The sequence below is a fragment of the Capricornis sumatraensis genome, chromosome 10 (assembly GCF_032405125.1).
Source record: "Capricornis sumatraensis isolate serow.1 chromosome 10, serow.2, whole genome shotgun sequence".
Classification (NCBI taxonomy): domain Eukaryota; kingdom Metazoa; phylum Chordata; class Mammalia; order Artiodactyla; family Bovidae; genus Capricornis; species Capricornis sumatraensis.
This window is the reverse complement of record NC_091078.1, coordinates 73,602,185-74,178,900: the sequence shown is the minus strand read 5'-3', so window position 1 is coordinate 74,178,900 and position 576,716 is coordinate 73,602,185. Positions and strand designations below refer to the sequence as shown.

Below are 576,716 nucleotides of genomic sequence, written 5' to 3'. Positions count from 1 at the left end.
GAGGACAAGACCAGATTAAATGCTATATTAGATGGCATCTCCCTTTATGTTTTTAGCTCTCTTCGCAAAGGGGGTCTGTGTCACTGTTCGCCATGACATGCCCTGTAAAGAGAAGGGCATGTCAGAAGTCAGGCCTGGATTAGGATGGGGGATATTAAATTGTTTCTATTCACTGGACTTAGAAAAGAATCCCTGTTCCTGTAAAGGGAGCTTGGCCAGAATGGGATGGTTTCACTAGCTTTCTGCTTCTCACCTGCTTGTTACTCCACGCCGGGAAATCTTTTTGGGTCGGCGAGTTCACATTTCTGCTTTACTGGTCTAAAAGTGGCTCCGGTTTCATCTTGTCTAACCTCATTTCTTGCTACTTGCAGGCGTGCTAAGCAGGAACTATACCAAACCTTTTAGTTTCTTGAATCATCCTCATTCCCACTCACCTCTTGGATCTGCTCACGAAGCTCCTGTTCCTGAAATGTCCCTCTGCCTGGAGCTCTGCCCACTACCTGCTATTCACCTGCTCCTCTCCCTCCAGTCTCAGCTGACACACAGCCCCTGGGACCCTCTCTCAAAAGGGAAAATGAGGTCGGAGCCATTCTCTCGCACACATGCTCAGATAAGGCTCTAATTCTCCCACCAGAGCACTCGTCACAACTGATTGTTAGCCTGATGACTTGTCAGGTTGACCCCCACTCTCCACTGAGGTTGGGACAGGCCACCATGTTTGCATCGGTATCTTCTGTGTCTAGCAAAATCCCTACCCCTTGCTGGTGTTCAATATATATATTTAAATGAATAAATGAATGAATGAAGTAATGAGAAAATAATGTGGGTAAGTTTTCATATGGGTTTGGTTTTGAATTCAAAATCATTAAAAGTCAATATTTTTCCCAGCCCCTTGATAGGTTTCTTTATTGTTATCCAAGACAGATTCCTCTTAAAAATGTGTTATTCCTCTTATAAATGTTTCTTAAACAAGATAAAATACTAGCTTGGGTTTTGTATCATCTCCATTACTCAAGGCAGTCCTTGGGTAGTATCTTTCTTCCTGTTTTCTGTTACAACAGGCCTTGTTCAGAGTATCAATAGTACTACAGAAGCACTTTTCTAATCAACTCCTAGCACTGAACTCAGTGCCTGAAGCAGGAATGTTGAGAGTAGAATAAAATTGGTCCACTCCTGACTTGGTGCTGGCCAAGTGGCTTACTATCTCTTGGTTCCTCATCTGTAAAATGGGGATATTCATAGTGCCTACTTACTTCTTAGGATTAGTGTGAACTGTAAACGCTGCTTCAGTGAAGTATAACTGCAAGGTGGCTGAAATGATCCTTAGAGCAATGGCCTTTCTCAGCAATGTGTTGTACTGTAAATTAAAAGCTCATGTTAAACGACTAGGATGTAATACCACGCATGGAAGAGTACTCAGTAAATAATATTAAAGCTGCTGCGGTAATGCTCATTCATACTAGCTTATGAATACGGTCAGTGCTTGCCTCAGTCTGGAGCAAGCAGAACATTAACGCACGTTACAAACTTCTGAGAGTGAATGCCAGTGAACCCTCACCTCTGCCGTCTTGAGAAGTCCTTGTCAAACGATATTTCGGGAATCTCTCAGATCAGCCTCCCTATCACCACATCTCTCTCGCTCTTGGTGACCCCCATGACTAAACTCACCCTGTAACAGTGAACATGGTGACAGGTGGCAAGCGACTGTGAAGGAAAACTCTTGGGTAGAGGTCGAAGATTAACACGTGCTTTACAAATTTCCCTAGAGGCACTCATCAGAGAGTTTCAGCCAACTGACATTATTCGTGATCAAGCGTGAAAAATTGGTGCTGAAGCCGCTTTGAAGTTAAGGTGAGCTTTTTATTTTCTGCCATGGACCTAAGATACTGACTACTTTAGGAAAGTTTTGAATGATGAGGCTAGCCTCTTTCACCCTCAAAGCAGTATTCACAGCCAATCAGATTGTTTTGGTTAATGAAATACTATTGACATTTTTTTGGACATCACCTTCAGACTTAATAATAGGGATTTATGTTTAGTTTTCATGGATCTGGGCTCATATTAGCATTTGATTCTTCCGTCCAATATGCTCTTCTGCCTGGAAGCGGAAGACAGCATACCTAGAATGTCTTTTCTGCGTCAGTAGGTGAGAGGATACCTAGAATTTCTGGGATTTGACCAGAATTGGATTAATAATAAATTTGGAGTTCACATAGCTTGATTATAATGATCACAGTGATGGGCATTAACGGGAGAATAAACCTGCTTTCTATGCATGGATGTGTGGGCATCCATATATGAACAAGTACATATTCTGAGATATATGATACGTGTATGTGTGTACAGATACACATGTGTGCATACACAGGTAGAATTGCAGTTTGGTGCTTTAAAACAGTTGTCACTTGCCAAGATATATAAATGACATAGAACCACCCTTTCAACTTGTAAATTATTCTTAGGGCTGATAGTAATGTGAATGTGATCAGCCATTTTTACCTGTCCCATTCTCCCCCAATTGATGGATCAATCTGTCATGATATCCCCCCACGAGACATCCATAGCCTTGTAAATCATCCTATCACTACACTCTGTGCGTTATTTACAGTGGTGTGATTTTAAAATTGAATTATTGGCAGGACTTCCAGGTAATAGCTGAATAAGGAAGTCAGTAAATCCTTTTCCCCCAAAGCTGGACGAAAGTGAGACAGCAACAGTTTCAGTATTCTGGAAATTAACCAGTGGCGTCCAGCAATTTAAGAAGCATTTATGCTTGGAAAACTTTTGAGATTCAAGTAAGAATAATGGGGGAGTCTGTCATATGCTGGTTTGGGAGCTTCTCCCCTGCCCTGCTCAGTTGCTGCTGCCGCAGTGGACTGGGGTTTGCATGATTTGGAGCAGTGAATGACCTAGTGACTTTTGGTGAAAGTGATGATTCTGGTGACCAGCAAGTGGGGGAGGGTCAGTAGCTTTACTAGCCTGGGTTTTCAGTCATGTTTAGAGTATGTTCTGAGGTTGTGTACACATGTATAGCTGAGACCAGAAATTAAAAGGAACCCATTCGTGTTGCAACATGGCTGATCCTCAAACACATTATGGTGAATGGAAGAAGTCAGATGTAAGTGACCACATGTTATGTGATTCCATTTATATGGAGCACCCAGAACAGGAGAAGGTAATAGAGAGAGAAAGCCAGAACAGTGGTTGCCCTGGGCTAGGGAAGAAAGTAGGGATTAAGTCAAAATGGATCTGAGAGAACTTTTGGGGGTAATGGCTAAGTTTAATGGTATATAAATAATACCTTAATAAAACAGTTTTAAAAAACACTAAATCATTAAATACTATCATTGGAAAATTTTATTAAGCCATTCAGAGAAACTCTTCCCATGTGTGGATATGGTCTCATATGAGAAAAGTTGTTTCAAGTGCATATCTTTTCTAGTATATTACTTAATTCTACTTTGTACCTATGCTTTACACAACCTAGAACTCTGCTGTGAAGCTGTTGTTTTCCCAACTGTTCACCTTGGGGGGAAGTCATTGGCAAACTCGCTTGATGAATAAGAACCTTCTTTTAAGGACAGGCCTTGTTAAATGTCTACACAGATTTTTTTATAATGCGACTTTGGGGAGACATTTTCAAAATGTACTCATCCATAGCCTTCCTTGATAATATATTATTGCACGTAAACACTTTTCCCTCTAATCTGCATGCTACATCATGTGCTCTCATTCAGGGTTTGGCAGGCAGCAGCGTATACCTTTTGCTGCTGTGTGTTTCATAGGATGAATGCGTTTATCCAATTAGTGTTCTCCCACGTTGTTTTCAGTGTAGAGCAAAATCTCCTTGTGTTATTGTGTGCTGTCACACACCCAGCCCACTGCTCTTACATAGGCACACACTGACTTTTCCTTAGTTTCATTTTCAGGTCTCTTAAGCAACTCGAGGTTCCCCTCAAGAACCCCTCCTGTGGGAGGTTCCCCTCTTCCCTTATTGCAAAAGGGTGGCTGACATGTCTTTCCTAAGTAGTCCCTTCAGTTCAGTTCAGTTAACTCAGTTGTGTCCAACTCTTTGCGACCCCATGAATCGCAGCATGCCAGGCCTCCCTGTCCATCACCACCTCCCAGAGTTCACTCAGACTCACGTCCATCGAGTCAGTGATGCCATCCAGCCATCTCATCCTCTGTTGTCCCCTTCTCCTCCTGCCCTCAATCCCTCCCAGCATCAGAGTCTAAAGTAGTCCCTTAGCATTTCCTAAATCTTGCTTTCTTGCACTTATCACACTTAGGGCAGGCACGGCTAATTACTCCCTCCCTCTCCCCCCACTGTATCCATTCTACCTTTCTGATTACCAGACTATTCTTTAACAAAAGAATAGTTATTAAAATAGTAACAAAAGAACCCTGATTTTCTCAGAGTAACCATGTGCCCAGTTAAAAATTCTTACCTTCCCATACTCCCTTGCAGATGTGTGTGGTCATGTGACCCAGTAGTAGCCAATGAGATGGAAGGATAAGGTCTAGGGTAAAATTTCCAGGCAGTCATTTCCATTTAAAGGGGAAGTCAACTAGTTTGTACATTGTTTTGCCCTTGTCCTTTGCTCTGTCTTCTCCGTCCATTTAGAATTCACTTTTTAGCCTTGAGGAGCAACAGGCTTCTTGTGAGAACAGAAGGTAAAATGTTAAGAATGGTGGAGCAGGAAAATAGATGGGGTCTGAAACTACAGGTACCACTTTCGGTGTCTGGGACTTACTGCTCTTGAATTTCTTTTCAGTCACATGAAAATGTATTCAGTTGAGTTCAGTTCAGTCATTCAGTCGTGTCCGACTCTCTGTGACCCCATGAATCGCAGCACGCCAGGCTTCCCTATCCATCACCAACTCCTGGAGTTCACTCAGACTCACGTCCATCGAGTCCGTGATGCCATTCAGCCATCTCATCCTCTGTCGTCCCCTTCTCCTCCTGTCCTCAATCCCTCCCAGCATCAGAGTCTTTTCCAATGAGTCAACTCTTCACATGAGGTGGCCAAAGTATTGGAGTTTCAGCTTCAGCATCATTCCCTCCAAAGAAATTCCAGGGCTGATCTCCTTCAGAATGGACTTGTTGGATCTCCTTTCAGTCCAAGGGACTCTCAAGAGTCTTCTCCAACACCACAGTTCAAAAGCATCAATTCGGCGCTCAGCTTTCTTCACAGTCCAACTGTCACATCCATTCATGACTACTGGAAAAACCATAGCCTTGACTAGATGGACCTTTGTTGGCAAAGTAATGCCTCTGCTTTTGAATATGCTATCTAGGTTGTTCATAACTTTCCTTCCAAGGAGTAAGCGTCTTTTAATTTCATGGCTGCAATCACCATCTGCAGAAAATGTATTGGGCTAATTCAAATACATGTCTGATTAAAGTATTGCAGGTAGTTGAATTCATTCCTAACTGATAGTACAATCTTTGAATGGACTCTTTACTGAAGTGGCTTTATGTCTAAGGAGTAACTTCAAAGAAGGCAGGAACCCTGTCTTGTTCACTTCTGTATTCCTTGTGACTTGGTAGTGATACTTGGCACAGAGTAGGTGTTCAGTAAAAGTTTGTTGCGTAGATAATTGGTTGAATGAATGAGTCAAGGTGAAAATGTAAGGATATACCCATGATTTGTATTTATTCTCTTTGGGTATTTTTTCATATGGAGCTGGGTCTAGATGTTCAATAAGACTTTTTGGCATACTCCTTGGAGCAGAATTTCTCAGCCTCAACGCAGCATTTTGGGCTGGATAATTCTTTGTTTTGGAAAACTGTCCTGGACATTGTAGAATGTGTGACAGCATTTCTGGTCTATGCCCAGTAGTTGCAGGACCACACCACCCCCTCAAGTTGTGACAAACAGTGTCTTTAGACATAGCCAAGCATGCTCAAAGAATGTTCAAGTTACTGCATAGTTGCACACATCTAACATGCTAATCATGATGGTGTGATCATTCACCTAGAGCCAGACATCCAGGAATGTGAAGTCAAGTGGGCCTTACAAAGCATCACTACGAACAAAACTAGTGGAGGTGATAGAACTCCAGTGGAGCTATTTCAAATCCTGAAAGATGATGCTGTGAAAATGCTGCACTCCATATGCCAGCAAATTTGGAAAACTCAGCAGTGGCCACAGGACTGGAAAAGGTCAGTTTTCATTCCAGTCCCAAAGAAAGACAATGCCAAAGAATGCTCAAACTACCGCACAATTGCACTCATCTCACACGCTAGTAAAGTGATGCTCAAAATTCTCCAAGCCAGGCTTCAGCAATATGTGAACCACAAAATTCCAGATGTTCAAGCTGGATTTAGAAAAGGCAGAGGAACCAGAGATCAAATTGCCACCATCGGCTGAATCATCGAAATAGCAAGGGAGTTCCAGAAAAACATCTATTTCTGCTTTATTGACTATGCCTAAGCCTTTGACTGTGTGGATCACAATACACTGTGGAAAATTCTGAAAGAGATGGGAATACCAGAGCATCTGACCTGCCTCTTGAGAAACCTATATGCAGGTCAGGAAGCAACAGTTAGAACTGGACATAGAACAACAGACTGGTTCCAAATAGAAAAAGTAATATGTCAAGGCTGTTTATTGTCACCCTGCTTATTTAACTTCTATGCAGAGTACATCATGAGAAATGCTGGGCTGGAAGAAACACAAGATGGAATCAAGATTGCCAGGAGAAATATCAATAACCTCAGATATGCTGATGACACCACCCTTATGGCAGAAAGTGAAGAGGAACTAGAAAGCCTCTTGATGAAAGTGAAAGTAGAGACTGAAAAAGTTGGCTTAAAGCTCAACATTCAGAAAACTAATGTCATGACATCTGGTCCCATTACTTCATGGGAAATAGATGGGGAAACAGTAGAGACAGTGTCAGACTTTATTTTTTTGGGCTCCAAAATCACTGCAGATGATGACTGCAGCCATGACATTAAAAGACGCTTACTCCTTGGAAGGAAAGTTATGACCAACCTAGATGGCAAAGTAATGTCTCTGCTTTTGAATATGCTAACAAAGGTCCGTCTAATCAAGGCTATGGTTTTTCCAGTAGTCATGTATGGATGTGAGAGTTGGACTGTGAAGAAGGCTGAGCGCCGAAGAATTGATGCTTTTGAACTGTGGTGTTGGAGAAGACTCTTGAGAGTCCCTTGGACTGCAAGGAGATCCAACCAGTCCATTCTGAAGGAGATCAGCCCTGGGATTTCTTTGGAAGGAATGATGCTAAAGCTGAAGCTCCAGTCCTTTGGCCACCTCATGCGAAGAGTTGACTCATTGGAAAAGACTCTGATGCTGGGAGGGATTGGGGGCAGGAGGAGAAGGGGACGACAGAGGATGAGATGGCTGAATGGCATCACCGACTCGATGGACGTGAGTCTGAGTGAACTCTGGGAGATGGTGATGGACAGGGAGGCCTGGCATGCTGCGATTCATGGGGTCAGAAAGAGTTGGACACGGCTGAGTGACTGAACTGAACTGAACTGAACATGCTAGCAAAGTAATGCTCAAAATTCTCCAAGCCAGGCTTCAACAGTATGTGAACTGTGGACTTCCAGATGTTCAAACTGGATTTAGAAAAGGCAGAAGAACCAGAGATCAAATTGCCAACATCTTCTGGATCATAGAAAAATCAAGAGAATACCAGAAAAACATCTATTTCTGCTTTATTGATTACACTGAAGCCTTTGACTGTGTAGTTGACAACAAACTATGGAAAATTCTTCAAGAGATGGGAATACCACACCACCTCACCTGGCTCCTGAGAAATCTGTATGCAAGTCAAGAAGCAACAGTTAGAACCGGACATGGAACAACAGACTGGTTCCAAACTGGGAAAGGAGTATGTCAAGGCTGTGTATTGTCACCCTGCTTGTTTAACTTATATGCAGAGTACATCATGAAAAATGCCAGGCTGGATGAAGCACAAGCTGGAATCAAGATTGCTGGGAGAAATATCAATAACCTCAGATAAGCAGATGACACCACCCTTATGGCAGAAAGTGAAGAACTTAAGAGCCTCTTGATGAAAGTGAAAGAGGAGAGTGAAAAAGCTGGCTTAAAACTCAGCATTCAGAAAGCAACAATCATGGTATCCAGTCCCATCACTTGACGGTAAATAGATGGGGAAACAATGGAAACAGTGACAGACTATTTTTTTGGGCTCCAAAATCAGTGCTTTGTTGACTGCAGCCATGAAATTAAGACACTTGCTTCTTGGAAGAAAATCTTTGACCGACCTAAACAGCATATTAAAAAGTAGACATTACTTTGCCAACAAAGTTCTGTCTAGTCAAAGCTATGGTTTTTCCAGTAGTCATGTATGGATATGAGAGTTCGACTGTAAAGAAAGCTGAGTGCGGAAGAATTGATGCCTTTGAACTGTGGTGTTGGAGAAGACTCTTGAGAGTCTCTTGGACTGCAAGATCAATCCATCCTAAAGAAAATCAGTCCTGAGTATTCATTGGAAGGACTGATGCTGAAGCTGAAACTCCAGTACTTTGGCCACTTGATGTGAAGAACTGATCCATTGGAAAAGACCCTGATGCTGGAAAGATTGAAGGCAGGAGGAGACGGGGACGACAGAGGATGAGATGGTTGGATGGCATCACCGACTTGATGGACAAGAGTCTGAGCAAGCTCTGGGAGTGGGTGATGGACAGGGAAGCCTGGCATGCTGCAGACCATGAGATTGCAAAGTTGGACATGACTAAGCAACTGAACTGAACTAAGAGAACTTGCTGGTAATGGAGAAGGGATTCTAAAGTTGAGCTCTGTGAACTACTGAGTAGTATGTGTGTGAAACCTCTAAAAATTATGCAGAATCTCTTATGTGTGTGCATGCATTATTTTGGGTAGAAGATCTGATTTCTTACATATCCTCAAGAGGGCCAGTGGTTCCAGCAGAGTTCAGAACCATTTGTCTAGGATGGTCAAGCTGTTAAACTTTTCACCATGTTCTTTTAACCTCCTATCCACTGTTGAACTTAATAGATTGAGAGGCTGATTAAGACCACTGCTTAATGACTAGGGAAATTCTAATCAAATGTTAAAGTCTAATAAACTGGAATTGCTTTGAGGCCCACAAAACAAGCCATTTGAAATATTTTGGAGAGCCACTATAAATATGGAAATTGCGGACAATATTCTTGTGCCTTGTAACATAATGGTCACTCCACTTAAAGGAGAATCAAATTGCAGTTCTGAAACTGTAAATGCAGCAGTAATTGGAGGAAAAGTAAGAAGAGAAACTCTCATAAACAAATTACTTAAAAATGGTCTCAGGTGAATATATACTGGCAGGAAAATTTAAATTATAAAAAAGAAATAAGATGGATGTAAGCATGACTGAACTGAATTTAATGGTTGATGTTCTCACTTGCTTAATCACATAATGCTGCTACTTGGGACTCTATTACTGAAGCAAATCATTTGTTGCATCCAAAGGGAGCCATAATAATGCAAAATGTGCCATGAAATACCCAATTAAATTATTTTAACATGTTGGAGATTGTGGGCTGATGCACGTGTCCTAGTCTTTCCCCTGCCTGACAGTCTGGAGGGTATGATCTGTATTTAATATTACCTGGTTTGTATTTTTTCACTCTGTCATGTGTGTGTGTGTGTGTGTGTGTGAGAGAGAGATATTATCTGGTTTGTATATCTTTGCTCTGTAGTGTGTGTGTGTGTGTGTGTGTGTGTGTACAAATGGCTCCACTGCTCTGCTCTAGCTCTGAAAATATTTGGGCACAGCACAGGCAGGAATATAAGAAACAGAAATAATCTGTAAATAAGACAGTCTCCTCCCAGAGCACTCCAGGGGGAAGCTGGGAATGTGGCATAACAGGAACTTGGAAATAAGGTTTCCTAAACTTTATACCATGGCAGAAGCTTATTGCAGTGAATGTTCTGGGGGCATGTTCCTTGCTAACTGATAAAATAGAGTAGTCTTCTGGAAACAATGGCTTCATTTGCTTGCACTGTTTTGGAGGTGAGGAAGCGGAGAAATTGTACACAACTCCCCTTTCCACCTGTAAAGTATGCTTATCAATGTGTCTTTTTATCATCCAAGTTATTCTTGAGTATAAGTATGTAGATGAACCATGTATAGTTTAATAATATTGATATATTCTGTGTATAAATATTGCATGCATTCATTAGAGGAAAAGATATAAAAGAAAATGAGAATTTCCATATTACCACCAAATGACAGCTGCTCAGTATATTTCCTTTTCATGTGTACTGAAATCTAAAAAAGTTTCTTTTCTTTTTAAAAGAAATAGTCTCATTAATACACAATCCTGAGGAAATAGCCTATAATACTTTAGCCCAGAAATAGTAGTTGTTCATTTTTGTTTTGTTTTGTGTTTTTGGCAGCTCTCCACGACTTGCCAGATCACAGTTCCCTGACCCGTGATTGAACCTGGGCCCACGGCAGTGAAAGAGAGGCGTCTTAACCACTAGACCACCAGGGAATTCCCCAGTTTTCCATTTTTTTATGTTAATGTTCCCCCTTTCCCCCCAAAGATTCTTGCAGCCACAGACATTTGTAGATGGGATGTTACCTGTCCATGGGTACCCATTCTATCATGAGAATCTTTCCGAGTCAATAGAGTATCTTACCGTGTCAAGCTTTGTGTAAGACACAAAGCTTTATTGCTTTTATGCAGAAAGAGATGTTCTAGTAAAAAGGAGGAGAGGGGATCTACAAAACGGTTTGGAAAAGACAGTAATAATACACCGAACCCACCATCCTGATACAGCTTATGCTAACATGGATGGAAATTTAAAAACACATGTATGTCCGTTTATTTAATTTTACGTGATTATTCTAGAAAGCCAGCTTTCATCTACAAAGTACTTTTGTGCAAACTATGGAAGGTATTTCTTTCCTGATGGATACAGGTACAGTCCTCTTATCAGGGGCAGGGAGGACTCAGAGTGCTCAAACAGAGGGAGCAACCCTTGATTCTTTCACTCAGCAATATGTGGAAGACACACATGATCACATGTAGATGTACCACCCTTCCTATGTCAACAGCCCCTCTGTAAGAGAACCCTTAGTACAGTGCCCACTCCATTCCAGAGCTGTTCTGAGAATTTTACAAATATCACCCTAATTAAGCCTTGAACAAGAATGTAGTAGGTGCTGTTGGGTTCCCCATTTCACTGATGACAACACTGAGACACAGAGAATTAAATCACTTGTCCTAAGTCAAGTGATTTATCTAATCATTTCCTTAGGATCACTTTCCAGTTAGTGTTTGTTTAGCATACTATTTCAGTGGACGTGAACTTGGTCAAACTCTGGGAGATGGTGAAGGGACAGGGAAGGCTGGCATGCTGCAGTTCATGAGGTCATGAAGAGTCAGACATCACTTGGTGACTGAACACCAACATACTATTAAATAACATGAAATGCCTGACACTGTTATAAACAGTTTACCAGTATTAACTCACTTGATTTTCCTACTAACCCTGAGAGCCAGCATTTATCGTAAACTTCATATTATAGATGAAACAAAGAGCGATTAACTGAAGTAAGTGGCAGAACTGGGATTCCCACCCAGGCAGTCTGGCTCCAGGTCTTGTTCCTTAACCATTAAGTTATGTAGCCTCTTCCTTTCTTTAGGAAGCAGGAAGTATCTTGGGCCTTAAATTGATTATACAACCACCATGTTGTGTTTAATAGAGAGTATCCCAGGGGGTAATTTCCATATTAGGGAATTTTGTTCTAGCTATCTTTTAAAATGCACATCAAAATAGAATTTATATCATACCTTATATATAAATTCATTCATAGTATTTTATTAAAAGTAACTTAGAAGACAAAAAATATAAAGAAAATATTAAATTTGTCAATGCATGCAGACAAATCATGCAGAGAAAACACTGATGTCCGGTAGCCTGTGCAGTATTTTCTTAATAGAAGTACAACTGTATACACATCAAAAATAAAATTGCTCTCCTTCTTGCAGTGAAAATGATTTCTTGTTATTGCTTGTGTCACAGTGAATTTTACAAATTCAGTATAATATATTTAACAACTCTTTTATTGAAACAGATGACATTGAATTTTGGATTTTTGCAGGAAAAAATAGCACATTAATGAACATCTTCACACATTGTTCTTGATATTATTTTATAGTCCCTCAAGATGGGTTCTTGGGAGAGGAATAATTAGGTCAAGGACTATTAATAGTTGAGGATTTTATAGATACTCGTTTAGCTAACTTGTAAGAGACATTTTTCCTAAGTTACTATAAACTGTTTATAAGAACCATTTTACTCTTTGAATAATATGCGGTTATATATCTAGGCCATCCCTTGACTATTTCACTCCAGTGTGATCGCTTTATTTAGAATGGTGTTATTCAAGCATTTCAAATACTCTTTTGATAAACATTAATATCTCACAACTTCTTTAATGTAAATTTTAGATAGTATTCAAATCATTGACAATTTTAGAAATAAAAAATTCGTTTTGATTTTGAAAAGTTATTTCCCTTCAGTCTGAAAGATCTTCTTATGTCATTTCTTGGAGTGTAGATCTGATAGTGACAAATTCTTTTAGTTTTCTTTCATCTGAAAATGTTTTTTACTTTGCTTTCCTTCTGAAAGACATTTTAGTTGGGTATAGAATTTCTTTTTGACATTGTATTTTTCTTTAGAACTGCAGATGTTATTTCACTATCTTATGGTCTCCATATTTCCTGATGAGAAATCTGTGATGATTAAAATTGTTACTTTCATGTGTTTAATATGTCTTTTTTCTCTGGATGCTTTGGAGATTTTCTGTTTATTTTCTGCTGTCAGCCATTTGGCTCTGATTTGTTCAGGGATGGTTTTCTTTGTCTTTATTCTGATTGAGGTTTGGTGAGTTTTATAAATTTATAAATGTGTGATTTTACCAAATTGGAGAAATTTTGGATTTTATATATTCAAATATTTTTCTGTTACTCTTTCTTCCTTGTAGGACAACAGCTATATAAAAGCTGGTGGTGCTATAGTCACTGAGCCATGTCTGACTCGCATGACCCTGTGGACTGTAGCCTGCCAGGCTCTTCTGCCCATGGGAGTCTCCAGGCAAGAACACTGGAGTGGGTTGCCATTTCCTTCTCCAGGGGATCTTCCCAACCCAGAGACTGAACCTGGGTCTCCTGCATTGCAGGCAGATTCTTTACCAACTGAGCTATGATGGAAGCTAGTTCATATGATAGTATCCCTCTCTGTTTGCCTTAGATTTGGTAATTTCTTATGCTATAGTTTAAATGTTAACTAACTTTTCTCTTGTCATTTCCTTTCTTCTGTTAAACCTAGTCAACTAGTCACTGACTTAAATTTCAGATATTTTAATATTCAATTTGAGTATTTCCATTGGGGTCTTTTTTCATAGTTTCTAGTTCTCTTCTTCTTCATCATGAGAAAATTTAAAATTTATTAAATATTAGTTAGAACAGCTGTTTCAAATGTCAGCATGGGTTCATTTCCGGATTAATTTCTATTTTCTGTACTTGTGCAACTAAGTCACGGGTTTCGGTTCTTTGAATATTAAGTAATTTTGAATTACTTATTATTATATTGTAGAAACTCTGGATCCCATGATATTCCTCTGAAGACTATTGATGGTTTTATCAGGTATTTAACTTGGTTGAACTCAAATAGTTCACTCCAACTTTTGAGTAGCAGCTCAAATCTCTGTTCAGTTCTTTTATCTTTAGCTGAACTCCTTTGAAATCTGTCCAGTTAATATGTCAGCCAGACACTTGGGCAGAGATCACATGTAGGAATTAGAGTTTGTTCACTTTTGCTTTCTCATCTCTCTCCTTACCTTCTAGTGGCATTGCTTGACTCAAACTCTATCCTCTTATTCCTCAGGTCAGAAAAATTGCGATATTTCTTTCAGAGTTTTAGCCACTTCAAGACTTACAGCTGTAGAGACAGGTAACTCATTTTATGCCTTTTTTCCAAATTTTGACTACTCTCTAAAATGTTTTCTGTTGTTCGTGCTTTAATACCTTCAGGTCTTCATTTGTGTGTATGTTTTGTCCAGAGTTTACAGCTTTTGTGTGTAGGAACTCTGGATTCTATAGGAACCTCCTTGGCTGAACCAGAAGCTGGGCTTCTGGGTGTTCTAAAGATATAATAATTGGTTTCAACAGTTAAGCATCAAAGGTGTTTATACCCAACACCAACTTAAATAGCACTTTTTTTTTAAAGTAGCACTTTTTGAATAGCATTTATGACATTTGTTATTAAGCAGTCATTTGCACACTTATTTGTCTAACATGTCTTTTCCATGAGAGCACAGGAAACCCTTTGATCCCAGCACATAGGCCTGGTAACATAGTTATAGCTCCTTAAATATTTGTTGAATAAACAAATACAGCTGGGAGATGTTGAGAGTCTGAACCAGGGCACAGGAACTGAGGGTAGAGGATGTAGGGTATATTTAAGAGAAACCTCAGAGAGAGCTTTCAGAGAATTTGCTATGGGCTAGATGGATGGAGGGAGTTGTGAAAAATGGAGGAGTTGAGATAAGACCTCAAGGCCTTTACCTGGGGTACCTTAGATTGAGACTGGACTTTTGAGCACTGAGAAAAATGATTCTTTGGTCTTTGCATGTTGATGCATTCCTGCATGCTAAGTCATTTTAGTCATGTCTGACTCTTTGTGATCCTGTGGACTGTAGCCCTCCAGGTTCCTTTGTCCATGGGATTCTCCAGGCAAGAATACTGGAGTGGGTTGCCATGCTCTCCTCCAAGAGATCTTCCCAACCCAGAGATCAAACCCGTGTCTCTTACGTCTCCTGCATTGGCAGGCGGGTTCTTTACCACTAGTGCTATCTGGAAAGCCCCTTGCATGTTGATGGTCCTTCCTGATTTTTGATTGGCGTTTATCCTGCCCTTGGCCCATCCTTGACTGGAACTGAGATTAAAGGAGGAGCAGTAGCCAGATTTTTGATTCTTCAGAAAGAAAAGAGCCAGTCTGCAACCCAGGCCATCTGTTAAGGAAGGGTGTTTCTCTATGATAAGAAGCCAAAGGTTGAAATATAATCCTCCAAACCCCTGCCTGCCCAGGACCCCATTAAATTGTTCCTATTAGTGTGATTGCTCCAAGATACCCAAAGAGCAGGGGAAATATTAGAAAGCCTGCGAATGAGGGGAGAGAGATTACAAGCTGCAGCGCAGTCATGATTTAGGAGCCTCACTAAGTTCGTAAGTGGAAATGTCTGACAGCCTCGGAATCTGAAATCTTTCTTCTCCCTGGTAGAATACGAGCTAGCTTGTGCAGTAAAATGAAAACTGGTGGTAAGTGCTGCAGTCAGGTTCACATTCACTTAGTGGCGGGGTTCTGGATAAGAGCAAAAGGACGTGTAGCAGTGGTGCCCTAGGTTGCCTGTCACCCGATGCCAGGGCAACTTGCACCACCCAAAGTTTTCTCATTAGCACCTCTGATTTCTTCTGGAGCCACAGGCTTTCAGCTCATCCTTCAGCGGAGGGTGGCTGTTCTTGCCAGCCTCAGTCAAGGCATTTAGCACCAGGAATGCCTCTCCTGATGGACTCCCTGCTGCAATGAAAGAAAACGGGTTTCCAAGGGGAGGAACTTGGTGGGGGCACTGTGCCTTTCAGTGGGGTTTTTCATGCTATTTCTGTTTTAAGGCTTGTCTCACCAGGATGTCTGGTTCTTTGCCACCCCCACAGGCTGTGCACTGGGGCACTGGTTACCTCGCTGTCGTTAGGGGGAGTTTATGCTCTTCTTGTCTTGTAGTTAGGAGTGGAGATGAGGAAATGCTGAAGGAAGAAGCCAGCCTAGCAGTTGGCAGGGACTTGCAAAAACACAGCCATGAGTACGTTCATGGTATTTGCACAAGAGAACACTGTTGCTACCCACACGTCAAGGACCCTCATCTTAGGGCTCTCTGCCACACAAACCCCAACAGTTAACTCTGGTAGACTCCAGGGACTGTCCCGTGAGTGCTCAAAGCACATTTCCTCTGTTTCTTCCTGCCCCAGCCTCCTCACTTCATTCCAGGCCCAGACACGGCAGTGCGTCCGCGACTTCATGTGGTCCAGGCCAACAGGTGCTACTGCCATTTGAACTTCTCTTCTGCTGCTTCCCTTGGATATGGCTGTCCCATTGCTCTGTGTCTTAGGGCCAGAGGATCCCAAGTTCGGGATGGAAGTCCCAGCCTCCAGTTCCCTCCATACAGTGGCCTGTGGCCAGAGCTTCATGATACTCCAGAAGACAGCCCTGCACTTCTTCTCTGCTGTCCGTGTGTCTGCAGCTGTGGTTCACACCTCTAGCTGCATAGTGCAGAGTCTCACGTGCAGCTCTTTACTTGAACTCTCTTTACATCCCCACCCGGATCTTTGAGATTAGGCTCCCATGGGGTGGGCCCTGGCATTGTGTCTTTATGAGTTCCCTAAGTGATTGTCTGTGATGCTGCGAAAGATTGAAGGCAGAAGGAGAAGGGGGAAACAGAGGACAAGATGGTTGGATGGCATCACTGACTCAATGAACATGAGTTTGAGCAAGCTCTGGGAGATGGTGAAAGAGAGGGAAGCCTCGTGTGCTGCAGTCTATGGGGTCGCAAAGAGTCGGGCACGACTGAGTGGCTGAACAGCAAGAAGTGATGCTGATACGTTGCCAGGGCCGAGAGCCCCCGCTCTGCAGGAAGCAGGGAAGAACTGGACCTTTGGGTGGGCTGGGCCGAGGGCAGCTGTCTGAACCCTCGTCTCCCCATTGCCAGCCTCGGGTGCCTGGAGGCTTCTGCCCTTTTGCTCAGACAGATGTCTGTTCTTGGGTGGCACTAGCCATGGCCCAGTGGTTTGACTGGAAGTCAGACTTTGGATTCAAGTTCACTTTAAAACATTTTAATGTATTGATTGTAATTTCAAATACTACGTTAGCGTAACTCAGGAAAACCTAATCAGAAGCCATGGGCTCAATGTCATATAGATTGGCAAAAATGTGGAGCGAGAGGCTTAAAGTAGCCACCACATCCATTTCTAGCTGTGTGATCTTCAACAAATGACTCAAACTATCTGGTCTCAGTTTCCCTACCTGTAAAATGGGAATAGAGTCTACGTGGTACAGTTGTTGTTATGTGCTTATTAGGTGCGTGTGGGGAAGCAGTTTGTAAGGCATTGTAGAAAAGCAACACCTTGGTATGCGACTATTATCCCACTGTCTTTCTGGCACTTGTGGTAAGTTGAATGTTCAGAGGGGATTCATGAGTGCTATTGAAAAAGTCATTCCACACTCACATTCTGGGGGTGAAAAATTGCCTTATTTTTGTGAACGAGGGGCAGTTGATACTGTGATGTAATTCTGTGATTCTCTGTAAGAGTGTCATTCCTGTGCAAAAATATCAGTTTTTTCCCCCAGTACTGAGAATTCTGACCCTGGAATATTTTCACATTTTTCAAATGATACCCTCCAGACCAGAGGTTCTTAAACACTAGGGGAACCAGAATCACCTGGAAGGCTTGCTGAAACAGGTTTCCAGGCCCTGCCCCCCGAGCCCCCAGAGTTTCTGGTTCAGTAGTTCTGGGGTGGGGCCCAAGAACTTGCATTTCTGACAAGCTCCCAGTGGCGCCAGTGCTTCTGGTTCAGGGAGCTCACGTGGCGAGCCCCCTGTGCAGACTGTGTCTCAGCTTTCCCTCCAGGACAGTGGTTCTTGTCTTGAACTGGGCATTAGAGTTACCTGGGGAGCTTTTAAACATCTTGATCTCTGGGCCTCACCCCACAGCACCTGAAGTAGTCTCTGTAGGTATCACGATTTAAAAAACGCTCTGTGGGTCATTCTCAGGTGAAGCTGGAGGTGGGAAATCCCATTTCCCTGCTTCCCATCTTATGCCCGAGAACACAGCTCTACTCGGCAGCAAAGCCTGTTTTAAAAGTCCAGAACAGTTTATCTCATGGCATTTCTCTGCTTAAAAACCCCTCATTTACTTTCTGATGTGCTTAGGAGACAGTCCGAGCTCTGTGGCACACCTGCAAAGTCCTGCCAGACCAGCTGCGTCTGGACCTGCACCTGCCATCTGCGTGTCTTATCCACCTCCCAGGACCTGGACTTCCTCTCCTCTGACAGACCTCCAGGGCCTTGCTCTTGTGTTGTGGCTGGAATGCTAGACCTTGTCTCTCAGCACTGCTATCTTCCTATGCCCCTCCAGCCTCAGCTCCAGGGGTCCATCCTCACAGAAGCCTGCCCTGGCCATCCTGTTAATGGCTACTGGTTTTGCCACTAGTAAAATAAGTCCTTTTCCCATCCCCGAGTCCATGTGCTCATATTTGCCTGATCAGAGTTTAGTATCTTGTTAATTTATGCGATTGCTTGTGTATCGTCTGTCTCTAGAAATCATTTTCATGAGGGCAGGGACCTTATCCTTTTTATTTACTGCTATTCTATTTGCTTGCCAGGTAGAAGGACCCTAAATATACTTATCAAATGACTGACTGAATGAATGAATGAACCCTCCAAATTATGAGCTATAGGAACCTACTCTGTTCTCTGCTGTTACTGGAGTTACGTCAACTCCTGACACACGTGACAGTGGACACTCCATTCCACTGAGCTGCAGTTGGCCAGCACGGGGGGCCGCGCGCCTGTCAGGTTATCTCTTGAGCCGGCTTGACTGCACGCTGACTGCCTATCACCGCCTGGGTCAGACAGTGCGGGCAGAGGTCAGGGCAGCACATTTGTATTTGGCAGGGAGATTTGACAGGAACATGGAGGGGCCCTGGAATCTTTTACGACGTGGTTCCCTTACAGAGGGGTGGAGTCGTGCAAGTGTCAGTAATCGATAATTGCCTATTTTATATGGATGGTTTATAGGCTAATCTCAATTAATTGTTTCTGAAAGAGCAGTAAAATTGGGCCGGGAGGCCATCCACTGTGATGGCCTGTGAGGGGCGGTGGCACAGACAGGCTATTAGCATCGTGGAGGTCACAGCAGGCTCAAAGTGAAGGGCATCACGCCTCCAGAACGAGAGTCCAAGGCTGGACTGAAATCTTCCCAGGAGTTTAAATGGCACCTAAGATGTTCAGTTTTCTGCAGAAGAAAGGGCTGAGAGGACAGTCTGTGCTGTGGAGGAGGGAGGTGGAGTGAGAAGAGTCAGATGGAAAATCAGGTGATCACAGCAAGCAGGTCTCTTTCTAACAGTGTGGGTTTTTTTCCTCTCATACACACAGAAGTTTTTTACAGTCAGTGCAACTCTCTGATCTCTTTGAAGTGGCAATATTTTCTTGTCATACAAAGTGATGCGTTGTGCACATTTGTATGCAGACCGAAGTGAGGTGGGAAAAAAATCGTGCTTCTCAAATAATTATAATTGAATTTCAGGATAATTGGCAAGATTGTCCAAAGTGTAGCCACCCTTACTTTTTATCAGTGAGAGAATGTTAGGCGTGTGTGTGTGTATTTATCATTTAAAAATTTAATAGCATAGGAGAAGATTTATAACTAGATACCATACCTATGTGCATTCTGTTGTACTGTGGTATAAAGTCTTTAGTACAAGCAAATTTTGTTTAAAAAGTATGAGTTGATTTAAAAGAAAAGAAACTATCAAGGAACTGTCATAATGAAGTAACGAGATAGAGCAACAATTATTTGAAGTTGAGAAGTCCTGGGAACCAGAACTAGGATACTAGACCTAAGCAAATGATTTAGCAAAGTTTTTTTTTGTCTAATGGATGGAAATGTGAGAAAAATAGCCTTTGCTCAACATATTCAGCATAAATACTTGAGAAGAGGGGGGTTAACCAGCATCTTCACTCTTTGGGTGAGCTGAGTTTTCCCATAGTGGATCCATGGGGCAGAGATTGAGAGTAAGGAGACTGGATGGATTAGCCAAATTCATGTTGGATTTTTTGTCCAGCAAAAGTGGAAGATGGACGCTGCCTTCACATGATGCTAGCTTCCTCAGAAAACCTGCACTGGCTCTGGACACAAGAACTCTTCAGTCTTTTCTAGCAGCCCTTGACCCCAGCAGGAAGACCAAGTCGGGCCAGTCTTAGCAAATGTGGATCTCTGCCTAGTTCAGTAAGTAGAGAGGGAACCATGTGCACTGCTGGTCACATGAACATTCCAACAGTTGCCTGTCTTGTGGGAATGCCCCAGAGCAGTGAACTTAGCATGGTGGTATTTTGAGATGATAAAGACATAGGTCTTCCATGTCCGTTACAGCTATTTGTTTTGACCACATCAGTAGGTGCTCATATTAATAACTGCTCTTAGCCTATTCCTCTTGATCAGTTTACTCTAGTTGAAAAGAGACTTGGGTAGAAGAATTTCCTTTCTAAAAAATGTATTAAAGTATAGTTGATTTACAGTGTTGTGTTAATTTCAGCTGTACAGCAAAGTGATTCATTTTATACACACATACATGTGCGTGTGTGCCTCTCAGGTGGCTCAGTGGTAAAGAATCTGGCTGCCAGTGCAGGAAACTTGGGTTTGACCCCTGGGTCAGGAAGATCCCCTTGGAAATGGAGGAGAAAGATATGGCACCCTACTCCAGTATTCTTGCCTAGAAAATTCCATGGACAGAGGAGCCTGGCAGACTATAGTGAGTCTATGGGATTGCAAAAGAGTCAGGCACAGTTCAGTTCAGTCACGTCCTACTCTTTGCAACCTCATGGGAGGTTGGTCAGGCCTCCCTGTCTGTCACCAACTCCCAGAGTCCACCCAAACCCATGTCCATTGTGTCGGTGATGCCATCCAACCATCTCATCCTCTGTCATCCCCTTCTCCTCCTGCCCTCAATCTTTCCCAGCATCAGGGTCTTTTCAAATGAGTCAGCAGTCTGCATCAGGTGGCCAAAGTATTGGAGTTTCAGCTTCAACGTCAGCCCCTCCAGTGAACACCAGGACTGATCTCCTTTAGGATGGACTGGTTGGATCTCCTTGCAGTCCAAGGGACTCTCAAAAGTCTTCTCCTAAACAGCAAACATATATATATATGTATGTGTGTGTGTGTGTAGATGTGTGTACATATATATATATATATTTTCTTTTTCATATTCTTTCCCATTATGGTTTATCACAGGATATTGACTGTAGTTCCCTGTGCTATCCAGTATGAGCTTTCGTTTATCCGTTCTCTATATAATAGTTTGTATCTGCTAATTCCAAACTCCCAGTTCATCCTTCCCCATTCCATCTCCTCTTTGGCAACCACAGGTCTGTCCTCTTGGTCTGTGAGTCTGTTTCTGTCTGTGGATAAGTTCATTGTATCATATTGTCGATTCCACATATAAGTGATACCATGTGGTTTTTGTCTTTCTCTTTCTGACTTGCTTCACTTGGTATGATAATCTCTAGGTTATACATGTCACTGCAGATGGCATTCTTTTGTTCTTTTTAAGGCTGAGTAGTTTTCCATTGTGTATTGCACCACACCATCTTTATGCAGTCATCTGTCCATGGAGTTTTACGTTGTTTTCATGTCTGAGCTATTGTAAATAGTGCTTCTCTCAACATAGGCGTGCATGTATCTTTTTGAATTACAGTTTTGTCTGGTTGAAGTAGAGTGAAGTCGCTCAGTCGTGTCTGACTCTTTGCGACCCCATGGACTGTATTGCGACCCCATGGACTGTAGCCTACCAGGCTCCTCCGTCCATGGGATTTTCCAGGCAAGAGTACTGGAGTGGGTTGCTACTACCTTCTCCAGATCTTCTGGATCCAGGGGTTGAACCCGGGTCTCCCACATTGTAGGCAGGCACTTTACCGTCTGAGCCACCAGGTAAACTTTGTCTGGTTATATGCCCAGAAATGGGATTGCTAGATCATGTGGCAGCTCTATTTTTAGTTTTATGAGGAACCTCCATACAGTTTTTTTCTGTGGTGGCTGTACCAGTTTCCTTCTTGGGTGAGAGAATTTCAGAATATATAGGCACTTTTTTATTATCTATCTCCACTGTCCAGTATGGTAACCACTAGCCACTGGGGCTGTTAAAATCTGACTTAGTTAAAATTTAATTTAGTAACATTGTACAGGAGGTGGTGATCAAAACCATCCAGAAGAAAAAGAAATGCAAAAAGGCAAAATGGTTGTCAGAGGAGGCCTTACAAATGAGAAAAGAAGAGAAGCAAAAGGCAAAGGAGAAAAGGAAAGATATCCCCATCTGAATGCAGAGTTCTGGAGAATAGCAAGGAGATAAGAAAGCCTTTTAAAGTGAACAATGCAAAGAAATAGAAGAAAACAACGGAATGGGAAAGACTAGAGATCTTTTCAAGAATGTTAGAGATACCAAGGGAACATTTCATACAAAAATAGGCTCAATAAAGGACAGAATTGGTATGGACCTAACAGAAGCAGAAAATATTAAGAAGAGGTGGCAGGAATACACAGAAGAACTATACAAAAAAGATCTTAATGACCTGGATCACCATAATGGGGTGATCACTCACCTAGAGCCAGATATCCTGGAGTGCAAAGTCAAGTGGGCCTTAGGAAGCAGCGCTACAAACAAAGCTAGTGGAGGTGATGGAACTCCAGCTGAACTATTTCAAATAACCTAAAAAATGATGCTGTGAAAGTGCTGCACTCAATATACCAGCAAATTTGGAAAACTCAGCAGTGGTCACAGGACTGGAAAAGGTCAGTTTTCATTCCAATCCCAAAGAAAGGCAACGCCTAAAAATGTTCAAACTACCACACAGTTGCACTCATCTCACACGCTAGTAAGGTAATGCTCAAAATTCTCCAAGCCAGGCTTGGAGAATGTGAACTGTGGACTTCCAGATGTTCAAGCTGGTTTTAGAAAAGGTGGAAGAACCAGAGATCAAATTGCCAACATCCGCTGTATCATCGAAAAAACGAGAATTTCTGCTGTATCATTGAAAAAGCAAGAGAATTCCACGAAAACAACTACTTCTGCTTCATTGACTACACTAAACCCTTTGACTGTGTGGATTACAACAAACTGTAGATAATTCTTTAAGAGAAGGAAATAGCAGACCACCTTACCTGCCTCCTGAGAAACCTGTATGCAGGTCAAGAAGCAACAGTTAGAACTGGACATGGAACAAGAGACTGGTTCCAAATTGGGAAAGGAGTACATCAAGGCTGTATATTGTCACCCTGCTTATTTAACTTATATGTAGAGTACATCGTGTGAAATGCTGAGCTGGATGAAGCACAAGCTGGAATAAAGATTGCCCATAGAAATATCAGTAACCTCAGATATGCAGATGACCCCACCTTATGGCGGAAAGCAAAGAGAAATTAAAGAGCCTCTTGATGAGGGTGAAAGAGGAGAGCGGAAAAAGTTGGCTTAAAACTCGACATTCAAAAAATGAAGATCATGGCATCAGGTCGTGTAACTTCATGTCAAATATATGGGGAAACAAGGGAAACAGTGACAGTTTATTTTTTGGGTCTCCAAAATCACTGTGGATGGTGACTGCAGTCATGAAATTAAAAGATACTTGCTCCTTGGAAAAGCAGTGATAAACCTAGAGAGCATATTAAAAAGCAGAGACATGACTTTGCCAACAAAGGTCCTTATAGTCAAAGCTATGGTTTTTCCAGTAGTCATGTGTGGATGTGAGAGTTGGACCATAAAGAAGGCTGAGTGCTGGTGAATTAATGTCTTTGAACTGTGATACTGGAGAAGACTCTAGAAAGTCCCATGGATAGCAAGGATATCAAGCCAGTCAATCCTAAAGAGAATCAACCCTGACTATTCATTGGAAGGACTGATGCTGAAGGTCCAATACTTTGGCCACCTGATATGAAGAGCTGACTCACTGGAAAATACTCTGATGCTGGGAAAGATTGAAGGCAGGAGAAGGGGATGACAGAGGATGAGATGGTTGGCATCACCAACTCAGGACAGGAGTTTGAGCAAACTCCAGGAGATGGTAAAGGACAGAGAAGCTTGATGTGCTGTAGTCCATGGGGTCGCAAAAAATTGAACATGACTGCATGACTGAACAACAGTTAAAATTAAATAACATTAAGATTCACTTTAAGAGTTAAAGTTCAGCTTAAAATTCTCCTTTGTACTAGCTACAGTCCAAACACTTAATAGTATCACGTGACTATTACTGTTGACTATCAGATAACATAAGTATGGAATATTCATTCAGGACAGAAAGTTCTTTGGACAGTGCTGTATGAATGAGTCATTTCTGAAACGTTGGACTGAATCAGCCTGTTTTCAAGGAGGATCATCCCATCCTAGGAGATTTCATTTTGTTGGGGTGGAGTGGGGGCAGTTGGCAGTTAGGGATGTTTTTCAGTTTTCTGATTTCTGGCCATTTCTTTGTATATTTGCATTACCCCAGGCTACACCTCTTGTCAACATGCCTACTCCATCTGAGGTTGATTGGCTTCTCCACATGTGTGTGTTGTCTGTTCTGTCCTTACTAATTGAAAGGAATTCTTGCCGTTTCTGGAGAGCCTTGACAGGCAGTGCATCTAAAAGGGAAAGGCACAGTTCAATCCATTCTGAAGACCTTCACTCTCCGATCATCTTCCCCTTAAGATGGTAAACAGTCTGTGGTCAACATTTAATTTTTTTGGTAGAGGGTACGTTTGAAAGAATATGAAAAGAGATGATCTAGAGGCGGGAGGAAATTTGTTTTGAAATTCCCCTAGGTCAAGTCAGGGCAATGAGTTTTCTAAAAGCCAGAACTGGCCTTGGGAACCCTGGATGTTCTTGTCCACTGGGTCTTGTCCATGTAGCACAGACTCCCCGCTACCCTTCGAGGGATGCAGAAGAGATATCGATTGAGCCTCTGCTAAGAAAACAAGTATCGCCCCTCGATTTGAGAAAATACAGCGTGTCATACACTCAGTAAAAATCAATAATGAGTCTTACTGCTGCTGCTTCTGCTAAGTCACTTCAGTCGTGTCCGACTCTGTGCCACCCCATAGACGGCAGCCCACCAGGCTCCCCCTTCCCTGGGATTCTCCAGGCAAGAACACTGGAGTGGGTTGCCATTTTCTTCTCCAATGCATGAAAGTGAAAAGTGAAAATGAAGTCGCTCAGTCATGTCAGACCCTCAGCGACCCCGTGGACTGCAACCTTCCAGGCTCTTCCGTCCATGGGATTTTCCAGGCAAGAGTACTAGAGTGGGGTGCCATTGCCTTCTCAGCAGAAGTTACTGGCTGCTATTCAAATCTCAGTTCCTCTCATTGTAGGGGCTGGCAAAGTCCCCAGTTTTTGACATTTACAGGTCACAATAAGTACCAATCACCTGCTATTTGGGCAACCTGAAAAGATTCTCAATTGAGTTGTTTACTCTGATAATGACAGGGGAGAAGAGGGGGGAAGCCGCCAACACAGATACACAGGCTGGAGGCGCCTGTGCTCGGAGCTGCTCCTGAGGCTGGAGGCTGACTCTGTAGAGGAGGATGAGAAAACAGTGCTTCCGGTGGGTTTCTCAAAGCTGGGGTCCCCTGCCTGGCTCCCTTCACCCATATGAGTTGTCCACCTCACACTGGCTGGGATTGAAGTTTGTGATCCTTTTTTATGGAAACCTAGGAGAAGGCAATGGCACCCCACTCCAGTACTCTTGCCTGGAAAATCCCATGGACGGAAGAGCCTGGTAGGCTGCAGTCCATGGGGTCGCTAAGAGTCGGACACAACTGAGCGACTTCACTTTCACTTTTCACTTTCATGCATTGGAGGAGGAAATGGCAACCCACTCCAGTGTTCTTGCCTGGAGAACCCCAGGGACGGGGGAGCCTGGTGGGCTGCCGTCCATGGGGTCGCACAGAGTCAGACACGACTGAAGCGACTTAGCAGCAGCAGCAGCAGCAGGCAGTGCTTAAAAATAGACAGATTTGAAGGCCAAGATGGAAGTAAAGGGAAGTCCTCAAGGAGCCCTGGAATTGAAGAGTTGTCTGTTGTGGTCATAACTGAGGTGAACGTCACTTACCACGCACCATCCTTTCCTCGGGAAAAAAAAAAATTTACAAACAGAGAAAAAGAATGGTAGAATGCAGGGCAGAGACGGGCTCGAGGGTGCAGGTAGATACGGAAGGACTGATGAGATAGTGTAACTGAGTATTGAACCGAGGGCAGTAATACAGTGAATTAGAGGCCCAGCCCTTGAATGATGCCCGAAGTCATCAAGGGTCTGTGTTTTACCAAGCTGTCATTCACATGCTATATTAGTGGCAACTGTAGCGACTGCGTCCCTCGTGGAAGGCAGTGGCTGTCCATCCTCTGTTGCCGCCTCCCTGGCATTGATTTTGCATGGGTGGGCCGTCATTCATGGGGCCCTCCCTCTACCTTTTTTTTCCCTCTAGCCCCAGATTTTCGAGTCTTGTGTGAATTGTGCTAATCTACGACTGAAGTGACTTAGCAGCAGCAGCAGCAGTGATAACGCAGCAGGAAATCTCATCGTGTTTGATTGGTGTCTGGGGGGAGAGAGGAGGATTAGGGAGAGAATCACCAAATATAAGGTGAAATTATTAAGGCCAGAAATAAGAGGACCTTTCAAAATCTATCAGGGACTTGAAGAGAACAGTTCTGCTTGGAGTTTTCACCGTTTAACTCAGTGGCACCCCTGGGGAAGAAGTGAGGGGAAGCTAAATATTTGGACCATTACTGTTTCCATGTTTTATTAACAGTTTCCAAAACATGCTTTCTCTTTTTTGCTGAAAAACTTTCCCAAAGCTCCACCCCAGTAGGTGGGGGTCTCAGTGAGATGTAGCTCATTTTGTCCCTCAGTGGTACTTTGGTGCTTTTCTGCTTCTTCATTCTCACCCGGGATTCAGTGTTGAAGCAGGCTTCTGCTGACTACCAGTGTTCATCCAGACATGACCTTGGAGTCTCAGATCCACTCCCCACTTCTCGTTTTCCCCAAACTTGGGCTGATGTCGAAGGGTGACATTCTTGAGAATCTTAAAATGTTAAAGTTTTTTTTTTTTTTTTTAACGCAAGTGATGCCTTGACTTTGATCTTTGACCAAAAAACCTGCAACTTCATTCTGTGCATATTTTCATTGTAATTCTGTTCTATTTTCTTTCATTCTATCTCCTTGATTTGGTGTAACATATTTAGCAAGCTGGGGAAGAGTAGAAGCAAAAGGAGAAAGGGGTGAGGGAGGATAAGATGGGTAGATTGCGTCACTGACTCAGTGGACATGAATTTGAGCAACCTTCGGGAGATAGTGAAGGAAAGGGAAGCCTGGCGTGCTGCAGTCCATGAGGTTGCAAAGAGTCGGACATGACTTTGTGACTGAACAACAACAACAAAATTTAGCAAGTAGCTCTCATTTGAGATGTGATATAATAATGTATATAGCAATAATTGTTATTATTACACTTTTAATAAAATATTGCATATTATATTAATGTAAGCTAATTGTTACAATTGTATACTTTAGTATTACTGTTGAAATAATAATTTTCTGTCACTGCGAATGTTGATTAATCTCTTACTATGAGCCAGATGATGTGCTAAGCAGTTCTCATGGGTTATCTCATTTAACCCCTATGAAACCCTATTGGTGAGTTTTCTCATTTTACCCAGTTCAAAGTTGAGGAAACTGCTGCTTATAGAATTTAAGGAACCTGCCATAGGATGTGCAGTGAGATGGTGGCAGAGCTAGGCATTCTGCCTCCATCATCCTCAGTTGTCACCCCTGTAAACATTGCTCTGTGACTTGGTGTGGCAAGACAGGTGGCTCCAGGCCCAGGTGTCTGGCCTTCTTTCAAGCCTTCTGTTCTCGGAATGATGGAAAAGCCAATTCCAGCCTCCAGGAAGATATTTTCCAGTGAACTGATGATGGCTCCAAGCCCCATTAGTTGGCTGGCACGATGGGTTTCAAGGAGGCTGTTTAATGGATCGCAGGGCCAGTTCACTTCTGGGTCACCCCTTCCTCGCTGACCCTAAGTGATGCATTGATTGACGGGCATGGAGCTCCATCCAGCAGTGGGTGCGTTGTGTGGGCTGCAGTGTGGTAAATCCGATCTGTAGATTAGCAGGGTCTCTCCCCCGCTGCTGGCTGCCTCCTCTAAGTAATGTGTGCGCACCTGTGCAAGGAGCCATGTGATGATGAATTATGGCGGCACTGGGGCTGGAGATGGGCAGAATCTGACCCAGTGTTGTCTTTGTTCTCACGGACAAGAATAAGGTAGAACCTTGCAACCTGTCTCCTGGAATCAAAAGTTGGCCTTTTCGAGTCTGCTCTGGGGTCCCTGAGTCAGCACACAGGGCTGGTTTGGGCAGGCACATACAGGAATATATGCTGGAAACAGCAAGGGAAAAGTGTCTGTAATTTGTCCTGTAACAAGTGCCTGGGGATTTACAGCGGTGTTGTCCTGAGATCCCCTGGGAGGTCCAAAGGCCCACCCTCTGGACCTTCCTGCAGGAGAACACTCCAGAGAGGCTGCGTATCCCCACAGTGGAGGGTTGCCTGGGACAGCCACAGTTCACAAACATCTCACTCCCAAAAGTTGCTGTTGGAATACAAATTATATGGCCATTTTATGCCTTTGTAGAGAATGAGGCAGCTGGAGTCCAGAGCCCAAGTGTGAATCTTAGCTTTTCCTATTCAGAGCTCTGTAGCCTTAAGACAGTTAGCTTTCTGAGCCCTGATTGCCTCTTCTCTGAATTGGGAGGAATCAAGGCCACTGTTTCTGAGGATTAAATGAGACAGTGATTGTGAAGGGCTTAGGAGGAGGTGCCTACATGATGAGTACTCTCTGCACATTGAATTTAGGTGCTGTGTGTGTTGCTCTTGTGCATTCTGAGGGCCAGCAATGTAAAAAGGACTTATTTTCTACCTATCAGTGCAGTTTCTGGTTTGGAGCTTCCTTTTTCTTTCCCTGCTGATAACACTTACCTGCAGTTTTGACCCGGCTCTGGTGAATAGCTGAGCTCCCTCTGTAGATGATTTTGCGGTTCCTCATTCAGTAGCCTCTTCGGTAAGGTGAACTCTTTGTTATACTTGGAGTCTCTGGAAGCTGAAGCCAAGTGTCTGCTTTCAAATCCTGGCTCCTGGACGCTGTTGTCACGTGACCTTGGGGGACTTTCTTTACCTCTCGGTTTCAGTTTACCATCTGCAAAACAGGAATAGAACCTACCCTGTGATTCAAATCAAATGTGTGAAAACTTGTAAGCCTCTGTGAACTGTATTCAGTAAGTAGTGAGCACTTGGTGAATAATATAGTGTTATTTTTCAGGGAAACACGAATAAAATTTTTAAAAAAGTTCATGATTTCATCATCTAGAGATACTTGATCTTAAAATTTTAGTGTATTTCCTTTCATTTATATTTTCATATGTCATTTAATTTTTCTCTTTCTTCCTTTAATTTTTGTTTTATATTGGAATATAGTTGATTTATAATGTGTTAATTTCAGGTGCAAAGCAAAGTGATTCAGTTGCACACATACATATGTTGCTGTTTTTATTTAGTCACTAAGTTATATCAGACTCTTTTGTGACCCCATGAACTGTAGCCCACCAGGCTCCTCTGTCCATAGGATTTCCCAGGTAAGAATACTGGAGTGGGTTACCATTTTCTTCTCTAGGAGATCTTATCAACCCAGGGTTTGAACCCATATTGCCTACATTGGCAGAAGGATTCTTTACTGCTTAGCCACTAGGGAAGCTATATATTTCTACTCTTTTTTCACTTTATTTTCCCATATAGATTATGGCAGAGTGTTGAGTGTTCTTCCCCATGCTGATTATCTATTTCATCTACATTACTGTGTCTATGTTAATCCCAACCTCCTAATTTATCCCTCCCTCTCACCCTTCTTGTTTGGTAAACCGTAAGTTTGTTTTTGAAGTCTGTGTCATATGTAATTAGAACAAAAGAGTAATGTACATAGACATTTTGCTTTTTCTTACGTCACAGTTATTTCACCTGTTTTGTTGGTGTTAAGCTCATTTTTTTTAGCATTATATTGCATCATAAGATGAAAGTTATTTTTATTCACCTATTAATATTTTACATAATTTTCTAACTTTGTTTGCTGACAAGTAATTGTTCAGCAAATATTTTGAATGAAAAATGCAGAAATTTCCAGCCCACGTCTTTAGTTACTTTCTTTGGATAGATTCCTGCCTGCAGAAACACTAGACTAAAGAATCATTTTGATCATTTTGATCATTTTTAAGGTCCTTGATATATACTGTGAAGTTGAACTCTAGAAATGTATCAAATTTATATTCTCAGCCATGGAATGTAACAGTGCCATTTTATCACACCTTCACCAGCCTTGAGTGTTCTCTCTTTTTTCCTTTTTTTCCCTTGGCCTTTGTAAGCAAACTACTCTGTTATTTCTAGACCAGTACTGTTTAATAGAACTTTCTGGAATGATGGAAATGTTCCGTATGAGCACTGTCCAGTGTGGTGGCCACTCATCTCATGGGGCCTGTTGATCCCTTGAAATGTGGCTAGTGCAAGCAAGGGAGTAAAGTTTTACTTTGATTTGGATCAGTTTGAATTTAAGTAGCCACGTGTGACTGGTGCCTGTGGTATTGGCTAGTGCCGCTTTGACCTGTACCGTGAGCACAGAGGAGCCGTGTCACCTTGGAGCTCATTTCATGCTCTCTTTTGGTCCTCATGGTGGGGGGCTGGGGGCAGGGGGGTGTGGCAGGACACCTGCCAGTTGCTGATATTGGGGAAGCAGGGTTCTCTGCCTCCTGCATCACTCAGCAGCCTTCCCGGAAGGTCACCAGCTTGGAGAGCTGAGCCATTAGAGCAGCTTTCAGCTGACCAGTAGATTACTGTGTGCCAGACACTGCTGCCTCTGACACCCTGTTATTTTTAGACCTCTTTCCCAGGTGATGTAGAAGCCCCAGAACGGTTGTCAGCCTGCTGGTTTGCCACGGGCTCATACTGGTTTGGAAAGAGGTAAGCTGCTTGTCTGCTTCCTGCTGCCCCCGCCACAGATGATACTTGTGAGAGCTCAGAATCCAGGGTTTCTGTTTCTCACTGTGCAAATGGTTAGCGTGTAACACCTTCTGTTCGTGTTTGTCCCGGTCACGTGAGTAATGACACGGAGCGGTTCAGCGCAGACCTGCGCTCAGGACCTCTGTGATGCGGAGCTGCCCGGGCCCCCCGTGAAGTGTGACTCCGTCTGTTCAGCCCCGGCCACTGGGGCCTGAGTCGAATGAGGCCAAACCGCCCAAGGCAGCAGCTGCCAAATGGCTCTTGGCAGATGTGGAGATGCCCTGTGGCCTCCTCCTGCCCACATCAGAAGAGAAATTAATGTCATGCCGTGTCTTCTCCTTGTTTCATTCTTGGCAAGCCCCAGCTACAGACAGTCTCATTTGTGAGTAGATGAACTCATTTTCAAAACCTTGAAAGAAACAAGCAGCAATAAGTGGTAAAAAAGAAAAAAAGGCTTAAAATCTGTTTTAAGTAGCTCTTGTCCACTGTTAGCTCTTAGGTTAGGACAAACGGTAGCTCATGTCCACTGTTCTTGTTAGTCTTGGTAGACTTGTTAGGACAATGGTAGTTCTTGTCTACCATTCTGTTCAGATGAATTCACTTCTGTGCTTCCTTGGGGTCTGTCTTTGCCTTTTACTTTTTAATCATACATTTGAATTCCATTCACTGAAGAAAAGACCAGGAAATTACACATGTAACTGTTCTGTTTGAATTTCCTCACAGGCAAATTCTTTCCCATATAGCTGAGACTCTAAGAGACAGCCCTCTTAAACTGTACCTACGTGTTTACTGAGTGTCAGGCATGAGCTCCATGCTTCACATGGATTATTACATTTAATCCTTATAGCATCCTCCTAGGGACAGTGACATTTTTATTTCCAGTTGCAGATGAAGTGGTTTGAAGGATAGAGAGGGGAGGTGGCTTGCCTCATGTTACCCATGTAGCAGGTGATAAAGTTGGAATTGCAGTCCAAGCAGATGTACTCGAGGGTCTGTATTCTGCTAGTCTCCGTACTTAACACAGTTCGATGGTGAACAAATGTGCCAGGCACTGTGCTGGTGCACAGTAAGGATTCTTCTTTTATTACTATGTTTTAACTCTCACAGCAGCCTTATAGACTATGGGTACTACTCTTGCCCCCAGTGTGAAAGTGAAAGTGAAGTTGCTCAGTCATATCTGACTCTTTGCGACCCCATAGACTGTAGCTTACCAGGCCCCTCTGTCCATAGGATTTTCCAGGAAATAGTACTGGAGTGGATTGCCATTTCCTTCTCCAGGGGATCTTCCCAACCCACAGCTAGAACCCAGGTCTCCCACATTGTAGACAGATGCTTTACCATCTGAGCCACCAGGGAAGTCCCCCAGTTTACAGATGTATAAACTGAGGCTCACAGACTTGAGGGATGGGGGACCCAGGTCACATAGGAAGAAAAGTGGTGGAAACAGAATGGGCCAAAGATTGGCTGTTTCCACACCCCAAGTTCTTATCTACCGGGTTATAAGCCCACCCTACCAATTTAAAGGTTAATGGAGGTGGCCAATGTGTCTTTTCTTACAGATTGAAAACTGAGAAATATCATGGTTAAGTGCTTCTCAGTTAGGCTGGGTCTGTGGTGATCGGTGAGAGAGACATTAGTTCTGTCGCTCAGTCATGTCCGACTCTGTGACCCCATGGACTGCACCACGCCAGGCTTCCCTGTCCATCACCAACTCCTGGAGCTTGCTCAGACTCATGTCCATCGAGTCGGTGATGCCATCCAACCATCTCCTCCTCTGTCTTCCCCTTCTCCTCCTGCCTTCAATCTTTCCCAGCATCAGAATCTTTTCCAGTGAGTCAGCTCTTCACATCAGGTGGCCAAAGTATTGGAGCTTCAGCTTGAACATCAGTCCTTCCAGTGAACACCCAGGACTGATCTCCTTTAGGATGGACTGGTTGGATCTCCTTGCAGTCCAAGGGACTCTCAAGAGTCTTTTCCAACACCACAGTTCACTCAGTGCTTCTTAAGCTAGTAACCATGGTGAAGGACCAGGTTTGAAAACATTTCCAATCCATCATGGTCCCACTGTACACAGAGAGTGATGGTGCTTGGCCCACACCTAATTCACTAGGGAGTTGGAAAGACCCAGGATTCAGAGACGCTGGACCATGGCTGCATGCTTACATGACATGTCAGCATTGTCAGCTTGCTATAACGGTTTTTCATTGTTTATTCTCAATTTCTGTACTAATGTCATTGCAGACAGGTAAGAAAGAGGTCATGGATCAGTGCTGATCACGGGCCACACTTGGGGAGTCATAATCACAGTGAGATTTCAGGCTCCCAATTCAGGAAATACTCATTCTAGCTCCGCCTCTACCTTGCTGTGTGGCCCTGTGAGAGTCACTTAACCTCTCTGAGTTTAGTTCCTTCATCTTTCAGTGGATAGATTTGGAGCAGACAAATAAAAGATCTCTAGTAGTTCCAAGGGACTAAGATTCTATTTTGAGTTCTGCACTAGAGATGCCGGTGATCAGAAGTGTCAGAAAACAGACTTTTAGAATATACTGAAAATGGTTTAGAGTCAGGTGCCTGGCACAGGTGACTTGGGAGCATTGCCTTATAAAGGGCTCTTGTGATTTATAGCCTGTAGACGTCCTTTTGTTTGACAGATGAATTTCAAGGGCATGGGAGTAGGTTGAATTTACTGGAAATCATAGCAAACCCAACATGCCCAAGTGAGCTGTGTGTGGTCAGTCTTTGAGTTTAATTACAGTGATGGTTAAAATAACAGGAAATATAATGAGGTTTGTAAAGTACAAATCCCTTGTTGGCTGTTAAGTGTGGTTTCTTTCAACATCAGTCAGGAAGCTGGAGCTGGCAGCCTGGGTTTCTGTATCAGTGGTATTTGAAAAAGTGGATCAGGGGCCTCTGTTTATATTGTAGCTTCAGCAAGATTCCCTTATTTTGTATTTTCTAAATCCCCACCATCATCAGTGGTGTGGTCCATTGACCAGCAGCCTCTACAACTCCTGGGAACCTATTAGAAATGAAGTCTCATGTCTCACCCCAGGCAGGATGAGTCAAGAGTCTGCTTTCTAACAAGACCCCAAGTGAACCTTATGCATCCAAGTGAGAGAAGGGCCCCTTGAGGCCTCTGGAATTACACTTGGAAAGGGGAAAATGGAAACTGCGGGCATTCAGTGAGTGGCACTATCATTGGCCTGGTAGATGGCAGCCCCTATCCTTGGCACTGGACTGGCATTGCAAGGAGACAGATCTGGTCTCTCATCACAGTCACGTACGACACACTGGGCTCGGTGCTCTCACAGGGTGCATGAGAGGGTCCAGGTGCCTGCAGAGGAGGGATGCCCGCCCAGCCTGTGGTGGTCAGGGAAGACGTCCTGTGGCATGGCCAAGATACAAAAGTATAATAAAAAATAAAAGTGAAATGCTGTTGCTTCTAGTGAGATGGGTGAGGGGCTTGCTTTGCTTTCCGTATTGGAAAGTTCCTGATTCCCCTAGACCGTGCATGCTAAGATGTTTCAGTCGTGTCCAACTCTTTGTGACCACCATGGACTGTAGCCCATCAGACTCCTGTCCATGGGATTCCCTAGGCAAGAATACTGGACTGGGTTGCCATTTCCTTCTTCAGGGGATCTTCCCGACCCAGGGATCTAGCCCGCATTTCTTACATCTCCTGCATTGGCATTGGAAGGCGTGTTCTTTACCACTAGTGCCACCTGGAATGGGTAATCTGGGATCCGTGGGGCCTAATCCAGCCTACTGTTTAGTTTTGGAAATACAGTTTTATTGGGACACAACCACGCTCATGTCTTTCCATACTGTCTGTGGCTACATTCCTGATGCAACAATAGAATTGAGTAGCTGCAGCAGAGACCTTCCAGCCTGCAAAGTGAAAATGTTTACAGAAAACACTTGCAGCTTTGTCTTCCAGAGCTTGGTTGTCAGCTCAGCATCGTCGATGTTGGCTGGGGACTCTTTCGACAGGAAAATTCTCAGACCCCACCTCAGATTCATTGATTCAGATTCCAGGGGTGAGGCCCAGCGATGTGTGTTTAATAAGTCCTCCTGGTGATTCTGATGCATAGGAAGAGAATCACTGGCTCAGACCCTACCCCACTGAGCTCTGGGCTCCTTCTGTCCTCCAGGCCCCAGCTCGGAAGAATCCTCTCTTCAGAAAGACCTTCCTTGGACACCTAGTGAAAGGAGATTCATCGGCCAGTGTGTCCCACTGCGTATTCTTCTGTTTCTCATGGCACCTGTCCTATCTCCCTCACATTTTTAAGTTCACGCCACAGTCCCCTTTTTAAATCTGCAGAGTCATTGTCTCATAACTTTAGTTTGCCCATCTGTCAGATGCTAGCAGTACCTGTGCTGTCGGGTTATTGGGGGCGAGTGGGTGCCGTGGTAAGTGCTCAGACTCTGGCATGTGTTGGCATCAGTCTGCCCTACAGGTGTTCTGTGGCGAAAGTCACTTGGTTTGGAACTCATACCTCCTGGACTCAAAGTTATTTTCACTGGCCTCCCCAGTTCGCTGTTCCGGTAACCGGACTCGTGTAATGTTGGAGCTGATGGAGCTTGAAGACTGTCCTCTTGTTTTACAAGGGAGCTGGGTCTGGGGAGGAAGTGCTGTCTGCTCTGTGGCTGTAGAGTGCTACCAAGTACTTGACATGCCTTATCTGCTTAGTCCTCAGTACCACTCCTCTGAATCCCCAAGTTGAGCTGAAGTACCCTTGGCTCAAAGAATCGTACTAACTTGACTAAGATCAATCAGACTGTAGGAAAAGACCCAGAAAATTCTGTGTGCTTAACAGTTTAGCACGCTTGTCCTGCAAGGTGGACAAATCAAGCAAGCGTGATTTCTGCCCATGGTGGCTCCTTTGGAAACTGTATTTTTCTGGAGGAGTGGGATCTCAGCTCCTGACATTGACATAAAACTTGCCGGAAGTCTTACTGCTCTCTTGGCGTGGAGTTGATAGCTCCTCTCCACGGACATGTGGTTCAGAGAAATTTGGGTGGAGGAAAAGCCCAACCGATGGTATGTATTCCCTTCCTTTGTATTCTAGGCTTCTTTAATAATGTTTGAAATGGTGGGCACTGAACCCAGCAATGTGGAAAACAGTAAGTCCCTTCCATACGAATGAGTCCCGTTCTGAGAGCGAGCTTATAAATCCAGTTTGTTGATAAGTCCAACAAAGTTAGCCTAGGTACCCAACTAACACAAATGCACAGTGTATATAGCACTGTACTGCAATAGGTTTATAATACCTTTCACACAAATAATACATAAAAAAAAAACACAAAAAGTTAAACATTTTTAATCTTACAGTATAGTACCCTGAAAAGTACCGTCCTACCAGCTACCTCACTGCTGCTTTTATGTTTGATTCCAGACATCCTGGGCTTGAAATAAAGATGCTGTACTACTGTCATGAGATACAGATATAGTAGTAGAGTGCTGTATAATACAGAACAAAGTACCCAAAAGCACAGCCACTTGTGGAGGATGCAGCCAGTTAGCTTGAGAGCTGGTTGGAGGTGGGATGCAGAGGACCAAAGGAAAGAAAGGGATGCTGAGTAGGAAATTACATCTCCAGGTTTCTTCCAAGGGTCAGGTGGTGAAATACCCATTTATATGTAGAAAAGTTCCCCTGAGATGCCTATGGAAAAATTTTAAAGTGCAATGAAGAATTGCTGGCAAAGTTAAATATATACTTTCTTATACTTTCTTTGTGTGTTTTAGGGAAAGGCCCTTTGAAATAAAGCAGCATGAGTCAGGTCCTTCTTGTACAGAGAATGAAACAATAGGAAGGGATGCTGACTTTCAGAGGGATCTCAGCTTAGAACTTTGTAATTACTTTCATCCTGATATCATCGCAGACCAGGATGTTTTTATTGCTTGCAAAGAAGTGCCCTCAAGTTATCTACTACTCTAGTCAAAAGGCCTGTTTATAATGGTATTGACCTTAAGATAATAATAAAGTGCAGAGTTGCGGGAGTGTGAAGGCATATTAGGGTTGTTTGGGGTTTGAAGGGAAGGGGGTTGCCACTGGGGACCAGAAGGGCACGGCAAGGACTGGAGAGCTGAAGCCGAGCAAATGATGGAAACTCATTTGGATTCTTTTATTTTGTTCTGACTTGGCAGAGCTAGAGGTAGTCATACAGCAGAGATCATCCTGGTGCCTGGGGTGCACACAGCTTCCCTTAAGGCAGCTTCAGAGTTGGAAAAGTGCAGGAAGAGAAGGGGATTTAAAACCACTAGTTCAGGGTGTCATACTGTCTCCTTTTCCAGAATGTCATAGAGCTGGAATTACAGACCATGCAGCCTTTTCAGATCAAATAACCACATTATCAGTGACTGATTTGGAGGCATTTAATAAACAAATAGGTGTATTTGCTTAAGTTCTGCAGGCGAACATGTGTCTGGTTGCTCTGAAGGCTAACGGAAACGTGTAAAGCGAAAATTGGCAAGCTTTTTCTGGAAAGGACCAGACGGTAACTATTTTAGGTGTTGTAGGTATTTATATAACCATTTATAATGTAACCATTTAAAGATGTAAAAAAAAATTCTCGGCTCATGCATCCTGTAGGATCAGGCCCACGGCTATAGTTTGCTTACCTCCAATACGATAGATTTAGAGAAAGAACTCTGCATACAGACAGTTGTCCCCTCTTCAGTTGGCCATCAACCACTCTCATCCCATAAGCTGGCTGCTGCTTCTATTTGCATTACCTGTCTGACCCATTTAGGTAATTAAGTTTGCAGCTCCTAGAGGAATGAGCTTTAGGACTTTGAGGATAGTTGAGGGTGGGGCAGCGTTTTGAGCTAAGAGAAGGAAAGCTCAGGGCTCTGGTAGGTGGTCTCTTCTGTTGGTGTGATTCATTAGAACAAAAGCCAGGCCTGCTTCTGCTCTCTGCAAGCTGTGGCCTTCTACTAGCAGCTCCCAGAGGCTCAGTGTGTATATCCATCAAATGCGGATGATGATACCTGCCTACTGGCTGCATAGGCTTGTTGTAAGACTCAGGTCATGTTCTTTGATTACGTGAGGCTGTGTTGGGAATATAGTGTTTAGTGTTTTTTTTTTCTTGTATTTAGTATTTTTTGACTTGGGATCATAGAAGATTAAATGAAGGTGAGTTTGAAGCGTGATTTGAAGGATCTGGGAACCGTAACCTGAGGAACCAGAATTGGAGACTTTTGAATGGTGTGGTTGTAGAAATGAGAAGGGAATGCACCACTGTGTGGCAGACAATTCTAGAGAAGCTCTTCCTGTGTAAAGCCTGCGGATGAGAAGTGTCCATGTAGAGACTTAATTAGGGCAAATATAACAGCTGTCTTTAGTTCAGAGTCTGACCTTTAGCCGTGTGGCCTTCAACTGTCCACGACTGTCGTGACTGTACCCATCTCTGAGGAGAGGACTCAGGCTGGCTAGACTCTTAGGACCAGTACCCCAGAACCAGACTGCTTATTTATTTCTAGGGAAAAGTTCAAGTGCCAAAGGGATCAAAATGCTCTTGCCTGGTGATCACATGGTTCTCTCCCTTTTGGCAGAACCATTTGGGAAGCCCAGCCTGACACAGAAGGTTACTTGGGGAGTGGGACATGGGTACCAGGGAGGCGAGTGAAGTGAATCCACAGGTTCGGGGTAGGAGTAGCCTGTTACCATCAGCTCTAAAGGGCTCAGGCATGACTTTGCCAAAGAGACTGGAAAATTGAGTCTTTTACCTGAAATTTTTTGTATCTTTCTATGTAAATATAAATGTGTACCTAATTCTGATTAGAACAGCATTTGGAAAATGCAGACACACACACACACAAATACAAATTGTCTGTAATCCTGTTACTCAAGCTCTAACCTCAGTTAATATGTAATGGTAAGTTTTTTCTGTGTATGTCCCCGTTTTAAACAAGAATGTCATTATAGAATACAATACTGTACTAGTCAGGGTTCTCCAGGAAAGTGGAACCAATAGGATCTCTCTCTCTAATCCTGAGGAGACAGAGAGTCGGGGAAGTAGAAAATACCCAAGGAATTGGCTCTGGCTCACGTGATTATGGAGGTTTGAGACATTCTAGGGTGGAAATCAAATGGCAGAGTAGTAGAACGTGGAACTCCCGTCTTCCCACAGACATATCAGAGAAAGTCCCAAGATCTGGCTCACCGAACTGGAGATCCTGGGGAGCTGATGTTATAGCTCCAGTCTCAAAGTCAGCAGGCGTGAGATCCAGGGAGAGCCAGGGTTTCAGTTGTAGCCTGAAAGCAGGACAAGACTGATGTCCCAGCTCTGGCAGTCGAGCAGGAGCTTCCTCTCATAGGCAGGTCACCCATTGTTCTGTTCAGGCCTTCAGTGTGTTGGATGGGGTCACTCATGTTGGGGAGGGCCATCTGCTGTACTCAGTGTACAGATTTATGCATAATCTCTTTCAGAAAAACCCTCACAACACACTCAGAGTAATATTTTTCAAAATGTCTGGGCACTCATGGCCTAGTCAAGTTGACACCTAAAAGTTGACTGTCACAAAAACTGCTTTAGAAACTACCTTTTCCAATATAGTATATTGGGAACATTTTCCCATTTTATTAATAATTATCCACTATGCTGTTTAAATTATACCACAGTTTAATCAACCATTTCACCATTATTGTACAGTTAAATTGTATTTCCTAAGGTTTGGTGCACTTCCTGAAATTCTTTTCTGCAACAAGAATGGTATAAATAAAGAAGTGATATAACCAAAAATAAAAGAACTAATCCAGTTGACTCCAACACCACGGGGGTTGGGGCATCAACCCTCTGCACACTCAGAAATCTGCATATAGTTAGCCATCTGTATTTAAGATTCCTCTGCATGTGGCATTCCATCTACAGGTTCAACCAACATCGAACCACGCAGCACTGTAATATTTACTGTTGAAAAAAATCAGCATATAAGTGGATCTGTGCATTTCAACCCTGTGCTGTTCAAGGGTCACCTGTATTCATCATAGGGGACAAAATGCCTCCCTAGGAAATGATTTCTTATTCTCTTATAAGAGATGGCCCAGGATTTGACTCATGGAAGATAGGTTAGTTCAGTTGCCTGAAGCCCCTTTATATAAGATGGTTCCTTTCTTTCTGGTCAGCACTTCCCAGCCCTTTCCCTGACAACAAGTACATCTCCTGGTGTATAGCAGGTATATACGCCCATGTTTCTTGTCTAAAGTTATCTCCCCATTCTCTTATTCTGTGCTATTGCTGTTACCATTATAGTATCTACCTCTCATCTCAAACATTCTTGTTTGTTACTTATTTTACTTCTTAAATAACATTCTCGTTATTTATCTGTCTTCCAGACTCTGAGTATAGGAACTGTTGTATGCTCTTACAACATAGGCACATAATCAGTGTTCGGTGAACCTCTGATAAATGAAAACCAAACACCTTGGTGACTATCCTGTGAAAAACTTCTCAATTTCCAGAATCTTATTATTGGTCTGGGAGGGAAAGGTGTAGGATTCTCCTCTATAGTTAAAAATGGGTCAACTATGACCCATATATTGATGAGCTTTTGCCACAATTACACTGTACAGTTTTGATCATTTTCCATGGTCTACTTGAATGCACTGGTGTGTATTTCTGGTAATATTCTCTCAAATTAGATTTTGGGCAGTGTGATCTGCAGAGTGGCCCCTTCCAGCTCTTTTGTAGCTGTGGCATTTCCTGTCAGTAAGCTTCTCCACCCCTGGGAAAGGCTGTCACTGGAAAGCTGGCAGGTAGTATTGGGAACACCCATGAGTCCATCTGCAGAAGGTATGGGCCTGGCTACCTCTACAATTGGAGCCTATTTTGGGGGGTTCAGAGGGTCGGTAACAGAAGAGGGAGGGAAGTGTGGTCCAGAAAGAGCTCATTCTCTTAATTTAAAAATTTTTTTTGGCTGTGCTATGTGGCTTGAGTGGGTGATCCCCTCCGTGTGCTTAGTTGCTCGGTCATGTCCAACTCTTTGTGACCCCACGAACTGTAGCCCACTAGGCTCCTCTGTCCATGTGGATTCTCCAGGCAAATTCTTGGCTGGAGTGAGTTGCCATGCCCTCCTCCAGAGGAATCTTCCCAACCCAGGAATTGAACCCAGGTGTCCTGCATTGCAGGCAGATTCTTTACTGTCTGAGCCACCAGGGGTCAAACTCCAGTCCTCAGCAGTGAAAGCGCAGAGCCCTAACCACTGGACCACCAGGGAATTCCCCACGAATCCTCTTGATTCCAGTGAGCGAGAGCCTCCTCTCATGTCAGGGGCCAAAATGTAGCCTGAAAAATGACAAGAGCTGGTCAGATTAAGACTGGGCCATCGTGACGTAAGCTGCCACCGGGGTTGGTGTCTGTTCCGTGGGGAGAGTCTTTCTGGCAGTGAGCATTCTGAGTTATCTGTTTTGGTCTCCGGTGATACTGAGCTGACTTCTATTCTTTACTGTATTAGGAGCCAGCAGACTTCCTCTGGTACAGTGTCAGATGGTAGCTGTGTCTGGTTTTGTAGGCCATGTGGGCCTGGTGCATGACCACTTAGCTGTCCCCTTGGAGCGTGAAAGCAGCCCTGGACAGTGCTGAATGCCGTGGCTGTGTGCTAATAAAACTTTATTGACAGAAACACGTGGAGGGCAGGATTTGACCCATGGGCCGTAGCTTGTGTGCCCCTGCGCTTTAGCACTGTGAGTGCCAATGGGGATTCTGGAATCAGGTACACCTGGTACACCCCCCCCCCAACTTTCTGGCGGTGTTACTTGGGGGCTTGCGGGGAGGGACAGCATATCACCTTGAATTCTGTCTCCTCATTAGAGGAATCAAGGAGCTCTGGTTTAAAAAAATGCTCAGCACAGGGCCTTCACATTAGTTTTATTTTTCTCAAAGAAATTAAATCTGGAGCATTTTAGTTTTTACGGAGAATGTCTTCAGTGGGAAAGAGAAAAAATTCCATTCTGAGGCAAAACATGAGACCCTTCCTCACTTTTCGCAGAATGTGATCCTGTGACCATTTGAGGCAGCCATTTGAGTAGCTTAGGGCAGCAGAAAGGAAAGTGAGCCACTGAAAGGCGCAGAATAAACCAGACCACAACTGGCATCCTTTAAAAATATTCACTGTGTTTTTTTCCTTGAGAAAATAAAAGTAGGTTTCTAAAATCAAATTTCCCTTTGTTTCCCATACAAATGTCCTTAGAGTAGACAGAAGCAACCCCGCCCTGCTTCCTCCATGTGGTCCATCCAGGGCTGCCGACTGCACAGCCCCTCATGGTGGAGTCTGCCCAGCAGAACCCAGGGGGGCTGCTTAATGAGGGGTGAAGACAATATGGACTCAGGGATGCGGCCAGTTGCTTTTTCACAGTTGGTAGGCACTGTTGCAGGTGCATTCTCTTAATGAGGGTTAATTTGTCTCATATTTTAATCTGACAGAATCTGGCCATGTTGCTAGTATTCCTTGGAGGTGACTTGGTTGTTTTTGGTTGGCATAAAGAGAGAAATTGGAATGTAATTTGGGGGTTATTCGGCGATAAAGCAGCAAGCTGGAATTTGTAGGAAATCCTGCATTTTCAGGGCCCAGAGTAACAATTAACTGGAAGAAGAGCATTTTAGTAGACATGGCACTTCTGAAGGAGGCCTGAATTATGTTTGTGTTATCTCCAGGCTCTGATGGCTTGCCGTACAATGAACTGAATCAGCAAATGAATTAGAGGCATATCGTGCGCTGTGTATGCATATTTGCTGGTTTCAGATATTGCTATCTGTGGGGTATTTAGTTGTTTCTGCTTGGAGGTGAACACAGATACTCTCCTTAATTAGAGACAAAAGTGTTTCTGGGAAAAATTGGGTTTTACTTGAAAAATAGTATGTACCTATTGCAAAAGTTAAAATGAGTGAATCAAATGGAACATTTTTCCTATGTCAAGTTTTAATCATAGATTTTTAGACCTAAGTGCTGGTAAATTGCTTAGATAAGTTTTGAATTGGGTGGGGAGGCATACCAAAGCATACATGTAAATATTCACGGTATTTGGGAGAGTCCTTTAATTTTCGCATGATACAAACCAAACTCTTAACTAGCTTGAACCATAGTAGAATTCATAGCTGTGCTTTGGGAAGCCCAGGAATGGATCTGGATTCCAGCATGATTGTATCCTGGGGTTCATTTGAAGCCTTCTATCTTTGTTTCTTTCTCTTTTTCCTTTCCCATCATCTAGTTCTTTTCTCTTCATTCCAGTATGTTGCAGATGGATCTCTTTCTCTTGAGGGAGAAGATGCTTACCTGTGTCCCCAGGAAGTGTTCTAGAGCCTTTCTCTGCTTCATCTAGGGACCCGTGGGTCAGTCCCAGGGAAGGATGGTGACAGCTCAGGCCAATCTCCATGGACAGTGGGGACTATAATACGATAGCCCTGGGTCACCTCTCTTTGTGACCAGGTCAAGGGGTGTTATTATTGGTCACAGCCAAGGACAGAAACCCATGAACTCAGAGAGGACAGAGTTTCTGATACCGGAGAAAGGAGAGCTGGAATGCCAACTGAAGAGACACAAATATATGTGAGTGCACACATACATCCATAGTCATTTAAACAATGAACAGAAGAATATAGAATCCCTGGTATTCTACAGCTTTATTTTTCACTTGGTGAATACCTTTCTGTGTTGTCCTTCTAGCACTCTTTTGAAAAGTTAAATAAGATTCATAATTGAATTCTGTTTTGCCAAAGGAATAGCCACTGAATGAAAAACCATCATTTCACATCCATCTTAAAGCACATGACAATTTATATTTCAATATTTCCTTGTATGTCTTTGACAGCTAACCTCAAACTTCCGATTTCATTAAATAACAGAAATTTAGATTTAAAAAATAGAGAGACATCATAGTAAGTGTCAGATTGGCCTTTGTCAGCAGGAAACGAAGCAGAGATTTCCGAGCCTTTAGCACAGCCCCTTCACGTGATCTTTTTTGCCTGGTGTCCAGCTTCGGCAGCTCCTTTCCTTTCGGCTTGAGAAATGAGCTTAGACCTGGAGAGGTGATGACTTGAGTGATGAATCTTTTTTTTTTCTCTCCTTAAGTTAGATGAGTGTTCTAGAGCCTTTCTCTGCTTCAGGGTTCTGATGGGAGATGAGAGGGAACCCTGGATCCCCGACTCCATACTGCCCACCACTCCAAGGAGCGCTCACTCTCAGGGGTCCAGGATTGTACCATGTGCCAAGTGAAGTCTTAGTTCTGAGACCAGAGATAAAACCCTTGCCCCCCACAGTGGAGGCACACAGTCCTACTCACTGGACCACCAGGGAGCTTCCTCCTTTTCTCTAATGAGGCACTGAGCTCTGGTGTGTCCCCGGAAGCACCCGTGTATTTTGCATCACCCCCACTTCCCCTGGCATGACAGCAGCAATGACAGCGAAGTAAAATGAATTACAAAAAAAGGAAAAGATGAAAAACTCTCCTGCTTCTTGGGGATTCGGCTCCATATGTACCAAGACCTGTAGGAGTCCAGAGGACCCCCTGCCCCGTGACGGTTTCTGCCTGTGTCCTCTGCCTCTCCATGCCCCCGTCCACGTGTGTGACTGCCACTCCACACCTGTTAACAACTGCAGAGAACACTTACTCATCCCCCACCCGCTGGGGAACATAATCAATTTTTCCTGAAACATTAGAGGGTTCATGGAAAGGAGCAGCACTGGGATTCGTGCGACTTTTCTCCCATCTCTGGTTCCAGCATATGTGTTGGAATCAGGCAGGCATTGCTAATTCTTGCCCTGCTGCTTCCGGGCTATGCAACCTTGGGCCAGTTATGAAATCTCACCAGACCCAGTTTCCTCCACTGTGAGGTGACAGTCACGACGCCCACCTGGAAGCATTGCTGTGAGCATGGAATGGAGCTTCCCAGGCAGAAAGCTCAGAGGACACTGGTGGGGCTGGAGGGCCGGGTACAGGTGGGTGGGGTTGAGAAGGTGAGCAGAGGTTATGTTGTGTTAATTTTCAATCCAGTTATGAACCATTCAAGGTATATGAATAGAGCTGGGCTTTAGAAAGGTAATTCTGGGAGCATGGAGGAAGATGGGTGGTCTAGAGAGGCCCAAGAAGTGCTGATGAGCTCTGGGGCTGGGAAGAATGCAGGTCGGAGCTGTATCTGAAATGATGTCAATAGAATTTGGGGGCTTCCCAGGTGGCTCAGTGGAAAAGAATCTGCCTGCCACTGCAGGAGACTCAGGTTTTATTCCTGGGTCGGGAAGATCCCCTGGAGAAGGGACTGGCAACCCACTCCAGTACTCTTGCCCAGAGAATTCCATGGACAGAGGAGCCTGGCAGGCTGCAGTCCATGGGGTCGCAGAGAGTCGGACACAACTTAGTGACTAAACAACAACAGAATTTGATAACTTACTAGAGTCAGCTTCTGTTCATGCCTTTTCCCCTGCATTTAGTTTTGTAATTTGCTGTCACACATTCATTTTGCATATATGCATTTTCTAATCATCTACTGTTATTTTTCTAATGGTGAGCAAGATAAAGTCTCCGCAAGGTGTTTAGCCTTGTAGGCTCTGGCTCCCAAGCATAAAGGCTACTTCCATGAGAGTGGTCCCCTAGAGAATTTGCACCCAGCTCACTGGGGGCCTTTAATCAATATTAAATGAGTTAAATCCATATTAAATGTACTTATTCACTGTGGCAGCATGAAGTGAGAGGTTTGAAAGGTAGGGCTTTTTGATGGACAGTTTGGAAGGAAAAGACTCTCTCTCCCAGGGCACATGGCACACAGTTGTCTAAAGTAGAAGGTACCTGTGATTATGGATATCATCCAGGGGACATACCTCAGTAGGTTCTGTTGCTGCAGCGTTAGACCAGATCCTTAGCTGCTGGCGTTAGAGGTGGGGCTTTGGCTTCTCTTATGCCTGCTTTGTGGGGTAGGATGCTTGCAGGAGAGGCTGAGGGAGCTGTTTTCGGGAAAGGGGATTGAACAGTGCCTCGAGAAACTGTGTACGCAGACAGAGCTCCAGGCTGTTGGTAATGAGCATTTCCTGTTTGGGCAGAGGCACGCGGGCTTCAGAATTTCCCCACGTCTCAGGTGTGAGAGTTACAGTTAGCTCTAGGCTGTTCCAGCTAAATTGTGTGCTCGGTACTTCTTTGATGAACCCAAGGCTCTCTAAAGGCTTGGCACCCAGGAAGGCTGATCTTTCACAGGTGAACAGTTGTCAGATAACTTCCCTGACCTTTGAGACATGACCTGGGCTTTCCCCCACCTCCACCCCAGTTCTGTCAGTAGTGCCTCCTGCCTTCTTCCACTCGTGGGTAGATTGAGCATGAAATTCCCAGTTTGTTTACGTCTGACATATCCCGTGTTTGTCAGGCTCATCTCTCCTTAATTATGAAATGCTGAGATGGACCTTTGAAATGGAAGCCAAATCTTATTAAAGACTTAATCACAGGTCTTCTAGTGATATAATCACTTGTGATCTCCCTCTCTCGGTTCCTCTTAAGAAAATTTAGTTTGGTGTCTAAATTTCTGTAAGGTCATTGAGCTAGAAGAGGTGCATCCAGTAAGTCTGTCCAGGTTATATAGAAAAATGTGTGTGTGTGTGTATAGGGAGAATGGAGTCGTTTATGTATATTGCAAGTTCGTTTAATCATTTCACGTGCACATCCTTATTACTGTATCAGAAATCATGTTGCCTTCCCTGGGTGAGCCCTGGAAAAGTGAGGCCTGCAAGCCAGTTTTGCATGAAAGAATGATGAGCTTTGTTTCGTGGCCCACATCACTTAAATGCTACCTTTCAGTTTGGTGTGGGAGTCTGTGTCTAGGTTTGTCTTCCTGTATGATCCAAGAGCCTTCAAACCTCACTCCCAGAGGTCCATGAGACCCATCTCTCAGTGAATCTAGAAACTTTTCCTGAGTTAGATAACGTTTGAGTCTGCCTAAGTCCTGGAGTCAAATGAGAAAACTCAGGAGGCTGTGCTTACTGAACAAAGCTGCCCATCTGGAGTTCATCCACCCAAGGCTGAAATAAAATGGGTAAAAAATGAAATGAGAGGCTTTGCTTACTTTTATTTCATTTTTTGCCTGCTGTAGCCAGAACTTTCCATTTCCCCATTTGCTAGGTAATATGCAAGTTACCCCCTGTTATCCCTGTCTATACTTCATAGCTCTTGAAAAATCAAACTGCCCTTTATTTTGACTGTTTTTCATCAAATACAAATGCTTACAAATACACCAAGGCATAAGGTCAGAAATCAATTCCATCTTCCTAAAATTACTTGCATGCAGGAGACGGCTACTCCAGGGAACCTGGTTCAATATCTCATATTTTACTCTTAGAGATTACTTGTTTAGCTTCCTAATATCTGGACCATGCTATGGGATATCTTCTGTTATTTTCTTTTAAAGCAAAGAATTCAAAAATGCTTGATGAAAGGAGATTAGAGAGAGGAGGGAGGCCAGTGTTTAAAATCCAGCCCTTGACAGCCCTGAGGGGCAGGTGGCCTAAGGGCACAGCTTGCTGGCTTCTCTGGGCTCTTGAGCAGTTGAAGGTTGTGTTTTGTCCCAGTGGCCTAGGAGCCCTTCCTCACTGGTGACACCAGTGTCCTAAATTAGTGGTCTTGTTTCTGGTGGCTCAGGTTGTAAGGAATCTGCCTGCAGTGCCAGAGACCCAGGTTCAGTCCCTGGAACGGAAGGCTCCCCTGTAACAGGAATGGCTACCCACTCCAGTATTTTTGCTTAGAGGATTCCATGAAGAGAGGAACCTGATGGGCTACAGTCCATAGGGTTGCAAAGAGTCAGACACGACTGAGTGAATAACACTCACCTTCTTTTCAAAGTAGGTAGATGTTTCTTTTCATGAAGAAACTTAAATATTTGTCATAAAGATTCTTTTTTCCACATCAATAGATGTATCTCCTCTCATGGTGAACTGTGTTGCAAGTTATTTGATCCTAATGATTATGTAATAGATCAAAGCCCTTCAGTTATACAGTGTTTTTTGAAAGGAAATTAATGATTTCAGGGTCATTTCTGTCATAGCACCCCTCTCCCCTGAATCCTGGTAGTTTTTCTTGAGCGGGACAAAAAGGAGTAGAATTCTAGTCATTAAAACTTACATGTGTTCCTCCATCTTTCCAACTGTCCACCCATCCATCCTTCCAGTTCTCACCAGACATTGCTCTACGCGAGGCCCGGTGGTAGATCTGGGACATGCGGTGAAGGAGACAGACAGGGTTCACAGCTTCATATAGCTCCCAGTCATTGCAAGAAACAGAAAAGAAAAAGTTGAACAGACACTAATAAATAATTTAAAAATGAAAAAAGCAATTTAGATAGCAGTAACTTCCATGAAGGAGAAGGCAATGGCACCCCACTCCAGTACTTTTGCCTGGAAAATCCCATGGATGGAGGAGACTGGTAGGCTGCAGTCCATGCTAAGGGTCGGACACGACTGAGCGACTTTCCTTTCAGTTTTACTTTCATGCACTGGAGAAGGAAATGGCAACCCACTCCAGTGTTCTTGCCTGGAGAATCCCAGGGACGGGGGAGTCTGGTGAGCTGCCATCTATGGGGTCGCACAGAGTCGGACACGACTGAAGCGACTTAGTAGCAGCAACTTCCATGAAAGAAATGAGACAAATTGTGTGGTGGAGGGACAGAGATGGTGCAGACCTTTGCACCTTAGATGATCAGGGCACATTTGCCTGAGGAGTCAACGTTTGAGTCAAGACCCTGGCCTGTTAGAAAGACTGGTCCGTGCCAAGACCTGGGGGAGAGCGTATTAAGAGGACGAAAGAGCAAGTGCAGAGGCCCTGGCATGGAATGAACGTGATAGATCTTAAGAACAGAAAGGAGGCAAGGAGGGAAGCAGAGATGATGGAAAGAGAGGTAGCGTGGAGTTGTGTTTAAGTACCATGGACTTGGGGCTTCCCCAGGTGGCTCAGTGGTAAAGAATTCAGGCGAGTGGTGGCAGACACAGGAGACTTGGGTTCGATCCCTGGGTCGGCAGGGTCCCCTGGAGAAGGAATTGGCAACCCACTGTAGTATTCTTGCCTAGAAAATCTCATGGACAGAGGAGCCTGGTGGGCTACAGCCCAGGGTGTCGCAAAGAGTTAGACGTGACAGAGGACGCACACCCACACACCCTGCACCATGGGCTTGAGAGCTGTATGTGCCTGGACTGGAAGCCCAGGCGCTCCACTAATAGCCGTGTGACCCTGGATAAGTTTCTTCACCTCTTGATCGATGCCTAGTCATTGCAGTAATTTTATAGACACAAACCTTACAATGTCTTGGTTTAAAAAAAAATTGCTAATCTAGCTCAGTACCCTTCTTTTGGAGAAGAAACTGCAACTTACTGGCAGGTTTCATTTAACTTACTTGTGAAATATAGTATACAAGACTCTGTTCTTATTGTAAGTTCATAAAATGCTGCCAAAGCTTCACTCTGCTGTTTTTACCATCAGCTCTAGTCCTTTCCTTGAAGGTCAGTATTGACCATGAGTGACAGTTCACCTCTGCATATATATGCTTAAGTCTTACATATGAAAATACATAGTTTTGTTTTCATAGATAATATTAAAAATATCTTTTCTAAAAATTGTGACAAAATACACATATAATTTACCAATTTCACCGTTTGTAAGTGCACAGTTCAGCAGCATTAAGCCCATTCCTGTTGTTCGGCTAGAACATTTCAGTTGGTTATAAAGCAGAATGATCTTTTTCTGTTTGGCAGAAAGATGTCTTTAAGTCAGAAAGCAAGCGATGGGCAGTTGCTCTGTAACAATCATTTGAGGTTCCAAGCTGGCCCAAGTGGAGCTTTAGCTAATGAATTATGGAGGTGAGATAGGTTTTAAGTAAAGCGCTGCCAGAGAGAATGGCAGTCTGCTTTGTCTCCTGTTCGTTTTCCGTACTCATAATTTGAGGGGTGCTCAGATGGAGCCTGGTAAATAATGGCAGTGTGCTTTGTAATCAGACACCTGTCCATCCCATCACAACTGTCGGGATTCACAAGGGTCCCACCACATATGTGGCGGTGCTGGCAGCCCCGTGCAGAGCTGAGCCACCCTTTAGTGGCTGAGAGTGTGTGAGAGGCTTAGGCTTTCCAGGAGGAGCCAGGCGCTGAATCCCAGGACGGGAAGCCCCCAGTGTCCCCACGGATTGGTCATCATTTTCCAAAACATCACTACTGGCAGGTCTTTAGAGTGGAGTGTACTGTTGTCAAGGATCGGTTGTGAGGCTGTGTTTGCGTACTTAAGACTGTTGCAGAGTGGGTACATTAAACAGGTGAATTAAACTAGGAAGGATCTTATTTTTCTACCATGCTGTCCATCACATCTCAAGGAGTTGGTTGTGTTAGAACTGGAAGTGTGTACCTTTTGACAACCTTCACCCACTTTGCCCACCCCACCACCCCACCTCTGGCACCTTATCAGTCTGCTCTCTCTATCTGTGAGCTGTGTAAGTGTGTGTGTGTGTGTGTGTGTGTGTGTTTAGATTCCACGTATATGTGAGATCATGCATTGTTTGTCGCTTTTCTGATTTACTTCACTTAGCATAATGCCCTCAAGGTTTGTCCATGCTGTTGTAAACGGCAAGATTTCCTTCTTTTGCATGGCTGAATAATATTCCAGGGTGTGTGTGAGAGACATCTTTTTTTTTAGATATTATGATTTATTTTTAATTTTTAAAAACTTTTTTGTTTTGTATTGGGGCATAGCCAATTAACAACGTTGTGATAGTTTCAGGTGACAGCAAAGGGACTTAGTCGTATGTACACATGTATCCATTCTCCCCCAATATCTCCTCTCCAGGCTCCTCTTAACATCAAGCAGAGTTCCCTATACTATGCAGGAGGTCCTTGTTAGTTATCCATTTTAAATAGAGCAGCGTGTACAAGTCCATCCCAAACTCCCTAACTATCCCTTCCCCTCCCCTCTGAAACCATAAGTTCATTCTCTAAGTCTGCGAGTCTCTGTTTTGTAAATAAGTTCATTTGTATCACATCTTCCTAGATTCCACCTACAAGGGATGCATGGCTCTGCTGTGGTCATCGTAAGTGCTGATGAATGCTTATGTTGCCTCCATGTGTTGACTATTATAAATAAAGTTGGAGTGAACATGGGGTGCAGATATCTCTTCAGGATATTGATCTCGTTTCCTTTGGATACACATCCAAAAGAGAAATTGCTGGATCACATGGTAATTTTGCTTTTTATTTTTGAAGAGCCTGCCTACTGTTTTTCATTGTTTTGGTGACTGCACCCAAAAAAAATGGAAGGGCTTGAAAAAATGCTCTAATTCACATTCTCCATAAGATTTAGAGATGCTGATTAATAACCAAGTATTATTATTGTTGCTCTGTATCATTATTGTTTTTGTAACAGTTATTATTATTGCTACTACCTCTCTTTCTCTTTCTTGGAGTGTCTGTATGGAAGAGGAGAGAGTATCCAGTGGGCCTCAAGCCTTTGTCAAAATAATCGCTCCCCAGCGCCTGTCTTTCCTTCACCCTTATCTGTTTGTTTAAGTGATTCCTCCCCCAGTTTCTAACGAGGACTCATAGATCAGATTCCCACAGACTAGACCCTCTCTGCTACTGCCTGAGATCAGAGAATTGTCTTCATATCATATTGGCTTAGAGAATTCTCTGGCGGTTCAGTGGTTAAACCTTCCTCTTCCAGTGCAGAGGCTGCAGGTTCGAGCCCTGGTCAGGGAGCTGAGATCCTCCATGCCATGAGGCAGAAACCAGAATGTAAAACAGAAGCAATATTGTAACAAATTCAATAAAGACTTTAAAAATGGTCCCCATCAAAAAGAACCTTAAAAAGTGTATCATATAAAGTTAAGTCTTAAAAAGTTTTTTTTTTTTGAGAAGTCGTGACTTTTTTCTGCCTTATGATAATATTTGGTGAATATTTTTAAAAATAAGACTGTCTGGGCATCTTGAAAGAGTCAGGGGAGTCTTGGCGTGTATGTAAGGATGGTTCAGCTGCTGCATATGTCATATAATAGACTGGGTTTCCCTCTGGTCTTCTTAGAGAAAGAGAACAGCAGCAACAAGAACACTAATGATGAGAACAAAAAGAAAACAGAGCCCTGCACTCCCATTCCCAGAGGAGCAATCCATGACAGACCTTCTCAAGGAGACAAGGATATGGAATCTGGCCTATGAGGCTGTTTTGATATTTTGGGTGGAGTGTGCACAGTTGGGCATATTAAAAACTCAAGTTGACCAAACTGAGGAGGAACGAAAGGGTCGGGAGCTCAAGGGACTTCTGCACATGTAGGACCTTAATGTCCCCAGTGATCATTTGTACTGTCTGTTGGGGACACACATCATGTACTTTCTAACTGATCAGTCCTAGACGGTCTGAAGGAGGGTATTACCAATCACAGACCACCCCCCCCCCACCCCCAGCTTCCTTTCACTAAGGGACATTAGGTCATCAGTTGCCATGGCAACTGGGTCAAAATCTCTGACACCTGCAGTACCAACAACCTGGTAGAGTTTTATGTCCAGGTATTGAGGAGACTTAGTGTCCTGTTGGCATTGCCAAATAGAAAGTGGTCTCAGATCTCAGTTTAAATCTGAGATTAGTGGGTTTACTCCTCATGAGGGATGGCATTTCTTGAGCATTTACTATGGATTCTTGATGAGTTCTTCATCTACATTAGGTCATGTAATCTTCATAACATCTCTAGAACATGGGTGGTGTTACTATCCCATTTTAGAGCCAGGGAAACTGGGACTTAGAGGGTTTAACTGACCCAAGGTCATATAATAGCTGTCACACTCGGGTGGTCACTGTTAGAGTTAGGGCTCAGCTAACTGTGGTCCAAGGGCCAGATCTGACCCCACCTGGTTTTGGATGGCTCACATGTAAGAATAGTGTTCATGTTTTTTAAAGGTTTGACAGAAATTGAAAGTAGAATGATATTTGGTAACAAGGGACAGTTATATGAAATTCAGATCTTGGTGTCCATCCGCCAAGTTCTAACTGTGGCACCGCCTCCTTTGTTCCTTGACGGACTGTCAGAGGCAGCTTATGCTGTGCGGCCGCAGGGCTGAGTAGCTGCAGTGGGAACCTGGGGCCTGCAAAGCTCAAGATACTGACCACGGGGCCATTTCCAGAAAAAGCCTGCCCACCCTGCTCTTTATCTTGCGCAGTCACCTGCCTGTTGGTCATCACTAACAGGCCTAGTCTTACTTCTGTTACGCGTGCTGTGTCCCAAGCACTTTTCTAGGCAGTTAAAACCACTCTATAACGACCCTTGGCATCCGATATCATCATTATCCCCCGTTCACCTGTGAGGAACCTGACTCATCAAGAGGCGCATTCTGGAGTGAACTTACAGTTACCAGTGGGGAAGGGTGGGGAGAAGGGGTAGCTAGGGAAGTTGGGGTGGAGATGTATGCACCTCCTTATTTGAAATGGATAACCGACAAAGACCTACTGTATGGCACTGGGAACTCTGCTCAGTGTTATGTAGCAGCCTGATGGGAGGGGAGTTTGGGCAAGGATGGATAGGTATATTATATGTATGGCTGAATCACTAAGCTGTGCATCTGAAGCTGTCACAACACTGTTAATTGGCCAGACTCCAATATGAAATAGTTTTTTTAAAAAGAAGCATATTCTGGGGACTCTGCATCTGAACAGAAATCAGTCAGTGCCCAGGTACCCTCATTGCCTGCTCTTGATAGAGGAGGAGAACGTGAGACAGAGAGGGCCAGTGGCTTTCCCCAGGTTGCACAGGAGCCTGGAGACAGATACACCAGATGTATCCATGCCCCCATCCCTTAAGAATGAGCTCAGAGTCTGTCAGGGCTGCCCTTGCCATGTGTCCCCCAGGTGACATTCGGCCCTTGGTGCCCCGATGGCTTCTTTCAGGCCTGCCACACCATCTTTCATCCTTTGAAAGCCAGCTCTCCACACCCCCTCCCCCGCCCCCCGTACCCCCTACATTCTTCCATCCATCCTGGCTAAACCATGCCTCAGTAACGATCTCATTTACATCTGGGAGGGGAGGGAAGATTTCGTTCAAAACCACGTGGGTAAAGGCACCTTCCAGTCGTGTGTCTTTTAAGCCTCTTGCTAAAGCTGGTCTTGGTAATTCCTTCTTTACCCTCCTTCCCCGGAACCAGAGGATGCAAATCCCAGCAGGCTGGCAGCAGGCCCTGCTCCTTTCAAGTCGGATAAGTAGAGGCTCACGAAGCATCCGTGGGAATAATTTTGATGGTCTCACAAGGTGAGAGCCGTTCCTTTTCCTTTGAAGGCATTGCTTTTTAGGCATTACTGCGGAGTCCCTGTTAGAATAAATAGATGTGGTATTTCTTGAAAGCTCTCATGCTCACACTGTGGATGCTTAAGTAGCATGTCTGTCTATTTTGGATGTGTGAGAAGAGAAAGGTACTCTTTGTGGCCTTGAAAGAGCTTCCTTTCCAGACCCTTTTCCATTTCAGGCTCAACCCCCCGACCCCCTCCCCACTGGCCCCCTGGCATCCATTGCAATAAAACTCTTATTAAGCACCCTACACCAAGGGCAACTTCATTAAGTTCTTTTGTGACATGTGTTCATTTCTAGAAATACTCATCTCCTTTTTGTGACTTGTGTTCACTTCTAGAAATATCATCTCCTTTAGAAAATTGGACAAAACAGGGAATTACTCAGGTGTCCGAATCTGCCATGAGTAAACTCGTGTGTGTGTGTATAAACTTGGGCAGTGAGACTTCCTTGCTGGCTCAATGGTAGAGAGTTCACCTGCTAGTCCAGGAGCCACAGGTTCAGTTCCTGGGTCGGGAAGATCTCCTGGAGGGGAAATAGCAACCCAGTCCATCTTCTTGCCTGGAAAATCCCATGGACAGAGGAGCCTGGCGGGCTGCAATCCTTGGGGTTGTAAAAGTCAGACATGACTTAACAACTAAACAGTAACAAGCATGGGCTATGGGGAGGAGAGATGCATGCGTCTGAAATAGAAGACAGGGACTTCTGGCGGTCCAGGGGTTAAGACTTCGCCTTTCAATGCAGAGGGTGCCGATTCAGTCCCAGGTTGGGGAACTAAGATCCCGTATGCCTCTTGGCCAAAAAACTACAACATAAGACAGAAGCAGTATTGTAACAAATTCAATAAAGGCTTTAAAAATGGTCCACCTAGAAAGCAAATCTTGAAAAAATAGAAGACAAAATATTTTAAAATTTCCTCTAAGGCAAGGCAAAGTATAAAGCCCTACAATTTATATTGACTTACATTGACTCATGGTGCTGCTGCTGCTGCTGGTGCTAAGTCGCTTCAGTTGTGTCCCACTCTGTGTGACCCCATAGACGGCAGCCCATGAGGCTCCCCCGTCCCTGGAATTCTGCATGCGAGAACACTGGAGTGGGTTGCCATTTCCTTCTCTGACTCATGGTGGTGAGGGGCTAATTCATAGTATGCGGCTGGGGACAGTTTTAGGATGTTCCCTGATGGAGGCAGGATTAGAAATCAGCTTTGAAATGAGAAATAAGACTTTTAAAAATTTTATTTTAATTGGAGGCTAATTACAATATTGTGGTGGTTTTTGCCATACATTCACGTGAATCAGTCATGGGTGTATATGTGTTCCCCATCCTGACCCTCCCTCCCACCTCCCTCCCCATCCCTTCCCTCAGGGTCATCCCAGTGCACCAGCCCTGAGCACCCTGCCTCATGCATTGAACCTGGACTGGCTATCTGTTTCATATATAATATACATGTTTCAATGCTATTCTCTCAAATCATCCCACCCTTGCCTTCTCCCACAGAGTCCAAAAGTCTGTTCTTTACATCTGTGTCTCTTTTGCTGTCTCACATATTGGGTCATCGTTATCATCTTTCTAAATTCCATATATATGCATTAATATACTGTATTGGTGTTTTTCTTTCTGACTTACTTTGCTTTGCATAATAGGGTCTGGTTTCATCCACCTCATTAGAACTGATTCAAATGCATTCTTTTTAATAGATGAGTAATATTCCATTGTGTATATGTACCACAGCTTTCTTATCCATTCATCTGCCGATGGACATCTAGGTTGTTTCCATGTCCGGGCTATTGTAAACAGTGCTGCGATGAACATTGGGGTACACGTGTCTTTTTCAGTTCTGTTTTCCTCAGTGTGTATGCCCAGCAGTGGGATTGCTGGGTCGTATAGCAGTTCTATTTCCAGATTTTTAAGGAATCTCCACACTGTTCTCCATAGTGGCTGCACTAGTTTGCATTCCCACCAGCCGTGTAAGAGGGTTCCCTTTTCTCTGCACCTTCTCCAGCATTTATTGTTTGTAGACTTTTTGATAGCAGCCATTCTGACCGGTGTGAGATGGTACCTCATTGTGGTTTTGATTTGCAGAGAAATAAGATTTGCTGAAGAACATTGAGGGTGAGTTAGCAACAGGAAATAAGCAATATCATTCATGAAGTAAAAAGAAACATGCTTGCATTCCTTCAGTTCAGTTCAGTCGCTCAGTCGTGTCCGACTCTTTGCGACCCCATGAATCGCAGCACGCCAAGCCTCCCTGTCCATCACCAACTCCCGGAGTTCACTCAGACTTGTGTTCATCGAGTTAGTGATGCCATCCAGCCACCTCATCCTAGGTCGTCCCCTTCTTCTCCTGCCCCCAATCCCTCCCAGCATCAGAGTCTTTTCCAATGAGTCAACTCTTCGCATGAGGTGGCCAAAGTACTGGAGTTTCAGCTTTAGCATCATTCCTTCCAAAGAAATCCCAGGGCTGATCTCCTTTAGAATGGACTGGTTGGATCTCCTTGCAGTCCAAGGGACTCTCAAGAGTCTTCTCCAGCACCACAGTTCAAAAGCATCAATTCTTCGGTGCTCAGCCTTCTTCACAGTCCAACTCTCACATCCATACATGACCACAGGAAAAACCATAGCCTTGACTAGACGGACCTTAGTCGGCAAGGTAATGTCTCTGCTTTTGAATATGTTATCTAGGTTGGTCATAACTTTTCTTCCAAGGAGTAAGTGTCTTTTAATTTCATGGCTGCAGTCACCATCTGCAGTGATTTTGGAGCCCCCAAAAATAAAGTCTGACACTGTCTCTACTGTTTCCCCATCTATTTCCCACGAAGTGATGGGACCGGATGCCATGATCTTCGTTTTCTGAATGTTGAGCTTTAAGCCAACTTTTTTACCCTCCTCTTTCACTTTCATCAAGAGGCTTTTTAGTTCCTCTTCACTTTCTGCCATAAGGGTGGTGTCATCTGCATATCTGAGGTTATTGATATTTCTCCCAGCAATCTTGATTCCAGCTTGTGTTTCTTCCAGTCTAGCGTTTCTCCTGATGTACTCTGCAAATAAGTTAAATAAGCAGGGTGACAATATACAGCTTTGATGTACTCCTTTTCCTATTTGGAACCAGTCTGTTGTTCCATGTCCAGTTCTAACTGTTGCTTCCTGGCCTGCATGCAGGTTTCTTAAGAGGCAGGTAAAGCACAGGTCAAGGACTGGCAAACTATACAGCCCAGGGGCCAAATCTGGCCCTCTGCCTGTGTAAAGTTTTACTGGGGCATGGCCATCCCCATCAGTTTGTGTATGATTTCAGGTTGCTTTTGCCATGCAGTGTCAGAGTTACAGAGTGATTACAGCAGGGAGTGAATGGCATGTAAAGCCTAAAATGTTTACTATGGATGCTGTATGGAAAAACTTAGGAAGATGTATTAGAATTTGCTAAGGAAGATGTACTAGGTAAATAGAATGGGAGAAAAGTTGAGAAAAGAGAGGAAAAGGACAGTTTAGAGGAAGAATAAGGGAGAAAAGAAAAGTTGATGGAGAGAGAGAGAAGGCAAGAGCTTACTAGGTTTTGTTTGTGTGCACATGACCCCTTTCTTTCAACCAAGTATGGCCTCACTGATACTCATGGTACTTGGCAGCACCCCTCCCTCCCTATAGGATTGTGGAATCACAGTGGAATAAGTGTTGGCGAGAGGAGTCCTACAGCATCAGCTTTCCCTGAAGAGTTCAGTGCCATATAAAATCTGAAAGCAAAATTTCAGAGCTCTTGAGAGCTAAATGATGTGTGCATAAGAACCGAATGAGGCCTGAAGGCAAAAGCGTTACCATCCTGCTTTAGACATTCCACACTAAATATGATAACCAAAGCAACACAGGGTGAACTTAGCATTTCCCCAATTTTTGAAACAGTCTCAGTGGTATTACGTGTTCGGTCAAGTGAGTTCAGGAAATGCTGAGTTACTGGGTTGATGAAAATTTTCACTTGGGTTTTTCTGTAAGATTGTATGGAAAAACTCAAATGAGTTTTTTTTTGGCAACCCCAGAAAATACAGGTAAACATACTTATTTGCTGCTGGAGTTCTCAGAGACTTCAATATACCTCAGGACACTCCGGGAGCAGAAGAAAAGGCACAGTGCTCCTCAGATTTATCTGACATGAGCGTCATCTGGCTTTTTAAATAAAGCCCATTTTGGGACACAGTGGTATGAGTCTTATTTTGAGGTTAATATATTCATATACAGACAGAATCTTAAAGGTCACGTAGCCCCATGCCTTCATAATCATGTAGTGAATCTTCTTCCCAGGAACTTTTAAAAATCAAAATTAAACCCGAGAGTCTGCTGTTGATTTGAATGTTGCTCTCAGAAATTTGTTTATGGTGTTTGGGCTTAGAGATTTTGTAATTGCAATTTCTAATCCAATTTAACCTTAGATTCTACTTTTCTCTCGGCCCTTGAATTCTCTCCTTCCTTTGGGGGATGATGGCAAAAAAAGGGGGGGCTGAAAAATGATAAAACTCTGTAATTAGACACTTAAAGGTCAGTCACTGGAAAAAATGAACCAGCATGTTGCCTAGATGGTCGTGGATGATGAGTTTTGGGTTTTAAAAAAAATCCTGTATTTCAAATACAGCACAGAATCAGCCCTAATTGCCTGAACTGTGGACTTCCAAATGAGCGTCTGGAAATTGGCAGTCAGCACAAGTCCACATCTGCTGTGACCAGCTCCTGACTGCACTGTGTCCTCCGTCACGTGGACGAACTGTACTCATTTCCCCTGTAATACTGTCCTCTCCGTGCAGGTTTTGCTTCCTGTGTGACCTGCTTTGCAAACAAGGGAGGGCCACGCTAGGGGCTTGGGGGAGTGCTCAGGGTATACTCAAAGTCCTAGCATAAACCCAGTGTATTTTTCTGGAGAACCCTTAAAAAGTTTTTTTTTTTTTTCCCCCTGATGTGGGCCATTTTTAAGGTCTTTATTGAATTTATTATAATATTGCTTCTGTTTTAGGTTTTGATGTTTTTAGCTGCAAGATGTAGAGTCTTAGCTCACTGACTAGGGATTGAACCTGAACCGCCTCCATTAGAAGATGAAGCCTTAACCACTGGACCATCAGGGAATTCCCCTAAAGTAACTTTTTATTGACATATAACACACACACACCCACACACACACCCCCCCACACACAGAAAAGTACCTGTGTCCTGATGGTATAACACATTTTCAACATACAAACATATCTACGTAACCAACACTCACAGAGGATCAGTTTTAATTGCATATTTTATATTAAATCATGTGAAGATACATTATCAAGTAATACACCCGAGGTTTTTTTAAAAAGTGAGATTCCAAATGACTTTTAGGCATTGGCCTGAGTCACTTCAGGCTCTGTCCTCAGAAGAGCTGTGTCCACTCCTCTCAGGGCACAAATGGATGCCTCTTTGCTATTTGGTAAAAAGAAGTTTAATTGCTGGTGGATGAAAAAGTTCCAGGAGAAATGAATAGGTGGATCTAAGAAGTAATTAGCATGACACCGAGTCCTTCCACGGGGCCAGGCACTGCACACGTGTTATTGTGAGTGTTCACAACACATCTAGCAGTGAGTGCACCACATACTTGAAGCAGCAGAGGCTTCGATGCACAGTGTCAGTAACAGGGCAAGGATCCCACATCCTTCAGATCCGAAGGTCCATTCTCGTAATTGCTCTGTTTAACTGCCTCTGTGACATTTCCCTGTTTGCTTTTGTTTGAAGCCAAGCAGTCTTACAAAGGAATATTGTTATCATTTTTTAAACATGAATTGAACACCCATACTTCTTGTTGTAGCGCTCTGAAAGCAAAAACATTCATTTGGGGTTGGAGACACACACCGATGGTTTTGTAACATAGCCCCCTGTCAGTTTTAGAGGAAAAGCAATCCAAGTTGAATTTGGAATGAATTACCTTCAAATGGCCATGCTCTGCAATGCACTACTGTAATCGGGGATATTGCAAGGCAGCCTAATGTGCTGGGTGATGACACGTATGACCATTATGTGGCTCTCCCTCATTGAATGCACTGGGCGCAACCCAAATCATAAATCTGCCAGCAGACAAAACATAAAATTTACATGCGAGATAAAATCTCCCCTGTCCTGATTTTTATACAAGGGTCACCAGTGGGTAATAAATTAAGATTCAGAATAAAAGTTACCTGCAGGTGCTAAATCACAAGACCACGTCAGGATCACAGCATTTTCTTTTGTGAATAACGTTACTGTTTGTACCAGAGCCTGTGCTTATGTAAAGCACAGGTCACTGTTTGTTTAAGGAAAGGTGTCCTTTGTCCCTTAGAAATCTTGTATTTCTTTGGTCAAATGTACTCATATTATTTTCCTGAACAGCCGGCTATCTGCTATCAAGATCTGGGTTTGAAAGCTAAATGTAGGCGAGCAGACATGCTTGGATGGTCTTTTGTACTAATAAATCTCTGGCTGTCAAGAAATTACACATATATTTTAATTTCATTAGCTTTCAAGAAATATTTATTGAGCACCTGCTGCCTGGTCATGTATGAGGCATGGAGTGTGCAAATATGAACAAGACAGTTCCACTGAGAAATGATCAGTCAGGAATAAGCACAAGAAAATACCACCCTAGGTACTTTAAGCAGGCTGAGATTTAATGTTGAAAAGCAGATGCTTAGAAAATCGCGGGAAGCATTGAAGGAGCTCTGTAAGGTCCGGCTCCAAGAATGAGTCCTAAGTAGCACCTCCAGTCAGCAGAAAGGAAGTACCGAGAACCCATGGTCTCCGTCACTACCACCTCAACTGTCTCTTGACACACAGAGAGACTGGAGAAAGCAGGTTGAATGCCACTGTACAAAGACCTGGGGTTTCTGAGCCTTTCCTTGATAACACGAAGTATCTTACCAAGGCTGGACGATGGTCTCTGCCTGACTTCTGCCTAGGAAATATTTCATGAGTGCAGTTAAGTGGCTGAGTCTGATTTCTATCCCGCTGCAAAGGAGTCTGGGAAAAGTCTTTCAAAACTCTTCCCACTAGACGGATGGTGTGAATGTCAGAAGAATCGGTCTGTGAACAGGGCAGGGGGCAGATGTAAATGTGCATAATTTCAAAATAATAAGAATAGTCCCTGTCCTCTGCATCAAGTGTTGTAGGAATAGAGGGGACCAGTGCTTATCTAAGCCTGAGGGGTGTCTGAGAAGGCTTTTGGGTGGGAAATGCCTCTGCACGGAATCTCAGAAGGTGAGTAGGAATAATTGAGGTGGAGGGGTACAGGGATAGCCATGGGGGCAGCATGAGCAAAAGTAGAGGGCCCTGTGTGTGTGTGTGTGTGTGTGTGTGCACACACAAATGCATGGCTGGCTGTGCACAGGGACGGACATGCATGCAAGCACACATACACATAAACCATAGAAAATTCAGATAAAGAAACTCTTAGATATGGAGTGGGTGTTATGAAGAGATGGGGTAGGAGAAAGATGCAAATAGGACTGAATTAAAGAAGGCCTGTTTTCCATTCCCACCAGGAATGTGTCTACTCCGTAAAATGAAAGTGTATTGTGAACATTGATTGTTTTTATGTTTTGTTATTTGTTCCCTGTACTTTTAAGAATCTCTCTTAATTCCTCTGGGGAACAACTTCTCCCCAGTCTTAGTCAACGTGGCTTAAGTGGGGTTGACCCGCCTCCTGACTGCAGTAGAAGGTATGGGGCCTACCCAGTGAGGATATTCCTTGCCCTGTGAATCAGTATTTGAGTTGAGTTAATTAGAAATTGCATGCATTAGACCTTAGACTAATTAGACTATATTAGTAAATATAAGTGTATTTAAACCTTCTGGAGGTTGCTAAATGGAGAAGCTGGGGTTCCGTAGGAGGATGCCTGAGAATGACATCAGCAGAGAGGAAAGCAGAGACTAGAGACGGAGAAAGACCAGGGCCAGTCATATCCCTTAGAACCCACTGGCCTAACGTCCTCCCCAGTTACCTGAGCCAATAAACTCCCCTTTTCTGTCCAAGCAATTGTAAATTTGTTGTCACTTTAAGTTGAAGGAATCTAGGGTTATTCGTGGCCTTTGAAAGATTTTAAGACAAATATCAGTATGGTCAGACAGAGTTAATGGGCTGAGATTGAAAGCTGGAAAATGAGTCTGAAGGATCTGTACTTGTCTCACAAAAATACTGTGCATGCTAGACTTGGTGAGGAGCAAGGTGTAAGGGATGGCCTTGGGAAATGTTTAGCACATAAATAAGCAGTGCTTCTGTCTGCTCATTTTAACTGGGGCAGTGGCCTTGGTCCACAGTCTGGCTTGCAGCTCAGACAGTCATGTGACTAAGTAGTAGCTGGTGGGAAACATATGGCAGTGATATGTACCCACCCTGCCCCCCGACCCCACGTTATGTCTTTAGAACAAGCCTGCTTTTCCTTTATTTTGGCTTGTTCTCCTGTTCCTCCTCCCTACCCCCTGATGGACTGAAATCTGGACCTGGGGATTGTAGGCAGGGTTAGCCATGAAGATAAGACCAGTGCTCTAAGAAGGGCACGGCTGCAGGACTCTGGATTCTGGTGGCCTTGTGGAGCAAAATGGCCTTTTTTCTTGTACCACCTTTGCCTTTTACTGAGAGAGAAGAGAAACTTTTATCTTGTTAAGCCACTGGTTCTTAGTCTATCAAAGCAGCTGGGCCATTGTCATAACTAGTATTAATATTTACATCTAGATCATGAGGACAGGAGAGAATCCACAGAGAATGATTGCCAGGCAGTCATGGTGTTTCTGTTTCAGAAACATTGCCCTGGAGAACGGTTTTGGAGGATGGCACCAGCTGAGGATATGAGGCATGCTGGACTTGCTGGGGAGCAAGTTGTAGTGGTCTAAGGGGGAGAGAATGGCATTTGGGACCAGGATGTTGGTAGAGCAGACAGAAGGAGATTAAGGGGCTGCTCTAAATTTCAGCTAAAGGCAGCAGGACATGATGAATGAACAACTGTGCGGGTAAGGAGCAAAAAGATTCAAAATTCCTTTAGTCCATGGGGCAGAAGATGTCTTCACTGTTCAATTTGAATAGGTTTGGAGGGGAAGAAAAAGAAGTCAAATTGGGGCACCATAAGTTTGAAGTGTGAAACCCACAAGGGGGTGTCCAGTAGGTTTTAGCATACAAGGGCCTACAGCTGAGTAGAGAAAGTAAGACTAGAGATGAAAACCTGAACGATAATAGCAGATAAATGGTAATTGAATTCATGAATATTGATAGAATTGCCTGAGAAGGAGGGAAGGCCTGGCATAGAATTTCAAGGGTGTGACATTTATGGGGGGGAAAAGTCCATGAAAGAGATGGAGGAGGAATAGTCAGAGGTCGGGGGAAGGAGTGAATAAGAGGTGGGTTTTGATGGGAGGACAGTTGGAAATAGCATGCTGCTAAGAGGCTAGAAGAAAAGATTCTGGAAAGTGTCCAGGTGGGATGATGACCTTGACAAGAGAAATTCCCGGGGCAGAAATCAACTGGGAGTGGTTTGAAGAGTGAAGGGGAATAAGATAGGGAAGGCAGGGTGTAGACCACTCCTTCAAGAAGGTGGTTATAAAGCAAGGGATCAGTGGCATTTGGAGGCTGACATTGGACTCAAGGTGAAACTGTATTCGGGATTTTTTTTTCTTCCCTGTTTCTAACAGCATCCTGTGAATCAGTGGATCTGCCTAAAGGATGTGACGTTTTCTCAAAAAGACTTGGAAATGAGTTCTTTTAGTGTTCTAGTTAGATATAATAGGGCTATGTAAAAGTCTTTGCATCTGCTAATGGGCCCATAATGTAGGTAACTTACTCACTCTGAACTTCTGTTCAGTTGGGTGGTGTTTATTTAGGACCTGTTCATGGCAAATAGATGGGGAAACAGTGGCTGACTTTATTTTTGGGGGCTCCAAAATCACTGCAGATGGTGATTACAGCCATGAAATTAAAAGACGCTTACTCCTTGGAAGGAAAGTGATGACCAACCTAGACAGCATTTAAAAAGCAGTGACATTGCTTTGTCAACAAAGGTCTGTCCAGTCAAAGCTATGGTTTTTCCAGTAGTCGTGTATGGATGTGAGAGTTGGACTATAAAGAAGGCTGGGCGCTGAAGAATTGATGCTTTTGAACTGTGGTGCTGGAGAAGACTCTTGAGAGTCCCTTGGACCGGAAGGAGATCCAATCAGGCCATCCTAAAGGAGATCAGTCCTGGATGTTCATTGGAGGGACTGATGTTGAAGCTGAAACTCCAGCACTTTGGCCACCTGATGCGAAGAGCTGACTCATTGGAAAAGACTCTGATGCTGGGAAAGATTGAAGGCAGGAGGAGAAGGGGACGACCGAGGATGAGATGGCTGGATGGCATCACCGACTCAATGGACATGAGTTTGGGTAAACTCTGGGAGTTGGTGATGGACAGGGAGGCCTGGCGTGCTGCGGTTCATGGGGTTGCAAAGAGTCAGACACGTAAGCAACTGAACTGATGCTGGGAAAGATTGAAGGCAGGAGGAAAAGGGTACAACAGAAGATGAGATGGTTGGATGGCATCATCAACTCGATGGACGTGACTTTGGGTAAACTCTGGGAGTTGATGGACAGGGAGGCATGGCATGCTGCGGTCCATAGGGTCGCAAAGAGGCGGGCACGACTCAGCGACTGAACTGAACTGAGCTAAGCTTCCCTGGTGGCTCTGATGGTAGAGAATCTGCCTGCAATGCAGGAGACCCAGGTTTGGGAAGATCCCCTAGAGAAGGGCATGGCAACCCACTCCAGTATTCTGCCTTGGAGAATTCCATGGACAGTAGAGCCTGGTGGGCTACAGTCCATGGGGTCGCACAGAGATGGACATGACTGAGGGACAAACACTTACACCCTTAGCACCACGCTAGATGCAGTGAGGGCTACAGAAAGCCTGTAAGACATGATTTCTGTCCTGCAGTAGTTTACAGCAATAACAATGGGTGACAGCCCAGCCTTTTGAAATTACAAAGTGCTCTTGAATATGTTTTCTTCCTGTGAGTGTGATAACCGCACACCTGGAGGTATGGAGTACTGGGGACCCACAGAAGCAGAGCGGCGGTAAAGGATCCACGTGTTCTCTTTCTCCAGCCACCAAACGCCCTCCTCCTTGCTCACAGCGGTTTCTGTCTCCTGGAATGGGAACCCAGGGTGGAGAGTGGGTGGGAAGCAGAGCCCTCTGTTCTCCCCGCCAGGACTTTGAGGCAGTCCCTGAGGGCGCCCACCCTGTGCTCAGGGCCGGGAGGGCACATCAGGGCAGATAAACTTGTTGTTCAGGGCGCTGGACATTTGGGTTGAGGAGACTTTGGGTGACAGAGAACTCAGGGGTTTGCGCTTCATCGTCTTGTGCTTATCAAGCTCCCTAAATAAACCTTCATGGTTGAAGACTCTTTCAGGTTCCAAGGAACAGGGTGATGCACTGTCTTCCTCAGCTGATAGTAAGGTAAAGAGGTGAGCTGGGCATGGCTGGGGAGAAGGCAGTGTAAGGCTAGAGTGTGAGCAATACAGAGACATTTGGCCGGGCTCCAGGAGGCCAGGGCCATCATGGAGAACACTCGAGGAGTTCTGTGCCTGATGCGGGCTCCCAGGACAGTAGTAGCGGTAAATAATCATAACCAGAGCCACCAACGGTTACTGAGAACTTACTGCATTCTAGCTTCTGTGCTAAGAGCTGTGTCTTCATTGCTCTTTTGTTTTGTTTCTTTTTAAAGTTTGACTTTTTGAACGGATAAGAGTCACAGCTCGGGAAAGCGTACATGGATATTTCTGTCTCCTGGACAACAATGCTATTAATGGTTTTGGTATATTGTTTCAGAGATATTTTATACATACATAAGCAGATATCTATATTTATTCTTTACCCTTATCTTGTTTCTTTTTTAAAATGCAAACGGAAGCATTCTGCACACCTGTTTCATATCCAGCATTTTCACTTAACAATATTATTAATAACTTGTGGTTCTTTCCTGGTCAGAAATAAAAGAACCCATTTATTTTCATTTGTTTTCAGGAAGACAGCATTATATCCTATTGGTTGGAGTAATATAATGTGTTTAGTCCTCTGTTAAAAGCCATTGAAATTGCTTCCATTTGTTTGCACATGTGGATTCTGCTGCAGTGAAAAACCTTGCATTTAAGTCATTTTGCATCATAAATAAACCAATGGAATACATTCCAAGAAGTGTAACTGACCTAGCAAGGGGTATATGCATTTTTAATTTTGGTAGATAATGCCCAAGTGTCCTGCATGGTCATCGCATCTCTTTATATGGCCTGCAGCCCAGCATCTATTCCCTACAGCACAGTGGGTTATCCAACTTTCGTATTGTTGTCGATGAGCTAGGTAAAAACTGATATCCTTGTATAGTTACAATCAACATTTCTCTTATTATGAATGAGCATTTTTGTGTGTGTGTGTGGTCATTTATTCTTTGGATGTCTATATGTTTTTTTCTGTTTTGGGTTGTCTCTTTGACTTCGGTTTCTATATGTCCTTATTTATGAGAGGAGGAGAGGTTAACTTTTTGTCTGTGAGGTGAGTAACTGATAGTTCCCCTGTGTCCCCTGGTTTTTTCATTTTGCATCAGTGGCTCTGCCATACTGACAAAAAAAATATTTTTGGACATAATTTATCACCCTTTTGTGTTTTACCAGAAGGGTCTGTCCGTTGTGATAGACTGCTTAATTTTCTTTCCAGGACTTCTGTGGCTTTATGTTCATGTTTCTATTTTTGATCCTTTATAGTTTATTTTGGTATAAGATGTGAGTACATGTACTGCTCTGTGTATTTCTGATGGCTACTCTAAGTACCGTTTATTGAAAACCTGTCTTTTCTCACTGATTTGAGCTGCTTCATTTATTATATGCCATTGCTTCATTTAATTGTTAATGACAGTCCTTTGAAATTAGTCTTGGTCTCCATGGTGCAGATGAGGGAACTGTGCCTCAGCAAGGCTGTGTTACATCTAGAAGTGGAGTTGGCAGAGTTTGAGCCCAAGGGGTATTGGGCTGTATTGTTTGAAACAGCAGTTCTAGAAGTTTCTTGCTCAGGGACGTGTGCCTCTGCTTGACCCCAGAGCTTTCATGTTATTGTGGCTCTCCACTTGTCTGCCACTATCTACTGAAGTCCTCTTCCTCCAGCTCTTGGGCTCAGATGCTTTAAAGGGAAGACTGGTTGCATCAGCATCCACTGGAGTACCCTTGTTGGTCAGAGTGCTGAGGCAAGACTGCCTCCCAGGCCATGAGCTGCTGGCCATTTGTTGATCCACTGCCCACTCCAATGATGGCCACAGCCAAGGTACAGGGGCTGAAGTATGTAGTGTCAGCCACCTGCAGAAGAGGAGGGTCCTCCAGACAGAGGCTTCCCAGAGTGGAGCGCTCTGCTGGGCTGAGTGAGTGTGAGCAATGTGCAGCCTGTTTGGCTGAATTAAGTCTTGTATCCTCTGTGCAAATCGGGACTCTTTGGGTTATAAGTAACAGAAACCCAACATGAATTAACTTACTCCAAAGGGGAAGTTTCTCCTCTAATCAAGCCACGGAGAAAGCTGTGATCTTAATGGCTTGGGATGCTTGGATCATCAAGTGTCAGTCTCTCTTTTCTCCCCGTGTCTCTTCTCTTTCTGCGACCCCATCATTCCAGAAGAGGAGATTCTGAGCTGACAGCATTATAGTTCATGAATTTCAGAGAAAGAGTCTGATTGGCTGCACTTAGGTGCACATATCTTCCGTGGAATGATCACTCTGGCCAGGGAAGGGAGTCTTGGGTATATGACTGGCCCAGTCTGGCTGAGTGGCCTGGGTGAGGGTAAGTGGTTAGGGTCATCGGAAGATCTGATAAAACTGTACGCTTGGGATGGGCAAGGGCAGGACAGGGGTAACTTGTATCAGGACCATCAGGTAGAGCAAGAGAACAGATGTGCTGCCCTTTGTTTCAGAGCCAAAGCATATAGTTTGCCTGCTGTTATCTAATTTCGGCACCAAATACTGCCTCTTTTTCTCCTTTCTTTTTCTAGAAGAGCGATTATTGTACTTAGAAGTTCCCATGAATTTTACATCAATAATGCTCTTCTTGGTTTATGGCTACTGATCAGTTTATTTCAGATAAATTTATTCACCAATTAAAGATTCTCTCATCCAATAAACTTTTATTGAATCCTCCTCTGTGCTGGTGGATCTGCTCTGTTAGCTTTTGTGGGATTGGAGATTTAGGATTTATAAATACTCAGTATTGGAGGTATTCAGTATTGGAGGTATTAGAAGAAATAGAAATCCTCTGGAGCTAGCTCATGCAGAACAATGGGAGTTGATGAAGGTACAGTGGAAACTGAAGCCGCAGGAAGGGACTGGAAGCAGGCCTGGAGAACATTCAGGAATTCTCCTGTGCTTCTCCTGTCTGCTTCTGCTCTTGGGCTGTTTTTCTCCTTGAGCTCAGCTGACTGACCCTCTCACCGGCCACATGGACCCTCTCTGGAGCTTCTGCATAACATTGTAGTTCTAGACACCTGCAGAGACAAGTTACATCAGTTTGTTAGGACTGCCATAATGAAGCACCGTAAGCTGGGTGGCTTAAACCCCAGAAGTTCTCTGTCCCGCAGCTCTGAGGCTGGAAGTTCTAAATCAAGATGTCCTCGGGGTTGGTTCCTCCTGAGGGCTGTGAAAGAGAATCTGTCCCATGCCCCACTCCGAGCTGGCGGTTGACTGGCAGTCTGTCTGTTCCTTGGCATAAAGAGGCATCTCCCCGTCTCCGTCTTCATTTTAGCATGGTGGTCTTCCTGTGTGTCATGTCAGTGTGTCCAACTTCCCTTCCTTACAAGGACACCAGTCACACTGGATTCAAGTCCACCCTAATGACCTCATGATTGCTTCAGCAGTGGCCCTAATCTCCAAATAAGATCACACTCTGAGGTCCTGGGGGTTAGGACTTCAGTAGATGAGCTGGTGGCGGGGATGCGGTTCAGCTCATAACACCCGCTGGTTCTCTGTCCACATTCTGAACCTCCAGAAGAAGGGAGCTGACCATCCGGTCTTGAGTCAGGTGGCAGGTGTCTGCCTGCAGTAGAGTCAGCCTGATGGTTTAGAGGTGGAGGTAGGTGGCAGCTACTCCCATGGTTTGGGAAACTTTCTAGAAACCAAAGAAAAGTCCTCCTCCAGGAGCTCTCCACCTTGGCTTCAGTCATCCACTTCTCAATGACAAATAGCTCTCCATGGCCATTCATTACTGCTGGACATAGTGGTGATGACTTAGCAGAGAGCTGTTAGGACTGCCCCTGTCAATCTGGTGACCAAACAGGCTGGCCCTACCCAGACTGGGTGCCAGATCACGTTCCCTGGGCTCTGTTCTGCCTGGAGAAATGCGCTTCATTTTCTCAAGTAGCCATTTTGCTTTCTTATTTTTCCAATGGAAGGAGTACACTTTGTTTCAGGTTTTAAATGTTCTTTTTTTTTTTTAATATAAAGAGAAATGGAGAACACAAAACACTAAGAAGAAAGTACAAAGCACTGCAACTCCCACATGACTGACATAAAAACACTGATAACAGCTTGGTGCACTTTCCTCCAGACTGTTGTTTGTCATTTATAAATGAAGATGCATACATGCAAATGCATACACCCATGTGTTGATGTCTTAATGGGATTCTATCATATATAAACTTGCTGTTTTTACTGAAATATTATTGATACTATTTCATGTTACTCTGCCTGGATCTACATCAACTTTGCAAAATAACTACACACCATTTCATAATATATTTAATCCTTCTATTAATATTTTAGATGACTTTCAAATTTTTTGTTACTGATGATCCTTATCCATGTGTCTTTATGAATTCTTTTTTTTTTTAGTTGAGTCATGAGAGATTATTTCAACTCATTTTCTTTTTTCTTTTTTTTTAATTTTAATTTTTACTTTATTTTGCTTTACAATACTGTATTGGTTTTGCCATACATTGACATGAACCAGCCACGGGTGTATATGAGTTCCCAATCCTGAACCCCCCTCCCACTCCATATCATCTCTCTGGATCATCCCCGTGCACCAGCCCCAAGCGCCCTGTATCCTGTATCGAACATAGACTGGCGATTCGTTTCTTACATGATAGTATACATGTTTCAGTGCCATTCTCCCAAATCATCCCACCCTCTCCCTCTCCCACAGAGTCCAAAAGTCTGTTCTAAACATCTGTGTCTCTTTTGCTGTCTCGCATACAGGTTTATCATTACCATCTTTCTAAATTCCATATATATGTGTTAGTATACTGTATTGGTGTTTTTCTTTCTGGCTTACTTCACTCTGTATAATCGGCTCCAGTTTCATCCACCTCATTAGAACTGATTCAAATGTATTCTTTTGAATGGCTGAGTAATACTCCATTGTGTATATATACCATAGCTTTCTTATCCATTCATCTGCTGATGGACATCTAGGTTGTTTCCATGTCCTGGCTATTATAAACAGTGCTCCAATGAACATTGGGGTACACGTGTCTCTTTCAATTCTGGTTTCCTCGGTGTGTATGCCCAGCAGTGAGATTGCTGGGTCATAACGCAGTTCTATTTGCAATTTTTAAAGGAATCTCCACACTGCTCTCCATAGTGGCTGTACTAGTTTGCATTCCCACCAGCAGTGTAAGAGGGTTCCCTTTTCTCCACACCCTCTCCAGCATTTATTGCTTGTAGACTTTTGGATCGCAGCCATTCTGACTGGTGTGAAATGGTACCTCATTGTGGTTTTGATTCGCATTTCTCTGATAATGAGTGATGCTGAGCATCTTTTCATGTGTTTGTTAGCCATCCGTATGTCTTCTTTGGAGACATGTCTATTTAGTTCTTTGGCCCATTTTTTGATTGGATTGTTTATTTTTCTGGAATTGAGCTGCATAAGTTGCTTGTATATTTTTGAGATTAGTTGTTTGTCAGTTGCTTCATTTGCTATTATTTTCTCCCATTCAGAAGGCTGTCTTTTCACCTTGCTTATATTTTCCTTTGTTGTGCAGAAGCTTTTAATTTTAATTAGATCCCATTTGTTTATTTTTGCTTTTATTTCCAGTATTCTGGGAGGTGGATCATAGAGGATCCTGCTGTGATTTATGTCGGAGAGTGTTTTGCCTATGTTCTCCTCTAGGAGTTTTATAGTTTCTGGTCTTATGTTTAGATCTTTAATCCATTTTCTGGAAGAATTTGAGTAGGATAGGTGTTAGCTCTTCTTGAAATTTTTGGTAGAATTCAGCTGTGAAGTCATCTGGACCTGGGCTTTTGTTTGCTGGAAGATTTCTGATTACAGTTTCAATTTCTGTGCTTGTGATGGGTCTGTTAAGATTTTTTATTTCTTCCTGGTTCAGTTTTGGAAAGTTGTTCTTTTCTAAGAATTTGTCCATTTCTTCCATGTTGTCCATTTTATTGGCATATAATTGCTGATAGCCGTCTCTTATGATCCTTTGTATTTCTGTGTTGTCTGTTGTGATCTCTCCATTTTCATTTCTAATTTTATTGATTTGATTTTTCTCCCTTTGTTTCTTGATGAGTCTGGCTAATGGTTTGTCAATTTTATTTATCCTTTCAAAGAACCAGCTTTTGGCTTTGTTGATTTTTGCTATGGTCTCTTTTGTTTCTTTTGCATTTATTTCTGCCCTAATTTTTAAGATTTCTTTCCTTCTACTAACTCTGGGGTTCTCCATTTCTTCCTTTTCTAGTTGCTTTAGGTGTAGAGGTAGGTTATTTATGTGACTTTTTTCTCATTTCTTGAGGTATGCCTGTATTGCTATGAACTTTCCTCTTAGCACTGCTTTTATAGTGTCCCACAGGTTTTGGGTTGTTGTGTTTTCATTTTCATTCATTTCTAGGCATATTTTTATTTCTTTTTAGATTTCTTCTGTGATTTGTTGGTTATTCAGAAGCGTGTTGTTCAGCCTCCATATGTTGGAATTTTTAATAGTTTTTCTCCTGTAATTGAGATCTAATCTTAATGCATTATGGTCAGAAAAGATGCTTGGAATGATTTCAGTTTTTTTGAATTTATCAAGGTTAGATTTATGGCCCAAGATGTGATCTATCCTGGAGAAGGTTCTGTGAGAAAAAGGTGAAATTCATTGTTTTGGGGTGAAGTGTCCTATAGATATCAATTAGGTCTAACTGGTCTATTGTATCATTTAAAGTTTGTGTTTCTTTGTTAATTTTCTGTTTAGTTGATCTGTCCATAGATGTGAGTGGGGTATTAAAGTCTCCCACTATTATTGTGTTATTGTTAATTTCCCCTTTCATGCTTGTTAGCATTTGTCTTACATATTGTGGTGCTCCTATGTTGGGTGCATATATATTTATAATTGTTATATCTTCTTCTTGGATTGATCCTTTAATCATTATGTAGTGGCCTTCTTTGTCTCTTTTCACAGCCTTTGTTTTAAAGTCTATTTTATGAGTGTTGCTACTCCTGCTTTCTTTTGGTCTCTATTTGCATGGGATATCTTTTTCCAGCCCTTCACTTTCAGTCTGTATGTGTCCCTTGTTTTGAGGTGGGTCTCTTGTAGGCAGCATATATATGGTCTTGTTTTTGTATCCATTCAGCCAGTCTTTGCCTTTTGGTTGGGGCATTCAACCCATTTACGTTTAAGGTAATTATTGATAAGTATGATCACATTGCCATTTACTTTATTGTTTTGGGTTTGAGTTTATATACACTTTTTGTGTTTCCTGTCTAGAGGAGATCATTTAGGAGAGCTGGTTTGGTGGTGCTGAGTTCTCTCAGCTTTTGCTTGTCTGTAAAGCTTTTGATTTCTCCTTCATATTTGAATGAGGTCCTTGCTGGGTACAGTAATCTTGGTTGTAGGTGATTTTCTTTCATCACTTTAAGTATGTCTTGCCATTCCCTCCTGGCCTGAAGCGTTTCTATTGAAAGATCTGAAGTTATCCTTATGGGAATCCCCTTGTGTGTTATTTGTTGTTTTTCCCTTGCTGCTTTTAATATTTGTTCTTTGTGTTTGATCTTTGTTAATTTGATTAATATGTGTCTTGGGGTTTTTCGCCTTGGGTTTATCCTGTTTGGAACTCTCTGGGTTTCTTGGACTTGGGTGATTATTTCCTTCCCCATTTTAGGGACGTTTTCAACTATTATCTCCCCAAGGATTTTCTCATGGTCTTTCTTTTTGTCTTCTTCTTCTGCGACTCCTATAATTCGAATGTTGGAGCGTTTCATATTGTCCTGGAGGTCTCTGAGATTGTCCTCATTTCTTTTAATTCATTTTTCTTGTTTCCTCTCTGATTCATTTATTTCTACCATTCTATCTTCTATTTCACTAATCCTATCTTCTGCCTCCGTTATTCTACTATTTGTTGCCTCCAGAGTGTTTCTGATCTTATTTATTGCATTGTTCATTATATATTGACTCTTTTTTATTTCTTCTAGGTCCTTGTTAAACCTTTCTTGCATCTTCTCCAGACTGTTTATCTGTGATTCCATTTTGATTTCAAGATTTTGGATCATTTTCACTATCATTATTCAGAATTCTTTCTCAGGTAGATTCCCTATCTCTTCCTCTTTTGTTTGGTTTGGTGGGCATTTCTCCTGGTCCTTTAGCTGCTGGGTATTCCTCTGTCTCTTCATCTTGGTTATATTGCTGCGTTTGGGGTGGCCTTTTATATCCTGGGAATTTGTGGAGTTCTGTTTATTGTGGAGTTTCCTCACTGTGGGTGGGGTTGTATCAGTGGCTTGTCGAGGTTTCTTGGTTAGGGAAGCTTGTGTCAGAATTCTGGTGGGTGGAGCTAGATTTCTTCTCTCTGGAGTGCAATGAAGTGTCCAGTAATGAGTTATGAGATGTCTATGGTTTTGGAGTAACTTTGAGCTGCCTGTATATTGAAGCTCAGGGGTGTGTTCCTGTGTTGCTAGAGAATTTGCGTGGTATGTCTTGCTCTGGAACTTGTTGGCCCTTGGGTGGTGCTTGGTTTCAGTGTAGGTATGGAGGCGTTTGATGAGCTCCTATCGATTAATGTTCCCTGGATTTTTACAGTAGCCTCAAGACTTCTCCATCTATACAGCACCGATGATAAAACATCTAGGTTAAAGATGAAAAGTTTCTCCACATTGAGGGACACTCAGAGAGGTTCACTGAGTTACAAGGAGAAGAGAAGATGGAGGGGGTAGTTAGAGGTAACTGGAATGAGATGCGGTGAGATCAAAAGAGGAGAGAGCAAGCTAGCCAGTAGTCACTTCCTTATGTGCGCTCCACAGTCTGGACCGCTCAGAGGTATTCACGGAGTTATACAGGGAAGAGGAGAGGGAGGAAGTAGACAGAGGTGGCCAGGAGGATAAAAGAGGGAAATGAAAGGGAGAGAGAGAGATCCAGCCAGTAACCAGTTCCTTAGGTGTTCTCCACCGTCTGGAACACACAGAGATTCACAGAGTTGGGTAGAGAAGAGAAGGGGGAGGGAGGAGACAGAGACAACCTGGTGGAGAAAAAGGAGAGTCCAAAGGAGGAGAGAGTGGTTAAGCCAGTAATCTCGCTCTCAGGTAAAATTGGGTACTGAAGATTGGGTTTTTACATGTACAAAATTGACAACAAATACCAAAAAGCAAAGAATAAAAATCTGGAGTAGAGGTTGGATTTTCAAAAATACAATATTAAAAAAAAGAAGAAGAAAAAAAGTCAGGAGAATTATTAAAACAACAACAACAACAACCACAAAAAATATATATGTATATGGTGTTTGCTTTAAAAATAGGGTCTTTTTTTTTAAGTAACAGTAGGTTATAAAAATTAAAATTAAAGGAGAAATAGAGGACTTAAAAATTTTTTAAAGTTAAAAAAAGAAAAAAGAAAAAGCAATCAAACAATAACATCAACAACAACAAAAAAAGAGAGAATGGTCGTAAAAATAGTAAAGATATTTCTGTGACTTTCTCTGGTGTTGTGGGCAGTGTGGGGGTCACTTCCAAGGCGGTTCCCTCTGTTTAGCTTCTTCTGTTTGCTCGTCTCTTCAGTGTCTGATTTCCGCCCTGTCACAAGGGGGGCGGTGGTGGACACTTTTTTTTTTAGGCTCACTTGTTCAGTCACGCTGTGGGGAGGGAGGGATGCTGCAAACAAATAACACTGGCGTGTGCTCGCAGTGTCTCAGCCACGCTGGGCATGCCCCTGCACACGGCGCACACCGCTCAGTCTCTACATTGCTCCGCTGGGAACCGTCTGAGGCTGGCCCTAGGCTGCATGTACCTCCCCAGTCTAAGCTGCTCAGGCTTGGCGCTCAGGTAGCCCTCTGAGGTGCAGATTTGGTTGGGCCTGCATTTTGCGCCCTTCCCAGGACCGAGTAGCTCAGGTGTTTGGCGAGCGCAGTCTCTGCGGCTTATCACCTTTCCCGTCTCCGCTGCTCAGTTTTCTGGGTGTACCGCTGGCGCCCCTTGTCAGGCGGATGGTGACTGTCCAGAACCCCAAGAAGTCTTAGTTAGCAAAGAAGCCTGCTTGCAGTTTGGTAGGTAAAGTCTCTCCAGGGCTGCGATTGCTCCCTTCCAGGCCTTACGGCTCTGGCTGCCTGTCACCGGCAGGGGATGGTCTGCAGCTGGCTATTTCTGTTCTGTCCTTTGTTCTGTGCACAGTCCTGGCAGTGTCTTATGTTCGAGCTTTTCGCGTGGTAGCTATCCCACAGTCTGGTTTGCTAGCCCAAGTTAGTTCACTCTGGTTACACTCGGGGCATTCCGGCCTGATTCTTAAAAAGCACTGCAGCCCGCGCCTCCCACGCCTCCCTGCCCAGCCCCCACTTGCTAGTGGCGGATGCAGGTGTCTGCGCTGCTTCTCTGCTGGGGGAGTTACTGTTGGGCTCGTAATCTGTTGGTTTTAATTATTTATTTATTTTTCTTCCCTGTTATGTTGCCCTCTGTGCTTCCAAGGCTTGCCACAGACTCGGCAGCGAGAGCGTTTCTTGGTGTTTGGAAACTTCTCTCTTTTTAAGACTCCCTTCCCAGGCCAGGACTCCCTTCCCGGGACGGAGCTCCCTCCCCACCTCCTCTGTCTCTTTTTTCATCTTTTATATTTTTCCTGCCTGTTTTTGAAGACAGTGATCTGCTTTTCTGGGCGCCTGATGTCCTCTGCCAGCATTCAGAAGTTGTTTTGTAGAATTTACTCAGCGTTGAAATGTTCTTTTGATGAATTTGTGGGGGAGAAAGTGGTCTCCCCGTCCTATTCCTCCACCATCTTAGGACCGCCCCCCCTTTATGAATTCTTGGAAGGAGAATTGCCAGGTCAAAGAGTGTGTGCTCCCTTAAATGGAAAAATAGGGTAGGAATACTAGTAGCCTGCTGGTCACACCCCTCTCTCCCGCTCCTGAAACACCCACAGGCACTGAGGGAAAGTGTGCTTTGAGTAGTGCCTCGTAGATGAGAGGATGTGGCTTTCCTGGTGGTGGTCTCTCCTGCCTGGAGTTGGCATCAGGCTGCTCGTATTATTGGGCACAGTTCCCTTTGCTCTCGTATGTCAGTGTACAGTCTGTCCTCCTACGGCAGCAGGCACCGACCCAGCACCCAAGCCCCCACCCACCAGAGTAAGTGTTGGTGGGTTTTCCTGTTCTGTTCACCATCTAGCTGAAGATTTCTTCTCTTCCTCTACCTGGGTTGAAGGCTTGCTGGTGAGGGGGCCTCACGCCCACTGAACGCACACCGGGTGCCAAGCAGAGCAGGTGGTGGGCCTCCTGTGGCCCCAGGGGCTGGAGAGAGTGGGTTTTATGTCAGTTGGAGTGGCCAGGCAGTTGCCTCCTTTAAGCCATCCATGAAACAGCAACAAGAGATGAATCAAGTGGCCCTCTGCGCTCCAGGAAAATGTCTTGAAGTGTCTGCGTTACAATGGAGGATTGATATGTGGCATATTATTTAAGCTGGTGTTATTCATTATGTCAGCAGTCTTTTTCCAAATCACCTACAGGTGACAGATGATTAAAAAAACAGGCCATTGTGACATCTGGGTTGAGAGACAGTCTCCTCTAGGGCCTTCATTCTCCTGGGAGGTTCACAGGTCTCTCATTCTAGGCTTGTTTGTCTTTGGGTTTGTCTTTGTCTTGTTTGTCTTTGCAATGAGGGCAGTGAAGGGTGTGTGTGTGCGTGCGTGCGTGCGTGCGTGTGTGACTGTAAGTGCAGCATCAAGAGCGTTCCACCTGGGCACAGCTGTACAACTTCATTAAAGCTTCACACAAAAATGTATTTCTAAGACATGCTCCTCACTCACTGCACTCCCTGTAATTCATCCTGAGTTTTATTGTGATTACCGATAGGCTTTGTTTTATGAGAACCACTCGTTACCCCATCGCTGGCCCCAGTGACAGTGTAGCAGCTGAGTGATGGAAAAGGACCAGAGAAACGTGGGTCCACCAGGGTCTGTATGCAGTGGTTTGCAGGGAAGAGGAAGTGCTAGCCTATTCCTGAGAAAACCTATACTATAGGATGAGAGGGAATCCAGAGAGAGTCCTTAAAGGGCACATTGAAAGTATGTTTGGGGAGAGAGGACTCTGCTAATTTTATCATTTACCCAGAGTGTACTGTGCATTGGGCACCAGGGCTAAGTGCTTTACTGACACTTCATTACTCATAAAAACCCTCTGTGGCATTATTACTAATCCCATTGTGTAGACAAGTAAGCTCTGTCAGGGAGAAGCTAGGTCATGTGTGCAGGATCGATCGCATAGCTGTGATTTTATCCTCTTCGTCTCTGATTTGAGAGGGTACTGTACCCTCATCCATAGTCGTATATGGTCCTTCAAGTTCATGTGCAGCTTTTGGATTGGGGGAGAATGCTTTTCTGAGACAACAAATGGTGGATGTCATCTCATCAGCCATTCATTTCCTTTGAGCACTGGAAAGATGATTCTTTGCTTAGTGAGATGAGATAAAATTTAAAAACATATTTGGAATAATAGTTTGAGTTGTCTGAGTATGGACTGAGGGCCAGTTTTGCACTAAGATCTTGAAATGTATTATTTCACTTAATTGCTTTATAACCTTGTGATAGTTTCTGTTATGATCCCTGCAGTTTCTAAAAATGTTGCCTGTTTACTTCTGTTTTGTTTTGATCCCCCTCTCTGCAATTAAAATCCAGGCTCCTCGAGAGCAGGGACCATTTCTGCTGTTTTGCTGATACATTGCTAGTATTTAACCCAGTGCCTAACAAAGGGTGAGGTGTCAATGAAACATCACTGAATCCAAAAATGAATCTGTATTCTAGGGGCGATAAATGAAGCCTGGAGAGACTGGATAACTTGCCCAAGCCTCAGAACTGGTTGATAAGCAGGGGGCTTATCAAAGGGCATTTTGATACTTGGTCTGTTCCAAGTGAGAGTTAAGAATTTTACTTGCTGACTCCAAAGGACTAATATGAATGGTTATAATTAGGTGGAAGCAGAATTTTAAGATTTTGGAAGATAAATTCTGGAATCAGAAATTTTACTTTAGAAAGTAAAAATCTAACCTGTCCCACTTTGGGTAGGCAGTACATACCCTCTGTGAAGACCTTCATCCAGTGGCCTGTCCACAGACAGGGCTGCCACCTATGGGCCCGCTGACCTCATGAGGCCCAGGGATGTAGCTTAGGAATTGAAACGAGCAGTGCTTGAAAATCATTTTGTGTCCAGATTGGGCAGCGTCAAAGTTCCTATTTGAAAACCGCACAAACAAAACTTGCAAAACCTCCTTTTGCAAGAAGGACCCTAGTTTGCCCAGCACTTTGTGTCTTAAATTCTTCCTATAAAACCAGTGAAAAACATGGCCTGTGACTTGACAGTCAGGAACACAGTGCCCCAGAAACATCTTTCCCCCAAAGCAGCGACATTTTGGTTGCTGAGAACCTCAGGGAAATCATTTTTAACAAAAAGCTACTGGGTCACTGCACCATGGATCCCATGACCACTCTTGAGACCTGAGCAGTTGCCTGGCTTGGGCTGTGGGGACTAGGCTAGGATGGGCAGGATGAGCGGCAGCCCATTTGCTAATTGGCACCAGACTTTTTTCACCCTGTGTTCCTTTTCGTCATTCTTTAGATATACTGCACACCCACTGAGTTCTTTCTCTCATCTTAGATGTGGCGGTAACTCAGGTTTTCTCATCCTGGACGCATATAGCATTTATGGCTGGATCATTCTGTGTATTGTGAGGGCCACCCTGAGCGTTAGAGAAGGTTTGGCAGCAACCTTGGTCTCTGCTCACTGGAGGCCAGTAGCACCCGCTTCCCATCTGTGACACTGAAAATGCCTCAGGACCTTGCTAACACATCCGGCGGAGGAGGCAAAACCACCCAGCGAGAGCCACGTACTAAGTGATCTTACATGCCTTGTAAGAAATACTTAACTCCCCGCAGCCCACCAGCTGCTGTTGCTCATTTTGCAGAGTGGGAGTCTGAGGCACAGGGAGGGTAACATTGCACCTACCATGGGTGATAGCTTTGAGCCTAGAGAGCAGGGATATGTCCCGAGAGCTGATGTAAGTTGATAGGCTGACCTGTAGTCCGCTTTCTGGTATTATGTTACTTTCAGGTGTCCAGCACAGTGAGTCAGTATTTTTGCGGATGATAATTCCATTAGAGGTTATTACATGGTAAAGGTATAATTCCCTGTCCTGTGTATCCTTGTTGCTTGTCTGTTTTATAGATAGTAATTTGTTTCTTAACCTCATACATCTGATTCGTCCCTCCCCATTCCATCTCCCCCTTGGTAACCACCGGTTTGTTTTCTGTCTCTGAGTCTGTTTCATATACATTCATTTGTGTAATTATTTTGGTTTTTAGGTGCATTGTTCTCTGTTGCCCTAAATACAGTGGGATCTTCCTAGAAACTCAGGTTACCTACCTGAGCTGAGCAATATCTTTGGAAGAAAAGGGTTCTCCTTTGTTGCTGCTTTTATTCAGCACATTATGTTTTCGGGAGCACCTGTGATGTGCCAGCATGCCCCTGGATGCTGGAGGGGATACAGCAGAGAATGAGATCATACAAATCCCTGCCTTTGTGAGGTTCAGAATGTACAGAAATGTGGCGTCTCATTCCCTGAGCCCTCAGGATATATGAAGAGGCTGTGTGGCTGCCTCTTCACATGGGTGATAGCTGGCCATCTTGCTTTTTTTTTTTTTCTGTTATTATTACTGATGTGATTGTTGTCATTTTACTAATAGTGACCTCAGTTGAAGAGTTTTACTCTTGGTAAGCTGTGAATTCCTGAGCACTGCTATTTGCTGTTATAAACCAAAATCTATACAGCTTTGGTAGCATTTGAAATAAAGCTCGGGATCAGAAAGCATATGTATCTCTAACACAATATTGCAAAATAGCCACTCAGCATTTTTTCAAGCCCAGTTAAATTTTTTTTACTGACTTCCTCTCCCTTCTTGGATAGACAATGAGGTTTTGATATTCTTGTGAGTCTTTTAATAATAAAGGCATGGATCTAAGCCTCTCACACCTTTCCTAATGGGCTAGAGTTCAGGTTGTGATTTTTTTTTTTCAAAAAAGGAGAATTTTGTTTCATTTTCGGTTCAGTGTGAAATCTTGCCATAAGAACACAGAAGTTTCTAACACTTACGGAAGTCTTTTGATGAATGGTACCATAAACACAGGCAATTTTCTGTATCATGTTCACAGGCTTTTGAAATTTACAAGGTTTCTCTTTAATAGAATTGTCTCTGCTAGCTAATAGGCAGTTTTATAGTCTGTCCATATTTATCATTAGGATAAAAAAAAATACCCTCACCCTAGATTCTTTATTCTCACAGGAGCATAAATAGTTCCAAATAACCAGCAATATCTTGGCCACAATTTGATTTGGTAGCTCTGAGGAAAATAGCTCCTAACCGTTGAATCCCTTTCTACCACCTACATGTGAGTTTTGAAAGGCCTGGGCACATTCTAAAATGTGTGCTATGAATCTGATTAATGTATACAAAAGTGTCAAAATGCAGTTTTGAAACAGTCGTTACATGATTGAAGTTCCTCAGAACCCTTTCACACTTTTATTTCTGGCTCCTTTGGGGGAATCAGAAATGAGTGAGTGCCTGCTCAGACACACACACTTTAGCGGAGAGTCAGAGAAGTGTGGTCAGAGTAGCCAGGGCTTTGCAGTTCCACTTGAGACTGTCGGAGCTCACAACTTTACAGAATTGTTGAAAATCAAGTTACAGGTATGTTATATTGGTACAATCAGTCAGACCGTTTGCATCCTTGTTAAGACCTTAAGATTAAATCGGTTTTTCTCCCAAACATGTAAATTAACCCATTTCAACTGTTCTTAATAGTTGTTTTAAAAATAGATTTTCGCCCTTACTCTCTCTATATCTAACCAACACATAAAATATAACAAGACAGATGTTTGTGTAGCAGGAGATACATTAAATCTTAGGTGTGTAAAAATGTATCTTTCCTTACTTGTTATTTAGTGGCTATTTCTCACAAGCCACTTTATCAAGACAGTTTGATCTGTATACTACTACAGCAGGTAATAGGAAAATGACAGAAACTTAAACCAGATTTTTATCTTTTCTTTCGCATAAAAAACCATCTAGAGGTAGGAGATTGAGGGTTGCTAGGACAGCACCACAGTCTCATCAGTTTGTGATGACTGCTTCTGGCCATTTGTTCTCCTTCCTTAAAGTGTGACTATTGACTCCTGGTCCAGAATAGTTGCTGGGGTACCAGGCATCACGGCCAGGTTCCAAACAGCAGAATAGAGGAAGGAGAGAAGTCTCTGCTCCCATTCTTTTAAGGAGACATTATGGAACTCTCACAGAACACTTTTATTTACATCTTACTGGCCAAAACTTAATTATTGGGTTGGCCAAAAAGTTCATTCCGGTTTATAGACAAACTGGAACAAACTTTTAGGCCAGCCCAGTACATGGTGACATTTGCTTACAAAGGGCGGGGGCTGGGAAATTCTTGTTAGTTGGCCATGTACACAGCTAAAAATCAGGATTCTTTTACTACGAATGTTGCACAAGCCACTGTGCTATTCCACTAGGGAAGAGAAACTGTAGACTTGCCAGGGGAGGTAACTAGGACTTGCCCTGTTCATCACAGCTGATTTCAGGTTAACGCTGAGTCTCTTGAGAAGATGCTTGATTGTCTTGCTTTGCCTCCGTCTCTTCTCCCTGAGTGGCATCTGGTTAAGGAGAAGGCTGGCAGCCTCACCGGGGACCCTAGGTGAAACGAGGTGCCTCTTGTCTGTGCTGACGCTCTGGGTCTGAACGTTCCTGCTGAGCGTGGCCCAGGGCGGACCGGCATATGCTGCGCTGGCCCCAGGCTTGTTCTGTAGCTGGCAGGGGCGCTGGCCCCCTTGGCTGCTGACCGCAGACCATACCCTGGCCTCTCAGAACCTGCACAGCCTGGAGCATCCACAAACTTCCCACCTTAGCACAGGCAGCTAGACGGGAACCACAGCGGGACGTTGGGCCCTCATCTTTTTACCTTACATGTCATCTTTTACCTTACGTATCTTACATGATTGTCTCCGAGGGGTGAGGTCTCCCCTCAGTTCTTCTCGGGGCAGGCTATGCTGGCCCCTAATTTCCACCATGTCCTCTCTCTAGGTCCAACCCTGCTGTTGAAGGAGGGAGAAAATCTAGGGCTCTGAGGTCTCGATCTCTGCCCTGCATTCCTTTTTTTTTACGTCCATAGGTCTCCCTGCCCTGTGGATTTATTTTGGAGTAAACGGCCTTTTGCTTTCCCAAAAGCAAAAGCGAAAGTAAACTGTCTTAAGCTTCCTGGCTAAGCCTTAGTTGTGAAAAAATTGCAGGGGAAGTAAACAGAAAAATAAACTTATCATAAGGAAAAATGCTTTATAAAATGCCTTTTGACTTGCACCAAAGCTGCTTATTTTCTGGGTGAGTCAGCAACAGCATTGCAGTATCCTGTGTGTGTGTGTGTTTTACTGTAGATGGCATAAAAATCAACCTCAATTCTGCCCTGGTCCAATTAGCAACAACATGAAATTAATAAGAATTCTAGTCAGAAGTCGTTTATAATAATATTAGTATGTGGTAAGATTAGGATGGGCCTCCCTGGTGGCTCTGACGGTAAAGAATCTGCCTGCAACTCAGGAGACCCGGCTTTGTTCCCTGGGTTGGGAAGACCCCCTGGAGGAGGGAATGGCTTCCCCACTCCGGGATTCTTGCCTGGGAAATCACATGGACAGAGGAGCCTGGTGGGCTACAGTCCGTGGGTTCGTAGAGTCAGATACGACTGAGTGACTAACACATATACACACAAGATTAGAATATGTAGCATTTCAATGAATACTGAGTGATTTCTTAAAGAAAGGTACTATTACTTTTTTTTTTTTTTTTTTTTACTATTAATGGTTCTGCTAGCTGGTGTGTATTTGTTGAATGAAGGAATGAACTACAGACATATCCCCCTTGTATATGAGGGGGAAAGAAGCAACAAAAAGAACTCACAGTTCGCAAGCTTAATCTTTTCTTTTAACTTGAGATAGTCTTGCCCCTTTGGCATTTTGATTGTCTTAATTCAAAGTCAGATGCCCCTCAGCGTATTTTTTTATCCTGCTCAGAGGCAATATGAAATTTACGCTGTCTGTCATGGGCAGTAATTGCTTTAGGGAGACTCATCAACACACGCCTCCTGCCAGCCCCCTGCTTGGGGCTGCACCTCCTGCCACACATCAGCTTATCTCTGTCGAAATGCCTGGCACCCACATTAAGAACATGTTTTATTCGGCCTCCCTGACTCAGTGACACTGAAAAAGGAGGCTCATTACTGAGCTGAGAGGGGAGCGCCACTGTTTCTCAAGCAGTAAACATTCTTGCTCTTTTTTTCTTCTTTCCTGTTGGTGACTGTTAATTGTAAACTTTTGTGATATCAGGAGCAGTAAAAAGGGCAATAAAATTGTTCCTGTGAATTGTGGGGCTTTGGGCCTGTGGCGTTTATTTGTTTAGATATTTATTTCTTACATTTTTTTCTTTAAAGGTCTAATAAGTTTTCTTGAGAGACTCAGGGTAGCCACTTTTTTTAAAATAAGGTGACCAAATATTAATCTAAAGATTAATAAAGTTCTGCCAGTTTCCTGGGGCTATACAAGGTATTATGACTTTTGGTCACACTTAGCTTTTTTTTTTTTTTTTTAATTTTATTCCTTTGAGAGATGAAAATGCCTTATGATTTCAGGTGGGCTTTATTGAACTGTAAGTGGAAGTTGGAGGCTTTGTAATTTCTCTCTCTAAGAGAAAGGGCTGTCTATTACTGGTATATCTGCTGGGTGTTTTATTTGTGGCAAACATTTGCTTTGAAAGAAGAAAGCTGGTCTTTTCATCGCCCTTGGTTTAGGCTATTGGAATGATACCTTGGGGTCAATTTTGATTGGTTTGAATTTCTCAAAGGATCCAATCCCCTAAGTCCTAAACCACATTCTAAAGCAAAACTTAAAGATAGAGAAGCGTAGGTTTTTCAGCACCCCAGTGGTACGTGGGAGGCTGTCTCCTTCACCCACACTTTGAGAGAAAAGCTGCCCCCAATCTGGTCCCCATTACTGAGTTGGTCTCCTGCAAGCTTGGCTAAATATTTATGTCTATTTTTTCTTGTGGTACAGATATATATATGTGTGTGTGTGTGTGTGTGTGTGTGTGTGTGTGTGTGTGTGTGTGTGTTTGTAGAAATATATATATGTATAGAAGTAGAACAGAAATGTAAAAAGTAGACAGTGCAAGTCTCTAGGTAAGCCGCCTTTAGAAATAACTATTATTTGGTGCATATCAAATTATATAGATTCTAGAAGACCTGGAAAATTTCGCCTGTATGGGGACCGTCAGGATTAGGAATTGGGGAAAAGGAGAGGAGATGTCATTACAAAATCAGTGATTCCCCGGTCATACCCTGCTACCCATCTGAGGGGGAGTTCTCTGATTTCTTGTGAAAAGAGAAATTAAGAATGATATGAGTTCTTTCTATTTTTGTGGAATTAAAGTATCACAAGGGCAATGATAATGGATATTAGTTAACATAATGCTCGTAAGTCCTTTCTTGAAGTTGGAGATTGGGTTGTTTGTTCAAAGTACTCACATAGTCGCTGCCCCTCCTTAGAGGGGAGCTCTATGTATATCCTCTCCCACTCCTACCGCTGAGACCTTCGGCTTGGCCTTGTGACTTGCTTTGTCTATTTCACTTGTCAACTGTGTAATTTCCTATGAAAATCTTTTAAGAGACAATATATGTTTATTTTTTCTTCTTGTTTTCTTTTCTGTTATGGTTCATCACAGCATGTTGAATATAGTTCCTGTGTTACACAGAGGACCTTGTTATTTCTCCATTCTCCATATAATAGTTGGCATCTGCTAATCCCAAACTCCTAAGCCATCCCTCTCCCTCACAACCCTGGCCACGACAAGTTTGTTTTATATGTCTGTGAGTCTGTTTCTATTTCATAGATAAGTTCCTTTCTGTCATATTTTGGATTCCATAGATATAAATGATGTCATTATAGTATTTGTCTTTCTCTTTCTGACTTACTTCACTTTGTATGATAATCTCTGGTTTCGTCCATGGAGCCGCAAGTGGCATTATTTCATTCTTATGGCTGAGTGGTATTCCATGGTGTGTATATACACACACAGACAGTCACACACCATGTCTTTTTTATCCATTCATCTGTCAATGGATGTTTGGGTTTTTTCCGTGTCTTGGCTGTTGTAAATAGCATTGCTGTGAACATCGGGGGTGCATGTATCTTTTCAAGTTACAGTTTTGTCCAGATATATGCCCAGGAGTGGGGTTGCTGGATCATATGGCAGCTCTATTTTTAGTTTTTTAAGAAACCTCCATACTGTTTTCCATAGGCTGCACCAATTTACATTCCCACCAAACAGTGTAGGAGGGTCCCCCTTTCTCCACCCCTCACCAGCATTTGTTATTTGTAGATTTTTTCAAGATGGCTGTTCTGATTGGTGTGAGGGTTTGCCTCATTGTAGTTTTTATTTGCATTTCTCTAATAAAAGTTGATCATTTTTTCACCTGCCTTTTGGTGATCTGTATGTCTTCTTTTGATAAATGTCTATTTAGGTCTTCTGCCCATTTTTTGATTGGGTTGTTTGTATTTTTCTGTTATTGAGTTCTATGAGCTGTTTGTATCATTTCTCCATTCTTTTTTTTCCTTCTTCTGTAAAGTGTGATCTCTGCCATCTGCCTAGGTCTCAGAGTGAAGATGACATGAAATAGTGTGACAGGCAACTCATTTTGGGCATGTTGCTTGAGGAAGAAAGAAAACTTAGTTGTCTGAGCCACTGAGCTCTGGGGCTGCTTGTTATTATAGCATGACTTACCTAAGCCAACCAATACACTTGGCAAAATTAAATACAGTCAACCCTGTAGGGCCTCATCAGGTATTAAAAATTTTATGTCTGTGAACTCTAAGCATCTGGGACTCATTGCTGTACATCAAAATAAAATGATTGGTAGCAAATTTGACTGTTACTCTAGGGGTATGCTACCTAATGAAGTAGCCACTAACTGTGCATGGCTGTTGAGCGATTGAAATCTGGCTGGTCTCAATTAAGGTATATAAGTTTGAAATACACTCCGATTTCAAAGGAAAGAATGTGAAATATGTCAGTAGTTTTTATATTGATTACACACTGAAATGATAATATTTCAGTGGGTTGGGTTATAATCAAGTTTGCGTGCATGCACGCATGCACACTCACTTATGTCTAACTCTTTGTGACCTTAGGGACTGTAGCCTGCCAGGCTCCTCTGTCCATGGCATTTCCCACGCAAAAATACTAGAATGGGTTGCCATTTTCTCCTCCAGGGGATCTTACCAATCCAGGGATCAAACCCTCATCTTCTACATCTCCTCCATTGGTGACTGGATTCTTTACCACTGAGCCACCTGGGAAACCCACAATCAGATACAATAGTAGCATTAATTTTGTCTCTTCCTTTTTACTTTTTTTTTTTTTTAATATTACTCCTAAAAAGTTTTAAATTATGTTTGTGGATCACGTTTGATTTTTATCAGACACCCTTGCTCTTGGCTATGGCGTCAGACAGGTCTTTGTTTCCATCTTAACCCTGCCAGTCTCTTCCAGTGAGACCCTGAAGAAGTTGCATCACGCCGCATGCTTCTCATTTGTAAGCAGGGGGAAGATCTGTCTCCCATGGATTTTGTGAGGAGTAAGTTAAGATACTGAATGTAAATCGTGCAGGCCGTAGTGAATGGCTGTCTTCTTCTCTTCTGCTTTTCTCAATAATGTATTTTGTAGAGGCTTCCTTTCACATTATAATTGATTTTCTTTTCTGGTGTTGGGAGTGGAGCAGTTAATATCATGACTTCCAAGTGCTTGTAGAATTCAGCACTTTGGAGTCATGAACTGGTTGAGCCAAAGTTTTTCTCTGAATAATGTGAGTGAGGCCTTCTCATTCTGTTTGTATATTTGGTCTTCCCTGGAGGGTGGAGAATTGTCTTGGATTACTATTCACTCTGATTTCATCATTCACCTCTCTAGAAAATGCAAATGGCCTAGGCACTCTAATGGATTATGTTGGGATGGTCATCTTGAAATCATTCATCTTTATTGATTCTTTTGACACAACACATTTGGGGTGCCTGAAAAGCAGATTCCCTGTGGACTACAAATTAATTTCCTTCATGAATCTGCTCAAAGATGCCAGGTTAGTTTGTTTATCCTGATGGCTGAGCCATGAGAAAGAAAGCCATGAAAAATATTGGTCTTACTAGTTTCAAACATTTTTATAGAGAGCTGTCCCTCTATTTTAGTTAGATATCCAAATTCATTTATATGTGTTTATTTTATGAATGCCTGGAACCCTTTTGAGAGTTTTTTGCATATGTGAATAGCCATCTGTCAAGTTTTAAAGCATCATTAATATCGTAGACCTGTTGATGCTTAATGTTGTGAGTTAGCAAATTATGAAGCTGGAAGCTTTATGCTCTCTGATTCAAGTGTTAGATATCATCCTTCTTTGTGACTTTCCCACTATTTTCCAAAAACGTTGCTCTGTATTTCTGTCAGAAAAGCCTGAGTAGAGACTGAATCCACTTCTTGGGAACCATATGAAAGGGCCCAGGTTGAGGCACTGTGGTTGTCATTCCCAGTTCCAGCACCGCAGCATCAGCCTGCCTTGCTGGGCTCGGACTGTACTGAGTACCTTCCCAGCTTCTGATCACCTACAGTCCATTAGCCCATCACATTACTTGGGATACTGTTTGCTTCATTGTGGGATGCTGAGTCTCTTTCAGTTCAGTCAGTTCAGTTGCTCAGTTATGTCCGACTCTTTGCGACCCCATGGACTGCAGCACACCAGGCTTCCCTGTCCATCACCAACTCCTGGAGCTTGCTCAGACTCATATCCATCGAGTTGGTGATGCCATCCAACCATCTCGTCCTCTGTCGTCCCTTTCTCCTCCTGCCTTCAATCTCTTCCAGCATCAGGGTCTTTTCAGATGAGTCAGTGCTTCATGTCAGGTGGACAAAGTATTGGTGTTTCAGCTTCAGCATCAGTCCTTCCAATGAATATTCAGGACTGATTTCCTTTAGTATTGACTTGTTTGATCTCCTTGCAGTTCAAGGGACTCTCAAGAGTCTTCTCCAACACCACAATTCAAAAGCATCAATTCTTCAGTGCTCAGCTTTCTTTATAGTCCAGCTCTCACATCCGTACATGACTACTGGAAAAACCATAGCTTTGACTAGACAGACCTTTGTTGGTAAAGTAATATCTCTGCTTTTTAATATGCTGTCTAGGTTGATCATAGCTTTTCTTTCAAGGAGCAACCATCTTTTAATTTCATGGCTTCAGTCACCATCTGCAGTGATTTTGGAGTCTAAGAAAATAAAATCTGTCACTGTTTCCACTGTTTCCCCATCTATTTGCCATGAAGTGATGGGTCTCTTTGAATTGAGTCTCTTTAATCACCTTATTATTGGATTGACCAAAAAGTTTGTTTGCATATTCATAGGGCGGTATGGAACTACCAGACAAAGGTTTTGGCCAGTCCAATATTTAGGTTTGGTTACAAATCAAGAAGGATCCAAAATGGCAGATTTAAATAAGGTTAGAGTTCATTTCTCTCTTTTGTAAACAAAGACTAGAGATAGCCATCCAGGGCTGAGAGTACGACCTCCCAAATTCCTTTTTTCTGCTGCTCTGCGATTCTCCACCTCCTGGTTCATCCTGCTTGACCTACTGCTGCCGTGTCTACCTGCCAGTCAGCAGAGCAAAGAAGGGTCAGCCCATTGCCTTTGAAAGAGAGTATTCTAGAAGTTACACGTAACACTTCTGCTTACACGTAGAACTTCTTCACTTGATTGTAACAAGCTGCCAGGGAGATTGGGAGAGACTGCCTGGATTCTGAACAGCCATGTCCCTGCTGAAAAGTACAGGCTCTGTTAATAAGGAAGAAGAAGAGAGAGGCTATTGAGGCTAAGAACCAGTAGTCTCTTCTTATTATCTTCATTTAATAATCCTTAAAAAGAGAGTTTTATGGACCTTATTTTACAATACCTGATTAGTTCTTTCTTCCAGCCAGATGAGGGAAGTGCCATTATCTTCATTTTTTTCAGATAAGAAACCCAAGTTCAGAAAGTTTGCTTTTTTCTAAGTCAAGGTCACAGTAATAATGGCAGTTATTATTACTATGAACATTTAATGTGCAAAACTGCCATTAATTTTGGTCCCTCCAAACCCAAATGATTGACTCTATTATACCCCAGCTTCTCATAGGAGGAAATGTTGGATAACTTGTCCAAGGTCACAGGCTACTCGTTATTAAATGGAAGAACTTGAAACTTCTTAGCCTTTTTCCCTCTTCTTTTGCTACCCTAACAGTTACCACAAATTCAGGGCCTTGAGGCTATATTCATTATGATGTCATAGCTCTATAGGTCAGAGGTCCTGTGGACTTGACTGGTTTCTTGGTTCTAGGACCCACAAGTCTGAAATCACTGGGCCCCCTAATCTGGGAAAATCTCCGTTTTAAGAGTAGCTGATCAGTAATCTCAGTTCTTCTTTTAAAATCCCCTTTGCCATGTAGTGTAAAAAGTGAAAGTATAGTCACTCAGTTGTGTCCAACTCTTTGTGACCCCATGGACTGTAGCCCACCAGGTTCCTCTGTCCATGGAATTCTATAGGCTAGAAATACTGAAGTGGATTGCCATTCCCTTCTTCAGGGGATCTTCCTAACCCAGGGATCGAACCCAGGTCTCCTGCATTGCAGGCAGATTGTTTACTGTCTGAGCCTCGAGGAAAGCCCCAACATATAGTATAACATATTCACACATTCAGAGGACTAGGGTATAAAATCTTTGGAGGCACCATTATTTAGCCCGCCACTGACTGTGACCCCTAATAAAGAAAAGTGAAAGTGAAAGTTGCTCAGTCATCAGACTCTTTGCTATCCCATGGACTATACAGTCCATGGACTTCTCCAGGCCAGAATATGGAGTGGGTACCTGTTCCCTTCTCCAGGGGATCTTCCCAACCCAGGGATTTAACCCAGGTCTCCCACATTGCAGGTGGATTCTTTACCAGCTGAGCTACCAGGGAAGCCCAACCCATAAGACAGACCTTTTATGTTGCAACCCAGCACACTTATGAAACATTTAGTTGAAATGAGTTTCAAAATGAGTTTCACCAACGATACTTAGCTATTCACTTCTTTCACTTCACTATTAAGAAAGCCAAGCATAACCCCCCACATTGATCTCATGACTCATATCTTGAGAAACACTGCCTAAGCTTCTCCCATTTCCGCTGTTGTTACCTGTGTGTGGTCACCTTCCTCTCTTGTGTGGATTGTTAGGAGCAGTAGTCTCTCAGCTGCTATCTGTTCTTCTCAGCTCTACCCCACCCACAGAACCCACCACACCAGCCCTTTTATCCTCCCTACGTGTGTGCTGGTCTTGCCCTCCTGTCTGCATTGCCCATGGTTACCAAACTAAGAACCTTGGTGGGCACTTCTGAGAGGGACCCCGGGTGAGGTGATCGCTAATTTTCATAACCAAGGTTTGGAAAAGATTGAAACTTGAAAAATTGCAGGTGAGTTCAACTTTGATCTGTTGGTAGTGTCTCAGGAAAAGCAGAGTGCCAGGAAAAGCATCTTGAAACCTCGCAAAGGCCTGACAGAGGCTGCTGGAATCAATTAAGGAAGCATGCTATGGACTTGAGAGGGGAGCGAGATGACTTAACAGCCAGGCATTCGCCATCTCTGCAGTTAGTGGATGCCTGTCACACTGTCCATGCAATTAGCAAAACCAAGCTAAAAGGGAAGGAACTTGAAGTAGGCCCAGGTCTGAATCTTAAGAATGAAAAGGTCACCTGTATTTGTGTGGAGAACAAGATAAATAAAGGATTTATAGGAGACTGGAGAAAAAGTAATGTTTGTAATTTGGGCACATAGAAGTGGGAAGAATACAAATCAGTCTCTTAGGCTGAAAGCATTCTTAACTCATTAAAGTGCATTGCTGCTTGCATAACCATCTTTAGCTTCATAAATCTACTTCATCATTTTGAGAGATCTCTGTATTTTTCTTAGTTGTTTCTCTGTTTCTTCAGACCAGAGGTCAGGAGCTTAAGTGCTTATAGGGAAGACATTTGGAGTCAACCTCACAACCTGGTTGAGAGCCCTATCCAGGAATCAGATCACCTTGGTTCAGATTCCAGCTCTCCCGCTTAGCTGAGCTTGAATTTCAGCAGGTTGCTTGACTTCTTGGGGCTTCAGTTTGTCTTTTTATGCTGTTGTCAGCTAAGGGTGCTGGAAAACTGGGGGACTATGCCTATTGATGGTCCATGGAACAAGGCTCCACCTAGTCCTTTGGTGGAAGACTTAATGTGTAAGGAACATGGGGCACGCAGTCCGTGATTGAGAAATGGTAGTCTTTATTATCATGTAGTTAGAACTGGTGGCTCTTGTTCACACTGTTGCTTCAGCTCAGTTCAGTCGGTCAGTCGTGTCTGACTCTCTGTGACCCCATGAATCGCAGCACGCCAGGCCTCCCTGTCCATCACCAACTCCTGGAGTTCACTCAGACTCATGTCCATTGAGTTAGTGATGCCATCCAGCCATCTCATCCTCGGTCGTCCCCTTCTCCTCCTGCCCCCAATCTCCCCCAGCATCAGAGTCTTTTCCAATGAGCCAACTCTTCGCATGAGGTGGCCAAAGTACTGGACTTTCAGCTTTAGCATCATTCCTTCCAAAGAAATCCCAGGGCTGATCTCCTTCAGAATGGACTGGTTGAATTTCCTTGCAGTCCAAGGGACTCTCAAGAGTCTTCTCCAACACCACAGTTCAAAAGCATCAATTCTTCAGCGCTCAGCTTTCTTCACAGTCCAACTCTCACACCCATACATGACCACAGGAAAAACCATAGCCTTGACTAGACAGACCTTTGTTGGCAAAGTAATGTCTCTGCTTTTCTTTTTTTTTTTTTTTTCCTCTTTTTTTTTTTTTTCTCCCTCCTACCTCCCTCCCCATAACATCTCTGTGGGTGATCCCCATGCACCAGCCCCAAGCATGCTGTATCCTGCGTCAGACATAGACTGGCGATTCAATTCTTACATGATAGTATACATGATAGAATGCCATTCTCCCAAATCATCCCGCCCTCTCCCTCTCTCTCTGAGTCCAAAAGTCCGTTATACACCGCTGTGTCTTTTTTCCTGTCTTGCATACAGGGTCGTCATTGCCATCTTTCTAAATTCCATATATATGTGTTAGTATACTGTATTGGTGTTTTTCTTTCTGGCTTACTTCACTCTGTATAATCGGCTCCAGTTTCATCCATCTCATCAGAACTGATTCAAATGAATTCTTTTTAACGGCTGAGTAATACTCCATTGTGTACATGTACCAAAGCTTTCTTATCCATTCATCTGCTGATGGACATCTAGGTTGTTTCCATGTCCTGGTTATTATAAACAGTGCTGCGATGAACATTGGGGTACATGTGTCTCTTTCAATTCTGGTTTCCTCGGTGTGTATACCCAGCAGTGGGATTGCTGGGTCATAAGGTAGTTCTATTTGCAATTTTTTAAGGAATCTCCACACTGTTCTCCATAGTGGCTGTACTAGTTTGCATTCCCACCAACAGTGTAGGAGGGTTCCCTTTTCTCCACACCCTCTCCAGCATTTATTGCTTGCAGATTTTTGGATCGCAGCCATTCTGACTGGTGTGAAATGTCTCTGCTTTTCAATATGCTGTCTAGGTTGGTCATAACTGTTGCTTAGCCATGCTTTAATGATTGCTTTACTTGTTTCTTTCCCCCGGAGCCAGTAGATCAAAGGCTGACTCCATCCTCTATCCCTCTTAGTACCTTACCAAGTGGGCTGAACTACAGTCATGTTCTGTGTCCACTCTGGCTGCCCAGCATCTCCTCTCCCCATAGTGGCCAAATGAATCTTCAGGACACCTGCAGCTGATGGTCTTGTCCATGGTCAGACTGTCTGGTTGCAGTGACTGCCAGGGCCCTTCACGACATGCTTTCTCCACCTGTATCCCTCTGACCTCACCTCCTGTCCCACCTCATTCCACACCAGCACATGGGCTTCTTGTGGTTCCTTGACCATGACAGAAGAGATTATTTTCCATTGTAAGTTATTTCAAGATATTGAACACAGTTCCCTGTGCTATACAGGAAGGTCCTTGTCATCTGTTTTATGTGTGTGTGTGTGTATGTGTTGCGTCCAACTCTTTTGTGACTCCAGGGACTGTCCTACGCCAAACTCCTCTGTCTATGGGATTTCCCAGGCAAGAATACTCGAGTGGATTGCCATATCCTACTCCAGAGGATGTTGCCGACCCAGGGTATCAAAGCTATGTCTCCTGCATTGGCAGGCAGATTCTTTATCACGTGCCACCTGGGAAACTCCATTATATGTATATTTATATATTTATGTGTAGTGGTTTGTATCAATTAATCCCATATTCATTCCTGCCCTCCCCCTTCCCCTTTGGTCATACAAATCATAAGTTTCTATTTTATGTGTGAGTCTATATCTGTTTTATGTATATATTTGTATTTTTTTTAGATTCTACCTGTAACTGATATCATGTAATGTTTGACTTTCGTTGCCTGACTGACTTCACTAAGAATAATATTCTTTAGGTCTGTCCATGTTGTTTCAGGTGGCAGTATGTCATTCTTTTTTGTGGCCGAGTAATATTTCATTGTATGCATATATGGCATCTTCTTAAGCTTTTTGTCAGTTAATGGGCTCTTGGATTGTTTCCATGTCTTAACTGTTGTAAATAGTGCTGCTTTTAACACTGGGGTACGTACATCTTTTTGGATTAGAGGCTTTGTTTTTTTCTGGATGTATATCCAGGGGTGGGATTGCTGGATTATGTGGTGGCTGTATTTTATGTTTTTATGGAAATTCCATACTGTTTTCCATGGTGGTTGCCCCAAATTACACTCCCACCAACAGTATACAAGTATTTTCTTTTCTCCATACCCTCTCCAGCATTTATTGTTTGTATACTTTTTGGTGATGGCCATTCTGACCTGCATGAGATGATACTTCATTGTCGTTTTGCTTTGCATTTCTCTAATAGAGTTGATGACCAACTTTTCACATGCCTGTTGACTATTTGGGTTTAGGCCTTCTGCCCATTTTTTAATTAGGCTTTTTGATATTGAATTATATGAACTGTTTGCATATTTTGAATATTAAACTCTTGTTTTGTCATATCATTTGCAGATGTTTTTTTCCCAGTCCATAGGCGGTCCTTTCATTTTGTTGATGGTTTCATTTGCTGTGCAAAAGATTTTAAGTTTGGCTATGTCCTATTTGTTTTTATTTTTGCTTTTATTCATTTTGCCTTGGGAGACTGATCTAAAAAAATTGGCTGTGATTGAGGTCTGAGAATCTATTGCCTAATGTTCTCGGAGTTTTGTGGTGTCGTGTCTTATAGTTTGGTCTTTAAACCATTTTGAGTTTATTTTTGTGTATGGTGTTAGCACCAGTTATTGTAGAGACTGTCTTCTCACCATTGCTTATTCTTGCCTCCTCTGCCATAGGTTATTTGACTGTAAGTGTGTGGGTTTACCTCTGGGCCCTCTGTTCTGTTTCGTTGATCTCTCTCTCTTTTTGTGCCAGTTCCGCATGCTTTGATTCCTGTAGCTGTACAGTATTATCTGAAATCTGGGAGGGTTATGCCCCTGCCTTTGTTGTTTTTCCTTAGGATTGGTAATTCTGAGTTTTTTAAATTCCATATAAATTTTAGGTTACTTCTGTTTCTGTGAAAAGTGTCATGGGTATTTTGATATGTATCACAGTAAGTCTGAACATTGCTTCAGGTAGTATGGCCGTTTAAAAATACTAATTCTTCCAGTCTAGGATCCTGGGATATCTTTCTATTTCTTCGAATCATCTTTATCAAGGAGACTGATAGTTCTCAGCAGGTAGCTCTTTGCCTTGGTCAGGTTTATTCCTAAGTATATTATTCTTTTTATGTGATTTTTAAAGGAATTTGTTTTCTTAGTTTCCCTTTCTGAAATTATTAAATGTAGTTAATAATCATTTGTGCAAAATTTTTTGATTGCTTTTTACTCTATGTACCAGCTTATTTAAGTGATCTTCAATTTTTTAATTTATTTGCCTTTTCTTGCTATGTTTTTTCCTTTCCTGTAGATTCTGGCTTCTTTTTTATTTAGAGAAGACCCTTCAGTATTTCTTTTAGGGTAGAGTTATTTCTGGTTAAAGCTGATTTCTTTTGCTTTTCGCTTGTCAGAGACATATTTTCACTCTTCTCCTGTTAATATTCTAAATGATAATTTTGTGGGTAGAGTATCCTACTTTGCAGGTTTTTCCTTCTAGGGCTTTGACTGTATCATGTCATTCCTTTCTGGCTGCAAAGCTTCTACAGAGAAATCAGCTGATATCCTCATGGGAATTCCCTTGTAACTGACTCTTGTTTTTCTCTTGCTGTTCATGGCTCTGTGTTCATGTGATTCACAACTTTTCTCAAATACTGCCTTCTCAGAGAAACCTCCTGTAATCTTTTATAAAATAGAAACCCCTCACTCCACAATCACTCCGTGTCCTGTTGCTCAGTGCTGTTTTTCTTCTAAACATATTGTTATGGCTAAGCATGTTGTATTTTGGCTTGATTTTTAGTTTTTCTAAAAATTGTGGTTGTGTTTTGTTATTACTGTTGTTCTTATCGTTCATTTATTTTCTTTGCCCATTTAAAATCGATGCTCCCTTGGAGGAAGGACTTTGTTCACAGCTGTATCTGTTGTCCCTGGCACTCTGCCTAGGAAACAGTAGGCTGTCAATATTATATACTGATTGAATGGCTAAATAGAATACACTCAAAAGATTCTAACTGAAGCCCCACCATGTGCAGGACCCTGTGTCAGGCTCTAGTATATACCCATTGAGTAAGACTGGACATGGTCCCTGCCATCTTGAATTTTGTGATTGATTTAAAGGAGACATCGGCTTTCCTGGTAGCTCCGACAGTAAAGAATCTGCCTGCAGTGCTGGAGACCCAGGTTTGATTCCAGGGTCAGGAAGATCCCCTGGAGACGGGAATGGCAACCCACCTCAGTATTCTTGCCTGGAGAATTCCACAGACAGACCGTGGAGTAGCAAAGAATCAGACATGACTGAGTGACTAACATTTTCACTTTCAAAGGAGACACGCAGATAAAGACAAAAATTTTCAAATGTGTTTAGAGCACAATGACGAAGGAGCTAGAGAAGACTCTGGAGAGATACTCTGCAGTATCCTTTCTAATCTAGGGTCTTGCTGAGGGAAGGATATTTAACCTACACCTAGAGGATCTGTTGGAGAAGGAAATGGTAGCCCACTCCAGTACTCTTGCCTGGAAAAGAGGAGCCTGGTGGGCTGTAGAACCTGGGGTCACAAGAGTTGGACATGACTTGGTGACTAAACCACCACCGCCAGAGGACCTGTAAGACTTCAACTGAATGATGCTGTATATTGGGGTGGGGAGGAGTGTTTCAGGCTGAACTGGAAGTTTAGCCCATCACTGGAGACTTCCCCAACAACCTGGATTTCTGAGACCCCAGGAGATCTTTTCCAAATGAAAGTTGACACATGGTAGAGGCCCCAGCATCTCTACATAGTAGGGATTTGGGGGCAGCAATTTGGTTGCTAAGGGGATTGCTTTGAAGCAGTGTTTGTGCAAGAAGAAATTTATACTTAGATCTTATTTTATTTACAGTGGGGGCTTAGGGTTCTGAGGAGGATTAATTAATTAATTAAGGGCCAAAGCCATTCTTAGCCATCCATTAGTGCTACAACAGTGGATGCTTTTTCAGAGAGGCTGTCTGGTAGACCTGATGGAGTGTGGTTTCCTAGACTAGGCCAGGTAAGACATAGTGGCGTCTCCTTTGTCCTTTCTCTTAGCTCCTTGTGAGGGAACCCACCCTCCATGTCATGAAGCCACTCAAGCAGCCCATGGAGAGGCCTGCAGGTGAGGCAGTGAGGTCCCCCACCAGCATCCATTATCGTGGGAGTGAATCACCTTGGACAATACTTTTTAGCCCAGTTAAGTCCTCAGGAGACTGCTGCCCTAGCCAGTATGTTCAATGAGTTCATAAGGAGTTCCAAGCCAGGACCACCTGGCAAAGATGATGTGGAATTCCTGACCCACAGGAACTGCAAGGCACTAATTGTTTGTTTTAAGTTGCCTATTTTTAGGATAATTTGATATGCAGGGAATGATAACATCCTGAATTGCACTCCTATTATTTATTTTTCTCTCCTTTAGTAACCAACACTTTTCTGTCCCAACTTCCAGACTTGTTATTTTTCTGCTTTCTCCCTCTCTGGTATGGATCATCACCAACCCCATTGGATAGATAAAGAAACTGAGAAAAAGCTTTTGTAAAAAGTCCATAGCAAACCTGAAGTTGGTCCCATCGGTATCTTTTTATCACTCCGCCTTTTACCATTGATTGAGCGTTTATTGTATGCCAGGCATCTCATTGTGAGCTTTGCTACATACATTGTCTTATTTAAACCTTTCATCATCCATCCACTTGAAATGGGTACTGTTTTTCCACTCATTGTCAAGTGAGAAAACTGAGGGTCAGTGAGGCTAAATAAGGTGACTAAGAGCACACAGGTTGTCAATGGCAAAGCTCGTTTCTCACTCACTACACTTGTAACTACACCCTGAAGAGCTGTCTGGAGTTTGGGGACAGAGGCCAGAAGGGCAGAGGCGAGAGTGATGATGATGTGATTCCGTGTTCCTCAGGGTTTACCGGGAAAGTGGATCACATGCAGATTTTGGTGAACTATAGGGGCTGATTGAGTAGGTCTGGGCTGGATCCCAGGACTCTGCATTTCTAAGACTCGTCTAGGCCCCGCTGCTGCAGCTCGTCCCAGGCCACATTTCAGTTGGCACGGGTGTAGACAACTTGAGATGGGAGAGAGAACTACCCAGGGGGCCCTCTGGCCCCAACCCCATGCCTTGTTACAAAGCCTTGAAGATCAGATGTCTTGGAGCAGTAAGTGCTGAGAAAGCTAGAAAAGGACCCGTGCTCGGGAGTCTCGCCTCATTTTGGAAGCAGTTAGCCAACTCACTTGGTTTACTCATCACAGGAAAATGCAAACAGAAAAGAGAAGGCACCCTGCCCTCATGTCCCACGTTGTGTTTCAGGCTGCCAGATCTGTGGGCTCCAGGCTTTCCGCTGATACTACACGAAGGATTTATATGGGGAATGAATGTTCTTAAATCTTTATAAGGTGCCTAAAATATTTATGGTTGTTTTAGTTTGCTTTGCATGCCATATTGTGCTCTTACAATAAGCAGTTTTTATACCATCGAGGTCTCCCATTAATCATTGCAGGCTGTTCCCAGCTCTCTTAACCGAGCAGAGATCTATTACATTCTGTGACCGGAGCCAAATGATCTAATTTCTCCTTTGGCTGTTTCACCGAATGGTTCATAAACCGATGGCTATTATTGTATTAGGAAGACACATTGTGGTCCTCGAGTGTCATGTTGACATGTTTACGTTTCTTTTTCTTGAGAGAAATCATGATTGAAACAGAATATTCTTTCATGGAGGACGTTTTATAGCCATTTAGGTCTGATGAAATTAAAAAATGGGGAACATTGAGTCTCCAACAAATGCTGAATTGGTGTTGCTGAAAGATCAAAACAATCCCCCTCCTCTTGTCTTTGCACACAGAACTGTTCCAGTAGGGTTTTAAAGAGGAGAGAGATGTGCTGAGCAAGGATGATTGTGGTCCTGGGAAGAGGAAAGTCATGGTGGTATTTTTTAGGAGGCGATCTGGGACTTGGGATGGGAAAACTTGATGGTCTTACTACTTCCCTGTCAACTGAGTGTGGACACTTTCTTGAAAAATAATTTCCTGAGTGTCTCAGAGTCCACTTTGACTCTTGTGAAATTGATCTTATAGTAGAAGGTGACAAATGCCGCTTTCTTTTTCCTTTTTTATTTGGTTGAAGTCTGGTTGATGTACAACATTATATGAGTTTATAGGTATACAGTATCGTGATTCACAATTTTTAAAGGTTATATTCCATTTATAGTTATAAAATATTGGCTACATAGATAAATGCCATTGTATTTAATTTTTTACTGAATTATAGTTAATTTATAATATTATGTAAGCTTTAGGTGTAGCACAGCACTTCAGTTATAACATATATATGTGTGTGTGTGTGTGTGTGTGTGTGTGTGTGTGTGTGTTCCTTTTCAGATTCTTTTCCCTTATAGACTTTTTTATAACATTGAGTGTAGTTCCCTGTGCTAAACAGTACGTCCTTGCTAGATATCTATTTGATATATAGTAGTGAGACATGCTGGAGAAGGCAATGGCACCCCACTCCGGTACTCTTGCCTGGAAAATCCCATGGATGGAGGAGCCTGGTGAGCTGCAGTCCATGGGGTCTCGAAGAGTCGGACACGACTGAGCGACTTCACTTTGACTTTTCACTTTCATGCATTGGAGAAGGAAATGGCAACCCACTCCAGTATTCTTGCCTAGAGAATCCCAGGGATGGGGGAGCCTGGTGGGCTGCCATCTATGGGGTCACACAGAGTCAGACACAACTGAAGTGACTTAGCAGCAGCAGTAGCAGTGAGACATGCCATTTTAAATTAATGTTAAAGAATGGAAAAAGAGCAAAATTGCCTCAAATAAATTGAGTTTCCATTTATTTCTTTGGATTGCATGCGTGTGTCTGTATGCGCATGTGTGCACTTCCTTTTTGACTGGAGGATAAATGGATCTGACCGTCCTGTACCTACGCCATACTTAGACTTCTTTATATGCACACTAGCCTTAAACAAGCACCATCTCAAAACAAACCATCACCCTAATGTCTTTAATCACAGGATAGTTTTTAGGAGAAAGCAAAGCCTGCAATCTGTTTAAGTTATAAACTTACTTTAACTTTTTAGACTTCCTTTTATTAATATACACATCCATAGTTAAAGTGTCCTGGAAAGGAGTATGTTATTTTTCACTTCACTGATGAGACACTTTGTAGATAAACTATATGTCAGTTCAGAAATCACTTTCGTAAAAAGTTCCTTCATTCACTGAGTCATCACTAGCAGAATGTAGGCAGTACACACCCGTGCCGTATTCCTGTGAAAACCATACATGCTGTCAGTAGTTTTCCAAGGATCCCTTTTGGCTTTCAGCTGTCATTTTGCATTTTTATAGACAGATGTGAACTACCATATCATTGTCTGCCATGTCAACCTGATTAATTTGCCTTGGTATCCAAAACTACACATGGCAGTCAGGGAAGCAAGTTCAGAGGTAATCACAGTCAGTCCAAAATCAAGGCCAGTGGGCTTAGCCACAAACCCTGGAGACCCTCACCCATCCATCCATGGTCACGACTGCTTTTGTGAATTTAATATTCAGTGGTTTTCTTACTACTTATAGTTTCTTTCATAATTCTTGCTGGAGTAGTATGCTGATGAGGAAAACTGATGAAAGGGTAGAATTCAGTATCATTGACCAGGCTTCAAAACCTAACCTAAGTTGTTTGCAGGTTCACAGTCCCAAGCAGTCCATTAAAAAATACATGAACGCAGATGGCTGTGTGCAGGAAAGTCACAGCTGTTCAAGCCAGCACGACTCGCATGCACATGTTTTCGACCGAGGTATTTAAAGCTTTAAGCAGAAAGGCACGAGAGGGGGTGTCCTTGTTTTGATACAATCACCCTTTACCTCTGCCCTTCCATGCTCCCCACCCCCACTCCAGCATTATGAGGCCTGCAACATGGCCAGGCTGGCAGACTCCCATGGGGCCATGATTATTTCATGATAACAGCCCTCCCTGGAGTGGTCTTATTGGTTTTATAAAAAGTGTTTATTGTGGAGAAAGCCTATATTTTTGGTGCTGGCAGTAAAGGCTATTGAGCGGTAAGCACAGCTGTGGTTATGATTCGAATGGATAAATCTCTCACTGTACACATCTCATTAGCCAATCAAAGTAATCCCAAAATAAGAAGGGGATTTGTCGAGAGAGGCAGAGCACACTGAAAGGGAGGCCGGTCCTTGCTTCCTGCCACCAGCAGCAGCCAGGCTTTTCCAGGGTCCTGCTTGCTCCCTTTGCAGGAGCAAGTGGTGCCCTGCAAATGCTCCCCACCCACAACCAAATTCACACGTGTCCACGGCCCTTTCTTGATTTCCCGAGCCATGAGGTGTGGGTTCTTTTTATGCTCCGAGAGATTTGGAGCTAAACCGTTGGGATGGGGGCAGCCAAAAGTCACTTGAAGACCACCATAGGTATGGCAGTAATTTTCATCGTGACTGCTGGGGGCTGGGGGCAGTGGCAATTCTTGTGCTTTCTGGAGGAAACTGAACATGTCACTTGTCTAGTCAGCACCCCAAAGTCACAGCTGGGTGAAGTCCTTGCTGTAGTTTGTGGAAAGGAATTTAACGTCTGTCTTTAGCACACACACAAATCAGGTGTGGCTCCTGGATGCTGAGCAGATGCTGCTGGACACACTGAAAAGGACAGAACACAGGCTGGGATCGGCCAGGTGGGTAAACTTGAGTGATAGAAGCGTTTGGTTCCCTCAAGCACAGAAGTGGTTTAATGACCCAGTTAGGTCTGCCTGTCTCTAAAACGCAGCCTTACTCTGTCGTCTGTGTCCGTGCTTAGTGGAGGCTCTGTGACCGTTTTTTCAGGGACTGTTTATTGAGCAACTATTATGTGTACTGTGCAGTGTTTGGGTGGTGGAAGGTCTCAAAGATGAGTGAGGCTGGGCCTTTGTCCTCGAGTGAGGAGCTCAGAATCTGGGCCATTAAGAGGGTTCTAACGGTGTGCCATGTCCCCATTTACTTATCTGGTGAAACTTTAGGCTCCCTTCTCAGAATTCTGTTTTTTAATTCAGTGACTAAGTAAGATCGGTTCACAGAGGACATCAAGCGACACTGATAGTTATCAAAACATTAAAAGAAATCTGCGATCTAGCACTGAGTACAGTTTTTTATTAATGTATTATGTAACTGCAGCTTGTAGTGGGCCTAGTAAGTAGTTTCAAGTTAGGAATTTGTATAAAGAATATTTTGATGCAGCTACAGTAACTATGACATGATGTGAAAATATTTGCATTTTCTCTGAGTGACGAAGTCATGGGTACTTGTTGCCTTTATTTAGGATTGAAGGATAAGCACAATTTCAGTTTGATGTCAGAGAAGGTGTAGGGTTTTTTCACATGTAAATTCAGGGACTCTTGAATATGTCGGACCCAGGTTAAAACCTGAGACTGAGGGGAAGACAGAAATTCATCTACAGAGTCTCAAGGGGTTATGACCTGGGTGGTGGAAGCGGGGAGTGGGGAGATTATCTGAGGGAGTCTGGGAACTCTTTGGGAGCGAGGTAACATTTGGACTGAAGGATGGAGCTCCCTGGAGATGGAAGGGAGAGGGATTGGAGAAGGTACGTGGTAGGTCTTGGATCCTCTTCCAACAAGGTCCCTTCTTCCTAGTACACCCTCCTGTGTTGAGCTGGCACAGTAAATCCCCGAGATACAGCCTGAAGGCACACAGCCCAGATACTGTCCCTCTGTCATGCCATGCCCGGGGCAGACATAACCGATCGATCAGAGTCCTAAACGTAGACGTGGTCCCACAGATCTTAAAAACAATTTCACATAACTTCTGAGATCAGATGTATTGGCCGTTGCAGCCCTCAGCACAAAAGCGTTCTGAATAATGTCATGCAGAAGTGTGACATAAGGTCATAAACTGATACCCAGCTCCATCTGCTCAAGAGTTCATGAGCAGTCAGGTTGCTTAGTCTTAACTGTGTTTCCTCCATTCATAAGATTTTTGTACAAGCACACGACTGCAGATTGCAGTCAGCGGGGCTACTGACTATGATGTTTGGGTATGTCTTCATTCCTATATCCACTTGCTACCTCTGCTATTGTAACTTTTTTAATACAAAATTTATTTTATTTATTTATTTTTTTTTATCAGTCTTTCCAGAAACTGATCTGATTTCTTTATTTTGGGGTTTGCTTATATACCTTTCGTTACACACAGGGATGAATATGGAGTCACGTGGGAGTCAGCAGTCCTGACCTTTATCAAAACAAAATTTATTTTAAAAACATATTAGCCTGCACTGCAATAAAAATTTAATGGTAAACTGTAAATAGAAAATAGAAATTACTTGCCACACACAGAAGGTAATTGTGAAAGTAAGTACTATGCTATGAAAAATAGTTATTCAGCCTTAGTTAAATACTGTTGGCTTCAAAACTCTGAGCTCAAGGCCTCCTCTCTATCAGTTCGTGGAAGAAATAAGTGTTAACAGAAGTTTTAAGGACCCGTTTGTAACAATATGAGGCTTTTTCTTAAAAAGAATTGAAAGAAAATCGAACAGGAGAGAACTTTCTCTCTGCTTTTTAATTTAATATTATTGGAAGCTTCATCTCGAGGGACCCTATTCTACCCTACCTTATCAAGAAGATCAGTGGAAGGAGGTATCTGTCTGCGTGGAGTTTGGGAATAACCTCATTTCACATGATGTAAGGAAATGGTTTATGCCAGCCACCTCATTCCCAACTAAATGTGGCTGGGCACTTCCCAGATTTCATACCCTCAATCCAGCTGTTTTTTCCAGAGCCTGATTTGAGTGGGTCTTGAAGAGGCAGCTGGCATGGTTGGGGGTGGAGATGCTCAGTACCACAGTGGTGCTTTGCCATCATCTCATCCCCATGTGTACCCCCAGATCAGGCTGTGCGCAGCCACACAATCAGCCCCACAGGTATCGGAAATCAACTGCCAGGTCTGGGAGCGAGTCACATGACGAGGAATCAGCATGCCATAGTTTTGGTTGTTTATGGGCCATGTTCCCGTGACTCTGTCACCACACTATCCCGGGCTCCTGTCCCACTGCCTTCTTGTGTTTCAGCAGGGGGTTCTGTTGGCCGGGAGCAGGGTTTTTCCACATCAGCAGTGATTGACATTTTAGGCAGGATGATTATTTGGGGGTGTGTGTGTGTGTATGTATGTATGTGTGTGGCAGAGGTGGGCAGGGGACTATCCTCTGCATTGTAATATGTTTAGCAGCACCCTTGAGTTCTTTACCCACTGGATTTCAGTAGCATCTCCCCTTTCCCCCATTAAAAATGTCTCTGCTGCTACTGCTAAGTCACTTCAGTCGTGTCCGACTCTGTGCGACCCCATAGACGGCAGCCCACCAGGCTCCTCCGTCCCTGGGATTTTCCAGGCAAGAATACTAGAGTGGGCTGCCATTTCCTTTTCCAATGCATAAAAGTGAAAAGTGAAAGTGAAGTCACTCAGTCGTGTCTGACTCTTAGCGACCCCATGGACTGCAGCCCACCAGGCTCCTCCATCCATGGGATTTTCCAGGCAAGAGTACCAGAGTGGGGTGCCATTGCCTTCTCCAAAAATGTCTCTAGACATTGCCAAATGTTCCTCAGGGAGCAAGATCTCCCCACCTATCCCTGTTGAGAATCACTGGCTTAAAGGTGTTAAATATCTTGATACATTTTGGAATGTAAACAGATCAAATACCAAGGGACTCAACACCTCTTGGTGTCTCTCCAATCCTTCAGATGCCTTCTGTCCCCCTCTGACACTGCCTGGTTCCTGGATGGACAGTGAGCGAGTGGGTCGTGGCTGGTGAGGAGATGTGGTGTGGTCTTGTTTGCCCTGAAGCTCCAGCATGTGCTGCAGCCCCTGGCTGGCATTAGCACACTGCTTGTGAGATGAATAGTGTGAGGGGCTGCAGGAGCCATTTTTGGTTCTTAGGTTATCAGTGGTTTCAAAGGTCAACATTACATTGCCTCCAAGAGACTCACGTTAGCTTTAAAGACACATGTAGTTTAGAATAAAGGGATGGAAAAAATAAGCAAATGGTAACCAAAGGAAGCATGGGTAGCTAAATTTATAACAGGCAGAGTGGACTTTAAAAACGATGACTAGAGACAGAGATCCATCGTATAATAATATAATATGTTCATATTCATCAAGGAGATTTAATATTTATAAATAGTTAAATGTCCGCCATTAGAATCCCTAAAAAAATAAATACTGAACTAAAAGAAGAAATAAACATCAGTACAGGAAACGGTAGGACCTTTAATACCCTGCTTTCAACAGTGGAGTGGTCAAAGAATCAATATTATTTTTAAATGTAGTAGTGTTTAAGGACAGAGTTTTGGAATGGAGTGTGGGGTTAGTTGATGGTACAGTAACTGGCTTTTCTAGGAAACCAAGAATGAGATGATGGAGCATCAGGCTGTATCATCATGAGTTACTCTGGGCCAGGTAACATGATAGGGTTTTATATCTTTTCTTCCATTTGATCATTATGACAACCTTATTTAGAAGGTGTTAGTATTATTATTTGCATTTTCTAGATGAGAACGGAGAAGGCAATGGCCCCCCACTCCAGTACTCTTGCCTGGAAAACTCCATGGATGGAGGAGCCTGGTGGGCTGCAGTCTATGGGGTCGCTAAGAGTCAGACACGGCTGAACGACTTCCCTTTCACTTTTCACTTTCATGCATTGGAGAAGGAAATGGCAACCCACTCCAGTGTTCTTGCCTAGAGAATCCCAGGGAAGGGGGAGCCTGGTGGGCAGCCGTCTATGGGGTCACACACAGTCAGACACGACTGAAGTGACTTAGCAGCAGCAGATGAGAACTCTGGGGGTAGATAGCTTAATTATCCTATGCAAAGTCAAACAGGTCCTTTCTCCATCACCAAGAAGCTGTGTGAATTTTAGAAGGCCATGCCTTTTCTGTTCACCTTTCTCCTCATTTTTAAAGTTAGGAAATTAGACCAGTTGTTTTAAGCTCTAAAGTGAGCTTGCAAAGAGTCATATCCATCTCTTTGCAACTCCGTGGACTGTAGCCTGCCAGGCTTTTCTGTCTGTGGGATTTCTCAGGCAAGAGTACTGGAGTGGGTTGCCATTTCTCTCTCTACGGATCTTCCCGACCCAGGGATCAAACCTGGGTCTCCTGCACTTCAGGCAGACTCTTTACCAGCTGAACCACCCAGGACTTCCCTCCAAGCTCTAAAGCTTTACCATCAGTTCTGGAGGCTGGAAATCCAACATGAAGGTGTCGCCAGGGCCACCCTCCCTCCCCAGGCTCTGGGGAGAATCCTTCACTGCTTCTTGGAGGTTCTGTGGCTCTGGTCACTCCTTGGCTTGTGGCAGCCTCCACCTTCACAGAGTCTTCTCCTCTGCTCTCCTCTCTTCTCCAGTCTGTCTCTTACAGGGGTGCTTACTGGGTTTAGCGTTTACCTGGATAATTCATAATGATATTACCTCAAGAACCTTAGTTACAACTTCGTGGATTTTTTTTCCCAATAAAGTCATATTCACAGATGTGACCTAACCCTTAGGGTTAGGAGATAGATGTATCTTTTGGGAACCTACCATTCAACCTACTACACCATGTCCCCTGTCTCCCTGCTTGAAATGGAAGAAACTCAGGAACACTGACAGTTAGTCTGGTCAGTACCACAGTGCTTCAACCCTCTGCCCTTCAGTAGGATGGTAGCACTTTCTTAGAAAGGTGGGGGAGTGAGAAATCAGAGAGACAGCAAGATGGAAGAACGGCCCTGTCTCAGTCGTGGCTGTTAAAGTCCTCCACTTTCCCTGATTGCATGGTAGGGCCAGCCTCAAAGGTGAGGCTCACCTTTCTTTGGTGGCCATGGGACAAGGGCTTCTTAGAAAGGCTGTCCTGGAACTGCTTTGACACGTGGCACACCCCACAGCCTGAGAAGTCTCCCCAGTTTTCTGCTCTGTCTCTTAATGGCCTGCCCCCTCTAAAGTAAACCGAGTTATCACTCAGAAAAGGCCTGCTGATACCCTCAGATTTGCATACCCCAGATGAGGCTGCAAAGCCATTTATCTCTCGAGAGCAGCCTGCTGTGGGATCCCTTTTATTTTTTTATGGGATTGTCCTTAAATGGCTGATTAGTTTGGGGTGATTTATAAATGCTTCCAGCTTGGCAATTTCCTCCTTAATGATGGGACAGATTTGTGTCTGACTTTCAGCAGCCTTGGTTGTTTGTTTGTTTGGTTTTTTGTTTTCGTGTATTCTCCACTGCCCTTCACCCTCTTCCTCCCACTTCCAGCTCCCATTACCTTCTACCTTCCCAAATTCAGTTTCAGTCAGCCTTACCTTTCTCCAAGTTTCCCCAGCATTTAAGAATTGCCCATCTTTGGTTGCTTACATTTTTGGAAAGGCAGAAAACCAGATATAAACAGTTTCTTCTCCTCATTCCCTTCTGTTTACAAGAGAGAATTGCACTGCCCTTGGACCAGTTATTTATCCTTTCTGAGCCTTGGTTTACTTACTTGAAAGATGGAAAAATGACAGAATCTCATTCGACCTCAGGGGTTGTTTGAGAATGGTCTTAGCTAATGTTAGGAAGCTGCTTAGCATTATCTTCTGAGCATTATCGCTGAGCCTTTGATAAATGTTAGTGGGTATTTTTACTGTTTTAATGATATGGCAAGAGGCAAACATGAAAAGTGAGGACACTTTGAACTTTGTGCTTTTAAACGCATTTGATATTTTCACAATTATTTATGCCTGGCCTCTTCTTGGTGAAGCCTGTCTCTATGATGAGTCCAGCTTTTCACCGCTCTCTGATAATACACCCTCATGTGTTAAGTAACTCGTTTATGTTTTGCTTTTTGCTGTTTCTAATTTAATTTTTTGTGCAACACATGTATACCAGCTGTTTTTTAATCCCAGTGGCTTTTATAGTTTTAAGATAAGTTTGTATTGCTATTTCTTATCTTTGTATTGATATTTTAGACTACTTATAGGCTTCCTAAAATCAAAGATGATACATTCACTTGTTAATATACTCTCCCATAGAGATATAAACCCACATGCAAATTTCCTCTATCCACATTCTTCCATTATTACTATATCATAAGGTTTGGTCAAATTAGTATTCCATAATCATTTTTTTGTTGTTCAATGCTGAGTCATGGAGTATATTGTACAGTTAATTTTTCCTTTCCTATATAGACTTTTGTTTTTCTAGGAGTTAATAGTTGCTTTGATTATTCATTTTAATTTGCATAATTTTCTGTGTACTATTTGTCTCTCCTGTTTTCTCATATATTCTGATAAAACTGTAAGATTCTTCTCAGTATAGGTAGGTACCTCACATAAGCCAGAGTTTAGTTTCCTGAGAGGCATTCCTTCTGTACCAACCTGAGCTATTTGCCCAGTAGCCCAGCTGCACCATCATCCTCCAGGGATTTCCTTTCACCATCAAACAGGCACTTTCCTTTACCTCTTGTGATTGGTGTTCTCTCTCCTGCATCTCTTAGACATGCTCCTTGGTTTACGCATTCATTTAACTGGCACAAATCCCCTAGCAACTTGCTGAGAAAGGATACATAGAATGCTAAAACAAATTAAGTATATGTCTGAAAAAGTGAAGATATTTTATAATTACATTTGGCTAATAATTTATTTGGGTGTGCAATTCTGGATTGGATGTAATTATTTCTCAGGATATTTGAGGCCTTGCTCTGTTGCCTTCTCGTCTTCATGTTTGCTGTTGAGAAGTCTCATGCTAATTCCAGATCTATTGTAGGCAAATGCTGTATATATTTGCCTGTCAGGAAGTTCTTAGCTCTCTGTTCATAGTGCTCTGAAATGTTCTAACAGTTACAGTGAACTTTTAACCAGTTGCTGGTGCTGTGCATCCGCTGGGCCATCTCATCCTAGAAATTTATTTTCTGCTGCCCTGGTTCATTTCCTTGTTTTACATCATTGATGGATTACTTTCTTTTATTTTCCTTATTTACCACTTCTGAACCTTCCATTTTAGACTCTTTAGATTGAACCTTTAATTTTGTCTATTCTCTTTTACTTTCCACATACCTTGTCTTTTTTTTCCCCCACATATTTTGTTTTTTGTTATACTTTCCAACAGATTTCTTCCAATGATTTCTACCATTTCTTGAACAGATTTTTTCCAGTATCATATTTCAAATTTCTAGATCCTCTATCTTATTTTCAGAATGTATCCCTTTATAGAAATCTGTTTTGTTTCCTGAATATAATATTTTTAATCTCTCTCACTGATGTGATTATGCTATTTGGGAATTTTATTATATTCCCTGTATTATCTTTTGAAACATTTCTGAACTCTTTTCTTTGCCCAAACTCATCCTTAACAATTTTTTTTTTTTGGTTTTGATCTTTTGTAAAAAAAAACTTAAATTTGATTTAAGTTTCTGGTTGTCTTTGCCCAGTCATAAGAATCCAGGAAAAAACTGCTTGAAAGTTGAGCATGCATATTCACAGTGTGTGTGTGTGTGTGTGTGTGTGTATTTGAAGTATGTATAGTGTCTGAGATATTCGTATAGTGTTTGGTATTTGTGGTTTGTGTTTGTGTGTGTCATATGTTTTTCAGTGTGTTTGGTATATGGCTTTGTGAGTTTTGGGGACATGCATGTATATTTGTCCCCTTCATGAATCACAGTCTTGTCATGGTGAAGGTTCTTGTGTAACTCAGTGAAGCTATGAGCCATGCTGTGCAAGGCCATTCAAGACCGACAGGTCTTAGTGAAGAGTTCTGACGAAATTTGGTCCACTGGAGGAGGGAAGGACAAACCACTCCAGTATTCTTACCATGAGAACCCCATGAACAGTATGAGAAGTTAAAAAGATATGACACCGGGAGATGAGCCCCCTGGATTGGAAAGTGTCGAGTATGCTATTAGGGACGAACAGAGGGCAATTACAAAAAAGAAAAAAAAAAAAAACCCACCAGAGGGCTCCAGTAAGAATGAAGTGGCTGGGCCAAACCAGAAACAACACTCAGTTGTGGATGTGTCTGGTTTATCACAAAAAGTGAAGTCCGATGCTGTAAAGAACAGTATTGCAAAGGAACTCGGAATGTTAGGTCCATGAATCAAGGTAAATTGGATGTGACCAAGCAGGAGATGGCAAGAGTGAACACTGACATCTTAGGAATCAGTGAACTAAAGTGGATGGGAATGGGTGAATTTAATTTAGATGACCATTATATCTACTACTGTGCGCAAGAATCCCTTAGAAGAAATGTAGTAACCCTCATAGTCAACACAAGAGTTTGAAATGCAGTACTTGGGTGCAGTCTCAGAAATGACAGAATGATCTCGGTTCGTTTCCAAGGCAAACCATTCAGTGTCACAGTAATGCAAGTCTATGTACCCCAACCACTAATGCTGAAGAAGCTGAAGTTGAATGGCTTTATGAATACCTACAAGACCATCTAGAACTAACTCCAGAAAAAAAAGATGTCCTTTTCTTTATAGGGGATTGGAATGCAAAAGTAGTAAGTCAAGAGATACGTGGAGTAACAGGCAAATTTGGCCTTGGAGTACAAAATGAAGCAGGTCAAAGGCTAACACAGTTTTGTCAAAGAATACACCAGTCATATCGAACATCCTTTTCCAACAACACAACAGATAAGTCTACACATAGATATCACCAAATGGTCAATACCAAAACCAGACTGATTATATTCTTTGCAGCCCGAGATGGAGAAACTCTATACAGTCAGCAAAAATAAGACCTGGAACTGACTGTGGCTAAGATCATCAGCTCCTTATTGGAGAATTCAGGCTAAAATGGAAGAAAGTAGGGAAAACCACTAAGCCATTCAGGTATGACCTAAATCAAATCCCTTATGATTATACAGTGGAGGTGATGAATAGATTTAAAGGATTAGATCTGGCAGAGAGAGTGCCTGAAGAACTATGGACAGAGGTTTGTAGCAATACAGGAGGTGGTGATCAAAACCATCCCAAAGAAAAAGAAATCAAGAAGGCAAAGTGGTTGTCTGAGGAGGTCTTACAAATAGCTGAGGATAGAAGATAAGTGAAAAGCAAGGGACAAAGGGAGAGCTATAGCCAGCTGAATGCAACGTTCCAGAGTCTAGCAAGGAGAGATAAGAAGGTCTTCTTCAATGCAAAGAAGTAGAGAAAAACAATAGAATGGGAAAGACTGGAGACCTCTTCAAGAAAATTGGAGATATCGGGAACATTTCATGCAGGGATGGACACAATAAAGGACAGAAATGATAAAGACTTAATAGAAGCAGAAGAGATTAAGAAGAAGTGGCAAGAATACATAGAAGAACTGTACAAAAAAGGTAATGACCTGGATAACCATGATGGTGTGGTCAGTCACCTGGAACCAGACATCCTGCAGTGTGAGGTTAAGTGGGCCTTAGGAAGCATTACTATGGACAAAGCTAGTGGAGGTGATGTAATTCCAGCTGAGCTATTTCAAATCCTAAAATATGATGGTGTGAAAGTGCTGCATTCAATATACCAGCAAATTTGGAAAACTCAGAAGTGGCCTCCAAAGTGGCTATAGAACTGGAAAAGGTCAGTTTTCATTCCAGTTCCAAAAAAGGGCAATGCCAGAGAACGCTCCAACTACCATACAATTGTGCTCATTTCGCCTGCTAGTAAGGTTGTGCTCAAAATCCTTCAAACTAGGCTTCAGTAGTACATGAACCAAGAACTTCCAGATGTTCAAGCTGAATTTAGAAAAGGCAGAGAAACCAAGGATCAAATTGCCAACATTTGCTGGCTCAAAGAGAAAGCAAGAGAATTCCAGAAAAAACCTCTACTTCTGCTTCACTGACTACGTGAAAGCCTTTGTGTGGCTCACAACAAACTGTGGAAAATTCTGAAAGAGATGGAAATACTAGACCACTTAACCTGAGAAAGCTGTGTGTGAGTCAGGAAGCAACAGTTACAACTGGTCATGAAACAACAGACTGGTTCAAAATTAGGAGGGGAGTACGTCAAGGCTGTATATTGTCACCCTGCTTGTTTAACTTATATGCAGAGTACATCATGCAAAATGCTGGGCTGGATGAATCACAAGCTGGCATCAAGATTGCTGGGAGAAATACAACCTCAGATATGCAGATGATACCACTCTAATGGCAGAAAGTAAAAAGGAATTAAAGAGCCTCTTGATGAGGGTGAAAGATGAGAGTGAAAAAAGCAGGCTTAAAACTCAACATTCAAAAAACTAAGATTGTGGTATCCAGTCCCATCACTTCATGGCAAATAGAAAGGGCAAAAGTGGAAGGCAGTGAGAGATTTTATTTTCTTAGGCTCCCAAATCACTGCAGATGGCGACTGCAGCAATGAAATTAAAAGATGCTTGTTCCTTGGAAGGAAAGCGATGACAAACCTAGATAGCATATTAAAAAGGAAAGCTATGATTTTTCCAGTAGTCAGGTATGGACGTGAGAGTTGGACCATAAAGAAGGCTGAGTGCCGAAGAATTGATGCTTTCAAACTGTGGTGTTGGAGAAGACTCTTGAGAGTCCCTTGGACTGCAGGGAGATCAGACCAGTCAATTCTAAAGGAAATCAACCCTGAATCTTCATTGGAAGGACTGATGCTAAAGCAATACTTCGGCCACCTGATGTGAAGAGCCAACTCATTGAAAGAGGCTCTGATGCTGGGAAAGATTAAAGGCAAAAGAAGAGAGCTGCAGAGGATGAGATGGTTGGATAGCATCACTGACTTGATTTTTGACATGAGTTTGAGCAAACTCTGGGAGATAGTGAAGGACAGGGATCCTGGCATGCTGCAGTCCATGGAGTCGCAAAGAGTTGGACCTGACTTAGCTACTGAACAATGTGTATGTATGTCTTTGGGGTATATATGTGTGTGTGTTTGTTTGGGGTATGTATATGTATGTCTTCTGAGAGATGTGTGTGGGGTGGAGTATGTGTTTGTGTGGAGTCTGTGTATCTTGAGTGTGTGTGTGTGCATGCGTACATGCATGCATTTCTGTTTGGAGTGGCTGTGCTTGGTAGGATGATATTGATATGATATGATATCGTTCTTCTATACCACCTCCTCTGCAGTTCAGCTCCCAGTACGATGCTCGGACTCACGATGGACAGAGGGATGGGACTCTCAGCATTAATATGCAGACTTTCACTGCATCCCATTTTCAGTTTGATGCCTCATTTGAGGTTTCACTGTGTCTTGTGTTTTCAGGTTTGGAAAATATTTCTGGTCTGACGTCTCGAGGTATAAAAATCCCACCAATTCCTGAGGTCAGGGTGGATCCTGATCTAGCCTTGTGGTGTTAGGGGAGGTCCCCTGGTGGTTTAAATATTCCTTTCTTGGACTTGGAGCTAGTTCTCATTTTAACCTTACCCATCACCCCTCCCTTTAGAGATACCTGGTGACTCTGATTCCCTGAGTCTGTCTGTGGTTGAGCCAGCTTTACAAGTTGGCATCCTGTTTCTTCCCCCAACCTCCCATGCACACGTATGGCCCCACATTCTGTGTCCAGAACAATTTTGCTGATGCCTTGGCATCTTATCTCCTATTCTCTTCGTCCTTGTGAATTTATACTTTTTTGTACCTTTGTAGTGTGAGTTTGCGACGTCACTTTCGCTTTTCACTTTCATGCATTGGAGAAGGAAATGGCAACCCACTCCAGTGTTCTTGCCTGGAGAATCCCAGGGACAGTGGGCCCCCGTCTATGGGGTCTCACAGAGTCGGACACCACTGAAGCGACTTAGCAGCAGCAGCAGTGTGAGTTTGCTCAAACTCCGGGAGATAGTGAAGGTCAGGAAAGCCTGGTGTGCTGCAGTCCGTGGGGTCACCATGAGTCGGACATGACTGAGCGACTGAACAACAATAAGTATCTATTGAGATTTTTGGAAGGAAGCAGGGCCAACTGTATGTGTTCATCAGTGAAGGCTTTCTGGGAGTCTCAGTTCTTTTTGTTGACTTATCATGTGGTCCTCATATCTTTAAGCAGTGCGGTGGAAAGTGGGAGTCATAAACACATACGAGAGTTACATGTTTTATACAAATATGTATACATGTGTATATATGTGTGTGTATATAAATATTCTGGGCTAGTGTCTATGAATTATGTGCTATACAGATTTGTTTCTTTCAACATATATTTATTGAGCACCTACCATATGGCCAGGCAGTGTTTTAAATTGAGGTGGGTGGGTTGCAGAGGCCAACAGACATCTCTCTTTGGGGGAACTTATATTCTTGATGGCGGTGCAATGAAAAAAAAAGCAAGGTCAGTATTCTCAGGTAGTCTTAAGTACTGTGTGGAGAGTAAAAGGGGTGAGTGCTGCAAAGTTACGAGGGGACGAATTTAGATTGGGGGTGTCTGGGCAGTTGTCCCTAGAGATAGAATATTTAAACTGACTTCTGAGTGATGAGAGGGAGCTGCTTTGCCAAGGCCAAGGGAGAGTCTGCAGAAACATCGAGAGCAGCTGGAGCAAAAACTGGAGGTGGAAACTGATGTCACCAAGAAGCCTATAAAAGGATTGATGGTTGATGCTCTGTGAGTGATGAGGAGGATTTAGAAGAGATTGGAGGCTCCAGGGACTGAGGCTGTGGGATACTCTAGGCTGGGTGAGGCATCAGTTTTACTCCACGTACCGTGAGAAGCCTTTGGAGAGTTTTCATTTCTGTAAGCCGAGGGTAGGCAAAGCAGCAGGGTTGGAGTGCAGCTTTGGCCAGCTCACTTGGATGCTCCCTTTGGGGTGAAATGAAAGAAAGGAGGCTGGGTGGGATCCACAGAGCCCATCAGAAACTTACAGGAACTCGGGAGAGGCGCTGATGGCCTGACCAGGTGGTCAGGGGAGAAGGCCAAGAAGGGATTTGTTCTAGCAGCAGAGAAGGCAGGAGGTGCAGGTGACCTGGATATGGGAAGAGAATCACCAAGAATAATGTCAAGATTTGCGATGTCTTTGGGGGAGTCTAGGGAGCAAGTTTATTGAAAAGAGAACTGTGAGAGTATGGCTCCAGAATGTTAATTTAAAAGGACAGTGCTTTTTATTTCATCCAGAAAAACACAACCGTCATCAAGGATGAATTTTTCCTGAGTGAATATCTGCATGTGAGTGCTGTGGAGATCGGGACATGAAGCCTTCTCATCTCTCCATGCACGGCAGTCTGGAGTCTCCTGTGCACAGCCAGGGACGTGAAGTCAGTGTCGGGAGGATGGGGTTCAGGCAACAGTTTGGGAGCCACTGCGTATGAATGGTAGTCATGGAGCTAGAGGAAATGAAGTGGAAGGAGCTTACGGTGGAGCCCAGAAGGTCTTCTGCTGTCCCTGTGGGGGGTGCCAGGGAACAGGCTGACATAGGACGCTGAGCACCAGCCGTTGGGTAGGACGGACAGAGGATCGCGGCGGCTGGACGTCGTGCGAGGGCGTGAGGGAGTGTGTGAGCAGATACACTGAAGGGTGCTCGGAATTCGGGGGGAGATGAGGCCAGAAACGGGCTCTCAGCCCTGGTCAGCATAGGGGTCCCCTGGGCCGCTGAGGACTCGTTTACGCTTGTGAGGACAGGCGTCCAGCTGGAGTCAGTGAGGAAGGAAACAGGCTTCGAGGAAGTGCAAACAGCAGGAGGACACAGAATTAGATCACTGATGTGGAGTAGATCCGGGAGAGGCTGCGATGTCTGCAGGGGGCCCTGGGATTAAGCAGGAGGAATTTTTTTTTTTAAAGATGGGAGATGCTCCTTTTTTCTTTTTTCTCCAATGATCCCGTTAGCAGGGAGGTAATGATGTTACAGGAAAGAGTGGATCTAAGCTCTCAGGAAGGGGAAACATCCAGAGGACAGTAAATTTTATGGAATAATCATGGTTTCTTTTCTTTTTTGTAAATTTATTTTTAATTGAGGGATAATTGCTTTAGAGTTTTGAATCACATTTCCTTGATGAGAACTGACCTTAAGCAGGGATGGGTGTCTGTCTGCATGCAGGTGGTGGACATCACAGTGGAGTTCTTGTCTTGCTGCTTCTGCTTTCTTCCTGGAGAGTCAGCCAGGGCCCTGCCTGGGAGATAGCAGGGGAGAGATGTAAGTGGGGTTGAGGACACAGAAGGTGTGAAAGAGTCATTGAGAAACTGAGAAAGTAAACTTAACCAGAGAGGTGCCCTTGGCCTGGAAATTCTCGGTGGGTGCCTGAGAGTTGTGAGCGTGAATTTCACAACTCAGGGAGTCCTCTGTGACGTTTCCTGCAGCCACATTCAGGTGTGGGTGGTGGCGTGGAATAGGGAGTTGGATGCCCTCAGCGTCATCCCTGTCCCCCAACAGCCCTCCAGGGCGTGGGGTGAGCTGCCCAGAGACCCGAGCTGGTTGGTGGTGGAGTTGAAGTCCTTGCGCCTCTCTAAGCGTCACCCTGTCCTGCAGAGTCACTGTCAAGACGAACAGGGACTTCCCCAAAGTGGGTACTTTGTGGTTTTTAATCTGAGAATGTGCCTTTTGATTTGTACATCACCAGAGACCCTGGTCAGGGTGTCATCGGCTGCACTGTGAGGCACGCAGGCCTGGGAGCTTTTTCAGTGATGTAGCAGAGCCCCGGGCACAGGGAGAACCCGCTTTGCCAGCTACTCCAGGTCCATCAGGGTTAGTGGTGAGGATGATAATGATGGTTATTAATAATTGTTCCTAAGGCACCACTGGTAATTATTGTGCTAAAACCATCGCCAACAACCTTCCTTCTCCCCAAAAGGAACAGGGATTGTGAGAAGAGATAACGTCTGTGGAAGACACTCAAGGAGACAGCACGTATACGTGGGCAACCCTGGGCAGCCAGTTCCCACGCTTCAGTGCCTGCAGGCAGGACATGAATCCCAGGGTTTACACAAAGGAGCCTCCGACGCAAGCCACTGCGTCCTGAGCATCCTAGGAGGGGTGCTGGGAGCCCTCCCAGCCAGCCTGAATGGGGACCACATCTCTCTCCCCGTGATGTGCTGCAGTTGCTCTTAGCACAATATTTATCTCACCACGTAAACCAATCTCGCTGGTTAGAAAAACAAGTTGTATTGCATTCTTAGGCAGTGCACTTAGCTGGCTGGTCTCCTGTAAAGCCATCTGTGTCTGACAGTAGAAATAACTTATCAGCATAAAGCTTGGATAAATTGGATTAAGAAATCACTGTGTGCTGAGAAAGTGGATGGAATACGTTTAGAAATGGAAGAGAACAGGGGAAAAAAAAAACCAAAATGGAGAGTGAACTGGTGACCGAGGCCAGTTGCAGAGCCGGAATCTCTGAGTTCAGATCCCAGGTCCTCTACGAGCTGTGTGACCAGGGGCAAGTTACTTGACTTCTCAGTGTCTCAGTTTACACACTCAGTGGGGAATTCAGTGAGCAAATGTATGCATTTGACACGTCTTTGGAACAGTGCTTGTAAATAGGAGCACCTTGGTAATGTCAGTTATAATAGAAGAGAACTTTGGAAAAGTTGGAATGTGGGCTCCATCAGAACTCCAGTAGAACTTCAGAAAAGTTGGTTGGGGCAGGGACTTGGGTGAGGGGTGTGGAGTATAAATTTCAAATGGTGCCAGAAAAGTCGCTTGAGTACTAAAGATGTACATAGTACTTTTGCATAATGTTTCTAGAACACCAAAATCCATGAAAACAAAATACCATAATTGAAAAAAAAAAAACCAGAGGACCTGACTCTGTGATTTTCCCACACTATCTTAGCTGCCTTACTACTTATCTCATATCTCACGCTCCCTCGTAACTCAGTTAGTAAAGAATCTGCCTGCAATGCAGGAGACCTGGGTTCGATTCCTGGGTCAGGAAGATCCCCTGGAAAAGGGAATGGCAACCAGCTCTAGTATTCTTGCCTGGAGAAGCCCATGGACAGAGGAGCCTGGCGGGCTATAGTCCATGGGGTCACAAGAGTCGGATACGACTTAGCAACTAAACCACCACCACCACCTGCCCCCACCCCCACCATCTCACTTGCCTTACTCTAATCCTGGCCCTGGATTTCCAATAAAACTTTATTTACAAAAATAAGTGACCAATACAAGAGCCATAGGTTGATGCTTTGATTTTTTTAAAAAAGAGATTGCATTAAAATATTATCTCTCCTTAGTATCCAAGGTTCTGGCACCCACTTAAATTTTACACCCAAGGTCAGTGTCTCTCCGTAGTCCCAACTGTGGATGTTTTCTTTCTCTGAGAATACCAGAGAAATTCTAAGTCAGACACTGACCTCAGAGCTCTTAGGGGCACACAGCAATGTCCCCCTGGGCAGGAGGACACAGGCAGTTGAGGGATGACATCTGTGTGACACGTGGTGATAGAGAGAGGCTGTCAGAAGTCTTCTGAGGTCACCTTAAGACTCAACTTCCAACCCAGAAAGAAAACTGTCCCGATTTCACTGAAGCGTCTCCGCCTGCCCACAAAGTCTATTTTTGACATTAAACTAGATGCAGGAGGAGGGAAGGGCCAAAAGCGGAGAGAAGGCTGGGTGACAAGTCCCAGGACCTGGGATCGCTGCCCTTCTCTTTGGTGTTTTAGCATTCTTGCTGCTCTTCAGAAGGAGGCGTTCGCCGGCGCCGCCATCACCTTTAGAGGCCTCTGTGTTTATAGCTGTGAGTTTGATAGGAAGGACATAAACATATACTTCTCATCCATTTTCACTGTCACTCGCTCAACTCAGACAACGGCGAGGATTATCACAGCCTTGCGGGGGGAGACATTACAAGCCTGGGCTTTATCCTTGCCCAGGCAGAGTCATAAAGATGGGGCCTCTGTGTGCAGCGACACGCCGTTAACGTGACCTGGCCATCAGCAGAGACACCCCCCTCCCAAGCCCACCTGATTTGTTAGGATTAATCCCCTCTTCTCAAGGCTTAAAGTCAACCCGTGTTTAGCTCTCCTCTGACGGTTGCTCAGATGTTGCGGTGGGTGAACATAAAACGCAGGCTGTGAGCTGACCTTTCCCAAGGGCAGAGGAGTTAGGGCGCGGCGTTTCTGCTGCTTTGGCCCATTAGCAGGAACAGCAGGGCTTGCGCATCACTTGGGCCCAGGACGCTGCCAGCTCGGCCTCTCTCTCCCCAGGGCTGAGGAGGATGTGACCTCTCTTGCTGCCTTAGCTGCCAGCAGCCAGGGCGGTCTGAGCCTGGGCCCTGTGGGTGGGAGATGCGGGACACCCTGTCAGCCCGGGTGGGAGATGCTGATGGGAGGCCTTCGTGTGCTTTGCCGTTGTTCAGTTGCTCAGTTGTGTTCAACTCTTTGCGACCTTATGGACTGCCGCTCTCCAGGCAAGCCTGTCCCTCACTATCTTCCGGAGTTTACTCACACTCATGTCCATCAAGTCGGTGATGCCATCCAACCATCTCATTCTCTGTCGTCCCCTTCTAGTCCCACCTTCAATCTTTCCCAGTATCAGGGTCTTTTCCAGTGAGTTAGCTCTTCACATTAGGTGGCCAAAGTATTGGAGCTTCAGGGATTGTGATTACAGATTTTGTAGCTTATTTGTTTTTTTAGAACAATTTCCTTTACTAGTAGTCAAAGTCAATGGAAATTAAGGTAACTAGATCACTAATGGGACTTTCCTGGTGGCTCAGATGGTAAAGCGTCTGCCTACAGTGCAGGAGACCTGGGTTTGATCCCTGGGTCAGGAAGATCCTCTGAAGAAGGAAATGGCAACCCACTCCAGTACTCTTGCCTGGAAAATCTCATGGACAGAGGAGCGTACTAGGCTACAGTCCATGGGGTCACCAAGAGTCAGACACGACTGAGTGACTTGACTTCAGATCATTAATATTTTGAAATTTTAATATATTTTGCTGCTGAGGGTATGAAGAGGGAGTTTCTTACATTCTGCTGGTAAGATTTTGTAGCTCTATAGAGAACTCAGCAACAAAGGCAGGAGTAGATGTTTTTCTGGAACTCTCTCACTTTTTTGATGATCCAACGGATGTTGGCAATTTGATCTCTGGTTCCTCTGCCTTTTCTAAATCCAGCTTGAACATCTGGAAGTTCATGGTTCATGTGTTGTGGGGGGGGGGGGGCACTGTTTCTTTGTGTTAATGTGAGGTTTGTGGCATCCTGGATGGTATAAAAATTATTCAGTACTTTTTAAAATAATCAGTTTATTAAAGTCATACTCTACTTTTTCTTTAAGTTTATAATTCCAGCTTCTTAATCTCCTTATTTATAAACCTCACATTTTAGCAATCACATTAAAGGAGACTTTATTATTTGAGATGGTGTACTATTAGATTCCATTAAACCCTTTCAAACATTTTAAATTTAATCTCCTAGCTGATAGATTTCATTTCCTCTCTGAGAATTTCAGCTTATTCAATCGTATGGAGAGAGGGTCTTGACAGAGGTGGTCCAGGTAAATTGAGGTCTGGGGGTGGCCCTAATCCTCTGTGTCCAGAGTCCTTGTAAACGGGGACATTTGGACGTGGAGACAGACAAGCACTGACAAGATGGTCAGGCGACACTGGAGTCAGGATTGGGGTGTGGTGTCTGCAGGCCACGAGCGCCCCGGGCCCCTCTTAGCTGGGAGAGAAACGTGGAACACCGTCTTCCCTGGCACCTTCGCAGGGAGTGTGGTCCTGCCGTCACCTTGATTTCAAACTTCTAGCCTCCAGCGCTGCCAGACAGTAAACGACTGTGGTGTCAACTGACTCAGTTTGAGGTACGGTGTTGTAACAGCCCCAGGAGGCTAGCCCACGTCCCAAGGATGTCAGTTTCGTCCTGCCAGTTGGAAGTGTGTATGTCAGCTTCAGAGTAAAGCTGACTCCATCTTATTTTTAAAAGCCACGTGTGCTTTTCCCTGGCCTCCATTCTTGTTGCCATTTCCTCACGTGGCACCTCTCAGAGAGGGCTTCCCTGACCCCCTGTAGCAGTGTCCACGCTTGTCCTTCATGACCTACATGTGTTACAGGCTTCTCACCCTGGTTGTCCTGTTCAGGTGTGTGTTCATTATTTTTCCTCTCTTTTCGCTCCCATCCTGCGACAGGACCTCCAGAGGGCTAAGCACCTTCTCTGCTATCTATAGCAGTGCCTAGGACATGATGGGTACTGATCAGCGTTCATCCAGTGGCTGAATCTAAAGGAAATGTGAGAAAAAAAAGAACTCCCATCTCTAGTTCTGCACTTGTGGCTGTAAGTTCTTCTTCCCCTTTTCCCGCTCTTTGGAAAAGCGCAGTGCAAAATCTAAGTCCCTCCTCCCCGCTCCCTCTCTTTTCCTGCTGCTTTCTCCTCCCTCCCTTTTTTCCGCCTTCTCTCTCTCTTTTCTGCCGTTCATTAAGTTATCTTCTTCATCAGAGGCACTGTGCTGGATCTCAGCGTGTCCTCATGGAGCTTAGAGTCAATCGGAGGTGACAGACATTAAACTAACATTTTAATACATTTCAGAAAGTAAAATTTTAAGTGTTCTGCATGTTAACAGTGGGGGATATTCCTTAGTCTGCAAGATGTGTGTGAATGGCAAAGTTTCTCTGAGAAGTTTCCTGAAAGGAGAGGAGGAGTGACCAGGGGGAGAGGCAAGGAAGACATTCTAGAAAACGAAAGCAGGGTTTGCCAAGGTCCTGAGTGGGAAAGAATGTTCTGGAAGAAATGGAAGGGGTGGCAGAGCATCAGTAGGGCTGGAGCAGTCATCTGCAGGGTCTGGAGAGTGTTCATAAGATCAGTGCGAAGTGGAACATTTAGGCTCAGGGGGACGTGATCAGATATGTATTTGAAAGGGATCTTTTTGACTGCCTTGTGGAGGAAGGATGGGTGGGGTGGGCAAGACTGAACTTGGAAGACCAGTTAAAAGGACTGTAGCCGTGGCCCTGCTGAGGAAGGCTGGTGGCTAGGGGATGTCTGACTTGGGTTGGGTTGGCTCGGGTGTTTGCCCTGTGTGAGCAGACAGTCGTCTGTACGGATGGCATTTCTCTGGCTGTTTAGTGAGGGGATCTGCTAACACATTCCACACAGCTGGTCGGTGGAGCCTTGGCACAACCTTCCTGGAAGTGGTATCTCTCAAAATGAAAAAGGATATTGCAGTTCCACTTGTGGGATGCCAGTGTAATGAAACGGTGGAACAGAGATGATTCTACCAGCAAGTTTACTGCAGAACCGATTAGGATAGTCAGACGGCACCATTGCAGAAGGCTCACCTCATAGCATGTGGACCCCTGTGACGGTCCACCGTGCTCTTGTGAAAGTTAGGATGCAGACTTACATTCATTTACACAGGCAAATGGCCATGGTGTCTTTTTATGGGGAAAACATTACAGAAATTACTGTACTTTTGTAAGTAAGCATGTAATTGTGCATCAGTGTCCAGGCAAATATAGAAATGGTTCTTCAGGTATTTTCTTGTGGAAGAAACTCTGTAGGCTTGCCCTCACTCTGGGAAGAGAAAAAGGAAAGACTGCAGAGGCTTGAGGTGGTCACTGGCAGAGGCGTAAGGACAGAAGCAAACTGACCTCATGGGGTCACTTTTACGCCTTTGGTTGAATGAGTATCCTTAGGCTACAGGAAATCTGAAAAACATATATTCTTTATTTTTCCCCTTGCTGAGGAATGTAATTTTATTTTTTTAATTAGCTTTTGTTTTTTGGAGTATAGTTGTTTTGCAGTCTTGTTTCTTTAAAGTGATGCTCTTGATTTCAGGACTGCTCAGAGAGTCCTGTAGGTAGCAGTCAAGAGCGCTGGCCTTGTGATGAGCCCTGAGGGTGCCTGGCCGCCCTGCTGCTTGCTGTGTGTGACTTTGAGCAGGTCCCTGAGATGCAGAAAGCTGACATCCTCACTGATGCAAAGGCACACACTTCAAGGGGGTTTTCTACAAGCCAGCTGAGGTTTAAGAGCTTAGCTCAGCACCTGGCATATGGTATGTGTGTGTGCTCAGTTATGTCTGACTCTTTGCGACCCTATGGACTGTGGCCTGCCAGGCTCCTCTGTCCATAAGATTTCCCAGGCAAGAATAGTGGAGTGGGTTGCCACTTCCTAAATAGTAAGAGCTTGTCCCAGCTGCTGTTTTAGCACCTGCCTGCGCCCAGACACCTGACAGGTTCTCCTTGATTTTACCTGACTCCTATAGCCCTTGAGGATACAGTAATACAGTAACCAGGAAGCTGAGGTTTTTCTCTTCTTGGTTTTCCATGAACCCGCTAGGTGACCTTCGGTACCACTCAGCCCCACTGGGCTAACTTTCTTTAACTTTAAAGTGAGAAGGTTAGACTGAGAAAGCTTCCAAGTCCATAATTCTATGATGGCATGGACTGAGGACCCGATAAAACCTGTTGGACTATCTTGTTGAGGGCCCTTATCTGTGTACCCTGGGCTGGAAGTCATCTTTAATAGGCTAATAGCTAAGAATTCAGTTTCTGTTTGCCTTCTGATCCTGTTGCACCAAAGACAGGCCTGTAGAAGGCTGTTATCAACAATTTATGGTCACCCCCATGCATTGCTCTTATCAGGAAAGCTAATCACATTTTAAGCTTTTTCAGTTTTTCTGCTTGGAATAATTTCTTGCTTTTACTGCCTCAGTTCAGTTCAGTTCAGTCGCTCAGTCGTGTCCGACTCTTTGTGACCCCATGAATCACAGCATACCAGGCCTCCCTGTCCATCACCAACTTCCGGAGTTCACTCACACTCACATCCATCGAGTCAGTGATGCCATCCAGCCATCTCATCCTTGGTTGTCCCCTTCTCCTCCTGCCCCCAATCCTTCCCAGCATCAGAGTCTTCTCCAATGAGTCAACTCTTCGCATGAGGTGGCCAAAGTACTGGAGTTTCAGCTTTAGTATCATTCCTTCCAAAGAAATCCCAGGGCTGATCTCCTTCAGAATGGACTGGTTGGATCTCCTTGCAGTCCAAGGGACTCTCAAGAGTCTTCTCCAACACCACAGTTCAAAAGCATCAATTCTTCAGTGCTCAGCCTTCTTCAGTCCAACTCTCACATCCATACATGACCATTGGGAAAACCATAGCCTTGACTAGATGGACCTTAGTCGGCAAAGTAATGTCTCTGCTTTTGAATATGCTGTCTAGGTTGGTCATACCTTTCCTTCCAAGGAGTAAGCGTCTTTTAATTTCATGGCTGCAGTCACCATCTGCAGTGATTTTGGAGCCCAGAAAAATAAAGTCTGACACTGTTTCCCCATCTGTTTTCCATGAAGTGATGGGACCGGATGCCATGATCTTCATTTTCTGAATGTTGAGCTTTAAGCCAACTTTTTCACTCTCTTCTTTCACTTTCATCAAGAGGCTTTTTAGTTCCTCTTCACTTTCTGCCATAAGGGTGGTCTCATCCGCATATCTGAGGTTATTGATATTTGTCCTGGCAATCTTGATTCCAGCTTGTGTTTCTTCCAGTCCAGCGTTTCTCATGATGTACTCTGCACCCATCTTTAAATGGTAGTTTGATTCCTTGATGTGGGAGAACTGGAGGATGTTTCTTAAGGACTCCAGCTCTTTCTGCCCCAGGTAGAGACCTGTGAGGTGAAAATGGCAGGGACTAACTTTTTCTTTCTCTGCAGGGGAGCCATGGACATCTGGCTGGCTGGCTTGATTGTCAGCTGACTTACTGCTTTCTCTCTAAAAGTATTCATCCTTCAAAGCTCATTAGCAGCATTATCCAATTACTTCCTTAAGTAAGTTGTTCTCAGAGATGTGATTGGGTGTTGTGAAAAGAACTATAAAATGAAAAGTTGGCAATGAAATAAAATTGGAGTCTTTGATATTTCTGTTTTTTAAGAAAGTATTTTATTTAAATATAGTTGGTTTGGGGCTTCCCTGATGGCTCAGCTATAAAGAATCTCATTGCCATTGTAGGAGACGCAGGTTTGATCCCTGGGTTGGGAAGATTCCCTGGAGAGGAAATTGGCAACCCACTCTAGTATTCTTGCCTGGGAAATCTCACAGACAGAGGAGCCCTGGTGGGCTACAGTCCATGGGGTCATAAAAGAGTCAGACACAACTTAGCAACTAAACAACAACATAATTGATTTACACTGTTGTGGTAGTTTTTGCCACACAACAAAACTATTATATGTAATTCTTTTTTCATATTCCTTTCCATGATGATATTGAATATAGTTTCCTGTGCTGTATGTACAGCAGGGCCTTGTTGCTTCTCCATTCTCTGTGTAGCAGGTTGCATCCTCTAATCCCAAGCTCCCAATCCGTCCTTCTCCCTCCCTTCCTCCCTTGGCAACCACAGGTCTGTTCACTGTGTCTCTGAGTCTGCTGCTGTTTCACAGGTTTGTTCTTTTGCAGCGTGTTTCAGTCCACATGTAAGTGAGTGTATTTCATTCTTTTGGGGGGAGGCTTCAGTATTCTTGCCTGGAAAATCCCATGTACAGAGGAGCCTTGTAGGCTACAGTCCATGGGGTTGCAAGGAGTTGGACACGACTGAGTGACTTCACTTATAAAGTTCCATGTCATATCAAAGTCACTGCAGAGTCCTACAGTCAAGAAATAATGTTTCACTTGGTTTAATCCAGTATATCTATATTCCTTTCAGAATATGGAATGTTTTCATGAATAATACTTCTCAGCATCTTGGTAGACTAATATTTTGAAAATATTCAAGTCTGTGTTGTTGACCCTTTGAGCAGAGTTAGACTTGAACTCTGACTTCTGTTGAGAAGAATCCTTATAAAAGTACCGTAGATTTGCCCACCGGCTGCCTCGCCAGTGGGTGACTGTGTGAGTTGTCTTGGCCGAGGCCCCTCCCTCTCCCTCCTTTCCTGCCGGGATGCGAGCACCTTCTGGGGGCCCTGTGCGATGTCTTCTGTCCGGATACCCTCTTCATGCTCCAGCCCTTCTCATCCAGCCAGAGGTCCAGTCTCTGTCCTGGGCCCCGAAATCCAGGGGGAGAGACTGGATTCTCCTCCATCTTCTTGCTGTTCTAATATTGGAATCTGGGCCGCCCGCCTTTTGTCTGAAGACCTGACCAGTTGCCAGTTTGCACCCCATCTTCTGACCCTGCAGTGATGCCTGTACCCGGCTCTCTGTAGACTGGCTGTGATTTTACTTCACTTTTAAATAGATACTCAGAAACGAGGTGTGTTGGGATGAGATGAATATTTAAATCAAGAGACTGAGTAGATTCCTCTCAGTGTGGGTGGGCCTCATCCACTCAGTTGATGTCCTGAATAGAACAAAAAGGATGCTACTCCTCTCAAGAGAGATTTCTTCCTGCCTAATGGCCTTTGGACTAGTACCTCAGCCTTTTCTTGCCTTTGGGCTCAAGCTGACACATTAGCAATTCCTGGGTCTCCAGCCGACCAGCCGACCAGCCTTCCGAGCAGGACTGCACCATTGGCTCTCCTGGGTTCCAGCTTGCTAGCTCGCCATGCACACCATGGGACTTGCTTGCCTGCACAAGTACGCGAGCCAATCCCTTACAGAAAATATCTCTGTCTACATCCATACACATGTATCTCTATGTACACACACACACGGCCAATTCCTTACAGAAAATACCTTTCTGTCTCATACACACCCAGACATTCTCCCTCACACTCACTCTCACACTGTTTCTTAGGAGAATCCTAATACAGGATCTCAGCTAGAAATCAGCAAACTAGGGCCCATGAGCTAAATGCAGTCTGCCATCTGTTATTTTACAGCCTATGATTAAAGAATGATTTTTACTGATAAATATTTGTAACCAATTTAATGATAGGAACTCTTAGCTTTGATCCCCAGGTAAGCAGAATGTTACCCCGCCCCCCGCCCCCAACAACACACACACACACATCTTGATCCCAATCTTGTCATTAGTAGTCCTGTATTTCTAAAAATTGTACTCATATACTTTGAAGTTCATCACTGAAAGTTGTAGAAATGTTCACATCCTTGATTCTGTCTCTGGCCCCACATAACCTAAGATACTTACTGAAAAAGTTTACTTGCCCCTCATCTAAGTTCTGATTGTCTGCTAGAAGTGAAAAAATATTGTGGGGATCTTAAAGACATCTACAGCACATTCTTCCCTTTTATAACTATAAAAAGCATCTATGTTAATATTCTGCAGGTATTTTTTAGTATTAAAAGGATATTTTCCCAAGGAGTGTAATTAGAGCAAAGATTGATCTTTCTGTTTTTGTTTTCTGGATGAAGGTGAATGCCGGGGAGGAGGCGGGTGGCCTCCTCCAAATCTCTCAGGCTGGTTGGCCTTGTATGTTGTGTAGGCCGGAGCTGGGTCTTACAGTGCTGTGAGTATCAGCTTTGACCTGACCCCAACCCGCTCCTCTGGCTCCAGGCACCTCGAGTCACGGCAGTCGTACCTGTCATTGCTTTCTTTCACCAGCTGCTGTTCTTCTCCTTTTAATGAAGCCTTCTTGAATTTGTTCTGGAGCATTCCTTGTTTATCGTCTTGAAGTGAGGAGGACTGCAGGATATAGTGTGGGAAGTCAGACTACCCAGGGTCTCGCTCCTTGCTTGCTGGGTGACAGCTGGGAAGCGCTTTGTCCGAGGTCACTGAGAGGTCACCCTGAGGGGAGAACCAACCAGGCTCTTTAAACCAGGGCCTGGGCTACAGCAGCCCTGCTTTTACATGCGCAGCCAAGTAAGAAAGGCAGTCCTGCTTACAGAGAGGGTAGGTTTTTTAGCTGCTCATTAAGCAACGAGGAGACCTACCTTGGTGTTCCTTGAGGTGGGGTAAGACTCTGGATCCTAGAATCAGAGATGGGACGCTGAAACTGCAAAGCATGGCTTGTCAGGCAGTCTGGTTTCAGAGAAAATTCCTTCCTACCCCAGGGCCTTTGTACTTTCTGTGAGAGGTGGCATGGATTATCCTTGCCCACACTGTGCATGGCTCTCTCTTTCCCCAACTTTAGATCCTACTTAGATATTTAGGGTGGTCTTTTCTGATAATCCAGCTTAAAGTACAGTAACCCACCTGACGGTTCAGTCCACATATTCTCTAAGGCCCCTGCTGTGTCAGGAACTGGTCTAAGAATTAGGGATCAAAAGAAACCAACAAAGGAAAAAAAAAAGCCCTCAGAACCCAAACAGTGAAAATTCCTGTTTGTTTACACTGTTTCTGAAACTTTGGCATGTATCTAGTCACTTGAAGGGCTTGAAGAAAACAGACTGTGTGACCTGTAAGTTTTGAATCAGTTGGTCTGGGGTGGGGCCCAAGAATTTCCATTTCCAGTAATATCCCAGGCGCTGCTGGTGCTGTGAGTTCAGGGGTCCTATTGTGAGAACCCCTGCTTGAGTGGGTAGCACTTCTCTCAACCTGTGCTTGGTTGCCCAGTATGACTTGCAAGTCTTTGTCTTTTGTTTATTTGCACCTTTTTTTTCTTTTTTAGCTTGCCACTGGCAGAAGGGGTATTCTGTGAAGGGATTCATCTCTGTCTTGCCGCCAGTGTATTCCTGGTCCCAGCAGAGGGATCAGTACGTAGTAGATGCTCCTTGGCTACCTGAAGGGCTGAGAAGGGCTGAAGGCAGATGGGCAGCAAGACGAAGCTCTCTTTGCTGTTCTTCCCTGTGTGTGTGCCCTTCTTCATTCAGCCACTTCCGTGATCTGTGTGGAATCTTGGCAGGTGGGCCAGGTAGGACCTGGGTTAGCTTCTCATCCCCAGTGGAAAATCTCATGTATTCCGTCAGGTTGCCTAAGGGAAAACAATTCTTTATGCTGTGGTGGGGGAGGGGGCATTGTAGAGCTGGCGAGTAAATGGAAGCTTGTGTGCATGCAGACCACAGAGCGATGGCGGAATGGTGGGCGTCCACACACAGGGGGAGGGGTGGTGTGTGGGCGGATCTTGGGACCAGAGAGCCTGTAACCTGTAAGCATTCAGACGTTTTAAAGAATTCTCTGAGTTTGCACAGTGAACTAACTTTCATTGAGAGCTGGCTTCATGTCTGTATTTTTCAGATCAGAGAGAACTCTGTACTGTGAAAGTTGCTCAGTGGTGTCCAACTCTGCGATCCTGTGGACTATAAAGTCTATGGAATTCTCCAGGCCAGAATACTGGAGTGGGTAGCGTTTCCCTTCTCCAGGGGATCTTCCCAAACCCAGGGATTGAACCCAGGTCTCAGAGGCAAGCCAGTCAACTGCACTTCATGTCCTTAGACAGACCTTTGTCCCCTGCCAGCTACAGTAACTCAGATCTGGCATCCTTTTAGAGTTTTCTGAAAAATGGTTGTAGTAGTATTTGGTACCAGGTGGTGATTCCTTCAAGAGAAACCAAATGTCTCTATCTGTTCTGACTGCTGTTAACAAAATACGATAAGATGGAGTGGCTTCTAAACGGAAGAAATGTCTTTCTCTCATCTCTGACCACTGGATGTCTGAGACCCGGGTGTCAGCAAGCTCAGGCTCAGGAGCAGCCCATCTGATAACTCCCACTCCATCGCTCTCTCCACCGCCTCCCCCTTGACACCTCCACTCTGTTCTGTGTGTCTGTGACTCTTCCTTCCTGATGAGTTCTGTCTAAATATGAAGGGAGGCAAGAGGGGAGGGAGGACCACTTTCCTACTCTACCCAAGCAGGTTTTTCACTCTGAGTGGCTGACTTGCTGACCCTTTGCTGAGTGGGCTTGCATATGTAAGACTGAACCAGAGTACTCTCAACTGTTTGGCTCCTGTCTCCCTGCTCTTACTACCCATCATTCTGCCAAGTACACTGGTTTGTTCTAAATAAACCATGTCTATTTAAAGTGTGCCCACCTCTGGGCCTTTGCACACACGGTTTGTTTTGCCTCAGATATGACTTGTCTTCCCAGTGAACTAACATCCATCCACTGGCTCTCAGCTCAACCATAACTCTACGAGAGACCCTCCCTGGAATCCGGCACTTCATCTCCTATCTGCCCTCCACCCCTAACCTTATTGATATGTTTAAAGTATTGGTGTGATGATTGGATTTTTCTTTTCTTTTTTTATTTCATACTTTGGCCACCTGATGAGAAGAACTGATTCATTAGAAAAGACCCTGATGCTGGGAAAAATTGAAGGCGGGAGGAGAAGGGGACGACAGAGGATGAGATGGTTGGATGGCATCACTGACTCGATGGAGATGAGTTTGAGTAAGCTCCGGGAGTTGGTGACGGACAGGGAGGCCTGGCGTGCTGCAGTCTATGGGGTTGCAAATAGTTGGACATGACTGAGCGAGTGCACTGAACTGAGGAGAGCTCCATGAGAACTCATTAGGATCTTAAACACAGCAGGCACAAAAACTCCTGGCTGAACAAATCCATGTTGGTTTCTGACACAGCGCCTGGAGCATAGAGATAGTGATGATTCTTCAAATCAAACCCATAATGTCTGGGGTGGCAGCTGAGGAGGAGGAATGAACACAGTTCCATTTAATCCTGATATATTATTGAGAGGCTCTGACATCTGGGGAGTTTCATTTGGTTTCTGAGGATTTTTTCTAGAATTACCAAATTGGTAAGCAAATGTAACTCTGCAATAGCCCCATTCAAGTAAGGATCATTAAATTCTCATTTTTCATTTTAAAAAGATGCTGAGTGCACTGAGGTCAGCTTTGTGCCATTGAAAGGCAGTACCAGGCTACAGGCAGAGCACATGGCCCCATGGCCCCCGCCCTTTCAGGATTAGTTCAAACTGGAAGCTAAGGAAAATGGATCACATAAGCAGGAAAACCCAGCTGAACAAAACTCAAAGAACCATACTTTGTTTTCTGACTGCTTTAGGGAATTCATGTTTAATCAAAATTGAAGAGTACAGCAATAGCCATGAGAATTCTTGCATCTTATCGCTGTTTTAGTGATTTCTTTTTAATTAGCTGATGCTCTGCAGAAATCTTAATGCACTTAAAACAATTGGGAAGCTGAAATAAAAGTGGGAGTTGTGGTTGCTTCTGGCAGAACTGTTTACTTCTTTGGTTCTGGGCAATTTTGCTAACAAGTAACCTGTAACCTACTCTTAGACTCCAACTAGATAATGTATTTGGTTAATTTTCAAAGTTTAGTTTATAATCCTCATTAGTTCTCTAACTAGCTTTCCCCTGTCAGTGTATAGTCCTGCCGCATCACATTTGTGGTTCTTGCTTTTTAGGGCATCCTGTTTTCATTTAAAAGATGAAAAGCTTAATTAGTGCCTCCAGTTCCTAGATTTTTATGTCATATGTTTTTGCCAGTGGTGTTAGAATATTTTGTCGCTTAAAACTCCAGGGGGAACCGAGTGAAATGTCTGTCACTTTGAAGCAGTTCCTTTTATCATGATGTTGACTAGGCTACAAGGAGTAGCACAACCCAGAGACTTAGAATGACTTCTTGAGAAGCTGGTGGAGGCAGAGGGGTTGGGTTGGGTATCAAGGGGTGCAAACTTAGATCACAGCCCTACACTCACCTGGACACCGTTCTTAATCTGAACTGTTGACAAGGCCATCTGCCTGGCAGAACTGGCCTGTGAATTTGGAGAGGTCAAGTGTTTTGGACACACATGCCTGATGGTCTGTATTGGTGCTCCTGCTGCTAAGTCGCTTCAGTCGTATCCGACTCTATGCGACCCCCAGGCTCCACCGTCCCTGGGATTCTCCAGGCAAGAACACTGGAGTGGGTTGCCATTTCCTTCTCCAATGCAGGAAAGTGAAAAGTGAAAGTGAAGTTGCTCAGTCTGTGTCTGACTCTTCGTGACCCCATGGACTGCAGCCTACCAGGCTCCTCCGTCCATGGGATTTTCCAGGCAAGAGTACTGGAGTGGGGTGCCATTGCCTTCTCCGGTATTGGTGCTGGCCAATACAAATAAAGTGTTGAGTCACATCTGTGATTTAAATGTTTTTAGTAACCACCTGAGAAAGTAAAAAGGTGAAATTAAAATTATTTAATCCAAGATATGTGAAATATTATCATTTCAACATGCAAAGAACTACTGAAATATTTTGTCTTTTTTTTAGTACTAAGTCTTTGAAAGCCATTTTCTCAGAACAGTTTGGTTTAGACTAACCATATTTTTATGTGTTTAATAGCCAGCTGTAGCTAGTGGCTACTGTGTTGAAAGGTATAGCACTGGATAATCAATAAATTCTCATTTCTTTCCCCTTATATTTTAGGAATAAAGTTGAGTCACCCATCCAGGGGAAGTGGCTCTTATGGAGAATCAGAAGTCTGCCCTCCTTGTGCCAATATGTAACACTCTGATCTTCAATGAGAACGCATGAGGCAGGTAAAGCTGTTTCCCCAGAGAAACCCATGCACTTAACTTTTACACACAACCTGTATATGTCTCACAGCAACTTGTAATCCATCTGACTGTTCTGGGTCTTGGTAACACTTGGACTAATGAGGACAGATGTGAGGTAAGAGACCTGGAGCCAAAGATCCAATCTGTTGGAACTTAACCTTGGAGAGTATTGAAAACCATGGTGCTAATAGTTCACCTTTTGCAAAAACTCACGTAGCAGGGGTAATGATCTTTGCAATGCCTGGTCTTGCAGAGGTAATGAACAGATATATTTATTCCTCCCCATTAAGATATCAGTGTCTTGTCTTCATTAAGTTGTTCTAATGGAAGTGACTACTAATTAGTCTTTTCTGACTGTAAGGGAGGAATTTTAGTTCAAACAGGGTGTGTTGAAGGAATCTAAGTCTCAGACACCTAAACACCTGGATACTTCAATCCAAGTTTCAGTGAGAAATTATCTGGCATCAAGGCAAGTGAAAATGATACGCTTTATAATCTCATTCATTCATTCATGTATGTGTCTTTTCAGGAGTTATTATAGCTAAAACTTGTGTGAATGTTGTAATCAGGGAACAGTTTGTAGCAAATTCATTATGTAGAATCCTGTGGGTTGTTGGAGTCTGAAAGATGCCAGTTTTGAAGCCCACCTACTTTGGTGTACCTTGTTGTTCTATGGAAATATAGATTTTGCAGATGTGTCTTAGAAATCCATCATCTCAGAGATGTTAGATATTACTGACAGGCAGTAATGGTTGGTAACCAAAAGAACTTCAGAGAAATTGTAAACATCATGTTGGTTGATAAACTTGCTCGTTCAAGTCTGTAGGGTAGACTTTAGTCAAGTTGAGACTTTCTGCAAGAAAAGACAGAAAGCTAGATTAAATAGTGAGTGTTTGATTCCTTTTTTTTTCCTAACAGACTTTGTACATCTGTCTTTGGATTCCAGGCAGGATGAAGGTATTGGATGATCTGAAACACTCAAATTCTTCTAAAGCATCAGGTAAGACAATGAAGGAAAGAAGGAAACACTGCAAAAAAGGCTTTTATTTTATAGGCACCACTGCAAAATGAGGAACACTTCAAAACATAGAAAATAATAATTTATTTTAACTTCATTTACTTAATTGTTTATAACTAATCATGATTCTGTGAATTTGCTTGTAAAAGTCTCCCTTTGAATCTACAAAGCAAAGGTTTTTACTACAATGAGCACTTAAAATTCCACAAACCTTCTCCATCCACAACTTTCCTGTACATGCAAAGTCCTCCAAAGAGTTGCAGTATTTGCAAACATGCTGTAAACTCCCACAAAGTTGCATTATATTTTGCCTTCTGTTAAAACGTTTACACTCTCTTGGGAACTTTAACCAGAAAAATGTTTAAATGTGTATCCCAATTCTAAACACCGCTGGTTTGGTTATGTGCATTCTATATAGTTAACCACAGAGTTTGGTGGGTTTGAGTTGAAGCTTTGACCTAAATAATATATTAATGGTCACTCCTATGAAACACATTCAGCAAAGTAACATTATAAAATAGAGCTCCGTTAAAATACATACCGGCAGTCATATCTGTGTTTTTAGCAGAAAAGGAAAAAAGCGTGTTTAACTTTCTTATATGAATATAGTTTAAACAAATTATTCTGTGAAGGTATGCTTAGTAAAAGATCTTTTGAAATTTAAAAACTTTATGTAAAAGGTAACGAGTAAAAAAGTATCCTTGCTGTTTGAAAAAAAGGCTGTTTGGTTAATATTGCCTTCCAGGATAGTAGTTAAGGGTGGTTTTTCTCCACTTAAAATAGAGCTAAGACACCCAGAGTGGTAGGGCTCGCTAATTTAGACTATAAACATGATGTTGCGATTTATCTTATATACAAAAACTTGCCGCATTGAACGAGGCAGGAATTGCTACCCCAATGGTAGTGTTCTCTTTTATGTACATAATGCAGAAGTGAAAATTATACAGTAGTCACCGAAAGGAATGAATTGTATACTCTAGTGCCGTCTGGCGATTTTGCGCCGTGGGTTAAGAGTTCTTGGATTGTCATCCAGTTATCAAATATCTTTTTATTCCTCTTCTTCATCATCTTTTTGTGGCTGAGTTCAAGGATATTCATCTCCTTCCTGTCGTCGGCCCCCTGCTGCTCCTTCAGGCAGTCGAGCCGGCTCTGCATCATGAACTCGCGCCGCCGCCTCTGCTCCTTGGCCTTCACCACGTGCTGCTTCCTCTCCTCCTTGCTCCAGTAGCGCCCCATCTTCAGCTCGCTCACAGCGTCGTCGTCCGTGGTCATGCCGCTGCGCTCCTCGCGGATCTTGAGCGCACGCTCCCGCAGCAGGCGATCCCGCACCGGCCGCTTGGTGATGTAGCGCGTGCCGTCGCTGCGGATCTTCACCTTCCACTCCATCCTCGGCTCCGACTGGTTGGCTGAGTTCAGGTCCTTGCACATGCTCACCAGGCTCATCTGGCTCTGCGCGTACTCGACGGCCGACTTCTGCTGGATCAGCTGCATGTAGCTCTGGTAGTGCTGCGCGTGCGCGGGGATGTGGGCGTGCTTGTAGGGCGAGTGCGGGAAGGGCGGCAGGTATGAGCCCCCCAGCTTCGCGCCGGGGGTGGGGCTCCCGCTGCTGCCACCACCGTCGTCGCTGGGCTTCCTCTCTTTGCTTTCCGGAGCCGGGCTGGGATCCAGCTCCTTAGGGGAAGGGCTGTAGTTCGGGGAGCCCCCCTCGGAATCTTCTGTGATGGAGAGCAGGTTCTTGGGGGACGGCCCGTAAGCTTCCGCGGCACCTTCGCCCTCAGCTGCCCTCCGCAGGGAGTTGTCGGGGGACATCTCCAAGGTGAGTGGGGTGCTGCGGCAGCTCTCGCCGGTGTTGTAGGCGCTCGAGCTGTCTTTGTCGGACTTCTCGGGCAGCTCGGAGATGTCGGCGAGCTCGCGCCTGCGCACGTCCACGCTGGTATTGTAGTTGCGGAAGCCGCTGTTGTGCAGCATCCAGGGCTCGCGGAACTGCTCCTTAAGCTGGTGCATCTTGTGCGCGCGCACGATGCTGAGGCACTCCAGCTCGATGCTGCGCAGCTCCTCGTTGAGCAGCTCCAGCTCCTTGTCCACGCTCTCAGGGTCGCTCTTGCTGGCGTCCAGGGTGCTGCCGGGGTAGTAGAGGCCATAGGGGCCGGCGCTCTTCACCTGGCACTTGAGCTCCAGCAGCTCGCGGAAGCGCTCGCACTCGTCCACGGGGATGCCCAGGTAGTCAGCGTCGGCGCAGTCGGCCGAGATGAAGGACTCGTTACTGAAGGGCAGGTCGCCGCTGCCCAGGGTGTCCTGGCTGCAAGTGAGCTTCCTCTGCCCGGCCAGCGGCGGGGAGGCTGCGGGGGCATCGTCGCCGTTGTTCTCCTGCTCCGAGCTCTCGTCGTTGCGCGTGCTCTCGTCTGTCCGGCCCACGCCGCTGTCTTTCTCGTGCTGGTTGGACAGGATGGTGGCTGTGTCTGTGGTTCCCCCATCTTCCTCGTGCTTCTTCTACACGACAGAAAACAAGAACACTTAGTCACGGGGAGAGAGACTGGAGGGACGGGTGCCACTTTTCTGGTAGGAGGAGGGACTTGGGTTGCTGGGGTAGTTAGCTTGAAGTTCCCCTAGGTGAGCCGCTTCACCTCCATCTGGGAAAGGAGGACGATCACTTGACCTAGTGAATGACTGCGGCTCTTCTAGTACCTCTTACCAGGAAGCAAGAGGCACAGAGGACATCCTTGAGTGCCTAAGGCACCGGAGTGGTGGCAGAGGAGGGAGGGGAAAGGGCGCCGAGCAGTGAGGTTAACAGAGGGAATTGCTTTCCTTTCAAAAATGTGACTTGCTTTCTCTGATCTGCTCTTTATTTTGGCACATGTGTTTTCCAAACAAGTATCAGAAGCTCAGTGGTACCTTGGCATTACTGCTTTACTTTCTAAGCCCAGCAGCACTCTCTTGGTCTGGGAGGATATCAGCTTGCTTTTCACTGGTGGGCGAACAGAAAAAGCACTTATTTTCTTTTGCCAGCTGGTGGGTTTCTCACGATCCTAAGCATCATGGGGTGGGGTGGGGAGGGAGGGGCAGCCAGCGGTACCTGCTGCAGGACGCTGGCCGTGAACTGCATGGCCTGGTGGTGCTGCTCCTCCAGCATGTCCATGTGCAGGTCATCCAGAAAGTCGTTCCTGTCGTCATCCAGCCAACCCTCGTCCAGCTGGGGAGAGGCAGCCACCCACACAGGCTTCAGAAGAGGCTCTTTTGGCTTCTATTTTATTTATTTTTAGGAAAGGACATGACCTTGGGGAATCACATTTCTAGGCTTCCTCCAGGAGTCATCCCAACGCCTGTTGTTTGGCTCTCTGACAGACACTGACCCCATCGTCAAGGTAAAGACCCCTTTCACCCCACACCACACGTCTAGGGGTGAGGCTGTGGCCTGCTGTTTTACTGTTGCAGGCTTAAGTGCCTTCATGCACCTGAGCTACTTTCAGTGAAGGAGGCCACTGAGTTAGGGGATCAGAGAGCCACAGCCCTGGCTCCTCTCCTGCTGGGAGGCCCACACCCAAGTTTAGCAGGCCCCAAGGAGAAAGCAGGGGCAGTTTGGGACAGAGTTCTTTCTGATGAACAAAGGTAGGTCTGCTAACTACCTCTTAGTCTTGGGCAAGGGCCTGTCACCTTTATCAGGCTCTTGTCTCTCTTGCTCATAAAGAGCAGACTAGTCAGGGGTCTGAGATCTACAGATCTGGCCTGCAGCTGCACCACAGACCACATACAACCCCCAAAGCCAGTCAGTCACATTTCTTCCTTGGCCCTTTAAGAAAAAGTCTGCTTAGTAATGTTTCTTTTGCTTTTTAAAAGTAGAAACTGTATTACAGATAAGATGTACATCATGATGATTTGATGTGCACGTGCATAGTGGAATATGACTACAGTCAATTAACATATCACCTCACAGTTACTACTTTACTGTGTGTGATGAGAATACCTGAACTCTACTCCTAGCAAATTTCCAGTAGTCATTACAGTGTTGCTAACTATAGTCATCATGCTATACATTTCTTACACTCTGCCACTCTAAATGAGACCCACGCAGAAACTGGTCAGGGTCTTGGGCAGTCAAACATTTTGATGGCCCTGACCCTGGCCGTGTTTTTCCATGCCATTATGTTTCCTGCTCTTTTCCTTCATTACACTCCCCGCATTAATGAAGCTTCTGGGCATGCAGTGTAAATGCCAGGGTGGATAGCTGCATCCTTAAAAGGCCAAAGCAAGAGAGAGACTGGAAGTCAGATTACGTTTTCGGGGCACAGGGTACCTTCAAGTTCTGATTCAATATATTTTCTGCAGGGCAGGAACTCCATTAGTGATTTTAAAACTACAGACTACGTAATGGAAGCTGCCTTACCTGGAGTTCGGGCCTGGCAATTAGCAATGAGAAGTTCTTGTTTTCTTCACTGGTTAGCAGAGCTACAGCCTCTTCACGGTTCTGTACCTCTATCCCATTAATCTACAAAGAAAAAGGTAGAGGGGTGGATGGTAGCATGATTAGATTGTGCAGAACGATTCTCTATTGTTTCAAGCCTGCAACCATTGCCAAAGCACAGCTGGAACAGAGAACTTCCAGGTAGGTTGAAAAGAATGCTGGTTTTCACAAGGAAAGGCCTTGTTCAGTCTGATGCACTGTCTCTGCTATAGGAGACAGTCTCCATAAGAGTAGTTCACGAGATGAGGCTGTGTGAATAGGAGTAACTGGGACTCCAGAAGGCCACACTAGAGAAATCATAGTGTTGTGAAGAGGGATAACGTCTAAGCAATTTAATGAGACAATTAAATATATTCAGGAAGGAGTATAAGTGGAATATACTGAAGCATGACTGCAGATGTTTTTGAAAAATATGGAACAAAAGAAGCAATGGGTCTGATGTGAATATGATGGTTATTATTTAGGGTGTTTTGTGTTCCAAGTTTGACACCAACTTCTTTAGGTGGGACAAAGTCAGATAAGTTCATCTGTACCATTTTTCCAGGTTACACATATAAACAGTATTATACAATACTTGTTGTATGTATATATAATATATATACAACAGTATTATACAATCTCACCATCACACCTGATCCCTCTCTCGCAGGATTTTTGGTTCCTGTCCAGTCACCTTTGAGCTCTGCTGGTCTGGAGGTCTCAGCTCCAGGGGACACAGCAGTGGTCCCACTTACAAGCTGGAAGATTGAGCCTTCCATCTGAGTCTTATGCCTTATAACAGCAAAGGGCATCATTGATCTTGGTTAACACTTGCTGCAGCACAGTGAAGGCAGAGGGCAGGTAAGGAACCCAGTGTTTCCATACCCAGTGGTAGATGCTTGTGGAAAACTAAAGCAACTGAAAAAGCAGTTACTACCGAGGATTCAGCCCCTTTAGGAATAAAAGTTGGGTTGAAGTCCAGGAAAGTGTAGAATAAGCAGTGGAAACAGAAATGAAAATTACTCGTAGTGAAGTATATAGTGATAGAGAGAAACACACTGGATTATACATGAGAAGACAGGAATGAGCAGAAGTACAAGGGAAGCCTTCTACCCATAAGAGAACAATCTCAATTTCTGTGAGATTTTAAAAAGGGCATGATAGAACTACCCTATGATCCAGAAATCCCAATCCTGGGCATATATTCAGACCAAACACTAATGCAAAAAGATACATGTGTCCCTATGCTCATAGCAGCACTCTTTACAATAGCTAGGACTGGAAGCAACTTATTGTCCAGCAGCAGAGGCGTGAATAAAGATGTGGAACTTATGTACCATGGAGTATGTCTCAGCCATAAGAAGGAAAGAAATTGTGTCATTTGGAGAGACACAGATGGACCTAGAGATGGTGATACAGATTACAGTAAGTCAGAAAAACAAATATATGTTAACGCATGCCTGTGGAAATTGGAAAAATGGTAGAGATGAACTTGCCTGGAATACAGTAGTAGAGAAACAGATGTAGAGAACAAATGAATGGACACCAAGAGGGGAAGGGGTGGGGTGGGATGAATTGGGATTGACATATGTACACTGTTGATACTGTGTATAGACAGATAACCAATGAGTACCTGCTGTACAGCACAGAAGACTCAGTGCCCTGTGGTGACACACGGGATATATGTATCCGTGTAGCTAATTCACTTTGGTGTACAGCAGAAACGAACACAATAAACACCAATAAAAGTCTCTGACAGATAAACTTGTAAAGAGGTGGTACTTACACACAATGGAATATTACTCAGCCATAAAAAGAATGAAATAAGCCATCTGCAGCAACATGGATGCAACTATTAATAGATATTATCATACTCGGTGAAGTAGGTCAGAGAGAGACATGAATACCGTATGATAGCTGCTATGTGGTATCTAAAATAGGACACAAATGGAGCTGTTTATAAAGCAGAAACAGATTCAGAGATCAGGAATAGACTGCTATTTGGCTAGGAGAAAGGAGAGGAATGGGTTGTAGAAGTTTGTGTACATGATACATATATAGAGAATGGCTAAAGGAACAGGGTCCTACTGTGTAGCACAGGGAACTAGATTCAGTATCCTGTAATAAACCATCAAGGAACACATTTTAAAGCAACCGTACATCAACAAAAAGATGTTATCTGTATTTTAATTTTTAATTTTTTTAACAAAAACAGACTACAAGAGGAACACATGGTTTATTTTATATTAATTTTTATTGCAGTAGAGTTGCTTTATAATGCTGTGTTAGCTTCTACTGCACAGCAGAGGGGCTCAGCAGTGCACATATGTATATCCCCTCCCATTTAGGTCACCACAGGGCATTAAATCCAGTCCCCTGTGCTCTACAGGAGGTTCTTATTAGTTCTCTACTTTATATAGTATCAATAGGGTATATATATGTCAATTCCAGTCTCTCAATTTCTCCCATCCTCCCTTCCCCCTTGAAATCCATGTATGTGTTCTCCACATCTGTGTCTCTATATTCAAATGGTCTCATTTCAACTCCAAAGAGCAACAGATATGGTTTACAGATAAATTACTCTTAAAAGCCATTCTACATAGTAGTTACCTGCCGAGTCAGAAAGTTTAAAAGACTGTGTCAAGTTGAAATGCTTGGCCCAAAATGAATCCTTCGGAGAAAGCTAAAATGAGGAGTATTTGGGGTCACAAGAACTGTTGACCTGATTTGGCCTGTGTTGTCTTTGGTCCAAAGAGAAGGACAGGAAATGAGATGAGCTGACGTGTATGGTGTAAGGCGCGGGGGCGGCCTGCCTGTTTAGATAGAGCAGCCTCTCCAGTTTGTCTTGGGCCCCACCATGCCCTGTGTCCTGGTGTTTTCCAGAGCTGGTACTTCAGCCCTAATTTAACTGGTCTGCCTCACCACACATCTGGTTTTGCGATAGTGATAGCTATTTGTTACCTTCTGCATTTTCAACCCTAAAGCTATTATCTGAAGTAGTCTGTTCTTCAGTGAAAGAACAGAGGACACTGACCTACCTGGATAATGCGGTCTCCTTCTCGGATGCGCCCGTCCTTGGCCGCGATGCTGTTAGGGTCGATCTGAAACACACGGCACTGAGTGGGTAACTCAGACATGCACGAAGATAAACAAGAGCACTGTCCAAAGTCTGCCTCTGTCTAACACGTCATCATGCTCATCCCTCTGTTTCTGTTTTACAGAGAAATAAACAAGACTCAGTGTCGTGCAGGGAGACTCAAACATGGCCTGATAGGTTTCCAAGCCCTTTCCGGGCCGTGGTCCTGGACTCTCGCCCCGCAGCCCTGCTCTCCTGGGGGGATGGAGAGGCACAGGTAACAGTTGTTCCATACCCAGGAAGGAAAAGCGAAAGTGAGCTGGCATACAGGTGAAGGGATACCTTTCATTATGTGGCCTAGCAGCCATGTTTTCATTATTTTGCCAAATGGATATATTAAATTCTGGAAAGGAAATTTACAAATAGAATCTAGTCGAGACAAGTGGGACTGCATTTTAGAGAGACACCCCCAAATACAGTAGTGGTGGGCCAGCTTAAGCTTAGTAGATGAAGTCTACTCAACGGGATGGGTAGAAAGCCTAGTAGTCACATCCCTTGGTTCAGCCCATCAAGATGGATTTTATTTCCTGATAGAATGGGGCTTGTGTGCTACTAAAGATGGGCTGCAAGGTGAGATACCCATATTGAAATCATCTGCTTTGCGCTGGCTTCTCTGGGAAGATGATAACAGAAATACTTGAAAAAGTGTAAATGACTTCCTCCCCCATCCCATTCAGTGAACTGGAGGTGGGAAATGGAATCTGCTTTTCCCTCGGGGTTGAATACACAAAACCAAGTAAACGGCTCCATTTTATGGCCGATTTGCAGGCTTCTGAAGGATAATTTTGCCTTATGCGCTGACATTAGAACTTAACCCCGATGTAGGGTAGTTCCATGGAGTGTGATAAAGGGGACAAAGAAATCTGCCTGTGTCTTTCTAAAGACATCTCAATAAGCCAGAGCTGCTTAACACATTAAAAGGATAGAAAGAATACAGCCTCTCTGTCCTGCTACAATAGTTATAAAAAATGTGCCTCAATACCTCGCTTATATAGATGCCAATGTCATCTTCATCATCTGTCCGGTAGCACACCGTGAGGCCCAGCTTGTCCTGGCTGTTCATTCTGTAGAGATCCACTTCCTAGACAAAGAAAAGGGCATTCCCTGTGAGACTCCAACAGGCAGTGATGGCTGGGAGGACATCAGATGCTTTAAAAAAACATTTTGTTTAAATAATGAACTGGATTTCTTTGCATTTGCTGTGGGCAGAGCGGTTAACTTACTACACAAAAGGTGATTATAGGCAAGAAATCAATGCCCAGGGCATTTCTGACCTTTCAGTCAATATAAAGTCATTTTGAAAATAGTTATTTTATTGATCCCACCGAAGAAAAATTATCCATATTTCACTCAGCATCGAGACTTCTGGGGTCGGCCTTTTCAAAAGCATTCTTTCAATGTCTGCCACCAACGAGAATATTTCCAAACCATCCAGCCATTTCAGTACAAATGTTTCCAATGTGTTTGGTTAGATTATTTCACGTTGTGTTCCCTTAATATGTGCAGTAATAGAACTTGCAAACAGATTACACATAAATTGATCCAAGGAAGGAGGGTAACGTGATAGCATGCAATTAATGCTTTCCACAACAGCTGTGATATTTACAGTCGAGAAATTAGTTTCAGACGCTATTACAACAAATTAAATAAGATAAAAGCGAAGCAAGCCCAAATGCGAGACACATGGGCACAGGGAGCGCCACTGTATTTGACAATTAAACTGTGCTTCGGAATGAAGTCAGAACTTTGAAAACAGTTGGAGCCTTGGGAGCAAGAGGCCTGGTTCTCTGAAAGTGTTCCCAGGCCCCGTCTCCCCTTCTACCCACACTGCCAACCGCCCAGGTGAGACTCCACAGCACCCAAGTACAGGCCTGTGCAAAGGGCCACCTGCTGGTAAGTTTCCAGGCAGATCCCCTAGTCTGGTGTTTACTACTAGCTGCTTACTAACCAGGAGGGGCTCCGAGATGGGGCCTGTCTCTGGGACTATTTCCTCGCTCCTGGCTCCTCTTAGATGGTGGTGAGGATAGGGTTGTTTCTGTGGTGAAGCTCAAAGCAGTTATGTAGCAGACACTCCTGAACCCCCTCCCTGGGTGCCCAATACCACGGACACTTTCTAGGTGGAAGAACTGGAGGTGCTAAGGCCCTGTGAGCAAAGAAAAGAGAGGTGACCTGAGGGTGGTCACGTAAAAGGGCCACCAGGCCAGTGTGGGGAGCTTCGATTTTATTTCCGCATCCTGGGAGGCCTTGAGCAACTTTTAAGTGAAGACTGCCAAGCTCTGGTTGATACTTTCAGCAGTCTTTACGGCTAATGTAGAGGATAAGGTGCTGCTGATGAGCTGGGGCTCTAAGGGCAGATTCCAGCTCTGTTTCTAGCAGCTTCATCATTGGGTTTTCTGGGCTTGTGACTATATCTAAGCCTGTCTCCTCACTGGTGCATGTCATCCTGCCGCCTGGACAGGGTGAAGAGTGACTGAGACAAGACCGCCGAGCTCTCAGCACATCACCTGGCCCAGACAAAGTCTACAGAAAACAGTAAGGAGGATGATTGTGTGCGGGCGGTTTCTTACCCGGAGTCACAGCAGTTGTTTGTAGCCAAGTGTGTGTGTTTCTCACGTCCCCCCACCCCCAATAAGATAATTTTATTTTCTGAATATTGACATGTTAATTAATTCAGTGACTTCCTCATTAAAGCTTTAGCAATCTGGTATATTACCCAGAAATGAAACCCTATTATCTTTCCTTGTGTTTTGAGAAAAAGACTAGGCAATCACCGAGGCAGCAGACGTTCAACCGCAAGGGCACATTCTTTACAGATACTGTGGAATCGCCTATGTGCACACCACCCTCATAGTGGTCTCACAGCATCCTCACATTTCAACCGCATGCCCAAGTCTCCACTGCAGGTCACACTTCATTGGGGGACAGAAGAAGGCAAGACTTGCTCTGTTTTAGCGCTTCCTAATAGGAACTGTGGTGTTAGAGAAGACTCTTGAGAGTCCCTTGGACTGCAAGGAGATCCAACCAGTCCATTCTGAAGGAGATCAGCCTTGGGATTTCTTTGGAAGGAATGATGATGCTAAAGCTGAAACTCCAGTACTTTGGGCACCTGATGCGAAGAGCTGACTCATTGGAAAAGACTCTGATGCTGGGAGGGATTGAAGGCAGAAGGGGACAACAGAGGTTGAGATGGCTGGATGGCATCACCAACTTGATGGACGTGAGTTTGAGTGAACTCTGGGAGTTGGTGATGGACAGGGAGGCCTGGTGCGCTGCGATTCATGGGGTCACAAAGAGTCAGACACGACTGAGCGACTGAACTGAACAGGTAGTGTGGGCTTCCCTGGTGGTTCAGTGGTAAAGAACCCACTTGCCAATGCAGGAGACGTGGGTTCAGTCCCTGGATCGGGAAGATCCCCTGGAGAAGGAAATGGCAACCCACTCCTGTATTCTTGCCTGGAGAATCCCATGGATGGAGGAGCCTGGCAGGCTACAGTCCGTGGGATCCTAGAAGAGTCGGACACGACTAAACAACCACCACAAGAGGTAGTGGAAATCTGCGGGATTTCGTGACAACTTGTTCAGGTCCAGATGTCCCACTGCAGCCCCTGAGCCCTGGCTTCACGGTAGAAGCCAGCTGGTTCTGGAACGAGTACATGTGCAACCAAAGCAGGGAGAAGGGTACCTGGAGAGGTTTCAGGAAGCAACTAAGAAAAACAACAAGCACTGTGATACGACTTCTACCAGAGTAAAAATCATAAGACAGGTTACAGTTTTCATTGAATGATCAACCACCAAGAGGAACAACTCTTCAGAAAGATCAAAAGGTACCAGAGCTCTGCTGGGCTTCATTCTAATAGGACGTGAAGTATGCCTCGGGGTCATGATGAGGTAAGTGCAGAAACTGAGGGCAGTGTTTGGAATCTTTTATAGTGCTGAGACATTGTCCTAATGGCCAAGGATAAGATTTTCAGACTTAGGCATAAGACTGGGTATTATTGAACTGAAGAGGCAAGGGGTGAGCTATATAGAGTCTTGCTTTGGCAGAATCACATATATTGGTCAGTGACATGCTAAAAAAAAAAAAACAAAACACCTAACCTGGTCATCCTGGACTTTCATCACTGATAGTCTCAGAAGCATGACTCTGTAACACGCATCTAGAATTGAGGGCTCCATTTAAGAACCCAGGAAAGTGAAAAGTCTGGAACTGATGTCTTGGGGGAAAAAAACAGCATGATGTGCTAAGAGTATTCAAGTAGGAACTAGGAAGACTCATAAGGAATGTGAGAGATGGAGGTCTAATGTGTTAAAAAAAAAAATACTCATTTGGCTGAGTGCCAGTAATGTAAGCAGTGTGAAATCTATAATCAGTATGATTTTGATAAAAACCTAACTTTAATTTCGATTCCATTTTCATCAATATTTTGATTGCCAGATAATTGAAGAACTACCTATTAAAGACAAATGCACCCCGATGTTTTACATGGAAGCCACCAAAAGATGCGCTGACGGACGAATGGATAAACAAGATACAGCACATTATACAGTGGAATATGACTTGGCGATTGAAAAAAAACTGAACTGATACGTTTTCTAGCAACATGGATGGACCTGGAGATGATCACGCTAAGCAAATAAAGTCAGAGAACGACACATAGCCTATCAGAACACAAACGGAGTCACAAACTTAGAAGACAAACTTATGGTCCCCAAAGGGAAAAGGTGGTGGGGAGGGAGGCATAAGTTAGGAGGCAGCTGGGATTAACCTGTACCCAGTGATATATGTGAAACAGATAATCAGCAAGGACCTACTGTATGGCACAGGGAACGCAACACTCTGTAATAACCTATATGGGAAAATAACCCCCAAAAGATTAGATAGATGTTTATGTAGGAATCAATCGGCTGTACCCCTAAAATAAACACAACACTTTAAGTCAACTATATTGCAATATAAAATAACCATCTAAAAAGAAAAAGAAAGACAAGTCAGTGATACTTCCTTTGGGCCTTGGTCGGCCTGGGCTGCCGTCACGTCCTTGGAGCCTGAGAAACCTTAGGTCCAGAGGGCTCCACTGTGGTGGAGATGAAGAAGCTGGGGAGGACGTGCCTGCAAACGAACCCCACTTGGAACTGGACTGCCCCGTCCCCCATGGATGGGACTCCAACCTCCAGATCCAGGTGGGTCCTCCTACAGCTCAGCCAAGCCTACGGCACACAATGGACAATGGACGGTCTGGGCCAGAAGAACTCAGAAAAAGCAGCTGGTCTCCAAGTCTGGTGCTGCTGTTCCTGGCAGCTCCTTTCTTGGAGTTGCCCCACTTAAGTACGACAGTACCCTCAGCATCTCAGTTATGGGAGGGCTTGGGATTGTCTTGGGGATACATGGTAAGGGAAAAGAAGTACCCAGACATGAGCCCTGGGGTCTTTTTTCTGGCCCATTCCACTTGAATCTACAAACCATGAACACAAGTTTATCTTGGACGCTTGTTGCCCAAATAACCTGATTGGGGCATCAAAAAGTGCTGGTGCCTGTAGACATTTCCTGTAACAACAACCTGAAAACCTGTGCTGGGGGTACTTCATAGTCACAAGGCCTGTGGGGCTGTAAAAGACATTTGGCCTCCAGAAATGTTCTGGAGTAGGTAACTAAAAAAATTATAAACAGGGAGGACCTTCAAGAAGCCAGTTTTGAAAGGTAAATTTAACATAACGCTTTTTGGAAAACACATGAAAAGATGCTCTACATTGTTAATTATTTGATGAATGCAAATCAGAACTAGAAGGTGGTATCACCGCACACCAGTCATCACCAAAAAGCCCACAAGCAGTAAATTCTGGAGAGGGAGGGCATGGGGAAAAGGGAACCCTCCTACAGTGCTTTTGGGAAGATAAATTGTTAACATCCACGATGGAGAACAATACGGGGGTCCCTTAAAAAGCTAGAGCTACTACATCTGTTAATCATACTTCTGGGCCTCTGTGTGGAGGAAAACCATAATTTGAAGACACTTGCACCCAAACATTCACTGCAGCACTATTTATAATAGCCCAAACATGCAAGGAACCAAAAGGTCTGTTGTCAGAGAGATGGATGGATGGGTAAAGAAGACTCATATATACAATGGAATATGACTTAGCCATAAAAAAGAATGAAATGCCTTTTCCAGCAACATGGATGGACCTGGACATGACCATACTAAGTGAAGGACCTCAGACAGAGGACAAATACCCTGTGATATCACTTGTGGCTACGATCTAGTCAAAATAAATGAGCTTATTTCCAAAACAGAAACAGACTCACAGAGATCGAACTTGGCTACCAGTTGGGAGGGATCCTGGGGAGGGACAGATGGGCAGCTGGGTTTGACATGTATACACTTCTATATTGAAAACAGGTAACTAAAGGGGGCCTAGTAAATAGCACAGGGAACTTGGCTTAATATTCTGTAATAACCTCACAAATTTGAAAAAGAATATACACTTGTATATGTATAGCTGAATTACTTTGCTATACATCTGAAAGTAAAAACATTGTTATTCTACTATAATATAAAATTAAAATTTTTTAATATTTACAGAAGTTCAGAAAAGTGCAAAGAGGACTTCCCTGGTGGCTCAGTGGTAATGTGTCTGCCTGCCAATGCAGGAGACCTGGTTTCGATTCCCTGATCCAGGAAGATCCCACGCGCTGCAGAGCAGCTAAACCCATGTGGCACAGCTGCTGAGCCAGTGCTCTAGGACCTGGGAGCCGCAGTGAGTGAGCCCGTATGCCCGAGAGCCTGTGCTCTGCAACGAGAGACGCCACTACAGTGAGAAGCCTTGAGCACCCAACCAGAGTCCTGCTTGCCGCAGCTACAGGCAAGGCTGCGCAGCAGCAAAGACGAGCACCGCCAAAAAGACAAGTTAACAAAGAGTGCAAAGAACAGAATTATGATTTATGTTCTTAACCACCCAGAATTAAACATGTTTAATCTTTTGGCATTAAAAAAAAAGGCACATGATATGACTTCGCTTTGGAAAGTCCATTTCCAGGGAATGGTTCCCCACCGTAGAGAAGAGCCTAGTTGCTACTAGTTAAGCATAAGAGCTCTTGTCTTCAGAAGCTCTGGAAACAACAGTGTAAGAGCTGAACCTGTCTGGGGATTTGTATAGATTTTGGATTCACTTTGGCTGCTCATAATGAAGATTACAGTAATGCAGTCATAGTTGGATAATGAACTGTACAGAAAGAGCAGTGTCTGTTATGTACTGTACGTGGTAGATGCTCAAGAAAATTAAAAGACTTAGCTTGAGAGTCCAAGGCAGACTAAAGATCCAAATAAAAAATAAACTTGGCTCTGCCAATTGCAAGCCAGGCTGCCCTGGGAGTCATTTCACCTCTCTGAAATTTCTCAGCTCATCTTATCCCCAGAGACAGTGTTTTGGGGCTCAGTGGAAACTGCAGTTCTTCAGACTTACTGGTGGCTTGTAAATTCTCAACATTTCATTCTCACTCCAAGCTAAAGGCTTAGATGATTGAGCACATCACAGAAAGCAGAGGTGTCATCAATACATACTATCTCTGAGGATGGAGAAAGATCGCAAAGAAGACCATTAATCAAATTGGTATGAATAATGTATTACCATTACTTGGATTACAGCTCCCCACCACTGCTGTCCTGTTGCTCACTGGTCTAGATGGACAGCTGGATAAAAATGAACAGCTACGCCTGACATTTTAGACGAAATTGACACAACAGCTCAATTAAGAAAAGTAAGAGGGCCACTCCACCTTGGTTGAGCCAAGCTTTTGGTTTCAACGACAGCCACTTTAATCAGAGGGGAAGTCCCAGAGATGGATATTGGTGGCTTATTCGCTTCAAGGAAGACTGGTTACCCAAGTATAACTCTTAGGACCTTATCGATCCAGAAGTTCTGTGCATATTTCTAGAAATCCTCTCTATGCTTTCTCTATGCATGGCACTATGTGAGATATAGAGATGCCTCTAAAAAGATTGCACTTTCCTTTAAGGACCCTAAATTTGAGACTGGGTAACAAGGCCTTTAATTCCTTTATTCAACACATGGTGGCTGGGTGGCTACTATCCGTAGGCACTGAGCAGGAGGAACAAGTAGGGAATGGTCCTGCTGGGCGAGGGCTGCCTGAGAGTGGGAAGGAAGCTTCTCTGGATATGAGCCACACTGAGTGATGCCAGGACCCAGGGGGAGAAGAGCAGAGCTGGCGGAAGGTTCTGGATGCAGGGGAACAGGAGAAGAATGGGCAAGTGCCTGTGCAACTGGGAGGGAAGTGAGAAGGTTCCTTGGAGTCGGCCTGATGCTGTGCCTTCAAGGCTACAGAAAATCACAAAGGTTGGTGGGGAGAGCCTGTATTTATTTCTAGGATGGCCTCACTTTCCTCATGATCTACTGATGTTTTGCTCTAAGGCCTGGTTTGGAGCTCATTTTAGTCCCTTTCTTGAAAGTATAGCTCTCCTTTTCTGATCTCAAAATGACATCAGGACACAGCATAGGTGACGGCGGCCTCAGAGCCCGGCTAGGATGCCACTGATGAATCCACTGGGAAATGCAAGCAATAGACTGAGGGAAATAAGCCTTCTTCAGACGTCTATTTTCTTAATTGCTTACAGGAAGACCCAGAACAGGTGTTCAGTACCTGAAAATTTATGGGTAATTATTTGGCAGCTCAACCCTTGGGCATACTTGGGTGTAATTCTTTTAACACTAAGCAGTTTCAAAATAACAGGGATTTGACACTTACCTAAATATGATCATTTTGTGTACTTTAAAAGACAGAACATCTGTTTTTCTCTGTGCATTTGCTTGCATAATATCCCCAAACACTCATGTATTTTCCTCCTATATAATATCCATGGAAATAGTAATCTTTCAAAAGGTGCAGATGTCAATCTAATCCAACTGAGATGGTGAGCAGTTGAGACTGGCCCCCTATTCACAGCCAGCCTGGGTTGGTGGTGGGGGTGGGGGGACAACAGGCTGATGGGACTTAGAACCGTCAACAACCTGTGTCTGCTAAGAAATCTTGCAAGGAAGTGGGGATGACAGTGCACACCATTCCCCCTGAAAACTGGGTCTTCTTTTGCTTTCAGAAGCCCAGCTCTTGGCTGTGCTGCTGGTCGTTAACCTTCTTGAACTGACTGGGCTGCCTCCCAAAGGCACGCCTCCAAAAACAGAGCCTTCCTGGAGCTACACACACTGTTCTCTTCTGGTGAGCCGCCCCAGGGAGGTTCAGGAAGAATCTTCCTGAGTCTTGACCTCTGATCTGAGAACAGGCCACTCATCTGAAACCACCAGATTTGCTTTAGGAGACGGCACTTAGTAAACAGAAATAACCTGGAAACATCTAAGCTGCTATCAACAAAAGTTCAAGTGTAAAAACGGTCTTCCTGCCTGGTGTGGACTCACTGTACTTCATGGTAACTGCTCAAAGGAGCTACAGATGGAGAATGGCCACTGTCTTGTTCTCTAGATGAAAAGCTCGTGTCTAAGCTAACCGCTATGAACCAAAGTAGGTACTGTGAGCTCTTTAAGGGCTGGCAGGGTGATGACTTGCTAATTTTGTGTTTCTAGCACCAAACTGGATATTTAATGGAAGATGCTCAGTAAAAGCAGGTGAGCAGAAATGAACATAAGCATGTATGCAGAGTCTTTGTGCTACCTGTGTATGAATGGGAAGAAGTCTGAGCTGAGTCCTGAATGTCCACAAGGGGCTTAGTCATCTCTAGTCCATGAGGCCTCACTGCACGGACGGTACGGGTGCTATTAAGACGCTGGGAGGCACAGCTTCACACCGCAGGGAAGGAAGCTCACAAAGCCTCAATCACGTGACCGGTGACAAGGGCGGGTGGGAGCGGGGCTTATCTGGGCCTGTGGCCTTCAGGTCAGGGCCCCTGGGACTTCAGCACGTGCACGGAAGCACCTGGGGTCTTGGTAAAATGCAGACTCCGATTTTGTAGGTCTGAGTGCCCAGATTCTGCATGTCTCACAACCCCTCAGGTACTGTTGCCCCAGTTTTTACAGCACACTTTGAATAACGAGGCTCAAGGGAGGTGTTTCAGAGTGGCCCGCTCCAGTCCAAAGCGAGATGTTCTCAGTTCACGCACAGAAAGTTATTTCGTTTAGGAAGAAAGACTCAATTTGGGCTAGTCTCAACACTTCTTTGCTATCAGCCTATCTCCTCAGACAAAGAGAAAGCAAGCAGGAGGTAGTGGAGAGAAATGGCCCTGGGTGTCCAGCCCTTGGCAGCACCAGTGACAAGCGTTAGGATTTAAAAACTGCCTCATGTCCACTGTGTTTACTGTACGGCCATTCTATTCATGGAAATTGATGCTGAATTTTCTGCCCCAGCAAGTGATAAAGCATTTACTTTAAAATTTTCTTTAAATAAGCTGGGTTGAGTTAAAGGGAAAGAGAAAGCAAACAGTGGTTCTGGTGGTATCTGGATATAGCCAGATAATATAAGGCAGATATGGTGGAACTCAGTGACCCTCCAGAGACCACATGCATACTCTTAGAGACAGGAGCCTTTTTCCAGGGAGAGACCACAGCTTTCCATCAGATGCTCAGAGACATTAGAAACTAAGATGGATGTTAAGACTCCACCACTGTGAAGTTGAGCATAACTTAATACCAAGGGGTTGCAAAGTCTACACCTGAAATGGAGCAGGACTCTGTGGGTCTGCCTGCCTTCTGTCTGCGGAAAAACTTCACTCAGAGAAGTGAGAACATGCAGAAACACAGGAAATAGTCAAAGGAGACCAAATAATACTTTGGTCACTAAGCATAATCAAGGACCTGGCAAAAGAACCCACTTGCCAACGTAGGAGACATAAGAGACGTGGATATGACCCCTGGGTCAGGAAGAGCCCCTGGAGGAGGGCATGGCAACCCACTCCAGTATTCTTGCCAGGAGAATCCCATGGAGAGCGGGGCTTGGCGGGCTGTGGTCCATAGGGCAGCAAAGAGTCAGACACGACTGAAGCGACTTAGCATACAAGCACACAAGGACCTTTAGTTCCTTCTCAAGGGCTATAGATAATATTCTGAGCCATATCCTATGATTCTGCCCTACAGATACTGCCTTACAGATGCCAGGTGGGAGAAGTTATCTACCAGATGACCAGACTACCCATGACATAAGCTGCCACTAACCTGGCCTCTTTAAACGCTTTTGAACGGCGAGCAGCTGACCCCACTTCTGGTTACACACCGTCCTCCATAAATCGAGCTCCCAAGGTATTTGATAGCTTTTTAATGACCTCTGCATCGTCACAATGATCATCAAAAAGCAGTGTTGTCTTGTAAAGGCTATTAAATAGCCCTTCTTGCAAAGCAGTGTTCCAGACAGCTCTAGACTCACCAAATGTGCTTCTTCTAAAATCCATGAAAAGTGTACTTTACATGAGCATCGATAATATATGCTGATAGAGAACTTTCTGCCTTAATAGTGACTGTTCATGGCAGATCCAGACGTTCTTACCTCTAGCTCCAGCTCCTCCCTGTCCATCTCCTGATGGATGCCTGCGATGTAGTCGTTTGGATCATAGTATTCATGGGCTGAGGGATGCCTGAAAAAGGATGAAAGGATGTTAAAACAGCCCTGCTTGCAGTTATGAGTCTCTGTTTTCCCACCAGGAACTCCAGAAGGGTCACAGGGTAGTTCTCAGTCTCAGGTCTTAGTTCGAGTCTCTTTGGTTGTGTTTCTTGGCACAGTCAGGACCTCCCTTGTAATATTTCCATCATCTTCATTTATGTCCATTTCTTCTGGAAGAAGGAGTTAAGATGCAGGCTGAGGAGAAGGGATGGAGTGGGAGGCAGGGGTCGGCAGATCTAAGCTAGTAGATACAGGACGGAAACACAAGGTCCCGCTGTATAGCACAGGGAACTATGCTCAATACTCTGTGATAAACCATAATGGGAAACCAATATATAACTGACTCTCTTTGCTGTACAGCAGAAACTAACACACTGCAAATCAACTGTACTTCAATTTGAAAAAAAACTGAAAAAGATACAAGTTAAGAGGAAGACTGGCTTTGTTCCTTCCAGTGGCCATGCCCCTGGCCCACTAGTCATTCGAGTCAATATAACTAATTTCTAACTCAGTCTCTAGTCCGGACACAGAGTTATAGTTACTGCTCGGGGCTTCATCCTTAGATTTTATCTCTGAGGAGGAAAAAAGCTCAACTTCAGGCAACACTTAGAGACATGTGCTGGCCTCTGACATAGGTTCAGAGGGCTGTGACCGAAACTGATGCTGTCATCTAGCACAGCCTTCTTTTTTCACCTTTTGATGGTCTCACAATAACAAAAACGTTTGACATCACAACCCATGCACTGGTACATGTCTGGAATATATGTGCTTGCGTGCATACAAGGCATATTTGTATATATGCATGCTCCCTACACACACGACTAGGAGAATGGAGGTGTGCATTTCTCTAGGTTAACACGTGTGAAACAGAATTCACAGAACCCACCGCCTCTTTGGCAAAACCACTAACGGAACCTCTCGGAGCCAAGGCAGCAGCTCTGAAAAGTGTCAGACACAGATGAAGAGCTTCAGCTGGATTGCTAGCTGGGGGCCCAAACCTTTAGGCCCTCAAAAGTCAGCGCAGCTATCTGGGGACGCTGGTCTTCTCCCCTGGGGGGATTAAGTTTTGAAACAACAGAGGATCAGTCACTCAAGTGAAGGCTGGCTTTCAACTGTCTGAACCCATCAGGCAAATACGCTGCCTGCACATCCAGAGCTGTGAGCCCTGAGGATGTGGCTGGAAGGCCTAGGCTCTCGAGCCTCTTGGTTACTAACGCGCCACCACGCACCCTCCACCCCACCCCCTGTTCAGCCCCTGATGCACAATCCTGCTCTCCTCTGACCTTGCAGCCAGGACTGGGGCTGGGCTGACCTCTGCACTCTCCTGACATTTCTCAAATAGCCCCTGGGGGGCTGGCGCGAGTCATGTCATGTTAACTAGACTTTAAGAGGAAAAAAGCCTGTGACGGTGATGTTCAACATTGAGAGTCAGAAGCAGCCTTACAGCCTCATCAACGTGAAAGGCAGTTGGAGTCTAAAATGTCAAATAACTGATCTGACTGATTGCAGTCAGAGAATGGTCTGGTTGTTCCCTAGTAACTGGGATGCTCTGGAGCATCGCTGGTGAGGTCTGTGAGATGAAGTGTGACCGGCTTGCCTTTCAGTCTGGTTGGCAGCTTGTGGGGGGCGGAACCGCTGAGTGTGTGGTTCCCTGTGGCATGGGAGGGACAGGCATGAGAAGTAGGTGAGAGCAGGGTGCTGGCACGCCGCCCTGTGCCCCGTGTCAGACAGGTACCCCCTCCTCCTCCACGCGCTGTCTGCTGCAGCCCAGTTCCCTTTGCCACACCTGGGGAATCAGCCCTGGGTTCTGTTGACAGCTAACCGTCAGAACCACGGGATGAAAGGCCAGCCTCTGTCTGGCATGTGATGCACACAGGAAATGCATGCTTGTTGCAACTACTGAGTTGCTAACAGAAACCCAACAGGTACCACTCAGAGGCTGTCCCTAGAAGAGGTGGATGTGCCCTTTGGAATAAGGCATCGAGGCAATGACCTGGACCAGGAGCAAGATGGGAGGAGGCAGGAGGGACTGTAGTATCAGCCAGAGAGGCTAAGAGGGGAAAGTGGACACCCTGCACACAGACAGACCAAATCGCATATGACAAACCACCTCAAAATGGACATCTTTTAAGCCACACGGACACCTTAGCAAATTCCCTGCTCTTCATTTTTTTTCCTTACACATTTTACACCACTGATTAAATCAACAATGATCACTGCTATCATTCATCCAGTGCTTACCATATGCCATGCTGAGAATTTTCCACACGTGACTTCATTTAATCTTTCAACAATTCTAAGAGATGCGTACTATTATGATCTCATTTTAACAGAGGAAAAATAAGGCCCAGGCAAACAAACTACACGTTATACAGTGAGAGATTAGTTTGAGCATCCGGTCTGGCCACGTCAAAGGCTCTGAGCTACCTGATGTCTCTGGCAGTAAGTGCAGTAGGAGGAGAGTTGTGTAAAGTAATTACTGTGATGTGTTGGATCACAGCTGTTATTCAGTCGGTAAGTGCAGTACTTATATGAGGCGCGTGTGGATTTATTCCACGGATCCAGGTTTGAAATGAGACCCAAGAAAGCAGAAGGCACCACCTCTAGGGCTCTCTTTACACTCACAACTTACTCTGCTGTCTCCTTAAAAGAACCATCAGCGTTCCCTGTAGTGATAACTACCAAACCTTTCCACTGCCATTTGCGGTGATTAAATTTTATCCTCAAACAACTTTTATGACATTTGTAAGTAATTTTGTTCTTCGGCTATAATTTGAATAACTCCGCTCCAGGGTTATAATAAAGTAATTAATATGTCGGGGCTGTTTTGAGCAGGATTCAATTTATCGCCTCTATAAACAATAAAGTGAAACATGGGCAACTTGGAAGAAAACGGTTAGGATGTGTTCGTTTTTCTCCTCACACTTCTGTACTTCTGTACCCCCGCTAACACACTCAAGGTGCGTGATCACGGGCTTCCCTGGTGGTCCACTGGTTGCTAATCCACTCTCCGATGGTGGGGACACCCGCTCGATCCCTGGTCCGGGAGGATCCCACATGCCGTGGGGCAACTAAGCTCGTGTGCCACAACCACAGATTCCACACTCTAGAGCCTGCGCTCTGCAACGAGAGAAACTACTGCATTGGGAAGCCCACGGGCCACATCTAGAGAGTAACCTCTGCTCGCCACAACTACAGGAAGCCTGCGTGTGGCAATGAAGACGGAGCATAGCCAAAAAAATAGAAGTTGGAAAAGGATGTGTTATCACATTACTTACTCCTCTGGCAAGAGATAGGGATCCAGCACCGGCGGGGCGGGCGAGGACATCTTGCTCAGGGCCATGATGTGCTCAAAGGTGATGTCTGTCTGTGTTCCCGTGTCCACCGTCTGTGACTCTGACGGAGGGGTGAACATTTTGGTCCGTGGTGTTCTCCTCAACACCTGGACCACGATGGGTTCCTTGGCTGTCTTGAAGGCTTCCACAGCCTGGTCATGAGTTGCTCTGGATAAGTCTTTGCCATTGACCTGTTGAAAAATATGAGAGTGCTTAGAGGATTATAATTAAGCAGGTTTTGTTAAAGATTAAACATTCTGTTTGAATTCAACAGCATTATCTTTTTTTTTCCCCCTCCAGTAGTCATGTATGGATATGTGAGCTGGACAACAAGGAAAGCTGAACACTGAAGAATTGATGCTTTTGAACTGTGGTGCTAGACAAGACTCTTGACAGTCCCTTGGACTGCAAGGGGATCCAACCAGTCAATCCTAAAGGGAATCAGTTCAGAATATTCATTGGAAGGACTGTTGCTGAAGCTGAAACTCCAATACTTTAGCCACCTGATTTGAAGAGCTGACTCATTGGAAAAGACCCTGATGCTGGGAAAGATTGAGGGCAGGAGGAGAAGGGGATGACAGAGGATGAGATGGCTGGATGGCATCACTGCCTTGATGGACATGAATTTGAGCAAGCTCCGGGAGGTGGTGATGAACAGGAAAGAATGGTGTGTGGCAGTCCATGGGGTTGCAAAGAGTCGGACATGACTGAGCGACTGAACTGAACTGAATTAAGCAGAAGCTGGGAAGATGGTTTTCATGTATTAGCAGCTAAAAGGAAAACTTGGGGGTGTCCAAGAACTTCACTGCTTAGTGTCAGGTTCCCCAGGAATACCTGGTGGGAAGTGGGTGAGTGTGGAGGTGTGTGGATCAGACATGAAACAATAAACCTCATGGTGGGGAAGGCTTGGCTTCCTCCTGGAATGTCTTTACACAGTTTCACCCCCCTCCTAGTCTTGCCTGTGAGAGAAAGGAGCAGCCTCGGGCTCCAGCCTTTATCACGCCATATGAGCTATTAATAACTGGATGTTAATTAATTTTTCTCTTTGAATGGTGTGTTTTCCCAGTGCATGTCAGGTCAGACTGGCTTTCCTTTCATTGAAGGAGGGATGTGGCATTTCCTTCTTAAATGAATGCCTTTGCTTTTCCTTAAAAAGTCAATTGAGAATATTAAGTCAGTGATAATCAGGCCATAGGTGGATACGGCAGGGATCAAGAAGGAGCTCAAATGACCTGACCCTTCGGTGATGTTTGGGAAACAGCGTCTAGCTTTACTGCTCTGCTGTTCCCGACTGTGTACAGTCCTTTGCTATGGCGACCTTTCCTGAGCGCCCACTGTCTATTGCACGACTGAAGTGAAGATGCCTCTTAACACTTTTCTCATCACAGTCTTGGGAAGGCAGCAGGACCAAAGCATGTTCATCCCCCTCCCCTTATAGCCACACATAAACCACATGAGATGACCTTGCTAGTTACTAATGGGTGACAACTTCAGATGCTGCGAGCAGGATTCTTTCCAATGGTAGAATCCAGACTAACAGAACATGGTTCTCTTTAGAAGAGCTTACATGAGAGGAAAGAGAAGGCAAAACCTTACATCTAGAAAATGAAGTCATTCCCAGCAACGCGGAAGCTATTTCATTGACCTTCCCTGTCCCATCCCCCACAGCCAAGGAATGTGATGCTGTGTTCCGAAGCTTTGGAGATGTCTAAGAATGGCATTTGCATCGTAGTTATCAGACTCTGGAATGTTTTTGTATTATTCCCCAAGAAGTCGGTCTACTTTTTAATGTTAGCAGGAGCTCCCCAGAGTTTCAGATCTTTTCTGGACAGCAGCACTGACAACTTCATGTCATTTGTTTATAAATGCCCAAACCAACTCTGAACCTTGCTTGTCCTGCCCGGCTTCTGCATTTCCACCCTCAGCAGCATTTACTTCAAAGCATACAATTAGGTCCATCCTCTGAGGTAAAGCACTTCGGTTTCTCTGTACCCAAGCAGCATATGAATACTGATGGCACAGCAGTTTTTCTATTTTGTTCTCAGCCCTTTCACTCTGGCCCTACGGGGATGAGAACTCTGAGGCTGAAATGCCTTGTAAACAACTGTTAGGTTGAGGAATAGATGTCAGATTCTTTCCTTGTAATGAAGCGCAAATAAATCACGCCAGTGGAGATTATTAATGATTTGGAGTCAATCCACTTAAGTAATTTACTATCATTATAAGGGAGTTAGGCAGAGCAGGAACTCGGAGCTGTGAAATGCCTCGAGTGCACTAGTAAATAAGTCAATGGCTGAACCATCAAAGTCTCACAGTCCCTCATCCTGAAAGACTGGGAAGCCAGGATTTAACACCACAACTGTCTTCACTCTCCTTCCACTGAGGACAGAATGAAATGACATAAAGGAATTCTTCTAGCTTTCCAAACCGGTTGAGTACAGTGACCCCTTCTCTGCTCAGAGCTGAGAACTCTGAGGGCCCAGGGATAAGGTAGGGGGGATGAAAGTCAAGGCGGAGTGCTGAGGCTGAACTATCTGAGCCGTATCTTCCATTAATGCCTGACAGCTAGAGTCAGATAATAAAGGAATTTATGATGTCACAGCAAAATTTGTCCCTGGATCCCATTTATGCCACATCACAGCACCCTTAGGACATACTGGTTTGGCCACTGCCAGCTCTCCATGCTGGCGATGGCTGACACTAAAGGTAGTTTTAGTAAACTCAACACAGTACGACTTTTGAATGGTTTCTGCAAGTTATGTCAAAACTCTTTCTCTATAATACAAGGACTTTTGCCAAAAGAGAATGACATGGGATTTTCTTCTAAGGAGTCTTCAAATTGTGTCTCAAAAAAATCCATCCTGGGAGTCTTTACTTTTTAGCCACGTTATAAGGTCTTGCAAATACCTCAGCAGAAAGGTTCAGTTCAGTTGCTCAGTCGTGTCCGACTCTTTGCGACCCCATGAATCGCAGCATGCCAGGCCTCCCTGTTCATCACCAACTCCCAGAGTTCACTCAGACTCACATCCATTGAGTCCCTGATGCCATCCAGCCATCTCATCCTCGGTCATCCCCTTTTCCTCCTGCCCCCAATCCTGCCCAGCGTCAGAGTCTTTTCCAATGAGTCAACTCTTCACATGAGGTGGCCAAAGTACTGGAGTTTCAGCTTTAGCATCAGTCCTTCCAAAGAACACCCAGGACTGATCTCCTTTGGCTCTCCTTGCAGTCCAAGGGACTCTCAAGAGTCTTCTCCAATAACACAGTTCAAAAGCATCGATTCTTTGGCGCTCAACTTTCTTCACAGTCCAACTCTCACATCCATACATGACCACTGGAAAAACCATAGCCTTGACTAGACGAACCTTTGTTAACAAAGTAATGTCTCTGCTTTTTAATATGCTATCTAGGTTGGTCATAACTTTTCTTCCAAGGTGTAAGCGTCTTTTAATTTCATGGCTGTAGTCACCATCTGCAGTGATTTTGGAGCCCCCCCAAATAAAGTCTAGCTGCCTGATAAAAAGCTTCTCTCCTTGTTCCTCCTGCTTCCTGTCTGCAACAAGAGCTTGGACTGTTTCCTTTCCACTAGATCAGACAACATTCCCCCTGGGGGAGGCCTGAGGTGTGGGTTTAATTGGCTCTCTCCTGTGTGGAGGTCTGGTTCCTTTTGCTTAGTGATGGAGCTGGGTCTCTGAGGCCAGGTTAACATACTGAGGGATGAAGAGCAGAAAAATGGAGAACTGGCATCTCCTGATGATTGTCACTGAGCAAATGAACGAACTAAGCTTAGAACCTCTTAATCCCAAAGTTCTTGTCACACGTGAGAACACAGTCCTTATGCTTTAGGCCACTTTAACTTGGATCTTAACTCCCTGCAGCCCAGAGCACACCGATTGGTGCAGCTATTGCACAAATGGTTTGTAAAGTGACACAGGGACATCTTATTTGTCCCCACTGACATTGCTCTGGTTTGTATAAGACAGTGAGTGAAAATGCTTTTCTGATAAGGACTATATCTTAGTGAGATGATTTTTCTAGGAAAGTGATGGCATCTGCTGCTTTACTTGCATAGGTGTTAGGCACCAACGCTACAACTACTGAGGACTTCCCTGGTGGCTCAGCGGTAAAGAATCTGCCTGCCAAAGCAGGAGATGTAGGTGTGATCCTTGAGTGTGGATGATCCCCTGGAAAAGAGAATGGCAACCTATTCCAGTTTTCTTGCCTAGGAAATCTCATGGACAGAGAAGCCTGGCGGGGTCGCAAAGAGCTGGATATGACTTAGTGACTAAACAACCAAGAACTGCTGAGCAGATGCTTAAATGGTACCTAGAAAATGAAAGGACGGACTCTCCTGCATCAGTCTATGCTAAGAAGATTCTCGGGGACAAAGAGCTGCCCTGCGTCTGGGTGCACACTTACAAACACAAGAAGGCTTTTCTGCATCTCTCCAACTTAGGATATTATTAAAAGGCATTGATGCAACAACACCCACAACATCCCTAGGGTCTAAGATGCAGAGAAAGAATAGTGGCAACCCTTCTGGGAAGCCAGGAACCTGAGGTGACTGTGAAATGTCCTCTCATCGCCCACCAGATTGTCACCCCTGCTCACGACTGGGTTCCACAGAAAGAGCGCCGTACCTGGTGGGACACACCTTCAGCAGCCCTCAGGTGTATGTTAATCAAGCACAGCTCAAATATGCCTCCTCCACAAGGCAGGGGGCCCCCTCCTGTCTTACAGCTCAAGGCTGCAGTGCCCCGGGTCCCAAACCATGGGATCGGACCAGGGTTAGAGACTGTTGGTTTGGACCATTTATTCTGAGTCTCAGTTTGTTCATGTGCAAAATAAATGTACTTATAGTGTTATGCCTCTTAGGGTTATTCTAAAGTTTAATGAAATAATCTACTTTATAGCCTAGCATGCACATAATAAGAATTTACTAAGATACCAGGGCTAATAGGGATCCTGCCCTAGAAGAGCCACATTTTCCCGGGAGACGACAGTCTGCAAATCAGAGCAGCAAAATGCAGCCTGCTTAGGTAGCCTTAAGAGACACATTAGTATACTGAGGGGCTTCTTTATTTTTCAGCGAAGTTCCCTAGCCCAAATGTTCCTGAGCTGCCGACATACATATTAATGTTTTCAGTCTGCAGGCTGGAATTCTCTGTGTGTGGGGGTGCAACAGATACATTCTACGGGACTTGACCCCTGCCACACAAACTTCCTGACAAGCTATTGCAAGCATTGGTATATTCTTCTAAAAGAGGATGAGACGACGTGGGACTTTACTCTCCTAGACAATCTATTTTTGCAGCCAAATTTGTTTTGAATTACCTTGTGCACATAACACTTATTACCCTGTCATCTTGGAATCACATCAGTGAGAGACTCGGCGAGGTGATAACTCCGGTGCACGCTGTCAGCCGACCGAGAACGACAACCTTTATTCCCGGGATTAGCATTACACCTACATTACGCCAAACGGCGATGATGATGGCTGCAATTACAGGCGCGATGCTCATCCCGTGACGTTTGGCCCAGTCAAATTAAATATCATTAACTCGCCCAATTGAGCAGATTGCTTTTTAAAACAGTTTATGCGGCTCTAAAACCAAGTAAATGGAATGTTTTCGAAAGAGAAATGCTGATGGCAAACTTTATTATACATTAAATGCTTAAGTTATTCACCTAAGGCTGAGGATGGTCCCCTGGGACGGAGGTGCAATTAGGGTAAAAATCCAGCCGGTTTGTCTCAGGGCAAAACAGCGCTGCTGCAAATCTGACAGGACACTGAGGGAACTTATAGAGGTCCCTGAGCAGGAAATCTCCAGGGATGAGATGCTGCAGGCATGCAACAATTCCTTCCTGGTTGCACTGAAGCCTGGGTAGCATGCTGTGGCTCTTTGAGGTGCCCATGAGTGCATATTCCACGGCCCTGAGAACTAAAGCAAAGCTGGGGTGCTCTTCCATTTGGGGGTAAATCTCACTGATAATCCCCCTGTCCATCCTTCATGCATTCATCAAGCATTTACTGAGGTTATTTAGTGAGACTTGCTCCCCTCTTGGCTGCAGGGACACCACTTGGAAGAATTTCTTGGGGAAAGATGGCATGGGAAAGCCACTGACAAAACAATCAGAAGAAACGCACTGTGGGTAGCATTTCCCCCTGGCATCTAGTGAGGGGCTTGATCTGGCCGAGGAGGCGAGTCTACACTGGAACACTAAGCTAGTGAGTTACAAAGAGTCTTAGTTTGCACTGTCTACCTAGACATTCCATTGGTGAAAACTGCTGTCATACACTTTCAGAAATCACCTTTCCAAAGAGGAGCCGGGGGATTCCTGGTGGCTCAGTGCCTGCCAGTGAAGAAGACACGGGTTCGACCCCTGATCCGGGAAGATCCTACGTGCTGTAGAGCGGTGAAACCCATGTGCCCCCACTACTGGCCCTGTGCTCTCCTGAAGCCCTCGTGCCCCAGAGCCTGTGCCCTGCAACAGGAGAAAAGCCCGCGCAGCAGCGAAGACCCAGCCCAACCAAACACAAATCAGTAAAATTATAACCAACAAAAAAAGAGGCGCCAGAGAGCTCCAAAGTTCCCTAAAACAAAACTGTAAGCAGTTCAGGATATTCTAAGCTACATTCAGAGAAGACATGGCATACCCCTTCTAAATTAGAAAATAAGTTTCTATTTATGGGAAGACATTTGGTTTCTGCGGATCGGCAGATAGCAACCACCTCAATTTCTATTACATGTGCAAATGGCCCCAGTATAAAGTGCTTATGTAGTTTCAAAGTCGGCCTATTATAAATTACGCCCCAGGCTAAAACCCAACTTTTATAGGGTTCATTTAATTAAATACAGGGGCAGTGATTGCATTCTGCAAAATATCACACCTATGTTTTCAACTAATTAAAACTTAGATCTCACTGGAAGCAAGAGATGATAATATACAACAAAAAGTAGAAGGTTTCATGCCCTGATTTAGTTTGGATTAAAAAAAAAATCTTTTCTCATTCAGGAAACTCCTGTCTGTCTTAATTTATCTCAAATTTATAGTCTGCTGTGGGGCTCGATAAAGGGAAGGCCAACTTATCTAAAATGGAGGTATTGTGCAGCTAAGAGGGAAGATGGGTCTTAATGAACAAACGGTGTTCAAATTAATGTTTCTGTGAAAAGCGTTGATTTTAGAGATGTGTGTGAAGAAAGTACTCACTTCAGAGATGTGCATGGATAAGAACATTACACTCACAGAGACCTCGGCTCGGATGCAGTAAGAACTTAAATCTGGGCGGGTGCATTTGGTTTGCAGTAAGGTCCGTCTAGTCAAGGCTATGGTTTTTCCAGTGGTTGTGTATGGATGTGAGAGTTGGACTGTGAAGAAAGTTGAGCGCCAAAGAATCGATGCTTTTGAACTGTGGTGTTGGAGAAGACTCTTGAGAGTCCCTTGGACTGCAAGGAGATCCAACCAGTCCATTCTGAAGGAGATCAGCCCTGGGATTTCTTTGGAGGGAATGATGCTAAAGCTGAAACTCCAGTACTTTGGCCACCTGATGCGAAGAGTTGACTCATTGGAAAAAACTCTGATGCTAGGCAGGATTGGGGGCAGGAGGAAAAGGGGACGACAGAGGATGAGATGGCTGGATGGCATCACTGACTCAATGGACGTGAGTCTGAATGAACTCCGGGAGTTGGTGATGGACAGGGAGGCCTGGCGTGCTGCGATTCATGGGGTCTCAAAGAGTCAGACAGGACTGAGCGACTGAACTGAACTGAACTGAAGGACCTCAGTGAGGTTTGTCCATGGTAATTTCTAAATTACCTGTCCTGACGTTATTTCCATAAGTTTGGTATGTCTTCAACTGAAAGCTCCTGTCCTTATCATATTCTGATCTCCCTACATGGATGAATGTATAGCCTGGGTAATTTTCCTATTAGAGGAGTCTTCTGTCAAACTTAAGCCTATCATGTTTCAAAATCCTTTACTTTACCCCCTAAATGTAAAAAATACCTGGCTACCAGCCCTTGACTGATAAAAAGATGACATGTCTGAAAGAAAGAGGCTAAAAATCATACATGTACTCTATTAAAAATCATACATGTACTCTACTGAAAATGATTAGTAGTAAAATATTACAAGATGCTTTCTTTTCAGGTCAGTATCCTATCTTCATCAACAAAATCTTCCTTATCTTCTTTTGGAAGTTTTGATATCATCACCCCTAAATCCACTCTAAGTGTCAGGTTACAGGTGTCCATTAAATTACAGTGTATCTGAACCATTCTGCATCTTCAAATGAACATGCAACTTTAACCTCATCTGAAAGGCAGCAATTTACAGCAGCAGCTCAATACATAACAGGAAAGCCCTGTTTTAAGTTCTTGGAAACTAGGTGTTTCTATAGCTGAATCTGTCTACTTTCTAGGTCTTGTAAGTTCTCTGAAACTCGAGTGTCTTTTCCAGGTACATATTCTGTTTCTCTAGAAAAGGGATTGGTTTCAGGTTATAAGTCAATTAAATATGGTCCTTTATATGCCAAGGTTCATCACTGTTCACTCCTGGAGGATGTCCTTGCAAATGTCTTCAACCATCCTTGCCCTTCTCTTATTCCTTCTTACTTATCTGCTAAGCCCTGGCCAATCCTTCTGGTCCAACCAGCTGCCTCACCATTTCTACATGCAAATTACTGATGCTCGAGGACATTCCCAACAAAGAGATGTCACTGAGTCAAATGGGATGTCACCCTTCACAGCTTTCCAGAGGTGTGTAATTACGTAGTTATTTGCTTTTCTGTTGAGTGCCTGTATTTTCTCGTGGGGTCCCCAAGGTCCACAAGGGCAAAACAGTGTGTGGTCTGTTCACTATAGGATGCCCAGAGGTTAGCACAGTGGCTGGCATGCAGCAGCCTCACAAATATTTATCACCCAAGTGACCTATTTACATGTCTGTAGACCATCACGTTCTCGTCATGCACACTTGTTGGCATTTCATGGCATACCTTCTACTTTTTGGAGAAAAAAAAAATGAGGTCCAGAGAGGCCTTAGAGTGTCTATGAAGAATCAAGACAGTCCCAGCTAAGCTCTCCTGAAATCTCTGGGTTCTTAACTCACAGGTGACAAAGTGGGGCCATTGGAAGTGAAAAAAGAATCCCTGATCCCCAGTGGAGAGGAAAGAGACAAATGGCACATCTATAGACCTCACAAGAAACGCGAAATTGCTTCTTTCTGTTCCTCAGACGATTCTCTCCCCTCCCTGGCCCTCGTCGCCCCCTCCCAGTGGTGGTGTGGACTCAGCTGTGAGCGCTGTGCCCGGGCCAGGTGAGCTGAGGGTGGGTGGGCACACATCATGTCCACGCAGAGGAAAGAGGGCCCTTGTCTAACCCACAGTGAAAGCCAGAAGGGCTGGCCATGGGTGGGCCCTGCCCGGGTCAGGAGTTGGCTGCAGTGGAAGCACGTCATGGCTTGGCCTATGGACACGTGCACTTGAGTCTTGCACATGTGGAGGGGACTGCTGGGTGCTCGGCTCCCTCACCCTCGGCCAGGAGGGCTGTCAACAGGGGTCTTCCCTGAGTACTTGCAGGTTGAAGAGTCTGAGAAAGCCCCTATCAGCTCTCTGTGCGGCATCGCTCACCTTCACACCTAATGAGTGACCAGAAGACATGAGGTCGAATATTGAAGCTTCTTGGCGCTTCAGTCATGATTCAGTGCCCTTGTCTGCCAGATGGAGACTTGGTCTAAGCACTATGTATAAACCAACTCACACAATCATGAGGCAAGCTCTACTATCATCACCATGTGATGGGCAGGAAATCAAGAGGCACAGAGGGGTCTGTGCATCTGAACACCTTCCATTAAAGATGCTGGTGGCTATCACCTTGAATCGGTAGATGCATGCTTAGTTCAAGAAGTATTCATACTTCTTCCTACACATCTGACTCTTTGCAGCCCCATGGACTGCAGCCTGCCAGGCTCCTCTGTCCCTGGGATTCTCCAGAATACTGGAGTGGTTGCCAAGCCCTTCTCCAGGGGATCTTCCCAACCCAGGGATCGAACCTGTGTCTTTTATGTTTCCTGCACTGGCAGGTGGGTTCTTTACCACTAGCACCACCTGGGAAGCCTGATCATGATCGCCTGGCATGATCTCCTGTGATAACAGCAAATACAGCCACACAGAGAAGAAAGAAAGTGTGGCCAGGTTTTTGCAGGCATCACTCAAAGGTTTATGGAAGCCATTTTATTATGTCATTTTCATCTGCTTGGTATGAACTTCATACTGGGCTCATATGTCACTTGTATAAACTTAAATTTGTTAGCTGTTTTTTCTCAAAAACTGAGGGCTGGCTGGTTAGAATAAACTTTCTACCTTCAAGTCTCTAATCATCAGAGGAGGGAATGTGTAGGAAGACTCTCCATCCCCAGGACCATGGTCACACCGTTTACAGCCATGTTTAATGATGTTCTATGTCACTGCAGTCACTTAAGTTTCCAGTGAGGAGGGGCTTCTAACATGAAGCCAGGCAAGAACAGGCGGGAGTGCTGTGTATGATGAGGGTCCACAGTCAAAGCTAAAATCTTCAGCCCTAGTCCCCACGGCCTGGGCTTCAGTGTTGGCTGTGTCAGGGAGATGCTGAAGCATTTCGAGCAGGTTAACCTCTGGGGGCCTCAGTTTCTCTGTCATTAAAATGGGTTTACAGCAGGACCTAACTCATTGGGTGGTGTCAGAACTAATTAGGCTGTGCAGAGAAGGTAATCACGGCCCTGTACAGAGGGAGGATTCAACAGCTACTAAATCTCCGTTGTCCTCACTCGGTCGTAGAACTGCTGGGGAACCACTGGGGGCCAGGCACTGGTCACATGGCAAGCAAGGCCCAGTAACACTGGGTGAGGACGGGCACTGCTGGGGCTCTGGGATGACACGCATGGGTGCCTTGACTTCCTGCTCGGCCAGGTAACCAGCTGTGTGACTTAGGGTGAGTCTCGCTACTCCTGTGCCTCTGCGTTCTCAGTTGGAGATGGGGGATATTTCAGCTCTTACTTCTTATGCTTCTGTGACAATTGATCTTAGCACAGTGCCCAATGCTGGCCGTTGTTTGAAAGTGAGAAAGTCGCTCAGTCGTATCGGACTCTTTGTGAGCCGATGGACTATACAGTCCATGTAATTCTCCAGGCCAGAATACTGGAGTGGGTAGCCTTTTCCTTCTCTAGAGGATCTTCCTGACCCAGGAATTGAACCCAGGTCTCCCACATTGAAGGTGGATTCTTTACCAGCCAAGCCACCAGGGAAGCCCAAGAATACTAGAGTGGGTAGCCTATCCCTTCTCCAGCGGATCTTCCCGACCCAGGAATTGAACTGGCGTCTCTTGCATTGCAGGTGGATTCTTTACCAACTGAGTCATTGTTTACAACCCTACAAACCTAGACAAACCACCTACCCTTCCCTGTGCTTCGTCTCTAAGTGGAGTTGTGTAAATCTATTGAAAAAGGCTTAGAAGGCAGTCTGGCTCATAGTTACCACTTTGTCCTGGGATAGTGGCCCACACGTGGTTCCTAAAAATTCCACCCGCCAAACTTCAGTAGAAACCTTACTGCAAAAGTACGTAAGAACAACTCATAAACAAGGCTCACTGATGTGGAAAGAAGGCATCTTCTAGATCCTGGTGTCCCTCTCGAAGACGTAATACTCTGAACTCGCAGCTCTGGCGTCTGCTCTGTGCCAGGCACTGTGCTACACGCATTACGTGGACAACTGTGTCCAGGCCACAGGAAGAAGGCCAGTGGAGAGGTGAGGGGTGTTATCTCTGCTTTTCAGATCAGGAAGTAAAGGCCAAGGAGTGCCAGCAGCTTTCTCAAAGGCGTGCAGCTCATGAGCAGTAGAGACGGGATTTCAACCCGGTCTGCCCAACTTCAAGCGGCCGCTCTCTCCACTGGACAGCACAGCTGGAGTGCTGTGACCCAACCTCAGCCTTAAAGCAAAGAGAAGTGGCAACAGCTGATTACACTGAGCCCAGGGCTTCCCAGGTGGCACTGGTGGTGAAGAACCCACCTGCCAATGCGGGAGACATGAGTCATGCATTCGATCTGTGGATGGGGAAGAACCCCTGGAGGAGGCCATTGGCAACCCACTCCAATATGGTGCCTGGAGAATCCCCTGGACAGGGGAGCCTGGTGGCTGCAGTCCCTGGGATTGCAGAGTCGGACGCAACTGAAGCGATTTAGCACGTATGCATACTGACCCCAGGCAGCGGGGGAAGGGTGAAACAGAGTCATCAGAAAGACAGAAGGGGAGGCACAAGATGAGGACCACGACTCTCAAATGGAAAGAACAAAGATCGCTGTCAAAGGAGAAAGTTCGCTGGACACGCCTAGGTGCGGGTGGGTGAGCTCCGTCATGCTCAACCAGCTGGGCTCAGCCACCTGTCCTTTCTCAGGAACTCATGGCTGTGATGGTGCCATATTTAATGAGACTTACTTACCTATCCCTTCCTACTCAACAGCAGAGAAGCTCAAAGCAGAGAGGAATCTTTTTTTTTTTTTTCTGCTAAATTCTATCTTACTAAGTTGTCTCATCACATTTTAGCATGTCTGTCCTATGAATGCCCGCGTCCCAAGGCATTTTATGAAGTCCTGACAATGGAATGCCACTTAAAATAGTCCAATTAGGGAAAAATCTTCTGTTGAAAAAGAAAACTCTTACCTACTAATGAAATAAGTAGCCTCAGACTTCTTGAAGCCTTTGAATCTTAAAGAAGAGTCAGGTCAAGAAAGCTAATGTTGAAAAATGCTTACTGGCTGTAATGCCCTGTACTTTATTTGCTTCTTTTAACAAGATTATGAAATCTCCTAGCTATCTCTAAACAACATGAAGGTCAGGTAACAAACCAATGAATTCCAGAAAGAAAATCAAAGTTAAAGTGGATTCACTATAAATAGAATTTCTTGGCAGTCAGGGATTTGTGTAACCTCAAATCTGGTTTGGAACCTCAACAGTGGTTTGGAATTTTTTGGTTCTTTTTTGTTTGATGTCAGTTTTCCATCCAAAAAAACAAAATTTTGATGTATATCACTTTGATGAAAATTAATTTTAGCTCCTGTATCACCAACTAGTTCATCTAGTGGTCTACAGACTGATTAGTAAAACTGATAAAATGACTGTGATAGGATCTTTGAAGAAAATACTGTAAAGACTAAATGTAGTTGTTGTTTAGTCTCTAACTCGTGTCCGATTTTTTGCGACCCCATTAACTGTAGCCTGCCGGGCTTGTTGGTTTGTGAGATTTCCCAGGCAAGAATACTAGAATGGGTTGCCATTTCCCCCTCCAGGGGATCTTCCTGACCCAGGGATTGATCCCACAGCCCCTGCTTGGCAGGTGGATTCTTTACCACTGAGCCACTAGGGAAGCCCCGATTAAATGTAGGCTTAGTGGTTAAAAAAATGAGTTGAAAAGGGCTTGGTGTCAGAGTGAAAACAGAACTACTCTGGAATTCTGAGAGAATGGGCTATTTATTCTTCTGTCTTTATAGAGTCATAATCATTAGTTGGCTTGTCCATAATCACCTTTCTAAATAAATTATGCTGTGTCTTCCCAAATACCTTCAATTTCCTAAAAAGCATTTGTATAAAGGACATAAATGGTATGGACCTAACAGAAGCGGAAGATATTAAGAAGAGGTGGCAAGAATACACGGAAGAACTGTACAAAAAAGCTCTTCATGACCCAGATAATCATGATGGTGTGATCACTCACACTCACCTAGAGCCAGACATCCTGGAATGGGAAGTCAAGTGGGTCTCAGGAAGCATCACTATGAACAAAGCTAGTGGAGGTGATGGAATTCCAGTGGAGCTATTTCAAATCCTGAAAGATGATGCTATGAAAGTGCTGCACTCAATATGCCAGCAAATTTGGAAAACTCAGCAGTGGCCACAGGACTGGAAAAGGTCAGTTTTCATTCCAATCCCAAAGAAAGGCAATTCCAAAGAATGCTCAAACTACCGCACAATTGCACTCATCTCACACGCTAGTAAAGTAATGCTCAAAATTCTTCAAGCCAGGCTTCAGCAATACGTGAACCGTGAACTTCCAGATGTTCAAGCTGGATTTAGAACAGGCAGAGGAACCAGAGATCAAGTTGCCAACATCTGCTGGATCATCAAAAAACGAAGAGTTCCAGAAGAACATCTATTTCTGCTTTATTGACTATGCCAAACCCTTTGACTGTGTGGATGACAATAAACTGTGGAAAATTCTGAAAGAGATGGGAATACCAGACCACCTGACCTGCCTCTTGAGAAACCTGTATCCAGGTCAGGAAGCAACAGTTAGGAAAAGGAGTATATCAAGGCTGTATATTGTCACCCTGCTTATTTAACTTCTATGCAGAGTACATCATGAGAAACGCTGGGCTGGAGGAAGCACAAGCTGGAATCAAGATTGCCAGGAGAAATATCAATAACCTCAGATATGCAGATGAGACCACTCTTATGGCAGAAAGTGAAGAGGAACTAAAAAGCTTCTTGATCAAAGTGAAAGAGGAGAGTGAAAAAGTTGGCTTAAAGCTCAACATTCAGAAAACGAAGATCATGGCATCTGGTCCCATCACTTCATGGGAAATAGATGGGGAAACAGTGGAATCAGTGGCTGGCTTTATTTTTCTGGGCTCCAAAATCACTGCAGATGGTGACTGCAGCCATGAAATTAAGACACTTACTCCTTAGAAGGAAAGTTATGACCCACCTAGATAGCATATTAAAAAGCAGAGACATTACTTTGTTAACAAAGGTTCGTCTAGTCAAGGCTATGGTTTTTCCAGTGGTCATGTATGGATGTGAGAGTTGGACTGTAAAGAAAGCTGAGTGCTAAAGAATTGATGCTTTTGAAGTGTGGTGTTGGAGAAGACTCTTGAGAGTCTCTTGGACTGCAAGGAGATCCAACCAGTCCATCCTAAAGGAGATCAGTCCTGGGTGTTCTTTGGAAGGACTGATGCTAAAGCTGAAACTCCAGTACTTTGGCCACCTGATGCAAAGAGCTGACTCATTTGAAAAGACCTTGATGCTGGGAAAGACTGAGGGCAGGAGAAAGGGATGATAGTGGATGAGATGGTTGGATGGCATCACTGACTATTGACATGGGTTTGGGTGGACTCCGGGAGTTGGTGATGGACAGGGAGGCCTGGCTTGCTGTGGTTCATGGGGTCACAAAGATATGGACACGATTGAGTGACTGAACTGAACTGTAAAGTTCCACACCAGGGGAAAACTGAAAGGATGGCTGGAAATTGAAATGTCATTCAAAGGCCAAAGGTACTTAGCCTGGAGTTCCTATCTGTGATTTCTATGAACAAATGACATCTAACACTTCTGAGTATTTTCTATGTACCATACACGAGGCTTACGGATTGCACATTCAATCACTTATTCACGTGCAAAAACAGAATGACTAAAACTCCAGTACATTTGTGAGTGAAAACAAATAAGGAAGCTGCCCAAGGAAGATCACTGTCTGGTTAAGAAGACAGATGCTAATAATCCCATAACTGAGGGAAGGAAAGAGAACCTGGCAGGGACAGGGGTCAGGTGTTGGGAAGAGGGGACTCCTCTGCGGAAGAGATGTTGAGGGCAAATCAGAAGAACAGCCAGGATTTACGTGGGGAAGAAGGGAGGAGAGTGTATTCCAGATGAGACCGTAGCATGTGCAAAGTCCTGGGGCTGGAAGAGACCTGGTACAGCAAGGTCAAGATACAAGCCATAGAGATGCTTATGTGAAGAGACCAGAGAGGTGGGGAGGGTACAGATCATACTACTCTCTGAGGCTGAGGAAGTGGAGTCCTCCCAATTTCCACCACATTCCCATTTTCACAGGAAGCTGAGATTTAAGAGAATATGTGACTTGCCTAAAGGTTCTATAGATATCAAACAGTAGTTTGGGGAGCTTGCACTTGGTTTCCTAACTCCAAATATAGCATTCTTTGCAAAGGTAAGATACCTGCTGAAGTGTGAGGATCAAGACAAACAGAGGCAAGTACCAAATGTCAAAACCTTGAACTGAAGAAGCACCTAGGCAGGTCCCGAGCCCTTGCTCCTTCTGGGGGCCTTTCCTCACAAGTTCCTGTGGATGCTGAGGACAGCATGACAACACCTGCTGTTCCTGCTCTGACCTGAGCCCCTAGTTACTACTGGAGACTTTGCTTCCTAAGACTCTGGAATCCTGTATCTCTCCCCTTTTGCTGGAAAATCATAAGAGGTTAGATTAGAAGAGGAAGATTGGCTCATTTTGCTGATTGATTAAAAAAAGCTACTCAGGGACTTCCCTAGTGGTCCAGAGGCTAAGATCCCACGCTCCCAACGCAGGGGTCTGGGTTCGATACCTGGTCAGGGAACTAGATCCCGCCTGTTCACACTAAGGGTTTGCAAGCTGCAACGAAGATTGAAAATCCCGCATGTCACAAATAAATAAGACCCACAGCAGCCAAATAAATAAATAATACTAAGAAAAAACAGACATTCAATCTCAAATCTCAACAATTTGCCCTGCAAAGTGGAACACGTACTCCTCAGCCTCAAAGAGGGGAGCTCTACCTACTTGCTCCTAAAACTCTTTGTCCTTCACATAAGCTGCCCCACATTCACAGCATTACAGTATTTAAAAAAGAAAACCAGGCCCACTTACACGAATTTTTGGATTCTTAGTTTTGACCTTTATTGGATGTCAGCAGTTCAAAGTGGTATTATGATGGGTGGTTATAGGCCTTTTCATTATGAAAATTGTTCAAATCTCATGGGAGAACTAAGCAGCGAAAGATAAACTGCAGAACTGAAGCTTGCATTGTAGCAAGACAGCCTTTGTTTGGCCTTGTTTTTGGTTTTTCGGCACAGCTCTTGTTGCTCAAGTGTTCTCAGGGAAACAGGGCTCCATATTTTATTCTAATAGCATCATTTTGGAGAGTGATGCTGTGTCCTTGGGAAGGGGTACTATTTCATTGCTTATCTAGTTCATGCAATGAAAGCACAAAAGCTAACCTCGTCTTTGTCCTCAAGTTTGGAAAAATTCCCCATTTTTAAATGCAAATTACTGCTCAATTTGTTGCAGAAATTTTGGTTAGAGGAGAAAATATTTGTCTCTTTTCTGCTGGGTTGAGATATATTTCTTAATTTGAATAAAAGTTCCAAACGGGGGGAAAAAAAAAAAAACCCTTGCTCCTCCCAGTTCACATTTCACCTCTAATAGGTATGAATATTCCATTTAGGAGTGCTTACATGCAGAAATGAATCCAGATATAGCTTTCTGGGTTCAACACAGTCAGCCAGGGCTGAGACACTCCCTTGCAACCAGAGACCACGAACAACTTGACATCAATAGATGGTATCAACTGTAAGTTATCTCCCCTGAAATACGCAATTACCTAATGACTGCTGTGAGAAATTAATGCAGACTTCTAGAAATATTGGCTTTGAAAGAAGAACCAAGGAAAATGAGTGGGAATAACCAGCTCTGGAGACATCTACGGTGGAAGAGACAGGAAGTGCGAAGATTTAGGACCTTTATGAATCAAAAATAAACTTAAGTTGGTACTTCTCGCTCAAAGATTTATAAACGTGATTTATAAATGGCACCAAAAGAATAATGATGACATCCTAGGATATTTATCACCTCTGAAACAGGAAATAAAATGACTCTCCTCTTGACTTCACAGGCACCGGAGGGCTTAAAATATGACCACATTATAATAATTGATCCTCGCTTTTTTAGTGATTAAACTCTGGGAAGTAAGAATAGCAGAATAATTGCATATTTCAGCTGCACAGAACACCCAGCACATAGGAGGCCCCTGATAAGTTTGCTGAACTGAACAGAAATAAAAAGTGAAATGAAAGATATTCCATAGAAAACGTGAAGTGGGTGAAAAGCACTAAATTACATATGCATGAGTCTTGTAATTGATAAATGCTGGGAATCAAGAAGAGCAAGTAAGCAAAATATTCTACTTGAGTTAAAAGAAAACATGGATCCTTTCTGGGCCTCAGTTTCCTCACCTGTAAAATGGGCAGATTGCTCAGATGATGATGATGATGACTTTTAATGTGAATCTCACTGGACTTTGAGGTGCTCTCTGATCATTTCACATTCCCCAACACCTGACCTATGCCTTACAGCCGTTCTAGACACAATTCCACAATTCCCTACTCCAGCATTACTGTCACATCCTGGGAGCAAGATATGTGCCCACAAATCCTTTCACATCCTCAGGGTACTAGGTTAAAACCTCCTGATTTTACTTCCTTGTTCTCTGATTTGGTCACAGGGAAGCATTCATGGTAGGGGGTCCTTTCAGGCATACCCCTGGCTCTCAGGTCCAGCAGGGGACACAGAGAAGATGGACCCCATGCCAGCAGCCACCTGGAAAAACCTTGTTTAAGTGACACAACAACCCTGAGTATGTTCCAGGGAAGTGAGTGATCAAGTGCACTAGAGAGGGTGGCTTGGTGCCCCATTCTGAAATCTCGCTTTTGTTGTCAGAGGTTGTTAGAGACTTTTAATAATGAAGCTTAAGAGGTTAATTTTGTGAAAGGAACAAGAATACAACTGCTTGCAGGGGCACGGGGCTCTAGTCCATAGGACAGGGAAGAACCAGCAGTGTTTCCTAAGATGATTTACTAGACATGGGTAGAACTTGCTTCTGAGCAAACTCTGAGAGATGGTGAGGGACGAGGAAGTCTGGCATGCAGCAGTCTGTGGGGTCACAAAGTCGGACATGACTTAGCAACTGAACAACAACAAAGACCTTGCTAGAAACCTACCAGGAGCAAACCATCTGGAAAAGAACTAACGAATCAGAGAAAACACTTGATAACACAATTAGAATATGAGGAAATGTAGGGGTTTTCCAGAGAGAGGCAGAGGCAAGTGTGTGTATATATGAATTTGATTATGCCCAACTTCAGGCTGGAAAAAGAATGTAATAATATTTTTGAAGAGTACAGTTATCACAAACTCTTGGTTGCCAGGGGGAAGGGATAGTTAAAGGACTTTGGGAAAGTCATGTACACACTGCTGTATTTTAAGTGGATACCAACAAAAACCTACTGTATAGCACATGGAACTCTGCTCAATGTTATGTGCCAACCTGGATGGGATGGGGCTTGGAGAGAATGGATACACACACATGTATGGCTGAGTTCCCTCACTGTTCACCCGAAACCATCACAACATTGTTAATCGGCAACACCCCAGTACAAAATGTTTTTGGAAGAAAAAAGAAAGAGAACATAACAACAACAACAAAAAAGAGTAGAGCTATCAGAGGGGAGAGGGAGATGGCTGGGGTTGATATTTATCTTCTGAATGTTCAGTACAGTTAGCAGTTATCCCAAGATGGGTGGAAATTCATTTGCAGCTATGTTTCAGCAAAATGAGACTGCTGGCAGCAAAAATACGATTCCCCATCACAGGCGGTGGCAGAGGGCAGCCGTGGGAACACCAAGTCTGTCTTTAGCTGCTTCAGGCAATGGTAATTTTCTTCCCCCTCCTCTGCTTTGGTTCCTCAAGTTGATCCTCCCAGCCGCTGGCCCTGGCCTCGGGCGTGGGTGGCTCCTCCCAGCTGCCTAGAGGAGCTATCCCACGTTGAAGGTCAGGAACGGCAGCAGTAAGGAGATACCCCTTGTCCAAGGTAAGGAACAGCGGCTGTGCTTTGCTGGAGGAGCCGTGAAGAGATACCCCACGACCGAGGTAAGAGAAACCCAAGTAAGATGGTAGGTGTTGCAAGAGGGCATCAGAGGGCAGACACACTGAAACCATACTCACAGAAAACTAGTCAATCTAATTGCACTAGGACCACAGCCTTGTCTAACTCAAAGAAACTAAGCCATGCCCGCGGGGCAGCCCAAGATGGGCGGGTCATGGTGGAGAGGTCTGACAGAATGTGGTCCACTGGAGAAGGGAATGACAAGCCACTTCAGTATTCTTGCCTTGAGAACCCCATGAACAGTATGAAAAGGCAAAATGATAGGACACTGGAAGAGGAACTCCCCAAGTCAGTAGGTGCCCAATATGCTACTGGAAGTCAGTGGAGAAATAACTCCAGAAAGAATGAAGAGACAGAGCCAAAGCAAAAACAATACCCAGTTGTGGATGTGACTGGTGATAGAAGCAAGATCCGATGCTGTAAAGAGCGCTATTGCATAGGAAACTGGAATGTCAGGTCCATGAATCAAGGCAAATTGGAACTAGTCAAACAAGAGATGGCAAGGGTGAATGTCGACATTCTAGGAATCAGTGAACTAAAATGGACTGGAATGGGTGAATTTAACTCAGATGACCATTATTTCTACTACTGCAGGCAGGAATCCCTCAGAAGAAATGGAGTAGCCATCATGGTCAACAAAAGAGTCTGAAATGCAGTACTTGGATGCAATCTCAAAAATGACAGAATGATCTCTGTTCGTCTCCAAGGCAAATCATTCAATATCACAGTTATCCAAGTCTATGCCCCAACCAGTAACGCTGAAGAAGCTGAAGTTGAACGGTTTTATGAAAACCTACAAGACCTTTTAGAACTAACACCCAAAAGAGATGTCCTTTTCATTATAGGGGACTGGAATGCAAAAGTAGGAAGTCAAGAAACACCTGGAGTAACAGGCAAATTTGGCCTTGGAATGCGAAATGAAGCAGGGCAAAGACTAATAGAGTTCTGCCAAGAAAATGCACTGGTTATAGCAAACACCCTCTTCCAACAACACAAGAGAAGACTCTACATATGGACATCACCAGATGGTCAACACCAAAATCAGACTGATTATATTCTTTGCAGCCAAAGATGGAGAAGCTCTATACAGTCCACAAAAACAAGACCAGGAGCTGACTGTGGCTCAGATGATGAATTCCTTATTACCAAATTCAGACTCAAATTGAAGAAAGTAGGGAAAACCACCAGACCATTCAGGTATGACCTAAATCAAATCTCTTATGATTATACAGTGGAAGTGATAAATAGATTTAAGGGACTAGATCTGATAGATAGAGTGCCTGATGAACTATGGACTGAGGTTTGTGACATTGTACAGGAGACAGGGATCAAGACCATCCCCATGGAAAAGAAATGCAAAAAAGCAAAATGGCTGTCTGGGGAGGCCTTACAAATAGCTATGAAAAGAAGAGAGGCAAAAAGCAAAGGAGAAAAGGAGAGATATAAGCATCTGAATGCAGGGTTCCAAAGAATAGCAAGAAGAGATAAGAAAGCCTTCTTCAGCAATCAATGCAAAGAAATAGAGGAAAACAACAGAATGGGAGAGACTAGAGATCTCTTCAAGAAAATCAGAGATACCAAGGGAACATTTCATGCAAAGATGGGCTCGATAAAGGACAGAAATGGTATGGACCTAACAGAAGCAGAAGATATTAAGAAGAGGTGGCCAGAATACATGGAAGAACTGTACAAAAAAGATCTTCACAACCCAGATAATCATGATGATGTGATCACTCATCTAGAGCTAGACATCCTGGAATGTGAAGTCAAGTGGGCCTTAGAAAGCATCACTACGAACAAAGCTAGTGGAGGTGATGGAATTCCAGTTGAGCTATTTCAAATCCTGAAAGGTGATGCTGTGAAAGTGCTGCACTCAATATGCCAGCAAATTTGGAAAACTCAGCAGTGGCCACAGGACTGGAAAAGGTCAGTTTTCATTCCAATTCCAAAGAAAGGCAATGCAAAAGAATGCTCAAACTACCGCACAATTGCACTCATCTCATATGCTAGTAAAGTAATGCTCAAAATTCTCCAAGCCAGGCTTCAGCAACACGTGAACCGTGAACTCCCTGATGTTCAAGCTGGATTTAGAAAAGGCAGAGGAACCAGAGATCAAATTGCCAACATCAGCTGGATCATGGAAAAAGCAAGAGAGTTCCAGGAAAACATCTATTTCTGCTTTATTGACTATGCCAAAGCCTTTACTGTGTAGATCACAATAAACTGTGGAAAATTCTGAAAGAGATGGGAATACCAGACCACCTAACCTGCTTCTTGAGAAATCTGTAGGCAGGTCAGGAAGCAACAGTTAGAACTGGACATGGAACAACAGACTGGTTCCAAATAGGAAAAGGAGTACGTCAGGGCTGTATATTGTCACCCTGCTTATTTAACTTCTATGCAGAGTACATCATGAGAAACGCTGGGCTGGAAGAAGCACAAGCTGGAATCAAGCTTGCCGGGAGAAATATCAATAACCTCAGATATGCAGATGACACCACCCTTATGGCAGAAAGTGAAGAGGAACTAAAAAGCCTCTTGATGAAAGTGAAAGAGCAGAGTGAAAAAGCTGGCTTAAAGCTCAACATTCAGAAAACGAAGATCATGGCATCCGGTCCCATCACTTCACGGGAAATAGATGGGGAAACAGTATCAGACTTTATTTTTCTGGGCTCCAAAATCACTGCAGATGGTGACTGCAGCCATGAAATTAAAAGACGCTTACTCCTTGGAAGAAAAGTTATGACCAACCTAGATAGCATATTCAAAAGCAGAGACATTACTTTGCCGACTAAGGTCCCTCTAGTCAAGGCTATGGTTTTTCCTGTGGTCATGTATGGATGTGAGAGTTGGACTGTGAAGAAGGCTGAGTGCCGAAGAATTGATGCTTTTGAACTGTGGTGTTGGAGACGACTCTTGAGAGTCCCTTGGACTGCAAGGAGATCCAACCAGTCCATTCTGAAGGAGATCAACCCTGGGATTTCTTTGGAAGGAATGATGCTAAATCTGAAGCTCCAGTACTTTGGCCACCTCATGCGAAGAGTTGATTCACTGGAAAAGATCCTGATGCTGGGAGGGATTGGGGGCAGGAGGAGAAGGGGATGACAGAGGATGAGATGGCTGATGGCATCACTGACTCGATGGACGTGAGTCTGAGTGAACTCTGGGAGTTGGCGATGGACAGGGAGGCCTGGCGTGCTGCGATTCATGGGGACTCAAAGAGTTGGACACGACTGAGTGACTGAACTGAACTGAACTGCTTTGGTTTGGTTCAGGGACTTTTCCTTGAAACCCTTCCAGAGTTGAGTTAGAAACCAAGAGTCTGAAGCTCTGGAAACTTCTCTCTGATCTCATTCCATCATGGCCTTGGATGAACTCACTGAAAGATAAGTTTGGCTGTGGTAACACTTGCTGTGCGTGTCCGAGGAAACTTCAGGCCGAATACCTACCCTAACTGCTCTCCTAGGCTTTGCATATGAACTCTAGCTGGAAATAATACAGGCTCCTTTTTATTGATATGAATATATTGGCCTAAATACATAATTTTAAAATTTTTTATGGAAGTAGTTGATTTACAAAGTTGTTGTGTTTGTTTCAAGTGTACAGCAAAGTGATTCAGTTATATGTGTGTATATATATTATATATATATATGTGTATATATATTCTTTAAAAAAATTTAGTGAATAATTTTTACTAAAGTGGTTTACTTTTCATATTCTTTTCCTTTATGATTTATTATAGGATATTGAATATCGCTCCCTGTTTTCCAAACCTACAGTTGGAGCTTATATGTTCCCCCATTCCCTTCACTAGCTTTTTAGTTCGGCAGGGATATCGTTAATACCAAAAACATTTCTTCTTTTAAATATACGTCACAGAGACTTTGCTGGTTGTCCAGTGGTTAAGACTTTGCCTCCCAGTGCAGGGGATGCAGGGTCGATCCCTGGGTAGGCAAGACCCCGTATGCTTCAAGGCCAAAATAGTAAAACATAAAAGAGAAGCAATACTGTCACAAGTTCAATAAAGGCTTTAAAAATGGTCCATATCAGAAAAATAATCTTTATACGTCACAGTCACACCCACCACCTACATGGCACTTTCATACTATATAAAGTGTTTTCTTCGGCTTTGCTCAAGGAGTAAGTGTCAAAGCTTGTATAGCACCTTGGAAACAAAGCTCTCTCTGGGTACAGGAGCAGATACGGGATGTGTGTACACAAAAGGTTCATGAAGCGCTGTTCTAGAATCCAGAACTCCTTCTGCACTGGAGCCTCTTCCTGGGCACCCCTGACCGCTCCATGGTTCCAGCTAAGGAAGCCAGCCTGGCCACCATGACTGGCTTTCCTCATCCCCCCAACCTCATGATAGCCCCCCCGAGTGCTTGCCATCAGCACCCAGAGTGCTAGTCACAGGTGTGATTTCACCTGAGTAACTGGGCGACATTGCCTTCATCTGAGTGGTGAGAACTGTGAAGACAGTGACCTTTTGGTTTGCGACCGCTGCAGCACTGTCAGTGACCGTCCCTACTTGGCATACTGCAGGTGTTCAAAAAATTACCTGTTGACAAAAACAACCTAATCTGAGCATTTCCTCCAAACATCCTGTATCGGTCCACCTCTGCAGAATATTTCTGGGGGAAGTACTGGCCTTACCACACCTCTTGAAAGCCCTGTTCTCCACCGTTAAACAGAAATGACTCAGCAACAGTGGTACCAAGGATGTCCACAGAAGTTGCTCTTTCTGCATCCACTCCCAGAACTTCATGCATTCCTCGGGAGAAGACAATCCAACATGATGATCCTCTCTGACCCGATTTTGGAGACCTAGCTGTCCCCACCTGCTCTAGAGATGCCGGCTTTCTCTCTTGGTCCCCAAAGAACAGCTTGCTTGACAATATGTAACAGTGGTCGGTGCAGTATCGCACCATACAGGGTCCAGGTCGCACGCTCACACATCTCAGAGTGCACTTGCACACTCCCAACACCCTAGCAGGGGGAGGAGTGTGGACTCCTGTGCTTCAGAGGAAGAGTCTACTGTTCAGAGAGGCTCAGAGGACTTTGCACAGCACAAGGCCACTCCATGGCGCGACCCTGAATCTCCCCCTTTTACACATCAGTGCTGCGTAAACGAGCTCTCTGCTTTGTCTTCTCACCTAGGCCATGGATGCTGTGAGCACAGGGGCTGTTTTCAGGTTTTTTCTCAGCGTGTGGCCCAGACAACACAGTAGGCACTCAATACATGCTGGCCTTAGGACAACTAGATGGTGGGTCTCAACTGGGATACCTTGCGGGTGGAGTCCCTCTCCTGCTTTAATCAAACAATAAGGTGAACCTCCACTTGGAGGCGGTCTCAGACTGATACTCACGTGCCCCCAGAAGCTGCAGACCCGCCTCCATGTATCAGAGGACAAAACCAAGTACAGTTTCTTGCTCAGTGCTTCTGCAGTTGACCCATGTTCCCCTGCAGTTTACCTTACACTGTAAGTTTAAGCTCACTGGTGTAAGATTTATTTTTGGCCTCCCTCCCTCTTCTTCCCACGAGGGTCAGCCCCACAGGGCAGGGGCTCTGCTCTCCATGGCAGTGCCTGATACTTGGCACGATACAAGGACCACAGAGGGACCTCTGAGGGTCTATGGAAGGAAGGAGTGAGGGGACCTGCCCAGGGTCAGGTCTGAGTGTGAATTAGTTCTGAATCAGGATAAATGCTCTCCCTCTTGATTCCAGGCAAGTCACTCGGCTTCTCTCACTCTCAGTTGTCTTGCCTGTAAATGGAACTGATAATAGTACCTGAACTTTAAGGGGCTATATGAAAATTACATACATATAACACATGTATATTTTCTTGGGCTCCAAAATCACTGCAAATGGTGACTGAAGCCATGAAATTAAAACACGCTTGCTCCTTGGAAGAAAAGCTATGATAAACCTAGACAGCGTATTAAAGAGCAGAGACATTATTTTGTGGACAAAGGTCCGAATAGTCAAAGCTATGGTTTTTCCGGGAGTCATGTATGGATGTGAGAGTTGGACCATAAAGAAGGCTGAGTGCCAAAGAATTGATGCTTTTGAACTATGGAGTTGGAGAAGACTCTTGAGAGTCGCTTGGACAGCAAGGAGATTAAACTAGTCAATCCTAAAGGAAATCAACCCTGAATGTTCTTTGGAAGGACTGACGCTGAAACTTCAATACTCTGGCCACCTGATGCAAAGAGCCAACTCATTAGAAAAGACTCTGATGCTGGGAAAGATTCAAGGCAGGAGAAGGGGACGACAGAAGATGTGATGGTTGGATGGCATCGCCGACTCAATGGACATGAGTTTGAGCAAGTTCCGAGAGGTGGTGAAGGACAGGGAAGCCTGGCGTGCTGCAGTCCACGGGGTTGCAGAGTTGGACATGACCGAATGACTGGACAGCGACAACACAGGTATATAGGGCTATCCAGGTGGCTCAGTGGTAAAGGATCTGCCTGCCATGCAGGACATGCGAAGATCCCCTGGAAAAGGAAATGGCAACCCATTCCAGTATTCCTGCCTGGGGAATCCCATGGACAGAGGAGCCTGGCGAGCTACAGTCTGTGAGGCTGCAAAGAACCGGACACAACTTATCGACTGAACAACGACAACGCATGTATATAAACCATGTGCACTGAGAACAGCATTCAGTAAGTTATTTATCATCGCTGTTATTGTTATTTATTTTATGCTGATAGGCATACATTTCCAAATCATGAGAATACATTCACCCTGGGCCTTCACTATTCATTCAAAGACAAATAACGCAATCATGGAATTGCTTCCTCCTCTGTCTGGCCATTTCTTGACTGTGGCTGCATATGGAATAGCGTTGGTTCTGAAACCTCAGGGCCAACGGAGAAAAAAAGAGATGCACCGACACCCGGTTGACTTCTCCGTGGTGGTCGACCCCCTCCCTTCACTCTTAGGGGAACAGCCTCTGGCTCCAGGATTCCACTCTGTGGACAGCCGTGAACAGAAACTTCATCAGCGTGGGAGAGGTAAGACAGACTCGCCGAACAACTTAAACTTCAAAACCTGCAAAGTTTTCCAGAGACCGAGCCCTATCCAGCAAAGCTTCAGTTTAGAAAGTTGCCACAGCACGAATTAAAAAGGAGAAAACACCAGTCCCGAGGCAAGAGAGGTACCCCTTGTTAAGGATTCACTCCGAAAGGGAACACATCAATGGAACTGCACCAGAGGGTGGCCAGTATCTAATACGGACAGGATGTACAATATGGTACTCACATCGAGCGTTTCATAAGCTAGATAAAAAGGAATGGAATCCCGGATATAAAGAACCATTGAGATTCTCAGGGGGAGGGGGCATCCAATGCTTCCACCTCCTGACGCCACGAGAAATATCATTATGAGGGACAGTAATTTCTCCCTCGGATTTTCCAACTCTCCAAATAGTGAGCAGCTGCCTGATGAAGGGAAATTGGTTCCTATCCTTTGGAGTCTTCTTTTATTAAAGTGCACATCACTTTGAACGTTGTGTGCCACATCCACTGACACTTTGGGCAGAGGAGGGAAGCAACTGATCGTCCCGCGTGCGGAACAGGAACGAGTCTGGTAATTCTATGGTAAACTGCAACACAGGGAGGAGACTGCTATCTTCCCAGATGTCTGACAAATTAACTCTGTTTCCACTGGTTTAATGCGCTGAATGGTAAGTGTCTGCAGTATTTGGTTTATGCGTTGTTGGTTCACAAAAGAGACAACAGTTTGCTGAAGACTTCTTTATATAGAAACAGGCAGACACGCAAACTCAGGAAATGTGTTTATAAAGACTCTGGCTCTGACTCTAGCCTTACAGATGCCTTCTCTTCTGTTACAACAAATGTTATGGTTTGGGAGAATTCTTTTGTGAGTGAAGAATGCTTTATGCTAAGAAAAAAATAAAGCAGTGTTCTGTATTTTTTCAAGATCTTTATAGCTTATCAACCCCTCCCACCATTACTATTCGTGATTTACTTTCCTTCAGAATTGGGGGAAGGGGATGGCTTTAAAATAAGATATTTCTTCTTAAGGCTTTTATTAATATTTGTCCTTTACTAAATTTGACTAAATTAAAAAACATCAAATATCTATATAACTGTAAACAATGTTACAATGAAGACTTATAAACCTCCCACCCATTTTGAGAAAAAGAACACTACTCACATGTCACCTTGACAAACTGAACATCTCACTTCCATGAATGATCAGAGCGCCATGAATAGCCAAGAAGAATGTACCAAGGCGACTCTGGGAAAGGACCTGCTCTGTCAGGGATCAAAAATTACTGCAAAACTGAAGAGGATACACCAGATGCCTTAAGTGCCGTGCTAGTGCAGAGACAGGAAAGGAATCAGAAACAGCCCTGACCACACAGGGAGGCTGGCACGACCCCATGACTAGGAAGAGACAGACTTTTCTCCAAGTGGTATTGGAAAATCATATGAAAAATGAAGCTGGACTCCAACCTTACACCATATATAAGACGGGAACTGGAAAAGGCTAAATTTATATTAAACTTTTAGAAGAAAACAAAGGCCAGTAGCTCTGTGACTTCAGGGTAGAGATCACGTTCGCCAACAGAGACTAAAAGCACAAACCGTAAGAAAAGACTATTCGGTAACATTCAATTAAGGAATGTGGTTCATCGGAAGACGTCATGAAGAGAAGGGAAAGATATGTGACAAACAGAGAAACTGTTCAAAATGCGTAACAGACAAGGGACTCGTATCTGGACTAATTTTTAAAATTCCCACAGGCCAAGAGAAGAAGATGCAAAATCCAACAGAGAGCTGGGCAAACCCTGAACAGACACTTCACCAAAGGAAAATGAACTCCAAGAAGATGAAGATACATTTGAAAAAAAATACAGCCGGCCCCCTGTCATTGCAGGTTTTACGTCTGGGGATATGAAGAGCTGCCTGCATTCACTGCACTATACCATTTTACACAAGGAACTTGTGCATCTGTGGATTTGGGTGCCTGCAGGGGCTCCCGGAACGAGTCCCTGAGGATCCTGAGGGTAAATGTGCTCAGCATCATTAACAGTGTAAATAAAGCAGATTCAAACCAGAGTGAGCTACCTCTCTGTGTTCGGTAGGTGGGAAAGTTAAAAAGTCAGACAATACCAAGTGTTGACAGGGATGGGTGGCAATAAGAATCTCTACCAAGATGATGAGAAATAATTTGGCATTAGTGAAACTGAAAAGGTACATTCCCAAATGCCCTCCTTTCCTCCACATCCTGTCTTTTCATCCTCTCTGACTGCCTTTCTCTCTCTTTCCTTCTTTCCACCTACCTACCTACATGTAATTACCTATGTATCTCCTAGAGCAGTGATTCTCTAAGGGTGGTACCCAGACTAGTAGCAACTGAAACCTCATGGAGATGCACAGGACCCAGTGTTTTGACAGATCTCCCATGTGATTTATGATGCCTGTTCACTTTGAGAACCTGTCCTAGAGGGGTTTTTATGCCTTGAAACAGGTGTCAGAATGGAAGTTACAAAATGAGAGTCCATTCTCCTCTTCCACTGGTCTTTGCTATCCAAAAGGCAAAAAAGTGAGACTATCCTTAATACCCAGGGAGTATAGGAACGGGGGAGGACAGGTAGACATTCACATTCAGTTCAGCTGCTCAGTCGTGTCCGACTCTTTGCGTACTCGTGGGTATTACACAGGCTTATTTGGGGGGAGGTGATTTTGCAATACTTATAAAGAACCTCTAAAAACACTGATCCTCTGATAAAAGAACTAGAGGTGTGCCTAAGAGAACTATCTAAGACTGGCCACTGATGTTATTTAATTGATGGATAAACAGTGAGACCAAGTCCTGCAGCTTGAACGTCCCTGGCAGTGGGGTCCGTATATCATGAACTGTCATTAGGGTGACAGCTAACTGACTCATCATCACAAAGAAGTCCCTGATCAAACTTACTTTCCCCCAGTTTCAGAAAATCAAGATCCATTTGGGTAACAAGGTCCTTTATAAAAACACATTGTCTTCTGGCAGGAGGATTCTGCCCACCTTCGTTCACATTATTCAGAATTACTTTCATTAGATTACCTTCCTGTTGACTACTGAGAAAGGGATGTTTGGAGCAGGACGGTTGGTGGTTAGGGTGACACAGGATAACTTTGGAGCCTAGGGTGATCCTGACTAGGGAAAAGGTTAAAACAAAACAAAACAAAACCCTGAAGATTCGTGAAGTTCTATCTGTAACACTTCTGATTAGTAAATATGTAAACATGTCCTGGTTAGTTATTGGTTACATGGCAGGACTGGGTGTGTGTGTATGTATGTATCTTTTACAGACAGAACTTCACTTACCTACAAGTTTTCACTTGTAAACTAGAGAGTACATAAAAATCTACTGGAAAACTCTGCTTAAGCAAAATAAAGTAACCTTTTTGGTACTGACCTACAGATGGTTACATTTTTGATCTGCATTTGAATGTCTGAGATGAAGAGCTTGTCTTGCTGCCTACTTATCCAAAGGGCTTCCCTGTCAGCTTAGTTTGTAAAGAATCCGCCTGCAACGTAGGAGACCCCAGTTTGATTCCTGGGTTGGGAAGATTCCCTGGAGAAGGGAAAGGCTACCCACTCCAGTATTCTAGCCTGGAGAATTCCATGGACTGTATAGTCCATGGGGTCGCAAAGAGTTGGACACAACTGAGCGACTTTCCAACCAGTCCATTCTAAAGGAGATCAGCCCTGGGATTTCTTTGGAAGGAATGATGCTGAAGCTGAAACTCCAGTACTTTGGCCACCTCATGTGAAGAGTTGACTCATTGGAAAAGACTCTGATGCTGGGAGGGATTGGGGGCAGGAGGAGAAGGGGATGACAGAGGATGAGATGGCTGGATGGCATCACTGACTCGATGGACATGAGTTTGAGTGAACTCCGGGAATTGGTGATGGACAGGGAGGCCTGGCGTGTTGCAATTGATGAGGTTGCAAAGAGTTGGACACGACTGAGCGACTGAACTGAACTGCGTGACTTTGACTTTCACTTTATCCAAAAGAAAACTTAAGAAAAACATTCTGCTTGATGACTAGTAAGACTGGGAAAGGGACCCATTCCCAAAGTTCCCCAAGAGACACATACAATGCAATATTCCCTTGGTGGAGAAATGAGAAAATGGGCCATTTGAAGTTGATGAATTCACTCTTGATGGTTTCATGCTTGCCTCTCCGCCACATAGCCCGACAGCATCACACTAATATTATGACACCTGCCATACCACTGAAGGTGATACTGCCAGGAACACGGCTCTGCACGCTTCAGGGAGGATGCTGCGTCCCCTGCTGAATCCCACAGAGGCAGAGAAGGCATGAGGATTGTTTCGGCTCTGGTGGGCCTCTACTCAGAGCTGCTGACAGTATTCTTTGGCACCTCTTCCTCCTCAACTTAACTACAGCCTCTCCCTGCATTATTCATGCGGGTAAGAAAAGTCATTTATAAAAACTGCATTTTTTTTCACTGCTCTGTATGTCTGTTTCTGCTCGCTCCTGCAGGTGGGTGACAGGAATGCAGTGACTGGGGCAGAGCCCTCCCCTGTGACCCCCGGCTGCCTGCCTCAGGGCCTTGTGCAGCTGTATCCGTGGGAGCCATTAGAGGCTGGGGACCTGGGCTCATTTGTCACTGTGCAAACCTTTCCAGACCAAGGTGGGACCCAGTTGAGCCATTCCTCATTCAGAAGCTAATTTGGTAAGCACGTCCTGATTAGTTATTGGTTATGTGTCAGGACCAGGGGTGTCACAGAGAACAGGCAGTGTCCACACCTTCATGTTTTCCTGGGCGCTGGAGACAAATGATAAGCAAGTTAATAAGTGTGTGAGCTGTGACAATGCCAGAAAGGAAATAAACTCTGCACAGAGGGGTCAAAGCTGGTGGAGGTGGGGGGAGCCTCAGGTCAGGGGAGCTCTCAAGGGAGAGAGACATTTAAGCTGCAGCCTCAAGGATGCGTTGGTGAACTACGCGGCAGAGGAAGGGAACGGGCCGTGGGAAAGCCTTGGGAGGGGAGGAGGGTTCTGGGTACTGAAAGCAGCCTGTGGGGACCAGGGCAGGTGAGGAGGGGGAAGGAGTGAGGCGTGAGGCTACGGAGCCACAGAGGAGGCCAGCGCACACAGGGCCCTCCCTGCAGCCTCGGGTAAACGGCTCCTCTTACACCAAGGGCCCTGGGGAGCCAGGGAGCGAGGCACAGAGAAGCTCAGGGCTCAGCGGATGCCTGGGTGAACATGTTGCCCAAATGAATGAAAAATACCTGTCTGTATCCCTCTGCTCTCCCTCACTCTCCTGGGTCCCAATCAGGGTCATCTCATCTAGCAGCTAGCTGTCTTTCAGGGTTCCTAACTAGTTCCCTTGTTTCTTTTCTTGCTCCTCAGCTCTCACTGACACATACAAAATCCAACATGTTCAATCAGCCATGTGCTGAGGTAAACGTGGTGATGAAACCCTCCAGGAAGTCACAGTATAATAGAGGTGGTTCGAAGAGCGAAGAACTACAGAGACCAAGTGGAAGGAGGTACAGGGATAGAGTGATGCGCAGGGCCTTGTGGGATGGCTCAGCGGAGGGATTCACGGGTGCACAAGGCATCATGGGAAGACTCAGTGCAGGGATCCAGGGGTGCACAGGGCATCATGGAAAGGCTCAGTGCAGGGATCCAGGGGTGCACAGGGCATCATGGGAAGGCTCAGTGCAGGGATCCAGGGGTGTGCAGGGCAGCATGGGAAGGCTCAGTGCAGGGATCCAGGGGTGCGCAGGGCATCATGGGAAGGCTCAGTGCAGGGATCCAGGGGTGTGCAGGGCAGCATGGGAAGCTCAGCAGAGGAATACAAGGGTGTGCATGGCCTCATGGGAACACTCAGAAGAATATCTAAGCTGGGTGGTGGTTAACTGGGCTTAGTTCTATGGGGAAAGCAGGACAACTCCTTTTTAGTTCCTCCATATACTGTAGCCCACCAGGCTCCTCCGTCCATGGGATTCTCCAGGCAAGAATACTGGAGTGGGTTGCCATTTCCTTCTCCAGGTCATCTTCCTGACCCAGGGATCAAACCCAGGTCTCCTGCATTGCAGGCAGACGCTTTAACCTCTGAGTCACCAGGGAAGCCCATATCTTTCTACCTAAAAAAGAGACAGGAGGAAAGAGAGAAGTAAGCCCTGTTCTAACCCTAAGCTATGCCTTTTCATTTCTTAACATGAAAGTGGCTTATGATCCATTGTTAACTGAAGAGAAAACAACAGCTAGAGACAGTAAATGTCCATGCTGAAAGCAGTGACTTTCTCAACCATAGACAGACAGGTGCCGTACTCATTAGTAAAGGGCCCCAGTTTGTCAAAGCAGGAGAAAGTGGGCTTTCTTTTTCCATACCTGCTTTGCTTAACTAACTCAGAAATTAGTTTAGTAACTTAGTTTAGTAAATTATTTCAGCAATTTAATTTAGTAAAGCCACTGCTAAAACAAAGTTTTCAGAATCTACTGATACCCTGTTTAAGCAAACACACTTCTAACTGCAGGAAAAGAATGCCAGGTTCGATGCTGCTGTGTAGAGGTCAGGTTTATGTCCATCTAATTTACCACCAATAACTCTGTACCAGAACTTCCCTGGTTCAGGTGGTAAGGAATCTGCCTGCAATGCAGGAGAGCTGGATTTGATCTGTGGGTCGGGAAGATTCCCTAGAGAAGGGAATGGCAACCCACTCCAGTATTCTTGCCTGGAGAATCCCATGGACAGAAGAGCCTGGTGGGCCACAGCCCATGGGTCTCAGTGGACTCAGTTGCTTTCGCTTTAAAGCAGTAAACTCACTTGAGTACTGAATGTAGCTAATTAAATATGAAAATAAGACTGTGTACTGTCAAGTTTCCAGAATAGTCCTTAAACTTGCAGATCTGCACTAGCATTTAGTACAGAAATCTGTTTTTTTTTTTTTTTAACCGACTAACGTATCAATAGATTGACAGAGAAAGGGTCACAAAGACTTATATCTTTAGTTTTCTGGCAAGTTAGTTACTGGGTAGAATCTTTGCTGTTCAAAACCAACAACATTAATGGCCTAAAAAGGGCACAAATTCCTCTTCTAAAGGATTCTTTGTTACTAAGAAGTAAAACAAAAGGAGCTTTCTCAAATCATCTGTTCTAAAGTTGCTTGGCTGGGGGGCGGGGGGTCAGTGAGAACTCTCAGTACCTCTCAAGCTCATTTCTCTTTGCTCACCACTCCCCTCTCCACCCTGCCCCAATGTGAGGGACCAGAGGTTCCCTAGAAATGCCTCTCATTTGTAAGAGAACAGGTCCAAAGGAGAGAAGGCTGACAGCTGCCAAGCAGCACAGGTCCATCCCCATGTGAGAATGTGGTGTCTGCATGACAGCCCCACAAAGGCAAGGGCAAACTCAAAACAAGTGTCCTGTGTTAACACTGGTGATCAACTCATGGACCGTGATGAAAACGATTTATACAAGAGAAGACTGACTGGACAAACTTTGGAATCAGATGTGGCTCACAGCCCCGTTCATAAGTCCTTTGGGTTTCACTTTCTTCATCTTTGAAATGGGATAGTAACATTACCTATCTCCTGGTGTTGCTGTGGCAGAAATGCACGGTCACCACTTAGCACAGCACCAGCATATAGTAAGCACTCAATAAGCAATACTATAGAGTTTGGGATCGACATATACACACTACTATATATAAAGCAAACAAGAATCTGCTATATAGCACATGGAACTAAATTCAATGTCTTGTAATAACCTATAACAGAAAAGAATCTGAAAAAGGATACGTATATATGTATATCTGAATCACTTTGCTGTATACTTGAAACACTGTAAATCAAATATACTTCAATAAGAGAATAAAAATTAAAAATAATACTGTGGTTGCTGAAAAGAGCATCACTGTCATTTATCAATATTTTTATCTGCCATCTTGAAAATCTGCATGAAGGTTTTAGTGAATGTGTTAGTTGTTATAACTAACACCAGAATGACTTCTCTGTTGGGTCATCAAGCTGCAAAGGTCATTATTCTACCAAGAGTCTCTGGCTGACATCAGAAGAGGCAGAAGGAATGAATGCTACAGCCTAGTGGATCACTGCTTCCCCGCAACCCCCGACTCCAGGTCTCCATTCGTGAGAAGAGCCCCGTCAAAGCATCCACAAGCTGGCTTCCCCCGGGTCCTGAAGGAGCACTTCTGGGTGGAGGGCTGGTGCCTGGCTTATGATGGAGTCACGGGCACGAAGCCGACCGAGGGGTAGACTTCCCCATCTCTGCTCACACATCCCCTACCTGACAACAGGTCATCAGCTTCAGATCGATTCAGACCACAGCTCCAGAGCTGTGACACTCCCTGTCATGCTATCCTGTGAATATGAGACCTCACAGGCCAATTAATTTACCCAAGTTGAAGATTACAGCCCTCGATAACCTGAAAGAATCTTCCCTGTCCTTTCTGCTTCCCTGTCCTTCCACTTCAACAGTGCTTCTGAGTATTCTAAGTCACTCAAGGCAAGCAAAGGCTTTCCAAAGCATGAAGCAGTTGCTAAGTTAAATCCTAAATCTCTCATAGGCATGGGCCCTGTCTGATGCTCCACAGGATGCCACAGTCACCATTAAAGCACAAAGCACCGCTGTAACTCAGTTGATCTGACAATCCCAGGGTGGGCAGGAGATCCACCTTGTCCTCGCCATCGAAGCAGTGCACACATCCCCAAATATCTCAGGGCATTCCTTAACACACAGCCGAGATCACTGGGATGTGTGCGCTTCTGCAATGTCCTTTAATGACCGGGCAACTTCGTGTGTTTTTGGTGTTTTCTTATTGTGATTAAAGGTGCAATAAGGTATGTTTGCAACAAGAGGCACGGCCATTGTTCTGCATCATTAAGCTCACAGCAGTCCCCAAAAGAAACTGTGGGCAGCTTGCCAAAGGCCCTAATGAAGAGCATCTCTTTGAATTATCTCTGGATGAGGAAAGGATCAAGTCTGAGCCCGAGAATATTTGATCCTCTTTGTGCGGCTGTTACAAGGGCTTACTGAAGCCAGACACACTGGACCTTCTGCAACTGTAATTTATGGAAACCTTAATTTCTCTGCTCTAATAAGGCTTTGCATAATAAGAGCGGGAATGCAATTACTAATTCCTGCAAGTGTTTTGTGAATTCCTTTATGCTACGGTTCAGGACTCCCAAAGAATAGGAGAAAGGGGGGTTTTACTTAGTTGGCACAAGGGTAATGGGTCTGAAAAGTAGTTTGAGTTTCCTGAAAATAAATCTACATGGCTTCCTAAATTGCTGACAAAGTGGATTCCGGATGAAAGTCATTTATCAGCAATTTACTGCATGATGCTTTGGCCAGAAATATTTCCACATAAATTTACCTAGTAACAAACAAACACACAACACCCAGGCTTTCTCTTTTTGGGGGCTGAGGGGGAAGAGCCAAATAACATAGATGAATAACGCACAGGTTAATGCAGATTTGCAGAAAATGTGGTAGGATGACCTTTTGGAGGGTGTCAGTTTAATTATTACATCTACAGCAATGTACGTGAAATAGTATTTTCATGCATTGATGGTTAAAAAAAAAGCAAGCTATTAATACTACATTTTTACGCAGAGTTTTTATCTTATATGCATCGGTGAGCATCTGTATATAACCACCTTGGTGATGGTTCTGTTGTTCTACTTGTTTCACTTCTAAATTCCTCACTCTCTGAGAACCGGGGCTCACTGCACATGATAACTTGGCAAATTTAGGATTACAACATCAATGTATGTTAACAAGAGAGCCAGATCTCCAGGGGCAATAGCACTTCTACCCAGACCTCCAAAGTGCCCCTGGACTGCTCTGAAAGGAGGAGAATCCAGCACATCCCTGAGGAAGAGGTCATACGTCAGATGTATTATTTCCAAAATTTATTTAAGATGCTTGTTTTTTGAAAGGTATGTGCTCTTCACAGAGGAGAGTGGCCTGGGTGCCTAAGCCCCAAAAGATTTGTTTTGACCCTCTCTATGCCTCAGTACAGAAACACACACACACACACACACACACACACGCACGCACAAACAGCCCTCTTTCATTCACTCTATCATTAGATTTTTGTCCAGAGGCAGCCAAATCACAAATCTTGCTGTATATTTAATGTTAAGCGCCATCTGCTGGCTCATGCAAAAATAGCACCGAATCGACAGCTAACCAAAATTTTAAGTCTAGCCTTTTCCAATAATTTATTAATGTACCATTTATTATGAAAACCAAACAAGCACCTTTTTTTCTCACCAACAGCATTCTTCTAATGTGCTAGTGTTAAAATTCCTTTGTAACAGGATTACGATTTTTTGTGATTAACAGAAAATTTTGAAGGAGTTAGAATGATTTAAGGGGAAAAATATCTTACATTGTTAGGTATAACGGTGTGAAAATCTCCTAGTACAAGGGAAGACTGAAGCATTAGGAAGCACTCAACATGAACATAAGGTAAGCTCTCTGAATTGTGCTGTAAATACCCCATTTCATCCCTGCCGAAATTTCCCACTGGTGATGCTGCAGAAGTTTAGAGAAGCCATGCGCTGTGGAAGACAGCAGCCAAGCCCACGCCACTCGCTTTGGAAGTTCTTAAACTTTTCACAGGGGGAGGTATAGAAACGGCAAGTGTGAAGCATGGATCTGAACCACATGTCCTGTGACAAGAAGCTACTCACAGACTGCAGTCTGCGGTAGGGGCCCATGCTCTCCTGAAAGGAGCGCCTTCCAACTATTTGTAAACAGAGACAAAACCGGGCCAACATTAATCATCTTCCACGTCTCCTACAACTTGTTCAAAGGGTGTGTGACCACGCGCTGACCCTGCCTAGAACATCTGTCCACCACTCCGGAGAGAGCAGACGGTGGAAACAGCTTTGGAACATCGCAGCTTGAAACACACTATGATCCTCTATTTAAATACTCAAATACAGGCACCCAGGGGCCACTGTCAAGGAAATCACCTAACAGACTTCATAGAAAACATACAGAAATGTCAGAAAGGCTGTTTCCTTTCAAACACACACACACACACACACACACACACACACACGTGCAGAAATCCCCAGTTCCTTTCCCAGGAGTTACGCTCAGGCAGGTGACTGCCCGGCCACTCCCACAGGCTAAGAGGCAGCGCGTTACCTGACAAACTTCGTAGAGTAGTTTGTACTGCTCCTCCGGCTTCTGCAGGCTGCACAAACTGCATCCCATGTTTAGAGACCTGGCAGAGGCAGGCTGCAGGACTCGCCGGCGCCCGGGAGGAGCAGCACTCTCAGCATGCAGGCATGAAGGTGTCCTCGGAGAGCCTCAGGTGCCAGGTGCTGCGACGCTGCAGGCTGGCGGTGCTCCTGGAGGCTGCCAACAACTCTGCTCCCTTCCACGCTCCCCTTCTTTCCCTCGCAGCAGCACGCACACACGCACACAGACATACAGACACACACTCGAGCGCGCGCGCGCACACACACCACTCCCTCCTCTGAGTGATTCTGGCAGCTGGATTGTGGTCCAATGCACACGCTATATATACTGCCACTCATGCATATTAATCAGCCCTCATTGACTATTCATAACAGACAATGATACAGAAGCTATAATTGCCAACTATGACAGTTGAAATTTCTCTAATTAACAAGCAAGTGCTCCAGTGGCAGGGAATAATAAAAGACACTAACAATTTTGCAAGCCATTTTCTGGCAGTTACCAATAAACATGACTGCATGTTGAGCCGGGTCTCTGAGGATAATCCCTAATGCACTGAAGCTAAGTAGAGATTCGTTTTTAAATATACCATAAAATTTGTGATGATATAAAATGTATTTAATGCTGCAGATAATGATGGCATATTAAACGGGTTTTATGGAATGGACATGTTTGGAATCACATTCCTAGGACATGTAGTGCTTTACTAAGATGCGGGAATAATCTTCCACATATGAATAAAAATATAAAAATTTAAATTGTGAGATATATGCGTGAGTATGCAAAATAACCAGAGGGGTATAAGGACAGAGGCTGCCTGATAGGTGAGCAAGCAGATAATCACTGCTAAGGTGCATTTTCAATTCCCAAAGCGGAAAGTTATTTGTGAAAGGGCTGCCGGGCTAACTGGAAGGCGGAGAAGCAGCCTGTCTCCTGCCATCCCCACAGCCACGAAGCTCATATCAGAGCTCATGCCATGGAGCTAAGTGTCAATGGCGACTCCAGATCTGTATTTAATGCTCCAGATCTGCCCAGACTTCTGTAGCTTTGCCCTGTGCTCATTCTCCAAGAAAGGTGAGCACAGACAGGACTGGAGAATTTGGGTTTTTGCTGCCTTGCTTCTTGCCTCCCTTTCATTCAGCCTCTGAACTACTATGTAAGTTTTATGGCTTTAAAACAAAACAAAACAAAAACTGTGTCTTTATAAACAATAACTGTGTCTTTATAAACAATCGTCCCACTGCCAGACCACAGGAGGTGGTCCCATTTTCTCAGCCCAAATGGTTGATGTTGACAGCTCTCACAACTGCTTCCTACCACAGCCTTCACCTCCTTCATTTTATAAAGGTTGAACTGTTTTTCAGGACGACTCCCACGTCTCATGTCGGAAAGGCATCATGTAGCCTGAAGAATAAAGCTCCCTTTCTCTGGGAATCAAGACACACCTGCAGTGTGAGTAAACCAGTCCCAATAAACTTTGGCTTGTGCTGGCAGCACAAGCTACTGGTCCCATTTCTTGGACCTGGAAGGTGAGGCACAGGAATGGGGCTGGATCAGGTAATGGCCTGGCTATCTGCAAGGAGGGGAAGGGAGCCTTCATCTCAAGCCCTCGCCTGGGCAAGGGCAGCGAGCTGAGGTGTGGCAGCAGACAAAGGAAGCCACAGATGGCACTGGGCCGTGGCAGGGACCTCTGACTGCCTTTAATGATGGGAAGGGTCTCATGACCCATGAATAACTCATTGAGCCCCATTTCCTAATCTCCAAACAGGTATAATACAAACTACCGTGCAGAGTTTTGTTGCCAGGATGTGAGAAAGCAAGCGAGTCAAGCCAAAACCAGAGGCCCTATCTGTTCACCCCCGGGCTCATCTGCTGAGCCTTCCGTCAGGAAGTCCGTTCTCTTCCAGCCCACAGTAGACTGCAGATGGGCCCAAGGTCCACCGTCACCCAGTTCACGTCAGGAGCCTCCTGCCCCAGGCTCTGCATCCTCTCATCTTCCCCTCCCAATTTACTCTCCACATGCCAGGCTGTCATCTGTGTATGCCTGTGTGCTAAGTCACTTCAGTCATGTTCAACTCTGTGGGACCCTATGGAGCATGGGATTCTCCAGGCATGAATACTGGAGAGGCTTGCCGTGCCCTCCCCCAGGGGATCTTCCCAACCCAGGGGACTTCCCCCCAGGGACTGAACCTGCTGGCAGGGATTCTTTACCACTAGTGCCGCCTGGGAAGCCCAGGCTATTCTTTACGAAGCAGAAGTCAGATCACTTCTTTTGCAGGTTCTAAAGATCCTCCAGTAATGTCTTGTCACACTTGAATTAAAAAAATCTCCTCCGGGGCCTCCAACGCCCTGTAAAATCTGTTTCTTACCCATTGATCATTCCATCCCCATCAACCCCACCCCCCTCACCTCAACCCCACACCAGTGCTGTGTTCTCTCCCAGCAAGCCAGGTCCTTCCGCAGGGTCCCTGCATATGAAGTTCCCTCCGCTGGAACAGCTCCTCCCCTTCTCCTCCCCACTCAGCACCCCCATCTCAGCTCAAAGGAAGACTGCTTAGAAAAGCTTTGGCGGGACATCTTATATGAATTTCTTTCTCAGCTCTCTAAACTGTCATTTCAACTCAATCATTTCCATTGCATCACTCTACACAGTACTGAATGATCCCGCCCACGCATGCTGATTTGCTGTCTGTCTGTCTCCCTGTCTAGGGATTTCAGCATCCCAAGGGCAGGGCCTGGGTCTGAATTTCAATCACAGTCCAGGCCCATGAGGGTGCTTGGGAAACATGTACTCTTTTATCAGAATGACTAGATAAGGCTGGCTCTGCGGTCTCACCAACTCATGAGTTACACCGCAAATTGGAACTGCCACATAAGGAGGAAAACGGTCCCCATGAGGGTATCATGTTTGCATTCCTCCTCCAATCTTGTGGGCCTTTACATTATTATTTTTTGGCAAGGTTTAGTGTTTCACAATTAGTTTTTTTTCTCATCTTTTCCCTGTACATCCCCAAATTAGTGAAGAAATAGGTCCTGGCTAAATGGATGGGGAACTTTTGCCAATCCTTCTCTTCTTGGGTAGAAAACTTCTAAATCTCAGCCACAAGCCAGGAGAGCTTTATTGCATATTACCCTGTACTTCACAGCAGTGTTTCTCAAACTTTGGGGGCTTAGGAATCCTTCACACTCTTCCAAAAAATTCACTGAAACTCCCCACAGGGCCATTGTGTATGTGGGTTATGTCTACTGATATGTACCATGTTAGAGGTAATCAAATTTTAAAATACTTATTCCCTTATTCATTTAAAAGAGCAATAACAAATTCATTACATATTAATATAAGTCACATTTTTGGAAAAGCTACGATATTTTCCAAAACAAAAGAATTTTTTGAGAAGAATGGCACTGTTTTACAATGTCACAAAACTATGTCTCGCGAGATTAAAGACAGCTGGCCTTTCGCGTGGTTTCTGCATTCAGTCCTTTCTGGTACAGTGTCATAGAGGAGTTGCTAGAAAACTCCACAGTACCGTATATAAATCAAGGAATGAGAGTGAAAGAAAGAGGAAAGTAACATCTTGGTATTTTTATGAAAATAGTTTTACCCTTCGGCGGGGCCTGAGTCACACTCTGAAAATGGCTGCTTTAGAAGGACGTGCCTGTGAGCTGAGTGCCGAAGAGCTTCCTGCTTGTGGGGAGGGAGAGAACAGCAGAGAAGACATTCATTCAGATTCAGTTCAGGGTTGGTTTTGCATCTGCTCTTGTGATTAATGATGTATGATTTGACATCAACAATGCAAAGTGCTCATGTACCCGTTATGGTCCAAACAAGACTTTGTTGGGATAATCTACCTTAAAACTACCCTTTACTTTGCAAAACCATCCAGGGCATCTAGAACACAGTTTTGCTTTCAAAACTTTGCTTTCACCGAGTAAGCAAGAAGCACACTGGTGTGAAGGGAGGCTCACCTATTTTGCACCATTCACAAGGCATTTCACGCTGTGGATACTAAAGGCACGAGAAGTCTGTGAGCGACAGGAAGTTATGTACACCAGAACTGTTTCTGAGAAAACAGCTGTCCCAGTAAAGATGGAAACTACTGGCTGCACAAAGGCACACGCTGTCTGCCGAAGATGCTGAACACCCTTTCCAAGTTAGTCATCGCATCACTGGAAAGTGCTCCCTGGGCTCAGGAGCGCACAGGGCACTCTCCTCCCTCTGCTCCATGTGACGCCCACCTCTTCCTGCCTTCATGGAGGTGAAATCTACAGTGCAAAGGAGTGTCACCGAGGAATACACACAGAGACTGACGGACAGAATGGACACACACAGAAGGGGCTCAAGGTGCCCCTGGAATATCCTTTACAATCATCATTTGAACTTCCATAAGTCACCGGGGCTGCTGCAGGAGTCAGCAGATGGAGACATCAACTCACATTCACTTAATTGCAGAATCATCTACCGAATTCAAGACTTATTATTTCCCACACACAGACAGGGGTGTTTACTCATCTATTTACCTGGAATGTGACCTTTTCTTGTTTCCCCCAGTGTCTGATGAGCCCAGGTCTCATCAAACTAAACCTTTCAGCCAAATTCTGTGTTCTTCTGGGAAGAGCCATGTCCCAAAAAACGGGGGACGATGGGGCCAAGCAGGAACCAAGTCCACATGGAGCAATGGAATCTCTCCAGGACCAGTCAGCTACTCAAGGGATAAATTTCAGCTACCCTCAGTATCTGGGAGACCTGTCCGCTGGCTCTGCCATGCCCTGGGCTCTTTCCAGCTTTTTCCCGGATCATACTGATTCACTAACTTGGCTTCTTGCTGGTTTGAACCTCACTCTCACTTCAATTCCTGTCGTACACTGTGGCTTGAATAATCCTACACCTACACCCACCCACTGCCACACACACCCCCTCCACCCATGAAACACCCCCAGGATGCGGTCCAAGCCCTGAGCGTGTGCTTCTGCGCTACTCTGACCTCCCCTTTCTCCTCTGTTGTCCAAATGGACAAGGAAGCCTGCCCCTTCCTCCAGGAAGATCAAGGCCATAAACCTGGAAAAAGCACTTTCTATGCCTGCTAGGGTCTGAGTGTTTGTGTGTTCCCTAATTCTTATGTTAAAATCTGAATGTCTCCTGTGATACTGTTAGGAGGTGGGCGTTGGAAGAGGCTTGGGTCATGAGGGTGGAGTCCTCCTCAATGGGAGGAGAGCTCTGCTAAAGAGCTTCCCTGGTGGCTCAGTGGTAAGAAACTGCCTATTGTGCAGGAGACCCAAGTTTGATTCCTGGGTTGAGATCCGCTGGAGAAGGGAATGGCAATCCACTCCAGTATCCTTGCCTGGAGAATTCCATGGACAGCAGAGCCTGGTGGGCTACAGTCCATGAGGTCGCAAAGAGTCTGACACGACTCAGCAACTGAACAACAGCTCTGATAAAAGCCACCTGCAGAACGCCCAGTTCCTTTCCCACATGATGATACATCTCAAAACCTGTGACCTAGAAGCAAGCCCTCACACATTGCAATGGACTTCCAACCTCCAGAACTGAGAGCAATACACTTCCACTGTTTACAAGCCACAGAGTCTATGCTACTTGATTATAGCTGCCTAAACACACAAAGACAGCACCTTCAGGATAAAAACTGTTCCCACAAGCACCCTACTAGTTATGGCCAGGGATTCAAAACCACCACCTGTTCAGGAAACAGGTTAGTAACTTCTAGTTAACCCTCCTCTTCATCAGGGAGACTTTTCCACAGCATGTCTGAACCCCATTTAGTGAGTTCTTCAACTGATTCTTGAATAAAAAGTAAGAATTGCTAGAAAGCTAAGTGTGGATGGAAACATCACAGCTAAGAGAAAAAGCAACTTCAAAGATGTCAGAACACACAGAGAAATGTCAGATGAGTTGAAAGACTACATCATAGCATCTATGAGTGCTGTTTTACTTCTGAAAAGGTACCTAAGCTCAGAACATCTGCTCAGGACTTCAAATCATTTTTTTAAATGAAAGGATATTTTCCCCTTGCCAAATAGATGGAGGTGCTACTGTCCTGAGGGCGTTCTCTCGGGGCAGCAGGTGCCTGATGACCATCCTGGGTGCTAGAGACAGATAGCTTGCTGTTTCCACTGGGAGAGATTTGGAGAGAAAGTATGTGCTAGGCCCCTTGGGGGAGGGGGATGGAAGAGGAGGGGTCAGAGCAGCCTGGCCATGGCTGCTGCTCAAAGCCCACGTGGAGGGTGAATTTCTGAGTGAGTCATCTCAGTGACCCCAGACATGCCGAGAAAACACCTGACCCCCAAGGAGGCTTTTCCTCTGAACCCGTGACCCTGGCCAGGCTCCCAGTGATGCTGGAGGTTATCTCGGTCCTGCAGTGATCCCGGTGGGTCTTCTCCAACTACTGGACATGACAGCACTCCTGACAGCAGGAAAGAAGATTCGAGGAGGTCGGGAGTCTGGGCGGGAGAGATGGAAGAGGAGACGTGACAGAGACGCATGCAGACATGGAGATGAGAAGTGGCTGCAGGGCACGTCGGGACAGGATGTGGGGGGATTAACATGGGGACCACGCACATCCTTCAAAGCCCTGGGTGGCTCAAGCTTAGCTGTGAGGAGAGACTCAGATGAGAGAGAAGGAGAGCAAATGATAGCACTTGACAGCCTTGACCCAGACAACCGGAGAAGAGGAAATGGGGGAAAGAGTCAGGATCACAGCAGAGGAAGTGGCTCCAGGAATGTTATCAATGATTCACAGAAAAGACTAGAATAACAGGCTGGGAAAATGTACACGAAGGGGCATGCGAACATTATAAAACCACACAGGGACCGAGGAGGAGGTGTGATCTCATTAAGTAAAAAAAGAACTTAGAGGTTACAGACTGCATGACAGACCAGTGTGGCATCGCCAACAGTTTGGATCGGGTGATAATCCAATAAATTGGGAGTTCTGACCTAAATGCATAGAGTTTTTTTTTTTTTTACATCTTTAGATACATTTTCCAGGTCTTGCACAGAGGGCCTTGCAGCCCCGTATGACAAACGTGAGCAGGTACAGAGCCCAGGCTGTCGCCTAGAGATGGTCCCCATCTCCTTCTTGGGCCTCCTCACTGGCAGTCTAAGCGGGTGTTGCACCAAGGCGCCCAGGCCCCCGTGATGTCGGTTTAAATACAAAATTTGAGAGTCTGGGGACTTTATTGGTGGTCCAACGGTTAAGACTCTTGACTTTCCACTGCAGGGAGCACTGCTTTGATGCCTGGTCAGGGAACTAAGATCCCACATGCCATGTGGCCGAAACAAACCAACGGAGTAGATGTATGTATGTGTATAACTACTCTACTGTACAGCTGAAACTAACACACACTGTACATCAACTATACTCCAGTAAAAATTAAAAAATAAATATATGTTCATTTAAAGATAAAGTCTGAGTATAACACCACAGGTGGAGACTACAGGCTGAGCTGCGGGCTGACCCACCTTCCTCCTGCACCTGGGCAGGTGGTGAGCTCACTGCAGGGTGGGGAGGCGTGGGAATCAGGCTGCTCCCAGCATGGCAGCTCCAGCCCAGGGGTGGTGGGAGGAAAGCAGCGTGGGAGTCATCGCCATGGGTGCAAATAAAAGTCTCACTCCATACCGTCCTCCTCTTGACTCACTGCCTCCTTATGAATGTGTGGCTGTGAGCCAGGCACCGAGATTGAGTGATGGACACAAAACAGAAGCCCTGCCCTCAGGGAACAGCCTCTCTGCACTTGACTTGTGGCCTCTCTAGTATGACAGGTGCTCTAAGCTCACAGAAGACTGTTCCACTAGCAAATCTCAACCATCCCTTAGCCTTTGGCTTGGGCAACTCTTCTGCAGCATCTTTCCATTCAGAGTCTTCCTGTGTTGACATCTGTGTGTTCCAAACTTCCAGCTGGAGGGGGCCACCATGATTTTTGATGTATTAGCCTCAACACGATTTACTTGATACTTTTCTGTAAAGCTATTCAGTTGGTTTTGTTTAAATGTAAGTATGTTCAAGTGAAATCTAATCCTGACTATAAATGGGAAACCATTGTGCCTAGCTGTGTATAGCAATTACAGCGCACATTACCGTCTGAATTTCAAAAGAAAAAAGGGGTTCATTCTTAACATCACAAATTCTTCTGGTGTCCCACCACATTGTGTGGAAGGTACATCCATTTGCTGCTGAACTTCAGCCTCACTGTGACCTTGCCCACATCTGTTTTGCCAGTCTTTTCAATCTCCGCCCCACCCCTCCAGGTAGACATTCCCAACCTCCTCGCTTCATTACTGAGGCTGTAAGGTCTAATCACCACACCCTCTGCACAAACCTCTGCGGTCAAAATCTGAACTCCATCCTTCAAATCCCGTTCTTCTTCAGACCAAACCCCAACTTCCCCATCGTAGTTTCTCTCTCACTCCTCAGGGCAAGTCTGTCTATCTTCCCAATCAGTGAGTTTAAGCTGGAAAAGATTACACTAAGAATCTGGGATAGAATGGTGACTGTGGCCAGCTCCTTCCTTCTAAGAGAAAAGCTACAAGGTCCTGGAGAGACAAACTCTGCCATGTTTTACGACCAATAAATAGCTTCATTACAGTGAGTAATCAACAAGCCAGCATTTATGGAACATCTGTGCTCCACATCGCACCAACTGAAGGGATATGAAAAAAAATGGTCAAACTTTGTCTCTATATTCAGGGAACTCACCACCTTTTCTGGAAGACAGGACCGAATTGTGAATTGGCGGGTAGAGGGGAAGTCAGAGCTGCAGACAGGAATCCGAGACACACCCCTCCTTATAACCCCACTGGGGCAACTACAGCAAAGCTCCTGGGGACCGTGCTTCTGGGTCTGGTGTGATTACTCCAGCCACAGAGGCTGGAGCAGCTGCAATGTGAGCTGGTTGTTGTAAGATGGTGGGAATTTGGACCTACAAAGAAACAATGCAGGCTAGAGTCTGGATGTGTAGGGGGCACTTCCTGCTGGAGATGAAGCTGGGTGCCTGAGAAAAGCAAGCCCACAGGGAATGATGGTCTGGAAGGCAAAGGGATGCTGGGGCAAGGTGATGTCTGAGAAAGTGGCTTGGGACAGGTGTGCCTGTTGGTGCAAAGTGAGGAAGGTATAAATTGGCAAGAGGGTAACACCAGGGTAGAGCTCTTGTCTGAATTCAGAACTAGGGGTTCCAAGGGGCAAATCACTTTGTACTTTCTTTGGCGGATGTCAGGTGGAATGATAGCCGTAAGTGGCTCTGGGAAATCCAGGTTCTCTTTTTCATTCCTGGTCAGATTTTTGGACTCAGGACATGCCCCTGTAGCAGACTATCCCTTCCGACAGCCTGTAATTGAGCCATAGGCTACAGGACTCTTCCTATCTGAAGGACCTTGGAGGACAGAAGCGGCATGAACTGGATGGATGACTTGGCCACTAAGCAGACACTTGTTCAATATTTTAAAATCACTCAGAAGATAAACAGGTCACTGCGACGGAGAGACTTACTTGAGGGGGGGGGTGGAAAAAGCGGTGCAAAGTGAGGCTTCATAATTCACCTGTTCCTATAAGGTTCATGTGCTATCAAGTCTGAAATTACTTACCAGGCTTCTATCCTGGATTTATTTTCTATATAAAAACGCACTTCGGAGAATAAGTAAGTAAACACTATTATGACCAATGGTTGGTTTTAAGAGAAAAATGCTCTCTTACCAATGGCAATACTAATTTTTTTTAACATTCTCAGGGAAAATAACACGATATACTTGAGAAGCAGGTATGAACCACTGACATTGTACTTAATCTTTAAAACTGACATATGTGTGTCCAAAAGCTAATAAAGTTCCCTCTAATATAAATGGAGGGAGGGGCAAGTAAGACACTGGATCACAGGCAGCACTCAAGCTTTGGCTTCTGATCTGATGGGCAGAGCCCAAGGGCAGGGAAAATTGAAGTGACTTAAAATAGTCCCTGATAGGATATATCTGATATTAGCGGGCATGCTGAAGCGGAACCATAATACCGGAGAAATACAAGGGTGTAAACCCCATTACTGTGTGTCCAAATGTTTTGATGGCTGGACCTCAACATAATTCAGGTGACTCACCCATGGGACGGGCAGACTTGGGCTGGGAAATATCAGCGAGAAAGCCACCGAGCACAGAAAACATAATTGATTTTACGGGATGAAGCGAGGGCCGCTAACAGCTTCCTTCACTCTGCACCTTTCACTGCAGAGGAGTCCCCTCAGCGTTCCATGCTCTCTCCGTTGTTTTTGCGTTCATCTACCATAACCTACCTTGGGGCGAGGTATTTCATTACAAAAAAAGGAACAAATATATGGTTCTCTCAACAGTGGGTGTTCTTTCAAAGCTTTGCTTGCCCAAGCCATACTTCAGTCTCACTCACTTGCACATCAGCTCATCTTTGAATCCTACCATGTACGCTATGGACCAATCCTTCTCCATCACTGGGAGCTCACGGACTGGTAAACTTAAAAGGGTAAAGATATCTGAGGACCAAGAGAATGGCCTTAGTATAATAAAACATATTGTTTTATCCGTCCATTCATTTGTTGGGACTTTAATCAGAAAAAAAAATTCAATGGACTTAATGTAAAAATTTAAATATCAGAATGAATTTTTATTTCCAAAATACCACACTGTTCTATTTGACTCTCTTTTCAAGTTTTTGGTCACTTTAAGGACAGAAAGCTCACACGCCAGGGAAGCTACAGAAGAACACGGAAACCAGGGTGCTTCTGGTCATTTCTCTGACTTTATGAAGAAGGGTTACCTGGGGCACATCAAAGAGGACAGAGCATGTTTTCTGCTTACTTCCTTTCCAATGTGTGTGAATGTGTTCCATTGCTCAGTCATGTCCGACTCTCTGCGACCCCATGGACTGTAGCCGGCCTGGCTCCTCTGTCTATGGAATTCTCCAGGCAAGAATACTGGAGTGGGTTGCCATTTCCTTCTCCAGGGGATCTTCCAGACCCAGGGATCGAACCCACAACGTTTGCATCCCCTGCATGGGCAGGTGGCTTCTTTACTACTAAGCCCCCTGGGAGGTCCCTCCTCCTTTCCAATACTGAATTGCAATGAACCACATTGGTAGGCTTTATGGCTTACCATCTTCTTTATTTTTTAAAATTAATTAATTTATTTTAATTGAAGGCTAATTCCTTTACAATATTGTAGTGGTTTCTGCCATACACTGCCATCAGTTAGCCATGGGTGTTCATGTGTCCCCCATCCTGACCCCCCCCCCCCCCCCGCAACCTCCCTCCCCATCCCATCCCTCGGGGTTGTCCCAATGCACTGGCTCTGACTGCCCTGCTCCATGCATCGAACTTGGACTGGTCATCTATTTCACATACAGTAATATACATGTTTCAATGCTATTCTCTCAAATCATCCCACCCTCACCTTTTTAAATTGAGGTATAGCTAATTTACACTGCTGTGGTAGTTTCAAGTGTCCAGCAAGTGATTCAGTGATACATATACAGGTATGTACTCTTTCCCAGATTCTTTTCCATTATACGTTATTATCAAATAGTGAATATGCTTGCCTGTGCTACACAAGTATTAATTTCCTTCCTCCTGCCTCTCTATGTACTCCTGTCAGAAGAAATGCCCTCTTCCATCTAAAAATACCCTTCCCATTCATCACCCGTGAGCACGCACCTACAGTGTGAGGGGCAACCAAGTGAAGAGTCCGAGATCAGGGCTCAGACGCCCACATTTCAAATCCCAGCTCTGCCGGTAATTCAACACACAACTGTGGGATTATGCAAGTGTCTTTCTAAGCCTCCATTTCCTCAGCTAAGCGCACAGGATTGTCATGAAGCCTAACGGGAAAGCTTTTATGAACCATTCAGGAAAGAGGCTGGCTCAGAACACTTGTGGTAAGTTCTCAGCAGATTCCTTCTTTTCATTTAAATTTTCATTGTTCATGGCCTCCAGAGATGATGCCAAGCCCCAGTTCCTTCTCTTGAGTAGCTCAGTGCCTTGGAAGGCCCGCCGACTCAGGCACTAAATCCTGCCATCAACGTTAGCTGTGCTCTGACGGATGTACACAGAGGTGAGTGAAGAGGGAAAAGGGAGCCAGAAAAGGCTTTCCTTGAAGATCTCAACACTGATATGACTCTTATTTTCCTTCTTGGGAACGGAGCTTGTCTATGGACCACGTGCAAATGTTACATAAAAGAAAGCTTTGCAAAAAAGCGAAATCATGGCGGGGACAATCCCCCAAAACACTTAGCATAGAATTACTCAGACTGTGGGCTGCATCAGAATCCCCCCTCTCGGGAAGTGAGGATTTTTAACTTTGTTTGTAAAAGGCAGATTCCTACCCTCTATCTGCTCAGTAGACCCTCATGCCCTGTGTGTCACGTAGATGAATCATGAGGTGAGCACCCTGATGGTGGGGAAGGGTGGCTTCAACAACACAGACAGACCAGAGTTGTTTTGGATGATCATCACACGTTCCTGTATCTTTCTGCCATGATCTCTGTGACCAGGGTGGCAAACATGCTTAAGGATTAGGAAGGGAAAAAAGCTGCATTTTGACATTTGCACATGGTTTAGTAAATAGTTACCTACTTTGAGGGTTTACCCCACCAAATGGTTTAAACAGTCTGCCCGTCTCTTCTTCACAAGGAAACAAATTCATGATTCTCTAGCCACCAGTGGCAGGCAAGGAACACAGGCCAGTATAATTCAGAGCCACCCCCTGGAGACATGCACAATAGCTAACTGCAAGCCAGAGAAGCCATGGAAACACCTGGAAGGATACATCCACACCTGCAGCACCAAAGTCAGAACAGGGTCTTTATATTTTGAACCAGTCACCATGACGACCACGACCCAGTTTCCACTGCCGTTGAGAACCTTCCTTTTCTCAGTGCACTGTGGTGTGTGGTGTGGCTGGTCACAAGGCTGATTTTCATGGGCCTTTGAACCTCCAACGCTTGTATGTTTCTTTGAGTTTCATTTAAAGTCTGGGTTTTGAGAGATTGGGAGAAGAAATCACAGATAATTACAGCTGAAAATATTCTCATTTCCTGGTGGCGCTAACAAGTGAAACTACAAGTAATGATGTAATCCAACTTGTCAAAAAGGAACACATGAAAAGAGGAGACAGAAGGCAGGTCAGAGCCTTGGGACCCGGCATGCCGTGTCATCTTCTAATTAACTAACTGATCCTTTAAACTGTCAAACTCGGAGAGGAACTCCCTGGCTTGGTGTCTGATTAATATTCATATGTGGGCATGGGATGCTCTGATTTAGGTCCCAGTGGTTGTAGTTAAACATCAGTCTTTAAAACAGAGAGAAATAAAACCCTGCCTGGCCAGCCTCAGTCTCCAGGTCTTATATTCATAGGGAAATGAGGGAAGGCCATTCTGGAGTCTGTAATCCTCGGTGAGCACCAACCCTTCACGGATGCACATTGATTTCTGAATCATGATGAGGACACGTATATTGAAAAAATAATTATTTTGCTTCTGCCTCCTGGCAGTCACACTGTTAATCACACTCCATGCCTCATTGTTAGATAAGGGAACAACGCGTGTAAAATCACACAGCATTCGGTAATATAATCAAGCATTTAATTTCAAACAAAAATAATTGAATATGTAATTTAATCAAAGCAAGCTAGAATCGATCATTTCCTTAAACTATAAGTGGCAACCTGGACATTTATTCATTTGGCACAGGCTGCAAAAGAATATATTCCCTTGTACTACTGACTTCCCTTAACTAAAAGATGTTTCAATTGGGTTAAATGGGCAGAAGGCCTAAACAGACATTTCTCTAAAGAAGACATACAGATGGCCACAAAGCACATGCTCAAAATTGCTCATTAGTAGAGAAATGCAAATCAAAACTACAGTGAGGTACACCATTTCACACTGGTCAGAGTGGCCATCATTAAAAAGTACACAGATAATAAACGTTGGAGAGGGTATGGAGAGAAGGGAACCCTCTTACACTGTTGGTGGGAATGTAAATTGGTACAGCCATTATGTAAAACAGTATGGAGGTTCTTCAGAAAACTAAATAGAGAGATACCATATGATCCAGCAGTCCCACTCCTGGGCATGTACACAGACAAAGCTATAATTCGAAAAGATACCTGCACCCCTGTATTCACAGCAGCACTATTCACAATAGCCAAGACATGGAAACAAGCTGAGTGTCTGTTGACAGGTGAATGGATAAAGAAGATGCTGTACAAAGATGCAACAGAATACTACTCCGTCATAAAAAAGAATGAAATAAGTCCATTTGCAGCGACATGGATAGACCTAGAGATTATCATACTTGGTGAAGTAAATCAGAAAGCGAAAGGCAGATACCATACGACATCATTTACACATGGAAGCTAAAATAGGACACCAATGAATCTATCTACGAAACAGAAACAGACTCACAGACGTGAGACCAGACCTGTGGTTGCCAAGGGGGAAGGGGAGGTGGGTGGGGATGGACTGGGAGTTTGGGATTAGCACATGCAAACTGTTACGTACAGGATGGATAAAGAACAAGGTCCTACTGCGCACAGAGAACTGTACTCAATATCCAGTGAAAACCATGATAGAAAAGAACATGAAAAAGAATATACAAAAAATGTGTCAGTCCAGGATGTCAGAAGTACCTGGACCACCTACACACTTTTGGTGGAGAACGCAGCTGGCTTTAAAAAATATATAACGCACCCCAGACAGTGTCTGAGTTGGGTTCACACTTCCAGCCACCAACAGCCGGGCAGGACCCACGAGGGCTGTTGTTTTAGAAGATGCTGACATGGGAAGGGTTCTTCAGAGACACAAGACTGGCTGGGACTTTCCCTTTACTCTCAGTTCACAATTTATTCTGATTTTTAATTTTTAATTGGAAGATAATTGCTTTACAATACTGTGTTAGTTTCTGCCATACATCAAAACATGAGTCAGCCATAGGTATACACATGTCCCTTAAAGATCTCCAAAGGAAGAATATAATTTAACCCAGTTTCACGGTGAGTTCTAACAGCACAGGCTTTCAGAAAATATTTCCCAAATCCGAATTTGCACCTAGCCTCTCATGGGATAATCCGTTTCACATTAATGTATCCTGGACTGAGATGCCACATATCTATGAGCCTTCTCTGTAGTTATTATTCTTTATCCTTAGACCTTATTTAATATTCTTCAGCCCTTGCTAAACTTAGCACTGAGCTGTTTCAACTCATATTAATAATGGGTGACACTGCTAAAGAACGCACAAATTGGGATCAGCATTCTCACACATATGGAATACAAATGGCGTGGAACAGCTACACTCAAGTCGATCCATTCAACCAACAGATACTGAGGCCTACCATGTAATCAGACACAGTAATCAGTCACAGCTCACTTCCCTTCTTAGGAGAGGGAGAAGAAGAGAACATACCACATACATGATCAATACATGTTTAATAAAAGAAGAGCTTCCTCCTAAAAAATAAATGTCTACATTCCAAGTGACTTCCAGGGCTTTCCAGGCTGAGAAGAAACTCGTGATCCAGCTGGTCTGGGACCCTCCAGACAGTCTGCTAAGAGTGGATGACAACCACCCCACAAGGTCAGGAGCATGCTGGCTGGGTCACACCCACCTGTGACAGATGAGAAGTAAAAAGCCAAAGAGGAAAAGCTGGCCCCTCAGGAGCCTCAGTCCTTCCAGCCCCCCTGGAAGAGATCATCAAAATTACTGGCCAAAAACATTCTGTTCTTACCCCCTGATGATTATTTCCAGGATGACTTAGAACGCGCATGCTCTTGAAAAAACACACAAAAAGCTGACATGCTCCAAATTCACACCCACCCACCTGTACGTGGGGTCAGGACCACTGGGGAAACCCCCCAGTCAGTGCCAGGTCTGACCTGTGAATCCCACGGCAGAGAAACCCAATGCCAAGGCAGGGAAAGTCTTGACGTCTCACTTCCGAAGTCAAGGCACAGGTGCTTGCCAGGTGACATCCTGAGGTGTGTTCCCTGGAGCTGCAAATGTTCCTTCAGGTGGGGAGCAGGCATTAGGGACACCGAAACTGGCCCGATTCCACAGGCAGTAAAGTAATTAATGGTGTCTTTCAGGGCAAGCACTATAAAAAATAATTGCTCTCAAATTGTGACTGCTAATGAATGAACGGTAAGGCAATATTTGTGTTGTGGCGAGTGGATATGTGATAGAGAAAGAAGAGCCTAGAAGGAGAGGAGTATCTTGGATAAAAATACCCAAACCAGTTCATCAGTCTGGTTAACAACTCTGAATCGCCAGACCACAAATGCTGAATGTGTTGACTTTCAGCGTCCATGGGGAATAGTGCCATGGGTCAAAGAGCACCCTGATTAATCCAACAGAGACCAAAGGCTGTCACTTTGGCCATGGTGCAGAGATGGGCCAGACAGGGTCGCTAAAGAGAGCAAATGAACAGGAGAAAAACACCAAAGCAGAATTGGTTTCAGCAAGGGGCTGAGCTGCCGACTACCTGTCTGTGTGTGACCTGATGAGGTAAAGCAGCCTTCCTCCCCAGCGCATCTGCCCACTTCTATTCAAACAGGGCTTTCCCTTCTTAAAACAATAACCTGCCTGCTGCCGCCAGGTAACTCTCCCTCACGGCGGCGCCGCTGGGTATCACATGAGGTCATCTGCCTTCCCGCTACTGAATCCCACAGACACATCAACTTCTCATCATACACAGGGCCCTGTGAGCAGAGATTTAAAGATAACTCTGCCCATGTTTTTTATTGGGAAGCCAGTTCTCATAAGTAACAGGAATCCACCACTAGGATGAGCAATGAACACAGGGAGGAAACTCTGAGAGCTTAACACAACTGGGTCTTTACTGATCTGAGGATGACATAAGCAGCCGCACGTTCACGGACCAGTTTGTTCAGCTGGTTGGAACACTGCTGCGTATGAGGCCACCCTGGGGAGTCTCCTTCCCATGTGAAAAGGACAAAGCACCTCATGGCTACAGAATGAATTGTTACTCTCCACCCAAGATCCCACAGATTCACTCTTGGGGTGGGGATGGAACACAGGACTAAAACAAGCAGCCAATATGGTAGCCTGGAAGTGGGGTCTCAAGTAGAGGGGAGGTGGGAGGTAGGGGCTGGACGGATGCCTAAGCCACAAATGCAGTTGTATTCTTTGCCACCGACAAGAACAAGAGTGTTGCCACCAACAAGCGTTTGCTATTGCCCCCCAAAGAGACTACAAAATGTCTGTCACACACAGTTCTCCAAAACTGCTAACTGAAAGACACACTTGGGATCATTCTATTTGAATCTGCTTTCCTCTAACTGCATGGAAGGCAGAGTCATGTTCTGGAAACGCCATTCTCACAGGGAACAAAAGTTAAGATCCAGTCAGTTCTGTCTGGGTCGGGTTTTGAGGACCTTCACACAGTCACCCCAACTGGTGGTGTTATTCATGCACTGATCTCATACTTGGAATTTCAGAGCACAGGCTCTCTTCTGGGGGCATCATATTTCATTTGGTTTCAGGTTCTGAGTTCCTCCAGTGCTACCCCCAAGACCACACTAGACACTTGACTAAAAGCATACAGTGAAATAAATTCATAAGTTATTTGCGAAGTAACAACTGGTGCCAACAAAGCAAGCTTTCCACAGGAAATTTTTCACCGGCCACAAATTTTTGGTTTTTTTTTGAAAGTCCACTGCAGTTGTCCTTAACTTGGTCCTCGCCTAATTTATTGGGCAGCTGTCAAACATACATGCGCTCTTGTTTCATATCTGACATTTGTACAGAGAGGAATGACATTGGAAACAGGCCATGGACAGACCCACACTCTGAGACTGAATAAATAAGAAAGAAAGAAAAAAAAAAACTGCAATGATGAGAGAAAACAGCCGGCAGAAAGCACGCTACTTCCTTCTGTGACTGGCCAGGCCTGTGTGGGCATTCATGGTAATTCTTGAAGAGTCCACAGAAATGAACTCACTCCACAGTTTTTCTAAAGCACAATAATCTCAGTGTACATAAAGTAATTTTCTTCATGGTTTAAGTATCTAAAATCTCTAAATACAGTTTTATAGAAGTTTATGCTTTTAAACAATGCTTTTATAAAGTCAACAATGTCGATACCATAATGAAAAACAGAGTTTGAACAACTCTCTTAAATGTCTCAGAAGAGAATGCCTGATGCCTCAAATTGGGCCAAACCACACAATTCTGAAACCTCACACGCACAGACCATTGATCTCCGTGTTACCCACGAAGCATTGTTACTAAGCTAACACTCATTCTTTTTGATCTCTTTCCATTTTCTGCATTGTATTCTGTGTCTCTTATCCTCATCCAACATCAACAGGTCATTTCTCAGAGGGGTCAGTGTTGGCCAATATAAATAACCATTATAAAACCTCTAGCATGCTTTAAGTCAACAACCAAAGTGCCCTACACTGTTTAAAGAATAAATTCCAAATATTTTCACGGCAGAGGGTAGCCAAGGTCTGTAACAAGTACAGGTACAGATTACAGCAAAATAGTCAGATGGAGGCGAGCGAATCTAGCACAAAGCGTCCTATTTTTGAACCCTCTTGAAAACAAATATTGATGGCAGTGCCCCTCGGGCAGGACTATCAGCCTGGGCTCTATACTGCAGGCATGTATGTTTCAGGAGAGTTTCACACATGCCTACCGTGTACACAAACACAAGCAGTCTCAGTCAAACCTAGAATTGCCCAGAGAGACTCAGAACAGAGAGAGGCAGTGATTCTCGTAAGTTTCTAGCTGTCCCTTCCCCATACCCCCACCCACCCCACTCAAGCAAGGTGATGCATTGCAACATCAATGCGGCACCAAATTCTCTCTTGAAAGAGGTCATATGAAGGGGCTGAAGTGAACAGTCTGAGAGTTAACTGATATCTGGCTTTGGGAAACACTGCATGTTTCCTTACTCCGGATGTACCTCTTCTGTCTGCCTTACCTTGGTTATTATTGGAATTATGAGCATCACCTAAGAACACGGTCATTAAGCCGGGTGGAGTAGCATCTATAAGCACTAAAGACCAAGCAAGCCAAGAATAACATTGACCATGACTGTGACGACGACTGACATTTATTGCTGTGGAGAGATGGCTAGAATATGGAGCTGATTGAGAAACAGGAAGTTCTAAAACAAGCATGAACAGTGTGGAATCATTTTACATAGAGAACTAAACAGGGGGATTTAAAAAATGCATGAATAATAAATCAATACAAAACATCTAGAGGATATGTATTCAAATCTCATCTCTGTGTACTGGGAAAATAGCTGATTTTATGTCTTTATTATTATTAATAGAACTGTGTTATTTTTTGTATTGATACTTTGGTTTGCTTGATTTCTCAGCCCGAGGAGATAGGTCTGAATTATACTCTGTTGTGCACTGGCTGGCCTCTCCTGAAGTTCCAACCCATTCTGTACCTCCTGTTCCAAGCTGCTGGTTTAGGTATGCACATACATTCCTACTGAATTGAACCCTTATCCTTTGGAAGTTCCTCTCCTAGTTTCACAGTAAGTTTTAATAACTGGAAAAAAAAAAAAAAACCAAACCTGTTTTCATATCAGAGAGAGTGTCACCGTAATTCCCAAATCATCATCATCAATATCTTTTGGGAAATATTCTGTACCATGGTGTCACGTCCTTCGATCCTTTCTGTAACTCCACACAGTAGAAACTCTTGCCTAGGATATTCTGTCTAGTTTACAGACAAGAAAGCTGGGGTCAGGAAGTTAGGTGCCTCCTCTGAATCCCACGGTAACTGCTGTAACCACAATCCAGCCTCAGCTGACCCAGCTACAGAGCTCTGGCTCTTACTGATTACATGAGGCTGTGCTGACATTAAGAAATGGCTATCTTATTATACCCACACTGGCAGAAAAAGACACTTCATATCGAAGAAATTAAGACATTAGCTACCTACAGAAATCTACCTTCTTGGCCTGTAGAGACTTTCAGAAGCCAGGCATATTTAATTTCCAAGCTTTCTCTTACCTGTACACAGTTACTACAGTCAATTTTTTCTAAAGATGAAAAAAATGTTTCCAAAATGCTCTAAGAAGGTGGGATGTCTTACAATGGATTGTCTTTTCCAGTATTGAGCAAATAAAAGCATAAAACTGCATTTAGGCCTTCCTAACACAGATTCACTGGAGAAGGCGATGGCACCCCACTCCAGTACTCTTGCCTGGAGAATCCCAGGGACAGGGGAGCCTGGTGGGCTGCTGTCTATGGGGCTGCACAGAGTCGGACACGACTGAAGCGACTTAGCAGCAGCAGCAGCAACACAGATTCACACGAGTCCAAATGTCCAGTTTCTTCACTTTCTTCATGAGGTAAATGTCCTCCTCTGACCTCCTGCTCATTTTCCTGATGATGTCTGAACAGAACATGCTGATTTGGATAATTCCACGTCCGTGTGCAAAAATAATTGATGACATCAGCATAGTTATGGGAATTAGACTTATTAGTTAATTACAGAACCAGCAGAGGGAGCACAAAGCCTGCATAAATAATAAGCATTTCTTCTGTACTTAAGAACCAGGACTGCCCTTCTTAAAGGGCAGTAGGGAGAAATATATTGAAAACTCAATTGTCAGTAGTCCAAAGATAATCTTTGCTTTATTATAGGAGCAGTGTTAAGGTACAAATCCAATACACTACCCATAGGGTCTAAACAAAAGGTTGGCTTCTTGGGTATCCAGGAGCAAGGGGTGGGTGGGTGGGTGGGTGTGTGGGTGGGTGTGGGTGTGGGCGGGTGTGGGTGTGGGTGGGTGTGTGCGCGTGCGTGCATGCGTGCGTTTTGCTTGGTATCACAGTGATAAACTACTCCATCAGTGGTGGAATAATTAAGGTCAGATAGTGAGACTTGCCTAGAGTTGGTAAATATTTACTTCACCCTGGTATCAGACCAGCTTTCATTTTAGCTTTGTTCATCCTAACAAAGTCCTGAGTGAATAGGCCCTTATTATTCTTCTAAGATGGAATCACGGTTTACATTTTATGGTTGAGTAAAATTTTGATTTAAGTCAAACAAAATAATGCCTACTGGTAAAAAATATATATATTTCTAAAAACATCTGCCTTAATTATCACTCACATTTTAAATAAACAATCTTATTTAATATCTTTAAATGTGAAGCAAATGACGTTCATCTTCTCTTCTGGAATACTACTGATAAACAGTAAAGAGACATAGGCCTTCAACTAAAGGAACCCTTTCATGTATAATGAAAGTCAAGATAAAGAACATCCATTTATCCTTCAATATGTTAGGCTCACTGCTTTAAAGACATCTATGATCACCACATCACTACCACCCAATAAGATGCAAAATTTAGACAGAGATGAATAATACAACAAAGGACTTGCTTTATTTGCTACGAATTTCTTTTGCTGGTTTTAAGAAGGTAGTCTCCCCACACTTGAGTGGGAAAATTAAAAGGGAAAGAATGGTACTTATATATTGACATTTAAATCATATGCATCCTGCTGTTGTTTAGTCGCCAATATGCATCCTAACATGACCCTAAAACACAATATTTATTTTGAAGAAGTCTCTAGGCAGGGGGTGGTGGACAGAAATTTCAGCTTTAGCTCACACGCCGAGACCCATCCAGGCTCAGGAAGAGAGAAATGTGTTGGTGAAGAATGGTGCCCATCTGGGCTCGTCTGGCCTCACGTGGGCTTAGCTGGAACAGGACACGGGATAGCCACGCTGCCAGGGCGCCTGCTGTTCCCACGTGGGCCCTGTGGGCTTCTGCTGACCTCTTCCACTTCGGGCCCTGTCCTGTGGGCACTGTTTCCCATCACCCCAACCCCCCTCATCCAGTGCTGCCTCCCCAGGGATGGGGAAGCAGGGAGTCAGCAGCGGTTCTGCCGTAAAGAATGGAGAGGTGCTCGGATGCAGCGACTCAGGGTTCAGATGCCAATGAGGAAAACCATGCTCTGCCCTTGCTTTTTATCCTTTTTCTTGGTTGAAGGACTCTGAACACAGTAGACACTCCAGACGTGGCCCTCACCAACTAGCTGCAGTTTACCTTGGGGTGCTCTGCTTCCTTCATCAACATGATCCGGAAACAGGAGGCAGTAGGGTGGTCCTAGCAGGTGGATTCACCTCTGTGCCCAGCAGGTGCCAGAGACTGCTCTCGTCAGGTGCCAACACCTCTCCTTCAGAGAGGAGAGCATTACTTTCTTTCACTTATTTGAAAAAATTCAAATAAGTTTATCTTACAGAGTCAGGTAACTCCCTGTCCTATGCCTCAGCACAGATATTTCTGAAACTTGGTCTCCATAAGTAATTTTCCTCCAACTTTTATGCACATCTCAAGTTTTAATGTTAATCTAGGATGCACTGGACGCCTATCATATACTAGTATAGCACCAGAAACCCTAGCTACATGATCTCACTTAGAACCCAAAATAATCTGATGAGTCAAGCACTCTCTATTATTCTGACTTTATCGATGCAGAACCCAGGACTCAGAGTGGTTAGGTAATTGGCCCGAGGTCACCGTGCTGGGATACAGGAGTCATGAGTCGCATTCAGATGTCTGCCTGGGAAATCTATGCCTGCCTTTTCAACCGGAGCTCAGTGAATCTCTCATTTTAAGTGAAAAGGTAGATGACAATGATTAAGGAAGATGGGAAGATCTCAAGTTGTTAGAATTCTCATGCATATGTTGTGGGGGTTTGCCATGGTGGTTTTATTCAACAGAAAGTTCACTGGTTTTAAGAATTAACAGCCAAAGAATCCTGTCACTGAAAAAAATAGGAACTGGTGAGCAAAAGATGACTGTGACAGGAATGACTGATGCTAACACCCTCTGGTGAGCCCAAGTGCCTGAATTACAAGACGTGTCCTCCAACGGAAGGACCTTTCTCTTCTGTCCTGTGGCTGATGATCATTACTGACTCGATCGGCAAGCCAACAAGCCCCTCAGCTGTCGGAGTCATCAAGACCAAAATAAATAAAACCAACAGTCTGAAGCTTCAGCTTCTGATTTATCTTGACAATCCACTGGAAACTCTAGGTTTCTTACAAATTAAGAAATTTTTAAAGTCTCCTCTGGGAGCCTATTAGATTTCTGGCAAGTATAGCCCCATCATTTTCTTTATTTACGATGCTACATTTTCCAAATGAAGAGTTTTAGCATGGAATGTGATATGAGTGCATTCCTAGTAAGCTCTTGTAATCGATCAAGAACAAAGAAACAAATTTAACAAGGCTTATTTTCATTAGTAAATGAATTTAGCACAGCTCATCTATGGATGAAACATGAATACAGGGATTCATGTTATATTTACTATTTGTTTTTGTTCAGTTGCTAAGTTATGTCTGACTCTTTGCAACCCTATGGACTGCAGCACGCCAGGCTTCCCTGACCTCCACTATCTCCCAGCATTGCTCAAGTTCATGTCCACTAAATCTGTGATGCTATCTCACCATCTCATCCTCTGCTACTCTCTTCTCCTTTTGCCTTCATTCTTTCCCAGCATCAGGGTCTCTTCTAGTGAGTCTACTACTCGTTATAATTTGTATCAAACAGTCTCAAAATGAATCAATCAACAGACACTAGCATTGGGTCTCATCCAATCATGTAGGAAGTGGTTGAAAATCTAAACCCTATAATATTATTTTAGTGAAAAAAGCCAGCCTTAAGAAGTGCTAATTGTTCCATCAGGCCTCTGCTACGTGCATAAGTTTTTATTTTTAGTATCTCACATCCATTCTTAGCCAAGTTTGCAGACAATTCAGGAAGCTGTATGAACTTAGGGTAAGCAGTATGTATGTATTTGGAGACCCAGAAATTTTATTATAAATCCTTTTTATACTGCCCACTCCCCTGTTAATCGAATAGACACCAGTAATAACTCGGTTGGTAGAATGCGTCTCATCAATATCTGAAGCACTGAACACCACAAATGTGTTTCTGTTAAAAATAGGTGGTTTTCTTCAATCATCTGTGGAAACACAATGTCTCCCCACCAGCAATCCCTAAGTGTCAAGTGTTCATGGTAATTTGGAAAAGAAACCCCATTTTTTTCACCTAGATCTTGGATTTGGTCTTTGATAGAGAGATGTGGAGACACTATTATGTCAACTGGATGGTTCTGTTGCCAGTGGCTGTATCCTGGCAGAGTCCTGTCACACGTGCCTGGCAAAGTACATGTCATAGCAACTGCCGAGTCATCCACAGCCTAAGGTTCCCCAAGGACAGGGGTTCAGCCATGGGGCGGCCAGAGAAAGGGCCGCGATTCATGCCGGCAGGGGCAGGACCTGATCGGAACTGGCTTTAATTGTCTAGTTGTCATCTCTGAGATAGTACTGTGTGCTGCTGTGGCTAGAGTAATGAAGAAAATAAAATACATGGGATCCCGTATATTCTGGAATCCTGAAATGCTCTATTTATTTGTTCAATATTTATTAATGAGGAAAAAAAAATAGAGTTCATTTTTCCTGTTTCACATTGATACAGTCTATCATTTTTGCTCCAGCATAAATTGGGGTATGTATTCTTTCAATTACATAAAAAGCAAGGTATCAAATACATTTGAAATGATTCTTTCATTAGACATTTGAAATGACTCTTTCTTTATCCTTCTATTTTTTATTGTGAAAACCTACAGTTGGAAGGCAAGGGTAATTAGCTGAGAACAACCCGAATAGTAAATTTGCTCTAGAGGTGGAAAAGTCATAATTTCATCACTCAAGTGGTATAGAACTTAGGAACCTTTACAAAATAACCTGATTCCATTTAAGCTGTAGAAGTTTTCTTCCTATTGTAAAAGGCAGCAAGAAGTCTGGCATTTGTGTTTGCTGCCGTCTATGGGGTCGCACAGAGTCGGACATGATTGAAGCGACTTAGCAGTAGCAGCAGCAGCAGCATACTGGCATGTCAAGGGAAAATCAAGCCCTCTGACCCCTCTGCATGTGTTGTCAGGGGCTGGCCCTATTCTCTCAATGAAACAGCAATGGTGGCCGCCATGAAGCGGTCACCACCAGATACCAGGTCCCATGCTGAGCGCTTTGCACACAGTATCACATTTCTCAACATCCTTTCTCCAGAAGCCAATACTGGTCACACTTTTACAAATGAGAACTCAAGTTTTAGAGGGTTAAGTATTGCATCCAAAGTCAAGACCCACAGCCAGTTCCGTTTTGCTTCCAGGCTTGTGCTCTTAACCAACATACTCCATCATCTTTAGTTGCTCTGTGTGTTTTGTGACTTCTCACTGTTGACAACACCAAGGATGGAAAGGCAACGAATAGCAAAGACCGACATGAGGACAAGATTTTAGCTTTGCAAGAAAAGTCTGCATATATTGTGGGGAAATAAAGCAAGCGGCAAGAAGGGGGTATCTTCTAGGGGAGCCGTGGCAGAATGCTGGCTCTCGTGGGGCTCCCCTGCACTGTGACCTTAAGCAGGTCCCATCCTTGCTCTAGAAGACTTGGGAAGGAAAGGTCTAGCGAAATCAGGAAGTGGGCAGCTGAGCCACTCAGACAGAAGAGGCTGATCCCTATGACTGTATTTGAGAGCTAGCTAGTTACTCCGTGTCAAGACAACCCAGGATGCCGGCAGCATAGGAAGCCCTTTCACCATTCATGTGATACTATTGATTACATATTCCTCATTCTTTGAAAACTTTATACACAGATGCTTAAGAGGATTTATAACTTAGAAAGAAGTGTCTCTTTTAAAAAATCTAGACTCAGACTCTGCTCTCTGAGTTTTGTTTGTGTTTTGGTGTTTGCATCTTGAATTTCAGCCTCTCCTCTTTTTTGTTTATTTCCCTTCCTTCACCTCAGATCGATCATCCCTTTTCTATGACAAGTCACCTTCCTTAGGCATGCAGACAGAGAATGTGGACTGAACATTCACTGAGTTGTTTGTTTTCAGGCTGCAAAATATAAGGAGGACATGTGGAAAACAAGACCCACAGTGAAACAAAATACCCTTCAGAGGTTTAAGCCTCTGAAGGGCCTGGGGTTCATGAACAAGACCTCTTCTCTATACAAGGATGGAGCCACTTGCTGAGGATCAGAATGGCTACTGGGAAGTCACAATTATTGTCATACATTATTTGTGTTTAGTGCCGGAGAAACGATTTTCCTTTTGCAATATCTCTGTCCCAATAAAATTAAGAACTTAGTGCAGGATCCAAATTCCCCCCAAAGGAGTCAGCTTACAAAAATTTACTAGCTCCACTGCCACAGGGATTTATGGTTTCCTTTTTAATAGTTGCAGTCTGATAAACCTGAGTTTCTCGGGTCACGAGGTAGATTCATTTATCTTTCTTTTGAACATTTTAAGCAAATTCCGGCCCTGCAAATTGATTGAATTTTTATATCGTGGAATAAACTATAGAACAGGGTTGGAATACACATCCAAAAATAAGAAGATCTTACAATAAAAACAGACACTGAAGTCTGTATTTTCCTGATTGTCAGTCAAGCTAATTATGTTTTACTCTGAAGCTCTGTCTATCAGGCAAGAAAGGAAAAGGCAGCTAGGGGCTCCCTGCTCACCCAGGCTGATGTTTGGGAATATAACACCAGTTTCTTCACAGCAGGAGTCCGCTGTAATTGGCAGCTCTGTTTTCTCCTACTAGAGGATAATTCTCTAGCCAAGGAAACACAATGTTAACAAGATTTTACAAATCTGACATATGGTATCCTATCTGAAATGACCAACAAAAGTTCCTCTCTCCCCAAGCCAACAGTTATTGCTGGTTAGGGATACAAGACAGGGTGATAAAAGGAGGTAAAGGACCCTGGAGTTCTTTTAGGGGGGCTGGTAAATCTGTGATCTTGAAAAAGGCCAATTAATAAGGAAAGGTAAGCTATTCAGTGTGGTGGTATCTCTAAGAGATGGATGAAACGACAATAAAAACCTCACCTGGAAGACTGGGCCTCGTTCGTGACATGCTTTCATCCCTAAGACATTCAAGGCGAGCTCAATGAGTCCATTAAGGTGGGGCTGGGAGTGGCAGGGCTGGTCCCCCATGTGAGTGAAAGCAGGAATCCTAAAGATGCACTAAGGACCTAGCAATGGTTCGGGGTTGATCTCATCCTCGCCCTCCACCTACAGAAACACTGGAACGAATTTTCATGGAGGGTGAAATTGCTCTGATGTGACTCCAAAAACTGCATCACAACCTAAATGTTGTTTAAAACCATAACCCCTCAATGAGATTCCTACACTCTGTTTTAACTAACAAAAAATGGCGGCAAGAACAGTCTGGTGCATAAAACCTAGGCAGAAAAACATGTAGACTTTCCAGGAAAAGAGGAACAAGAGTATTTTCCTTCCCTCTTGTGCGTATTAAGTGACTGACACATTGCTTCATTCTTTCTTGGCAGGATGCTGGGTAGATTCTAAAGAGGGCAAAGATGGGTTCTCAGAAAGTTATCCTGGATGCACTATGATACCCACACTGTAGTTACAGCCAAACGCAGGGGCCGACTGTCGCCAGATCCCATCTAACGTTCCATGACTCCAGCTGCAGACAGTGATCGGACTGCAGGCTCATTTGAAGGTGGGTGGAATCAAGGAGTTTACACATGAAGGGATTAATGAGCAGTTTCAAAGCACCAGGTACTTGGGAGTAAAGACACAGAGTCAGGTCAAGTCTTAATTTTCACAGGGAATTAAACTGCTTTTTGTTACCTCCTGGTAACATATTGTTGACAATCAACTGGAATCTGCCCACGGGAAGGAAGGACGGATGACAGTGCCCTTCGCTGGTTTTGGTGTACCCAGTGCCACAGACACTGCAAATATTCCAAGAGCAGGATTTGTTTCTTCAGTGAGATCATTTGCTCATTCACTGCACCTGCTTTCCTTTCTGGATGTCCTACAGTAGACAGTAGCATCTGAACTATTTTTAAGTAGTACAAGGACAGACCTTGAACGAACACTGACTCACAGAACAGTTCTGCTTTCTCAAATACGCTGCTGTCCTTGAGATTATGAGGAAGTGAGAGTCTCAGTTTGGTGCTGATACATCTTGCTAATATCTGCTAACCTCAAAGGGAGATAAGAACCTCAGAATGTCCAAGAGACAGCAGAACCCAGCCAGCATCTAACAATGGGATGTTTTCATTGTATTCATTCTTATGGCTATTGCTTCTTTGATGACAAGCATGGCTGATTTGCCATTTCTAGAAGTTCGAGAAAATTTTCACTTGAAATACAGTTCCTCAAATGAAGTGAAATAAACCAATCACAAAAAACACACATATTTTAGGATTCTACCTATATAGAGTATCTATAGTCGTCACATTTATATAGATAGCAGAATGGTTATCAGGGGCTAGGAGAAGGAGAGAACAGAGAACGCTCTAATGGGTACAGAGCTTCAATTCTGCAGGATGAAAACGTTTTGGAGATTGGCTTCAGAACAATGTGAATATGCTTAACACTACTGAACTGCACTCAAGAACAGTTGAGATGGTAAATTTTACGTTATGTGTATTTTACTGCAACTGAAAAAAATAAGTGGAAGATAGAGGTAGACGAGGATGTGGCTCTGGAAGATAGATGTAATTCTGCTGGTATTAAACATGGAAGAAGGGGCCACCAGCCAAGAAAGCAGGCAGCCTCTAGAAGCAGGAAAATGCAAGGAAACAGATTTTCCTCCAGAGCCTCAGGAAGGAGGGTAGCTCAGCCACATCTTGATTATAACCCAGTAAGACGTATTTTCGACTTCTGCCTTCCCAAACTGTAAGATGATAAATCTGCACCCTGAAATACACAGTTACTTAATGTTTTTTCTTAGAGTCAATCAGAATATATTTAGAAATGATGCTGATGAAGTTCATGTCTCTGAGAAAACTGTGAAGATGACATGTGAACACCTGGTGTCTGGTGAAAGATATGTACACCATCTTTTGGGCTGTAAAAGACAAACCAAGTTTTCCAAGATTTATTATACATAAGAGGCATCAGAATTATCAGGATGGATTAAAAATAGGTGTCTGACATGGTTCACATACAATTCTATGACAGGTAGTGATCTTATAGTTATTAGAAGCAAGCCCTCCCAAACTTTTTCATTATATTGACTGATGCAAATACGAACCAAAAGCTAACCTGAGGATCTGGAGGCTGCAACCTTAAGTTAAACCCTATCTCTGCCACTTAAAAACAGCAAAAACTTGGACTAGTCACCTACTCTCAGAGCCTTAATTTGTGCAACTGTAAAATGGGATACTCAGCACCTCCCTCAAAAGAGCTGCTGTGAAATCAAATAAGAGAATGTATGTCAACTTTTGGCTCAGGCCTGATTCCTATTATGATTATCAGACATTATCTGTGCTCAGATGCTCAGTCGTGTCCGACTTTCTGGAACCCCATGGACCATAGCCAGGCTCCTCTGTCTATGGGATTCTCTAGGCAAGAATACTGGAGTGGGTTGTCATTTCCTCCTCCAGGGGATCTTCCCAAACCAGGGATTGAACCTGCATCTCTTGTGTCTCCGGATCCTACCAAATAGCTATTTGTTTCTGGAAACAAAAATAATTCAGCACTTCAATATAAATTCAATCTGAGCAACTCCAGCCTTTCCACATTTGGAGGATCTCGTTAGTTGGAGTCATGGCAACCGTGGGTTTCTCTTAGATGGTGGAGCAGGCGTGCTCGTGGAGTTGGCTCTACTGTTTGGTCAGTGGAGTGAGATCACTGCCTGCTTGCTCGCTGTGCACCTGCAGTGGCTGAAGGGCCACCCAAAAGCTTTAGCCATTTGATGTTGAAAGCCTGGTCTGAGTGCCAGGCTCCTCCATAGCTGTCATTTATCAGCAACACAACACCCAGCGGTGTGTATTCATCAAATGTTTATTGACTTAAGCTGCAGGATTACCCCCTCCTTCTATGACATTAGAAAATACTGCTTCTGATTTAAATAGTTTTCTTTGCAGGATGGAAATAAAAAACCAAGTGCTATTATATGGCACCCATTTTCTGATTGGATGCATTGACTGAAGGTGAGCACTTACTCATGGAAATACACTGGAGGCTTTAGGCAGGGTTTCTCAAGCTCAGCACTACTGACATCTCAGGCTGGATAAGTCTATGCTGCAGCAGCTGTCCTGAGCATTATTGGATTTTAACAGCACCTTTTGCTTCTGCCTCTGAGATGCCAACAGAGCCACCATCCCCACCCAGGACAACCAAAAGTGTCTCCAGACATGAACAGATGTGCGCCGACAAAAATCGCCTCCCACTGAGAAGTACTGCATGAGCGGGTGATATTAGCACTGAGATTACTAACTGCAGCTATTTGCTGAAAAAATAATGAAAATATTTAACATAGAAAGCTATGAATAATCACTAGTTACTAGTTGTGAAATTTAAAAGAAGCATTTCCCTATTTTCAACACTGTCCAACCACCCAATAAATATAAATTAAATGCAACAATACATAAAATGGCTTTGTAAACTATAAAACATGGTGTTAATGATTATTAACATTTCCTCAGCATGCTCGGGGACTACACGAAGGACAGGCTGCTTGAGGAGCAAACTTTTATTAAGCCAGTGCTATGTGCTCACATTATCTTATTGGAGCTTCATCCTCTGATTTTTATGGATGAAGGATCAGGATCAAGATCACTCAGCAGTACTAACACCAAGGTCAGTCAGTTGATAAGAGGCATTGGCAGGATTTTTGCATCTAAGAATTAAAGATTTTAAAATTAAAAAAAATTAAACAACAACAACAACAAAAAAAACAAACAAACAAAAAAATAAATATAGGTCTGTAACTCTCCAAACTCACTCACTCCTATTCTACCCACTGCCTGCCATTTGTTGTGGATGTCATTCTCAAATGGGAGAGAGACATTCATATGCTTTTTGACAAACCTTTCGAGAAACAATGGCACCTGTATCTAGAGAGGCTAGCAGGGTTGGAGTGAAATCTATAACCTGGAGCTAAAGCCATCTGAACTGGTTAAACTTAGGCCCAACTTCATGATCCAGGACCCATTAAACAAATCGTCTAACCATCTCATTACAAACTGACATCTGGAGGGTCAATTGTTAATACCTGCTATTCCTATTTTCTCCCTTAAGTATCCAGAAAATTCAGGTTCAATGGAACTATCTGGGAGAAATAAATTCCCAATTGACCTAGATAAAAAGAAGTTAGATTTTCTTTCATAATTTTTTAAACTTAATATCTATAAGAGGTTGAAATGGGTTCCCTAAAAAAGATTAGGGTAAAGTCCTAATCTCAAGTCCCTGAGGATGTGACCTTAGTTGGAAAGAAGATTGTGCTAGAGGTCATCAAGTTAAAATGAGGTCACCGGAGTGGACCGTCATCCAATATGACTGGTGTCCTTATAAAAAGGGGAAATTCTGACAAAGAGGGAAGACGATACAAAGAGACACAGGGAGAATGCCTTGCAAAGACAGAGGACTGGACTGATGCTTCTATAAGCTGAGCAATGCAAAGACTACAGCCAACCATCAGAAACCAGGAGAGCAAAGGATGGATCTGTCTACAGTTTTCTCAGAGGGAGCGTGGTGGCCCTGCTAACACCTAGATTTCTGACTAACAGCCTGCAGAACTTTGAGTCAATGACTCTGTTTTCTAAGTCACCCAGTTTGTGACTTAATGGATAAAGGAAACAAATATTATGGCAGCCCTGGGAAACTATTTAATAGAGTGTCTATGTTTCGTAAATTAATCCACTGGCAGATTTGGGGAAATGTATTTGGTGTGTGTTCAGGGGGGCTTCTAGAATACTGTACTCATATGAGTGGAAAGCAGTCCGAGTTTTCTGGGGTGGCTCATCACTGGGCTGCGTTTGCCATATGGATGTTTTGGCCCACGGCCACAAAGTCACAGAGCCCTCACTGTGCCAGCTGGCAGCGGGGCCCTGGTCAGCCTTCTCCCTGGCTTTGCTCTCAAGGAGGCTGGGACTCCCTTGCTGTCTGTCATGAGCTGCTCCCTGCAACCTCTTTTATCCACCTCCTTATGGTGTTTCTCCAAGTCTTAGGGAGAACAGCGTCCTCGCTTTTGCCCCTAAGATCTCAAAGGGTTTATACACATTAATTCTAAGGGATCTGTAAAGATCGAATCTCAGAGTAAAACTGCATATAAATAGGTTCAAAGAAAAAAGAAAGACTATTTACAAAACACAGAAACATAGGGGACATTAATGTTGTACACCCTCTGGAATGTGGGCCAAAAATGGGGATGCGTTAGCAGGCTGCAGCGAAGGAAAAACACACAAAAAACTTTTCTCAAAGCTTCCTGTGGGAGTCTGATGTGTATGATGGGGGGAGCCCAAAGCCAGTCTCTGTGACAGCCTGGAAGGATGGGGTGCAGAGGGAGGAGGAGGGGGTTCGGGAGGGAAGGGACACACATGCCTATGCTCGATTCATGTTGATGTATGGCAGAAACCACCACAACAGTATACAGTAATTATCCTCCAATTAAAACAAAATTAAAAAATAAATTGTAAAAAATAACTTCTTGATGTCTAATGCTGATCTATTGTCTTTGAGAGATGGCTGAGGAGCAAAATCTAGGGGGGGAGTTAGACAGCTCACTCCCGGCAGCAGGAAGCAGTGCAGAAATTGACACAGCTCCTGTCTGTTGGGCGAGGCGGGTGCTGCTACTGGGTGGTTTCAGTTCTGTCTTGGTCACAGCTGCTAGCGCCAGCTTTTGTTTATAAGTGTCCTTTCCTTCAAATCCGCCCGCAGGGGCTCGCCCACGTCATTTGTCAGGGGCTAAATAGCCCGCGGCCAAGAGTAGACATTTACTTACAGCATCTTCAGACTCTTTTAAATGGGCCTTTGGGATTCTGCCGCTGACCGCTCTGTAGCATGAGGCTAGGGGATGGGCTGCCCTGGGTGTTTGTTCTAATTGACTAACCTCGATGGTGCTGTTCAAAACCGCTGTAACCCATGCGTGCCCTCGGTCTGAAGCTTCTAATGACCTTTCTCTGGCCCTCCACACATATGGCTGAGACGATGCAAACATCATTTGGAAGAGGAGTAAATTCAATAACTCAATTACAGCCGCACCAAAGCGCCATTTATCAAACTCAGACCACAGCACTCTGTCTACTTTAGCCCTCTGGTTTTCCACGGCTAGGCATTTGGGGAAAGTCACTAATCAATTTAGGAATGATTAAATTGGAATTTGTAACACTTCCCATTATTAAACCTTCAATCTTCATTACAGCAACTTAATGATTACATCATGGTGGAGAAAAACAAATTATGGGTAGCTGGCATCGTTTAGAAAGCTGGAGCAGCAAGGAAGTTGTCAAAAACACCAAAAGTCTAATACGTGTAGGTGTGTAAGCGATGGTTTGATGTATACAAGGTACACAAAATCGCTGTTCGCTTCAGATAAAAATATGCATTGAAAAGGGCCCTTATTGCATTCTTTCTCTTTTTAAGAAGATTCACTTGATTTACCTGGAGTGAAAAGATGGGAGGTGGGAAACTCACAAAAATCCCATGCAAACTTGGATGTGTGCACATGAACTTTATTCAAAGAAGAAGGGCCAAAGATCCTTAAAGGGCTGGATAAATGGAGATGGTCTCTAGTACTCATTAAACCACTGGAAGTTTCTAGTACTCACTAAATCACTGGAAGTTTCCAGTACTCACTAAATCATTGGAAGTTTCCAGTACTCACTAAAATCACTGGAAGGATGTACTACTTTTCATTTTAGAGAAGAAGAAATGGAGGCTTGGAGAAGTTAAGTAACTCGGCTGGGTGTGATGGCCTGGAGCTTGGTGGACTCTGTGTGGTCCTCAGAGTCTTGTGATCCTCGCCTACAACGTGCCGCTACTGGTCGGTGAGACCGACAGAATGGTTCTGAAGCGCCTGGAGGTCACTCTGAGATTCAAGTAGAAAAGATACCAAGGCTTCCATCTGCAGTGTGCTCTCTTTCTTGAATTCCCTGCTCTCAGGATAGCCAGTTATAATGTCATGAGCAGACCTATGTGGTAAAGAGCTGAGGCTTCTTGCCAACAGCCATGGTCATGAACTCAGAAGGGAAATCTTCGAACCCAGCAGAGCCTCAGATGTCTGCAACCCCTGCAGAGAGACCCCAAACCAGAGCCACTGAGAACTTAAGCCACTCTGGGCTCCTGACATTTGGAAACCATGTGACAGAACAAAGTTTGCCATTTGAAGCGCCTGAGTTTTTAAGGGACAGTACATATGAATGGGTTCTGTAAGTCCCCTACATATGAACGGGTCCAACTGCAAGAGTGCGTCCTAAGTCCAATTTGTTTTTAAGTCCTATGAACTTAGCCAAGGCCCCAGCTAACACAGTGGGCTACACAGTACTGTATTGCAATAGGTTTCTAATACTTTTTACACCAATAATACATTACAAACACAGAAATACAGGAAACATTTTTAATCTCACAGTATAGTACCTTGACGGAGAAGGCAATGACACCCCACTCCAGTACTCTTGCCTGGAAAATCCCATGGATGGAGGAGCCTGGAAGGCTGCAGTCCATGGGGTCGCTGAGGGTTGGACACGATTTTCACTTTTCAGTTTCTTGCATTGGAGAAGGAACTGGCAACCCACTCCAGTGTTCTTGCCTGGAGAATCCCAGGGACGGGGGAGCCTGGTGGGCTGCCATCTATGGGGTCGCACAGAGTCGGACACGACTGAATTGACTTAGCAGCAGCAGAGTACCTTGAAAAGTGCCAGCTACATCACTCTTGCTTTTATGTTTCCTCCAGAGATCCTGGCCTTGAAATAAAGATACTGCACGACTGTACTCCATACAGTAAACAACAGCACAGCCACTTATAGAGGATGCTCACAAGTGACAATAAATACCAGACATATGAACTCACTTATGTGACTGGACATGCAAACACATGTTCACATCTTCGAAAGTTTGCAACTCGAAGGTTCGTAAGTAGGGGACTTGCTGTGATTTTTCATAGCCTGGTCGCACATCTTCCCAAGTGGCATTAGTGGTAAAGAATCTGCCTTCCAATGCAAGAGATGCAGGTTCAATCCCTGGGTCACGAATATCCCCTGGAGATAGGGGATAGCAACCTGCCTCGGTATTCTTGCATGGGAAATCCCATGGACAGAGGAGCCTGGTAGGCTATAGTCCATGGGGTCGCAAAGAGTGGGACATGACTGAGCACAGTGCAGTCACACATCTGCTAAGCACTAGAGCCTGGATTCAAACCCAAGCTTGCCTGGCTCTCAAGTTCATGTTCTTTACCACAGTCCTACTGTGTCTCCTCAGGGTTTCTGAAATCCTCTTTCATAGGAAAACATACCTTACTTCTGCTCCCCTGCTACCTTAGTAGGCTCTTTTAGACGTTGTTATGGTCTTCCCCAGCCTGCTGATCAGCAGAGAAGAAGGGCAAAAGTAACACAGCTTATCACCCAGACAGATGGGAGAAATCCCAGCGCTTAGCAGGTGTGCCCTCTTGTCCCTGCTTTTATCAGCTTTGGAAGTTTCTTTCACACACACGAGATTTTCTAAGGCCGACTGCTAACCATGGTGTTCAGTGGGAAAACACACACACACATCTCATCATTAAACCTCATTTATGAAAAAAGGCAGAGCAGATTAAACTCACCAAATACTATCTTCCACCATGGGATTTACCCATGAGAGTAAATGTACTGAAAAATAAGGCCATCTTCTCATGTTCCATCTTCATTGAAAAACTGCCTGTGTTGAAGCACTGCAGCCCCATAATTTCTCTGCAATCCAAACTTGACTTGTGGTGGGAGCACAGAGAAAGTGCTGCTCTTCTGTGACAGGGTACACGTTTAAGCTTAGAGAATAGAGGGGCATTAAACAACAGAGGACCAGCGGGAGACCCATCCATTTCAAGCCCTGGGAAAGGTCCCTCTCGCCAAGTGAAGGGGGGAAAATGAGCCATGAGGCATTAGGAGGGGAGCAAGCTGTGAAATGAACCAAGGGGTAGATGGTGCAGTTCATGACCCTGCAGCCTCATAACACTGTCCTTCAGCCACGGGGTCGCTAATGAAGGGCGATGCCTGGAAATTAATGGAGTGATGTGGGGTGTGAGGGTGAAAAATGGGAGCCTGCCGATGTTTCCGGTCCCTTCTGCTCAAAGAGTCTGGGCAGAATAGTTATTCCAGCTTCCAGCACTTTGATAAGTTAATATTTCACCATTATGCTATTAGAAGGAGCCAGCATCAAGTAGCCAAGCATCTTCTTTGGGTGAGATAGAAGGGATCACGAGCCCCAGCAAGAAGAAAGAGAATTAAGACACGCGTGCCCATCTGACTGCAGGCTCTGATGTCCTGAGGACGTAAGGGCCTTCCTCTTCTTTTGCTTTAATTCAAAAGGCCCCTTTAGCCAAGTGGAGTCTGTGAAATCCTCCACCAAGAGCTCACACCCTAATCACACCCTCCCAGAGTCTCCCAAATAGGTATCTGCGGCAAATACAAAACTCCAAGTCCGCTGACTTAGGAAAGGTGATTGGTTCCATCTGCGAATTGAGACCTGAAACCTTTCTCCTTTCATGTGAGCTGTCATTTTTCTCCTACAAATGAAATGAATAATTCCTCCTCATGGCAGTCAATTTCAAATTCACAGGGTTTTCCCCTGCTCTGAACCCATTATATTTTGTTGCATAAAACCTATCTTATAAAATAAACCTCTCAAAGTTGTAAATTAAAAAATAAACATTCTTGAGAAAATGTCAAATGTGGGCCTGAGAGAAAGGCCAAAAAATCCATTTAAGGGAATACTGCAGTGAATCCGTCCCCAGAAAATTGTGTGTGTGGGGGGGTATTCAAGACTGGTGATTGAATATAAATTCACTGCCTTCAGCCAGTTTGTAATGAAATGAACCTTTAGCTAGGGGTTGCTATATACTTTTAGAACTGAGTATAAGATTAGCTGTGCCTGCAGTGGAGGGAGATCAAAAAAAAATATGCACCAGAATATTAAAATAAAAGCCAGAAAGAACAGACCTCAGAGGGGCCAGCACAAGCATCTGGCACCATCTCTGGGTATGCAAATAAAGTCACAGAGAACACTCCCTGTACATGCATGCTGGGTGTGCTGAACAATGGACTCATACTGAATGATCAGGTTGGTCATCTTTCACGGGTAAATCCTTATTCCAGAGAAGTTTTCCTAGAGTGTCTAGTCACCTTGCCGCCTTCATGGCTGGGCAAGCGATTCAGTGTAGTAGTTAGCAATGCACAAATACCACGGAGGCAGTCCGCCTCCAAGACGGCCCCACCCAGCCCCGGCCTCCCGGTATTTACGCCCCTGGGTAGTGCCTTCGCACGTGGTGGTGAAGGGGTTTTGTGCGACTCACAGAAGATGGTAGAAGTGATGATATGTCTCTGCCAGGACACTGTAGCTTCCATCTTGCTCACGTTCCCTCTTTCTCTTTTTTGATCATTTGCTCTGCTGCTGCTAAGTTGCTTCAGTCGTGTTCGACTCTGTGAGACCCCATAGAAGGCAGCCCACCAGGCTCCTCTGTTCCTGGGATTCTCCAGGCAAGAATACTGGAGTGGGTTGCCATTTCTTTCTCCAGGATCATTTGCTCTGGGGGAAGTCAACTGGCAAGTCCTGAGCAGCCTTCAGGAGAAGCCCAAATGCTGAGGGGCTGAGGTCTCCTGCCCACAGACAGTGAAGACCCAAGACAGCTTCAGCTATAGCCCGGTGGACCACCATGGGCACGGACTCTCAGCTAAGGCCTCAGATGACCACAGTGCAGGCTGGCATCTAGACTCCCATTTCATGAGATTCCTTGAACCAGAAACACCTAACTTAGTTTCCCCCCCAATTTCTTGACCCTCAGAAACTGTGAGATAATCAGTTTTTGGTTTTTATTAAAACACTACATTTGGGGCAATCTGTTACACAGCAATAGATAATTATTACAACCACCATTTCCAGACAGCATGTAGAATGTTTTTCATGAACAATCTGACCTAACAGTACATCACATCGTATTAAACAGGTCCCATTTTATTATTCCCAGGTGTACCTTATGGGGGTACAATGAGGATTAAGGGATATGCAAACTATTTAGGGCTTTCCTTGTGGCTCAGTAGTAAAGAATCTGCCTGCCAGTGCAGGAGATGTGGGTTTGAGCCCTGGGTTGGGAAGATCCCCGGGAGAAGCAAATGGCAACCCATTCCAGTATTCTTGCCAGGAGAACTCCATGGACAGAGGGGACTGGCAGGTTACAGCCCATGGGGTTGTGAAGAGTCAGACACAATTGAAGTGTCTTAGCATGCAGGCACAGCTGACCCAGCATTCAGGCAGAAGCCACCCACTGGGGCCCATTTTAGTATGTATTTGCTCAGGTTTCCCAGGCGGTTCAGTGATAAAGAATCTGCTTGCTAATGCAGGAGACGCAGGAGACGAAGGTTCTATCCCTCGGTTGAGACGATCCCTTGGAGGAGGGCATGGCAACCCACTCCAATATTCTTGCCTGGGAAATTTCTTGCCTGGATAGAGGAGCTTGGTAGGCTACCCTGGGGTCGCCAAGAGTAGACATGAGTTATTGAATGAAAACGACAACAAAACCCTTCGAACGGTGGCTGACACACAGTAAGCACTTACTAAATGTCAGCTGTGAAGACTATTATTATTCCTGCTAGAGAGGAATCAACGCTGAGCAAGCAAAGTACTTTGTTCTAGCCCATACAGCTGAAAAGTAGCAAACATGAGACTCTCTTATATCAAGGCTCATATTCTTAACCTAAGAGGTTTCTTCTGACAGAACAGTCTTCAATTAACAAAATAAAAAGCTATTCTCCATTTCTGTGAGTCTGTTTCTCTTCCATGGATATGTCCATTTGCATCACATTTTAGATTCCGCATATAAGTCATATCATATAGTATTTGTCTTTTTCTGACTTACTTTGCTTAGTATGATCATTGCTAGGTCCATCGCTATTGCTGCACAAGGCATTATTTCATTATTTTCATAGCTGAGTAAATAATCACAGAGAACAAACTTGTGGTTGCCAAGGGGAAGGAGGGAGGCAGAGGGATGGAGTGGGAGTTTGGGATTAGCAGATACAAACTAGTATATACAGAATCAATAAACACAGGGAACTGTGCTATAAAATATTCACTATCCTGTGATAAACCATAATGGAAAAGAATATGAAAAAGGATATAGATATATATAACTGAGTCACTTTGCTGGACAGCAGAAATTAATACAACACTGTAAATCAACTATCCTTCAGCAAAATTTAAAATAAAAGGAGAAGAGAAAGACAAGAGAAGATGCACGCTAAAAACAAAGGTAAATAATTCCTCGATTGTTTACAATCTTAGATTAACCATGATCTTGGATTATTCACATCAAAAATCCCCTTCATATGGGATGCTGACTGAGCTGATGGTATTTCCTAATTCTCTAAAAGTACTCTCAAATATTAAAAAATAATGAAAGCAAGGAATTACCAAAAAAAAGCCTGTAAGGAATCAAGGTTTTTATTTGGCGTAAACAGTTACTGAATATCAATGACATGTAGAGCAGAGAATTGACTAACTGTTGCCGTGAGACACTAAATCATGGCTCTCTTTAAGATGAAATCAAAGCAGACAGAAGTGAATGTGCATTCCTCTGGCTACATCCTGAACCTGCAGAGGAACTGTAACTTAAAGAGTTTTTGTTACCGGGTTCGCCAGTAGTGGGAGGATTATCATAGTCAGAGAGAGGGCCAGTCCTCTGACCCAGGTAGCCTTTTTGCTTCAGTGCGTCCCAGGTGCGGTTATTAACTCTATAAGATTAATAGGTATTAAAAAAAAAACTGCCTGCTGACACTGTTTCAAAAATCACATTTTGACGAAGTCTTATAGAATTGATTCATCCATGTATCACTGTCGTCCCCAGAGCAGAACCTTAGACTGTATGTAATTCACCACAGAATGAACAGCACTTCACTGTGGAAACTTACTTATCGTCAGCATTCGTGCAATGACAGAATGTGGCCTGAATCTTATTCTACCTTTAAGAGTTCTCTGCTCCTTTGAGCTCAGGAGGCTTGAAACAGACCCTGGGTTTTTCAGATCTCATTTCTTCATGATACTAACATCCTCAGTGAAAGCAATGCAGCAACACTGAATAAAACTGCCACTCGGAGCGCTGATGTTCTTTTGGCCTCCAAGGAGGAGAAACTCAGTTCCTTCAGTTTACCAGTGTTTTCAAATGGGGAAGGGAGCAATGAGCAGAACCCACCCGTGAGTGGGAGCCTCTCCATCGTGGAGGGGCTCCTTTTCCCCAGCATGCACTTTTCCCCAGCTGATGCAATCAGGCCTTTTTCCACTGCTGTTCCATTGCTGGGCTTCAGCCAACAATTCCCCGAGAACTCCAGAGGGAGCCATCCCCCTCCAGCCTGCTGTATGCAGCCCAGAGCAGAACCTGTTGGAATCACTCAAACCCAATCCTTGTGTGGGCTCAGCCTGAGAGGCGGGTCCCTGTTTGTATGGCCACCAGGAGTGCTTTAAAACAGTCTCAGTGAGGAGAGCTTGGACCACAAGGGCCAGCCCTTTCCCTCCCCACTCCTCAACTAGCATCACCAGATGGATGGAACACCCCCAAGCAACGCCTCTCTCCCCTCCTGCCCAGGCTCCCAGCTCACGATGTGGGAAGCTCAACTCAATATTCACAAATGTCAGAGGCGCTCACATATCCACTGAGACACAAGAGCTGAGATTCATACCTCGCTATTTGGCAGCACGAGAGGGACAGACTGAGAGGGAGGGGGAGATGATGGGAGGAAGAGGTGGAAATCAGGTTAAAGTGTGAGAAGCAGACTCGTGCATGGCTCAGTTTCCAACAGAGATGCTGGCACTAGGTGTTCCAATAAACCCTGTTGTTTGTAATGGGATGTTATTGGTGGCAATCCAATTATGGAGCAGTTCCAACCACCATCCTCAGGGTAAGACCTGAGGCCAGGGTCTCACTATTATAACTCTATTAATACTTGCCCTCACCAGACAACCCGCGTCTGCCCCTGGCCATGGTGACTGCCCATCAGAAAGCATCCTGACCCTGAAACCACTGCAGCATGAAGGCCAGCCTGAGGTCTGAAAGGGCTGTAGCCACTGTGGTCAAAACTGCAGCCAACAGTGCTCTCAACTGTGGAAGGCTGCCAGCCTCCTGGGGCTGAGCAACGGAGCGAGCCCTCTGCCAGCCAGTGCCTCCTACCGCCCCCTCGGCCCTCCCACCCTGCCTCTGCTGAAATGGTGTCAGTTCAAGTTGCAGGCAATGCTGGCTCCAGTTTTCAGTCGTCAGCATACGCGGGCTCTCTGCTCAGCCTCCCCAATGGTAATGCGACTTCCTGTTGTCCAGTTCTCCTCTAAACCACGCTGGCAGCATACAGTAAGTCCCCTATAGTCTCCAAGTTGTGACCTTTCAAAGATGTGAATGTGTGTGCCATCAACGTCAGGCGTGAGGGAAACCGCAGCTTGCCCTCCGTCTCCTGTTGCCGACGATCCTTCAGCTCTACCATCTCCCACCTCCTCTCCCTCCTCCAGCCGGTAACTCTTCTAGTCTGCTCACTTGATGCCAGCCCCCTGTATGCCAGCTGTTGTACTTTACTACTGTACTTTTCAAGGCAGTGTTATCTAAGATTAAAAATGTTTTGTGTGTATGTTTGTGATGTAGTATTGGTGTGAAAAATATTATAAACCTATTACAGTGCAGTGCTAAGAAGCCGACTGGGTTAGTTGGGTACCTTGGCTAACTTTGCTGGACCTACAAACAAACTGGACGTACGAACATGATCTCAGAACAGAACTCGTTCTTATGTACCCTCTGTTCTTTCCAGGAACCTCCTCAGCTTCTCAAGGGCAATTGGAAGGCTCTCCCAGGACCTTGGCCCACGATTCCGGTCTCTGCAAGGCACTTGGTCCAAAGAGAAGGACGGTGGTGTTTCCCCATCTCTCCCACTGCACTGCATGCGATCCTTTGGGGGTGGCTGTTCCTCCGTCCATCTGCGCCCCCCCCCCAGCACCTGGCACAACAGCACAACCGGACAAGGCATCAGCCTAAAGACCTACCGTCCTCCTCCCGACGCAGGGTGTTTCTAGAGGCTGCTGCCCCAGGACACGCAATGCTTTCCTCACTCACATCCTGCATCTTTTCTCCATCATCACGAAGAGAGGACAAGCAGCTTCCGTACCTCACTTTCCTGGGGTTACTAACTGCTTCTGTACATGTGCTATCTCACCTCTAACACTTCTGTGAATCAGGTACTCATATGATTCTTTTTCTTTTACTTGAAGTATTTTTATAGTGTTGGGGTAGTTTTGAGCCTACAGCAAAGTGATTCAGTTATCTGTGTGTGTGCATATATATATATATGCACACATATAACCTTTTTCAGATTCTTTTCCATTATAGGTTATTACAATATATTGAATACAGCTCCCTCCTCTATACAGTAGTTCCTAGCTTATTTATTTTATATATAGTAGTGTGTATCTGTCAATCCCAAATTCCTAATTTATCCCTTCTTCCCTTCCTCTTTGGTAAGTGTAATTCTGTTTTCTGTCTGTGAGTCTATTTCTGTTTTTAAATAAGCTTATTTGTATCTTTTTTTTAGATTCCATCTATAAATATACCATATGATATTTGTCACTCTCTGATTAACTTCACTTAATATGATAATCTCTAGATTGGTATTATTCTTGATTTACAGCTTGGTAATGGGGTTTGGGCAAGTGACTTGTCCAAGGTCACAACTGCAGGTGGCAGAGCTAGAATCTGGCCTCTGTCTGGCCTGCCCTTGCTACCTGCGCTGTTCACCACTAGGCACACAGAGCTCCTGTTTGTACAGGGCTTCTTCCAGGCTTCTGAACTCTCTAACACAAGGCTATGTGTAGTGATTACATGTGCCAGAGGTTAAACAGAATATAGCGTCCACCCTGGAGTATATCACTTTGGAGAATAATCTCCTCCTCTTATCTCAAAATAACAAAGAACAAAGAGACAGACAACTTTGCTTGATAGGAGTCTACCTCCAACAAGACAAACAGCTGGACACAGAGACACCCAATGACCTCATGAGCAGCAAACTGCCCATTCTTATTTCTTACCCTTGAAAAACATGGAGTAACACATTCAAATTTACAAACATGTTGTTCATAAAATTTACAGTGCCATTTTTATAAAGTAAGGGGTATCAGAGATTATCCAATCCACTTTACTCACTTTATAGAGCAGAACAGAAAGGCCTGTGAAAAGTGTAAAAGATTTCACCAAAACCACAAAGTCAGCCAGCGACAGTCTCAGGACTATACACAAGTGCCTTTTCGAATGCCAGCCCAGTATTCCATCATACAAGCATAGCAAAACGTTTTCAACGTAAGGGCGTCTCTGATGTACTGGCCGTGACTGCAAGGGGGCTCTGAGGAGAAGGTGATGATGGATTGATGAGTCATGCCTGGCGCAGGTATTGATGAGTCATGCCTGGCACAGGTATGGGATGGGAACACAGAAGAGAAAGCTCACTTCTTAGGCTCCTTTTTCATAGAAATGTCTCTGTATTTAACTTCAGCAGACTCATAATTTATCTCAAGAGCTATTATATCAATACCATCCTAGATCTAGTTTATTAGATTGTTACAACTCTATTTTCAAGAGAATATACATTTTAAGTTGCAATGCTGGATTTCAGAACTCTTGACTCATCCTGTGAGGCAAGTCATCAGAAAGGGAGACGAAGCTGGTACACACTGGAGACTAATCCATTAGAAAGTCTCAATTCTTCATTCTCATAAAAAAAAAAAAAAAATAGGTGACAGCTTTACAAGGATATACCCTTTCCTGTTTGCCTCGGTGCTGGCCATCATTCATCTAGTCTGTGTTACAATGGCCAAATCACACATTTACCATCCACTTCCTTAAGGCATTTGAGATTTTAAAAAATAACATCTCCAACAGTCTTCAACTCTTTTTTCATAACATGTGCCCTAAAGTACTCATGGAATACTAACGGAAAGCTTGTCAACTTGGGGATTGTCCTGAGAAAACTCAGTTAAGTACCTGAACACTCCAGGGAGTGAGGCTGGGTTGTAGGATACTCATGGGGCTAGTCTGGGAAGTCCTTCAACAGTAAGATAAGAGGACCTTGGGTTGCCAGCAGATACCATGTCATCGTAATACAGCATTTAAGGGGTCTGGAGCCCACAGTGTTTCTGAGGATAGACTACATCCTGTCTTTCTGCACAACAGATTCAGAAACTATTCTATTAATACATGCCCTGGATCAATCCAGCATCTTTCACCTTTCCTCAATACATTTACATGATTTTTGTTTGGATACCACAAGTCTTAGGGAACTGAAACTGATGGTGTCTTATTTTTGAGTAAATTAAGCTCTCCAGAATCAAAGAAGAGAAGACAATGGACATGCACCCCTGGCCTTTGCATCAAACTCTAGAGTAGAAAATGGAACTTTCTCTCTACTTCAGGGAGGGCCAACTACACATGAAAAGATGGCTGTGACTGTCATAGAAACATTAGGTACCTGAATGGCTGATCAAAGCACTCCAAAGGGAGAAAGTCACCAAGAAAAATCTACCAGGATTCAGGGAAGAGTTTCATTCTGAAGCAGTCCGTAAGAAACTGGAGAGTTGTGCTTTCTGGAACTCAACATTTTTCCCCTGTACAGTCAACATAATGAAGATGCAAGAAAGAGTAGTTAGCATAAAGCATTTCAGCTCCATGCACTTCACCAAGCAGGATGCTCTGTCAACTGTGTCTTCACCGCGCTGTCGGTTGGCCCAGGGAAGAAATGTGCCCTGGATTCATGGTGCTGAAGTGTTTACAGAGTAGGAGAAATTTATTTTTAGTTCACCAGATGCTATCATGCCAGCTATCATAATGGTATATTTCAAGCTTCCTGTCACTATCTCTTGTCTGGGTAATGTAGATGCCATGTAATTAAGCCAATACATACCTATTCTTTAAGGTAAATGTGGAGGTGATATAAGTTAATTGCATATGGCATAAAGTGAGAGTGAGAAGCTTGATGATCATGTTATCCAAAACACAGAGCCTTACAGAAGCACTGTGTAGAAGGCTTCAGGATAAAGCTACAAATACAATGGTGTCTACTAATCACGGGGAACTACTGACTTAGAACAATAGTCTAATCAAGAATTTGATGGAAAAGGTACTGGCAAATGGTGTTTGTGAATTATGACCCACAGATGCTCAAGAGGCGTCAAGGTGTCTGTGAAACGCTCTCTGCTTTTGTTTTTCCCTGATTTGTCTCTGGCAGATGGACAGAGTCCATCTCTGACTCCCTTTTCTAAGGATGAAGCATGCAACTCCATGGGTTAAAAGATGAGCTGGATTTCATTGACAAGGAGAGGGAGGGCATCTCAGATGGAGAAGACAGTGGCTGCAAAGGCAGGAAGCAGGATGTCCTTGATGCATTTGGGACACAGGATGGCTACTGTGTAAGGCTGGGGTGAGACCAGGCCAGATGGGGAAGTGGGGGGCTGGGAGAGGCTGGGAAGAAGCCTGAGAGGCCAGGTTAAGTAACTGGCACTATTTGGCAACCAGCAGAGTTTTTCTCCATATGGAAATGATATATCAGGTAAGAATTTTAGACAAATTTTAGTGCTTGGAGGTACTGGGTTGGCCAAACTGGGTTATTTTTCTGTTAAAACCCTGAATGAACTTTCTGACCAACTGCATGGTAATTAAAAAAAAAAAAATTAAAAGAATTGGAAGAAGACACAGAAGGGAGGGAGGAAACAGGAAGGAAGTAAAACAGCCATGGAAAGGTAATTGTGCGGTTGGGGCTCCACATGCCGAGTAGGGGAGGGACACAGAGACAATACTAAGTTAGGACCGGCGGAAACTGACAGGCAGGTGGGCAAGAAGAGTCCAGAATATCACCAAGACTTCTAGCTTGAGCAACTAGGTGGATGATGCTGATGTGAAGACTGGGGAGATGAGGAGGACAGCGAACAGGAAGAGTGTGGATTTATATACCGTAGGTCCTGAAGGAAATCAACCCTGAATATTCATTGGAAGGACTGTTGCTGAAGCTGAACCTCCAAGACTCTGGCCACCTGATGTGAAGAGCTGACTCACTGGAAAAGACCCTGATGCTGGGAAAGATTGAAGGCGGGAGGAGAAGGGGACAACAGAGGATGAGATGGTCGGATGGCATCACCGACTCAATGGACATGAGTTTGAGCAAGCCCAGGGAGATGGTGAAGGACAGGGAAGCCTGGCGTGCTGCAGTTCATGGGGTCACAGAGTTGGACACAACTTAGTGATTGAACAACAACAACAGGTTTGAGGTGCACTGACATTGGAACAGAGATGTCCCACAGACAGGTGGTAACCCCGATCTGGGTTCTGGAGAGGGGGCATGGCTGATTTGGGAGTTAAGTCATGACTGCTCAGAGCATGTGCGAGACGGGAGGTCAGAGAATCATTTTCCAGCGAAGGGGAGCGGTGGCTCACATGCCCTGGAGGGCCCAGGATGAGGTAAGGCCAGAACTTCCCGAATATGATGGCAGAAAGGCCCTTCAATGTCATGTGTTGGAAGAGCTTCAGCAGAGGGCTGGAGGAACAAGCCAGGCTGTGATACAGAAAGCTAGGAAAGAAAGCAGGGACTGAAAGTAGGTTCTTTCAAGGTGACTGGTATTAAATGGGAGAGAGAGACGAGGCAGGACTTCCAAGGGGAGGAAGGTGTGGTCCTGGAAAGGAGTGAAATGTAGAATCTTGCTGTGGTCAGTGTGGTCCCTGGAATAGGGTGAGCAGCAGCATCCACGAGATTGTTAGAAACTCAGAATGTCAGGTCCCTCTGCAGAGTGAGTCAGAATCTGCTCTTCAGCAAGACCCTCAGCTGGTGTATTTGCATATGGAAGGCTAAGAAACTGGGATAAAGGACTCTTGAACTTTCTCTCTAAGCAGAATGGGAGGTCCCTGGAAAGAGGAGCATAAACCTTCTCCCAGAGGAAGTGAGATGAGGTTAAAATAGAAAGAGTGAAATTAACCTGAAAATGAAGCCAGACGGGGACATATATTTTAACCTTTCTTCTTTTACCCGATTTCCAACAGATATATATGGGAGATGAAAATAAGCTTTTTATGGGGTACCAGTTTTCTGACTTGAAAAACAAGGAAAATGAAGAATTATTTCATTGGACAATCAAAATTTCAACACCATCATCATGGAATGAGAAATACTTTCCTCAAACTCTCTTGACCTCTTTGCAGAATGAGACTGTTAGGGAATTGAAACCAATGAGAGAAGGAATTTTTTTTTTTTTTTTTAAATGGGTCAGATATTGCTCCTTGCTCAGATCCTTCATGGGAGAAGTAGTTTTCCTACCAGTATTTGGCTACTAAGTGCCTGGCAGTTTCAAAGTCAAGCAGAGTTAGACTGCACCACAAAAAATTAAGCTCTAATTTTACGATGGGTAGTAGTATTTTAATCTTCCAACAATCTCCTGAACAAGAGCTTTGTCAGGTCCAACCTTACTGGTAGCAGTAAATGTTTGTTCATTTTAAGCAGTGAGACCATGAAAAATGGGTTTTTTAATGTAGGCTCTCAAAAAAACATAGCCAGCGTGCAAAGGATGACAATTAAATAAGTTAAGTCAATTTCAGGGAAATTGGCACATAATCTGATATGTGCTAACCTATCCGTCTCCACTTGTAATCTTCAGAAGGAAATTTGGAAAAACTTACAGGCAAGGCAAGGATGATAAAAACCTATAATTACAACCAAAAGGCAGCATCTCTATCAAGTAATTAACAACATGTCTGGCAATGATTACACATGACTCACTGTTTCCAATTTCTTTAAGTGAATTTTAAAGCTATTACCAATGCCCTTGCCAACACACAGCATGGGACATGGCCGAGCCGCTTTTGTGCAAAAAAAAACTTTATCTTCATCAGCAGAAGGTAAGTGGATCAAGCTGACAGGAAGCTGGGCAACAGCACACGGCAAGGACAGACGTGTGTGATGAGGGAAACGGAAAAATAATAAGCACATTAGCAGAAAGTGGGGTCTGGGAGATGCCGGCGGCTGCGAATGGCTCGCTTCTAGGTCAACAGCTTGAATCTGACTCCGATGGGCAATAACTCTGAATTCTATGGCCTGTGTAAGAGCCTGTTGATGGGAGGAGTGGGATTACAACCCAGGCACAAGTATACAGATGGGGATTTCCATGGCTAAAGCGCTGGCAAGGCGCTCACAGGCTGGAGGGGAGCATGAGGTGAGAGACAAAAGATCATTCGGCTGACTGATACAATTTTCCAAACACTGGAGACAAACCTATTAAACTAAACAACAACAACAACAAAAACCAATCCATTTACTTGGGGGTTACAGAGTTTCTGTTTTGGGGGCAATGAGCCGGTCTCGGAAATAAACAGCGATGACAGCTGTACCACATTGTAAGTGTAATGAATACCGTTGAACATTTAGAAATGGTTAAAACGGTATTGTTATATTTTGCCACAATAGGAGAAAAAAAAAAAAAAACAGAAGGAAAAAGCCACACATTTAATTGATCTAGTCTATGCAAGTTTCCTCAGTATAGCACAGGCTCAGCTGAGGGCCAGAGCTAGGAGATATTTTGTTTTGTAACTATTTGGGAAGTTGCCAGAAGCAGACTGGCAGGGGTAACATCTAAGCGTGATCATCAGACATGTTTTACTTCATATCAGGCAAGGTAAATAGTTTGAAGGAAAGATATGAATAAGTCAACCCAAGGCATAGCCTTAAATCTATTATAAACTAAATATGTCTCATCTGCTTAACGTCTTTTGCTCCAAAGTTGGTGGCCATTGTTTTTTATACTACAGTCCTATCCCTCCCCCAAACTGATTAAAACATGTAAACATTCAAAATTTTCCCACATGGATTTTCATAGTGAACATAATATAAAAATTCTACAATATGAACTAACTTTAAAAAGGGAGAGAGAGAAATGTCACGGGGCTTTACTTTTTTCCCAGTAACTTCAATATTTCAAGACTTAGACAGATGTTTCCTGACAGTTTCAGTTTTGGAAATCAAGATGCAGTCTTGAAGACTGTTTTCTTTTAAACCAAATTTAAGTAGTATCTAATTCTATTAGAAGGTCAAGTTCTTTATTAAAAGGAAAACATATACACACATGATTTTTTTAACCACTGGAAAGTAACACCAATACAATAAGTGCTTAAATAATAAAATGTAGCACAGGTGCCTAAATTGTTATTTTGCACATTCTCTGTGCAACACCTAAGAGAAGGCTGTCTTCCCTCCCTATGTTTTCTGAGAGGTGGACTCATCATTTCCTTACCATCTATAGGAAGAAGACATCACAAGGACCTGATCCCAGCTAATTATTGCTGCCACTGTCTGGGTCATTGCAGAGCTCTGCTCTCTAGCGACTCTCAAGTTTTCTTCTTTGGCTGAAAACTTTTTTTTTTTTTTTTCAAATCCAAAACAAATATGCCCCATTAAGCAGCCAAAACATTCACACTCTGAATTTTTTAAGTGTCGAAAAACAGCTCTGGTGTAAGAATAAGAATTTCTGTGTCGCTGTCAGAGGCAAGTACAGACAAGTTTTGAAACCCGTCTGATTTTCCCAATGATGTCTCCCTCTCTGCCAGAAGTGGGGCCTTTTACCACTCACAGCTTAAATCATTCTCCTTTGAGGCCGTTTCACAACAGAAGCAAGGCCTCCCAGAAACACTGCCTAATAAGAACCCCAGAAACCATCTTCTTATCTGACAGCAGTGTGCAGAAAAAAATAACCCACAGCAGATTATCTACTGCAGAGTGAATTCTCCCAATTTTAGATAAACTCTTTTCAATGAGGTTGTGATGGAGACACTCAGGTTGTGTATTTCACGGGAGCAAATGACAAGCACGAAGTATGGTTTGATTTTCAGATTAACTGTCAACACATAGTTACTAGATGAAATCCCCCTTTGAAGGAAACAAGCTAAAATCTAAACTTTTTTCTTAAAGGTCTCCTTGGGGTGAAGAAGCTTAGACTTTTAGGCAGGAATTAACCCAAGAGAATGAGGTGTACAAAGACATAGGTACTGTTTAAGGAAAGAGAGCTTATTAACTTGTCCCCAAATATTCCTTTATATCTTTCCCACCTTCTCCCAAGCTGCTCCCCTTGTCAACCCTCAAGCCCCAGCCACAGCATCTGCCATCAGTTTCTGCAACAAGCCAAGCAATTTCTGGCCCCAGGGACTTTGCACATACTGTGTTTTTCTGCCTGCAACAACCCTCTTCCCCATTTTTCCCTAGGCTGCTACCTTTCATAGCTGGGTCTTAGTTTAAATAATCTGTTATCCAGAGGTTGCCTGTGTTCCGTCTCTAACAGTCTCACCTTGTTGGGTCTTTCTCTGCCTTGGTCTTTTTTTTTTTTTCCCCCCTCACCTTAGTAGAAATTACATTCAGTGGGAGGGAGGAGGGATGGGTATCTTTCTGACTATGTTTCTCTTTTATTCTTGTAGGGTCTGGCTTTACACATTCAGACAGTTCCCATGCTTGGGGCTTACTACCCTGTGGCCACGGTCATGAATTTTCCAATACTTTAGAGTTTTCATCTTGTAAGTGAAGTGTGATGGGGCCACAGAGCATGTGCTGAAAGCTTGGAGACTAGACTCTGGACTTGTCCCCGGGGCCCCGCCTGACTTCCTTTTCCCTGCCTCTGCTGCTGACCTCATCCTTGGTACGGACTGGGCAAGGGGAGGGTTGGAGTCACGTGTGTATGTGTTGGTGGCATCTCGCGGCCGGGCATGGCAGTGACTGTCCCTGCCCTGGGCTGGCCATACCACAGTGTGTTCAGTGGGCCAAGCACATCCTGGCACGCAAACTGCAACACTCCTGAGGCTCTCCTGTCTGCTGCGGATTAGGGCCATAGACCCCAGCAGTGGGGAGACACCTGGCTCAACTCCCCTCCCTTGGGTGACACGCAATGCACTGGGCAGGTGACTAGCAGGAAGGGGACCCAGCAGCTGGTGGCTGTGTCTCTGCCACGTTGCAGGCTGAGCCCCCCCAAGAAGCCTATGAGGGTCATCACTGTACATGCCCTGTGCAGAGCTCTGTATCTGAGGGTGCTTGGCATTCAATAGCAAATAAAAACACCGTGACAGGTAGACAGACCATGGAAGAAAAGAAAGAGTTTTACGTGTTAGTTATCTTAATGACACTTTTTTCCCTGCCTTTTCTAACAGGGCCCCGCATTTTCATTCTGCACTGGTCCCTGTAAATTCTGAGGCTGATCTTGTCTACCACAGCATCCCCAGCGCCCAGCCCAGAGCAGATATTCAACCTCTGTTGAGTCACCCCATTCTGTTTGGGGGAGGGGGCGGGTGAGAGGAGGACTTCAGTGGAGCTGCTCTACGGAAAACTAAACACAATCCTTGAGGTTGATAAGCACAGCATCCGAGGCGATCCTCCCTGGGCTCAGGGGCAGTCTCTAATATTCCTATGGGCACCTGAGGTGGCCACGTTTCAGACTGTTTCCCGGGTACCTAAACCCACAGCCGTGGTGCCAAGGTAATGACCCGTTTTGCCGCTTGTGGACCCAGCCACATTTCTCCACCATCACATCTCTTCACGTCGGAGCCTCTGGACAAAAAGTATCTCCCTTGATGAACTGATTTTAGTTGGCACTGCCTGCCCTGCAAAACCTCAGACATTTTTTCCCAAACAACTAATTTTATCTTCATGCCCCAGCACACCTGCAGCCCTGGTGGGGCTCAGCGCCCCTACCAGAGGAGGCATGAGCAGCAAAATCTGCTTTCCTCCCTTGCGTTTAAAGGGAAGCACCCCCGCCCCCCCACCCCCCGCCACCCGGCAACACCGAAGGTTCTGTGGGCTGAAATGACACTGCCTCACCACTGCACAAAGAATCCCAGGGCCCTTCCTACCCACCCAAGAGAGAGAAAACATGGCGCGTGGTTAGGATTCTTGTTCCTCATATAGTATCGTGCACATCCACAAGGTTTTCAGTTCCACGCTCAGCTCGGCCGAGAGACTGTGAGCTCCTCCCATCACTCCCTGCAAGACCAGTTCTTGCTTCTTTTGGCAGGAGCATCTGTACCCTCCAGAGTGGCAGGTGTGGGCAAAATCCTCATATTTGCCCCAGTGGCTGAACAGAAGCGTTTTTCTTCACCGGTGCTTCTCTAGCTATAAATTCCAACATGAGCAGAGTCAGCAAAAACTAGGGCTACAGGGTGTCTTTTCTTTATTGCTGAATCAGCATGAAATCCCACTTGACGGGGGAAAGGATGAGGTTATGGTGCATTCAGACCAAAATGACCTTTCCAGTGAAGGTCTGGTTCTTCGTCAGGCAAGCCGCCGCAGAACCCAGGCCTGCCTTCCTGAGTAAGGGATGCAGGCAGTGGCTGCTGTTCTCCGGATCCTTGAACTTGAAAGGAGTCCAAGTGACCTGACCCAGCCCACTGCCAAAGGAAACAGTGTCTGAGGACCCCCTGGCCAGACGTAAGTGCAGCAGGGCAGTCCTTAAATGCATAGGCCCCCTCTTCTCCTGCCTCTCTCAGGCTGAAACTGTAATATCAGGAGTCAGTAAAAAACCTGCCAGGCAAACTTTCCAAGTTCATGGTAAGTTCAGCGAGCCCCGGGAAAACTTAGGAAGGGCGGCTGCGATCCCCAGCAGCCCCCGTGGCTCACGCTCACTCATGATGACCCTCTGGCCTCCTGGCAGGCAGGCTGCACAAGCCTGCAGAAACTCAAGTTACAGAAACTCTCTCCCTGGGGCGTGCTGAGGAGGAATTCATTCCTTCCTTGGGGGTGGCATTAAGATCAGCCTATAAATGACTCAATGGTTCACCAGGGGCCCCTTTTCTAGTTCCCTCCACAAAACAGGCAGCAAGGAGGGGGACCGTGATGTCTGATTGCCTTTGACTCCACGCCCGCTCTCAATTGGTTCTTCTCTGCCCTAAACTTGCATCTTGGAGCCTATTCGTGAGGATGCAAATTTATACTGCCGGTTGGGCTTTGCACTACTTGCTCCAACACAGATTTTAAAGGGTGGGGGTGAGGTCATGAGAGAAGGGGGTTTGCTAATTCAGATGAGGAGACTCCGCAGTCTCTGGGAAGAACAAAAGAAGAGCCTTGAAGGGAAGGTTGTTGGTTGGACCAGAGGTGCAGTGTGCCAGTGTCTCCAAAGATGCTTGGCAGGTCTAGCAGCAAATGAACCTGGGAACCCCTGCATCTGCTCTGCGCTTCTCCAGACCCCTGCCCACAAAAGAAGCACACACAACCACTGAACAGAATCTTAAAAGACTGCAGTGAAGAAATCTACTGCTGCTTCTCATATTCACAAATCCTCAAATCTTTGTTCCAGGCCTATCCCGCCCCTCCCTATGCCAATTTCAAGGGGCCTCTAAGTTTTCAATTGGTTTCCAACACTAAGTAATCAACATATTTAGTCGGAAAAGCCCGGTTTTCTCTTTTCTCTCGCAAAAGCCTAGAAGCACAAGCAGCTGCAGGCAGGCTTGCATCTCCTCCTGGCAGTAACTGGCTGGCCCTGACAGTGGCTTCTGTACAAGACTCATGTGCCCACAGCCCCTCACTTCACTCCTTCTTGTCCTGTGTCCCAGGGCCATAGGAGGCCTGTATGCATGTGTTTACAGCACATGTCTAATCGCGCTCTGGAGAATGTGGGATTTACCAAGGGTCTGAAGCACAAGTAAAGGATACTCCCTGGGTGCCCAAGTGCACAGCATGGTTCTTGGGGATCTGGGACTGCAGAGCTGATGAGAAAGCCCCCATGATGGGAGCTGAGAGCAAAGGTGAAAGATGAGGTGGACTCAGAGAACACCCCGGAGCTAGGAGGTACTGAGGCTCTGATGCCTGTGCTTAGCCAGCCACCCAGCCTTGCTGGGCCTCCTTGCTGCTGCTGCCGCTGCTAAGTTGCTTCAGTCATGTCCGACTCTGTGTGACCCCAATGACAGCAGCCCACCACCAGGCTCCCCAGTTCCTGGGATTCTCCAGGCAAGAACACTGAAGTGGGTTGCCATTTCGTTCTCCAATGCATGGAAATGAAAAGTGAAAATGAAGTCGCTCAGTCGTGTCCGACTCTTCATGACCCCATGGACTACAGCCAACCAGGCTCCTCCGTCCATGGGATTTTCCAGGCAAGAGTACTGGAGTGGGGTGCCATCACCTTCTCTGGCTGGGCCTCCTTACAGATGAACATTTCTTTTTCTCTTTTTACTTGGGAAAAAAAATTCTTATGAACAATTTTATACAGGCTGTCATCTGAAGGGGATGGGGTAGGGTATGTCTGGGGCCCCCACCTCCTTGGCTTTCTCTTCTTATTTGAAACTTATTTGTTGGACCTCAGAGGAATCTCTGTTCTGAAATTCAAGGCTCCCTAAACTGCAGATATGGCCTCACTGCCTGAGTGATGCCCAAAGTCTCTACAGACTCTGTATGTTCCACCGGTCTTTCTGAGAAGTCTCGTGGAAATATGGGGGAGGAAGGGACGTGGGACTATCCGCTAGTACCGGACAGAAGAAAATAATCGGGAAAAGTGACAGAGGCCACACTCACGACCTCATACGTGGAGCATATGGCTGTGCACCTGTAACTTGGACGGTCACATACCATCTCTGCAGCATCTCCAAACCCGGTAGAGTGGGACTCATGGAAGAGCCTGACACCTCTCAAAAACAGCTCCTTAGTAAATGATGAAAACAAGTGTGTATGATCACAAATACATACAAGAATATGAGTCCCAGGGGAAAAAGGGACAGCCTACAGACCCAGTATCTCTGAAAGACACATTTCTTTCTGCCTGCCGACATCCACTCCTCGTCTTCCCTTGGGCAACCATCCCTTCTTCTCCCAGCATGACGAAGGTAACTGCCCTCAGATTTTTATGGAAATTATCAAGAAAAAAAACCTTACTCTTATCTTGGGGTTCCTGGGCTATATAGGATTAATCTTGGAAATGCTAAGGGCCAACTTTTACCATCTGGGTGAAAAACACGGCCCAAAATAAAGCCAATATAGAGTTAGGCACAGCTAAGAAACGGACGACAGCACTGGAATAGCTGGACCTAGCTGAGCTGAAAGCTAGATCTGCCTGTAATTTTCCATTGCTTGAGCCAATGAATTGCCATTTGTTCTCTGTTTTGTTTATTGCTATGGCCAATCTGGGCTGGGCTTCTGACACAAGCATTCCAAAGAATCTTGACAAATATAATCTTTCTTCAATGACCACCACAGCACTGTAACTTATGTTACTACTTTAAATTCATACTAAGGCTTTCTTACAATAAAACCAAAAGATCAAATCGAAGAATTAAAAAGTAAAAGGCCATTTTTTTTTTTTTTGCTCTCTAACATTACCTGTAAGAAAACGAATTCTGACCAGATGTCCAAATTCTAACCATTCCCTAAAATAACATGTTTTCCTTGGTTAACTATGAAGCTCAGAGCAGGACAGTCCTGACACATTTACATAAAGCTATTCCTGGGAAGATGTGTGAATAAAGCCTATGTCTGCCTTATGCAAGGTTATTTGTTGTCACCAAAACACCAATAAAGAAACTCAAATACCTCATGGAACACGTATCAAGGAAAATATTTACAACCTATGAAATAGTATTTGCAAAAAAAGTTTCATGGCAACTGCTTAGGAAATGTATTATTGAAATGGAATATTTAAGAGCTGTTGGTTTTGGCCAGAATTCTTTAGCTTCTTTAAGAAGCTGAATTTATAAAGTAATTTTGCCTGTCCATGAACTTTTTCTTCTGCATTATTTTAAGAACACTTATGTAACCTCATTTATTGAGTTGGTTCCATTCACCATTCAATCTAGAGGCAACACCTACCATTATTTTTTTTTAAATGAAGAACAAGATTTCATGTTTCTTAACATGCCACAATATAGAAGATAGAGCTTACTGTTCAAAACCTAAATAGACCAAAAAAAAAAAAAATCCAGTATTACAAAACAAAGCAAATCAACTATATTCCAATAAAATTAAAAACAAAAACAAATAAAGCAAAGAAAATCAATCACTTTACAAAATTATTTACTTAAGTCTTTTCAATGCCAAGATATATTCAGCAAGTGGCTTGCCTTTTACACACTTTTAATTGCATAATACATGAAGATATTATGTTTCTAAAAAATGTAAGCATGTCTAATAGAGATAAGATTCCTCTGATCATCTCCTTTTTGAAGAGGAGACCATAGGAACGCCCTCCCAGATGTACAGGTATATGCCCTTATAGTTGTGTATTGTGCGGTATGTATGTGTCTTTCAATAAATGCTATCAAACACTATGTAGTATGTAATTTCACTTTTGTCTCTCATTAGTACGAAGGAGATCCAACCAGTGTATCCTAAAGGAAATCAGTCCTGGGTGTTCACTGGAAGGACTGATGCTAAAGCTGAAACTCCAGTACTTTGGCCACCTCATGCAAAGAGTTGACTCATTGGAAAAGACCCTGATGCTGGGAGGGATTGGGGGGCAGGAGGAGAAGGGGATGACCGAGGATGAGATGGCTGGATGGCATCACCAACTCGATGGACGTGAGTCTGAGTGAACTCCGGGAGTTGGTGATGGACAGGGAGGCCTGGCGTGCTGCGATTCATGGGGTCGCAAAGAGTCGGACACGACTGAGTGACTGAACCGAACAGATCGTTCCTTGTTAGTGCACAAATATTTGTCTCATTTTTATTAATAACTGCACTTTAATCATTCTGTTGTTGATGGGCATTCAGGATGTTTCTGTTACGTACAACACTCCAATGCACATCCAAGTATTTACACCTCTTTACACACAGGCAAGGACTTCTCTGGGGGTGATTTACATTCATTTCTTAGGACAGTATTGGTAACCAACCAACCAAATAAACAAACAAAAAAACAAAAAGAAAACCCAGAATTTAAGAAAGAGTGTCATGAATCAAAGTTGGTATTTTGTTTACTTTTTAAGGATCAGATCACCGTCTTTGCTTTTCAAGAATTGTTGCTGCTTGAAGGAATGCTGCTCAGTTGAGACAGAGACCACAGCAGGTACTCAAAAGCAATTTTTACATTTGATCACCTATTCTGCTCTGCCCCCTCCCCAGAATTTCAGCACTGATCTACATTCAGTTGATGTGTTAATTGAAGGATTGCTGATTCATCAAGTACTGTCCTAAAGACTTTTACTAAGTCACAGTGAAGACATGTATTTGAAAAACCAAAACTGTTCTACAGAGATAGCTTCACTTCTAAAATGCAATGTATAATACATGCACAAGAATGTGCTCACACCTAGTGCACGCAGTACAAAGACTAGAAAATTAAATACCCATGTTCCCACCATTCAGCTTAACAACAATGTCTGAACACGTGATGCCTTGAGGGTTCCAATACAATTTTCCTATTCTTCGTCTTCCTGGAGAAAACATTATTTTGACGTTGACCTTTTTCTTTGTTTTGTTATTAATATTTTATTGTAGAAGTCTTCAAACGTACAAAAAGTTAGAATAACCAAATGAACTCCCATGTATCCGACACACAGTCTAAACAGATATCAGCTCTTTGCCACTCTTGTTTCATCTATCCCCCCCCAACCCTTTTTCAAATTTCCCAAGGTCTTTCTACCCATATTTACATTTTCTCAACACAAAGATGCCTTCTAACAGTTAGTTAGTTTACAAAAATTAGAATCCAAACCAAAAAGCCCACATTATTTTAAAAATATTTTACTTCAAGCTATTAAATGGCCAATCTCTCCCTCAAATTAGTATGCGATAATGAGGTTTTACTGTATAACCAATAACTCTGTGAGCATTACCAAGTACATTCAAGGAAGCTAAGCAGGGATACTGTTTTCCCTTCCCCTTCCCCATGTCTGCCATAACATACAACAGAATCATCAATGTATGCGTGAAGCAGTTGGTAGAGTTTTAAGATTTATAAGTGTACTGATGCGGTTAACAAATGAACTAAATTATATGGGAACTACAGTGTTACAATGTGACCATTATACACTCTGGGCCTTATTTTCCAAGCTTAAAAATAATTGGGTAGACACCACAGAGTATTTGGGCTAGGAGCTTATTTATTTTGCTTCCTTTAAGGAAGCATATGATTAATTTAAATAGGGGTATTCAGAAACATTTGCTTCCTTGTTCTGTTTGCTCTTTACACCCAGAAAGAAAGAAATCTACGTTTGGGAAGCAGTAACATATGTGCACTTGACAGGAACACTGTTAGGCAAATGTTGCAACTGCTTCTGTGGGGTTTTGGTCCTGCCTTTCTTGGAGTATTTATGGATAGTGAGGAAATACATGGATGAAAATTCACCTGTAAGCTACAGGATCAGGATTCAGTGTGCTCAGCTACTTTTCTAAAGCCGAAGTCTCATTATCATTTCTGATATTGCAGGTGCATCTCTGGTTGCTGCTGCTGCTAAGTTGTTTCAGTCGTGTCCGACTCTGTGCGACCCCATAGACGGCAGCCCACCAGGCTCCCCCATCCCTGGGACTCTCCAGGCAAGAACACTGGAGTGGGTTGCCATTTCCTTCTCCAATGCATGAAAGTGCAAAGTGAAAGGGAAGTCGCTCAGTCGTGTCCGACTCTTAGCGACCCCATGGACTGCGGCGCACCAGGCTCCTCCGTCCATGGGATTTTCCAGGCAAGAGTACTGGAGTGGGGTGCCATTGCCTTTTCCACATCTCCAGTTAAGAAAACTCAAAATCCAAAATGCTCAAGAGATAGGGGGTGATTACAGATGGGACAAAAATATTTCTTTATGCAAAATTTCAAGCAAAGGTAGAGAAGTACTGTAATGAAATTCTATATACCCAGCATAAACGGTTATCAACTCCTTGTTAACCCTGTTTCAGCTACCTCATCAACAGTTTTACTTTGGTGATATCACGTGGGGACTGACTTGTCTCCATGAATATCTCAGGAATACAAGGAAGTTCAGAAAACTCACCTACAGCTGGGGTGTAGCACCTCCTAAGTTCTGCACAATGTGGGGCATATAACAGGGGCTCAAATGCTCGCTGAACTCATCAGGAGCCCAGGAGACACCCCCAATCTTACCAAGGGAGAAGTGACCTAGGTGTGTGATTTGTTGATTTCTGAAGAGAGACCAGTAAAATCTCCTTTCTCCCCCTCATTTTCCAGATGTGATTAATCACCAAGCCCTGTCACTTCATTTGGAAATACAGTCATCTCTCTGTATCTGCAGAGAATCAGTTTCAGGACCTGTTGTGGATACCAAATGATGCAATAACAAACAAACGAACAAGCAAACAAAACCAAAAAACAAAGACGCAAGTTACCCTGATTGTAAACATAGTACATGAATGAACCCAGACTGGTTGAATCCATCGATGCTGAACTATGAATACAGACAGCTGACTGTATTTATTGAAAAGAATCTGAGCATGAGTGGATCTACAGAGTTCAAACCCATGTGGTTATGGGCTCAACTGTACCTCCTAGAGCTGTCCCCCTTTCTCCACCCTCCTGCAGCCACTCTTTCCTTCTTGAGGGTCCATCAATGCATGACCCTGTTTGTAATCTAACTTGAAAAGATTCTCATCCTTGTGGCTGGGAGAAACATGACATTCAGTGATTAGTTTCATAGGGTAGCTGTTTTTGAATTACTGCTGCATCTAGGCAGAGAAGGCAATGGCACCCCACTCCAGCACTCTTGCCTGGAAAATCCCATGGACGGAGGAGCCTGGTGGGCCGCAGTCCATGGGGTCGCTAAGAGTCGGACACGACTGAGCGACTTCCCTTTCACTTTTCACTTCCATGCATTGGAGAAGGAAATGGCAACCCACTCCAGTGTTCTTGCCTGGAGAGTCCCAGGGACGGGGGAGCCTCATGGGCTGCCGTCTATGGAGTCGCAGAGAGTCGGACACGCCTGAAGCGACTTAGCAGCAGCCGCATCTAGGCATCAAATGAGAACACAAGAGTCTCACACTGCTTTCAATCAGAATTTTAAAACAACAACTAGCTATTTGAAAAAAAAAAAAGAGAGAGTAAACATTTGAGCTGTTTTTCCTAACTGCTACATCTAGAAGAATGAAGGACTTGCTATCATCTGTAATCTAACTCTGCCTTTTCATGCCAGTAGTAGAAAGGGAGTAGGTAAAATGCTCCAAAGCTGTGAAGAATCCAACTAACCTTTCTTTTTTTTTCCAGTACATACCGGGTAGAGCCATATGGTGGCCGTGTGACTCAGAGGTCAGACCTGCTGCTGTTTTCGAGGTAAAAGCTATGTATCTCAATGCCCTAGAGCCCTGCCCTATTGCTGCCTGAGGAGGAGGAACCACGATCACATGTCTTCTGGTGGCCAGTGATGCCACACAGAAGGGATGATGGCCACGTGGCTTGTTCTTACGCCCAGTAAGAGTGTGACTGAGCTTTCTGGATCCTTTAATGACATGCCAACAGCAAGCCCCGCTGCCTTATCCTCTTCAACACACACCAGGTCCTGGGTACTGGTACAGAGCCGTGGAAGAGACTGATGGTCCCTGGTCTCATGGAGTCTGTCTTTGAAACCTCCAGTTTCCATACCTGGAGGTTGACCGCTATCCTCCCAGGCTCTCAGACCTGACCGGCAGTCAGGGCTTCCCCGCCCAGCTCTCACACCAACTCAGCACCTATCACCTTTCAGAGGCATGAAATCTACTGGTGTCAGGCTCTGGGGTGTGTGCTCTAGATATGAATGACTAGATTTTCTGGAAATATCCTAATTCTGATGACTCCACAGATGTTAAAGAAACCACTGAAATTCCAACATTGTGGCTTCCAAATGACAAGCTCCAAAGTGTCCACGCCTGGGAGGGAAGACAAAGGGCAAAGAAACTTTCTGTTTAATCACAAAAAGAAGTACAGGGGTCTAGGGAAGCTTCCGGGCTCCTATCTGGGTCTGCCATTTACTAGCTGCAACTTCTTGGGTGAATTAGAGAACCTGCCATGGTGCATTCCCTTGCCTGTAAAATGAGGGTCATGATAACACACTTAGCTCTATGTTGTAGTGATTAAATGACTTAAAACATGTTCCGTACCTAGAAAGAACCAGCCACAGGGAAAGCTCGATAGATGTGAACTAACATTATGTCATGGTTGGTACTGTTATTACTTGTCAGAGATTTCTTTTATTGTTTGAAAAACCCAGTCACTACACGATGGGGTGTTGCCAACAATAGCAGGGGAAGCCCGAGGTGTCTTCAAAGTCTGCTATTGAGACTGACCTTGAGCCCGGCCTTATCGCCTTTTCTCTCTCCCCTCCCCGCTTCCATGTGAGGTGCGGCTCACTTCACTTTGGCCCCTCACTATCTCTGAGCTGAATTACTAGGACTGCTCTACGTTAATCGCCATGGCTCCAGCCTCGATCAGCATCACCGCCGGGGTAATCCTCCTAAAACACAGCCTTAACATGCTTTTCCTATCCCACAACGGTTCCTTCTTGTAGACTGGATTAAAGGTGAGCTCCTCATTCCTTCATTTTGGCATCTCACTCACCCAGCCCAGCCCACCTGCCAGCTCTCACCTCCACCCAAGTTGGGTCAGCCCCTTTAAACCACCTACATCTAAATTCCAGGCCATTGCTACCTTTCTCCACCACTGACACACCTTGTCTCTTTCTCTCTAAATCTGCCTATACTAATGCTTTGATTTCTTCATGATGCCTAATTATAATGCAGGAGACCTGGGTTCAATCCCTGGGTAGGGAAGATCCCCTGGAGAAGGGAATGGCAACCCACTCCAGTACTCTTGCCTGGAAAATCCCATGGACTGAGAAGCCTGGTAGGCTATAGTCCATGGGGTCACACGACTGAGCGATTTCATTTCAACCCATTCACAGCAGACCCTGTGAATTTTTCCATCAACTCGACAGCTCCTTTGGAGCGATGTTTTTCCTTTTTTTGTGTTTAGTTTATTGGGTTTGATCTCCCTTCTGCAAGTCTGATCTCCCTAGACACAGGTTTTAAATTTCTCAAGTGCAAGCATGCTGTCATATATATATTTTTTGCATTCCTTCTTCTTCCTCTCCCCCCCCACAAAAGTAGTCAGGTGATTCAGAAATTTTGTAATCCTTGAAACTATTTGGACATACTATCAATAGAAACTCTCACTGCAATTTTGCTATGACTTCATGTAGCTGATTTGAGTTGCAAAATCCAAATGCGAAACCACAGCCAGCTTGGTTTTCTATGGGGCTCTCAACAACCAAACTAATTTCTTCACTTGATTCCCACCTCTGATGAAGACTGTGCCTGCTCCTGTCCTGAGCTAAGGGTGTCTTTCCAAGTTCTTTCCACTCTCAGCTGGGAAGGAGCTTTCAGAGATGTTGCCCTCTACTCAAGATCTGTCTCCTCTCAGTACGTTTCCTTTGTTTGTTCCCAGGTTCTGTGCTATCTGCCTTCCAAACAGGGCACTTCCAGTCTCAACTTCCTGACTGATTCTACATACAGGGCAGCATCCTCACTCGCCGTGATAGCTGCAGACGACTTACCTATTCCCTCCACCTCCATTCCCTCCCACTTCTCATATATGGACAGTTCATTCAACAAACACCTATTTGTGCCTTCTGTACAGAAAGCATGGACAACAACATTGGCAGGGGAGGTTCGCAGGGTGTCTAAAGGAAGACTGGTTAAATCTGACCCTCTGGCTCCACCCATATTTGATGGGAACAAGGTAGCTGACACTGTCATCTAAACTGTAAAACAAACCACCAGAAAATGAGTTGTCTCCAGCTTTTGGGTTCATTGAGACCCTTTTCTTAGAGCTGTGTAATCAAGCAAAGAGGAAAATAGAGCTGCGACAATACGAGAGAAGATGAGGGGCTAGTTTACAGGCATCTTGATTCAGTTGGCTCACGAATGCACCGAATCAAGTGTAAAACCTTTTGTCTGAGGTAATGACTATGTTTTCAGTCAAAATTACAACTTGGTTGCAGCCCAAATGATAGGCTTTCATAGAGAAGATTCCATTGCCATAATGGTGCTCTTTAGTGTCTGAATAAATGGCTTCCCATAAGAGAGTGATTGTCAGAGGGTTGAGAGAAGAGAAAAAGAAGATGCTAGGTTCTTGATAAGTTTAGGCCACTAATAAGTAAAATTATTCTCTTCAATATTCATCAGTTCTATTTAATATTCATCTTTCTGAATGTTCTTTTATTGCAACATTTTCCCCCTCCCAGCCTCTTCCCACTCCAACATGTGTAAGGCTACTGAAGGAGAGTTCCTATTTCGTGATGTATTGTTATTGTGTTCTGGGCCTGGCATCATGAACCTAGGCAAGTGTAAGAAATGAGAACACCAGTGTACAACTATGGACAGAGCAGCTCGGTCAAGGAGTGGTCAGACGGAAGGCAAATCACTCAAGGATCCAGATATTTCTAAAGACAAGCTATGTGGCATCTTAGAGAAAATCCAGGAGTGTGGCATACAGTGTGACCAGCCTGTCTCTTGTGTGGAAAGGAGGGATGCAGAGATATGGAATCAGAGCGCCACCTTCTGGCACAGCTATGGCAATGTTTTATACACAACACATTTCTAAAAGACACTCATTTGATCCTAAGGTAATAAATTCAAAAAAAAGAAAAAATGAAACTCTTCCTATGAGCAAAAGAGACAGGCACAAAAACACAGCTGTGGTTTTGCATTCTTGGGGCTTGGTATACGGATATCACTGATCAGAGAATATTACACTATCAGGGCTAGTTGTTCTGTCGTTTCAGGTAAGGCAATTTTATCGAGACCTTAATGGCTCCTTGATCTCAGCTTTAAAACTCTGACATTCTGTTATAAACATAAGATATCATCATGAAGAATTTTGGTAACTCAGTCCTATCAAAAAGAAACTAAACAAGTTTTCCATAGCTGTGTTTCCTTCATAAGCTAAATCTAGACTTATTTTAATGGTTCTTTCAAAGTGAAAGTCACTCAGTCGTGTCCCACTCTTCACAACCCCATGGACTATACAGTTCATGGAATTATCCAGGCGAGATACTGGAGTGGGTAGCCGTTCCCTTCTCCCGGGGATTTTCCCAACCCAGGGATTGAACCTAGGTCTCCTGCATTGTAGGTGGATTCTTTACTAGCTGAGCCACAAGGGAAGGCCTTTCAAAATTTTTTTCAGTTAGGTGCTTCATTTACAAGCAAATGTTGAAGTGGTCCATTATTTACTTTGAAGATTCTCCTGAGGTCATAAATCTGCTGTGACTTTCATTTACAAGTTACACATCTGGAAATGCATAACCAAATTTAACATTACACATGGAAAATTCTCTAACACCTCAAGGAAATATGATTTCATAGTTTAAATACCAGATTTGAAAAAAAGCAATTTCTTCATTTTAAAACAATCCCTTATCTGTAATGTTTTATTCTAAATATTATTCCCATTACTGTCTACTCAGCCCCACCTAATGAACAATGAAAAAACTCGTTCTTTTACTTAGTTTGGTAGTTTCTGATTATAGAGGACATCATCTAATGCTTTCCCCCATGCACTTTGCAAAGTCTTAAATGACAGAATACGTTTCCAAAAATATAGCACAGCATCTCTTGTGTCTGAACTCAGCTGTCTCAGTGCAACCATGCATGTGTCTCGAGAAACTTGGTAAAAACCCTTTGAACTTCTTTGGGGCAGAAAGGCATAGGAAACTGAAATTAAAAACCTCCAATTAAAGCTTTTTATATTAAACTTACACACAGATCAAGCTGGGCTCTCTGACACAGAAGCAAGAAACCACAGCGGGTGGGAGCAAGCTCGCACAGATGCGTTTTTGTATTACGTGGACGACCTCGCCATCTGAAACACAACTCAGTGAAACTGAAATCCCAGCTGTGTTACTCCTTTTCCAAGGAGAATAGAGATGCGCCCCACAGCCCCTGTACGCATACTAGACCTTTAGATCTTCACTGAGTCACACAAGAAGATGTATGTGCCCCAGTGTTCACAGCAGCATTATTTACAATAGCCTCAGTTATGAAATGGAAATTAATATCACACTCTTGGCTATGCATAGTATCTGTCTTTCGTGGGTACATTCTTCGTTCCAGATCATCTCCCAGCTCTCCTCGTGCCCACCATTAATTAAAACAGTTATATGGTTAAACACATAGGAATATGGAGTTAGTCAGCAAGTGCTGTGTAACAAAGGAACTCATATAAAATTTACATGTGATTTAATTAGCTGATAATGGGTCATTAGTTGAGGGGCTAAAGAAAGGAAACAGATTTTTTGGAACACATAAAGGAACCATTCAGGAAGAAGAGAGCTGTTTTCGTTTGGCCCTTCTCAGCTGGGAGAACCACCTGTGCAAACATGAGGCTCAAGTCAGATGACAAGCAAGGTTTTCATGGTACCAGGAAGATTTCCGTCTCCATGACAACCTTCCTGGGCCCAGATAGAGGATGCTATTTTTCTGGAGGCAACATCTCAGCCACACTCGCGAGGAGGGTACAGTTCGGGCCTGGTGTGAACCTGAACACTCTCTCTTGGGCAGCCACTATGGACCAGGGCTGCTTGTGCCAAATCATGACTCATGGGAGACTGTAGATGGAGATCTGACGTATTTCACAGTGACTCCATCTTCTGAGTGCTTCATTTCCAAGAAATGAAGTAATGCCCTGACTCAACAACTCTCAGGAGTTACAAACCACTCTTCCCATCTCCAAAGCACAGCACGTGGTATTTTAAGTAGGTCACGTGAATCATGAGACGTTATATGCAAAGGTAACTGTGTTAGTATCACTTATGAACATGCATTGAAATAACTGTTCAGATAGCAATGAACAATATGATCGACTGACATGTGGGGGTGGGGAGAGAAGCACACAAAATGACTTTCTGGAAAATTCTTTCAAATAAGCATGGGGATAAAAAACAAAACCACCATGTTCTTATATAACCATGCTTTAGAACGAGAAAGGACAGTTTTTTGCATCAGATTCAACAAGTGCTCCGGCTGTTTGGAAGTCTATCAAGTTGTTGATTTAGAACCAAATCCCATGCCTATTCTAAGAGAGAGCCTCCCCTCAGAGAGGCAGTTCAGAATAGATGAGTATGAAATCACGGAACTGCAGGTTAATTAAGAGCTAAGTCAGAGTTTCCCGGTGGCTCAGTGGTAAAGAATCTGCCTGCTGATGCAGGAGACAAGGGTTTGATCCCTGATCCAGGAAGATCCCCACAGGCTGCGCAGGAACTAAACCCACGCGTGACAAAACTATTGCGCCTGTGCTCTGGAACCTGGGAGCTGCAACCCCTGAGCCCACATACACGAGAGTCTACGCTCTGCAACAAGAGGAGCCACGAACCACACCTGGAGAGGAGCCCTCACTCGCTGCAATCAGAAAAAAGCCCACACAGCGACGAAGACCAGCACAGCCAAAAATACATACACAAATCTGTTTTTCAAAGAGCTAAGCTATACTTCCATACACAGTGCCATTTTATGTATGTGGTTTCCCATGAGTAATCATCTTGGGCATTTTTGGTGGCAAGTCCTCTCTGACCACGCTCTTCTTATTATAAACCCAATCCCTTAAAGTTCCGGACTTTGATTTGGGATTCAAGGCATCAAATTTGATCAGAACTAAAAGCCGTAGAATTTAATTCATGCAACTTTCTTCACTGTTAGGTATCTTGGTGACAGTTTTAATACAGCTGGACTCTGATGCACTGGGTAGCAATAATAACCACATCAGACGAAACATGCTCCACTGAACAACCAGCAGCCCTATCAGCCTGAATCGTACAATTTTCTAACTGTCCATCTTGTGAAAGATAGTTAATGACATTTATCAATTCTTTGAAGGCTGAAATCTTATGCATTATTCACTTATTTACTATATTACTTATTAAACTTTTAAAAAGTTAACCAAAAGTTGTTTATTCATAGCTCTCAAACCTCAGGAAGAGGCAAAAACAAACAAATAAATGGGAATGCCTGTCTGCAACAAAGATGCAAATGTTGCTAACTCTAATATAAATGAAGCTTCTCTACAGCAATAAGGTAAAAGATGAACACCCCAAGCAACACCCACGGAAAGCAACAAGGCTTACACCAAAGAGGAAATATGACTAGCTAATGACTAAATGAAATGAGGTCCAACCCAATTAGATATAAAACAAGTACTAATTTAAATAATGAAGTGCTATTTTTTACTTATCCCATAGCAAAGATTAAAATCACCCAATACTAGCAAGAGGGCAGGTTAAAGAGCCACTCAGATACCATCTGTGGGAAACCAGTAGTCCCCACCTTTCTAAGGAGATATTCATAATGGCACAAACATTCCATCCTAGAAAACTTTAAGACATATAAATGGATACAAAACTACAGTATAGCCACATGTTGAAAACTAGACAGCCATTAATAGTGCTGAGGCTAAGAAATAACTGAATGACACAAAGTATATTGCTTACAATATGGTGCTAAGTGAAAAAAAAAATAGCTATAGTACCCCAGGAAACACATGATCTCTTTAAAAAAAAACCTGTGTGTGTGTATGAGTGTGTAAACACCCATTTTTATTCTCACTTTCTATCACACATATTCCTAAGACACATCCACACCATAAAATACAAATAAGGCATAAAGTGAGAGTAACAGCTTTATTCTAGCATCATCAGATGACGGGCAACACCTTCTCACTCTTGGTTTCCCTGATGCTTTATGAAACAAGACTGTATTATTTCAGCAACTTGGTAAAGTGATGGAGTTTCATAAGGTTGGGTCTAATTAGAATCAGCCAAATGAGAAAATCACTATTGGCAGGTAAACATTTGGCAAAGGAAAGATGGATTTCAATGGAGCCTTAGCCAGTCTCTAAAACTGTATGCAGCATGGAGGTCTCAGGCATTAGTGATCTTAGGTCACACTTCAACAAAATTTTGCCATTAAAATGCAGCTACTGCCAGCCCCATTCCCCTTTCTCAACAGTGGATCTAGCTATCGGTGAAGCTTGCCTGAAAAACACCGCTCCTCCTTGACACGCTGGACACCCCAGCCGAACCTTGGTCACCTCCAAACAGTTCTTCCCATCACATGGCCTTGGACAGAGTACCTGCCAAGGAAGGCCTCCCTCTTTGGTTATCAGAGCTTTGTGCATAAAATCAGTCTTGCATCATCTCTACAACTTGCATCATCATCTCTACAACTCAGGGGACAGCACAGAAGTAAAAGAAAAACCGTGGGGATGAAAGAAGAAAAGCCAATCGGTTGCTCCGTGCATATTATTGTGGTGGCCAGTTTCACCTCTGAGCAACCCAAGAAGCTAATGGTGGTGCTTCCAGCATGAACCAGTTTTGTTAGCTGCCTTTCAATGAGACCATCAATAACCCAGGTGGTGCTAGTGGTAAAGAACCTGCTTGCCAATGCAGGAGACACAGACATGTGGGTTTGATCCCTGGGTAAGGAAGATCCCCTGGCTACTCACTCCAGGAGGAAGTGGCTACCCACTCCAGTATTCTTGCCTGGAGAATCCCATAGACAGAGGAGCCTGGTGGGCTACAGCCCATGGGGCCGCAAAGAATTGGACATAACTGAAAGGACTTTTGTTTTTGAACTATGGTGTTGGAGAAGACTCTCGAGAGTCCCTTGAATGGCAAGGAGATCCAACCAGTTCATCCTAAAGGAAATCAGTCCTGAATATTCATTGAAAAGACTGATGCTGAAGCTGAAACTCCAATACTTTGGCCACCTGAGGTGAAGAGCTAACTCACTGGAAAAGACCCTGATGCTGGGAAATATTGAACACGGAAGGAGAAGGGGAAGACAGAGGATGAGATAGTTGGACGGCATCACTGACTCAATGGACATGAGTTTGAGTAAACTCTGGGAGTTGGTGATGGACAGGGAGGCCTGGCGTGCTGCAGTCCATGGGGTTGCAGAGAGTCAGACACGACTGAGCGACTTGAACTGAACTGAACTGAACTGAAAGGACTTAGCACTCATGCACATGTCAATAACCCATGGGACCACTAGGGGGCGAACTTGGCATGAATAGCTTTCTATCCTTAGGACAAGAAAGCTAATTTCCAACATCTAGTCGTTTGAGTGGAACTAGCTCCGAGGTAAGGTCTATTTTAAATGTTGATTATAAATATAAGCAAGGTTTTTCTTTTTAACATCTCTGGAAATGTTAGCATAAACGGCTTTGTCCTAGAAATCTGAGAAAGCATATGGCACACAAAATTTAAGTTTGAGAATAAATGTTTTTTCTCTCCCCTGTCTACTTCTGCAGCCATCCCAAGGCTTCCTCCTCTAAAAGGCAAAATAAACAAATAAACCTCTGGCAACTGAGCCTCTAGTGTCCCTTTGAGGTTCTATTTATATATTACGACTGTGGTTTATACAGACAGTCCTACAAACAAACGTTCTTTAGAGGAAAGGACAATTTCACCCACCCCCCGGCCCCTTGGCGTTTGTTATCTGTAAGCCTCACATGGCAATTAGTTACTTAGTGCCGAGTGAGGGCCCTGCTATTGGTGCTTATGCTCATAAGCTGCTTCAAATCCTTTGTGGAAGGAGGCAAGATATAAACAGTAATTTTAAAAACAGGCAGGCTTACTCCACTGTTTACATTTTTTATGCATTTGACTTTTCCTTTCTGATTTCCCAAGACTCCTGTGAGGAAGTGACTTCGCCTTCATATGCTGGTTGGAAACCAGCCACCCCAGCATGGGGTGTGGAGGCTGGGTGACACGTTCACTGAACACCAACCATATGGCCGACGCTGGTGAGGTTCTGGAGGACACAGAACCTCAGGTCCAGGAGGTGGTCCCTGCCCTTGGCAGGCAGACGAGCTGATCCTCTGCGGTGCTGTCCCCCGCCCCAATTTCTCCAACATGAGTGAGCTAGTCTGACCGTCCGCCTCCCTGGGCCTCAGTTTCCTCCTCTGTAATATCCAAGGAGTCGAACAAGATGCTGGCTAATGTCCCTTCTGGCTCTCCCAGTGCTACGGGCTCAGAGGGACATCCGTCAGTATTGATTAACTTACTGTGAAATCAGGCTTTGAGCCCTGGAGGGCAGAAGTGTTTCATTGGGAGAATCGTGCCAAAATTTGATCTTCTATTGGAGGCTCAGGCTTTTGGGAGGAAAAGGAGCCCCTTCCGTCACCACCTCAGCGACTGTAAGCTGCCACTTTCCGCTCTGATTGAATAATCATTTTTTGCCAGAAGACGCCTGAGTAAATACCAAACAGACAACTTCCTGCCTCGAGCCCTTGCCTGAGGTGGCACTTTCCCCGTGATGTCTCTAAAAACCCGCTGTGCATGTTTCCACCTGGGAAAACCAGGGCCAGGGCCTCCCGCCACCCATTCTTTGAAAGCAATAGTTGCAAATGTTTTGAAAACAACAGATTATCTTTAAAGAAGCAGCAGCAACAACAAAAAGCCATTTGTTTCTTCCACCATGACTGATTCATGTGTTGTACACTTAGGGGGCAGAGGTGGGGAGGAGAGGCCTTCCACCAAATGTTTGCTATCAGAGGCAAGCATTTTGATGATCAGAAAATCCCTGAAAGACGTTCCAGTCGCGTGGTAAATCACCGAGCTTGAGGATTCTGTAGCATCCCTACTCCATTCTTTCTGTCTCTTTCATTCCACTTTCGTGTCAATTAATCCACTGGCTTGAAATCAAGCACGACTATCATAAATGGACTTGGTGGGGACATGAAGTTAGTGCTTCTGCCTATAATGTGTAAAGTCTGGTCTTGCCCAGAAGCCCGCAACTCCGTTGCTAGATCTCTACCACGGAAGAAATGCCAGCATGCACGCATGAGGACAACTGTTTAAGGAAGCTCACAGCAGAATTGCTTGCAAAAACCAAAACACAAAACCAAAATGGCAAACGACCTTGATATCCAATCAAAGGGGAATGGATAAAGTGTGCTTGCTCTAGGCTGGGGAAGAGACCTGAACCAGAGGGCAGTCTAAACTATACTCCAGAAAAAAAAAAAAAGAACAACAAAAACAAAACAAAAACTACAAAAGCAGGCAAAGATGACCTGTTAGGAATCAGAATAATGGTTACTCCTGCGGTGCTGAGGAATAACGATTGGCAGAGACACAATCATGATTGTGTCAATAATGTTGTTTCCGAATCTGGGTAAATGGCTATATAGGTGTGTCAGTTTGTGAAAACTGAATTGTAAATTTATTATATATGTACTTTTTACATATATATTTATCATATTTACACTTTTATGTATACAAGTTAATAAAATGTTCTTAGAAAGACACAAAAATATACAAAGTAAAAGACCCAGAGGCAGAAAATAAAGACAGAAGGAACGCATATCAAAATCAAAGCAGGGATTGCCCTCTGCACTGGGGAGAGGCTTGGAAGTGAAGAGAGGTTGAATCCAAAGAAGGCTTTAGATGTATATATATCATTCTGCAATTTTAACATGAGAATGTGAAGGAAAGTGTATTCAGATATGCTCGATATATTTTATAAAAAAGAGGAAGGAAAAAAACTCAGAAAGCAGGTGTGCCAAAGGGGGCTACTTTTAGGCAGCAGGAGTCCAGATGACTGAATTTCTTCTTTGTGCTTTTCTCTATTTCTCATCAGTCTCTTGCTGCTGCTGCTCAGTTGCTCAGTCATGTCTGACTCTTTGCAACCCGATGGGCTGTAGCCCGCCAGGCTCCTCTGTTCATGGGATTTCCCAGGCAAGAATACTAGTGGGTCGCTATTTCCTTTTCCACGGGATCTTCCTGACCCTGGGATCGAACCCACGTCTTCTGCATTGGCAGGCAGATTCGTTACCACTGAGCCACCCTGGAAGCCCTCACCCGTCCCTTGCCCTTCATGAAAAAACAAATAAAAAGGCTTTCGACTCTGTGGTCTCATGGATGCCCGCCGTTTGGGAGAATGAAGTCTATGATGCAGATAAGAAGAGCCAAAGCAGGAAGTAGGGACTATTCTCTCCTTTCTTGTCTGTGCCAGAAAAACAGTCCATTCCAAACCACCCCAGTCCAGCCCAGCCCTGGGCATCCCTGGACCCTCTTCCACAGCCAGCGGCCCCTGGAGCTGGCTTTCAGTTGGGTGAATCTGGTTGGATCCCACGCTCGGTCCTGCCTGTGTCTCTGGACTGCCTTTGTGGGGCGAAGTTTTCCACTCTCGTGTTCCAAATGCTCCTAGAGGCACTGGCTTTGCTGCACGTCTCATCCTGGAATCCCGGGCCTGGGGCAGATCGGAGATGGAAGGAGAAAACGGCAGTGTTTCACACTGCCCTCAAGTCCCGTCTGCAGCTTTAGTACACAAAGCAGGGGATGTTGTTAAAAAAAAAAAAAAGTAATTCTGCTGGCACATGGAAAACAAATCCGTGTAGTATTTGGACCCAGGCTTGGCGGCCGCATCTAAAACAGACATCTCATTGTGCTCGGTCTTAAAAGGAGCCCTCCAGAGCGAGGGCCTTTTGGGGCTGACAGTTAAATCACAACGGCAGATATTTACACGAACGGCTTCCAACTGTCTGGGTGAATACATAATATTTCTATTTCATAGAAACCAGGAATAGTTAACAACACAGAAGCTGGGGCCACCAGAAAGTAAACCCTTGATGAGTAAGAACGTGTTTCAGACCTAGACCTTACATACTTGCAGGAGTGAACACATTCCTTTCGTAAGCAAATTTGTTGTTTTTTAAATCAAGTGACAAGTGTAATAGATCAGAATATACTTATACATATATGTCTCAAGACGGCTTTATGCTCATTAAATCAAGTCTGTCCCTGGGAGTGCTTTCCACCATCCAGGCATTAGCAGGGAAACTGCGTGATTCTTCACTTCTTATGAAAAAGCTAGGAGAGCTAAGCACCAGCAAACCATTCCAAATGCAGACAGGAAACACCTGGAACTAACTCTCGCGCCACTCGGCCCGCACTTTACATTTCAAAACAGATGATTCTGAATTGTTCATAAATATTTGCCTTGTTTCAATAAAACACTCTTCAACCAATTTCATAAACCCTCGGTTCAGGAGGCTAAAACATACACGCTACTAGTGGACCACATTCTTTTCACATTGCATATATTTACATGGACAATATCCTAGAAGCATAAAACCCAGAGGAAGGCGTTTAATGGCATCATAAGGAAATTTCAGGGTTTTTTTGAGGGGGGTGCAGACAACTCCCGCCATCATTAAAGCCCAAATCAGGTTTGTTTTTGACAATCATGAAAAAAATACTGAATTGAAATATAAATTAAGCCCGTTTCCCTAATGTGCCTATTATAGTAAATAAGACCCAGACAAACCCTTCTAGAGACTTATAGAAAAGCTTTAATATAATTGATTATTAAACCTCCAGCTACAGAGTAGAATCACACCACAGGCCCCACAGCCAAACATTCATACTTGCATGCTGAACCCTTTAAAATGTTTTAAAAAGCTCTTTTTAGACACTAAAATGAAAAGTAGCTCAGCTTTCTTCATGAAAATTAGATTTTTGAAAGCTATTTTTAAATGTAGACTCTTCCAAATTTTTCACCATGTACGTAAACAGGTATAGATTTCATTTATTGTAATATATACTTTGAAAATCAGACAAGTGACCATGTCACACACACCCATTTAGAGACACAAAGAGGGAAGGATCAGGGAGGAAAGGAAAAAAAAACTGGACTTCTTCTGAGCAGTGTAGAGATGCTGTGTATCCCCTGGGAAGGACTGGAGCCCTGAGACCATTTGTGAAAACTACAAGGGCTGGTTCCAGGCAGGGACTCTGCCAGGAGCTGAACTGACCCAGGAAGCAGAGGGGCGCTGAGATGGGGCTCTGAGGAGGTGCCAGCCAGGGCTCTGAACCCAGCCTGCCTGCCAGGGAACCCTGACTTTCCCCACTAACCTAGTTCTCCAAAGTCAAAAAGAAAACAAAGCAGCCCGGGGTTATCAAGAGTTAAGTGGAAAAGTAGGTCACGAGAATATGAACTTCTAAGCATGGTCCAAAGACTGCAATGAGCGAGTTGATTTTTTTTTCTTTTTTCCCCCTTTTCTTTCTCTCTCTTTTTAAGCAGTTGTGATGAAAAATTCTTCAATTGGCCATAAACTGCTTACTCTGGTCCAGCTCAGAAATATCAGAGCGCTGCCCCCTGCAAGTTAATGAAGATTAGGCTTGGTGGTGATAAGGGATTTCATAGAAGCTCTTCGGAACCATAAAAGGCAGTAGTTAGGGGTAATGATAAACTAATTCTGAATACACGGGGCAGCAGACGCTCAGGCCCAGGTTAATGATTAACGCGCTGGACTCTGGCCAGTTAAGAAGTTGTTTAACCAGCGCCCCTGAGAAGCAAACCTGTTAGCATTCACGTGTCCATAACGATGGCCACTGTGTTCCCCCTCCGTCTACAAAGAACTGAACAACAAGCAAGTTTTCACCTTTCCCTCCTCAAACCAGGACATTCAGCATCCAGGTCCTGAACATCTAAGAATGAGGCACCCGCAATTTTCTGGAATCTCTGAACCTTGATTGAAACAATCCACCAAAGAAGTATGGGTTTCCCTCTAAAAGAAAACATTCTGACCCACGGCCGAATGCTGACCTCTCAGAGCTTAGTCTGTTGTTCTCCAATTAACTAATTTTTATTACTCCTGAAAAAAGATACCCACAAAATTTAGGCATGTTGATGAGATGACCTTTAAAATAAAGGATGGAAAAGAAGAATCCCATTTGCTACTATATACAAACCTTCCGTGACCTTCTTGGAGGGACCTGCACAGAAAGCCCAACCCATAGTGAAGGGTCAGACTGCCTTTGACAAAAGTGAGGGAACTCTTTAGGGACATTTAATCTAATTTGAGAAACAAAGCATCTGAAGACAGTGATTAGTAATGCAAATGAAAAATCACCTTTGGTTGGGGATAAGCAGGGCAAACAAAGGATTCTTAGAAGCCCTGGTGCTGTCTTCTGGGGTACAGCTGCTTTGATCATGCTGAAAGGCAGATTTTTAAACGACTGAGAAGACAGGACTCCAGGGTAGGAGGTCTGGGGTCTGTTTATCCTACTTAGTTCAAGTTGGAATTAATGCATTTAAAAGTTTGGGATGACCCTAAACTGCTCTTCCTGGGGCAGGCCTTAGCCAAAGTGGTTGGTTTAGGCAAATAGGCTATAATGAGTATCTGTGTTTGTCTAACGATAAATGTCATCCCTTGAAGGTTTTGGTTGAAAAAAGATGTGACAGCAGTGGAGAGGCTGGAAGACTGCAGTGCAGGGGAGAAGCAGGGGTGGTATTTAGTTCACCTAGGTCTTTTTACCTGGGCAAATTTTCTGGTCTTGGTTTGCGCTAGGAGGGCCATGACTACACGAATACACTTGCACCCCTCCACTTCCGGTAAGTCTCTGACCTAAGAACTCTCCACCAGCACAACTGGATATCACATATGCTGCACTTCACATCAGGTGACTAGCCCACAGTTCTGAGCTCTGAGCCTCTGACCAGCTTTCATGATCAGTGCTGGTTCCGCAACGCAATTTACAGCCGTCAGAATCCCAGGCTGGTAGCCTATCTGATCTAGGTTGGGCTGCTGCTAAGTCGCTTCAGTCGTGTCCAACTCAGCGCGACCCCATAGACGGCAGCCCACCAGGCTCCCCCGCCCCTGGGATTCTCCAGGCAAGAACACTGGAGTGGGTTGCCATTTCCTTCTCCAATGCATGAAAGTGCAAAGTGAAAGTGAAGTCGCTCAGTTGTGCCTGGCTCTTAGCGACCCCATGGACTGCAGCCCACCAGGCTCCTCCGTCCATGGGATTCTCCAGGCAAGAGTGCTGGAGTGGGGTGCCACTGCCTTCTCCGCTAGGTTGGGCAGAACTGCCCAAATTCTTTAGTTAAGATTGTGGAGCTACGGTTCAACAGTGATGACAGGTACTAACGAAGACTTGTCCTGTGCTGCCAGGACCATTCTACCTGCCCTATCCCAGCTAGCAGCTCCATAAGCTAGTTATCCTTCAAAAACCCATTTTACAGATGAAGAAACACACCTGCGAGATGACAAAGTGAAAAATGACGGAAGCCAGTCTGCATGTGGCGTATTAGTCTACATAGCGAATCCCCCCATATGTTCCCTAACATGAAAACCAACTCTGCAAACAAAGAGTTTACCCTTCCGTGCTCGCTACAGTATGGCACAGAAGAGCTCCACAGATACAACAGCCTAGGTGGTCTCTTCTGACCAGGGAATCTAGCCAGCCTCCTTTTCCACCCAAAATCAGGCCTGCACAGAGCCTAGAACCAAATGTGCTTTCCTCCCACCCCAGAAAAGTTCCTATAAAGAAATGACCTCACCTGCACATTCTGCTACCAATGTAACTCCACCCAAGGCTTTTAAAAGCTGGGTTTCCACAGAAAAGCTGAGCCAAGGATCTATATCCACATCACAGTCTGCTTCGGAAAACAGCTCTCAGCTCTCCCCCACGATAGGTAACTCTGTATTCTTCCCTCCCCAAAGAACAGCTCCAGACAATTGTATTGCATAGATGAGATCAAGACTTAAAGCTAAATATGGTTATCTATAACTGCTAGGATCATTTTCAAATGGATTTCAATCAAATTCCAAATTTTTTCAATGAAGAGACTGCATTGGGGAAAACTTTTTTTTTTTTTTTAAACAAAGTAGAAAATGTAAACAGGAAAAACAAAAGCTTATCCATACCTCTACAACAGCGGTGCCAAAACTTTAGAACCATATACTGAACACACAAACAACCAGTCCCCCATATCCACCGGTTTCACAGATGCTGATTCAACCAACCGTGGATTTTCTACTATGAAATTTCAACCTGCGGACACAAAGTGCTGACTGGATTCATGTACGAGGCCACTTATATAAGGGACTTGAGCTTCTACAGATTTTGGTATCTGAGGGCTTCTCTGGTGACTTAGTTGGCAAAGATTCTACCTGCACTGCAAGAGATCCTCAGTGGAGAAGGAAACGGCAACCCACTCCAGTATTCTTGCCTGGAAAATCCCATGCACAGAGAAGTCTGGTTGGCTACAGTCCATGGGGTGGCAAAGACTCAGACATAACTTAGTGACTAACTACCACCACCATCTGAGGGTGCTGCCCTGGGACCAACCCCCCTGGGATACTGTACCAGTAGGTTGTATCATTTTTAGAAATGACTTACAGATGGACAAAAAGCACATGAAAAGATGCTCAACATCACTAATTAATAGAGAAATGCACATCAAAACTACAATGAAGGATCACCTCACACCAGTCAGAATGGCCATCATCAAAAACACTCTGCCAGCAGGGACTTTCCTGGCGGGCCAGTGGTTAAGAATTCACTTTCCAATAAAGGCATGCAGGTTTGATCCTGGGTTGGGAAATTAAGATTCCACCTGCCCTGGAGCAACCGAACTGGAGCGCTGCAACTAGAGAGCCCACAGGCCACAGACTATGGAGCCCACATACTCCGGAGTCCAGGCACCACAACTACTGAGCCTGTTCGCCCCAAGTAGAGGGAAGCTTACATGCTGCTAGGAAGATCCCGCGTGACACAACTGAGACCCCATGCAGCCAAGAAACAAACAAACAAATATTAAAAATATCTACAAACCGTCAATGCTGGAGAGGGTGTGGAGAAGAGGGAACTTTCCTATACTGTTGGTGGGAATGCAAATTGGTGCAGCGACAATAGAGAACAGGATGGAGGTGCCTTAAAAAACTAAAAATAGAGCTACCATATGATCTAGCAATCTCACTCCTGGGCATACAGATAGAGAAAAACACCATAATCTGAAAAGACACATACACCCCAATGGTCATTGTAGCACTATATACAATACCTAGGATATGGAAGCAACCTAGGTGTTTATTGATAGATGTGTAAAGAAAGATGAGGTACATACATACAATAAAATATTAGTCAGCCACAAAAAGAACTAGTGCCATTTACAGTGACACGGAAGGACCTGCACTGTCATTCTGAGAGAAGTCAGGCAGAAAGACAAATACCGTATGGGATCGCTTACATGTGTAACCTAAAAAAATGATACAAATGAACTTATTTACAAAACAGAAGCAGGGTCACAGGTGTAGAAAACAAACTTACAGTTACCAAGGGGGAAGGCTGGGAAAGGGATAAACTGGGAGATTGGGATTGACACGTACATACTACTATATATAAAATAAATAGCTAATAAGGCCCTACTCTATAGCACAGGAATTCAACACTCTGTAACAACCCATGTGGAAAAAGAATCGAAAAAAGAATAGATATACATATAAGTATAACTGATTCACTTTGCAGTAGAGCAGAAACACAACATTGTAAATCCACTATACGCCAATAAAAATTAATTTGCATAAACAAATAAAAAAGTTGGAAACAACGATTCATACAAATATTTGCTGTTTCACATGACACCGAAGCTCAAAAATCTGTCCAGTAGCCCAGCTGCAGATCTACTTCATTCTTTTTAATAGTGATGGTCATTAAGTTTAGGATTCAGCTTGTTTCTAATTTGGGAGGAAGTGCTATCTTGTAGCGTTGGTTTTCCATTGCAGAATATTATCTGTAGCATCCTTCTCTGTGTGTGTACTCACAAACCTTGGCATACTGTTTTGTGATTGTATCTACAGCATAGATGTCTAATAATGGAATTTATGAGCCAGTCAGAATGCACATTTTAATAGATATTGCCAAAAGCTTCACCAGTTTAAACTCCCACCAACAGTTTATGAGGGTGCTTATGTCGACACACTCATCAATGTTGCATATTATCAGATGGTTACATCTTTGCCAACATCATCTCGTTTCGCATTTTCTTAATTATGAATGAAGTTGAGCACCTTCTCATTCGTTTATTGATGGTACTGTTGGCTTACTTTTCTATTGAGTAGTTTGTATTTATCCTATAGACATGTAGGAACACACAGGGAAGGCAGGAAATCAATCCATTGTCTGCTCTTGCCAGATTACTTTTTATTATATTTCTATCACCATATGTAAGTTCTAAGTTTTATTCCGTCAAATGATCAATGTCTTTCTTTATGGCTCTGGGTAGACTGGGTTAAAAAAACCAGATTTAGATTCAGACCTATAAATAGGTACCCATGAAAAAATGTAAAACCAAGCCTGGCCAAAATTATCCTCGAGTTCTGACATTTACAACAAACACTCCAGAAAGAGGTCTACACTTGTTAGAGTACAAAGAGTTCTGGACACCTGCCCAAAACCTTCCAGAGCAGAGCACTAAAAAATCCATTTATGGTCTTGGTCTGCTGCTGGTTGTGCTCATTTGCCTACAGACTTGGAGGATTCTTTCAGGTCAAGGCAGACACTACCAACAGTAGAGAGCTAAGTTCAAGTTCTGAGTGGAGCTGTTGCCATAGCCGTGCCAGACTTCCAGTGGATCTCCCGTCAACCCTGGTTCCTCCGACGGAAGAAGTACAAAGGACTTACTTATTTAAAATGTGTTGAGAGTTCTCACTGGCTACCACAAAGGAAGTGTGGAAACAGTCCAGATATCTGAGGAGAGTGGTGTGCATGTGTGTGTGTGTGTGCGCGCGTGCATGTGTGCGCGCGTGCGTGTGTGTGTGAGTGTGAGTGTGTGTCCTTTCACAGCTGGTTGTAAGAGGAAGGACAGAAAGCAGGGATTCAGTGGAATGGCCAGGGTTTAAGTTCTGTAACTTCCGTTTACTAGCTCTGTGTCTTTGGTTTTAACCTCTCTGAATCTCCATTTCTCTGTCCAGTGAATGAGGATAATTCTATTATTTTTCAGGGTTATGCAAAGAATATTAAGACCAGATATCTGGGGCTAACTGCTAAGTGCTTGGGCTGTGTTAAATACTTAGTAAGTGTTACTTGCTTTAAATATGTAAAATAACTCAGCTGTGAGTAACTTTTTGGAAAGGTATAAAACAATTGCAAAGAAATGACAGTTTCTTTTAAACGTATAATTCTGGTATACTAAAGATCTTCCAAATAGATATTCCTACATGAAAATAACTCTCAACTTCAACATGGCATATTACAAGTAACCAAAAATTTCATTATAGAAAAATAGACATTAGATAAACAAACAAAAACAAGCAAAGTTAACATCACATCTAGGTTAAGGACCAAAAGGATGCTGAGAGACTCTTTAAAAGATTGCAGGCTGGACCACTGAGGTACATACAGGAGGATACTCTCAAAACAACAGGGAGGAAACTTAGAGACTATGTGTAGAATCTGTAGCCGTGGCAATCAAAATAATCAGTTATATCATATAATTGAATCCATATCTGTAATTTACATATCTGCTTTGAAAGCCAGCTTCATATTTCACTAGCAAGATGATGTAAACATTTTGCCATGCACTTGGCTGAAACTTTCTGTGGACTAAAATATTTGCCAGCATCAAAAGGATAAATGGGTTAAGACAAAAGCAGTTGATCTCATAGACATGCCTAAAAAAAGTTTCTCTGATGTGGGATACCATATAGATAGGACAAGTGTAAGAAGAGTGAGCTTTCCAGGTCAAAGCAAGTAATATAAATAACAGAAAAGGAAAATAGTACAGTGGATCCTCAAAAAACTAAAGAAAGAATTGCCATGTGATCTGGCAATTCCACTTCTGATTATATATACCTAAAAGAAATGAAAGCAGAATTGTGAAAAGTAATTGTAGATCCATGTTATAGGAGCATTATTCACAACAGCCAAAAGGTGGAAGCAACCCAAGCGTCCCCACTGGTGGATGAGTGGATCAGCAAAATGTGGTCGATATGGACAGTAGAATGTCATTTAGCCTGAAAAAGAGAAGGAAATTCTTACCTGTCCTACAACATGGATGAACCTTGGGGTCATGATGCTAAGTGAAATAAGCCAGTCAGAAAAGGACAAATACTGTTATGACTCCACTTCTACAAAGTGCCTGAGGAAGTCCCATCCACAGAGAGACAGAAAGAATGGGAGTGAGGGAACTGAGAACTGTTGTTCCTTGGGTAGAGTTTCCATCTGGGACGATGAAAACGTTCTGAGGATGGGCAGCGGTAAAAGTTGCACAACAATGTGAAATGTTCTTAATGCCACTGAATTCCACACTTAAAAATGGTTAAGATGGAAAACGTCATGCTATGTATATTTTACCATAGTTAAAAGGAAAAAATGAAGCATACCTCTGTAGTGAGGTTTGCAGCAGGAAAAGGATGACATGCTGCCCGCTGCTAAGTTGCTTCAGTCGTGTCCAACTCTGTGCAGCCCCATAGACAGCAGCCCACCAGGCTCCCCCATCCCTGGGATTCTCCAGGCAAGAACGCTGGAGTGGGTTGCCATTTCCTTCTCCAATGCAGGAAAGTGAAAAGTGAAAGTGAAGTCACTCAGTTGTGCCTAAGACAAACCAGCTTGACTTGCAAAGCAGGCACGGGCGCGTGGGGTGGACCATAAGGACCAACAGCAGGGACTTGGTCCAAAGAAGAGCACATCCTACAGAAAGTGCCTGGAAAGAGGCAGGGAGTCTCCACCCACAGCTGTAGCCAGCCTGAGACAACCTCACAGCAGGAGGACAAGAAACGAGTCCCCAGCTCCCTTTTCCCTCCTCACTCAGATATTCTGCAGGGCTCCCCAGGGCCAAAGCCACCAAAAAGGCAGGGAGCACTGGAACTGCTGAGAGGGTTCCCTGGGTAGAGAGCAGGGGTCAGAAAGAAGGGATGGCAAGAAACATCTGGGGCAGAGATGAAGCGCCATCCAAGGGACTTTAGACTGATCTGTGATGTTTCCACAATTCTCAGAAGAATGTGCTCTTGCACAGCTTGTACAGCTCAACGTTAATATGAAAATAGGTAAATGTCATCAGTTCATTTAATTTTATGAAATGGAGATACCTCTAGCTCTTACAAAACTGAATTAGGGAACCCATGCCCAGGGATGTCCTAGGAGCCTAAGTGAGTAGTGTTACAATAAAACTAGTTTCACAGTCAAGCTATGTCTATTATCAGTGGTTCTTCAACTGTGGTCCCTGGATCAGCAGCATCACATCACCAAGGAACATGAAATAGATTTTCAGGCCTGGCCCCAGCCATATTGAATCAAAAACTCTGGGGTTGTGTTTCAGGGAGAGAGGTGTGTGGGATGTGGCGGGACAGGAGTTTTCAAAGACAGATATTGCTGGAGCCTCTGAACCAGAGCTGCCAAGTACAGTGGCACAGGCTGTACACTGCACAACTGACTGAGATGCAATTCACGCAGAGTAGGATGAGAATGTTGCCTCCTAGGGTTGTGCAGTGCAAAACCTGCATACCAAACCTGGCAGCCCCTAAAACAGTGGGAAACCCACAGAGAAGTTTTAACAGAGGGAAGACACAATCAGCCTGGTCTGGGAAAAGGTGCTGGTGGCACTGGTGTTACCTAGGAGAGAGGTGGTGAGGAACTACATCTAGCCACTCTGCCCCATGTATATATCCTTGGGGCTGTTTATAGGCTGCATCAGGAGTGAACTACAGTAAAAGATATCTGAATGGAATTCAAGTCACCTTTATAGCCAAACCTCAAAATCAGACTACAAGACGCTTGAGTCTAGATTAGAAGAAGGACAAGGGAAAGACAAAGAAAGACTATGATACACTTGTAGGTTAATTCAGCTCAGGCAAGCAGGTCTTGGTGAGCAAGGCATGAGCTGCTGAGCAGGCAGTGGAAAGAAGACGGCAGAAGCCAGAGGGTCAGTTCCAGCTGGCAATACTGATCTGAAAGCCATCAGCATCCAGATGGTAGTGAAACTATAGGCTTACATAACATGACTTGGAGAGACTGTGAAAACACTGGAGTATCTGTGCTGGGGACCTAGCCCTGGAGAACCTCCACCTTTAAGCTGAACACAGGCAGGTGAAGGTGAGTGTGACACCTGACTTGGATGCAAGGGGACCAGAAAAAGCCAGCAGGTGCATGACCCAAGACTCTTGGTATGGAAGAGTCAATCGTTTTATTCCAGGGAGACAGCACAGGACACCACTGCCCGTGGGCTTTGTCCCCGAGGAGCGTCCTTCTCTGGTGGACTCGAACAGGTCATTGTGGCTGCAACTCCATCAGGCTCCCTGGCCCCTTCCTCAGCCTCAAGAAAGACTTCACATGTCTGGACTTCTCTGCTGGGGCCCACGCACAGTCCTCCCATCCCCATCATTTCTCATTTGTGAGGAGCTAGTCCAGCTGATTGCCAATATCTGCTGGATCATCAAAAAAGCAAGAGAGCTCCAGAAAAAAACATCAATTTCTGCTTTATTGACTATGCCAAAGCCTCTGACTATGCGGATCACAATAAACTGTGGAGAATTCTGAAGTAGATGGAAATACCAGACCACCTGACCTGCCTCTTGAGAAACCTATATGCAGGTCAGGAAGCAACAGTTAGAACTGGACATGGAACAACAGACTGGTTCCAAATAGGAAAAGGAGTACATCAAGGCTGTATATAGTCACCCTGCTTATTTAACTTCTATGCAGAGTACATCATGAGAAACGCTGTGCTGGAAGAAGTACAAGCTGGAATCAAGATTGCCAGGACAAATATCAATAACCTCAGATATGCAGATGACACCACCCTTATGGCAGAAAGTGAAGAGGAGCTAAAAAGCCTCTTGATGAAAGTGAAAGAGGAGAGAGAAAAAGTTGGCTTAAAGCTTAACATTCAGAAAACTAAGACCATGACATCTGGTCCCATCACTTCATGGGAAATAGATAGGGAAACAGTGGAAACAGTGTCAGACTTTATTTTGGGGGGCTTCAAAATCACTGCAGATGGTGATTGCAGCCATGAAATTAAAAGACGCTTACTCCTTGGAAGGAAAGTTATGACCAACCTAGATAGCATATTCAAAAGCAGAGACATTATTTTGCTGACTAAGGTCTGTCTAGTCAAGGCTATGGTTTTTCCTGTGGTCATGTATGGATGTGAGAGTTGGACTGTGAAGAAAGCTGAGTGCCAAAGAATTGATGCTTCTGAAGTGTGGTGTTGGAGAAGACTCTTGAGGGTCCCTTGGACTGCAAGGAGATCCAACCAGTCCATCCTAAAGGAGACCAGTCCTGGGTGTTCATTGGAAGGACTGATGTTGAGGCTGAAAATCCAATACTTTGGCCACCTGATGTGAAGAGTTGACTCATTGGAAAAGATCTTGATGCTGGGAGGGATTGGGGGCAGGAGGAGAAGGGGATGACAGAGGATGAGATGGCTGGATGGCATCACTGACTCGATGCATATGAGTTTGGGTGAACTCCAGGAGTTGGTGATGGACAGGGAGGCCTGGCATGCTGTGATTGCAAAGAGTCAGACCTGACTGAGTGACTGAACTGAACTAAGACCAGCTGAGGGAAGCTTCTCCAAGCTTCAGAGTATCAAAACGTGCCTCTGGGAGGGGTGGGTGGGCAGATGGCATCGGATTAGAAGAACGCTGTGTTCACTCGCTCCTCTGCGATCTCTGAAGGGACTCCAGCACAGCAGTGGGGAATCAGCAACTCCATCACATGGCCTGAAGACATGAGTGTCTCTCCAAAGACTATCCACCCTTCCAAGACACAGAGGAGGATACACTGCAGTTCGAGAAGGCCTGGGATTCTAGAAAACCCATGATTCACCAGGATCTTGCTGGAACCAACCATCATGTGCAAATCCGCCTCAAGTCTGAAGCATTTTTCATGCTGCATGGCCACTGTTCGCTTTGTACCACCTCCACCCTGCTCCCTTCCCACCCTTTCCAACTAGACTGTAAACTCTTCGGAAATAAAGATCACCTTAACTCATATCGGATTCCTTATTGCCAAAGTCATGGCCACCCTGCAGTAGTTGACCCTCGAGAATATTTGTTAAAGCAATGTGATGGGAAGACTGATTTGCAGAAGTGCTAGTGGAATGTATGCCTCTTTGTTTATCAGAAGTTCTAAGCCTGAAGTGTGTAAAGCAAGGTTGAGAAACTATAGCCCATGAGCCAACTCTGGGCCATGTGCTATTTTTATGGACCTTTCAAGGTTTTAAATGATTGGAAAAAAGATTTTGTGTGTAAAGTATGAAATTGTATGAAACTGAGATTTCTGTGTCCATCAGTAAAATTGTACTGGAGTCACAACTATACCCATCTGGTATTGTTAATGGCTGCTTTGGGGCTATTTCAGTATTGCTGAGTTATACTGTTGCTATAGCAATGACATGGCCCCCAAAGCCTTCAATATTTACACTCTGGCCCTTGATCAAAAAAGTCTGTTGGTCCTTGATGTCAAGTAGTGCTAAACTAGGAGAGAAATTTCATATATCCATCAGAATATGAACTTCCTCACAAGGAGAGTTCTTTACAAAGACTCTCCAGTAATTGGCACAAAAACAAAAGACATTTTTAACCTGGGGCGTGAACATCAAAACATCTTAGCAGTGTAAAGTAGTAGGCTCTGGACTCAGAAGGGCCTGCATTTAATCCCGATGCTATAATACTGTTTAATAAGTCTTACTCTCTAAACCTCAGTCTCCTTGGCAGTAAAACAGGCACAATGATAAGACCTCTTCTCAGGCAGTTGTGCTAAGAATTAAATAATGCACTGTATCTTTACCTGTTAACCTGGTATCTAATGTTTAGTAAGACTCTGATAAAAGGAACTGTAATACTTTCCCTCATTGCCTTTGGAGGAATGCTTCACTTGTAGAAAATGTCCTCTTTGATATTTGTCTCTAAAATGAATTATTCATGTCAGACTGCAGTTTTTATGTTTAATGATAATAATGGGAATTACTACTCTAGGACCTAGTTGCTAACTACGAATTCACAGAAACCTCGACGACATGTGTCTACATGAAAACTTAAGATTCTTATGATAGAGTGAGATGTTCCAGCCAATGAAATATGACAAGAAAAAAGCAAGAAAAGGCAAAAGATCTTTGAAAGAAACAATTCTCATTATTTGGAGATGACATAATAGGCTACTGCAAAACACTGGAATAACCATAAAACTATGTAAGCAGGTAACAATGACAAAAGCTATATGTATATATGTATGCATGTGTATATGTATGGCTACATATACATATGCATGCATCAAGATTGGCATCAGTTCAGTCACTCGGTCGTGTCTGACTCTTTGTGACCCCATGGACTGCAGCACGCCAGGCCTCCCTGTCTATCACCAACTCTGGGAGTTTACCCAAACTCTCTCTCTCTCTCCACACACACACATACACACATATGTTGTTGTTGTTCAGTCACCAAGTCCTTTCTTATTCTTTTGTGATCCCGTGGACTGTAGCCCATCAGGCTCCTCTGTCCATGGGATTTCCCAGGCAAGAATGCTGGAATGGGTTGCCGTTTTCTTCTCCAGGGGATCTTCCATACCCCTGCACACACACACACACACACTCACACACACAATATCAAACAGCAAATGAAATGAGTGATTCTCTACAGAAAAGCACAATGTTTTACTGACACATACAAGAATATTATGAAAGAATATGAATTATAACACCTAAAATCAGTGAAAAATAAGACCACAGAAACAGAACAGTTGGTTAAAGGTCCAAAAAGAAATCTGGTGGGATGCAAGAGCTTAAAACAAACTTCAATCTCAGTATTACACAGCGGGGTAACACACAGCCCTCCCATTGCTCAGATGTTGGCCAGTGCTTTCTTGAAGCTGCTTTCATTTAGGAGTGAGCAGATGCAACTGTCAGAAAGGAAGCGGGAGGCTTTTTGAAAAGCAGCAGGAAATGAACAAGCAGGGAACACAGTCACTGAGATCCTGGCAAAGGATCCAATGTGTTCTGTAAAAGGAATTTGGAGCCTGTGAGTTGATTCATTGGATTTACAAACCAGGACAGGATAGTTTCAGCACTGTTAATAGTGTCAGACTTTATTTTTTGGACTCCAAAATCACTGCAGATGGTGACTGCAGCCATGAAATTAAAAAGACGCTTACTCCTTGGAAGGAAAGTTATGACCAACCTACATAGCATATTGAAAAGCAGAGACATTACTTTGTCAACAAAGGTCCATCTAGTCAAGGCTATGGTTTTTCCAGTGGTCATGTATGGATGTGAGAGTTGGACTGTGAAGAAAGCTGAGCGGCAAAGAATTGATGCTTTTGAACTGTGGTGTTGAAGAAGACTCCTGTGAGTCCCTTGGACTGCAAGGAGATCAGTCCTGGGTGTTCTTTGGAAGGACTGATGTTGAGGCTGAAACTCCAATACTTTGGCCACCTCATGTGAAGAGTTGACTGACTGGAAAAGACTCTGATGCTGGGAGGGATTGGGGGCAGGAGGAGAAGGGGACGACAGAGGAGGAGATGGCTGGATGGCATCACCGACTCGATGAACGTGAGTTTGAGTGAACTCCGGGAGTTGGTGATGGACAGGGAGGCCTGGTGTGCTGCGATTCATGGGGTCACAAACAGTCGGACACGACTGAGTGACTGAACTGAACTGAACTGTATCTCACATGCAAATTCCAGAGGGCATGCCTACACTTCACTGGAAACTCACTGTTCACCAGACACTTCTACTCTGAGTGTGTGGGAAACATTTTTGGACTAGAAAGGCCATTTTTACTTTAATGTTAAATACTGCAAAAAGAAGACAGGGCTGGATACCACTATCCCTTCTTATAGTCAAGGATATAAACATATCAAAACATTTTGGAGACTAGAAAACAGGCAGGCTGGGCGACTTAAAGAAAAGGATTTTTAAGTAACAGTGTGAGTATGTACACATTTTTCTTCTTTATAATACAGAACTCCTTTTTCCTACAGATATTCAAAATTAGTCTTCAAACAAAAGCTTAAAGACTGTGGTAATGCATATTACCACCAGTAGCTGACAAGAAATTACAGAGAAATTTCAAGTTTTCTCTGATTAACAAATTAGCTCCTCTAAATACACCACCTACTGCAAAAGCCATGACCTCTGGAAGCAGGCTGTGACCTCCACGGGCCAGTCATCACAGGCTGCCAGTGCCGTCTGCAGTGTGGTCAGGTGTGCCCCTGAGGATCAGAAAACCTCTTTATTAAAAATGAAAGAGAACTCGGTCTTCTCTTGCTGCTTTGATGTGAGATCAGCAATTTCTAATAAAAGGGTTTTTTTTTTCCTGGATGAGGCTATAGAACCAAAATCTATATTTAGATGGGTATGTTTTCACTGGCAAGCTCTAGTTTAATTAATTTCGATTTATAAAGGAATAGCAAAGGTGAGTGACATTGCTACCCAGGCAGGCAAATTCAAAGTGAACATAATCCTAGTTTACATTTTTGGAAAATAGCCAGTGTGTCTCGGGAAATGAAATGTACCTGAGAGGGACACAAGACGTGATTTTTTTAATAAAGAAATGTTGCTTCCTGTGGCAGAATTGAAAGGTGCGGATAGGCATTAGCAGAACAGTTTTTCATGAAAGTGTTTTGTTGATCTGTGTGATGTTGCCTCTGCTAAACGCAGAACAAATAAATTAGCATTCATTAATTTCATGAATAGCATATATTTCAGCATTTACAAGTACGATGCTCTTTTGAGGGCTTCCTTGCTCAGAGTTATGACTCTGTTAAATCTTTTTTTTTTTTTTTTAAGAAAAAGAATGTATATAAAGGCAGAGGAACATCATGTTTTATGAACATGTCAGGTTCTAAGGAACCAAGCCCCATAAAAGAACACTAAGGAAATATTTAGGAGCAGAACTTCAAAACTTTTCTGTCCTTCTGTTTTCCCACATTTGGGAGAGGGGAGGGGATGGTGAAATGCAGTCAGTTATAGGCATTCATGAAAAGGCTGAATCCCTTTCATGTTTGTAAAACTGAACATACGTAATAAAATAGAGAAAACACTAAAGCCACAGAGGCAGCTGCAGAAACTCTTTTTGAGTGATTGTGAAGAGATTTTAAGCTCAAAGTAGTCCTGACCGATAACTTTCGTAGCTCATTTTGAGCAGCTACTCTATATGAGTAGCTGGTATCCAGACTTTTCCCATCTTTAGACTTTCCCACTTTTAGATACACCCCCCACCCTGCTGAAGTCCTCTGTTCCCCACTTGTCACCTGGCTAACTGCTATTCATTTCTAGATCTCAATTAAACATCACTCCCTCCAAGAGGCCCTCCCAGATTTGCCCCCTCACTCAGGACATCCTGTTTATCTTCTTCATAGCACTTAGCACAGTATGTTGTCCTTCTGTTTGTTTACTTTCATCCTTTCTCTACTGGACTCTGAGTTCCCTGAGGGCAGAGACCCTCATGTCAGGAGATCACAGACATGATGATGTCATGGTTAAAACGCCGGTTTTAGACGTGGCCAGTCGGCTTCCAATCCCAGCTGCACCAATGCAGTAGCTGTGTGACCTCAGCATGGTACTTAACCCCTCTGGGCAGTCATTTCTCCCTCCTATGTGGAGGTAGAGTATGTGGAATATCTGTCTCATGTTTTCTAAGGTTAAAATCAAATGAGATGATGCAAGTAAATGAGCACTGTTATTATTCGCCACTGTATACCCAGTGCCAACTGCAGCTCTCATGCTAAAAGATGCAAGCTAAATACATACTGAACTGATACGCTTTAATACAATTATATCTACACATTCTCACAACAACTCATGAAGTACGTCTACACCAACGTCACATGTAGGAGACTAGAGAGATTAGCAATGCCTTCCTCAAAGCCTCACAGCACTCTGGAAATTTCCATTCCTTGAGCCTCAGCCCCACCAGCATAAACTGAGGATATTATTTCTACCAGTTTCTCATCAAAGGGTGTCACCATCAACCTGTTATGGGCAGGGGCAGTCAAAAAACAAAGTACACACAATAAAATCCAGTAGGAATCAATCTATATTCATGAAACAATGTTTATCTGATTACAAACATAGTGTGATACGGATGTTCTATCAGATCCTATAAACCCTTTGAGCCTCAGTTTCTATCTTCTGTGAAATGGGGATAATAAACACAGAGGAGAAATATATGAAGCCCTGCATGGAGTCTGGTATTAGTCAGGTGCTCGAAATAGGCAGCTCCTGCTTCTGAGAGGATGTGAGCCACTAAATGATTCTTTAAGGTCTTAAGTCATACTTTATCCTGGATCTCATTAGATCAATGGTGAGAAATCATTAGAAATAGCGATTCTGCTTTCAAAGTACAGGGCAGCTAGAATGCTGAGGTCTTTGGGTTTGCAACAGATACTGTATGATGTTACGCCTTAAAAGTTTCTAGGCAAGAACAAAATGGCAGAAGAGTAGGTGGTCGTGGAGTATATCTCTCTCCATGGATACATCAGGAATACACCTTCAGACACAGAAGTGCATGCAGAGCACCAGCTGAGAGTGGAAAAGAATATATAGAACCATGCAAAACTCGACAGGACAAAGGAACTAGGGAGGAAAAAACAGGAGTGTTGGTACGATTGGACCTGCCCTCAACCGGTGGGGGAACTGAAGCAGGGGTCTGATCCCCACATCGGGGCAACTGTCTGAGTCAGAGGAGAAACATTTAAGGCTGAGAGTGAAACAGCTGATCTGTGGCAGTCTAAATGGAATGAGAATCAGACAGTCCTTGCCACAGCCATACATACCGTGGACAGGGACACAGGTCCCCTGGAGGGTACAGCGGCTGGGAGCTGGAATATGGGGATTGTGGAGCAATCCCAGGGCAAGGGCTGCTGTTGACTGTGGAGAGACAGATCAAGGGGATGTGAAAGAGGAGACTGTGGTGGGAGACGCCTGTAGAGGGAGGCTGGGCAGCCATGGAAGCAAGGGGAAGCTGCTGAGTCACACATAGAGGGTGGAGCCATCACCATAGCCTCTCTCTCCCTACATGCCAGCATCAGCAGCTGAACAATAGAGAGGCTGGCCCATCAAATGCCTGACACACTGAACTACAGAGAAGGACCCCACCCAGGGGGCCTCTTTAAGTGCTTGACCCACCAAATACAGAGTAGGACCCCAGCCAAGGGGGCCCCTCTATGTGCCTGACGTACCGAACAATAGAGCAAGGGACTCTTGAAGTGCCTGAACAGGCAGAGCTACAGAGAAAGACTGGCCAAAGAGGCCTTCTGATCGCCAGCTACAAGAGGCTCAAAAAAAGACTCTGATAGGGCCATAACTCCTGTAGCGGAGGCAGTCCATGTCCCCGCACACATGGCACCGCCAGGGTCCCCACAAGCCAAGCAGCTGTGCCACCTTCACGCTCAACTCTCACTGGGGCAGAGCTGCCACAACAAAAAAAGTCTTGCATCTATGTGCGCAGGGTTGCTTTGGTCCTGTCCGACTCTGTGACCCTGCAGACTGTGGCCTGCCGGGCTTCTCTATCAGGGAGGGGGGCTCTCCAGGCAAGAATACTGGAGTGTACTGGCCAATACTGGTTGTCATACCCTTCTAGAGCACTGTATTTCCTGCTGCCCTAACCGCCAGCTCCCCTGAGTACCTGGTGCTGTCAGAACCCCTGCAATCCAAGCAGCTGCATGACCTCCACACATGGCCCTCAGAGAGGCAAAACCAAGTCCTCCAGGGCAGTCTCAGGAGCAAACCCCAGTGGACGACTCACATGCAGAGGTGGAAATAAAATCACGATTTAAACCCAGGGGCAGTGAGGCTAAGCAAGAAGATGCAAAACCTTCCCACCAGAGGTACAAGCTGCAGATTAAACCCACACGATCCTCTAGGCTGACTCTGTGCCTATGGAATATATAAAAGGTCGAGAGCATCCACAAAAGAAAATGTACTACTTCTGATACCCGTGGTCACTGGAGGCAAAAACACACAGGAGTAGGACCAGATTAGAATCTGTGCTGCCCCCACAGCAGGTCCAGAGACCAGCACAGTGCTGGAGGGCACCCTAGGGAGGTGAGGTGGACTGTGACTCCCAGCGAGGGAAAGGACTCTGACAGCAGTGACTCAAGAGAAACATTATTCTTATGGTTTGACTTGTTCTGTAGATTCTGTTGAGTTTTTTTTTTCTCCCCCTCCCCACTCTGTTGTAGCTGTCGATTTTATTGGCACTATGAAATCTAGCTTTTGAGCTTTTTTTTTTTTCCTCAGTCACATTTTTCGTGGTTGTTATAAACCTCTGCCTCTATATTGGGCTTCTGCAATTCTGTGGGGTTTTCCTCTTTCTTTCTTTTCTCTTTATTTTCAATTTTTAATTTTTTAGATCTATTATTTTTTTCTACACTTACTCCTTTGTTTGCTTTTTCTACTGTTCTTTTCCCCTTGTAGCTAATCTTTAATGCATATAAATCTTCATCTACCTCTATTTAACTCTGCATATCTATTCTTTCTTTCTTTCCTTTCCTCTCAACATATTTGTTGCTTTTATTTTCATTGCTTCATTCCCCAATTGGCACCTTGCTTTGTTCTGTTTTCCAGTTTGTGCTTTACTTAGTTTTGTTCTGGTAGATATACTTTTTGGTGTCCTTTGTTTGCCAGGTCAATCTATTGTACTTTATTTTTGTTGGACTGTTTTGATTTTGCTTATGGGTGTATATTCAGTGACACTTTTTATTGTGGTTATAAACCTCTGCCCCTATGTTAGGCTTTTACAGTTCTGTGGAGTTTTCCTTTTTTTTCTCTCTCTTTTTTCTTTTTCCTTCCTTTTTTTTAAATTTTCGTTTTATAATTTTAACTTTTAACTTTTTAAACCTATTATATTTTTCTACATTTATTCCTTTGCCTTTCCTACTGTTTTTTCCCCCTTGCAGTTAATCTTTAATGTATATAAATCTTCTTCATCTACCTCTATTTAACTTTGCATATCTATTCTTTCTTCCATTTCCTCTCAACATATTTGTTAGCTTTGTTTTCATTGCTTTATTCCCCACTTGGCACCTTACGTTAGTTTTGTTTTCCAGTTTGTGCGGTAGTTTTGTTCTTAACTGTTAAATATAATTTTTGACTTCCTTTGTTTGTTGGGTCAATCTACTGTACTGTATCTTTGTTGGATTGTTTACCTTGCTCAGTTGCCTGATTTTGTAACTGCCATTTGTCTAGGGTTCATCTTTGGTTCAGAGAAGGCAATGGCACCCCACTCCAGGACTCTTGCCTGGAAAATGCCACGGACGGGGGAGCTTGGTAGGCTGCAGTCCATGGAGCCGCAAAGAGTCAGACACGACTGAGCGACTTCACTTTCACTTTTCACTTTCCTGCCTTGGAGAAGGAAATGGCAACCCACTCCAGTGTTCTTGCTGGAAGAATCCCAGGGACGGGGGAGCCTGGTGGGCTGCCGTCTATGGGGTCACACAGAGTCAGACACGACTGAAGCAACTTAGCAGCAGCAGCAGCATCTTTGGCTTCTCGTTTTTGGATATTTGTTGTGATCTCACTTAATGCCGCAAGTCACTTGTGGAATCTTCGTTCCTGACCAGAGATCAACCCCTGAGACTTTGAAGTGGGAGTACTGACTCCAAGACTCTAGACTACCAGAGAATTAACCTGAGTGAGTATCAGATAGTGAGAACTCACAAAGTAAACCATTTGAATACAAGGCCTGGCATCACCCAAACACCAGTAGCACCTTGTGCAACAAACGAACAAAAATACAAATCCAGTCATCAGCAGACAGGATTACCACCTCACTCAGCCTTACCCATCAGAGGAAAAACAAACACACACTCAGCCAAATCTCACCTTATAAGAAGCTTACGACCAGCCTTAGGAGGGCAGAAACCAAAAGGAAGAAAGAGTTCAACCTTGAAGCCTGAGAAAAGGAGACGTCAAACACAATAAGTTAAAAAAATATAATGAAAAGGCAGAGAAACAGCACACAAATGAAGGAACAAACTAGAAACACAGAAGTCCAAATAAATGAAGAGGAAATAGGCAAACTACCTGAAAAAGAATTCAGAATGATGATAGTAAAGATGATCAAAAACCTTGAAAACAAAATGGAGAAAATCAAGAATCAATTAACAAAGACCTAGAAGAATTAAAGAATAAACACACAGAGACAAACAACACAATTACTGAAATTAAAAATATTCTAGATGGGATCAATAGCAGAATATCTGAGGTAGAAGAACGAATCAGTGAGCTGGAAGATAAAATGGTGGAAATAACTTCTGAAGAGCAGAATGAAGTAAAAAGAATGAAAAGAACTGAGGATAGTCTCAGAGACATCTGGGACAATATCAAACGCACCAACATTGGAATTATAGGGGTCCCAGAAGAAGAAGAGAAAAAGAAAGGGTATGAGAAAAGTTTTGAAGAGATTATAGTTGAAAATTTCCCCAACATGGAACAGGAAATAATCAATCAAGCCCAAGAGGCATAAAGAGTCCCATACAGGGTAAACCCAAGGAGAAACATGCCAAGACACACATTAATCAAACTAACAAAGACTAAACACAAAGAAAGAATATTTAAAAGCAGCAAGGGAAAAGCAACAAGTAACACACAACGGAAACGCCATACACTTAACAGCTGATCTTTCAGCAGAAACTCTGCAGGCCAGAAGGGAATGGAGGATATATTTAAAGTACTGAATGGGGAAAATCTACAACCAGATTACTGTACCCAGCAAGGATCTCATTCAAAATTGATGGAGAAATAAAAACCTTTTCAGATAAGCAAAAGTTAAGAGAATTCAGTAACACCAAACTAACTTTACAACAAATGTTAAAGGGACTCATATAGTCAAGAAATACAAAAGAAGAAAAAAGATCTACAAAATCAAACCCAAACAATTAAGAAAATGGCAACAGGAACATATATATCAATAATAACTTTAAATGTAAATGGATTAAATGTTCCAACCAAATGGATTAAACGCCCCAGAGACTGGCTGAATGGATACAAAAACAAGACCCATATATATGCTGTCTACAAGAAACCCACTTCAGACCTAAAGACATGTATAGACTGAAAGTGAGAGGAAGGAAAAATATATTCTATGCAAATGGAAAGCAAAAGAGAGCTGGAGTGGCAATCCTCATATCAGAAAAAATAGACCTTAAAATAAAGAAGATTACAAGAGATAAGGAAGGACACTACATAATGATCAAGGCATCAATCCAAGAGGAAGACATAGCAATTGTAAATATCTATGCACCCAACACAGGAGCACCTCAATACATAAGACAAACACTAACAGACATAAGAGGAGAAATTGACAGCAACACAACAATAGTAGGAGACTTTAACACCCACTCACACCAATGGACAGATCATCAAAACAGAAAATTCATAGGGAAACACAAGTCTTAAATGATACATTAGATGAGATGGATCTCATTGATATCTTCAGGACCTTCCATCCAAATACAGAAGAATAATCTTCTCAAATGCACATGGAACATTCTCCAGGATAGACCACATCTTAGGTCACAAATCAAACCTCAGTAAATTTAAGAAAATTGAAATCATACCAAGCATCTTCTCCAACCACAATGCTATGAGACTAGATATCAATTACAAGAAAAAAACTGTAAGAAACACAAACACATGGGGATTAAACAACTCGTTTCTAAATCACCAACAGGTTACTGAAGAAATCAAAATGGAATTGAAGAAATTTCTAGAAACAAATGACAATGAAAACATGACAATTCAAAACCTATGGGATGAAGCAAAAGCAGTTCTAGAAGAGGAAAGTTTATATCAATACAATCCTACCTCAAGAAACAAGAAAAACATCAAATAGACAACCTAACTTTACATCTAAAACTAGAAAAAGAAGAAGAACAACAAAACCCCAAAATTAGTAGAAGGAAAAAATCATAAGGATCTGAGCAGAAATAAATGAAAAAGAAATGAAAGAAACAATAGTAATGATTAATAAAACTAAAAGCTGGTTCTTTGAGAAGACAAACAAAATTGACAAACCCTTAGCCAGACTCATTGAGGAAAAAAGAGAGAAGACTCAAATCAGCAAAATGAGAGATGAAAAAGGAGAGGTTACAACAGACAGTGCAGAAATACAAAGCGTTGTCAGAGACTACTGTGAGCAACTATATGGCAATACAATGGATAGCCTGGAAGAAATGGACAGACTCTTAGAAAAGTTCAATCTTCCAAGACTGAACCAGGAAGAAATAGAAATTATGAAGAACCCAATTACAAGCACTGAAATTGAGGCTGTGATCAAAAATCTCCCCCAAAACAAAATCCCAGGACCAGATGGCTTCACAGGAGAATTCTATCAAACATTTAGAGAAGAACTAATGCCTATCCTTCTAAAACTCTTTCAAAAAATTGCAGAGGAACGAACACTTCCAAACCCATTCTTTTGAGTCCACCATTACCCTGATACCAGAACCAGACAAAGACAAAACAAAGAAAGATAAGTACAGGCCAATATCACTGATGAACATAGATGCAAAAATCCTTAACATAATTTCAGCAAACAAAATTCAGCAATACATCAAAAGGCTCACACACCATGATCAAGTCGGGTTTATTCCAGGGATGCAAGGATTCGTCAATATATGCCAATCAATCAATGTGATACACCATATTAACAAATTGAAAGATAAAAACCTTATAACCATCTCAATAGACACAGAAAAAGGCTTTGACAAAATTCAGCACCCATTTATGATTAAAACTCTTCAAAGAATGGGCATAGGAGGAACCTACCTGAACACAGTAAAGGCCATATATGATAAGCCTACAGCAAACATTATTTTCAATGGTGAAAAACTGAAAACATTCCCCCTGAGGTCAGGAACAAGACAAGGGTGTCCACTTTCACCACTATGATTCAACATAACTTTGGAAGTCCTAGCTACAGCAATCAGAGAAGTAAAAGAAATAAAAGGAATCCAAATCAGAAAAGAAGTAAAGCTCTTACCATTTGCAGATGACATGATACTGTACATAGAAAACTCTAAAGATAGTATCAGAAAATTACTAGAGCTAATCAGTGAATTTAGTAAAGTTGCAGGATACAAAATCAATACACAGAAATCACTTGCATTTCTGTATACTAAGAATGAAAAATCAGAAAGAGAAATTAAGGAATCAATTCCATTCACCACTGCAACAAAAAAATTAAATATCTAGGAATAAACTTACCTAAGGAGACAAAAGAACTATACAGAGAAAACTGTAAGACACTAATGAAAGAAATCAAATACAACATAAACAGATGGAGATAGTCCATGTTCCTGGGTAGGAAGAATATTGTGAAAATGACTATACTACCAAACACAATCTACAGATTCAGTGCAATCCCTATCAAATTACCAATGGCATTTTTCACAGAACTAGAACAAAAAATTTCACAATTCCTATGAAAACAGAGAAGACCCCAAATAGCCAAAGCAGTCTTAAGAAAGAAGAATGGAGCTGGAGGAATCATCCTCCCTGACTTCAGATCATACTACAAAGCTACAGTCATCAAGACGGTATGGTACTGGCACAAAAACTGAAATATAGACCAATGGAACAAGACAGAAAGCCCAGAAATAAACCCATGCACCTATGGGTACCTTATTTTTGACAAAGGAGGTAAGGATATACAATGGGGCAAAAACAGCCTCTTCAAGTGGTGCTGGGAAAACTGGACAGCTACATGTAAAAGAATGAAATTAGAACACCTCTGAACACTATACACAAAGATAAACTAAAAATGGATTGAAGACCTAAATGTAAGACCAGAAACTATGAGACTCTTAGAGGTAAACATAGGCAGAACACTTGATCACATAAATCAAAGCAAGATCCTCTGTGACCCACCTCCTAGAGTAACAGAAATAAAACTAAAAGTGAACAAGTGGGGCCTGATTAAACGTAAAAGCTTTTGCACAGCAAAGGAAACCATAAACAATATGAAAAGACAACCCTCGGAATGGGAGAAAATAATAGCAGATGAAACGACCGACCAAGGATTAATTTCCAAAATATACGAGCGGCTCATACAACTCAATGCCAGAAAAACAACCCAATCAAAAAGTGGGAAAAAGACCTAAATAGACATTTCTCCAAAGACGACATACAGATGGCTAACAAACACACGAAAAGATGCTCAACATCGCTCATTATTAGAGAAATGCAAATCAAAACTATAACGAGATATCAGCTCACACTGGTCAGAATGGCCATCATCAAAAAGTCTACAAACAATAGGGGTGCTGGAGAGGGTGTGGAGAAAAGGGAACACTCTTGCACTGTTGGTGGGAATGTAAGCTGATACAGCCACTATGGAGGACGGTACGGAGATTCCTTAAAAAACTAGGAATAAAACCACCATATGACCCAGCAATCCCACTCCTAGACAGATACCCTGAGGAAATCAAAATTGAAAAAGACACATGTATCCCATTGTTCATTGCACTATCATTTACAACAGCTAGAACATGGAAGCAACCTAGATGTCCACTGACAGATGAATGGACAAAGAAGTTATGGTACATATACATACTGGAATATTATTCAGCCATAAAAGGAAAACATGTGAGTCAGTTCTGTTGAGGTGGATGAACCTTGAACCTATTATACAGAGTGAAGTGAGTCAGAAAGAGAAAGACAAATATCGTATTATAACACATATATATGGAATCTAGAAGAATGGTACTGAAGAACTTATTTCCAGGGCAGCAGTGGAGAAACAGACATAGAGAATAGACTTATGGACATGGGACGAGGGGAGGAGAGGGTGAGATGTATAGAAAGAGTAACATGGAAACTTACATTACCATATGTAAAATGATAGCCAACAGGAATTTGCGTATGGCTCAGGAAACTCAAACAGGGTCTCTGTATCAATCTAGAGGGGTGGGAGGGGGAGGGAGATGGGATAGAGGTTCAAAAGGGAGTGGATATATGTATACCTATGGCTGATTCATGTTGAGGTTTGACAGAAAATGATAAAATTCTGTAAAGCTTTATCTTTCAATAAAAAAATAAATTAAAAAGAAATAAGAACATTGTAAAAAAAGTCTAAACTCTTCTTAAATGTTTCTAAACTCTCTTAAGATACAATATGAAGAATAAAAAATCCCAAATCTAGGGCATTAAAAAAAATTCATACATTCTGAGATATTCTTCAAACTCTTAGACTCATGAACAAAGTTGCTTCAGGGAAAGTGGTTGTCTTTCTTTAAGCTATTTAAAGAATCTGCCCACTCCTAACATTTTTTTTTTTTGCTCAGAACTCTAGTTAATGGGGACTCAACACTGGTACAAGAAGGATAAGAGGAATCCTAAATAATCATGGTTCATATCATGTTCCAAACCACCCCAAGAGACCACTTGACCTGAAAACCAAATGATGGAAATAAACCCGTTTACATGGGTTGGGCAAAAAACACAAAACAGAGAACTCTTCTCCTACGTTGAGCAGAGAGGTAAGGCTCCCTTCATGAGTCCTCCTTGAAGGTAACATCCAAAACCCACAGGCTTATGTCTGCACTCAACTGACCTGGACAAATCACTCATGCTGACACTCAGCTAGGAAGGTCAAGGTCAAAGGGCAGTGGGCTCTGAGGTCAAGGGCCACCCACCACAGACCAAAGCGGCCACAGGCAAGATCACTCATTACTGCTGTGGTTACTTGCCTTGGATCCCTCGTGGCCGAGACACTCTTTAGCAGCTGGTTTAAAAACCTTGCTGGTTAATTCTTCAAACACCCCATCTTGCTTTTATCCAGTGTGCTAAGAAGGTTAAACTAAATGACCTCCCTTCTGAGGGTCAGGAGAGCTTCTTAGGGAGTCTGAAGACTTGTGTAGTAGAGAAAAACCTTTCAATGGGAATAATGGCCAACAGGGCAAGCAGCAAGCAATTATCAATAAGGATGAGATAAATAAGACGCAGCAGAGCTTGGCTCAAGTTAGGCAAGATAACAATGGCCCCATTTCAACCCAAGGAGGAGGAGAGACTCAGAATAAGTGGATGGTCACCATCTTTTATAAACGATGATGAAGTCATGTGTCTGATCCCAAATTCTGCTGGTTTAAAAATTTAGTTGCATTCCTCACTCTATTTCTGACTCCACTCTTAATTTTATTCACAGCATAAGAGGCCCATGTAATGAGGATCGAAATAAACAAACAAAAGAAACAAAATGAAGCCATTTTCACAAGCTGGTGAAATAGTGTGAGAAACAGAATGAAGATTTTGCATGACACTGGGACTGTGTGTCTTGCACACAGCCTGACATTGAGGTCTGTGCATCAGTGCCTTTAGGAAAAGAGAAGAAGACACATGATCACCAGGGGAAAATGGATATGTTTAATCTCAAGAACATTTCTGGAACAAAAAGCTGATAGGAACTGCTTTAAAACCTTGTAAGAAAGAAATAGTTAACTCATAGGGAGAGAAACCTATGTTTCTGACCAACCTGTGGTCACTAAAAGAGCTCTGGCAAGAATAATACACACTACAATATGTTAAGAGATTTTTTTCTTTTTTTTAAAATATCTCCATGGTTACAATGAGGCTTGAGGGCTTGGAACTTTGGTGCAAATACAAATTAAGCACATTTCTGCTGGAATGAACTGCACGTGGTGACTTTCTACCTAAACTGCGCTGCGTTCATTATCCTCCTAAATGAGGATGTATAAGCCTTACACATGTGACCTAAGGCTGCTGGGAGCTCTTATTGTTCAGGACCTGTAAGGCACAGACCCTGGAAGGGGTCTGATGGCCACTTCTGGCCCTCCCTCATCTTGCAGATCAAAGCGCTCCTCCAAGACATTCAGACAAATCAGAACTGAGGCCAGGGCACAGACCCACCCCTAGATGGGGAAGCTGGCAGGTGGCCCGTGGTCTTCACTTCGTGTTCTTCACGCCAATTGGTTCCCACTCTTCCCTGTCATCTCGCCCCTCTCTGCACTGCTGCCTCTGCCATCCCTCACCTCATCCAATTTCCATTTCCAACTGAAGCCAGTGAATGCTGACTCTGTCATCTGCAAAGTACCTTACTAATGAAGTAAGGGGGCTTTAGGGGTGGGAAGTGGGTGAGAAAGGAAGATACAAAAACCACACGACACAGCCTGTCCTCAAGCAGATGGCAAGGTGTCAGCTGGGAAGACACAAATTCTCTTTTTTTTTAATGCCTGGGTCTAAGTACATCATCTTGGTGGTCTTACTCATTAATGAAAGAAATAAGGAAAGAAAAAAAGAGAGGGAGGGAAGGAGGAAGGAAGAGAAAAAAAAAGATAAAAAGAAGAGGCAGAAGGGAGAAAAGTGAAAAGGAAAAAAAATACACGGAATGGGAATTCCCTGGCAGTCCAGTGGTTAAGACTCTGCACTTTCATTGCCAAGGGTGTGGATTCAATCCTTGGTCGGGGAACTAAGACCCCACAAGTCATGCAGTTCAACCAATAAATAAATAAGTAAAATACATATCATATTAAGGAGTTTAGATATCATCTTATAAGCATGGTAAGCCACCATGTGCTGAAGAAAAATGAAAGAAATGAAATAAATGGGGCCTGGTCCTGACTTTGGCTTGGAGAATCCGGGCTGTTTTCTGGTGATCATGTCACTCTTTTCACGTGCTAGCTGTTCTGTCTTCCTGTCTGTGCTCTGCTTAGTCACTGAGTCGTCTCCGACTCTTTGCAACCCCACGGACTATAGCCCTCCAGGTCCCTTTGTCCATGGGGATTCTCTAGGCAAGAATACTGGAGTGGGTTGCCGTGCCCTCCTCCAGGGGCATCAGAAGCAGGAAGAGAGGGGAAGGGGTGGGAAGATTTGCACTCAAAAACCAACAGTAGGGAGAAGGTCAGAAAAAAACACAAAACTTAAAGGTGCAGATGTATGAACTCCACAGTACAATTTGGGGCTTTAAAGAGTAAAAGCAAAGTACCTGGTGCAGTGACTCCTCCAAAAAGAATAGCGTGCTCACTGTCCTGCCTGGGAGTAACAGCCATCGGAACAGATTTGCATTATACCCACCATCTGCTCTTTAAGACAACAGGAACGTATATAAAGTGATACACTTGATGAAGAGCTTCATCCAACTGGGACTGTTCAGTGCACTCCATGAGAACATTTCCATTCATTTCCTGACAGCACAAGATCAGCATTGCCACGCCGCCTTGAGAACCATTCAGGCCAGAGTGAATTCATCAACAGGTGAAAAATAAATGTTTCTCTCTGGGCTGTTTGTTTTCTCCAGCTGCTCTTAAAAGGAGACAGGAATGCCGAACATCAGCTAGGCTGAATGGTCTAAATCCTGCTCCATCACTGGATGCACTGAATTGAGCGAGCCATTTCATCTGCCTCAGGTTCCTCGTGTGTAAACAGAGGGGAGTAAGAATATCCTCCTCATAGGATTGTCGTGAAAATGAAAGGTATTCACGCAGGGCAAGCCCTTACCGCAAGGCCTGGCACATGTAAGTTCTGTAGTGTGAGCTGTCAACAGCAGCAGCAGCAGCAGCATGGTTTTACTTCTTATCCATTCCCTGAGCCGTAATTCCTTAAACATCTGATAACCACCATAAAAGCCTAATGCAAAGCCACAGGACACAAAATCTCTTTACAGGCTGGGGGTCAACTTTTGGCCTCACTGCAGCGGTTCTGCTCAACCATACTCCCTCTATCAGCTGAAGTGCACTTGGGAATGCTGGAACAATGACCACAAAGATGTCTAGAGAGGTCTGGTTCTTTTACTGGGCACTGTGTAGACACTTTTTACGACTTAATACTCACACAATAAAAATTAAGTGCTTACATAAGACCTCTACCAAATGACAAAAACATGATTATATATTGGTTCACTACAAAATCCTTTAGAGAAATGGATGCTATAATTGAGAACTGATTATTAAGAATCAATAAACTCAAGATCAACACCAACACAGTCATATTTTTAGGAAAACCAAGGTAATTCTCGGTTCCTTGAAAATTTCTAAAAAAAATCAAAATAATCATCAAAGTGATCTTGTTAAAAAGTCCTGGTATACCAGGTTATGCCAAATCTGAGTCTATTACAAGAACCAAATGGCCTACAAAATTGTGGCTTTTAAAGCAGAATGCAGCCCCTTAAATGGCAATGAGAAAAATATAGATTAAATGTCATTTTTCTAAAGTGAATTCAAGCCAAAAGTCTTAAATTCATTTCTTGGGGAGAAAATCATGGATATCTTTGATTTATATTCATTTCTTACGTACCTCAAAATGCACTCAATCAAAACTGTGGGATTTTAAGGAAGAAATGTCAAGAATTCATTGACTGCACCAGTGAATCACCTGACAACTCTTCTGTCACTGGACTATGAAAAATTTAGCGAGTTGTGATGAAGACCAGATTAGGGATATAGCTTTGAAGATATACAAATCAGGGCAATGCAAAACTTTATTACTGGACTATTATTTTTATCGATCAAGAGTGCTGATTCTGTCCCAAAATATGTCTGGTAATGAATTCTCCTTTTTGTTTTGAGCCCACTAAATCCTATCTTTTCTCCTGATTTCTCCAATATAAGCTTTAGGCCCTATTCTCTTCATGGTACTGCTACAATTTCCCCCTTTCATAATCTCTGTCATAACCATGTTTGCCTTTGTTATGCTGAGGATGACTTGGGTATGTATCTATCACCCCACTCAGTGGGTGATTGTAGAGGCTGACCTTCTTGCCTGGTCCAGCGTTCCAACATCCTCCCCAAATGCTACCTTTTATTAGTTGAAGACAAAGCTGCACTGTCGGTCAAACAGATAGCCCCTCTGGAAGGAGGTACCCTTCATCTTCAGTCAGGGGTGTGCAAGGGGTTACCTTTCCTTGCTAGAGCCAAACACATCTCAAGGCGCATACTGAAATGGGCCAAACACCTTAACACCATACAGAGAAAATATACACACTGGCTCAGTAAATCCAATCAGCCTAATGTCTAGACTGGGTGCTGCTAACACTCGAGGTGGCCTCAGAACAGGCAGAAATGAGGAGAGAAGGGAGGTCAGTGCACACATTCTCTCTGAGAGAAGCCACTGCCCCTCAGCTCCTGCTGGTTGTTGGCTGTGCAGGGAAAAGTGGGGGAGGTGCTGCCAGACAGTCTCAATTTTCAAATAAAGCCCAGAACCCAGACATCTCTGTAAAAACTCTCTTGATTTTTAAATGTTGGCAACAAATTCCAAACATTTTTAAACACAGTGCTCATTGAGCCAAACACTTCTTTTAGCCACATACAGCCTACAGCCTGCCAATTATGGAGATGACTCCCCCCAAAGGTCGGGCAACCTGAGTAATCATTTCCATCTCTGCACTATTTGCAAAGGACTGACCAATAATGGGCCCCAACCAATTGCCAGGCACCCTGCTCACTGCTTTCCATGAGTCATCTCATTTTGAACCTCATTACAAACTGACTGCAACATCGTTACCCAGGTTGACGAGATAAAGAAAGGCTCTTAGGAAAGTTCAGATCTTGTCTAAGTTCTGAGAGTCAGGCAGGAGCAGGATTTGAACTTGTGTCTTCATGACTTTAAACCGCACCTACTTCCCACTAATGCACAGGGCCCACCTAGAAACAAGAGTGGAATAAAGCAGACCTTGCAGGAGGGGCTTCTTCAGCCCTGGGGAAATAGCTGAGGCGGCACACGGACCTCTATGGGTATATACTACCGAGTTTACTGTTTCAGAGTCAGTGATTTAATGCAGTGATAAGTAGTGATAAGTAACAGTGTATTTGACCGCATTTCAAATTTATGATTCAGCCCTTCAGTGTGATAATAGCTGGCTGGTGTGCAGCGGGCCAGAGGAGGCCAGAAATCTGGTCACTAACTAGATTTGCAAGCGAAATTATTCTTAATAATAACAAAAGTAACAATAATCACTTCTTAAAAGGCAAACCAGAAACTTTTTGTTGCAGAAGGCTTTACACATAATGACTCTTTCTTATATCTAGAAGTTTCACAGCTAACAAGTTGATTTTAATCTCCTTATTTCAACATCAAAGAGAGAAAAAAGGTTCAACATCAAATGGATCAGAAATGAAGGATTTTATAAAAAAAATTCTGGTAACCTCATGCAGCACTCTTTCCTAATTATGTTAAGTTAATCAAGTTTCCATATTGCTTAATGCTCACTTTTGGCAAAAATTAAAGCAAAAGCAACGGAGTCCAAAATTAGTGCACAGACCAGTTGCGATTTGTATTTGCCTTAATTCAACTTGACAATAGAGCGATTGTGAAGGACACAGCTTCCTCCCAAATATTCCACCTCTACCACCTCTCACTCTAGCCATTTTTGAGAACAAACCTCCAATTATTTACATAGAGCTACACAACTACAGGAGTGTTTAACTGTGTATCAATCCACTATTTCCAATTCCAAGTGCAAAAAATAAATTGAGAAAACATCTATTTATATTATAAACTCAAAGGGTAATTTTTTGTTTTAATTTAAAAGACAGCCTGGAATTACATGGGGCTGCATTTCAGAGGGCTTTATGTAACAGAAGCAGCTTACTGGAACTGTCTAGGTGACCCACACCACAAGCAGACAGAATGCCCACTGACTGTCCATAGGAATCGCCGTTCTCTGTGAAAGGCATGGCCACCACAGCAGGAGAAGAGGAAGTTCTTGTAAAGATCTTTCTTAGTGAGAAGCCCCCTCACCAAAGACATCAACTATGGATGGTCCTGCTGGGCGTCCCACTTTGTATCTTTTACTGCCTTACGCTGGAACATCCTTTGCCAATATGACCTTTTCCTCCAGGTCTCTGTGTCCACATCACCTCTTCCATGGGGCCTAACCTGACCACCCAAGAGCCAAGAATACACTCAACATCAGCACTCCACATCCAAACTCCCTACCCCACTCACCTTTACAGTGTGTCGCTGTGCTCTGCAGCACTTCACATTCTGCATTTATCAGTTCATAGTTCATAACCTATTCACCCCTCTAGCAGGGTGGCACATCCATGAGGGCTGGACCCTGGACCATCTCGTTCACTGCTGAGTCCCCAGTACCACACGTAACATACATATATATTTCAATGAAGTAATTAATATACAAGTGATAGTTCATTCGCAAACAAGTCCACTAGAACGCAAGCACCTCAAAAGCAGGGTTTCTGTCTCAGTCTCTCCTACAGTCCCCCAACAACTACACCAACGCCTGACAAATAGGACCTGATGCCTGAATCAGCAGGTCCGTGAAGGATACTACCTGGCTTACTGGGAAGCTAATAAGCCAATGCCACTGGCCAGGCAGCCGCATTCTTCCAGGTGCAGGCAAGTGCCCAGTGGACATTCAAGATCCTATTTTCCTTTTGTGGATCCTTGGAGGTAAATTCCCCAGTTAGTTAATCTCATCTTTTAGCTGCTAATTTTATTTAAATCTTAAAAGGACACTGGTGAAAGGAATAGGTGGAATGTTTTTGGAGAGGAATATATTGACGGGAACTGAGGGTAAACAATGACCAGATCTCCGAAGGTTCAGAAGATCACGGGTCAAGACTGACAAGGAGTCTGAACCCTAAAGCAGGAGCTCCTTGGCCTTGTCTGGGCGGCCCTCCCTCTCTCGTAAGCTCCCGTGCTTCCGAGCTTGTCACACACTTTCTAGTTTTCTCCTTACTTCTTATAGACAACACCTTTTGACACGAACCGTCTTCTTTTTCTCCTACTGTTTTTAAAATTAATTTTTATAGGCATATAGGTGCTTCATAGTGCTGTGTTAGTTTCTACTGCACAGCAAAGTGAATCAGTTATACGTTCACATATGCCCTTTCTTTTTTTGGATTTCCTTCCATTTAGGTCACCACAGAGCAGTGAGTAGAATCCCAGCAGGTTCTCATTCGTTATCTACTTTATACATAGTATCAATGGTGCATATAAGTCCATCTCAATCTCCCAATTCATGCCATACCCCTTTACCCACTTTGGTTGGCATCTAAGATTTCTTTGTCCCTCTGGGGAAGTGAGGATTAGCAAAGATAAAGGATTCCACTTCTATCCTTCCCCAAGTCTGCCAGCCTCCACTGGCAAGGATGCAATACTCACAGTTGTCAAAGGCCAGCACAGAGAAAATCAACCTTGCCTTGCCGAGTGCGGCAGGATCCACTGCTGCTTAGGGTAAGCACTGCCCTTCCCCGTGGGAGGAGTCTACATCCCTGTCCTGGTGGCGTCAGGCTCACCCAGGTCACTCACTTGGGACATGTGACTGGGAGGGATGTCCCTCTTCTGAACTGAGGATGAAGGCCCATCGCCTGTTTCTGCCTTTCCTTTCTCCCTGAAGACCAGCAACAACCTAGGTGGGGTGGGGGTGTGGGGTCACTCCTCCAGCCTGGGTCCTGGAAGGCTGATGATTTTCCAAAGGTGTAACTGTAGCAGAATGATACACTGATCATAGTTTCGTGGTAGTGACTACTTTCTCACAGTCCATTCCCTGATTAAGACGCGTGAACAAGGACCCTGCCATGCCTTCACAGTCCCCAAGGTTACATGGAATGGAGGCTCACCAGAGCATCAGTAATGCACATGCCCAGTAACACCAAAGGCCAGTGCAGTCCAACTACTTGGTGTCTGGGCCCCAACCCTACTCCCAAGCTCAAAATATGTTGGAAGTGAAAGCAAAAGCCCTGGGAAAAATAAAAACCGACACACAAAGACAGAACTTGCTTCCTCGGGAGAAATCATCTTGTGAAAGTTTCACCTGACAATTCACATGGGCAGACGGTTCTCTATCGGTCCATAATTAGATAATTGCACGCTTATAATCTACGTTTCCTCAACTGTCATCTGTTGTTTATGTAAGGTGTAAGCCTCACACCTAATGTGCACCTTGAAGGTGATTATAGAATAGTATTTATGACGCGCCCACATGCATGGGGCACAGCACAAACAAGAAAGGCAGACTCCAGCCCTGGAGTAACTTGGCTCAGGATTTAAGCATGGGGACAAGGGGAATTTACAGGGATACGAATGAGGGGGTTTCTCCATAATTATACATTATGTAACACCACTATAAAAGGAAAAATGATACGATCTAGACAGACTCAAACACACACAATTTGATGAATGTGACTGAGAAATAGAAGCTAGAATTTTTTGGATGCTAATTTGACTTTTAAAAAAAATCCATGAAAGTGCTGTAATTTCTTTCTCCGTGTCACGGTAGCCAAGACAAAGGTCTATGGCATGCCAGAATAAGCCATTTCTGACAGATCACGGCATTTACTGACTGAGCGACTGAACTGAACTGAATGCCTCACAGCCACCAAGTGTGTACCCCAGAGTTGTTTAAAGTTCCGTTAAATCTGATTAATAGATTCGCAAGATTCAGCGTTCCCAATCAAACTCTCCTGGAGCCCTTTCAGCTTGCCTGCCAGCAGGGTTGACCAGATGGAAGTGGAGAAGCCCCACAACAGGACCCCGGGAGTGAACTCCGTGTTGGCCCAGAGCTGCTCTGACAACCCAAGCATCACTTCTGCCCAGGTGTGCACCCTGAGGATACGGCTCTGCTGGCCTGATAGAAAATGTGCGTCATCTCCGATCATCTGCCATGACCACTGAGAACATACTCAGACACATCTGAAACCTCTGCCCCTTTGCACAGATTTCCAGCTGCTTCTAATCGTGAGCACTGAGAACTTGTTTTAACAGACAAAGGTTTCTTTAAGCCAATATCCATAATTAAGAGACTGGAGGGAGGGACTGCGTCTAGAATGCCACACGTGTTCTTCAGCTGTCCCTGCCCTTAAATCCTCCATGGTGGCAGGTCTCTACACAGGGAAAACATGCTTTCCACACTCAGGAACTCCTGCATCCAAGACCAGAAAGGGAATGCGTCCAGAGGTAAATAGGGCTACGTGACCCTACTTCTGGCTGAGGGGCAGGGTAAGGTCCTGACTGCTCCAGAAAACATCTTAGGCTTACAGAGAATTTCTCCTGTGTGATAAGAGTCACTTTCATTGTGTATCATCCCAGGGCCACTGGGAGGCCTCCCACTGTTGGTGCTAAGACTGTAACCACATCTGTGGCCCAGGTGCAATTACATTCCCTGGAGTCCTCAACTGGAAAGCTAGGGCCAGGCTGCCAGAGCTCACTGACACTGCCTCTTCTCTGGGCTCATGACTCTTTTTTCCCTCTCCTCCATTATACGCGGTCATGAAACAGACTTCTGGCTGTCAGAATGTGAGCAGAAGTCATGCACCTCATCTCTGAGCCTGACCCACAGCCCCTGCCCCTGCTGGATCCTCACTCGCTTTCCAAGTGGAGAGATTCAGGAGTCCTAGAGAAGGTGGGGCTGCAGGATGGGAGAGGCTAGAGCCCTGAACCGCTGCCAAGAACAGAGGGCCCAGCCCCTGTCAATGGCCTCTGACCCTCGATGTGAACACATAATAAGTATTTATCGTGTTGAGTCTCTAAAGTTTTGGCGTCATCTGTTCCAATGGTTATCTACTCTACTACGGTGATAAATAAATCTGCTTTAATTGGCCAGATGGCTTAAATCAATAACACTGAACTAATACCTGGATATGTGCTGATACTTGGCACCAGTAAACCCTAGGTGATAGTCTCAACTCTCCAGCTTCTATGCTAGAGTGCCACAGAATCTGGACAGTACTAGTCAAAGGATGGCCAACAAGACCCAACTGTCACTTTCTGTAAAAAGATGACACAAGGCCTTTCTTTCACGTTTTCCTCGCGTACAGACCTGCCACCATGGGGGGATTTAAACACAGAGGGGCAGCTGAAGAATACAGATGGCACTCCAGACATGGAACCACCCCTTCTTCCAGTCCCTGAAGAACAGCTCTTGGTTTAAGGAAACTTGGTCTCTTAAGTTGTGTTCAACACTGGCATCTAATTCACTAATCTAAGAGGGGCTTCTGGACCAAAACAACTTCCTGAAGTGCCATCACATCTCGAGGGGGCATGGTCATGGAATCCATAATACCTGCTGATAAGTGGAAATGCGTAAACTGTGCTGTCCCAGGCCCGGGCCGTCACCTGAAGACCTAGGACTCGCAGAGAAGCGTCTCACTTTAATTTTCCACCTTCATGTAACACTTCAGGCTTCCAAGAGCCTTGCATCTGTCTCACAGTGGCCACAAAAGACATTCTCTAATTGCTTCTGACCGAAAAGCAGAGGCTTTTAATTTCCTCGCATAGAATATGCACGTCTTACACACACTCCTAGCACAGTGCGATGTGTCTCCTTCTCTGTAAGCACGGAGCTTCATCTCACTGGCAAAGAAGAGCTTTTACAAATCGCAATACACCTCCTAAGAAAGGCAATCTTGCCTTTTGAGGGTCTTCAAAATGAGCTTAGCCAGAACTCCAGGGACTCCAATTACACATATTTACCTGATGTACTTTTATGGGATACATAATTCAAAAATTGCAGTCTGCCTTTTATGCTGTGTACTATGCATTTTAAAAATGTACTTATGACGTCAAGCCCTTTCTTTTGTGGTTTCCTGATGCTACCACTCACCGTGAGTAGTTTCAGTCTTTCCCTTATGTGAGGCAATGCAGTTATTCTTCAGCAACATAAAGCTCCTCAGGGTTTTGCAAGCCTTGTTTTGCATCCATTCTTCTCCTGCATGGAACATCTGATTTTTCATCTGGTTTTAATCTCACACAATGATGTAGGTAAAGGCAAACTCCAAGACCTGGTAATTAAGCCCTCATGGCCACCCAGCAGATGCACGGGACATGTTTGCTAACCATTCTCTGAAGGGCTCACCATGTTTCTTACAGTCTCTAGAAAGTTCCTTTATCTTGTGCTTCCACAAAGACCCACAATGGCCGAACTGCTTTCTTGTAACAAAGTCTATTCCCAAAGAAATGCTGTGTTTATAAAATATCTCCATATTTTGACAACAATGGTATATAGCTTCCCCACCGTCCCCCCATTCCCATGGGAACACCACTATTTCCTTAAATCTGCTTCGTCCCTTCAAGGCTGACAAGGAACTTGGGTTTGTCTAAAGGTCACTGACTTTATCATATTTACATAAAATAAAACAAAAAGCGATTATTCCTCAGAGGAGGCATTCCTCTCACATTTGGGTCCTTAAAAAGATTTTTATGTTACAAGTCACTTTCTGGATTACTAAATTTTGGGCCACAAAACAACGTATCTTCAGGAAAGATACGTTAGCTTGAAATGTTTTCTATCAAAGAAACTTTGGCATGTCTGTAGGGTCACTGGAGTGAATCGAAGTCACTCAGTCGTGTCCGACTCTTTGTAACCCAATGAACTATACAGTCCATGGAATTCTCCGGGCCAGAATACTGGAGTGGGCAGCCTTTCCCTCCTCCAGGGGATCTTCCAAACCCAGGGATCAAACCCAGGTCTCCCACATTGCAGGCAGATTCTTTACCAGCTGAGCCACCAGGGAAGCCCAAGAATACTGGAGTGGGTAGCCTATCCCTTCTCCAGGGGATCTTCCTGACCCAGGAATTGAACCGGGGTCTCCTGCATTGCGGGCAGATTCCTTACCAACTGAGCTATCAGGGAAGCCCAGAGTCACTGGAGGGAATCAGTCAAAAACGAGGTTGTGGGGAGTTAAAAATGGCCACACATTCCCTGCTGCTCCAAGAGATGCACCTACTTCCTCACTTCAAATCTGCACTGGCCTTTGGACTAATTCTGACCAATCGCCTGCAGGGGAAACGACATGTGAGACTCCTCAGTGAGGTCTCAAGGACCTCTTGACTTCTACTCTTCCCTCCTGATACTCCAAGTCAAACGTACCAAGAGCCCACTTCAGCCTCAAGGAACAGGAAAGCCTACAAGGAGAGAGGAACCCAGTCAATACCCAGCACTAATAGCTAAACTCATGGTTGGGACCAACTTAGACATCAGACCCAGCTGTCACTTACTAAGTGAACCCAAGGGAGATCAGCGGAAGAGCTCGCTTAAAGAATCGTGAAGAACTATAAAGCACTGTTCCAACAACAAACTTGGAGATGGTTTGATACACTGAAACTGACGGAAAACAACTGAGAGAGACGTATTCTCTATTCCTCGTGGATATATCTGTATAATTCCAAGTGTCAGACATCACTGCAGAGAAGTATTTTAAAGATTAATTTGAAAATGATCAATAAGGGGTTAATAGTAAGGAGCACAAACACTTTTATAGGATAAATGGGAATATATATTGAAAGGCTACAGAGAATTTATGGCTCAGATGAAACTTCCTATGATGTATATAATACAAGAAGTGCTGCATCTCTAATAAAAGTGAGGATGGTGTGCACTTAAAAACTGCTGGATGAAAAAAAAAAAAACCTGTGAAACAGGACAGTAAAAAGGCAGTATTTCTAATTTAGCACATTATTTTGTATGTGATTTACCTCAAATCGTAAATATGTAGAGCAGAAAAGGTTAGACTTCTAGTTCTTTACCTGCGTCTACAAAAGTTTACGTATTGATGACCCATTCCAAAACAAAACAGGTTTTTGAATTTTCTCACCGGGGAAATGAGAGAATCAGCCTAGATATCTGGTATTTTATAACATGATAATGAAGTATAATAAATGACTGGAGACTACAATTTGGTAAATGTTACTTTAAGAAGGTACAAGAGCTATATTTATTTTCTGTAAACAACTGCTGTTAATTACATTCCTGACTGAGATGCCTGTGTACCCGATTCTTAAAATAGAATTTAACCATTACAAGTGATAAAGGAAATGAAATAATTTATTCTAATGTACACTAAAACTTCTTGAGAAGCAGAAAGGTTATGGGAACTTGTGGGCAGTTTTTAATTCCATTTATGGAGGTTAAAAAGGAATGTGAGCTGAGTTTTAGCAAAAAAAAAAAAAAATGTTGCCTAACCTCATGAATATTTGTTCTAAATAGCTTTCGAGTCATCTAAATATGACTCACCTGTGGCATACACAGATTTAAAACCCTAAGAGACTCTACTTTAAAAATATCTTTCTATCTATCATAGGTACATATGTCCACTGTAGAAAAACAAGATAAAACCTCTCATTATCTCACCATTCCAAATTGGCAAATTACCTAACAGTCACCTCAAGTCAGACAGTGGGCTAATTCTTCACACATATATTAGTTCATTTAATCCATCTAAGCCTCGGAGTTATGTACCAGAATTATTCCCATTTTACAAATAAGGAAACTGAGGCAGAGAGAGATATAAAGTGATGTGAGTTTCATGGTCCAATAGGCAGTAAAAGAAAAATCTGGGTGCCCAGGCTTATGTCTCCAAGTCTGAATCACTACATATGCTGCTGCAATGGGGTTGTCAATTTCCTTTCAGTCTTTTTGCTACATTATTTCTATGATGCATACATACTGGACTTACACTGAGATTTTTGTTGTTGTTAAGACACCTAACAACCATCAGGCAGGGTCTCACCTTTGTCACAGTCTTTCCAGCTGTCCCCAAGCCCTACAAAGTGGCTAAATTAGCTATTTCAAATGTTGTGTTTAGTACAATGTGTTCCATAGGTTACTGAGTGCAAGGACTATATCTTATTTTAAACTCATCTCCCAACTCTCAGACACCATGTGAAAGTTTGTAAATGCTGGAAACATTTGGGAGTCTGACATATTTCCAGCAGAGAGGTATCTGAGATGAGGAGGATTACAGTAACTGCTTTTAATGCTTTGGAACTATTCTAAACCCTAAGCTACTGATGGGAGAGGTGTCATCAGAAACTAATGCTGTGCAGAAAACAAACAGAAGATAAGAATAGTCTGCAGTTTCTTTGGAGTGGAAACTATCAACAATGGAGTCAGTATTGGACCAGGTGTCCAAAGCTTTATAAACGGCCAAAGTTTTATAAATAACCAAATGCTCACTTTGATAGCAATATTAAATAATTATGGACAGAGAGATGCAAAGCAAAAGAGAAATCAGCAAGATACTGTATAGGTCTCTCTGGATGAGCAGACAGCAGGGGCTCGGTAGCATCTGGGCAGGAACATGTTGCTGGGAGCATAAACCCTGCCATCTTATCATCACACGGCCTGGGTTTCAGTCCCAGTCCAATCACACCATATCTTCAGCAACCAATTTTTTTCCAGCAGATTTATAAGTTAAATGTAAAGGAATCTTTCATTAGATCAAGGCACAATAAAGGGAATTCTATGACCTCCCTGCCCATGATCAACGCATGAAAACACACTGACTTCACACGGTTATGTGGAATGTCATCAAAATTGATGCTTCACACTCCCCAAGCACTCATGTGACTTTTAAAACTGTAGTTGGCCAGGGAAACTTATGCCTTCCTGCTATGTGTACCACAAGTGTCTGGCATTTTTGACCACACTGAATATTATTCTAAGATTCATATTTTACCTGTATAAATGCAAATATGCCCAGTTCATGTTCATGGACAGCTTCAAGAAGGCAAAGATGCCATTCAGAAAGAATCCCCAAGGGCTCAGGGAAGCTGCTTTCTACTTCCAGGCATCTCTAGCAGCTGTGTGCCAGGACAAAGAGCATCCAGAGCTGAGAGGGAGCCAGGTATCCAACTGCAGCAGGCAGGTACACCCAAAGCCCTGCCCGTCCCTGGGAGGCCAGGACCCAGTTCAGCATCTCCCAGGAGTCCTCCTCAGAACCAGGAGGGCAACTGCTGCCGTGAGAGAGGGCGGCACAGAGAAAGGAGGGAGTTCCTTCTTACACAAACCAGGCAAAACTGAATCTGGCGTTGAAAACAAAAATGGCCTCTCATCCAGCCTTCATATTTATTCTTGCAAATTTACAAATGTTCCTGGGTTCTGTGCGTGTGCGTGCATGTGTGTGTTTCAGTCTTAACCGAAACTTAAAAGGGTAGGCACTGCTGACAGATAAAAGATTCAGTCTTTGCGTCAGTTTTTTTCACTTCTTCCATAGTTATTTCCAGGAAAAGCTCTCAAGGCAGCTGGCACGGACAGATGCTGCAGGTGTATTTCATAAAAGCAGACCAACTATTTAACTTAGAAATGAAGCTCACTGTAGGGAAGGGGCTCAGGTCAGTCCTTGGGGCTGTAACACAGGATATCTGACACCTGCACATCTAAAACAGACTCTTCCAGACTAACAAGCATACAGAAAAGAAAGAGCACTTCCCTGCCTAACTCAGATCCAGTACTTCTACTTATTGTCATTAAAATAAATGCATGTCCATTGTAAAAAAAATTAAAGAATTAAACATGTATAATGAACTAGTTCAAGTTTCCTGTGTTTGCCCAACGTGACCTCCAACCACAATTAAACCATGCTTTTCCACACTGTAGTTAAACACACAAGCTACCCCGTGTGTGTTATTATTTAACACAGATGAGGTCACATGACACATTATGTTTTAAAACTTATCCTTTTACTTCATCAGAAACTGTTATGCATATTTGAATTGTAAAGAAAATTATACAGGAAAGCTCTCAAAGAAACTGTTCCTTCATCAAGCCAGATTACTCCCTTTTCTGACTTTTTACCACTGACCACCTTGAAGCTTCACTATCTGGACTTCTTTCCTGAAACAACCGAGTCAAGGAGATGCCTTGGGATTTAGAAAAAGTGTAAGAAAACATGCTGCATCATCAGGTAGTTAGTTTGAAAAGGAAGGAGCTTTGTGTGGGAGTCACTGTTCATCGCATGTTCTGGGGAGTGTATTATGAACTGACATCAACCTGTGGTCTGTTTTCTCACAGATCTCAGAATTTGCCTGGGATGTGATATGAAAACTGAACCTGATTCTGTACCTTTTTATCAAGATCTCCACAGCCATTTTCTCTATTTCAAGTACTTACACGCACGCACACACACACACACAAACACATAAAACAACAGCAACAAAACAACAGAAACAATTTGCAAGGGAAACAAAAGTAAAGAAAAAAACATCCACTTAGATTATTCTGCTCATTTCCCACCAGGCCTCACGACATGCCTTGTTTAATCACAAGAATAAAGCCAAACGCTAACTTTTACTGAGCCCAAGTAGAACCTGTGTCTTATGACAGGGTATATAGGTGGGGACAGGTAAGCTGGAGGGCAACCCCCCCAAAACCCCACACAGAGATGAGGGTCCTAACACACATTATCATAATCTATTATGCTTTATCTCTTGTGCCATCAGAACCCCTTTCATTAGCACCATGAGAGGTGGTGAGAAGTGCAGCTTGTTTCGTAGTTAGGTCACAATCTAGGAATCAGAGTTTAAGAAACCCTTTGGAGAAGGGCAGATCGCACGGAAAAATCTTGTCAGCTACTACTGCAAAGGTTAGGAATACCAAGTTTTAATACAACATTGTATCACTTCAGCTACTACACGAGAAAAAAATGAACAAAAGGTTAGACTGTTCAGAAATGCCTGAGTGCCTGGGACATACACAGTAATTTTCCTCCCATTTATTAAGCACTTACTACATGCCAGGTACAAGGAGGAAACAAGCACAGCAGACCAGGCCAGAAGGAAGTGCCAATATTCATCCATTCTGACCCACAGTGAAAAGACAATCCATATGGCTTCCCCTAGCGGTTCTAGTCCCTGAGACATTCTCAGCTAGAAACCACTCAAACATGCAGGCAAAAACATCCTGAACATTAAACACCTAGGTGACAGCAACGTTTTGAAAAACATGCTTTTTCCTTGAAGTCTTAGATTCTAGTATTCTAGTATGGGAGTTTCGCCATGTGCAATGACAGAGGTTTTTTTACACATTATAATACAAGAACTGAGGGGAGTTAGCTATGGGGTGTGCAGGGAGGAAAGCCACTACTTTAAAAAAATAGATTAAAATGTATATTTAAACAAAAGACAAAAGAACAGGGATTTATTCACCTTACTTAAAATAACAGATATAAGAAATAACACATTTTAAATGCTAATTTTCATACAATGTTCAAAACAATTCAATCTGCAAATAGTGAATTCAAATTCACCTTTGGCAAGGCCTGAGGTGCAACTGCCACTGAGGTATTTTGCACACAATTCAGGTTAATACAACTAAGGAAAAGCAGAAATCAACTGGCATTGATCATTCTGAATCAAATTCAGTCAATCTTATGTTCAGGAGGCTAGCTCAAAGAAAGCCACAACTACCACAGGCCTGGGAAGAGTAAGAACTCTCCACTGCAATTCCAATTGGAAATTAACAAGTTGGCAGGTTACAAGTTCTGACTCTTGACCATGACTTGCTTGACGAGAATGAAGTGTACCTTTTGGTTCAGGGGAAAGTCACTGCTTTTTTTTTTTTTTTTTTTTTAAATTTTAGAGTATAGTTGGTTATATCTTATACTAAGATCATGGCATTTGGTCCCATCACTTCACGGCAAATACAAGGGGAAAAAGTCAAAGTAGTGACAGATTTAATTTTCTTGGCCTCCAAAATCACTGTGGATGGTGATTGCAGCCATGAAATTAAAAGGCACTTTTGCTCCTTGGAAGGAAAGCAATGACTAACCTAGACAGCTTATTAAAAATCAGAGACATCACCTTGCCAACAAAAGTCTGTCTAGTCAAAGCTATTGCTTTTCCAGTTGCCACATATGGATGTGAGAGTTGGACCATAAAGAAGGCTGAGCACCAAAAAATTGATGCTTTTGAACTGTGATACTGGAGACGACTCTTTAAGAGTCCCTTGGACTGCAAGGAGATCTAATCACTCAATTCTAAAGGAAATCAACCCTGAATATTCATTGGAAGGACTGATGTTGAAGCTCCAATACTTTGGCAATGTGATGTGAAGAGCTGACTCACCGGAAAAGATCCTGATGTTAAGGACTGAAGGTGCACTGTTTTTAATAGCCAGGACATGGAAGCAACCTAGATATCCATCGGCAGAAGAATGGATAAGAAATCTGTGGTACATATACACAATGGGATATTACTCAGTCATTAAAAAGAATACATTTGAATCAGTTCTAATGAGGTGGATGAAACTGGAGCCTATTATACAGAGTGAAGTAAGTCAGAAAGAAAAACACCAATACAGTATACTAACGCATATATATGGAATTTAGAAAGATGGTAATGATGACCCTGTATGCAAGACAGCAAAAGAGACACATGTGTACAGAAGAGTCTTCTGGACTCTGTGGGAGAAGGCGAGGGTGGGATGATTTGAGAGAACACATTGCAACACGTATATTAGCATATGTGAAACAGATCGCCAGTCCAGGTTCGATGCATGAGACAAGGTGCTCAGGGCTGGTGCACTGGGATGACCGAGGGATGGGATGGGGAGGGAGGTGGGAGGGGGGTTCAGGATGGGGAACACGTGTGCACCCATGGCTGATTCATGTCAATGTATGCAAAACCACTACAATATTGTAAAGTAATTAGCCTCCAATCAAAATAAATAAATTTTTTTAAAAAGGAGGACTGAAGGCAAAGGAGAAGGGGGAAGCAGAGGATAAGATGATTATATAGCATCACCGACTCAATGGATATTAATTTGAGCAAACTCGGGGAGACAGTAGAGGACAGAGGAGGCTGGTGTGCTACAGTCCATGGGGTCAAAAAGAGTTGGACATCGCAACTCTGTTCCCTATGATGTAAATGTCCTCAGGGTGGGTTGTTTAAAGCTTGTTTCTTCATAAATAGAATGGGGAATAGTTCTTATAGAGTTGTGCCTGTTGAGATGATCATTATTTGAGACTTTGTATGTGATCAATAAATGGGAACGATAATTGCTCATCCACCTATCTAATTCCCTGAGTTGGGGTATGAGTGTGTTTACTGCTTTCTGATTGTGTATGTGGCTGAGGGCTGTAGCCCTCTCCAGGCACCCCTTCGGGTTTAGTGTAACTTTCCAGTAGTCATGTGTGGATGTGAGAGTTGGACTATAAAGAAGGCTGAGCGCTGAAGAATTGATGCTTTTGACCTGTGGTGTTGGAGAAGACTCTTGAGAGGTCACTGTACAGCAAGGAGATCCAACCAGTCCACCTTAAAGGAAATCAGTCCTGAATATTCACTGGAAGGACTAATGCTGAATGAAGCTGAAACTCCAATACTCTGGCCACCTGATGCAAAGAACTGATTTATTTGAAAAGACCCTGATGCTGGGAAAGATTGAAGGCGGGAGGTGAATGAGATGACAGAGGATGAGATGGTTAGATGGCATCACCGACTCAACAGACATGAGACTGAGTAAACTCCGGAAGTTGGTGATGGACAGGGAGGCCTGGCGTGCTGCAGCTGCAGTTCAGACACGACTGAGCGACTGAATTGAACTGAACAACAACATATGGCAGAGAAGAGGCCAGCCAATTCTGACTCCATGGTGAAACTGTTTCTGTGACTTGCTTTTCATTGCTTTTGTTAATATAATTATGCCGAAGGGCCTGCCTCAGAGAATCCTGTCCCTCCACCTGACTGTAAACTTAAGTGCCTTTGTTCAGAACTCTGTTCACCTATAGAAGGCAGGAAGGAAGAAATTAACACATCCCCTGCCCGAGGCTTGCCGTTCTAGGAGATGTTTGTGAGATTAATGGCCCTTTTACTTTGCTTCCTCATCTCCCCCCATCTCTGATCTATAAAAGAATCTGGCATCCAGGCCCCAGTAAGATGGTTACTTTGAGGTGCTAGTCCACCATCTTCCTGGTCAGCTGGCTTTCCGAATAAAGCCGTATTCCTTGCCTCAATACCTAAGCAGAATGAGCTTGGATTTGGTAACAAACATGGTTGATTAACAATGCTGTGATAGCTTCAGGTGTACACAAAGTGATTCAGTTACACACACACACACGCGCGTGCATGCGCCTATTTTTAAAATTCTTTTCCCTTGTAGGTTGCTACATATAGTGAACAGACGTCCTTGTGCTATGCGGTAGGTCCTTGTTAGCTATGCATTTCCAATGCAGCAGCGTGTGCATGTCCATCCCAAACTCCCTAACTTCCCTCCACCTCCACCAACTATAAGCTGGTTCTGTAAGTCTGACCGTCTATTTCTGCTTTGTAAATAGGTTCATCTGTGTCATTTCTTTTAAGATTCCGCATGTAAGTGATATCTTAAACTTTCTGAACAGAACCGAAGGTCCAGGCTCACCCCCCAGCTCTGCTACTCCCCATGTGAGCACTGAGATGTAACCTCCACCCACAAGCAGGGAGATGAGTTCCCCTCACCTTGAACAGGACTACACACAGGGACTTCATATCTGATGTGTTCATGAGCTAATCAGTGAATGACTCACACTCAGCAAAATTCACTGGGTGAACGTCAACTACTATTTCTCTACCTGGGATGACAGTACTAAGTGACCTGAGGGGATTAAATAGATTGTATGCATAGTGTTTGTTTATCTAAAACCTAAGGCAGCATATTTTTCTGGAAAGTAAGGGCCAGCACAGAATGAAGAAAACCTCAACCATGCTCATGCGGTCCTCACTGTCAAGCAAATTTCAAGCCATCTGAAGGTCCTTCAGCAATGCACTGACAGGTATCTGTCCTTGGATCATAGACGCACCAACTTACTCACTTTGAGAAAGAACTAACCAAATAAACCCAGCACACTGCTGCCAGGCCCTTTCACCAGGAAGGAAACGGCTTCAACACAAGCATCTTTGGTAAAGGCTCTCCTTGCTGTGGGATTTTAGGTGAAGCTCAGATTGCAAGGTCTCACAAACTGGAACTCAGACTCTTTTCCAACTTACCTAAAACATTTTACAATTGCTGTTTTCTCAAGAATTCTGCTGAGAATGGGTCCCCCATTTACATACATATACACAAAATGTCTACATAATATTTAACTGTCTTCATGTTGAAACTAAGCACAGACTTTATCAAATTCTTCTGCAGCTAAATAGCCTTGGAGTCCACACAGCTTAGGAACGAGTGAATAGTTGTTAATACAACATATGCACCACGTGAAGAAATAAAACACACTGTGGAAAGAGCCAGCGTTCTGCAGTTTAGAAGTGGGGTAAGAATGTTCAGGCCCAGCTCTGCTCCCCACTCCCTGCCTCCCCATGCACCCAGGTTTTTGCCCCTAAAAGGCCCAGCACCATCCTGACAGAGTAGGGGAAACAAGCTGGGACCCCTTCCACTGCACTCTTGACAATAGCCCAAGCGAGGAATCCTTGCAAGCTCTTGAACAGTTCTCCATTAATTCACCATCCTTAGGATCCAAGAGGAAAATCCACACACCCCCAACAACCTATCCATAATCCCACTCTAGAAAAAAGTTGATTCATTTCATGTCTGAGGTTGACAGTAAAAGCTTTGGAGTCTTAGTGGCAGCAGGCAGTCTTTTCCCTTTAAGCTTATAAGCCTTCCTTGAAGAAAAACGAAACACTCCAAAATGTTTCGATAAAAGGATCCATCCATAAAAGGATGACCCTGCTGCCCTGAAGCCTGGTTTGAGAGTTGTGGGTGTTTCAGCCACCATCCCAGCAAAAAGACAGAAAGTCAACGGCTTGGTAAGCATCTGTGGGTGGGAAAGTCTGAGAGAGAGAGACCCTAGTGACCAGTGAGTGGACAGAGGTGGGGAATGGCTGTTCAAGTCCGCTCACTACCCTAGCAGCAGCCGTCTGTGCCTCTGTCTGCTCTCATTCCCTGGGCCAGAGGAGAGACTCGGCTGCAAAACAAGTGTGTGGAGGTGGGCGGCTGCCTTAAGAGAAGCAGATGGGGAGACTGAACTCACTGCCGGGTGGGGTGTGGTGTAAGTGGCATGAGGGCTGCCCCCCTGGCACCCTGAAAAGGGGGAAGAGGGTCTTTCTCTGTTGATGCTGGAGTTGTGAGTCCACTTAGGTTTAGTGGCTCAGCCCAGGGACAGAGTCAACCCTGAAGCTTGATTTTATTTATTCTTGGCAAGTCCCAACTTCCTGTTTCTAAGGGGATGGAGGGCTGGGGGGACGGGGGGGGGGGGGGGTGTGGAGTCAAAAGTCTCATAAAAAGGCTCCAAATGCTTCTTGGATACCAAAGAGCTCTTACAAAACTACATTTTGATGAGCTACGTGTAAATGAATCAGAAACATATGGATTTCATTTCCTTCGTAACACACAGGGGTTTAGGAACGAAGCGGTGGCGGAGGACTTGGCCAGCGCAATCTGGGCTCTGGCGAAAATGTTAAAGGCTGGTGCGGGGGGCGGGGGAGCTTCAGACATTTGCTAAACTGCAATTAAGATGAAGATGATCACACCACCCACCCCTTCCTCTGTGGGCCTTTGGGATCCATCGACCAAGCTCAGATGCTAGTGAGATGGATACTCCGGAGTGATGAGCACTGGGGTCCGGGGCTTTCTCTAATGAGGCTGGGCCCCTTGGAAGTGCTCTGGAACCAGCTGAAAATATGGGCTATTTTGGGACTGCTGGGAATCAGAATGCAGACGAGAGAAAGGCTTTATGTATGTAGGATTCCACTAAAGAGAACGGAGGCAGCATTTTCTCTAAGAGGTGTCTTACCAGGGTACCACAGCAAAGAAGGAATCCTATGTTTCAAAGCTCACCAATTGGAGATTCTTTGACGTACCATATCTTGGACACTTGACTATCTCACTAGGAACTTGGTCCCCTTAAATCCCCAGGATTAGGCAGGAGAGGGATGCAGGCATCCACACTACGTACAGCGGTGCTTTCCACTTCGAACTTTCACACATGCGTTTTATTAAGCTAATGAATTATGAGGGGGTAATAAAGAAGTGAGGAATAAATGAGGTTTCTGGAGTGAGGGTCAATCACTCAACACCTGTTGTGGCTAAAAATTAAATGGACTGCTTTAATTTTTGCCTGTCAGAAAGCTGGTGGCAAGTTCAAGTGGAGAAAGGCAATTCTTGCCAAAGAAGAAAGTAACAAATAAACCAAAATGCAGGGACAGATGCAGGCGAAAGATCTACAGAGAAATGGCAAACAGACAGTACAAGACAGTCTCAAGAATGGATGAGAAAGAATGTTCAAATGACCGGAAAAGAGAGAAAATGGTATGAAGGGTGGCACCTGCCCCAACCCTGGGGCCCATCAGGCACAGAGCTAGCTGGCTCCGGGGGGACATCAAACATCCCCAGAACCATTTTCTTTTGGCATGTCACATGCCTGGTGGCTTATCTCTTCTCGCCTCTGAACACAAGTATAATCACTTTCTGTTGATAATCATGTTCAGCTTAATTACACAGAGGTTGCGCTTGAACATTTCCTTCCTTAAGGCTGAAGTGATGCCATTATTTTTCATTTAACTGCAGAATAAGGGGCGCTCTGTTCACACAGTCCAGGAATTGCTAAGACCACAATGGTGAATAGCCATGGCTGTGCACAACTTCAATTTTCATGATTACTATTAATTAAGGGTCTGTCAAAGGGACAGAATGGGCTCTTTTCTTCTCTATCAGCCAGCATAGACACTCTCACCGAGAGAAGCTGCACAGCAGGAAGGGTGAGTCAGGCTGCCCTGTTGCTTGGGTTCAAAGCCCAATCCCACAAGCCCAACATGGACACGGTACAGCTGTTTCCCCAAGTTCACACTTCCATAAAGGCTGTGTGCGTGCTAAGTCGCTTCAGTCATGTTCAGCTCTTTGCAACCTCATAGACTATAGCCTGCCAGGCTCCTCTGCCCATGGGATTCTCCAGGCAAGAACACTGGAGTGGGCTGCCATGCCCTCCTCCGGGGGATCTTTCTGACTCAGGGATGGAATCCATGTCTCTTATGCTTCCCGCACTGACAGGCGGGTTCTTTAGCACGAGCGCTACCTGGGAAAGCCGAGCCATAAAGGTTGGGTGAAGGCAGGAGGACGGTGCATGTACTCCAGGCATGTGGTGGAGCCGGCATCCTAGAAGACCACACAGCCCATCATGGGCTTTTCACTTACAGATGGCGGGGGCTTTTCAAAAGGCAAATAGGAAAAGTCCCAAGAACTGGATAAAGAGAAACTTACAATATCCAATTAAATAAGAAGTCTGCACATCTAGCCAGAGACCGCACCTAAAGGGTCCTGTTTTGCGGGCCAAGTACCATGCTTTGTGTTCACCTTTGCACTTCTGTGCCACGTATCCTGCTGTCCAGAACATTAAAAGTGTTGCCATTTCATCTTTTCCCAAACTACACATCTCAGTAAAGCTGAACAATATGTGGGTAACTTTATTAGCCTATTAGCCTGAGCGACGATTCTACAGACCCTTGCAACACTGTCTATTTAAAAAACAAAACAAAACTTCTAATCTGCCTTGAATCTAGTTCCTTTCAGATCCTGAGTCTCTAGTTGCCTGTCAGTGAGGATACTGGTTTAAAGGAAAAAAAAAAAAAAAAGGCCCAAATCACCTAGGAAAAGAGAAATATATTTTAATGTTTGTGCCTGGTGTGGTTGTTCTACAAAAAATAAGGCTGGGTGTTTGTACTGATATCATTTCTTAAAAGCAAAACAAAACAAAACAGAAACTTATACAGCTATCAGAAAGAGTCCTCTCAGCCAGAGGTTCTCAAAGTGGGTTCCCAGAACCAGCAGCATCAGCACGGCCTGGGAACTTACAAATGATGAATCTCGGACCCCACTCCAGACCTCCTGCACTAGAAATTCTGGGGTTGCAGCCTGCAGGTCTGTGTTTTCACAAGCCTGTCAGGGGATTCTGCGGCACACTCAAGTTTTTGAGAATCATTCCTCAAGAGCACTGGTTCTCAACCCTGCCTGTGTGTTATTAACGCCTGGAGAGCTTTTAAAACTACCAATACCTGATCCCACTCCAGATCAATTAAACCAGGAATCTCTGAAGGGGGGCCCTTGGCTGCAGTCTTCACTGAAAATTTCCCCAGTTGCTTTAGTGCACAGTCCAAATAAAAAGCCACTGTTGCCGGTGAGCAGACCTGCTCTGTTCAAGGTAAATCTCACGGCAACAGACATTTTAGTGACCCCCAAAGCAACTTAATTATTGTGGAATGAGTACTGCTTTCTAAAAATAAAGCGATATTTATGTAGTAGAACTCTGACCCATAGAGGGCTTTCTCTAATATAAAGTTTGGGTATTCGAAAGAAAGGCAAGTGCCAGCAATCAGGGCAAGAAAAGGATGCCTGAACGAATGCTCAAGAAAATAATAACATCAGCCTCTGAATCTGCTTCAGAAATCAGCAGATTCCTTGAGACAAGGGTCAGGTGGACAGCGATGCTCCAAACTGTTCCTTGCCCTGCAGAAGCAGAATGTTCCAGAATGTTCTTTTTAGTGTTTATAATGAGAGTACCAGCAAGAAAACCAACTGAGTCTCAACAGCATAGAGTTCTGGATGCTCTCAGGGAGCCATGGTTTATCTTTCTGCATCTGTCATCATCCTAGTTGATGTTTACAATAATCAACAGTGAAGTCATTCCCTGCAGTTCAAGTGAAAGGAGATGACATGGAGATGGAAGCCACTCCGTGTCATCTGATGGAGGCAGCATTGTGTGTGCAGGGTTTCCAGCAGCCACGCTTTCAGAAGCGACTGATTCGGCCTCTGAGCCTCAGACAACTGACTGAGAGCAGACCGGCCTCCCACAGCATCTCCTGACAGGTGGCACGTGCTCGTGTGCGGCTTCTGAAACACGACCCACGCCCATCACGACGCAGGAAAGCAGCGCGCTGGTCTGATTTGGCTTCCTCATGTGTCAACTGTGATGGTCACATCACTTTACACTCCTTTCAAGAGACATCACATGTATACTCAAGGCTGATTCATGTCAATGTATGCAAAAACCACCACAACACTGTAATTGATTAGCCTCCAATTAAATTAAATAAATTTAAAAAGAGAGAGAGACATCATGCTTGGGAAGCCCTACTCTACAGGGTAAAGTTTTTGTCTTCAAATTCTTTAGAAATAGATTCAAGTGTATATTTGTGCATAGTAGCTCCTTTCCCTTGTTCCCCAATAGTTCTCTTTACTGAGGCCCCCTAGTTCCAGACTGAATATCCAACTCCAGTAAATATACCCTTTGTTCACAGGCTGCTGATTGTAAACTTGGCCACTCTACTCTCTTCAGTTTAGGGTGCAGTATAGTTCATGTTCATTGCAACGTGACAGTTCACAAGGAAGAGAAACAGTGAAGCACTGTACTTGGAACACAGATTCTGAAGACAGACCAACAGGGCCCACACTGGCTGCTCCGCTTACAGGCTGTGTAACCTCAGTAAACATTATTCTGATTTGAAGCCTCAGTTTCTGCATCTGTAAATGGTGGTGGTAGTTCAGTTGTTCGCTCGTATCTGACTCTTTGCAATCCCAAGGACTATAGCCTCCCAGGCTCCTCTGTCCATGGGATTCTCCAGGCAAGAATACTGGAGTGAGTTGACTTCTCCACGGGATCTTCCTGGCCCAGGGATTGAACCCTTGTCTCCTGAGTCTCCTGCACTGCAGGCAGATTCTTTACCGCTGAGCCACCAGGGAAGCTCCCCATCTGTAAATGGGGATAATATTACCCACTGGTGGGTTACTGTATGGAATAAAGGAATCTGTATTTCCTATCTGACTCTTCATCTAGGAAAACACCTTTCTTAATTCCAAAAGTAGTCTTTCAAAATGCATAGAGACAGCAAAGTCAGACACCAACTTTACAGGAGTCCGTATATATGTGGGAACGAAGGGGATGGGATTGCTTGAAGCTGAAAATTGGATGTCTTCCTCCACAGGATTTACCCCTTAAAAAACTTTCCAGGCTTTATGGTAAAATGTCAACAACTATTAGAACATGCCCACATCACTGTTTTACTCACTTTTCACAGAACTTGAGTATGTTCAAATCTTGAGTATAATATATTCTGAAAAATAAACTTAAGGAAGGCAAGCAAAATGAAAAAGCATGCATGAAAATCCTTAGATTTGATCACTCTCGCAAAAAAAAAAAAAAAAAATGAATACCAACTCATAAACTACACAGAAATTATGTTTTAAACTACTTTCCAAAGCTCCAGTACTGCCAATTTTCAGTTTAGGTTTAATTTTGTCACTTCTAGTTTGGCTAGGTAAGGAAATGTAAATGTATTTTTAGAGATGGATATTGACGCACACTTCAGAACAGAAAGAAAAAACGAGGAGAGGAGGAAGAGAAGAAAGAAAGAGGCAAAGAAAGCAAAAATGGAAAAAATCATGATTTACATTGAGTGCAAGTAACAGTTAAAGTTGTTCTTACAGCTGTTCAGTGTTCCTTTGGCTACACGTAAACCTACACAATTATTTTTCCTAATTCTAATATTGGAAGCCTACTGATAAAATCGTGAAAGTGGTAAACATATTCTATGGGCGCTACAACCTTTAAGTAGCAGACTAATAATCCTCTTGTTCTATGTTGTTTTTTAGTTGCTAAGTCGTGTTTGACTCTTTGTGACCCCGTGGACTGTAACCCGCCAGGGTCCTCTGTCCATGGAATTCTCCAGGCAAGAATACTGGAGTGCATTGTGATTCCATTCTCCAGGGGATCTTCCCCACCCAGGGATCAAACCCATGTCTCTTCCATTGGCAGGCAGGTTCTTTGCCACTGAGCCACCTGGGAAGCCCTTTGCTAAACATTATTTGATTTATTTTTCACTATGTTTCCCTTGATGGACCAGTGAAAAATCCAAGGCCCAAACAGGGTTAGGAACTTGCTTAAGGCTAGTCACTAAGAGGCAGCTAAGCTGAAATACCTGTCCATGTCTGAGTGACTCTGATGCCTGTGGTCTTCCAGGTCCCTTCACTGCCACTCCTTCTTTGTGGATGGTCCCCTCTACTTCACTTCAGAGACAATTTCTGCAAAGGAAAACATGCCAGCTCCCTGGAGCACATTCACTTTCCAACTTCCTTCGCAAGCCCCCTTCTGTCCCCAGAAGTCACTCTCTTCTTCGGACCTTGGTGTCCTTATTTCAACACTGCTTCTTGGATTTGAGACAATAAAGGAACAAACGGGTACAGGGAAAGCTACAAACCACAGCAGAGTCCCTGGATGTAGAAGTGCTATATAAATAATGACTACTATGCTTGTGATTAGGTACTATTTACCCAATTGCTCACCACTCAAAACTATCCCCACCCCCCCACCACTGTACCTGAGCAATATCTTAGGAACTTTAATTGGAGACTAATCATATTTAGGGGCTTTCCTGGTCAGTGCGTTAGTTCAGTTGCTCAGTCATGTCCGACTCTTTGTCCGACCCCATGGCCTGCAGCATGCCAGGCCTCCCTGTCCATCACCAACTCCCGGAACAGAATCTGCCTGCCAATGCAGGAGACACGGGTTTGAGCCCTGGGTTGGGAAGATCCCATGGAGAAGGAAATGGCAACTCCAGTTGCCAGTATCCTTGCACAGAAAATCCCATGGACAGAGGAGCCTGGTGGGCTATGGTCCATGCGGTCACAAAGAGTCAGACACAACTGACTGACCGAACACACACATAATCATATCTAGACAGCAGGTTTACTGAGGAAATCACACAATTATCTCATTTATTCTTCGTGACTCTAGAAAATTAGGGTTTTTTTTTTTTCTCAAAGTATGAACTATTATAAAAAGCAGATTTCTGTGAGTGTGTATGGGTCTCTGTGTGTCTGTCCATGATAGTTTTCAAAGGGACAAATCATTTTTTATCAACTAGATTCTGCAGAAACTAAGACAAAGATTACATGAAAAATTACTGCTGAGACATCACTATTTGTGTGAATTTTAACTGGATCCATCTAGCTGTTTGCCTGTGGAATATTTGCTCAGAGAACACAGCTGCCATTGCATAGGAAAAGTATGACGGATCAACTGTTTGGAGTTTGCAGAGACTCAGATATGGTATTGGGAAACAGCTCTTCAGAATTAAGGTAAACGTTTCTATCCTTGGATAAACAGAGCACAGTTGTCCAGAGCAGAGTTGCCCAGCACGGTGACTCACGCATTCTCAGCCCTGCAGCACTCAGTAACAAGCCAGGTCTACTGACTGCTCTCCACTGTGCGCTGACTCTCTGGTAGACAGTGAGGGAGACAGAGGTGACCCCAGCCCCAGTAATCTAAAGAGGCAAAACTAACAAGTCAAGTGGATAATGAAGGGCACAGGTAGAGGATACAAAGAGAGGAAAACATTTTTAGAATGTAAATGGCAGTAAAAAGATAATTAGCATTCTTTAAAACAGTATCTCACTTATTCTTCATGACCGAAGTAAGAAGTATTATCCCCACTTTATCCTTGAAGAAGCTAAAGGTCATCAGAGTCAGTACTTGAATCTAAGCCCTCTGATTACACGGTTTGTATCCTGAAGCTTTCCAGTATATGATTTCAGAACATACGATGGGGACCAACAATACAGGCTGGAGTGGCTGGTTGGCAAAAATGACACAGAAGAGTCTGAAAAAAACATTTTTTTTTCAGTTCTGGCAAAGGATTGGGAGGATATGAAATGGGCATGGACAGGAATGAGGAGAGATGCTGAAATATACATGGCATACACATGATCAAGACACTCATCCTGACCAGAGTCTATATACAGGGTGTAAGGGAACAATAAGAAAGAATGGGGGCGCGGAAAAAGAACCCTACAACTGTATGCAAATGTCTCCCTGGCAGCTGGAGACGCAAGGCAAAGGCAAATGAAGCCCAGAAACCCAGGTGTTAATCAGCACAGCGCTGCTCAATGAAGATTTTACGTAGTTTTGAGATGAAAAAGAGAGGATCAAAGTTTCGGTCTGAGTAATAGGGACTATTTAAGGCAGGAGAAAGAACCAGGAAAGAGGAATATGCATTTTAATGGACTTATATACCTATAAGATTCTATTTGTGCTTCCTTGGAGGCTCAGCAGCAAAGAATCTGCCTGCCAATGCAAAAGATGTTGAGTTGGATCCCTGGGTTGGAAAGATCCCCTGCAAAAAGAAATGGCAACCCACTCCAGTATTCTTGCCCGGGAAATCCCATGGGCAGGAAAGTCCAGCAGGCTACAATCCATGTCCGGCAAAAGAGTCGGATATGACTTAGCCCCTAAATAACAAAGTTCTATTTGGATCAAATCCCAGTTAGGAAACTTACTAGCTTTATTACTTTGGTCAAGGTCAATTTCACTCAAATATAAAATGGAGAAATTATGAATACTTATCTCACAGGGCTGATGTGAGGATTAACACACACACATAGCCACAAACACACATTCCAATGATAAAAACTAATGCTGGGCACATAGTTAAGTACTTGCTAAGTGTCTGCTTATTATCGTTGTTATTGTTGTCATCATCACCATCATTCATATAAGCATAGTCTATAGCACTGTGTGTAGCAGGGAACAGTTAGAAACAACCTTAATGTACATTCAGAGGGAAATGGCCACCCATGGAGTACCATGAGACAGTTTATAAAACTGGAGTCCAATTCTATATATTCTAGCCTGGAAAGGCCTTCAAGATATAAAGTAACAGAAATAAGCTAGATTCCAGAATTCTCATCAATACACATTAATTCTGACAACGCAGTGACAATGAGTGTCACACAATCATCTTAGTAATTTCTTAGCAGAATGAGTCTTTGCAGACCCCAGTGTAGTAAGGAGAACAGTTTTCTATACTGATGCATTTAGTAGGGCCAAGCATATTGTGAGGCCTGGGCCAAAGCCCTCCGTCGCAGAGAAAGAACCAGATTCCAACAAGCCTGACTGGCTGTCGCCTGCCTTAATCACCAGACAGAGAAGATAAGCTGCACAAGGGATAGAAAAATTAAACATGTCTGTTTTACTTTTTAGAGGCAATTAGGGATTTATAGCCAAAGTGTTGTAATTTTTTGGATCACAGCCGGCAATTTTTTTTTCTTTCAAGGAAGATGATTATGCCACTGACATTCTAAAGGACCATTTTAGAGCCACTTCTTTATTCCCCTAGAACAGGGACTAGTTACTAAAACCTAGCCATGTCCCTTGGGACAAGAAAGCAAAATTTTAAGTATGAGGCATTGGAGACACTCTCAGAAGGAGCACGTTTGTTCTCAGAGTAAAACAATAAAACAAAACAGCTGCAATGGTTATCAAAAGGCAGAGCCAAACTCTGAATCCACAAACCCATAGGGAGAAACCTAATTTGCAGAGATTCCTACAGTCCAGGATGTTTAGAAACAGCTCAATTCTCTTAAGTAATTAAAACTTTCCCACTGACATTTTGTAAAAATGATTGTTCTCCCTGGCTTTCCTTTTCGTTATGAAAAATAAGGCTTGTCTTCAGGCCCACTCCAGCATGATGACCTCCCATTCCACATAACTTGAGTCTGAATCAATGCCACGTCTCAAAGTCCTCAACTCTGGAAAGATAAAACTGACAAGATATGCACACTGAATTTACAGGCTAGAGAAAGGGCAACTTCGAAAAGAACAAAATCTGGGATATGGAGAGAGGACACGGAGAGGCTGATGGTGACTTTAAATTCAGAAATTCTCTATTTCTGAATTTAAAGCAACTATTGTTTAAAATGTATAAATTTAAAAGAATCGTTTTAAACACAAGACTGTTTCCAGCTGGATCTCTTTCTTTTATGTCCTTATAAATGATATATGAGAGTCGCTCAGTTCTGTCCATGGAATTCTCCAGGCCAGAATACTGGAGTTGAGTATGCCATTCCCTTCTCCATGGATCTTCCCAGCCCAGGGATTGAATCCAACCCAGGGATCAAACCCAGGTCTCCCTCATTGCAGGCAGATTGTTCACATCTGAGCCATCAGGGAAGCCCTTTTGTGTCCTTGCTGCTGCTGCTAAGTCGCTTCAGTCGTGTCCAACTCTGTGCGACCCCACAGACGGAAGCCCACCAGGCTCCCCTGTCCCTGGGATTCTCCAGGCAAGAACGCTGGAGTGGGTTGCCATTTCCTTCTCCAATGCATGAAAGTGAAAAGTGAAAGTGAAGTTGCTCAGTCGTGTCCGACTGTTCACGACCCTATGGACTGCAGCCCACCAGACTCTTCCGTCCATGGGATTTTCCAGGCAAGAGTACTGGAGTGGGGGTGCCATTGCCTTCTCCTTTTGTGTCCTTATGCATAAGTAAATACACACATACATTCAAACAAATATCCAGTACTTAACACGTTCAGGGTGCTGTGCCATCACTGAAGATGGCAAAGTGATTCTGAAAAGACAATGATTACAAAACCTTCTAAGGAATCAAAAGAGAAAATTCTGGAAAATTCCCCCATTGCTCAATTTTCTTTCCCGAATCCATCACTGATTTGAGAAATTCTTTCAACTTTCAAAATCCTCATCTTAAAAAGGGCATAATTACTAGAAATGCACTCTCTACACTTTGAAATTTATAGAATGGCTTAAACACAAGGAAATCTCAAATATAATAAGCAATAATCATTTGTAATCTCTATTTCTCACTTAAAACAATTTGAATTAAAAGGTAGGACCTTGCCAAAAACAATTTCAGGCACTAAATAATATAAAACTTACATAGAATAACATAGCATTATTTTATAATAATATAAAGTTATATTAAAATACAGTAAATACCTAATACAAGGCACACATAATTTTGTCCTTTTCCTATTGGCAAATGTAAAGAGTTGCATTCGACTCTTGCAACCCCATACAGTCTGTGGAATTCTCCAGGTCAGAATACTTGAGTGGGCAGCCATTCCCTTCTCCAGGGGATCTCCCCAACCCAGGGGTTGAACCCAGGTCTCCTGCTTTGCAGGCGATTCTTTACTGTTTGAGCCACGAGGGAAGCCCAACATAATACTATGCCACCAAAAAGAGCTATCAAAATTTACATAAATATTTTCATCAAGAGATTTTAGATATTTAGATTAACTAAAGAGAGGTAAAATACTGTTCCAAAAAGTCTTTTTACTCCTTCAATGAATATTTAGGTAGGGCCTGGTGCTGAGGACAAAACGGTGTACAAAACAGAGTGAGCAGGACATTAATCAAATAATCCTAATACACAGCAACTACAGACTATGTTTGGAGGTGATTTCATGCCAGGGATCAAAGGCAACCCTGAAGAAATTAGATGTGAGCAGCTTTCCAAAGGACACTGAGATCACAGGGCAGGTTTGCGGAAGCAGCACAGGAACGGGGGGACTTCCGGCTCTGAGGGTCTCCCCCACTTGTCGCTATGGAAGCTGCTGGGGGCAGTGATTCAAGTGCCAGGAAAGGAATTCCACCGTGAGCCTGAGTGAAGGGTACCTGAGCGAGGACGGCTCCCTCTGCCCTGCTCTGCCCCTAGGACTCGGCCGCCTCCCTCTGCCCTGCTCTGCCCCTAGGACTCGGCCGCCTCCCTCTGCCCTGCTCTGCCCCTAGGACTCGGCCGCCTCCCTGCCTTCCCCTCTGAGTGCCTGTGGGATGAGGCTGCTCTCATCCCGCTCCTCACGCTCTCAGTCCCCTGTGTGTGCATACTCTGGCACCCAGGCGTGTCTGACTCTCTGTGATCCTGTGAACTGTAGTCCGCCAGGCTCCTCTGTCCATGGGATTTCCCAGGCAACAATACTGGAGTGGGTTGCCATACCCTTCCCTCCAGGGAATCTTCCCGACCCAGGGATTGAACCTGCGTCTCTTGTGTCTCCTGCACTGGCAGGTGGATTCTTTACCAGCACACCACCTGGGAAGCCCTCTGAGTCCCTGGGGCAGAGTTGATAAGGGTGAGACACACCGCAGCAGGGCTGGTGTGGACAGAATAAGAATTGTGGAATAAGAATAGGATGGTGGAAGCCTGTTCTGTTTCCTCCCTCCCCCAGCTCCTTCAGGAGGAAAATATCCACAGCCTGGGGTTTCTGAACTCACAAACAGCTCAAGGATGGGAAGCCAGCTGCTTTCAAAAAGAAACAACGCAAGTATTCTTTATAAGACCTTTTCCATTTCCGGGAAAAATAAAAGAAAGTAGCGTATTAAAGACAACAGCTGCTTCAAGTTAATAAAATCTGAAGTCTCTTTGCTTGGAAACTGATCACTAGTTTTAACTTGGAAAGCTGGATTTCTGTGACGATTTCTCATCTTTCGATTTGAGTCCTTTGTCCTTGGGGTGGTAATAAAACTGAGTGTATGGTTACTTTTTATCCTTAATTTAGGTCAGTAATGACCCATATAAAATCTAAGGCCTCATATTAAAAACTATGCAACCAAACTAGTGGGTGTAAATAAAAGTAATTACAAATTACAAATTATTATGTTGGAATGTACCTCAGCATTTTTTATCAATCTCTTTGGCTATTTTCTTTCATTTAACATTTAAAGGTCATATCTTATGTCTAAATATGAACACTGCTAAAGAATATTTAAAGATATGAAAGACTATATACGGTCATAACGATTTCAAAAAGGCAGGCAATTTAATAAAGTCTTAAAACACCATTTCAAATCATTTGAATAACCTCCATAAGCAGTGAGTTTCAGAACATAAATACCATTTAGTTCAACTTGTGTCTTACACACAAGGAGAGAAGCAAATTTAAGAAAATTCACAGTTAGGTGGTTTAAAATGTTTTTTTCTTTGTATAAAAATAAAAGAGTAGATCCTTTATGGTCTGAGCCACCTGGGCAGAAGAAACACCAAAATATCAGCCGTGGTGATTGCTGCTTGGTGGGCTCTCACTCCGCCATATAGTTTCCCATATGTTCTATAAAACAAAAATACTTCACTTTCATAATTTCAAAAATAAGTTTTACATCTTTAATAGGTACTTTCTGTCTTTAGGACTAAAGAACTCAAATACAGAAATACTGTTTCCAAAAATAACCCTCTGTAATGTAACCGTTATTTTTATATAATAAAAATAAAATCCATGCCTAGCTGTGTATAGACAAGTAAAGCTCCCTGGGCATCTGAAAAAACAAGCAACCAATTCCAAAAGGCTCCAGGAACATATCTGGAAAGCTAGCAGGCAAATCATTTAAGTGCTAAATATTAGGTTAAATATCCTGATTTTTGCACAATGAGAGGTCTTTTATGAGATACAAATATCACAGTATGGTTCAAAAATACCATTATTTTGAAAACTAATTTTTTTTATTCCAACATATAATAACTCTCCTCCCCAGTTCCCGCCCCCCAAATTATCATAAGCTTAGAGTATCCGGTCAATTGAAACAGAAAAGGAAGCAACACTGACATGCTTCATCCCTCACCGGCCCCTGCCGGGTCCAAGGCACACCCAGTACGCAGGCCCCGAGTGTGAACACGCCAACTCTCCTTGCTTCTCCTTCTGGCATCCAGCCTCCCTCCTGGTCAGGGGCTGTGACCCGAGGACTGATAAGGTGAGAAGCACGTGGCTCTAGCCTGGAGAGACTTCATCCTAAGACGCTTGTCCATGCAGAGGGCAGGGAGGGGTGGGCTATAATTTTAATTACCTAAATAATCTGCATCAGTCTCACAGTAAACTCTTACATCACGCACTCTCGTGAGCCTTTCCATCCCATCGGGAGCTTCTGAAAGAGGAGTCCAGAAGCTTCCAAGGACATAGGACTGCCCTCTCAGCAAGCTGCCAGATGCTCCAAGTCTGCCCAACAACTCATCATGGAGTCTGCTGTACACACGGCACCAGGCTTAGAATAACGCTGCAGCAGAGATAAAACCGGACTCCTCCCCTCCAGAACTGCCCAGGGACACTCAGCAGTGAGGACTCCCAGGCAGCCTCAACGAGCCAGGGTTGGTGCACGGCAGTTTCCTGCCTAACATCTTTGCGTGGGTTTGGATTCATTCCATTCTGCCTGGTCGACAATGTCCTTCCCAAACTGAAGGCCTAGCCGAGGAAGAGTTGCTCAAATCTGTGCTTCTTAGAAGTGCAGTTGCTGCCAAAAAATGCCTTGAACCTTGTCTCCAGAAAAGGAAAAAATGGGAATCCCTAATGATAATGGTGTTAATAAAAGATTAGGTGATGCCATTAAATGGGGTCTAATCTACAAAATATGTTGACGCAGGAATCCAAACAAAAACCCTCAGAACTCACTGGAAAAGACTCTGATGCTGGGAGGGATTGGGGGCAGGAGGAGAAGGGGATGACACAGGATGAGATGGCTGGATGGCATCACTGACTCAATGGATGTGAGTCTGAGTGAACTCTGGGAGTTGGTGATGGACAGGGAGGCCTGGCATGCTGAGATTCATGGGGTCGCAAAGAGTTGGACACGACTGAGCAACTGAACTGAATCTACAAAATATGTTGAAGCAGGAATCCAAACAAAAACCCTCAGAACTTGTCTAAGGAGTTCACATTAAGGAGAAACTCCTCTCTGATTGGTGCCATCACATCTTAAATATCCCTCTCACCCACTTGTTAATTTCCTCTTGCACCAGGGTTGCAGGCCTTAAACTTGGTGTTTTCCAATGATCCTAAGACACTGTTTTCCCTGCTCATTGAAACACATTCGATGGCTTGGTCAAAACCTTTTTTCCATCAGATGGCTCTAGTAGCATTTCGTTGTTTTTAACTTCATTCGAGACAATTTTGTTAGCCTGTCATGTCATTGTGTATTAAAAAAATAAAAAACCTTATCAAAATTGGTGAATTTTTGTGTAGCCATTATAACACTGAAGATAGAAGGGAAAAAGCAACATTTCTGGCATACTATAGTTTATTACTTCAAGAAAGGTAAAAGTCCAACAGAAATGCAAAATAAGATTTGTACAGTATATGGAGACGGTGCTGTGATTGATCAAATGTGTTAAAAAGTAGTTTGTGAAGTTTCATGCTGGAGATTTTGTGCTGGATGATGCTCCACAGGTGGGCAGACCAGCTGACAGTGATCAAATCACAATATTAATTCAGAATAATGAGAGTTATACCATGCGGGAGATGGCCGATGCACTCAAAATATCCAAATCAAGCCCTGAAAACTACATGTGCCATCTTAATTATGTTAATCACTTTGATGTTTGGGTTCCATGTATGCTAAGCAAAAAAAAAAAACCCTTCTTCACTGTATTCTCTGCTGCTGCTGCTGCTGCTAAGTCGCTTCAGTCATGTCCAACTCTATGCGACCCGATAGAAGGCAGCCCACCAGGCTCCCATCCCTGGGATTCTCCAGGCAAGAACACTGGAGTGGGTTGCCATTTCCTTCTCCATGTGATTCTCTATTTGAATGTAAAGAAAATGTTCCATTTTTAAAAACAAATTGTGATGGGGATGTAAAATGGACACTGTAACATAATGTGGAATGGGAAGTTGTAGGGCAAGTGAAATGGACCACCACCAATCATATCAAAGGCCAGCTTTATCCTAAGAAGTTCCTTTGGTTTTTCAGCAAAAACTAAAAGACACATTTTTCATTTTCACCAAGAACTTCATTGAACAATGTACTCACCATTTTGTTCTACAGTCTTACAGGGAATTGAATTTTTTTCCAGTAAGAGAATTTTGTAGAGACTGAAATACATGGAAATCTGAAGGTGCAATGGCTGGTGGATACAGCAAATGAATCAGAACCTCTTAGCCAAGCTGTAATAATTTTTACCTGATCCCCAAAGAAAGACACGGTCTTGTGTTATCCTGATGTAAGATTATGCATTTTCTGTTGACTAATTCCAGACAGTTTTTTGTCAAGTGCTGCTTTCAGTTGGTCTAACTGGGGGCAGTACTTGTGGGAATTAACTGGTTTTCCGGAAGAAGCTCATAATAGAGGACTCCCTTTCAATTCCACTATATATAACATTTACTGCAAGGGTAGTTTTCCACTCATGCGAGGAAGATGTTGTTTCTTTTTAAAATAAATTCACATTTTAGAAGAGTGAATTTAGAAGAGTGAAGTAAAAATATTAAATAAGAAACAATTTAGAGCACAGGAAAACCAGCAGTGGTGGGTGGATATCTGAAGTCCAGCCAAGGCCACAATGCAGGTTCAGTGTGCATGAAAAACCTAAACAACTAGAAAATATCCTGACACAATAGTATTTCAGTTCTTCCTAAGAATCAAAATTTATATATACAGAGGAACTGTGTGAACATATAGTTCATTTACAAGCCCCAGATAATATGTTCTGTCAAGGGCAGCAGCAGCCCTGGCGACCGTTCCTAACATGATCTGAATAGAATGGCTAATGTCAAACCTTCTCTCTGCACAAGACATCTCCCCAGAGTCTGCTGTACCAGAAAGTACCTATTCTCAAGGTAACCAACACACTGAGATATCAACACGGCTTTCATCCAAGAAAGATGAATTCCTTCTGGTAAAATCTGGTTCCTCAAAGCCTTATAAACCTTTCCCTTAAACCTCAAGAGAACTTCTTTCAACTGCCAAGTGCTACACTTGGCAATTTACACATATCCTCCTAATCTGACTGTCACAAGGTTCCTATTACTTAGCAGTAGTAATATACTGCTGGTTCCAAATTGGGAAAGGACTACGACAAGGCTGTAATACTGTCACCCTGCTTATTCAACTTATATGCAGAGTACATCATACGAAACGCCGGGCTAGATGAAGCACAAGCTGGAATCAAGATTGCTGGGAGAAACATCAATAACCTCAGATATGCAGATGACATCACCCTTATGGCAGAAAGTGAAGATGAACTAAAGAGCCTCTGGATGAAAGTGAAAAAGATGTCTTGAGATTCAACATTCAAAAAACTAAGATCATGGCATCTGGTCCCATCACTTCATGGCAAATAGATGGGGAAACAATGAAAACAGTGAGAGACTTTATTTGGGGGGCTCCAAAATCACTGCAGATGGTGACTGCAGCCATGAAATTAAAAGAAACTTGGTCCTTGGAAGAAAAGCTATGACCAACCTAGACAGCATATTAAAAAGCAGAGACATTACTTGGCCAACAAAGGTACATCTAGACAAAGCTATGATTTTTCCAATAGTCATGTATGGATGTGAGAGTTGGACTATAAAGAAAGCTGAGTGCCAAAGAATGGATGCTTTTGAATTGTGGTGTTGGAGAAGACTCTTAAGAGTTCCTCGGACTGCAAGGAGATCAAACCAATCTATCCTAACAGAAATCAGTCCTGAATATTCATTGGAAGGGCTGATGCTAAAGCTGAAACTCCAATACTTTGGCCACCTAATGCAAAGAACTGACTCATTGGAAAAGACTCTGATGCTGAAAAAGATAGAGGGCAGGAGGAGAAGGGAGTGACAGAGGTTGAGATGGTTGGATGACATCACCCACTCAATGGACATGAGTCTGAGCAAGCTCCAGGATATGGTGAAGGACACAGAAGCCTGGTGTACTGCAGTCCATGGGGTGGCAAAGCCGGACACACCTTAGCAACTGAACAACAAAGGACAAACAAGACTTTCCATAAGAAAACTTGTATCACTGTATATAACACATGGGACAAAAAATGGGAAACTACTTAAACATATCCATTCAATGGCATATCAGACATATTTTGCTCCATATCTGGAAATACTCAACCTACTCATTCCAAGGTGCTTCAACAAACCTTTATAAAATCTGCCAATTTTGTCTGGCCCCTTTCTTGTCATCCTGAGATGATGGCATAGGTTTTGGCAGATTGACCTCTCTGGTGGAACCACAGGGGTCCATAAGATTAATTCCCTAATTAACCATAAGATTAATTCCACAGAGAAAGAAATGTTGGAACAGGGATATTTCAGGTTAGTACTGCCAGGACTGAGCCTCACTCATGGGCAGGATCACTGCATTATCAGGATTCAGATCTTTTAATACAGAAAGTCTCCTGGCTCCTGAGACAGTCAGCAAACATCGTGGTTCACATGCATCAAGTGGGTTTGGCATTTTTGGACCCTGAAATCTATTTGCTACACCTACATGAAGCTTGGGCTTCCCAGGTGACTCAGTGGTAAAGAATCCATCTGCCCATGTAGGAGATGTTGGTTTGATCCCTGGGTCAGGAAGATCCCCTGCAGGAGGAAATGGCAACCCACTCCAATAGTCTCACCTGGAAAATCCCATGGACAGAGGAGCCTGGAGGGGTCGCAAAAAAGTCAGACAGGACTGAGCAACTAAATAATAACAACAAGAACATGAGGCTTATCAGAGAGAAACTGGATGAAGAAAGAGAGGGAAGAGGAGAAGGACAAGCAATCATGTAAACAGTTCATAAACCATTTGAAAAATAAGTGCACTTGTTGATTAGCAGAACACAACCAAATAAAGGGACCTAGGAAATAAACTTTATGCAATTTTCCTACCTTTGGGTAGAAACTCTTTACTTACCACTGATCACCTGGATACTTGAATAAAATACATGTTTTGTCTGTGATCTGACTGATCTGAGAGCAGGCCAATGTTTAGTTTTGACATCTGCTCAGCTACTCATGCAGAGCTGTTTTAAAAGAAGTGGCAAAAGTTCTGAAAGCTTTCTGCCTTTCAACTATCAGGGCCCACCCCCACTTAGACAGGCCCTTGCACCTTCTGCCTGCTTCAGAACTGCTGTGTCCAGTGCAAGCTGCTGTCCTTCTGGCCACTGACCAGGACAGAGTGGGTGTCCCCGCTCTGGGACTCAGCATTCCCAGAAGGAGAGGCTGTGGCACACACCAGGGGGCAAGGGCTCCCAGGACCACAGGTGCTGTTTGTATTCACTAATGGAGACTCCACCAAGAGTGTTCTAAACACGTGGGTGCTGACCATGGAAGATTCCTTTCTCAGCGTCTGACTCGGCTAATCCACTCAGTTGCTAGGATGCCAGCATTTTTGAAGGAACGCCGAAATGAGCTAGCGCTGAAAAAATACGGCTGTCCACCTGACGGGCAGGGGGAAGGATGCAGGGGTCAGTCTTTACGAGCAGATCCTCGCCCACCACGGATGAGGCTCATGTTTGGGAAAGGCCAGCCTGAACTCATCACGTCCAGCGTCTCCACTCCTGGAAAAGCAAACTTTCTGAAAAAGTTCTCTTTCCTCATTCCTTGGTATGATTCTAAACAAATAATCACAACTTGATACAGTGACTATCTCGAAGCAACCCAAATTATCTTCTCTCTTGGAAAAGCTCTGTTTTTTTCTTCATTAGGAATCCATCTAAGCGCGCTGGACTTCAGGCAGATATAGTCCACCCGCCAAACTCCACTGCCAACATCCTCTGGGAGATTTATAAACTTTGGTCACAGAACATCTTCTGATCTGAGTTGATTTGTAATCTCCAAAACAGCACAGAAAAGCCTGAGTCCTTTTGAGTCACACATTCACAGGGATAAACAGACCGACATCCCCACCGCCGTTCTTAGCGCTGTAACTGCACATGGGAGGAGCTGACACGTAATAAATTAATGTCCAACATCTAAAAACTAGCAATGAGAACTTCACTACAATTATCAGGGTGAAGCTAATAAAAGAAATCTCATAGGTGATGTAATGTGGAGTGCATGTGAACACAGGACACCCTGTTACATGAAGACCACGGGATGAAATTCTTCTGAAACACTGACCCAAAAAACCCCTGATGTTAGGAGGTGTTTCATTAGGTTGAAATTAGACATGGTTTCCAGAGTTTCTTTGAAAAAATAAACAAAAAGGCTCCATTCCTTGTAAAGTACAGACAAAATATGTCATTACTCAGACCTCAATTTGCTTTTGGAGAGCCATGTAACACAAGCATCCTCCAGCCCCATGAACCCCTGATTACCACGGTCAGCCTCATCTGAGGCATGCCACGTCCTTTCTTCTGCCTTCATTTAGTGCAAGAGCATCTAAAATTTACATAACTGGGGGCATAGTGGATACACATGGGCATTCCCAGAGCTCAAACAGACAGACTGAACAGATTTTTGTACTGTCTTTACTTTCATTCACTTTTTAATTTCTAAAGAATGCAAGCGAATTCTTTACCAAAGGTTCCTAGAAACGCATCTCAGTTACAAGTCACCTTAAGAACGAAGTGCATGTTCTCAACATTTCCAAATCAGCTTGACCCCTTTTTCTATAAATGGAAAACACATTTTCAGGCTTTAGGGTGATCCTTACTTATCCATGGGCTGCAATGTGCCAAATTATATTTCCTCATTTTTTTAAAAAATTGGACAAATCAAAAGAAGTGTTGAGGAGAAAGCTGAGCAGATTGGCAGAGAGAACACGCCTCTTATAATCACATTTACACAGACCGAAGCCCTGTATTTAAAAAAAGTTATCTGTTTTTTGCATTTGACTGTGTTAACAATTTGGAATCTGAGGTTGAACATTTAAGGCTACCATTTTCTGTGACATCATACATAAGGCAAGGACCGCTTGCCTACTGGGGATTTTCTATAGATTTTCTATGATAGATAAGAGATTTTTAAGTGCCTGAGTTTTCCACCAACTTACGGGAGAGTGGAGCAGTCTTGACAAAGATCATTTGGTCCCCAAGGGCAAAAATATTCAACTGTCTTTATAAAAAGGTTTGCCAACTCCTGTTGTAAATCTCACTCGACTCTTTCGATACTCTACTTTCAATACCCTTCTGTCTTTTGCCTGCCTCCCGTCCTCAGGTCCTGAGCCAGGCCTTCTAGAACCAAACCTATATAACTCCACGTACAAGATGGCAAAGCCACAGCTTGACAAGCCCAGCTGAATGATCTAGAGCTGCAGACTTCGGGCTGTCACCTAAAGTCCCCCAAATTCTTGTTTCCCACCTGGAAAAAGCTTTTCATAATTGTAAAACCCACTGTATGCCTTGCGGAGCTCTTCAGACGTTAGCTGCTGTCTCCCCAGAGGACACCAGTCCATGTGACAGGCCCACTTTTTACTTAAGCATCTGGTCTTCTCTCACCAGCAGCCCCAGGACCTTGATCCAGGGAGTGTCACAGGGAGCCAGGATCCCAACCCCGGGCCCATCCGAATTTTATCAGTTCTCCCAGCACCTGTAGCTGACTTCTCTTTTCAAAGCTTGAACCTGTGGCTAAGATCTCCTCTCTCCCCAGCTCCTCCTCTGGTGGGGCAAAAGGAATCTGGAGTTTTCACCCGATCTAAATGGTACCCTATGTCCACTGGGTTATCCAGTCCTTCCCAGGGCTGACCATGCCTCATGCCACTCAAGACCTTTCCTTCTTGTCAAAAACACCACCCCCTTCTGCACTGTGACCAGCAGTAAGCCTCATCATTAAGAACGTAGGCTCTAGCATGAGAGAAGCATGCCCTGGAAGCCCAGTGCTAATACAGCTGTATGACACTGGCCTAATTTAACCTGCACACTCTACTCTTTTCAGTGGGAAGATTATGGTTATTCTGAGGCTGAAGTGAGAGCAGGTCAGCAGAGCTCCAGGCCTGCTGCCTGGTACACAGTAAGTGCTGGATAAATGTTAGGATGCTGCTCTTTGCCTTTTGTAATTCTCATCATCACTATCACCACCACTCCCCATCGCTACGTTTACAATCAGTATCGAAATTATCTAAGTAGAACATTGTTCAACTATACAATACTGCATGAGCTGTGTGTTCTCTGGGGCTATAAGTAAGTATCACATCCTCCAAAATTAACAGAGGTGGAAAAGTAAAAGTGAAAGTTAACCATGTCCGACTCTGCAACCCCATGGACTGTAGCCCACCAGGCTCCCTCTGTCCATGAAATTCTCCAGGCAAGGATACTGGAGTGGGTTGCCATTCCCTTCTCCAGGGGATCAATCAAACCCAGGTCTCTTGCATTGCAAGCAGGTTCTTTATTGTCTGAACCACTAGGGAATAAGCCTCTGCTTCCTCATCTGAAAAGCAGAAGAGTTGGATGAACTGACAGATAATGTTTCTGAATGTTGTCTCTAAGAATAAGGTGAATAAACCTGCATGCTGATTTCAACCTCCACAGCATCCTGTGAAGACGTGGCCAATCTGACAGGCTTCCAAACTGGCACTGTTTGTTGAAAACTATGTTTTCAGTGAAAAGCACTCCTGTTCTCCTGAACATCCAGCTTGGTCGTTGATATTCAACACATTTCCTGAAGCTTATTCTGTGAGATAAGGATTTTTATGCCAAAGAAATGAATGACATCTGGGAAAAGTAAAAATAAACTCGATACCTTCTCTCGACTTCAGAAAAGTCAAACATTTGAAAGTCTAAACGTTCCAAGTATTAACATAATTAGGGGAAAAAACAAGCTAGTGCAAACTTGAAATTCCCAGAGATCGCAGGATGACTGACAAGTTTGCGTTCTGTTTCTATTTTCTATTGCAAGAGAGAGACAAGATGGGTTTGATTTGCAGTCAGTGTTCCTCGAACCAACTTCCTTTCCTAGTTTGCACAAAATGACATATCTTCCAGTACAAGGAAGACAGAAAACCTCAGCTGGTAAACAGGCGTGCTCACTTAGCACATTTGGATTAAAAGGCTATTTGAAAATCGTATTGTCAGAGTCACATGACCTGTGAGCACAGCACTCCTCTCATAAAAGAGAAAATACTGATGGATGAGCTGTCGTCACAGAACTCCCAGGATAACCTGACCTGATGGTGGGAACCTTCCACCAGAACTATCGCTCTGTTCCAATTTCGTCAAATGTTCATAATCAGAGAGCAACAGACACATCCATGAAGGGGGCATCTGGGAGGATGGACCGGGAATGGCAGTGACCACTTACTGTCTGCGCACTTCTTTCTCATCTTTTCTTTGACAGACAAGCCATGTTTTAGTCACCCCCAGAGAAAAGTGACTAGATCCCAACTGGTCCCAGCCAATCAGGGCATTTCAGGTCCCATAACTGAGTTAGCAGTGTGACCTCCTTGTGTCCAGCAAGACTATAAAGATACAGTCTCTTCTAGGGCTTCCAGGAAAGCATCTTTTACACTAAGACAGAGAGACAAGGAGACTACCTCTTGCTGCTATCTCTGGAGGCTGTCATGTCATGTCAGCTAGATATGATGCCAGATCTTTCAGTTCAGTTCAGTCGCTCAGTTGTGTCCGACTCTGTGACCCCATGAATCGCAGCATGCCAGGCCTCCCTGTCCATCACCAACGCCTAGTTCACTCAAACTCACGTCCATTGAGTTGGTAATGCCATCCAGCCATCTCATCCTCTGTCATCCCCTTCTCCTCCTGTCCCCAATCCCTCCCAGCATCAGAATCTTTGCCAAGGAGTCAACTCTTCACATGAGGTGGCCAAAGTACTGGAGTTTCAGCTTCAGCATCAGTCCTTCCAAAGAACATCCAGGACTAATCTCCTTTAGAATGGACTGGTTGGATCTCCCTGCAGTCTAAGGGACTCTCAAGAGTCTTCTCCAACACCACACTTCAAAAGCATCAATTCTTTGGCGCTCAGCTTTCTTCACAGTCCGACTCTCACATCCATACATGACTACTGGAAAAACCATAGCCTTGACTAGACAGACCTTTGTTGGCAAAGTAATGTCTCTCCTTTTGAAAATGCTATCTAGGTTGGCCATAACTTTCCTTTCTAGGAGTAAGCGTCTTTTAATTTCATGGCTGCAGTCACCATCTGCAGTGATTTTGGAGCCCCCCAAAAATAAAGTTTGACACAGTTTCCACTGTTTCCCCCTCTATTTCCCATGAAGTGATGGGACCAGATGCCATGATCTTCGTTTTCTGAATGTTGAGCTTTAAACCAACTTCTCCACTCTCCTCTTTCCCTTTCATCTTTAGACCACCAAGAGACCAAGTGAACATGCTAAGGACAGCCAAGAAAAACCTGGGTCCCTGACAAGATCACTGAGCTACTCAACTCACTGACTTGGAGAATCACCCAGTCCTTATAGCTAAGATAACATGTTTAAGCAGTTTTGATTTCAAAGTTCTGCCACCTATAGTAGAAAATATCTCAAGCAATTGAATTAGACCAGTGGAAAAATCTGAAAGTCTACACCTTCATCAGCTATACATTCTTCAGCGGTCATGCAGAACTGTATGGCTCTGCCTCACCCAAATGGCCAGATGTGAAAGGAACATGCTTTAAGAATCAAGAAGGAGCTTTTTATTGCTGACCTGGACACTTCCACATCATGCATTCTAAATGACATGTAGATATGCTAAGAGTCAAAAAACAATGAGCAACTATACACTCGGTTAAAAAAAAAAAAAAAAAGCCAGGTACGATTATTTTTAGAAATAAAAGTTCAAGATCATGGCCTATGTTTCCAAAGTTGAAAAATTCCTCAGGTGTTTAAAGTCGAATTGATGATTACTAGATTTTTATCAATTCTACTCAACTAGAAGCAGCACTGAAACTTCTTCTAATTCAAAGACTGCTGTATTTTTAAAAAATTTAAAAAATCCCCCCAAACAAATCTTATGTATCTACCAGACAATATTTGGAAAACCACACACATTAAAGTATACACCTCTTTCATTTGTGGACATGTATTTTCATAACAATGTTCACACCTCAAACCAACCTTCCCTTTGGCCTGCTTTCTGCCTCTGCGTATAAACATTCAATGAACAGCTTAGCCTTTAAAACCTCTTACTATACCCTCCTTGCTTAAATATTAACAAAGGGTCTCAAAAGGGTCAGGACCTGCATGAGGACAACAAACATGGAGGCTAGACCTTAAGGGAGCGCAGGTTCTTATGGTGGAGACAGGCTAACAATACAATTAAATAATGAATACTAACAACAAGCTAATATAAAGAAGATTAAAGCTAGTGACTAATGCTAATAAGGGAATAAGAGGCAAGAGGAAACAGAGAGCAGGGAAAGAGTAGTTTTACCTCAACGAGAATGAAACAAGGCCCCTTTAACAGGGAGCATACAAGCTGAAGTCTTAGGGCCAAGAAGAAACCCACCAAGGGAAGAGCCACGTGAAGCCAGGCATCAAAGCGAAATGGATGCTGGTCCTGAAGCCACAACCCTCAGCAATCTCATCTATAAAACAGTACAGATCATCAAAAACTTGCTTATCAAAAAAAAAAAGTCCTCTTCTTTTTAAATTCAAGGTTAAAAGTCCTACCAGTAATAAATGTCCTTAATTATCAATCTTCCCTTGGAAAAGCGTGAGGCTGTAGTTGCTCCAAAAATATACACCTATTGCTTGCTTGGGTTTCATTCTGCATCTCTGAAGCAGTAAATTAAAACCAGTTTTGACTAGTTACATTTTATGGCCTTGGAGATTCCTGGGGATCCACGAGGCTCTCGCCAGGCAGAACTGAGAACAGCTCTCCTACAGAATTTTAGTAAATGCACATCATTACTATAATGACCAACACAATGACACTGCAAAACTACAGTGTCACAGTCACCCAAATTAGAAAGAGCCCTGAGTGGCTGGCGGAGGATCCCTGGGCAACCCATTTGATATGGTAACACGTGGCAGCAGAGGCAGCTAGGAATTTGCTGGCTGACAACCAAAGCCTATTTGCGGCATACTCTTTTTACAGCCCTACCTCCTAATGCATGGTTACTTGCCACATGATTATGTAAAAATTAAATAATCAGCCACAGTGCTAAGAGAAAGTAAAATCCTGTGATTAAAACGAGTGACAAACCTATTAACGAGCGCAGGGCATTATGTTACAACCGTTTCTGTTTGATTAGGGTAAACCAGATGTGCAGTTTTTAAAAGAGATCTACACTGCAATGGGGGACATGTGTGTATGTGAAGTTGCTTCAGCTGTGTCTGACTCTTTGTGACCCCATGGACTGCAGCCCTCCAGGCTCCTCTGTCCATGGAATTCTCCAGGCAGGAATACTGGAGCAGGTTGTCATTTCTTACTCCAGGGGACAGATCAAGGCAATTAGAGAGCATGGCTGAAATTCCTGTTCAGCCTTGGAGGATCCCTGAGGATGGAGGTACCATTATTCTCCTTTCCAGATGAAAAACTGATGTCCTAAGGAGTAAATGGACTTGCCCAAGGTATGCGCTGCCTCTAAAATTTGAATCAAGTTTATCTGATTCCAAACCACATGTTCTTTTTCTTCCTCACAAGGCCTCACCTGGGGAATCGTGTTCCGGTCTTCTTTATTCCTTGATGACTTAGGAGTCCTAAGATTTTCCTGCAGGTCCTTCATAGGAAGGGCTCAAGATGAACACAAGCAATCTGGAGACTGTTATATGAGATGAAGACTGAGTTTCTCTCCAAATAGCCTCCGGGGAACCTCAGCACAAGCAGGTTACCAAGCCTCCATAAGGGGGAGCAGAGGGCACCTCATCCTTGCACGATGGGGTACATTCTGCCTCCTGGATGCCCTATTTTTCCAAGTCTCTAGGCCTCTACACTGACAACTCCCACTGCTGGAAAGGTCCTTCTCTGTCCTACTCTCTGCCAAGGCTGCTCTATCCTCAGTAGAGACCTCTGAGAAGTTCCTCCACCCCCTGTACCTCCAGACACAGGCACAGACTCCACGTGGCAATACCCTCAGGGCACAGTGGCAGAGTGCATCCCAGTGGCCCTCCTCACTGGACGGGGACACCTCCAAGGAGGACCTGAATTTACCTTTGTGTTTCCTCCCCAGTACAGAGCACAGTGCCTTGAAGGATCAACTTCAAAGAGATACTCATTGAGCCAAGCCAGGTGCTGGGCTGGAGGTGGCAGTGGTGGAGATTAGGGACTCTCAGGAAGTTGAGAGGAGGGTTTCTGGGTGACCTAACATCTACTCTTTGTGTCACCTTACCTGTCCCTTAAACACTGTGCCTTGATTTCCTTATCTGTATATGGGGACCACGGTCCTGCTCAGCCCACACAAACCTGCAGTAAGAATGACAGGCAAAGGAAGCCAGGAGTCACGGACACCAAGAGGCTGAGAACACTATGGATGCTATATTAACGTTCCATCCCTTTTTTGTACCCCCCAACCCTATCCTGCTTCATTTATTTCCAGGGATTAAGATCCAGCTGACACATGATATAGTTGGCCTTGCTTCTTGCCAGGATGTAAGCCCTGGCAAGATCTTGAGGATGTAAGCCCCAGGATCCTTACATCTTACTAGGATATAAGCCCTGGAAGAGAGGACTCTTGTTTTCTTCTCTGCTGGATAGTGGCTCTGAGGACAGTAACTGCAGGCAGAAGGCCTCAAGTGCTTCTTGAATGAATGAATAAGCAAAAGAGCAAGTGAACGAACAGCTAAGCAAACACTGCCTAACCAGCTTAAGGAGCATGAACCATCCAGAAGAGACACGGAACGTTAACAGAACAGGGACTTGATATTTTTATGGCCATAATTACAGGGATATTTCCTTTTGTGTGTGGATTTCCCAGGTGGCACTGGTGGTAAAGAACCCACCTGCCAACGCAGGAGACAGTAAGAGACGCAGGTTCGATCCCTGGGTGGGGGAAGATCCCCTGGAGGAGGACTCGGCAATCCACTCCAGTCTTCTTGCCTGGAGCATCCCGCAGACAGGGGAGCCTGGTGGACTATGGTCCATGGGGTCGCAAAGAGTTCGACACAGCTGAAGAGACTTTGCATGTACGCACACACAGAGTAAAGGCTGCACGCATATTCAATTCTTAGAAAAGACTGACGGCTGATTTCATGCTAGGTGGCACAGGAGTCCTCACATTTGTACCTAACCTGTCCCCAGACTCTCTGTAATATAATGAACGCTGCGTGAACCCACACGCTCATGGCCCACAGACCTCCGCTTTAACAAAACCCTCTGGAAAAGGACAAGTCCACTGTAAGGAAATCTGTCACTCCAGCTGCCTAGATTCGGGTTTCCTCAAAGGCCAGTCTGGGACTGACCAGAGGCTCCCTATCCAAAAGGAAGCACTGGTGGAGGCGGGCAGGTGGCCCCATTCATCCGAGGGGTTAAGGTATCAAGTTCCACCAGCACCGAGACTGGAGGAGGAGGAAGAGGAAGCAGAAAGGATGAAAGAGCCCAGGGAAAAAAGACCTCAAGCTCCAAAGTCCCTCTCTGGACTCAGACCTTCCAAGATGTTCCTAAAAACTCCCTTAAGGTGCCTTCTTTGTTCTCGCCCTTAACATCTTACAAATGCATTCGCATTTGATTTTTTTTTTCTTTTTCAGATCTACCTGGCTGGCTGTGGATGGTAAGAAAGGTTATGCAGAAGACCAAGATAAGGGTCCTGATCTTTATCATAGTCACCACTTCAACTTGCATGAAAACTCTAAATTAAGAAGCATCACTTATTCCATCCCAGATATGGACTGAGGTTTCTAAGAGTCCATTTTCTCAAAGTAAGATTTTCTCAAAGGAAGATTCCACCTTCCTCCAAATGAAAGGAAGACATGAAAACGTAACAACTTATATACCCACAATCCCAGCTCTCTTGCAGAGTTTCTATATATGTCATGTATAAATGCTCCAGGGTGCTTTTACTTTTCCACTCTCTAAAAGGTCTTTGTATCCCTTTCTTCTCAATACCCAGTGGTGAGAAAAGTGATTTATCACCTGTCACAGTAGCTACTCGGTATTCCCACCATAAATCGTGCCTCTTTGACAAAACCCTTATCTTCAAAAACAGATAGCATCAACCATTACTACTTTGTATGTCGATGTCCCTTTTATTTAAGAACAACTCTGTTTTCCTTACAAATCCTTAAACATATTAGTAGAAGACTCATTCAGAGTAGATGCCTTCAGTGACGGGCAATCCAGCCCAAGCCTCATGCTCACTTCTAAGAAAAGGCGAAATCCATAAGCAAACACATGCCGCAGGGGCTGTGACGAAGGACATTTTTCAAAGACCAGTGCCAATGGGTTGAAGTCAGCTTTGCATACCTTTTCAATCAAAGCCACAGCTGCCCCAGCAAGAAGGGTCAGAGAACTCGATCTCCACAAGCAGGTGGTCCTTGCTCCATCAACAGACTCGGCCCCCAGAGTTCATCCCTTAGTCGGCTGCTCAGAACCCAGGGAGCAGAGGCAGCTCTGTGAAAGCTGAGAGGGACACACATGCTTCCAGAAAAGACAGAGATGACCCATTCCCTTGAGCACATGTGGGCATCTGCCTGACACAGGGCAGGATGGAGACTGGAACAGGGGCTTAGGCTTGGGGAAAGTGTGCCAGGTAATTTGGTACCTAACGTGAGCCAGGGACAGCAGGGTGGTTTTCGGAAAATTCATCAGGTTTGTGTCAACAGAATTTTGACTCATACCAAAAAAAGATCTCAAGATTCGCTTCATTGAGCATCTGCCTTTCACAGAGAGGCGAGCTGGAGTGCTTAGCAAGGAGTCAGGTCTCCGAGGGCAGTCTCTCTTTTCAAACCCGATAATTAAGACAATAAAAAACAAACATCCGACCTGTTTGCTCATGGCTGTGTGTTTTCTAACTTTTGATCAATTTCATGGGTGGTCAACGTGGACTGTCTTCTGTATCTCTTATTCCTCTTTCAAAGATTTTAATCAGTTCTTCCCAAAGATCAAAGTCCACTTGGTCAAAATGGGAGTTTTGCTAACTCCTAACTCTTTGGGTGGAAATCCAATGCTATGTTTTATTCTAGGGGATTAAGGCTGATTAGAAAGAAAAGAAGCCCCAGATCAATTCATCCCAAAGTTTAGAAATATTACGAGCTTTCCTCTTTTCCTCAGATGCGTTCTTCTTTCAGGGATCCCCGGACCTCACACGGATGGCAGAGAATCAAGCTATCTCCTCATCTCTGTGTGAACCCTCCATAAATCACAATATACATTCCATCTGTCATAGTACATATGACAGCACTAAGCACTGCTGGTTGTGCCCCAGTTACAGGCACATGGAGTCACTGCGAGCAGGGACACAGAAGTACGAAAAGGAGACATTTAATAATCAATCCAAGAGGGGCCTGGCAAAGAGGGAGTGGCGTGATTTTGCAAAAGCCTTCTTCCCACACTTTCCGATTAAAATATGTCAATTCCTTCCTGTACTTGAGAAAGCACCACATATATTTTGCTTGGATTTTAAGAGTTTCGGACTTCCTTGGTGGCTCAAATGGTAAAAGCATCTGCCTACAATGTGGGAGACCCAGGTTCGATCCCTGGGTCGGGAAGATCCCCTGGAGAAGGAAATGGCAACCCACTCCAATATTCTTGCCTGGAAAATCCCATAGATGGAGGAGCCTGGTAGGCTCCAGTTCATGGGGTCGCAGAGTCAGACATGACTGAGTGACTTCATTTTTCATGAGTTTAAGGAGACACATGGAAAAACTTCTGTAGTTTTGAAAAGACTAGAGCTTTCATGATGGAGACTCTGGATAAACCAAGTAAATGCCACAAGCTCATCAGCAAAAGAGAAGCTTTCTGCTCTTCTCTGCAGTTGCCTCCAGGACTGTGGCTTATCTCCAAGTCTACAGCAAGATGTGGAGCTTGTTGATTGGTGGCTGGAAACAAGTACAAACTGGAGCTGTCTTCCTTGCCCCCAAGGTCTCTCTGAGATCTGAAGGTGACCTTCCCCAGAAGTAGAAGGCCCCAGACCAGACAGCTAGACGGGATCTCCAGGGTCTTCAGCTCCAGGGAAGGGCAGAGTAGGCAGGATGAAGCTCAGGATTGGCCCCTTTTATTGCAAGGTGTAGCAAGTGATAATCTGGAATGTCAGGGCCCCAGAGCAGCAGGAGGGAAAGGAAGGCCCAGGCTGGTCCCTGAGATAAAATCTAGCTGCAAAACCAGATCTATAAATCAGCAGCAGTATTTTTTAGCAGAGCTGAACAAACCATAGCCTGCAAGCCAATTCTGGCCCACCACCTGTTGGTATTGGTTTTTTTTTTTTTTTTTCAGTAAAGTTTCACTGGAGCCTAGCCATACCCATATGCTTACATACTGTCTTTGGCTGTTTAAACACTAAGATGTTGTTGTGCTGATTAGTTTTCGAGGGGCTGTGTGGCCCCCAAAGCTGAAAACATCTACTATCTTGCCCTTTACAGAGTGTAAACCCCTATTCAATAGCGAAATGTCAATGTTATGGGCCACTTTCAGTCTTCCAAACCTATACAAGCCCTCCAAAATTCCCTTTTATAAGGCTTTTTAAAAGGCCAAAAAATATACAGATTTACCCCTCTGACGGCCATGGGTGGTTACCACACCAGGCCTTCAAAGTAACCCATGCTGTAACATTAAAAAAAAAAAAATCAAAGCAAATACTGAAGGGTTTCCACCCCACTCAAGACAAGCTGTTCACCCCTGCCTTGCCACAGACACACAGTTCCAGCGGCCAGGTAGAGTGTGCAGCTGGACTCAGCGCATCCTCTGGACCTGAGCAGTCACGGGAGGCAAGAAGGCCTGAAATTAAAAGGGCAAACACCCCTCACTCTAACATCACAGAGAAGTAACAGTTGTCTGCATAAGTGAGCTGACTCTACCCCTGCCTGATATTTGACACTCAGCCTCTAAAGGAAAAGAAAAAAAATGTCCAACATTAATTACCTTCCAAGGCTAAAGGCTGTGCTCTAAGCACATTCTCAGCCCCCTCTTAGCCTCTTGACTGCTAATCTCCTCAGCATGGAGAAAACCTGCCCCAGGGCAGAAGTGCCTTCTTGGCTAAAGCTGGATAAAGCTTCTAAAACCCAACAGGGTATGTACTTGACCGTCTCAATTAGGCAGCAGGAGCCTGTGTAGCTGAGGAATCTCGGCTCAGCCTCCTTCCCTGACACTTCTCCCAAAACAGAAAGAAAAGAAATGAGTTCAGTCAAACGAGCACAGTGACGGGACTTCCCTGGCAGTCCCAGGGTTTAGACCCCACGCTTCCACTGCAGGGAACATGGGTTCGATCCCTGGTCTGGGAATTAAGATCCCATATGCCGAGTGGCCAAAACAGAAAACAAACAGATAAGCACACCGATGATTGAAAAACAGCCAAAAAGGACCAACCAACATTGACTCCACAGAAGAGAAAAGAACGTGATTTTTAAACCAAATTCAGGTTTCTCCTACCTGCACCTATCTCCTCCTGTCTCTGGCAGTTCGGTTCTACACTGAACAATGGCTTCATTTATAACACAAGTCCTACTGGAGCAGCTGTCAAACACAACTGAGTTTTCTACCTCTCAACTCCCCAAAAAGCAAAGATAAGTTCTCCTTTGAAGTGTGGGACAAGAGAGCAAAGTGATGGTTTTTTAAAGAAAGCGGGGTGGGGGGGGGGAGTTAATAAGTTATAATACACAGACAATCTCCAAGCTCTGAAGAATTTCATCTTTTATCACACAAACTAGTACTTCTGTAATTTACCATGACTGCTGATAAAACCAGTGAACACAAACGGCATTACACTGTACTTAAAAGGAAGAACTGGGTTTATAATTACACATGTAATTCTCGAGGTGGCTCACAACTACAATATGTGTGCTATTCAGAGACTACAAAGGTGCCTGGAACCTTCTGGAAAAGCCAGGCTTGCAAGACCAACTCAAGTATAACATCTTACACTTCCAAGAGTGCTTGGAGATCCCATTTCTAAGGCAAGTCCTCTTTCCCAACTAACATCTGTGCCAAGCTCAAGCAAGAGCCACGCAAGAAAAAGTTGCTTCTAGAACATTCAGCTCATCACATTCTCCCAGAAATTCCAGTGCCATTCTCAAGGAGAAAGTTGAGAAATAGCAGTCAAGTCAAATGGAAAACTCATCATCAGCTTTGGTCATGTTGACAGGTGGGCCAAAACTGGGACACGTGTTTAAAAGACACAGTGTTTACAGAAGCAGAAAACCATAGTAAGTTCAGAACGAAGAGACAGAAAAGCAGGTGACAAAAAGCACGGCTGCATTTGTGCACCTCGGTTGTAAAGCCTGGTTCCAGCCCACTTTCTCACTACACCAACAAGAGGCCAAATGAACTGGTCTCCAAGGATCATCCAGTTAGTACAATCCTCTGTGTACGTTGATCTAAATCAACTTTTGATTCATAACTCAGCAGCAACCCTCTTAAACGTATGTCTGACTGCCAAGAACACTCAAAGACTGATGTAATGGGAGAGTGAGGGTGAAATATTAGAGGGAGACAAGAGGGGCAGTGGGATAAGGAAGGAAGGAGAGAGAAAAAAGGAGAGAAAAACCCAACCAACACATCTTTAGTTATCTTGGTATCATTCTGCAGTAACTGTATGTCCTTTAGAAGAAATTACACGTGTTTGCACATCTGCACATGCACAAACACAGGTATACACGCCACTTATTTTCTCCCCAAATTGTTCCTTTATCCCAGCCCCCTGACTTCAAACTGGGGACTGCACTCCATCATTGTGTTAAGGATGGGAGAGAGAAGTCCAAATTGAGACTGTTTAAAACAATGCAGTTAACATACCTGATGAGAAGTGTTATCAAAGCCACTGAAAACTAAAGCTAATCTAAAAGGATGGACCTCTACCGAAATAAGTGATACAGAATGAGCCAAACTGCACCCTCCAGATCTGAGTGCCTTTCGCTCTCATCACCCACCTACAAGTCAAGACAGCTGCACATAGCTTCCGGCTGCAGTGTGCCCAACAGCAATGCCACAGTGCTGGCTTGCAGTGGAAACTTTCCTTATGTCTTTCTCTGAATGTAAACATAAATAAGTGATCCAAACTTAAAAAAAAAGGGCAGAAAAACAAGTTTTCAGGGTGATGCAAGGAGAATTCTGAGGCTCCAAAATACTATGAAATTATATTTTAAGGATAATTTATCAGAATACAACCGCCAACACCAAACGTAAGTTCCCTGAAAAGTCTGCTGAAATCATCAACCTTTAGCCTTTTATTATTTTGCTTGATTAAACTCACTGACTAGACAGACTTGTTGGGAGAAACCAAGGCCAGTTCCTGCAAAAGCAGACTTTACAGAATTGCTATCTTGTTGGTGTGGGTCACTAAGCATTTAGGGTGATAGCTTTGAGAGCTACAAATAAAGAAGTCAGGTCCTAGAGATAAGTACAATTGCTAGAGAAAGCATTACAACAATGAATTATGAGTTTTAAAAAATCTGGAGAGGGGAGAAACAGTATAGGACTAGAGGAGTAAGAGGTACCAATTATTAGGTAAAAAATAAGCTAGAAGGATAAATTGTACAACATGCGGGAATATATCCAGTATTTTATAATAATTGTAAGTGGGGTATAACCTTTAAACTCTGTGAAATCACCCTAATGTACACCTTATAAAACTTATATAATATTATGCAACTACTAGACACCAATACAAATAATTTTAATAAATAATTTTTTTAAAAAGAGAAAAGAAATCAGGATGAACCAAGCACAATACACATTCCAAAGACACCTATTTTCAGTGCATCTATTAGTGAGGATGGCAAGGTTATCAAGACATTCATTTTGCTGGCCTTACTTTAATTTGAAATGTGGTATTTGGGGACATAACTCACATAATGCTTTCCTTAAATGGACATACTCACTCATGCATTGTTGACACCTGAAATTCGATAAAAGGTTAATTTTCATTCATTCATTCTGGCAAACACGACTTTCCTTGCTTTCAAAGCCCAACTGAGAGCTCAGCGGAATGTCTTTCCAAAAGCATCCTTGCAAAAAGAAAAGTCTAGAGGAGCGCATGACTGGGCCAGGGGATTAGAAGCTGTTACATGATGAACCTTGGCATTGAGCAGGTCTCTGATGAACATTCTGTTCAAGCTCTCTTTACTCACTTACTCTTTAGAAGATTGTAAATGGAAAGAATGCATGTAAACCCTACATGTAATCAGACATGCAGATGTTTATGACGACTAGGATTAATAAACAACAACAGGAAAACAACGTTTACAGAGCCCTTTGTGCCGAGGGACTCCACGCTTAGTGACTGCAGGCCCGCGTCTCACTGACTCCACCTGCCAGAGTCAGGCCTGCCTTCTCCCGCCTGCTCTTTGATCCCGGGGAGGACTTCCATCACAGAATGGGGCACCAGGCCCCTAGCTCGGCTGGCTTCAGTCACAGGGCACACCAGAGGAGAAGCCAAAGACAGAGGAGAGATGACCCCTGCATATCTGTCCACAGCACCCTCCTTGTGGGGGTCGACAGCATCTTTCCAGACCCACAGCTCAGGTCTGGGCAGCCTGCTCCGCAGCGGCCCCTCCTCCTGGCTTCTCTACTTCCTTCCTGCGCTTCAAGCCAAAGCTGGTCCCACCATGGCTCCTAGCCCTGGATACCACCCCATCACCTAAGCATCCCTCTACTAGGGGTGGACAAAACATGGCCCTTGAGCCAGACTCAACCCAAAGCCTCCTTTTGTTAATAAAGTTTTACTGGCAGCCACATCGCGTCAGGTAAGCGCTGTCCATGGTTGCTTTCTCACCAGAACTGCAGAGTTAAGGAGCTCAAACAGAGGGCATGTGGCCCCAGGGCTGAAAACATCCTCTGTATGGTCCCTGATGGGAAAAGTTTGCTAACCCCTGCCCTACAGTCTCCCCACACCCTTGAGAAGGTTCCTCACTAACCTCTCCTGAATGATTCCACTGCAATTGTTCACTTCAGTTCAGTTCTGTCGCTCAGCTGTGTCTGACTCTTTGTGATGCCATGAACCACAACACGCCAGGCCTCCCTGTCCATCACCAACTCCCAGAGTTTACCCAAACTCATGTCCATTGAGTCAGTGATGCCATCCAACCATCTCATCCTCTGTCATCCCCTTCTCCTCCTGCCTTCAATCTTTCCCAGCATCAGGGTCTTTTCCAATGAGTCAGCTCTTCGCATCAGGTGGCCAAAGTATTGGAGTTTCAGCTTCAACATCAGTCCTTCCAATGAATACCCAGGACTGATCTCCTTTAGGATGGACTGGTTGGATCTCCTTGCAATCCAAGGGACTCTCAAGTGTCTTCTCCACCACCACAGTTCAAAAGCATCAATTCTTCGATGCCAGCTTTCTTTATAGTCCAACTCTCACATCAATACAGGACTACTGGAAAAACCGTCAGTTCAGTTCAGTTCAGTCACTCAGTCGTGTCTGACTCTTTGTGACCCCATGAATCGCAGCATGCCGGGCCTCCCTGTCCATCACCAACTACTGGAGTTTATTCAAACTCATATCCATTGAGTTGGTGATGCCATTCAGCCATCTCATCCTCTGTTGTCCCCTTCTCCTCCTGCCCCCAATCCCTCCCAGCATCAGGGTCTTTTCCAATGAGTCAACTCTTTGCATCAGGTGGCCAAAGTATTGGAGTTTCAGCTTCAGCATCAGTCCTTCCAATAAACACCTAGGACTGACCTCCTTTAGGATGGACTGGTTGGATCTCCTTGTAGTCCAAGACTAGATGGACCTTTGTTGACAAAGCAATGTCTCTGCTTTTTAATATGCTGTCTAGGTTGGTCATAACTTTCCTTCCAAGGAGTAAGCATCCTTCATTTCATTTTTTGAAACTGATCGTTAGGATTTATTTCAACATTCCTCCCAATATGTAGAGGAACACAACTCAACCTACAGTAATGTGCATATATGACACAGTACTCCAAATCCATAGCAAGCTCCTTGAAAGGAGGTTCTTCAGCTCATTGCTATTTTCCTTTCCCTATGCATCCTCCCCAAACTGTTTCCCCATCTATTTCCCATGAAGTGATGGGACCAGATGCCATGATCTTCATTTTCTGAATGTTGAGCTTTAAGCCAACTTTTTCGCTCTCCTCTTTCATTTTCATCAAGAGACTCTTTAGTTCCTCTTCACTTTCTGCCATAAGGGTGCTGTCATCTGCATATCTGAGGTTATTGATATTTCTCCCGGCAATCTTGATTCCAGCTTGTGCTTCTTCCAGCCCAGCGTTTCTCATGATGTACTCTGCATATAAGTTAAATAAGCAGGGTGACAATATACAGCCTTGACGTACTCCTTTTCCTATTTGGAACCAGTCTGTTGTTCCATGTCCAGTTCTAACTGTTGCTTCCTGACCTGCACATAGGTTTCTTAAGAGGCAGATCAGGTGGTCTGGTATTTCCCATCTCTTTCAGAATTTTCCACAGTTTATTGTGATCCACACAGTCAAAGGCTTTGGCACAGTCAATAAAGCAGAGATAGATGTTTTTCTGGAACTCTCTTGCTTTTTCCATGATCCAGCGGATGTTGGCAATTTGACCTCTGGTTCCTCTGCCTTTCCTAAAACCAGCTTGAACATCTGGAAGTTCACGGTTCAAGTGTGTTGTCTGTTTACTCCTGGGATCCTGAACAACACAGTCCTCAACTATGCCTATGAAGTAGCTTCAGTTACTATAATTATTCCCATTTCACAGAGGACAAGAAAATATAAGATTCCTTTAGGAGTAAATATTTAGGTGAAAGGAAAAGAGAATGACACCGAGTTTCAGGGGAAAAAAAGGCCAGCCAAAAAGAAGCTTAAAGAGAGAAAGAGACTAACTGACAAAGTGTTAAAAAATTCATCAATACATTAAGGATATGGATGATTTCCCCCTCTTATTTAAAAGATAAACTAATAGCAGCCAAGAATCCAAGCTGCTCTGGTGACTGGTGAGAAGCCAGTCTCCCTTGCCATATCTTGCTTTTTCCCATTGAATATGAGCACCATTCATACTTTGGTGAGTAAAATGGAAAGATTCTTCTACAGGATTCTTTGTTCATCCCTGAACATGGGAAAAACAATAGCGTGAGTTCTTGGTGAACAGAGAGCTACATGGTTAAACCCAGGCCCTCTCGGCCAGTCCCTGCACTTCCCATCACTCACTGAATGATACCTTATTCATCAGCGACTCAAGTGACCCTTTGACGTCACTATTCCCTACACAGCGGGATGTGACACAAAGAGAAGACGGCTGGTTGGACCCCATCCAAATGGTGTAGTTACTCAAGTAGCGCTGGGGCCTCTTCTACAGCCCTTTCACCTATTAGGCAATTTCTTGACCTCCAGTCTAAGACTCAAAATAGACTCATCAGTCTGATGAAAGAAAATCAAACAAAAAATGCACATGGATCTCCTTGTATACCATGTTTGTGGTGTGCTGATTCTCCATAAATAACTATACTTCGTTACCGCTGCTATTTTTCCAGAGACTGGCTTGAATTCTACCTTACTTCACAGCAATAAAATTTGCTTCAAATGAATTTTCAAACACAGTATGTCTACCTTTGCAGTAGCCAAAGCTTCCATGTAATACACCAGAAGCAACCAGCAATTGTTTTTATTTTAGTAAAATGCCTTTTTTGTGTGTGTAGAGTGGTGAATGAGTTCTGGGGTCTGAGGTTGCCCAAGTATAAAATTTCAAGTCCATACATATGCCTGAACACAGACAAACAGGTCTATGCAACAGCATAAGTAATATTCCTTTGGGACTCCCCTGTACAAAGAATCCTGTGTATACGTACAAAAATGTGTATGTGCACTTGTGTATTTGTATGTGGCTTTATGTGCTTTTTTCTCAGGCAGCTGAGTAGGCAAAGAGAACTGATGGTTTTCAGTGTGTTTACCAGTTTTTCCTCTTTTTAAAACAAAAACACTCCCCCATGCCATGACCACATGTCCTTAAATATTATCTTTTACTACAGAATCCTGCAATATCACCAATGAACTCAGTTATGTTATTTTCAGTTCAGTTCAGTCACTCAGTTGTGTCCGACTTTGTGACCCCATGGACTGCAGCATGCCAGGCTTCTCTGTCCATCACCAACTCCTGGAGCTTTTTCAAACTCATGTCTATCAAGTCATGATGCCATCCAACCATCTCATCCTCTGTCGTCCCCTTCTCTTCCTGCCTTCAATCTTTCCCAGCATCAGGGTCTTTTCCAATGAGTCAGCTCTTCACATCAGGTGGCCAAAGTATTGGAGTTTCAGCTTCAGCATCAGTCCTTCCAATGAATATTCAGGACTGATTTCCTTTAAGATGGACTGGTTTGATCTCCTTGCAGTCCAAGGGACTCTCAATAGTCTTTTCCAACACCACAGTTCAAAAGTATTAATTCTTTGTCCCTTAGCTTTCTTTATAGTCCAGCTCTCACATCCATACATGACTACTGGAAAAACCATAGCTTTGACTAGATGGACCTTTGTCAGCAAAGTAACGTCTCTGCTTTTTAATATGCTAAGTTGGTCATCACTTTTCTTCCAAGGAGCAAGCATCTTCTAATTTCATGGCTGCAGTCACCATCTGAAGTGATTTTGGAGCCCCCAAAATAAAAGTCTGTCACTGTTTCCATTGTTTCCCCATCTATTTGCCATGAAGTGATGGGACTGGAAGCCATGACCTTAATTTTTTGAATGCTGAGTTTTAAGCCAACTTTTTCACTCTCCTCTTTCACTTTCATCAAGAGGCTCTTTAGTTTCCTTCATTACGTTACTTTAGTCTTTGAATTAATGTGGCTCTGCATTTAGAAGCTGTGTCTTCCCATACCAGCCATGAAGTTGGTGTGGTGTGTCTGTGTGTGGGTCTCAATGTATGATCATCTAGTTCTGTATCCTTTATGTGAAATTTTATCTCTGATCACAAAGAAACATTTTATCATTGTGGAAAATAAAAGGTCAAAATTGTATGAATGTATAGCACACATTCAGCTTTTTAAAGTCCAAATACAGTATGAATGAGTTCTCTACTGAGAGCACGTTTGTAAGTCCAGTTTGTTTATAAGTTTGACAAAGTTAGCCAAAGTACCCAACTAACACAACTGGCTACATAGTACTGTACTTTAAGAGGTTTATAATACTTTTCACACAAATAACACATAAAAACTAACACAAAAAATAAATACTTATCATCCTACAGTACAGAACCTTGAGAAGTGCAATAGTACTGCACAACATCTGGTACACAGGGGCACGCTTGAACCTTTGAAAGTCTGCAACTTGAGGGTAGGGGACTTACTGCACCAGGTCCAAAGGGAAGATCCACAGGGATGTAATCATAGCAATGTCGGTAGGTCCAAAAATGTAAAACAGCGGGAAGATATATTGATACATGTAGCTTTGAATAAGCTGGGGTCACATCCATGTGATGACAGAGGATGTGTTTATTACAGTGGATGACTCATCTGTGTTACCTCCTAGAGACCTGTGCGCGACACACAGGTAAAGAAAGCAAACTGGAGAACAAGCAGGGTTCAACTGCAAAAAGAAAATGATCTAAAAATGAAAAGAAACGTCTACTGTCCCATGTGTGCATGTGTTTCTATTTCTGTGTATTCACAGAGCAGGATGCCTACCAGGCTGAATCATCACTTACCTCCAACACAGGAGGAGGAGACGAGAGGAAGGAAGGAGACCTGTCTTTTTTGTTTGAAAATTTCGGTTTCAATAATTGTATTAGCTACATATAACTTTGCAACTTGGGCAGCCATAATTCAGAAAATATTTAAAAAGAGAACCGTATATTTATTTTAATAAAGAAAAAGATCTCAGAACCCACTCCCCTCCTACTATCCTTCGAGTGAGGCCACTGCTGGCAACTTGCCATGTGCAAGTTCCCATTAGTACTTATGCCTACATTAACTAAAACAACTTTTTCCTCTCTGTATCTACTTTAATACAGACGTTCTCAAACAAAGTATTTACTGAAACTAAGGGATCCAAAAGTATATAATGTATAAATTCCCCACCCCTTTCCAAGATGCTTATGACTTATTTGGACAGATGAAGCAAATATTCCTTAAAAGAGAAACCAAAATGGTTCGGGTCTGAGTTTCAAATTTCATCCAAAGCAAGAAAATAGATACTTGAGATTTAAACATTTTGATTGCCTCAAAGTCCAAATTCAGCAAATATTTTCAACCAAGCATGATGCAACTGATCATCTTTAAAATAAAATAAATGAGAAATCATATGTATACATACACACACACATACAGTTGTGATGTATGCTTGTTCACTTAATGAGGCTTCCACCCTCTCTCCATGGTCATGGGGTCTGGCTGGGCAGAGATGTGACATTCAGTGAACACACAGAATCTGATGCAGATTTCAAGCCTGTCATCCTCAACTACCAGTTGAGAGACCCCAGATAAAGCCTTAACCGGAGTCTCAGTGGTGGAGTTCTAAATTAGGAACAAGACTACCTGCTATTGCAGGGCTGTGGGGAGAATTAAATGAAAAACACATTAGGAAAATGAAGCTCCCTGTCTGACTTACAGCAGGTGCTCAACAAATGGAAACTCCCACTAAGGATGATATAATATTAAAAATGTCATTGAATTCCTTCTGGGTGCTAAAAACTCATGGAAGAGCTTCTACACTCTTTGAGACATATTAACGCACCTAATTTGCACACAATTTATGAGATGGGTGCCACAGTCCTCATTTTTTCAGATGAGAAAACAAAAGTCCAGAGAAGTTAAGTAACTAGCCCAAGGCTATACAGCTAATCGTATCAGCACTGAGATTCCAACTCAGGCAGCTGGCTTACTCTTACCCAGTACACACATGGCTGCTCAATACCATGAATGCAGCAGGAGTTTACAGAAATACGTTCTCCTTCAGGAGCATTTGTGGGGACAATGTCATAACAGATGAACCACACTAGCTAAAGCAGCCTCAGGATAGTGGGTTTTCTCAGCACTTGGGTCACCAGCCTTTCCTTTAGGGTACCCAGGTGTGTACTAACATGGTCACCCCAAACTAGCCCACCTGGGACGTGGAGCCCTCTCTCCCCATCTCTCCACGTGCCCATCCAGTTACGCTCCACAAAGGAGACCCGCCAGCCAGGAGATTCTCTTTTTCCCATGAGCACCTTCAGTATCCCAAACAAAATGGAACTAAAAGGAGGGGGAAACAAGCCCAAGGAAAATAGCACAAGGTGGCCTCAAGTATGCACTCACATGAAACACGGTCCTACATGGGTCATCTCACCCTAGTGGGCAGCCCTCAACAGTGAATATCTCACTAGCTTTTGATGGAACGAAAGGTCCCACGGGCTCTGATCAGGAGAACCCCATGAGCAGCTTATTAAATATACACACAAACCCAATGTCCTGCAAAAATCACCTATTTCCAATCTGCATATTTAACTGTGTGTCTGCTACTTCCAGGACTCTCCTAAATTAAATTAAAATGGCATTTCTGTCTCCTTAAAGGTCAAAAAGATCTCAAGTTGGAGCACTGACCTATATAGGTGGTCTGTAACATTAAACCATCAACAATTAGCTTTATGCGTTCGCTTCCAGTGCCACCAAAGTTCTTTTCTCTCTGTGTCAAGGCCAGGGCATTCCTTCTGTCTGGGTGGTAAATGAGAAGAGAAAGAAAGAAAGGAGGGAGGGAGGAAAAAAGCAAGGGAGGGAGAGAGAAAAAAGGGAGGGAAGGAAGAGAATGGAAGAAAGAAAAGCAGGTCATTTATAATCCAATGCTCTAAAGGAACAGAATCCCGCATCTGTGTTACAGGAGCATCATCTGTGATTGCTATGAAACCTCAAGTGTCACTGGGGTGAAGTGAGGAAGAAGGGAAAAAAGAGAGAAAAAGAGCCACTTCTGCCCGGGAAACAGGATAAACGCAGACAAATCCATTTCATTGAGCAATTGAATTTGAATGCTAACAACATTTTCCTCAGTTAAGACGACAGCTACATTTTCAGAAGTTACCAACTTTTATTTCTTAATTAGATGCTTCACTGAATGGGTGTGTGTGTGTGTGTGTGTGTGTGTGTGTGTGTGTGTGTGTAAGAAAATAAAACTGATTTAGGAAAAGAAGAAAAAATTTATTACTAAGGAAACAGCCTAGTTTTTAAAAAAATTTTTCTTGCTCCACTGAATGATGTGTAAGAAAATAAATGAAAACTAATTTAGGGAAGAAGAAAAAATTATTACTAAGAAAACAACCTAGTTTTTAAAAAAAATTTTCTTGCTCCACTGAACGATATATGTGTGAGAAAATAAATGAAAATTGATTTAGGAAAAGAAGAAAAAAATTATTACTAAGAAAATCTAGAGCTTTTGAAAAAAAATTTTAAGGTTCCCTGAAACATCTATTTTTATTCCTTTCGAGTTATTTTTGCTTGGATTCTAGGGTCAACTTCTGCGATATCCTTAAAGGACATGTCATGGCATTTTCTCTAAAGTAAACACAGACGCTGTATTGCATTCTTTTATGAACAGTGTATATTGTTGTTTGGATAGCAAGCTGAGCAAAATGTTATATTAAATGCATTCAAAATCACAAATGTATGTTAACAAAAGTGGCTAATTAATTATGCACAGTTTCCCATTAATCCTTTCAGTTCGTATAAGAGAGGCCATACTCATTCTTTAAAACGTCCACTGAATGAATTCTGCCATCCCCCATTGTGAAAGGCAAGAGAAACTGCATTGTTTTTGATTTACCTTCTCCTTTCCAAATCTTTAAGAAAAAATTTTTTTTTCAAAATAAACTCTTTCAATGTAAGTCCAGGCTGCCTCCACCTTTGAGAGATAGCATTTTACTCTTAAGCTGTATGGCATAGAAATACAAGCAGGCTTTATCCCAGGGATGCAAGGATTCTTCAATATCCGCAAATCAATCAATGTAATTCACCACATTAACAAATTGAAAAATAAAAGCCATATGATTATCTCAATAGATGCGAAGAAATCCTTTGACAAAACACAACATCCATTTATGATAAAAACTCTCCAGAAAGCAGGAATAGAAGGAACATACCTCAACATAATAAAAGCTATATATGACAAACCCATAGCAAACATTATCCTCAATGGTGAAAAATTGAAAGCATTTCCCCTAAAGTCAGGAACAAGACAAGGGTGCCCACTTTCACCTCCACTATTCAACATAGTTCTGGAAGTTTTGGCCACAGCAATCAGAGCAGAAAAAGAAATAAAAGGAATCCAAATTGGAAAAGAAAAAGTAAAACTCTCACTGTTTGCAGATGACATGATCCTCTATATAGAAAACCCTAAAGACTCCACCAGAAAATTACTAGAGCTCATCAATGAATATAGTAAAGTTGCAGGATATAAAATCAACACACAGAAATCCCTCGCATTCCTATACACTAATAATGAGAAAATAGAGAAATTAAGGAAACAACTCCATTCACCATTGCAATGAAAAGAACAAAATATTTAGGAATATATCTACCTAAAGAAACTAAAGACCTATATATAGAAAACTATTAAACACTGGTGAAAGAAATCAAAGAGGACACTAATAGATGGAGATATACCGTGTTCATGGATCAGAAGAATCAATATAGTGAAAATGAGTATACTACCTGAAGCAATCTACAGATTCAATGCAATCCCTATCAAGCTACCAGCGGTATTTTTCACAGAGCTAGAACAAATAATTTCACAATTTGTATGGAAGTACAAAAAACCTTGAATAGCCAAAGCAATCTTGAGAAAGAAGAATAGAACTGGATGAATCAACCTGCCTGACTTCAGGCTCTACTACAAAGCCACAGTCATCAAGACAGTATGGTACTGGCACAAAGACAGAAATACAGATCAACGAAACAAAATAGAAAGCCCAGAGATAAATCCACGCACCTATGGACAGACATCTTACCTTTGACAAAGGAGGCAAGAATATACAATGGAGAAAAGACAATCTCTTTAACAAGTGGTGCTGGGAAAACTGGTCAACCACTTGTAAAAGAATGAAACTAGAACACTTTCTAACAACATACACAAAAATAAACTCAAAATGGGTTAAAGATCTAAACGTAAGACCAGAAACTATAAAACTCCTAGAGGAGAACATAGACAAAACACTCTCCGACATATATCACAGCAGGATCCTCTATGACCCACCTCCCAGAATATTGGAAATAAAAGCAAAAATAAACAAATGGGACCTAATTAAAATTAAAAGCTTCTGTACAACGAAGGAAACTCTAAGCAAGGTGAAAAGACAGCCTTTGGAATGGGAGAAAATAATAGCAAATGAAGCAACTGACAAACAACTAATCTCAAAAATATACAAGCAACTCCTGCAGCTCAATTCCAGAAAAATAGAAGACCCAATCAAAAAATGGGCCAAAGAACTAAACAGACATTTCTCCAAAGAAGACATACAGATGGCTAACAAACACATGAAAAGATGCTCATCATCACTCATTATCAGAGAAATGCAAATCAAAACCACACTGAGGTACCATTTCACACCAGTCAGAATGGCTGCTATCCAAAGTCTACAAGCAATAAATGCTGGAGAGGGTGTGGAGAAAAGGGAACCCTCTTACACTGTTGGTGGAAATGCAAACTAGTATAGCCACTATGGAGAACAGTGTGGAGATTCCTTCAAAAACTGGAAATAGAACTGCCTTATGAACCAGCAATCCCCACTGTTGGGCATATACACTGAGGAAACCAGAAATGAGAGAGACACGTATACCCCAATGTCCCAATGTTCATCACAGCACTGTTTATAATAGCCAGGACATGGAAGCAACCTAGGTGTCCATCAGCAGACAAATGGATAAGAAAGCTATGGTACATATACACAATGGAGTATTACTCAGCCATTAAAAAGAATACATTTGAATCAGTTCTAACGAGGTGGATGAAACTGGAGCCTATTATACAGAGTGAAGTAAGCCAGAAAGAAAAACACCAATACAGTATACTAACACATATACATGGAATTTAGAAAGATGGTAACGATAACCCTGTATGCGAGACAGCAAAAGAGACACAGATGTATAGAACAGTCTTTTGGACTCTGTGGGAGAGGGAGAGGGAGAAGGTGGGATGATTTGGGAGAATGGCATTGAAACATGTATATCATATATGAAATGAATCGCCAGTCCAGGTTCGATGCATGATACAGGATGCTTGGGGCTGATGCACTGCGATGACCCAGAGGGATGGTATGGGGAGGGAGGTGGAAGGGGGGTTCAGGATGGGGAACACGTGTACACCTGTGGTGGATTCATGTTGATGTATGGCAAAACCAATACAATACTGTAAAGTAAAATAATAATAATAATAAAATCATTCTGTTAAAAATTAAAAAAATAATAAAATAAGAATTTGAGTTTCAGAGAAAAAAATAAAAATAATGTCTTAATTGAAAAAAAAAAAAAGAAACACAAGCAAATGCCTGTCTCTAAACAATTTTGGTTTCCTTCCTTGGCTCAAGGGTTCAATGAAAAAATTAAGACAGTTGCTCTATATTACTTACCATTTTAGGGATTAATAACTCAAATTTTAAAGTCTCTGTTTGCAAACAGTATTAGAAAATAGAGCAGGAACTATGAAGACATTTCTACTGGATTTCTTGTTATTCATGTTTGCATTGTTTTTAGCTTAATTTAATTCTATGAAGACATTCATCTATTTTTGGCTTGTTGTATTTTCTCACTAATGCAGCACAGAACACAAGTCTCAAACATTTTAGCCCAGGAAGATATCAGTAAAAAGATTAAACTCTGTGTACTACGTTGGGCTGTAAACATCATCTCACTTATCATCCTGGGCGTGATCTAGGGGCAAGGAGCAGCAAAGACCTTTCCCAAGGTCTTTGCTTAATGCTCTAATTTGTATTCCCCTCCAAAGAAGCGCTTAGAAAATTCTATCAAGGTTTATGGCTTCACTGACAACTTGGTTTGATAAACAACAGAATTGTTTCCTGGAGCATGTATAAAAATTCCATGGCAACAATAGTGGCTAAAGTTCCATCTAAAAACATGACACATTCAAAATAAAAGGGAGTGAAGGTATCTTCCAGAACTTAATTATTCTTGATTTTATGTTGCCAAACCTGGGTCCTATGGGTGCTAAGACCCAAGACAACAAGAGGACTCTTTGCAACCCTATGGACTGTAGCCCCCAGGCTCCTCGGTCCATGGGATTCTCCAGGCAAGAATACTGGAGTGGGTTGCCATGCCCTCCTCCAGGGGATCTTGCCAATCCAGATGCTGAGCCCACTCCTCATATCTCCTACACTGGCAGGCGGTTTCTTTACCACTAGCGGCACCTGGAAAGCCCAATGAGAGGACAGAGGTGACCAGTGTCAAATATTTTTCAAATACAGTGGCAAAGCCTGTTGCTTCATAAGCAAATAGCACAACTACTATAGGAAACTTGTACTCCATCTCACAGAAACTGAGTTAACCAGAGAATACACAATTTCCTGTATCAGATTGCTAAATATGACTAAGAGCAATGTTTTCTTAAAATACAATGTCTGGAATTCATAAATGAAGGAGACTTTAAGTTTAATTTATAAAAATAATTGTGGTATCTCAAAAATCAAACACCTGATTTTCTTATGCCTCATTATATTTATATTGCTTCCCCCCAAATGGAACTCTACTCCTGAATTCCCCCTGGCAGAGAAGATATATCTATTTTAAGCTGATGCTATTCCTGTATGGACAGCTGGAAGATCCCACCTGTCCAGAGGAGGTGTTGTCAAAGTATCAAATGTCCCCAAGACCTCATGACACAGTGTCACCTGCCTTTAAGGCTTCTAATGTTGGTCTTCCTGTGGTTTTACTCTCAGAAACTGGTCATGTAACTTGAAAATCTGTTTCCAAGTCAGCAGGCACCCTGTTCGGTCCTAAAAGTGAAAGTGAAGTCGCTCAGTCGTGTCCGACTCTTTGCGACCCGTGGACTGTAGCCCACCAAGCTCCTCCGTCCATGGGATTCTCCAGGCAAGAATACTGGAGTGGGTTGCCATTTCCTTCTCCAGTCCTGAGAACACTGCAAATCCAGAGCTTAATCCATGTGTCCCTATTCTCTGGGGCTGAAACTCCAGCAGGACCTGCCTTGGTCTTTAACAAACTGCACATTTCACAGGGAGACCTCCTCCTTAGCAGGGCCCTACAGATGCTGAATTCAGATGTCCAAGTAGGTGTAACTTACAAACTCCCCCCTCCTCAGACTCTGGAAGTCAGTCACCACACGTGGCACATGAAGCAGTCACATCAAATGCCAGGCAAATACACTTTTCCCTACTGAGAGGAGAAACTACCCTGGACACCAGAACTTCACATGCAGGAGCAAGTTAGGCTTCCGAAGGCTGGACCTAGGTCCCCTCTGTAGTCAGTCCATTATGACGCAAGTGACCGCTAACTAATGCCCTCCATCTGTTGCTGGCCCACGGAATCCGTGAACTTTGCCTCTGGCAAGACGTTCCTAAGTGGAAAGTTGACAGGTAGTGGAGCTCAGATTTTGTAAATACAGTCATATGCCTTAATAAATCTGACTCCATTCTTTGGCAAGAGGCTGGAGCTTAGATGTGCCATCCACAGACGCAACCGACTCCAGGGTATAATATCAGGAAAAGACATCTGCTCTCAACATGGAAGGTGCAGTTCTTTCCTCCACAGCAGAATGTTTCCAAACTCTTGGCCACTGCCTTTTAGTGAGCCATGAAATCAACTCAGTGGGTGGCAAACAGCATTAAAAGAAAAAGAATTAAATAGAAACACCAGACTTCTGAATGTAGTAAGGATAAATATCTTTCATGAACCTTTTCTTAATTTTTAGACACATACACCGAGACTCATTCACACTATTGAGTGCTGTACTGGGATTATATAAAACATATTTCTTACCAAAAAAGCTTGCAAATGCTCTTTCAAAGAGGAGGATAGCGGGAGGGGCTTTGAGGGGCAGTACTTAATTATCTATGTTTGAGATGCATAAACTGACAAATGTGCATAGGATAAACAGCTACAATTGGAATGTATATAGTATAGATTTTCAGAAATCAAAACAAATAAAACTTTATCAAAGATGGATGCCCTGATATCTGGCTGTGATTCACCTCTTCACCTCTGAAATTATTTTTTTTAATTTTTATTTATCTTTGGCTGCACAGGGTCTTCATTGCTGCACACAGGCTTTCTCTAGTTGCAGTGAGTTGGCCCTACTCTCTAGATGCCACGCTCGGACTTAGTTGTTCCACCACACGTGGAGACTTCCCGAACCAGCGATCAAACCCATGCCCCCTGCATTGGCAGGAGGACCAAACCCTGGACCACCAGGGAAGTCCCTGAAATTCTTTAGCAGTGATGGAACTATTCCTCCTTGTGGTGGACTCTAACCTCCAAAAGCTCCTTCATTCCTCTACCCCAAACTCAAGTGTCTACACAAACTATAGCTCCAATTGGCACATGGCTGCAGCAGGCAAGATGAAGTCCAGAGCACCTGACATTACTGAAGCTTGTGTTAAAGGACCTGACTGACAGGATAAGCAGGTCATTCCATTGTCAATCTCCAACCTGTCCGATTTCATCAAAGAAAGTGAAAGTGTCTGTCATTCAGTCGTGGCAGACTCTTTGCGACTCCATGGACTACAGCCTGCCAGGCTCCTCTGGCCACAGAATTCTCCAGTTCCTTTTCCAGGGGATCTTCTGGACCCAGGGATTGAACCGGAGTTTCCCCTTATTGGAGGCAGATTCTTTACTATCTGAACCTTCAAGGGAAACTCTTGCATCTAGGGGACAGAGTCAATTTGAGCCTAAGTGTTTGTAACATTGTTTGATAAAATAAATGTTATCTATGTTTACCACGCAGGACGTGATTAATGTCCATCTTGTGTCCATCCTGATGTATTTCTACAGCCTGAGCATATGAACTGACCATTATCCAGATGAAGACTAGCATGGGGCCAGCACCCCAGAATCTCCCCTGGGGCTCCCAGTCAACATCCTCACTTCTAATCCCAAAGGATAATTTTGTTCTTAAAGAGAATGCAAGACTCAGGATCAGAGTATTCCCCAAGCAACAGCATCTGGATTAAACTGACCAACTCTACACTTTCAATGTATTTATTTCTACTGTTACCTTTTATTTACAGCACAAAATGGCTTTTCATTTGCAATCATGACATAAAGTTTCCTTTTAAAAGAAATCTAGGTGAAACAAAAGCATGTTCCTTTAAGAACAGTATTAAGCGCTGAACAAAACAGGTGGTGTATAAACGCACAAACTGAGTGGGTGGTATGCAACGGACCCGAGTTTGAGAAACGCTTGTTCTTGTTCATGTTTGCTGATCAGCGTGAAATGCTAAATTGGCTTAGCTGACTGACTATCCCCAACCCTGATTTTCCAAGGATGACAGCAGCTTCTCTCTTTTGCTCCAGGGTGTATCAGAAGGACTAATTTCTCTCTCCCATTGTCTTACAACAGTTTAAGGTTGGTGCTCTCAGGAGATGATACAATGCTATTTTTCTAACCCTCTGGCTTGTACTTCTTACACACATCACGCTTAATCAAGGCTGGACTAAGTTGATTCTGAATAAAAAGAAATATACTGATCTTTCTCTTCTTAAATTTTTTTCTATTTTAAGTTTTAAAAGGTCACTTAGAACTGGGATCAACTATAACAACAGGCCACAAACAGATCATATTGAATGCCTTTGGTGTTTGGTGACAAAAAGCAACAAACCCTTCCGTACACTTAACTTTCAAACAAACTAAAGGAGAAAGGAAAACATCATTTCAATAGAAGTAACAACTTCCTTCCTTGTCCTCTTCTCTCTGAATTAGTGTAACATCCTGTACAATCTACTAAACCTAGTAAATATAGCAGAGGAGACTGTCTGCATTTCACTTATAAGATGTACTAAACACATCAGGCAAATTAGCTTAATCTTACCTATGAACAGACTTTGAAGGTAATTAAACAACCTTGTCAAAACAAAGATTTCCTGACCTGCACTTTACATAATACCGCATGTCCAAAGGATTCTTCTTTCATTTCTCACCAAGTATAAACAGAGGTTATTAAACAGGGATTATATTCAAAACAGCTTAAAACTTCATCCAATTTGTCCTGGGTCCACAATGACCAACTCACACAAAATAAAGGCAAAATCTCTCAAGCAACTCATCTGAAGTCAATATATTCAGGCATATACACTCACTCCCAGATTCATAAACATGCATATTCTTACATGGAGTCATACATACACCTGCAGTTTCTACAAGCTCTTTAAGCAATCTTTAAGAAAAAAAAAAAAAACTTATTTGTCAAAACACAGTTTATTAAAGGTTTATGACTAATCAAAGTTAAAATGTGGTTTAGAACTTGATGAAAATGCAGATACTGAGGCTACAGTAATGCTTCTCTGAAAATGATGAATCTAAAAAAGATTCAGCCAAATGCAGCATTTAATGTCTTTCTTCTATCTGATGTTTCCCTCTGCCATTTCAAATACCAAATGCAATTAGTCCTTTAGATATACCCACATGCTGATCAGGGCAGCTCAACAGAGAAATTATAAACTTTTCCAACTTTGCTACTTACTACCTTTAATTCTCCAAAAGCAAAGGGGAAAGTTTTTTCCAGTTTTCAATTTTAACTTTTAGCCACCAAGGAAAATTAAGATGGTACTCTACTGATAGTATTAATGTTTTGAACTTTCAATAAAAATATGATAAAAATTTTTTTTCTTGCTTGATTCCCCCTTTTAAAATTCCTTTATCACCAGCAATTCTATTCCAAGCCCCCTATATATGTTAATATTCCCCTGTAGTTCCTATAAGCATAATGACTCAGATATTTCAGAGAATGATGCAAAGTAATTGAAATCCAGTAACATTACTATAAAAAACATACTTCATCTTATTTTACATGTGCTCTTATCAATTCATTTAAGCTAGAATTTAGAACAATAAATGAAAATAATATATACTCCATATGCATTAATACCCTGTGATTAAGCAAACTGATTAATTTTTATCAAGATACTGCTTAATATCAGGTTTTTTTTTTTTTCATCTTAACTCTTTACCATATATATACATTTTTCTACATTGGTGTATTGCATTCATATCAATATACAAAAATGTTACCCTACAAAGAACGTGATGCATCTTGCCATCTTAAGTGAAGATTTGGTTCAAAGAAATACAAACTCCATAATTTTAAGAAAATTCCAATATTCCTCATGAGTCAGGATAAAAATGTAAATTTTAATCTATTCCGGCACTTTAAAAACAGCTGATATTAAACACGCAATCGTTTTATTTTTAGAACAGCGAAGTCAGCACATATGCAATGAATTACCAGCTTCACACTAAGATATAAACTAAGAATTACTCCTGATTGATCAATTACTAAGATTTATATGGCCTTAGGAAGTGACAGCTCTTTCTCCATCCAGATTCAAAGGGCCACTAATTAAATAAAAGAAATCTAAAACAAATTAAAGTGATCTAGTCACAACTGTAATTTTGGGTTTATGAAACCATGCCACACAACAGTCATCAAAGTGCTGGCTTGTTGCAAGGTCCTAGCCCAGGCCCTGCAGAACGACAGGAAACACAGCAAAGCTAACCACCTGTGGAGTGTTTATTCTGGAGCCAAATTTACAGTTTTCAGACACATGTATTATATTCTTTCTTGCAGCAACCCTGGGATATATGTACAGGCAGACTTTGTTTTATTGTGCCTTGTCTTTAATAGAGCTTTGAAGATTACTAGGTTTCTTACAAATGGAAGGTCTGTGGCAAAGCTGAGTGAGGCAATTCTATTGACATCATTTTCAACAGTGTTTGCTTGCTGTGTGTCTCTGTGTCACATTTTGATAGTTCTCACAATATTTCAAACATTTTCACAACTATTATACTTGCTATGGTGATCTGTGATCAGTGATGTTAGGCATTTTTTAGCAATAAAGTATTTTTAAAATAAGGTCTATACATTTTTTTAAGATAGAATGCTTTTGCCACTTAACAGTATAGCATGAATATCACTTTTAAATGCTCTGGCAAACCAAAACAGTTTGTGTGACTCGCTTTACTGTGATATTTGCTTTACTGCAGTGGTCTGAAACTGGACCTGCAGCGCCCCCCTGGTATGCCCACGCGGTTTTCATATTTCACAGAAGAAAGCACTGCTGGGAGAGAAGAAACTTGTCCAAGTTTGCGAGGCTGGCAATAGGAAAACTAGAACTAAAAATCTGATCTGAGTCCAGAGTCCGCTGACTCCTAACCACTCTATATGCTGACTGCCTTTCTTATGACCCTTGTGTCAGCCACCTTCCTCTGTCCACTGGTCTGACACGGAAACTCCCCAGAGCCAGGGACCACATACGAGCTCACCATTCATTCTGGCCTATCTCAGTATTAGGGAGACTACAACTTGCCTCCAACAGGGGAACACACGCCTGCTGATGGTTTTTCTTCTACCGGGGGTCTAAGAACTCACATAACATAAAGATTTTCAACAAGCCCATGACCAGCGATCACTCTCTATAGTCTATTACCTCTTCAACTCTTTAAATAAACACCTAATATGAGCTGCATGTCTTTGGTTAATGAATTCTCAAATCAACATGTGTAGAAACACTAATGTCCCAGCAACAGTCACTCTAGGAAAAGAACAAAAACTGCCTCCCTTGATTACAGTCTGTCAGCATCTTCTAATCTGCCCCAAAGGTTCTCCAGATATTGAAAAATAAAACATAAGTATATTTAGCTTATTTAAAAAAAACAGACCAACATGTTTCTTTGGGGAGTGGCTAAGAAACCACAGGCTGTTAGGCTTCTAGTTCTCTTGGTCCCCAGAGCTGTCAACTGACTCACTAGGAAGAGCAGGAAAACAGAAAGTGATAAAAGATGGAAATTAAGAGACTCAAACAAGCCAAAAGGAAGCAGGGAGTGCCATCCTCAGGAGAAGAGAGGGTGGGACCCAGGCGCTCTGCACTTCAAATGACAGTCAAAATAGACACAGACAAGTAGAGAAAACAAAACCAAAGGTCCCTCAGAGCGGGGTGGCAGAGAACGGCGTCCCAGCTGCCCTCCCCTGGAGGCTCATGGGAACCATTCGCCATCATCAGACAAAACCATGGTGCTGCAGCTTCCCACCCTGGGCTATAAGGGAGTCTTCAGTGAAAGTGGCGTAACCGCAAATCAGCACTTGTAGCTGCCAATCCGACCGAGTCTTCACTGTGTAATTCCCATGGACAGTTCACAATCCAACACTCCCTCCTCCTGCCCAGGCCCCTCATCTGTAGGCCCTGTGCTCAGATTTTGTTTCCAAATGATGTGGACCCACTGCTTTGAAAGGTTCCCCCAGGGCTTCTCCCACAGAGCTTATTTTACATACAATTCGTAGTTGTCAGACCATCCCAAACATCCTGGAGTAGGAAATGGCAACCCACTGCAGTATTCTTGCCTGGAAAATTCCATGGACAGAGGAGCCTGGCAGGCTACAGTTCTTAGGGTCGCAAAGAGTCATACAGGCAGTCCAAACATTCCTTCCAAATTCAATAAAAGTCCATCTAGCTCTTTGTGTCTTATACCAACAGACTGAAAGACAAAAGCTCATTTTAAAAAAAAATCGTGACATGGGTTCTTGTTCTGAAAACCCCCACACTTAAGGGTCGAGAAGACAACTGAACAGAAACTGTATCTTATCTGCACTGTTGTCAAGGATTTGCTATTTTGCTGTTGTTGGGAAATTACCAAAGACTTAATTTTTGGACCTAATTTTCATCGGAAAAATTTAATGGGGATGCCAGTCACTTCTGATTTATCCTTGATTTTAAAGCACTTTGTGGAAGAGCTAATTAACTCTTCTTACTAAGGGTTGACCCAGAGGGATAGATTTAAAATTTCTGTGAAGTCACAACTCCCACACAATACAGTGTCAAGAGACAGTGAACTCGGATCATCTGGGCAGAGGATGGATGGGAGGGGGCGCTTCCATAGGCTGCCCACACAGTCTGTACCCGAGGCCACGTGCTAGGAGCTGGTGGAAAAGAGAACGGCAAGTAACTTCTGAAGGAAACATACAAGCAGGAGTCAACACTGTGATACATGGAATTCAAAAGAAACTTCTAGCTCACCACAGTTTTCACTTTCACTGTTTTTGTGGATTATAAAAATGAACACTCACTTCTGGGCAGAAGAATTCCAACATTCTGGAAATGTGACTTTAAAAACTTAAAAGTTTCCCCATAATCCCACTCTACAACTTTATTTAAAACCTTAAAATGTTTTATTAAGGCAGAGTATTTTTTTTCCTGTGAAAAGACTAATATATATATAAATGCCTTTAAAACAAACTGCCCCATAGCATATGTTCCAGTCTTCACCTAGTGTATCTGGCTGGTGTACAGTGCTATCTGTTACAAAGATGTTCACTGAAAACCCTAGTCTGCAGTTTCTTTTTGAAAAACTGGTTTTAATGGCAAAATTGTAACAAGAAAATAACAACAGCAATAAAACCAAGTCACTACAGTCATTAGAAAAAAATTAATACATATTATTTTTTTTTAAGGCAACTGGAAGTAAAAAGGAAATACTCGGTGTTAATTGATCACACTGTTAATTCTGGAAAGTATATCTTCCTGAAATACATCAAGGTTTTCTCAACAGTCCTATAGTAGCACTACATTCTGGCTAAAATATGCAAGGGAAAAACAAATCTCAGAAGTATTATTGCTGACTTATACACCTGGCTTTGGTATTGAGTTCTTGTATAAGATACTAAAATTTTAATTTGAGAAACAAAACTAAACAATTCTTTATATTTGCACTTAACAGCAAAACTCCTTTGACTTACGTTATCTTTGAGCTCTACTCAAACAACATGACAGGCATGGGAGGCAGGGTGTAATTCTCTTCTTATTTTAGAGATGAAGAAATTGAGACTCAGCATTTAGGACACTGAAGCCACAGAGTGAATAACTGAGTAGAAACCTAAACCTGGGGTTTAGGTTTAATTTTTATTTAAATCTCAGGGCTCTTTCCACCTCAGTGTGTGCCTTCCAATAGCAAAGAAAGGAGTTGCCTTAATTTTGCCAGAACTTCTACTGCTGCAGTACAGATTATAAGAATAGATGGAAGTGAAAAGAGTCCTTAAACAGCGGGGGAAAAAACCAAGATCCAACAGAGGTATTGTTTTCTGTATTTTACATCTGAAGACTGAAAAGAATGGCTGATACATTATTATTAAATATGCACTATGCCAACGAAAGCTGATACATTATTATTAAATACGCACTTTGCCAATGAAAGGAGACTCATTACTTCCAAATGATAATGTTGTCATTCCAAAAACATCTGAGTCCATCCAGAGATAACAAATCAAGAGTTAAGCTGTCACCCCACCTCTCTTGTGTCCAAGGCAAACATCTCTAAATGGTCACTACATTCATCCCTCTCAATCCAGATACTGTCTCAGAATCCTTTCACAATGCAATCCAGGGTTCAACACTGGCACCAATTGCAGTTAGTATCTAAGATGAAACTCTAGTCTCTGCCTCTGGAAACAGAGCTGGAATCCATTACTAATAAGGGGTCTCTAAAACCTGTTTATTTTTGCAGCTAAAAAAAGAATTTCTCAACATAGCTTGAATTATACCATCTCTTTCATCAAAACAGAGTATTTGTGTAACTGAGACAAAGTTAGATATCTCAAATTGACAAGAACAGGTCATACTTCTTAAGACAGTAATTGATACAGAATTCTTTCCTCTCTGCTGAGTGTGGCGCACGTCAGTACAGAGGACAGGGGCAGAGACCACATGTTTATTTTGAATATTACCCCCAAATGACCTGTGCATATCTCTGCCTGTTTAGCAACAGCAAGTTTCCTGTACACAGTTACACAAGAAATACTGAACCTTTCTTTCCCCTATCATGAAAGAAGAGTATAATTATAAAATCATATACTTTATAGCATATTTTTCCTGAAGAAATGGAAATAAAAATAGTGTGGAGATATTTTAAATAATTTCCATCAACAATTTTTAGTTCACTGATAACATCTAAGTAAATATCAGTGAGTTGATTCAAAAGAAGAGAGTATATTCATTACTATTTCAAAAGGGATCCCACTAGGAGTTACCAATCCTCAAAGGAGAAGGAAAAAATTAACCATGAAGATTTGGATTGGAATTGGACATAATGATACAGGCATAGTTTTCAAAATATTAATACATAAAAGGATGAATGAAGAAATACATGGAGAGATGTGTGCTGTTGTTGACGATAATGTTGTGTGCATGCATAGATGTTTATATTTTCTAACTGTCTGCTGAGAGTGCCTAGGAACAATGAAACCTCAAGCGTAACAATCATGCTAGCAGCCAATTTTGATTTCTAAATGCCACTCATGCTCCACTCAATGGAGTTAGAGCTACTTAGAAAAAAAGTGGATTCTAGAGTTGGGGCCAGCAAAGTACAAGATGAGCTCGGGACACCTTGAGGTTCTAGAAAGTAACAAGTGCTCAAAAAGTGATGGGAACACATCAAAGGATAGAGGAACTAGTTAGAAAGAGGTCCTTCTGGCCCAAACTGGCCAACGTGAACACAAATTTTAAGATTCCATGAGTCCATACTGAAACCGGCAAAAAGAGAGATGGAGATAGACAGAAAAAATAGGGAGGAAAAAACACTTTTTCTTACAACTAATAAACACAGAAGGAATGTAGTCAGTAAACCACCATTTGTCAACCATTGTAATAATAAACAATTCAAGGAAAACCTATAAGTGGATGTGAAAATCAGCGTACAAGAGTCTTAACAGGATATTAACACAACCTCAACAAAGCCCCTCTACCCCAACAAGATACAAGAAAAAAGGAGAAAACAGTACCTGCACAGCAGAGAAATCTGGCAGACAGGCCTCAACCAAGCAGTCCTAGCTAGCATCACCAATAAAAGGACAAAGTGACATCACGTGACTCTTGACAGGCTGCACTGAGGAGGACACACCATCTCTTCTCCTACCCAGAATGTAGGACCGGAATCCATACCAAATTGAGAGAGGTTATACAAAAGACCTAGCTTGCATTCTGCAAAAGTATCAGTAGCAAGGAAGACAAAACTGAGGCACTGCTCTAAAGGAAAGGAAACTAAAGATACAGGACAACGAAATAAAACCTATGATCTGGGATTTGCTCTTGCTATCACCGACATTATATGCTCAAAAATCTGACTAAATGTTGTAGACGAGACAACAGTATCCTACCAATGTGTATTCCCTGATTTAGATAACTGGACTGCAGTTATATAACAGAAGGTCTTATTCCTAAGAAGTACACACTGATGTATTTAGGAACAGGGTGTAGAGACAGAAAAGGATAAAGTAGATGTTAATATTGAGGGAACCTCGGTAGAGACTGTAGAGGAATTCACTGATGTAAGTCTGAAATTATGTCAAAATAAAAAAATAAACAGAAAAAAAGAGCATCTTCTATTGCTTTTCCTAAAACTAAATGCCTTTCCAGATGAATCCATTTGCCATTCTGCAACTTTAGTTGGTGGGAGAACATTATCTTCACTAAGTAAAATCCTGCTTTACCAAGTGGCCTCCTTTGGGAATGGAAGACAGTGTTAATTCATTCTAGTCAACTCTGACTCAGACTTTTTAGCAATGACACACCAACTAAAGCTGGAGAAAACAGAGAACGACTGATTTACACAAAGGCCACTGAGGGTACACAGCTTCTGTGACTACATGCCTCAGTCTCCAAATCATAACACTCCCGAGATGAACACGTATTTACAGAGGACTGTCCAAAATAAAGGTTGCTGGCAACAGAGGGCTTAACTCTCCTGCCTTCACTGCATTTGGAGGATTGCATTTATTATCTCAAAGCAGAAACAGGACCTCGCATTTAACCCAGACAACTGTTAGAGAAACTCACTTACCACCAAATGAGAGGTGAGCACGATGAACAAGCTTCTGCACGAGGCGCCTGGCATCATAAGGTTTGGGAATAGGACAAATCTCTACCCCAGTCATCCTCTTTGGGGTCCCTATCATAGCCAGAGGTACTGGTGGAAATCTACGGAAGCGATTTTCACTGTCGCAAAGATCGAGGTGGGGACCAGGGATGCTAGAAGCCCTACACTGTACAGAGTCTTGGATAGTGAAGGATTATTCGACTTTCAGGATAACTTCCCCATATCATTCCAGACAATAGTAAAGACAAAATAACACACTTTTAATAAGTACCCGAGAGCAGACTCTAACTCTGTTTTACATATAAACACTAAGGGAGTTTTGGGGGTTGCAATTTAAATACATACAGATTACACACCCATTTTCTCAGCAGAATCACTCACCACAGCATAAAGGTGAAAGCAAGCCAAACATCCATCAATGGAGAAACGGGTAAACAAAATATGGTATATACTTCTACACATACAGTAGAATAGCATTCAGCTTTAAAAAGAAAGGAATCCTGACACAAGCTACAAGCACACAGACAATCTTGAAGGACACGGTGCTTACTCATTCGCTTACACAGAAAGATAAATGCTGTGTGATTCCACTTACATGGGGCACACAGAGTTGTCAAATGCATAGAAACAGAAAGTAGAAGGGGGCAACCAGGACCTGGGTGAGGGGGAGGGGGGTGGTTTAGTGGCTACAGTTCTAGTTTGGGAAGAGGAAAAAGTTCTGCAGATGGGACGGTGGTGATGGCTGCAGGACTGCATGCATGTACTTAACGCCACAGGAAAGTACACTTCAAAATAGAGACAACGGTTAACTGTATGTTATGTATATTTTACCACAGTAAAAAAAATACATACACACAGAGGTGTGTAGATCAAAGGAAGACTGCAGTTTTTTTTGTGCCATATCATAACCACAATCTGTTCACCACCCTGGAAAACGCAAGCGTGGAAGGCGATGCCTGAATCCATAGCACCGCCCACGTGGACCCAGCAGACAAGGAGCTGTGTAACCATGGCAGTAAACATCACAGCGTCTTCTAATGTTGTCGTGCCTGAGCGTTTACACACTGATCCATACATTTTTTTATAAATGATCTCCCTTTTGTTCCTCTATTCCAGGACAGTACAATATCCACCGCTGGGTGCGTATGTATTGGGTTGGTCAGAAAGTTCATTCCGGTTTTTCCGTAAATCAGCTTATGGAGAAACCTAAAGGAACTTTCTGGCCAAACCAATATATAAAAGTTAGTTGTGAATTTTGTTTCATGATAGTATTGATGGCATTTCACAGTATTTCTTATAAAACCAAGGTGAGTGTGCTTGGCTCTGGTGTGGGCGGGATCTACAGTTCCATCCTTAGGGAACAAAGAGCAGTAGGAACAGGGTAACTGCTGACAACTCTGCTGAGGACAAGACTCACTTGGTCCCTATGGATTTAATATAAGCATCCTTTCATCGGAATGAAAGTTCTTACAGTCAAAGTCTCGCGGGACTTTGCCCACTCCTCTGAAAACGAAGCAATCTGACAGAAAACTAGAAAACCCCTGACTCTTCTTAGTGATAAAACCCACATGCACACTTAAAATAATCAAATTCATGCCTGGTAATAAACTCAGACAAAGATGAGGTGAACCGGGGAGCATTATTTTCAGGCATGGGAATCACGGCGTCATGTCAAAAGAGATTAGAATCTGACTGAGAAGGGCACGGGGCGTCAACTGCAATAACACATCTACTGTTTCTCTATTGGGATCATCCCTTTTTCCATCTCAACACTGGCAACATGATTAATATTTTACATTCTGTCCGAAAGCAGAATGTGACTTACCAGAAACCATACTGAACACTTCAAATACAGATCCCCGCTTTGCCAAGAGAAAATCCTGCCCAGCTGTACATTGCTCATTTGCAAAACATAAGAGCAATGAAATTCCATTACTTAGAGAAACTGGCTGTTCCACCAAACCCTTGGCAACGGAAGCTGTACTTATCTTTTGGAACAATAGTCTCAGAAAATGTATTCTCTCTCTCCCTTCACAGAAGACGTTAAAGGATGCATTTGAACTCTTGAAAGAGCGTCCTGCCCAAACAAATTCCTGGAAGGGAAAATCCACTCCGCTGACCTGGGAAGTAGGAAGACTGACCCTAAAACATGCAGCTGAAAGAGTTCCAAGTTTAAGAACTCTTTAAAAAGTCAAGGAGGATGTAGCATGGTTAATAATGTCCTTAAAACAAGATCAAGTATCCTTTCAGTAAGTAAGTTTTCACACCGCATCCCCTCTTTCTAAAGAGTAACTCTTATACCATACCTTGTTTAGTTTGTTTTCTTGGGGAGATAAAACCATCTATTTTCCTGAGGATATAAACTTCCCTGAACTGTGCTGCTTTGAACATCGCAGAAATCATCCAAATTAGACCAGAAAAGCGAGACTCTGTCTTTCTCTTCCCAAGGTTCCCTTCCCAGAAGCATGTGGCCACTTTTCTGTTATGTAAGTCTCCCTTGTGGCTTATCCCATGGCCAGAGCTTCCAGTCAGTCTAACGTCTGAAATAGGCCAGAAATACACTCAAGAACTATAGATACTATGCAAATGTGTTTGGAACATAGAACATCCAGTGGTCATAGGGCCATTTTTCTAGTTTCCTATTTAACGTGCTATATTATGGCAACAGCACATGGGTGAGCTTTTTATGGGCTTCCACGTCTCATCCTGGATTCTCACATTTAATTTTTTTCCCCTCATAGAAAATCCAACAAATTGAGCCCACGTATTCACCCATTAAAAAGAACAATCAAAATTGTCAAAATCACAAACAAAAAATAGTCACATATCAAACTTTGCAATGAGAGCCCACACAAGCAGGCCACATAAACAACTCTTTCCCTTTCAGCAGCTCAGGGCAGGCTAGGACACTAACCCTATTCCCAAGGGTCCTATGATTGGGCAGAAGTAGCTACCTCCCCCAGCAGAAAACTAGAAACCTCCTACACAGAAGTTTAAAATGATGAGTGAAGAGCTGAAAATGAGAACAGTGGTGATAAGTGATCCTCCTGAAAATCAATCTTGGTCTGCAAACCCTAAAGTCAAGCAACTGGTTCAACTGGCAACAGGCAAGACACAGAAAAGGGGGAATGATACATACGCAGAAATAATTGTGCACCGTGAGCTCCGAGGACATGAGAGTGATCCCAAAGCCGACACAATTACCCCCTGGCGCCAACCTGAACAGAGTCCCCACTTGCACAATAGGGACTGCTCATCTGGTTCTAACTAACACACAGCTCCGCAGAGGTTTTCACACGAAGCTCCAACTGAAGCACACAGATCAGATGCACAGCCGCGTGAAAAGAGCCAAATCGTCAACAAGCCACTCATACTTTAGCTTCTCTATACTGAATATAAACAAAAACTTAACACCAAAGCAATCAACACCCAATGTGGTCCCACACAATCGGAGAAATCTGTCTCCCGCCCAAACAGCCACCATTTGAGGCCTCCCTCCCCAACAAACATTTAGCCCTGAGCCGGATGAAGACTGCATGACATTCTGCCCATGAAAGACCCTGGCAGCGTTCACATACCTCAATAATCCTGTCGTGAATTTGCAGGCCTCCGTCCTTGGCTGCGGGCCCACTGTCAACTATTTTGGATACAAAGATTCCTTCACTGGACGATCCATCTTGGTTGTCCTTTGGGTTAAAAAAACAAAGGCATGAATGCTAGGCATTAAGTTGATCATGAAAATCAAGCCAACACTCTTAAAACAGTAATGGACTCTTGCTGGTGTCACTAGTGGCAAGGGGGTAGAAGTCAGCTGTTTCCCCTCATATCTGTTTTAAACTAAAATTAACACATGGTAAAATAATTTGAGTCAGACCAAAAGGTATAAAATGATAAGTCCCTTCCATCTCTAACCCACAGTCCTTCTATCCCTTTGTAGCATCAATTGGCAGTTAATCCATCCTTTCTAAAACATTTTTTTCTTTGGCCAGGCCACACAACATATGGGATCTCAGTTCTCTGACCCGGGATAGAACCTCTGCCCTCTGCAGTGGAAACTCAAGAATCTTAACCACTGGACCATCAGGAAGTCCCTTTCCAAAACATTTTAATGTATCACCTTCCTAAGTGAAATTCTTAGTCTTTCAGTCATGTTCAACTCTTTGCAACCCCATGGACTGTAGCCCACCAGGCTCCTCTGTCCATGAGATTTCCCAGGAAAGAACACTGGAGTGGGTTGTAATGTCCTTCTCCAAGAGATCTACCTGACCCAGGGACTGAACCCACATCTCCTGCATTGCAGGCACCACCTGGTACCACCTGGGCCACCAGGGAAGCCCATCACCTTCCTAAACAGATATCTATTCCTTTCTTATACACATAAATGGGATTATGCTCCACTCAACCTCTTTCACTTAACTTTAAAAATGTTAGAAATTTTTCACCATCTGACCCACCGTCACCCTCATTTCCTTAAGTGACTAGACAATCAATCCTCACACAGGAGTAATTAGTACTGTTTCCAGTTGTTGCTTCCCTGCTGGCTGAGATGACAGAGAATCTACCTGCAATGCAGAAGACCTGGGTTCATGGACAGATAAGTCTGGAGGGCTACAGTCCATGGGGTTGCAAAGAGTCAGACACAACTGAGCTACTAACACTAGTTAGTCGCTATTAGACACTGTATCACCTTCAATACCTTTCTACCTGTATTTTAAAATAAATACCTTTGCTAGTATATATTGCTACAAATCCCTAGCAATGGAACTGCTGGGTTGAGAGTATGCATATTTTATTGATGTTGCCAAATTACCCTTCAGAGAGCCTCTACTGATAGCTCATTCAACAAAGTATATTCTCATATCCTTACAAGCACAAGTGTAATATTAAAAATTTGAATTCAATAATCTGATGGTGAAAATAGGCTTTTCATTTTTGTTGTGATTTGCATCAGAAAACCCCACCACGCACCATCCCCCACCTCTTCAATCCTAATGAATTCTGATCTCCAATCTCTTTGAATCCCTTCAGATCTTTCAAACTCCAGTCTGAAAGTCTCTGGGAAAGAAGACAGCTCACTGCTCAAAGTCTTTCCTTTATTTAAAATAAAAAAGCTTCAACAAACTGATTTAAAAAAAAAAAACAAACAAAAAAATCCCCTCACAGCTTGTTCATGAACTTCTTTCCAAACAGCATTGGGATGAATACTTTCCAAGAGCATGGATTAAATTTCTCGTGATTAACAGATGGATTTAGAAATGAAACGGCAAAAGCGCGTGTTGTTTCTGAACAAAAGGATTTAGGAAGTAAATTCAGGATGTTCCACAAAAAACTCCCAAATCCACCATCCTGGTGATTTCGTTGCCATAACACCGTAAGAACATCTACTTCAGTAATCATTTCTCTATACAAATACATCAAATTTGTAAAATACAAATACATCAAATGCAAATACATCAAAATTCCATTTGTTAAAAAATTAAACAAACCCCAAACCCTATATTCTAAAGAAGGAGAGAGATGACTTTGAAGTCTACCCCCTGAAGTCTAACAACAGGAACCATGGTGGGAAAACACACACTCCCCAGCTCTCCTCTCCCCTCCCTGCCCCGCTGCTCACAAAGACACACACACAACACTATATAATGTTATAATAGGACTCAAAAGAAACTAAAATCACAATGTAAAATGAGCATTGAGTGTTTTTCCCAACATCTATCCCCACAAGACAAAGATAAATCTCCCACTGCCATTTGGGTTCCCTCAAGACTCTTCCAGGGGGGTGGGTCAGTAAGACTGTGGGTGCTGAGCTGGATCAGCCGGCCCACAAAGATACCACTGCCCAGCATCACAGCCCTTCCCTCAGGCCTATTGCACACTAACCCTTTCCCGCCTGAATTTCTTTGAGACTTCCCTCTCTCTCACAGCCACTACTAAGGACGCATGAGTTGCAAGCATATCTCAGATACAAGCACAGAGAAGTGCGACAGCTTCTATTTACTGAGTACACACCAGGTACCAGGTACATGGAGCTTCCCAGGTGGCTCACTGGTAAAGAACTGTCAGCTAAAAAAGGAGACAAGGTTTGATCCCTGGGTTGGGAAGATCCTCTGGAGAATGAAATGGCAACCCACTTCAGTACTCTTGCCTGGGAAATCCCATGGACAGAAGAGCCTGATGGGCTACAATCCAGGGGGTCGCAAAGTCGGCTAAAAAACAACAACAGCCAGGTACATAATGAGTGTTCTCTGTCCATCATTTAATCCTCATAAGAGCCACAAGTGGTAAGTAGTATAAATATCCATTTCATAGATGAAAGAAATCTGAGACAGAGAGATTAAGTGACCTACTCAAGGTCATACAGCTAAAAAGTGGCAAAGGTCTTTTTCCAACTAAGGATAGGCTGATTCTCTTACACAAACTCTAAGTGCTGCAACATTGTCTCCCATTGAGAAAAATTTCAAAAATACACATGAATTCAGAAATACAGCATTCCAGGCTATGGAATATTCCACCAGAGGACCCTGAAGAGTCTCAATTGACCACAAAGGGTTTATGGACAAGCTTAAGTTCCGTAAGAGGTGACGTCAATACATCAAATGAAAAGAGATCTGTGTTTACTCTGATTGAACTGCTTTGCATTTCTCGGCTAGGGAGGAATGAGGAGATAGGGGCTGAGATTTTGGTTTTGGCTGGTTTTGCAGAATAATACATTTGAACAGAAGTAATTTATCTTAAGGCGCATCAGAAAGTCCCAGCAAAAATCAGAGGGACAGGCAAGAGCAAACACCAAACTGAGGTCATATGAAGACTGTGATAAGGGATGGGAACAGAATGTAAGAAACATAGAAAGCACAAAATCAGAGAAAACCAAATCCAGAACATTCCTGATCCTCTCAGAACACATGTCTCTATTCTTTGTTTGGTGGCTCCACATTTTAAGGTAGAGCTATGCACCAAGGTGAACCAAATGACAGGATTTGTTTGGGTTTGCTGGCCTGAGAAACAGAAAAGTGAAAGGGCTTGTTTCCATCCCAGGGATGCCAGACAATGAAGTAAACTTGCCAAAGGCCGAAGGTCTGCTACACCAGACTGGCTGCTGTTTCTTTAGGGACCCGAGCACTCGTGAATGGGTGATGTGATTCTGCTAAGAGCATTACGTACTGCATGGTGCAATGAAAAGCCTTATGTCAGAGCCCCCCCGCTGGGCTTATGTCACAACTCAACCAAGCCTCCAACACAGGAATTCCTTGGGAAACACACATGTCATTCACCCTGCCTTCTACTTCCAGTAACTAACAATGAGTACACATTGTTGCTCATCCTGGCTTTTTAGCATGTTCTCAATGACCTGCCAGATTTCCAGGCAACAGGGCAGAATCCATTTAGGTTTTTATTATTCTGCTTCTGCTAATCAGGACACATTTTTAAAAACATGATGGCAAACACATGCATATGGAATTCAATTTCCCTCCCCAGGGCTATGCATGGAGTTCTTGCAAAAAGACCACATAAACCGAGAGTCCTTTAATGCTACAAAAATCAGTCTAGTTTGTGCTTATACCAGTTTTTTAAAGGAAAAAGAAAATGACCTAAAACATATTTTTTGGTAATTCTGAGAAAAACAAAACAAAACTGCCTTCTAGTGAACTTGGAAGCATCCTTTCATCCCTGGGGAGGTGCAGAAATGAAATACCATCTTTGTGGGCTTTCCCATTGTTGGCTGACAACAATTGCCAAGCCTTGAGTTTGCCTCTCCGTTTCAGGCATTTTGCAAAATTTAGGCTCCCCTTTTCTATATATATGCTTTGGTGTGCAGAGAAGAGAGCTTCCCGGTTTGGACTCTTTGGCTACAGAAGCTTTCAAAATGTCTAAAAATGAAAAGCATCTTTCTTTACTGTAATTGTTTCTTAAAATGGTAATGGTAATGACGGATAGGGAGAGAATGAATAATTATGAATAAAAACCAACTGCAGCCACTGTCTTGTTACATGTGCCAAGTGGCAAAACACGTTCTCCCGATGATAAGGTGGAGGATTGAGTCCCTGTGGTCCTGGGACCATGACTGAGCCAGTCAAGCCCCATTTGGCTCCCTCAGCCCCTCTCACAGCTGGAAAGCCTGACCCTCAGCAGCAGGGACTGAATCAGAGCAGCACCATGACATGCTGCCTGGGATGGCAGCCAACCAGAAAAAAAGGGAAAAGCAAAAAAGTCCCAAGCTGACATAATTTGGGGTGTCTCAAATGGTGCTAGTGGTAGAGAATCTGCCTGACAATGCAGGAGACACAAGAGACCTGGTTTCAACCCCTGGGTTGGGAAGATCCCCTAGCGAAGGAAATGGCAACCCACTCCAGTATTCTTGCCTGGGAAATTCCACAGACTGAGGAGCCTGGTAGGCTATCGTCTATGGGGTTGCAAAGAGTAGGAAATGTCTGAGTGATTGAGCACAGAGATCATTTTAGTTTAAGAATTCCCCTAAGATGATGGGAAGAACAAGGGTATGTCCACACTCCTAGGGCTCAGCCAAGGGGGACTGCTCCTTGCCCCAACCAACGTTCATTCTATTTTAACCTCATTATCTAGAAGTAGTCTTTTTAAAACATATTTTACAAGGCAAATCATGTAGCAGTTCATCATTTTAATGACTACGTATCACCTACTACTAAGCTGTCATTTTCTTGCAATAAACCATGCTCGTTTGTTGTTGGAACTGTGGCTCTGGCCAAAAGCAAAGGGAATTTAATCACAACCTGCCTCTTCTTCTCTGGCCTCTTTCTGACTATGTCCTGCCACTCCTCAACTCTGTCTTTGTCCTTGTCCAGGTTTCCCTGGGTCTGTCCACTTTCTTTTATCTCAGTGGCCTTCAAAGATGGGTACTTGCAATGAAACACAGTGGAATGATGAAACAGTATATTAAAAATTGTATTCACATTTTAATTTCATCATTTAAAATGATTCTTTAGCATGCAACTTTTATAAGACAGGTAATATTTGTTCAGTAGTAAACATATGTATAATTTGTAACCAACTATGTCCAAATGTTTTCCTATAGTGGGTCCCTTGGACTGCAAGGAGATCCAACCAGTCCATTCTAAAGGAGATCAGTCCTGGGTGTTCTTTGGAAGGAATGATGCTAAAGCTGAAACTCTAATACTTCGGCCATCTCATGCGAAGAGTTGACTCATTGCAAAAGACTCTGATGCTGGGAGGGATTGGGGGCAGGAGGAGAAGGGGACGACAGAGGATGAGATGGCTGGATGGCATCACCGACTCGATGGACATGAGTTTGAGTAAACTCCGGGAGTTGGTGATGGACAGGGAGGCCTGGCGTTCTGCGATTCTTGGGGTCACAAAGTCGGACACAACTGAGCAACTGAACTGAACTGAAGATTGTTCAACTAAATATATTATATAAGGACCTCTGATCTAGCAAACTCCTACTCATCCTTCAGAACCCAGCTTCAATGGCCTGCCCCATGATGCCTTCTTCCCCAGGGTTAACTGCCTCCTAAAGAATCTTCAGCTGGACTCACGCACAGAGTTTTATCAGTGAGAACAGTGCTTCCCTCTCCAATGCATCAGTTTCTCCACCTGGACATGAGCTCCATGAAGGCAGGGCAAACATCAGTTACATCCAGATGGCTGACATGTTCTTATCCTTTAGGATTTGGCTTTCTATCCCTTCCCCTCTTTCCTGACCACTCTGGGCAATGATGCCCCTTTCTCCTTGGTATGTAGTATAGCCATCCTCCCATTTTTTCCCCTTCATTGTTCTTCTCCCAATCTGTAATTACTCTTTATACTTGTTTCTTGCCTTATATCACCCAGGACATAAACTCAATGACCAGAGGGATGCAGTCTCCCTGGTCAGTATCTTCAAGTCCATAGCAAATAGCCTTTGCATAATGCTTAATTGTTGAATGAGTGAATCTGATTTTTCTTTCCCTTTTCCTTGACTATCTTAAGCTGACTAATGAGGAAGATGTTTGATTTTAGTCAATCAGTTGTGTCCAGCTCTTTGCAACCCCATGGACTATAGCCCGCCAGGCTCCTCTGTCCATGGATTCTCCAGGCAAGAATATTGGAGTGGGGTGCCATTCCCTTTTCCAGGGGATATTCCCTACTCAGGGACTGAACCTGGGTCTCCCCGAACTGCAGGCAGATTCTTTACCAGCTGAGACAAATGAGGAAAGGCTGGGAAAAGGAAAAGAACAAGAGATGACACATACTTTGGGCATCCCGCGTGAAAGGTAAGACTCCGGAAAACATCCTCTGCCACCTCCCCAGAGCCCTCTCAGCAGACATTTTCCTGGCAGTTAAATCAACATATCTGAATTCAGCCTCCCCTTTCTGGAGGAGGGCATCATGATGAACGGGGTGAACAAACAGCTCCAGTGAGAGGGAAGCGCAAAGGATACACCAGCCTACAAATGAGGGAATGGCCCCCAACTGATGAAGGGCGGGTAGAAGTCCCGACAAGACTGACTGTCTTGGAGCCCCGACTCCAGCAAAGCCCCTCAGTGTAACTGCACAATCTTTTCTTCTTTTAAACTTATTTTGTATAGAGGGGGTAGCTCAGCTGGTAAAGAATCCACCTGCAGTGAAGGAGACCCTGATTCGATTCCCGGGTTGGGAAGATCCGCTAGAGAAGGGATAGGCTACCCACTCCAGTATTCTTGGGCTTCCCTGGTGGTTCAGATGGTAAAGAATCCACCTGCAATGTGGGAAACCTGGGTTTGATCCCTGGGTTGGGAAGATCCCCTGGATGGAGGGCATGGCAACCCACTCCAGTATTCTTCCCTGGAGAATCCCCATGGACAGAGGAGCTTGGCGGGCTAAAATCCATGGGGTTGCAAAGAGTCGGACACGACTGAGTGACTAAACATAGCGCACAGACAATTAACAATGTTGTGATAGTTTCAGGTGAACAGTGAAGGGACTCAGTCATACATACACATGTATCCATTCTCTCCCAAGTTCCCCTCCTATCCAGGCTGTCTCAGAAAACTGAGCAGAATTCCACGCATATTAACGTGACTTTTCTCAGTTCAACTGCTATCAAACTAGACATGAACTCTTCAAAGCTAAACAGCTAGGATTAGCCATTGTATGACTAGGACAATGCTACATTAGGAGACCACAACTAATCCCCCAAACCAAATCACTTTGCTGTACACCTGCAATTAACACAACATTGTAAATCAACTATGCCTTAATAAAAGACAAGATGATAGAAACCCCAGAGTGTGAAGATGCTAAAAGCACAATGAACTCTAACTAGAGCAGAATGAAGTGAGCAAGGTTTCCTACCCTTCACACCCCAGTCCTTGACCCCTTTCCCAGCTACATCAAGGACCCGTAAAACCCATCTCAACAACTAACATACCACACACGGCCGGCCACCAATGATGTTGAATCCCAAGGAGCCAGAATCCCGATGCAGGACAAGAGTCAGGCTTTTTGTTTCTTCACCCTGCAGGGAATAAATGAGTTCAACATTTCATTAACATTTAGGAAAAGAAGGGGGTAATTTTCTATCTAAATGGACTCATGGATTGCCAACCTGATCATTAAAAACCCTGTATCTCTAGAGAAGTCTAATCCAGAAAATTTGGGAGGCTCATGCTGAAACTCTGGTCTGTGTTGAGGAGGTTACAAACATTTCTAGATCCCATCAGACCCTGCGGTGAGCACTTAAGAACATCTGAAGATATCCAGACAAAAGTAACAAACATTTCCTCTTGGTGACACCTTGCTCTGCACACACATCTTCGCTTTGGCCAGCCCACCATAGGCTGGCTGTTTCGACAGCTACCTCTGTTCTCCAGCCATTCTCAACAGCAGCATTCACCTTAAATATGCCATGGAAGGTTCCAATAGCAATCCCCTCAGAAGCTTGGGCACATATACAGCCCATCAATAGTCATCTGTGTTTGGGAGACTTGGGGGAAGAAATAGCGCTTAAAAAGTCAGACTCAAACATGGGTGGGAACAAGGAAAATCCCGAATCTTACTAAAAAGGGAGGAGGGGGCATTTTCACAAAGTAATGACTGTCCAGTCCTGAGGAGATGCAGACTGCTGAACAGAAAACACTCTGTTTAAGGCAGGTGGGACCGCGTGAGCCACTTTAAATCAAACAAGCAGAAGTGGCCCCAGCAGGTCTCAAAGGCACAATGTTTAACAGTCAAAGAAGAGGGAGATGCCAGGGCCCCCCAACCAACACTCTCCAGTAACAGACAGATGGATAAAAATAGATCTCACCTTCTGTGCAAACTATCACTTAATAGGCTTTGACATAAATACTAAACTTGCTGATATACCACTGAAAGGGTTCCAACTATTCGAATGGTATGCAAAAGTCCACACGTACTGGCTATAAATTTGCAATTGCTTCACTCACATTTTCTGTTTAAACAGGGTATCATTTAAATGTGGCATTTAAAAAAAAGTATGAAATATTTCATTATATGCTTTCTCAAAAACAGCACTAACAGCTTATCACAAAAGAGGTTTTATTCTCATATTTACTGCTTCCTGGTGCAACTTGTGCCTTATATTTTGGCAGGAGTGGAGGAGGGGGATAAATGGCAACATTTGAATAACATGAATGCAGCTACCTGACCTGAACACCATGCTGGCAAAGAAAGCCACACTTTCTGACCTGCAGTGCCCAGTGGGTTTTTCCTGCCACCATTTTCAATGTAAAATACTGCTCCACCATTGTCAGTGTAAAAACCTTTTCCACATTTGGCCAGGAAAAATGCACAACATAGCCACATGCACATTCACACATACATTAAAGATTAGCAGGTCTCAATGTATAAAATTATCTCCCTGGGCTTAACATTCTCAATAAGCAAGCTTGTTTCTCCTGACTGTTTAGTATATAGCAGAACTTAAAATATTTTTTAAAATGTCACAGAGTTAGCATCAATTACTAAAACGCTGTAAAAAATGAAAATGATAATTTACTATTAGAAACAGGCTGTTTCTGATGGGATAACTATGTATTCGATAAGAACAAAATGACAAAATCTTCATTTCTGCAGATTGAAACAAAAGATTCACTTCTGTCACTTACTTGATACAGAAAATAGAGCATATAAATATAAGAGAAGCCAGTCTCTATCAAGCTACTGTACTTAAAAAAAAAAAACAGCAGAGCCTCATTAATGATAACCATTTACTTACTTAAAAAAAAAAAAAGTCCAATCCACAGTACCACCATTCAGAGCATCCAGCTTCCCTGGTAGCTCAGTCGGTAAAGAATCCGCCTGCAATGCAAGAGACCCAGGTTCAATTCCTGGGTCGGGAAAATCCAATGGAGAAGGGAACGGCCACCCACTCCAGTATTCTGGCCTAGAGAATTCCATGGACTACAGTCCATGGGGTCACAAAGAGTCCAACACGACTGAGCCACTTTCACTTTCATCAATGCTATCAATCTTTATCATTAATTTGAACCAACAACAACTTTCAAATTAAAGAGACTAAAACTTGCAGAATCACCCTAATAGTTTGGAGATGTAAATGCCATGTTTTGCAAACTGAAACAGTTTATATCTTTCTGCCCTGGAAAAGGACAAGGTTGCTAAGTCCACATCTTGCTTTGTTATCTTAGAGAGCTGAAAAAGAAATACATAGGAATTTGAGTGAGTTATCATACATAGCTTACATTTCTGGCTTTCATAACTAATCAATGATAGAAACTGCCAGGTCACAGTAATCTAAGGCAGATAGCTCTGGTTCAGTTCAGTTCAGTTCAGTTCAGTCGCTCAGTCGTGTCCGACTCTGCGACCCCATGAATCGCAGCACGCCAGGCCTCCCTGTCCGTCACCATCTCCTGGAGTTCACTCAGACTCACGTCCATCGAGTCCGTGATGCCATCCAGCCATCTCATCCTCGGTTGTCCCCTTCTCCTCCTGCCCCCAATCCCTCCCAGCATCAGAGTCTTTTCCAATGAGTCAACTCTTCGCATGAGGTGGCCAAAGTACTGGAGTTTCAGCTTTAGCATCATTCCTTCCAAAAGATTCCCAGGGTTGATCTCCTTCAGAATGGACTGGTTGGTTCTCCTTGCAGTCCAAGGGACCCTCAAGAGTCTTCTCCAACACCACACTTCAAAAGCATCAATTCTTTGGCGTTCAGCCTTCTTCACAGTCCAACTCTCACATGCATACATGACCACAGGAAAAACCACAGCCTTGACTAGATGGACCTTAGTCGGCAAAGTAATGTCTCTGCTTTTGAATATACTATCTAGGTTGGTCATAACTTTTCTTCCAAGGAGTAAGTGTCTTTTAATGTCATGGCTGCAGTCACCATCTGCAGTGATTTTGGAGCCCAAAAAAATAAAGTTTGACACTGTTTCTACTGTTTCCCCATCCATTTCCCATGAAGTGATGGGACCAGATGCCATGATCTTCGTTTTCTGAATGTTGAGCTTTAAGCCAACTTTTTCACTCTCCTCTTTCACTTTCCTCAAGAGCCTTTTCAGCTCCTCTTCACTTTCTGCCATAAGGGTGCTGTCATCTGCATATCTGAGGTTATTGATATTTCTCCGGCAATCTTGATTCCAGCTTGTGTTTCTTCCAGTCCAGCGTTTCTCATGATGTACTCTGCATATAAGTTAAATAAGCAGGGTGACAATATACAGCCTTGGGGTACTCCTTTTCCTATTTGGAACCAGTCTGTGGTTCCATGTCCAGTTCTAACTGTTGCTTCCTGACCTGCATACAGATTTCTCAAGAGGCAGGTTAGGTGGTCTGGTATTCCCATCTCTTTCAGAATTTTCCACAGTTTATTGTGATCCACACAGTCAAAGGCTTTGGCACAGTCAATAAAGCAGAAATAGATGTTTTTCTGGAACTCTCTTGCTTTTTCCATGATCCAGCAGATGTTGGTAATTTGATCTCTGGTTTCTCTGCCTTTTCTAAAACTAGCTTGAACATCAGGGAGTTCAAGGTTCACGTATTGCTGAAGTTTGGCTTGGAGAATTTTGAGCATTACTTTACTAGCATGTGAGATGAGTGCAATCGTGCAGTAGTTTGAGCATTCTTTTGCATTGCCTTTCTTTGAAAATGGAATGAAAACTGACCTCAAATGATGCAAAAAGGAGAATACACAGCTAAATGATTAAAACAGACTCGTTTTAAAATCTACTGTGTGACAACTATTTATTTAAAAAATGAAAAATAAAGAAATCCTATTACATTAACAACAATAACAGCTAACTTTTACTGGCTCTTTATCATGTGTTGGAAATTATACTGAGCACTTAAGTGCTTTATTTTGTCTAATAATCCAATCTTATCAACTGGCACTTTACCATTCTCAAGATATAGGTGGGAAGATTGGGAGGATTAAAAAAGCTTGTCAAAGAGCTAGTAAGAGGTCAATGGCATTTAAACCCAAGATCTCCTAGATTCTAGACCTCAACTCTCCACACTAACATCCTTCTCATGTGGAATGCAGAACAGCACCTTGTAGGCTGGCAACATCTTAGGTCCCACCCAAGTTGATTCCCTTGATGGCATTCCAAAAAGTTCCACAAAGAAACTCATTATAGAAGGTCTTGGCCAGGAAACCAGTATCAGAACAAAACTCTAAACTCTTTATTGAACTATTAATCTCCAAAGATCCAACCTGAGATACCCAGAGACACCTAGGTCTGGTCCCAAACTCAGAGATCTCTTTCCAGGGACAATGGAGATGAATTGAGACAATGCCTGAAACAACATCATTTAGCCAAACAGCAATCTGCAAAGACTGATCAAGTTAACAGTTAAGTTAACCCTCTAACCCTCCTTGCCAGATGCAATCCACCGCAGGGGATAAGAGAGCACGTTCTCTTTTTCTAGAAGTGTGTTGACCCAGTCTGTGGTCCAGCAGGCTTTCACACTGGCTTTAGGTGACACTGCCTATTTTAGGACTAATTTACAGAACTGAGCCACCACATGGAAGTTTCAACACATGATGCTGGGAGTGATGACGGAGAAGAGAAACACTCTGGCTAGACTGAATTACTTTCATTTCTCTAACTCTCAAAGGTCAGTTCGTTTTCTCCAACACCCTAAGCTCCATTCTGATTTTTCCTTTCCACTTCTTTCCCCCTAAGCAAGCTGAACTATTTTTGTTTACTATTCTTCAGAAGAAATGTTAATAGAGAATTTTAACAGAAGGCTTCACATAATACCATGTTAACAGATTAACTTTAATTTCTGATTAATGATTTAATCTGTTCCTCCGTTCAAAGTGTATCAGGATAGAGGGTATTTAAATGATTCTCATTGTTATACTCCACCCAGTAAAGCAAAGAAAGTGAAAGTGTCAGTCATTCAGTCATGTCCAACTCTTTGTGACCCCATGGACTATAGCTCTCCAGGCTCTGTCCATGGGATTCTCTAGGCAAGAATACTGGAGCAGGTTGCCATTCCCTTCTCCAGGGGATCTTCCTAAACCAGGGATTGAATCTGGGTCTCCTGCATTGCAGGCAGATTCTTTACCGTCTGAGAAACAAAGATCTCAAGAGGTGGACAAATGGAAGGACAAAGGCTCTCATCAATGCTGCTTTCCCGGCTATTCACAGATGTTACATTTGTAAGTAACATCATTCATCTAAAGGAAAATTTAATTAATATTGCTCTGTCTTGGTAGTTTGTCATGACCCATGCTTTGAAACTTTCTCAATGTCTTGGTATAAAATAAAAGATGGAAAGAGCTCTCTTTCACATAAACAACTGAGTAACGAAAACATCAGGCTTTTGAGGCAGGTATTATATCAAAGCTCTGTACCTGGGAAACTGAGGCTCTGAGAATTGCATAACTTGCTGAAGATCACGTGGCTGCCAAGAGGGAAGGGCGGGGTTTGAACCCAATCCACGGACACCAACAGCCAAGTTCTTGCTACTGTGCTGGTAAACGTGTGCACCCTACCCTAAACCCCTTTGCCTCAAAATACTCAGCCTTCACTTAAAATGTCAGGAAGGATTAGACATTTAATTCGTTTTCTAATTAGAGTTTTAAGCAAGGCTTCTTTGGGCTATGCACCAACAGTGGCAAAGATCAGAGGTTCTATTATACCCTGAAGGGTGTCATAAGAATACTGTGCCCTTCACAGGAACAGGGTGATGGTTAAGATCCTGGACTTCGGAGTCAGAACGTGATTTTAGTTTTCTCCTTCTGAGGAGGAGGAGAATAATGGCTTCTTTTGAAACATGAATGAGATGGGACTATCCCTGCCCAGTGCCTCTGTACAGGGCTTGGACAATAACAAGGACTCCAGACACGAGCCAAGCACAGCACCATGGCTGACCACATAAATGACTCTGCTACAAAACCTCAGAAATGGAGACTGTCTAATCCTAAATTAACTTAGTCTACGGCAAGTCTGGGAGAGCTGAGGCCTGCAGTTAAGCAAATAAAGACAGTTACGTGTTCATCACAACATCTGGCCATCAAATGGGAACTATATCCACGTACACATTTCTCCTCTTCCCAAGTCTGGAGAAAGAGCGGCACGGTGTTGGAGGGCTGCTGAAGGGCCAGGAGGCAGATTTTATCCGGGAGGCAGTAGGAGAGAGACATGATATAGACAGGGGGAGCAGCTGGGCCTGAACCTGGAGCTTCAGGGCCGTGGAGATAGGATGGGCAGAGGGCACTGATCGCGGCTAGGGTATGAGGAGGGAAATCAAAGGATGTCGCAAGGCGTGGAGGGAGATGTCCTCACGACAGGACAGAAGAGACATCAAGTCAAACAAAGTGCGGACTTGGATACGGACAGTGGAGGGAGGAGCCGCGAACAGAGGACACTGGAGGGCTGCTGAGACACTGGGACAGCTTCCAATTCTACCAGAGGACTGAGTCTTGACGGGCGGAGAAGAAAGGGGAAGGGAGAGATTGGGAGTGATGTATACATCACTGTGGATAAAACAGGTAACTAATGAGAACCCACTGCACAGCACAGGGCAGGGGCACCCAGCCTCCGGGATCTAACAACTGACGACCTCACGCGGAGCCGACGTAATAATAACAGACATGAAGAGCACAATAAATCATACTGAATCGTCTCAAAACCATCCCCAGCCCCCAGTCCCTGGAAAAGATTGTCTTCCACAAAACTGGTCCCTGGTGCCAACGAGGTCAGGGACTGCTGGCCTAGGGAACTCTACTCAGTGCTCTGTGGTGACCTAAATGGCATGGAAATGCAAAAAAAGAGGGGACATATGTGTACATATAGTTGACTCACTTTGCGGTACAACAGGAACTAAGAGCAGCGTTGTAAAGCAGCTATATTCCAACAAAAATTTAAAGTGAGAGAACGTGATGGGGGGGGACAAGAAAAATGGAAAAGAGATGGTACCTCCTTGGCAGTTTTTCCTTGAGTTGCCCCCTATTTTATTTCTCTTCCTGAATGGCAGGGTCTCTTCCCTCCAGAGCCAGTACTTGGGAGGGCGAGGAGCTCTCACTTACAGCCCTAACTTGGGGATGGGAAACAATGATGCCTTCATATTCTGGAGTCCAGCCAGCACTGGTTCCATGGGAAGCGGGCACGAAGCTCTACCAGATGCTCAGCGCCCCCATCTCCACCCCAGAATCCAACTCAAGCAGACAGTCAGGCCCCAGTGCACTGCAGGGCCTCCTCAGAAGCTGCTTAGGTCTTTCCGAGGGTGACAGGGCAGAGACTCAGCAACCTGGGAGAAGGGGGCGTGGCATGAGCCATCCACAGCAGGTAAGTTACAAGCAGAAATAGAAGCTCCGAGTTCAGGAATATACAATCAGTTCTGCTGAAAATACGCTTGGCTATTATACTCCCACATGTAACTACCAGATCAGTGTTTTTAAAAAAAACACCCGATTTATAATCTGCTCAATTTAAGGTCTCACTGGACAAGAGTAACAGGAGGGAAATAAGTCATGGTGAAAACGCGGAAGTCGCCAGTCCTTTGTCAGAAAGACACCATATGGTGGCTGTTCTTGTTTTAAGTCCAAGAATGTGAACTGTCTTTCTACGGCACAGTCCCTCTTCCTCTCAGCATCGCTCTAAAGTCACCGCACCGCTCTCCACCAAACAACTCGGCCTCAGAAACTTGGACGCCAGCCATCTTCTAATCTGTGTGGCGGCCCCCAAAGTCTATCCATGCCACCATCAATGTGGGTCCTTTCTACAAACTCCTTTCCACGCAGGGACGGGTGTTCCTTGATTACTGCCGCTGTGGGACTTGCAGCTGAGAACTGGCTCGACTGGAAGGCTGCCTGGCGGGTTGTGAGCACTGTAATTGACTGACCACTCGTCTGCATATCTGGGATGACGCGACACCTCTCAGCCTCAGATTATGCAAAGCTCTCAAAGACTCGCACAGCTGGGAAACAGCTCTGTCTGCTGACTAGTGACAAGAGAGGGCAAAAATGTGGAGGGGCGGGGCTGGGGGATCAGGAGACAGAGCTGGCCACCAGACATTCTCTCCTAAAGAGACGGGATGCCTTCTCTTTCCCCGAACGGAGATGCTTCTGTCCTCTTCGTCAGTCGAAATATGTTTTTAATGGGGAAGCAGCCTGGACTACGCCCTCCCTGTAATTGCAACCTCAGTTCTAAAGAAGGGGTTCTTGGAGGAAGAACAGAACGGGAAACTGCTCATGCCTAAGACCAAAGAGAGGAGTGGGAATGATGCTTGAAAACAAATTGGAAATGGGTGAGATTAACAGAAGTATTAGCAGCATGTTTCCTGCCATGAGAACAGGGAGGATGGAGAGAGAGAGGAGGAAAAGAGATAAAGGGCGTGGGGGGCCAGGCAGAAAGGAACAAAGATTTCCTGGAGCCACAGACTAGGAAACATGCATCCGTAAGCCAAACAAGGTGGTTTCGAAAAATACCCTCAGAAATTGAGTACAGAGTGTCAGTGTTGCCCTAGGGCAAAAATATACGCATATTTTTAGCCTGTTGCTGTTATATTTAAATAACCTGAGAAACCCCCAAGTCTACTTCTCTATTTGCATGAGTTTGATTTCAAGACTGTGTCTCTCGTTTTTATCATCTGCTCATCCGCTTTTCTGGTGAACACCTCCAGGTGACATTTTCACCGACACAACAAACTAAGGTTGTGTTAAGGTACTACAGCATCTTCACATTTCCACTTGATGGACTGCAAGGTGGTTTCAGTTTTTGAGATGTGACCATCCAGTCACCCAACCCAGAGCATTTTCTCCTCCAAATCAGAGACAAAGCAAAGGCTACCCAGCTGTAATGTCCTATGTTCCCGCTTACAGGATGGTGGGACTTTGGCCTGCCTCCCCTCCTCTTGTTTTTCCAGTAGTCATGTATGGATGTGAGAGTTGGACCATAAAGAAAGCTGAGTACTGAAGAATTGATGCTTTTGAACTGTGGTGTTGGAGAAGACTCTTGAGAGTCCCTTGGACTGCAAGGAGATCAAACCAGTCAACCCTGAAGGAAATCAGTCTTGAATATTCATTGGAAGGACTGATGCTGAAGCTCCAATACTTTGTACACCTGATGAAAAGAGCTAACTTGGTGGAAAAGACCCTGATGCTGGGAAAGACTGATGGCAGGAGGAGAAGAGGGTGACAGAGGATGAGATGGCTGGTTCTCATCACCAAGTAAATCAATGGACATGAGTTTGAGTAAACTCCAGGAGTTGGAGATGGACAGGGAAGCTTGGCGTGCTGCAGTCCATAGGGTTGCAAAGAGTCGGACGTGACTGAGCAGATGAACTGAACTGACCCCTCGTTAGTTTGGTAACTGCAGAAGGACAAATGAATACACATAAACATGCAGAAAACACATTTTGTTTGCGGCTTTCAGTACAGCCCAGAGCTGTTACCCAGATACAGTGCAACTGACATGAACACCCCTCTTTCTCAAAGTCTCCAGAGAGGAGACACCCAGAGAACAGGTTACCCAGGGGCAGACTGAGGCTTGCAATGAGCCTGTGATCCTTTAGAGTAAAAGATCCCTTTCCTTCTTCTCCATTAAACCATCTCCAATTTCTGAAGTTTCTTCAGTGATTTATTTGGAGAAGAACCCCAAACTTACAGGTACTTAATAAATGTTCAACAAATGCTCGGTAAGCCTGATTAGGATCCTGCCTGCAGGAGAGCCAGGTTCGATTCCTGGGTCAGGAAGATCCCCTGGAGAAGGGAAACCCACTCCAGCATTCTTGCCTGGAGAATGCTATGGACAGAGGAGTCTAGTGGGCTCCAGTCCATGGGGTCGCAAACAGTTGGACACAACTGAGCAGCTAACACTTTCAAACACTTTCATTTTATCCTAAAGCCTGTCCCATATGGACATAGCATTAGCCCATTTTAGAGATGAGGCAAGTAAGGCTAACAGGAGGTTAGAGGATCCTCCCAGAGACCCTCAACAATGAGGCAGAAGGAGCACAGGAGACTGCATATCACTGACTCCAGGGTTTGATACTAGTCACACACCAGCTCAATTCAGGGTACCCTGGAGCTGCCGGTGACACAAGGCCTGCATCCAACCGTGACCCACAGCCTGAATGGGACTTCACCCCCTTCCTGATCATGTACAGCAGAGACACAGGGCACCTGAAAACAGCTTCTCTCAAAATTCTAGGGGTGACCCCTCTGTCCAGGACTCATTTCTGCACACCCTGAGGTCCTCTGCCAGGGAAAAAGCTCATCAGACTCCCCTTCCTGGAGAAGGGACCAGTGCAGGGCCCATGTACACACGGGCTGCACTGAGGCTCCGCCCCTTAGGCTCCCCATAAACAGACTCACGGGGTGGGGGAGAAAGATGGATGCCCGGGTCCATCTGGTAGTTATTTTCTTTACAAGAGTAATCATTATGTTATACCACTTCCCTTTCTTATTGGAACAGGCTTATTAGAACCCCATTAGTCAGGGGGGACAGAGGTGACCCACAACTCGGGTGAGCAAAGAACAGAACAACATGGTGTTTTCAAAGACACAAGTGGGTGTCTAACGAGTCCAGGGGTGAAAGCTGTGCACATTCCCCTTTGTACCCAGCAGTGCCCATCCCAGTGCCTGGCACACGGTGTGTAAGCATGTGAGAAGCTAACCCAAAAGAACACATTTGGAAGAATTTCATTTGCTTCCTACCACTAGCCACTCTTTAACTTACTAGGTTCAAAATTAGGGAATGATTAAAAATTAGAGAATGAGGCATGATTCCATCCAAGACACCATCTTTTTCTTTTACTTTTGTCTCTCTTTTACAGTGAGAACCTGTTTTGTTTTATACTCCACGTGCTCCACACCAGACCTCTGAAGATGGGAATTACAGCCTGGGGTGAACCCACTTCATCACCATGAACCACAAGCCATCGGACCAACTTGGAGCCAGAAGATGATACTGGGGAAGTGATTTGACCTTCAGAATCTTTTCTTTTTGCATCTGTAATGGGTTGTGGGTACTAAGCTTGCAGAGTCTTTCTGAAGTTGCACCCACATCTCTAATCTACACAGTGCTGGCACATACAGAAGCAGCCCTTTGGAAACCTGCATGAGCCTTTGGAGGGGACACCGCCTCAGGAGAAAATACTGTCTTATTTTGGTAACAGCTTGGAATCAGGTTCTGGGTTCACATCTCTACACAATTAGAATCTGAATCGATACAACTTCTAGCCTGAACCCAGCTGTTTTATAGTGTTTTACAATCTGTCTCTCTTACCAAAAAACACCCCAAAAAACCATCTACCAAATGAATAAGATGGGGAAGTTAATGTGTGTACATACACAAAGCACCCTAAGTGTATGGCACCCAGTAAAACCCAATGAATGTTATTTCTCTTCCTTTTAAGCTCCGTGTCTACAGCCAACACAAACCAGCTTATAAATAGATTCTCTCTCATCAAATATTTTTACAAAGAAGCAAACACCATTTCTGAACTCAGAAAGAACCACTTACAGATAGACAGCAACAGAACTCCCAATTCCTATTATTCAGTTATGATCATTTGAGCCAGTGTAGCTGGGAAACACATCTGTAAGCTGAATCCTAGTTTTCTTTATATAGCACTGAATGAAATGGATGCCAAAGCCCACAAGTCGTTTTAGCTGAACTGGGACAGCATGGAACAGTCATTCTCCTGATGCTTTTCAGAAACAGAAAAGACGCTGAACTGCGAACACTCTGACAGACACATTTCAAAGTGTTTGGACATCTGGAGCACCTTTCCATACAACTGTCTATTATAGATTCACTCATCTCCAGGAGCTCTGAAACGGACAAAACTGTTTCTGGGATTTGGGGCTTTATACAATTTGATCTGGGTGGATCTTGGGGAAACAAAAAGCATGCCTCCCGCAAACCTGGAAACAATTTTGTTCACTTGCAGGTCACGGGAAAACTCATTCTTTTTTAAGAACGAGCTAACAAGCTCGCTCTCGGTCAGTAATCTGAAAAGTTTTGACGGCGGACAAGACACCCTTTCGATCTTGAATTTATTCACTGAAGACATATCGGGAGTTCACAGGGTACCTGGAGACTGGACTGGTGCCGGGACACAACCCTGAAGCACGCACACGCGGTCCTCCCTTTACCGTCCCTCACAGACAATGAATGGCTCTTCCTGTTACTCAGTCACAGCACTGAAGAGGCCATGCAGGCGGAGCACCAAAGTCAGAGTCTCAGGGTACCAGCCCTAGTCTGTCAGGCCGGAGAGGGAGGGCCTTCCGCAGGTGACGATGGTGGGAGCATAGAAAGGCTATCTAGCCGTGAGCAAACCCGAAGTGCCAACAGCAAGGCAAGGGGTAGAAGGTGAAGAGTTGGAAAACCTGCTGGTTACCTAGGTTACCTAGTGATGAGGAACTGGAAAGACTATTCCTAGGGGGAAAAAGAGCGAGGGCAAAGGCCCAGGGGCAGGAAGGAGCTCATGGGTCTATTCTCAGAGATCACAGAACCCAGGAAGAGAGACTAAAGCAAAGAAGAGCACAGGGAGGCAGGACCCAGAGTGTGCTTCACGTTACATCCATCCAAGAGGAACTCACGGCACGGCAGGCTTGCAGTTCCCAGCTGGCGCAGTGGTAAAGAATCCACCTACCGATGCAGGAGATGTGGGTTTGATCCCTGGGTCCAGAAGATCTCGTAGAGGAGGAAATGTATTCTTGTCTGGAGAATCCCAGGGAAGAGGAGCCTGGCGGGCTATAGTTCATGGAGTTGCAAAGAGTCAAACAGGACTTAGTGACTGAGCAGGGTATCAGATTTACATTTCTAAGAGATGATTCCCAGCATGAGGTCACTGGAAGGAAGCAAGAAGATACAGAGGGGGAACAGCTCTGGTCCAGGTAAGAGGTAATGGGGGTTGAGACCAGGGCTGATTTCTATCCCACAGGGGAAAACGACAGTGTCTGGAGGTACCTGTGATTGTCACGATGTGAGAATTGCTCCTGGCATCTAGTAGGTAGAGGCCAGGGATGCTGCTCTGCATCTTATAATGCACACAGCGCGCACACACACACACATGCATGCACACACACACACACAAACACACACACCCAAGAATTATTCAGCTCAAAATGCTAACAGTGCTGAGGTCAGGAAATCCTGGTTTGGACCAACGTGATGATTTGATGGGGCTGGAGAGCGGTGAACAGACTCAGGAAGTGTACAGGAAGTAAAATCAACCAGGTTTAATGAAAGACTGAATGTGGGGGTAAAAGAGCAGATGCTACTGAGGTTCAGTCTCAAGTTTCTCAAAAATTCCAAGGAAAGTTATGCCCAGAACCTTCCCTTTCCCAGAAAGTCAAAGACTTTTTTTTTTTTTTGCTGTGGAATGCCTTTGTTCTTAGAATCAGGTAGAAAGTCGGGGTGGGAAACTGAGGCTGGGAGCCAAACTCTTTAACATCTTCAAGTATAGTTTCACCAAGTCTGCTGTAGCCTGGATAGGGCTGCAGATTGGTTCAAGATGCCTTTCTGGGCCATGTTACTGATCATACAACTGCTAGGCGCTCTGGGTTTGAGAACTATGTACTGGTCCTTCATAAAATATTCAGGAAGAGATGTTAAGACAATGACCAGCAAAATCGTAACTGTGCGAAGAAAAAGAATACATGTTGGTCTACATCTGTACCTGAGCCTAAACTCTCTGTCTAGCTAAGCAGTTACCCAAAATGTGCTAGGTGACCCAGCATCAGCTGGGAACTTGCCAGAACCTCACGCTCCATACCAGCCCCTGATGGGGCAGAATCTCCGAGGGTGAGATTCAGGAATATCTTGTTTCATCTCCAGGTGACTCCAACCATATGAAGGTTTGAGAAGACCTGTTCCAGCTCACCTTTCAGAGCAGAAGAAACAATGCCAAATCCTAGCTCTAAACCCTAAATGCTTAAGTGTTTGTTGCTCAGTGGTGTCTGACTCTTTGCAACCCCGTGGACTATAGCGTGCCAGACTCCTCTCTTCAGCGGATATCAAAAATTGCAATCTAAGATTATTTAAATAATGCCAGATCATTTTATGGTACAAGTTCTAAAGCCCTGAAGAAGGGGGTATGGAAAAATCTTCTGAGTGTTTCTTATCTACTTTAGCTCTTAACAGAGAGGTAAGCAATAGGACTTTTTAAAAAATAATAAAAGTTTTGTGCATGCCCGTTTCCAAGGAATATAAATCCTTCTGCCTTTTAGAAGAGAATAAACAGTACCCGGTGGGAGCAGAGTCCAGCCAATGAAATAAACAAGTTCTTAAACAGCTTGCAGCGGGAGGGGGTCTGTCTGGCAGATGCAGGAACAGCAAAAGCTTTCCCCAAGGGTGACTAGGGGTTAACTTTAAGGCAAAAGCAGTGCGCTTTACCCTAAGGCCTGGGCTGAGACGGCCAAGGTCTGAGGCCAGAAAAATGAGTTCAGCTTTCAGGCCAGGCCTTTCTTGGCTGTTCTCAAGCCAGCACTGAGGTCCATGAAAGTCCTGAGCAGCACTCCAACTCCAGAAGGAAACTTTTGTCTGTAAGCTCAGAAAGCAACATCTTGTCCCCAAGCTTAATGCCCCTGATTATCCTCCTGACTCACCCAACAGAACTTCAAAAACATCCATAATTTTGATTCAAGTATCATATTTTTGATTCCGAGAGAGAGTTTACCCAAACACTCCAGAAAGAAAACAGAAAGGCAAGAAGAAATAATAAACCAGCTTAACAATGAATGATGTATAAACTCCAGGGAAGTGAATGGCTTGTTTATAAATAAGCATCACTTAAAACTCCGCAGGAAGTCCAGATGACAGCATAAACAGGAGAAACTCCGGGAACTCCTTCACCCCAAGCCCGGCGCCTGCTTGTAGACAGAGCTTGGCCCCCTGCTTTGGGGACTTGCAGGCTCACACCAGTCTTTTGTACGCCTGTGCGGTCCTGGGTGAGCCTCAGAGCTGTAAATATTTGCCCTTCGCCCAGAGCCGGCCAGCTGCTGGGGCTGCAGCTGACAGACAGGCGGGGGGCCAGGATGGGGTGGAGGCGAGAGGGGGTAAGTCGGTGTGCGCTATGGGAGAGGGGGCTGGGAGAGGGCCAGAGAGGCGAAGTAGACAAGCAGACGCAGGCCCCTGGGGATCCCTCAGGCACACACATTCTCCTCCCCTGCAACAGGCAACCAGAGTGGCAGCGATATGGCCCAGGTGCCTCACCGGTTGGTGAAAAGGTGGCCTCTGCAATCAAGGGAAACCTTGGCTCTCTGTGGCTGACTGTGTCCCCTCAGAGAATACATGATAACACACGCAGACATTTCTGGTGGTCACACCTAGAGGTAGGGGGTGCTACTGGCATCCAGTGAGTAGAGGCTAAGGATGCCCCTTAGTGCACAGGACAGCCTCCTATAACAAAGAATTTGGGGGTCCAAAATGTCAAAACACCCAAGGCTGACGACTGAGGTGGAATCTGAATCCTAGCTCTGTCTCCTGAGTCACCGTTTGACTCTGGACAAGTTCTGTGACCTGTGCCTGCTTCCTCATCTCAGAGGATTACATACAGAATGCATGCAGAGTGCTTGCTACTGTGGCTGGTACATAATAAACCCTCAGTAAATGGCACTTGTGGTTACACTGAGAAGTGACATGATGATGGCTAAGAGCTTGGGCATCCGTGGGTTCGGAACCCAGTTCTGCCACCTCAAAGCCATGACTCGGGGCCAGGGCTGCCCCTCACTGGTCCTGAGTTCTCTTCCTCTGCAAAACGAGAAGCAACCTGCCTCCCTTACTTGATTAAAAGGGAAACAGCTGAGAAGCACAAGAGCTTTAGCATAGGGCCTGGAGTAAGGGAAGCCTCCAGCAGTAGTGGCTGTTGTAATTATACCAACTCCCAGAACAGGGGGATGGCTTACAAGGGAAGGAGGGTAAAGATAATTACAGGCAACACTTGTTGAGCATTTGCTCTCTACAGGGCAACTTGCTAGATCCTTTTTATATGTTCTCTCCCTGAAGCAGGCAAAGAATCTATTTTACATTTAGAGAGACTGAAGCACCTGGGATTAAGCCACAACACTAGCCAAGAGCCCAGACTCAAAAAACAGTTCTAACTCCAGAGGCCTCAATGCCAATTATTACTTTATATTTGGTGGCGGTTCCTTCAATTCTTTCTGGAATTCTTTCAATCCCTGGAGAAGTAACACAGGAGAGGCCTGGCAGTGTTTCCCCCCCCCGTGTCACATCTCTAGGGCCCTACTTTCCAACTTGAGAAAGCTTAAGCAGCCTGCTCAAGGTCAGCCAGCTAGTTGGCAGCAAAGCTCACACTGGAATCCAGCTTTTACTCCAGCAGCCTCTCCTCTGGCAACCTTGTTAACCTAGTCTCCACGGGCTGGGCTGTGGGTTCCTTTGATTCTTTCCGGACCGCCTGAGGGTGCATGGATATAGTTAACATCGCGTGTGTCAGTATCTTATCTCCTGTCACGTGTAGAGGAACCCTGTTTCCCAACTTTCAAAGAGGTTAAACGACTTGCCCAAGATCATCCATCTGGTCTGTACCAAAGCCCCTACAGGGTTCTGACTCAAGAGCCACACTCACTCAACTCTGCGCGGCTCTCGAATTCCTTTTAGTTTTTCCAGAACCGATGAAGCTGCTGCAGCTATACTTCACCCTGAGTTTAATCTGTAAGGACAACAGTTCCCAAGGTGAGACTGATTCCCCGACCGGCTCAAAGCGATCTATCTGGCAAGGAGAGTTAGAAGAGGGAGGCAGAGATGCTCCCGGAAGCTCCCGGTAACCCCAAGACCACAGGGACTGGGAGGCGCCCCAGGGCCAGTAGGGGGTCGGGGCGGACGGCGGGCGCCTACCTTGCCGCCGGGCGGCGCGGCCACGCAGCGGCTAAGCGAGTCAAGGCGCGCGCTGTACTCGGTGAACTTCTTCTGGTAGCGCAGAGCGGTCATCTGCAGCTCCAGCTGTGCGGCGGCCAGCTGCGCCACCAGGGACTTCTCGCGCTTGCCGGCCCGCAGCGCCTCCTTCTTGAGCGCCTTGTGCAGCGCGCCCAGGCGGGCCTGCAGCGCGGCGTTGTGCGCCCGCAGGGCCCGTGCACAGCAGTGGCCTCCGGCGCGCTGCTCGCCGTGCGTCAGGGGCAGCCCGCAGCCCTCCTGGCAGCGGCCCACCGGCCGCGCGTCGCACGCGTCGCGCATGTGCGCCTCCACGTCTCGCCGCAGCAGCACCTGGCCGCAGCCCGCGTGGCGGCAGCGCGCGGGCGCGAAGTCGCAGCGCTCGAGGTGCTCGGGCAGCTGTTGCAGCTTGACCACCCGGCCGCAGCCGCGCGCCGCATGCGCGCACTTGATGTCCAGCTTGAGGATGAGGCGCTTGAGCGGCAGGACGTGGTTGAGCTCCTTGGCCGAGAGGCGACCGCGGCAGCGCGCCGGGCAGCTGCCCTCCTGCACCACCCAGGGCAGCACACAGCCGGCGCAGAAGACGTGGCCGCACGGCGTGGTCAGCGGGTCCTCCAGGACCTTGTGGCACAGAGCGCACTTCAGGTCCGGGTCCACGTCGCCGTCGAAGCGGTCCAGCTCGAAGCCCATGGTGGCGGCCGGGGCCCGGGGTCGCCGCCGGGCGGCCGGCCGCCCCCTCCCTCCCAGCGAGGCAGCCCAGACGCGCCGGCAGCGCCGCCCGCTCGCTCGCTGGCTCTCCCCGGACTGAGCTTAATTGCTCCAGACTTCCTCGGAAAATGCCCGAGGAACAGAACTCCTCGGCCGTAATTGCGCGAGCGCGTGCGCAAGAACATTCTGCCTCTGCGGCCTCCCGCCCGCCCGACGCAAAAGGGAGGAGAGAGGGAGGGAGGCGGAGGAAAGTGGGAAGACACAGAAGCTCGCCGAGGGGGCTGGCCCGCCCAAGACGCCAGCCTGAGCCCTTCCCTCGGGAAACTCCACTCCTCTCTCTTGCAGTTTTCACTACAGGAGACAAAATGCCAGCTGAGAAAGCTCAGAGTTAGCCTCTAAGGATGCTGCAGCCGCCCAAACTAGTTTCCCTGGAACCCCGTCCGGGCCAGACTGCGACTTTCGACTCCATTCCCCGGCCTCCTCTTTCCGTGGCTGACTGCAGAGAGATTAGTGTGGGGTCCGCTATTTCAGCACTTACGGTCTTTATTTATTTATTTTATTCCAGGGAAAGTTACAGAGCCGGCCGGACGCTCCAGCAATTACAGGTCAGATCTGAGGTTCAGCGGATCCCGAAGTTTGCCAGGCCAAGGTTTCCAGGTGCTGAGATCGAATGTGTATGAGGGCCAGTTTTCGGAGACGAGAGCTGCTCACCGGCTGCTGGCTGGCTCCACCCAGTTCACTTAACACCTTTGACTTGTCTGCACTGCAGTATGGTGCTGGGCCCTGCTACAGTGGTCCCTTTAAAAATCATCAGTACAGTATTGTGAGAGAGCGTCAGCTGTATTTAAAATTATTTTTCCCCATTACAAAAGAAGTAACCCTGGTCTTACGTTGTTGAAAACTGCACAGTGTAGAACTTCGAGAAGTTCCCCCATAGTCCCCCGCACTCCTGTGCTCCTGTGAACTGTCTTCTTTCAGGTTTTTTTCCCCCTTTGTATGCACTTTGTTATATTTCCATATTCCAATTGAGGAAACTCAGGCTGAGAAAAGGCAAAAAATAAACTACTCCTGAAGACCCTGTAGAGCATTCTTTCTCAAATTTTACTGTGGATGCAGATTCTGATCCTGTAGGTCTGGGGTGGAGTCCGAGAACGTGCTTGTGAAAAAGAGCCTCCAAGTGGTGCTGATGCTATTACTCAGTGGTTTTCCCCCTGATTGGGAAGTGGCAGTCCATGAAACTGGACGTTTTGCTTCTGCTGGGGAGTAGTTTCAAGCAGGGCAGTTTTCAGCAATAGTACTTTGGAACTCCAACTTATGTGATCAATTCATAGCAACATCCATGGATTTGGTGATTTTTTAAAATTTTTCTTTCTCTACCCCAGGCTCTAGACATCGCTAAGAAACATCTGGCCAGAATTGGTAAGAAAGAAATCAAGCTATGGCATTCTCATTTGGGAAGGGCTGCCAGATCCTGAATAGTGAAGTGGAAAAGTTGAATCTCAGTGTTTAGTGTGGCTCTGGGGTCTGGAAAGTGGGATTACAGCATCCATTTTGTCTAATTGCTTTTACTTCTCTCCTTTCTGTGGCTGAGAAAGGCCCATGACCTTTCTCTTCACTATGCAACTGTTTTGCCAGTGAGAAGGTTGCCTTGATGTCCAAAAGGATTACTTGTTTTGAACTGGCCTTTCAAAAGTTGTCACTGATTAGATTTTTTAGGGCCTTGTTAGGTCCCTGGATAGTGTTCTTTTATCTGTGTTGGTGGCATTTGTTTCTATTTGTGGTAGGGACTTTAATTGCTTAAATCAATTAATTCATTCCTTCGCTAGTTCTTGGAATATAATTGGCCTTTGTTCAGATAAGCATGTGCCAGAAATCCTCCATCAGTATATTTATTAAGCAGCTCACAGGTTCTCAGATAATGGGTAAGAAACACATTCTTTCACCAAAGGTGCGTGGGCCTGTCAGTTTCATAGGATGGACTAGTATCAACAGGGTGATCCTCGTCAAACCAAACTGGTTTTGAGAAACAGGGAAAGCTCATCATGAACCATGAATGAGAAATTACTGCTTACTTTGGGTATAGGTTTCTCTTAAGACTTGTCCCACCACCCCCACTGCATTGCCAACTAAGAGGCTGTTGAAATTCTACAGCTGAGGCCACAGAAAAGCTATAGCAGACTGTGGATTGGCCTCTTTAGGCAAAAGAAAAGTCTGTCTGAACCACTCCTTGTTGGTTAATTTTAGAAGCAAAATTCTTGGAGGTCAGGAAAAAAAAAAAAAAAGCCTCCTAGAATGTCAGAGTTGGTGGATCGTGCCTATTATTTAGTGGCTGAATTTAATAGGGGAATTGAGAACCAGAAAGGTTAAGAAAAGAAAAGTTTAAAGGCAAGATTTCTGTTTTCAGGCAAATAATTTTTTGCCCTGGGCATTGTAGGGTGTTTAGTAGCATCTCTAGTTACTACCTACTAGATGCCAGTAGTATTCCCCACCTTGCAGCACCCTGCTCAGTGGTGTCAACCAGACATTGCCAAAGTCCTGAGGAGGCAAAACTGCCCTAGGTTGAGAACCACTGGTTCGGGGGCAGTCTTGCACTCACCGCTAAGGTCAGTCAGTACTGGTAGCCCATGCCATGCCCTCTGCTGGCTGAGGAATGACTGAATGCAGCATAGTGAGAGGGGTGTTGAATTGAAAAGTTGGGGTGCCACATTAAGAAACATGAATACAAATGGTAAGAAGGTGAACATTTGGTATCACAAGTCATGTGAGAAAAGCAGCTAGTTGTTCTGGTATGGACTAGATACTCAAGCATCTGAGAATCATCTGAATGTTTATGAAGGGATGCTTCCTTGTGGACACTTTACAATTTCCTGCAGCTTGGACCATCTCTGCCACCACCCCTTCTTTTCATAGTCTGACTCTGCACTTTCTAACCAAAGTGTGGTCCCAAACCTAACATGTGATGTTCACCGTCACTCTGAGTTAGAGTCTGTTCTTACTCTCCTTTCCACCATGTTTTATCAGAAGATCATGTGCGTAATATTTACCATTTTTGAGCTGCTACTCGGTGGCAAGCATTGTGCTCACCAATTGACCTTCACTATTCCTTAATCTTCACAGCACATCAAGAGACAGATGTGTTGTTGGCCCATTTTACAGATGAAGAAACTGTTTAATATACTAGTGATCACTGGAATCAAGATTGCCAGGAGAAATATCAATAACCTCAGATATGTAGATGATACCACCCTTAAGGCAGAAAGTGAAGAGGAACTAAAGAGCCTCTTCATGAAGGTGAGAGAGTGAAAAATCTAGCTTACAATTCAACATTCAAAAAACTGAGATCATGACATCTGGTCCCATCACTTCATGGCAAATAGATGGGGAAACAATGGAAATAGTGACAGACTACATTTTCTTGGGCTCCAAAATCACTGCAGATGGTGACTGCAGCCAAAACCTTTAAAGAGATTTGCTCCTTGGAAGAAAAACTATGACAGACCTAGACAGTGTATTAAAAAGCAGAGACATTACTTTCCCAACAAAGGTCCGTATAGTCAAAGCTATGGTTTTTCCAGTAGTCATGCATGGATATCAGAGTTAGATCATAAATAAGGCTGAGCACTGAAGAAGTGATGCTTTTGAACTGTGGTGTTGGAGAAAACTCTTGAGAGTACCTTGGACTTCAAAGAGGTCAAACCTGTCAATCCTAAAGGAAATCAGTCCTGAATATTCTTTGGAAGGACTGACCCTGAATCTCCAATACTTTGGCCACCTGATGCAAGGAGCCAACTCATTCGAAAAGACCCTGATGCTGGGACAGATTGAAGGTAGGAAGAGAAGGGGCTGTCAGAGGATGAGATGGTTGGATGGCATCGCGACCTGATGGACATGAGTTTGAGCAAGCTCTGGGAGATGGTGAAGAACAGGGAAGCCTGGAGTGCTGCATTCAGTGGGGTCGCAAAGAGTCAGAAACAACTGAGGAACTGAACACAATAAAAGAACCCCAATCAGGAATGTACATAAAAGGATTCCAGAACCCTCACTCTTAACGTCTGTGAGCACACACTGCCTCGCCCACAACTCCTAAACTTGGAAGTCATCGCCTTACAGATCATACAGATAATCTCTCCACACCTGCAGCATTACTCATCTCCCCTTTCTCTCTCTCAGTCCTCAGTTTCCCCTGAGCTTTAGATAATTTGTGGGTTCAGTACTAGAGAAAGGAAAAAAAAGGGCAAGTTTTTTTTTTCTTGTTTTTGGTGGCTTCCCTGGGCTTAAATATATATACTCTACTAGCCAAACAGCACTAGACAATTAGATTAGTAAGCATCTTTTTTTACAAAACCAAATTAAAAGTACCACCAGGTTTTATTAAGGTGTATTTGTCAAGTGTGAAATGTCTCAATCAGATTGCTTGCCTCCAACCATAGCAATGTCAGCCATTCTGGGGCCTGGGAGATGCATCCCTGATGGCTCAGATGGTAAAGAATCTACCTGCAATTTAGGAGGCTCAGGTTCGATCCCTGGGTTGGGAAGACCCCCTGGAGTAGGCAATGGCTACCCACTCCAGTATTCCTGCCTGGGGAATCCCATGGTCAGAGGAGCCTGGCAGGCTACAGTCCATGGGGTCACAAGAGTCAGATGCAACTAACACACACGGGTAAGATAGGTTATCTTTGACCTGGACCGTGGAAGATTGAGCAAGTCAGGATGAGCTCACACAGTGGGAGCTTTGGACAGAGAACAGGAAGCGTTGGGAAATGTTTCTTACCTGCTTCTGTGCACAAGTCTGGTGCTGCACATCAGCAAGACGCCATCCCTGTCCCTCCAGATGAAATGAGCTTCTACAGCACTATGGACGTTCCCTGGTGTAACACTCATCCCACTTAAAGTCTCTGAACTTACCCAGCAGGTATTTATTTAGTAAGTAGGCTTCCCTGGTGGCTCAGATAGTAAGGAATCTGCCTGCAATGCTGGAGGCCTAGGTTTGATTCCTGGGTTGAGAAGATCCCCTGGAGAAAGGAATGGCTACCAACTCTGATATTCGTGCCTGGGAGATCCCTGGACAGAGGAGCCTGGTGGGCTACAGTCCACGGGGTTGCAAAGAGTTGGACATGACTGAGTGACTAACACACATACACACACGCACACATGCATGCACACACTAGGAAGATGGTGTTCTGGCACCAGGGTGACAGGTGAACAAGATGGGCTCAGTGAGCACTCCTTCCAGGCTGGGGAGATGCATACATCCAGACACAAAGAGCTTCCTAAGACTACAGTGTGATAGGCAAGTTCTCTTGAGCAGGGCTACTCAGAGTGTAGTCATAGGCACAGGCAGAACCAGGGAGCTTGTAGGAAATGCATAGTCTGAAACTTCACCCTGCACCTACTGAGTCAAGACCTGCATTTTAACATCCCCAAGAGATCAGTGTGCACCAGAAGTTTGAGAAGCACAGCTATAAAGACCAGCCACCAAGACAACTTGCTGGAGAGAAATCAGAGGAGACCTTTCCAAATAGAGAAGTCTCCTGAGAGGAAATGAGATGTGGCTTGAAAGATGAGACAGGCCAGCAACAGTCAGCAGGAGAAGATTCCAGGCAGAAAAGCAACAGAAAGTGCAACGGTCCAGAGGGAGTCAAGCTCTTGGTTTATTGAAATTGGACAGAACATCCCTGGAACAGGCTGAGAAGAGGGGGAGAATAGTATCAAATAAGGGTAGAAAAATAGGCAGAAGCTAAACATCCAATGGGCTGCACAGCTTACATGGTAAGAAGTGTTCATTGCCTTTGTGAATGCTGGATGCCGATGTTGAAGGGCTTGGTCTCTGTCTAGTTCTCAGCCAACGTTCTATTAGAGAGTCAGGGCCTCATGCCCACATTCTGTCTCATGTAGGTAACATGTAAGTGTTCCTGCTGCCTGGTCCATGTAAGTTCCTGCTTCTAGGATCCTAAGCACAGGCTCAATCTAAGAGCATGAGTGTCAGTGTCACAGGATGGGTTAGACAGCCCGCCGTGGCCTATTCAGAGTGTGTGTCATCATTTAACATGTTGTTTCCAGAAGAAAATGTATTCTGAAATTGAGAGCAACCAACTCTTATAACAGAAGAAAATAACAGCCCACTCCAGTATTCTTGCTTGGAGAATTCCATGGACAGAAGAGCCTGGTAGGCTACAGTCCATGACATCATGAAGAGTCGGACACGACTGAGTGACTAACACTTTCAACTCTCGTAAGAGCAGCTGGATCATGCTCTGGTCGTGAATTGGCAGGCTGTGCACAGAAAAAGTGTGCGTGTAATAAATATGATTCTAAAGATGCATGTCGGAGAAGGCAATGGCACCCCACTCCAGTACTCTTGCCTGGAAAATCCAATGGCCGAGGAGCCTGGTAGGCTGCAGTCCATGGGGTCGCTAAGAGTCGGACACGACTGAGCGACTTTCCTTTGATTTTTCACTTTCATGCATTGGAGAAGGAAATGGCAACCCACCCCAGTATTCTTGCCTGGAGAATCCCAGGGACGGGGGAGCCTAGTGGGCTGCCCATCTATGGGGTCGCACAGAGTCGAACACGACTGAAGCGACTTCGCAGCAGCAGCAAAGATGCGTGTAGATTCTAAAGATGCACTGTAGACATTTAGAGCTGGAAGAGGCTTTCCCTTTTATTCCGCAAATACTTATGGAACAGTTATCCTATAAAGAGCTTAGAAGGAAAGAATATGAGAAAGGACACAGGCTGTCTTACCTTTAAAGAGCTTACAAGGACCCCAAGGTTACCAGAAGTTCCAATAGTTTTAATATAGAAACAAATATGTTAAGTATCTTACCCAGTCCCACCGATTCACTATCAGATGAGGAAATGGAAGCTAAAGAAGTTAGATGACTTTCTAAATATTTATGATGAAACATACTCTCATAACACACACCCAGGTACCCTGCATGCCAGTTCAGTGGAGAGAGGATTGGACTAAGCATTGGGAGATGCATGTTACACTGATCACTGGGTGGCCTTGGGTCAGTTATATGAATGTATGTAAACATGAATGTGTATGTATATGCAATGTAATTAAGAGAAGCAAACCCCTAATTCTCAGAGACCTCAGTCTGAAGAATTGTTTTTCCCACTCTTATCCCCTGGTGTGGATATCCATATGGTCACGCAGAGCCCCAGGCGCCTTCCCCTCATGGCTCTGCCTCCTCAAGTCCTCTCCCTAAAGTCTTCTCCATTTAGTCAGTAGATGGGGAGAAAGAAGGAAAGACTGCTCTACTGACCAGGCTTGTGGATGGCGTACATTATCTCTGCTACTTTCTATTGGCTATAGTCTAGTCACAGAGTGGCAGTGATAGTATGGAAATCTGGGAAATGTGGTCTAGCTATGTTCTCAGGAAAAAGAATTAGGCTTGATGAGGATTCTTGCCAATATACCCGTATGTGTGTGTATGTATATGTGCACACCCCATATGTGTCTACATACTCATATGTGCATATACGCATATACACACCCACTCCCACACATACATGCACATGTGCCAGAAAATAGAGGATTATGTTGAGCTAATAGAACAGAACAACCAGGGAATAAACAAGCTTGATTTTTATTTCTCTCTCCAAGAAAACCATATGACTTATAGTTAGCAGCCCATGGCTGATGTATGGCTTCCAGGTCACAAGGACTCAGGATTCTTTTATCTCCCTGTTCTAATATTGATAGGATGGGTCTCTAATCTCACTTCACTGACCAAGATGCCTGCTGCAGAGCCAACAATTCAGGCAGAAGAATGGGAGGATGAAGGAAAGGCCCCAAATGACTTCCCCTTACTTAGCCAGTCTTCTTTAAGGGCTTTTCTCAAAGCCCTTCCAAACTACGTTCCCATACAGCTTACCAGTAATCACTAAATGCAAAGAAGGGGATCTGTGAAATATAGTCTTTTATGAGAGCACATTGCTTCATGGAACATTAAGAGAGTTTTACCATAAGATATTACTTCACACTCACTAGGATGGCTAATGTCAAAAAGATATAATAACAAGGCTTGGCAAGGATATGGGGAAATTGGAACCCTCATACATTGCTAGTGGGATTGTACAATGGGACAGCTGCTTCAGAAAACAGTTTGGCAGCTCCTCAGAATGCTAAACGTTGAGTGACCATCAGACCCAGTAATTCTATGCCTAGGTGTATACCCAAGAGAATTGAAAACGTTTATCAACATGAAAACTTATATGCAAATGTTTATAACAGCATTATTTGCAATAGCCAAAAAGTTTAAACAACCCAAATATCCATCAACTGATAAACAGTAAACAAACTTTGGTATATCCATGCAACAGGATATCACCTGCCATAAAAAGGAAGGAAGTACTGATTTATGCCATAACATGGATGAGCACTGAAAACATTATTCTAAGTGAAAGATGCTTAACAAAAAAGGCCACATATTGCATGATTCTATTTATATGAAATTTGTAGAAACAGAAATTAGGTTAGTGCTTGTCACGAGCTGCGGGGAGGCAGAAGTGAGGAATGCCTGTAATGGATATGGGAGTTCTTTTCAAGGTGATGGCAGTGTTCTAAAATTAATCAAACCGATGGTTACATAACTGTGAATATACTAAAAGCTACTGAATTGTATACTTTTAAAGGGTGAATTTCATGGTATATGAATTATATCTCAATGAAGCTACTATAAAAACATGAAAATATTAATAGGGTTATATAAATAAGGAATAAGGGAATGATGAATATTAGTTACATAGATACTACCACTCTGCATGTATCCATATATATGCATAAGCTTTTCAATCTAAAAAACCAGTGTTTATTTTCTTGTTCATACCAAAGGCTATATTTTTTAAAATTATTGATTTGAATTGCCATTAAAACTCTTTTCTCCTACAAGTTTTTGACACTCATTTCAAAGTGACTCAGGCATTGCTGGGGGCGGAAGGGGGAGGGGGAGACTAGGCCCATCACCGAAAAGTCCAGGAAGTAAACTGGCTTCAGGTACGGCTAAATCCAGATGTTCACACAAACACAATACGAATCTACCCTGCTTTCCTCGGGGTTGGCTTGCTTCTCAGGCAGGCTCTCCCCATATGGCTACACAGCCCCTGTAATCCAGGTTTACATCTTACCAGCGTCCCAACCCCAAGAGAAAGAACATACTTTCTTAAGAGTTTCAAGAAATGTCCTAGGCATAATTCTTGGCCTGCCTCTGATAATGTGCCCATTCCTGAACCAGGGAGTGGATGACAATCAAACCCATACCACAAGAAATGAAGTCAGGGGAGGCAGTGGTTCTCCAGAGAGACTCCAGAAAGGCCAAAAATGCACGCCTACTACAGTCTTATTACAGAAGTCATCACTAGCCCTGGAGGGGGAAGAAGCATGACCTGAAAAATACATACACACCCACTGTTTGCTGCTGCTGCTAAGTCACTTCAGTCGTGTCTGACTCTGTGCGACCCCATGGATGGCAGCCCACCAGGCTCCCCCATCCCTGGGATTCTCCAGGCAGGAACACTGGAATGGGGTGCCAGCCTTCTCCACCCACTGTCTAGGAATGACATTTAAAAACACCGTCAGCCGCCCTAATTGTTCTGAGTTATATCCTGATTTGAAGCAATCATCTGAGAAGGGAAAACAAATACACATACTAAGACCACTTAAGGGCTTCCCTGGTGGCTCAGACAGAAAAGAATCTGACTGCAATGCGGGAGACCTGAATTCAATCCCTGGGTCGGGAAGATCCCCTGGAGAAGGAAATGGCTACCCACTCCAGTATTCTTGCCTGGAGAATTCCATGGACAGAGGAGCCTGGCGGGCTACAGTCTATAGGGTCACAAAGAGTCGGACACGACTGAGGCAACGGCACACACACGTGCACAAGGCCATGCAGTGCTTTTTTGATGGGGGCTGCTTTTAAAAACACAAAGTTTAATCTCTTATCGTTCTAGAAGTAAAAATCTAACAGTGGGTTCCATGGGACTGAAACCAAGGTATTGGGAAGACGGCATTCCTTCCAGAGGCTCCAGGGGATGATTCTCTTCCTGACCTTTTTCAGCTTCTAGAACCTAGAACCGCCTCACATTCCATGGCTCATAGCTCCATCCTCTTTGCTTTAAAACCAGTATAGCATTTTTAAACCTCTTTTACTTTTTAATAACTATGTTCAAAATGACTTTTTTTGTTCAACAATAGACCCTCCTCCTTCAGCTAAATGACAGGAAGAAACAGTTTCTACAGTCAAATTTAAACTTAAAGTTTTAAAGATACCTGTCTCGTCAGTCAGTGCTAGATCCTCAGGCCCTGGGACAGCGTTTGGCCCACGATGGACACTCACTAAACTTGTATATTGCATATGTAACTTACTCAAATATTTACAAGTCCAAAAAAAATCTGTTTTCTGTTAATTAATAAAGCCTCAAAGATCTTTGATTATTCCAAAAGAGCAAAATACCAAGGAATGAAATTTGAAGAGTGAGAGTTATTATCACATGAAATCCCCATCAAAAGGAAGACCTTCATAGATGTATGGAAGTTAAAAAATCATAAAAATAAATATTCATAAATTAATAAAACCCAAAATCCCAGCATTGGTTTCATTGATAAATAGGACTTTTTTTTTTTTTTCTAAATTTGGGAAACTTGCTTTTCCAATATTTAAATTTCTCTTTACCAGAAAGCATGTTCTTTAAAATAAGCAAGCTCTTTAAAATCTTTGCAGCTGAGGCTTGTGGTCTAGAAACTCATTCATGTTAATTTTTCTCCTGGCACCTTGTCCATCATTCTCATTTATTCTGTCTGTAAAATTATGATAATAATAATCCATGCTTACCTAACAGAAGGTAGTGATTGCTAATTAACTAATTTTTATCTGTAGAAGCCCTTGAAGAATGTACACAGTTGCTAAATATGATCATTTTAAACTGACGGCGAAGATAGTACTTTCTGTTTTCAAGAATGCTGTCCCTTCCACAGAGATGGAATTTCATACATTGCGTCTGTGTATCTTCCATTACTGATAGATATGACAAGCAAAACCCTGCAGCATGATATCATTTTCTCTCGTCACCTAGGACCTCAAATAGCCAGAGCCGTGCTCAGTGGTTCATCAGCGGGGGCCTCTTTACAGAAAGGTATAAACGACTTTGGTATGGTAGCAACAAACAGCGGTCTGAGCTCAGCTGATGTAGAATGGCAGCTCTCAAACAAATGGATTTCCAGAGTGACTCCCTACTGCCTCCATGAAGTATAACACAATTGCTTTCATTTAAATCCCATCTGATTGCATTAAAACGGCTTGCCCATTGTTTGTCTTTTTTTTCCTGCTTGCCTTTTCCTTTTATAATTTTTTACCACCAAAGAATAACTTCTTTTCTTCTGGGAGGGCTTTAGGCAAAACATTTTTGAGATGTCAGCCAACCAAGAGAATTGTCGTATTGCCGTTCTTTGAAATCTTGTCCATAAACTGTGGTTTTGGTACCCAGATCAAGCTGGCACTTGGCAATGAAAAAGCTAAAACATAACAAGAACGAAAATAGTGCTATGATGGTATGGTGTTTCTAGGATAATCGTTTGTTATATTTTAACAAACAAAACTCACTTGAACCTTTCATTCTATTTTCATCACTGTATAGGAACAGACAAAAAGCATTTCACGAAGCTGGTGCGGCACTTTTTACAGGGGCAAAAAGCAATCATGGGGAAAAAAAACACCTTAGTATGACAACATTTTTTCAATACAGGTAAAGTGGAAAATATGTCCCAGTGCTGGCACACACTCTGTCATTTTGGCAAATGGCACACTCCGTCTTGACAGAATATAAAAGAGCTTAGAAGTGGAAACCAGAGAGATGAAAGGATGTGGAGGACAGGGAGTCAGTTTGTCATTGGTGGGAATCGTTATCATAACTTATAATTTATCTGTGAGTTGTGTAAGCTTCAAGATGAAGATAAAGCTGGAATCAGAGAGCTCATACCGGTTTTCCCTCTATCCCAGAATGGCAGATTCTGATGGTTCTTTCAGGTGCAGGTGAGTGAAGGTGTGTTTCTAACTTGTGTATTGCATGCTTTGCTTTTGTTTTTCAGATGGGCAGAAAGCAGCTGACTAGCCAGGGTGGAGACTGCTCAGTCCACAAATAATCTCGACGGGTGAAGGTCTCAGAAGTACAAACAACTCCAGATAGCCGCAAACACTTAGGGGTACCTTTGGGAAACGTCAAAAGAAGTTTCACATTTCACATGCTAAACTGGGAATGGTGCATTTTCTTCTCCATCCAGAAATCCCCCTCGGATGGACTGATGACCATTTTTGGCGGTAGGCGGTGGGGTGGGGAGCAGCATTTGATAAAAATGTATTGAATGGAACAAATACCGTATAGATATAAATTTAACAGTTAAACTGATTCTAAGCCATTGAATGGGCTTCCCTGGTAGCTCAGTTGGTGAAGAATCCACCCACAATGCAGGAGACCCCAATTGCATTCCTGGGTCAGGAAGATCCCCTGGGGAAGGAATAGGCTGCCCACTCCAGTCTTGGGTTTCCCTGGTGGCTCAGCTGGTAAAGAATCTTCCTGCAAAGATCTCCTGGAGAAGGGAATAGCTACCCACTCCAGTATTCTGGCCTGGAGAATTCCATGAATTGTATAGCCCATGGGGTTGCAAAGAGCCATTGAATACCCCCAGTCTATTCATTACAAAGAATTTAATCAAAGAAACAGTCTATATGACTGCGCTCTATATCAGGGTTTGGCAAACTTTTTTTTCCTAAAGAACCACATAGTAAATATCTCAGCTCTGTAACGGCTTTCTGGGCTGTCTGTCACAACTACTCCAGTCTAACATAGGCAGCACAAAAGCAACCACAGACAGCATGTCAACAAAGGACTGCGGCAGTGTTCCAGCTCAGCTCTGACTTCGAAAGGGCTGGTGTGGCCCATGGGGCTTAGATTGGCGACCCTTCTCATCTAGAAATGCACTGCCTTTTGGTGAGACAAAATCAACTAAACCTGAGACCCTTAAGACTATCAGAGTAAGACAGAGTGATATGGACTTTATGATAAATAGATGCTCAATAAATAATAATACTGTCAACTTGAGAGTCGGAAAAATCAGCCTTCCTGGACCCACCAGTGATTGTCTGTACAACATTTGCAGATTTCGCCGATTTGCAAAGGGGAGAGGTTATTAGCGCCTACTTCACAGAGTTTATGTACGTTCAATAGAATAACATTTAAGTGAGGAAACTCATGTGAAGTGTTTGGCATGGTGCCAGGCACATTGCTGACTGAACTGGATAATATTAAGACTGAGTTATTGGCCATGGGAAGGGTGTGGATTCTAGTGGTCTGGCATGGCTGGTGCTTCCTGAAGTTATCACCTACAGAAGAAGCCCAGAATCTCTGCCCTGCAGCCCTGGAATTCCAGGATCCTACAGAAGCTCAGCAGAAAAGAATCCACCTGCAGTGCAAGAGATCTGGGTTTGATCCGAGGGCCGGGAATATCCCCTGGAGAAGGAAATGGCAACTCATTCCAGTATTCTTGCCTGGGAAATCCCATGGACAGAGAAGCCTGGTAGGCTACAGTTCACAGGGTCGCAAAAGAGTTGGACACAATTGAACACACACACACACCCCCGCACGTGATACAGAGAGTGAGTCTGAAGCCACATATGTAGTGATACTGAGAAGCAATTTGCTGGCAAACTTTACCAGCAAGGAATTAGAGGGAGAAGAAGCCATAAGAGAGCCACAAATGAATCATCTCTCTGTTCTGAAGTTATTTATTATTTTGTGAATTAGCTGGTTAGTCGCTGTCACGATGTTGACAACCCCCCAAAACAAATGAATAAAGGAAGAGTGCGACGGCCTCTCTTTTTAGAAAAAATGGTGCCAAGAGTCATTCAGGCAATTCCCTGAAACTGAATTACTGAGTGGCATTGTCTTTCAAGGTCAAATGTGTCCACTGTGCTAAGTGTAAAAACCAAAGTATCTTTTTAGGCCTTCTGTAACTCAGATTGCCAAGATGCCTTCATTACTGGAAACGCATGTTAAGCCATTTAGGGAAATATTTATTCATCCCTTGTTTACAGGAACTGGAGGCAGAAACCAGAGAGCTATTTCATTGAGGAAGTCACAAGGTCATGTCTTATTCACCTCTCTGTCCGTAAGACTGAGCGTGGTTCTTGGCATCCAGTAGGTGCTTAGCTGATGCCCACAGCAGTACTGACTGAAAGAAAAGAAGGTGCCATGGCTTTCTCCGGCTTCTGATGGTACAGACACACAGGTCTGGAACATTCTACTATTCAAAGCCCTTGCTCTGCACCGCAGGGTATATTGGAGACAGTAACCGATTGCATCATATTATATGCTTGGCATAATTATACTGTAGGCTTTTGTCTCCTTTGGTGCCAGTCAGTCTCAAAACACATGGTTTGCTTATGTCAAGTGCTGGGGTTGCCCACTCATTACATTTGGGACTTGTGAACTCTGTGTCTGCATCCTGAGTGGTTTCAGCCCAGAGGCTCATGCTTGGGAGTACCAGGATGGCTTTAACCTTCAAAAAAGATGTTGAACAATGGGCATGTGAGTCCTGGAGGAAAAAGAGGAACACAGCAGACAAGGACCAGCTGGGGCTGGATCCGATGCTCCATGTGGATCATAGTGATCACATCCCTTCTGTTTTAAAATACTATGAATAATGAAGCTGCTTTTTCTTCATTCCTCAGAAGGGAGTTTAATCTGTAGGATGCTACAGATTCTCTCCTCTAAATCTCTCTCCCATTCGCTTATGTAATGTCTTCACCTCCATCCTCATTCAAGCTACCGTCTCTCTTACCCCAATGATGGCAGCATTTTCCGAAGTTGTCTCCCTGCAAGCCCCTTCCACACTGCTGCCAGAGTGGTCTTTTCAAAATGGAAAAACGGCTCTGAACTGCTGCTGCTGGGATATTCCTATTTCTCTTAGGAGGAAAGTTGTAACCTTACACTTCATTTCACCTCTAAGGCTGGCACGATCTCACCCTGCGTGCCTCTCTTGCCAGCCTCATTTTGTGCTTCTCTCTCAACTTCAATTCAGCAACTGAAGACACTGCCAAGTGTCCCCCAGGATCACTTCTCTCTTGTGCTAAAAAATTTTTTTAAAAAGCTGAGGTTTCCCCTGGGCCCACGACTGCCCAGTAAAGAACTACATTTTCGGCCCTTTGAATTCTGGACAACTGAATGTGAGCAGAAGTCATGTTGTCCCTCAGAAGGATGTAAGTCTTCCACCCCCACTGGTCAGTATGCGCACCAAGCGGATGTGACCAGCCAGGGCACCAAATTATATCCCGCGGGCTAAGGCTGGTTCATCACTTCTGTGTCAGTAAAGTTTGATTGGAACACACCCCACCCATTCATTTAGGCATTATCTCTGGTGGCTTTCAGACTGTCAGAGTTGAAAAGTTGTGATCAGGACCGTCTGACTTGCAAAGTCAAAACACTTGCAATCTGGTCTTTCATGCAAGAGTCTGCCAACCTGTGCCCTAAAGGACACAGAACAACAAGCGAGAAGGAGCCTGGGTTCCTGGCATTACAGAGCCCGTCATGTCAGCCAAATCAGTCCATCTGGCCTATGAGACATATTTTTAAAACACACTTTTAAAGCTTCCTTGGTGGCTCAGTGGTAAAGAATCCGCCTGCTAATGCAGGAGACACTGGTTCAATTTCTGGTCGGAGAAGATCCCACATGCCCCAGAGCCACTAAACCTGTGCGCCACAGCTACTGAAGCCTGCTCACTCTAGAACCCATGCTCAGCAACAACAGAAGTCACTGCAATGAGAAGCCCATGTACCACAACTAGAGAGTAGCCCCCGCTGGCTGCAACTAGAAAAAAGCCCGCGCAGCAGTGAAGACCCGGCACAGCCAAGAATTTGCATAAATAAAGAAAACTGTATCTTGTTGAATCCTCTGTTTGGGCTTCCTATTGATCAGTCCCTCAGCCTTGATGTTACTGACATTTGGGTGAGAAAATGCTTTGTTTAAGGGGGCTGTGCTGTGCACACCCCCCATATCCCTGGCATGCACCTGAAGCATCCATCTCCCAGGGTGTGACACTGTCACATAGCCTGCAGGGGCTGGAATCACTCCTGGTTGAGAACTGCTGCATTAGGGCAGCTGAACCAGCTCCACTGAGCACCTCTCCCCTTCACTGTACCTCTGAGTATCTCTCCCTCGCTGCTGGGACCACTCCCATGCTGCGCCCTCTTGCGCCCACCCCGCTCACTTAGTCATCTCCTATAGAATTGCTGAGTATCAGCTTCCACATCACCTCCTCAGGGGAAAACTTCCATGGATCCTCCCACCAAATAAATGCTCTGATAGTCACCTGGAGTTCCCCTGTGGTGCAAGAGTGTGATGGTTGAGAGAGGTTCACCAGTCATAGACACACAGAAGGCCACTCAATAAATCACTGCTGACCGCCTGAGCCCTGTGACACGGCAATTTTGAGGGGAAAGCAAAAGACTCGATGGTAAAGAAAGTGAACATTAAGTCTTGCCATGGTCCTGATCGGGGCGGAGGGATTCTAGAAGGATGGAGAAGCTGATTATAGAAGAAGGGAGAAGCAGCCAGTAAGAAATGAAGTCTCCTTACCTCTCAGCCCCAGGATTCCCATAAACTAAGAAACCTGCCTTCTTTCCATGCAGCCAAAACAGCTGCTATAGCGAGTGCCTTTCTGTGTTTCAGAGCAACATATGGATTTGTACTTTCTTTGGTTTTGACATTGGTTGCATTTTAACCCTGTACTTTTCAGGCTACATTATATATAACATGATTTATTAACCCTGCACTACCTTTTGAAAAGTCAAAAATAATCCCTATGATCACATTTTAAATTCACACACAGATAAAATGTGCGCCCTACATTCTCCAGCCCCACTGGTATTGGAACGAAGAGGCTAAACATTCAGAGAGGTCTAGATGCTTCCTTGGCACAAGGCCATAAAGGGAGATGTGTGTGGTCTACTTAATTCCTTTACATTTTTCTCTCTACTCGATGAGTCTGTCTTCTGTCTCAATCCCTCTCGTTAGGTTTCTGTGCCTTTAAAGCCAAAATCTCTTTCTCAAGATTCTTAGCATTCTGCAAGTGAACCTGTATATGTTTATAATAAAGGTACCCTTCTAATCCTCCCTTAGTAGAAATACGCTAGGTGTTCTACTAAAGGTTGCAAGAGATATTTTACCAACAGACCAAAAGCATGTATTTTGTGGTCAGATCTCATGCTAAGACTTATTTCAACCAATTGTTTAGGGTACTACAATGACTAGGAGCAATTGCATGATTTCTCTGGAACCGTAGTTTGTTTATCTTTTTAATGGGACTAAGAATGCTTACCTCAAGGTGATGTTGTATGGATCAAATAATACAACATCTTGCATCTGATGAATGTTTCTGTGATCGATTCACTTAGTTTTTTCTAGAAACCCTGAGACAGATCACAGACTTCCTTAAGATGGCCAGCTGGTGCATGGGACAGACAGTGACAGTGCTCTGCTAACTAGACCATAGGGGACCTTACCATTTTTGAACTGTGGTACTGGAGAGGATTCTTGAGAGACCCCTGGATGGCAAGGAGATCCAACCAGTCAATCCTAAAGGAAATAAAACCTGAATATTCCTTGGAAGGACTGGTGCTGAAGCTGAAACTCCAATCCTTTGGCCACCTGATGCGAAGAGCCGACTTATTGGAAAAGACCCTGATTGCTGGGAAAGACTGAAGGCAGGAGGAAGAGGGGACAACAGAGGATGAGATGGTTGGATGGCATCACCAAGTCAACAGACATGAGTTTGAGCAAACTCTGGGAGATGGTGAAGGAAAGGGAAGCCTGGCGTCCATGGGGTCACAAAGAGTCGGACACGACGGAGCCACTGAACAATAACGGCAAGCATGTGAGGGAGCTCCTGGCAGACACTGTAAAGGACGGGTGTGTTTTCCACGCGAATTCTAGGACACACATGGTGAGCAGGATGCTCATGTTCTGACACTTGCACACGTGCAGAGGCTCACTGTATGCACACCTGCATTCGCAAGCATGTGCTCATGTTCATGCAAAAATTCTGCCTCGCATCTGAGTCAGTTCTAATGAGGTAGATGAACCTAGAATCTATTACACCGAGTGAAGTAAGTCAGAAAGAGAAAGATAAATATCATATTCTAACACATACATACACAGTCTAGAAGAATGGTACTGAAGAACTTATTTATAGGGCAGCAGTGGAGAAACAGACATACAGAATAGACTTATGGACCTGGGGCGAGGGGAGGAGAGGGCCAGGTGTATGGAAAAAGTAACACGGAAACTTACATTACCATATGCAAAATAGGTAGCCCACGGAATTTGCTGTATGGCTCAGGAAACTCAAACAGGGGCTCTCTATCGACCTAGAGGGGTGGGATGGGGAGGGAGATGGGATGGAGGTTCAAAAGGGAAGGGATATATGTACACCTATGGCTGATTCATGTTGAGGTTTGACAGAAAATGACAAAATTCTGTAAAGCAATTATCCTTCAATAAAAAAAAAAAATTCCACCTGCACATATACCACCAGAACCTTTGGAATCTGCTCAATAAATCTTTACATTATGCCTTTAGGAAAAACACTGTGTAGAGTCTTGGATTCATGGTTGGAAGGTGTTCATAATTGCTTAGGGGAGCCTTGGGATAAGGACAGGGCATGATAGAATGTGAAGTCTCATTCAAGTGAGGACAGGCTGGGAAGAAAGGAATAAGAACAAAGTGTCAAGACGTATGAAGCGGTAAGTTCACAAGTGAAGTGGAACTAAGCATCCAGAAATTTTATCCTGAGATGGGTAAAAAAAACTCCTAACTGTCATTTACTTTGCACTTTATGACAAAAGCTTAGCAAATAAGATACGAATGACTTCCTTTAATCTTCACAACCACCTTAATGTGGTAGACACTTTTCCCTGCATTTGACAGATGAGAGAGATGAGGCCCATAGCTGCCAAGACTTCCTGTGGACCTGTGAGTGACACAGTAGAATGTCAAGCTCCTGGGTACTAGATTGCAGACCCTGAACTCACCCTGCCATAGAGTGGGGTCCCAGGGATTCCACAGAGTAGAAGGCTGAGGATTTCAGCGGTGGAGAAGGCTTGCGGCCACCCCCAATCCCTTCTCCTCCACTAAGGCTTGATGCTGTTGCTCTGACATGGCTGTCCAGGCAGGCATGACCGATCCTGGCACCATTCTTTGATGTGAGGTGGGACTTGTCACTCACATTCTCTAATGAAGTGTGACACAAAGAGATCTGTGCTGCCACAGCCATTCTTAAGAGGCAGGCATGCTTCTTCCATGCTGTTTGGCCTTTCCACCAGCTCAATTCCTAAGACCACCAAGAGCCAAGCTATGACTGAACTTGGAGACGGAGGAACTTGGGTCTTTGAATCACTACATGGACATAAGGCTGACCAGCAACTCTCTCTGGGACACTTCCATGAGAACGAAATGAACTTTTATTCGAATCTTGTCATCATAATTTTTAGGCCTTCTTTGTAAACAGCCACTGAAAGAAAGTGAAAGTTAAAGTCTCTGAGTCGTGTCCGACTCTTTGTGACCCCATGGTCTATATAGTAGTGCATGGGATTCTCCAGCCCAGAATACTGGAGTGAGTAGCCATTCCCTTCTTCAGGGGATCTTCCCAACTTGGGGATTGAACCCAGGTCTCCCTCATTGCAGGTGGATTCTTTACCAGCTGAGCTACCAGGGAACGGCATCATAGCCACTAGACTATGCTAACTAACACAACTAGACTATTCTAGTCCAGTGGGAGTTGTAGGCTACCCTAACTAACACAACTTCTCACTCTGCTTTAAGGAACAAAAATGGCTCCTGCCTAGTCTAATCAGTTAAGAAGAAGCCCCTAGATAGCATAAGTAAATGGCAAATGAATTATACCTCCATAAAATAAACATTTCCATAATTGGGAGACAAAATTATGTTCCAACGTGACTTATTAGACATGGCTATTATTTAAAAGCATTTACACTCCATCTCCTCTTCAAATAAAGCAAGACAGCAGTTTGATAGAGAAAATGTGAAAAGACGGCAGACTATGCTAATAATATTTCAAACATTGAAAGGTGTTCTATTGAATTATTTCAGATTAATACCAGGAGAAGAGAATGAAGCATTTACTTAAAAAAAATAGTAACAGCTACTTTTTCCTTTGGCTTGGAATTGGTTTTCCTCATTTTCTTCAGTCACACTTTATTCAGTTGAGTGTCTGGCTTTCTGAGCCAGGTTGTCTTTTATGAATTTTCCAGGTGCTTTGAAACTCTGACTAATTAAGTGACTTCTGCACAGTAACTAAGAGCTGTCAGATCCATAGCCTTCTCTCCTCACTTCCAGCTACCCCTCCCCAACGTGTTCCTCTCCATCTCCATGCACAGAACCAGACAGTGATGTATTACTTAAGAAAGGAGCATCAAAAAAGAAAGGAAGAAAGGAGCATCAAGCCTCTTTTAACCTTAAAATTAAACTTACCTACTTTGCCATTTCCAACCCGTCTCATTTCAAGGTTGGGAATTCATATTTGATGTGAATAAAGATTCAGAACTACCTTTGCTAAGGCTGATGCCTGATAAATGTTCCCAGACAAGTGGAAACCAACTCTCTGCTTTTCTCTCTACTCTTTGCTTCATACTTTCACGGAGAAAGGGAAAGTGCATGGAATTAAAACGCAGACGTGGCACCCAGTTACAACTCCCGGTGGTTCTGGTTTTCTGTTTTTATGTGACAGGCTCAGAACAGAGACAATAGCTAGTACACAAGCCTAATTACTCTGTGTGTGCTACTTGTGAGCTGCAGTCTGGACCTGGGTTTGATTTAATGTTTTTGAATAGAACACAGAGGGCACAGCTAAGACTCATTACCGCAGTTGCGGTTTCCAAGCTGTCACACCCACACAGAAATTCTGGGTCAGCCTCCTTTTCTAAAAGCTGCACATATTTCACCTCGCTCCATACCCTTTCCCGCCAACTTTGACTTATAAACTTATCCCTTGGCAGGTGTCCCCAACCTCCAGGATCTAATGCCTGATGATCTGAGGTGGAGTTGATGGAATAATAATAGAAATAAAGTACACAATAAACGTAATACACTTGAATCATCTAGAAACCATCCCCCACCCCCACCCTGGTCCATGGAAAAATTGTCTTCCACAGAAATGGTCCCTTGTGCCAAAAAGGTTGGGAACTGCCGCCATAGGATATTTGCATCTAAAGTTTTCTTATTAGGACCTAGGCCTGTGACCCTGATAGAATTCTCAGACACTGGCCTTCTTCGAGTAAGGGAAGACTGTAAAGGTGGCATTATCCGACACAACATCACCCATTCCAGTTAGAATTCCAAATGTGTCCACTTTCATAAGCCGCCACTGTTATTTCTCCAACTTACCTTCTATCTGTCCATTTGTCCTCTTACTCTTGAGGCGAGGAATCTAACCTCTTTAGTTTGACCTCTTAGCTTGTGAGTCATCCTATAGCAGCCTATCCCCACCCCACTCACTGCCTGCCTTCGGGGTTTGGCACATAATGGCCATCCACTAAAAGTAAGGCAACTTTTATGTCGATTGCCTGATGAGACAAATGGAAACTTCAGGGACTTCTATGTAGTCAGTGTATTTTAGAGACAGAAGTGATCCGTAAGCATGGCTGCTGCTCTTCCTGGCCCAGCATCAACACTCTTCTTTTTGGAGGGGTACTCGGCTTTTCCCTGTGAGGCATTATACACACACCCACTGCTTTTGGATCGAGTTGCTATCTGCATGTCTTGGATCTGCACACACATATTGGATCGAGTTGCTATTGCATGTCTTGGATCTAGGAATGGGCGAGAGAGCCAGTCTGGCCAAAGTGCATATGCTGCACAGAGTGACCAGCACCACGTTCGACACGTGACCCAAGTGCCGTAGACCGAATGCTCGTGTGCCCGTCAGATGCATGTTAAATACTAATGTCCAGTGTGATAGTATTAGAAGACAGACTCTTTAAGAGGTGACCAAGTCATAAGGTCAGAGGCCCCATGAATAGAATTAGTGCCCTCATCAAAGAGGCCCCAGAGAGCTCCCTTGCCATTTCTGCCATATAAGGTTACAGAAAAAAGATGGCCATGTATGAAACAGGCCCTCATTAGATACCCAATCTGCCAGTGCCATCATCTTGGACTTTCCAGCCTCTAGAACTGTGATAAACACATGTTTTTAGTTGTAAGTCACCCAGTTTGAACTATTTTGTTGCAGCAGTCCAAATGCACTAAAACATCAAGATAGTACAGTCAGAAGAAATCCACACATTTTCCTAGAACTAGCGGAATGGAAAGCTGTATTTAACTTTGAGTTTTCCAATAGAAGAATGTAAGTCCAACTCTGGCTCACCACATACAAAGATCTGGCCTGGAATGGAGACAACAGAGAGGAAAGGAAAGCCAAGTGACTGAGTCCTGGTGGCATGTAAGATCTCCTGGATCCATCTGTACCTGAAGGCATACTGACCCTTGGTCTTACCAGTGTTTCAACAAGTTACCTATCCTGCTTAATACAACTTGATGGGGGTTTCTGTCATGGGTCACCAAAAGAGTCGATTACAATAAGGCCAATGTAACTATATTCAGTAATTTTCAACACATGGGCCATGGAGAGTTAAAACTGCTAAGGCTCCTCTTTTCAGTCTTTCTATATTGTCTTATTCACTCAGTTCAGTTCAGTTCAGCTCAGTTGCTCAGTTGTGTCTGACTCTTTGTGACCCCATGAATCACAGCATGCCAGGCCTCCCTGTCCATCACCAACTCCCGGAGTCCACCCAAATCCATGTCCATCAAGTCGGTGATGCCATCCAACCATCTCATCCTCTGTCATCCCCTTCTCCTCCTGCCCTCAATCTTTCCCAGCATCAGGGTCTTTTCAAATGGGTTAGCTCTTCACATCAGGTGGCCAAAGTATTGGAGTTTCAGCTCATTTACTCATATGACTTTAAATATCTTTTATATTGTACTGATTCCCACATTTATATGTGTTGCCCAGATTTCTCCTCAGTGCCCCAGTTTATCTAAACTGTTTCATAATGTATTTGCCAGGGCACTCAGAAACATCCCAAATGCTACCCTTCTAAAAACTGAATTCTTCATTTCTCCTCCCCAGTACGTTCTTTCCTGGGTCACTTTTGTGTCAGTGAGGGCCACTGCCATCTATTCAGTTGTCCAAGCTAGAAACTGGAGATGCAGTTTGGATTCCTCCCTCTCCTTTGCCGCCCACATCCAAGCTGTCAGCATGTCCTGTCTGTTCTATCTCCTAAATAGATCTCAGATCTGCAGACTTCTATCTTTACCGTCTCCACTCTAGTTCAAGAGTGACCAGTTCTATCCAAGATTACAGCCAAACTCGATTTTCTGATTCTGCTACAACTCACTTTTGAATCCATTCTCTACACTACACCCAATAAAAATAGATTTAACATAATCATGGCATGCCCCTGCTTAAGGTACTTTGCTTCCTATTGGATGCAGATTTAACTGTTTACCATGGCCTAAAGGGGATCCATACACTCTGACTACATTTGCATCTCTCATATCACTTTGTACCAACTCACCTCTCCAGCCCCATAAGGCTTTGCTTGCTGTCTGGGACATCTGTAGGCCACTTTAGGAGCAATTCCTGGTGGCGTTACCTCTACTGAGCATGCTTGCCCATCCCTTAGAACTCCTCTGATGACTCTGACCTTGGTGTCCTTCAGGAGGCCAGCTTTGTGGGCATGTCAATCTCCATTTCAAACTTTATTCATTTCCTTCGCAGACTTGCATATTTTGAAACCATTTATTTATTGGTTTGCTGTTGTTGTTTAATCACTAAGTTGTGTTTGACTCTTTTGTGACCCCCTATCCTGTAACCCACCAGCTTCTTTGTCCACAGGATTTCCCACCTTTCCCAAGAATACTGGAGTAGGCTGCCATTTCCTTCTCCAAGGGATCTTCCCAACCAAGGGATCAAACTCACATCTCCTATACTGCAAGTGAATTCTTCACCCCTGAGCCACCAGGGAAGCCCTATTTATTGTTTTATTTACATATGTACCACCTGTCTCACCTTACCTGTCTCCTGAGAAACCTGTGTGCAGGTGAAAAAGTAACAGTCAGAACTGGACAGGCAACAACTGACTGGTTCCAAATTGGGAAAGGAGTACAATAAAGATTTTTATTGTCACCCTACTTATTTAACTTATGTGCAGAATGCATTATGTGAAATGGTGGGCTGGATGAATCACAAGCTGGAATCAAGACTGTTGGTAGGAATATCAACAACCTCAGATATATAGATGATACCACGCTAATGGCAAAAAGTGAAGAGCAACTAAAGAGCCTCTTGATGGGTGAAAGAGAAAAGTGAAAAAGCTGGCATAAAACTCAACATTCAAAAAACTAAGATCATTACATCTGGTCCCATCACTTCATGGCAAATAGAAGGGGAAAAAGTGGAAAAAGTGACAGATTTTATTTTCTTGGGCTCCAAAATAACTGCAGACAGTGATTACAGCCATGAAATTAAAAGATGCTTGCTCCTTGGAAGGAAAGCTATGACAAACCTAGACAGTGTATTAAAAAGCAGAGACATCACTTTGTTGACAAAAGTCCACGTAGTCAAAGCTATGGTTTTTCCAGTAGTCATGTATGGATCTCAGAGCTGGACCATAAGGAAGGCTGAGTGCCAAAGAATTGATGCTTTCAAATTGTGATCCTGGGGAAGACTCTTGAGAGTCCCTTGGACAGCAAGGAAATCAAACCAGTCAATCCTAAAGGAAATCAATGCTGAATATTCATTGGAAGGACTGATACTGAAGCTGAAGCTCCAATACTTTGGCCACCTGATGGGAAGGGCCAACTCATTGGAAAAGACTCTGATGCTGGGAAAGATTGAGGCAAAAGGAGAAGAGAGTGGCAGAGGATGAGATGGTTAGAGACCATCACTGACTCAGTGGACATGAATTTGAGCAAACTCCAGGAGACAGTGAAGGACAGAGAGGCCTGGTGTATTGCATTCCATGGGGTCACAAAGAATAATACAACTTAGTGACTGAACAACAACAAATCTGTCTTGCCACTAGACCAAACTACATGTGGGCATGTGGTAAGCACCTGATAAATGCAACTGAATGAAAAGGAGTTCTGTGATTCCATGTGCAGACAAGACATTTTCCACAGACAGAATAAATACCACATGACGCCCATACACAAGCTCTGTGTCAAATGTTTGCAGATGCTGTTGTGTGTACCAAAGCAGAAGTTCATTTACAATGCTAATGAATTTGTGTTGTCTTTTTTTTTTTAAGGTATTTTCTTAATCCAGGGCTTCTTTACATGAGGTTTTCCCCACTTCTACCTCCTGACAACTAGGCCCTGTACAGGGCTATCAATTAGCTTTCCCCAATTCCTCTTTTAATGTTGAAAATTGTTCCTTAGGGTCTTTATGCTGAGAAACTCCAATTTAGGATACTTAAAAAATGAGGGACATGTATCCTCAGGAAATAAACACATATATATAGATTTGATGAGAGAGTATAACAGATCATAAACCTGAGTGAAAGCTATGGGTTGTTTCAACAGAAATGTAATTATATCACAATCTGCATTCAATATATTGTTTGATTTATTCAAATATATAGATAAGAAAAGGATCAACATGAAGCTAATGCAAAAGAACTAGAAAAACATAAATAATAAAAATGATATATTATGAGATGGTTGGATGGCATCACTGACTCAATGGACATGAGCTTGAGCAAACCCCAGGAGATACTGAAGGACAGGGAAGTCTGGCATGCTACAGTGCATGGGGTTGCAGAGTCGAACATGGCTGAGTGCCTGAACTGATTGAACCGAAGTCTGAAGACAAAAAGAAGAAATACACAAAATATGATGGAAACCACCTCAAAGAAATTATATACAATATAATCTCACTAAGAAAATAGTTCAAAAAAGAGATGCAAAGACTCAAAGAAGAGGCTATAAAACAATAGAAGATCCTAAGGGTGAGTTGGCAAAGATTGGGAGAGAAAGAGAAAAAAAGTAATAATGAATTTTCTAATAGAACAATTAACAACAAAAACACATAACTCCAAACTGATTTAAAGAAATCCTGCAAAAGAAAAGGAAAATTAATAAAGATATAAAAATGACTGGCACTAGTGGTAAAGAACCCACTGGCCAGTGCAGGACATATAAGAGACACGGGTTCAATTCCTGGGTCTGGAAGGTCCCTTGGAGGAGGACACAGCAACCCACTCCAGTACTCCTGCCTGGAGAACCTCATGGACAGAGAAGCCCGGCAGGCTACCGTCCATAGGGTCACAAAGAGTCAGACACAACTGAAATGACTTAGCACACATGCCTGTAGAAGAGATAATAGGTATGGATGGTAGATGAATGAGATACAACTTATGTATAACTGGGTTGCTGAAGAAGAGTGGCAAAAATGCAGTAGAAGAATACATTCAAAGATAAAATGGAAGAGAGTTTCTTGAAATGAACACTTTAATTTGAAGAGAGAGGGCCATACCACATTCTTGGGAAAAGTGATGTATAAAAGGAACAAAAGATATATTCTGGAAGAAGTTAATACCACTTTATTTTAAAAAGATTAATTAGAATGTTTTCACAAGGAATGTTCCTGCTGTTTTTAAAATAAGAATGAAGCAGATAACCTCATTGAGGGAGACTACCACATAATCTACAACATGGGAAAGTATTTCAGCTACGATGCTCGTACCCATACGAAACTCTGACTCAAACTGGCTTACGATCTCACTGCCCCAGATGCGAGCCCTTCGCAGCAGCATTGTCTCACCTGGGAGCCTGCTAGACAGGCAAAGTCTCAGGCTTATCCCAGATCTACTGAATCAGAACCTGCATTTTGACAGGATCCCCTAGTGATTCATATGTACATTACACTTAGAAAAACACTGGCTTAAATGATCTAAGATTTCTTTTTAGCGATGTTCTCAATGTGGCAACACGTTAGAATCTCCTTAGAAGCTTTAAGCCATCTTGCCACAGAGGCGACAACTCATATCAATTAAAAAAAATCTACGATTCAGGCAGCCTACTGCATGTTTTAATATTCCAGGAAATTCCAGTGTAAAGCTGTAGCTGAGAACGACTGTAGTAAAAGTCGAGAAGTAGGTGTGATTCTAGGTTTGGCTAATTCAACAGTTCAGCAGAATCAAGCTGGATCCAGGATCTTTCCATCTCTTTACTTTGCCTTCTTCAGGACTGACTTTTTGATTCACGATGGATCTTCTTTTGTTTTACTTCCCAGCGCTCCTTCCCTCCATTTTTAATTTTCCCCATTTTCCCTGTATTTCTTCTTTCCTATCTTCCTCTTATTCTTATAAAGTAATATTGACTGTAATTATCACCAAATACTAAGATGACTGTTTCCTGGAATTTTGAGTGATTTGAGGTATAACTTTAGAAACTGATGTAACTATATTCTAGTCCTCAAAATTATTTTTTTAAATGTGGGTTGGGTCACCGTTATTAACAATATTGGGAACTGTTGGTTTAGTCCAACACTCTCGCCTTACAGATGAGGAAAGAGACCCTAGAGTATATCATTAGGAACAGCATAAAGGGGAAAGTAACTGAAGGGAGTCCTTGTGCTACTTCGTATGGCCCAGAACCATCAACAGTATCCATGGTATTAGGGACGCCTCTTTGGATTAAGCGTTTGGTGTTGGGTGAGGAAAAGGGGTGGGGAGGAAAAGAGTGGATCTACAGCAGGGTTTAGCCAATGATAGGTGCCTTGGAGAGGCATAGCTCCTGAGAGATGGCCAGAAAGGAAAAACAAGGGCTTCTATATTGATGGCATCTTGAGCCGGTAACAATTAGCAAGAAAATTGCACACCACTGAAATCAGAAATGACAGGAAGACATTTGTGTTCCAAGCACAATTCCATTCAGAATTGTGCCAGCGTGGGAAGGCCACTTCTCTGAGGAGGTGACATTGGAAGAGAGACATGAATGAAGTGAAGAGGTGAATTTCAGGGTCCACTTCAACCAAGTTAAACCAAAGATACAGAGGTCTTATTTGTTGGTGTGTTTGGCTGTAATTCTTGATGTGTAAAAGAAAGAAACTTCCCCACTATTAGAGAAAGGACAGAATTGCCTTCTAGGTTTGCAACTTACATAACTGATAGTGTCTGCTTTTCATCATTTTGCCGTGTTTCTAATAATTGTGATTTTTGTCCTCTGCAGAGTTGGGAACATGTAAACCCTGCCCCATGAACTACCCTGATACTTTAATTTTAGTCACACAGAATATATTGTTATTATCTAGAACTGTGCTGTCCAAAATCATAGCCATTGGCCACATATAACTATTAAACACTTGAAATGTGTCTAGTCTGAAATTAGATGTGCTATAAATATAAACTATACACTTAGTATAAAAAAATCTCAGCAATAATTTCCTTTATATTGATTATATGTCAAAATGATAATATTTGGAATATATTAGGTTAAAGAAAAAAATTTAATTTCACCCATTTTTACTTTTTAAAATATGACTACTAGAAAATTTTAACTCACTTATGTGGCTTGCATTATATTTCTATTGAGTGTGCTGCTCTGCTCTGGATTCATCCCAAAGCTCAATTCACTTTTTCAAAAGCAATAGGTGGTCATTGATATTTTATTATAGATGGGTATGAGATTACAGGCTTCCCTGGTGGCTCAGATGGTAAAGAATCTACCTGCAAGGCAGTAGACCCAGGTTTGATCCCTGGGTCAGGAAGATCCTCTGGAGAAGGGAATGGCAACCCACTGCTATATTCTTGCCTGGAGAATTCCATGGACAGAGAAGCCTGGCGGGCTATAGTCCAGGGGTCATGAAGAGTTGGACACAACGGAGTGACTAATACACACACACACACACACACACACACGAGACTGCAGCTCAGACTTTGGTCCTAGTTTATTATCAGAATGACTGAGGTATAGGCAGAGGCCATAATAACCTTAATAACAGTATCCATGCTCACTAGTGTGATCATTACTAAGACTGCTGCTACTCACTGTACAGTTCTTGCTACTGTTACTACTTCTATTACAACCTAGACTCTCATTTTGAGAGTTCCAAATACTGAGCCAGGTCGTCCTTACACACTTTCTTTCTGATCTTCACAAGCAGCCTGCTAGTGTATTTGGTTTTCTCACCACTAATCGAAGAGGAAACGGAGGTTCAGAGAGATGAGTTCCTTTCCCCAGGACACAGGGAATTAGATGGCACAACAGGGACTCGAGCCCACGTTGCCACTCTCCACCCTGCTCACTCACAGCCATCTCCCCGATACTTGGCTGTGGGCCACCCAGAGTCTCCCAACATTGAGGGTGGTTTGTCCAGAGTTAGCCCAACAGGCCAACCCCTGCTAATAAATGCATTTCCTCTCCAGTTAACAGTGGACTCGGAGCCAAAGTAAACGGACTGAGCTTCTCCAGAGGATCCTTCAAGAGTAAGACAAATGCTGGATATTTCAGTCAAGAGTCCAGGCCAACAGGGTGGTTGATATCTCTGCCTAACTTCCTGTTGACAGCCCTGAAATTCTACCTCAAATATGATCATCTTCTCTGCTTGCAAAGAAGTTTGATCCTACAGCCAACAAGAAAACCAAATTTCTGAATTCTACATTTTCCAGTGAAGGGTGGGCTTCAGATTCTCATTCCTGGAGCATGTTTTCTCACCTCTTGGCTCCCCTCTCTTCCCGTCCCTCCGCCCCATTCTTAGTTCTCACATCAAAGGTCCCCCTCCTCCATCCTGGCAGACTGTCTCTGCTCTAAAGAGGACCCTTTCTGAGTGTCCCTTACTCAGTCCCTTGTTTATTCTGTTCAAAGAAATGATGGCCATTATAATTAGTTTTTTTTCTCTTGTTCCTCCTCCTGTTACAAGTTAAGTCCCAATGAGGATCTCACTGTCATATCTATAGCTTGTTCCCAGCACATGAAATGAAGTGTGTGTGTGCTCATGTCTGACTCCGGAAGCCCTATGGACTGTAGCCCGCCAGACTCCTGTGTCCATGGAATTCTTCAGGCAAGAATACTGGAGTGGGTTGTCGTGCCCTCCTCCAGGGGATCTTCCTGACCCAGGGATCAAACCCTCATCTCTGCATCTCCTGCATTGCAGGCGTATTCTTTACCGCTGAGCCACAGAGATAATCCATGAAATGAAGCAGGTGCTCAATAAATATTTGTGGTCTGAATAAATGATTCTAACATATTTTCTTTTTTAAGGATTTTTTCCTTTGTCCTAAAAGAGAGACTATACTTTTATCTGAGAAAATATTCTGCTGCTGCTGCTGCTAAGTCGCTTCAGTCGTGTCCAACTCTGTGTGACCCCATAGACGGCAGCCCACCAGGCTTCCCTGTCCCTGGGATTCTCCAGGCAAGAACACTGGAGTGGGTTGCCATTACTACGATGACTTAATTCCAAACTATGGCCATCAATCCATAGGTACAGGAGGCTCAAGCCCTGTTCATGCCCATCTATGGGACCTTGGGTAAGCTGTTTACTCTTTCTGAGCCTCAAGTTCCTCCCCTGTATGATGGAGATAAACAGATCAGTCTGAAGAATTATACAGATGCTGCTCTAGACACATTTGGAAAACTCTTTAGAACTATGCAAACAAAGCAATGGGCTTCTATTGCAATATGCTGTACAGCGGAAGGCAGAATATTAAGATGCTTGTTGTAACCCCACGGATTAGATGGGTCCCCAGTTGCAGAGCTTCCCTGGTGCCTCAGAGGTTAAAGTGTCTGCCTGCAATGCGGAAGACCCTGGGTTGGGAAGATCCCCTGGAGAAGGAAATGGCAACCCACTCCAGTATTCTTGCTTGGAGAATCCCATGGACAGAGAAGCCTGGTGGGCTACAGTCCACAGGGCTGCAAAGATTCAGACACGACTGCGCGACTTAACTTTCACTTTCTTTCTTTCAGTTGCAGAGCCTTAAACTAGATTTGTGTGAAAGCAGTCTATTAGGATGGAGAAGGCAATGGCCCCCCACTCCAGTACTCTTGCCTGGAAAATCCCATGGACAGAGGCGCCTGGTAGGCTGCAGTCCATGGGGTCGCTAAGAGTCGGACACGACTGAGTGACTTCACGTTGACTTTTCTCTTTCATGCATTGGAGAAGGAAATGGCAACCCACTCCAGTATTCTTGCCTGGAGAATCCCAGGGATGGGGGAGCCCGGTGGGCTGCCGTCTATGGGGTCGCAGAGTCGGACACTACTGAAGCGACTTAGCAGCAGCAGCAGCAGTCTATTAGGAAGTGACCCTGGGGAAATGAGTGGAAGAGAAGTGTAAACCAGGGGAGGAAGGAGATCAAGGATGCATCGTCCTAGTGAAAGTGGCTCAGTCCCACTGAGAGGCTGGGGACACAGACAGGCTAAAGCCTCAGCTGGCATCATCAGGAGTGAAGGAGCAGGAGTGTCTACAGCCCCACATCCATCAGTTACTGTCAATAACTGCCCCTAGGGGTGGGAGTGCCTGAATTCCCCAGTCCTTCTACCTGAGCAAATCCGGCTCTAGTAGCCAGAGGGGGCCAGCTCTCAACAGAGAAGTAAGGTGCTGGCTGTTGGGTGTGAAACCAATACGGTATTGTAAAGCAAAATAAAGTAAAAATAAATTTAAAAAAATAGTATTCCAAGAACCAGTGTGCCCAGACAGGAATAAAAGGGAGAGGAAGCAAGGACAGAGCGTCCATCAGGAAATTCCTGTCTCCATCAGAAACTATTATACTTGGCAACAGGGTTCAAGTTATGAATTAAGATTAGATTTGAGTCACTACTACCTTGTATTTATTTGGCGTTTCTCTTTTCTCTTTGAAGTGCTTCTCTGTATAACTCATGTGAAAGGCTCGCTGAGAGCAAGCTTGGCTGGATCACGTGCAGACCATAAAAAAGTACATTTTCAAGGGCAAAAGGTTAAATAAAGGAAAGAGGTTCGCTGGTTTTACAGCCACGAGTGGTTTCTATTTTTCAATAAGTCAAACCCCTTAGAAGACATGGCTGAATGGCCAAAGAAAACTCAGGGAAATTCATGATTTGACAGTTCGATTTTCTTTGGAGAAAGGGGGAAATGCAAGCTATTGGCTCAAAACTATTCATTTCATCAAGATCCTGAAAAAAAAGGTGTGGTGTTTTTTGTGGCAGAGAGGATGCTTTCTAAAATATGTTCTAAAAGTGTTACATTTGGATTTTAAGTGTTGCTCTCCACAATCAGTGCTCTTTCCATCCACCAGAATGGTTCCACTTTACTGAATGTCAGGAGCTGACCCACAGGGACGACACGGGCCAGGAGGGAGCTGTCATCCTATTAGCCTCCGGCCTGTCTCTGGTGTGGGAGACCCTTCTCTTTTTCCTTTCTCTCTGTGGAAGCTTCATGGCTCAGTGCAAAGAGATCTGGTTTGGAATCAGACGTGACTCGGTGACGTGACCTAGGCCAAGGGTTGGCAAACAGTGACCAGTGGATAAATCCTGCTAGTGGCCTGGTTTTGCCTAACCCCTGAGTTAAGAATATATTTTGCATGTTTAAATGGTTGAAAGTAAGTCAAAAGAAGAAGTATTATCTGTGTCATATGAAAATTATATGAAATTCACACTCCAATCTCTCTATATAAGGTTTTATTGGAACACAGGCACGCCCATTGGTTTATGTTTTTCTATGTCTGCCTTCTCAGTGCAGTGTAGGGGTACAAAGACATGAGGCCACAAAAGCAAAGATACTTACTATCTAGTCCTTTACAGGAAGTATGCTGACTCTTGAACCAGAACCATTCCCTTGTCTGAGCCTCACTTTCCTCTCCTGCAAAATGGGATAATACTGGGGCCTCCCTCCCAGGCTGGCAGCTTAAGGAGGCAAAATAATGTATGGGCTTACTAACCAGGTGACGTGATCTCTCAGTGCCTAAGTTTCTGTTTCTCATGGGGATAAGAGCGCCTCTGTCTCCTCGGTATGAGTTCACTGCGTGCAGCACCAGGAAAACTGCCTGGCACAGGGTAAGTGTTAAGTGATGTTAGCAACTGTTAACCTTACAGGATTGCGGTGAAGAGAAACACTCGTGTGTATTAAAGAGAAGACAGATGAAGTCATGTTCTTGTTCAAAATGCCCAGCAGGTGCTCATCTCACAGTAAAGACACTGGCCACAGGCACAGACAGAAAGGACTCTGCTGCCAGAATACTCCAGGGGAAACCCAGATTTCATTCACCAGTCATGTGACTAGTATGTGAATTAACCTCTCTGAGCCTTGGTTTTATCATCTGTAAAATATAGGTAGTAGTAATAATAATAATAATAATAATAATAATAATCATAATAATAATCATCCCCTCCTTGGATTTCTGTGAGGATTAAATGATGGTGAATGTGTGAAAAGGACTTAGCGCCCAGTGCAGAGTAATTCTGAACACCATAAAAATAAAGCATAATGATGGGAAAAAAACAATAAAGTTAACTCAGTGATGACCTAAAACTCATCTCTCATACACTAAGAGGTAAATGCACCCCCATATGGGAAACTTGCACTGGCTGCCAGATGGCCGGCAGAAATCTTTATAAGGCGAAGGGGAGCAGATAATAATTGTCTCTGCCCTTTTAACCATCAGGATCTATCCCCAGATATCTGCGAACAGAAGACTGACACGCGAGCAAGGGCTACCCACCTCCAGATTTGGAGTACAGTATACCCCACCCACTGCCGCACGCCTCTGGCCCCCGATCATGTGTTTCTTGGTTATCCGGCCTGCCTCACATCCCTTCTGCTCCCACCTCTCAGCTACGGTCGGTACACCTTCAGTCTCCATCTTGGGGAAGCTTCTCTAGCTCACCTTCTGCCCTCTCTTACACACAGTCCTGGCCCTCACCCAGCCTGCTAGCCAGATGGAGTGGACCTCTCACATTCTGGTGGCTTGACATTTGAATATTCTATTTGAGGGGATCCCAAAATTAGAGCTTCCCTGGCGGTTCTGATGGTAAAGAACCTGCCTGCCATGCAGGAGACCCAGGTTTCATCCCTGGGTTGGGAAGATCCCCTGGGGAAGGGAGCGGCTACCCACTCCAGTATTTTTGCCTGAAGAATCCCATAGACAGAGGAGCCTGGTGGGTTATAGTCCATGGGTCACAAAGAGTTGGACACAGCTTAGCAACTAACACGTTCACTCTCTCTCTTTCAAGATCAGAGCCAAACAAAGCCCACTTCTCACTACAAGAGCCCCGAGGCTGGGTTGCACACTGTTCTCCGTTGGTTCCTGGCCCCACAGTCCATCGGGAGCAGAGGCCCCAGTCTCTGAGTCTTGGGGAGTGGCACAAAGGCATGGGGCCAGAGAAAGAGCATGCTCTGTGGCGCTGAGAGCCCCGGCCGCGGGAGGCACCGGCAGGGGCGATGGCGCCCTGGGAGTGACCGTGGCCCTAGTGGAGCACACTAAGGGGTCGACGAGACTTGGCTCTACAAGCGCCTGCCCTGGTGCCTGCCTGAGCCGGGTCTCTGCCTTCTTTGATGCTAGAAGCAATGTGATACCCTTCCAATAAATTTCATCTCCAAGTAAAGCAACCAGAGATGTTTCCATTGTTCGTAACCAAATCCCTGACCAGAGGGTCAGGGTTGAGGGGTGGGTGTCACCAGGGTGACAGTCTGTATTTACACAAGTTCACCCGGTGACTCTCCCATCTAATGAGCCAGTCTCTCTACTGGAGAACGTAGACAACGACCTACATTTGTATGCTGTCTGATTATTATTTGCATCATCACTATCACATTCATCCTTTTTTGCTATTTTCCATGCTTTTCTTGCCTTCTACATTCCTTTCTGACCATAAGACATTCATCTGGTTTACAAAATCTAAAAATTTTGGATGCCTAGGCATCAACCAGCAAGGAAGGGGAAATTTTTTTTTATTAAAAATCTAAGTCTAACTTCTTTGGATGAAGCCAACTAACATTATTGGGAAAGAATTCTGTCTCATTTTCTTTACTGAATTTTCAGTGATTTGATAGCACTGGGACGTCTAGTCCATGCAATGTTTTTAACTTAATTTCTACTGTTGTTTCGGATTTTTTAAATTGCACGTGGAAAGTCATCCTTTTAGGGTTTTAGGGGGTGATATTTAGAGAAGAAATTAGGATAAGCTGTTGTCTTATATAATATTGAAGCAACATCAAGAAATGTAAAATATACGTTTCAACATCCTCACACAAAGAAGTTTCTACTGTCCATATAATTCCAAATGCTAGAACAGAGCATATTCCAGTGTCCGCCAATAGTTTAGACTTCTTTATTTCCCTATTGGATATATTTATAGCCTAATTTATGTCCCATTTCAAGTAGATACTTGCTTAACAAATATTTGTCATGAACCCATCTTCTTCCAGGCACATAAAGACATGAAGAGAAAACACCTTTCCTTTTTGCTTTTCCAAATCAAGAGCTCGCTGAGAACAAATCCACAGCCCATGCCTTATACACCTGCACATGACTGGGGTCTAACCCTGTGCCTGGTGTATTGTTTTGTTGTTCAGTTGCTAGGTTATGTCTGGGTCTTTGTGACCCCATGCACTGTAGCCTGCTAGGCTCCTCTCCTCATGGGATTTCCTAGGCAAGAATACTGGAGTGGGTTGCCATGTCTTCCTCCAGGGGATCTTCCTGACCCATAGATCAAGCCCACATCGCCTGCACTGCAAGCAGATTCTTTACAAATGAGCCACCAGGGATTCCCACTGGGTGTACAGTAAGTGTTTAATAAATGTTCATTGAAAGAATAGTCCCACTTTCAGAGAACTCAGGAACAGTGGCACAGGTAAACATGTACAGGCGTAAGTGCTGCATAAGGGGGTTAGTGTTATTAACAGAGGTAGAAAAATAAAGTAGGGTGGGTACCCAAGAGAAGGAGGACACCAGTTTGTTTCGGCAGGGCAGGACAAATATCTTACTATCTTTTGCATCCCAGTGTAATGCAATCATCCCACCACTTTCAAATCTCCCTTTTAAAGCAAATTTATGGGAAGGGGGTTGCACTGATGCTCACAGCACCTGCTGGGGCAGTTACAGTCTCTCTGTGTGCTCTCTGGTCTTGTCTTTTGGCTCTGCCATCCGCTCTTGCCATCTCTTTCATGGGTTGGACTCCTTTTCTTTCCTTCCCCAAAGCACTTTAGACAGAAATGTCATGGGCAACGGTGGACTTCGACTGAATTTGGGGAATCACAGACCATAGCCCGCATGATACCAGATTCAGTGTTTGTCATTCCTGTTCCGACAGTCTGACTGACCACGCCTCATCTTTGGGACTTAACTTACTAGTCATAATTTCACCTGCCCCCCACACCGTACTACACCCTCCGCTCCTTGGTATCAGCAAACTCCCAGCTGCTCACAAATTCATAGTGAGTTTTTCACGACAAGCAGGTGAGCTCTCCTCCACCTACTCCTAACTCATGTCCAGCCTTCCCCTTGCTTTTCCAAGATGTCTTGGCAGTGCCCTGCTATATAAAGGACCACTGACTCCAATGTCTTGTTAGCATGACCAAGAGCTAGAAGGATCTTCAGACTTAAAAGATCTCACAGTGAAGCAGAAATCTCTTTTTCACTGTCTGGGTGGAGGTGGAGACACGACTATCCTATTACACTCCTAGCACACAGTCAGACGGGAACAGGCACTCAAAGGTGTTTGACAATAGCATGAACGGAATGGGAAAGAGACAGAAAGAGCAGGTGGCTGGGGAGGCAGGTTCCCATGGGAGTCAAGCACAGGGAGATATAGGCTGTTGGGTTAGTCCTGGGAAGAACAGGAGAATGTTCTTTCTTAGAAACAAGCCAAGAAAGGCAGGACAGGTGGGATAAAAATTAAATAAATCATGGTGTGTCCCTGCTTGATTTCTTCTGCACTAGACATGAATGGGCAAGGGTTGGTGAGCATTTTCAACTATGAGCGTTGTCCCAGGCCCCCTTGACTAGGAGAGGGACCCGTAGCTTGCCTAGAAAGGGAAGGCTGAACTTGGGAAAACCAGTCTAGGGAAACAAAGAGTTTGGATGTGTGGAATCAACTCTAAATGTGCCTTGCAGAACTCTAGGCACCTATCCGTGGAGTTTACAGGATTTATTTCTCTTAAAAAAAAAAAAAAAGTCAGCAAGCCTGTCTCTTCTTTCTTCTCTTTCATTTCTCTGGGTCCCCTTCATAATCTGTCGGTTCCAAGAGTGGCTAACACAAGGAATGAAGTGTAACTGGATCCCAGCCCTTGCTTTTATGTCTGCTACCTTCCCAGACTGCACAGACGTGTCGACTTTTCCAGCTTTACACTGAGACAAGAAAAGGAGAGAAACAATAACAAACCACACCCTGTTGTTTTCCCAGGATGTTCTGACTTTGGAAAGGGATTGTCTTACACGGAAGTAATCAAGTGAGACTCATGAGATGTAGAAACCAATGCTCTAATTTGCCCAAGTTTGAAGCCAGTAAAATACAATTTGACTGTGTATTTTTCTTCCCTTCTACGTGTATGAATGGTAATGGGTATTAAGTCCCTTACCAATTCTGTAAAACCTCATAGCTGATGAAAGTTCATTACTGGAAGGACCCTTGTAGGTCACTTTCACTTCGTTCTGTCCCTAATTGGCATTTGAGCTCCTTTAGAAAGACTGCCAAACAGTTGTCTTCCTTACCTGTGCCAACCTCTTACGTGGAAAAGTCATCATCTTTAAATCACTTCATTCCTTCCTTTGCCAGATATTAGTTCCTATTTCTATTCCATAAGGCATAAAGTAAACAGAATCTTCACTACCTAGTTACTCATGTAAACCAGATCCAAGAGCTACTCTTTGCTCTGTCTCTTATACTTGCTATTCAGTCTATCTGCAAACACCATCAGATTCACCCTCAGATTTTCACCAAACTTCATCACTTCTCGTCTTTACTCCAGCCACCCTAGTATATGAGCCCCTTTATTCTCCAGCCTGGACTACTATAATCATTTGTTCAGTGCTTTCCATGCTCTCATATTTTCCTTCCTTCATCTGCTGCCTGTCTGTCACCCAAGGGGGGATGTGTTTTAGAAATAATTCTACTGTTTACCGCAGCCAGCGGAATGAAAAAAGAAGATGCAGTATATATACACAATGGAATACTACTCATCTGTAACAGAAGAATGAAATAATGCCATTTCCAGCAACATGGACGGACCTCAGATTACCTCACTAAGTGAAGTCAGACAGAAAAATACAAATATCATATGCTACCACTTATATGTGTAATCTAATTTTAAAAAATCATATAAATGAACTTATTTAAGAAACAGAAATGAACTTAAAAATATTGAAAACAAACTTATGGCTACCACACAGGAAACACCATGGTGCTCTCTTTCTCTCTGATCTATTCTCCTCCAACTCCCTCTTTACTATCCATTCCTGGACATCCACTGAAAAAAAGAAAGCTTTTGCATTGCTGTTCTCTCTGCCTGGAATGCTCTTCCTTCAGGTAACCCTGAGGCTGGCTCCTTCACTTCACCCTGGTCTTTGCTCAAATGTTACCACTTCATTTGCAAACATCGTCACCACTCTTCATAGCATTTATCATCTCTTACTTGGTATATTCATTTATAAAATGTGTTTCTTGTCCACTATGCCTAAATAGATTGCAAGCTCCATGAAAACACAGATACTGTGTCTATCTGCTTCTGTAGCCACACATTTCAATAAAACAGTGTTGCGAAAAGAGTGAAAGAATTAATGACTACAGCTCATCTGTCATCTTTCTTCCAAACAACGCTCCTCTCGTGCTATAAAGATGTTTACCGATCTCCAGGTCAATCTTTCTCCGGGAAAACCAAACTCATTCCATGGCTAGCATACACACGATTTCCCCTTCCCTCTTGGTCCCTCTTTTCTTTCCTCCGTGTAGTTTGCCAGCTCTCCTCTCGTGGCGGTTGGTGCTGGACCAGAGCATCAGTCATCAGTTAACTGTGTGGGTTCTGTAGTCAGCCCAAAAGGGTTCTTGAATGACTTGTTTATCTTCCTGCAAGTCACTTGATGTTCTTTATAATAAGCAACAGTAACTGGCTGAATTAAACAATAAAAAAGCACACTTATTGGAAGTACATGCACTGGCTCAGAGATCCGATGGAAAAAAAAAAAAGGCTCTGGAAAAGTCAGAAATAAGGAGAGTTGGGGAGCAAAGCCACAGGGGCATTTCTGCAGAATACTGATGCTGGGTGTTATCAGTTCCATTGTTTTCTGTCCTTGTTATACTCCACTCATGGCTCAAATTCCTGGAAGAATACTGGGCAGACCAGGCGGCAGGTGCCCACCACACTCTCTGAACTGCCAATGGCTGCCTTATTGATTACCTGAGGCTTAAATCAGATAGCATGCATAAAGGTTTCATCACAGAGCTGGGCATATCGTAAGCACAGTATGCCTACAGGAAGTAGGGGACCCAGGTTGGAATTCAATACTCTAGGTATGGTAGAATGCACTGCCATTTTCCTCATTTCGGACCCTAGTAACAGAGGCTGAGGGGGGAGGTACATTTTCACTCGTCACAGTAATGATTGACTCTAACTGAGATTTTCATCACCCAATACTCCTGGCTTGTTTCTGTCAGCGCTTCTGCCAGGTCTTGAATCCTCCTCGCACATGAACATGGTTGATGGTTTGATCCTTACGCTTATCCCATGACACTTAATCTTATTAGATAACATCTGGATCCTATCTTCTAATCAGGTCTCTTAGTTTTATGTCACCTGCACATCTATAACCAGATTAATTGAAATTATAAGAGAAAGCATATATGAAATTCTTTGGAAATATGCATCACAGTGCAAATTAAAGGTATTATTTTGGTTAATAATAACTAAAGTTATTTGGTTAATAATAACTAAAGTTATTTAGTTAATAATAACTAAATAATAATTATTTAAAAATAACTAAATAATAACCAAGTGGTGATAGATGGAAATTACTTAGTACAGGATCCATATTCCTGGCATATGCCCAATTAGTTTTTTTCCCCCCTCTGGTTTCAGTTCCATTAGGTGAAATAATGCCATATGCTTTCCGAGGGCAAGCAAATTTAACTACTTTACAAGCAAGAATATGTGGGGCTTTTCCATTAGCATTCATCTTCTAGATAGCTTCAAGGTTTGGTTTTCAACAGACAGCAATCTAGTTCTTAAGCCATATGGGCATTTGTTCTTCATCTTTTAAGTCTGACCTTGGCCGGCTTCAAAAGCAACAGCCAGTGCTATTTCAGAGCAAATGTAATTTACATTATCTGATTGTCAACAATGCAATATCTCTATGCTACATAGTCATGGTCAGGAAGATAGCTACAATAAAGGCTTTATATGAATAGCTCTGGTTAGGGATTTAGGGTAATGTTATTTACTTAACTTCAGCTTCTTCTGTGGAAACCACGCAGAGCACTGATACTCTGTGAAGAATATATTAATGATAGATGCCTGTGGGCGGCACGTCCTTCGCCTTTTTACAAATTTATTTAGATGCCAAACAAAACTCCTAAGCACTACTGTTCTTTTGACTGGAATGAAATTCCTTTCACCATACTAAAATAAAGATGTCCTGCTTAGCATGCAAAGATATTACAGATCCATGAGCTTTAAGCCATGGTCTGTATACCTAGGTGCCTAATGTTTTGTCTGATACTGGTCTTGTCATTTTATATTTTATTTCCTATGCCATTATAAAGTTCATGTCTTTCCTGTTTATCTTTCATATTGACATTTATTCATTTCTGGGGAAATAGATACCCATTGATATATTTGAGGAAAATAAATGCCTTGTGGGTTCTGTTCAAAAAGGAACATTTTCAAGTCACAAAATTCATTGGATTATAACTTTTTTGCTTTTCAAACCAAGGCATCTTTAAAGCATACTAAGGGTATGAAAAGTGATTTCTGGCCTCTGTCCCCCACAAACCAGCCCTTGGTCCTCAAAGGAAAATGGTGACCATCATAACTGAGGTTTAATGCAATAAGGCAGAGGGGATAGCTAAAGACAAGAGCAAGTGCTTAGGCCAAACACTGACTGTTAGACATTTTTCTTCCATCTTTGAGAATTCTCTGTTCTGTAGGTTTGATCCAGGTAAACTTCTGCTATCTTTAAACAGCCCCTGGGTCCTTTGAGGGCAGTCTGGTTTCAGTCCTCTTGGAGATAAGAAATGCTCAGCTGTGACAAGAGGCATTTTCAGGCCAAAGCGTGTATGGGACAGCACAGGGTTGGGGTTCGCTGGGTTGCGGCAAAGAGGATTCTAAACAAAGACCCTTGAAAGTGAGAGTCCCCCACAGAGACATGCTGTTGCCATGTGAGTCTCCCCTCCTTGGGCCTGGAGGGGATTCCACATCCTCACAGAGCTTTGATGTTCTGAACGCTAATTGGCAAATGTAAACCCAACAATGATTCTCTATTTATTATTTGTACTTGGATGAATTCTGACCTCACAAGGCAAACTCCTGATCTTTGGTGTAAGATTCTTTATCTGGGCAATGTTTTTATTTTTTCCTCCACGCTGTTTTTTAAACATCCTGGGGCCAGATTCCATTAATTCACTTTTCTCTTCTGATTTCAGAAGGCAGCTGATGATTCCAATGACTTGCCTTTTCTCTTCATTTTCTTTTTTCCTTTACTAGCTTAAACGTGTTAAAAAACTACATAATTTTTGCTAGAAGATAAGACCCGAGCAAACCTATAGGATGAATATATGTAAGTCACTAAAACAGAATGCAGTTTTGGTGACATGACATCATGACTTAGCAGGAGTTTAATGACAAAGCATGAATGAGGTGGAGGAAAATACAGACTGAGGGGTTATGTAGTAAAGCATTGCAATTTCCTGAGTGGCAGGATCTCAAAGCAGATTCCAGCTCAGGATAATGTATGGAATTTGGTGCTGATCATGCAGTCTTGTGAATGGCCTTTAGTTCGGGAGGATAGCTCTTATCTTAGGGGCCTGTTTTGTATCATCCTCTCTGGTTCACTCTTCCATGCAGCTAACGACCCTGAGAGCCCCAGGCTGTACTGTGGAATGTCACATGTATTATAACAAATGACCTGCCGGGCATGGAGGCAGATGCAAAGTGCCTACCGTGGTATTAAGGACCCTGCTTTGCAGATCTCATTTCATATCACGTGTGGGAAAGTGATCTGCTTTAGGTTTTGTCGGATAGGATTATTGAACTTTGTTGACGGTGTGTCTGGAGGAATTGCAGAGCCTGCTGGCATGTACAACAGGCTGCACCATGCTAAGGTCTCTCGCATCATTTAGCTGAGGTGGAAGCAGGGCCAGGGCCCTTAGGTGCTTCCAGATAAGGCAGAAGGGTCCTCAGAAAAAAATACATAAATGGGTGAAGAGCAGCAAGTCTCAAATCACTGTGCAGAAGATTACCTGGGAGGGCTTCCCTGGGGGCTCAGTGATTAGGAGTCCACCTGCCAACGCAGGGGACGCAGGCTGGATCCGTGATCCAGAAGGATCCCACGTGCAGCAGGGCAACTAAGCTGATGTGCTGCAACTACTGAACCCGTGAGCCACAACGAGAGAAGCCACTGCAATGAGAAACCCGAACCCTACAACCAAGAGGAGGCCCCACCCGCTAAAACTAGACAAAAGCCTGCATAGCAATGAAGACAGGGCAGGGCCAAAAACAAAGTCATTCATTAAGAGAAAAAGAATACCTGAGACCTGCTTTCCTCCTGCCCCTACTCCCTACCATTCTAGGCCCCAGTCGTACAGATCGACTTCTCTAGGCTTTAGACAAGGCGCTCCATACTTTTAACGAGTTCCACATTCTGAGGGCAAGCAATCCCTTGACCATACTTTGCGAAACACTTATTTGGAAGGTGCTGCTTGGTGCAGCAAAGAACTGAAAGACAGGTGCCCAGCTGGCATGGGTTGGCTGCAGGGCTGCTCACTGGTCAAATGTCTTAACTTCTTTACCTTTATTTTGCTCATCTATAACCCTGGTACAACAGCACCTCCCTGGCATGTATTGGTGTCAGTAAAACGCCTAGTACATGCTTGCTCAGTCGCTCAATCGTATCTCACCATCTGGGTATACTACAGCAACTCACTGAATCACAGTATTACTCTGATTACTACTATTATCTTAAAAAATCATGTTCAAAGATGTGCTAAAATGACTTCAACACCAGAAAAACTCCACAAAGCAGGGAATGGGGCAGTAGAACCAAGACAAGGAAAGGGGTTATTAACTGGTTGATGCTCTACTATCTACTCCTTGCACTAGCCAGGCCATCTCTCTGTATTTGCAACTTGTTTTTATTTTCTATGGTATCTTTTCTTTTTTTTTTTTCAGTTTTATTTATTGTTTTTTTCACTTTACAATATTGTATTGGTTTGCTCTTTTCTTCTTTAAAGATAACCATCACCAAACTTGTTTTCTTGCCATCAATTATTATTTTTTTATGGATATACCAGGAAAAATATGGAGGGAATTATTCCTAATTGTCTTGATTTTCCATACAAGGCAATAGCCAATACCACTGGGACTGCTCTAGTATTCCTAAGAAGTACTTGAAGCGAGTATGGTAAAGGAAAACTGCCACGAAGATATGTTCTGAAACCCAACTACGGTCCACAGTGATAGGAGCTGTGTATATGTACAAGCCCATTTTCCAAAACAGCATTCAGTGCTCCAATGTACTGGTTGCAAAAAGGATAGAGTATGTTGGAGAGTTGGTGATGGTGCTGGTGGAGACTGGACTGGCTTCACGGTTGGGTCACCTCTGAAGTGGCACAGAGTCCCATAATTAGAAGGATGCCACATTTGTTTTAATACTCTCCTGTTGCCATCTTGAAATTTGCAATAATACTGTTCAAAGGCCCCATGCTTTCACTGTGCTCTGGGCTTAATATTTTATAGCTGGTCTTGGGTATACATGATGGTGGATATTAGAAAAAGCATTGATGGTTATTGTTAGAGATATCAATAGAAAGTTTAAACACAGATGTGCTCTGATTTATACTCTAAAGGGATCATTTTTGTTTTTTCTGCTGAGTAAGAACAGATCACATATAATAGGAAGAAGAATGAAAGCAAAGAGACCAGCAAATAAGGGGTCATTTTACTATCTGGATAAGAGATGATAGTGATTGTGGCCCGGGGCAGATTGTGGAAACAGAATACTCCAGGTCCCAGAAGGAATAGAGTTGAGATATATTTTTGATGGTAAAGCCAATAGGATTAAAGTTTAAAAACAGTAACAGAAAGATACTGATGTTATAAATTTCTCTCATCAGCAAGATGGCTTCTTGTCAGTGCTCACAGAGCCGCACTGGTGGGAACAGTAAATGGTACATGAGATTTCTGGCTCTGACCCTGACAGCTTTCAGGCCTGGGGCCTAATGATCAAGCTGAACGAGAGCTCTACAGGGCAGGTTTCAGGCTGACCAAGGTCAATCACAGCCAACCTCGAGGATGGGGTCAGAGAAGATCCCAACTTGCAGCTGTGGCCCAAAGCTGCGCATGACAGTGGTTATTGATGGCTGTTCTTTGTCCCAGTTCGGTAGCAGTCAGGAGACAACATAGGCAGCATAAAGGGACTAATGTGGGATTGACTATGTGTATACCAGCTTGTTAAGAGAAAACAGTGGAAGAACATCACCCAAACATGAGTTACATGATTCTTTTTAGAGCTCCAATGTTGTCTAGAGTAAAGGGGGCAGTCTTTAAATATTTATAGTGATTTCTTGTTTATTACATTTTATTTTATTTGGCTTTTGGAAAATGTTACAAAGGTGAGTTGTATTGTTGTTACTAATGATTAAATTCCATAATTAATTTTAAACTCAACATGGCCTACTGCTACTTCTTTACTCTAATTAATGAGACTCCTTGGAATTTACATTAACCAATTAATCAACATGACTACAGAGAAGACACTTGTGTTGCTAGTTCTCAAAGCCCTAAAGCTGAAAGTCCATTCATATAAAGAAACCTCAGAGACCCAAGCTTATTTTCCCCTACCAACAGTGACTTTAATCATACTTGTGAAATAGCATTGAGCTAACATTATTTTTCTTTAATTTCTTTAGCTTATTCTAATTATGGAACTGAGGATGTCACATGGTTTTGAGATAATGAGTTTCTTTTGTAGTGGTCCCATGACAGTCTTTTGTGCTTGCTCCTTTACAATGGAAAAAGAAAGCTAGGTTGGCCATTGCTAAATGAAAAATGATGCTCCAAACATGTGAGACGCTGTGAACTAACCAGTCTACAGTCTTGTATTCAAATGCAAATGGAACCCTGCAAATGCTCACTGCCCAACTATCCATTTTTCTTCCAAAACAACTGAAACACAAATTACAGTTTTCGGAACCACTTCTGCCTCACACCTTGTTTGCTGTGTTGGGTTTTTGCTAATGCAGAATCACTGTTTGATGAAATGAATGGAAGAGGCAGGGAGGAGCATACATTCCATCAAAAACAAGATGACAGAATCAAATGAAACTCTCTTTCATCAGAGTTAAAACATTTAGCCTGTTTTTATGTGTAAAGCACAACTTGAGGGCTTCAGAGAGGCATTGGCCAGCAGGCAAATATATTTGTTTTAATTTGTGTATTCAATTGGTCTTAGAATCCACTTTAAAAATACATAAATATTTTCCTTGGAAATGCAGATACTTCCTGCATTTATGAAGGGGAAAATAAATGAAAGCTCTGTTTGCTTTTCATGACCAGATGTGGGCTGGATACAATGTGGGATGGAGCAAAAAAGCCTGGGCTGGCTTGAGGCCCCACACTATCAGCAACCATGACCTTGGGTGAATCCCATACACCCTTCCCCCAGCCTCAGTGACATCTGTAAGATATCAATCAAATAGGATGCGGATGCTAAGGTTTCTTGTAGTTCTACAATTTGATACCACCAGCAGTCAGTTCCCTTTCTTCTTTCATTTCTGCATTTTCAGTAATTCCAGGGAGTTTTTAAAATTTGAAACTCAGTATTCAGTATTTTTTCCATATTCTTATCTTATCTCCCCCCCCCCTTTTTTTTTTTACCCTCTGATGAAACTCAAGGCAACCCAAACTGTCTGTACAGGATTTAATCAGTGGTTTATTGATTTTCTTCACATTGGTCCATTGTCCTTTGGTTGTTTATGAACACACAAACTTGTATTTAAGTGTTTACAGGCAGAGACTATGTAAATAATTATTGGAGAGTCAAGAAAACATATAATCACAAAATGAGTCGGTTGTTGATACATTTAAAAATGTTTGATTTTTCTCTTGGAAGAAAAAAAGGGTAAGGCAAAGAGAACAGTCTACAGCCTGCATATATATTATGTAAGCTTCCATCTAATCTGTTCATCTAGCCACTTATCTTTTTTTCTTAGCAGGAAACACTGATGTACGTTGTATAATGACTACATCGTTCATCTTGGGAAAGATTTGAACTTAAGCACTATAAATGTTAGAGTTGTCATATAATTTCACTGTTTGTAATGCTACTTTCCCTTGTTCAAGCCAGTACACATATTCTAAGTGTTAACACACAATTATGAAAGGCCCATATTAGAAAGAACTATCCCAGGTCTCAGGAACGATTTCTTAAGTCTGTTGTAAATTATTCTAGTATCACCCTTATGTTTTCTTGCAGAGCTGTTAGCATTTTTCTGATTTTAACTTAATTTCCACTGAGGAAAAAGAAACTTCACAAAAATTGACCACTGCAAAATGTTTATCAAAGTACATTTTTTCCTTTTGTCTGAATAGTTAATATCCTGTTGGAAACAGGATGGGATAAAACTTCAAAATATGTTACTGGAAGATACAATTTAAACTTTCACAGACATATAAAGACAAATATATTATTCTGTTTAGATGAGGTTCCTACATCAGTCAAATGCATAGAGACAGAAATTTAAAAGGTGATTGGCAAAGGCTGGAGGAGAAGGAAATTAGGAGTTAGTCTTTAATGGGCATAAACTTTCAGTTTGGAAAGATGAAAAGTTCTGGAGATGAAGGGTGGTGATGGCTGCACAATGCTACAGAAATGTAGACTTAAAATGAGATAGAACTGTATACTTAAAAATGACTAAAATGGAAAACTTTATGTTATATATAGTTGGCACCTATTTTAAAGACAAACAATTGCACAAAAAGAATAAAATATTTAGGAATCTTTTTAAACCAAGTTGGTGAAAGACCTGCATAATGAAAACTCTAAGACATTGATGAAAGAAATTGAAAAACAGAAATAAAGTAAAGATATTCTATGCTCCTGAATTGGAAGAATTAATAATGCTACAATGTCGATGCCCAAAGAAAACTACACATTCAGTGCAATCCCTATAAAAGTTCCAATGACATTTTTTTTTGCAGAAATATAATGTACAATCTTAAAATTAATATGAAACCTCAAAAAATCCCTAATAGCCAAAGCAATCTTGAGAAAGATGAACAAAGTCAAAGGCCTCACACTCCCTAATTTCAAACTATATCACAAAGGTACAATAGTCAAAACATATATTTACATAGATCAAATGGAACAGAACAAAGAGCCTAGAAATAAATCTATGCATATATAGTCAGCTAGTTCATGACAAAGGAGGTAAGAATAGACACTGAGGAAAGGACAATGTCTTCAATAAATAATCTTGGGAAAAATCAACAGTAACATGCAAGAATGAAACTAGACTACTATCTTACATCACACACAAAAATAAGTTAAAATGGGGTTAAAGACTTGCATATGAGACCTGAAATCATAAAACTCCCAGAAGAAAACATAGGTAGTAAGGTCCTTGACGTCAGTCTTAGCAATAATTTTTTTTTTTTAATCTACCTCCAAAAGCAATGGCAACAAAAAACAAAACGAACTACACCAAACTAACTTCTGTGCAACACAGGGAAAAATTAACAAATAAAAAGGCCACTACTGTAAGGGAGAAGATATTTGCAAATTATATGTTCAATAAGGGGTTAATATTCATGATACATTAAAACTCATACAACTCAGTAACAGCTACAACACCAAAATCAATGTGATTTTTAAAATGGCAGAGGATCTGAATAAACATTTGTCCAAAGAAGACATACAGATGACCAACAGGTTCATGAAAAGACACATTGCTAATTATTAAGGAACTGCAAACCAAAACCACAATGAGATATCATTTTACACCTGTTTGAATGGCTATTATCATAAAGACAAGAAACAAGTGTTGGCAACTATGTGAAGAGAGGGGAACATACATGTGCTAATAGGAATGTAAATTGGCATAGTCACTATGGAAAACAGTATGGAGACTGCAAAAATTAAAAATAGAACTACCATGTGACCCAGCAATTCCCCTTCTATGTTATGATTTCTATTCCTTAAAATTTTTTAAGGTGTGATTTATGGCCCTGAGTGTGATCCATCTTGGTGAGCGCTCCATGTAAGCTTGATAAAAATATGTGTTTTGCTGTTGATGGATGAAACAGCCTACTAATGCAGTTGATAGAAATAAACTTTTTGAAGCTTTAAATTTACCTTGTTCATGTATAGGGTGATATTGGTGCAGAATATAAATCATTCTGCCATTTTTTGGTTTGGAGTGTTACATTTTGACAAGCATTCATTTTTCTTCAAGAAAATTTCGGAGTGGAGTTAAATCTTTAGAAACTTCTTCCATGACTCAACTGATGTATATTGGCAAAGTATACAACATCATTAAAATCACTGTCTTCTAATCTCATCAAGAATTCTAAAAACTGGTGATGATTTCTAGCAGTTGCACATATACTAAACAATTTTTAACAGCTGCACTCATGATACTTTTAATAGGGTTTGCTTTAGTAAATGAAGCACAAATTGTTTCAATATGAATCTTTACAGTGAGTAAACTATTAAAGGAATTACCCATCTTGTGTTTTAAAGTACCATTAACTTTGATTTGTAACCTAACATATTTGGAAGTCCATCATGATAGAAACTAATTTTTCACATTTAGCTGAAATTCTTCTTTGACAGATACAAGTTGAAAAGTATCTACACAGTTTGGACTTTTTAAATTTGGTTTGATATTTCTTAATGAATTTGGAAGCCCTTTAAAACAAAACCTATCCAGAGTACTGTTTGAGCTGTATCACTTATCACACAGTTCATGGAAAGCGAAAGTAAAGTACTTGCAACGTTTTCATAGTTTCATCATTTGCTCTTTGATACTGCCAGAAAAGTCTTGCATTCTATAGTCAATTGTTTTCTGACTTTGTTAAAGATCTTTCATTTTTCATATATTATTTTGTCTTTTCCTCATGATTTTCTAGCATAATTTTCATAATGGGATTAATTTACTTTACCATGTCTCTGTCCTTAAAATACTTTTCTTTTTCTATACAAGAATCCAAGATGCTTATAGCTGGCCAAAATTAGAAGCCCACATTCTGTTTGTTTTTTTAACACTTTATTTATTTATTTAATTTTTGGCATTTAATTTGGATTTCAGATGACTATTTCAGTGATTCCTTTTTGAATTTTGAGAGGAAACCTATTACCAATATTATGGAATAATATTGTGAAATAGACATTTGCAGGATGAACACAGAAGTATTAGACTCAATCGTTCTTAAATTTGAATTTTTCCAACCTTAATGTGAGAAGAAGTTAGAAGCTAAATCTAGGCTTCATGGTAAATGTTCCTGGTTCAATCAGCTATATATGACTTGGGCATGGAGTAGGAGTTGTAGCAAATATACTACCATCTGTTTGGAAGAAATCTGGGATTGAGAAGTCTAACTGCTCATATGTGATTTTGGGTAAAAATTCCTTACATTTTCTGTTAAAACTATGGAATATAACTGCTAAACCAGAAACTAAAATAGTTCCATGATCCAGCTACAACTATTCTCTACTAAACTCTTTCTCTATATGCTGCAAATTCTTTTATCCATCAAAAACCTTTTCCTGCTTTTTCAAAAATTCTACCTTTTTTTCCCTAGCCATAGCACTCAGCATGTGGGATCTTAGTTCCTCGTGTTCTATTCAGTGGAAGCATGGAGTCTCAACTGCTGGACTGCCAGAAAGTCCCTCCAAATTCTGCTGGTTTATAACATGGCTCCTGCTTGCTGTGGTACCAGTTCTGTTTTGTAGCCCCTTCATGGCACACTTTCACTTATTTCTACTAATTCTAACTGGCTCAAGTGCTCTATGTTTCCAACGTGAAGCTGTTAAGAACTAGGCAGGTAACCATTTGTGAGCAAAAAAGCTAAGGAATCGAGGTCACCTGGGAGAAAATAGGACCATGTGAGTAGCAGCGGCTGTTCAAAGTGTTGTCCTCAGAAAGAGGTGTGGGCAAGCAGACAGCAATTAAAGACACTGGGAATCCTTAGGACTGGCACAGAAAAACACCACAGCGCGTATTCTGACATTTGTGTCCAACTCTTTGTGACCCCATGGACAGTAGCCTGCGCTAGGCTCCTCCGTCCATGGGATTTTCGAGGCAAGAGTACTGGAATGGGTTGCCATTTCCTTCTCCAGGGAATCTTCCCGACCCAGGGATCGAACCCAGGTCTCCTGCATTGTAGACAGACGCTTTACTGTCTGAGCCACCAGGGAAGTCCTGTTCTGACATACTATAGACCAAATCATTGGAGAGACTGAGAACAACTTTCTGAGGCAAGGAGATTTGTGAAGAAGAATTCTTTATCCCAATATAATAGAAGAAAATTTGGATACCAATATTATCAATGCTCTTCAAACTATTTTTAAAGTTGACCTTACGTTTCTGCAATTTTCCATTATACCACTGCTGTATGCACCATCCTTCACCTTGCACAGACTCCTCTACTAGTGAGCTCCAGGCTGGCCTCCCCACAGCCAATTCTGTGTCATCTGGTTTGGTCCACACACAAAGAAGACTATATTATACTACTAAAATGTGACACTTGGTTTTTACTTCCCAAAACTGAGTTGCCACGTTTAATTAATTCGATTTGATAAGTAAATATTGAGTACATACTATGCTAGATGTTTGGGGGAATATAATTGTGAATAGGATATCTATCCTGCCCTTGAGGACTGTACAATGTAGAAAAAATTTTATGACTTACAATCAAGGTTGCGTAGGAGAGTATGGTATCCTAAGAAAGGGTACTACTTGAGGGAGGGAAAGATCAAAGGTAGGACCTTCATTTGAGCCTGAAAGCAAATGGAGGATTTACAAATGGAGGGAGAGGTCTATTCCTAAGGGAAGAAAACAGGAGGACAAAAAGCTGGGGGCAAGAATGGAAAAACTGAGTACACTGGTTCTGTAATCCAATTCCATCCCTGACTGTTGACCCAATTCAACACTAATTCTCATCTCCAACTCCACCCATTTCAAACCAATGACAGTGATAACAATAATAATAACAACTAATATTTGTTTAATTACTGCTCAGTGCCAGGTACTGTTCTAAGGAGCAAACCTTCCTGTTTCCTTGTTTACCATGTTGCTGAGCAGCCTCTGCCTCCTCTGGGTGAGGCCACTCCATTCCCCGGCTCACCACGGAGCCTGCCAGGCGCCATTGTCTTCCCCACACCAAAGCGCAAGCTGCCATTTGCCACTGAACTTGCGCAAGCGCGTTATGGCAGAGTGAAGCAATCTCTCTGTATCCATGACTCAGAAACGGGAAAACAAAATACAGATGACCACATCTTTCAAGAAAGATGGGAAAGAGTATATTTCTTTGTTGAAGTCAAGAATACTTGTGTGGAAATACTTGATCTTTTTCGGTTAATTTATATTCTATTGGCACTCTCATCAGGCATTTTGATTTGGAGGTCCTGTTTCTGGTGGCTAGACAGTCCTATCAATAAGGAGTCAAAGAAAAGACAGTCAGTTCCTCAGTCAAAGGCTTGTTGTACATAGGAAGTCCACAGTTTCAAAATGTATCCAAAGTCAGCATGGAACCTGACATGCATTAAAGGAGTTGTGAGGCCGGCTCTCCATATGAAAGTTTTGAGCAGTCAGGATGAAAGGAAGGAAAAAAAAGACCTAGCTTTCTTTTGCCGGTTTCTTACACCCCATCTCTTTGGAAGCAACCCACTTTCTTGAGATTTCAGGTTGAGAAAATATAGGACCCTCTCACTATATTGTCACTCAGATTCTAAGGAGGATGGGAAATAGAAGAAAAAGTGAAAAGAAAATTAAGATGAATGGGGTTCCAAATATGGCAAAACTAGTTATTCTGTGTTATTTGGAAATCCATTTATTTTGGTAAAATTCACCTGTGCTCAACTTTTAGGAAAAGTCTACTTACAGAGAAGCAGTCTCTCTATGACTCAAGTTTGAAACTTGTTTATTAAGGAGAGATGAAATATACAATTGTGAGGACATGTGCAAGGGCCAGGTGAGGGCACTCATAGGGATTACATATCATGCGTCTCACAGGAACCAATGTTAATTGAGAAACCCTATAGCTTCAGACACTCTAGAGAAACAAAATAAATTGTTACATAGGTAAACATGAGTGAGTGAGTGTGTGTATGTGTGTCCTTGCAGGGGAGGGAGGTTAACCAAATGATGTTTTCTTAGAATTTATTTGGCTTGCATCTACAAAAACCCCATAAGGCGAATAGTCTTACTGTTCTCCAGGAAGGTATGTTGAATGATATCAATATTATTTTCACATTATAGATAAGGCCAGTTGTTTGCTGAGGGTAACATGAGGTATATGGCTTCAGAATAACCACACCAGACTTGCCAATAAACAACTTCAGTGAACTCAATTTTCTCTAATTTATAGTCAGCCTGTTTAAATTACTGTTATTTGGCTAGGATTATTTCATAGGGATTTAATTGTGCCTGTGAATTGAGTTTCTTTCAAATTCATCTCTTTAATTCACTTTATTTCCCTCCCCCATGTCTCGTTTTGCATATGCTCCAAAACATATCAATAATTTATGCCACAAAGCCTTGTTTTCGCCTTTGTAATGACACACATGTTCTGCCTTGTGTCGTGATGTCAAAGGAAATGTGTATATTGTGAAAAGGTCTTGAATTTTTCATGAAAGCTGGTGGGGGCCAAATGGCTATTTGCAGTGCTTTGGGAGAAGGACAAATTTAGTTTTTGAGAAAGTTTCAGAACTGAGTCAAAGCAACAAAGATAATATTTGCTGAGCCTGTATTTTTTCCTTATCGCACACAAACCTCAGTATTTACACACACTATCTCATCCTTATAACTGCATTGCAAGGGAGATGTCTCTCACGATCTCCGTTTTACAGATCAGGAAACGGAGGCTCAGTCATAAGAAGTCACTGGCTCCATATCACACAGTCAGGGAGTGACAGAAGAGGGACTTAAAGCTCGGGCCTTTGGGACCTCAAAGTCCAAGTGGTCTTTTTATAAAATTACTTAGGTAACTTTCTCATACTTGGGCCACAGTTGTTCAGAAAAATTGCTTTTGCTTCAGTTCTAGATCTAAAACTTGAACCCTCAACTCTCCTTTTCTGTAAAAAAAGAAAAAAAAAATTTTTTTCCAGTCTTGTCTGTTGTCTTCTCCTCTGACTGCCTTTTAACTGACCACCAAATCAAGTGAACAAAGCCTGATGGAATTTTTAGCCTAAGTCAGAGGGAATGACATCACTGAGGTCTGTAGGGCACAGACAGCATGAGATCATCTCGAGCCGACATGAAGCTGATGGAGAATATTCATTCATTTAGCATTTACTGAACTCTAACTCTCTGTTAGATCAGGGGTCAGCAAATTGTCGCCCATGAAACAAACATGTCCTGTCTCCCATCGTCACAAGCAAAGTTTTACTGGAACACAACCGTGCCCATTCAATACGTACGGTCTGTAACTATTTCTGTTAACAGCAATGCTGAGTAGTTGTGACAGACACCATATGTCCTGCAGCAATGAGGATATTTACCCTCTTCCTCTTTCCAGAAAATGTTCACTGACCCTGTGCTAGACAACGATCAAAACAGACACAACCTCTACCCTTGTGAAGTCTATAATCTCACGAGACATTCATCAAATAATCATTCTATTATTAAAAACCGTGATGCCTGCTATGAAATCAAAGCATGGTAGAGTGGACAGAGAGTTTTATTTATGCTCATCTCTTGCCATCAGTTCTTGATATTCAATCATTTGGGCCTTATTCTCTTACTGTAAAAAGAACTTCTTGCCTGGACTGACAAAACTATCATTCACTTATTCAAATGCAATGAATATGCCCTGAGCACCTGCCATGGACTTCACACTGCCTTAGGCGCCCTGATATTGGAATGATAAAAAGTTGAGAGTTGGTCTCCCATTTGGCCTTAGTCCTTGATTGGTTCAGAACCCAGGAAATGAAGAGGAATTCTAGTTATTGGACCCCATCAGCCTTCCAAGAGTCCATGGTAGGACCTGGCTCCTTCTTATCCCTGAATTCTCTGAAATGACCTTGTATCCTTATAGTAAGGTGCTTCCCAGCTGGAGCAGTGGTAAAGAATCTGCCTCCCAATGAAGGAGACACAAGAGAAGCAGGTTTGATCCCTGCATTGGGAAGATCCCCTGGAGAAGGAAATGGCTACCCACTCCAGGATTCTTGCTTAGAGAATCCCATAGACAGGGGACCCTGGCGGACTACAGTATATCCTCTTTTTAAATTGAAACTAGCTCGAGTAGGTTTCCGCTACCCAGAACGCCTAACACACGGGGTTTAGTGACTAAATCAGCTGGAGGAGCATGTAGCCTCACACACTCTGGCAGCAGGAGCGATTAGCCTGGTCTTTGTGTGGACAACCAGGTCTGCCCCAGTTCTGTTTCTGAGTTTCTAATTTTCCCTCCCTCTGTGTTCTTCAACTCAGCCTCAGGGATGTGAACCAACAAAAATTTCTCCAGGTCTTCCAGGACACAGTTCTGTCCCAAGTCCTAATTTCTGGTAGCCTGCTGCTCAGTAGACTTGGGAGTCCCACTGGCACCTCAGACCTCACAGGACACATTGACTTCCTCCACCCCTCTTGACTTGTTCCTGGTCTTGAGGATACCCTTGGAGATAAACATGGATCACAGAAACAGCTGAAACCACAAGGCCATGTCACACCCCAGTGGGGGAATTGCTGCAGGCTTAGGTGGAGGCCATGCTGGTAGGAACATCCAGGTAAATTCTGTCTCCCTGGCCTTAGGCAGGCCCGGGTTACCACCATGAAAACTGGCCTTTCCTGTTCCTCCTCACTCTGACCTTTATTCCTCTTGGGCCTTGAGGTGATTCTCTGATTCTTAGACCTGAGTTCTTGAGCTTGATTCTGCACTTTCTAGTTCTGTGTCATCCTCGACCTTTGGATACTAAGTGGCTATTCAGTGTGTTATATAGGTTATCTAGTATAGTCCTTAAAACACATTTGTGAGAAAGGTAGAATTGTTATTAAAATCTATCCCCAGATGAGGAAGCAAGTGGGAACATGTTCAAGCGACTCGTCCAAGGTGACAGAGATGTATGTGTTTGGAGTTAGGATTCCAGCTATGTCTGATTGGCTCCAAAGTTCATACTATTCGAATTCCTTCTTCCAATCCTTTAGCCACCTGATGTGAAGAGCTGACTCATTGGAAAAGACCCTGGTGCTGGGAAAGATCGAAGGCAGGAGGAGAAGGGGGTGACAGAGGATGAGATGGTTGGATGGCGTCACTGACTCACTGGGCATGAGTTTGAACAAGCTCCAGGAGTTGGTGATGGACAGGGAAGCCTGGTGTGCTGCAGTCCATGGGGTCGCAAAGAGTCGGACACGACTGAGAGACTGAACTGATACTGATACTGATTACAGGAAGTTGATTTCTTTTCCCTTTTTCCTTAATAGTGCTATTTTGGAGGTCCAGATCTTGTAACTTACTTTAACATTTAAACTAGTGGTTAGAAAACTTTTTCTGTGAAGGGCCAGGCAGTAAATGTTATTGGCTTTGCAGGACATATGGTCTCCGTCACAACTATTTAACTCTGTGACAGACAATGCTTAGAAAATGCTACACTGAGTGTGGCCACGGACAATACATAAATGACGGGTGTGGCCCTATGCCAATAAAACCCTATTTTGGACACTGAAATCTGAATTTGATACCCTTTTCACATGTTGCTAATTATTTTTTTTTCAAAAAGTATAAAACTATTCTTAGCTTGTGAGCTACACAAAAGTAGACAGTGGACCACATTAGATCCCTGGGCCACAGCTGGCCAACTCCTGGGCTATATCTCATTATTTGGATTTATAATTTTTTTGAAACCCTCATGCATTAGTGAGCATTTATGGTGTGCTTGCTACACACCAGTGTTCTAAGTTTTTTACAAATGTACACTAATGTGGTCTTCATAGCCACCCTACGAGGAAGATGCTATTATCATTTCAAATTTACAGATGAGGAAAATGAGCTCCCAAGAGATGAACTGATTTGCACAAGGCTGTATCAAGCTAGGAATTAAGTGAATTGAGATTGGCACCCAGGTAGTCCCAGCCCAGGGCTGGGTTCCTATGAGATAATATATTTAAAAGTGTTTTGAAAACTGTAAAGGGTTCTATAAATATAAGTCAATAGCTATCATAATTAGTGATACATCTTTATCTAGGTTTCTGAAGGGATTGGACAGCCATCAAATTGATGTTAATCAAAACAAAAACACCCAGGCATGTCGTGGGATGGTATTTGTTTTTCTGTCCATCTTAGCAATAAATTTCCATCTCCAATAAACAACGGAGGAGACTTCTTGTGTAGACTTCACTCCTTGCTCCCATCTCCACGAATTTGACATTATGCTTCAGTTTTTATTAAAATGAAAATGAAGTTGCATATATGAAAGAAGTTATATATCAATAAGGATTGTGATTGTTTTTTTTTTTCCTCCCACTATTTCTTTCAGGTTCTTAAATTAGATAGCAAGAGAGACATGACTTAATTATTGAGAATACTTTGGAGCCAAATGGAAAATTATACAACTACTTACTCAGATGCCAGGGTAATTAGAGGCCAATTATCTCTCTCATTTGGCACTAATGAATGAAGATCAATTAAAAAAATAATGTAACTGTGAATTGCTTTTATTGAGCAGAGAACCCTAAGCAGCTGAAATTGTCTACTCTTTCACTAATTGAAAATCCAAAATGAAGGCAACCCAGAATTCGATTGTCTTCATGTAATTTTAGAGCAGTTCAATTTTCAAAATCCATGCAGATGGCCAGAGCCTTGGATTAGAATCATTTCCTGGGTACAGCATGCAATTCTTCCACAAGGAGAGTCAAAACATGGCTCAAGCAATTCCTAATTCCTATTTCCCTAGTGATAACATCAGGTTTGCTGGCAGGACTTTATCGTTGCTTCTCGGCTGGTCGTGCTTGGGCTAAGATGGAATGTCTGATTTGCTTGGCTATTTCAGTTTTCTCTTGATCAGTATATCCATTTCATCAAATGTATTTTGAAAATATTTATTTTACTGTAAAAAGCTGATTAAAAAGGCATCTCCTTGATTAAAATTTGAGATCCCATTTATGTGGATATGGATTTACCTGCTCAAAGATCACCTTGGAGTTCAGTTAGCCTTTTAACATCATGGTTAAATCATCTCCACTTCAAACAAGTTTATGCTATTTTACTTTATCTAGAACAGTTTCTCCCCACCCCCAGAAGTATAAGAATTTCAGTTTTTTAGGTTTGTTTGTGGTCTGAATAAATATTCCCTTGAAGCAGCTGGAGGGTCTTAGGACATGAATCGGTGGATAAGGTAATGGTGCCATTTGTAACAGTGGGCTTCTGCTTGTAAAAGGTCAATTATATTGGGTTGGCCTAAAAGTCTGTTTAGGTTTTTCCATAAGATATTATATATTATAAAGTAGGGAATTCCCTACTTCTCACTCTAACACACACTTAACACACTCTCTAAAGAACTTTACAATTCATGAGATGTTTACCCTAGATTATTTCATTATCCCCAAACAGCTTTGGCAATTTACAAAGGAAAAGGTGAAACTTCACAAAGCTTAAAGGGCACCAAAGTATGAGCAGAGCTGTTGAGTCCCACTGTGGTCTCCGTGAAAGGTGACCCCAAGGACTGTGCAGAATGCAACCTGTACACTCATACTGGCAACCTGGCTTTGACCCTTAATTTAGCTTTACAGAAAAGCAAAAGAAAATTCTAGAAAGCATGAGTCACAATGAAGGCAAAGCTTACAACATTAATTCTCTTCGCATTTTCCCAACGAAAAAAGATTGGGTGTGACCAAGGCCTGAATCAGCTTTGGTCATCAGGGCTTGGCTATGCGGCTGAGTATAAGTGGGGACTCAGAAGTAAAAACCCCCTTTATCCGGAAATGCAGTCAAAATGGCACACCGGTGTCATATTCAGCTCATGAAGTGACATTGACACCGAAGTATGGGGATTATGAACTCAACAATCAAGGCTTGGGTTTTGATTTTTCAGTCCTTGGCCCATCCCATGTCCCATGAACTGCTACTGAGGCCCATCAGCACTCCCAGGGCCCCTCACAAGGTGTGGAGCGGGAGAAGGAGAGCTATTTATCATTCCAGCAACCAGGGGCCTCAAATTACTACTGCCAGATGTGGCCATGCCTAAGGGTAGGGACAGGAGCAGAACTTGCCATTCTTTGGAGCCTTGAAGCTGTATCTCCCCACCTGGAGTTTATTATGCATTACTGTTGTCTTTTTAATAATTCTATTATCACCTTGTAAACAGTACCTAGAGCTCACTGTGGTTTCTGTGTGTCTTGTATGTTAGCAGTGTAACTTTGCTAAGTGAGTACAGTTAAACTAGTCTATAATTTGTCTTCCTTAAAAACAAAACAAACCATATTGAGAGGTTAAAAAGAGGAAAGGACCTGCCCCCCTGCCCAAACTCTGAGAAACTTGTTCAGTGCATCAGGGATGAAGGCGGGCTGTAGAAGGGGAAGAAGGTAACTCTGAGGTTAGCATGCTTGGGACAAATTCTGGCTTTTCACTGTATACGTTGAAGTCTTGCACAAGGTGTTTGTTTTTAAATTTCCATTTTCTCACCATTAAAATGGGGCAATTAAAATTAAATACCTCATAGTGCTGTTCTGAGAATTAACAAGATCTTGAAGGTCAAGGACTTAACACATACCACACACAGAGATGTTCACTAAATGTGTGTGCGTGCTTACTAGGTCATTTCAGACATATCCAACTCTTTCTGAAGTTATGGACTGTAACCTGCCAGGCTCCCCTGTCCATGGGATTCTCCAGGCAAGAATACTGCAGTAGGTTACCATGCCCTCCTCCAGGGAATCTTCCTGACCAAGGGATCAGACCTGCGTCTCTTATGTCTCCTGCATTGGCGGGCAGGTTCTTTACCACTGGCACCACCTGGGAAGCTCCACTAAATGTGAGATCTAATGACTTCTCTCTTTAACTAAGATGGACGCATCTATCTGTGAGGAATTCCACGTAAGTGGTGTGTTTTCCCAAAGACAAAGGAGAAATGGGGGAAAATGGGAGCACTGAGGCTGCTGGGGTTGAAGCTGATGTTATGGTTGTTAAATAATGAATTCAACAAACACTTATCAAATTCTGCTAAGAAGAGACCCATATAAGGCATGGGAGATCCAGAAGTGAACAAAACACTGTGTTGTGTGCTATGAACAAGGATGACTCAAGGTGATGGTGGGGACAGACAAGGATTAGATGTGCACACATTAGATGTGAGTTCTGGGGGTGGGGGCTCTTTTAAGCATGTGGACAAGTAACTCCTCTCTGATGAGGGGAACACCTGAACAAAGCCCTGGAGAAAGTATTGGGGAGCATTCAGAAAGTGGAAAGATGATTTCCAGGAAGATGGAAGGATACATGCAGAGACCCTGAGGTGAGAATCAACTTTGCTTGTTCAAGCTATAAGACCTCTGAATGCTTGCAGCAGAGGTTGTGTGTTGGGTATCGGTACTGGTAGGGTTGAGGAGAAGAGAAATCAGGTAGGGTATGCAGATCTATGTGGATCAAGTTACCAACTTTTGGTTTTATTCTGGGTATATGGGGAAAAGTAGATGGGTTAGATGCAAGAGAGAAATCATCTCATTTGCCTTTTTCAAAAGTCACTTTGATTTCTGGATTGAAAGTTGGTTCCAGCAGGCAAGAGAGGAAGCAGAGAAGATAGGAGACTATTGCAGTGGTAAGAAATGCCTGTGGTTTGGAATAGAGAAGCTGCTGTGAAGGGTATGAAGAGAAGACTGATCAAGTATAATCTTGGAAGTTTCTACAGAAGGACTTGCTGTTGGACTGAACGTGGTGTGAAGGAAAAAGAAGAGTCAAAGATTCATGAGTTCAAAATTTCTGCTCTGAACAAACAGAGGAATATGGTTCTTTACCAGCATGGGGAAGCCTGGAACACAAGTGGGTTTGAATCATGAAATCAAGAATTCTGCTTGAGGTGGCTATTCAAATGATGTCACATAAGCACTTGCATACATGAAATTGAAGATTAGAAGAGAATTGGACCTGGTGATATTAATTGGGATACTGATACTCATTAGCATACAGCTGGTGTTCAAGATTCCATAATACACCATAGTATTTATTACCTCAAACACAGAAGTCCACCATGAGTCTCTTCTCTTAAACAATCAACCACTGGGTCTTAAACTTTGCTGTGGTTTTCTGCACTTCAAAATCATCTAGAAGAGTCTATAAAAATGCAAGTGCTCAAAGTTGTATTTCTTAGAAAATTATACCTGAGTTTATGATTTTATTAGTTTCTGTGTAATAAAGCTACACACATGTCTACTATTCTAGTCTCTCCCTTGGTGGCTCTTCAAACATTTGAGAACAGGACTCATAATAATCATGGCTATCAGTACTGAACACACTGCAAAGGCCGGCCCTTAAATCCCAGAACCATAGGGAGAATTTCAGGGGTGCAGACAGTACAAGGGATCTGGTCAACAACCCTAGCAAGAAGAATAATGATGGTGATTTTGTCCTGATGTGGATAATTGGAGATTACACTGTCTGTATCTGAGATGTTTCAAAAAATCTACCAAACCCAATGACTGTGACCTCTCTTCTCTGATACTCCAGTGTTCTAGGGCTAACTCAGAAATGCTGAGGGGGGCGTAGGAAGACACAAAGATGTAGAGAGAGTGATTAATTTCAGTCTTTCGTATGAAACTGTGACTTGAGCTTGAAATTGTGACTTGGGAAGGCTCAGGTCTACACTGCTTGCAAGCAATACAACTCATATCAATTGGATAAAGAAAAGGGGGGAGAAAAATTAGATGATTAACTTCAAACAGGGCTGACTCCAAGTCCTAAGATGAAGTTGTCAGAACACCTTTCTACTTTTTGAGCCATGGATTGACAAGCGGGCAGTGTAAGTGAAAAGTGAAAGTGAAGTTGCTTCATTGTGTCCGACTCTTTGCGACCCCATGGACTATAACCTACCAGGCTCCTCCGACTATGGGATTTTCCAGGCAAGAATGCTGGAGTGGGTTGACATTTCCTTCTCCAGGGAATCTTCCCGACCCACAGATCAGACCCAGGTCTCCTGCATTGCAGGCAGACGCTTAACCATGTGAGCCACCAGGGAAGCCCAAGTAGGCAGTGTTACTCTGCAAAGCAGAATCAAGTTTCCATAACCATAAAGAGGGAGAAGGGGCGACGGAGACAGAAAAGCAAGGCATGTCCACTATAGAAAGGACAGGAGGAGAAATGGACCTTCATTTCACAGCTTATTTGGAAAGTGAGATTTGTGTTTAATTTCTATTCAAAACAAAACAAACCCCAGGACAATGGGTTCACACTAAAAAGTGTAAATATGACCACGATGTGGACTTAGAGAGTTCTCTTGTCATTAAGGGAGGAAGAAGAACAGGTGGTCAGGATGGTGAAGGGTTTGGCCAGATCATCTGGGCTCTGGTCCAATTTGACCACACACAGTTGTTAAAGAGTTAATGGAAGACTTAGGTTTCATAATAATTGAATTATAATATACCTATTTAAGCTTCACATCCTATCATTTCTGCAAAGATGGTGCTGAAAGCCTGGTGCTATAGAATGAGGACACAGCTCACAGTCAGATATGGTATTAAGTCACAGTTCAGCCACTTACTAGTCATGTGACTCAGGAAGCATTTCTCTGCCTCTCTGAGCCTAAGTATTTTCCTCTGTACAACAGGGCTAGTGGAGTCTCCTTCTGAGGGCTTTCTTAAGGACATATATGAATTCTGCACACATCACACCTAGCACAGCACTCTGGACATGGTAATCACGCAGTAAAGGTGACAATGCTTCCTCTGCTTCGTCATTGCCATCATTGCCTTACTGTGGCTAACCTGGACCCACAGTGAGTGATAAAATACACGCAAGGCTGATTCAAGACATTTCACTATCTGCTTGGGCTTAAAAGGATGTGTTTTGTCTAGAAACAACACCTTTTTGAGTGGCTGACAATTTGGCTTTTGAATGTAGAAAGACTAAGACGTTTATCTGGGATCAGGCAATCCTAGTAGTCAGGCTCTCCGACACTCAGTTTCCCCATATAATAATCCTCACAGGGCTATGAGAACAGCGTGAATCATTCATCTATTGTACCTAGCATAGTGTCTGTAAGATTTCAATAAATAAATGATGAGGATCATCTTAATATCTATTATTATTATTCTATAGTGATTTAGTGATTTCTGCCAGGCTGCTTTGGGCCTTGTGAAAAGAAGCATTCAGGGAAAAAAAAAAAAAAAGAATTTCCCTTGAGGAAGATGCCTTTTTGACATGACAGACCTTCTCCACCATATGGATCATCTTAGTCATCCTCGTTCTAGCTGGTAGGAATGTGACATCAGAGTCAATTTGTCTGCTGGTGCCTCTTGAGGAGGGGCACCTTGACTCCAGTCCACGGATGATTTATTTAGTAATGCCTGGGAGCCCAGAGACACAGAATGTTCTGAGCAGTCAGTGTGTGCACCTTGTCCCGGGGTGATTTCATGACTGCTCACTTGTTGTTTACAGGCTTAACTCTCTAATTTATAGACTCTGAAAGCACCGGTGAAAGCAACAAACGCGCTTTTGGATCGCCTAATATAGTTTATAGCGCAACCATAAATTTGGAACCATTTATGGAACATTATGACTTGCAAACATCTCCCCCAGTTTTATTACTCAAGCAGAAATGAGTGGAGCTCACAATCGTTCTAAAAACTGTAACAAGCATTAACAACTTTTTCAGTTGTTTCACAGACAACACAGGGCAGGATGCAAGCTTTTATCTTGAGTCATATATGGGAAGCCTAATTTTTTTTTTACTAAAATGTCAGCTGGTTTCAAAACACATGAGATGACTGGCTTGGAATCTTTACTGAAAAGAAGTCATCTTTGCTCTTTTCTCTTTCAAAAAAGAAAAACTGTGCTGTGCCTAAGGAGGAATTTAGCAATTAGATGATTGCTGTAAAATAGCCATTGACATCTGCCCTATTTTTTCTACCATCAAAGAAGTTTAATTTGAATAAAAGCTTTCTCCTCCACAATCTGACATTCTCCCTGAGTTTTATCTGACTCGAAATCATTACCCTACAATTAGGTCTGAACTTAGGGGTAAAACAACAACAACACAGACCAGGAACTTCAACACAGAGACCTTACTTGGGCTGTCCTGTGGTGTCTGATGCTATCTGGGTTGAGCTGCCTTTTATCCTCTTGGTGTTTAAAGGGAAAGGTCTCTTCTGTTGCCTTCCACCCCTGCCCCCCACCCTATTATTCTTTTCAGTGGAACCTGCTGAGTAGTCCCAGGCCTGTGTGTGTCAGGACAAGATATTGTTGTCATAAAAATGGATGTGGAGGTCATGTGTTTATCTCTGTCTCTGTCTCCCGTGCAGGATCCAGAGAAAGGAAAAATTATGGATGGGGTGCTTTTATCCAAGCGAAGTTCAGAGGGAGATAAATAGTTGGGGTGGTGAGCAAAGAGAAACAGAACTGGGCCAGGGAGAGTATTGGAGGAGAAGAGTCCCTTCTATTGAGTCCTGTAATTGGCATCACACAAGGGACTTTAGAAATAATCCAGTGTGACCCCATTAGGGCACAGAGGCGATGCAGCATGGGAGGTGTGGGAAAGTGCAAATTCCTTCCAAACTCTTGTTGCATTAGGAATTTAAACACCCAGGGGAGTACGGGGTCAGTGTATGTGGTCTAGGGTCAGACAGCTCGGTTAAAATCTTGCCTGGGTCATCTTTTGGTTGTGTATGGGTAAGAAATAGGGCTTCTCCAGAGCACAGGGCCCCAGCTGTCACATGCAAAAGGACACACAGCATGCATTACTGAGTGTATTACTGAAAGTCAAAGATGGAAAGCACGGGATGCTGAGGCTGACAGAGTCGGTACCCTTTCTTCCCCCCTCCCTCTCTACCTTTCTTTTTGCTCACTCCCTCCCTGCCTTTCTCCCTTTCTTCCTTCCATCATTCTTCCAACTCCGCAAACAATTATTGCATATACATAATGTGCTTCTATCGTTCTTGGCACTAGGGATACAATGATACACACGATGGGGCTCCCAGTCATATAAATTTTACTAAAATGTTAATCACAATTATTATAAGAAATGAAGGAAATTGAGACGCTAAGAAGTTGAGTCCTACACCAAGGAAGTGAAAGAAGGCGCAGCAGGGCAGGGTCTTCAGAGCCCCATGCTCCCCCTCACCTCACCCTCTTCTGTGCTGTTTCTACTCAACGTGCCACCTGTGATGGTCTTTGTTACCAAATGGACTTTTTTGAGCATGATTCGTTAAGCATAGCTTTTAGATTTATACAAACAAAAAACAAACCATGAACACAGTACAGAGATTTCTCATACCCCTCCCACTCAGTTTCTCCTATTACCTCTCACAGAAATATGGTACATTTGACACATTTAATGAACTGATATTGCTACATTATGAAGTCCATACTTTATTCAGATTTCCGTAGCTTGCTTTTTTTTTAAAACCTAATGTTCTTTTTTTCCCTTTCAGGATAACAGATTACGTTCAATCATCCTGTCCCCTTAGCCTCCTCTGCATTGCGTCAGTGTTTCTGTCTTTCCTTCTTTTTCACGAGCTTGACGCTTTTGAGGAGTGAGTGTGTGCTCACTCACTCAGTCGTGTCCAACTCTTAGTGACCCCGTGCACTGCAGCCTACCCGGCTCCTCTGTCCGCGGGATTTCCCAGGCAAGAACACTAGAGGAGGCTGCCATTTTCTTCTCCAGGGGATCTTTCTGACCCAGGGATGGAACCCACATCTCCTGTGTCTCCTGCATTGGCAGGTAGATTCTTTACCACCGAACCACCTGGGAAGCCCTCGTTTTGAGGAGTACTGGTTAGGTATTTGGTACAATGTCCCTCAGTTGGGATTTGCTTGGTACTTTTTTTTGATTATTGGAGTTTTAGGTTTTTGAGAGGAAGGCCACAGAAGTAGAGCTGGTGCTAGAGAGATCTGCTGAGTATCAGAGTCTCAGGGCTGGCTGCAGTCACGGAGCCTGGTTCATGAATGCCCTTGCATTAAGTCTTTGCACGAGTTGTGGTGGCTGCCACATGAAACATACTATGTAACTGTTTGGACGAAGAGAGCAAAAGCACAGCCGAGCGGATCAAAGGGTAGACCGTATCAGACACACCTTGGGTACCACCCTCAGCACCTTTTATCTGTTCTTATCGTTACCTCTTATTCTAGCCAATCTGAGATAACTGGTTCCGCTCATTTTCAGCCAGCTTCATGCAGGTGAAACTGATGGTGCTTTACCGCAAGATTCCACTGCCCTGCATGTCTCCCAGTTCCTGCTCTGGGGTCCTTCTGATGGTATATAGTGCGGGATGCCCCTAGGAATCCACTTGGCACGTGCCCAGACACAGCTTGTGGAGCAACGACTGATCCACAGAAAATAGGAGCCAGCGGTAAACATTCCTCCATTTCTCTGGGGTAGATGGACCTGAGAAGCATTTCATCTAACTCCTCTGAAGGTCCCATGGCATTAAGCCTTCAGTCTCCCCAAGCACTTGTCAACTTAAAATCGCATCTGTGTATCGGGTCTCAATCATTTCTTGTAGTTGTCTGTCCATCTGACACTCCCAAATAAGCTGCCTGCGCAGAAGTCTTTCTCTTAGGGGCTGCCTTTGGGGAAATCTAACTCTCACCGAAACTAAAGCAAATAAGGAAAAATAATTTTATATGGACAATGACCACTTTCTAAATTGATGTGAATTAAGAATAAAAGAATTTTAGGGATCTTTGCCATTTTAACTATTATATACAATATTATTACGGGAAAGCCTGGCATGCTGCAGTCCATGGTGTTGCAAAGTGTTGGACATGACTTTAGTGATTAAACAACTACATTATTAAAAGCATCAAGGGTTCTAGGCAGATACAGTACCCAGATACATCCTCTTCCCACAAGACTATAACCCTTATATAAAAGTGTTGAGCTGCCAATGAATCAGAACTTCTGACGTGGAGAGAAGTCAGCACAAAAAGAGCTCTCTCATTATTTCACCATTTAGAGCAGGGATGGAGGAAGGTGGTGTTTGTGTAACTGGATGGTGGGGGTGTTGCCATTTCTAAAAGCACATTATAATCTCCCTACTCTATTTGCCTTATGTTCTCACCACCGATGTTTCAATTAGGTACTGAAGAGAAAGATCTTTGTTCTTTCTCTGACAGTTTTTCATCATGGCCTGAACATCATTAAAGATAATTCACTAAAGACATTTCATTAAAAACCTGTTGTTTTTTGAGAATGTGTATGTTCCAATGATCTGTTTATCTACAAGGAACCACCCCAAATAAAGTGGCTTAAAACAACAAATTTATTTGGCTCCCAAATCCGCAATGTAGGCAGGGTATGATAGGAACATCTTTTCTCTGCTCCACCTAGTGATCGGGGTGACTCAAAGCCTGGAGTCTTCAGAAAACTCCCGACTTGAGTTTAATGCTCAGCTGGCTGTGGTGAGAGCTATCAGCCAGAACAGCTTCATGTGGCCTTTTCATGAGGCCTGGGCTTCCTCACACCTTGGATTCCAGAGCTGATCATTTTAAGAGAGAAAAAACCAAGAAGAAGGTCTATCACCTTTTCTAACACAACCTCAGAAATCCCAGTTTCACTTGCATCTCATTCTGTTCAATAGAAGCGAGTCACTAACAGCTCATATCCGAGACAAGGAGAATGAGGTTCCACATTTTGATGGTCAAAAGGTCTATGACATGCTTTAAAATCACCAGAGTATGCCTGAGAATAGCAGCTCTCCTATGAATCATCTACTATGAAAACTGTTTTTCATGTAAATCACTTACTCCATGATGCCTGAGGTTGTGCTATAGAGCAATACTGTCCAATAGAACCTTCTGTGATATTGTCCCTGGTGGCTCAGTGGTGAAGACTCTGCCTGCAGTGCAGAAGACCCAGGTTTGATCCCTGGATCAGGAAGATCCCCTGGAGGAGGCAAGGCAATGCGTTCCAGTATTCTTGCCTGGAGAATCCAATGGACTAAGAAGCCTGACAGGTTACAGACCATGGGGTTGCAAAGAGTCAGACATGACTAGCACTTTCACTTTCATAAAACAGTCACTGGTCACATAAGGTTGTTGAGCACTGACAACAGAGCTAAAGAGAGTGAATTTTATTATTTTATTTAATTCGAATTAATTTAAAGTTAAATAGTTTCCTGTGTATCATAGCTACTACACTGGGCAGCTCAGTTCTAGATAAACAAAGAAATAAGAGTTCAAATTCCAGCTGTGATGTAAGTTTTGGGCAGGCTTTCTAGTACAATCCTACAACATTCCAATTATAAGCAAAATTTTTCCAGGTCTGACTGCATTCAGAGATACAAACGGAGATGATTTGGCCTAGGATGTGCTAGAGAGGAGAAATTTCCTCAAGTGTGGGTGTGAAAAAGCAGAATAATCACTGGTGAGAAGAGTCAGGACAACATCTCAGGTGGGCAAGATGCTGAAACCATTTAGACATGCAGAGCCTTGCTCAACAATCCATCTCTTCACACAGAAATGCTAGCCAACTTATTTTGGCATGAAGTGTGAGCACTGTTCAAGATTGGATCTCACAGGAGGATGACTTCTGAAATTCCTCTGTGTGTCTATCTCCCATGCCTGCTTCCCGTAGCCTCTCTGCCCTCCTTCCCCTCCTCCTTCCTGGGCCTTCATCTTGAAACTTGTGATTTTGAAGATAAACTGTTGAAAAGATTATGGCTATCCCATCCAAAGAAAGAGCAACGATTATCCAAAAAGATTTCTCGATCATCTCCTATGTGTAAAGTTCTATGCTGGCAATGGCGAGAAGCATTAAGCTCCACCCTTGGAATGCTATTCTTTCATTGGTGAGATTTAATAAAACAATTAGTATTTATAGCGAGCTTACAACGGGCCAAATACTACACTAATGTTCACATGAATATGATTTCATGTGTCCTTTTAAAACCCTATGACACCGAAGCTTCTTAACCCATGCTTTCCAGATGCAGAAACTGATGTCTGGTGAGTTTAAAGCAGCTCATCCGAAGTAAAACATTTATTTAAGTGGTTGAGTGGATTCGAACTTAGGCTGAGTAAATGCCAAAGCCTGCGCTCATAACCACTCAACCATGCATACTCCCCATTATTCTGAATGGCATTTCCTACTTCTTTGGGACTGATGTTTGGCAAATGTAAGTCACTGACACTTAGCGAGATTTAACCGAATTCCTGAAGGACAGCAAGCTATTAGTCTTTGGTGCACACCAAAGAGTGAAGGAAGTAAAACTGGCTCACCTGTTTTGAAGACATGATGAGAGGGTGAGGAGAGAGTCAGCAAGAGAAACTTTGTTTTCAGCATTGTCCAATGGAAGAAAACATTTTTAATCAACGACAAGGCAACTGGGAAGGGATACGCGGTAAATGAGAGGCTTTTTTGAGAGTTAGAGCCCTTCTATGAAAGGTTGAATGAATCCTGCCAACTTACTCTACCCGGGAAGGAATGTTACGTTAGATGTGCATGTTTCAACGCACTTAGCTCATCGGAAAGCCTTGAGGAATTGCACTCAAATGCCAGCATACGCCTCCCTGAGACAGGGGAAAGATCCCTATCACTATGAAATCCAATTTGAAGGACACTGATTACCTATAGGGAGGGGGAAGTATCTCTGCTGAGGGCACAAAGAAAGAGAAAGAACCTAAAGGAATGATCATTTGTCTAAAACTAAATATGGGATAGAGATTAACTGCTCACGACCCGGATTCAGGGACTTTGATTCAAATCCCAGCTCTATTATTTACTACCTAAGTAACTCTGGATAATGTACTAAACTTTCTGTATCCCTTCTTAGAAAAGGGGGGAAAAAAACCCAAACAGTTTCATCCTTATTAGATGAAACGATTCATGTAAACTGCTTACTCCAGTGCCTGACACATAATAGATGTTTATTAAAGAGTGGTTGCTCTCAGCCTTAAAAGGTCTGGAAAGCAGTGTGGATTCTGAAATTGCACCATTTGGGTGTGAATTCCAATTCTACTGTTACATAGTAAGTATGTAACTTTGGGCAGGTTATTTTTTCTCTCTATGCCTCAGTTTCCTTCATTTACAAAATGGAGACAAATTCAGCCCTGCACATACCACACACCCATTCAGATGGCTGCTGCTGCTGCTGCTAAGTCACTTCAGTCGTGTCTGACTCTGTGCGACCCCATAGACGGCAGCCCACCAGGCTCCCCTGTCCCTGGGATTCTCCAGGCAAGAGTACTGGAGTGGAGTGCCATCGCCTTCTCCAATTTAGATGGCTACTTTTATTAAAAAAAAAAAAAAAAAAAAACCACAAAACTTTAGTCAATTCTAAAGGAAATCAGTCCTGAATATTCTTTGGAAGGTCTGATGCTGAAGCTGACACTCCAATACTTTGGCCACTGGATGCAAAGAACTGACTCATTGGAAAAGACCCTGATGCTGGGAAAGATTGAAGGCAGGAGGAGAAGGGGACGACAGAGGATGAGAGGGTTGGATGGCATCACTGACTTGAGGCACATGAGTTTGAGCAAGCTCCAGGAGTTGGTGATGGACAGGGAAGCCTGGTGTGCTGCAGTCCATGGGGTCACAAAGAGTTGGACACGACTGAGTGACTGAACTGAACTGAATTGAATTGAATTAAAAACAAACAAACAAACAAACAGAAAATAAGTACTGGTGAGGATATGGAGAAACTGGAACGCTTGGGCCCTGATGGTGGGAATGCAAAATGGTTCCTTGCAGCCTCCATGGAAAAGAGAGGGGCATAGTTCTTCACACTATTACATGCAGAATTACTGCAGGACTCAGCAGTCCTCCTCTCAGTATATACTCAAAGGAATTGAAATCCTGGCCTTGAAAAGATCTTTGTATACCCGTGTTCATTAGCAGCACTATGCACAAGAGCCAAAAAGTGAAAGCAACCCAAGCGTCCATTGATAGATGAATGGATAAACAAAATGTCTGTGTGTATATGTATATATACAAAGTAATGTTACTTGGCCTTAAAATTGAGTGAATTTTTGCAAATGGTACAACAGGGGTGAACCTTGAGGAAATTATGCTATGTGAAACAAGCCAATCACAAAGGACAAATATGGTATGATTTCTCTTATATGAGGTTCCTAGAGTAGCCAGATTTGTGGAGAGAGAAAGTAAAATGGTAGTAGCCAAGGGGTGAGGGGGAGGGACGATGGGGAGTTAGTCTTTAATGGGTGAAAGTGAAAATTGCTTATTTGTGTCCAACTCTTTGTGACCCCATGGACCATACAGTCCATGAAATTCTCCAGGCCAGAATACTAGAGTGGACAGCCTTTCCCTTCTCCAGAGGATCTTCCCAACCCAGGGATCGAACCCAGGTCTCCCACATGGCGGGCAGATTCTTTACCAGCTGAGCCACCAGGGAAGCCCAAGAATACTGGAGTGGGTAACCTATCCCTTCACCAGGGGATCTTCCCGACCCAGGACTCAAATCAGGATCTCCTGCATTGCAGGTGAATTCTTTACCATCTGAGCTACCAGGTAAGCCTGTTTAATGGGTACAGGGCTTCAGTTTAGGAAGATGGAAAAGTTCTGAAGATGGATGGTGGTGACGATTGCACAGCAATGTGAATATACTCAGTGCTACGGGACTGTACACTTCAAAGTGGTTAAGATGATGAATTTCATATCATGTGCATGTCTACCCAATAAAGTTCGTGTGTGTCGAGTGTTTAGAGTATTTCTGCCACTTAATATAGAACTTTGCTATGATGATGATGATGGTTATCAGTATTATTTATATTACATCTTTCTGTGTGTGCTAGCCTTGTGCAATGTTGTGTTAATTAATATTCCCTTTCTGTCTCTATATGACAAGGATAACAATCAGCTAAGAGTTAAACAGAAGATTCACACTCAGCCTAACCTACCTGCCAGATTCTTTAGAATAATGATTTTTTAACATATGAGAAAAAATGAATATTAATAACTTTCAATTTTTTCTCTTTTGTCTTCACAACCAACCATAGAGCACCAACATAAAGAGGATAGGGATGCAGGAAGATTAAACTGATGGCTCTTTTTTTCAGTAACAATTAAAAAATTCAGGTGTCTGACTATTCAGAGAGTCTAGGAGGAAATCTGAAAACAAATGAACTATGTCATCCCATCATTAGTTAAAAGATTAAGAACAAACTCTGCAAACCATGAGACTGGAAGAGAAATTGCTCACATGTTAAAACTAATAACGGTAATTTTCAAATGCCAAACTAGTTCAACTGACAGATTCTGGGAAATTGTGTGTTCCCAGTGACAGTAATTCCTAATGCTGGAGAGAAGGAAATTATGTGACAGGCTTGTTCAGTGTTGCCAACAGCAAAGACTGAGGCTTGCTCCCGGGGTGTATATGAGAACCTGGGACACTGTGACCAGAGCTGCAGATTGAGACAGCAGACTTCAGCACTGGACCTGAACACAGGTTATGTGTGTGGACTGACCTGTGATGGAGGCAAGGAAATGGGGGGCAGGGGAAACGGCAAGGCTTGAGGCATCACACTGTCTGGTCCAAATCTTGACTTGGTCACTGATTAGCCATGAGATCTTGGACAAAATCTGTAAGACTCATTTCCTCACCCGAAAGTGATGATACTAACAGCTCCGGCCTCAGTTGTGATATTAGATAATCGATAAATAGATTTTTAGACAGTAGCTTTGAGTGCTAAATAATTATTAGACAACAAGCTAGATAATGATTTTATAAATATGAAATTAGACAAGAAGGCAAAAAGGTAAGGCTGGTAAATGTTCAACAAACATTAGCTGAAGTGATGATGATGGTGACAATGACCAAGGAAGGAGCCCAGCACCTCTCATCTCACTCAAGTGCTGTCACAAACCCTCTGGGGGTACACTAAACCTTATTTTATCAGAAATGATTTTAGCAACTAGTAAGATAAAACCTGAGCTTCCCTGGTGGCTCAGATGGTAAAGCGTTTGTCTGCAATGCGGGAGACCCGGGTTTGATCCCTGGGTCAGGAAGATCCCGTGGAGAAGGAAATAGCAACCCATTCCAGTACTCTTGCCTGGAAAATTCCATGGACTGAGGAGCCTGATAGGCTACTGTCTATGGGGTCGCAAGAGTCGGACACGACTGAGCGACTTCACTTTAAGAGAAAACCCAGCTTCAAGTGGCCTATAAAATAAGTCAAGGTTTATGAAGGAAGAGTACTACCACAGTGGCTCAGAGCCTCAGTGATCTAAGACCCAGCTTCCCAGTGGGTCCCTCAGCCCTTTTTCATTCTAGTTGCCTCATAGTCACAAGATGGTTGCTGTAGCCCCAAACACCAAGTCTGAATGCAAGCAAGGAAAATGTGCAATGGAGCGTAACAGACACATTTCTCCTCTCTCACCAGGAAAGTAAACATTTACCCAGACACCCTAGCAGAAATGTGATGACAGCCTCTTGGACAGAACTGGGCCAAAGGCGACTCCTTGCAACAGGTATGGAAAACAAGTATTTGTTTTTGTCCTAGAAAACAAGTATTTAGCTGGGCACACTGCTGCTTTGAACAATCTGGGTTACCATAGCTAGGAGGAAGGAGGAAGCGGACGTAGCTACCGCACTTACACTTGCCTTCATGTTTTCCTTTTAAAAGTGGTATGAGATTCTGGATGCTAATTTACAGGCTTTTTCTGTGAGAATTACATCAGAAAGCAGACAACAGCAACAGTACAGCCATCAATTTCAGCATCCCTTATGCTGTAGTTGTTTTTTTGTCAGTCTTCTGGATCAGGGTTGGCAATTTATGTCACCTGACCCAAATCTGACCCATGGACTGTTTCTATAAGGCCACCTTCTTAAGAAGGGTAAATTTCACATCTCTAAAGGGTGGCAAAACAAGCAAGCAAGCAAGCAAATGACAATGTGTTTGCAACAAAGATGCTAAATTGCCCATGAAGCTTCAATCTATTTACTTTCTGGTCCTTTTTGGAAAACCTCTGCTGACCTTTTGTGGTCCATGGACAGCCCACTCAGGCTGTCATTCTGTTTATCTTTGGGTCTCTCTGACAGGGTCTGGCACATCCTAGGTGCTCAGTGAAAGTGTGATGAATGGATGTAGAAAGAATGTCCTGAATGACTAAATAAATTGTGCACCTATATTCTATCAAGTGTTTTAGATTAATAAAGCGTTTCCACTTAGTTTACCTTAATCTTCACAATTAGCCCTGCTGATTGATGCCCAGGTTTCTTTAGCTAATTAAGCTTGCCCAGGACTCATAGCTTTAAGCATCCTGGAGAGGCATCCGATCTGGAAACGTCTTGTTTACTTCTTTCCCTTGTTTACTCTGTACAAGGTCATGGCTCCTGGCTGTCTTATTCACTGACTACTGAATCTCTGGGTCTCAAAAATATCTGTTCCATGAATGAGTGAATGAATTTGAGCCTTCCCACAAAGTGAGGTCGTGTTTTAATGGGTCAGTAATGCTCCTGGCCCTCATTGCATTGGGGATTGATGGGAACTTTGTTTACCTGTTTTGCTTTCCTAAGCAAAGAATTATTCCTCATTCTCATGGTACTTTCATTCAGATCTGAATTCAGATTCACCACTCAGGCCACTGGAAAATCTGCTCCCTGATTCTTATGGGATATATACAGGTGGGCACAGGAGCACTGTTCTCACTGCATATACATAGGTATTCAATCTTCTCTTTACATCCTCCAAGATTTCTCTCAACTACACGCCAGCTAATTAATTTGTGAACTCACCCGTCATCAAGCGACGTTTGAGCCTCCTCTGCATCCAACAAGGTGCTGGGATTCATTAGTTCCTGATTCAGAAAGACATATGACCTAGATGGGGAGACAGATAACAAGCAAATAAATACCATGTGGTTTTCCATATACAGACTAGGAGGTGACATTTTGAGGTTGATTTTGTTTGTGTGCTTCTTTTGAAAGGTACCTTGTGTAAGGAGGTGGCATCCATAGGGAGCCAGCTCTCTACTGATGAAGCTGATCAGGACAAAAGAATTTGGTTAAACAAACCAACCTTCATGTCTTAGGAGTGTCAGCTGCAGGGTGATTTACTGCTCTGATAATTGGCTTTGTTTTCCTGGTTAGACACCTGCCTGGTCTTGGTACGGAAACACGGGCAACAGAGATGGGGTGAATGGACCATTAGGCCTCAACGTCATCTGAGTCCTAGTCTGCACACAAGTAACAGCGTCATTAAACTCATGTGGTTTAATATGGGTGACATTCATCAATTTTTAAAATACATTTTCTACTTTGAGATAATGTTAGATTTACAGAAAAGCTGCAAAGGCAGTGAAGAGAGTTCTTCTAACATTATCATCTGACCTGTGATACAGCTGCAAAAACTAGGAAATTAACATTAGCACACTACTATTAACGAAACTTCAGATTGTGTTCAGATTTCACCAGTTTTCCTCCATCCCATATTCATTGTTATTCATTGGGGAGAAAGAACTATAGATAGAAGTGGTTTTTTCTTTTAAAGTCTGTAAGTACATGCAGTTACCTTTTGAAATTGCTTTGTCACTGTATAAATGAGTATAAAAAGAAGATATAGCCACTAGTTCAAAGTTTTCTTAATATGAACCTATGCATGTCAAAATAATTCACCATATTTAAAACAGAGACTGACAAAGACGGGTAACTTATTTAGAAGAATTAAAAACATAAACTTCTTTGGCAATAATCATTAAAGAATTGAAGCATATGCCAATAAAACATTCCAGCAAAGGGTAGTGTTGGCCTACTAAAATATGCATCTCAAACACATTAAGTGCCCTATGGAGACTAGTTTTAAGTGATAAACATTTATTTGGAAAAAACTCTTCTAACTCTGATTCATAAAACTCTCTGTTCTGTAAATTCCCCAACATTACATATAATTAGGATTGCCTGTAAAAACATTTTCTACCTGACAGTCTGAGATTTTTCTCTGCTAGTTTTAGCCAATAAATAATTTTTATGGGCAAACCAGGGAGATACTGACAGATTTGTGATGTCTGAATGGTGTCTCTCTACTGAATTATATTTAAGTGTATTAAGCCTATGTGGTCATGTCACCTCGCTACACTTCAGTTACTTTATGTCTGAAAGCTGCTCCTTCTTGGAAAGGAAGTTCCCCTCGCCTTGCACACATTCCAGAGGTTTAGTTCCTTTCAAACCAGATTTCAAATAGGTTTCCATTCTGTACTTGGCCCTAAGATTAGCCATGGGATTAACACGGAGTATTTGAAACTATGAGAAGATTGTACATTTGGTATTTGGAAAGATTTTAGACAGCACATATTTGTGTTTTCACTTTATCACAAAGTAGCCTGACTCTATTTAGTGTTTCTCAAAGTCTATTTCTCAAGAAGAGAGCGTAGAGTGAAGGGCTGAGAATGTGGACGTTGGAACCACACAGTGTTTTAAACCTGAGCTCGGCCTCAAGCTGTGTTGCTATGAACCACATTTACTTAACATTGCTGAACCTCAGTTTACCGTTCTGTGACATCACCCTGGTGGCTCAGCAGTAAAGAATCTACCTGCGATGCGGAAGGTGCAGCAGGAGCCGCGGGTTCGATCCCTGGGTTGGGAAGATCCCCTGGAGAAGGAAATGGCAAACCGATTCCAGTCTTCTTGCCTGGAAAATTCCATGGACAGAGGAGCCTGGCGGGCTACAGTTCCTGGGTTTGCAGAGTTGGACACAACTTAGCGACTGTAATAGCAACAATGTGAGAATGGTAACAGTGAGCCCTACTGCCACTGGGGGAATTAGTTGATGCTTAAAGCCTGTAACACTGCATCTGGAACGTAGTCAGCACTCCACACACATGGAGCTTCTAATTTGTATTCTATGCTTTTCTTCCTTGGAACGTTTGGGAAGCACAGAACTTAATTTAATATAATTCAACTTTTAACAGTTACTTAAGTTTCTGATATATTTCAGAATTACACACACATTAAAAAGCATCAAAATGATTGTTTTTTTTTCCCCTAAAAAGACCAGCAATGCTGAGTCTGAAAAGTATATGAATTTTGCCTTCATTGATATGATCTCTGATAACTTAAGCCCATAGAGTGTTTCTTATGTGCCAAGTAACCTATTTCGTGGAAATTATTTTAATCTGCATAGCAACTGTATGAAACACTGGGTTGGCCAAAAGGTTCATTCAGGTAGTGAATATGTTGTTCAATAAAGTTATTGGTGAAAAGGAAAAATGTCTTATTTTTAAACCAAATGAACTTTCTGGCAAGCCAATAGTTAGTATTATTTTGAGAATACACACAAAACACACACACAAAAGAAGGAACAGAAGCTTAAGAGATGTTAAGCGCCTGCCTGAGGCCACATAGTACTGATGGAGGAGTGTGTGCTAGCTTTCAAATTCATGTCTGATTTATTTCAGAAGTCCACAGTCTTTACCATTATGCTATTCTCTTTTGGCAACCCTCACACATATTGCTCTCTCCCTCTCTCTCCTCTTTTTTGCACTGGTGATATATACTCAATGCTTCAACTTCCTCTATGGTATAAGTTATCGATTGCTATGTAATGAATGACCCCAAAGCTGAGCGGATTAAAACAAACATTTATTAGTTCTCAGCTTCTCTGGGTCAGGAGCAGCTTAGCTGGGAGATTCCACCCCAGGGTCTCTTGCATCAGCTGGGGCGACAATTATCCATGGAACTGACTGGGTGTGAAGGATCTATGTTCAGTTGGCTCACTCCTGTGACTTTGCCGGGAGGACTCACTTCCCCACCAGCTATTGGCAGGAGTCTCGGGCTCTTGCCACATGGACCTCTCAGTAGTGCCTCTTGAGTGGCCTTATGTCATGACAGCTGGCTTTCCCCTGAGTGTGATCCAACAGAGAGCAAGATAAAAGTCAGAATGCCTTTTCCGACCTAGCCTTGGAAGTTACACTCATTATCCCAGCACCATCCTGTTGGTTACGAAGGTCAGCTCCATCCAGCATGGGAGGGAACCACATGAGGGTGTGGGTACTGGAAGGTAAGAATCTTTGGAGACTGGCTCCAACACGTACCACTAAGGAAGCTAGCCAAGACACCTACTATTCCCTTCTTTCTTAACTCTCAGTACTTATTCTCCTCCTTGCCTGGGATTTTAGAGACTTTCAGTAGATTTTATAATTCCCTTCTTAATTATAAGATTTTTAATTTGGGGGGCTGGATTTAACAATCCTTCATCATTCCCTCCTTTTTTTCCCTTGGTTTTCATTCAGATCCAGTCCTTAGTGTGGTCCAGGGGCACATCTGATGGCCACTTAACATACCCTTGTGACATGAATGAACACATTCACTGAATGAGCTCTTGATTTCCTTCCCCTGCTGCCCTTCTGAAGGGCTGACTCTTCACTAGGGCTCAGGTGCCATCTGGGCATATTTGGGCCACCTGATGTGTTTTATTTGGCTCACACACGATTTAAAAAAATTGAACCAACATTTGAAAGTTAGGAGGTTTCACACAAAAATATGAGTACCTGCTTCTCTTGAAAAATACAAAGCTCTGGCATAAAACGTCTACCAGAGCTAAGAAATGAGGGCCCCCTTTTAGAGACGCAGGTGCCCTTCCATTCACCAAAGTCCCCAGCTTTTTGTTTCTCTTTCCCTGGCACCAAGGCTCTGGCAGCTTGTCATTCATTACTGTGATTACAATGTTATTTTAGAGTACAGGAAGGTCCCTAAAACTTACAGCTCTGTCAAAATGGGGAAATGAAAAATAACCCAGGTGTCCATGTGATTTTTTTTTTAAAAACAATCCCTGCCTGGCTGAAGTAGCCAATAGAGTTGATAACCTAGATTTTCTGCTCCCAAGGTTAAGAGAGTGATTTCATCCTATAGTTTTTCAGTAGGACTGTGAATCCTTATCTTTGGTATCTTTTCTTTCTTATCAGTCCAGGTTTGCAGTGGCAAGTGAAGTCCATGTTCAACTTCAAGACTAACTTTTCTGCTAGCATGTGGCGGATAAAACAGCCACGAAAAGAAACCACCAGCTTCTTCTGTTAACACTACATCTGTACACACACAAATCCATACGGCCAAGGCTTCAGTTCTACTGTTGGGAACCATTTTCCAATTTCCACTCATCTCCCTATTTAGTACACTTAAGCATATCTAGATCAGAATCAGATTCTATGCGTGGAGCCATGGAAGAATGGGAAGATGAAGGTGCCTTATTCAATGGGTAGAGTTGTAGGTAAAAGTTGAAGGATGCTTATCTCCCCTAAGACAAAGCAAAGTTTAGGCTAAAGAGAAGAAACAATTTGTCACCACAGAGCTAAGGGAAGGAAAGGAGATAAACTAGATACAGCTGTATAACTAGTGTGGGTTGGCAGGTCAACCTGAAAGTGAACGGACATTCAGAAGCTCTTCAGATTTACTTATCTGAGTTATTAGTTTGTTGCTAATAACAGAGACCCAATGAAGCAATTAGGGATTTACTTTCTCTCATTTAAAAGAATATTGATAACAGTCATCCGCGATTGCTGTGGAAGTCCCCTTAGAATCCTTGCGGGGCCAGTTTTGTACTGTGCTTTGGCTCCGCCACCCATTAGTGCATGAACTCCATCCTTAGGTCACAAGATGGCTGCTGGAGTTCCAGCCATCATGCCAGCTTGCTGAATAAGAGGAAGGAGAACAGAAAGGGCTCTCCCAGATACCCCAAGCCCCAAACTTGTGCATGTATTTAAATGACCACCCCTATGTACAAGGGAGGATAGAAATGTATTCATTCAGCTGAACACATTGCTTAGGGTTTTGAAACTAAGGAACAAATGATGAATAAATGTAACAAACTATGCCAAATCTACTTAAGAAAAGTAATTATCATTCACTGACTATTTAACACACGTGGTGCCATGCTATAACTAACATTTACTAGATAGTTAAAAACCCACACTGAATAAGAAATAGTATGTCACTTTGTACATACTATAGACAAGGAAACTAAGGCTCAGAGAGGTTAAATAACTTGCCTAATGCTACACAGTAATATGTGTGCATGTTCAATCACATTCGACTCTTTGCGACCCCATGGACTGTAGCCTGCCAGACTCCTCTGTCCTTGGGATTCTCCAGGCAAGTATACTGGAGTGGGTTGCCACTTCCTCCTCCAGTGAATCTTCCTGACGAGGGATCAAACGTGTGTCTCGTGAAGTGCCTGCACTGGCAGGTGAATTATTTACCACTGCCACCTGGGAAGCCCAAGTCCATATAGTAAGTAGGTCAGCATTTCAGAAACTGTTCATTTGTCCTTGGAAATTTATGTGACGTAAGATACCTTGGCAAGCTCTTAGAGCTTCTCATTTTTCTTAGTGTGGTATGAATCCTGCAGACCAATATGAACTTCTACCATGAACTCTTCTGTTCTTTATTATTGAGATTTAAAGTCATAATAAAACAGTGGTTAAAAGCCTTTGAGAACTTTAGGAAAGTGATAAACTGTCTTTTGATTTTCTCCATTCCTCCACATTTAACTTAGCAGTTTTCAGGGCCCTACAATGGACAAAGTATTTTCCTTGAAGCTGTGTTCCTGTATGTGTACTTTGCTCACTAAAATCAAGACCTGTCTCCCAGGTGGATATCCCTTGCTCTTGTTTATGCATTTTGTCATTCCAGGATGAGAAGTAAGTTGTAAACTATTCTACTCAAACCTCGTATACATTTTGTTCTACAAACTAGGACAAAATTGTGAATTGCCTTCTGTCAAAATCACATTTTATCATCTTAATACACTACTTCATTGTTATTCATAAAGTCAAACTCAGCGATTTACCAGCGAGATTTTCGAAGAAAGTGTATTAACTCATGAAACTCATGATGGGAAATGTGAAAGTCTAGCAAGACTAAGCATAGTGTCATGGGCTTTGTTTTCTGTAGAGAACAGAGGGGATTTTCGCAAACCCAGGAAGGAAACAAGTCACACCTAGGAGGCTGAGCGGTGGATCAAATGTTCAAAGCCGGATGAAATAATACAAGCCATTGTCCTCTCTACCACACTCCCAGTGTGAGCTAAAAGAGATTTATTATTGCTAAATCCTCCAGTGTCTTTCTTAGAATCTTCCAGAAAGAAAACTCAAAAGCTTGCTGTGTTAGCATACATTTTGAGGAGCCTGAGTGCCAGTATGCAGAAAATATTAGGATTGAATCTTTCCAAAGGCAGTGATTGGTTTTCCTTGTTCACTCTATATGTGGCACCAAGCACATAGTGCTGTACTTAGTTGCTCAGTCGTGTCCACCTCTTTGTGACTCCATGGACCATAGCCCACCAGGATCCTCTGTCCACGGGGATTCTCCAGGGAAAAATACTGGAGTGGGTTGCCTGCCCTCCTCCAGGGGATCTTCCCAACCCAGGGGTCAAACCCAGGACTCCCATTTTACAGGTGGATTCTCTACCATCTGAGCCACCATCGAAAGCTAATAAGCATATAGTAGGCACTCACGAATTTACTCAGTGAGTGGATGAAAGAAAATATTCAGAAAATTGCTTAGTTTCTTTTACAGTTTGAGGATCTTATTAGGGTCATGCCTGCAGCTTCCAGACCTCAAAGCCACCTCACCACTTCCTACTCTTTTGATACCTGGACTCCATATACCTTGGCCTAATGAAATGGTGTTGAAAATCAGCCTTGTGTTACTTACACTAACTCCCTGACCTTCTCTCAGACCTTTTTCTACCTGGTCTGACAGCAGCATTGGTCAAGGTTGGCTTGACCTGGGAGCAGTCTCCTCCCTTAGTCTCTGCGGTGCCTCATGATTTTCATTTTCTTTGGCCGCTCCTTGTGGCAAGTGGGATCTTAGTTCTCTGACTAGGGATTGAACCCATGCCCTGTGTATCCAGGGAAGTCTCAGCGCTACAGGATCTTGACTCTCCTTCCCCTTCTGTGATCTTATCTCTGTCTTTCTCTGAATTTTCTTCCATTGTTATATGGAAAGTCATTTCACTGATACTCAATTGTTCACTGAGATCTCCTCCGCCTTTCTAAAATTCTCTCCCTGGCGATCTCGTCTCTACGTGTTTCCTCAAATATGCTCCTAACCTCACTTCTCTGCTCTGCTTTTTCCTCTATTCTCGCCTCACACTTTCATTATCTGGCTTCTGGAGGACTTTGACACACATGTCTACAGTGGAAGTGATTACCTCATCTCCTGCACACACACACAGAGTCCCACATACACTCACACACCCTCACAGTCACACACACACTCACTACGATGGGTAATTTTATATGCCAACTTGACTGAGGCATGAGGTCCCCAGATATCTGATTAAACGTCATTCTGGGATTGTTGGTGAGGGTGTTTCTGGTTGGGATTAATAAGACTCAGTAGATGGTATAAAGCAAAATGCCCTCCCCAGTGTGGCTGGGTAGAATTCAATCCCCTAAAGGTCTAAATAGAATAAAAGGTTGAATAAGAAAGAATTCTTTGTCTCCACCTGATGGTCTTTGAGCTGGGACACAAGCCATTTCTTTTTTATCTTTTTAAAATACTTAAATTATTTTATTTGGAGGATAATTACTTTACTATATTGTGATGGTTCTTGTCAAATATCAACATGAATAAGCCATGGGTATACATGTGTTCCCCCATCCTGAACCCCCCTCCCACACTCCTCTTCACCATATAACTGGGTTTTCTCAGAGCACTGGCTTTGGGTGCCCTGCTTCCTGCATCAAACTTGCAGTGGGGTCATGTATTTTTTGCCTTTGAACTTGAACTCAGACAGAGATTTATACAATCAGCTTTCCTGGTTCTCAGGCCTTCAGACTTGGACTGGAAATTATATCACTGGATCTCCTGGGTTTGGACTCCTCAGCATCCGAATCAGTTGAGCCAATTCTTTATAACCTCTCTATGTGTAGATGCAAGTCTAGAGATATTGGTGTCCCTATATGTGTCAGTAGGATTTGTAAGTCCCGCTGCATCCCATTTGTTCTGTCTCTCTGGGGAACCAAGACTGATGCACTCCCACAGCCACTCCTACTCACACTCACATAAGTAGCTCCACACTAGTGGACTTCCTCAATTCTCGATTCTGCATCACAACCTCAAGGAACAGTCGTCAAGGTAGCTTTGGTCCCCCCCACTCCTTCGTTCTTTAAAGCCATCCAGTTGTGAAGTCCCGTTGGTGTTTCCTTTCATGTCTTTTAAAGACAATTTCTTCCATTAAAAAAAATTATTAAAAAAAAAGTTGTCTAGAAAAGCTGTGAAATAATACAGAGAATCCCCATACACCCATTATCTAGCTTCCCTTACTATTAACATCTTATGCAACGGCTGTACAATTAACAAAACTAGGCAATGAACATTGGTACAATGCCATTTGCTCAACTACAGGCTTTATTAACATTTCATCGATTTTCTCCTTTTTCTCCCCTCAGTTCTGTGACCTCTCTGCTGTATATTTCATGTCTCTCGGAAAGCTCTTTGTCTTTCTCTGCCTCCCGACTGCCCATTTTGTAAAAGCTTATGGCCCACATGCTACCGGCTCTATCTTCCGAACATATTCAGAATCTGGCTCAATCCTACTCCCACGGCTAATCCCCAGTTCCAAGCTTCTACCCTCTTACTCCTAGATTTCTGCAGGAACCTCCTATCAGTTTCACCCTCTTCCCTTCTCCCCAGTACAGTCCAACCTCCACACAGTCACAGTGATCTTTAAAAATGTTCATCAGAAGAAGGTCACTCCTCTCAAAGATGCTGCCATGACTGTTTCATGAAGGTCATAAATCAAGGGGCTTGGGAAGCACTCAACCAGATCCGCTCTCCACCATCACCTCTCCACCCGGACATCTTTCTACTCTCACCTTCGCTCACTCCACTCCAGCCACACTGACCTCAGCTAGAATATTCCAGTCACAATGAAGCTGTAGGGCCTTCATCTTGGCAGGATCCTCTGCCAGAACGTTCTTCTGCCAGATATCCACATGGCAAATTCCTTCAGCCCTTTCCCATGTTCACTCAGATGTCACCTTCTCAGTGAAGCCCAACCTCGCCTTGAAAATGTCCAGCCTCCCTCATCTTGCTCTGCTTCCCCTGTGCTCACAGTGCCTATCACCTTCTAATAAACTGCAAGCGTTACTTGTGTTTATACCTATGGGATCTTGTCTCTTTGGAATGGAAGCATTAGGGAGGCAGGCATCTTGGTCTATTTTGCTCACGGACATATCCTAAGCACTTAGCACAGAGCTTTGTACACAGCAGGTCTTCAGGAAATTTCTGGCGAATGATCGGAATGTCTATTCATAATGACCTCCCCCTACTATGTCATCCTATGACATATACAGTGTTTGAATGATCCTTTTGGCTCATACCAGGTATGCCCTGTCTTACTTCATTTCTAAACCCATAGCCTGTCTCCTTGGCAAGATTCTAAGTCTGGAGATGTGATATTTGTGGGTTTGTTCTGCTGAGAGTCCAGGCCACCATCTTTGGTTCAGCATTATAGCTTCCATTGGAAAGTTATATTTTCCCCAGCTCTCCAACTGTGTGGTTCTGGTTGGGCTAACCATAGTTCTCATTCCAGGGATGAATAGTCAAAGCTATGGTTTTTCCAGTAGTCATGTATGGATGTGAGACTTGGACCATAAACAAGGCTGAGTGTCAAAGAACTGATGTTTTCAAATTGTGGTGCTGGAGAAAACCCTCCAGAGTCCCTCAGACTACAAGGAGATTGAACCAGTCAATCCTAAAGGAAAACTACCCTGAATACTCATTAGAAGGACTGATGCTGAAGCTAAAGCTCCGATATTTTGGCCACCAGATGTGAAGAGCTGATTTGTTGAAAAAGACCCTGATGCTGGGAAAGATTGAGGGCAGGAAGAGACAGACGATGAGATGGTTGGATGGCATCATCGACTCAATAAACATAAGTTTGAGCAAACTCCAGGAGACAGATAGTGAAGGACAGAGAAGTCTGGCGTGCTGCAGTCCATGGGGTCACAAACAGTCAGACCTGACTTATTGACTAAACAACAGTAGGGATGGATATGTGACCCATAACCATCTAAGGAGAATATGACATTGTCTAGCATATGCAGATGACACCACCCTTATGGCAGAAAGTGAGGAGGGACTAAACAGCCTCTTGATGAAAGTGAAAGAGGAGAATGAAAAAGTTGGCTTAAAGCCCAATATTCAGAAAACGAAGATCATGGCATCCGGTCCCATCATCTCATGGGAAATAGATGGGGAAACAGTGGAAACAGTGGCAAACTTTATTTTTGGGGGCTCCAAAATTACTGCAGATGGTGACTGCAGCCATGAAATTAAAAGACGCTTACTCCTAGGAAGAAAGGTTATGACCAACCTAGATAGTGTATTGAAAAGCAGAGACATTACTTTGCCAACAAAGGTCCGTCTAGTCAAGGCTATGGTTTTTCCAGTCGTCATGTATGGATGTGAGAGTTGGACTGTGAAGAAAGCTGAGTGCTGAAGAATTGATGCTTTTGAACTGTGGTGTTGGAGAATGCTCCTGAGAGTCCCTTGGACTGCAAGGAGATCCAACCAGTCCATTCTAAAGGAGATCAGCCCTGGGATTTCTTTGGAAGGAATGATGCTAAAGCTGAAACTCCAGTAATTTGGCCACCTGATGCAAAGATTTGACTCATTGGAAAAGACTCTGATGCCGGGAGGGGTTGAGGGCAGGAGGAAAAGGGGACGACAGAGAATGAGATGGCTGGATGGCATCACTGACTCGATGGACATGAGTTTGAGTGAACTCCAGGAGTTGGTGATGGACAGGGAGGCCTGGTGTGGTGCAATTCATGGGGTCACAAGGAGTCGGACACAACTGAGTGACTGAACTGAACTGAACTGAGCAAGAGGGATTGATTTGGGGATGTCTACTGGGGAATTTTTAGGTACTATTTCTGTTGAGGTGGTGAGAAGCTACAGGTGCTTCCCTTTGCCTCTATACTTTTGAGCTCCTGACTAGAAATAAAGACTATAAGGAGGAAAGTAGAGTCCAGAGATGGAGCGTGGCAGATTTGTGACACTATTCTTTAAGCACCTAGAGTCAGTGGTGCTTCAGAAGTCCATCAGTAGAGTTTCCCAATTACAAGGGCCAAAATGTCCTTTTTCACTAAAACTGTACTTAAGTCAATAGGACAGTACCCTATATTATTTATTTATTTCCAGCCTTGTTTCACAGAGGACTTAAAGAGGATTACAAATGTACACACAAATGTAAGGTTAAAAATATTTCAGGAAAACAAGACAAAAATAGTAAACAAATGCAGAGAAGAGGGGAAAAAGATAAAAACGGATCTTAGTCCACAAATATATACCCGGAAGTCCTGTACATTTTCAGTGGTTTCTCACACATTTAGCTCTGATCTTTGTAGATGAAAGTGTTCAAGGCATAGATGAGAATACAGTCAATTACAAGAGTCCCAGAGAACAAAAGATAAAGACAGGACAATGTGAGATTTCAGAGTGGAGGGCCTGGTCTCATGCATCACCTCTTTCTAAAACTTTGTGAGTTTGTTTATCTCCTCGAGGCAAGGAGACCAACTTTATTTGTTTCCCTGTTTCACACACAGCTTTGAAATTGTAGGCGATTACTAGCTGCACACTGATTGATAAGCTCTCATTGAGTATTTTGTCCTCTTTAGCTTGCATCCATCAACTCCACCATGCAGCCCTCTCCTCCCTTGAATTTCTCTGCTGTCTCAGTCAACCAACTCTATCGCTAGAACTTTGTCATCATCACCAAGAACTGTACTTTTTGCTCTTCTTCCAATTCATTTCCCCAGTGTACCAACCTATCTGTGCCTTCCAGACTTCCAAGTCCTGAATCTGCCACGCTGTCTCCTGCTGAGACATTTCTCACACCCTCCTTTCCTTCTTACCCCAGTAACATCCACGGTCTATCACTGTCATTACTCCCTTGCATGTATCATTAAATACGTCACCCTTCACCAGGCACATCTATTCCTGGCTGTATCCCAAGCCTAACCCTCTGCTTCCTCTAGGGTTGGTCCCCAGCTGAGAAGTAGAATTCGAAGAAAACATACAGCCACACTGATGGGCGTCCCATTGCATCCATAGCTGTGATTATCAAGTGAGACGCAGCCTAGTTTGCAACTTGGTTATGCTTCCTTATTCTCTTCTCTTACTTATCTAGGTGACTCCTGCTCGTTCAATTTTCTCCTTTCCCCGAGACTGAGGTGGCAGAGAACTCTCCCATCTCCCAACTCACTGCATCTGGATTTGCATTCTCAGTCTGCCATTCTGCTTCAATTCAGGCTGCAGATGACTCTGCTCTTTCCTTCATAATCAAGTTCTCCCTCTCTTCTGGGTCATCTTGACTGAAACGAACACTCTCCTTTCTTTGAAAACCCTAAGTTCCCACTTCTACTTTCTGCTACTGTCTCCTTTCTGTGCTTTTATTAAGACTGCCCAGTAGACTAGTTAGCTCTATCCATTGTTTGTCTTACTTTATACACCATTCTTTCTTTACTCATTCTACTTGGGTTTTCTTCCCCACCATTTCACTGAAACTGCTCTTGTTAAGGAAGCTACATTTTGCCAAATTTGGTAGTCCAGTCTGTCTGTCTTACTTGATCACTTAGCAGCACTGGACAAGTCAGTGGCTCCTTCCCTGTGCAAACACTTGTCTCCTGACTCCTCCTTCCCTTCTGATTGTCAAAATGTTAGAATCGCAGGGCTCAGCCTTTAATTTCCTTTTCTTTTCTCTCTGCACACACATCCCAGACAATACTGGCTTTGGGAAATGTCTCCCCTGATGATTCTTAAATTTATTCTCCAACATGGACCCCTCTCCTGAACACCACCAGACTTATAGAATCACTCACAATTGCCACTTGGAAGTCTATAGCAGCAAATGATTTGTTCCAAACTGAACTAAACATGTTCTTCTCTTTCCCCTCTTGGAAAATATGAGTCATCCTGATTCTTTCCTTTTTTTCACATCTTATATTCAATTTAATAGCAACTGAAGCTGGATCAAAAATGACAGAATGATCTCTGTTCATTTCCAAGGCAAACCATTCAATATCACAGTAATCCAAGTCTATGCCCCAACCAGTAACGCTGAAATAGCTGAAGTTGAACGGTTCTATGAAGATCTACAAGACCTTTTAGAACTAACACCCAAAAAAGATGTCCTTTTCATTATAGGGGACTGGAATGCAAAAGTAGGAAGTCAAGAAACACCTGGTATAACAAGCAAATTTGGCCTTGGAATACGGAATGAAGCAGGGCAAAGGCTAATGGAGTTTTGCCAAGAGAATCCACTGGTCATAGCAAACACTCTCTTCCAACAACACAAGAGAAGACTCTACATATGGACATCACCAGATGGTCAACACTGAAATCAGACTGATTATACTCTTTGCAGCCAAAGGTGGAGAAGCTCTATACAGTCAGCAGAAACAAGACCAGGAGCTGACTGTGGCTCAGATCATGAGCTCCTTATTGCCAAATTCAGAGTTAAATTGAAGAAAGTAGGGAAAACCACTAGACCATTCAGGTATGACCTAAATCAAGTGAGAAATAGATTTAAGGGCCTAGATCTGATAGATAGAGTGCCTGATGAACTATGGACTGAGGTTCGTGACATGGTACAGGAGACAGGGATCAAGACCATCCCTTGGAAAAGAAATGCAAAAAAGCAAAATGGCTGTCTAGGGAGGCCTTACAAATAGCTGTGAAAAGAAGAGAAGTGAAAAGCAAAGGAGAAAAGGAAAGACATAGCATCTGAATGCAGAGTTCCAAAGAATAGCAAGATGAGATAAGACAGCCTTCTTCAGTGATCAATGCAAAGAAATAGAGGAACACAACAGAATGGGAAAGACTAGAGATCTCTTCAAGAAAATTAGAGATACCAAGGGAACATTTCATGCAAAGATGGGCTCGATAAAGGACAGAAATGGTATGGACCTAACAGAAGCAGAAGATATTAAGAAGAGGTGGCAAGAATACACAGAAGAACTGTACAAAAAAGATCTTCATGACCCAGATCATCATGATGGTCTGATCACTCACCTGGAGCCAGACATCCTGGAATGTGAAGTCAAGTGGGCCTTAGAAAGCATCACTACAAACAAAGCTAGTGGAGGTGATGGAATTCTTCTCGAGCTATTTCAAATCCTGAAAGATGATGCTGTGAAAGTGCTGCACTCAATATGCTAGCAAATTTGGAAAACTCAGCAGTGGCCACAGGACTGGAAAAGGTCAGTTTTCATTCCAATCCCAAAGAAAGGCCATGCCAAAGAGCGCTCAAATTACCGCACAATTGCACTCATCTCACACGTTAGTAAAGTAATACTCAAAATTCTCCAGGCCAGGCTTCTGCAATACATGAACTGTGAACTTTCAGATGTTCAAGCTGGTTTTAGAAAAGGCAGAGGAACCAGAGATCAAATTGCCAACATCTGCTGGATCATCAAAAAAGCAACAGACTTCCAGAAAAACATCTAGTTCTGCTTTATTGACTATGCCAAAGCCTTTGACTGTGTGGATCACAATAAACTGTGGAAAATTATGAAAGAGATGGGAATACCAGAACACCTGACCTGCCTCTTGAGAAACCTATATGCAGATCAGAAAGCAACAGTTAGAATTGGACATGGAACAACAGAATGGTTCCAAATAGGAAAAGGAGTATGTCAAGGCTGTATATTGTCACCCTGCTTATTTAACTTATATGCAGAGTACATCAGGAGAAACGCTGGACTGGAAGAAGCACAAGCTGGAATCAAGATTGCCGGGAGAAATATCAATAACCTCAGATATGCAGATGATACCACCCTTATGGCAGAAAGTGAAGAGGAGCTAAAAAGCCTCTTGATGAAAGTGAAAGAGAAGAGTGAAAAAGTTGGCTTAAAGCTCAACATTCAGAAAATGAAGATCATGGCATCTGGTCCCATCACTTCATGGGAAATAGATGGGGAAACAGTGGAAACAGTGTCAGACTATTTTTTTAGGCTCCAAAATCACTGCAGATGGTGATTGCAGCCATGAAATTAAAAGACACTTACTCCTTGGAAGAAAAGTTATGACCAACTTAGATAGCATATTCAAAAGCAGAGACATTACTTTGCCAACAAAGGTCCATCTAGTCAAGGCTATGGTTTTTCCAGTGGTCATGTATGGATGTGAGAGTTGGACTGTGAAGAAAGCTGAGCGCTGAAGTATTGATGGTTTTGAACTGTGGTGTTGGAAAAGACTGGACTCTTCCAGTCCATTCTAAAGGAGATCAGCCCTGGGATTTCTTTGGAAGGAATGATGCTGAAGCTGAAACTCCAGTACCTTTGCCACCTGATGTGAAGAGCTGACTCATTTGTAAAGACCCTGATGCTGGGAAAGATTGAAGGCAGGAGGAGAAGGGGATGACAGAGGATGAGATGGTTGGATGGCATCACCAACACAATGGACATGAGTTTGATCAAGTTCCAGGAGATGGAAGGACAGGGAAGCCTGGTTTGCTGCAGTCCATGGAGTTGCAAAGAGTTGGACATGACTGAATGACTGAACACAACAGCAAAATTCTCCCTTTATTTATTTTTTTACTTTACAATATTGTATTGGGTTTGCCACACATCAAATCCGCCATGGGTGTACACGTGTTCCCCATCCTGAACCCCCTCCCACCTCCATCCCCATACCATCTCTGTGGGTCATCCCAGTGCACCAGCCCCGAGCATCTTGTATCATGCATCGAACCTGGACTGGCGATTCATTTCACATATAATAATATACATGTTTCAATGCCATTCTCCCAAATCATCCCACCCTTGCCCTCTCCCAAAGAGTCCAAAAGACTGTTCTGTCCATCTGTCACTTCCCTCCAGCCACCAGGAGTTCTTGCTCCAAGTTGAAAATGCCAAATCTGTTCCTGCCTCAGGACCTTTGTATTGCTGTTCTTTCTGCCTGAAATCTTTCTTCTCAAAAAATCTTCACATGACCTATTCACTTATTTTATTCATTTTTCTATACATATCTTCCTTGGAAGGGCCTCCCCTGACACTCCATTTGTAGTTACCTCTAAGCCCATCACTCCCTATCCTCTTGCCCTGCTCTCATTTCCCTCACACCACTTATCACAGGTGAAATAATTTTACAGAAGTGCTTCTTCCGTGACTGTCCTACTAGAATGGAAAGTCTCTGAGCTCGTGAAATTTCCCTGTCTTATTCACTGTAGAATCCTAGCTTCCAGAACAGTTCTGAATGCAGTAATGAATAAACATGAGTTAAATGAGTGGAGAGAGTTGGTCATTTATTGGAATATGTCTTTGTACCAGACATAGGACAAGGTGTTCTGAAGGGATGAGTAAGCCAATTCCTACCCTCAAGAAGCTTCTAGTCTTGGAGAGTGAGTACCTCTTGACATGTCCTCCTTGGACTTGCAGCATCAGCACCATCTGGGAACTTATGAGAAGAGAGGCAGATTCTCAGGCCCTTCCTGGAACCACTGAATTAGCAGCCCCGGGGATGGGGTAGCCTTCTGTGGTTTCACAAGTCCTCCTGGCAATCGTATGCTCTGTGGAGTTTGAGGATCACTGTTCAAGTGGAAAACTCAGACCTAAACAAGCGATGATCGTTTAGTGGGGGCCAGTGCCATTTGCAAAAGCCTAACATTTTAAAGAAATTCTTTGTTAAAAGTAAGAGGGCTGTGCCAGTACAAATACATCGCTCCAATCCACTTGTCATTTTCCATTTTCTTATCCTTTTCACTTTTCTAAAGGGAGTGAACTTGTGTTTCAAACAGAGGGGAAAGAAAAACAAAAACAAAAATAAAACACAAACAGCAGGCCCGAGACCAGGGAGCTGTAGCCTTGTTTAACCAGTTTTCTAAATCCAGTTAAACTAGGCTGTAACTCTGGAGGCTGGCCCACGCTCTGTGTTGTTTAAACTACAGAATCTCCACGGCAGTTGGAACAAGAGGCCCAGTGTTGCCTGGTCTGAGTCGGCAGCACACCTAGACAATGGGAGTTGCTCTCAAAACAAGGACTGAATCCACTGTGAAGGATCCAAACCTCAGGGGAAACAGCTTTGTTCCAGGAAAGCAGGCCAGCTGATTTCGGCCCGCCTCTGTCTGCACTGCCCACCCGGAGCACTCAAGGTTTCAGTCCGTCCACGAGCTATTGTCAGCACGGTTTTTAGTGACCACCTATGGGCTGTCTCTCTACCACCCTGATGAATACCGATCAGCCTCTATAGCTCCCTCTGATTTTAGCTCCACGTAAGAGAAAACTACCCTGGACATTTACACTTCATATTTACCCTCTGAACAACACTCGGTGAGCCAGTTTCGTTGGCCTGAATACCCCAGACTTGCTATCAGCTGATAAATCTGCAGAAGGCGCTTAGAAAATTTATCTTAATCTTATTTTAAAACTTGGGGGAAAAAAATAAGCAAAAAAGAAAAAGAGTTTGACTAGGTTTCAAAGCACTGAAGTGACTGGCCATTTCAAAATTTCCAAGATGTCAGCTGAAGCCCATATGAAAACAGTTAAATGCTATTCTGAGAGAATCCAATATGCTAGGAATATGATAGGGGATGTTGAATGGAAAAATCTGTAATTACTATGGTCGTGTTTCATGGCAAAATAAATTCAAGATTAACTGTATTCTAATGGAATGGTACATGTATACAAAACATTTGGGAGCAGCTTGGTTGGGTGGGAAGGAGGAATAATTTAATCAGGCCACAGATAGAGTTTTCACAGAATTCCTGGTCATAAAGCACTAGGTTTGAATTTCTTCTTTCACAACTTTGAGGCACTGGTCATGAAATCAACATTGTTAGGGAACAAAGCTGGGGTGCAGCTGGGTCATTTCTGGGCTACCCGTATGGGGCCAGACTTGACCTAGTGGGGGCGGTGAGGGTCAACACAGACGCCCAAGGTATAGCTCATATACATAAAGCCCTGTGTGGGTTTCACAGGCGTCCACTGACTTTGGAAACCAGTCAGTTTCTCTGAAAATATACACAACGTTATAAACCACAGGCCGAGATTTCAGTATGTTGTAAACATTCTCACAGCAAGAGCAAAAATAGCCCCCTTTGATTCATGACCTGCCAGTGCTTGCTCTTAAGAGCGGCCGAGAGGAGCAGAGATGCTGGAAAGTAAAAAAAATGAAAAAGAGACAGAGGCAGAGAGAGAGAGGGGAAAGAGAAAGCAGGAGCACAGCATTGAGAGAAAGAGACAGACAGATAGAGAGAAAGAGATTTCAAAGCAAACGAGCAATCCTAAGTACCCTGGAATTTTCAACTTCCTAAAAAATTCAGTGGAAAAGGGCAAAGCTTACTTACTCCTCAGCTAATACTAAGACACCTTGGTTGCATGAGGGTGACTGGCATTGCCAGAGCTTCTGGCTGGCTGGCTGCCTCGCACCATGATTGTAGAATTTCTTTTGGAGTTTGGATTCACACAAATATGAGCATCAGGGAGAAAACAGTCCCCGCTGACCTCCAGAGTGAATTTCTCAACTGGGCTATCAATGTATCATTATTATGAAGCAAGGAGGGGTTTTCCAGCATTTCCCAATTCACAATGCATCTTGTTCTTAAGAGACAAAATAATAACTGGAGTTCATTCACAGATTGTAGAAAGGGAAAAAAACACAAGAAGAAATAGTGTTCATGATATTTCTCATGTGCATATATAAGAGGAAAAGATATTCAAAAGAAACAATGTTGATTATGCTAATATTTTATTTTTGAAGGTTTTAAAAATTTTTAGTTAATGGTATTTTTGTCTTATTATTTCCTATAGTGTTCACTGCAAATTTACTGAGTTAGAGAGTCATGCTTTTTATAGAGGCATTTTTAACTGAGGTTTAAAAACCTTACTACCTGTTTAAAGCCATCTCACTTTCACATCACTCAAAGGAGTTGGCTCTTGGATCTCACAGAGTCAATTTTAAAACTGATACTCACTGTTTCGGTCTACCAGACTTGCTCAGTTTAATGATATATGTGATTTCAGGGGGCTTCCCAGGTGGCTCAGTGGAGCTCTAAGACTTTGGACATCTGATGTGAAGAGCTGACTCACTGGAAAAGACCCTGATGCTGGGAAAGATTGAAGGCAGGAGAAGAAGGGGATGACAGAGGATTAGATGGTTGGAAGGCATCATCAACTCAATGAACATGAGTTTGAGCAAACTTTGGGAGACGGTGAAGGACAAGAAGGCCTGGTGTGCTGCAGTCCATGGGGTTGCAAAGAATCAGACACGACTTAGAGACTGACCAACAAGGACCAATGCAAGGAGGTGCAGGAGATTGGGTTCAAACCCTGGGTTGGGAAGATCCCCTGGAGGAGGAAATGGCAACTTGCTCTAGTATTCTTGCCTAGAGAATCCCATTGGATATTGGATGGAGTCTGGTGGGCTACAGTCCAAGGGGTCGCAAGGAGTCGGACACAACTGAGCAATGGAAACATACACACACGCGTGCGAGCGATTCCAGGAACTTTGCAGATCATCAAGAAAGCTCTGGTTTTCTGCTTCGGCTCGGTACTTGGGTTCAAATCCCAGGTTCACAGTTAACTGTCTAACTTTGGAAGAGTTAAATATTTTCTCTGTAATTCAGCATCCCCAGTTGCAAAATGGAGACAATAAAAATACTTGCTACACAGGGTTGTTGTGGAGGTGAAATGAAATGATACTAATAAGCACCTAGAATAATACCTAGAGCATAGTAAGTGCCATAGAGAAACATTAACTACTATTCTGAGTCAAACGTTCATTCCTACATTTATTTTTATTGATCAACTACTCTGAGCCACACTTCCTCTGACCACAGAGTCTTTGCAACTACAGGTCCCTTTGCCTGGAATGTTTCTCTCCTTTTGTTGGATTACATTACATCTATCCTTTAGCTATTAGCTCAAATGTTAATTTCTATTGGAAGCTTCTCATGAACCTCTGGAAGAGATCAGATTATTAATGTCCTGAGTCTCTTGGCTTCACAGCATTATTCAGAGATTGTAATATGCTTTTGACTTTTATTATTTGATTCCTGCATACCCCTCACTAGACCATGACAATGTACTCCATGCAGATTTTGGTTCACCATTACATTCTCAATGACCAGCAGGAAGTAATGCTCACTATATAATGGTGTTCTGAACCAGTGGGCAAGGGTGCCATCCCCAAGCTGAGTATTAATGAAAGATCAATGGTCAATGCCCTCAAGAAGCTCAGAGTCAGCCAAGGGTTGGAGGCCAGTCTGAAATCAATCTCAATTGTCCAAATGAATAATGAGAGGCCTGACGAAAGAAAGCAACAATGTGCTGGCTCACTCATCTCACCAGCTCCATTTCCTGCTGTGGCAGCTCCAGACAATTTGAGGGCATGGTCCAGGAACAATGGGAATCTCTCTAGCAAAGCAAGACAATGGGTCCCTTCAGGAAGCTGCATTTGGGAATCCTCAATGCCTATTTACTCTCTGGTCAAATCTAATTGCTGGTTAGCTAGAAACCCCAGGAAGTTTCTCTTAAGTTTTGTGTCCAGATGTTTTAGGCTGTTACTAATAGTACTTCTGTAAACTTTTCTTCTTGAAAAATAATTTCACATTTCAATTGTGAGTTCAGCGCTATTTGTGATTCTGAGGTCTACTTTTTTTGGAATTTGGCCTAAATCTACTGTTTCATGCATAACATTTGACTGCATCTTTAAATCTTGCTTAGTGTTCACTTCCAGGCATACACACTCCACCTATGTAGTATAGATGGAAGTGGAGATTGGAACATTGTATCTCAAAAATTAAATCAGCTGAACCTGTATCTTTACTTTTTTTTTTAGCTTATTAACATGCATTTATTAAATGCTTGCTATCTTTCTTAGTGGGTCCTGAAATTTAGGTCTTCAGGCTGTAGTACTTTAACATCTCTGCTATCACCTGACTATATGACATTGGGTTAATCAATTTCTTAATGTGTTGTATCCTAGCCTTTTCTCTGAACTACAGGGATAACTATAATACCTGCGTTCTCGGGCTTCTGTGAGGTTTAAGCATGACAGTTTATATGGTGCACTAATAAGTGCCCCAGAATAACAGGAATAAAGATGCTGACATTGACAATATGCTCCTCAGTTGTGAAGTCCATTATTACCTTAGTCTAGGAATTCAAAGTTCTCCTGGATTGACAGTGTATCTGGCTGTGTGGTAGAAGCAACTCACCTTATCTCTGGAGGAAGGAAACTTCAACTTAAATGCAATCTCTACAAACACTTTTTAAGGACAATGACCAACATACAAGTAAAAATGATCAAGCATGTAAGGAAACAAGGCACCAAGAGTGAGAAGTGGCAGAAGCAATACAGAGCAGAACCAAAATTATAAAGACTTCAGATATGGGACTCACCAATAAAATATAAAACAATGGTTTTAGAATGTTTAAATAAATAAAAGGCTAACTTCAGAATATCTTCAAGTTATCCAACTCCAGATGGCTGAGATGAATTCTGAGTATCCTTGTAGCAGAATGCCTTTTCTTTAGCTTCTCTATTCACTTTGGCCCTCTACTCCACTTGCTCTCCCAAGTTCTGCTTCTAGGTCCAGGCCTGGCCTTGATGTTAATGCTTATGGGTTGGGGTCCTTTTTGGTATTTCTCTTTCTTGGAGCAAGAGGGTTGATTTAACATCCTGCACTTCCTGAGCAAAGCTGGAAATCTTCCTAGGAAGGGATAGACTTTCTGGGACTTCAGTTTGTCTTATGGTAGTAATATTCCCTGCCCTCAATTCACCTTGGTTCCTATTTCACAGAAAAACAGGCCTCCAATTAGTATAAAAATAAGGAAATGTATTATTTCTCTTAACAGAAAATCAAAAGGTAGGCTGGACTTCAAATTAAGTTAATTAGCAATTCAGCAACAGACCCAGATTCTTTCTATCTGCCTTACTATTAAGACTACTGACTTCATTCTACAGCTAGCTATAATCGCAAGGTAAGTGTCAGGGGAACTTAGACATATGTGTACTTAATTCAAGCCCAGTCAGAGATGGTGAAAAACACACTTTCCAAGCTGGTGAGTAAGTTTTCTCTATGATCTGATTGGGCCAACACAGGTCATGTGAATACTATGGTCCAAAAGTTTTATTGATTGGCTTAAGTCTGAACCAATCACTGGCAAGGAAGAATTCATTTATGTAAAGTGCTTAGACCAGTGGTTCATGGTTCTCTGCTAAGTCGCTTCAGTCGTGTCTGACTTTGTGCAACCCCATGGACGGCAGCCCACTAGGCTCCCTCGTGCCTGGGATCCTCCAGGCAAAAACACTGGAGTGGGTTGCCATTTCCTTCTCCAATGAATGAAAGTCGATAGTGAAAGTAAAGTCGCTCAGTCGTGCATGGTTCTCTAAGGGGATAAAACTAGGCTTGGGAGGAAATTTAAGCGGTTGTTACAGTCCTTGCAATGATTTGGGGGAAGCAAGTGGCTGAGACACTAAAGGTCTCACAAAGTATAAAGAGGACTGCAATAAAGTTTCATACAATAGTGAATTGTCCTCTGATCTACAGGACATTAAAAAAACTTTATTGAGATATAATTCATATGTCAAATAATTCATCTATTTAAAGTACATAATCCTTTTTTTAAAATATTACTCAAAGCTATGCAACTATGATCACAACAAATTTTACAATATTTTGCCCTCTTTGTGGCAAATCTGCCCTCCCTTCAGCTCAACCCCACCTCCCAACACACACACCCTGGAAACCTAATCTATCTTGTGTCTTAAAATACTTGCCTCTTCTGGATATTTCATATAAATGGAATAAAACAAAATGCAGCCTTTGGTGACTGGCTTCTTTCACTTAGAATAATGTTTCCAAAATCCATCCATATCATAGCATGCATTAGAACTTAATTTTTTTAAGTGCAAAAAATACTTCATGGTATGGATATACCACGTTTTATCTATCAGTTGAAGGATATTTAGGTTGTTACCAGTCTTCAGCTGTCACCAATAATGCTGCTTTGGACATTTATGTACAAGTTTTGCATGGACACAGGTTTACGTTTCTCTTGGGTATGAACCTAGGAATGGAATTACTGGGTCATATGGTAACTCTGTGTTTAAACTTTTGAAGAACTGCCAGATTGTTCAAAACATTTTCTATTCTTACTTTATCTGCAGATGAAAATACCCCTGTTGTTAATTATTTGAGAGTGTTATATGACCCTGATTTACATATAAACACAAAACATTATTTTGCAAGCATTAGGTGCCTTACTAGCATCTCTTAGACTTGGTTTCATGGAAAAGAATGCAGCCACCGTGTGAACTGAGGGAAGGCTTCACTGTGTTGGGAACTTTACTAGCAGCTGGTCACCATTTCAGAAAAATCACTGCACCGACAACCACACTATTTGTTATGTTTGAGTTTCCCTCATACCTTTTATTAGTCTACGTCAATGATTCTTAACCAGAGGTGATCTTGCCTTCTGCCCCAGGAAACACTGGCAATGATTCAGGGCCTCTTTGGTTGTCTAGGAGTGGGTGAGAGCTGGTACTGGCATCTAGGAAGCAGAGTTCCGGGATGCTGTTAAGCATCTTTCAAGGCTGAGGGTAGTTCCTGCAAGAAACAACTATCCAGCCTCAAATGGCAATAGTGCTGAGGTTGAAAAGCCCTGGTGTATGCTCATAGTTCTCCAATTCACAGTGCTTCATCCCTCAAGCATGGTCTTCCCACTATTTATTATGTGCTTTAGTGGAGCTATGCTGGGGCATATTCTGATTGAAAAGTATATAATTTTATCATATGAAACTTTTATTTATCCTTTGTATGGCAGTTAGGGAATCATATTGCTTTTTATAAAATATGTATCTCTGAATTTCATTTCATGATAATATAGGGGATGCCACAAATTACAGAAATCTGCTAAAATGGGAGTCAGTGGTTTGGGTCTCATTGGGAGCTGAGCTGGGCTTCCTCTGCAACCACTGGGCCCTGAAGGGGAGGGCTGAATACTGAGGGGAACTGGGACTCTCTAAGGAAGAAGGAAGGGAGTTCTAGGAAGATAGTCATGGACACTGCAGTTTTCAGTGTTGCCAAGATCCTGGTTTTAGATCTATGGGAAAACGGAATGTACTTCCTATCTAGAATGATCCCTGAATACCCTGATCACCTATACCCCCCTTTCTTTTCTTGATTAAATTCATTTCAGTAGATTCCATTATTTCCAATCAAAAAAGGTCAAAAGCACAGCAAAGGCAGGTGGGAAAACATAGAGCGGCATTCTCAGAAGCGTAAATAGGGACTGCCAACGATATGATTCAAACCTGGGTTTCCTAATGCTTCTTAGTAGAAGCAGATGTTGCTGTGGAGTGTCTCCACCTAAGAAGACAACAATAGAGAAATGGAACTCTCCTGCTGAGAATGGTCTGGAGCTTCCATGTGGACAACAGAAGATTCTTCAACAAAAGATCTGTCATGGGACTCATAGGACTGAAAATACTTCCTGCCCCTGGGAATGTTCTGAAAAGGGATGTTCTGAAACTTTCTTCTACTCGGCGATCAAGCAATGTATTTCCCCCCCTGGTCTATGAAAAGTGAGGTAGTTCTCTAGTTGACGCTTAGCCTTTTCCTGGTGGTTAAAAAATTGAGCGTGCACGAGAATCTCCGCGTGGGTGTGCATGGCCACACTTGCTGGTTTTGGTTAATAATCAGATTCCTAGATTCTGAAGGATGACCATCTCAGTAAGTCTGTGGGTCCCTGGGAACCTATCTCAAACAAGATGCTACCCTATTGCCACTTTTCCTGCCATGACTCCTTGTGATCCAGGCTCTGAGGACCCTGCTTTAGACAGAATGATTCTGGTCTTTGTTCCTGACTGAAGCGAGAGCTGTGAAAGAAAACTCTGCCAGCGTTTTTCCTGCTGTAGAAAGCTTACTCAGATCCATCTGTCAGCTCGGCTTTCTGGCTGTGTTCAGAGGCCCAGAGAAGCTGGCTCTTCTAGGGCTGGCTGACATTCCTTCTGCAGTGGAATTTCCTTTGCTGCAGAACCTGTGGCCTGTGTCATGCTGAGCACAGATTTTGTTGCTACTCAGAAAGATTTCCTTGAAGTGGCCTCAGCTGACAAATGGTTAGGAATAGGGCTTGCAGGCCCTGGGATCACTTGATTTGTGGTATGACCATCACACACAGTTTGGCCCCACAGGGGAAAATGCCTATTGCCACCCCCTTGGACGGAGGAGCTTGGTAGGCTGCAGTCCACGGGGTCACTAAGAGTCGGGCACGACTGAGTGACTTTACTTTCAATTTTCACTTTCATGCACTGGAGAAGGAAATGGCAACCCACTCCAGTATTCTTGCCTGGAGAACCCCAGGGACAGGGGAGCCTGGTGGGCTGCTGTCTATGGGGTCGCACAGAGTCGGACACAACTGAAGCGACTTAGCAGCAGCAGCAGCAGCAGCAGCAAGGGACTGGGCCACTGATTGTCAGCTCCCTTATATGATATGCTGCTCATGCCCTTGTAAAGGAGTTACTCTTGATAGAGACCAGGGTTGGAGGAGTGGGTAGATGTATTTCTGTATGTATATAACCCCTGATGGGTTGAGGTTTCTGTGTTTCCAGTGGACTTTGATGTGGAGGAAAAAATGCATTTCGGCAAGAAATCTTCATCAGAGAGAAGGCTGGAGGGCCCTTCCCCACCTTCCGAAGGCTTCTGAATCAGACAGAAAGCAGGTCTCAGGAAGATGAAAAGTGGAAGTGCTGTGGAAAACAGTAATTTCAGCCGGGATTTCTGGTAGGTGTGGAGAAATGACTCAGATTCATGAAAGAGAATCAAGGAAAGGCTGAAAAGGAGAAATTTGGCGCATACGGTGGTTGTGACTTTCTCTTTTTTGGGAATGGGAACGAACACTTCAAGAAGAGGGAACGGGACAAATAGGCGTGTGTGGCAAAACCAGAGAGTTAAGTGCCTCCTGCCAAAGCCAGGTAGGTCCTCAAAAAGAATTACAGACCACTTAGTGACAGAAACGGTTCCAGCTCTACAAGGATAGAAGCATCAGGCACCCGTGTCTCCACTCTTGCCTGTGGTAGACATTGCCAATGGGTCACCGCACACTTTCTCATTCTAGGCAGCCATTAGCAATTGATCAGAGTTAGCGCTCAAGATGAGATAGGAGATAATTAAATATACCCCAGGGAAGATGTGAGAGAACATCTCGAACTAGATAAGATGTAGGAATAAGAATGATGTCGAGGTTCCAAAATCTCATGAATCATGGGGGAATCCTCTGATTCTTAGGATGGTGGGGAACCTGGCATAGTTTATATGAATGATAACAAAGGCAACTTTTCAATGTACACTGAACTATTTTTGTGTCATTTCATCCTCACATTAGGGGCATGAGGGGCTGGCATTCCCATTTTGTAGATGAAGGAACAGAGGCTCAGCGAAATTAAGAAATTTGCCTGAGGTCACATAGCTAGGAAATGGTCTTAAATTCAGACCCAAGATGGTTTCAGTGCAAAGTATAAACTTTAAGCTCAGAGGCCTTGGGCCTAAGATGATTTCCCTCAGTCTGGGTGAACACAGGATATTATGAAGGTACAGCCCAAGACAAGCTTTTGGCCAGCGCCCTTAGGTGTCTTCATCCCCTAAATTACCAGTGTAGAGATTTCTGCCACCTACCATCTCTATTCTCTGTTTGCAGAGGGTGGGTTCTGTCGGAAGAGGAAGCATGCAGAGATTGTAAACTGACACCTCGCCCTGGTCATTTCCATGACTTATAAATGCATATTAGACACACAGTTGCCAAATATCCTTGCACATACTCATTTCCCTTGGGTCCCAGCTGCCTGTGAATCCAGAAAGAAAGCTGGGGCCAGCTCCAGGGTCAGCTGAATGAACAGATGGGGATGAGCAGAAGTGACACCCGATCACTCCTCGGCATCTGCTGGGCCTGTCACGGCTGTGTCGGCTGGCTCATGTCTTGACCCAGCTAATCCTGGTGGTCATCCTGGTGCCGGCTGCATCATGTCACTCATCCAGCCCTGGGGGTGACTTCTGCTTCTAGAAGATTTCTTTCAGAAACTCAGACTGACAGTGCTCTGACCTGTTGCTTCAATTTTGACCTTGGGTTGGCTTTCAGCAGACAAACCCTATGCAGGGGCTAAAGGAGCATGGTTGGATGGCATCATGGAGTCAATGGACATGAACTTGGGCAAACTCTGGGAGATGGTGAGGGACAGGGAGGCCTGAGATACGGCAGTCCATGGCGTTGCAGACTTGGACGCAACTTGGTGACTGAACAAGAACAACAAATATGCCTGATTCTACGTAGTTTACTGAAAACATGGGTCTATCTCCAGCTACTTCCTTTCTTGACATTTGTTATCTGACACCAAAAACACTCACATACCTGCCACGGTTAGCTAGATTTTCTCGAGCACCATGCTAAAACAATGAAGTAAACTGACTTAGTTGGGTCTATGGCCGCAGATCTAGTTTATCATTTACCCTCTAGTAGTTACTCAGCACCTAGTATATGTCAGTCAACCTTAATTGGGCACCACCAAATCAATGATAAAAGATTTACCTTCAATACTGCCACTTGGAACTCCCAGTCTACTGGGAGAGGGTGAAAAATAAGCTAGTTAGAAACAGATTGGTATAGTTATAATTTGAGCAAAGTTAGGAAGGAAAAGAGCGTTTCAGGGTGATTTGTGAAAACCCAGAAGTAGGGAAAATCTTGGCTTGATCTAGAAACTGCAAGAGGCCTTGAAGGCTGGAGTTTAATTGGTTGCAGGGATGCGGCAGGAGACTGGGAGGCAGAGGCGCTCACAGGTTAGGTCATGCGGACCAGGGCTAGGGAGCCTAGGTTTCATGTGAGGTTCACTGGAATACGATAAAGGGTTTTAAACAGAAAAATGATATAGTCTGGGCAACATATACTGTTTTCTGTAATGTGAAGAATGTTTTGGACAAAGCCAGAGTGGAAGAAGCCATGCAAGTTAAGAAACTAACACAATACCTCAGAAAAACTGAGATGGCTGGAATGGGTGTGGAGAAAAGTCAGAGATCTCTTAAAATTCTTTGTTTTGAATCTGTGGGAACCAAAGGACAATAGGTGGATGGTCGGGGTGATTAAAATTTCCCACTCTGAATTTAAAAATTCTGAGAGAAAATCTAATTAAAAATTATACTTCTAGTAATGTATTATGTGGAAGTAAATAAGTGAAGGCAATGGCAACCCACTCCAGTACTCTTGCCTAGAAAATCCCATGGACGGAGGAGCCTGGTAGGCTGCAGTCCAGGGGGTCGCTAAGAGTCGGACACGACTGAGCGACTTCACTTCACTTTCACAAACAAGTGAACACAGGTTAACTACAAGAATGTTCACTACAACAATGTTTATAGTAGCAAAAAAGGATGGTTTGAATGTCCCAAGTATTCAGTTGAGGAACTTGTTTAACATATTTCAATTCATCTACATAGTGAATTTTATGAAACGATTATTGCATATATAAATCTTCTTAATGATATTGACAGTACCCATACTAAAAAAAAAATACAGTGAATAAGGCATATTAAAGATCAGTATGGACAATATGATGCCCTTTGGGGGTTACATTTGTTAAAAAAAAATCCTTCAAATGACATCCAAGTAAATATTAATCACAGTGAACACTAAGTGCTAGACAATCAAGGTGATTATAAATCCTTTTTATTCTCATGTCTATTTTCTGTTTATTCTACTATATGCAAGAGTATCAGAATCAATATCAGTTCAGTCACTCAGTCGTGTCCGACTCTTTGCGACCCCATGAAGCGCAGCACGCCAGGCCTCCCTGTCCATCACCAACTCCCAGAGTTCACTCAGACTCACGTCCATCGAGTCGGTGATGCCATCCAGCCATCTCACCCTCTGTCGTCCCCTTTTCCTCCTGCCCCCAATCCCTCCCAGCATCAGGGTTTTTCTAATGAGTCCACTCTTCGCATGAGGTGGCCAAAGTACTGGAATTTCAGCTTTAGCATCATTCCTTCCAAAGAAATCCCAGGGCTGATCTCCTTTAGAATGGACTGGTTGGATCTCCCTGCAGTCCAAGGGACTCTCAAGAGTCTTCTCCAGCACCACAGTTCAAAAGCATCAATTCTTCGTCACCCAGCTTTCATAATTTTATATAATTTTAGGTAATTTAAATAAAATTCCCTATACATAGATAGTAGATTGATAGTAATAACCTTCACATGCAAACTGCATATGTACTTGTCTGTGTTACAGCTAAACATAGCTTTACTCTCTGAGCCTTGGCATGTGCTTTATATCTTATCTCTCTTTGATCTTGCTTATAATCTTCATTTACTGCCTTCTGGAATATCCTTTCCACTCTCCATACCTTGTATCTAAATTCAGTCTTCCATAAGTAGGGTGACCACATAATTCCTCATGCAAACTAGGACACTTTGAAGAATGAAAGTGGCCAATATTACACCATTAAGTATAAATTAGTGTTGCCTCAGCCAAGTCAGTACATCTGCTCAACCTCTTGTAATCCCTTGATCATTGTACATCTCTCATGTAATACTCTTTGCCATTTTGAACCCTAATCATTTACTTCATCTTCTGGCAAGAGTTATAAACATACCGTTTGTTTTCTGTTATTTTCCATATAGTTCTTTTCATCTTTGATTGCTATTGACCATTTCCCCTGCCTCTGTCTTCTTTTTTGACTGGACCCCAAGCTCAGTGATGGCAGGCACTGTATCATCCCCACACACACCTCCACTTCACTGCTAGCACAGAGTCTCTTACCTAATAAACGCTCAACAAGTATTTTCTTTATTTGGTAGCAAAATTATTACATCATTTCACCCAAACAAACAAACAAAAATTTATGCGGGTCAGAGAGAGAGAGAGCTAAGGCAAGTCTCCCGGGAAGGTGCAGCTTGCAGAAACACTGCCAAATCAAGCTTGGTTTCCAGTTTTCTAAGAGTCAGGAAGCCCAGTGGATGTGCTCTATCCCACACTGCAGAAATTGGGAACAAATGCTTTTGGAAACTTCACATGTTTAGGGGTGGGGGATGCTTTGCAGGCTTGTAGGCCACATGGCAGTTTAAAGTTTCGGTACACAAGGCTTGGGAGTGAAAGTCAGATGCGATTAAAAATACACATCTTACAGATGTCTGGATGCTGTTCAAATCTCCGAAAGTGTGATAGAAAACCCAGTTGCTTTCCAGATTTTTAGGGTGGAAAAAAAGGCCAGTGTGGCCCCTTTCTCTCTTTATTGAATGGGTATGTTCAAGCGACGTTTTAAATTTGTAGTGTTAGCTCAGCTGTCTGTTTACCTTTTGAGCGGCCCTGCTCAGCGCCCTGAAACTGAAAGCAGGATAATTGGAGGAACATGTGACACATCCCAAGAGATGAAAAATCCTTATTATTTTTAGCGTATGCTAAGTAAGCCTAGGTAAGTGCAACACATAATTTATGGGACTGAAAAAAAACATAAAATCCTAGATACTGTCTCCTTGATACAAAAATAGAACATTTTTAACATTCTCCTACATTTTCATTTTTAAAAGAGAGAATTGAAATTTTGTTTATTTATTTTTGAAAAAGCGTTCTCTAATCATATCCAGCTGTCTGGCTTTGTTTATAATAACCTGTTTATTCCTCGTCAATTTAAACATACAATCTGGACATCTGTCTCCTTCGACCCCAGCTTATTTGCTTTAAGTCCTCATTTTAGCTTGAACTTGAAGTCAACGTCTTTTTCTCTGGGGCTCAAAGGAGTTGCAGAGACCCAAGAGATGTTTCCTGGCTTGAGAGGTATGTCTAATTTAAAAATTCACATCCCACCCCTGCCCCTTAAAAAGGAAGGGGAAAAAAAACACATTGGTCTCTTTTACACAGGCAGAGAACAAAATGGGAAAGAAAGGCACTTTGTTTTGCCAGACAAAGACAAGCTATCAATTTTCATAAATCTGCATTCCCAAGACAACTGCTCGTGTCTGGTAAGAGGTCTATATCTTTGAACTTACATACCAGAAAGTATTTTCTCCCTTGTCTTAGAAACTGAAGAATATAGTTAATAGTAGTAAAATGAAAGTATTATAACATAATTAATTTTGTTAATTTCAACAATCTATTTTATAAGGATGGAGGTCCTGGGGGTGGGAAAGTGGCCCATGGTCAAATATGGAAAGTCATAAACACAAGTTGTGCAAATATGCTTCCTGGTTTTCTAACAAACATTATTTGCAACCATAATGTATGTGTTTATGTGTCAGTTTGCTGATTATAAGATGGATGTATAAATATGTTAAAGAAACAAGTGGAACCTGGTACATCTCTAACGAGACAATCTGTCAAAATTAAAACTATTTTACATTAAAGAGTCAAATATTACCAACTTTCACTAGCTTCCTAAAACCAGTAGAAGGTGGTAATAATTTATTTTCTTCGACTCCAAAATCACTGTGGACGGTGACTGGAGTCATGAAATTGAAAGACACTTGCTTCTTGAAGGGAAAGCTACAACAAACCTAAACAGAATATTAAAAAGCAGAGACATCACTTTACTGACAAAGATTCATATAGTCAAAGCTATGGTTTTTCCAGTAGTCAAGTGTGGATGTGAGAGCTGGACCATAAAGAAGGCTGAGCAATGAAGAATTGATGCTTTCGAATTGCGGTGCTAGAGAAGGCTCTTGAGAGTCCCTTGGACTCTAAGAAGATCAAACCAGTCAATCCTACAGGAAATCAACCCTGTCAGTCCTAAAGGAAATCAACCCTGGATACTTATCGGAAGGACTGATGCTGAAACTGAAGCTCCGTACTCTGGTTGCCTTGTGTGAAGAGCTGACTCACTGGAAAAGACTCTGATGCTGGGGAAGATTGACGGCAAAAGGCAGAGGGAGCAGCAGAGGATGAGATGGCTGGACAGCATCACCGACTCAATGGACATGACTCTGAACCAAGTTTGGGAAATAGTGAAGGACAGGGGAGCCTCCAGTCCATGGAGTCACAAAGAGTCGGGCACGACTTAGCGACTGAACAACAACCAAGTTTTATGTTTCCTCCTGCTCTTTTCTTTTTCTTCTCCTCCAGTTTTAACCCCCAACAAACTAATATTCTTGCACAAGTAATACCTACTCATACACATATACCAACACCAAGCCTGAATAGGTACAGTATCTGTCATCCTTAGTGAAGATTCATGGCTGGGTGTTTGAGACAAACAGGGTCTATGTTACTAAGACTGCCTAACACACATAACTTCATTACATAATGATGTCCCATGGAGTGGAGAGATTCCCAGGTGGCGCCAGTGGTAAAGAACCCACCTGCCAATGCAGGAGATGTATGAGACGCAGGTTCGATCCTGGGGTCAGAAAAATCCCCTGGAGGAGGAAATGGTAACTCACTCCAGTATTCTTTCCTGGAGAATCCCATGAATCCCTCTTGCCAGAGAAGCCTGGCAAGCTACAGTCCATAGCGTCCCAAAGGGTTGGACATGACTGAAGCGACTCAGCATGTACACATGAGTCACTAAACATATATGGCATAGATCAGTTGAAACAACGCATTGAAAGAGGTCAAGACAGATTTTAAGAATTGGCAGTGGTTCCTATATATTCACAGTATTAGAGAACCCTAGGATTATGATAGCTCAGTTGGTAAAGAATCTGCCAGCAATGTGGGATACCTGGGTTTGATCCCTGGGTTGGGAAGATCCCCTAGAGAAGGTAAAGGTTACCCACTCTAGTACTCTGGCCTGGAGAATTTCACGGACTACAGTCCATGGGGTCGAAAGAGTCAGACATGACTGAACAACTTTCACTTTCACTTTTCAGAATTTAATTTTTAGAGTCAACTAAACTATGGATTGCAGTCATGAAATTAAAGGACGCTTACTCCTTGGAAGGAAAGTTATGACCAACCTAGACAGTATATTGAAAAGCAGAGATATTACTTTGCCAACAAAGGTCTGTCTAGTCAAGGCTATGGTTTTTCCAGTGGTCATGTATGGATGTGAGTGTTCGACTGTGAAGAAAGTTGAGCGCCAAAGAATTGATGCTTTTGAACTGTGGTGTTGGAGAAGACTCTTGAGAGTCCCTTGGACTGCAAGGAGATCCAACCAGTCCATCCTAAAGGAGATCAGTCCTGAGTGTTCTTTGGAAGGACTTATGCTGAAGCTGAAACTCCAATACTTTGGCCACCTCATGTGAAGAGTTGACTTATTGGAAAAGACTCTGATTCTGGGAGGGATTGAGGGCAGGAGGAGAAGGGGATGACAGAGGATGAGATGGCTGGTTGGCATCACTGACTCGATGGACGTGAGTTTGAGTGAACTCCAGGAGCTGGTGATGGACAGGGAGGCCTGGCGTGCTGTGATTCATGGGGTCACAAAGAGTCAGACATGACTGAGGGACTGAACTGAACTGAAACTATGGATTCCAACCTGGTTGATGATATGTTACTTCATGTGACTGATAGACATTTAATTCTCCTGACCTTACTTCTAGAGATTTTTGATTCAACAGGGTGGGGTGGTTTTCATAGGTGCTGGGTAATCCTTGTGATGGGGCAAATATAGACAAGAACACTCTAAGCTCCTGCTGCTCAGAGTGTGGTCCTTACAATGGCAGCATCAGCATCACCTGGATGCTGGTTAGAAGCACAGAATTTCTGGCCTCACCCCAGACCCACCACGTCAGATTCTGAACCTGAGAACATCTCAAGATGTTTCATGTGTACAGTGATGTCTGAAAAGCACCATTTGTTATATTGCATTGGCAAAAAGGTTTGTTTGGGTTTTTCGTAAGATGTTTAACCTGAATGAACTTTTTGGCCAACCCAATATATCTATGGCCTGAAACTCCATTTTGCTTTACTTTATCCTACTTTTGGGCAGGTAAATATATTCTACAAATTTGTGCTTTGAGTTTCAGTTCAAGGCAATTTGATTTGTGATGTTGAACTTACTGGTTAAAATAATTAGTCTGGTCAAGAGCGTGGTTAATCCTGTGGGGAAAAACACAATCTCACAAAATCCCCAAACCATCAGCCAGGACAATTAACTATTACATAATGCATCAACCAAAATACCTATTTGTGTGATGGAATTACTTTTGTTGCAAAGCCTCGTTCTGATAGGAAGCTGGGTTGACTTTTGGGGACTTAATAGCAGGAGGAACCTTTTATGTCATCACTGAAGCCATGGCATGTTTGGCAAAAATCTGGGTTTGGGGGGAAAAAATGAACTGGATTTGAGTCTTGGTTTTTTTATTTATGACTTGCATGATCTTAGACTTTTTTTTTTTTTTTACTCTTTGAACCTCAGTTTCCTCACGTGTTAAAAGAGAATAATAAGACACCCCACCTACACTGCAGCTCATCCCCAAACTGTGAAGGTTAGTTTTCATCACTGAGATGGCTTTAGGGAGTAGTTGTTTTTTGTTATGTTTATAAAAGAGATATAACTCATCTATAGAATTCACTTTTTTAAACTGTGTAGGGAATAGTTTTGTTTGCAGGCTGAGTTTTTTGGATTTGGCGTTTTGTGTTGGTGTTTTAAAGGCCTGGAAGCTTTATCAATGGTCAGTCTATGTAATTATAAGCCAACTAAGTAGACTTGAGTGGATCTCATTTAATTTCCTGATCCTGGTGGTCTTGTTAGGGAGATTCAGGACAGTATCCACACCTACGTGTTTTGTTCAGAATAAGTCCTCTTTGACTTAACTCTGAAGCAAGTTCTTGTATACTTGTGACTTCATTCATTATTTATTACTGAGCTTGTCAGATCCATAGGACTACTGAATGATATTGGCTTTCTTTGAGAATCATTTATTGAACAAGGCCAATCAAGGGGGACTGGAGGGAGTGGCAAATCACCGTGTAGGTGGCCTTGCTCCCAGTCCAACATGAATTTAGTGATTTCAAGGTAAAAAAAAAAAAAAAGTTTTTTCAGGCAAGGGATATAAAAGTCATCAAAGCCAAACACATAGCCTGAAATTTGGCAGTGCAGAGAAGGAACAAGGATGATTCCTTTGGTGACTGCTTGTCTACACGGGAGTCTTACACCCTGTTGAGTATTACTCCTTTTCTTCACCTAGGCCTCCCAGAGGCACTGCCCACTCCAAGGTCTCCTCAGTCCTAGATAAAATCCCACTGGTGTTTGCTCAAGCACTGATCTGCTAATTCTATACGAGCTAATTCACAGAAAATATGTGGGGCTTCAAAGTTATTTTTCTTTCAGCAATAAAAGAAATATGACTGATCATAGTAACACTTCCTTCATTTACTCAATGAGTAAACATTTTATTTTGAATGACTATACTCAATATGGGGTAAGTTTCTATCAATCACTTGGTCTTAATTACTGCTGATGAGAGTAGAAATACATTTGACAATATATAGTGAGAATCTTTAAAAGTGTCCATTTTTTGGAACACTATTTTTGGACCATCAATCCTTAGGCTGAACACAAAGAAATCATTAACAAATGTTCACCTAACAGATTTTCTTTTTTCCCACAGAGTTATTGGTTAGCAATTTTGAAGCTACTTTCTGTGTCAACTAGGACTGAGTAAATAACTAGATTGTGGGTGGTAGTAGCCATGTTTTAGATTATTGAACAATGAGGTTACATATATGAAAAGGGAGAATGGCATTAAACCATGTATACTATCATGTAAGAAACGAATCGCCAGTCTATGTTCAATACAGGATACAGGATGCTTGGGGGTGGTGCATCGGGATGATCCAGAGAGATGATATGGGGTGGGAGGTGGGAGGGGGGTTCAGGATTGGGAACTCATGTACACCCGTGGCTGATTCATGTCAATGTATGGCAAAACCAATACAGTATTGTAAAGCAAAATGAAGTTAAAAAAAAAAAAAAAAGGCAATCCCATTCTGTTGAGTTGGATTTGGAGGTCATTCCAATTGAAGGTCATAAAACACACATTATTTTATATGTATACACACACACACATATGTATAGCTATCAGTACACTTACAGATATGGATACAGATAAAGATGGGTGTGTACATGTATATACATATGCACACATGAGAGTATGATATATGTATTTATATTTTCTAGTTCTGCAGATAGAGAAGGTCTAGAAGCAATAACACCTTGGTAGCCATGTGTACATCTATATTGATTTGAAAATATTTCCCCTGAAAAGCAAGTAGGGCCCTTTGGAGAAACAGCTGACTCCAGGGAAGAGGAAACAAACAAACAAAACCAAACCAAGACGGACCTGAAACTTCACATTGTTCAAGAAAGTACAAAGTACTTAAACAATTAGATGGATATGCCAAGAGGACACAGGAACCAACTCGAAGAAGCCCACACTGCTTATATTTGAGCGTCAAAATAGTGATATTAACAGATTAAGACCTACTGAGTAAAATAGGAAACCATGAGTCCACACGGATATCAATGAATTAATGAGTCAAAGTGAAGGAAAGCTTCTCTTTATGGGAAAATGTGTCTAATACACCCAGAAGGAATGATGGAATCAGAAAACCACCCTTTGGCAAACACCACAACAATTCATTCATGCTAAAATAGTCAATAGTTAATAACACCAGGAGGTCAAAGTTTGATGAGTAATGGAATATTTACATAGTTTCACAAAATACATGTTAATGATAAAGGGGGGAAAGCTATCTTTACAGTGGAGAATCCTGGCAGATACCACCTGAACCATGTGGTCAAAGTTAACATCATGAGTAAAGAGACAAATCAGTATCAGGGATCTTTTGAAGAAAACACTATCACTTCTAGAGTAGTCCTGCCCCAAATAAATGACCTGAAACTACTCATGAGAAAATACCCAAGAAGCCAAAGGGAAGGACATTTCATGATATTTTACAACTTCATTCTGCCAAGGTGTCACTATGAAAGACAAAGAACAGCCGAGCAACGTTCTAGTTTACAGAAAACCAAAGATATACATGACAACCGAAAACAACATATGATGCAAAATTTTCTTTTGCTATAAAGATTATTATTAGGACAATTGGAGGAACCTGCTGCCGTCTAGGGGGTCGCAGAGTCGGACACGACTGAAGTGACTTAGCAGCAGCAGCAGCATAAACTCTGTAGATCAGATAACAGATACTGTCAATGTCAATTTTCTGTCTTAATTCTTGTACAGGGTTATGTAGGAGAATATCCTTAATTGTAGAAAATACACACTGAAGTATTTAGTTGTTGAGATGTATCATATTTGCAAGGAACTCTAAAATGGGAAAGGAAGAAGGAGGGCGAGAGAAAGTTTCATAAAGCAAATGTGGTAATGTGTTAAAATTTAGGAATGAGGAAATCTAGGTGAAGGCACATATGATAATTTTTTATACTATCCTTCCAACTTGTCTGTAAGTTTAAAACTAGGTCAAAATAAAAAGTTTAAAAAAATGTACCATGGCTGGATAATTTGACTTCTAAAAGTCTCGCTTAGAAATATAAGAGGACCTGGAGAAGGAAATGGCAACCCACTCCAGTATTCTTGCCTGGGAAATCCCATGGACAGAGGACCATGGTGGGCTATAGTCCAATTCTGTATAAAAAATAAAAAATAAATAAAATAAACCAATTCCAAAAATAATTAAAAAAAAAAGAAATATAAGAGGAAAGATAACTGCTTATGTACAAATATGCTTATCAAAGAATTATTTACAATAATGGAAAAATAGAAACAATGTGTCTGCTACATAATGAGAAAGGTTAACAATTATACACAGCAGTTAAAAATGGAGTCGGTAAAATAGATTTAATTAAATGAGAAATTCTTCATAGTGATTATAAATATGACTTCAGTTATGCAAATTATATAAAAAGAGAAAGCACATTAATATGCTGATGGATCATTTCTTTAAAGACAAAAGTAAAGAACTAAAGGTTACCCCCTTAAATTTGACTTGATTTTCACAGTTTGATTGCAATTAATGTATTTCTAATAAGAAAGAAAAAATATTTTAAAAATTGTATACCTAATCTGAGATTCTCTTTAATTTGTGCAAAGCCTAGGTTTGCAATAAAGGCATTTTTTAATCAAGAAGTAGAAAAACCATTTTAACAAAAAATTATTCAAAATGTTGGGCACTTCAGAGAACTCGGTTTATAAATAATTAGTATGTTAATTATGAATGGCAACTTATTAACAATTCAAGTTTGATGGTTTAATTATTCTTTTACTGCATGTATTTCATAATAATATGATTGCACCTACATGTCCTGGAATACGTATTTCTTTTGCTTCAGGTTTGCCTTCCCATTAATACATACAAATTCTGTACATTACATATCCTTCTGAAATGTGAGCTCCAAGGATGGGAGGTGGCTTCTGGTAAAGGCACAGATGCTTTCTGCAGAGAATGGAAGACATAACCATAGGGGTGGGAGTCATGACTTCTCTCTCACTTAAAAGCACTTAGAAAATGTTGACCAAGAGAGAACTTGACTGAAGATAACATGAGAATATTTTAAATGGTTGCTTGTCACAAGCGGATGTGTGTGTGTGTGTATACATACATCTTTTTAATATAAAAATCTCTAGGGTTATATAAGTGACTAGAGAAGATCCATTTGTAATTGGAAACCTTAGCAATGGTTGTGGTGAAGGATGTCATGCCAGTATTTCCACGGCTAAGAGTCTTCTCTGGAATCACACACATATGGTGTTCATTGAAGATTTTTTCCTTTGGAGGTGGTTGGTTTAGGGATCTTGGCATTTTTGGAAAAAAAAAAACAAAAGGTTATGCAGAATGTCCCATCCTACTGAAAGAAAGGATCCAGAGAAGAATTCACAAGGGAAACATTTGTCAAATAAAATTAAAAAAAATGTTTTGAAGTTGGGGATTTACCAAAATCAAGCTGGAAAATGAAAGCCAGTAATAACAACAAGAATGAGCACTTACTGAGCATCTTCTATTTGCTCACTGTTTTGCCTGCTTCACCCAATTTATTGCTAATTTCTAAACTGTGAAGCCTAGAAAGGATAAAAATAAAAAGTATCTTGCAATTTTTAGCATCATCTTCTATGCTTAGCGCCCACATGGCTCAAGGAAGACTTCCTGGCTGACTTGTTTATGAGAGATAGGAATTGAATTTGAGCAAGAAATCCCGGAAGCTGGGCTTCAGGTAAGCTGGAGGCTTTGGCAAAGGAAGGCATGAGGCAATGTTTCCATTAGGGATGACTGGGGAAAAAAAAGAGGCTGGAAAGGAAATATCCATGGGCTCTTGGGTTGCCAAGAAGAACATGACTCACCAATGAGAGATGTGTTATCTGAGCCTCTAAGTCCCTTCTTGAAAAGTGATACTTTTCCTGAGGTGGATTGGACTCAGGAAGAAAGAGATGTGGGAACCTGGATGGGTTCCATTCTGAGGGGGAGGGACAGGAGACTACACTCCGCCGCCAGTATCTTAGAGGCAAGGTATTGAGTTTCCCCTGGACTGTATTACAGATGTACAAGCCTGATGGGCAGTTGGAGCACAGGAGCCTGACCAGCTCAAATGAGCAAATCTCTTGTACTGAGCCCTTACTCATGTCTGCAATCTGTCTTTTCTCCCTCCTCTTCCTCCTCCATGCTTTTGCCCACATGTCGAAATCCTGCTTGCCTTTAAAGGTTAAGACACAAATACAGTCTCCACTGAGCAATCTTCTCTGATCCTTTTAAGTACCATCTAATCGCTCCCTTCCTGGAGCTTTCCTAGCACTCCATCTATTTTTCTTTTATGTCAGATCACGTCTTCTGTTACCATGGCTTGTCTTCTACCGAAACAATTGGTCCAGATGTTGGCCTTCTACACTGTTGTGTAAGTGCTTTGGGGGCAGGGACCAAGTCTTATCTTGCCCCTAGACTATCATTCAAAGCCTTGCACAAATAAAAGATCAGTATGTTTTTTTCGGAGTTGAATGGAAGAGGTCCATCTGTGTGATACACACTTATATAGTGAAGACAGTGAGAAGCAGGTAACAGGCATGAGTGGGCAGGAGGGTGTAGGTGGATATGTTGCTGTGGAGAATAGATCTAGAGTTATCAGAAAGAAAAGTCAGTGATATCCTTTCCTCTTTCTTCTGAAAACAATCTGTGAATTGACCGTAAGTCAGTCATGACACTTAAGACACTGAAAATTAAAGTCAGGGCAGCATGATGCTGCTGGAAGGACCCTGAATTAAGACTCTGAATGCCTTCCCATCTGACTTTAAGAGGCCATTTAACTCCCATGCCACTTGGTCTCCTCCCCTGCAAAACTGAGACAAAACACTTGCCCATCCTGACCACGGGTTTGTTTCCAACATCCACGAGGTCTCTGTGAAAATGACCTGTAAGTTCTAAGGAGTCCTGGGAATTGTTGGATGCCAGTATCCTTGGCAACCCCGGGGAACTGGTTAGAAATGCAGAATCTCCGGCCCCAACTTAGAACTTCTGAATCTGGATTTACATCTTCACGAGGCCTTCAGGCAATTCGCATGCAGGTGAACAGTTTCAGGAGTACGCCTTTAACGGGCTATCCAAGATGAGGTACCATTGTTATTTACAAGGTTTATGAGTGTTAGGGAAAATAATCATGGGCTCAGCGCTGAGAATTCAGCACTGGAGCGGGGACCAGACTGCAGAGCGAAGGAATGTTGGCACCACGGGTCCTATCAGTGAGGCAGAAGACAAGGGTCCTCTTCTGTTGCATTTAAAGTGGTGGACGTGCCAATGCCTCAGATACAGCTGCTCTGATGCCGCCTGTGCTCCGAACTTTCCCCTGTCCTCTTCCCTCATCAAAACTCACCTGCCCTGTGTTCCTCTTTCTTAAGAATCCTTGCCACATGAAAACTAGGTAATATAAAGTACTGACTCTATGCTAATGGATGCTACGTTGCTATCTGGGGAACTGGTCAGGACACAGAAATGAATTTTCCACTTTATAATTTATTTCTGTGTGAGGTAATATTTTATAGTGGAAGTCAAGACTTTGGAAAGTAACTTGAATAGTCTTTAAGCTTTGTCTTCAATTTCTTACTTTGAAAATAAACCCCAAAATGCTCCCCACCTTAATTATATCTTCTTTTTTAAATGTTTTTTTATTTTTAATATAAATTTATTTATTTTAATTGGAGACTAGTTACTTTACAATGTCGTATTGGTTTTGCCATACATCAGCATGAATCTGCCATGGGTATACATGTGTTCCCCATTTTTTTGCAGAATGGTGAACTGTTCTAATATGAAAATGGGCTGAGAGTTAATTGAATTTGACCTGGAAAAAAATCTCCACAAGTTTACGTGAGAGACAAGCAATCTTATGCCCATAAAAGTCTATCTTGAAGAATGAACTATATCTTCTTCTTATATTTTTAAACCATAGATTCTAAAGAACAAATAATTTGGGAGATGCTTTAGAGCTTACATTGTTAAGAAAAGATACAGTGTTCATATGTACTTTCTATTAATTTTTAAGAAAATTATACTTTTGTGCTCTTGTCTAGGTAAACAGTGGTCCAGGATCAGGATCCCACCCCTCATACCAAAATCAACAGATGCTCAAGTCCCTCAGAGACTAAATAATATTTCTAATTCACATTTGGTTGAATCTGCAGAAGCAGAACAAGTGCATCAGGAGGGCTGTTGTACACGTTCTACCAGATGTGTAATATCACAATTTTAATTTCAGAAGACTAGGGCTGGAATGACATCATATTAATGTCATTTATAATAACAACCCTTGAATTCATCCTATTTCTTTTGCATTAGTTTCAATGTTACGGGCTGAAACACATGTGATGATGCTCTTCCCAACCATTTGGGAACACAGATGTTTAACTGCTTACTAATCGGAGTCATTTGAAAAAAACAGCCAGCCCACAGCAACAAAAAAATCTTTGCAAATATGTAATATTAGCAAATCTGCTCTAAGGATGTCACGTAATTCTCTCCAGCTCTGTGCTAAAAGGGAAGCAGAGAAGATTTAAATCAATAGGGGAAGCAGGAGTGTGTCACAGGGTTAGAAGCATGGATTTGATGTCAGCCATAGCTTCACCTGCAGCTTCTAGCTCTTCCTGGGGGAATTTGAATGGCGCAGACGGTAAAAGCGTCTCCCTACAATGTGGGAGACCTGGGTTCAATCCCTGGGTCGGGAAGATCTCCTGGAGAAGGAAATGGCAACCCACTCCAGTACCCTTGCCTGGAAAATCAGATGGATGGAGAAGTCTGGTAGGCTACAGTCCATGGGTTCGCAAAGAGTGGACATGACTGAGTGACTTCACTCACTCACTCAACTCAGTCCAGTTTGCTAGTAAAATGATGACACAAGTGGTATGTGTATGCTGCAGACAGGATTGTTGGGAGAACTGGATGAGATAATCCATGGTAAACTTGAGCACTGGATGTGGCCTACATAGTTAAGAGAATGCTACTGCTACAGAAAATTACAGATGTTACCTCTGATTCTTTACAAGAGAAATGGAATTTTGACTGTGGTTACACACAGCAGCTCTGGATGAAATTGGGGTGGATAAGAATCGGAATTGCTGGAATTTACTGTAAGACTTGGCCATCCCTACCTCTTCCTGGCTTATGCTCAGTTGCCAAGAACTGTGGTTTCTTATTGCATCCTATAAGTTCTTAAGTCTCAGAAGATGACAGTTGGGGTTCCTTAACAAAGTGTGTTCCTGGTAGATAGACTTATTTATGTTTATGCCGCCCCCCTCCAAATGCCCTAAAAGTATGCCAGGAATTGGGTTTTCAGAGTACTACAAGATTGGTGGCTCAGCTGGTAAAGAATCCGCCTGCAATACAGGAGATCTGTGTTCAATCCCTGGGTTGGAAAAATCCCCTGGAGAAGGGAAAGGCTACTCACTCCAGTATTATGACCTGGAGAATTCCATGGACTGTATATAGTCCATGGGGTCACAAAGAGTTGGACACAACTGAGCGACTTTCAGTCACTCACTCACCAGATCTGAGACTTGGAAAACCAATGCTGAGAGCATGCTGGGAAATTTGATAATTAGACCAATGTGCAGTGGATGATATTCCCCAAAGAACAGCAAAACAACTTAGCTCAGGCTGTGGCTGACACTTCTGTTCTTAATTGAAATGCTTCTGCTTTAAAGGCTAGTGATGGTCTTTACCGGGGTTTCCCTGGTGGCTCAGATGGTACAGAATCTGCCTGCGGTGCAGGAGACCCGGTCTTCACTAGGGACTGACAGCGTATTATGTGGGAAAATGGTAAATTGCATATGAACTGTTTCATCTTTTGATAATAATGTTTCCAATTTTATTGTTTATATGTAACAGTATGGATAAAATTGTGTCTTCTCAGCAGCTGGTTTGAAGATTCTTTTAAACTGAGAAATGTGGCCTTTGCTGAGGAGTTATGTGCAGCCAGCTGTGGGGAAGGAGAAAGCGTGGAGCTGGGGCAAGTTTTCATGTAGAAGAAGGAAGGAAGGGACTTTCCATTTATAAGCATCAGAGGCTGGAGTGGAGACAAGGGGCCAAGGGAGACCAAGAGGCTAGATGGGTAGGAAATGAGAGAGAGGAAAACTCATAGGTTACTTGGGAAAGAGCCCTGATCCAAGAAAATGTCCTAGTGGGGATGTTTTGAGATAAAACACCATGGGCTCTGAGAAGAAAGTATCCTCTCTTCTCTTTCACCTGAAACTTCCACAGAATTTAGATTGCTCATCTGAGCTCATGGTTTCAGATTCTTTTTGGAAAAGGAAGAAAGGTGCTGAGGCTGCCTCAAAGTAGGTGTGAGGAGAAAGCAGTGCCTGTGTAGGAGGAAACCAACATAAGGTACACACAAGTGGTACAGGCTAATTGTGGAAAAGTGAGAAAATCTGGGTGAGCAAAAGGAAGGAAAGAAGGGCTCCAGATTTACACTGCCCCAATATAGCTGTTGCTAATGTGTTGATACCTTCTGGTCCTTGTTCTAGATTATTGAGCACATTTCGGTTGTTCCTTTATGCCTTTCTTTAAAAAGAAAGTAGGGTTCATGTAGTATACACTGCTTGCAACTTTCTGCATTGGTTTAACCTCACTGAGACCATCGTTTTACCTGTGAGCTGTCACTGGAGGAGGTTATGTAGAATAATTGATACTAGAAATACTGATTCCCTGGCTTTTGCTGTTATAATTACCAGTCTGATAAATATCTTGAGGGTTCAGCCTTGCACACTTATTTGGTTACTGTCTTCAGATAAATTTTTTTTCCTCCCCTTTCCCTCCCTTTTAGTCTTTCATGCATCTGTTTATCAACAAATAGTTGCTATCTTAGCTTGGACTGCTACAATAAAATATAGTATGGGCTGGGTGACTTAAATAACATTTATCCCAAAGTTCTGGGGACTGGAAGGTCCAAAATCAAGGTGATGGCAGATTGAGTTTGGGGTGAGAGTTATCTTCCAGATTTGCAGATAACCAACTTCTGTGTTTCAGCGGTCGAGAGAGAACAGAGAATGAGGGAGGGAGAAAAAAACGCTCTCTTCTCATTATAAAGACACTAATCTCATCATGGGAGTCCCAGTTTCATGACCTCATCAATCCTAATCAACTCCCAGAGGATGCACCTCTAAATACCATCATGTTGGTAGGTAGTGTTTTAATGTCTGAATTTTGGGAGGGATACGAAACATTCAGTGCATAGCAGCTGCTGAATGTCTCCTCAGTGATGGGGGCCCTGGGAGAGGTTCTGGACATACAGATCTATTACCCTGCCTGTGAAAGACACAGGCATTCATCAAACAGCCCTGAAGAAAAAATACTAAATAACTAGTGAACCAAGCCCCGTGCCAAGGAGAGTCATGGTTCCCTGGGTATGTTTAGTGAGGATTTGACTAATTTAGGGAGGTCATGGAAGACTTCACTGAGGAGGTAACACTTGAGCTGTGATGTGTAGGATGAGCAGAAATTAATTAGGGCAAGAGAGAAGGAAAGCCCCTCAAGCAGGGGCTTGAGGGCAGGAAAGAATATGTTAGATAGAACAAAGGACTAAAAGAAGATCAGTACTACCCAGGAGGTAGCCAGGAACTGCTGACTGAAAAGAATACAGTATTTCCAAGCCTTAAGTAAAATTGTCCTTAAGTTATGCTGTATCACATTTGACTATACTGTTTTAAATACTCCACTGACTGTGGCTTTGTAGTAGAGCCTGAAGTCAGGCAAGTTGATTCCTCCAGTTCCATTCTTCTTTCTCAAGATTGCTTTGGCAATTCGAGGTTTTTTGTATTTCCATACAAATCTTGAAATTATTTGTTCTAGTTCTGTGAAAAATATGGTTGGTAGCTTGATAGGGATTGCATTGAATTTGTAAATTGCTTTGGGTAGTATACTCATTTTCACTATATTGATTCTTCCAATCCATGAACATGGTATATTTCTCCATCTATTAGTGTCCTCTTTGATTTCTTTCATCAGTGTTTTATAGTTTTCTATATATAGGTCTTTAGACAGTATGGTACTGGCACAAAGACAGACATATAGATCAATGGAACAAAATAGAAAGCCCAGAGATAAATCCACACACATATGGACACCTTATCTTTGACAAAGGAGGCAAGAATATACAATGGAGTAAAGACAATCTCTTTAACAAGTAGTGCTGGGAAAACTGGTCAACCACTTGTAAAAGAATGAAACTAGATCACTTTCTAACACCACACACAAAAATAAACTCAAAATGGATTAAAGATCTAAATGTAAGACCAGAAACTATAAAACTCCTAGAGGAGAACATAGGCAAAACACTCTCAGACATAAATCACAGCAGGATCCTCTATGATCCACCTCCCAGAATTCTGGAAATAAAAGCAAAAATAAACAAATGGGATCTAATTAAAATTAAAAGCTTCTGCACAACAAAGGAAAATATAAGCAAGGTGAAAAGACAGCCTTCTGAATGGGAGAAAATAATAGCAAATGAAGCAACTGACAAACAACTAATCTCAAAAATATACAAGCAACGTATGCAGCTCAATTCCAGAAAAATAAACGACCCAATCAAAAAATGGGCCAAAGAACTAAATAGACATTTCTCCAAAGAAGACATACGGATGGCTAACAAACACATGAAAAGATGCTCAACATCACTCATTATCAGAGAAATGCAAATCAAAACCACAATGAGGTACCACTTCACACCAGTCAGAATGGCTGCGATCCAAAAATCTGCAAGCAATAAATGCTGGAGAGGGTGTGGAGAAAAGGGAACCCTCCTACACTGTTGGTAGGAATGCAAACTAGTACAGCCACTATGGAGAACAGTGTGGAGATTCCTTAAAAAATTGCAAATAGAACTACCTTATGACCCAGCAATCCCACTGCTGGGCATACACACCGAAGAAACCAGAATTGAAAGAGACACATGTACCCCAATGTTCATCGCAGCACTGTTTATAATAGCCAGGACATGGAAACAACCTAGATGTCCATCAGCAGATGAATGGATAAGAAAGCTGTGGTACATATACACAATGGAGTATTACTCAGCTGTTAAAAAGAATTCATTTGAATCAGTTCTGAGGAGATGGATGAAACTGGAGCCGATTATACAGAGTGAAGTAAGCCAGAAAGAAAAACACCAGTACAGTATACTAACACATATATACAGAATTTAGAAAGATGGCAATGACGACCCTGTATGCAAGACAGGAAAAAAGACACAGCTGTGTATAACGGACTTTTGGACTCAGAGGGAGAGGGAGAGGGTGGGATGATTTTGGAGAATGGCATTCTATCATGTATACTATCATGTAAGAATCGAATTGCCAGTCTATGTCTGATACAGGATACAGCATGCTTGGGGCTGGTGCATGGGGATGACCCACAGAGATGTTATGGGGAGGGAGGTGGGAGGGGGTTTCATGTTTGGGAACACATGTAAGAATTAAAGATTTTAAAATTAAAAAAAAAAATACTCCACTGATGGTCAGACCATTCCAATGAGAATATTTAAATAAGAAGCTAAGGGATGTTGGATATGGTGTTGAGAAGGCTGAGTGAAACAAAGTGAATCTGAAAAAACATTTACGAAATGTCACCTTCATAGTGTCTGTGACTCGTTTTAACAGCCCACACTTAAGAGTTCTCTGAGATGGGCTTAGAGAAGACACATATGTCACCAGTGCAACAAATTAGCAGAGTCACAAGAGTGGCTCCATCACACTTGGTAAGTTCCATCCCAGGACCATTTCCACAGTCGCTAATTCTGGGCCCCGTCTTTTCTCAGCCAGCAAAAGTATGGAGTCTACAGAGCAAGACAGGGTGGACTCAATGGTCTGACCATCAGTGGAGTATTTTTTTTTTTTAATTTTAAAATCTTTAATTCTTACATGTGTTCCCAAACATGAACCCCCCTCCCACCTCCCTCCCCATAACATCTCTGTGGGTCATCCCCATGCACCAGCCCCAAGCATGCTCAGCTGACAGAACTCCATGTGCTCTTGGACAAGGTACAGAATTAGAACATAATTACATGAAAATGTCCATGATTTTTTTGACATGTCTATTTGTTGATGACACTGGTGAGGCTTATGTGAAGACTCTTTTATGACTGTTTATGACTCAAATGTAATGCTTGGCAATCACTTCAGTTTCATTGCCTCCTCATCTGGGTATTAATGCCTTTGTGTCAGGTGTGATCAACAATACTGGGCCAGTGGTCCTGCTGTACCTTACGCTCCTTTTGATGTAAGACAAGGCTATCAGGTTGCTTTTCCCATCTTTAATTTGATGATTTTTCACAGGAAAAAAAAGAAAAGGAAAAAAGCAAGATTTGAAAATCACCTCTTCTTTTATTCACTTTCTCAATATTTTAATCCAATGTATAACCTGCTCTTATTTTCATATGGGTGAAAATTAGATCATCAGTTCAATTCAGTTCAGTCGCTCAGTCGTGTCCAATTCTCTACGACCCCATGAATCGCAGCACGCCAGGCCTCCCTGTCCATCACCAACTCCTGGAGTTCAGTCAGACTTGCGTCTATCGAGTCAGTGATGCCACCCAGCCATCTCATCCTCTGTGGTTCCCTTCTCTTCCTGCCCCCAATCCCTCCCAGCATCAGAGTCTTTTCCAATGAGTCAACTCTTCGCATGAGGTGGCCAAAGTACTGGAGTTTTAGCTTCAGCATCATTCCTTCCAAAGAAATCCCAGGGCTGATCTCCTTTAGAATGGACTGGTTAGATCTCCTTGCAGTCCAAGGGACTCTCAAGAGTCTTCTCCAACACCACAGTTCAAAAGCATCAATTCTTCAGTGCTCAGCCTTCTTCACAGTCCAACTCTCACCATCCATACACGACCACAGGAAAAACCATAGCCTTGACTAGACGGACCTTAGTTGGCAAAGTAATGTCTCTGCTTTTGAATATGCTATCTAGGTTGGTCATAACTTTTCTTCCAAGGAGTAAGCATCTTTTAATTAGATCATATCACACAACTAATGTCTTAGTTTCACAAGGAAATTCAGAAAATTAGATTAAATATGATTAAGAAGATGGTTCATGTTAAAGTCTGCTCTTTTCTTAAAATGTTCCCTTGCCCTGTGCCAGAAGGGTACTTTTTCTTTTCAGAAGCTCTTCTGGCTTTTTTGTTCTCTTTATTTGTGGTCTAGAAGGACCCTAGTTTAAAACTCTTTATCTGTGTTTTCATGAAGACCAAGCTGGCAGCAGTCCAAAGTAAATGGGCTTAGCTTTAAAGCATGTTTCTTCAGTGAAGAAACAATTGATTTAATTGCCAAAGAACTGAGGGGGAAACAAACAAAACAGATAGCTAGGAAAGCTCTCCCCTCAAACCACCGCACTCACTGGAAATCATCCTAGCGCTCCCCCCTTATCCACAGGACATACAGTTGCAAGATCCCCACTGGATGTCTGAAGTCAGGAGGAGTACCGAATTCTACATATACCATGTGTTTTTCCTATCCATACATACTTATGGTCAAGTTTTAATCATAAATGAGGCACAGTAAAACAATGGTAACTAATAATAAAAATAGAACAATTCTAACAGTATACTGGAATAAAAGTTATGTGAATAGACTCTCTCTCAAAATATTGTACAAAATTAATGTTGTTCCCATCTTAACTAAGCACTCATGATGAACTGTGGCTGTCACTTTTGCAGTTTGTGATGCAACAGCAAAATTCGCACAAGTTGATTTTCCCTTCCTCACTATTTCATGGATAGATTTACTCTAGATCTAAGCAACTTCAGACTCTTTTTTTCCCCTTATTTAGTCAAGGTTATTGGACTGCCTGTAGCTCAAACGGTAAAGAATCTGCCTGCAAAGTCGAGGTTAGTAAGATTTTTTTTTTTCTTATTTAGAATAAGTTATTTAACCCTTACTCAGAAAGCATGATGACATTAAAAATGAATCAGTTGTTTATTTCTGGAATTTTCCATCTAATATTTTCAGACCACAGTTGGATGTGGGTAAATGAAACTGCAGGAAGTGAAACTGTCGATAAACAGGGATGACTGTAACAGCAATGGAGGAAAAGAGTGTGCTGCTGTGCATCGCCAGTCTTTTGTTCCTGGATTGTTCTTTTCAAGTATATAGCAACATGACAAATACTGACCTATTGAAGCCAACCATTACATACAGCCTGGCATCGCGTCTTTAATAATTGTTTAATACAATACAGCTAACTGGTTCTACACAATTGGAATATGCAGATAGGATCTAAAAAAGTTTCTGACAAACACAATCCCACGGAAGCCAAGTCCACTCAGGGGTTTCTTTTGAGCTCTAACCACTATGTGAATCATTTTTTAGCCATTGAAGTTTCTATCCCTCCTCTCTTTATAACACTGTCTTTTCCACTTAGAGGAAACATGATCTTCTTCTCTTAAATCCGTTTTCAAGATAAAATAAGATTTCTCTCTCACAATGTGCCAAGCTTTGTTGGGAATAAAAACAAAGAGAAAAAGAAGGAAAAATAAATACAGCAACAATTATTCAAAGCAGGATAAATGAAAATATAAGAAGCAAGCTGTAAGCATGTCAGAGGCACTGAGGGGGGCACACGAGTCACAGAGAACTAGGGTTCATCAGGAATTTCACCCCGCATAGATGATCTCCTATCTTGTTTTAGAAATTGTGATTATGAGGCCACACCAAGAGAATGTGCTACCACTAAGAGCAGCTTCATGAACATTTCTTTTTCTAGGTTAGTGGCAAGTACAGCAAGTTGGATTAGGAAGTTTGGGGTTTGGTCTCAGTTCTGCCTTCAACTTGTGTTTTAGTCAGCTGTTGTTTTAATCATGCTGCAAAAACAGAAGACCCCACATCTCAGTGGCACACCACAATGAACATTCATTTCATGCTCACTTGACTGTGGGTTGGCAGGTACTGCTCTGCTTCTGTCTGCAAGTCTACAGGTCATTATCAGTCGACCCCAATCAAGGTCAGGTCTACGTCAACAGTCTCTCTTGCCTAGACCAGGCTGAAGGGGCAGTAGCTACCAGGGACATCTTCCTCTCATGGAGGAGGTTGGAAACTTCTGGACAGCAAATGGAAACATCATTCCTCTCAAGGCCTCTGAGTGGAGCTGGTACACTGCTATGTCCGCCCTCAGGGACCTTCCTTCCTTATCTAGCTAGATGTAGTCACCACCTGACCAAACCTAAGCTCAAAGAAGGGGCCAGGGATGAGGGAAGAATACTCCTCCGTTGAAGGGAGGGCGGTTGAGGTGTGAAGACTGGCTGTACACTAACAGAATTTATCACACTCCAATTTCAAGTAACAACTGTATTTCTGTTTATTAAGTCTGTAAAATAAGGCTTGGATCTCACAGGCAGAAAGAAATCTATCCTGCCAAAGATGAAGTCAGGAAACAAGGGTTATGAATTACCCTTTTAAAGAAATCACAGTTAAATACACTTAATGATTTCCATGAAGATCATAATTTAGGCTGAGTATATTATGAAATATCTGCATATCAATGAGAAAGTTGCCGGTGTTTTTGACCTCTTAAATTCTTCCACTGCAGCCTATTGGAAAAGTAGGCACATTCAAGCAAGTAAACAAAGCAAGCCAGTTTGCATACGGCAGTCTGCCACCTCCATCTCAGAGGCTGTGTTACCAGGTTAAATCGGGGGTTAAAACCTATGGTTTAGAGGCCATATCTGGCCCACTGCCTGCTTGTGTATAACCTGTGACATAAGGATGGTCATTTTTATATTTATAATTGCCTGTAAAAATACAAAAACAAAGAATATTATATATCTGAAAATATATGAAATTCAAATTTCAGTAGCCATGAAAAAGCTTTATTGGAACATAGCCACACCCATCCACTTACATACTGTATCTGACTGCTTTGAGTGCTATAGCAGCAGAGTCAAGCAGTTGCCATAGAGACCACATGGCTTGAGAAGCTGAAAATATCTGCTATGTCTTTACTGGCATATTACCTGAAACATTTACCAACCTCTGGACTGAACAGTGTATTCAGATATAAAATACCATAACTCTATTGGGGTAGGCCAAAAAGTTTGTTTGGGTTTTTCTGTACCATCTTATGGAAAAACTCGAAGTAACTTTTTGGTCAACCCAATATACGGTTCTGAAACAGTTTGAAGGCTATTCTTAGATAGGTTTGAAGCCTGACAGTTGTGTATCATGAAACAGAGAGGTGAGCATAATATCTAGTGGGTCCAACCGTACCCTTGAGTCTACATCACTTTGAGAAAGCAAGAAACCCAGATTTTGTGATCCCTGACTCTCCCCTAAAGATTCTGCACAGACTGCAACTTGGAGTCAGCATTTTCCATGGTGGTGGAAGCTGTATCAGTTCTCCGCGGCCTAGGTAAAACTCCATATTCCTCCACCTAGGTGTGTCTTAGCACTGGCCAGAAGGAAATGCTCGGCTACTCAAGGGTTCATCAAGCATGAGTTCACGTCATCTCAATTTATGTTTCATGTTGCATTTTGAGTCATGCCAAAAATAGCCCCTCTGTTAACACCAATGTGGTGGTTTATGCTATGCGACAGTCTGGTGTCTGCCCATTACTTTTCACACACTTTTTAAAAAATCCTCATAAGCTTAGAATTTGATTTAATTTTTGTTTTATAAAAACAAATGTCATCCCACAAGGGGAGATGGCTCTTGTTATAAACACACGTGTGTAGGACTGTAAAACTTAATGAAATTCACAACCAAACGTTGTAATAAATGGCCTCGGGACAGAAACAATCTAATCAGCCTCCAGTGAGTCACAGATGATCGGCTGGAATTGTACACAGGTGGCTGGGGGCACAAGGCCTTTGGCGTCTTGCCTCATAACACACAGGGGACGTGCGTTTTATGACCCAACTCTACGTGCCCTGTCGTGCTTTACTGTTTGCGTATTTCTGTTCCAACCTGCCCTGGCAATGTAGTTACACAGAAATTATAGTCTGCAAACCACCCTCATTAGGAGAAGTTAGCAACTATTTCATTGCCTGAGAAAGGACTAGTGTGTTTTAAGAGCAGTGTCCAGATGAAACTCAAGCTCTGGGGGCCCCAGTTGAGGTTTGCAACTTTGAAAAGGAGCACGGAATAACTACCCCCTCCTCTCTACCTGAAGTCTTCTTTTGGTAATTCTGTGGGGCATAGAAAATATGTTCCTCAGCTTGTACTGTGTGCTTTATGGAGTTGAATTGAGTCATTGGGCAAGCTGACATGGCTTTTAGTAAAAGCAATATAAGAATCTTTGCAGCTTGGAGGAGGATCATTATCAAGACCAGCTTTCCAATCTTTCATTCCAAAATTAAATTGTGAGCTTTGTCATGAATCTTGGGAGGTGTTGCCGGGGTCACTGACATTATTCAGGGAGCCATTTGCCGCACTTGATTGTATACTGATGCTGAGCATGGCAGGTGGGTTGCATGAGTACGCTCTCAGAAAGATTATGCAGGCCTTGTCATGGCATTGACCGATTCCAGCAAGGGAAAATGTATGGGATCATCCACCTACATGACCCTATTGGGTACCTAGAAAAAATGTATCCAATTTGAAAATAAATGAGTAAACATTATTTCATTATTTTGGGAACAAAGCAAGCACCTCCATTTTTGGAGTCACACCAGTGATGGCACTGCTACTACCAGTAACTACTTCCAAGGGTATCTGCAGTCCTTCTGTGATGGCATTCAGATAGCAGAGTGGTTAAGAGCAGGCTATGGAACTAGATCACCAGGGACTGAGTCCTAGTCTGTCATGTATAAGCTCTGTGACTATTAGCAACTTAGTCAGCATCTCTGTACCTCTGTCTCTCTTCCAGAAAGACCAGAATACTAACAGTACCTACTCACTGAGTGACTGAGCTATGCTATGATTTAACTAATGCAGAGTACAGTGCCTGGCACATAGTCATGCTTCATGGAGATCAGTTATTATTAATATAATTATTTGCTATATATGTTTGTACATTATTTAAGAAGAGAGATGCATAAGAACTAATATTTATTGCATACCATGGCCTAGGTCTTAGCTGACTATTCTCCATTTATTATTTAATTCTAATAATCTTATAGAGGAAGATACTATTTCCATGAATGAGAAAACAAATTCTAAAAGGGCAAACGAATCAGAACCCGCTCATCAGCTATGGTAGATCCAGTGTCAGCAAATTACAAATCTACACTGGTTATTGAGCTGAGACTTTGGGTTTACTTCCTGCCTCTATCTCTTACTAACTGTGAACTTGGGCAATTTAACCTCTTCAAGTGTCATTTTTCTCCTTGCGAAAAGTACATAAAAATAGAAACTACCTCACAGGCATAGCAAAACATTAAATGATTTACTAATATCTATGAATGTTTAGTATAGTATTCGGTACTTGAAAGATAGTGATCAGTAACTTTCAGTCCAGTTCAGTTACTCAGTTGTGTCTCTGCAACCCCATCGACTGCAGCACACCAGGCCTCCCTGTCCATCACCAGCTCCCAGAGCCTGCTCAAACTCATGCCCATTGAGTCGGTGATGCCATCCAACCATCTAATGCTCTGTTGTTCCCTTCTCCTCCTGCCTTCAATCTTTCCCAGCATCAGGGTCTCTTCAAATGAGCTAGTTCTTCACATCAGGTGGCCAAAGTACTGGAGTTTCAGCTTCAACATCAGTCCTTCCAATGAATATTCAGGACTGATTTTCTTTAGGATGGACTGGTTGGATCTTCTTGCAGTCCAAGGGACTCTTGAGAGTCCCCTCCAACACCATAGTTCAGAAACATCAGTTCTTTGGTGCTCAGCTTTCTTTATAGTCCAACCCTCACATCCATACATGACTACTGGAAAAACCATAGCTCTTAGATGAACCTTTTTTGGCAAAGTAATGTCTCTGCTGTTTAATATGCTATCTAGGCTGGTCATAACTTTTCTTCCAAGGAGCAAGCTTCTTTTAATTTCATGGCTGCAGTCACCATCTGCAGTGATTTTGGAGCCCCCCAGAATAAGTCATTATAATGTTCCACACAAAGATCTGTGTGGAACAGTGGCTCCATGTTGCCCCCTTCACAGCACCTATTGTGTTGTTAACCCACCTATCACCACCCTTAAAGAGTGAGCTGTGTCGTAGTGGTCACTCCCTCTCTGTTGATCACTGTATGTCTTCTGTTTATGACACAAAAGTTTTGTATTTATTCCATAAATACAAAAATAGTGGATGGATGGCTAAATAAATTCATTTTTATGTTAAGTCATCCATTCTGTGTTTTTGCCATAGATATAAAAAGAAGATACTACGTTTACAGTGGAATATTATTCATTCTTAAAAAGGAAGGGAATCTTTCCATATGAAACCACAGGGACACAGAAGGGCAAGGACCACATGATACCACTTATATCAGGTGTCTATCATAGGCTCAGAGTCAGAGTAGGATGGTGGTTTCCAGGGGCTAGGGGAGGGGGAAGCGAGGAATTGGGTTCAATGGATATAAAACTTATTTATGCAAGATGGTCAAGCTCTAGCAATCCACTGAACAACATTGCACCTATAGTTAATAATCATGCACAAAAATTTGTTCAGACAGTAGATCTCATGTATTCTTAACACAATATTAAAAAGAGACAAAAGGAGAGAGGCACTAAAACTGAAATTCTAAAAGTAGCTCCCAACTTAATTTCATGGAAATTTTGCCCAAGGAATCTGTTTTGATTCTTTTTTTAATTTGGCTTGAAGAAACTGATATCTTATGAACAATGGGCCTAATGGGCCTATGGGCCCTAATGGCCCTAGTGGGCCCTTTTTTTCTTTAAAGAAAGAGAAATAGCAATGGAAATAAGAAGGGATCGTGGCCTCTTGGGACTTGAAAGATGTTGCTTAGTGACATGGCATCATCACCATCAAACTGCTACCCAACTTTAGCTCTTTCTCTGTGTAGCATACCATACCAAGAGCTTTTCAATATCTTATTTAGCATTCCCACCTAAAGGGAATCAATGCTGAATAATCATTGGAAGGACTGATGCTGAAGTTGAAGCTTCAGTGCTCTGGCCACCTGATGCAAAGAGCTGACTTATTAGAAGAGACTCTGATTCTGGGGAAAACTGAGGGCAGGAGGAGAAGGGGCAACAGAAAACTAAGATCATGGCATCCGGCCCCATCACTTCATGGCAAATAGATAGGGAAACAATGGAAATGGTGAGAGACTTTATTTTGGGGGGCTCCAAAATCACTGCAGATGGTGACTGCAGCCATTAAATTAAAAGAAACTTGATCCTTGGAAGAAAAGTTATGATCAACCTAGACAGCTTATTAAAAAGCAGAGACATTACTTTGCCAACAAAGGTCCATCTAGTCAAAGCTACAGTTTTTCCAACGGTCAAGTATGGATGTGAGGGTTGGACTATAAAGAAAGCTGAGTGCTAAAGAGTTGATGTTTCTGAACTGTGGTGTTGGAGAAGACTCTTGAGACTCTTGGATTGCAAGGAGATCCAACCAGTCCATCCTAAAGAAGATCAGTCCTGGGTGTTCATTGGAAGGACTGATGTTGAAACTGAAACTCCAATACTTTGGCCACCTGATGCAAAGAGCTGACTCACTGGAAAGGACCCTAATGCTGGGAAAGATTGAAGACAGGAGGAGAAGGGGATGACAGAGGATGAGATGGCTGGATGACATCACCAGTGTGATGGACATGAGTTTGAGTAGGCTCTGGGAGCTGGTAATGGACAGGGAAGCCTGGTGTGCTGCAATTCATGGGGTCGCAAAGAGTTGGACATGACTGATTCAACTGAACTGGGGTATAGTTGATTAACAATGTTGTGGTAGTTTCAGGTGAACAGTAAAGGGACTCAGCCATACATATACATGCAGCGTAAACTCCCCTAAACTCCCCTCCCATGCAGCCTGGCTCATAACGTTGAGCAGAGTTCCCTGTGCTACACAATAGGTCCTTGTTAGTTATCTATTTTAAATACAGCAAGGTGCACATGACCTTCTCCAAATCCCTAACTATCCCTTCCCTCCATCCTTCCCTCGGCAACCCTAAGTTCGTTCTCCAAGTCTGTGAGTTTCTTTCTGTCTTGTAAGTAAGTTCATTCATATAATTTCTTTTTAGATTTCACATATAAGGGATCTCATATGATATTTCTCCTTCTCTATCTGAGTTAGTTATGGATGCAAATTTTCATTCCTGTTCTTTCAGTGAAAAAAAAAGTGATGTCCAGGGAAGTTAAATGACTTGCCCAAGGTCACAGAGCAGGAACGTGTCAGATCCAGGGCTGAAACACGGCTCACTCTGACCTCAGATTCCCACCCTTGCTGTCTCCCTTTATTCACCCAGTCTATAAATACTTACTGAGTATCTACCATTAAATGAGTAAATGTTTTTAAAGAGTTTAGAACAGTGTCGGATACAAAATAAGTGCTGACTGTGTTTGACAAATAAATACATAGATTCTTGGCCTGAAGGGAATATATCAGTGAACAAGGCACAGAACCTCTGCTCTTATGAAGCTTAAGAGAGGGGGCATGTAACAGAGAGGGCAGATGATGAACAGTGTGTATAGTAAACAAGTAGCAGGGCATGGCAGAAGGTGAGAAGTGCAGTGGGAAAAGAGCAAGGCCTGAGGATGGGGTGGGAATATCCATAGGGGCGCTGGGTTGCATTTCAACATGGTGGTCAGGGCAGGACTCCGAAGACAAACTCTGAGTAAGAAGTGGGGGCTCTCTCGGGGAAGTGTACTCCTGATGGGTAACAAGGGTCAGAGGAGCAGCACACAGGCCATGTGTCTGGACTGGAGTGACCAAGGGCAAGAGAGGTGGGGAATGAAGTCAGAGAGGTGATGGAGTGGGAAGGAGTGAGGGGTGGGGGATGCCATGTAGGGTTCCCCCCTCAAGCTGCTAGACTAGGACCCCCTCCCTCACATTCTGTCCCCTAGAGGCTGTCCCAGTATTTGCAATTCCTGCTTGGGGACATGTAGAAGGTCTGAGTAACCCCATCCAATGCTTGACATTTCAGGGTCGAGAGAGTTAAAGTATTAATAGGATATTCAGGAGCCAGATGGTCAGCAGGGTCTGCTCATTGCATGAGCATTCAGTTCAGTTCAGTTCAGTCGCTCAGTCGTGTCTGACTCTTTGCGAGCCCATGAATTGCAGCACGCCAGGCCTCCCTGTCCATCACCGTCTCCCGGAGTTCACTCAGACTCACATCCATCGAGTCCATGATGCCATCCAGCCATCTCATCCTCTGTCGTCCCCTTCTCCTCCTGCCCCCAATCCCTCCCAGCATCAGAGTCTTTTCCAATGAGTCAACTCTTCGCATCAGGTGGCCAAAGTATTGGAGTTTTAGCTTTAGCATCATTCCTTCCAAAGAAATCCCAGGGCTGATCTCCTTCAGAATGGACTGGTTGGATCTCCTTGCAGTCCAAGGGACTCTCAAGAGTCTTCTCCAACACCACAGTTCAAAAGCATCAATTCTTCAGTGCTCAGCCTTCTTCACAGTCCAACTCTCACATCCATACATGACTACTGGAAAAATCATAGCCTTGACTAGACGGACCTTAGTTGGCAAAGTAATGTCTCTACTTTTGAATATACTATCTAGGTTGGTCATAACTTTTCTTCCAAGGAGTAAGCGTCTTTTAATTTCATGGCTGCAGTCACCATCTGCAGTGATTTTGGAGTCCAAAAAATTAAAGTCTGACACTTTTCCCACTGTTTCCCCATCTATTTCCCATGAAGTGATGGGACCGGATGCCATGATCTTCGTTTTCTGAATGTTGAGCTTTAAGCCAACTTTTTCACTCTCCTCTTTCACTTTCATCAAGAGGCTTTTTAGCTCCTCTTCACTTTCTGCCATAAGGGTGGTGTCATCTGCATATCTGAGTTTATTGATATTCTCCTGGCAATCTTGATTCCAGGTTGTGTTTCTTCCAGTCCAGCGTTTCTCATGATGTACTCTGCATATAAGTTAAATAAGCAGGGTGACAATATACAGCCTTGACATACTCCTTTTCCTATTTGGAACCAGTCTGTTGTTCCATGTCCAGTTCTAACTGTTGCTTCCTGACCTGCCTACAGATTTCTCAAGAGGCAGGTTAGGTGGTCTGGTATTCCCATCTCTTTCAGAATTTTCCACAGTTTATTGTGATCCACACAGTCAAAGGCTTTGGCATAGTCAATAAAGCAGAAATAGATGTTTTTCTGAAACTCTCTTGCTTTTTCCGTGATCCAGCGGATGTTGGCAATTTGATCTCTGGTTCTTCTGCCTTTTCTAAAACCAGCTTGAACATCAGGGAGTTCACGGTTCATGTATTGCTGAAGCCTGGCTTGGAGAATTTTGAGCATTACTTTACTAGCATGTGAGATGAATGTTAGATCCTGCAAAGGGCAAGGGTTATGTGAGTGGCTCCAAACCTATGACATCTGTCAGCCATGCACAGATAAAGGGCCACAGATAATTTGAAAAAATTGAGCATGCAACTGAGGGATGCTGTCTCTAGGGAGAATAAAGGACTGAGCGACCACAAGAAATCTAAAACTGTATGTATCTGTGTGTACATATATATACATTTGTGTATGAATATATGTATATACATTATATATGTGTGTGCGTATACATTTAACCCAATTAAATCACTAAGTAATAAGTGCCCAACATGTGCAAGGCACAGTGAGGAAGACATAAGATTTTTATGACATGGAGCAGATTTTTAGGCACCATTAAATACTAGAAAGAATACTAATATTTGAAGAGCAGGGGTTGGCAAACTGTTTCTCGAAGATCTGGGGAGTGAATATTTTAGGTTTTGTGGGCTCTAGAGTCTGTGTTGTAACTTACTCAACTCTGCCACTGAAAGCCTCCTAGACACCATGTAAACAGATAGGCATGGCTATGTCCTAATTAAACTTGACTTGCACATACTGGGGTTTGGCTCATGGGCAGTCACTTGCTGGCCCATCAGTTGAAGACTTGTACTTCTACTAGATCTGCAGAAGGTGCTATCTACTGAGCACCTGTACTCACTGTCAGGAGCACATGCCTGGTGCTTCTCCTACAAATCCTAACACAACTCTTACAGCATTCGTATTATTATTATCATCCCTATTTGGCAGATGAAGAAATAGAGGCTTACGTCAGAGAGGGTCAGTAAATTGCCTAGGGTCACACAGTGATTAAGTTGGAAAACTGAGAAGCAAATTGTGGAACACGATTCCACATGGCATTTCTTTCTATCACAGCTCACTGAAGCTCACAGACGAGAAATGCAGATAATAATATAATCAGATATTTAGCCCTTTGCCCAAAGCAACTGAGATTTTAGTCACTGTGTATTCTTACATTTACAATGTCCATTTCAGCTATGGGGAAAGGAAAAAAAAAAGGCACATTTCCATTTTGCCTTCTTTGGCATGTATGTGGACTTCTCTCCAGAGATTTCAAAGCTGCCTGAGCCTCAGGTTCTGCATTTTTCTTGGAAACAATCTGTGCTTTATAAATGATGGTGGGGGGGTGGGGGGAGGTGTTTAGGCTGTGAGGAATAAAGTAACACTCCCTGCTCCTTGTTCTGAGCAGTGGATTGGCGAACTCAGGGATGAAGTGAGCAGAGTGAAATGCAAAAATACTTTTTGATTCACGTGCAAACTAGAAGATGTACAGAAATCAGGCCCCCACCCCTTGGGGCTCCCTTCATTCCTCCACGCCCTCTTCCATGGGGCTCCCACCAGCTCAACCTTCTGTTCTCAAGGAGAAATGTCAACTTCAGTCCTGACTCACAGCCTTTGTACTTGTTCCCTCTGCCTGGAATGCTCTGCTCCTGGATTCTCCCAGACCTGGTGTCTCTTGTTCACTAGGTCTGAGTTCAGTCCTCTTATTTTTACAGGGAATTCTCCTAGGAGCTCCTAGTCTAAATTTTCCACGTGCAGGTCTTTCTCTGTCTCCGTGTTCATTCTTGGCATCAAATACTTCCTCTCTTGTTCATTTACTCATTTTTATCTTTTGTTTCCTCTGATGACATCTTGAGCTCCATGGAAGCAAGCATCTTGTCTGTTTTGTTCATAACTGCTTGTGGTGCTCTGGACGGCATCTAGCATAGAAAGAATGCATGATCGACAGCAGCAGAAAAACATATGTTGAATGCTTGCTGTCTGCTACGCACTGGGCTGAGCCTTTATACGTACTTCTTCACTCAGTTCAACAGCTTAATTTCTTCAAGGAATTCTGATTACCCCCACTTGACAGATGATGCAGTGGAGGCCTGGAATGGTCAGTCCCACAAGTGATAACACTATTCCATCCTAGGCCATCTGACTTAAGTCACTATTTGCAAGATACGGGAGAAGTGGAAGAGTCAATCACATATGTATTACCCTGAAGGATAAGGAAAATGTTCTAACCAAGAGCCAGTTCAAGAAAGGAAACAGCCTCCCTTTCTCAGAAAGCCAATGCAATGGTGATGAATTCTCATCTGTGTCCAATGCAGGGCAGTGTTGAAGAAGGGGTGGTAGGCAGGTCATCCACACGTGTTCATGGACATCCAGCAAGCCTTGCACTGTAACCTCATGGAAGTGGGGCTTTTTGTCATTTGTCTTTGACTCATTTTCAAGGTGCATTATTAAAGAGACCATCTCAGGGGAGACTGGTGATCTCGGTGGGGAGCCCTCGTCTCCGTTGGTGTGCCTGAATTCTGCTCTGGGTGTGCGAGTCGTCACCTCTGCCTGTTTCACGGGCTGGATTAAGAAGTGACACTTAATAAAGGCTTCTCCAATTCAGCCCTTTCCATTTGCACTTTTGGCACATTTGCTTTGAGTTTCCGGCTTTGATGTTGGCTCTTGTTCAGCAGGCTCTGGGCTTTGGGGGCTGTAAGCTGTAACAAGCAGGAGGAAAGCTTTGTGTTTGAACTGGCACAGTGGTTGATTAACCCTTTCTGTAACTTATCTGGTGAAAAGGAGACTACTCGGCCAAGTAGGCTCCAGATGGCCAGAGGATGCAGGCCGTACGTACTGAGATACTGATTTTGGGGGTTGTAACACCCTAGAGAAATCTGTATGCAGGTCAGGGAGCAACAGTTAGAACTGGACATGGAACAACAGACTGGTTCCAAATAGGAAAAGGAGTACGTCAAGGCTGTATATTGTCACCCTGCTTATTTAACTTATATGCAGAGTACATCATGAGAAACGCTGGACTGGAGGAAGCACAAGCTGGAAACAAGATTGCTGGGAGAAACATCAATAACTTCAGATATGAAGATGACACCACCCTTATGGCAGAAAGTGAAGAGGAGCTAAAAAGCCTCTTGATGAAAGTGAAAGAGGAGAGTGAAAAAGTTGGCTTAATGCTCAACATTCAGAAAACGAAGATCATGGCATCCGGTCCCATCACTTCATGGGAAATAGATGGGGAAACAGTGGAAACAGTGTCAGACTTTATTTTGGGGGGCTCCAAAATCACTGCAGATGGTGACTGTAGCCATGAAATTAAAAGACGCTTACTCCTTGGAAGTAAAGTTATGACCAACCTAGATAGCATATTGAAAAGCAGAGATATTACTTTGCCAACAAAGGTCCATCTAGTCAAGGCTATTTTTCCAGTATCATGTATGTATGTGAGAGTTGGACTATAAAGCAAGCTAAGTGCCAGAGAATTGATGCTTTTGAACTGTGGTGTTGGAGAAGACTCTTGAGAATCCCTTGGACTGCAAGGAGATCCAACCAGTCCATCCTAAAGGAAATCAGTCCTGAATGTTCTTTGGAAGGACTGATGGTGAAGCTAAAACTCCAATATTTTGGCCATCTGATGTGAAGAGCTGACTCATTTGAAAAGACCCTGATGCTGGGAAAGATTGAGGGGAGAAGGAGAAGGGGATGACAGAAGATGTGATGGTTGGATGGCATCACTGACTCAATGGACATTGGTTTGGGTGAACTCTGGAAGTTAGTGATGGACAGGGAGGCCTGGTGTGCTGCGATTCATGGGGTCGCAAAGAGTCAGACCTGACTGAGCGACTGAACTGAACAAACTGAGTGTGACGTGTAGTCATACTAATACATGGACCCTGGGAAGACTGAGTGTTGGGGGTGGCTCAAGAAGTTTGTAGGTCGATATTTCATTCTTTGAGCAAATTTTAATCTCAGGATGGCCCTCGTCACTGCATGGAAAACAAACCAATCCAAACAGAAGGGACAAAAAATAAACTCAAAATAAAGTGTGTTTCCAACTTATTTTGGTGTTGATCTTTTGTTTTGTATTTTGTAAACTCCACTGTCAACTACCAAGCTTTAGGTACAGTTGGGTAGCAGCAAAGTAAGAAAGAGAAAAAGGGAAGAGAGGGAGGGAGAGAGGCAGGAAACTACAGGACTAATGATCAATAACTGACCTCCTAAAGCAGCTTATTGGAGAAGGAAATGGCAACCCACTCCAGTACTCTTGCCTGGAGAATCCCATGGAGGGAGGAGCCTGGTAGGCTACAGTTCATGGGGTTGCAAAGAGTCAGACAAGACTGAATGACTTCACTTTCACTTTCAAAGCAGCTTATAAATACAGCCCTGTTGCATCAACATTCAGTGAGTGAAGCAACATTTGCATTTTCATTTCTGGAACATCCCTTAATATTTTAAAGCAAGAGATGCTTGCTGTCCTTCTCCACTTATTCCGTTATTCCAGACAAACTTCTGCTGGGGAAAAGTCAAAATAAGCCAGCTCTGTTCTCTTGTTTAAGTGAAAATGAAGGGAGTGTTTGCAAACATGTTTTTAATCAGACTTTTACATTTGTACTTAATTATTTATTTAGCCATTTACTAAACATGCTGCTAGTTCTTTCAAGGAAGAGAAAACACTAAGTGAAACACGACTCAATTCTCTCTGGGGCTCTACCCACGGGTCCAGCCTTTACAGTTACTATTTCTGACAGCGGGAGGCTTGGTCGCCCGCCATCAGGAGTCCAATGTGTGATTTCAGGACAGATGACAGCATCTGAACAAGCTCCTCACACAACCTCAGAAACCAAACCAAAAATCAGATCAAATACGTCCTCTTCCATTTCTTAAGTATGTTTGTAGTGGGAAAGGGGTGCAGATGCACAAAAAGCTTCAATATTGATTTGAGCATGTTGAAGAAAAAAAAAATCCAGTAAGACAAGGCACCCATTAACATAACTCAAGTCATGTCATTCAAAGCACCTTCAAGACTCAGCTATCAGATATGTGAGTTTTTAGCCACTCATCAATTTCTCTGAGTAGCGCCATAGAGAAACTGTCATATACATTAGGTCTGGGAAAACTAGTTTTGATGCTGTTAGAATGGGACCAGTCAGTCTGTGGATGTAAGCTGCCTTTCTTCCAGGGCACACCCAGGACCAACATCACTAACCGATTATAGCACTGTTTCCCACTGAGTCCATAAGGCCTTAGTGTCTCATCCGAATGAAGTGCTGAGTAGCCAGTCCTTCAGTGTGGGACTTGTCGTTACTGTGGACACTGACTAGGGCTCTGTCTCCAGGTGACACAAAAGTCTCCTGCAGTTTTGACAGCTACCACTGCAACTCCCTCCTGGCATTTGCGTCCTCATAGTTCCCTCACTGTGAGTGTGGCCTAGACTTAGCCATTCACTTCTGGTGAACAACATATGCAAAAGTGATGATGGGATGTCACTCTTCAGGAGGTTACAAAAGACTGACTCTCATCTCGTCAGGACTCACTCTTGTCTTCTCTGAAGAAACCAGCTGCCACATTGTGAGCTGCTCCATGGAGAGTCCACAGGGCAAGGACCTGAGGGAAGCCTCTAGTTAGTATAGCTTGGGAGGAACCAAGGCCCTCAGTCCAAAAGGAAGCCAGTGACTAAATACAGCCAACAGTCACATGAGTGATCTTGAAAGAAGGGGACCATCCCCCAGCCAGGCTTTAAGATGACCACAACCCCGGTCAGTGTCTTCCCTGAAGCCTTGAGAGAGACCTTGAGTCACAGGACTTCCAACTCACAGCAGCTATGAGATAATAAATAACATTGCTTAAGGCCACTAAGGATTGGGATAATTTGTTACATAGCGATAGACAGATAACATAGTAAGGTTTTAGCAGACTCCATGAAAGTGAGGACGCAGGGACAAAGAAGAAAAAGGAACCCGTCTCTGAAAAGGAATTCAAATTTCCCCTGGCGTGAAAAACTAAATTAAGTGACAGCTCAGGACTGTGATTGGCTTTGGGAATCTTATTCTTATCAAACATTTATTACATGTTAAACCTAAGTATGGCCTCCTGTGGTATCTTGGAGTTACAAGGAGGCAAGCCCTGGCCTCTCTCCTTAGATATAGCAGGGTCAGGAAACAGATGCTATGATGAAGTGGACATTGAGTGCTTTCATTTGCCCAGCAACCGTCCTCATTCTTTTTCAGTTTCACCAGGCTGACTTTTCTTGAGGAAACCACCCTGGTATCTCCTAGGTCCATTTGGTCTGGATGGCACTGACCCATGGTCAGGTTTAATACCAAGTTTGCTAAATTGGCAGGATGTGGGTGACCATTGTTACCTCTACTTGGAGTGAATTGGTTTGAATTATACCAAAGAGAGGAAAGCAAAGCCAAGAATAGGAAAAAAGCGCACTGTTGACAAAATCTTTTCAGCACCTTTCTCCAACTGCTCTTGTACTGGGATTTTCAGTTCTATTAGGCAAGAAATCCCTCCCCCCACCCTCCCACTCTTAACCCTATATATGTTTGAATTGGGTTTCTGTAACTTACAATAGAAATTATCCAGAATAATGCAACAGGAAAGATGTGAAAATGTAGGAACTTGAAAAAGCTGGCACTTCATAAAGTTGGCTTTGAGGTGGGCCTGGATTAGCAGGAGGAAAGGGCCACAAAGAGGTTGTCATGTCACCTGGAGACAACTCAGGTATCAACAGGGGTCATCATTACTGCTATGAATTTTGTAGGTGATTCTCAGTCTGCTTGGACTCACGTGAGAAAATGAGCCGAAATATTAATAACGTTCATATTCAGCAAATATCTATTCTGTACTGGCTATGTGTTAGGAACTGTTTGGAGGTGGTGCTGAGGAGGGAAGGACAAAACAAGACATCGGTGCTTAGGGGGTATAGAAAAGTCTAGTCTCTTTCAGGGAGATAGATCATAAAAAAAAAATCAAAGTCTATCAGTGTACCTATCAGTGTAGGATAAGCTCCAGGACAGACAAAGCAGGAAAGAGTTGGATAGAGATGATAGGGACTAAGGAGGATGGGTACCATTTAGACACGGTGGCTAGGCAAGAACTTGTGGTAGAATGAGAATGGGAATATAGGTATGACTTAAACATGGGGTGACTTGTGCAGGTATCTGGGGAAAGGTCTTCCAGGTACAAGGAAGGGTGACTACCAAGGCCTTCAGTTGGAATGGAATATTTGGTATGTTTTAGGCCAATAAGAGGGCCAAGGTGTCAGGGAGACGTGAGAAAGAAGAATAGCAGAGGACTATGATGTCAGGGAGCCATCAGATCACACAGTGTCTTGAAGGGCATTGTAAGAATGTTAGCTTTTATTTTTTAATTCAACTATAGTTGATTATACAACGTGTTGGTTTCTGGTGTACAGTAAAGTGATTCAGTTACACGTACATACAAACCTTCCTTTTCATATTCTTTTCCATCATGGTATATTACAGGATATTGAATATAGTTCCCTGTGCTCCAGTATCAGATGTTGTTGTTTATCTATTTATATACAGTAGTATGTATTTGCTAATCCCACACTCCTAATCTATCCCTCCCCTATCCCCTTTCCCCTTCGGTAACTGTAAGTTTACTATGTCATTAATCTTTCGGTTTTATAAATGAGTTCGTTTTTGTCATCTTTTGGATTTTGCATCTAAGTGACAGCATATGGTATTTGTCTTTCTCTTTCTGACTTATGTTATCTAGTATGATCATCTCTAGTGGCATCCATGTTGCTGCAAATGACATGATCTCATTCTTTTCATTGCTGAGGAGTATTCCACCGTATATATGTATCACATCTCCTGTATTTATTCATCTGCTGCTGGACACTTAAGTTGTTTCTGTATCTTAGCTATTGTAAATAGTGCTACTATGAACACTGGGGTGCAGAGATCTTTTTGAATTGGAGTTTTCTCTGGATATATGGCCGGGAGTGGGACGGCTGGATCAGGATAAGAGTAACGGGCAACCAGAGGAGTGCCATGATCTGTGAGGCTCTCTCTTGCTGCTCTGCTGAAAGTAAACTTGCAGTGGACGTGGGGGGGAACAGAAGACCTATTTAGAGGCTATTGCAGAAGTTCTAGCAAGAACTGAGGGTGGTTAACAGTTGAGCTTGGATTCTGGATATATTTTTGAAGATAAAACCTCTAAGATTTGCAGACTCATGGGCTGTAGCACATGAGAGAAAGTACGGTTGTCTAGGAGGAGTAGATGGAAAACTAGGGCTGTCTTTAACCAAGCTGAGGAAGGCTGGGGACGAGAGTCGACACGGCGCCACTCATGTATGATGCCTGTTAGACACGCAAGTGATGGATCAGGTGGGTGGTTGGATGTATGAACCTTGAGTGCTGGGGAGAGGCTGGGTGGGAGATGCATGTGTGGGAGACACAGCAGACAGAGCTGTTTAAAACTGAGATGGTGAGGTCACCTAAGAGGTGAGTATAGACAAGACAGAAGACATTCAATCGAATCCTAAGATACTCCATCACTTAAAGGTCAGGAAGAGGAGGAGCTTGCTGGAAAGGAAACTGAGGTGAAAAGTTTGAGCCACAGTGCTTTGCTGTTGGTGTTCAGTTGCTAAGTCATGCCTGATTCTTTGCGACCCCATGGACTGCAGCATGCCAGGCTTCCCTGTCCTTCACTATCTCCCAGAGTTTCTCAAACTCATGTCCATTGAGTCAGGGATGCTATCCAATCATCTCATCACCTGCTACCCTCTTCTTCTCGTGCCTTCAATCTTTTCTAGCATCCGGATCTTTTCAGACCAGGTATCAAACAAAAGCAGTACTTTTTCTGCTTCTGCTTTTCTTTGCTTTACCTAGTATCACTTCCCTTTCACTTGGCACAGTACTTTCTCATGAAGTAGTAGGAAAGCTGGATTCTAACTACACAGACTCACTATAATACAGTGTTATTGCTCAGAGATAAATCAAGACATAGGAGCTGGCCTTAAAGAAGATACAGAGTCTCCACTGCAATGAATAGTGAGCGCAGGATGAAGGACAGATACTGGGGAAGTGAGGCAAGTTTCAAGGAATCTGGCGGGTATTAGGTTCACATGAGAAGTCAAAACTGCGAAGGCAGACAAAGCTGAAATGAGCAGCTACCCAGTAAGGGGAAATAATGGGCAAGAAGAATATTAGATAAGGGTTCAGTAGGTTTGAGACCTTGACATAGAAGGTGGGAGGTCCAAGTCTGGTACCCGATGAATACCCAGACCATGGGTTTCAGTGCCAGCTTATTGTTAAAACTTTTTTAATGGCTTAAACACCTTTTGTTGTGCATTTTGGGAACTCCTTGCCCCCATGGAACTGGCAAAATGTAAAACTTGACTGTATCACTCATTCACTTACAATGTCACTTTTCTCACATACATACAAGGACAAAGTCCAATGTAAATAAAAATAACAGCAGCAAGTAACATGTCAAAGTGTCTTCCATGTGTCAGGCACTGGTCTAATGCCTTATTTTACACTTATTATCTTCCTATTTTACAGATGAAGACATGGAAACTAGGTGATTACATGGTGTGCCTAAATTCCCACAGCTAGTGAATAGGAAAAATACAATTCAAACCTAGAGCTTTGTGAGACTGTTCTGGCACTATCAGAGGTGTGTGGGGTGAGAGCTAAGTGTCAGGTGAACTGGGGTTGGATGAACGTGGGTTTAAATGAAAGCCTGTGTGACCACGGGGACCAAAGTAGGCGTTGAGCCCAAGTGACGGCAAAGGATCCTCTGAAACACATCCCATGAATCTGTACCAAGGTCTGTCATCTTGGACCAGAGTATCTGCTGAGCAAAATAAGTGCCCTGATGATCGCAATAAGGCTAGTAAATAGGACGTGGTGCTCCTTTGGACCCAGGGTCTGTGATCCACGGCCCAAATGGCCAAGGAGTTAGGCATATCCTCATGAGTGCTTTTAGCACCTTGTTAGAACATTTCAGTAGGGAGATGTTCCTTCCCCTATGTTATAGATGAAGAACCCAAGACTCATGGGAGTGACCTACACAAGTTTATCCTGGAGGGAAAAGGAGGAGACCAGTTGTCCTCTCTCATACTCCTGGGGAGAAGGTAGTCTTTCCTGTCTCCAGACTGATGTGTCTTTTCTCGCCACTTCACTCTCTCTTGTAACAGCTTTGCCTTCTCTACCCCAATCCTACCAGAACAGTTCTGGGGAACTACAAGTAACACAGACTAGGAATTCTTTCTTTCCCTTCTGTTTGCTCTCCTCTTGGAGTCTCTTCAGCACGTTTGAAACTGTGTCTTCATTCCCTTCCCCCAAAGTGAAAGTTGCTGTCTTTTGGTTAACTCAGATCTGCAGGGATAAATTCTTAGGAAAACCATGTGCTTTTTATTATTATGTTGTTTATTCATGGACTTGAAACACATTTATATTGGTAGGCTATTCATGGAATAAAACATTCAGATGAAAAAAAAAATAACCGAGTTTGGTAGTCATCTTGAGGAAATAAAGAGAAGCCTCCTATAGAGAAGCATGTTTAACTCTTCCTGTCTCATTTCCTCATGTGGGAACCCTGTTGACCACCACCATGGTTGACAACCATCCCAGCCTTCTTCATGTGAAATTCATCATCACAGTAGAGATCTGGTCCTTGTTGCTATCAGCACAAAGGAAGCAAGTGGCCCAGAGCTTACTGAAATCTCATGTAAAGTAAATAAAATAGTCAGTGCCTCTAGCTCCCCGCCTTCAACTTTCCATTCCAAACTCCACAGTGGGGACACATGTTTTATGGAGGGTGAAAGGGGAGGAACTATTACCTATTAGTTCTAATATCTACTGTGAGCAAACACTCGGCAGCCTCGCTACTCAAAGTGTGGTCTGGGGACCAGTAGCAGTATTTGCTTCTCGGGAATGTGTCAGAAATGCACAATCTCAGACTCCACCCCAGCCCTACTCAATTAGAATCTACATTTTCACAAGGTATCTGGGGGAAATTTCCTACATATTAAAGTTTGAGAAGTACTGCATAGCAGTGCGAGGTATTTTATTTATGCACTTCATACATTTCAGGCACACGTATTTATGACCGTGAAAGTGAAGTGTTAGTCACTCAGTTGTGTCTGACTCTTTGTGACCCCATGGACTGCAGCCTACCAGGCTCCTCTGTCCATGGAATTCTCTAAGCAGAAATACTGGAGTGGGTTGCCATTTCCTTCTCCAAGGAATCTTCCCTACCCAGGGATCAAACCTGGATCTACCACATTGCAGGCAGACTCTTTACCAACTGAGTCATCGGGGAAGCTTGTATTTAAGTCCATGTTACTTAAATGAGAAAACAACGGATCATGATAGTAAAGGAGGTTGGCCAAATTCTTGGCTAGTTTGTGTTAGGACCAATATTTGAATCCTGTTGTCTGACTTTGAAGCTTGCCTATTTTCTACTGTCTCATGTTACCTTTATTTTTTTCCCCTAAAGGTTAGGTTGCAGTGAGCAGCTCTCACTTCAGTGAGAAGAAACATGAGACTTGAATTTCCACAAGGGGAGACTTAGGGAAGCAAGAATTAGAGGCCCCAATAATGGTGGACCAAGGGAAGCACTGGACAAGTCAAACAAACATAGGCTCTCAGAGGTTGAGAAGGGCATGGCCTGAGGATCCGGGCCACTCTCTAGATGTACTCAGGCCAGGGTAGTATGGCCTGGAAATACATCTGCACGTGTTTGAGCCTTGCAACCAAGTTTGGCCTTTTCCTCCTCCCCTGCATGTGAATGAGTGGTAGAAAAATCAGCAAATTTTCCCCAAGTTATCTAAATTAAAGCTGATAAAGAATGACCTTGAGGGCTTAATTCATTCCACGGATGGGCATTATTTGGCATACATAATGTTGGTCCAGAAAATGTTGTAAATTGTTCCTAAAATGTCAGCACATTTAAAAGTATAAGAAAGTATCATATACATACAGAAATTTGCATATATAATTGTCCATCTCCATAAATCTGTGCAAGGGACACACCTGTGTAACTAGCACCAAGATCAAGAAACAGAACCAGAATCCCCAAATCCTACTTGTACTTTCTACATAAGCACTGTCACTATCCTGATTTCTAATTATATTGATTACTTGTCAATAGTAAAAAAAATTAGAAGATGTAACAGAAAAATCTGATGTCTGGCTTCTCTTGAAAACTTGAAGCATTAGCAACACAAGGCTTATGTTCTCACAGAGCAACAATCAGCTGGGCTTGAGAAAGGACTACTCTCTTTAGTAAGGCACGCCCTTTCCAATCTGCCACAGTCCCCATCACACCCTACTACCTAGTACTTAGAGCTAGTGGCCGTGGCCTTTAATCAATGCACTTAAAATAGAATTAAGTAAAAACTTTTCTGATATTCTCTTGCCTCCCTAATTTACATTATATTTACATTATATGTTAAGAACCCCTGGAGAAGGAAATGGCAACCCACTCCAGTATCCTTGCCTGGAAAATCCCATAGAGGAGCCTGGAAGGCTACAGTCCAAGGAATCGCAAAGAGTTGGACACAGCTAAATGAATTCACTTTCCCTTTTTACATTATATGCCTGGCCCCTATAGGCATTTGAGTTTGAAATTCCTGATCTAAACTTGAGGATTCTTCATATAACTGTGAACCACAGAGGATATCTGAAAAACTTCTTAAGAACAGATGTTACAGCAGTTCTTTCTTATCGTCACAATCTGGTTATAGATATGCTAAGTAAGTAGTTAAATACACTTCTCAAAGTTAGTGCAAAGGAAAGCAGAGTCAACTTCTTCACAGATTAGTTTCCTTTTCCTCTGTCAGGTGTTGATAGGTGTTTCTGCAGGGCGTTGGGGTGTGGAACTAACAAACCCAGGAAGGAAGCTGAGCCTATGGCCTGGTACATGGGAATGACCACATCCAGCTGTGAGTTCTGAGACTATTCTTTTGCCATGACGAAATAGTCATCCATTCTCGCTTAATTTGACCCAATCTGTAAACAGGAGAAAAAATGTTCTCTTGGAACAGGTGTTGTTCCAGAAGACTTCAAGAGAAAAGAAAGTAAACCAGGGGCTGGGCCGAAGCTTTCTAGGTGAGGAGAGAATAAAAAAACAACAGAATTATGTCATTTTCAAGCTGGAGGGTAGACTCTAAGGATGGCAAAGGCAAGCCAGGATGAACTTACAGCCCCTTTCTTAAGGCCCTACATTCACTGTGGTGGGAAGCCCTATCAGATCTCAAGAAAAACACTTTGATTCAATGAATTCCATGAAAAGAAGACATTCTCTGTCAGGAACATAGGTATGAAATGATCCTCTGTGGTAATACAGATTGAAAATAAGTTTAAGAGACATTTTGGCAAATGATTCTAGACTAATAAAGGAAAGTTACAGGCCAAAGTTTTCAGCCTTCAGGTTAATGTCAATGAGGAGAGGCTTGCCCTCCCTAAAGTCCCAGGTACTAAGAGGTTAAATTTGGGGCTGGATCATCTTTAAACGGTGTTGGCAAAACTAGCTATCCACATGCAAAAGGAAAAAATTGGACTGTTATTTTACACTATACACAAAAACCAACTAAAAATGGATAAAATATTTAAATATAAGACTTGGAACTGTAGAACTACTAGAAGGAAACATAAGGGATAAGCTTTATGATGTCAATCTTGGCAATAATTTCTTGGATAGGACACCAAAAGCTCAGGGAACAAAAGCAAAAATAGACACATAAGACTACATCGAAATAGAAAGCCTGATGGAGATAAGTAAAGCGAAAAGGCAAAGGGAACAATTAACAGTGTATAGGCAACATATTGGATAGGAGAAAACATTTGCAAACCTCATATCTGATGAGTTAGTATACAAAACATATAAGGAGCTCAAACAACCTGATTTAAAAAAATGAGCACAGACACGATTGACATTTCTCCAAAGAAGACATACAGATGGCCAACATATACATGAAAAGGTGCTCAGTGGCACTAATCATCAGGGAAATACAAAGCCAAGGCACAGTGAGATATCACCTCGCACCTGTTAGGATGACTATTATAAGACAAAAACAAAACCAAAAGATAACAAGTGTTGGCTAGGATATGGAGAAACTGAAACTCTTGCACACTTGTTAATGGAAATGTCAAATGGTGTAGCCATTGCGGAAAACCGTATGGAGATTCCTCATAAAGTTAAAAATAGAATTACCATATGATCCAATAATCCCACTTCTGGGTACTTACCCACTAGAATAGAAATCAGGATCTTGAAGATATATTTGCATACTTGTATTTGCTGCTGCATTACTCACAAGACATGGTCACAACTGAAGTGTCCCTTGGTGGATGAATAAAGACTTCATGGTGTGTATATATGCAAGTGAAGTGAAAGTTGCTCAGTTGTGTCTGACTCTCTGTGACCCCATGAACTATGGAATTCTCCAGGTCAGAATACTGGAGTGGGTAGCCTTTCCCTTCTCCAGGGGATCTTCCTGACCCAGGAATCAAACCTGGGTCTCCTGCTTTGCAGGCAGATTCTTTACCATCTGAGCAAAGCCCCAAAGGAGCTTATATATACAAAGGGCTATTATCCCCTTGTATATATAAACATATACAAAGGACTATAATCAAGCCTTAAAAAGGAAGCCTACAGTTCCACGTGCAACAGCATGATTGAATCTTGAGGATGTGATGCTAAATGAAATAAGCCAATCATAGAAGGACAAATATTGCCTTATATCACTTCCATGAGGTATATAAAATAATCAAATGCACAGAGTGGAGTGGAGGTGTCCAGAGGCCAGAGGGAGGGGAAATGGGGAGTTGAAACTCAACTAGTATAAAGTCTTAATTATGCAAAATGATTAAATTCTAGAGATCTGTATTGTGACTATGTATGTCCTAAGTCATTTCAATCTGTTTGACTCTTGGTGACCCTATAGGCTGCAGCCCACCAGGCTCCTCTGTCCATTGGATTCTCCAGGCAAGAAGACTGGAGTGGGTTGCCATGCCCTCCTCCAAGGGATCTCCTCACCCCAGGGATTGAACCCACATCTCTTATGCGTCCTGCACTGGCCTGTTCTTTACCACTAGCGCCAAATGCACTCTGCCTACAGTTGACAATAATACCACCCTGTATACTCTAAAATTTCTTCAGAAGTAAAATCTCACGTTATATGTACTTTTCACAATAAAAACAACTGGGGGGAGGTGGATATCCCATTAGTTCTTAAGAAACTTGGAAATAAATCTCTTGGTGGGGAGAGCGTGATCTACCCTCAGGCTCTGCAGAATGCCAGTACGCTAATCAGTTTGTGTGACATCATAATGGCAAAGGCCATAACCCATCTTAATCAAATGCTTCTTGTGTGTGACAAGCTCTTTTTTGGACACCCAGCTGACATGGCTCATATAATTTCAAAACTGACCCTGTGAGGTTAAGGATGATGTAAATTCACATTTTACAGATGAGAAAGATGAGGCTATGAGGACTTGAATTCTATGTCCAAGTTGCCAAGTTTGGGCTCTAAAGCCTGTTGTCTAATGCCAGAACCCTCTGCTTTTCAAAATCACACCTATTGTCTCACCACCTCTAAGGAGAGAGTTTGCAGTTGACCCCTGGTGCCAGCGCCTCTCCCCTGAGCATTCTAATTGGGACGATAAAGAGATTAAGTGTCAAGTGGGTGAGCATTTAGCCTGGCTCTGCTTATCCTTTGTCAAATGGCATCACACGGAAAGTATGAGGTGTTGTCACAGGAATAATTGGCCACCTGGGAGGGAGAAGGAGCACGCTTTGGCTTGTGAAAGCCCAGGAGAGCTCTTCTAGACTCTCCTGGTAACTCTCTATGAGGAAGTGTCTTGAGTATATTTTCTGTTCCAGAAAGACTGCTGTTAAAATGATCTGGGTTAGGAATGTGACAGAGCTCTGGCCCCCTGAGCATTTGGTATGGAAATAAACAGCAGGACTGATTATCTGTATTCAAGCTTAAATAAAACCGTATGAAGAGCTGAACCCATCCCTCCCCCAACATCCCCACCTCATCTCTTCTGAAAGACTGATGATTTTTTGGAACATCTATTACAATGGAGGTTTTTCTTTTCCTTTTCCTTGCTCTCCTCCCCTGAAACGGGGCCCTTTCCTCCCAGCTGTGTGCTGCAAATCAGCAATAGCTCCACTCTCTCCCAGATGTCTGGAGGCTAAAGAAACCCCAAATCTATTTCTGCCAAACCCCCTTCTCCTCAAATTTTAAAAGATTACATTTTCAGAAATGTAATCAGGATGAGTAAGGTTCACTGGCACTTTGTTCATTAAAGCTGTATTTTGAAAGAGGCATTTGATGTCAAGTCAGTTTTTTTTTTCCCTCTCAGTCTTTTCCCTGCTCCCACCCCCCAAGTCTTTTATCTCCAAACCAGGAAGTCATATTCTGCCAGCCAACTGTGAACTGTAACCACAAAAAGTTGGAGATTGGTTCAAAGCTTAGGACTCAAGAGGCTTGAGTCAGTTTTAAGGTTGGCAGAAGGCATCCTTCACTCATTTTGGGGGAATGTGCGTCCACGGGGGCCGAGGGGGCAGTCCTGTGACTGGTGACATGGTTGGTGGGTTGTTCTCACAGTCTGAGGAATGTGTGAGCAAAAGCGTCTTGTTCTGGGAGGTGCTGTGCAGGCGGGAAGGGGTTAGTTTCATTTTCCACTCAGACGCAGTTGTGGAAAGAATCCGGCAGGGACCTCTCCCTCTTTCTGTTGCTCCCTCGCTCTGAGCTCAGCTGTAAAAAGGGTCATCACCGCTGCTCTCACGCTGGGGGAAAGAAAAGCCAAGCCGTCACGAGTGTTCAGGCTACACTCGAAATTTAGAGGGTGATTTTCTCTCCTTGGTTTCATCTCCTTCTGTCTAAACTTTCTTGCCCCTCAGGCTTTATCCTTTCACAATTTAGAACAGCTCGAGTTCCCTGAGCAGAACTTGTGTACTTTCTGTCTTTTTTACAGTCTTGCACAAGAGAGACCTGTTCAGAGACCTTCCTCCTCCCCTCAGGGCTTCCTAAAAGCACCACTCCTCGTGTGTCATCCTTCATGTCGTGACTTCCATTAAAACTATTTCTGTCTGTAGGTCTTTCTGGACACCACAAGAAAGGGGTCATACCGCTTTTCCGTTTGCTTATTTCACCTCCCCGTTCCACGTATTGGTCTTTGAAAGCAATTGTGAAACTTATATTAACTTCTATGAGCCTGTGTGGTCATCCAGACCAGTATTATCCAATAGAACTTCTTGCAATGATGGAAATGTTCGCTATCTGCAGAAAGTAATACGGTACCTACAAGTCACATAAGGCTATCAAGCACTTGAAATGTGGCCAGTGTACTCCAGGAATCGAATTTTTAATCTGACTTAACTTCGCTTAATTTAAATTTGAATAGCAGCACATGGCAAGAAGGCGCTGTACTGGACAGCGCAGCTGTTGACTGTGACCTTCTTCAGGATAAAGTCAATGTCACGCTTCTTCCCTGGGCTTGACACAATGCTGAGTGCCTAGTAAGAGCGCAATGAACATTTAGGGAATTCAGCTTCTTTATTTATTTATGATAATAATCTTACCAGATTAATAATAATAATAATCTTAACAGATTAATAATAATCTTAGGCAGATATTATTAACTCTAGGAACTTTATATGAATAAACAAAGACAAAACAAAATGTGACTCAGACGAATCCAGTGATGGAGCCAGAAACTGAATCATAATCTGTTTAAAATCAGCCCCCCCATCCTTTCTGTTTCCACTGGCAGCGCGTGGGTTCGTGGTAAGTAAATTTGTAGATAAGTGGTTACGCATACGAGATAGATGGAAGCAACATTTTAAAGAACAGTTAATTGTCTTGATCCAATCACACATGCAAGGACTTGCCTGTATAAAAGCTAAGAGAAAGACAGGAAAAAGAAAAATGGCAGGTTAGCACAATGCTTATGCATCTGTAGTACCGTGCACATATTTAAAGGCTATATTGGCTGAACGATCTCTTTGAAAAGAGGAGTCTATCATAAAAGAAACGTTACAACAGGCAACAAATTGGGCAGCTGGTACGCAATTTGTGACTGTTAACTTTCAAATGATGATAGCCTCAGTGTTTCAAGGACAAACATCAAAAATGGTGGAGGTTATGCTGCCACCTACTGGTCATCACAGTTAACTAGTGTTTCAGGATCTTAAAGAATCCAGATGCCTGGGAGATCAACAGGTATATATTCTTTTCATTTGCTATTGGCTAAGCAGGTAAAGCGTCTGTCTACAGTGCGGGAGACCCGGGTTCGAGCCCTGGGGTGGGAAGATCCCCTGGAGAAGGAAATGGCAACCCACTCCAGTACTATTGCCTGGAAAATCCCATGGACAGAGGAGCCTGGTAGGCTAGTCTATAGGGTCGCAAAGAGTCGGACACAACTGAGTGACTTCTTTCACTTTCAGCAGATAAAGAATCCACCTGCAACGCAGAAGATGCAGCAGAAGTGGGTTCGATCCCTGGGTTGGGATTATGCCCTGGAGGAGGCCATGGCAACCCACTCCAGTATTCTTGCTTGGAGAATCCATGGACAGAGGAGTCTGGCAGGCTACAGTCCATGGGGTCACAACTGAAGCAACTGAGCACACATAACCTTACACATGGACAACAGTTTTAAAATTATTCTAAATTTGAAGAAAACTTATCACGCTTCAAAACTTCCTTTTTTTGCAAATAAATATAACCATCTGGAGTTTTTCAACAACCCTTCCCCTTCCCCCGGCCCTCCCCATTTCCTCCTCATGTAGCTGAATTGCTTACTGAAATCTGACAATAGTTTTAGTTGGCCTTTCTTTGATTCACATTCTACCCCCTGTCAAATGACTGCATCAGGCTATAATCTGATGGGAGTACACATAATCATGGACTCCCATGAGAAACAGTCTCTTCCTCCCTACATCACATGTGTTTCGAGATCAGTGTTGATGGCTGCTCCTGAAGGTATACTGTTGGGCCAGCCTTTCAGATTTGGTGGTAGTGTTGAGTCAGATGCTCTAAAGAGATCTTAGAGAAAGTTCTAGTCATAAGCATTGGGGGCAAATTTACCAGTATTACACGCTGGAAATCAGAACTTGTGCTGTCCTCTCAATTAGCAATAAGTGCCCCAAAGACAATACAGGACGTGAAATTTTATATTCTTGGGCTGTCTGCAAGGGGATCCAAACCATAGCTAGTGATTTTGCAGTGAAAATCACACTGCATACCTTGCGCCACTATGTGTTCAGGCAGCTGGCAGTAAGGCTAGCAATACTGGGAGCTTTGCGAAGTAGATGAAGGGAAAGGAAGCATTTCTACTTTGATTCATAGAAGGACTGTTTATACAGATATGAGCTTCTTTGGACTTCCTGTGACTACCGATAGAAAACCCATTATGTGACCTCTCCCCACCAGGACCTAACTGCCTCGCTGGGCCTTCAAGGTTCTGTGCTTTAAGCAGTTCCTTGGATATCACTTAGAAATGAATTACATTAACATATATCCATTAATTCATTAATTTAATTATCTACTCAATTGAACACATATTAACTATCTGATATATTGCTAGGGACACAAAACAGAATGACAAATGACACCTGTCTTCAAAAGATCCATTGCTCTGTGTGTTTGAAGAACTCTTACTGTGTGTCAGATACTATGTTAAACATTTTATAGCAATTATATTTGTTGTTAATTTCTCCAACAGTGTCCAACTCAAGGCCTTCTCTGTGTTAGGTAATGTGCTCTGAGTAAAGATGAAATGGTACTCAACGTGGATATGGTTCCTGTCCTCACCCATAAGGCTCCCTTTTGGGAAAGGCAGATGAGTAAGAAATGAAACACAGTGTGTTTAACGTCTGCAATTTATTTTAGCTACTAAGCATTTTATTGGATTTCTATACCGAGAAATCTTTTATTGAGATAGAACAATGACCTCTTCCAATGATAAAGGCTGAAGATATGTGCATGTAAGCTCAGTCGCTGAGTCATGTCCAACTCTTTGTGACCCCAGAGACTGCAGCCTGCCAGGCTCCTCTGTCCACGGGATTTCCCAGGCAAGAATACTGGAGTGGGTTGCCATGCCCCTTCCTCCAGAGAATTTTCCAAGCCAGAGACTGAACCCATGCCTCCTGCATCTCCTGCATTGCAGGTGGATTCTTTACCACTGAGCCACCTGGGAACAGTGGGTACTTTCCCCTAGCATCCCTTGCAGTTCTGTCAAGCTCTGTCACAGGCATGTGAAACAGGTTGTGCCAATCAGATGACAGCTTATTAGACTCTGAATAGGTCCTAGTGTTTCAAAGAAGGGACAAGGCACTTTATTTCTCGGATGGGCTGTGTTGGGGGTAACATTTTCCTCTTTGAAATCTCTCCAAAGCATAGTGTTAGCTATTTTTTCCCTGCTGTTGGCTTTCAACTGAATTCTCCAAGTCCTCCCAGTATGCTGGGGGCCTATTATTACTTTTTCTAAAGTTCATTTTTTTTTTTTTTTGGTCTCTCTGAGTCCTTTCGGTTGTGTGAAACTACGTACCCTGAAGAGACCCATGGAAAGGACAGGGATATGGTATCATCAATGCACAGCCATCATTGCCCTCCTAGAGCAAGTGTTGAGCAAGTGACGTCAACACTTGCATCTTAGCACATATAGATGGTCAACAGGTACAAGAAAAGATGCTCAACATGTCTAATTATTAGAAAAATGCAGATCAAAGCTACAATGAGATATTACCTCCCACTGGTTAGAATGGCCATTATACAAACAACAAATGCTGAAGAGGATGTGGGGAAAAGGGAACCCTCATACACTGTTGGTGGAAATGTAAAGTCGTGCAGCCACCATGGAAAACAGAATGGAGGTTCCTTCAAAAACTGAAAAGAGAGTTGCCATATGATCTGGCAACTCCTCTCCAGAGGAAACTATCTTTAAAAAGATAGAAACACCCCAATGTTCATTGCAGCTGGTGGCTCAGAGGTTAAAGCGTCTGCCTGCAATGCGGGAGGCCTGGGTTCGATCCCTGGGTCAGGAAGATCCCCTGGAGAAGGAAATGGCAACCCACTCCAGTATTCTTGCCTGGAGAATCCCATGGACGGAGCAGCCTGGTGGGCTACAGTCCACAGGGTCACAAAGAGTCAGACACGACTGAGCGACTTCACTTTCACTTTACAGTAGCCAAGATATGGAAATAACCTAAATGTCCAAAGACAGATGACTGGATAAACAACACGTGGTACATGTATACAATGGGCTACGGTTGTTGCTGTTCAGTTGCAAATGCTACTCAGCCATAAAAACCAATGAAATAATGCCATTTGCGGACACATGTACGGACCGAGGGATTATCACACTAGGTGAAGTAAGTCAGAAAGAGAAAGACAAGTACCATATAATATCACTTATACGTGGAATCTAAAATATGACACAAATGAACGCATCTGTGAAACAGACTCACACACTTAAAGAGGACAAACTTGTGGTTGCCAGGATTGGGAGCCTGGATCAGCAGATGAAAACTACTACATGTGTGATGGATAAACAACAAGGACCTACTGTATAACACAGGGAACTATATCCAATATCCTATGATAAGCCATAATGAAAAAAATATAAAAAAACAATATATATGGATAACTGAATCACTTCGCTGTACAGCAGCAGAAATTACCACAATGTTGTAAACCAACTATACTTCAATAAAATAAAATTTAGAAAATCCACTGGTGTTTTAAAGACTGGTAAGAATTATCCAGCTTAAATAAGTTGTAGGAAGGGGCCAGAAAATGGGTAACAGGCAGAGGAACAGCACATTCACTAGCCCAAGGCAATCCTTTTAGGTACAAACTCTTAGGTCTTTTACATATGACAACACTGAGGCTGAACAACAAATCCAGGTCTGATGGGAAATTTCAGGTGCAGAGACTCTTTTCCAAGTAAGGACTGGAAAAATATTTATTCCAGTGGTCTCTGGTAGTGTCTTTTCAAAGTTTTTCATTTTGAAGTGTCCACATACAGAAACTGGAAAATTCTGAAAGAGATGGGAATACCAGACCACCAGACCTGCCTCTTCAGAAATCTGTATGCAGGTCAGGAAGCAACAGTTAGAACTGGACATGGAACAACAGACTGGTTCCAAATAGGAAACGGAGTGCTTCAAGGCTGTATATTGTCACCCTGCTTATTTAACTTATATGCAGAGTAACTTATATGATGAGAAACGCTGGGCTGGAGGAAGCACAAGCTGGAATCAAGATTGCCGGGAGAAATATCAATAACTTCAGATATGCAGATGACACCACCCTTATGGCAGAAAGTGAAGAAGAACTAAAAAGCCTCTTGATGAAAGTGAAAGAGGAGAGTGAAAAAGTTGGCTTAAAGCTCAACATTCAGAAAACAAAGATCATGGCATCTGGTCCCATCACTTCACGGGAAATAGATGGGGAAACAGTAGAAACAATGGCTGATTTTATTTTGGGGGGCTCCAAAATTACTGCAGATGGTGACTGCAGCCATGAAATTAAAAGATGCTTACTCCCTGGAAGGAAAGTTATGACCAACCTAGACAGCATATTGAAAAGCAGAGGCATTACTTTGCCAACAAAGGTCCATCTAGTCAAGGCTATGATTTTTCCAGTGGTCATGTATGGATGTGAGAGTTGGACTAGTTGGAGAAGACTCTTGAGAGTCCCTTGGACTGCAAGGAGATCCAACCAGTCCCTCCTAAAGGAAATCAGTCCTGAATGTTCTTTGGAAGGACTGATGCTGAAGCTAAAACTCCAATATTTTGGCCACCTGATGTGAAGAGCTGACTCACTTGAAAAGACCCTGATGCTGGGAAAGATTGAGGGCAGGAGAAGGGGATGACAGAAGATGTGATGGTTGGATGGCATCATTGACTCAATGGACATTGGTTTGGGTGAACTCCGGAAGTTGGTGATGGACAGGGAGGCCTGGCGTGCTATGATTCATGGGGTCGCAAAGAGTCAGACCTGACTGAGCGACTAAACTGAACTGAACATACAGAAAAATGTCCAACATATAAATGTACAGCTGAAATCATAGAGCCCTCATTTAACAACCACTGATTTCAAGCTCTTAGAAGATGGGTCCCCCAGAAGACTCCCCTCTAGCTCCTTCCAATCAGAATACTTCCTTCGTCACCAGAGGTGACCACAGCCCTGGCTTTTAACATCATAATGGTTGTATGAGTTTCCTAACTTGTATAAATAGAAAAACACCATATGCATTCTTTGATGTCTGGCCTCTCTCAGTGAACATTAAGCTCCTAAGATTCATGGATGTCCTTTACAGCTTGTTCATTCACATTGCTGTATAACATTAATTGCAAAGATTTCCTTGGTGGCTCAGATGATAAAAATCTGCCTGCAATGCAGGAGACCTGGGTTTGATCCCTGGGTTGGGAGAATCTCCTGGAGGAGGGCATGGCAACCCACTCCAGTATTCTTCCCTGGAGAATCCTCATGGATAGAGGAGCCTGGGGGGCTGTAGTCCATAGGGTCACAAAGAGCAGACATGACTAAGTGACTAAGCACGCACACACTTATCTTTTATAGGTGATGGTCATTTAATTATTTTCAGTTTATGGCCATTATAAATCTTGTTCCTCAAGACATTCTCGTACATTTCTAGATGTGTGAATAAGTTTGTTGGACATATACATAAGAGTGAAATTGGAGGTCACAGAATGCGTGTGTATGTATATAAATATAGGTATATTGAACTTCAGTGAATAATACCCAATGGTTTTTCAAAATTGCTAAAGCAATTTAAGTTCCCATCTGCACTTTATGAAAGTTTCAATTTCTCAATCCTCTGAAATACATGGTGTGGTTCACGTTTTTAACTTGAGCCATTCTGGTAGGTGTAACGCTATCCCATAGTGACTTTAATTTGCATTTTCCTGATGACTAATGATGTTGATCAACTTTTCATATGTTTATTGGCTGTAGCCCCAGAACTACTTATCAGATGACCACTTCTTGGCACATATTTTAGGGTGAAGTGCCTTAAGGATGAATGCACAGGATTTCCAAAGAGAGTGCAGTCTTTTTTTGGGATTCTCCAAGTTCATGGTTTTCCTTATTTCTCTTAAGACAGACACCCTCTAGATTTGTAAGGCTCTGTACTTTCTTAAGAAGTGGCTTTCTTGGGGCAAACTTTGTGTACTGTTGCTTCCATGAATGTAGAAAAATTAAGGACAGAGTGAGGCTACAGTGACTGAGGCCCTTGGCTGGGTCACAGTCTCCTGGATGTTGCTTGGGCAAACACTGGCTTTGACAATATGTGTATTTTCCCACACACTCACTGGTAAAAAGTCACAATGGATATGTTCCTGTGAATTTATGATCCTCTTTGAGGGGTTGAGGTTAGATCTGTAATAAAAATTCTGGCATATGGAGACATACGTCTGGTTCCCACAAACTTAAGGCTAGAGAGAGCAGAGTTACATTTTCTTAGGTCAGCTTACTGATGTCTCCAAAGATAAAAGGCAACTTCTGATTGAAGTCTTGTTCTGAAAATATTTTTGGCAAAGGATTTCCAAGTTTCATTCTCCTGGGATGATCAAATTGACTTCTATTTTGTCTGTTGTCTTGACAAACTCACTTTGGCAGGGGAAAGGGCTTATTGCAGGCCTTTCTGCTTTGATTTTGAGATTTTATAATCAGAGGCCAGAAGACAATTGTAATCAATGAAAACCATTCACTCAGAATACAGAGCTGTATACAAATATACCATAATAGAAACCGTAGAATCACTTTGTGGTCTCACCAAAGGTTCAATACACTTAGAGATTTTCAATCAAGTTAAGTGAACCCTCTTCCAAAAACACAAGAGAAGACTCTGCTGCTGCTGCTAAGTCGCTTCAGTCATGTCCAACTCTGTGCGACCCCATAGACAGCAGCCCACCAGGCTCCGCCGTCCCTGGGATTCTCCAGGCAAGAACACTGGAGTGGGTTGCCATTTCCTTCTCCAATGCATGAAAGTGGAAAGTGAAGTCACTCAGTCATGTCCGACTCTTCTGCAGCCCACCAGGCTCCTCCACCCATGGGATTTTCCAGGCAAGAGTACTGGAGTGGGTTGCCATTGCCTTCTCCAGGGAAGACTCTAAACATGGACATCACCAGATGGTCAACACCGAAATCAGATTGATTATATTCTTTGCAGTCAAAGATGGAGATACAGTGAACAAAAACAAGACTGGGAGCTGACTGTGGCTCAGATCATGAACTCCTTATTGTCAAATTCAGACTTAAATTGAAGAAAGTAGGGAAAACCACTAGACCATTCAGGTAAAACCTAAATCAAATCTCTTATGATTATATAGTGGAAGTGACAAATAGATTCAAGGGATTAGATCTGATAGATAGAGTGCCTGAAAATCTATGGATGGAGGTTCGTGACACTGTACAGGAGGCAGTGATCAAGACCATCCCCAAGGAAAAGATGTGCAAAAAGGCAAAATGGTTGTCTGAATAAGCCTTACAAATAGCTGCAAATAGAAGAGAAGAGAAAGGCAAAGGAGAAAAGGAAAGATATTCCCATTTGAATGCAGAATTCCAAAGAATAGCAAGCAGAGATAAGAAAGCCTTCCTCAGCAATCAATGCAAAGAAATAGAGGAAAACGATAGAATGGAAAGTCTAGAGATAACTTCAAGAAAATTAGACATACCCAGGGAAGATTTCATGCAAAGATGGCCACAATAAAGGACAGAAATGGTATGGACCTAAAAGAAGCAGAAGATATTAAGAAGAGGTGGCAAGAATACACAGAACTATACAAAAAAGATGTTCATGACCCAGATAACCATGATGGTGTGATCACTCACCTAGAGTCAGACATCCTGGAATGCGAAGTCAAGTGTACCGTAGGAAGCATCACTACAAACAAAGCTAGTGGAGGTGATGGAATTCCAGTTGAGCTATTTCAAATCCTGAAAGATGATGCTGTGAAAATGTTGCACTCAATATGCCAGCAAATTTGGAAAACTCAGCAGTGGCCACAGGAATGGAAAAGGTCAGTTTTCATTCCAATCCCAAAGAAAGGCAATGCCAAAGAATGCTCAAACTATGGCACAATTGCACTCATCTCACACGCTAGTAAAGTAATGCTCAAAATCTCCAAGACAGGCTTCAGCAATATGTGAACCGTGAACTTCCAGATGTTCAAGCTGGATATGGAAAAGGCAGAGGAACCAGAGATCAAATTGCCAACATCCGCTGGATCATGGAAAAAGCAAGAGAGTTCCAGAAAAACATCTATTTCTGCTTTATTGACTATGCCAAAGCCTTTGACTGTGTGGATCACAACCAGCTCTGGAAAAGTCTTAAAGAGATGGGAATACCAGACAACCTGACCTGAATCTTGAGAAATGTGTATGCAGGTCAGGAAGCAACAGTTAGAACTGGACATGGAACAACAGACTGGTTCCAAATAGGAAAAGTTTTACATCAAGGCTTGTGTATTGTCAGGCTGCTTATTTAACTTTTATGCAGAGTACATCGTGAGAAACGCTGGGCTGGAAGAAGCACAAGCTGGAATCAAGATTTCTGGGAAAAACATCAATTACTTCAGATATGCAGATGACACCACCCTTAAGGGCAGAAAATGAAGAAGAACTAAAGAGCCTTTTGATGAAAGTAAAAGAGGAGAGTGAAAAAATTGGCTTAAAGCTCAACATTCAGAAAACTAAGATCATGGCACCCTGTCCCATCACTTCATGGCAAATAGATGGGGAAAGAGTGGCTGACTTTATTTTGGGGGGCTCCAAAAATCACTGCAGATGGTGACTGAAGCCACGAAATTAAATGACGTTTGCTCCTTGCAAGAAAAGTTGTGACCAACCTAGACAGCATATTAAAAAGCAGAGACATTACTTTGCCAACAAAGGTCCATCTAGTCAAAACTATGGTTTTTCCAATACTCATGTATGAATGTGAGGGTTGGACTGTAAAGAAAGCTGAGCACTGAAGCATTGATGCTTTTGAACTGTGGTGCTGGAGAAGACTCCTGAGTCCCTTGGACTGAAAGGATATCCAATCAGTCCATCCTAAGGGAAATCAGTCCTGAATGTTCATTGGAAAGACTGATGCTGAAGCTGAAACTCTAATACTTTGGCCACCTGATGCAAAGAGCTGACTCATTTGAAAAGACCCTGAAGCTGGGAAAGATTGAAGGCAGGAAGAGAACAGGACGACAGAGGATGAGATGGTTGGATGGCATCACTGACTCAATGGGTATGAGTTTGAGTAAACTCTGGGACCTGGCAATGGGCAGGGAGGCCTGGCATGCTGCAGTCTATGGGGTCACAAAGAGTCGGACATGACTGAGCAACTGAACTGAAGTACATAATCCCTACTTTGTTTAGCCTTATCCCATGATACATAAGGACTTCCCTGGTGGCTCAGATGATAAAGCGTCTGTCTACAATGTGGGAGACCCTGGTTCGATCCCTGGGTCGCGAAGATCCCCTGGAGAAGGAAATGGCAATCCACTCCAGTACTATTGCCTGGAAAATCCTGTGGACAGAGGAGCCTGGAAGGCTACAGTCCATGGGGTAAGAGTCGGACATGACTGAGCGACTTCTCTTTCTTCTTTCTTCGTGATACATAGAAAAGATACCAGCCTATTGTACCAACATCACAATATCCCCGGTCTCTGAAATACATCAACTATCAACAACCCTTTCAACAAGGCCCCCTTTGTTTCAGCCAGGATTTTGGTTGTAAGCAACAGGCTCTAACTACGGTTATCCTAAGGAAGGGGGAATTGAGCAGAGAATATCAGAAACTTACAGACTCAGCTGGAAGCTGCTAACTAGGCTTGAAAAACAGACCAGAATCTAGAGGGTTGCAGAGGGCTGGCATCAAAGACCACAGTGACAGCCACTTGGCAGGAGTACAGCCTGTCATGAGCTGGACACATTGAAATCTCTCTTCTGGAAAGTGCATCACAAGCAGAGACACATGAAAATGGGTCTCAGCATTGATTCGTCTCATGGCGACACTTATGTGAATAAACTCTCCTTGACTTCTACAAACTACAGGCTAGAGCTGCCCCGATTCCCATATTCCCCTGTGCATAGCTGCCCATCTCTTCCATGATTCAGTGAATCACCCAATATTCTGCAATAAATGATTTCTCTTAGCCAAGAGAAAACCAAGAAAACTTAACCAAGTTTTCTTTCTCAACCCAAGAACTCTAACAGATGTTAATGATAGTAGATGTGACCCAGGCTTATATTCTGCATAAGAAGGATGAAGGAAAAAATATCTTTAAGCTTTCAGTAAAGCTAGAAGGACCGTGTGGTCCAAAGAGAGATTCTGAAAGAGATTTCTACATTTTGAACCACTGTGATTCAGGTCTTTTTTTTTTTTAATGTAAATTCATAGCTAAAAGCACAGAAGAGAGAATTCTCTACAGTAATGACATTCAGATCTTAGCACTCAAAAATACCACCTGGAGACCTTAAGAAAACAAACTTCTGGACCCCACCCCAACAAATTCTGACTTGGTAGATTAGGGGTTTGAGCAATCTCCAGGAGATAGTGAAGGACAGGGAAGCCTGGCATGCTGCAGTCCATGCGGTCACAAAGATCTGGACATGACTAGGTGACTAAACAACAGCAACAAGATCAGGGGTAGAATCTTGGAATGTGTATTTTTTACTACCTCCCAGATGATACAGAAGACTCTTGGACCACATTTGAAGCAGCTCTGTTCTAGAGTTTTGAGTAAGAAAAGAGTTTGGCACATTCAAGGCACTGACTCAAGGCTAGTTTTAGAGAATGCTGGGAGGCCTGGTATAAGGATGGAGAGGTAGGCAGAGGGTCAGATCATATGGAACTGTGTAAGCCAGGAAAAAGAATGTATTCTTCTACATGCTAATGGGAACTATTGAAGAACCATTGAAGAACAATTCATTCTCTACTACAGGAGAATAGATGGGAAAGGACTAGGATGCTCTATCAATTGGCAAGGCCAAAGATGCTGGTGGTTTAGTCCAGGCTGGTAGCAGTGGAGGTGGAGTCAAGATGTATTTTGGAAGTAAGAATAACAAGGAGTTTGCTGACAGATTCAATGTGTGGAAAAAAGGAGGAGGAATCAAGGATGATCTCCAAGTTCATGTCTTGAACAAATGGGTGGAATCTTTTCAAGATACAATAAGAAAATTCCTATGCGAACAACCACAAGCCAGAATTTTCAGGGATGGTAGTTCACCACTCCCATTTGTGGCCAGCCTGTCAGACTATCCCTCCACCCCAAAGTAGGCACTGCAATTGCCCAAGAACCCTTTGGGTGGGTCAACTCCACCCACCTGACATCTCTAAGCACTTGTACATTTGATGTGGTTTAGAATTATTTTGTCTCTTTCCAGAGATGATCTCGACGGTTTTGTTTTTGCGTGTTCGTGTATGTTTGTCTTCCCTTTGGCAGGATACACTGTGATTCTTCAGTTTCAGGGCACAATGAGTTCTTAGACTCCTACAGTTCTGGAGGTGTCTGGGCATCTTGGCCAATGAGGACAAGTGGCCTGTCTTCTAGCAAATTTCAGTTATAATTTACCTCCGGACAGAAAGAATCACAAGAAGAGTTGTCAAACTGTCTTTGATCTTACCTCCTATAACTTCCTGTTGCTCACAAAATAATGTCCCAAGTTCTTACCAAGATCCTGTATCTTCTGGCTCCTACCTACTCCTGCAGGCTCATCTTGGCCACTCTTTCCTCCAATTTCTTTCCATTTTAGCTTCCCTGCTTACACACTCAATGTGCTTTCTCCTGCCTTGGGGCCCTTATGCAAGCTATTCCTATTTGTCAAAAGCCTTTCCCCTCTGGTAGACTACCCAACTTCCAACTATCAAGGATCAAGCTTGAGTAAATGGCACTTCCTTGGGGTTACTTTCTATGTCTTCCCCATTCTTTTCCCCATGGTCCTAGGTTGAACAGAACTTATTAAATTCTCTTGGATTTCCTTAACAGTATTTTGCAAATTTACCATTATTCAGTCATCTTTAGGTGCTATTTTATTAGTACTTGTTTCCTTAAGTGGATTATAAATGCTGTGAGGACAGGGAATAATACACCTGGCTGACCTCCCTGGGTTTGTCCCCAGACCTGGCATACAGCATCTTCTCACCAAGTCTTTATTAATTCATTGACTGATTTAATTTATTCTTTACCTCTGGGAATAACTATCATAGGCTTTTCACAGTTCAGATTGATTTCAACTCCAAAATCATGCACTGATACTATATGCACTCTAGTAGATTTGGTGAGCAATATATTACAGCTTCCCAAATGACCATAATGCTTTGTCTTTTATTTGCAACAGTGTCAAACTTAGGTTTCCCTTAAAAAAAATCTAACTGTGGACAAATTATTTCTCTGTTCTATTTCTACATTTCCATGGAGGTTTCACTTCTGTCAAAAATCTCTTCCCCTGACTGCTATTTCTCCTTCCCTTTACTATGATTACTTTTGGGAATTTATTTTAGATTTTGTTCTATAGTCAAACATCATCAGTTCTCAAATAAAGTCCTCTACTTCAAAAGAAAAAGAACATTCTCTCCAAGATATCCACCCATTTTGTGGTTGTCTTTCAGTTTCCTAGATTAAAGTTAACTGCTTCTATCTTCAGATTGTAAAATTTCTCTAGCTGGGAGGTTTTCTGCTCTGTGTATTTTTATGACATTTTGTGAGCATTAATGATATGCTACAGCATTTTTGTAGAGTACTATAACACAGAATTATATATTAGGGAAAAATTAAGGCCATCAAGCCTATAATCAGGCCTTGAGAGAACTGCTGAATATCTCAAATGCGTTTTGTATTTCTATAAAATTTGGCTTCACTTTTATATGGGGTTCCAAACAGTTTTTATCTTTCTCATCCTAATGATCATCCCAACTCATGTATTGTGGTTTTCCATTTTGCAGAAGAAATCAGCAAAAGAAATTAATAGATCAAGTCAGAAGTGGTGAAGCCAAGAACAGCTTTCCAACTTTCTTAGTCTATTTTTAAAGTGAAGAGAAATACCGTTAGTTACCCAATCTTCCCAAATGGTTGGTTTTGTTGAGATGTAAATATCAACTAATATCCCAAACACAACACAAAGAAAGAACTAAAAGACACTGATCTGTTAAAAGGCCAGCAAGTGACAAGTCCTCTGATGGGCTCTTACATGTTTTCAGTTAATGCTCAACACCATTCCAGAAGAGAGATCATCTCTCATTTTAAAAAGTTTTATTCAGTTAGTTTTGGCAGTGGTGGGAGCTCTTCGCTTTGCAGGCTTTTCTCTAGCTGTGGAGAGCAGGGGCTGCTCTCTAGCTGTGGTGCTTGAGCTTCTCATTGCAGTGGCTGCTCTCGTTGTGGGGCATGGGCTCTAGGGCGCACTGGCTTCAGAAGCTGCATCACGTGGGCTCAGCAGTTGTTCCTGGGCTCTAGAGCACAGGCTCAATAGCTGTGGTGCATGGGCTTCGATGCTCCACGGTATTGGGATCTTCCCAGATAAGAGCTCGAACCTGTATTTCCTGTATTGCAGGGGGATTCCTTCCCACTGGACCACCAGAAAAGCTGATGATCTCTTTCTGAAGGTGAGAAAACAGGTTCAGCAATTAGGTAACTTGCTCCAGCCCTTCTGTTTAGAAAACTGTGAGGCTGAGACATAAACCTAAATCTGAATGTATCATCATTTGCATTCTTAATAAGACATGAATGACTTAGACCAGGTATCTGCCCTCAAGGACCCTACATTCTGGGGGACCTGAAAGAAACCAGTTCACTGATGAGAGGATTTAAGACATCTCAGATGCTGGGGAAAAGCATCAAATGGGAACAAGCAAAGCACAGCGATCTAGTGTGGGTTGTGAGGTGGGGGCAGGGAGGGGCTGTTTTACACTGATTTTAAACAATTACTTTAAATTCTCTTTGTTATGAAAAAATTCAAATACCCAAAGCAGGAAGAATAGTAAAATGAACTTCCATGTAACCCTGCTGCTGCTGCTAAGTCGCTTCAGTCGTGTCTGACTCTATGCGACCCCATAGATGGTAGCCCACCAGGCTCCGCCATCCCTGGGATTCTCCAGGCAAGTGCAGTGGAGTGGGTTGCCATTTCCTTCTCCAATGCATGAAAGTGAAAAGTGACAGTGAAGTCGCTCAGTCATGTCGGACTCTTTGCAACCCCATGGACTGCAGCCCACCAGTCTCCTCCATCTATGGGATTTTCCTGGCAAGAGTACTGGAGTGGGGTGCCATTGCCTTCTCCATGTAACCCTGCTACTGCTGCTGCTAAGTTGCTTCAGTCGTGTCCGACTCTGTGCGACCCCATAGACAGCAGCCCACCAGGCTCCCCCGTCCCTGGGATTCTCCAGGCAAGAACACTGGAGTGGGTTGCCATTTCCTTCTGCAATGCATGAAAGTGAAAAGTCAAAGTGAAGTCGCTCAGTTGTGTCTGACTCTTCGAGATCCCATGGACTGCAGCCTACCAGGCTCCTCCATCCATGGGATTTTCCAGGCAAGAGTACTGGAGTGGGGTGCCATTGCCTTCTCCATAGCCCTCTTCAACAATGAGCGATCTTATTTCCTGTCTTTGGCAACTCTGCCTGATTACTTCATTTATAAATATTTCATGATGTTATTTCCAAAATATAACTAGCCATTGTTTTCTTATTATGCAAAAGCAGGCTGCCATTATTATATCTGAGAGAAGGTAATCATTTGTGATATGGGTTTAGATTTTTGGTTTGAGGGAAAGCCTATTGGAGGAGGTACAACGTGATGAGATCCAGGTGCAAAAAGGAGCCAGCCCTAAGAAGATATGGGGATAGCACTAAACTTTTGTTTTCAATTTTTTAATAAATTTAAATTTAGCTAGGGAAAAATGATTCCTCGAAACCAATTCTTGATGTTCCTTGTCAAACATGACGTGTACAGAAAATTTCCTACTCAAGAACAGAAAATCTATGCTCTTGGTATAAGATGTTGGGCTTGTTTCCTTCTTGTTTAGGTGACAGATGGGTGTAGCTGAATTAATGAAGGAAGGTACTTCCATCAAATGTGTGACGTCAACAAAGATGATGCATAAACAATATTGGATCAAGGGCAACTGTGATTCCTGAAGCATGTGCTGTGTACAGTCATACAAGCAAAATAGCAGCAAGATTTTTCTGCCACCTCTTTGATCCATAGCTGGTCTAGGCTATAGATGCTGCCACCTCACTTTCTCATTATTTCTCCTTTGAACACCCACTTAACTGAACCATTCTGGAACCAAGAGACCAAAATACTCTTTTTTAAAAAAGTTTTATTACCTCCTACAACTTTGAAAAGCATCTCTGTGCTGACTCTGTTCTTTCCCTGGATAAAGATCAGCTCAACACAGAAGCAGCATTAATGTTCCTTCACTGGCAGTTCCATCCAACGTCTCTGGGCAGGCGTTTTGCCAAGCCCTCCTCTGCCTATTTGAAATTCAAACCCCTTGAATAAGCCTCAGTGCCACCTTTGTCCCAAAACCACAAGCGCCCCAGCCTAAGTTGATGTGCCTTGAAATTATAAAGGGACATATTACTGTGGAGGAAGATAAACTGTCTTGAAATAACATCCAGAGTGGTTGTTAAATAAATTCAGGAAAACCAAGACATTCACTGTTAAATCGAAACTCTGTCCTCAACTCACCTCGCAAGCAAGAAGTGGGTAGAGAAACCACACGCTGGGGGCTAATGCTCTTGAACTATGGATGGATTTTAAGGTCTTCAACGGCTCTTTGCTTAAAAATAACATCACCTACCAACTTCTAGTAGTCTCTGAGCTGCTGTTCTAGGCATCTAAAGAGGTGTACTTAAAGCTTTAGCTTAAGAAAACCTTAGTTAAGATGGGAGAAACGTGGGCTCATTTCCTAGTCCGTGATTTTACTGCTGTGCGTGCTTAGTCGCTCAGTTGTGTGCGACTCTTTGCAACCCCGTGGACTACCATGCTCCCCTCCAGAGGATCTTCCCAACCCAGGGATCAGACCCGGCTTTCCCGCATTGCAGGTGGATTCTTTACCAACTGAGCCACCAGGGATTTGCTGTAGGACCCTGGAAAATCACACAAACATGTGGAACTTTATTCTCCATATCCCCAAAATGGGAATATTCAGATTTGGATTATACAGTTGCTTCGAAAATCAAATAAGTGGCATGGGGAAATGTTTTAAGGATAAAAAGGTTCAATGTCATCTAAGCTTTGAACATCAGAAGTCCTCTGAGGACTGATGCAGCTGTCCTTTGTGACTCATTGAGGATTTGTTTGAAACCTGTGAACCTATTTGATTTAAAAGGAATTTATCAGGTACCTACTCTGGCATGGCAATCCGCTCTTGTATTCTTGCCTGGAGAATCCCATGGACAGAGGAGCCTGGCGGGCTACAGTTCATGGGGTCACAAAGAGTTAGACACAATTGAAGTGACTTAGCATGCATGCATGCACTCTGCATTTAGGATGTTTTCCATGGTGCCAAAAATCATTGCAGATGGTGACTGCAGCCATGAAATTAAAAGACGCTTACTCCTTGGAAGAAAAGTTATGACCAACCTAGATAGCATATTCAAAAGCAGAGACATTACTTTGCCGACTAAGGTCCGTCTAGTCAAGGCTTGGTTTTTCCTGTGGTCATGTATGGATGTGAGAGTTGGACTGTGAAGAAGGCTGAGTGCCGAAGAATTGATGCTTTTGAACTGTGGTGTTGGAGAAGACTCTTGAGAGTCCCTTGGACTGCAAGATCCAACCAGTCCATTCTGAAGGAGATCAGCCCTGGGATTTCTTTGGAAGGACTGATGCTGAAGCTGAAACTCCAATATTTCGGCCACCTCATGCGAAGAACTTACTCATTGGAAAAGACTCTGATGCTGGGAGGGATTGGGGGCAGGAGAAGAAGGGGATGACAGAGGGTGAGATGGCTGGATGGCATCACTGACTCGATGGACATGAGTCTGAGTGAACTCCGGGAGTTGGTGATGGGCAGGGAGGCCTGGCGTGCTGTGATTCATGGGACTGCAAAGAGTCGGACACAACTGAGTGACTGAACTGAACTGAAAGAACTTGTGAGGGTGGTGGGAAGAAACACACACACACACAGTGATTAAATCGCAACACAGCACACCATGCGTCCTCACGCAGGGCTAAACTCTCTGACTTTCCTTATTTTACAAAATGGTGGCAACGAGAAGACCCACCACATTCAATTCTTGTGAAGGTTAAAGAGAGAAAATGGGCAACACAGTGTCTGGCATGCAGAAAGCACCACATATTTTATCTCGTTTTTAAAGTTAAATTTATCTTCCTCAGTAAAAATCACTGATATTTCCCTCTATCAGCTTTAAAAAGTGGATTTTTTAAAATTTATTTTTAATTGGAAGACAATTGCTTTACAATGTTGTGTTGGTTTCTGCTGCACAACAATGTGAATCATTCATAAGTATACATACGTTCCCTCCCTCTTGAACCTCCCTCCCACTCCATCCCAATCCTCTGGATTGTCAGAGAGCACCAGACTGAGCTCCCTGGAAACAGCAAATTCCCACTGGCTATCTGTTTTACATATGGTAATATCTGTGTTTCAATGCTACTCAAGGAGAGTGGATTTGTGGATTCTTTTTTTTTTTTTTTTTCCCTGTTTGTAATAGGAGCTATGAAGGTTTCTGAACAGGCGTAACTGTGCCAGATAAACCTGGCAACAGGTGTGGGAGGAAATAAGATGAGGTAAGGCAATAGTTAGGAGGCTATTAAGATGTTATTATAATGATTTCTAAGAGGGAAGCATGGAAAAATGTGATTGAGAAGGAGGGTAAATAGTGGAGTCAGGGTTCAGAGGAGGCAAGAAGAGCCAGGATCAAGAACTCAGACTTGGTGGTATCCACTGACCACCCCGTTGTATCAGCTCCTTTCTGTGGATCAGAACAGGCAGCCACATTTGGTCATGGATGGTCTTTCCCACTGAGGAAGGGACAGGAGGAGCCATTGCTACTGGCCCACACTTGGCAAACCCACATGCTCTCTTTCAAGAGGGAGGAGTTCATTTTACAAGGAAAGAGCATGACTTTTCCAGGAGGAGGAGCTAAGGATGAGCTAAGGAGAGAGGGTAAATACTGCCAGCAATCTCATGATGGAAATAACCAGATATTCTCAGCCATGAAGGAACATGGTTTATGATCTCAGCTCACGGGGCAGCAATGAGGTGAAAGGAATAGAGGATAAGGAGCAGAGAGAAGATTTAGACCCACCTGCAGAATAATGGAATAATGATGAGATATATATATATATATATATATATATGTTTTTTTTATTTTTTAAACAACCACTATGAGCTAGACCGCTGTTGAACTATTTCAAATCCTGAAAGATGATGCTGTGAAAGTGCTGCATTCAATATGGCAACAAATTTGGAAAACTCAGCAGTGGCCACAGGACTGGAAAAGATCAGTTTTCATTCCAATCCCAAAGAAAGGCGATGCCAAAGAATGCTCAAACTACCGCATAATTGCACTCATCTCATACGCTAGTAAAGTAATGCTCAAAATTCTCCAAGCCAGGCTTCAGCAATATGTGAACCGTGAACTTCCAGATGTTCAAGCTAGTTTTAGAAAAGGCAGAGGAACCAGAGATCAAATTGCCAACATCTGCTGGATCATCAAAAAAGCAAGAGAGTTCCAGAAAAACATCTATTTCTGCTTTCTTGACTATGCCAAAGCCTTTGACTGTGTGGATCACAATGAACTGTGGAAAATTCTGAAAGAGATGGGAATACCAGACCACCTGACCTGCCTCTTGAGAAATCTGTATGCAGGTCAGGAAGCAACAGTTAGAACTGGACATGGAACAACAGACTGGTTCCAAATAGGAAAAGGAGTACGTCAAGGCTGTATATTGTCACCCTGCTTATTTAACTTCTATGCAGAATACATCATGAGAAACGCTGGGCTGGAAGAAGCACAAACTGGAATCAAGATTCCCGGGAGAAATATCAATAACCTCAGATATGCAGATGACACCACCCTTATGGCAGAAAGTGAAGAGGAACTAAAAAGCCTCTTGATGAAAGTGAAAGAGGAGAGGGAAAAAGTTGGCTTAAAGCTCAACATTCAGAAAACAAAGATCATGGCATCTGGTCCCATCACTTCTTGGGAAATAGATGGGGAAACAGTGGAAAGAGTGTCAGACTTTATTTTGGGGGGCTCCAAAATCACTGCAGATGGTGACTGCAGCCATAAAATTAAAAGATGCTTACTCCTTGGAAGAAAAGTTATGACCAACCTAGATAGCATACTGAAAAGCAGAGGCATTACTTTGCCAACAAAGGTCCATCTAGTCAAGGCTATGGTTTTTCCTGTGGTCATGTATGGATGTGAGAGTTGGACTGTGAAGAAAGCTGAGTGCCGAAGAATTGATGCTTTTGAACTGTGGTGTTGGAGAAGACTCTTGAGAGTCCCTTGGACTGCAAGGAGATCCACCCAGTCCATTCTGAAGGAGATGAGCCCTGGGATTTCTTTGGAAGGAATGATGCTAAAGCTGAAACTCCAATACTTTGGCCACCTCATGCGAAGATTTGACTCATTGGCAAAGACTCTGATGCTGGGAGGGATTGGGGACAGGAGGAGAAGGGGATGACAGAGGATGAGATGGCTGGATGGCATCACTGACTCAATGAACGTGAGTCTGAGTGAACTCCGGGAGTTGGTGGTGGACAGGGAGGCCTGGCGTGCTGCGATTCATGGGGTCACAAAGAGTCGGACACGACTGAGCGACTGAACTGAGTGACTGACTGATGAGCTAGACACTCTGGTAAGCGCTTCACATGTCTTTTCTTCTTTAATCCTTCCAGTGACTCAATGAAGTTAGCAGTATGATGCTCTCCCTTTAGCTTATGAACAAACTATAGTAAAGGAGCCAAAATTATTTAGCTGGTAAGGAGTAAAACCAAGACTGAAAATCAGGCAATATGACTCGAGCCCAAGCACTATGTTTAACTGAGCATTTTGAATGCATTAAGGAAACAAGAAAAGATGGGGGAAAAAGAAAAAAAAAATTTAAAAAGAAGGGGATAAAACTCCATGAGTGAGAAAGTGCAGATTTTGCATTCATACCTAAGACTTAGTATTTATTTACTTAGTCTCAAAAATATGCTTTTGTGGCAATCAAAACAGAGGAAAACTGGAACCACTTTTTGACACAAACTAGGGACAAGGGCTTTAAAACTCTTCTTGTTTAGTAACAAGAAATAATACTTCTGTGTATGTTTAAGGGAGAACTGATTGTAAACAATGAAACATTTTTTGCGTAGTAATATACTCCTTAAAGTTACCTGCTGGTCACTGACACAGGGAAGATCAACAGAGTCTGCCGTTTATATATGGAAACCTGTCTGTATTTTGTGGTTCAGTCATAGTGGTAAAAACAGCTGGAAATTACAGGAGAATCATCTCACCAGAAAGCAGCTAAGCAAATGGTTAGAAACGTTTGCTTGTCATATCATATTTGCTTTCAGGTTTCATTCTATAACCCACGTAGGGGTGCTTCTAAGTGGAGGTTACTTATTCCTCATAAAATAGGAGGACTTTGTAATCAGATGTGGTTTTGTTAAATGAATGAATATATCAGAAGCCTGAAAGAAACACACTGCTAGGGCAGTATCACTCTACACTCATCTCTATTACATACGACTGTTTACTGAGAGAGAGCAGCTTTCAAAAGCATCCCCTTCCCCATCCAACAGTGCGTAACATTCAGGCAGTCAAATCCCTACTTGTTATACATTCCATGCCTTTGAGGACTCATTTCTTTGTTTCGTGTTTCTTATCACTATCGATTGTTATCCATTACTGGCATAAACTGAAGGAAGGCCTAATTTATGACATGATGACACACAGTAGATACAGCATTTCTATTTAGAATTGAACAAAACCCTTGTATTAGTTTTCTCTGCGTGCCAAGGAAAGACTCCAGGGATAGAACCAAGACGAATAACGCATATTTTCTTTTTCTCAGCCCCCTTTCCTAACTAGTTCAACTTCTAGAAATAACACTGGCTAGCCAATGAAAACACTTCTTTGATAAAGGCCAAAAATTTAAGATAAAAAACAGCTGGGCAGCGTTTCTTTCCTTTTTTTGTGTTTTAAATACAAAAGGAAACAACTTTGAACTACATAGACAACGTCGTTTAAACCCAAACAGATGTGGTTTAATCTTGTTTTTGATCCTCTTGTAGATTTTTCTCAAAATGCCTGCATATGCATGGAAATGATGACTTTCAGATGTTTGAACATAATTTGTCTCTCTTAGAATATCACCTTGGTACATAGATCATGTACACCAAATACTCCCAGTCTTTGAACATGGACAGCAGGGTACCAGGGGGAATTTATGTTGGTCTTTTGGTTTTGCCCACCAATTCTCTAAGAAACCAAAAGGAGAGGAAAAAAGCCATGGGCTCTGTAGGCTGTCATTTTCAAAACAAGAGTCACATGTGTTCTCCATGACTTCAGTAAATCATGGGGATAGTTTCAGATCCCAACACTCAGAAATGCTTTTAAGATGAATCATATCACGTGAACACTCTAAAAATAACACACAGTTGATCTGCCCACCATCCGAATGCTTGCCGATTATTATCCACTTATCGTATGATATTATACGATATTTTCCCATTCATTGCTACAAGAAATCATTGGAACAAAACTATTTTAAAACATGAAATGTCATCAGTCAGACCGTAAAGGCAGAAAGTAATATATACTCAACTCTGCTTTCAGCTTCAAAGGCCATTAGAGATAATAGCTGAAACAGTGAAGGAAGGGCTGTGAAGTCAGACATTTTAAACAGTTTTCTCTCTCTTTGCCCTCTTCCCCCAACCTCAATGAATATAGTGGAGAAGGGAGGAGAGAAGAGAGACTTGAACCCCTTGTAGGGATCAAAAGAAAGAGAACTCTGGGGACAAAAGACACTGAGTAATTAACATGCAGCTCCACCCAGTGATGCTGGGGAAGTACAGGGACATCACTGCTATAACGTAGCCTTTGCTTCAAGGCACCTCCTCCTCGGCTTTTTACAATTTTCTCCACAGTCACAGCACGTGAGAGTATTTAAAAGACCACAACTAGAGAAAGAGGAAATGAGAGGAATACATTTGTTGGCAAAATTTTGAAAAGCACATCGATGCGTGAGAGAGACACTGGTACGGGGAGTGAAGAGAGGGAGAGACAGGGGGCCAGGGGGACTGATGGTGGTGGTGGCTGTGAGCTTCAGCGTTGGGAAATGAGTCCAGTGATGCCAATTGAATCACACGAGAAGGATCCAGTTTATAAGTGCTCCAACATTTATAGAACCCTGGTGGCTTTCTGGCCACAAACTGTTGTTCTGCATAATGCCTCACTCCATCAAAACCTCCTCGGGGCGTTAAGTGCTATGTGAGGTCATCTTGAGCCACAATCTAATCTATACCAATAATCTGGCATTTCTATGTGAACTATGTGAACACTTATTTTAAAAAGGCGGTTCTGTTTATCCTGCCGGAGTCTCTAAGTCTTCCTCACCGTCCATTTGTGCTGTCTGTCTGGACGTGGTTCCTGATCTCTGTGTGAGGAAGTTGCCTTTCGAAGCATGACTCACAAACAAAGCATCGGACTCTTATGCCCTATGCTGTCATGACTGCAATGCCGGGGCCTCATGAATGATGTTTCCCACCAGGA

General features: G+C 43.3%; 1 protein-coding gene across 2 annotated transcripts; it reads right to left on the bottom strand.

The window, feature by feature from the left end:
* Window positions 1–133,754: 133,754 nt before the first annotated feature.
* PDZRN3 (PDZ domain containing ring finger 3) lies at window positions 133,755–402,867 on the bottom strand. Of its 2 annotated transcripts, XM_068981973.1 has the most exons (10): window positions 402,145–402,867; window positions 385,284–385,370; window positions 377,479–377,586; window positions 156,056–156,303; window positions 152,664–152,751; window positions 142,146–142,244; window positions 141,066–141,128; window positions 137,971–138,072; window positions 136,663–136,779; window positions 133,755–136,079 (listed from the first exon to the last, which is right to left on the bottom strand). In XM_068981973.1, the coding sequence occupies exons 1-10, from the start codon at window positions 402,865–402,867 to the stop codon at window positions 134,529–134,531; spliced, it is 3,186 nt and encodes a 1,061-aa protein (XP_068838074.1). In that variant the 3' UTR covers window positions 133,755–134,528. The 2 variants fall into 2 exon arrangements, with proteins under 2 accessions (XP_068838074.1, XP_068838075.1); XM_068981974.1 differs by lacking the exons at window positions 377,479–377,586; window positions 385,284–385,370; window positions 402,145–402,867 and adding an exon at window positions 194,023–194,091.
* Between the last annotated feature and the right edge of the window lie 173,849 nt (window positions 402,868–576,716).

Bases quoted from the DNA above. Each gene is read 5' to 3' on its own strand.
- PDZRN3 (XM_068981973.1), bottom strand. From the start codon at position 402,867: ATGGGCTTCGAGCTGGACCGCTTCGACGGCGACGTGGACCCGGACCTG. The intron at 156,304-377,478 runs GTATGTGAACGC...ATTTTTCAACAG, and splicing joins TTCACGACAGGATTATTGAG to GTCAATGGCAAAGACTTATC. The intron at 138,073-141,065 runs GTAGGTCAGTGT...TTTTCTTTGTAG, and splicing joins AAGGAGACCGCATTATCCAG to ATTAATGGGATAGAGGTACA.